The 576,716-nt window shown below is 36.0% G+C and overlaps 1 protein-coding gene and 1 long non-coding RNA gene across 11 annotated transcripts; one reads left to right on the top strand and one right to left on the bottom strand.

Annotated features, from left to right (window-relative positions):
* Positions 1–184,888: 184,888 nt before the first annotated feature.
* Positions 184,889–350,075, bottom strand: EPHA7 (EPH receptor A7). Of its 9 annotated transcripts, none has more exons than XM_060115322.1 (17): positions 349,764–350,075; positions 345,329–345,393; positions 341,066–341,735; positions 291,422–291,577; positions 290,267–290,602; positions 215,180–215,304; positions 211,970–212,153; positions 206,603–206,711; positions 205,903–205,958; positions 201,395–201,520; positions 200,381–200,566; positions 199,744–199,805; positions 198,060–198,269; positions 197,194–197,343; positions 188,845–189,038; positions 187,471–187,626; positions 184,889–185,325 (listed from the first exon to the last, which is right to left on the bottom strand). In XM_060115322.1, the coding sequence occupies exons 1-17, from the start codon at positions 349,858–349,860 to the stop codon at positions 185,211–185,213; spliced, it is 2,997 nt and encodes a 998-aa protein (XP_059971305.1). In that variant the 5' UTR covers positions 349,861–350,075; the 3' UTR covers positions 184,889–185,210. The 9 variants fall into 9 exon arrangements, with proteins under 9 accessions (XP_059971305.1, XP_059971306.1, XP_059971307.1 ...); XM_060115323.1 differs by having other exon boundaries at positions 201,395–201,508; XM_060115324.1 differs by having other exon boundaries at positions 211,985–212,153.
* Positions 350,076–354,367: 4,292 nt separating this feature from the next.
* Positions 354,368–482,304, top strand: LOC132500348 (uncharacterized). 2 transcript variants are annotated; one of them, XR_009534021.1, is made up of 4 exons: positions 354,368–354,462; positions 410,816–410,883; positions 478,267–478,401; positions 482,027–482,304. It is a non-coding gene; the product is annotated as an uncharacterized LOC132500348 (long non-coding RNA). The 2 variants fall into 2 exon arrangements; XR_009534022.1 differs by lacking the exon at positions 482,027–482,304 and adding an exon at positions 478,761–478,830.
* The last annotated feature ends 94,412 nt before the right edge of the window (positions 482,305–576,716 follow it).

The following is a 576,716-nucleotide window of genomic DNA, read 5'->3' as shown; positions in this document are numbered from 1 at the left end:
AAACTATAATATATAATATATATATATATATATATGGATAGATATATACACAGATCACACTAGTCTAGGGGAAAGAATTCTTGTAGTGATATGTTAAGTGTCTGAATATATTGTAAATATTACTGATAATGAGGTTTCTAGTTCTATGGCGTACTACTGTGTGACACAACTATGCCATTTAAAACCATAAGTGCATTTTACCTAATTATATCTAAGTTTTGCTTTAGCTAATCTCCCAGAAACACACACTTTGTTTGTTATACCCAGACTTTCATGATGTTTATGTACTTTAACTCCATTATTTTCTCTGGTTTATTCATTTTCTCAGAAGAATGCCTGGGTGGATAGCCACAATTTGTTGATCTGTTACTATGGCTGTGATCGGGAATATTTCATTTCACTTGACATTACACGTTATTAATGTTTATAAACACTTTTAAGAATATGTGGAAATTATAGACAGGTTATGTTTCCATGAATGTCTAAGAGATACCTAGGTATGACTCTAACTCAGCCCTTTAAAAAGACTCATCATCTCAGATATTATCAATAGTATATTCAAAGAATACCCAGACTTTAAGAAAATAAGTATGAAGGAGAGGATATTACTTCTTGGAAAACATGCATCAGGATCAATTTGGAGGGAATTCATAGGAAATGTGCCAACACTGTAAGACTGTTAAAATGAAACATATTTTAACTGCACTTCTGTAAAGAACAGAATAGACTTTCTAACAGAAAAGAAAAGATCGTGAATCAGTGGTAAATTATTAGGAAAGATAAGAAATATAGGTATTGAAATGAAAATATGTTCATATGCAAGGTTACTTGTTTGTTAGGAAGTTGGGAAAGGGAGACAGCACATTGTAAGGACATTGGGAGCTGTGCTGTTGATAAAGACATGGAAAGGCAAGTGTCTCTCCCTTTGCCTCTGCTCCCCGGACACTGTCCACACTGGTCTTGTGCAGCTCTCATCATTATTGTTTGCTCTGGAGAAGAGCCCTCTCTCTAGCCTGGGAGCCCCTGGGGACCTTCATCTGGGTGCTGGCACACAGGCTGTGCTCAGACTCTCTTGACTGCTTTGAGCTGGGTTGCAACGACTTCTCCCAGGACTTGGAAAATTCAACTTTCAGAATTCTCGATGTGTTCTCTAATATTAGGCTATCACCAAATGGATGCACACTGTTGTCCTATTAGTGAAAGAAAAAACTCACTGAAATGAAGTTTGAACACAAAATAGCAACAATTCTATATTTGCAAACCACAAGGTACTAAAATTCACTAACAACATTGCCTAAAAGTCTGTTTTTTCCTTTTAATTTCAGTTTAATACACAAACCTACTTCCTGCTAGGCTGTTTTCTTTTCATTCCTTTGAGGTCCTTTCAGTGGAACAAATGGGTCAACAGTCGAGAAGGAAGAAGAAAATGTATTACCATATATTGAGCCTGCATGATGGTTTCTATGGACAATATGAAACAGAGCTTTTCTCCAGTAAGCATATTTGGTTCCACCTCTGTGTTTATGCCATCTAAATGGGCCAGAGGCACAAGAATAACTCTTACTTGGTTCCTATTAGAAAGATCGCATTTGTTTATTAACCAACAAAAACAACAACAATCTTGTTTTTATTCCCATATCACTTTCATTTTTCTAGTTGCCATTTTCTAGAATTTTTAATTCCATATTTTTCATTACTTATTCAAGAACATGCAAGTAAAACAATTCTTATAATGGCTATAGCCTTCCTGCAATCCCGCTCTCTTTCAAAAGGAGGAAATACAGATTTCCATTATGTGTTTGATTTCTTGACCTCTATTTTAAAATCACAGCATAGAATGAATATGAATTAATAATGATTTTAATTATTATTCTGGCTTCTCTCTTCAAGAGAGTTTAAGTGGAGGAAAGTTAGGAAAGTTGATGCATCGAATAGATATTTTTGTCCTCTGATGCCATTTGGACTTACCATTGGATAATTTAACACCAGTGATTTCATATGAAAAATAGTTTTCTGTGTTTTGACTAGATTTCCCAATCTCAATACTGAAAAACCACATCAATTATTCTGTGAGTGGAAGGAGGTTTATATTTTAGAACATCAAATTTGTTTTGAAGATACAGTAAAGAGAATGAAGTACATTGTTAAGTGTTCTTTCTTTGATATGTTAGAAGTGTAAATTGTTGACATGTGGAGAGAAGAGATGCCACATTGCAGATCATTCTTGTTGTATGAAGCACACACTGAAGTATCACTTTCTAACAATTAAGAAATTAACACTAACAATTATGTCATTTCTTCCCTAGAGTTCACAGCATGATTAGTTTATGCCTAATTAAGGGCCTAAATCAGCAAAGAATGTCTGGCTTCAGCCTGAGGGTGAATTTCTGTAGGCTACTTTCTAAGATTTCTCGACTTAAATTAGGATGTAATTCAATTTTAAGTGATGATCAGAAAGGACTCTTTACTATTTCACAATTTTCTTATTTCAAACAAATCTTTGATTTTCATCTCCTTTTTCCATGTTGTCCTTTTAACTTGAGAGAGAGAGAAAGAAAGATTACACCAAGTTGAAGAAATTTTCTTTTAAGTTTGCGTAGTCTTTCTTTTCTTTTTCAATAGGTCATCATTCTCTATAATTTCAAATTCCTCAGAAAATCTTTTAAAACTGAAATCTCCAACTCAGGACCAAAAGCCAAACATTTTCCCCCAATAAAGGGAAAGTAGACATTGAATGTGATATATTTAAAGTGTTTTATTGATTCTTTAATTGAATGAATTTTTCCAAACACCTTATTAAATAGCAATGTAAGGAAATGACTGAGGAGATAAGATTACCAGAAAAACAAATGAAATTAAGAAAAATAAATGAAACCAATAAATGACATATATATGCACACTTATATATGCGTGTGAGTGTATGTTTATGTATGTGCATATACACAAATATTCACTATATATGTATACACACATACTGTATATATACATATATATAAGGCATTTGCACATATACATATGGAATTTATCATGCTTTACATTCTTACAAGCATTATATCATAATATCATCTCTATTTTACAGTTGAGGAAACTGGAGACTGAAGCTTAGAAGCATTTATTAACTTTCACGCAGTTATACAGCTAGTAAAATGGTTGAGGCACAAAGTGAAAAAACACAGGACAGACTAATATAAAATAAAGGTCAAAAGAGTGCAAATAAAATTCCAAATTTAATGTTGCCTTTATGATTAGTTACACCCTTTCAAAACTAATTTAACCCTAAAGCAAAATCTTATTCAAAAATATAAAACAAATGGCTCTTAAATTTTATCAAAAATAAGAAAAAGCTTTTTAATTCAATTTTTATTTTCCTTTGGACTTTCTTTGCATGACAAATTTAGAAAATATGACCAAAGGGAAAACTGTTTTCCCTAAAAGAAAGAAATGAAAAACTCTTATGATATCAATATGGTAAAAGAAAGAAACCAAGAAACCTTGATCTTGTGGACTTATAAACAATAACTGAAACTAGTTTTATCCTCCTCCAATTTCCAAAGTGTAATCAACAACTTCTAAGGAATAAAAACAAAAGAAAATTAGAAAAGAAAACAAAAAAGAAGCAAATTATATTTCTTTAATTAGAAGGCAAACTTGGAAGAAGAAAAATGTCTTTATGTGAACCACATATTAATGCTAGATAGTCCCCTTCACTTGAAATTTAGTAACTTGGTTTACCAGAGACTACCTGGATTAAATGCTTCCCCCACCCACAGGCATAACTAAGCAAGAAAACGCTTGTCTTTTTTTCTCTGACAAAGTAGAAAACTAAGATCTGAAGATGTACTCACCTCTTGCAGTTGCACATTTTACCTTCTAACTCCTTCTCAAAAACCATTGAAAGACTGGCTATTGTTTCTGGAAGAAGGTCACAGAAACACACCAAGATTGATGATAGCTGATGAACTGTTTTAATTTTTCTTAGTGCTTCAAATACATTTATTTTCAGGGGAACATTGTAGAAATTATTTTAATATTTTTTGAAGATTGATATGTTAAAGCACATGAATGTATATGCACATATATCCATGTATATATATTTGTTTATATATACATATTATACACACATATGTACACATTGATATGTATATAATCTAAAATATATACATTGCTGGTAGTCAGATTTTGTCATGGACAATGCTTTGATCCTGGAAGCCCTGAAGAGCCACATGATACACAATAGAAAACATACCCATACAAAGCCATTAACAAATATTCAAATAATTGGAGTAAAAAAAGTCAGAGTAGATCTAAGGAAATCAGGGATTTGACCTGAAGCAACTTCTATACTGTTATATTTTATTTATCTCTTCTTGAAGTGGAATTTTACATGGAGAACATAAAGTCCATATTCATTTTTATGGGTGTCACCACCATACATGTAGAAAGTACATGCTGCAAAAACTTACTGCAACATATATTTTATGAGCCTTAAACTATCTCTGCAACATATATTTTATGAGCCTTAAACTATCTCCTGTCGAGGAAGAAATAGGTCCTCCCTTCCAACTTCATGTATGTTATAGATCAACATAACATAATACTTATTCTATTATCATTTTTTAAATTATGTGTTTGATAATGATACTTATGAAAATGCTGATTTCCTGATATTCATTTTAAAGGACTTATTGGGCAATTTCCACTTTATTTGATAACCATAAAATACATTCTTTTATCTAAGGAACAGACCCAAAAAATCATGTATCAGCTTACTTCATATTTACAAGTTATGTGGTTAGAAAATATTTCTACAATGTTTTGCCATTTTTATGTCGTCTTTAGCAAATATCCTATATTTTTAAACCAGTGCAACAAAGCTTATCTTTGTTCTACACAAGGGCTATAATTTTAAACTTCTTTGTTTTCCCTTTCACAATACCTGTATTTCCATCACGTTTTGAAGAAGGGAGTTGGGGGGACAATGGTTTATTTTACCCAGATCCTTTCACCTATTAAAAAGTCCCATGGAATTGACCCCAGCCTTAAGTTGTAGCAAAATTCCAACAGACATTTTTTTAAGTAGGAGTTTTGCAATACAAATGATCACTAAAACTATTACGTGTGTTTTAACTCAAATATTCTACTTTGAATCACAATACTATTGAAAGAAAGGGAAGAAAGAAAGAAGAAAAAAAACCCTTTATTTGGGGAATAGGGGATTCCTGTAAATAACTGTAAATAACTACCTTTGTTGGCATTTTTCATGTTATTTTTGTCCTACCTTTTCTCAGTCTGATTTAGAAAGCAGTTTATAATAAGACTTTGACCATTGCACCCAAATAGAAGGCCTTTTAACAACAAGTTTCTACTCTGTACTACTATTCAATATTCATTTGATTTAAGAGCATTATCTAGTGAACACAACTACTTTATAATGGGTGAATCAATGATTTATGTTGGACCAAAATATTCATCAATTAATAATAAAGAACACTGCATGCTCTTTCAGAAACAAAATGAACAACAAATACACATGCAAACATAAACCATCAAAATCCAGTCCTTCTCATTTTTCTCTGACATTGGGCCACTTCTAAGATATTAAAGAGGAATACCAATCGTTATTGAGGAGTATAATATGTTTGTGAAATATGAAAATAGGGGAAATAGTCCCTGGCCTGAGTTACTGATCTGGTTATGCTATTGGAAAAGATGGTTGCCACTTCAAATATTATTCTAAGTAGCATTGTAGTTGCCCAAATAAATGGTTCATCACTTTTCTCAAACTACTTACTAATAATTTGCAAAACAACAGGTGATAATAAGAACAGGATACAAAGTTTTCCATAGTCACTGCCAAATATTAGAATTTGAGGAAATATTGAGGTAAATTCTTTATTTTATGGGCTATATATATCCTTAGGAAAAATTACTGAGAAAAACTAGCTAAAATAGGGAATTTCATGAACTATGCAATTTAATTAACTACCAGTAAATAAACAGCTTCTGTGAAGTGAATCATGCCTGCTTCAAGGGCCATGGTCCGGGTCACCATGCCACACCACAGGTCTGAGAGGGCGCATAAAAGTAACACACACATTTGTCTGTCTGATTTTGTTCCTGAGGGTGGGAGGAATTGGGGTGAATGCAGATGCAATTGCCTTTACCTGAAAGGTCGTAAATTGAAGCTCCGTGAGATCAGGAAACTTTTCTTTTAATATTTGTTGTTTCCCCAGTACCCAGCACAGTATCTAGCACTTGGCTGATAGACTCAAAGGTATCTGTGGTTATTTATAAGGTCCCCAAATTGAGAATTAAACATCCCAGTACACATTAGACTGTGTGTGCTAAGAGCTCCACTGATGACATAACGGAGGTTTGAGAGGAGAATCTCACAGAGGGTTTTCAGAACCTCACTAACTACCTCCTAGTTCTGGAATGTATCAATTTGCAATGTCAAACTGATGTCACAGTGCAATGTCTACTGTTTAGACATGACTGGATATAAGTGGGTAGGTAATGCAAATAAATGTTGTCTCAAATTATGGGATCAGGCAATTATTTCCAACAGATATTTGTGTCTTTTTCAGAAAGTCCTGAGGTAAAAGCACCTTTACTTATTGTTAGTGGTGAAAGTAGGCCCATCCAAGAAGAAGTATCAAACTTTGTGTTTGGGGGTAATCTACTTAACTTATCTAAACCTCAATTCCTCATTAGCAAAATGTGCAAGTACGTAGCTTGTTGGTAGTGTTGTGAGAATTAAATGCATCAATCAGCTTAAGGTCACATTTGAAAATAATGACTACCACATATTAAGTGTTAGGTATCTATTATCTGGAGTTTGAGACATTAGTCTAGAAGTCTAGAGGCAGCTCAAGACTGGGAATAGAGTTTTAAGATTCCAAGATTTAAGAGTATATAACAGTTGGTGAAGCCATGAGAATAAATGAGTTATGTGAGAAAAACCGTGCAATGAGAGAAACACACAGGTCAAGTCTCATCGCTCAGATACATGCACATTCAATAAGGAATAAGAAAGCACATTTAATAAGAGTAATGGATCAAATACTTGCAATGAAGTTGGATAGGATAGGATTCAAATTATAGTTTTTAATTACCAGCATAACCCTGGCATATTATTTATTCTCTCTGATCCTCACTTTCATAATCTATAAACTGGGGATGATATCAAAATGTCAGACTTACTGAGAAGATAAAATTGCATTAAATATTTAAAGCATGTAACAAAAATATTAGTTATTAATACACAATAGTTATTACATATGTTTAGTAACAGTAGACAAAGAGCTAGGAAAGAAAAAGAAAGAAGGAAGAAAGAATAAAGAAAGAGAGAAAGAAAGAGAGAAGGAAAGAGAGAAAGATGGAAAAAGAGAAAGAAAGAGAGAGGGAAAGGGGGGAGAAAAAGAAAAAATGATACATAGCTAGAAAATTTTAATGTTGAGAAAATCATGGCAGAATATTTCAAAAAGGTGGTCAATATTTCTGGGGGGGGGCGGTGGAGGAAAGGGAGGCGAAAAGTAGCCCTAAAAATGATTTTACTACACCTACATTTACTTTTATTTCCTCTGTTATTTTCATCATAACTCAGAAAACGTGTCTTGAAAGGCAGTTTTCTATATGTTTATATAAACACATACACACATACATATACACGGGAAAGTAGCATGTGTTTGTGACATTTACTATTGTTTTATTTTTTGTTGTTTGTTTACCAAAGTGATGTTTTTCATTACAAGACAGTAAAAAAGACTACATGAAATACCATATCCCAGACATAAAAAATTATTATTTTCTATAAAACTTTCCATATTTCTCCAAGCATATAAGTGCATGTGTTTTTGTATGGCTTCATATGATGCATATTTTGAGTGCAATATTTTTTGTTTAGCAATATACTGATTGATATATTTTCATTTGTCATTCTAAATGATTGCAAAAGGATGTACCATGCTTTCTAAACTAAGTCTAATTATTGAATAATTAAGTTATTTTCTTTATTTTACTACTGAAAATAAAATTGCAATGAGGAGCCCAGTGTATAAATCATTTCCATAGAATGTTTTTGGAAATGAAATATTTGTATCAAAGCATTTAAAAACCCCTTAAAAATCATAAGCAATCACTTAAATTGAATCAATTTAAAGTGAATCATAAGGAACATAAACACTGATCAAGTAATGTGTGTCAATATAAAATGCTCCACATTAGGAAAAAAACACCTTGATGAGTGTCTTTTAATGGGTAGTTGAACACGCAGACTTGACAGAAGACTGATTGATCTCACCATCTTCAACAGAATTTCAAGACAGCAAGGAAACAGGTGACATAAAGTCTTTTGTTACTTTTCTTTCTAATTGTTTTACCATGTTTCTTCTGGGCATAAGTGGAGAAGGAAAAATGTAATTGGCTCCAGGTAATGATACCTGTTCCCTCTTGCCTTACTTACTCTACTGTGAGATCTGGCTTTGGAGCCAAGTGGAAAGAACTTGAACTGTGAAGGGCGGAAGGAGAAGAAATATGACAGCTGGGCAAACAAGAGGAGAATCCAGAGAGGGCAGGAAAGGAAGCTGTGAGATGGCATTTGGAGTGACTTGCACCTGCTCGAAGTGGGAGAGCAGAATTAAGGCTGCTAAGAGCTCCATTTCTGAAGATTTTCACAGGAGTCTTTGAAAAGCCTAAGCAAGTTCCCTGCCTGACACACTTGGCTCCTTCTTGATTTGAGAGAAACATGTTTACCTGTTTGAGAAGTCTTTCTAGGAATTTCCAGTCCTTTAGATATAGCAGCATTATAGTCCCAGGAGACAAAGTAGCTTCTTTGCTGGATGAAACATATTCTTGAAAATAGTGAAAATTTTAATTTAAATAAATTTTTCTAATTTTTATTTTAATTATACATATTTACATAAAGGTAAAATGAGAGTACAATGAACATTTAATATTTATTAGATGTACAGTAGGGACAATTTCAGATAGTGGCTGCTCTTTAAGTTGGGTCCCAGCATGATGATGAGGAAGGGCAATAAGGAGCAGAACCCCAGTCAACCCATCAGGACATGTAGCATGAACGATAGAACAAAAACCTTCGTCACTGAAAGCTACCAGGGAAAAACCTAGGTTAGCCTAAACAATGCACATCCCAAGAGTAAACAAGGGGAAGAACCAGGAAATCTACATAAGATGAAGTATAAATGGAATTTAGATGAAATATGTACAGATGAAAGAGCTTTATCCTCACAAGTAATAAAAAAGTTAAATCAATTATTGTGTATGTGTATCTATTATATATTTTTAAAAATAGGAATCAATACAATGCTGGTAAAGATATGAGCTACATCCTTACTTATCCCTCTTAAAAGCACTCAAGAGCCTTAAAGAGATAATCAGAGCTGCCTTCAAATTTTATACACAAGAATTTCTTCATAATGATATTTATTACTGTAAGGAAAATACACACACACACACACACACACACACACATGTTTTTGTTTCAATATCCCAAGAATAAGAGAATGGTTAATATATATTTTATACATTCCTATTGTGTTATATAAACATTAAAAGGCTATGCTTGAAGATGAGAAGGTAGAAATGTGGATAAACATTTGTATAATTCCCCATACTTTGTGAACCTCTCATGAGGAGACCGTGTGGGTGTGTGTGTGTGTGCACGTGCATGTCTGTACAACCTGTGGCAGTCGTTTGTGACCCTGGGTGTTAGATGTCACGACAGAATCAGGCAGTGAGAGGTAGGGGGAGCACCTTTGGGAGAGGACTTCTATGAATATATCAAGCAAAATGGGTCCTTATGCAAGGGGACCCATCCTTGCAAGGCCATCGATCTTCAATTAAGTTGTAAAGACTCTAAAGGAGAAGTTCTCTAAAAATTGTCATTGTAAACATATACTCCTTGGGTTTGGGATTCGGGGGATGTTTTTGAAAGTACTAAATCTGCCTCAAAATTGAAGGTAGTCTGAAAAGTCAGCCATGAGGTTAATGGAAATCTCATTTAGATAATGTAGATGTTCATGGAGTGATGACTTAGGGAGAAGAAGGACAGGAAGTGAGTACATATAAGTGTTGATGGTGATATCTCTGTTGACGGTGATATCTCTTAGTGGTATGACTTTACTTTTCTTCCATATTCTTTGTCCTTTTATAGTTTCCAAGTATTCTATAGCAAGCCTACATTAGTTTATAATTGGTAAATGAAGGCAACTTTTTAAAGGAGGCTTTTTAAAAGCATGTCTATTGAGAACTTTTCCACATGCTCTAAAAGTTGTTATTATTGACCTAGACCCTTATGTTAAACAAATACATATAAAGATTTGTCCCATAAATTCTTCTTTGAATTTATATTAGTGAAAAGTTAGACTCTCCTAATGAATGAATTAATAACATTATGTTTAAAAAAGATCATTTTGTTTCCTTCCTTTCAAATTATTATATTTTTATTTTTGCTGCTGAAAAATTCAGAGCTGAGTTTTATGCTTATTTGCAGCCAATTCTTTTCTTCTGGATTTTCTGTCCATCGCTTATTTGAATCACATTTTAACCTTCATTTACTCTTACTTTGATAGTTGTATCGTACATTTATCATGTTGGAAGCTGCTTCCACCTATTTGAAAATGTGTATTCCTGCCATGCTCCTCTTTTCACTGTAGTAACTGAGCCCACAGCCCTACAAATGGAACACACCTGCATGCCTGTACATATATTGTTTTCTCTGCTTAAAGTCTACTTTCTTTTATGGCTAGACCAGTAAAATCCTTGTGATTATACAAGGTTCTGACTTATTAGCTCCTCTGGGTATCACAATAATTTGTATATTAGTCCCGTAGCAGTTTCTGGCTTAAATTGTAATGATTTTTATTCTTTCACCAGGCTTTGAGATTCTTGTGAACTGCTAGAGTTACCTTATTCATCTTCTCAACATCACTGCACACCGCATTGTGGATGCTCAATAAATATTTAAATAAAAAATGTTAAAATATAAGACAAATAAGTAAAACTAATGAGCTCAATCAACTACTCAAACAATTGCATTCAACTTTGATTTTAGGAATTTATTTGCAATTTCTTTGGAATTGCAGGTAATAATCAAAACCATGTTTCCTTTTATGAAAATCTGGTTTCTATTTTTGTGGTCTAAGAGGCATGTTCTGTTCTATTTATCATTGGTCCATTTGTCAAATGTTTAATGAGCACCTATGCTGCACCTAGCATTGAGCTAAGAACCAAGGAACCGTGGGGATGGGAATTAACACAGGCATGATCAATGTCCTCACGAGGCATCATATTTCACTACTGCAGCAGAGGCAGATATTGAACAGTTCATTACAATTTTTATTTCTTTATTCATGGTTATAAAAAATGCCAGGAGAAAATGCAGTATTCTCTAGGAATTCATAATGGAGGTTGATGATGTTACCTTCCGAATAATGAACAGGAAATTCATTTATAAAGATGATAAAGGTTGGAAGGTAGGAAGGTAGAGCGCTTATGGGGCTATGGGAGCATCAGACGAGGCCCCAACTATCTCAAAGCCTTGAAATAAGTGTTGTCCAAGAGATTAAATCATATATTTTAAGCCCTATGACTATGGAAACATAAATCTAAGACCTGAACTGTATAGAAAGATGTTTCATAGTAGAATTCCTCTCCACTGAACACCTTCCAGAGAAAAGATGCTTTTCCATCTATGGGTGCTTAAGATTGTGCACAGTGCTGGGGGCATGATGGATACATAAAAATTTCTCAAATTCCTTCATTAATTATCAATAAGAAATTAATTCTTTTTTCCAAAATAAAACTAAAATTTTTGATTTTTTTTTTTTAGGAAAGTGAGGAAGTGTTAACATAAACCCTTTAATATAACACTATGATGAACAGTTGGAAATGAACACTCAACAGCAAAGGTCTAACTAGAAAAATGTACAGAAACACAGTTATTTAAGGAATAAAGGAGCAAAATCTTATTAATCACATATGAGGAGAAAACTAAGTTTCAATATAACATGCATTTCTTTCCCAATATAAAACTTCTTATTTTGTATGTAGGTTCTATTCAAAGAACTTTAGCATAAATGATCTTCTTTGATAGTTACAGTAATCCCTCTTATAAAGTATTTTCAACTTCTTATAATCTCCTCATAGAACATGATTTACATTAAGTTTGTCACCACTAAGCTAGGAACACAACACTTTATTACATTACAACCTGATTATTTTTGGTGCTTTCTATTTTGTCTCCAGTTCTAAAAATAGTACCAAACAGTGAGTAACAATACTCCTTTGCACAGAATTGTGAATCAATAAACATTTGCTGATTGACTTACTGATCTTGGTTATATTTTATTTCTGCTTGTCATTCTGATCTTATGCATCTCAATTAACATATTTCAAATTTTAAATTCACTTTGACAGGAATTTTTTTTTCTCTTTTCCACATCTTTCTACTGGCCTATATAGCCTATTGACAAAGCTAAGTTTCAAAATACATATTAATATGTACCAAATTAACCAAGATTAAAGCATATTGCTAGCCATTTAGATCTATGTGATTTTGCATATTATGCCAATTTTTAAATGCATTAATTATCCAGTGAACCAAAACAATTCTTCAAAGTCACTTCAGTCTATCATGTAAATATATATGCTTATATAAGAATTAATTTTGACAACAGATTATTTATCCTTTAGCCTGAAAAAGGAGTAACAACTGCAGCTGTTACTGTCTAATTAAGGGGGTCCCATATTCTGGCACTTTTTAATGATAAGGCTTTTGACCCAAAATACTGCCATGGCTTTTTCTGTTGTTTAGTTAGGAAATATTGACATGATGCTTAATATGTTAACTAATAATAACAATAGGCAATCTGCTTTCTACTTCCATGGAAAAAAAATTCTATAGATTTCTACTGAAACTCAGGAAGAGATCAGATTTAATTGCAAAAAATGTAATTTATATACATTTATAATTCTTGTTTAGAAATTGAAAAATGAACAACTGCAAATACATTTGGGAACTACTCATAACTTCATTAAAAGTTATTTGGTGTTATGGAAAATTGAGGTTACACTAATAGTCAAGCTTTTTATTCTGAAAATTCTCTTGTAATTAACACTGATGAAACATTCTGCCTCCCCATCAAGGAATTTGTGATCCAACTGCCTTCTGCATTGTAGATGAGAGTTTTTTTTTAGCAGATTGTTCATATCACCTCACTTTCATATCACTTTATTAGTAATAACAATCATAAAATTAATAATCACTTAGCAGGGGAAAAGAGCATAAACCAGACTTCGTATTAGGTCTTAGTATTGTATGCCATGGCATCTTGTGGAAATCATTCAATTGTTCATTAACAGTAGCTAATCTGAAAAGCTTCATGTGAACATCTCCATTACCATTCTAATAACCCTCACACTCTGCATCCCACTTGCTGACCTTCCCTCTGTCACTCAGATTGCATTCAGGGTGACCTTTTCAAGATACAAACACTTCTACATTCAAAATCCACCATCTACTAAGACCCTCAGGAAAAATTCTCAAATTGTTTACCCTTTGCCTTCTTACTTTTTTTTTCTAAAATAGCCTCACTTCTCCCAATCTTTACCTAGACCAACATGTCAGTTCAAACATTCCTACCTGTACACCCTGTAACTGCCACTTTTGGGTCCAGGCTCTTGCCTATATCACAAGGCATCCACGTACTTTTTCTTCATTACACTTACCACATTTACCTTTTTGGTTTCACTTCTACTCCCTCCTTTCCTTATAAGATTCATGAATATAGGAAGAGAGTCCAGCTTTGCTTAGGTTTATAGCCTGGTGTGTAGCATAGTTCTTGGCATGTATCATAGTTCTTGTCACATAGCTACTGGTCATTAATACATGCTACATTTGAATGAGAACTGAACCAGGAATTGAAATCTCTGCACTCAGTTTCTACTTGACTACTTACTAGGAGTGTGAACTTAGACTACTGTGTGTGTCTTACCCTCAGACCTCAGAAGGGGAACTGCTATAGACTCTCAGCCCCATAATTATACCTGGATGGTACATGCCCCACATTCATTGTCTAATCTAAGGGTCATGTATTTTCTTATCATTATTAAAATCAATGGACTTTATTCAAATAATAGTAACCTCTAGTCATATGGAGTCCCTCGAAGCCCAGTTTGGAACCATGGCAAGGCAAAAATACCAGGAAGCCAAAATCATTGAGTAATAACAAGCAAGAGAAGGCAGGAGCTGTTCTACAGAAAGAAGAAAGAAGAAGATGGAATAAGAGAAGCAGAGGTAAGAGAGTATGTATCTGAGGTGAGAGAGAGAAAGAAAGAGGGAGGGAGATGCAGAGGGACAGAGAGAGTGTGGATTAGCTATCTTGTGACTTTCCAATTTCCTCTGAGTCCTGACTCTATCCTCTGTTTCACTATTCCATGATATTTCTTTGTATCCTTGGGAAAACTCATTTTTTCCTGAGCTAGACTGAATGAGTTCCTATTCATTTCAACCAACAATTCCTAAGACATTGAATTTCTTAAGTTATCTAACTCTCAGTTGTCTCATTGTTAAGTGGATTTTATAATAAATCTGCTGCCTGTTTCATAATTTAACTGTTAAAATAAAATGAAATAATGCATATGAAAGCATATTCATTTATACAAATTTTAATTGATTTGTTCCTATATTCATTCAATAAACATTAATTACATGCCAACTATAGGCCAGATATTGGGCTTATTCAGAGATGCAACAATGAGTTAATCTCTAAAATACCTTTGAGAAACTCATCATGTAATGAAAAGCACTAAACACAAGTATATATTATTGTGATTTGAAATTATCAGGAATGTTTTGCTTTCCACTTTTTCTGTAGCAAATTATTTAAAATCTCTTATGTCATTTACTAACTAATCAGTCAAGGACAAGATATGAATTACTTCATTAAAATCTATTATCTCCAAACTGTGAAGCTTATTGTCATTGCTGTATGGAATTTTGTATGTTACTTAATGTAAATAAGTAGTTAATTACTCAAAAAGATCAAATTAATCACTAATGCAGGGAGCTGGTGGTAAAAACTTTTTTCCCAACATAAAGCACATATGGCGAATATTACCTTCACTCAGAAACAATATAGACTTAATCCTTCAGACAGGATTATAGTAATGTTCACAGTCTGAGTGTTCTAATATAGCACACAATTCAGTGCTGGTAAAAGTTTGCTACTAAGACCCTCGTGGTCTGCAAGATTTTGGTCTACATTATGTGAAAAATCATCCTGGGGTAAACAAAGAACTAGATTCATTCTCTTCTCTCCCATACACACACACACACACACACACACACACACACACACACACACACATATACAAAATATTTTTTTCCTCAGAATTTATATCCTTAGGAAAAGTTTTGGGTGCTAGCAATGGTGGGGTAATCATTCTCCCAATCATTCAAGCCCTGTGCTAGGTACTCGGGACAGATATGCTGGCAAACAAAACTGTCATTGCTCCTGCCCTGTTCCTCAAAAGACAAAGAAATAGGTAGTAAATAAGAAATATAAATATATTGTAACAAAGTGTGATAAGAAATATAAATAGAAACAATAGAATTCCAGTTGAGAACATTTCTTTGGGGAAGGGTTGGAGTCTATGTGAGAAAAAGCAGATAAGAAAGTGCTGCCATACAGATGTAGAGAACAAATGTATGGACACCAAGGTGGGAAAGCGGTGGGGGGCAGGTGGTGGTGGGATGAACTGGGAGATTGGGATTGACATATATAGACTAATATGTATAAAATGGGTAACTAATAAGAACCTGCTGTATAAAAAATAAATAAAATTAAAAAAAAACCAAAGTGCTGTCATAGAAAGTAATATTTAAGCTAAGACCTGAAAAATGAGGTTAAGCCAGTATCACGGTTTGTATTCTCTGGAAAGCAGACTTTGACATCCAGAAAGGCAGCATCTTTACAGGGAAGGGAGGGTGCTGGACTGGTACAGGGAGAAGTTGGGCTGATATTGTCTCAGTGGATGCCTCTGCTGTCCCCGCAGAGGCCTTTGAATCTGCAGTGGCCCCACGGAGTTGTCCACTGTTGGGAGAAACAGGGAAGATGAATAAGATGTGAGGGAAATGTCCATTGGATTTAGTGGCATGGAAGTCATTTAGATGTTCAAAAAGAAATGAAAAGTAGCACCACTGAGTAATGTTAAGGCCCATTTGAGGTTAGAGATCATGAAATGATGTCCATATGTCTTATAGCACTGACCAAACCCATAGAAGATAGATGCTGAAATATAAAATGCTGGGATTTTTTTCCAAGCATAACAGAGAAAAATGGGGATAATGGAAATGAATATATTTTACATGAAATAATCACAATGATGGACTATGGCTTATAAGAGTAATAAGGAGACACTTAATGGCAGGAGGAGGCTAAAGAATAGAAAGGAAGAAGTAGAATCAGTTGATTAAGATTCGATGATGAGATCTAAGATTATATAAGTCAGCACTTGCACTTGAACTGAAGAGACTAGCAAGTGGGGTCAGAGAGTCAAGTATTTAGAAGGATGATGTTCTCTCTTGCTGAGGATAAGCCTTGTTTATGCCTGCTGTTTCGGCATATGTTTGGTAAAATAATTAATAGCATATCCTTTCATTCTCAGTTTTCCCAATTTGGATGCTATATGACTACTTATGAATATTTAAATACATGAGTTATAATGTAGTGTATATTCTGGTGATGACAATCCACTGAATGAGACCATGGAGATGTGATGATAATGTGATTGTAGAATCATTGGCAGTGAGATGGCAAGGAACTGGGGAGACAAGTTATCATCTGCATGAATGTTGAGTCATCAAGAATGATGGGTAATAAGAAGTTGTTCATACTGCAGTGAATGAGGGCCTTTTAGTTTAGTTTAGTTTTTAATAAATTTATTTATTTATTGCTGCATTGGGTCTTCGTTTCTGCACGGGCTTTCTCTAGTTGCGGCAAGCAGGGGCTACTCTTCATTGCAGTGTGCAGGCTTCTCATTGCGGTGGCTTCTTGTTGTGGAGCATGGGCTCTAGGCACATGGGCTTCAGTAGTTGTGGCATGCGGGCTCAGGAGTTGTGGCTCACAGTCTCTAGAGCGCAGGCTCAGTAGTTGTGGCGCTCGGGCTTAGTTGCTCCACGGCATGTGGGATCTTCCCGGACCAGGGCTTGAATTCATGTCCCCTGCATTGGCAGGCGGATTCTTAACCACTGCGCCACCAGGGAAGTCCTGAATGAGGGCATTTTAAAGAAGGATGTATTTAGTTTGGATTTTTTTAAGAGGGCAGTGAAGACTTATTCCCTGAGGGCTATTCTCCTAAACTTCAATATTGAAAATAAATTTCCAGATGTCCTTTGTGGTCATCATTCATCTCTATTATTTGGAAGCATCTATTATATCTTATATGATAGAATCACATAGAAAAGTTGTTTTCTATATTATCCCATTATTATCACTAGTGGTGATTGGCTTCTTTAAGTTGAATGAACAAATTTACTACTTATTGTCCATCCTCATATAAATAATAAGGAGACTAACCTGGAATAAGATTTAAATATATGGTAAATATTAGGAAGCAAAGGAGAAACATCTTGCTCAATAAGGTAGAGGCATTTACTACTTAGCAAGTATCTATATGCTGCCTCACATTTTCTTGCCCCTTTCACTTAGGTGGAGTTATGTGATCTTTTCTGTGTACAAAAATAATGTGTGCCATTTATGAGTCAAGGCATTTAAGAGGAGATGTAAGTCCCATACTCTTTTATCCTGCTATGGTGACCCCAAAGCCAAATGTTGAGATCATGGAGCCAAAGATGGAGGATTCCTGAGTCATCACTTAGAAGCTACCCTAGGAAGCCTTTGGATATAAAGCAGAGTTTGCATGAGCTCTCCTTTGCTAATTCATTGAGATTTCGGTTAGAAAGCATAACCTAGCCTATTGTGACTCATATAACCAGTGCACAATAGTTTTACATGGAAAAGAAAATGATGTAGCAAACAAGAAAAGTGAGTCATCATAAGTAGTTATTTTAAATCTGTGATTACTATGGCATATTTTAGAGCATTCAAACCAAAACTATAAACCATATGAAAGGGATTTTTTTTAAGGAGCTTTGACTAATGATATCTATCCCTATGTCTTTAACGAGACTTCTCTTTAGAAAGGAACATCCTTGATACACCCTTCTTTCTAGACAAGGAGAGCTGGTGAACCACACACCTGAAATAGTCCAAGAGACCTTTTTGAAATACTTAACAGACATACTCTCTGACATTTTTCTTCAAAACATTCATTATGCTACATCCTCCTGCCCTTTACCAAATAAATCTCCCTTTGTAAACAGAGAAAAGCCCTGGTTCTAGTCTGAAGGTGATTATGGGAACGATGATTTATTGTTTTCCTGGACCTTGTGTTCCTTGGATAAATTGTGCAATCTTAGCTTCCTAGCATCTCCTGATAGCCTCATGCCTGTTTGAGAAGCTGCTGCTTGGGTGGAAGGCAAATGATCACAGACTCCTAATGTTTCAAAAATCCAGAAAATAATGGTCTTCTTAGCTCCAATTCTCACACATAGCTTTTTTGAAGAACGACTACAATGCATACCTGGAAAAGCAAGTACCAGTGGTCAGAGTAGGGGAAGAAGGAAGGCAAGGTCAATTTTGCTTTGTGACACCCCGAAGAGATCCCACTGGGACTTGCCAAAATCATGAATTAGACCTGCATGTCACCTGTCCACTGAGCCCTCTAATAACTGCCCTTCCCAGACATTGCACGGAGTGGTGGCAGAGCCAGGACAACTGTGGCAGAAACCGATCAGTGACCCTTTAAGGAGGCCAAAGAGCCAATCGAACAGCATCTGGAATCACTTTGCCCTCAGTTAATCACATATCACACTTTGCCTTCAGTTTATTTCTGCTACATGGTATCCTTTCTAATAAATCTAATAAATCTCTTGTTTGAGGGCAAGGAGTGGGGATTGTTACTTTTGTTGTGGCAAACGCTAAAGGGTTAAATAAAGCCACATGCTTGGAAAAAGGATAAAAGGTCAAATATCAGGATGGGACCTCCAAGCCCCTCAGGAGCCAGGCAAGAGCAAGAAAAAGAGGCTCATGATTGGAAAGAGGCTCACACGTGGGCCCTAAATGCACTCAGCATCCAAAAGAATTCAATAAAGTAATTATGGGGCTTCCCTGGTGGTGCAGTGGTTGAGTCCGCCTGCTGATGCAGGGCACACAGGTTCGTGCCCTGGTCCGGGAGGATCTCGCATTCCGCGGAGCAGCTAGGCCCGTGAGCCATGGCCGCTGAGCCTACACGTCTGGAGCCTGTGCTCCACAACGGGAGAGGCCACAACAGTGAGAGGCCTGTGTACTGCAAAAAAATAATAATAATAGTAAATAAATAAATAAATAGATAAATAAATAAAGCAATTATGAGTTGGGTAAAGTCTGTATTCAGTACAATCCTTGCAAACAATCATAAGGCCATGCTATATCCCCTTTGTTCACTTCATTACAGATTTTCAACTCTTTTTTTTTCTCAAAAAATGTAATGCCTTCAGGCTTCCCTAGGTCTCTGCTGACATGAGGAAAGATAATTAAGTGACAAATCAATTAGCATTAACCTGTGATTACTAAATGCCTCAGCATTCCACTAAATATATACATTTTATAAAGAATAGTGTGAGCCTCTAACTGCAAGACTTACACAACAGGGTGAGCTGACACTATTCTCTATAAAATCTTAATATTTAAGTGAATATATACATATATTATAGGATAATATTTTGAGGAAGGGAGGGTTTCCAGTATCCTGCATATGATACTTGTTGGCTGATCACATAATTTTAATAAGAATAATGGCAAACCTGGAATCTACTTTGTTTTCTTTCCAAACTGTACCTTAATTAAATCAACAAGAATACACATTTACTAATACTTCACCCTTCCACAATCTAGAACAGTGCCTGGAACATGACAGTCATTCACCAAATATTTGCTGAATGCTTCTAATATCTAGAAACTACCTTTTGGTAAGTGCAAGCCAGGTTTTGACAGGTACTTTTGTATAGCAATCTTTTTGTTCTTTTCAAAGATCCAGTCATAAATATTAAAGAAAAAAGTAAGTACTTTTCTCCATGTAATAACAGACATATCTATGAGTTTAATAAATCTTAAATTCATAATAGAAGAGCTGTTCCTATTCACCAAACTGACCCACTTTCTTATACTAGATTTTGCTATTTTCATCTACCTAATTGCACACTAAAAGGTGACTGACATCAACTGAGCACCAAATATGGTCTATGCATCATTCTGGGTGTAACATTTTTTATAGATATTCATACATAATGTTGACTAATTACTATTATAACCACATTTTACAGGCAAGAAAACAGACCCAGAAAAGTTAAGTAACTTGCTCAACTTCTCATAGCTAGTAATATAAAGAAAATTAGAATTTAGGATTCAGACAATTATTTTCAATTCTAAAGCCTGAAGACTGTCTACCTAGTATACTGAATAATAAACTCTGCTTTAACATTCAATTATAGTACAAAACTAAATCTTAAATTATATTTATATTCTGATCCATTAAATTATCTTCAATGTATATTTTGACTGAGTATATGCAAATGAAACAAAGTTTCATTGTAAAGATAATAGAATATTTAAATAAATATGCCCAAGTAGCCATGGACCCTCCAGGAATTACAAAAACCCAGAATACCCACTATCAGTTCCTGTCACCACAAACATGCCTGTGTTTTCTCCCCAGCTAGCAAGGTAAATTCCTACAATTGTAACCTGCATCCAATGACAGTCAAAAAGTCTTTTACAGCCAAAATACTAGCAGACAACCATTCATCAGAATAAAGAGGGAAAGAACTTAAAAAACAAACAAAAAAACAAAAAACTTAAAAATATTTAAAATCTTTTTTAAAGAAATACATTTAAAAAAGGGAAAAATAATCAATTTTATCCTTGAAGACATTCAAAGAGATATTGCGTCCATCAAATAATACAGAAATAATTAGTGATATTGGAAATAAAAGCGTTTGATTAGCGAAATAAGTAAGAAAAAATAAAAGACAAGTTTAAAAATAGAATAGGCACAATAAAAGAGCTAGTTAGTGAGGAAAAAGATAACCAATCCTCCATAATGTACCATATAAAAATAAAGCGTTGAAAAATATCTGAAAATTCAAGAGATTAAGAGGACAAACCTAGAAGATTTGATATCTATATAATAGATTTTCCAGAAGGAAAGCATATAGACAATGCAGGAAAGAGAGTAAAAAGTGAAATAATACAAAAAATAAGTACTGTCAAATATACTCTAGAGCTGAAGAGATAGCAAAAATCAAAAGGCTCATTGATTTCAAGAAAATCTAAAAATGACTGATTTTAAAATCAATAATCAATAATAATAATAAAAGCTTAGCATCAAGATAAAAAAATTTAAAAACTATCTACTAAAGATTAATATTCAGAGTAACATTAATTTTCTCATTGACTAGAGGCTATAAGACAGAGAAACAATGGCTCTTGAGCAAAATGATTTTGACCCAAATACCATGTTCAGTCAAATTAGCATTCAAATGTGAGGATAAATTGTAGATATTTTTGAAATAAAAGAACTTATATTTCTTACAAATACACAATTCTAAAAGAGTAACAAGGATCTGCTGGGGCTTTGGCTTCTGGAACACATGGGGCTGAGTCCATGCTGACAGCCCAGGGGCTTCGGGACAAAACGGGGTTGAGTCCATGCTGATGGGAGACAAGACTTCTCAGGACTTGCTGAGGTTTTGGCTTTGGGACGTTGTAGGGTCCAGTTCACACTGACAGGAGCCCCGTCTCCTCAGGACCTGCTGGGAAGTGGTGCGGCTGAAGGAAAAGGTAATCCACAGGACCCAAGACATGGTAGCTATTATTATACTCTTCTCATGGTGCCTCTTAATACCATGTGGACTCCTAAAAGGGAAATAAGTATCACAACATTGTTGAACTTCATCTGGATAATTTTTTTTCCTTTTTCTCTTTTTGTGAGTGTGTATGTGTATGCTTCTTTGTGTGATTTTCTCTGTATAGCTTTGCTTTTACCACTTGTCCTAGGGTTCTGTCTGCCTGTTTTTGTATTGTTTTGTTTTGTTTTGTTGTTGTTTTTAGTATACTTTTTAGCAATTGTTATCATTGGATTTGTTTTTTGGTTTGGTTGCTCTCTTCTTTTTTTTTCTTTTTTTATTACTTTTTAATAATTATTTTTATTTTTTATTATAAAACTTTATCTTATTTATTTTCTTTCTTTCTTTCTTTCTTTCTCTCTCTTTCTCCCTTTCTATCTTTCTTTCTTTTTTCTCCATTTTCTTCTGAGCCATGTGGTTGACAGGGTCTTAGTGCTCTGACCTGGTGTCAGGCCTATGCATCTGAGGTGGGAGAGCTGAGTTCAGGACATTGGTCCACCAGAGACCTCCCAGCTCCATGTAATATCAAACAGCGAAAACTCTCCCAGATATCTCCATCTCAACGATAAGACCCAGCTCCACTCGACAACCAGCAAGCTACAGTTCTGAACGCCCTATGCCAAACAACTAGCAAGACAGGAACTCAACTCCACCGATTAGCAGAGATACTGCCTAAAATCATAATAAGTCCACAGACACATCAAAACACACCACCAGACGTGGACCTGCCCACCAGAAAGACAAGATCCAGCCTCATACACCAGAACATAGGCACCAGTCCCCTCTACCAGGAAGCCTACACAACCCACTGAACAAACCTTACCCACTGGGGGAAGACACCAAAAACAATGGGAACTACAGACCTGCAGGCTGCAAAAAAGGAGAGCCCAAACACAGTAAGTTAAGCAAAATGAGAAGACAGAGAAATATGCAGCCAATAAAGGAGCAAGATAAAAACCCACCAGATGAAACAAATCAAGAGGAAATAGGCAGTCGACCTGAAAAAGAATTCAAAGTAATCATAGTAAAGATGATCCAAAATCTTGGAAACAGAATGGAGAAAATACAAGAAACGTTTAACAAGGAACTAGAAGAATTAAAGAGCAAACAAAGATGAACAACACAATAAATGAAATTAAAAATTCTCTAGAAGGAATCAATAACAGAATAACTGAGGCAGAAGAACGGATAAGTGATCTGGAAGACAAGATAGTGGAAATAACTACCACACAGCAGAATAAAGAAAAAAGAATGAAAAGAATTGAGGACAGTCTCAGAGACTTCTGAAACAACATTAAACACATCAACATGTGAATTTATATGGGTCCCAGAAGAAGAAGAGAAAAAGACAGTTCCTGAGAAAATATTTGAAGAGATTACAGTTGTAAACTTCCCCAATATGGGAAAGGAAATAGTCAATCAAGCCCAGGAAGTGTAGAGAGTCCCAAACAGGATAAATCCAAGGAGAAACACGCCAAGATACATATTAATCAAACTATCAAAAATTAAATACAAAGAAAAAATATTAAAAAATAAGAGAAAACAACCATTAACATACAAGGGAATCCCCATAAGGTTAACAGCTGGACTTTCAGCAGAAACTCTGCAAGCCAGAAAGGAGTGGCAGGACATATTTAAAGGGATGAAAGGGAAAAACCTACAACCAAGATTACTCTATCCAGCAAGGATCTCATTCAGATTCAATGGAGAAATTAAAATCTTTACAGACAAGCAAAAGCTAACAGAATTCAGCACCACCAAACCAGCTTTACAACAAATGCTAAAGGAACTTCTCTAGGCAGGAAACACAAGAGAAGGAAAAGTCCTACAATAACAAACCCCAAATAATTCAGAAAATGGTAATAGGAACATACATATTGATAACTACCTTAAATGGAAATGGATTAAATGTTCCAACCAAAAGACATAGACTGGCTGAATGGATACAAAAACAAGGCCCGTATATACGCTGTCTACAAGAGACCCACTTCAGACCTAGGTACACCTACAGGTGGAAAGTGAGGGGATGGAAAAAGATATTCCAGGGCTTCCCTGGTGACGCAGTGGTTGAGAGTCCGCCCGCTGATGCAGGGGACACGGGTTCTTGCCCCGGTCCGGGAGGATCCCACATGCCATGGAGCGGCTGGGCCCGTGAGCCATGGCTGCTGAGCCTGCACGTCCAGGGCCTGTGCTCTGCAATGGGAGAGGCCACAGCAGTGAGAGGCCTGCGTACCGCAAAAAAAAAAAAAAAAAAAAAAAAAAAGATATTCCATAAAAATGGAAATCAAAAGAAAGCTGGAATAACCATTCTCATATTAGACCAAATACACTTTAAAATAAAGACTATTACAAGGACACTACATAATGATCAAGGGATCAATTCAAGAAGAAGATATAACAATTGTAAATATTTATGCACCCAACATAGGAGCACCTCAATACATAAGGCAAATGCTAACAGACATAAAAGGGGAAATCAACAGTAATACAATCATAGTAGGGGACTTTAACCACCCCACTTTCACCAATTGACAGTTCATCCAAAATGAAAATAAATAAGGGAACACAAGCTTTAAATTATACATTTATTCTGTAAAGTAGCAGGATACAAAATTAATGCACAGAAATCTCTTGCATTCCTATTCACTAATGATGAAAAATCTGAAAGGGAAATTAAGGAAACACTCCCATTCACCATGGCAACAAAAAGAATAAAATGTCTAGGAATAAACCTGCCTAAGGAGAAAAAAGACCTGTATGTAGAAAACTATAAGACACTGATGAAAGAAATTAAAGATGATACAAACAGATGGAGAGATATACCATATTCTTGGATTGGAAGAATCAACATTGTGAAAATGGCTATACTACCCAAAGCCATCTACAGACTCAATGCAATCCCTATGAAACTACCAGTGGCATTTTTAACAGACTAGAACAAAAAATATCACAATTTGTATGGAAACACAAAAGACCCTGAATAGCCAAAGCAATCTTGAGAAAGAAAAACGGAGCTGGAAGAATCAGACTCCCTAATTTCAGACTATACTACAAAGCTACAGTAATCAGGACAGTATGGTAGTGCCACCAAAACAGAAACATAGACCAATGGAACAGGAATTAGAAAGAAGTTGATGATGCCTACCATCACCATTACTAGTCAGCATTATCCCAGAGGGTCTAAAGGTGTTAGGTGAAAACAATAGCAACAGTCTAAACAATGGATGTAATAAAATTTTTTTAAATGCCATTATTTTCAGACTTTGCTACAATTACACATTAAAAACTAAAATAATCGGGCCTCCCTGGTGGCGCAAGTGGTTGAGAGTCCGCCTGCCGATGCAGGGGATGCGGGTTCGTGCCCCGGTCTGGGAGGATCCCATATGCCGCGGAGCGGCTGGGCCCGTGAGCCATGGCCGCTGGGCCTGCGCGTCCGGGGCCTGCGCGTCCGGAGCCTGTGCTCCGCAACGGGGGAGGCCACAGCAGTGAGAGGCCCGCATACAGCAAAAAAAAAAAAAAAAAAAACTAAAATAATCTGCTATAATTGATTTCTTTTATTTTTTATGAGAATGTATAGATAGTTAAATTGTGTATTTTTTAATTAAAAACTTAAAAAAAATAATTTAATCCCAGGGTTCTCATATAACCGCCTCTTAAAGTTAAAGCAGAACTCTCTATCAGCTGACTTTATAACTGATTCTTTCCTTTAAGTAGAGAGAAATTAAATAAAGGAAAGGAAAACTCACGGATAATGACAGGAGAAATGTTTTTATACCTATACTACAGTCCTACAGGATTAAGAAAATTGAAAATCATTTCTAAGGGGCCATCATTCCTTTCTCTTAAGGAGATTAATTCACTGATGCTAGGGTTGTGTAGAAATCTATCAGATTCTAAGAGATTGAATTGCAGCCTGAGATAATGACTTAATTGTTATATACTGAAATAGCTCTACACTCATAAAAGGCCCAAAGCAGTTGCCATATTTTTGTTGTCCAACTCTCTGTGTGCTTAAGCTTTATATATTTCTACTCTGAAGATGAAAGTTATTAAATGTTTATCTTGTTATCCTCAAGCTTCTTAATCTTTAATCTCATCTAGATTCAAGTCTTTAATCCAATCTAGATCCAGTCTTTAATCCAGTTTAGTAGTTACAAGGATTCTGGGGATAGAACTGAAAGATTATAAAGCTGAAAAAGAAATTACACTTAAAAACCTCACAGGGATTGAAACTCTGCAACTAAAAAATGAAAGAGGTAGCAACTGTAGACTACCAAGAAAAGGTTGATGAGATTCAATCCTTAGCATATTGGGAGGTAAAAGAACATTGTAAATAAAAGCACAAACTATGGCATCAGATTTGCGTCCTCTTGGATGCTAACTAGCTGTGTGACATTGCTCATTTTTATGTAACCTCTCTGACATAAAGTCTTTATTTTCTATAAATAATGGAAAAGAAAACTTACCTCAAAATGTTGTTGGAAATGTTTAATGACACCTTGTTTCTGATTTATGATTAGCAACATAGGTAATAAACACTGAGCAAAATAAAATATGTCACAGTGTATCATAATAGATAAAAGAATTTTTTTTAATTATCTTTGATTCAAAAGCAGAATGTTTTGTGCCCTCTATTAGGTGACAAACCTAAATCAAAATTAACTATACACACTTAGCATAGGCATTGAGCTTCAATTATGTATGCTGGATTGTATTATTAACAGGAAACATTTTTAAGAGTGTGAAGCATTTAGTGGTATTCCATAATATGTTATAAACTGCATTTTTCATGAATAGCATGAGTCTGCATCTGATGAGCAAATGCATTTTCAAGAAATAATGAAACATGTGAATTTAAATTTTTAATGGAACCCCTACATTTCTATTAAATTTGGTTATAGGACAAATGGGAAAGAGCTCAAATTGCCTGTGTCATGCTGGCTTTGCCTGATTTTATTCTACTTCCTTTATAAAAATCTTAGAAAAGTTTTTGTATAATCGTTCCTGTTTTTTCAGGAGTTGTTCTTGTATAATCATTTTACGCAGTTATGTCCTTATGAACAGATCTTATGTCAGACTAGTCAAGATAATTGTCTTTGATTTAACTTAGAAAAGAGACATAGACTGTATAAAATCTCTCCGTCGCTACTCTGTTGTCCACTGGCTTAAAAAAAAATAATAAACATGAAACAGAATTCATGGAATCTTAACCTTCATGAGCCAAGAAGAAATGGGACTTGAGATATTATTTGGATATCTATACTTTATCAAAAAAGACTGAACTCCCTCTTCAGTAGGATATTATGTAGATGAAAAAAATTTTAATTGAAAAAAGTACACCACAGGTGGTGCCAGAAATCTCAGCTTCTGCTATCACACATGTTAATTTCATTGGTAATAGAATCCAAAAGTCAGCTTGGTTGAAGGGCTCAGTATTTGGAATTTGGATCCAGACATACCTGGGTTTGAATACTGCTCTGTCAATTACCACATCTACCACTACAGACAATTTATGTAACCTTTTGAAGCCTCAGGTGTCTCATTTGAAAAACAAATGGTACCTACTTGAAGAACTGTTGTGATAATTAGTGAGATGATATATGTATGAGAACTTAACATGTTGTCTGAACATGATCAGAACTCAATAAACATTAGCTATTATTAATACTGTGTGTGGAGTTAAGAGGGAGAAAACTCAGGGCAGGGTGCAACAGTACCAAAATATTCCATTAAGTTGTCTGTTTCTTAGCCTTACTTTGAAAAACTAAACCCTGGGAATCAACTTCTTAATAACACCTCTTTTTCTTATATTGGAAAGAAAGCCATTAAATGAAATATGATCAAAAAAAAAAAAAGAAATATGATCAGAGCAAGGCATTCAGCTTCTCTTGCTCTAATAAGTTTGCCATTTTATTACCAATTACTAAGTAGTCTTCCTCTCTTTGTAATCGATATATTTCTAAACTTGGCATTGATCTACTTCACAGATTTGGCAGAAGAACCCATTTATTAATGTCCAACCCAAGAAACAGGCTTCCTATCTTGGCTTTGTGTCTGAATATGAGCACAAGATTAGTAGCATCTTCAATATGACATGTATAATGTTGGAGGTTTGAGGGCCCCAATAATAATACTACTCCTATTCTCCAACTGGACTCAAAGCAAATTGAGAAACAGAGTAAGAAAATAAGGAAGATGGGGAAACAAACAAACAAACAAACAAACAAACAAACAACCCTTCATTACTGGTAAAGCAGAGATTAGAGAATATGATGTACATGCAGCATCACCAAGCCTCTTGATGCTGTTTGGCTTGTGTCCCCAGCCCTCCCTGATCCCTGAACTGTCCCCCACCCACACTGCTGGCTGTGAAGGGGCCCAGGGTGTAGTGTAGCAGAACAAGTGCTCTGTAGGCAGCTCACTCTCAAGAGAAAGGAGAGAGGGCACCTACCTGCTTTCTCTCTTTGAGTTACCTTTTATATGTAGTAGACCTCTCCTAGGGAGAGAACTAGCTAGGGAAGGAATGAGGGAGGGGATGGAGAGAGACCAGGAAGTTATGCTAATATTTCATCTTTAGGTGTAAGGAACTGTTGGAATTAAATGTATCACTCACTAGGATTTCCCAATTTAACCCCTTGATTAAGCCATTGACTCATTTAGCCTACTATTTCCCAATAGGTGCCTATTGCCCTGGGGGATTGAATGGAGAAAAAAAGGCTATCTGGACAGGCTCCTTGGTACCTTCCTGGGTCCAGGCCAACCCCTACTTTTCTAGGTGTGCTCTTGGGGAACATATAATGGAAAATATAGACTTGCCCCAAAAAGTCATTGAATAGTTTTAAACACAACATTAAATCAACTGCAAGACCACTCTGTACACAAAGCTAAAGTGCATTGTCTACTTTATTTCCAATCCCAAATCATATCTGTTTGCATTTTCCATTATATCTCACTAGGGGTTCTATATTAAGTATCATAATATCATAGAGATATTCCAATAATAACATGAATAAACATTGTAATAAAATAATGTCAGGAACAGAAAGAAGCCCCACATTTGAATAAAATACCCCTCTTTTTCATATTCTCAGAGAGATCAAGTTTAAAAACCACTTGTAAGACCAAGTTCAAAGATGAAAGGGAGCTAATATACAAAATACTTTTCTGTTATGAGCTAAAAGTCTGAGATATTACACACACATACATACACACACACAAACACACCCCACTTTATTATTCCTGTTTCAGACATAGAGACACTTAATGCTTAGGTGAAACTGAAGTTTCTTTGGCCAATTGCACCATCTTCAGTGGGAATAAATGTTCTTCCTTAAAGATTTCAGAAGTTGAATTTACTCAGTGTCAAACCTCTGTCTACTCTGTCACACTTTTCAGAAACTCCAATAAATTAATGGAATGTGCAAGATAATCAGAGTAGTGGCCTCATAGGAAGTCATTCCCCAGCCTCGGTAGTGATTATCCAAGAGGCAATTATATTCCTAAAAGACAATACATATTTTCCCAAAGACCAGCAATGACTCAGAAGTGTTTGAGCGAAGTAGGACAAAGAAAAACCTTCCTGGTTATGGCCTCAGGAGGATGCTAGTCAGTCTTTGCTAATTGCCTGTGAATTTATTTAACCTGGTAAATTCTCTGAGCAAGATGTTAATTTTTGCACAACTGCTGTTCTACTGTCTGGGGAAAATCCCATCTGAGCATGTTTCCTCTAAGAGTGGTATTTGCAATACTAAAGATATCTTGCAGTGTTTGTAAATCTGAGAGGGTGACCAGTCCTCTTTGAGGTGTCTTTCTTTCTCCACCAGTATATTGAGAAACGTTGATTTCCATTTCTTCTTTGTCCTGCCTACTTATGCCTGACACTAACAATTTTACTCTAGGACCTCATCTGTGCTCTGCTTCAACATAGAACTCAGCGTCATTGTGGCATAAAATTAATAAATTTTGTACCATCTACCAATACATAAAGATCTACAGAGAAAAGGGCTCTTTCTACTGTAGATCTTGACGTCATGACTTATTGGATCCCCTGCAGCATGCCTGGGTCTGCAGAGGTTTCTGAAGAGCCTGAGTATGTATGTTAGGAGGCCAGCAACCATGAAGTTCAAGATCAAGCCATAGAAACCTGTCTCGTTGTGGACATTAGCTCTTTTGCTGAAACCAGTGTAGCTCAATCCAAGTTTCCTGAGTCCCACAATATTCCCCCTACCTCTCCCAGGTAAGGGAGAGGTCCACTAATAGATGTCCTTCTTCAAGAAAGAAATTATCAGGACCAGGGAAGGATCATTCCCTTCCCCTTCTTTAAAATGTATTTATTAAAAAAAAAAAAAAAAAAAAAAGACTCACAGAAATCACTTTAGTTGTAAATTGGCCAATACGATGTACTCACATATTAAAAACACTTAATCCAGAAGTAAAATTAGTTAATAAGCATTATTATCATGAACAATTAAATTTTATTAAAATGCAATGTTATAATTATGAGTCTAAAACCTAAGTTGTTTTGTTTATTAAGCTAAAACAACTATTTTTTATTTAACTCATTAAGAGAGTTTATTAACTCACTTTTATTTTACCTTGCATATTTGGCATTAATTGTAATAGGCTTTTCTTATAATAGATTATAATTAAGGTTTTAATCCTGCAGCACCCTTAAATGGATATGATCCTACCAATGATTGGTTAGTAATTATCCTGGAGGCTAATGCTACAGTGGGAGGTTTTGTAGATGGCTAAAACTAATAAATGATAAAAAAGCATATGCCTTCTCCTTTTAGTTATAAATGATACGAGAGTCATTTGTACAAAGATACCCATGGTCAGCCATAACAATAAAAAAATTCTTTATAGACAAAACATGACAAATGTTTCCCTCATTCCTTGCAACTTCAGGGGAGTAGGTAGGGGTTTGGTTGCTGTATTTACCTTTTATCCAGTTCTGGCCATGCTTATCTTACTTACCTCTTTGAAGCTGAACATTAAGGGTCCTTGAGACTTTGGTTTGGGTACCTATTAATGATTTAAGCACATCTAATTTTTCTTCTTCAGTCAATGCCCCATTTTTTTTTTTAATCAAGACCACTTTATCCCACAACCCAAAAATACTATGGAGGAGATAACTAAATGTTTAAGAGTGTGTTATTATAGTTATCATCAGCATTATTAACACTCATTAGGGCTTTTTATCTTCAAAGTGCTTTGTAGGCATGAAGAACCCCCTCCCTCTCACCTCCTGTCCACCTTTCCTCTCTGTGTCAAGAACTGTGATGGATCTTTAGCTCCCTATGACCTTTGCATTTTTATAAAGTGCAGTCATTGAAGACGACTACCCTTTGGGGTCAGTCTTATCTGGTGGTAAGGAGGAACATGTGCTTTAAGATTCGAAATTAATACGAAATAAAATGCTTTCTAAGTGGAATTCAAAAACTCCTTTGAAATACATCTTGCTTTACTCACCTCTCCAGCTGCCTCCACCACAGATCTTTAAAGTAATGCAAGCGTGCCCACTGCTTCTAGACCTGGGGTCGTACATGCAGCAGTGAGCCAATGTGACTGGGCTCAAGCTTTTTATTGCCAGGAGATAACTGAAAAGCCAGTGAAAGTTTTCAAGACTACGAAGAATTCAACCAAACATTCATCACGGTGTACAATAGGTTAATACCAGAAAATATTATTTGTGAAGTCAACCTGTTTAAAAGAAATGAGGCATAAAGGTTCCTCTGTAGAAGGAATGCCTGCTGTTCTTCATCCCCATCTCCCTCTAAAGGATTATTATTCATAAAGGAGAATTCATTACCAAAGGCCACACAGGAAAGATCAGCCTTGAACATACGGACGCTAATCAACTAACTGGCTGAATACGTAGTAGCCAAAAACAGGCATGGAGATCAAGAAATGCCGAAGAAGCATTCCCGAAATACATGTACGATTTTGTTTTTGTTAAGAAAAGTCAGAATTACAGAGTCTCACTTGGAAGCACTAAAGCAGAGACAACAACCTTGTCAGTAAAGCCTTTTTTTCTAGGGGACAATTGTGAGGACATCGGAAAAGGAAAATTCTGATGAGTTTTTTTACGTGGGATGCTTTCACATACATGGTAACTCCAGAGTTAGACTGAAAGGTTTCTGCTATTTACAGGTATGACTGGTGCTTTTAGCATTTGGAGCCCTAACTAGGATTGTGAGTCCCTGAAGAAAGGATAATTCCAGAGGTCCCATCTGAAGTTATCTGGTTTTGCCGTTTTTTGGCCTTCTTCCCGTAATTCTGAGAGGATCACTCTGCAGTAATGAAAGAATGTGTTTCTCCTTTTTGAAAAAGAAAGATGGGCCTGTGTTTTCTTTTTTAACTGTTTTAATCTGGGATAGGTTTGTCAGGGGTATAAAGGGTTTGCCTTGGGCCAAAGAACAAATATTCAACATTCACATTGTTTGTAAAACTCTTCAGCAATGATTTAATGTTTAGCAAATGGCAGTCCTAAGGAAAGTTAACTTTTGATGAAATATTACAGTGTTTCAAAGAACACTCACAATTATAGATTTCTGTATCCTTTGTTTTGTTTCCAGTGTCTTTTTTTTTTTTTTTTTAATTTTTTCTTCCTAAAGAAAGTATTCAGCCTTGGTTAAAGTCACTTTGATAAAAACCGATTGCAAGGTAATCAGTTCCACATTTCTAATTGTTTTCCCAAAGAAGCTAAGGATTATTAATTTGGTGAATGTTTGGCACTGGAGTTTCCAGGGAATACTCTGGTAAGATTTGTTGGAACCGTGTGTTGTAAACTATGATCTACACTCTACATTGATAGAATAGCAGGATCCGATGTTTTTAAGCCTATTTGCTCTGTAGGGATCAAAGACATGTTACTTACTTATCTTATACTAGGTTTTGGGATCAGAAAGAAAAGTAGCTTGATCCCCAGAAAAGCTGTTATGATGCAAAATGGAGTGCAATAACCCATATTTGAGCCAGGAAAAAGGAGGAACATTGATTTCAGTCAGTTTTATACAATGGAGGATATAGGAACTATATGATCAGTAGGAAAAAAAAAAACAGAAAACGATTGTAACACATATTTAACTTGGCAAATATAATTAGAGGTTTATAAGAAAGTTAGAAAGTATTTTTTATAAAGTATTTTACAAATCACATATATTGGCTTAGTCTTAGATTACAGTCTTTTCCTAAATTTAATCATTTAAGAAGAAAAGGTTTCTGTCTGGCTTAAAGTTTGTATAGATCTAAACTTCTAAAATTATTTCTTGCTTGCATAAAAAAGTGAAATTTTAAAGAATCAAAAACACTTAATGAAAAACACGATGTGAAAGGTGTCCTTAAGATATTGAGAGGAGTGGAACAACTTAACAAATAAAGTAGCAGAATCTCTTAGTATCTAACTTGAGAGCTTGTATCTATTATCTCTATATATTTGATAAAGACTCACAGAACTTTCCACTGAATTCTCTCAGATAACTCCTTCCTACTCTTCCAATACATGTACTATTGGAGTCATAATTTTCAACCCTAAAATGAGAAATTTACATGGTGTATTTAGAAAATCTAGATAATAATAATACCCGACATTTATCAGGCAGTCAGTAAGTTGTTGACACTGATTTAAGAACTTAGCATTCATAATCTCCTATACACAGAACAGATCTAAGAAGTAGAATTATAATTATCCTCACATTACAGATGAGGCAAATGAGTCACAGAGGGTTTAAATGACTTGCTCAATATCCACCAAGATGTCAGACTTCAGAGTCCATATTCTTGGCTGTAATCTCCATTTTTGTAAAATCAGAGGTATCATTTCTTTTACTTGTGTTAATTATGAATCACATGTGGATCCACACTTCACATAAACTGTTTCTCTTTTCACTCAGTTTCCTCATTTGCATATCTGATCTAACTCCCTCATCTACCTTTTCATCTATGACACAGCATTTAATATCTTGGCACTCTCATGCGATACAAAATACTTTCTCAGATCAGATAGTGTATATGAAAATTATATGGAAAAGTACTGTAAAAATGACTCCATTCAAAAGAGCCTCTGATATTCCAGCTAATGGATTAAAACAGTAACAACAAAAAACACACACAAAACCTCCTTTAACAAGTAAGAGATTTACTTTTCTTATTCAAAATATGCAACTTTTATAGTTTTCTTTCTCTTTCTTCCTCTTTCTTTCTTTGTCTCTATCCTCTACCTACTAAATTTATTTGCTACTACCACATTATCAAAAATAGTCATAATCCAAAGTTTTGACCATTTAGAATTGGACTGAGCTGACCTATAGACCAGTTAACTGAAATAATAACAGGAAATAAGTGATAATAACAGTATTTCACTTAAATGCTCATCATGCTTAAAATAAAACAAATGTTCGTCTAATACACATATTTACACATAAACATAGAGGCAATTATAATTTATAAATAACCAAGGGAGGGAGACTCAAGAGGGAGGGGATATGGACATATGTGTATACATATAGCTGATTCACTTTTGTTGTACAGCAAAAACTAACACAACATTGTAAAAGCAATTATACTCCAATAAAGATATAAACAAAAATTAAATAAAAATAAATGTAACCAAGCTAAAGTGGATTCCAACAGACCATTACCATATATTTGTTAACAGAGGTGGAGTTTTAGGTTTGAATTTGAAATAAAACCCATTTCTGTTAAAAATTCAGAATCTTAATTCCAACTGGCAATTTGATCCCCTATCATTAGACTGCCTTGGTTGTGTTTCACTCTCCTATGGGTAATTTTCTTTAGTAATTTTCCATTTCTTTTTATGCCCTTAATATACTTAGTAAATCAACTGAACATTTGTTAAACTGTAAATATTCAAGATAGGAACTTCCTCTTTACTTGTTAGACTAGCATCAGGAATGCCTTTAAACATCTAATAAAATGTTTGATATGATGATTGTAAGGATGATAAAATGACAGTGATAATCTGAGTGTGAGGTTTTAAATCAATAAGTTTACTTTATAAATTTAAAATGGTTTAAAGGCAGAACAGAATATAAAAAAATAAAAGAAAAAACAAAAACATTCTCAGCACTGTCATTTGTGCCTTTCCATTTTAGTAGTTATTTATTTTTGAAGTATTCTGATTATAGGTATAGTCCTCTATCTTCTCCCCTAGTTTTTTTTTTCTTCTTTTTTTTTTTTTTAACTTAACTGATTCCTTCCATGGTTTAAAAATAGAGCACATATTTTGTAAGCCTTCTTCAGATAGGAACCACTTCACCACTGCTGTTTGACCACTGGAACTATCCTTATTCATGTCTTGAGATTTCTAAAACAATATCTGCCCTGCATCCACATTGTTTCCAATAGGCAGCATGTATTTGGGAAGCATTAATGATTTTAAAAGGCTCTGGGTCTTAGAATTTTTTCTTCTTAAGATCCTTTGCATTTTTCTTTTGAAAGGGCTTCAATATGGGGACCTGGTAAAGGAGGATTAATGTAGTTTAACAAAGTGAAAAACTAATTGAATCATTAACTCACCATTCAGATTCAAATATCTTCATTCCAGACCGTATTCACTATTTACACTTCTGCTTTGCTCCTCTGCCTGACTCTTTTCTTCTCCTTTATTAGTAAAACTTCTTAGTCTTAGTTCTAACCCTGAAAAGGTCATGTGAAAATGCACATCAAGCATGTCAGAGACAGTCCTGACTGCTGGAGTGAAGGCTCAGAGGGCTTTTGCTCCAGAAGTTTGAAGTCTTACATTTCAATGTTCCTATGAAGACCTTAGAACCCTGTTAATTTACTTATACTGGCCCCAAAACATAACTGGCTATTACTTCTTTAAAAAAAAAATCAGTGTTTGATAGTTCTCAGTCACTTTGTAAACCTTACTGAACCATTTCATTCTTCCTTGAAAGAATTTGAATTCAAAGTTACAATTCAATTTCCCTGAAATTTTGCACTTGCCAATAGTTTCTTCACATGGTAATACTTTGAAGGTTTAATATCACTTTTTAAAACAGTGTAGACACTACTATATATAAATAGATAACCAACAAGGACCTACTGTATAGCACAGGGAACTCTACTTAATTTTTGTAATCAGCTGCAAGGGAAAAGAATCTGAAAAGGAATATATATCTGAATCACTGTGCTGGAACACCAGAAACTAACACAATGTTGTAAATCAACTATAGTTCAATTAAAAAATTAATAAATGCATAAATAAATAAATAAATAAATAAAATAAAAACAGATTAACTTAAAATGCATATACAGTGTGGACTGGCCATCATTATTTCACACAGAGAGAAGAAAGGAGAGAGATAGAGAGAAGGAAGGAGACGTATAAATTTAGGGTGGGGGAGGGGTGGGCTTGCAGGAGGCTATTTAGCAAGCCCACCACTAATGGGATCTTCCCAGTAGTTACTTTCTATATTTCACCTCCCAAATTTTTCTGGACCTTAGGAAAATTTTAACCTTAGATACAAAACTGACAACTAAAAAATGTCACTCGCCATCTGATTCTATGAGAATGACGTCCTTAGCCACTGCAGTTGCTAACCTTTAACACACCATGAAAGGAAGGACTTCAGGATGGAGTTCAGGAATGAGGCACTCTGTGCTCTGGGAAAACTGGCAGAACAGGCCTTCAGATAGTTAGAAATTTTCAGGAGAAATATTTTTATGAACCCAAATTCTTGCATCTTCCTATACTTAGAAAAGCCCTAAAACCATTAACTAAGATATATGCTCTTCACGGCTAGCAGCAAACTTCTATGGAGATGTGTGCTCTATTTCATGTAAATCACATAGATGCTGACCTCCCCACCACCTCTTCAGAGCAGTTCTTCAGAGCTGAGAGGCTGTATCCTGGACTATCGTCCTCAGTCCTCAGTAAGTCCCCAAATAAAACTGAACACACAGCTCTCATGTCATGTGTGTTTTTCTTAATTGACAAAATCAGTGATAATAACACAACCGTCTTAAGTGGCATTGTTGTTGAACCTAAGTTAGTGTGTCTGATGTACAGTGAGGCCAAACAAACCAAAACGTTGGAGTTTAGAGCAGAGAAAGGTTTATTGCAAGGACCAAGCAAGAACTGGGGGCTTGGGCTCAAAAAAGCCAAAATCCCCAGTGGTTTTCAGGGAAGAGTTTTTAAAGGCAAACTTACCTTGGGGTGAGGGCTGCAGGTGTGTGACTTTCTTCTGATTGGTTGGTGGTGAGGTAACAGGAGTCTTGTGTTCAGCCTGAAGTTACGTAGTTGGGGGTCTTAGATGGTTGGTGGTGGGGTAACAGGGAGCCTTGTGCTCAGGAGTCTTGTGTTCAGCCTGAAATTACCTGGTTGGGGGTCTTAGTTCCTGTAGAAGGACTCAAATATACATTGGTCTGTATATCCCTTGAGGAGGAACTAGGACTCTGCTTTATTGCTGCACTATTGTTTCTTGACTGCTTTTCCTTTGTTTCTGCATTCCCTCCTTTCCCTAATTAGTAACTGCTTGAATCTGCCCTTCGGAACTCAGGAAAGGTCTAGGAGGCTGAAGCCTTTTTCCTACAAATAAGAAATGGGGACACAGAGGGCCTTTGGTGCCAGGGAGGGCCCCACAGGGTCCTGCTTTGTTTCAGTGTGTTGAATGTATTACAAAAAATTATTACATTTCTGTTAGTCAGACCTATTTTAGGCTCAATGGTTTTTAGAAAAACACATACTAAATTTTATTGATGACACAATACAACATCTAGTAGACTAGAAATGATTTATTAACTATGATACCAATTCATGGACTTTTACAAATAAGCAGTTTTCTCCTTGATCACTGGTAGACTCAAGTCCATTATAGTTCATTCATCTTCACAATAGGTAGTTATAAAACAAACATTATGTGCAATCACTCAGATTTGCTTTAATCCCCTAAATGGAACTAGTTACTCCTGAACTTAGATTTAAAACAAAACTCACTCTCAGAAATGTTTAATTATTTGAAGAAGAAAAAAAAAACTGCTTTCTTAAATAAGATCATAGCAGATAAAATTTATGCCTTAATTAAATGCAGTTCCATTTGTGGAAACACCTAATGCAGTGCCTTGCATGTAGTAGGTGCTCATTTGGTGATAATTATAGTTATTAGCAGAATTGGAACTAGACCAAATGCTTCAGGACTCCCAGTCTCTTTTCTCCATATCCCATTTCCCCTTATAAACCCCCAGCATTTTGTCCTCTGCAATTTATCATCCTTCCACTAATCACACTCAAACTGCACTTTCCAAGAGCAGGAGAGAGATGAAAAAATCAGGAAGACTTGAATGCCTTAAATCACAGACTTTCTTGAAAAGGGTCTTGTTTAAAATATTTATCATATCAACTATGTTACTGGACTGAACTTTGGGTTCACTCACCCTCTATGCAGCAAAGCCAATTTACTGACACCAGGTTATGGCAAAGGAAAAGTACAGCATTTATTACAAGCACCAAGCAAGGAGTATGGGCAGCTTATGCTCAAAAGAACAAACTCTCCAGATGGTTTTCAGGGAAGCATATTTAAAGGCAACATTTGGAGGTGAGGCCTGCAGGATGCATGACTTTCTTCTGATTGCTTAGTGGTGAGGAGGTAACAGGGTGGTGTTTCAGGAATCTCAGTCATCAACCTTCTGGTTCCAAACAGTCTGCGGTCTATGTGCTTATGCTCAGCATTGAGTCACTTTCCTCCACCTGGTTGTGTGTGTGTGTGTGTCTGTGTGTAGCAGTGGGACTTAGCTACTGAAGAACTACTCAAAGGTATCGGTCAGATTCTGATATATGTCCCTTTGAGGAGGAACTAGGTCTCTGTTTTATCACTGAACTATTGTCATTTTCTTGTTTGAATTATTTTCCTTTTCTTCCTGCATTCCCTCACTAAGTAAAGCAGCAGTAGAGACATTTATTGTAAATGTAAATAACTACTACAGTAGTTACCTACTCAGTAACTGCATGTTCCTACTCTTTGTAACTCAGGGAAGGCCTAAGAGACTAAAGACTTTTTCTACAAAAAGAAATGGGGGACATGGAGGGGCTTTTATACCCAGGAGGCTCCTGAAGGGTCACACTCAGTTTCAACCACAAGTAACCATTATTTTTCTTCTTCAACTGACTTATTGCCAGAAGCCAAATTTATACCTGAATATCAGCACCAAAATAACTTGAAAACTTAAAGTATTCTTGTGTACAATGAAGTAAAGCTCAAAATCAGCCTAATCAGAGAGATTTTGACCATCAACCATCATCACAGATAATGAAATGCATTGCCTTTTTTTGCATATTGGAGCCAAGGACAAATGGTCGAGACCTTCAATGGTTCTCCTCTTGATACACCTCAAACCCTAGAAGAAGAGAGATAAGAATAAGACAAAAAATGAGGATAAAATGGGAGTTTTCCCCAGAGTTTTTAAAACACATTGTTTTTTTCTCTAAGCCCTCTTTCGTAATGTAGTATTCACTTAACAAAAACAAACCAAAGAAACTTTGAAATAGTAACAAACCCTCAGAGTAGACATTTTCTGCTTCCTCCACACTGCATTGAGCTGCTCCAAGCCCAGAGCTGGCGCTGAAATCAAGGACAGGACGCTAGACCAGGAAGGGCCCCAGAAAAAGGCCTCAGGGCTGTATGTAAAGTTTTACAATTTTCTCCTCTCCACAACCAAGATTATTCCTTCTGAGGGTGGGCATCTGAGGCATATGTTTCAAACTGATGCTACATGCAGAAAATGAAATAAACGGCTCCCTTTGCCTGTTTCAGGCTTGATTGCCTGATCTAAACAAAAGGAAGATGCAATTTGGATTTACCTCATTCTCACTCACCTTGGTGAGGCAGATGTCTTAAGCACTCTATTTTAAGGATTCAAAGTCCATAATATTACTAATAACTCCACATACTTGTTTGAATTTCCCATGTTACATATAAATGTCAGAAGCAATGACTTGCAGCCCCCTTTAATCTCGTGACAGCTTTATTATCATTGGTTGGCTGAACTTCAAGAAAAGTTATGACGGTGGCAAAGTTCTGCAAACTGCAGCACATATTTCGGTAATTAGGTAAAGGAGGGAGAGCTCCATTTAGAATGCACAGCTGAAATTATTTGCTAAACACTTAAGATGCTGAGGTATATCACATTCCTCCCAGGACAGCTTTTGAAGGATGATTTACAAAGCAATTCTTTTACTGTTTTACCTTTTTTTTTTTTTTTTTTTTTTTTCCGTTAGGCTGTTTTAGCAGCAGCTCTTAACTTGAAAATGGATCTTCTGATAATGGAAATATTGTATTTTCAATATGAGAAGGTGGAAGGAGAGAGTGGTCCAGGAGGCTGTGTTTTGCATTTTCTCCTGTTTTGAACTTAGTTTTCTCGAATGACAGCATCTTTCTCATGAATGCTTTAGCACTGAACATTGTAACTGATTTTTTTCATTGTTTTTGGAATCAGGCCAAGGTTTTCAAATCTTGGAAAAAAATAATATAAACTGCTTGAAATACATTTTGATCCCACCCAAACAAAACCATTTGTCTTTTTTCAAACCTTAGTTATCAATAAAGTTCATGTTAAAAATTACCTAATAAATTGCTGGGGTTTTATATATTGTTAAAAGGTCATATACTTCAACAGTTTCTTAAAGGAATTTTTTTTTCCTATATGGTAATGGGTTTCAATGAAAAACCTTTCATTCATATTCTTTTATAGCCAAAATCACAGACAAAAAGAGAGGGTAGAATCTGTAACTGAAATTAATCCAGATATTGCTTAAGTGCATAAATTTAGTCTAATTCACACTGACTCTTAATTCCTAAGGTTAGCCTGTCCAAATTCATAATTAATAAAGCCTGTTCATCAACTGCTAAAAGTCCAGTTTATGTTTTCATCTGAAATTCAAACTATCATGATCCAATACCCTAGATTTCTCAAAAGTTAATCTTAGTATCATTTAACAAATTGACAGAAATTCTTAGAGTTCCACAGGAGAAAATATGCTTATTGCAAACTGGAGGAAAAACAACCAATTCTATTTCTATTCTGCTCTCTGTTGCAAGGCACTCTGTCTCATGCTGTAAACCATACAAAGCAAATTCTTCTCATTCTCCCTCTCCTCTTCTCTCCTCTCCCGAACTGTATATCTTGGCCCTTAATCCAAAATAGATCTAAAGAAACTTAAAATATAAACAAATAAAGCAAAATAAAATAAATTACAAGTACATGAAAAGATTAAGCCAAGGAAAAGAACATTAGTTAGAAATGAAAACCTCGCAAAACGAATGCCGTTATCCAACACAATTCCTAAATGTTGGCTGTGCACTGACATTAAGCAGGATGAAAAGAGTTTTGTAGGTTACATGACTGGATTCTTTTTGTTTTTTTACAAAAAGCAAAAGCAAATAGTGGAGAAGCACAGGGATCACAGATCATAGAATGAGAAATAAATCTCTTTCAAGGATACTTATAAGGACATAGTATCATATTATGTAATAGCGTCATTTACCACAGAGTAAGCAGCACTAAGAACTTCATAGCTTTATTTGTCATACTTGTCTTCTCTTCAGTCTTATGGCTTCCTTCCAAGACCTAATTCAGTAAATGCTACCCTCAAGTGGGCTAGTATGCTTTTGGATGGCTTGGCTTAACTCAAGAGTATATTGTTTACTATCTAAAACAATAGATGCACTGTATACCTTTCAGATGATCTTACAACAATATTATTTCTTTTAGTTGAACTATGTTAAGTACTGGCAAGCACTGAATTCAAGATTATACAATACTTTGAACAAGAATCTAGGCTCCAGCTAGTCTGTGTTGCAGTATGGAACAGATTCTTATGGTTTAACATTCAGAAGAATTCCAAGAGATTTGATCCTATCTTTGTTTCATCCCAAGTAGATATGTTCTAGAAAAGTAAGGGTTTCCCCATTGCCCATATTCAAGTTTACCATTTACAAGATTACCAATAAAGAGAGAGAGAGAGAGAGAGAGAGAGAGAGAAAGGAAACACTAAAACATGACATGCTTTTCATAGAAAAAGAATCAGGAGAAAGTTTGATAAGGGTGCCACTTTAACTATTTTTATTTGAATAAAAATTTTGGGGGCTTCCCTGGTGGCGCAGTGGTTGAGAGTCGGCCTGCCGATGCAGGGGACACAGGTTCATGCCCCGGTCTGGGAAGATCCCACATGCCGCAGAGCGGCTGGGCCCATTATCCATGGCCGCTGAGCCTGCGCATCCGGAGCCTGTGCTCCGCAACGGGAGAGGCCACAAAAGTGAGAGGCCTGCGTACTGCAAAAAAAAAAAAAAAAAAAAAAAAAAAAAAAAAAAAAAAGGATGATTTGCATGTTTCAAAGAAAATTTGTTCTATAAAATATACACACAGAAAACTATAATTTTGGCTTCCATTTTCTGAAACATATTTAAAACAATTTTCTACCCACCACACTTTATCTATATAGATGCGCTTTTGTCAGCTATTTTTATTTTTTATTGTTTGGCTTCCAAAATAAAGCTTAGCATAACTTAAATGCAATAAATACTGATTTAAAACTTATATCCAAAGTAAATATGTTACAAGCTTTGCACAGATAAGTGTTTGATTTCTCTGAAAACCATTTATCTAAAGCTTAATCCAGTATTTGTTTTGTTATTAAAGCTCATTAGCTATCCAATATTTTTAAATTACAAGTCGGAACTCATATAAAAGCCCTCCTTGGAAGTTACAGTGTCCTGGTACATTATGAGAATAAGTATGGTAAGTAATTTAAATGCTCAGATATGACCTTGAAAAGAGTACTTCTTAAGGAATGACATCACCAAGATGGAGACATAGGTCATTCCTGGCTTTACTCCCCCTCACAAGAACAACTAACAACTATACAAGAACAAGACACCACTGAGAGACTCCTAGAACATGGGGGTGAGGCTGAAGAACTCCCCTGCATTATGGAGACTAAGACAGACTGCATTAGAAGGGTAAGAGAAGCAGAACACATTGACCACCTTGCCTCTCCCCCAGGCCAGCACAGCACCATGTAGAGAGATCTCTCCTAAGCCTCTGGCTCTTCCAGTGGGTAAAGAGAACCCAGGGGGTAACAACCAGTGCTCCCACTCAAGCTATGTAGGTCACTTTGTGGGAGCCACTATTCTGACCTCTCTCCATGGAGGTTGCTGGGAAATCTGCAGGGTTCAACCACTGGGACTCCGACTGTTATGAAGAAAGGGAGAGGGGCTTGCAACAACCTGCACTTGTATGTTGGCAGACTGAGTTCATATCTTCACTACCCAAATAGTAGTCCCAACCAGTAGCTTTGCTCACCCGCAGAACAAAGTTGGTGGTGCCCTCTGACCAGAGAAATTAGTAGGGTGCAGATCTGCTTGATCTGGATCCTCAAGAGAGGACTTTTGCTAGCCCTAGAGCTTGGTTTGTCCAGGCAAGGAGCTGAGTCACAGCCCACTCACTGTGGAGTGTTTCCCAGCCACATCTGACCATGGGGGCTGGCAGAAACACCTAGAAGCTCTGCATCCCAGTGGCACTCAAACAAAGAGGTAGGTGGGCAAAGTTGATCACCTCCAGAGCAAAGCTAGTACCAGGGGTGGAGGATTCTTTTTCTGTACAAGGGCAGAGGGATTAATTCATAGCCAAATCTATGGGTAGCTCTTGGCTCTTCTCAACCAAAGAAACTGGGAAATCGAGAATTGCCTGAGGTGGCCCCTCCCCTTCTGGCCCAGGCAAGGGAGTTGAGACACAGCTCCACCCACCTGCTGTGTCTCCTGTCCCCATCTGACCAGAAGGGTTGGCAAGAACACCTGGTAGCTGGGCAGCCCAACAGAGCTCAAACCTACAGAAGGGCAGGCAGAGCCAGTAGTTTGCATAACAAAGCCAGTGGATTTTCTTGGCCAGGGAACTCGAGACAAGGGTCAGCTCAAGTTAAGACAATAAACAAAGAACTTAACCAGCCTTTGTACTCCTTTTCTCACTGCAATCAGGCAGGGAAACTAATTTGTAGCCCTTCTCATTACTGAATACAGTCTCTAGCCTGCTTGACCAGGAAACCTAACTAGAGCACACAGGAAATTATTTAGTCCATCCAACAGTCCTGCTTACAATGAACAAAGGCATATGAACAAAGAGCACAGCCCATGGCTTCCCATCTGCAGAATAAAACTGGTGGACTCACCTGACCAGGGAATTCAGTGCACATCCTGGAATGATTTGGACTCCCAAACAATGAGCCATAGAGGATATTAGTGAAAGGAATCAAAGAAGACACAAATAAATGGAAAGATATCCCGTGTTCATGGATTGGAAGAATTAATGTTGCTAAAATGTCAATATTACCAAAAACCATCTATAGATTCAGTGTAATTCCTATCAAGATTTCAATAGCATGTTTTACAGAATCAAAAAAAAAAAAACACTCCTAAAATTTATATGGAACCACAAAAGAGCCCCAAGCCAAAGTAATTCTGAGAAAGAAGAACAAAGCAGGAGGCATCATACTCCCTTATTTCAAGCTATACTGTAAAGCTATAGTAATCAGAACAATATGGTACTGACATAAAAACAGACAAATAGGCCAATGGAACAGAATCAAGAGCACAAAAATAAACCAAAGCATGTGCAGTCAAGTAATATTTGACATGGGAGCCAAGAATACTCAATGGAGAAAAGATAGCCTCTTCAGTAAACGGTGCTGGGATAATCGGATATTCATATGTAAAAGAATGAAACTGGACCCTTATCTTACACCATTTAGAAAAATTAACTCAAAATGAATTAAAGACTTAAATGTAAGACCTGAAGCCATAAAACTCGTGGAAGAAAACATAGAAATAAAACTCCTTGACATGGGCCTTGGAAATGATTTTTGGATATGACACTAAAAGTACAAGCAACAAAATAAAAAATCAACAAGTGTGACTACATCAAACTAAAAAACTTCTGTACAGCAAAACAAACCATCAATAAAATGAAAAGACAACCTACAAAAAGGAAAAAAAAATTTGCAAACCATATATCTGATAAGAAGTTAATATCCAAAATATATAAAGAACTCACACAACTCAATACCAAAAAAAAAAAAAAAATTAAAATGCGCAAAGTACCAGGATAGATATTTTTTCCAAAATAGATATACAAAAGGCCAATAGGTACATGAAAATGTGCTCAACATCACTAGTCATCACAGAAATGCAAATTAAAATCACAGTGAGATATCATCTCATACTTGTTAAAATGGCCATCATCAGAAAGAGAAGAATATTAAAAAAAAAAAAAAAGACAAGGATAACAAATGCTGGCATGGATGTGGATAAGAGAGAACCCTTGTGCACTGTTGGTGGGACTGTAAATTTTACAGCCACAATGGAAAGCAATATGGAGGATCCTAAAAAAAGTTAGAAATAGAACTACAGTATGATCCAGCAATAACACTTTTGAGAATATATCCCCAAACACAAAAACACCACTAACTCAAAAAGATATCTTCACCCCTGTATTCATAGCAGCATTGTTTACAATAGCTAAGGTATGGAAGCAACCTAAGTGTCCATCAATGGGTGAATGGATACAGAAGTTGTGGTATGTATATACATGGAATATTATTCAGCAATAAAAAATGAGGAAATCCCATCATTTTCAGCAACATGGATGGACCTTGAAGACATGCTAAGTGAAATAAGTCAGAGAAAGACAAATACTGTATGATGTCACCTATATGTGAAATCTTAAGAAAATAAATAAGTAAATAACCAAATTCTTAGAAAAAAAGATCAGACATGTAGTTATTAGCAGAGGCAGAGGGGAAGGGTGAGGGGAATTGGAGGAAGGTGGTCAAAGGGTAAAAGTTTGCAGTTATAAGGTAAGTACTAGGATTGTAACATACAATAGGATGAGTATAGTTAATGCTGCTGAATGATATATAGGAAAACTGTTAAGAGATTAAATCCTGAGTTCTCATCACAAGGAGAAATTTTTTTCTTTTCATCTCTCTTTTCTTTATATTGTATCTGTATGAGGTGATGGATGCTAGATGCACCTATTGCAATAGTTATTTCACAATATATGTAAATCAAAACCATCATGCTCTATGCTTTAAACTTATAGTGGTGTATGTCAATTATTTCTCAATAAAAATGGAGGGAAAAAGAGTACTTGTAAATGAAGTCTTGGTTTTTTAGTCCTTCAAAAAAGAGAGGGAAATTAGGGGGGAAATCTAAGAATGAATGAATGAATTAAACTATAGGTTAATAAAGATTAATAAAGATCTGTAAATTTGTACAAGAAAAGAAGTAAAAAAGAAAAGAACTCATCATTTATTTTATGAGTCTATCACTCAGGTCACTTGGAGCAAGTAAATGTTGGCAACATTACTTTAATTTCACATCAGGATCCATTTTATATGCTATGATCCATTTTATAAAAGTGACTACTTGTAAGAGCAGGCCACCCAAGAAGGCTGTTCTCTTGCTCTCTGTATTCCCTGCTTGACCAGTCCTGGCCTCACCTACACCCCACTCATCTGACCGACCTTCCGTCCTAATCGCAGAGCCTAATCAGTAAATGCCTAGGTACTTGACCTTGGCCCCAGCCAGTGATTATTCTAATCTTTAGATCAGAATGTCTGCACTCTGATAGTTTATCAAAGGGTCCATGAGGGTAGTTCTCCTCTGCTGGTTTCCCTGGTAACTGAAGAGGATTAGCCAACCTGACGTCAATTTCTTCTGTAACTGATAACACTCCCCCTCCCCTTAACGAAGACTGCTTCCATGTCCTGCCTGCCATCCGTTGTCCACAATGGGGTGTCACTCCAGGACCCCTTTCCTTTAGACATGTAAGATTCCCTATCCAATAAATCACTGATGTCTCTGTTGCTGTCTCCTGGCTCTTTCTTCAGTCTTGAGGCTGGGCAATCACAAGGCTTGCAGACCCGTGGAGTGCAGCCTAATACTACTCTATTTTATTACATGATATCAGCATTTTAATGGTGAACCTGGAAATTTACTTGTGTGGCTCACAATCTTTTGTATAGTTAAAACCAGTTAAATGTCAGCTTTCTTACTGTATTTAACCAATAAATCAATCACCCAGCTGTGCATAACCTCATAAGGAATCTACTGAAACTATGGCACATTTACTTTTCTGCATTTTTGTAGTAGGTACTGGTGAACAAGCTGCCAAACACTCGAGGATAGCTTTTTTTCCACCATAGAGTAAGAGGAAAATGGTATATAGCAAAATTGTTGAGGATCATATAAATGAAGGTTCATTTACATTGTATTCTTCAAGTGCCAAATTCAAGGGATGGAAAAAAGAACAAACCCAGCATAGTTATCAAGGGGCTTTCAGTCTAGTCGGAAGATAGTCCTTCAAGCAAACCAGACTCAGTAAAATAAATAAAATAGATGTTTGGCAGCCAATGTTGGTTACCTATTCTCTATTCATTGTTTTTTACTGTGATATATTAAGAAATATATTTGGTCCTTGTCCCCGGCTTCTGTCACACAGCTCCTCATACCCTTCCACAGAATTTCCTAGCTGAGAGGAGTGTCTTTTGTTATTCATGAGAGGCTCCTTTTGAGCCCACTTGAGTTTATGCTAATGAGGTGACAGGGTGGGGCCCCTAGGTAGCCTCAGGTAGGGGCTGGTCACCAGAAACACCAAGTGATTAGGGGGTTGGAAACTTAAGCCCCACCCATGAACTTCTGGGACAGGTAGAGGGGGCTAGAGATTAAGCTCTATAAAGACTCTTGAACAATGAGATTTGATGAGCTTCTGAGTTGGTGGATACATACAGATGCTGGTAGGATGAGCTACCCTAGTTCCACAGGGACAGAAGCTCCTGTGCTTGGGGACCCTTAAGGACTTTGCACTATACACCTCTTCATTAGGCTACTTATTTGTATTCTTTATCATATCCCTTATAATAAGCTGGTCGACATATGGAAACGTTTTCCTGAGCTCTGTGAGCCATTCTAGAGAATTATCAAACCTGAGAAGCAAGTGTGAGAACCCAATTCATAGCCCATAGGCTGGAAGTACAAGTGACAGCCTGGACTTGCAGTTGGTGTCTGCAGTGGGGGCAGTCTTGCAGGACTGAACCCTTAACCTATGGAAGCTGATGCCATCTCCAGGTAGACAGCATCAGAATTGAGTTAAATCTGTAAGACACTCAGTGGGGTGTCCACTGAGAATTAGAGACTTGCTTGGTGGTATTGGAAAACACTCCAGACTTACTGCAGCAGTGTATCTTACTAAGTCCTCTGATTTAGTTCAGATCCTCGACAGCCATCTGTTTCATGTGCCCCCCACCCCCAGCCCTCAGCTCCAGGGGTAGGATGTTAATTAACCTAAGCCAATCAGGATAATTCTATTCCATTTGACAATTCTAGTTTAATATTGGATGTAATGCAAACCAGGCCAATGAGATGTTAGAAACATGTTCTGGGAAACTTTTTCTTCTAAAAAGGCATGCCAACTGAATATGCATTGTATTCTGAAAGTTCTCATGTGAATTTGAGGTGCCTGGATCTCTTCCAGATGCCTCTGCTTCTAGGACTGACTTCCCAGGCACACTTCATGTTAAAAGATATTCTCAGTCTCACTTACCTACATAACAAATCACTGTGATGAAAGTAAATTGCTCTTAATAACTTTATTCAAAGATAGATTTGCAGACTCACAAAATCAATGGAATTACTCCTGTAGTGGAAAATTAAGAAATTTTGACAAGCAATTTTTAAGTGATTCTATAATACCAGAATGCAGATGGCCTTCTTACAGAGTTGAATCCAAGTACCTTTTTGTTTGTTTTTATTTTTTAATAGTTTTCCCTAAGTTCTATTTCCTTCTTTGCATGGCCTTTTTCTATACCCTGGATTGTATCCTTCTAAGTCTTTCTCCGTACTCAGACAAGGACATTATTTGCACATATAAAGGGATTGTGGAGGTAAGGTTTGGGTTTTTTTTTTTAATCATTGTAATTATCAAAATAGGATTCACTGCAACTTCCTTTTCTAAATTAATAACTTGTACATACCTGTAAGTCATTAGATATTAAATAAAGAGCCACAAAATATTCTATAGTGGGTATATAACAATTTGTCCAGCAATTTTCCAATCGAAGAATATTGAGAACGTTCCCCTTTCCCTCCTACTTATAACACTGCTACAGTAAAATCTTTCCTTTACATAAACTTATGTGTCACGTATACTGCTATAGGATAGATTCCTAAAAGTAGAATTGTTGTATAAAAGATATGGATACATTTTTCTTCTCCTTTTAAATGAAGATTTCCCCTTAGTGGAAAAATTTACATATATATATATATATATATATATATATATATATATATATATATATATATATATATATTTTAAATTTATTATTCAATTCCACCAAAAAACTTTTCCTCTTGTAAAGAGTTAAATAAAATATATTCTTATGTTTATTTAACCATAAAATATATTTTATGGGACTTACCAAAGGGACTACTATCTCTCTGGAATTACCTGATTGAGTTTCATTTTACTTGTCCATTTCATAATTAAATACAAAACTAGAAAGAAAAACTGAGTTTACAACACTGTACTTCAAGTTCTCCCATTCTGGGTTTGCATTGTGTTAATGCAATGATCTCAGTACTGAATTATTTTGCAAGTGCCACTTTGTTATAGTGAACCCACAACGTATAGTGCAAGTTCTTTCTTGGCATTTTATTTAAAAACAAGCTGACCTCGTATCTTGGTATTTAATCATTTCTTCCAGTTTACAAAAGAGGCCAAATAAAGAAATACTCACTGATGATAGTGAGGTTTCTTTTTTCATCTCTTCAGTTTAAAAGTCAGCACTCAGAGCCAGCTTTACACTCTTAGGAGGTACCTGTTCTTCTGGAGAGACGGGTGTGAAACAGCAGCCAGGCCAGCTGTGGAATTGGCAGTGTTTCTGAAATAGGTTGCTTTGGTAAAACAGGAGGACATAAAGATAGTTAGACTGGAGTCCATGGAAGCCTTTTGTTTATGAGTTTATGCCTTCTGTATTAGTCCTGGAGCTTGAGACTAGCAGACACAAAATTACAGTTGGCATTTGCTAAGATACCTTTGGCAAAGAGGCTACGATGAAGCCTGTCTCCTTTCTGGCCAGAAGCAGTCTTGCTGGTAGGCTACCACATAGAGGGGTGTCTGCCTCTTCTGTCAACTCTTGTGACAAAGAGATCTGTGTCATCTGTCAGTCTGGCACCTTTCACAGGCACAAAATCCACTTGAAAATCAGAGATGGAGAAGGATCTTCATTAGAAACTGATTGTGTAGCAGTCATCTGGGGGATGAGACTTCTGGAAGATACAGGACTCAGCACAGTGTGGAAAATTGAAGTGGTGTGGCTGTTGGAAGTGCACATTACTAATGCTGGGGTGACTTACGAAACGGTAACATGAAATACAGGACCAAGGCATGTGAACAAAGTTAACGAAAGATAGAATAAGCCTTTCACTCCTCACACTGTGCAGTCCAGTCTGTGGATAGCTTTACAGCTGCTACACCTTAAAGAAGTGATGGCTACAATCGAATCTGCCTGATAATAGAATATCTTGGAGTATAAAAGTAGAATCATTTACTATATAACACCCTGTCGAGCATAACAGGCCAAGGAATATTAACCCTAATATTTTTAATATTGACTTAGCTGTCAGAGAGCCCTGAATTATAGGAGAAACCTTGTTGCTATCTATTCAAAACTCAGGAAGTTGGCACCCTGTGTCTCTGTTTTTCTTTTTTTAAATACCTGTGAAATTCAAATACTCCTTAAAATATAAAGATAAAATATAATGATTCAAATAATATCTAATAGGTATTTATAGGTGATCTAAATTCATCCTGACATTTCTATGCAATGCTTTGCGTAGCATTTTTTTTTTTTTTTTTTTTTTTTTTTTTTTTTTTTTTTTGCGGTATGCGGGCCTCTCACTGTTGTGGCCTCCCCGGTTGCGTAGCATATTAAAAGCCAGTTTTTAACAGATCTAGGCCAAGGCAAAATTGTATATGCTATATGCAGGAAAGAGTAGAGGGATGTAATTCAGATATCAGACTTTGGAATGAGTCAATCTCAGCCAAAATTCCACTTCCATTATTTTATGTGGAACTTTAAACAACTACCTTTTCTGTGCCCTGATTTCATCATTTGCAGAATGTGGTTGAGAATAATTATAACTAGAGATTTTTAGGTACCTATAAGGTTTAATGTCAAATTTTAGAACAAAGGTCAGTGACAGTACAGGTGCCCAATAAATATTAGCAAATATTGTTTGACAGTTTGTCTTCACCAGGCCAGGCTCCCTCTTATCTTGCATATCCAATTACTTAAATACTTGGTCATCCTGTATCACCATTCACATGTGTAAGAAAGAAAGGTCAAAAAGGATTCTATTCTTCTAGAATTTTGTGTGTTACCTCTCTCAGTGCTATTTAACTCTTGAGGGTCTTTTTTTCCTCCTCTAATTGTGCAATTAAGGGTCTGCCATCTGTCACAGATACGGCAGCAGCTCTGAATGAGCTGGGAAAGTATTTCATGCCCAGAGGTGTGATTTCATGTCACAGAGTTAGTCCTACTTTACTAATTCCATCTACACATAAGGCCTGCCTGGTCCAAACACTTGCAGGACTAGAAAGCAGATATCAAAGCATTAAAAATAAGGATTGGTATGTGGTTTCACCCAAAAATTATTTTAATGTTTGACAAGAAAAGATTTTAAAATGTGCTCCTTTATTTAAATTTTTCACATCATTCTTATTCTATATTGAGGTTTTCAATAAAGTTTACCTCCTTTTTTCTCTAGCCTTCTAAAAGATTTAGAGAAAACAAAACCTCAAAATTAGCTCACTGAAATATCACTGAAAGTAAAAACTTTCTTTCCAAATACAACTACCCTCCCCCCAAGTTTTGGTTAAATCTACTCATTCTTGTCTGTCTAGATCGGCATGGTCATATGTAGTAGCCATTTAGCCACAGGAGGCTACTGAGTGCTTGAAATATGGCTAATACAAACTGAGATCCAACTAAGAGTAAAAGACACACCATATTGCACAGACTTAGCTTAAAAGAAAAGATGTAAAATATATCATTGATAATTTTTTTATTGATAGTGTAAAAATATTTAGTTTGGGTTCAGTAAAACATGTTATAAAATTGATTTCACCTATTTACCTTTTTTTAATGTGGCTACTAGACAATGGAAAATTACATATATGTCTTGCATTTGTGGCTTCTGTTTATTCCAGTAGTCTAGAATAGGGCTGCTCTAGACTAATAGAAGGGAAACATTGCTGTTATAAAAAAGAAAAAACAAAACCCCACATTAAATGGGATTTTAAAATAAAAATTTAGAGGAGAGATTTTTTTCTTTTTCTTTTTTTTTTTTTTTTTGGCCACACTGTGCAGCTTGCAGGAACTTAGTTCCCCGACCAGGGATTGAACCCCCAAGCTCCCTGCAGTGGAAGCGCAGAGTCCTAACCACTGGACCACCAGGGAATTCCCTAGAGGAGAAATATAATCCCAAAATTCCATTTGTAAATGTAATGGAGTATTTCTCTTGTTAAGAACAGCCATAGAGGGCTTCCCTGGTGGCGCAGTGGTTGAGAGTCCTCCTGCCAATGCAGGGGACATGAGCTCGTGCCCCGGTCCAGGAAGATCCCACATGCTGCGGAGCGGCTGGGCCTGTGAGCCATGGCCGCTGAGCCTGTGCTCTGCAGCGGGAGAGGCCACAACAGTGAGAGGCCCGTGTACTGCAAAAAAAAAAAAAAAAACAACCATAGAAACCAAATTTCTTACTGTCCCCCCCAAAAAGGTGTCTGAAGACATCAGAGAGCTAATGAGGCAACTCACACTCAAGAGCAGAATCCCAGGAAGAAGGCCAATGTGGAGGTGTGAGCTGAAGTAAAAGTTGGACTTTCAGGAGATACCAAAAAGGTGGTGTCATAATAAGGACTCCAGGTTCCCTAACGGAATCCCTGGAAGACAAAACCCTACTGAGGAAAACAAGTTTGATGGAGTCTTATGAAAACTCTACCTAGTTTTGATAGATAGAACACCTAACTCTATCTATCTGTCAGAGGTCAGTGAACTCTCTAGAGAAAGATAGTGCCATTCCAGGCCTCTACATTTTTTTGGTATGTGATATTAGCTATTTGGTTAAAAATTACTATGAATGTGAAAAAACAGAACCCAAAGGGGAAAAACTTAGATAATCAACTGACTTACAGATGACTCATGCTATGGTCTGAATGCATATGCATCACCAAATACATATGAAACCTAACCCCTAAAGTGATGGTATTAGGAGGTGAGAACTTGGAGGTGTTTAGGTCATGAGGGCAGAGTGCTCAGGAATGGGATTAGTGTTTTCATAAAAGAGGTTCCAGAGCACTCCCTTGTCTCTTCAGCCATGTGAGGACACCAGGAGAAGATGCCCTTTAGGATGTGGGCCTTAACAAATACCCCACCATGTCAGTGTCTTGATCTTGGTCTTTCCAGCCTCCAGAACTGTGCGAAATAAGTTTCTGATATTTATAAGCTACTCAGTCCATGGTATTTTTTTCTAGAAGCCCTAATGGACTTAGGCAACCTAGTTACTGAAGTTATCAGATATAAACCCTAGTTAATGTGCTTCAGAAAATAGGTGACAGATATAGAAATTAAAATACAAGTAGAAACTCTAGAACTGAAAATACAATTACAGAAATTAAAAAAAATACTCAGTAGAAGGGTTCAATTGCAGGAGAGAGGATTGGTGAACTCTAAAATAGGTCAGTGAAAAATATCAGCCTTACTCAGCAAAAATGATGGAAAATATGCAAAAGAGGGTAAGAGATATCTGAGTCTTAATAAAATATTCCAATAAGAAATATCACTGGAGTCTTGGAAGAGGAAGACAAAGACAACAGGCAGTTATCCTATCTGAATAGTCACTGGCTGAAAATTTTCCACAACTGTCAAAAGATGTCAGACCTCAGAGTCAAGAAGCCCTACAAACCTGTCTAGGATAAATATAAGGAAAATCACATTAGGTATATCATTGTAAAACTTTGGAAAAACAGAGACCAAGGGATCATTTTTAAAGCATGGGAGTTCAGGGTTGGGGGGCAAGAGCTAGTAGACTACTCACTTGTTAGAAGAAGAAAAGAATGTAACTTGGCAAATTGTGAGGCTGGATGAAATTAGGCATCAAAAGAGTTCTGCAAAGCTCATAATCCAACATCCTTGGAAAGGCTGCTGAAGATTAAGTCATGCCACCTGCAACCCTCAAACTGATCCATGCGTGGAAACTGTCAGGTAGCTGTAGCAAATTATAGAGATTATATGGGTGTATAGTATTGTTAGTCCTCTGTTAACCATGGGGACAATATCACCAGAGTAAAAGAGCAATAGTAAATGGAAATTAAGAAAGTCGATTCATTTTTAAAACCATTTCACTGGTCTTTAAAACTGCCATTATTGGGGACTTTCCTGGTGGTCCAGTGCTTAAGACTCCATGCTTCCACTGCAGGGGGCACAGTTTCAATCCCTGGTTGGGGAACTAAGATCCTACATCCCTTACGGTGTGACCAAAAAAAAAAAAAAAAAAGAAAAAAAAGAACTGCCGTTATTTTGGCATATTCTACCAATGAATACTGTTGGGAGATTTTCTTGAGAGTTGTAAGAGTAGAACAGCTATTGTAATGATATTACTCTACTTCCTGTTTAAATGAGGATGATAGACTAGTTAGATCAGCCTTACAAACAACATCATAACCTAAATTTTTTATAACTACAAAAATTTTACCAAATTTACTTCTTCTATTCATATTTGTTCACATTCTCCTCCAACAGTGATACATGTGCCCATTTGCTGCAGTAAATAAATACAAACAAAACCAGATCAAAGCAGAAAACTTCTCCATCAAACATCACTGAGAAACACCAATAATAGGGAAGAAAAAGAAACAGAAGGAAGAGTACAGCCATGTATGTGTATGTCTGTCACTGTGCATGGTACGTGTGTCAGTTTCATCACTGTCCCGTGTGCTTTGAGGTCAGAACCATGTGGTCCACTGTGAGGAGGATTCCTGCTCTAGTAGCCTGACCCCTTCTGATTTTAAGCATCTTAATACCTCTTCCTCAGCCATATATGCATTTACTTAACCATTTATTCTGCAGATATTTATTGAGGACTAGTAGGCACTATACTAAGTATGGTACCTAAATGGAAGAGACAAGGTAATTAAGTAAAACACATGGAATGGCAGATACTGGAGAGTGCTATGGAGAAAAATTAAGTAAGGAGAAGGTCAGAAACTGATGGGATGAAATTTTAGATAGGGCAGCCAAGGAAGATATGGGTAAGAAGGTAAAGTTAAGGACTTGATGGAAATGAAGGAGTGGAGAAATTGAGGGCAAGCATTTCAGTCAGAAATTCCAGTAAATGCAAGGTCATGGGGCAGGGGCAAGGCTGCTATGTTCAAGGACAAGAAGGTCCATGGGACTGGAGCAGAGGGAACTTAAGGAGTGTAATAGAAGATGTGATCAGAAAGGTACCTGGGGGAGTTCTCCTGGTGGTCCAGTGGTTGGGACTCAGTGCATTCACTGCCATGGCCCAGGTTCAATCTCTGGTCAGGGAACTAAGATCCTGCAAGCCACGCAGCATGCGCCCCACCCCCCCACCAAAAAAAAGGAAATGAAAAAAAAATCCTAAAGCACCTGGTTCAGTCATTGAAGAACTTTGACTTTTACTCTGAATGAGATGGGGTCACACTGGAGAGTATTGTGCAGAGGAGTTATATGACCGAAGATGGATTTTAAAGGAACATTCTGTTCTGGCTGCTGTGTGGAGGACACAGATTGAAGGGGGCCAAAAGCAAGGAGCAGGGAGACCAGTTACGAGGCTATTACAATAATCCAAACGTAAAATAATGACGCCTTAGTTTAGGGTAGTGTCAATGCACGTGGTGAGAGATCACTGGGTTCTGATAGAGCCTATAGATTTTGCTCATGGATTAGCCAAGAGGTAAGTATGACTGTAAGGTTTTTGGTCTAAACAGCTAGGAACAATGTAGTAGGCATCTACTAAAAGGGAGAGTGTGAGAAGGGCAGATTTGGGAAATCTCAGTTTTGGAAATGTTAAGTTTGAGATGCTAGATACATATCTAAGTGGTGAATCTTATTTTTGCAGGTCTTAGGACAAAGACTAGTTCAGAAGGAAAAGTAACTTATAAAGAAATACTCTTAGTCATTCTCTACAACTCTGTAGAGTCATAAGGTGAGTTATTAGAAGACACTGTTTTGAATCTGGCCACTCAGCATACTGTGTTCTCCACCTTTCATGGAGCTAAAATTGTCTTTCTACACCAGAAGGGAGGTCCATGTGATATAACCTTGAAGAGTCATAGAACCTTATGCTCTTTGACATAAGGCGTCAAAACATGAGGCGGCCCAAAGTCCTTCCTGCTCCTGATATATTGGTACTGACATATTAAGAAAAATAAACTATTTTTCTCTAAATTTACAAATTTACGATTATGTAAATCTACAGTCGCCAGTCACCATCTTCCCTGACTGCAGGTCATTCTGTACTAGAAGACCATGAGGCCAATACACAGCCAGAAAGACTGCTGACAGGTAGAAGGCAGGCTTTGAGGTCCTCTACCAGCCTCGACTAAAACAAGCTTCACGCTAGGACTTCAGTTACTTAAGTCCATAAATTCCTTTTCTCCCCCGCCTCCTCCTCCTTCTTCTTTTTCTTCTTCCTCTTCAATTAAACCATTTTAAATTGAATTTCATATGAAAGAAATACAAATAGAATTTCTTGAAGAATAGAAAACAAGTCTTTAGAGATTTATTCATTTCCACATGCAGAAACGGAGGCACATCAAGCTGATAACATTTTGTTGCTGCATTTTTAAATAATTTCTATGGGTAACACAATTAAGATTGTGCAGTGTAAAAATAGGCACTATTTTTGAAATCAAAATTGATTCATGATTTATTCCGATTCTTATTAGAGCCGACTTTCAACCATCTGTGTGAGTGGAGGACAAAAATGATGTTCCCCCAGAAAATTCCCTAATCTACACTAAAATCAACTACTTTCATTCTCTATCCTAAATATTTTTATAGAAATTCCAAGATTTAAGGTGCTAAATACATATCTAAGGGGTGAATCTTATTCTGCATGCACAATGTGTGAGTTGTAGAGTTATTCTTCCTTTGCTGAAAAGACCAAATCTAAAATTTAAGTGCCTATAGAAAGAAGATATACTCAGGGTTCATTGAACCCATATAGTCTATAATTTGCCTTGTTAATATAATAATAACTTATTATATTAACAATCAAGAGCCCCAAAAACATTCCAAGAGAAACTGAGTTAAAGTTAAATTAGCAATAGATTCTTGGCCAAACTCTAGATTGTTATTATTATTTTCACTTGGCCAAACTCTGGATTACTATTTTTATTTTCAATCTCCAGAATACTCTAGTTTATAATTATGTATTATTTACTGTATCAGCTGGTGAACAACTTACCTTCCAAAGTCAACCATTAAGCACATACTTGAAATTCTTTTTGTAGATGTGTTGGTTATTTTATAAATGTAACAATGGTCCAAAGAGCTGCAACTTCAGTTTCATGCTCTTCACAAACTACCAAAATGCATGCAATTTATTTTTATCAGTAAATTCAGTATTCACAAAGCAAATTTAAACACTCAAATATATAATAAGAGATCTCCTTGAATACATTATCACATCTCTTACTGGATAAAAACCCAATTTTTTAGTTCTAAAAATAAACTTTCCTCACCTCTAAAGAGAACTGTTGCCAGATGTGAGTAAATTAAAAATAAAAACGTTTAGATAATATTTGGCAGAGAAAATATGACTCTAAAGGAGGTTACTAGGGTTCCTCCTAGGATTCAGAGTAAAGATCATTCACATCTTCACTGAAGATATTTAACACAAATACAGTTAGCATCTGGAAGAGAAAAAACCAGATACTGTTATCTTGATTCCATGACTTGGAGATATCAGTATTTTTTCTTATTTAGTTTATTTAATTCCTGAGTAACTCTGTAAGTCTAAGGATTAAAATGCCAAAAAGAAAATGAGAGGAGGCCTAAGACAGAGTGAGCTGTAGTCTAAACAAGAAGCAAGGCCCTGTGAATTATCCTCATGTGAATGGAGATTCCTTGGATAATGCCTATAGATCGGCTAGGAAAAAAGGCTTTGCTCACAGCCCACCATTGTTCAGTCTTTGTTGGAACCAAAATAAGTAGAGACTCGCTTTTCAGGCCCAGTCTGTGAGGACTGAAGAAAGGAATGCCATTGGATCCCAGCAGTGTTTGATGTCTTCATTTTCCAGGACTCCTCTGAGAGAGACCTGGCAGGTGGGGATAAGTCTCCACAGAGAAGAGGCAACTCCTGAACTAAGTCACTTCCCTGCTAACGAACACTGGAGCACTTCTATTATAATAAAGTGCTTTTATTGTCATGGTAGAGCTAATAGAGCTATGATGACATCACATGTTCTGGAATGAAACAAATGGAAGAAAGGGAAGAGGAAAAACTTCCCCAGAAACCATGAAATCCCCCAGGGGGCCACGAATAGTATTGACAAAAGTGCAACGGACAGATATGTGACATATGACATTGGGTCAAGTATGATGAAATGACTTCTAAGCCATCCTCTCCAACTTCAGTCCAACTGGCCCATCCCCCAGAAGGGTATGAAATGAGAAATAAACAGATGAAGATAATTAAATATAACAAGTTTTCTGGGTTAGCTACCCGTCAAGGTTTAGCAGTTTCCTTAAACTTGGGAGTTCAGTATACTTTATCCCTTATATGATTATTTATGTAGATTCAGATATTTTTAGTTTTAGAAATATGATCATATTCTAATTTAAAATATATTCTAAGGATGCACTTCTAAAAGCCTCAAGACTATGTCAAACAGCCATTTTACAGCTCTCTGGAATTCCACTCATCAGCAAAAAATACTGGCCTTAGAAAAAACCAAGTTCATTGTCTTGCAAAATACTGTGGGTATTTATGTTGCAGCATGATAAATCTCAGAGAGAAAGGAAAGCGGGTATGAGATTTTTAGATCTATTACACCATTTAACTCAAAGAATGTTTATATGACCCACTGCACAAAGTTTAAATACATGAGGCAGTTTTGATTGTTAACTCCCTAAAATTGCTGGCAGAGCAAAGTGAGACAAGACATTTCTAAACAGTGTGCTCTGGTATTGTTATCTGCTAGAAGGCACTTTCTGTCTCGTCAGCTGCTTCAGACATCTGCTCAGATCCATAAAGCCTGCACACAAGCCTGGGTTGTTTCTGTTTGTTGGGAGTTGAGAAGCATTAAATATTAGTTGATTATAAGTTAGTTCTGTTACTCAAGGTTAGATAAGACAGAAGAATTTTAGTGCTGAATTCAGTTCTCAAGAAAATAATGCTTAACCCACTCAGTTTGTTTCCTAGATACATTTTCCTTTTTTTTTTTTTTTTTTTTTTTTGCTGTACTCGGGCCTCTCAATGTGTGGCTTCTCCCGTTGCGGAGCACAGGCTCTGGACGCGCAGGCTCAGCGGCCATGGCTCACTGGTCCAGCCGCTCCACAGCATGTGGGATCTTCGCGGACCGGGGCACGAACCTGTGTCCCCTGCATTGGCAGGCGGACTCTCAACCACTGCGCCACCAGGGAAGCCCACGTTTTCCTTTTTAAAAGTATGTGTTACAGCGCATATGTTAACAGCAGTTTGAACAATAAAGAAAAGAAAATGTTCCACCCTAATTTTCCACACGACATAACTACTACGTCATTTTAGAGTACTTTTTGCAGATTTTTATATAAAAACTTACACATAGTTTAAAGATAAACATGAAATTGTTACACTCGGCCATTTTCCCTTAAGATGCTATTTCCTATGTTGCTTTATTCTTTCATAAAGCACCATTTCAAATTGCTACATGATATGAAGATAAGAAAATTCACTTAATCCTTACCCTATTGTTGATTATTTAATTTGGGCAGTATTTCTGGGGGACCCAGTTGTGAAGTTAACCCCACGCTTGCTTCTTTTGTTTTCAGATGGCTTTTCCCACATTACATAACCCAAGCCAATCCCTCTTCATTTTATTAGAAAAAATAGTCTGACTTACATATTAATACTTGGACAAATTGTTATGTATATTTTTGATTAGCCTTTAAAATAGATACATGATAAGATGAACTCAAGATACATATTAGTATATCGGTAATCCAGTGCAGTTGTGGTACAGTTCTCTTCTGGGGTCCACAAATACTCCTAGACCCACTTAGTATGTTCATTCTAACAGCATGATTCCTGTCAGGCAGGGGAATTCATGCTGCTTGGGAGGAAGGGAGGCAGGATTATTGTAACCAGGGTCTTCCTCCCAGGCTTAGAAAGAGGAGGACTAATCAACTTGTAGTTCTCAGGAAAACCTGCAAATATAGATTCTAAATTTCCATAGAATACACAATTAGACCTTTAAGGCTGTAAGGAGAAGATAACATTTACCTTTTGGCCTCTTCCAAATGTCTCCCTTCCTGTCTTCCTGGTTTATCCTCTTCAACGGCCACTTTCCATCTGTTGAGTCATTGGCTTGGTTGGTAATATTCTTGGGGAAATCGAAGGCTTGGCAGAAGTGAATTACTTCTCTTAGTCATGATCCTACTGCCTGGCTCAAACTCCCTCCCCACTGAGCCTGGTCTAAATTTAGCCTGTCATTATGATGCTCTTGGTATTTGTTTAGAAGTTACTAGACACTAGGAATCCTGGGAATAGGGCCAGGATAGAGCTGGGGTGTTATAGTAGACACTGATAGCAAAGGCACAGCTCCATCTTAACAGAATCCAGTCTCCAGTCATGAGAACAAATCACCCCAGACCTCATGGAAATAGAGTTGAGTTCATATATTTTCAACAAAGACCAAGACTCCAGCTTTAGAGGAGTTTTATTAACCAACGAAAATCATTTTGAATTTTAAAAGATATTTATTCCTTAAACAATAATTTTAAATAAAAATGTTCTAACATCAATTCCTTAATTATATAAGAATGCAAGGAGTTCTCTACTATCTGCCAAATTGGTCATCTGTACAGCCCAAAGTTCTGTCTCTGATATTATTATCATGAGAACATTGTGTGTCAACACTAGTTTGCTTCAGTAAGATGGCTTCTCAAAATTTGTAAATAAAGGAGAAACCAGAATGTGCAAACATTCACATCTTACAACAAATAATAATCTTTTGATTTACTAAATAATCTCTTGAGTAGATAATAATCTCTTGATCTACTTCCCCCTCCAGTTACTGCATCAACTCTTTCCTCCCCTTTTCAATAAACTTCTTCCTAGAGTCACTGATAATGGCTTTTTTCATTTCTTTTACTCTCATTTTAACTTGTATGTACTTTGCTCATCCTTTTAACCACAGAGCTCCTCTAACACAAGGTCACCCATCATTCAGATTGATAAATCTCATGCCACTTCTCAATCTTTCTCTCAAAAATCGGGCAGCAGCATTTGGCCTAGTTTACCTCTTTCATTCGTGAAACATTTCTTCATTTCCAGGATGTCATATTTTCCTGCTTCCTTTCTACCTGACAATACTGTTAGCTACTTTTCATCCCTCAGACCTCAGACCTCTGACTCTGATGCTAGAGGACGCCAAGTTTCATTCCCTGATCTGCTAGTCTTTTTTTACCTACACTCACCCCCTTACTCATTGGTAGGTCTAAAGGCTTTAAATACCAAATATGCATTGATGACTCCCAACTTCACACCTCTAGCTCAGGCCTCTTTCATTTTTTTAATACATAATTCAAAATTATTTGATCCAAAGCCAAACTCCTGACATTCCCCCCAAAACCTACCCATCTTCTCATATTCTTAATTACTTTAGTAAATGATAGCTCTATCCTTGCAGTGGTTTAGCCACAGCCTTTGAAGTCATCATGGGTTCCTCTGTTTCTTCCACTCACAAAATCCAAATCTGTCAGCAAATCATTTGGTTCTATCTTAAAAGTATATTCAGAAGTAAACCACTTTTCATCACTACTACCATTACTACCTGGTCCAGGCCAACCACATACTCTGCTTGGATTATTGCAATAGTCTTTTAACACTGTAGCAGGAATGATCCAAGTTAAATTAATTAATGAGTTATCTACTAAGATAGATAAGTAAGATAATATTATACTTTTATTCAAAACCCACCCTGTCTTTCCATCTTACTCAGAGTAAAGCCCAAATACGTTACAATAGCTTAAAATCCATCTTTTACTTTCCTTGCACACCCTACTCCTTGCTACATGCCATGCTCTTTCTAGAACTCTGTTGGTAGAGCATTTTACCCTTGTTTCCCTAGCCTAAATATTATTCTTCCAAAGAGCTGCATGGATCATTCCCTTTCTTCCTTCCAGGCTTCACTCAAATGTCACCTTCTCAGGAAAGTCTTCACTGACAACCATCTAAAACATACACCTCCCCCAACTGCACTGGCCATTTTGTTTCTACTTTATTTTTCACCATCTGCCATACTATATATTTTACTTACCTGTTTCCTCCATCTTAAAATTAGCCTCCATGAGTAAAAGGACTTTCCTCTCATTCATTCTTGTATCCTCACAGCTTAGAATAGTGCCAGGCACTTAGCAGATACTTGATAAATTCTTGTTGACTGAATATATAAATAAATGAAAAGTAGAGGCAAGGAGTTAGGACACTATCTGAATATTCCAGGTGAGAGATTATGGTGGCTTGAACCAGGCCAGTTAGCAGTGGACATATTGATGGATTGCAGAGGTAAAGCAAACAAGAGTATTGGGATTCCTGTTACTGCTATTTTTCTCATCATACAAGTAATAAATCTGAATTGCACTTTAATGCATCAATATTGAGCACTCATTAATGTGAGGCTCCCTGCCAAGGACCTGATCTGCTGTCAATGTGCCAACATCATTCTGTTTCTCAGCCTAGAGAACTGAAGACAGAGCCCTGTTCTAGGATTGCCAGATAAAATACAGGATACACAGCTATGTTTGTATTTCAGATAAACAAGGAATAAAATTCAAGTATGCCCCAAATATTGCATGGGACATATTTATACTAAATACATAGATACATATGCATACATACATACATACATATATATGCATATACACACATATCCAAATATTCCATGGGACATTTATGTTAAATACATATACATAAATGTTTATATAATATTATAAATATGTAATATATATACATAAACTTATGTATTTAGTATAACTATGTTCCATGCAATATATGGACATGTGTGTGTATGTATGTGTGTATTTGTTGTTTATTTTAAAATCAATGTTCTTTTTAAATTTTATTTTGTTTGTTTATGTATTGCTAAAGATGGCAACTCTAACCTAAGCTACGGTAAATTCTCTGAAGTAATGAACATTATTTTGAGTCTTTTGGGGGGAAAACATGCTAGCTTTCTGTTGGTAAGAATAAATCTAGTAAGTCCTCTTTTTTTCCCCTTCAACTTCATTTTATCTTGCAGTGATAGGAGCTATGAAAGATCAGAGCCGTTGTTAATTGTCTTTCATTTCACTTTTATCACTAAAGAATAATTTTCAGCCAATAACAACATCAAGATAGAAAAATAAACTATCTCTGTAATCTAGCTAATTAATATTACTTTGCGCCTGGTAAAATTTTTTTTGTTCTTTTTTTAAAAGTTTTTATTTTATATTGAAGTAGAGTTGATTAACAATGTTGTGTTAGTTTCAGGTGTACAGAAAAGTGATTCAGTTATACATATACATGTATCTATTCTTTTTCAAATTCTTTTCCCATTTAGTTTATCACAGAATATTGAGCAGAGTTCCCTGTGCTATACAGTGGTAAAATGTCCTTTTACTATACCTAGGGAAATGACATTTATTTCATAATTCCTTTTTTCCCATCTGATTAAATACCTGCCATGTGGAGTAGTCAGTAAAACTGTTTGTCTAACGTGTTCCCCTCACTCAGCCTAAACTTCAGCAAACAGTAGCTAGACCCAAGCTCTACCTCCGCCAGCCCCTACTCTCTTGAGTTGATGCACTGGGTACACATCATGTACTACATCATGATCTTGTAACCCTGCCCAGAGATAGCCCTGGATGAACTTCTTCCCTTTTACTAGTGTTTAAGGCACCCCGGTCCTTTAACACCTACATTTTACCAGGACACAACAACAGTAGGTGGAGAAAAGTCACAGAGGAAGGAGAGGAGCAGAACAGTCTTAATAAAACCAGCTTAAGCAGAAAAAGAAGTAATGAAAGCAGAAAGTGGCATGGATAGAATTGGCAGCTACCTACATGTACATTTATATAACACCTTATAGTTAAAAAGTATTATCTCAAATACTATCTCATTCCCATATTTATTTATTTTTTTTGCAAATATAGACATTGAGGCTCCTGTTTAGAAATATTGAATGATCAGGTGTTCTTAAGTTGTAGAAATCTGGTCAGTGATCTAAGTTCAAGTCCAAGGTGCTTCCTCTTCTCCACCAGAGCCCTCTGGCAACTAGCACTGAGTGAGGAGAAAGAAACTAAAAACAACGCCCCTTCAACCTAAAGGAATTCTCGACAAAGTGGAAACTTAACCTCAAATGCATCAACGCATTGAACTGTTAGAGATATGAAGCTATTCTATGATTGTTTCTCTTAGGCAAATGTTTCCAGGGGAAAAAAAATAAGAAAGTGAATTTAAAAAGTGCTCAAAAACTTAAATCTGTATTCAAAAATTATCGTTATATCTTACATAATCACACTAAGGGAGTAGAAGCTGGGATGTATTGGGGAAACAATGTGTTCTATAATCTGGTCTAACCCTTTATATTTAGCCATTTTTTCCCTCCAAACTTAGTCAATTTTCATTAGTTGTTTAATCAATTTCTCCTTTGCTAGAATATCTCCATAACTTTACCTCAAGATCTTTGCACTCCACCTTGTTCACAATATTTGCTGAAGACAAATTTCTTTATTGATGAATTAATGAGAGAAATCACTATGAGAAATCTCCTCTTCAGACAAATTATTTTCTCAGCACCCTATGCCAATATACACTCTTTTTTCAATTCTTTTTAATTGCATGTGTTGACTCCAACTGAAATATACTCTCAATCCTTTTCCTGTCCAAATCCTTCCCATCCTTCATAATCTAGCTGATTCCATTGGCTCTTTGAAACCCTCACTGATATTTTTAATGTACAGTATTCACTCCTATTTCTAGACTTTCATGTCACTTATTGCATTTAGCATTTAATCATATACATCTCCTTTTTATTCCTTATCTTTTCAAGATTAATGATTCCTTGAAATCAGAACTTCTGATTCATTCACTTCCATCTGTCTCAAATTTCTTTTATCAAAGTACTTTGATTTATTGATGAGGTAACTGGAAATAATAGAAGCGAAAATCCACTAAACGAATGAGGAAGGAGGGGACCGGTGAAGAGCACAGGAATTCAGAGAATAGTAATGAATAATACTGATCCTATTGGATCAGTGTCGATCCTTGAATGTAATAGCAAGACAGAAAATAGCCCAGTGACTCCCTCTTGTGAGAACACCAAAATCACAACTAACTGCTGAACAATCATCGATGGGAAGACACTGGAGCTCACCAAAAAAGATACCCCCTACATCCAAAGACAAAGAAGAAGCCACAATGAGATAGTAAGAAGGGCACAATCACAATAAAATCAAATCCCATAACTGCTGGGGGTGGGTGACTCACAAACTTGAGAACAACTTATAACTCAGAAGTCCACCCACTGGAGTGAAGGTTCTGAGCCCCACGTCAAGCTTCCCAACCTGGGAGTCTGGCAACAGGAGGAGGAATGCCCAGAGAATCAGACTTTGAAGGCTAGTGGAATTTGATTACAGGACTTCGACAGGACTGAGAGAAACAAAGACTCCACTCTTGGAGTGTGCACACAAAGTAGTGTGTGATCGGGACCCAGGGGAAGGAGCAGTGACCCCATAGGAGACTGAACCAGACCTACCTGCTAGTGTTGGAGGGTCTCCTGCAGAGGTGGGGAGTGGCTATGGCTCACCATGGGGACAAGGACACTGGCAGCAGAAGTTCTGGGAAGCGCTACTTGGCATGAGCCCTCCTGGAATCTGCCATTAGCCCCACCAAAGAGCCAGGTAGGCTCCAGTGCTGGGTCTCCTCAGGCCAAGCAACCAACAGGGAGGGAACCCAGCCCCACCCATCAGCAGACAAGCGGATTAAAGTATAGCTGATTCACTTTGTTATACAGCAGAAACTAACACAACATTGTAAAGCAATTATACTACAATAAAGATGTTAAAAAAAAAAAAGACACATGCACCCCAATGTTCATTGCAGCACTGTTTACAACAGCCAGGTCATGGAAGCAACCTAAATGTCCAACAGATGAATGGGTAAAGATGTGGTACATATATACAATGGAATGTTACTCAGCCATAAAGAGGAATGAAACTGGGTCATTTGTAGAGACCTAGATGGACCTAGAGACTGTCATACAGAGTGAAGTAAGTCAGAAAGAGAAAAACAAATATCATATATTAATGCACATATGTGGAATCTAGAAAAATGGTACAGATGAACTGGTTTGCAAGGCAGAAAGAGAGACACAGGTGTAAAGAAGAAGAGGGGAAAGTGGGGGGGTGGGTGGTGGTGGTGAGATGAACTGGGAGATTGGGATTGACATATATATATTAATATGTATAAAATAGATAACTAGTAAGAACCTGCTATATAAAAAATAAAATTAAATTAAATTTAAAAAAATAGCCCAGTGCTGTGCATATGGGAAGTGTTCAGTAAATATTTGTGGGATGCATGTATTAATAAATTAAGCTCACACTTAATTAAGCCCATGGTCACTAACTCCAACAGCATTAATCTTACAGCCCTTCAGAAAATGCAATCACTACTTTTATTTTCCAGTCTCTTGTTTTGGCTGTATAAACAAGCTTCCTCTAGAGGAGTTGAAAAATACATATGATCCCTGTTAGGTTTGGTATCATCACATCAAAAGCCATTAGTAGCAATAAAAATTTTTTAAGAAAAATTGCTGCTATATATTGGCAAAAGCTGAACATGTGTGAAAATATGTAGCAGTACTAATTAAATGAAAATATTATGAGATGAGAGCCAGAAAACAGAATTAGTTGCACTTTAGAACAGCAACCATAACTTTGTATTATTTAATGAACACCAGGTCACCATGATCAATTATCACTATGTGCCAGAGCTGTAGTTGCAGATGGAAATAAAGATAATAAGAGATATGGGACTGAGAGGGAAATCTAGCAGTAACCACAGACATTTCATTAAGTCATTCATATTTGCTGGACTTTTGGTCATTTGCTTTTTTTTTTTCCAGAAAGGTATAGTAAAATGCTTTGCAGCTGCATTGTCTCCAGCAAACTAATATGGCTTTTTCAGAAGTGGGGATACACAAGCTGAAATAATCTCCCACATGGATCCCTCAATATCTGGAAAATCTTCCTAATCACATCGCTCTGTCCCTGAACTATTACATCATTATTCCAAGATTGACCCATCTTAATCTCATTGATGGGTCTGCTTACTTATCTTTTTAAGTTATTTGTACAAATAATACACACAGAGTTATTCTTCATCTTCTACAATTCCATGCCAGCAGCTTTGATGAGAACTTATTCCACATCCAACCTAGTGTCCACCACTAGAATGTGACATACCTGCTGTTATAACACAGATCACAATGTTCTCCAAGTTCTCTCTTTGGCTTTTTGAGTATTTCCCACCAGGTGATATTAAAAAAGAGAAGTTTTAATGTTATAGCAAAATGTGAAGTATTAAAAAGTCTTTGTTTCCCCCGTATTTCATATTCCAGATAACAATCTAATTCCAGATAAGCTGTGTGCAGGAAATTGGAATATAAATATTTAAATAATATACAATTTTTACTTCTCTGATTGGCAAAGGTCAAAATGTTTGTTAACAAATTGTGTAGGTAGAGCTGTAGGAAAAGAGGTTCTCTTATTTATTTGGGAATGGAAGTGAAAATCGTTACTAACATAGAGGGCAATTTGTCACTAACTACCAAAACCCCGTGCAAAAGACTCCTTATTTCAGCAGTTCTACTTTTAGGAATTTATGCCGATAGTCATTACACACTAGTAAAATTATATTGATTCAAGACTATTTATGGAAGCACTGTGTTGAACTAGCAAAAACATGGAAAAGATTTTGTATGTCCAACAACAGGGGACTGATAAAGTACATTTTGATAGATACTTACAATGGAATGATATACATAGAGATTATTAAGTGACAAAAGTAGTAAGGTGTTGAACATTTTTCATGCTGCAGTCTGTATGTCTGCATGTAGGATGCTACCACCTGTATACAAGAATGTTTGTATACATGAATGCATTTGCTTGTTATGGATAGAATATCTCTAGAAATAGGCATTATTTGCTTCTTGGGATGGGTCCGGGTGAATAGGAGACAAGAGTGTATCTTTTCTACTTTTTCAATTTTGTAAAATATTTTAAATTTAAGATGTACGTTAAGTCAAAATATGAATTCAAATCTGATTTTCCTTAGTACTGTATAATCATATTCTTGCAAATATTTTGCTGTTCCTCTCAAGTTTAGATAATAAGGGTCTTTATATTTGTAGCTTAGTTAACATAAGAAATCTGAATATAAAGATAAAATATAATTTCAAATCATCTCTTTGGTTAATTTCAGCTAGTTTCTAGTAAAGGGTCCCTGAGACTATCACCTTTAGAACTTAGAAACTTCCAGGCAAATGAGATTTTGTGAGGAGACTTTGTTTCTCTTTCCCAGATCTTCCTGTTAATAATTAAAACCTATGAGCATCAGATATAAAGATGATAAATGCAAACTTCTTATATTACTATTGTTGTATTTAGATACAAATGTTATATTTGTAATAATAGTGTAAGGTAAGTATTTTGCTATGATATCTTTTTGTTTAAGGTTGATACATAACTATATTTGCTTGAGGACCAGGCGTAAGAGAATACCTGGTCTCCCTACATGGGCTTAGGCAGCTGGAATACAAGGCACCTGGTCATCATAGGTCCAGCCCATCCTTGTGTGGATGCTCTAATTAGGAGTCAGACTAAACTCAACTTGCCCTAAAAGAACTGGCAGGGGCAGTTTGGTGGAGTCACTCTGGATCAGAGTAGCGCACATGGCTTAGAGTATTTAAATCCTACACACATGTTAGGGACCACTGATGGAATTTCTCTCTTTCCTGTGTCCTGAGAAGAAATGGTTCCACATCCTGAAGACCACCCACCACCCATTCCCAGCTGTCTGAGTGAACCCTAGCTTCCTTGAATGGAGGAAAATCATTCACTTCTAATTCCTCTCTTCAGCCAGAAGGCTCCATTTTTTCCTTTCTACTGGTTTTGGGAGCAGCAGGAGGTGACCTGAAAGATAATTTTGTTTTAATTCACGTACTGGATCTGTGACACTCTGTGAAAAGTGGCTTCATCTAAAAAAAAAAAGAACCTATTTCATTTTATGTCTAATTCTGAAAAATTAGTTTCTCATCAGACTAAAAGATGTTCACATCTTTCTTTTTATTTCATCAACAGTGGAGGTACATTAACTATGCTGTGAGATAATAGAAAGTATCTACTGGTCTCTGCCCCCCTGTTCCTAGCATAGAACTCCTAAACCCATGTAATTTCTTAAGTGATAAGAACACTAGAAACATCTCTTTTTCTAATAATAGTCTTAGACCTCGAATCCTGACACAGGACTCCCGGAACCCTTTTGATTTCCTGGGTGGTAGGAGTGTCCTTTATTCTAATGAGGTGACTCTGAATGGGCTTCTGGATGGCTCCTGGATGAGGGTGAATCACTGGAAAGACCAAGCCATGTTAGAAACGTGGAACTTTTATCCCCACTCTCCACTCTCTTGAGAAGGGAGAGGGGCTGAAAATGGAGTTCATGATTGAACATGCCTACGTGATGAAGCCTCCAGAGTATCCCAATAGTATGGGGTTCAGAGAGCTTCCATGTTGGTGAACAGCTGGAGGTATGGAGAGGGTGGTCCACCCGGAGAGAACATGCAAGTTCTGTGTATATGGGAAGACCCACATACCTTGCCATACGCATCTCTTCCATCTGGTTGTTCATCTATCCTTTATCACACCCTTTAATAAACTGGTACATATAAGTGTTTCCTTGTGTTCTGTGAGCTGCTCTAGAAAATTAATCAAACCTGAGGAGGGGGTCATGGGAACCTCTGATTATATGGCTGATAGGTCAGGAACACAGGTGATAGATAACCTGGGCTTGTGGCTAGCATCTGAAGTGGGGTCAGGGCTGTCTTGTAGGACTGAGCCCTTAACCTGTGGAATCTGATGCTATCTCTGGGTAGATAGCATCAGAATCGGGTTGAAATGTGGTGTAGGTGTCACAGAAGATTGCTTGGTGTGAGGAAAAACCACACATTTGGTGACCAGAAGGGTCAGGAATGAAGTGTCTTCTGTGAGTAGTGAAGGAGACATATAGGATAAAGATCCACAGTAGGAGAGAACTGGGTTTTTCCCTACATAGGAAGGAAAAACTGAGTCTTTCCTTCACAGACACCAGGCTATGGAGCAGCAGCTGTGCTGCAATCAGTTACTAAATATAAAAGTTACCGATGGAATTCAGAGATGGATCCAACTTCAGGGGAGTTGGTTCACTTGATGCATAAGAAAATGCAAACTAATAATAAAAAGGCAAAATAATCTATCCCTTGGCTATTGTTGTCTATAATAGCTAACCTGAAAGTAAAAGAAAATGCTGAGTTGGATCTTGATGCTAGACTAAACTCAGACTTCAATGAGTCTGAGCTTCAACCGATAGCCTCAAAGTACCCCCCTCCTCCCGACCCAGGTAAAAACTGCAGGGAGAACAGAAAGTATTTCTGAGACCTCTGGTTACCAGGAAGATAGTCAAGGTTAGGGGAGAACAAACCAAGAAACTATTGAAACCAGAGGATATAATATGAAGGAGTTATTTCATTTTGTAGATCAGTAAAATCAGCTTCCTGAAGAACCTTTATAGAAATGGGTTGTGAGCATGACTAATTGGGGGCCGGGTGTTTGGTTTTGGATGCTGCAGAGTGGAAGAGCATGTTTGGGTTGATACAAGTCCCACAGCTCAGTAATGAACAATTACAGATGGCTATTAAGTGACCCAGACGCAGAGGAGATTGTTCCTGAGGGAATAGCCAGCCTGGTGGACTGGATAAAAGCTACTGTAAGGTGTATTCATTCCGAAAAGAGGGATTGTCCACCTCCCCCTATGAATGCCAAGTGGATTACTCCAGAGGAAGCAGCTGGCTTTATGATGACCAGGATATTTACCCACTGAATATGCCCAATACCCAGGTCATGGTAAATGCTGTGCTTAATGGAGCCGCTTTTACATGGGCATCCTCTATAACTTTATTATTGCAAAACTGAAGGACAGTTGGGGAAGTCTTATAGAATTTGCTGTCTCAGCTTCACCTCATGGATCTTACAGATATTAATAAAGGCATTAGGTTCATTAATAAGATAATGGGGAAAAGCAGAGAAAAGAATCAGCAGGGTGGATATTTTAAAATGGTTATTAAGGAATAATAACGTGTGTATAGTTAAAATACTTTTTCAACATTACTTGGCTTAGTTTTGGTTCTTTTCCCACTTCTTTAATGTAGTCATATTATTCTTTTGAAATGGAGTTAGATTTATTCTTTTCTGTTGGTATTTAATATTAGAGTTTCCCTCACCTTTCTTGATGTATTACTGTTGTTGGTGGTGGTGGTTAGTATGTAAAACATTAAAATGGTTCCAGGAGCCATTACACTAAACGGTGGACTTGGAGAAGTCCACCAACCCTTACTTCCACCCATTCTTACTCCCAGTTCCCTTCCACTCTGTTTTCACCCCCATTGCTTCTACCACATTTTAAACCACTAATAAAATATAATGTAATGTAATATAATATAAATTATATATATTTCATATTATATAACATTTTAAACCACACTATATATATGTGAAGATATATATGTGTGTGTATATATATGTATATATATATATACATATATATACACACACATATATATATACATGATCTCCATTCTTACACAAAATTTGCTTACTATAGGTATTGTTTTTTTCACTTTGCTCTATTCTACTTAATACATCCTGGGAACTATTCTATATGTGTTCATGGATATTTTTCTCATTCTGTTTGACAGCAAAGTAGCCCTGCATTCTGTTATAACTTATTCGATCACTCTTCTATATATGGATATTTAGGTGGTTTTCCAAATTTTGCAATTCTAAATAAGGTTACAATAAACAACTGACTATATATGTATTTAAATTGTTTGTTGAATGTTATTCTTCAGGACAAATTCCTAGAAGTTGGCTTAAGGAAGCAAATGTACATACCATGTGTTACATATTGCTAAATTCTCCTCCATAAAGCTTGTACCAATTTTCTTTCCACCAGCAGAAAATGAGAGTGCCTATATTCTCATAGTTCGGCCAACAGACTGTGTTGTCAAGTTCTTAACATTTTGTCATTCTGATAGGAGAAAAATTGTCACAAGGTAGTTGTATTTTCATAAACTTAAAGACATTTTTTATCATTTTTTGTGATTTGTAAATATTTTTGCCTATTTTATTATCAAGTTTTTATTTTGTTTCATTTTGCTCAAGTTTTAAGTGTTTTTGTGTATTATGGATATTATCCCAATGTTTGCATATATGATGCAAATATATCCTTTATCATTTGTCGTTTGGTTTGCCTTTGTTTAGATTTGTTTTGTTTTGTTTTACAATGCAAAGGTTGAGTTTTGCATAGTTGAATATATCAATCTTTTATTGAATTTGAATTTTTAGTCATAGTTAGAAAGCCTTTCCTCGTACCCAGATTTTAGAGGAATTCACTCCTTTCTAATATGTGGATGGTTTAATTTTTTATGTTTATTAAATATCTGAACTATCTGCAATTTATTTTTTGGTATGTTATAAAATTTGGTCTAATTTAATATTTTTTCCAAAAGTTATTCATTTGCCTAGTACTATTTATTAAACAGCCAATCTTTTCCTCAGTGATTTTAGATGCCACCTTAATCACTGCAAAATTTCAATCACCTCAAAATTTCTCCAGGTACTTGGATCTATTTCTGCACTTAAAAAAAAAAATCCACTAAACTGTGTCCACTTATGCATCTTTATGACAGTTTTACAATCATAGAGACTTCACAGTATGTTTAATACCAGCCCAAACCAGTCCACCCTCAGAGCTCTTCCTTCTCACTGTTTTCCTAGCTATCCTTGAATATTTATTTTCTATATGAACCTTAGTATCAACTATGGCTCCACAAGAAGATAGGGCTTTTGTTGTTGTTGTTTTTAACTGGAATTGTCAAATTTATAAATTAACTTAGGGAGATGTGACGTCTTTATGGTGCTGAGTCATGGGGTCCAAAACAAGGGATATCTTTCAAGTTAACTTCTGTATCTTTCAAGAGCATACTATTATTTTTTTCTCATATTCTTTTTTTTTTTTTTTTTTTTCTTTTTATTTTATTTTTTTTTTTAATTTTACAAATTTAATCAGTTATACATATACATATGTTCCCATATCCCCTCCCTTTTGCGTCTCCCTCCCACCCTCCCTATCCCACCCCTCCAGGCGGTCACAAAGAACCGAGCTGATCTCCCTGTGCTATGCGGCTGCTTCCCACTAGCTATCTACCTTACATTTGGTAGTGTATATATGTCCATGCCGCTCTTTCACTTTGTCACAGCTTACCCTTCCCCCTCCCCATATCCTCAAGTCCATGCTCTAGTAGGTCTGTGTCTTTATTCCTGTCTTACCCCTATGTTCTTGATGACATTTTTTTCTTAAATTCCATATATATGTGTCAGCATACAGTATTTGTCTTTCTCTTTCTGACTTACTTCACTCTGTATGACAGACTCTAGGTCCATCCACCTCATTACAAATAGCTCAATTTCATTTCTTTTTATGGCTGAGTAATATTCCATTGTATATATGTGCCACATCTTCTTTATCCATTCATCCGATGATGGACACTTAGGTTGTTTCCATCTCCGGGCTATTGTAAATAGGGCTGCTATGAACATTTTGGTACATGTCTCTTTTTGAATTATGGTTTTCTCAGGGTATATGCCCAGTAGTGGGATTGCTGGGTCATATGGTAGTTCTATTTGTAGTTTTTTAAGGAACCTCCATACTGTTCTCCATAGCGGCTGTACCAATTCACATTCCCACCAGCAGTGCAAGAGTGTTCCCTTTTTTCCACACCCTCTCCAGCATTTATTGTTTCTAGATTTTTTGATGATGGCCATTCTGACTGGTGTGAGATGATATCTCATTGTAGTTTTGATTTGCATTTCTCTAATGAGTAAAGATGTTGAGCATCCTTTCATGTGTTTGTTGGCTGTCTGTATATCTTCTGTGGAGAAATGTCTATTTAGGTCTTCTGCCCATTTTTGGATTGGGTTGTTTGTTTTTTTGCTATTGAGCTGCATGAGCTGCTTATAAATTTTGGAGATTAATCCTTTGTCAGTTGCTTCATTTGCAAATATTTTCTCCCATTCTGAGGGTTGTCTTTTGGTCTTGTTTATGGTTTCCTTTGCTGTGCAAAAGCTTTGAAGTTTCATTAGGTCCCATGTGTTTATTTTTGTCTTTATTTCCATTTCTCTAGGAGATGGGTCAAAAAGGATCTTGCTGTGATTTATGTCATAGAGTGTTCTGCCTATGTTTTCCTCTAGGAGTTTGATAGTGTCTGGCCTTACATTTAGGTCTTTAATCCATTTTGAGCTAATTTTTGTGTATGGTGTTAGGGAGTGATCTAATCTCATACTTTTACATGTCCCTGTCCAGTTTTCCCAGCACCACTTATTGAAGAGACTGTCCTTTCTCCACTGTACACTCCTGCCTCCCTTATCAAAGATAAGGTGACCATATGTCCGTGGGTTTATCTCTGGGCTTTCTATCCTGTTCCATTGATCTATATTTCTGTTTTTGTGCCAGTACCATACTGTCTTGATTACTGTAGCTTTGTAGTATAGTCTGAAGTCAGGGAGCCTGATTCCTCCAGCTCCATTTTTCGTTCTCAAGATTGCTTTGGCTATTCGGGGTCTTTTGTGTTTCCATACAAATTGTGAAATTTTTTGTTCTAGTTCTGTGAAAAATGCCATTGGTAGTTTGATAGGTATTGCATTGAATCTGTAGATTGCTTTGGGTAGTAGAGTCATTTTCACAATGTTGATTCTTCCAATCCAAGAACATGGTACATCTCTCCATCTATTTGTATCATCTTTAATTTCTTTCATCAGTGTCTTATAATTTTCTGCATACAGGTCTTTTGTCTCCTTAGGGAGGTTTATTCCTAGATATTTTATTCTTTTTGTTGCAATGGTAAATGGGAGTGTTTCCTTGATTTCACTTTCAGATTTTTCATCATTAGTATATAGGAATGCCAGAGATTTCTGTGCATTAATTTTGTATCCTGCTACTTTACCAAATTCATTGATTAGCTCTAGTAGTTTTCTGGTAGCATCTTTAGGATTCTCTATGTATAGTATCATGTCATCTGCAAACAGTGACAGCTTTACTTCTTCTTTTCCCATTTGGATTCCTTTTATTTCCTTTTCTTCTCTGATTGCTGTGGCTAAAACTTCCAAAACTATGTTGAATAAGAGTGGTGAGAGTGGGCAACCTTGTCTTGTTCCTGATCTTAGTGGAAATGGTTTCAGTTTTTCACCATTGAGGACGATGCTGGCTGTGGGTTTGTCATATATGGCCTTTATTATGTTGAGGAAAGTTCCCTCTATGCCTACTTTCTGCAGGGTTTTTATCATAAATGGGTGTTGAATTTTGTCAAAAGCTTTCTCTGCATCTATTGAGATGATCATATGGTTTTTCTCCTTCAACTTGTTAATATGGTGTATCACATTGATTGATTTGCGTATATTGAAGAATCCTTGCATTCCTGGAATAAACCCCACTTGATCATGGTGTATGATCCTTTTAATGTGCTGTTGGATTCTGTTTGCTAGTATTTTGTTGAGGATTTTTGCATCTATGTTCATCAGTGATATTGGCCTGTAGTTTTCTTTCTTTGTGACATCCTTGTCTGGTTTTGGTATCAAGGTGATGGTGGCCTCGTAGAATGAGTTTGGGAGTGTTCCTCCCTCAGCTATATTTTGGAAGAGTTTGAGAAGGATAGGTGTTAGCTCTTCTCTAAATGCTTGATAGAATTCGCCTGTGAAGCCATCTGGTCCTGGGCTTTTGTTTGTTGGAAGATTTTTAATCACAGTTTCAATTTCAGTGCTTGTGATTGGTCTATTCATATTTTCTATTTCTTCCTGAGTCAGTCTTGGCAGGTTGTGCATTTCTAAGAATTTGTCCATTTCTTCCAGGTTGTCCATTTTATTGGCATAGAGTTGCTTATAGTAATCTCTCATGATCTTTTGTATTTCTGCAGTGTCAGTTGTTACTTCTCCTTTTTCATTTCTAATTCTATTGATTTGAGTCTTCTCCCTTTTTTTCTTGATGAGTCTGGCTAATGGTTTATCAATTTTGTTTATCTTCTCAAAGAACCAGCTTTTAGTTTTATTGATCTTTGCTATCGTTTCCTTCATTTCTTTTTCATTTATTTCTGATCTGATTTTTATGATTTCTTTCCTTCTGCTAACTTTGGGATGTTTTTGTTCTTCTTTCTCTAATTGCTTTAGGTGCAAGGTTAGGTTGTTTATTCGAGATATTTCCTGTTTCTTAAGGTGTGATTGTATTGCCATAAACTTCCCTCTTAGAACTGCTTTTGCTGCATCCCATAGGTTTTGGGTCGTCGTGTCTCCATTGTCATTTGTTTCTAGGTATTTTTTAATTTCCTCTTTGATTTCTTCAGTGATCACTTCGTTATTAAGTAGTGTATTGTTTAGCCTCCATGTGTTTGTATGTTTTACAGCTTTTTTCCTGTAATTGATATCTAGTCTCATAGCATTGTGGTCGGAAAAGATACTTGATACAATTTCAATTTTCTTAAATTTACCAAGGCTTGATTTGTGACCCAAGATATGATCTATCCTGGAGAATGTTCCATGAGCACTTGAGAAAAATGTGTATTCTGTTGTTTTTGGATGGAATGTCCTATAAATATCAATTAAGTCCATCTTGTTTAATGTATCATTTAAAGCTTGTGTTTCCTTATTTATTTTCATTTTGGATGACCTGTCCATTGGTGAAAGTGGGGTGTTAAAGTCCCCTACTATGATTGTGTTACTGTCGATTTCTCCTTTTATGGCTGTTAATATTTCCCTTATGTATTGAGGTGCTCCTATGTTTGGTGCATAAATATTTACAATTGTTATATCTTCTTCTTGGATTGATCCCTTGATCATTATGTAGTGTCCTTCTTTGTCTCTTCTAGTAGTCTTTATTTTAAAGTCTATTTTGTCTGATATGAGAATTGCTACTCCAGCTTTCTTTTGGTTTCCATTTGCATGGAATATCTTTTTCCATCCCCTTACTTTCAGTCTGTATGTATCTCTAGGTCTGAAGTGGGTCTCTTGTAGACAGCATATATATGGGTCTTGTTTTTGTATCCATTCAGCCAGTCTGTGTCTTTTGGTGGGAGCATTTAGTCCATTTACATTTAAGGTAATTATTGATATGTATGTTTCTATTCCCATTTTCTTAATTGTTTTGGGTTCGTTATTGTAGTTATTTTCCTTCTGTTGTGTTTCTTGCCTAGAGAAGTTCCTTTAGCATTTGTTGTAAAGCTGGTTTGGTGGTGCTGAACTCTCTCAGCTTTTGCTTGTCTGTAAAGGTTTTAATTTCTCCATCAAATCTGAATGAGATCCTTGCTGGGTAGAGTAATCTTGGTTGCAGGTTTTTCTCCTTCATCACTTTAAGTATGTCCTGCCACTCCCTTCTGGCTTGTAGAGTTTCTGCTGAGAGATCAGCTGTTATCCTGATGGGGATTCCCTTGTGTGTTATTTGTTGTTTTTGCCTTGCTGCTTTTAATATGATTTCTTTGTGTTTAATTTTTGACAGTTTGATTAATATGTGTCTTGGTGTATTTCTCCTTGGATTTATTCTGTATGGGACTCTCTGTGCCTCCTGGACTTGATTAACTATTTCCTTTCCCATATTAGGGAAGTTTTCAACTATAATCTCTTCAAATATTTTCTCAGTCCCTTTCTTTTTCTCTTCTTCTTCTGGAACCCCTATAATTCGAATGTTGGTGCGTTTAATGTTGTCCCAGAGGTCTCTGAGACTGTCCTCTGTTCTTTTCATTCTTTTTTCTTTATTTTGCTGTGCAGCAGTTATTTCCACTATTTTATCTTCCACCTCACTTATCCGTTCTTCTGCCTCAGTTATTCTGCTATTGATCCCATCTAGAGTATTTTTTATTTCATTTATTGTGTTTTTAATCGATGCTTGATTCGTCTTTAGTTCTTCTAGGTCCTTGTTAACTGTTTCTTGCATTTTGTCTATTCTATTTCCAAGATTTTGGATCATCTTTACCATCATTATTCTGAATTCTTTTTCAGATAGACTGCCTGTTACCTCTTCATTTGTTAGGTCTGGTGGGTTTTTATCTTGCTCCTTCTCCTGCTGTGTGTTTTTCTGTCTTCTCATTTTGCTTATGTTACTGTGTTTGGGGTCTCCTCTTTGCAGGCTGCAGGTTCGTAGTTCCCGTTGTTTTTGGTGTCTGTCCCCAGTGGCTAAGGTTGGTTTAGTGGGTTGTGTAGGCTTCTTGGTGGAGGGGACTACTGCCTGTGTTCTGGTGGATGAGGCTGGATCTTGTCTTTCTGGTGGGCAGGTCCACGTCTGGTGGTGTGTTTTGGGGTGTTTGCGGACTTTTTATGATTTGAGGCAGCCTCTCTGCTAATGGGTGGTGTTGTGTTCCTGTCTTGCTAGTTGTTTGGCATAGGGTGTCCAGCACTGTAGCTTGCTGGTCGTTGAGTGAAGCTGGGTGCTGATGTTGAGATGGAGATCTGTGGAATATTTTCGCCGTTTGATATTATGTGGAGCTGGGAGGTCTCTTGTGGACCAGTGTCCTGAAGTTCGCTCTCCCACCTCAGAGGCACAGCACTGACTCCTGGCTCCTCAATTTGGGATGATTTGTTGTCTATTCATGTATTCCACAGATGCAGGGTACATCAAGTTGATTGTGGAGCTTTAATCCGCTGCTTCTGAGGCTGCTGGGAGAGGTTTCCCTTTCTCTTCTTTGTTCTCACAGCTCCTGGGTCTCAGCTTTGGATTTGGCCCCGCCTCTGCGTGTAGGTCGCCGGAGGGCGTCTGTTCTTCGCTCAGACAGGACAGGGTTAAAGGAGCAGCCTCTTCGGGGACTCTGGCTCACTCAGGCCGGGCGGGAGGGAGGGGCACGGAGTGCGGGGCGTGCCTGCAGCGGCAGAGGTCGGCGTGATGTTGCACCAGCCCGGGGCGCGCCGTGCGTTCTCCCAGGGAAGCCGCCCCTGGATCCCGGGACCCCGGCAGTGGCAGGCTGCACAGGCTCCCGGAAGGGCGGTGTGGACAGTGTCCTGCGCTCGCACACAGGCTTCTTGGCGGCGGCAGCAGCAGCCCCAGCGTCCCACGCCCGTCTCTGGGCTCCGCGCTTTCAGCCGCGACTCGCGCCCGTCTCTGGAGCTCCTTTACGCGGCGCTCTTAATCCCCTCTCCTCGCGCACCAGGAAACCAAGAGGGAAGAAAAAGTCTCCTGCCTCTTCGGCAGCTCCAGAGTTTTCCCGGACTCCCTCCCGGCTAGCTGTGGCACATTAGCCCCCTTCAGGCTGAGTTCTCGCCGCCAGTCCCAGTCCTCTCCCTGCGCTCTGACCGAAGCCCGAGCCTCAGCTCCAGCGCCGCCCGCCCTGGCGGGGGAGCAGACAAGCCTCTCGGGCTGGTGAGTGTCGCTCGGCACCGCTCCTCTCTGCGGGAATCTCTCTGCTTTGCCCTACCCAGGTATGTGGGGAGTTTCTTGCCTTTTGGGAGGTCTGGGGTCTTCTGCCAGCGTTCAGTCGTTGTTCTGTAGGAGTTGTTGCACGTGTAGCTGTATTTCTGGTGTATCTGTGGGCCTCATATTCTTAAACAGTCTCCAAAATTGCCTGTTCCTTTCATTTTACCTTCTTCATCAGAAGCATTACATTATCAAGACTAACTTACTGAATCCCAAGGAACTTTTAAGTCCCTTGCATATGGTCAGAGAGCTAATTTACCAGGACTCTTTTTCAGTATTTTCATACTCGAGACTGATTTCTTTTTTTGTTTTTTAATAGTTTTTAACTTTATTTTTTAATTAATTTTTATTAGAGTATAGTTGATTTACAATGTTGTGTTAGTTTCAGGTGCACAGCAAAGTGAATCAGTTATACATATACCTATATCCACTCTTTTTTAGACTCTTTTCCCATATAGGTCATTACAGAGTATTGAGTAGAGTTCCCTGTGCTACACAGTAGGTTCTTATTAGTTATCTATTTATATATAGCAGTGTGTATATGTCAATCCCAATCTCCCAATGTCTCCCTCCCCCACCTCTTCCCCCTTGGTAACCATAAGTTTGTTTTCTACATCTGTGACTTTGGAGGTGATTTTATTCAATGTCTTCTTTCTGCCACACAGCTTCTCCATCCCACCTTAACAATCTGTAAAGTTTGCAGCAGCAGCTCCAGAGTTAGCCTTGCTGGAAAAAATTTTTAACTTAAGTAATTTGAAGTCTTTAGTTTTTTTGTATGTTGATTATGCCGAAGGCATTTCTGTCATTTTGTTTGTTCTTCTGCTGCTCTTTATAGTTTATTTATAAGATGCAAGGAGAGATTTGGATTTTGTCTACTGACATACCCTATCTACTCACACACAAAAATCACTTTTAATTGTCAGGTTAGACACAACTTACAAAGGATATACACGTCCTTACAAAGGATATACGTTACAAAATCCTCCCATGATTAAATAATTCAATCCAGCTCAAGCTTGTTCCTTCAGACAAATTTAGAGTCTTCTTTTCATCAGTCAATGATTTGTAACATATTGTGTTCCCTCTCTTTCTGAGGGGAAGGGTATGCCGGTAACCAACATTTGTTGTTTAATTTAGATTTAAATAATTTAACTCTAAGTTCTTCCCAGTGTAAATATTTATTTCTATCCTCCAAATCTGTGGTTTTAATTTGTGTTCTGTGGCGTCTTAGTGGTTCTGTGTAGAGGGAGGAGTGGCCCTGCGGGCAGGCTCCAATATCACTTCATCAAAACAGGTCAACTTTTAATGTGTCTTTCTTTTGAGTTTAAGTTATCATAAGTATATATGGTTCAAAGCCTTTAAAAATACAAATAAAAAGAGAAAAAAAATACCTACCTCTAAATGAATTTTATGTCTTTTTAAAAATCCTTCTAAAGATGCATTGCTTTTTGTTTGCATGCATTTTTTTAGTAAACCAACTCCGTTCCCACTTGAAAGCAGTTCAGCCGAAATAGAATATGTGGGAAAAAATTATATCTAATTAGCATGTCACTACTCTGACTCTGTCTCTTATAACAAAATGCTATTCTTTTAGTTATATTGCCAAAAAGGTACAACTCTAAAACTTAATATCTTAAAACAACAACATTGTTAACTCGTACAGTTCTGTGGGTTGCCTGGGTCCACCTAGGCAGTTTTCTGCTGTTCTACTTGGGGCCATATGGGTAGAATTCAGATGTCAGCTGAGGATGAAGTCATCTGGCCATTTGCCTGGGTTGCTTAACGGACAAGCCTCTGTCCATCTCAACATTGTCTCAGGGACTCTCTCCATGTGGTCTTTTCACATAATCTCTCAATCAGGGTAGCCAGACTCCTTACATGGTGGCTCAGAGCTCCCCAAAGTACAAAAGTGAAAGCTGTGAGGCTTTATTAGGACATAACACAGAACTGACACGTTACTTCTTCCATATTCTATTGGTTAAAGTAAGTCACAGGCCCAGCCTAGATTAAAAGGGTGGAAACAATAAAATGCATAAATACCAGGAGGTATGGCTTAATGGGGTCTATCTTTACAGTGCTCACCATCCTGTGTCACACTCAGAAGTATAAAACCAGGAGCACGTGTTTTCTCTTCAGTTCTGCTATTTTCACGGAACAGACCAATCTTTAAATGATTTCCTCCTTTTTTGCATGTGTCCTGGTTTACTCTGTGCTTCCACTCACTGACTTCTTACTCTCTAGTTTACATTTGTTCAGATTCTCAGGACCAGTGGCCAAACCACGAACATTTACTAGGCAAGTTTTGTTTTCTGCAAAATGTCTTTTAATATAGATGCACTCCCCCAAATATGCTTTATTTCTGGCTTCCTTTTCTTTAATAAGAATCAAAATTATATGAGTCACAAGCCTTGGCAGCTGAGAATCTGTTTGTTTGTTATTATATCACTTGCCACATACATAGTAAGGGATAAAACATACCTGTTGTATTGAAATGAATTCTACTGTGAAACCCTCATGTCCCATGTTTCTACTAAGTCCAGTGAGAAACTTACTTGGCCTGGACAAGATCATCCTTTCTCAGTAATTTCATTCCCCCTACCCAGTGGCACAAAAGCTGTGTTTCTGTTATGAGCTCCCCAGTCCTAGGCAAGTTGCAGTGAAAGCCCTGGAATGAGATCCTCCCTCCAGCTTGGAAGTCTATAGCTGAAAATGCACCCTTTGGTCCTTAGCAATCATTATCAGGACTATTCCAGTACTAAGCACACCAGAACTTCCACCAAAACATTCTGTACCTGAGCAAACTTTGTTAAATTTAATTTCCTGATGATTAATTAATTAATGTACCAAAAATCTTCAAAAAATCATCAGTTTAGATTTTATTTGACAGTGTTGCCAAACCTTCTTCTTTGAATCAACTAGGATATTAAAAAGAGACTTCTTGAACAGTTAATTTTACATCTCATTTTCAATCTCACATTTCTGCCTGCCCACAGATTAAGAAGGTAGGTGTATATTCTGGCTACATTTCATCTGATAGCTAAATTTTCAGTATATTTCCTTCTAAATCTTGATCTGTGCTCTGTGGTTTCTATAACTCTATCCATGGGGTGCCTGCAGGAACCGAACTAGGAAATTCTCTGCTGAATTTATCTCAGTAAGATTTTTTTGCTATTGAACATTTCACAGCAGCCTATCATTCGATGTGTGGGCATATGTCTATTTCAGCAATTAGGAACCAGTGGTACTTAATAATATAAAAGATAATTTTGAAGTAATGCTAACTCAGACTCTAAGTTATATGTGAGTTTTCATTCTAAGAACATTTTTCTATGAGTATAAATAAGAGAAGGTAGTTGTCTTTTAACTAGGAAAAAGAATGCAGCTACATGGTTGATTTCTCTCCCACACCAGCAGTGCAAGGCCATAATCAATGCCACAGACCTGCATAAGCCTTCTCAATCCTCCTCTTTAACAAAGGCAACATAAACAGGGTAGGAGAAAGAGTTAAAATTTCACACTGGTGAGAGGATATGTATGGCTTTTTTCACCATTTAGAATATAGTCATCTATAACTTTAAGGACTCATTTATGTAGCTGTGTATACTAATCAGCAAGAATTTCTTCAGGCAATTTAACTAGGTACCAACTATACAATGCAGAACCTTGTATGTAATATATATATATATATACCAGTATATGATACTTAGGAGGAAAGCTCCACAAGTCTGAAGAGACTAGTTACATTGATCTATCTCTCTATCTATCTATCCATATCTATCTACACACACATATGTATTTTCTCTCTCATTTTAATTTTATACACCTTGAACCTTATTCCTGTTAACTTTGTTGAGAGTTTTTTGCTCTTCTTTTCTAAACTAATATGATCTTCAAAGCTTCCCCGAGAGCTTTATTTTGTGCTCTGACTCTGACTAGGCTCCCTGACCACCTCAACTGATCACGAAAGAGATAATTTTCCTTTTGTGTCAGCAAAATCCTGCTTCTCTCCAACATTTCTCTAGTTAACTTTCCCCCTGTTGGCTCAACTCTATTTCTTTGTCTTAATAATTTAAAAAAGAAGAAAAGAAAGAAAACATGGAAAGATGGAATGCAACTTATTCCTAATCAATCATATCTATGCTGTTTGAATGCTTCAGATTCACTCATCCAACTAATTTATTCTGTATTAGTTTTATTGCATCACTACAGGCTAAGAATGTTGAAAAAATACTTGCATAAGTAACTGCAGTTAAAAGAGAAAATAAGTAAGTACCATACTCCAATGAGAATATAGGCACTTCTTATATAGTACTTTATATATGCTGAGCACCACCCATGGTTATATTTTTATGACATCATTTAATTCTCAGAACACCTCTATAAGGCAGGTTCATTTACTATCCATATTTACAGGTGAGGAAACTGAGACGCAGAAAGATTAAGTAACTTGGCCAGGATCATACAAGAAGGGCTGAAACTTGAATCTGTGTCTGGGGAGAGATCACTACTAGAGTCAAGTGGGACCTAGCATATGTTCCATGACATCATGTGCCCTGATGGGTACTTTACATGTATTATCCCATTTACTACTCACAACAACTGTGTTAGGAAAACATTAATTTCCTCATTTTGAGATTAGAAAACAGATTCATAAACTTTAAGAAAACTTGACTAAATTCAAAAACTGTTAAGATGTAGAACCGTGTTTAAAACTTGGGTCTAGGGCTTCCCTGGTGGCGCAGTGGTTGAGAGTCTGTCTGCCGATGCAGGGGATGCAGGTTCGTGCCCCGGTCTGGGAAGATCCCACATGCCGCGGAGTGGCTGGGCCTGTGAGCCATGGCCGCTGGGCCTGCGCGTCCGGAGCCTGTGCTCCGCAACGGGAGAGGCCACAGCAGTGAGAGGCCCGCGTACCGCAAAAAAAAAAAACAAAAAAAAAAACAATTTTGGTCTATTTCTCTCAGGAGTCTCTTTCTACTGGACTTTGTGATACTGGTGGTTTTTGATCTGGGCATTAAAAATGAGCTGTACTCAGTGCACAAAACTGAATGTGTTTGGTAGAGGAAGCTTAAAGACAGAGAGAATATTGTGCTGTGGTACAGAGGTGCAGATCAGCAAATAATACAACATAAGTAGTATCCTCTGTGTGCTTTTTCTGGTAGGTGGTGTGGTTACTGTGGGTTTTGAGCAGGGAGTAGACTGAAGAAATAGGAACTTTTCAGGGAGACCAGTTTGGCGTCAGTGTAGAGAACCAATGGGAAAGATGTGGTACTGGGTATGCTAATGATGTCATATCTTCAAGACCTGAAGCCTCATTAGAGGTAGAGAGTAAACAAAAATAAATGATGTAGTCTGAGGCTCACTTTTCGAGTGGGTTACTGTAAAAAGTGGGGCTGTTGGCCAAGGTAGAGAATCCAGGCAGAGGAGCAGGTCTGGGACAAAAGATGATGAGCTCAGTCTTATACATGTATTAATTTGAGGCACACATGGAGCATAAAGACATCCACAACTAGTTGGATGTATAGGTCGGTCTCTGGAGGTTAAAATGTTGGAATTATCAATGTAAAGGGGATAGTTGAAATGGTGGGACTAGGTAAGTCTGCTCAGAAAAAACATGCAAAATAAAAGGATCCTCTGGGTTAGATGCAGCAAAGTAGTCTTAGGGAAGTCAAAGAGAAAGAAGCCAAATTTTAACAGGTTTGAGGTTGCCCAGACAATGAGAATATGGATATAGGGAGATTAGACCATGGAGAGAAGGTCAGAATAAAGGTCGGGATAAGGGTCAGAATTTTGTGGTCATCATTGTTCTTTTCAGTGGTGATGGTGAGGGTTCTTGTTTTCTTTGCTTAATGTTGTCATTTGAAGTTAAAAAAAAAAACCTTGAGATTATTAATAATGTGGGAGCAAGTAGCAAATACAGAGTGAAATATTGAAAACTGGAAAGATAACTGGAAGGGAATAAATCATGAAACAGAAAACCTTTGGGAGACTGAGTCAAAATGCAGGTAGAGGTATTAGCCTTTAATGGGAAATTAACAATTTCTTCATCTGAAACTGGAAGAGAAAAGAGGAACAAAATAGATTTTGAAGAATAGATAGCTATGGAAGTAAAAAATTGCTTTAGTTCAAATTACATACCCTTAATTTTCTTGGAAGAATTAGAGGTAAATTTATCTTTTGAAAGGGGCTAGAGTATGATTTATGATATAATAGAACATTAACTATGGTATTCAATAGAAGCAGCAACAGTAAGGAAGCCAGAGCCCCATGGCATAGGTACTTGGTGCTTTCAAAGGAAATCGCAGCTTCCAGCAGTGTGTACCTTCCAATGAAACGATTAGAAGACCTCTTGAACTCAGAGGTGCTCCAAATTCCCCACCACCTGAAAACTAGTTTTATTTATGTAGTGCATGGAATTTGGGACATTTGAGGACAGAACATGAAAACGATTTTTTTTAATGTTAAAAAGCACTATATAAATGACTCAGGGCACCACCTCTTTATGGGGGGTACTTCACATTGGAAATTATACATGAACCTACCATAAGAAATTACACATGAACCTACCATAAGAAATTACACATGTACCTACCCAAAGAAATTACACATGAACCTACCGTATCTAATCTAAATCACATTTCACTCCAAATTTTTACTCTTTTTTACATACATCCTGGGTCTAAGACCGTTTTTTTTTTCCCTGTAAAATATATTCCAGAATGAGATTCACTTGAACACTGAGATAGAAATTTGAAATGGCTCTGAGTTATGAACAAATAATGACCAGCACCTACGATTCATTATATGAAATTTTCCACCAAAGAAAATTCTGACTTTTGTGTAAGTCTTTCTTTGACTTTCAGTAACTGTGTCACCTTTGGTGTTTAAAAATCCCTGAGTGGCACTCCATAATACCTATCCCTGGACCCTTGAGAGATGGGTACATAACACAGCTATTCCAGTCTGTGTGGGAGCAGGTTTGATAAATTATTTCTTCAAGGACTAGATTGAAAACAAATTTCTAGGGCCTTTCTGATGCTCATCATAACAACAAATTTATATGCTTGTGTTAATTTGTGAGAGTTTTGATCGGTACATCATCAATATGTAATTGAATTCTATTTGGTTGTGTTTTTATTTAATTTGCTACAAAATTTGAGGTAAACATCAAATTTGACTGGCATTTTCAGTAAATCGACAGTTGTTTTACTTACATGACTGTTTGTTTTGGCATTTGTTATAAGCAAAATCTCCCTAGTGAGTCCAAGATAATTTGTGATAGCATTGTACTCCATGTGTCAAGCCAAATCTTATTTAACTAGCTATTTCACATCTAGTGACAACAGTAGACATTACTAAGTCATTAAAATTCAACGTTGTGCCACACACGAAATCTCTTCATCGCTTAACTTTAAAATAACCATAACTATTGTATACAAATGAATATATGTATACTATTACAAGCGTTTTTGTAATGACTTCTCTAATTAACTAAATCACAGAGAGGCCAAAAAGAGCTTTTTTCTGGGATGATTTGGGGAATGTGCACAAAAGATGACATTCTTTACAAGCATGGAAACAAATTGGTTTTATGCTCTTTCAGAGTATACTCTGGAATAAAAAAATAACTGAATCAAACTTGGTCACTGATGGTACATATTATTTTTATATTTACCATCTAATTATTTGAATCATGGCTAGTGATAGAAGTATGTGTTTTTACAGTTTAACTCTGGAATATATATACATTCTTTGTTCCCATCTGCTACAGACTTCATTACACCATTCTTACAAATAAAGAATTCTATAAGCATCCAATTACTTTAGTCATAGAGTCTCAATCTCTTCAAAACAGACTGAGAATGAAAGACAACTTAGGAAAGACAACAGAACAATGGGCATCTTATATTCTTTATTTAGGGTCACTTTAAAGCAAATCATTTCCTTGTCAACCCTTCTCCCTAGCACCTAAGTCATATCTGCAAATAGCTTCTATGATAACCATTTGCTTACGTGTCCACTTGAAGAAAGTGGAACATTTTCCAGTTGCTTATATGGAAACTCCAAAGTAGAAAGCAGAAGTTTTTCTGTTATCAGACTGTCTGGCTCCTATCTTGCCCCTTATAAAAGACCTTTTAAGTAAGCTTATTTTTGTCTATAATCAAATACTCAAGAAGAGGCCCTTCAATGATGTAAATGTACTTCCTTCCCCTTTTAGAATTCTTTCCCTAAAGCCAAGAGTCCTTCGTTGACCTTTAGCTCAACAACCTTATGAAAACTGCAACTCCCATTCTGCTATTTTGGAATGACAGTAATCTCTGAGCATGTATTCTAATATACAGTGATATGGTCGCCAGTGTTTCAGATGCCAGAGGAAGTGCAATCCACTGCTATAAGGAAGCACTTATGAGCTGGCAAAGAATAAATGGCTGCTGTCAGGAATAAGTGCTTGTGGTATTGAAACTCCAGCAGACGTATACGCTTAGAAGGCTTAGTCTAATGAATTTCATCCACACCTACCTATGTGATATCTAGAAATTTGCCAAGTGTTTGTGCAAATATATATTGCCTGGGAAATCGTAGGAAGAAATAGATTTAACTTCAAAATTTATTAAAACTTTATTTTGGTAAATAGGACTGTTTTAGAAAAATCTGAAAACATATTGATCCACGCTCACCATTGTATGTTTTTGCCAAGTCATTGAGGTTTTAACCAAGAACACAATTCATTTGTAAGATATTTTATATTGGAAGTTTCCAGTATGTCTACAGCATAACAGGATTAAATACAAAATGAAGAAAAAGACAGATGAATGATTACACCCAGAAGCTATTTGCTAACAAGCATTTTTTATTTTTATTTTTATCCTAGTAGTTTTAACTTTTTGCCTGTTTTTTGAACTTTCATTTTTACGAAAGGTCAGGAGCTGCTTAAATGAGTATGCTCTTCCTCAATTTAAATGCTAAATAAGTTCCTTGGATGCAGCCTAACAATATGTCTGATAATTAGAACAGGAAAGGGAAAGTAGACAGTCTTTTTTAGGTGTTAACACCAGAGAAGTTTCATCATCCAACAAGGAACAAAATCTGTCTAGAAAAGACTTAGGTTGAATTACCTGTTGCCAACAGTTCAAAGAAATCAAAGCAGGATTAGTATTAATGACAAAACAAACATGTTGCATTGTCTTAAGCATAAATGAGGTACAGAATATCTGTACTCATTGAAGATCAAAGGATAATTTTCAATGAAAGTGCGGCATACTTTCCAAAAAGCATGAGAAACCTAAAAGGAGAAGGAGTTCAAATTTCATTTTTTTTTCCTCATGTGATTCTTTAATAAAGATGATTGAAATTCTTTTTGGAAGGTGTCATGTTTAGGTGTTGAAATATGTAGTCTTGTTATTATAGACTTTGCAGCAATGAAGTATCCTTTTTAGTGTATGCTCTGACTTTTTAGTATTGGAATAGAGACATTGTTGGAAAAAAATATTTAAACTATCAAAATAGAGTTATAGGAGAACAAAAAAGGCCTGCAGACACTGTTACAACTGGAATTTTATCCTCTTCAAAGTGAGTAGCTGTAAACCAGGGCATTTTTATACCACCCATGTTGTAAGAAAGCCAAGACAGGAGTATCCTTAAGAGGATGCCTTTGGTCTGCACCAAAAGGAGACTGTTCGAATATGGAGTAGGTTGCTTGATCTTTAGACCTTATCTTGTGGAACCTTTTTTCCACCTTCTGTTATCACTACATTCTCACCTGTCAGTGAAAATTCACTTTCTCAAACATGTCCTGTTCTCCCAGGGACCATCTATTAGTTTGGTTTTCACTGGAATGCCTGCTCTTCCTTCTCTACTTCTCTTTTTCCTTTCCTTCATACTTTTTTTTTATTACTATTATCTCATTACAGAGACTTTCTTGACCTCAAGTTACCCTCCCCAGACTGGGTTAGATTCTCCTCTATCTTATATTCTACTTACTAAACCATATTACCATTGTACCTTTGCTAACCCCATTCCTTATTAGACTGGGAATTCTTCAAGGTCACTAGCTGTGTCTTTAATCATTATAATTCTCAAATTCTTTTGGTATTGTAGGTATGGGAAAAGTTTGCCAAATGTCATAAAGTAAAACTTTCCTGGAAGTTTTCAATCCTGGTCCACAAATGGATTCACTTCCACCTAATCACTCCGTTTTGCTAATGGGTCTTTTAGAATCCCTTTGAGAAGTAGAGACTGGGCATATTCAACTGTTCAATATATCTTTTCCTTTCAAGACCACCGATGACACGAAAAGACCACAAATTACAGTCACCATTCAATAAGGTGATACCAGATATGGTGAGGAATAGACAACCAAGCCTGTGGCTTTAATTTCACAGTGTCTTGTTGCCTTATATTTCCTTCCAGTGTCTCAAAGTATTTGTTCTAGAGATGGAGGTAAAGACCGAAGGTCAGAAGTAGTTCCTCTCCCCCGGGAAAAACTAAAGTTATCCCAGTTTTACTTCAAAAATTCCCCTTTCAGTGTTCTTTTGTACCTAAGAACTCATATAAATGGAAAGGAAGGGAATTTTACAAATCAAAGTTAAAATTACATCCCTAAATATGATACTATGTTATTAAATTTATGGCCAATCTGAAAATATTTGGAACAATCTTTGGCTTATTTCTTTATTATAAGACTTAACTGCTATATCAGAAAAATGTATTTCACCTTAGAGGTATTGATTATTTGTGTCTCCAAATCACTGAACTGTAAAAATAATTATTATAAAATATTTTATTTATAAACCAATCTACTGCCATTTGAGCTATTCTCAAGTTCAAAAATGAAAACTTTAACTATGGCAAATATTTTATATGGTTTAAGGGGATTATCAGACATTCATGAGGTTAAAGAGAAAAGAATATTATTTATTTCTATACTACCCTGTATTTGAATAATATACCACAAATTAGTTAAAGTCTTAAACATAAAATAAGTGTATTACTTCCACAAAATAGAACATGTACTGCCTCAGAAAGAGCTAGAGTTTGAATTCATAAGCACTTGCTTTTCATGTATTCCTTCAACTCCTGCCTGGTGTAGTATACCTACAATATGGTATTCACTTTAATCTGACTAGTGATGCAGTAGTGAATGAGAGATGCTTCTTCTTACCATTAAGTCTTTTAAATGGTTAAATATGTGGCCAAATATTTGTGAAAACATCTTTCCTCCTAGTTTTTACCTGCTGTAAATCATTACTATTGCTATAGAGTTACTATCTGTGTAAAAGTTGTTAAAAGAACACTGTGGATGGTGGAGCATGAGTGAGCTAATGGAGATGCACAAGAGATAGAACAGGAAACCAGATTGTGTGGAATCTTGTGAAACATGGCAAGTGGTTTTCATTGTATGGAAATACGGTGGGAAACTCTTGAAGGGTTTTAACTACAGAAAGATCTACTTTTAAGAATTGCTTCTTAAAATGAATATTGAGCTGCTACAAACAGCACGAACAGATGTTGAGGGAAGAGTTAGAAGGTCAGTGCACTACAGGAGAAACCTGTGGCTTGGATAATAAAATGGCAGTAAAGATGGACAGAGGGATGGACTTGAGATCTCTAATCTGGACAGGAGTGACAGGACTTCTGATTAATTCGTCGTGAGGGATTAGGGAAGAAAAATAATCAAGGTTTCTAGCTTGAACAACTAAATGAATAGTGATGTCATTTTCTGAGAAAGGGAAGATTGAAGAGAAAAAATTGGGGAGAGAAAATCATTTACTAGGTTATTTATTGGACATGTTATATTTGAAATATCTATGAGCAATGCAAATGAAAATGTCAAATAAGACCTGACATGTCTGGCTTGCAATGGAGATCTACATGGGAACTGCCAGCTCTTAAATATCATCTCAGACCATGAGACTGGGGTAATATCATGCAGACATAGAGAAGAAAAGAAGTTTTAGAACCAAATACCAAGGTTCTTCAAAATATATGCCGAATACAACCACTTCTCTTCACCTAAGCTTTGCTACCACAGTCATCACTCACCTGGCTTATTTCAAACCACCATCATCTCCCACCAAGTTTTACTCTTGCCTCCAGCAACCTATTATTTTTTTTTTAACATAGGTGAAAGATGCTCCTGAGGAAAATTAAGTCAGATGTGTTCTAAACTCTCCTCAAATGAAAAAATGACCAGGGAGACCCTACCGGATCTGGCCCACAGTTAGATCTTGAACTTCATCTCCTTCTAACCTCCCCTCCATCCATTCTGCTCCAGCCAGCCATGCTGCTCACCTCACTACTGCCTGAAACCACCAGATGTGCTCCTGCTTCAGGGCCTTTGCTCTTAGTGTTCATTCTGTCTGGAACACTCTTCTCCTGGAGTTGTATGTGCCTTCTTCAAGTTTTTACTCAAATATTAACTCAATGATTTCTGTAACCACTCAGGATCATCTTTATGGGGATGTGACCTCTGTAGTTACACAAGATCTCAATATTAAAAGCGTTTATCATTTGGATTAATGTTCTGCTGCTATCTTGAAATACTTAACAATATTTGAACAAAGGCCCCGCATTTTTATTTTGCTCTTGCCCCAAGAAGTTCTGTGGCCAGTTCTGTAACCAACAGCTCTAATCCTCTCTATCTTCGTTACCCTGATTTCTTTTTCTCCACAGTACATGTCAACTTCTTCCATTATTTTTGAATTACTTCTGAGGGAGGAGATGAAAAAGTATAAACATTTTCTCTGTACTCAGGAGATTTCAACATAATTATGAAAATATGACAAACATCAAGTAAAACAAAAAACCCTGAGTTTAAATGATGTTCCAAGGCAAACATAGAAGAAATAACACAACGTTACAGATAATGAATGATTTGCAACCAGCAATAATTGCATTTAAGATTTCAGAGGAGAAAAAGATTATTCAGACTGTGGTGATTAAGCAAAGCTTTAAAATAAAGGTAGACTTTAAAAGTCACGTGAAAGAATGAATAACATGTATGCAGATAGAAAAAGATTTAAAGGAATAAGGATTAGGAAAACTTAGGAGATCAGAAAGTATAAAATTGATTGAGGGTGGCAGATTTTGAACTAAGTTGTTCTGGAATGGAGGGCATAGGAAGATAAGAAATTGGATAAAATAGATTGGGAACATATATGTGACTGTACGAGCAGCATGGTACAATAAAAATAGTATTTGCTTTGGAGTCATAGAGATCTATATTTTTATCCTGTTGCTTCTCCCAATTAACTAACTTCAGACTTGTAAGAACTCAGCATCTTCCACCTGAAATATGGCATAATGCTATTTAACTTGCAGGTTTGATGTAAGGGTTAAATTTACTAAAGTAATGAATTTAGTGTAGCTTATATATAATTGGTTCCCAGTACATATTAGTTACTTCCCACACACATCCAGCATCATGTTATACATATTTTAAATGTTTAAGATTTGCAGTTTATTATCTAGGTGGAGGGGAATTACTAAAGTTTTTTAAATAGGCAAGCAATATATTCAAAAGTGGACATTTTAAAAAGATTAATCTGCTTTTATTGTGTAGGAAAATTAGGAGATGCAAGACTGGTTAGCAAACTTATAGAAAGGTAGACATAGATGAATAGAGATTATGCTGAACTAGTAGCTTGGTTCTAATACATATATCAATGATATTCTAATCTTTATATATGCCTGAGCTATTAGGTCCAGCAGGTATTTTCTTTATTAATAGTGATTGAAAGGGCAGATCTCGTAGGTTCAGCTTGATGAATTTTACCAGGTGTACATACCTGCGCACAGATCCAGATATAGGACACTATCAGCCCCTCAGATATCTTCTTGGTGCCTCCTCCCAGCATTAACCTTCCCTTCTCCAAAAGATTTCCTTCTCCACTATTCAGTTATCAGTCACCATATTGCTTTCTTTGGTTTTTTGAATTTTATATAAATAAAATCACACAGTATTTATTCTTCTGTAACACAGCTTCAAAACCTTATATCTGTAAGATTATTCCTTCTCCTTGTTGTATACCATTCCCTTGCATGAATATATCACAGCCCATTTTATAACTGGTGAATAGGATTTCCAGTTTTTGGCTGTTATGAATTATGTTGCTGTAAACATTCTTGTACATATTATTTGGTGCACAAGTGCATGCACTGCTACTGTGCATATCCCTTGAAATTGAATTACTGAATCAGAGTTTGTTTCAAGGAGCTTCTACTAGGATTATCAGTCAAGATGGTTTATAGGTAAAGCTTCTAGAAGATAGCACATAGAAGATGCTCCTTTCTAAAAGGTCTTGTGCAGAAGGAGTATATTTTTATAACTTTAGGGGAAGCAAAAGTGTCTTTAAAATTTTAATAAACCACTAACTACAAAGGAAAAGTTTGAAAAGTTGACCTTCACTAAAAATTAAGAATTTCAGTTTATCAAAAGTCACCTTTAAGAGAGTGAAAAGAAAAGACACACAGAGAGAACATGCTTTGAATTCATTTATCCAACAGAAGACTCATATCCAGAATATCTAAAAACTCATTAACACATCAATAAGAAAAAACAGACAATCTAACTTAAAAAAAGGCCCCAAAATCAAAAAGACACCTCACCAAAGGAGCTATCCAAATGGCTGATAATGAAAAGTACTTAATTTTATTAGTCACTAGGAAAATGCAAATTAAATCCATAATGAAATATAACTACAAACACCAAAATATCTAAAATGAGAAAGGCTGGCAGCATCATGTATTGGTAAGAATATAGAGCAACAGTGACTCATGTGCACTGCTGATGGGAGTGTAAGTTGATATAACCAATTTCATTCACTTTTTTTTAATACCATGCAGGTCAAGCAAAACATATCTGAGGGCTGAATGTAGCTAGAACTGCCGATTTGCAACCTCTGACAACTCCTTCATGTAACAGATATGGACCCTGAGGCACAGAGAAGTTAATTGAAGTTTAATTCAAGGTCAAATAGCTAGAACCCACGTCTCCTGACTGTTCAATTGGTGTTTTTCCTGCCACACGGTGTGGCTTTCTCTAAATGACTAGACAGGAAATGAAGAGTAAAGTGTAAGAAGGCTTTGAAATTTAACATATTTCACATTGTGTAAGTAAAATCCATTTCATGCGATCTTAAATGAATAAAAGGAATTTAAATCAAATTGATTGCAATTCTACCAAGGAAGTTTCAGGCTTAAAATAATAATAATAGTAAGCCTAGAGCCACCTATTAGAGATCAGAAGTTAGAAAGTTCAAACACAAAAGACTTTCATAAAAAGATATCTGGGTATTAGTCATCATTGTTTTCATACATTTGAAAGAACTTAATAACCCACTTGATTATTTTCTTTTTCTGGAGTACAAATGAACTGTTCCAAAAAGATCAATTAAATAATAGGAATGAGATGCATCTTTTTATCATAGGGGTTTCTTGTGAATTTACTGCATTAAAGTTAATTTCCTTGCTATTATTGAGGAAATAGTATGGTCATGTTGGAGTTTTAAAATTCCTATTGATGCAGGAACAGAATTTCTTGGCAGAATAAACAATAGACTCTTGGGAAACACCAAAGTAGTCTTAAAAAAATATATCATCTTCTTTAAATTGGTACATCTTTAACCAGAAAGAGAAGTTTTGTCTCATTGCAGAAAAGTTTTTAATTTCACATCTAGTGAGATAAATTATTATTTTCTCTTACATAGGAATTATATATATAAAACCCTGAATAATAGTCATAATTTTAAATACAGAGATATAAAATTAAGTATAGTTAAAAACGACTATTTCTTCAGACTTTTTCTAGCTAAATGTCTCTCCCATCCATTGTGTTGAAGTTTCATCTGCCTTAAATTAAAATAAAGTATCTGAAACTAGTAAATCAGAGAGACCATATAAAAGGCTTTAAAATGTCCAGTGAGCATCTCTAAATTTCTCAGAAAATGATACTGAAAATTTTCTGCTCACTGATGAAATTCTACCAATCATATAAACAATAAATGCAAATCATGTACGATTAGCTGGATCCAAGATTTTGCAAAAAACAAATGACAATTAGACGACTCATTGTGGAACAACAAAAGAGCATGCATGCACTTTTCCACAAGTACTAGTTCACATATAAAATGATCTACTGTGCTTTCCCCAATGTGACAATACTAAATGTGTTAGCTGTATAAGGGGCAAGGAGCCAACACATCGGAGAGAGCAAAAAGAAGGAAATGAATTTTCACGGCACATTGTAGAAAACTTTGTAGAAAATTTTTATTCACTGCTATTAATCCTTCATTTTGATGAGAAATGTATTCAATCATTATTCCTTTTTGAAGAAAATGCTCTGAGCTTTTTTATACAGTAATTGAAAGACTTTATTTAGACATTAAATATCTGCTTTAAAGTGTTTAGAACAACTAGTTACATTCATTTGAATCCCTCTATTGCCAGAGAGTTGGAGGGGAAAAAAAAGTGGCCTGATAAAAGTTAGGTTCAATAATTTATTTCCTCCTAATATTTAACAAAAAAACAAGCATAAACAGGTACAGACAGAGACTAGATCTTTAAGGTCTTGCCAGTATTTTCGGCATGTTAATGTTTCTATAATATCATACACATGGTCTCAGATGTCCATAATTGGTCAACATACCAAAAGGAGCACTGCAATTTCATTGTGACCTAAGGCTCTGATCCTTTTATTTTTCTCTTTTTCTATTCTTCCTTTCACCCTCAAGAATTGCACAAATATACAGCCAAATACAGATAAAGTCACATACTAAAGAAGGAGTCAGCATGTTATCAATTCATTTCATTAAGATACCATATCATTTTACAGTATGTTTTACCCTACGTGTTCTTTCATCAGTGGTTTCTTATGAGCTCATCCAGGCTTATAAACTGGTTTTCAGACAAAGCCTGGTGAGCAAAACTGAGACTGAAAATTATGTTGTCTTTCTCTTCACTTGTTTGGTTTTTAAACCATAAGAATGTTTTAAATCATGAATCATATCTATAATAATAGAAATAAGCAGTTTCATTTGGGAATGACTTATTTAGGAGAGCCATAACTAAGAATGAAGAGGAAGAAGATAAAGTTTACTTACACAGAAAACCTGCCCTACTATTTTGAGTTAACCCTTAGAGTTGGGGTTAAAGTCAAGTCAATTTATCATAGATTTTACCTGAAAACTTTTAGTCAAATTTATAGACTATAATAGTCAAACAATCCCAAAACATATTGTTTAGGGCTTAAATTAGTAACCTGGGATCTTAAATTATTATTTTTTTAATGTCAAGGGAATGTTCTCACTCAACCCCTTGGAAGTTCTGTAAGAAGCTTGATCGGATTCTCAGAAGAAACTTAGATTACCTCTGGCCTCCTGAAGACCTGCTAGGTTTCTAAAAGCAGGGAGATTCCTTGTAACCCACCCTTCCCAATGACTCACTCCCCTTTCTGGGCTCTCTTTTATTTCAATTATTGATAAGACTGTCTGATCCCCTCTAGAAGATAGAGAGCAGTCTGTGTTTTTTTCATCCTCATGTACTCCACAGAGCTTCGGGCCTTTGGGGAGTGACAGACACACAAATCCTCATAGGTTTTTGGATACTGTCATTGGCTGATATATTTTTCATTTAAGTTATATTCAACTCTTCCTACTTCTGCTGAAAATATTTTTGTTAAACTCCTTACATTCTTGATATTTCCATTGAGCAGCACATATAATAATGCTAGATGACTGTTACATTAAAAAATACTTTAGTTACTCTCACCTTATACTAATACCAGTAGTAAATCTACCCTCCTAGCATTTTCTCGCTGCTTTTTTCAAGCTGTGAGTGTGGAAGGAAACATGATGTAGTAAAAACAGCTGGGGTTATTCTGACCCTGCTCTGTCATGATTCAGGTCTGCGGCCTTAAGCCCATCTACTAAGATCGCAAAAAGTGTTTGCTCATAAAGGGCAGAAACTATTTCACAGGGATTGCTGTGGATTCCACTAAAGAATGTAATTGAAAATGAATAGTAAGGCATAAAACACTACAACGATGTTAGGTATTAAAATTCCAGCTTGGTGGCTTTGGACAAACCCTCTGTTTTCCCATTTTCTTATCCATAAAATATGAACTGGTTGGTCTCTAAGTTACTTTTTAAATACTGACTCTAAATCTATACTTGTTTATGCTTAATAATTTGACTGACAACTAAATTGAAGAGCAGAGAATATAGCATATGATTGGTCATCATCATGGTTGACATGACTCAGGACCCTTGAACGAAAGTGGAGGTTTAGGCATACTAGAAAAATAAGAGATGCCTGAGAGCCTGTCCAGACACCAGTCTGGGCTGACATTAACCAAGGATTAAGAGATGTCTCACCTTTGGATATAGCCATCTACTCTTTTTTTTTTTTTTTTTTTTTTGTGGTATGCGGGCCTCTCACTGTTGGGGCCTCTCCCGTTGCGGAGCACAGGCTCCGGACACACAGGCCCAGCGGCCATGGCTCACGGGCCCAGCCACTCCGTGGTATGTGGGATCCTCCCAGACCGGGGCACGAACCCGTGTCCCCTGCATCGGCAGGTGGACTCTCAACCACTGCACCACCAGGGAAGCCCTAGCCATCTACTCTTATTACCCATTCATCTCTTTCCATTCTTTTAATATACAATGCATTTGCCCTGATCCCTTTGACAAAACATTTGTCCTTGACAGCTCAAGAATATTGCTTTCCACACCAGCTGGAAAACTATGGTTCTTTACATCAAATCCAAATTGTTTTTCAAGATCTGTTCTTCTACCTCTCCAAGCCCACAGCCTCTCATATTTTCCTTCTCTAGTCATTTTCCCATGTCTTCAGACAATTTTTTCCATAAACACTCAAAGCTCATATTCATTTATTTCATATCCTTTCTCATATTTCCCCAGTACAACAACATATGTTATTATAGAAGAACCAGCAATTCCACATTTAATGTTGTATTAGTGAAAAAGTCAATGTGTCATCCGTTGATAGATGAAAGTTGATAGAAGAGGCTACAAAAAAAGACCTAGAGAAAATGCCGTTAACCTTCATTCTGTAAACAGAAAGTAAGGCCTGATCGGATAAACAAAGTATAAATCACCTGATGTAAGAAAGAGGTCAGGGCTTCCCTGGTGGCGCAGTGGTGAGAGTACGCCTGCCTGATGCAGGGGACACGGGTTCGTGCCCCGGTCCGGGAGGATCCCACATGCCGCGGAGCGGCTGAGCCCGTGAGCAATGGCCCCTGAGCCTGCGCGTCCGGAGCCTGTGCTCCACAACGGGAGAGGCCACAGCAGTGAGAGGCCCGCGTACCGCAAAAAAAAAAAAAAAAAAAAAAGGTCAAAGGAGAATAGGAAAAGGAGAGTAGAAAATGACTTCCAAAGTTAGTTTAATTAAAGTAAATACGTGGGACCATATTGTCTTATTGCACATATTACTGCGGATCCACTAAATAACCGTTTGGGAAATCTGGATTAGAATAAGAGGTATATGAAGTACTAGAATTTCCCAAAGAAAGTTGGAATCCTAACTGATCAGTTCAGTTTTACAAATTATTGCTACCCTCCCACAGTAATTGTTTATTTGATGAGAAATCATATTCTTGCTATGAAATTATTTGTAATCATTTCCTTCACAACAGTTTCTGCTTTATGTAGCAGCAACCAACATTTCAAAAGGGAGGAAACATCAGTAGCCTATTTGTACAAGCATCCTTTAGGGTGCTGGCACTGCAAGCAACGTACGAGACTCACAAATGATAACGTCAGGCTGGGAGGTAACTTCCTTTACAGTTAGCCTCATATGCAAAGGGAATGAATGCACATGTCAGAATCTCATGCATTAAACTGTCCCAGGAGGTTGGCTCAAAAATTAACTTGCGGGAAGAATAACCATAGCCACTCTCACCTTCATCTGTGCCTTGAAAACCTTCTTGGTTTTAATCACAGAGTAATCAACATAGAACAGTCGTACTGATACTATCTGGTCTCACACATTTTTTGTTAAGAAAGATCAGGTGAACTAGCCTAGCTATAAGTTTAAGCAGCTACTTGTGTAGCAGTTAGCGCAGGTGAGCATACTCTTCCATGCAGGCAGCCAGATGACCTCTAGGCACTTTTCCAATGACTCAATTACCAGAAGCTACCTAAAAATGGTACTGGAGAATTTGAATCTATCTGTTTCCATCATGGCTTATTCTACACGGAACGTTGCAGGGGTTTTCATTTGAAATTGTCTAGCATTGTGTCTATTAAGTGAGTCATAGCTTTTTATTATTCATTAGGTACCATAAATATACCAAACTAGGCATCTATTTTTAATGAAAGTCAACAGTTTGAAAGGTAATAATGGACCATACATTTTAAATGCTTTTTTGAAAATCAAATTTTAGATTTTTCTCCATTTGAAATATCTCCACCTTTCTCCAAGAGTTAGCATGTCAGTTAGGTGGGATGAAAGAAAGTAGAGGTGATGAAAGAAAGAAATACATTTCCAGGCAGAAACCACTTAAAACCGAATTTATCAGGGGTTGGAGAATTCTCAACAATGTCACCCCTGCGTTTATATTTACTTTATACAGAAGCAACATGTAAAGGAAGCATCCATATTCATTATCCACCTACTTCATCAGAATAGTATCGTTAACCTTAAAGCTAAATGTGCATTATATAATCTTTAAGTCATTAGATATATTCCTTTAAAGTTAAATCAGAGTTGCCTTGCACATGGGACTAAGAATCAAGAATTGTGCTGTAGTCCTAAGGGATTTTTCTGGTTGCCACTTCAATGTTTTAGTTCCTTGCTGAAGAAAATTACAGAACTACATTTAAAATTAAGAGTTAATATAAAAGAGTATTCCTTTTTGTTAGGACTCATTCTCTTCATAAATTTCTCTAGGGTAATAACTGCATCCTATATAACTTTCTCGTTCCCACAGTATAAATACAGTCCTACAAGTTATGCAACAAATAGTAGATAATCAGTAACTGCTTTTATGAACTGAAAGACTAAATGTAGTTCTTTTTTTAAGATGGACAACATGTTGATTTGATACATTTAGACATTACACTATAATTACCACCTAAATATACTTCTTTTATCTTACAATCATGATGTTTTAAGAGTAGGCAAACAAAATTAAGCCCATGAAAGGGAAAAAGAGCAAAGTAGATAAAGAGCATATTAATAGGTTTAAAGTATTCTAATTTGTTAGTGGGTAACAGCATCTATATTTACATACAAAATTCAATGATTTAAATCACAGCACTATGTTAGCACAGATCTTTGATCAATTTTTTCAACTGTTAGATAAAAATATTTTTAATTATATATTTTTTTGAGATTTGAAGTCGCAAAGATTCTGCATCTCTTAACTGATTAGTCTTTCTCTTTTTTTTTTTTTTAGGTTAGAATTTTCTATTTAAAAGTCTGTGTGCTCTAAAATCTAAGAAGCATTCACAGGGAGAGATGTTGTGCAGGATAACAGAAATCCATTGCCGTGCTCTGCTTTCAGAAGTGTAATGATTCCTGACTGGCCTCACACCCATGCTAGATGGTGTGAGTCAAACACAGGAAAACCAGACAGACTTCCTTTCAACTCTTGGCTTCCTTCTCCTAATTAAATGTTAGTGGATAATATAGGGAGAAATTCTCCCAAAAGTTTATTGGTAACATTTAATGGATGTTAATATATTATTGAAATTAAATATAAACTATCCTTCCTATGTTTAGGGAAATATGGTTTTAGTAATAGCTAACAGTATTTCCTAACAATAGAAACTGTAATCTCCAAACTTTACTACCTACCATAATTATAGGGATTTAACTTTAAAGTTCTTTACAATTGTCAAAGGACTCCCATTAGATTACAAGAAAACTCTATTATAGAGTCACATGTTTACACAGAAATTAGATATAAATCTGAGTATAGGGACTATATAGTTACAAAAATACGAGATCTTACGTTTTTGTCTATATCTATGTAAATGAGACTCTTTTAGTGTAAAAACAATACTTTAAGAATAATTAATTCATTTCTCCATAGAGAAAACCATTGGTGTTCAAGTGTGACACTGAGCAAGTATCTCATTTCTTAAAAAAAAGCATGAAAAATATTTCACAACTTTATTTATAACATTCAAGCATATCCCAAATTTTACATGAATCTCCTTACTGCCAAAATATGCATTCCAATATTTCAGTTAAGAGACTGAATGACAACAGACAACAAATAAACAGCCATTCAATCCAATTGATGTGCTAAAATGGATCTCTGGGAATCATATTGTCTAAAATATTTACACTAGTCAGCTGTTAATAGAGTCTTTTTTTTTAACATCTTTATTGGAGTATAATTACTTTACAATGGTGTGTTGGTTTCTGCTGTATAATAAAGTGAATCAGCTATACATATACATATATGCCCATAAACCTTCCCTCTTGCATCTCCCTCCCACCCTCCCTATCCCACCCCTCTAGGTAGTCACAAAGCACCGACCTGATCTCCCTGTGCACTGCAGCTGCTTCTCACTAGCTATCTATTTTACATTTGGCAGTGTATATATGTCAATGCCACTCTCTCACTTCATCCCAACTTACCTTCCCCCTCCCCATATCCTCAAGTCCATTCTCTACATCTGCATCTTTATTGCTGTCTTGCCTCTAGGTTCTTCAGAACCATTTTTTTTTTAGATTCCATATATATGTGTTAGCATACAGTATTTGTTTTTCTCTTTCTGACTTATTTCACTCTGTATGACAGACTCTAAGTCCATCCACCTCACTACAAATAAGTTCATTTCTTCTTATGGCTGAGTAATATTCCATTGTATATATGTGCCACATCTTCTTTATCCATTCATCTGTCAATGGACACTTAGGTTGCTTCCATGTCCTGGCTATTGTAAATAGAGCTTCAATGAACATTGTGGTATATGTCTCTTTTTGAATTATGGTTTTCTCAGGGTATATGCCCAGTAGTGGTATTGCTGGGTCATATGGTAGTTCTGTTTTTAGTTTTTTAAAGAACCTCCATACTGTTCTCCATAGTGGCTGTATCAGTTTACATTCCCACCAAGAGTGCAAGAGGGTTCCCTTTTCTCCACACCCTCTCCAGCATTTATTATTTGTAGACTTTTTGATGATGGCCATTCTGACCAGTGTGGGGTGATACCTCATTGTAGTTTTGATTTGCATTTCTTTAATGATTAGTGATGTTGAGCATCCTTTCATGTGTTTGTTGGCAATCTGTATATCTTCTTCAGAGAAATGTCTATTTAGGTCTTCTGCCTATTTTTGGATTGGGTTGTTTGTTTTTTTGATATTGAGCTGCACAAGCTGCTTGTATATTTTGGAGATGAATCCTTTGTCAGTTGTTTCATTTGCAAACATTTCCTCCCATTCTCAGGGTTGTCTTTTCGTCTTGTTCAACGTTTCCTTTGCTGTACAAAAACTTTTAAGTTTCATTAGGTCCCATTTGTTTATTTCTGTTTTTATTTCCATTACTCTAGGAGGTGGGTCAAAAAGGATCTTGCTGTGATTTATGTCAGAGAGTGTTCTGCCTATGTTTTCCTCTAAGAGTTTGATAGTGTCTGACCTTACGTTTAGGTCTTTAATCCATTTTGAGTTTATTTTTGTGTATGGTGTTAGGGAGTGTTCTAATTACATTATTTTACATGTAGCTGTCCAGTTTTCCAGCACCACTTATTGAAGAGTCTGTCTTTTCTCCATTGTATAGTCTTGCCTCCTTTATCAAAGATAAGGTGGCCATATGTGCATGGGTTTATCTCTGGACTTTCTATCCTGTTCCATTGATCTATATTTCTGTTTTTGTGCCAGCACCATACTGTCTTGACTGCTATAGCTTTGTAGTATAGTCTGAAGTCAGGGAGCCTAATTCCTCCAGCTCCATTTTTCTTTCTCAAGATTGCTTTGGCTTTTTGGGGTCTTTTTTTTTCCATACAAATTGTGAAATTTTTTGTTCTAGTTCTGTGAAAAATGCCATTGGTAGTTTGACAGGGATGGCATTGAATCAATAGATTGCTTTGGATAGTATAGTCATTTTCACAATGCTGATTCTTCCAATCCAAGAACATGGTATATCTCTCCATCTGTTTGTATCATCTTTAATTTCTTTCATCAGTGTCTTATAGTTCTCTGCATACAGGTCTTTTGTCTCCTTAGGTAGGTTTATTCCTAGGTATTTTATTCTATTTCTTGCAATGGTAAATGAGAGTGTTTCCTTAATTTCTCTTCCAGATTTTTCATCATTACTATATAAGAATGCAAGAGATTTCTTTGCATTCATTTTGTATCTTACTATTTTACCAAATTCATTGATTAGCTCTAGTAGTTTTCTGGTAGCACCTTTAGGATTCTCTATGTCATGTCATCTGCAAACAGTGACAGTTTTACTTCTTCTTTTCTGATTTGGATTCCTTTTATTTCTTTTTCTTTTCTGATTGCTGTGGCTAAAACTTCCAAAACTATATTGAATAATAGTGGTGAGAATGGACATCCTTGTCTTGTTCCTGATCTTAGTGGAAATGGTTTCAGTCTTTCACGATTGAGAATGGTGTAGGCAGTGGGTTTGTCATATATGGCCTGTATTATGTTGAGGTAGGTTCCCTCTATGCCTACTTTCTGGAGAGTTTTTATCATAAATGGGTGTTGAATTTTGTGGAAAGCTTTTTCTGCATCTATTGAGATGATCATATAGTTTTTCTCCTTCAGTTTGTTAATATGGTTTATCACATTGATTGATTTGCATATATTGAAGAATCCCTGCATTCCTGGGCTAAACCCCACTTGATCATGGTGTATGATCCTTTTAATGTGCTGTTGGATTCTGTTTGCTAGTATTTTGTTGAGGATTTTTGCATCTATGTTCATCAGTGATATTGGCCTGTAGTTTTCTTTTTTTGACAACAAAGTCTCAATATCATAAAGTAAAATATGATGAATGTGGATGCTGAAGAAATGCTCTTCCATATATATTTAGTGGATCAAATATCTCCCAGATTATTGGAAATCTATTGTTCTGCATATATAATTACCCAAGTTAGAAAATATATATGCACCCCTATGTTCACTGCAACATTATTTACAATATCCAAGATATGGAAACAACCTAAGTGCCCAACAGTAGTTGAATGGATAAAGAAGATGTGGTATACATACACAATGGAATATTACTTAGTCATAAAAAAGAATGAAATCTTGTCATTTGCAACAACATGGATTGACCTAGAGAGCATTATGCTAAGTGAAATAAGTCAGACAGAGAAAGACAAATACTGCATGATTTCCTTATATGGAAATCTAAAAAACAAAACAAATGAACAAACCTAGCACAAAATGGTTTATAGATACAGAGAACAAACACGTGGTTGCCAGAGGGGAAGAGAGTTGGGATAGGAAATTAATAGGTGAAGGTCGATTAACTCCCCCAGCCATGAGAAGTCCAAGGTGCCATCCAAGGCCTTCGTGATGCATGACGCTCCATGGAATGCCAGCAGCAGTGAGAAGGCTCCCGATATGAGCATCTCTGAGGAGTTTCCCACCTTTGGGACTCAGGTGGCCTCCAAGACCCTCCCATGGGGTCCCAAACGATAATGATCAAAGAGCAGAACCCTCTCCAGCCTGCTGACCTGAACCCCGCCACACGATGGTTTGTCTCAATCTGACCCAGCTGCTGGACCCTCTGTAAATTGTTGATGATCCCCTTCCCTGAGGTCTCACAGCAAAGCCAGCGCCCCGCGCTGTGTGTGGCCAGGTCCAGGGCCTGGTGGCACCCAGCACAGTGTGGGACCTGCTCCCAGCCTTTACTCTGGGTGGCTCTCTACTGCTGTGAACACTGAGGAGGTAAACTTTTGTAAACTTCCAGTTACAAGGGTCAAGGGAATGAAATACACAGTGTGGGGAATATAGTCAATAACTATGCAATATTTTTGTATAGTGACATATCCTGACTAAACTTAACATAGTGATCATTTTGAAATATATAGAAATATTGAATCACTATGTTGTGTAATAGGAACTAACAGAGCATTATAGGTCAATTATACTTCAGAAACAAATAAACAAACTCATAGAAAAAGAGATATGATTTGTGATTACGAGAGGAGTGTGGTGGGAAGAAGAGGAAATTGTCAAAAGGTACACTCAAAAGGTGCAAACTTCCAGTTATATGATAAATAATTACTAGGGATGTCTTGAGGACACAGGGAGGGGGAAGGGGAAGCTGGGACGAAGTGAGAGAGTGGCATGGACATATATACACATATATACACCAAACATAAAATAGATAGCTAGTGGGAAGCAGCTGCATAGCACAGGGAGATCAGCTCGGTGCTTTGTGACCACCTAGAGGAGTGGGATAGGGAGGGTGGGAGGGAGATGCAAGAGGGAGGAGATATGGGGATATATGTATACATAGAGCTGATTCACTTTGTTATACAGCAGAAACTAACACACCATTGTAAAGCAATTATACTCCATTGTTTAAAAAATAATGAAAAATATAATGAACACTGCTGTAGGTTATACATGAAAGTTGTTAAGAGAGGAAATTCTGAGTTCTCATTAGAAGGAAAAATTTGTTTATTCTTCAATTTTATATCTATATGACAATTGTTCACTAAACTTAGTGTGATAATCAGTCCTGGATGTAAGTCAAATCATTATTCTGTAATCCTTAATTTTGTACAGTGCCATATGTCAGTACATCTCGATAAAACTGGAAAATAAATAAATAAATGCCTAAGTTAAAGTCCCAAACAACTATGTTCTATTTATAGAGCAGTGAATTTCACAAGAGTGCTTTTGTGTAATTATAGAGGGCAAAAGATTTCTACTGGATAAGATATCATAATGACTATGTATCAATATGGTAGAGAGACAAAACAAAGTCAGTTAATTACTAAGGGAAAGGATAGAATGTAACATATAAAATTGTACTAATTTCCTAGCTAATATCCTCCTGATCTGTAACCTTAACCTTCATTAACCAGACTCAGTAAACTTGTCTCTACATTTCTACAAAAGAAACACTTACATGTGAAAACCTTTTAGTTAGTACTTCCTTTTATTTTGAGGGGAGAGGGCATGGAGAAAGAGAGTAGGTGTAATGGTATAATGCCAGCTAGCTCTAAAAACCAGTAGGCACCTTACACAAGCAGGATTATCATTATTAACATATATTGTTGATTATTTGTCTTTACATGTATACTGTCTATATTAAATATAAACAACAAAAGATTAAATAAAGCTTTGTAATAAAGCTTATTACAGATACTGTTTGTCTATTGAGATTTTAGATATTTTCACACCTTAGTTTCTTAGCAGATAATCAAGATTTTCTGAGTCTAAGGTAGAGTGTAATGGCTATGAAATGATTGGGTTTCCCGTTCAATGCCCAAACTTCATTAACTTTTATCAAGCCATAGATGTGTCTATCTACTCACTCAAACTTCTCTTTATGCACAGGCCCTTTCCCGACTAAGTAGCCAAAAAGCTGAAACAGAACATGTATATTTGGAGGATAAACAACTTATCTCTCAGCTTGGAATTTTTGCCACTGAGATCACCAGTGAGATGTGTCCACACAAATTAATCTCCCTGACCTCTTCTTTTAGGATTATATTCCACTAATCATGAATCTCAGTGGGGACTTTGTTAGCAGAAAGATTAAAACCACATAAAAGAAAGAAATGTTTACAGGAGATGCTTTGTATCTAAAGCATCAAATAATTTTTTAAAAAGTCAAATTATCTTCTAATTATTGCCAATCATTTGTGCCACCACAGTTTCATGTACTGTATCAGGCTGTTAAAGGGCCAAAAATCAAAGTTGAAAATAAGTTCTACTCTGTAGATGATTTACTCATCATTCAAACACACAAGCAGCTTTTAGCTATATTAAGGCAAGAAAATAGTATCATTATTAAAATCGTTTCCAAGTTAGAATATTTAACATCGCCCATAACCACACTGCTGATTTTATTTCTATTATAAATGAACATGCAACACGTTTTCTGTAAGTTCGAATTTGGAGTTTTCTGAGCACATAGCATTGTACTTACCATACTACCTCTGTAGCCAACCTCCTATCTGAAGTATTAATCTCTCATAAGAGTGGCTTATTCCTGCTGTTGAGGTCTTCATTTTTTATTTATTCTTTTTAATAACCTCATGAATAGTTCTACTTGGCCTTGGCTTAATATCATTGTAACCTAGTTTTGGACTTTATTCTCTTATGCACTAAGAGAATAAGCATCTTTTTTTCCCCCATTCCCTGTGTCCAAATGATGAAAACCATAGGAGAATTTGAAAGTTAAAAGGTAAAAAATTTAAGAGGAGAGAAATTATACATTAGCAAACATGCAAATTATACATTTAGGAGTAATGTTCTAGTCATTACATATATGTTCTATTCAGCACACGTATATTTGAACTACTTGTATTCAGATGAAAATTTTGCTTTAGGACTTCATGCCCTGGTATTGCTGAAGTCTTAACACAGGATACTATGCGGTGTGCTCATTGCCTTCTTTGATCTCTATTGAAGTTACATATGGATCCCATCCAAGATTAATAACTGTACATCTGTTCATTAAACAGTGCAGTGAGTTTTTGATCAATGGAACTACACATGTATTTGAAATGATCAGTAAGTCTGAATGAAGCTAACCATGTAATTACAGAAAATGTCTTCTTTACAAGTCATCTATGTCTCTGTTTCAATGATGTTGACAGCTACTGTATTGAGATGGTTTGGAAATAAATGCAATGGGAAAATAAAAACTTCAATCACATGATCTTCTTTAACCTCTAATTAAACTATAAAAATGGGAATGCAGTCTTGTGAATCAAACTGTGTTGTAAATAGAATATTCTACTAAGGGAGTATTTTATTAGGAAGCAGTTCAAATTTCCTTCAGCCTCCAGATAGGACCTTCAGATATTCCTAAAAATAAGGTAAAATTTACAAAACATCATAAGGGATTTATAAATAAAATATCAACCGTATCATCTGAAGAAATTTGGTCACAACTGATCCCCCCCACCCAAAAAAAAGCTGTCAATCATCTCTCCCTAGCTTAGTTTAAATTCCCAGTAAAAAGCACAGGAAGTTTTTTGTTGTTGTTAGCTTTGTTTTTGTTTGGTTTGTTTTAATTAGTATTTATTATAATATGAGCGTCAATAAACTCATCTATAGAGAGTTCTCCCTGTTGAGCACAGTCTCATTGCATAAACATGTTACTTTGTTAATTTTACTAATTTTCAGCCAAAGATTTCGTTAGCCATAGCTTCTACTTTTACCACATTTTTTGCAAACAGACAGTATAAAATAATTTTTAGTTAGTTCATAAAGAACGGATAAGAAACTACATGTGTATGTTTTGAAATACAGGTGTGTTTTGGTCAAAATAAACACAGTTCAATGCTAAGTTCCTTCTGTATTACTGAGTGTTTTTATATACACTAATGATTTTTATTGCTATCTTTAAACCAATGTCAGAAAAGTTTATTTCCACTTTTGCCCATATGTCTGTACTAAAAACTCATATATATACAACTACCTCCTGGCTATCCTAATTTCCCCAACACCTGGATGCATCATCTTCCCACACCTAAGCTAGCTCCTGACCCATTAGATCTAGAAATCACAAATTAGATACTTGTAATTTAATTATAACCACTTGCTCTTTTTCTTTCTTTTTTTTTTTTTTTTTACAATCAAGCAATCTATATATTAGGCTGGGTTATCTCTTTATTATGCTTTACAATTTGTATTTATAACAACTGTTATCATTGTTATTCTGTGTAGTTTCCCTTATACAAAAAGTCATTCCATGTCTCCATGCAATTTTTGGAGTTACTTCCCCCAACTGAAACACTATTCCCAGCTTTCTTCAACTAATTGTTAAAGAACCTAGGTTTGAAGTCAAAGTTAATTCCAACTCTGCCATTGATTTATATTTTATATCTCTTGAAATTTTGTTCATTCTGTTTTAGCCTAGTAGCCACATCTGTTAAGTGGGTATTTAAAAAGAGGAAATAGAATTTTTCATGGAATTTTTATGAGGATCAAATTATATAGTACATAGAATATTTAGCAAAATAATCAACATACAGAAAGCAATCAGAAAGGTTATTTAATTAATATTATTGGCACAACTTGCTATCATCTCCATCACAGATTGTTCAATAAATACTCAATATCTGTTACACTGCTCCTATTATGGGCTCCCATACAACCTTATGCCCATTTCTTATATCACTTACTACAATATATTGAAATTTTCTCTTCACATGCCACTGTACCATAAATTACTCTGGAGCAGAGATTTCTGCTTAATCATCTCTGCACATACTTAGCACAGCTCCTGGTACAAAGTGAACATTTAATAAATATTTGTTAAATGTAATTGTAAAACCAGAAAATAATCAAGAGATTCTAAGCAATCTTATTAATATATCAAAAATGAATGAGTAAATGAACGAATGAGTAAATGAACAATTCATTAAACATTTTTGTGACAGGTATTATGCTAGACACATACCTAAAGGAAATGCAGTAATCTTATGAGATAATTATTATCATCTCCAATTTACAAGTGAGATAATTGAGATCCAAAGAGTTTATATGCCTAGATTATATTGCCAGTAAGAGTTATAAATCAAATTGCAATTTTCAGCTCCAAATTGAAGTATCATTTTGTGAAAAATATAGTTATATATTAAAATCAAATTATTGGCAAAATTAGTAATTTCTGCTTTACTCTGGATCAGGATTTTTTAACCTGCAGTCTGAAGATAGCCTTTGCAGGGTCTGTAAATCTTCTATGAGTCCATGTACAATTGCATGAATGTACAATTTGCTGGGAATAGCAACCGTGGCTCTTATCATACTCTCAAAATGATTTACGACCTGAAAAATGTTATGAAACAATGTTCTAGATGATAGTATTTCATTTCTCAAAATATTTGATTAAACGAGTACACTTTATTTTTTACTACTATTTATTTGCCATCAGACCTGGAAGCAGAAGGAATCCTGGGGAGCTTCTATAGCTCAAAAGAGGATTGAATCTTCTGGCTAGTACAGTGATGGAGTCATTTGGTTCTTCTTGGGGTTGCTACAGTGGAGTGCTTTGGTCTCCACTTTGCAGGAGCGTACGTGTCATGCAGATAATGGTAAAGGCAGTGGTGCACCCATAAAACAGTGCTGCTTAAGGTCCATCTCAGACAAGAGCTTGCACCCAAATGTAAATTGACATGTTACTTCTCTATTGAGGAAATCTTACTATAAAAAAATTTATCAACTAAACTAAATAGTATGCCTAGTGACATGGTCCATTTACAATCTGGTGCAAGCACTTTTCCTCACCCCAGACTAGTAACAGTTATGTGGATCAGAGGCTGGTCCACAGGCCACACCTTGAGGAGCACTACCCTGTGTTATTGGGCATTTTTTCTACTTGTGTTTTTTCTGTGTAACTTCAAGTGTCTAAACTTGATTCTTTGAGTCTTCTGAAGATTCTGTGAACTACACAGCCCTTTTTTTCTTATAGTAGCTACAATGAAGTCTATGAATACAGTTCTTACATGAAAATTTGTTCCTGATAATATTATCCAGTGGTCAGGGATTCATCAGACTTTCAGTCACACTATTATTTTAAATACCAACTTCAGCGTGCGTTTTGTTTGCACTCTTAGGTCTCAGCTTGCTTTTGAATGAATCCTACACTTCCTCCTATGGTTACCTCAGCTTAATATTCCTTTTGTTCATGCAAGTAATCCTTTGAAGAATACTGAGTTCTCAAATTTCCCCCATGATATTTTACCTTCAGCTGTCCTATCTTGCCTGACTTTATATATATTTTTTAAAGCTTGGGAGTGGCAATTGTTTAATAATTATATTATACCTAATATAGCTGTGGTTATGTAGCACTTGTTAAGAATTACATTCATATGACACTATTCACATCTGAAGAAAATGTTTAAAAGAAAAACAAATTATATACCTTCAAAGTGAGCTAGGGAAACATAAAAACCCAGATAAGGTCACACACTCCTAAATTAGCTAAGCAAAGACAAACTGGGATTTCCCTGAAGCCCGTTTTCTAAGCAAATTCACCAAATAGCTTTCTCTTTCCTACTGTGAACACTGAAAGCCTGTGGTAAAAGGCTTCCCAGGACTTTACTCAACTTACACAATTTTAGATTCTGAGTTTTTAAATCACACTAAATATAAAATGTATCTGAAGTTTTTATCATTGGAAACATACCCCCATGGTTACAGGTCACTCTTTATTTGATGGAACTGCACTGGAATCCATGGAGGCCTTACTAGATGAGTCAGTCCACCTTCTGATTATATTAAGGACTTAGGAGCAAACTGGATATTGAAAATCATTGACCTATGGTAACAAAGCTCAGAACATTTTAGTTATAGAAAGAGAATTGATAACATTACAAAAATGTTAAGTAGGAAAGAAAACTAAAAGGAGAATGATGAGTGAAGAGAGGTCTAAATGTCATACCAGATGCTGAACTAGTCACAGCCTTTCTACAAAACTCAAGCCAGAGGATTCCCCTGCTCCCTCAGTAGTGATTGTAAGAATTCATGATTTAAAATTTATTTTAATCAAACAAAACATAGTATTGTTGAAAAAACAAGGTATTTAGATTTGAAAAAATAAAAAGTAACCATCCTCTGCTACTTCTCTTCCACTCCCTAAACTTATCTATTCTCAACAATTAGGCTTGTCTCCTTTTAGCTCTCTCCTATTGTGGAAATATGGGGTACCAAGCGTCTCATGGACACTCCTACCTTTCTCAGCCTCCTTGTACTTAGACAAGTCTTTCTGACTAATTATGTCTATAAAATTCGAGTAGAAATAATGTGTCCCTTTCAAGCAAAGACAGTGAATTGGAAGAATTGAAAGCCCTTTCAGTTCTCTAGTACTTGTTTTTCTCCTGCTTAGCTCAACCAATCAAGCCTATCGTTCAGATAGCAGAGAGGATTAAATGGTCAGGATCACCAAGTCACTGGGGAGGACAACTACCCTGTAGATTTGGCCACAACCATAATAAACTCACAACAGTAAACCATACATTCTTGTTGCTTTAAATCACTGAGATTTAAAGATTGCCTATTACCACAGAAAAATCTTTCCTATCTTGACTAATATACCTATGTATATAACACACATATAAAGACAAAGACTATATAAAAATACTTTTATTTTTGTTTCTTCAAAATTGAGATGATAGTATGAATACTAATTTACAACTTGCTTTCACAAGCAACAATATCTATTGGTTATCCCAAGAAGGATTTTACATCTTTCATGTTAACAAAGCATGTAATGAGCAGCTGATACTCAGAACAAATGTTTACTTTAGTAATGGATAAATATTTATAACTATCCTATAAAACCCGTTCAATCAAATGATGATCTGTGATAATATTGGTTATCAAGACTTATTTTATGATTTCTATAATAAATTATATTAAAATAAACACTGTAACTCACAATAAATTTCAAGTTTATTTCAAAGATTCATTTTCCTTATTTAAGATCACCATTAAAATATCATTCTTCCTAACATACTTGTTTTATGCAGAAAAGGTAGAAGTTTCCAAAAATTATTTTTTCTGTTTATGCCACGTGGTAGTCAGTATGAGTTTTGTTCCCAGATCATCTAATAGATACAAGCATCCAAGAGTTAACAGGAGGAAGAAATAAGATGTGGGGACTTAGAGGCCCAAACAAAAGAAAACCCTGCCAGTCCCGAAATTTAAAAATCTAATCATATATATTGAGATTAAGTTCTCATTGGTTTCTATTTTAGTTGATATGATCACAAGAAGAACACCAGTGACTATTTTTATTTCTAAATCTTGGGCTGTCAATATGGTAAGAATCTAGAGATTGTGTTCAATTAAATGTGAATGGATTTTGTTTAATTCTGTGAGAATGCTTGATGGGTTTATCTGCAGGTAACTGTTAGCTTTACGGTTAATTGGGCTAGGCCAATAACTTGTTTTCCTTTCCACACAAGTGATTCTTTTAAAGCAAAAGTGAAGAGCGGAAACTCACAAAGTCACCCGATCAACCAGTTTCGTTAAATGGCAGCCTTTATACCTGCCATTCAAGTGACTTCAACAAACATTACTGTAATTGCTAGTGTGGACTTGACCTTGAAGAAGAGGTAGCTTGAGGATTATCTGGTGTATTGTTCAATAAACTCTGCATCATCAAGCCACCCAGACTTGAAAAACAGCAGGATGTTATGGTGTTGTTTTCAAATCCTGTTTTTAGGGTGATCAAACATTTCACAGAGCCTGCTCAGAGATTCCTCTTCTGCATATTACATCCCGAGAATGATTACTTCATTCCAGATGACCATATTTTATAGCTCTTGTCTGTTCCATAAGTTTGGAATAGGTTGCAGTTCTGCCAACACAAAACATTTACTTCCTCTACACGCATACAAAAGAAATTTGGCCAGCTCTGCCAACTGTCTATACTCTCTAAAAACTTCCTAAAGAGGCAAGTCTTATTCAAAGGGATAAAGGAAATAAGGCACATGAAACACAAACTTTTTAATTTGTGGGAAGAAAAAGTGAGGACCAAAAGTGTAAACCAACTATATTTATTAAAACAGAGTGATTTTTCCACAGAGCTCACAGAGGAAATTTGCAGTTTCTGGTAGGAGCCATCAATTAACTCAATTGACAGCTTGCTCCAATCTGTTTCCCAGTTAGGACTTAGACTCCTTTGTTGGAAGAAAGAGCACACTTTCTCCATGACTTTATAATCTTCAGGACTACCAAGTTCAACCAAGCAAATTTACAGAGAGAACTATAAACGGTCACATGGTATTGTACTTGATTTTCTTTGATATCCCCAGCATAGAATTTATTTGCCATTTTGTTTGTTTGTTTTTGTTTGTTTGTTTTGTTTTGTTTTTGTTTTTGCGGTACGCGGGCCTCTCACTGTTGTGGCCTCTCCCATTGCGGAGCACAGGCTCCGGACGCGCAGGCTCAGCGGCCATGGCTCACAGGCCCAGCCGCTCCGCGGCATGTGGGATCCTCCCGGACCGGGGCACAAACCCGTGTCCCCTGCATCGGCAGGCGGACTCTCAACCACTGCGCCACCAGGGAAGCCCTATTTGCCATTTTTAATAATGAGAGCTGCTGTTGAAGAATAGGGTGAAGACCAGTTTCAAGCAGAAGTGGCTAAACCTTCACAATCTAAATTACAGCCCAAGTTCAGGAACACTGGCATCACCTAAGAACTTGTTAGAAATGCAGAATCTCAGGCCTGGCCCCAGACCTATTAAGTCAGAATCTGCATTATAACAAGACCACCCAGTTATTTATAAATCACAATAAGGTTTGAGAAGCACAGGACTAAACAACTCCATGCTGATTTCTCCATAATGGGCCTACCTTTGTGTTCATGGGTTCTGTGGCTTAGATTCTCATTGGTGACTACTTCTAAGTGCATTCATTAACTCAATCAAGACATGAGCACTTACTATATGCCAGACACTCTTCAAGGCTCCTCTCAATACAGACAAAAATCTTTGCTTTAGTGGAGCTGTTGGGCTTAACCCCTAGTGTCTATAAACAAATAAAGCATATTATTTATACAGAAAATTTTGATACATTATCTTTGTTAATTCTTTGGTGAAGCAGCATAATTTAAACAAATAGAGTAGCCTTGCAGCCAATAATTGCTTGATGGTCTACATATTACATTAAATTTTTGCTCTTTACCTGTTCAGAATGGGTGAAATGGCAGTATTACATAAGTAGCCATGAATAAGTCAGTATTTTAGTTAGAGTAATCTAACTAAAGAGTAATACCCTGGATATCTATTTCCAGGGTAATCCCTGGAGAAAACACATAAAAACATTTAATCAGCCACAGAGCACTAAATAAGAAAATAATTGCAAAATTACACTTCATAGAGAAAATGATTTGCTCTCCAGCAAAACATGTAGTTATAGAAATTATGAGTTAACATATTTGTCACCTTTAAACATTGGTCTTACATTTCTAAAAGTAAGTCCCATTACACAGTTAAACCCATAAGAAAAGCTAGAACAAATCAGTGATGCCATTTATTAACCTTAACTACATGATACACAGAATTTCTATGACATTGTTGATATTTCAGTTAGTATTTAAGTATTTAGTTATGAGCTAGTTCATTTATAAGTCTCAGTGTCTAACTTCAAGAAGAATAAAAATAACATAGGCTAAAAAAGATAAATTGTTCTCTATCATTTTATATATATATATAAAATATATACACACTTACATATAAATATACATATATTTATATACATACAGACACAGCATCTTCTGTTAAGTACATTGGTGATTATGTTGATAATGAATAAAAGAATAAAAATGTTTAAAATTATGCATTCCAGATATGGAATTATGAAATATATAAGTAAAAGCTTCCGGAAGAGCCTTCCTCTTCTCACATCCACTAAATATGCCCATGGGTGTTTCTTTCATTCCTGCTATTTGATTCTCAGGAATCCTACTTTGCTTCAGAAATTCTATCACATTTACGATTTCAAAAAGCATGCACTGAGCATTTCCTAAGAATCCATGAGGAACTCTCTGAAAACAGATGGATAAAGACTTTGTCATACAATTAGCTGTGCTCTCCTAGACTCGGTTATCAACTACATTTGCAAAACCCGGATACAGTGGCATGAAGAAGATCATGGTTGAATTTGGTGACAGTATATTTTTGACACACAAGTATAGGTTTGGTGGTGAAAATAAAAAAGTTGCTACAGATTTGGGAAAAGACTGATTATTCTGTAGCCATGGTTACAAGTAACCACTAACTAAGCATCTAAGATGACGTCAACCCACTTGCATTTGTGAATGTTTGTCAATGCCTGTACTCCATGCTTCCCCAAAAGTCATATGAGATCAGTCTTCTACTCTGCTCAGAGAGACTGTGCCTGACCAGCAAAGCTCTCCTGCAATATATTGTTTTGTGCTTTTTATTCTGGGTATTTTGTGATGGTCTCATTGTCCTTGACAATGGATAGGGTACCTGGTAAGAAGAGAAAGGCATCCCTGGCTGCTCGGTTTCTTTCTAGCAGAATATCCTGTAACGCTCTCTGAACGATGGAATTCTTCCCAGTGTGTGATCATCAAGCATCTCCTGAGAGCTTGCTAGAAATGCAAATTCTTGAGCCTTCCCAGACTTACTGGACTAAGGATCTCTTTAACAATGTCTGCTAAAGTATAGAAACACTGTTAGGAGGTACAGAGCCTACATATTATTGAGCTAAAATTCAAATCCCTGGAATACCCCCTCTTAAATATGGTAACCTTGGGTAATTTACTTACTGTTCTGTGCTTTGGCTTCCTAAATAATTAGAGGATCATATAGTACTTAACTTCTAAGGTTATTGTGACAGTTAAAGAACATAATGATTTTAAGTGTTTAACCTGGCATGTCGTAAGTGCTGTATCATTGCTAGCTATTTTATTATATTTATTATTATTAGTCATTAAAACTGTCCATGTGTAACTTCATAAATTCACTGATAACTACATTCAAGTATACACCAATTATTTACAAGGAAAATAGGCAGCATTTTGTATACCTACTTACTCATTGATAGTCAGCTGCAGTTTAGTTGAGAAAATCACTTAAACAAATGCTAATAACAAAAAATAAAAAGTAAACTGTCTCAACCTCAGATTACCATCCACCTTATGTGATGAGAACCAGTGCTTCTCAAATTATTCATGGTAAAGAATCAGTTTTTATTTTATTTTTTTCCCCAGTCTGTCTTGGACTGAGCTAACCTGGGACTCGCACAGAGGCTAAACATAACAGAAACTAGTTTATACCTTATTCAGTGAAACGAGTCCACTGATCTTGTGTTTGTATGTCATGAGCAATGCCAAACATGAAAGTTTCTAAACTCTTACTCTCAATTTTTGTAAATATGTTACCAGCAATTAGGCACAACAGTTCATAGACCACAATTTGAGTAGCACTGAAATGGACAATAAAGATAGCTGACCTCAGACAACAAATAGTTTTCTTCCTTTTCCGTATGCCAACTAACAAACACGCATATGCACACACTTAGCTTTCATTCAAAATTATGTTAAAATGAATAAATCTTTAGAATTAATAATAACATGATACAACTCTTCACATAATGAATATTTTTATACCAAAGTTAACTATTAAAATGAATTATTTTTCAGTCTCTAAAAGTAAATATGCCACCAAAATATGGAGTACTGGGTTTAAGAAATTAAGTGAGATACTTGCTTCAGGACACTTACAGTCCAAAGCAACAAGTAAATTGCACAGTGGTGGATATTTGAGGACAGTGAGCAATGATATTTTTATTAAGCTAAAGGCAGGTTCTTAACTACATTATGTTTTAGCCATCCATGGCTTTGACAATTCAGTTTGCAAGTTTTCATTTGTGTGTGTGTGTGTGTGTGTGTGTGTGTGTGTGTATTTTGAAATGCCTCCCCCCCCAGTTTTATTGAGATATATTTGACATATAACATTGTGTAAGATTAAGGTGTACAACTTGATGATTTGTTATATGTATATATTCTGAACTGATCACCATAATAAGGTTAGTTAACACTTCTGTCATCCCACATAATTACCTGTGTGTGTGTGTGTGTGTGTGTGTGTGTGTAGTGAGAATGTTTAAGACTTACTCTTTTAGCAACTTTTAAGTATGTAATACATTATTGTTAACTATAGTCACCATTCATCTTATAAATGAAAGTTTGTACCCTCTGACCAACATCCCCCCATTTCCTCCACGCCCCCAGCCCTTGGTAACGACCATTCTACTCTATTTCTGTGAGTTCAGCCTTTTTAGATTCCTTCTATAAATGAGATCATACAGTAGTTATATTTCTGTCTGATTTATTTCACTTAGCATAATGCCCTCAAGGAATATCCATGTTGTCACAAATGACAGTTCTCTCTTAATTTCTGTAGTATTCATTGTTTTTTTTTTTTTTCTAATTTGTCATTTAAGTGTGTCTTGAAAATTGGAATGTATACATGGTAAAATCAGTTTCAAATGAAAAAGTATTCCATTTACCTATAGTGTAAAATAATAATTATCAATTATAATTTATTTATAATCCATAATGAGCATCATGTTGTATTTTATTGACATTTATTATTATATCATATTATATAACATAAAATTATATTGTTACAATAAATAATTATATAAAATAATAGTATTTCTAATATAAAATGTCAAACCAAATTCTGTGTATCCAGTAAGGCTAGTAATTATAGCAACAGCGAGCCTGCTTATTTGGCAAAGGATGACAAGAGGATGGTAATTACTAACCTCGGAACTTGCCACACCAGTATGGATCCTCATGGCTTTCTAACAGCTACCAGAGTTTTATGTCAATCACTGTAGGTACAGTTCCTTATTGTAATCCTATTGCTAACTATTCACCACTTTCCAACATTTTTGAGCCAATGACAACATTTATAAAACTTAAACCTCTGCATTCATTCATTTAAAAAAAATAGGTAGGTTTGTTTTTCTGCTCCTCTATGAACTCTTTTGTCTTAAACTATCTATTCCTGGACATAATATTTTGATTATGAACAAGGGAGCCCAAGTGCAAGATTGTTTCTTTGCTTAATAAAAGTCATTTAATGCCAAGTAGTAACATTGTGTTATCATAACACCACAATTTCACTCTAATATTTTGTTCTTTTTTTTTTTTTTTTTGCGGTACGCGGGCCTCTCACTATTGTGGCCTCTCCTGCTGCGAAGCACAGGCTCCAGATGCGCAGGCCTAGCGGCCGTGGCTCACGGGCCCAGCCACTCTGCGGCATGTGGGATCTTCCCAGACCGGGGCACGAACCCATGTCCCCTGCATCGGCAGGTGGACTCTCAACCACTGCGCCACCAGGGAAGCCCTGTTTTTTTTTTTTTTAATTTATTTATTTATTTATTTTTGGCTGTGTTGAGTCTTCGTTGATGCACGCGGGCTTTCTCTAGTTCCAACAAGCGGGAGCTACTCTTCACTGCGGTGCACGGGTTTCTCATTGCGGTGGCTTCTCTTGTTGCGGAGCACAGGCTCTAGGTACGCAAGCTTCAGTAGTTGTGGCTCGCGGGCTCTAGAGCGCAGGCTCAGTAGTTGTGGCGCATGGGCTTAGTTGCTCCGCGGCATGCGGGATCTTCCTGGACCAGGGCTGGATTCCATGTCCTCTGCCTTGGCAAGCGGATTCTTAACCACTGCACCACCAGGGAAGCCCTAATATTTTGTTCTTAAGAGTTCGCAGGACTTATTCACCAACAAATATGGTTGAGTTAAATCAATTATATCATTAAGCAATGTGATTTACTATAGATCTGTTATAATTTTTCATGGTCAGATTAATGCCTAAAATAGGATGTATGCAGATGACCTTTATTCTCCTGTAACTCATGAATGTTGTTCTTTGTCTCCATTTCTGCTGATTTTGAGAAATTTAATCTTGCTAATTCGTGTACACAGATGACTTTGGTTTAACACTCTGTGTCTTGTCTTTTAAAATGTGCTTGCTCTCAGATTCTCCCCCTTTCTCTTTCTTCAGGACTTTACTTTTGTCGTGGCATCAGAAGACAACAGTCTTGGTCTGAGAGCCACGCTGCAGCCTTGCCCTTTGATGACTGGTTAAATCATTCAGAATAGGTGAGGTGGCACTGCCCCAAATCTCAGTGCTCAGAAAAACAGAAGTTTCTTTCTTTCTCATGCTATAAGCCTGAAGTGGATCAAAAGATGGGTTTGCCCAGGTGTCTTACCAATGACTTTGCCCCTCAGTGACCCAGGAGGCTCCATCATCTTACGATGGTGACATTTAAACAAGTTTCCACAATTGCCACGGCAGAGAAGAAAGAGATAGAAATTCACACACACTAGAGATAAATGCTTCCTCCACGGTGACGCGTGTTACCAGTTGTCACATTTCACTGGCCAAAAGAGCCAGTTGCCATGTCTAACTTCAAAGTGCAATCTTTCCCAGTGACCTGAACCAAATATCAGTAAATAATGGATATTTCAGTCATTACAAGAAAATGGCTGACTGAGTATAGGATTCTTGGCATGCTGGTTTTTATTTCTCTTGAAATAGAAACCCTACTGCCTATTATCTTCCAATGTCAAATAATAAGGCCTATGCCAATGTGATTATTTTTCCTTTTTGGTAACTTGTTCTCTTAAGTTGAAAACATGTATTTTTTTCCCCTTTATCCCTGGAGTTCACACATTTTGCAAGGATTTACTTGGTTTTGTATGTCTTATTAAATCAGCCTATAACTTTCTCAGCCCTTTTAATTTCTAGACTAGAATTTATTCTCAGTTCAGGAAAATTTATTTCTAGAAGTTGTTTCTTAATTACCTCACTCCCATCCACTCCTTTTTCCTCCTCTACATCACTTTTGGCTGTTCTTGTTCTTAAAGCTATTCTCACGTATTTTTTTTCTTTATCTTTCTTTTCCATGTTTTGAGATATTTCTTGTACTTAAATCATCCAGTCTCAATAGTAGCTACTCTCTTCTTTAATACACTTGATTTATTAGTTCCAAAATCAGGAATTTAGTTGCTGTGTGTGTGTGTGTGTGTGTGTGTTGCACCTGTATGTCTTTCAATGCATTTTCCCCCTACCTTCTTCTCTCCCTCCCTCCTTCCCTCCCTCCCTTCCTTCCTTCCTTTCCTTTTTAAAAGAAATTCAGTTGCTCATTTGCTCATATGTCACTGGGCGTGTATTCTGAATTTCAACCTGACACTCCTCTCTGGCTGCTCTAGCCCTTTAAATGGGTAGTTATTTTCTCAAGCAGTTCACTGGAGCTCAGTTCTGGTGGCTGGAACTTATTTACGACAGGGATTCTCAAAGGACAAAAGGCCAAAGGGTTATCTTTTTTATTTTTATCTTGTCATATCTTTAATATCAGGCTATCAGCCTCTTCCTGAAATGCACAAAGTGGTCCCTCTGTTTTCTGTTTTCCCTGCATTCTCACAGGGGCTGGATCAGGAAAGAATCAGCCAAAACTATACTTCTGACCTTTAGGGGTCAAGATGACCAGGGTCACTTAAAAGGAGTAATCACGTCACTTCCTTTGGTGACAGAGTCCACACATTCCCACACACCAAGGTCTTCTTAGGGCCCCCCACTCACCTGCCCATCCTCTGGGCTTTGCTGCCATTCTTCAGTCAATGCAGTAGCGCACAGGAGATGGACCCACACAGAGCCAGGGGTCCATTCAGCCCTAGTCACCTACAAACCTCAGGAGTTACCAGGCTCAGAACGATAAACGGCTCACAACTGAGAGCATGAGGAAAGGGGGGATCTTTAGACTGCTTCCTTGTTGTTATCATTGTTTAACTTAGGGACATATGAGCCAGTAAAAACTACCATGTAAAAGAAACCAAAAATATATTAAATATATCATAAACTAGAGTATCAGATTTCACATGAGCATGACACATACATGGCAGAATAAAACAGAATAGTGGGTACAGTAGGTTGCTTGCTTAAGAGGCACTTCCTTTTCCTTCTTGGTGGCAAAGCCCCTATTTTTCTCAGATGGTCACCCTGGCATATGCTTGGTGTAGAGAACCCCTCCTCCTCCCAGGGTGACCATGACCTGTATGGGCTAGTCAAGGTTTGCCAGTGTCTGGTTGAGGCTTGCAAATGTGACTCCCATCCTGGGGGACAAAATTTGTTTAATGGCTTCTGGAAAAGTCTTCCTCATTGATACAAATAGATACAGGACGAGAAATGTCCCATCTTATTTGTTAGATATCATTATGCCTCCTGCAACTACTTCCTGAATTTACCAATTTTGGTTCCATTCTTCTTTTGTGAACTCTCTCTTTATTGTTTGAATATTTGTATGGATCTTCCAACCCTTGCAGCTAAAAACAATCTCTCGAACACATGTTGTAAAAAAGAATATGGACATTGAATCAGATCTAAATTTAAATGGAATCTCTGCAACTTATTTGATCACGTTGTCTGCTCTTTCGTCTACTTCATTGGTTTGTGATAAAGGTTACATTTGATAGTTTATATAAAACCCCATGGAGGCCTGCATGTATTAAATGTTACCTTTGTTGTTGCCCCATGGGGTGAGCGGCTCAACCTCTCACCCCAAATTTTGTTCAGTTATTGAAACAGATGACACCATGCATGCACCTAGAGGGGTCCGCAAAAGTTTATTAGTCATGTAATGAGGCCTTCCAGGGAGGACTGATGCTCCCAACCAAGTTTGAAAAGGACTTAGGGAGCAAAGAGAGGCAATTGACTTGGTGGGTGGGTCTTGGCTGAGGGGTCCCAGGAACAGGCAGGTAGTTTGCTAGTTTGAAGTTCCCACTGGCACAAGACAGGCAGCTCTAGAGCCTTTTTTATTGATTTTCCCAGAAGTGAGGCAAGAAAGACAAAGACAGGATTTTGAAAGCTATCAGCGGCCAAACATCAAAAATGAAGTCAAAATCCATTACAGATGCTCACTGAATATCTTTTCCTCCTCTCCATCCCCCAGTGTCCTTTTCAGTGACCCATGATGAAACAACGATTAGGGATTCTTTTAAGAGAGAGAGAGGAAATGTGTTTTTGAGAGGAAACATAACCTATGTCCCTATTATTTTACATTTGTGTTTTTTGCAAGGAACAGAAAACACAGGAACTCATTTTACATATTTATTAATACTGATGTGAGACACCTATCAGATCTCATTTTAAATAAGATCTAACGTGTGGCTCATCAAATAGATAGTAACACAGATGAATAAATGAATGAGTGACTGAGGAAATACTTTCTTGTTGGTCCCATGTAGCTTCTATGTTTAATTTCCATCAGTCTGAAAATGTTTTTAGGCAGACACTGAAAGGGAACTTCCTTTTTTACATGCTGTTCTTTTGTTTGGGCTATGTTTAGGTTTCCTTCATACTGATAGTTAACCGAATTCTTTTGCAAACTTAAGACCAAAGTAAAACCACTATTTTAGCACTGTTTTATTTTTATTTAAAAATACAATATATGCAGATGTGTATATAGATATGTTAGTATCAGTATGATCAAAATCTGGAAGAATATTCTCCCAACTGTTTGTATTTACTATCACAGCATAAGTGTGGGTGATCAGATGAGTGGAGAGCAGACTTTCACCTGATGTTTACTTTTTTTTTTTTTTTTCGCGGTATGTGGGCCTCTCACTGTTGTGGCCTCTCCCATTGCGGAGCACAGGCTCCAGATGTGCAGGCTTAGCGGCCATGGCTCACGGGCCCAGCCGCTCCGTGGCATGTGGGATCTTCCCGGACCGGGGCACGAACCTGTGTCCCCTGCATCAGCAGGCGGACTCTCAGCCACTGCGCTACCAGGGAAGCCCATAACTTTTTTTTTTTTTTTTTAAAGAGTGGTGGAATTATGAGTAACTTTTTTTCTCAGTAGTATTTCAACCAATAAAAAGAAAAAAGAATAAAAAACAGTAAAGCAAATTGGTATGTATGGATCTAGAAAGATATCCATAATATTTCAAGGGAAAACATGTTACAAAAAAAAGTTTATGTCTCACTTTTTGCTAAATATATAATAGCTAAAAGGCTAAATGTGTATATACCAAACAGTGATGTTTGGGGCAGGATTAGAAAAAGCGATCATGATTTGTTATGTACATTTCACAATATTTGAAATAAAAACTATAAAAAATAGTAAAACAAGTAACCATTAACAACAATAACAAAGACACCAAAGTAAAGCAGCACGTTAAAAGCACTGGCGTTTCTTTCTCCTGTGGGTAGTTTGATCCGGTTAGATCCCAGTGGCACTTGCAGGCACACAGCTGACAGCAGGTGCAGCAGGACCCAGGGGCTCACTCCAGAGTGCTCACGAGGCAAGGAAAGGTAGCACATTCTTTTTTATTTGCTTTAAAGATCAAAAAAATGCGTGCAGCATATCACGCATTAATGGCACAAAGATACGTGATTATGAGCTTTGGGCTTTCTATTGCTTTTGAGAGCACGCACCCAAGATAGCAAATGTTTAAAATATTAGTGACTCGGTCAGCTATCCCTCATTCAGTTCACAAGGGGATGAACACTCATTATAGCATCCCACCTCTTCAGAAACTGACTAGGCACGCTGTGCAAAGATTTGACTCTATGTCTCTTTCCAAGTTATCACACAACCTTGTCAGTGCAATTTTTTACACGTTCTCCCCACTGTTTATCTCAAAAAATTTCATCTTTCCTGTTCACTGCCATTTTTCAGAATACAAAAACATGAGGAACTAGCTCATTCAACTCCCTCTGCCTTGATGTCAGGCAGGCCTTGGCTGCAAGCACCACCCTCCCCTCCCGACACTGTTTTCTCTCCACTGCCTCAAAACAGGTCTAAACATCTGCTCACAGGTCCTGAACTGTTTACATAACACATCACAGTCTGTTTCCTACTTCATGTGGGATGAGCAAACATAAATTTACTTTCCAAACCAATCCGTAGTCACTCCATTGGTTACAAATATTCCTTATGTAGCCTGTGGTCCAAACTTTCTTTAGGTTAGAGTCAATTATGGAGCTTGACCATTGGGCTGGAGATTTGTTCTCAGCAGTGACAAGAAGAGGCAAAGCTCAGGTTTCTGAGAACAAACAGTTTAAAAACCTAGAAGATGCTCTAAACTGTGTGACATCTTTCCCTCACACATCAGTTACAACCGGAAAGGTAATCTGATTTAGGGGGAAAAGCTTAGAAGTACGAGCTAGGAAAAGGAGATCTAGTTTCATATTGACCACTAACTGACTGTGTGTGTGAGTGTGTTTAACTTACTTACAGACTCTGGACCTCAGATTCTTTTAATTGTAAAGCCATGGTGTCAGATTGCTAAGTCTCTTCCAACTCCAGCCTTCCATCAAGCTGGCTGCCTCTTCCTGTCCCCATTTCTCTCTGCTTGCCTTTTGAGCTTTGGTGTCTGTTTTTTTTTTGTTTGTTTGTTTGTTTTGTTTTGTTTTTGTCTTTTCCTCCACTCAAGGTTGTTCTTTAAATTGATATCTCCCGGAAATAAACGTGGGAGAGATTGGAAAAGGGAAACACAGTCTCCAGAGAAACAGCCCTGTCTCCATACCAATGTACCAAACACTAATGTGAGAGGCACAGAAATGTCTTTGCCTTAGAGATTTCCCTGTTGAAAAACAGGGGAAAAAAAGAAACGCGAGTACTTTCACCTTTGCTCTAGAGTATTCTAATTTTTTTCACAGATTTAGAGAGGCTGGTAGGATTTATAAAAGGTTTGGACTTCTTTCCTCTGAAAAAATAATCTCATAAAATCCTAAAGCCAATATTATTTTCTCAGCAGTCTTTCATAAAACAGAGTCAACGGCTCACACGAATGCACGTACATAAAACAGAGAACAAACTGCAAGCGGACACAGATATCTGGTGGTTTCCATGTTTTCCTTACTTGTTTGCTTAACTGAAACCACAACATGTGGTCATTTGGTTTTGTTTGACTTTATGATTATTGCAACTCTATAGACCAAGGAACAAACATGTATGGAAAAAATCCTCACTCCCTGTGGCCAGTGCCAAAATGTGTGCTCCCATTACTCTTGGTTTAAATATAGTTTTCAAGGTCTCTCCTCTCATAGTTATATATTTTTGCATAATACAGAACAGCTCTATTTTGAATGGCCAAAAATATTTATGGGGAAATACTAAGGAAGTGTCCAAGTAGACTTCTTTGTATTATCTCAGGTTGTGAGATACCTGAGTATCTCAGGTACCTGCAGCTGTGAGTTTAAATTGTGCAGGCTACAAAGGGAGTCATGTATCCTAAATAATCCTCCAGTGGCTTTCCAACTCTCTGCTGTCTAGTCACTTGGTCTATCAGAAATGTCAAAATGTATGCTTTTTATTGCCATCCCCTTTAAACTCCTCTTGCAAAGACATGCATCATTCTTGAGCCCAAGACCTCAGAATATCCTGAGAACATCACCTTTGAGCAGCTGTCCACTGATCTTCAGCTCTGACCTCTCCATCTCCACCCACCCCCATATATATATATTGATAGCCTGTGTCTATGGGCCAAGCACTTTTCTAAGTGCTAGGAAGATATAAAAGAATAAGAAGATGGATTCCTACTCTCAAAGATAGCAGAAGCTTTGGGGGAAGAAAAAAATTCACATATATGGAACAACTAAGGCCTGCTACGAGACAGTTTATAACCAATCCTAAATCAGATAGTTCAGACAATAAATATGCTAAAAATTTGAAATTGTGAGAGATCAATAAAGAGCCTTTAATCATCTTTTCATTGATCCCAAGGGAGCCAAGCCTGAGGTAGAGAAAAATTGCAATGTTGGTAGTTGTATGTATTATTTAAGGGTACATCCCTGTCTGACTTACTATCTGGGTCATGTGAAATAGAATATTCAAATTCCATGCTTTCCTCTTCACATCAATCTCACCTCTCTTTTCCTCCCAGCCCTTCTCCTCCTCTCTCTCCCTGTCTCTCTCTTTCTCTCTGTCACTCTCAGCTTACAGAGATTTGCCTAGGGATATTTAAATGATGTGTGCTAGGTTGGGTCATAAGGATAGTACATCTTTTCAGAAACATACTTTTAAAAACTTGAATGCTTCACTCTTTTCATATTAAGGTCAGAATTTTTCTTTCATTTGCTTAAGGTTTTACTATCACATAGAGGACAACTCTCATAGTAAAACCATTTGAGGCATCACTACTGTGAGGTCCACGTGTGAAAAGCAGGGTTATTTGAAAAGCTGAATGGCTGGGAATAGAAAGGCAGGGAAAAGGTATCAGAGAGAGAAAAAAAAATGTTTGAGATAAGAAGAAAATGTGTATCTTAAAAGATGAGCTCCTCCTGTAGCAGAGTTAAGAAAGTTTATGCCAAAAAAGGCTGAGATTTTCTTAGAGAAAAGAGACAGAGGAGAGAAAAGGTGGTGATTGGGAGGAGAGGTGATGCAGGAAAGCGATCCTTTAAAAAAAGACCAGTAAAAAATCCAGAACGGCCTCCTACGTTGTGCAAAATGGGACTTTATAGCTCCTTCATGCTTATTTTATTATATCATATTTGCTCTCCATTTTTGTAAAACTAATAATTATCACCAGCTAGAAAGCAAATTATTCTGTGTTCACGTGTTTTGTATTTTGTCTGTGTTGTGTTTTTATAGTCAGTGAAAGAAATTCTATCCATCAGGACCCTGTGACACGTGAGCTTGTTAACTTGGTGTTGTAATGTTAGAGAAGAGTTGAATGGAGTGAGATGAATAAACACACACATACATTCCTTAATGCTACCTAATTTCTATTTTTTTGCATCACAGCCAAATAAGGTCAAAGATATTGTTATTTCTAAAATCAAAGTAATACCCACTTTCTACTCACAGCATCATTACTTGTGCCACAAAATGGAGAGTGCTCTTGCTCTTGTCCTTGAACTTCATTTCAAGTATAGAGAAGCAAACAGTGTGGCAGCTCTGTTTAATTATTGTTCTGTGTTTCCATAAAGAGCAATGAGTTATAGGGCCATAGATTCCAGTAAAATGGGTATGAAAGTTCATAGTGGAGTATGTTGGTACCTGATGAATTTGAACTTGATATCCAAAAACATGGTTAAATAGGAGAGAAATAAACAAAACAAAACCCAAAAAATGTCTATTTCAAAAGGAATGTGACAGCTGATAAATATAAAACAAGCAATGAAGTGTAGTATTTGGCTGGTGACTTTATCTTCAAGGTATATGCTAATAAATTAAACCTCACCTAAAATTTGATTTATTAAAGTCAAAACGACTAAGTTTCTGGAATGGCGTGGATCTACTAGCCCAGATTTTTTTTTTAATTCTGATAATTTAGAAGAAAAAGGTAAGAAAGTTTCTAAATTAACATTTAGAATACCTTGCAGAAACAAGTCCTTTAAGAGAAGTAACTTTCATATGTGAGAGAATATGAACATTTCATTTTTAACTTAAAATACAGACAGCCACCTCACATTTCTATAGAAGAATCAAGGAGCCATTTGACAAGCCACCTACATACATGCTCTACACTGAAATATACCCAGAGGAAAAAGAATTACAGAAGTTATAAAGTCAGATATTTTTCTTTTCCATCATTTCTACCATCGGCTATAGCTTAGGGAGAAAGCCTTTAACTAGGATTAAAAATATCAAATGTTCTATTAGGTGACATTAAGTGTAATGGAATCTCAAGGTTGAATTAATTTTGTAGCTTCCCTTAACACTCCAAAGATTACTATCTCAATAACTGGCATCAATAGTCAACACAAGAAGACTTGAATAATTGGTGATCTATCAGGACAACTGGGTGACCTCGTCCTTCCCAAATCTTAAAACCTTAGAGAACTTGTTTAGAAAAGAGTAAATAGAAAAACATAGCTATGTTAGGGATGAATTTAATTCTCCTGTTTGAAAGTACAGTCTAACCTTGCATTTCAGATTTTCATTATACTATGCTAATAAGCACATGATAATTTTATGGGCTTGGTAGTTACTCATTTAGGAATGTTTCATATCACTGAAAGTAATACATTTAACTACTAGTCAAACAACCTCATAAAATTCTCAGAGATAAGATTTCATAAAACTTGGACAGCAGTAAGGGATGAAAAAAATTTCATCTTAATGCAATTCCAAGACAGGCATCATATTTCTCTATGAAATAGTTTCAATAGAAGACACTTTACATGGAAGAATCTAAATTAGGGTGAGTGCATCTTGGACCAGAAGCCCACCATTGAGAGGGACTTCAACAAATTCTCTTCTCAAGACCAGCCCTCTATGAAAATAAAAATATTTACACATCTATTTAGTCAGTGACAAACAGAGAGGCAACCATCTGGCCATTTGAATCAGTGTAAATTGCCCAACCACTCTTGTGAAAAGAGGAAGTTAGACAAATTAAATGCTTGTTTTGGAGCTAAACAATTGTCCTAAACTGTAATCATAAAATCCACATTTGCAGTATCAAATAAACAAAAGCAAATCAGCAAAGAAAACTTGTTTTTGTGTAGTAATTGGCAGGAGGATTAGTATTTTACTGGATCCGATTTCCTAAACGTCCTCATTCCTGATAACAGCTATGGCAGTGAGGTGACACACCAAAAAACATAAATTATCTAAAGCTGGAGATAAGCAGAGGCCATTTGGGGGTTCTGAGTACAATATAAATAGATGCAAAACAGTAGGAGAACTGGTCCATCCAAGCCCTCCAGGATTAGCTGTGTGAGCTCTGACTCCTTTACTGTTGTGAGCTGTGATTTATCATCAGACAGTAACAGAGACTCAGCCTTATCTGTGATAATTCAATGGCTTAATGGCAGTACCTTTATCTGGAGGTCATAATTAAGCTTGTTTGATCAGGCTGAGAACAAGCACCTATGCTGTGCCTTAGCCCTTACTCTTGCTTTTGGTGTCAGGGGTATAACATAATAAGAACATCACTGGGTATGGCATCAGTAATTTTGTTCAAGTGCTGTGACAAGTTATTACTTATCTGTAAAACAGAATCCCCAAATGGGAGGGAGAACAACACCTTCTAAATTTAGAAACTTCTGTATAATTTGGGGTTCAAGAACACTAGGTAACTTTGGTCTCAGGTGTTTGGACTTAAAACCAATTTGAATATAAAACTGAAAATGAAGAAATACTGTAACATTATCTTTAACTAATAAAAGCAAATTCTTATTAAAAGGAAAATGAACATTTACTGTATCCTACAATTGAAACATCCTAACAACTCCAGTATCTCTTCAAAAGTAATAGACATCATAGGCATTCATTCAAATAGAAAATAAAAGCTCATTAATCTGAAATTACTGAATGAAACTTTCATTTGATTTTGAAAAATGTCTGAACTACTAAATATTTTTGAATGAATTATATTTATTTTACTTTAAAGGACTTAGCCTAATTTGAACTAGTTGTTATTTATTTCTAAAAGAATATCATGTCAGGCTTAAATTTAATAAGATGCGTTAAATTTAGCAGTGTTGTTTAGTCGCAAACGAGTATGTTAAAACACACAGGAAGATTTTATTCTTTAACTTTGTTTAAAATATCACTTATGGTTATTTCACATACAGTGCTCTTTTCTTAAAAATGTGCACAGGTAAATTTTATCTAGCTTAGGTATAATTAATTACAAATTCTGAATTAAGGTATTAATAATCTGTGATATCTTTCAGCATTTGAGTTCAGGTTTATGTCACTGCTGAGTATTTTATAAAATTCAATAAAAGTTCCTTTATAAAATATTTTCACATAAAACTGAATTGATTTGAAAAATACCTGGTTCTATCTCTTTTTATATGTAATATGGAGTTTTTTGGAAGTTCTCTCCTACCAATGTTTAACAAGTTCCTACAGACTAATAGATTCATGGCAAAGTCAGATCTTTTGGACTGAAGCCACAGTTCTTTCACACCCTATGTGATCTTGGGCAAATTATTTAATCTCTCTAAGCTTCATTTCCCTCATGTAAAAGGAAGATAATAGTAACACCTGATGGAGGAGTTGTGAGGCTCCAATAAAATATTGGTGGGATGTTTTTTGCAAATGCCCACCACACCATAATTCACACTGAATGCTAATTCTCCAATGAGTCCTTCTCCTCTTCTGCCTGCTTCTCTCCTTCACCTAGACAAGAACTTGAGGTTAATTTCTTTAAAAACAAGGACACTGGGAAATTTAGTAAAACTTGGTATTAAGAATGATCATATTGGGCTTCCCTGGTGGCACAGTGGTTGAGAGTCTGCCTGCTGATGCAGGGGACACGGGTTCGTGCCCCGGTCCGGGAAGATTCCACATGCCGTGGAGCGGCTGGGCCCATGAGCCATGGCCGCTGAGCCTGTGCGTCTGGAGCCTGTGCTCCACAACTGGAGAGGCCACAACAGTGAGAGGCCTGCGTACCGCAAAAAAAAAAAAAAAAAAAAAAAAAAAAAAAAAAAAAAAAAAAAAGAATGATCAAATAGATGAAGAAGTCAAGATGATAATCAAAAGTCACAAATCAACTCAACTTCACTGTGTACTGATTCATAACCTACTTCAGAAGCTTGAGTACTTTTCTTTTGGTAGTCACAGATATCTTATTTTCTTTCTGCTGCCTGTAATTATATTTATAACCACCTTATAAATTATCAGAAGGAAAGGTATGTGTACAGAGTATTATACATATGTTAATATACATGCACATATGTGGACCAAATGTAGTCTTTTTTTTTCACTAAATATTATAAGGAATTTTCCATGTCCTTAGCAAGAAAATCATTATTTATATAATCATTGAAATATATATATATATATATATATATATATACAATATATTATATATATAGTACAAGGGGTTGTTTGAATGGTGGTATATGCTTACTTACCTTGAAACCTCTGTTCTTGCTAGACCCTAATAAAAGTTTCAGCATATAACATCAGAGGATTTAGTCACCTTTGTTCTTAGTAAACAATTGAAGCATCAGAAATGCGGGGCTTTTTTAGCTTCATGTTGCCAAACCTCAGGTCTTGTATGAGGACGTGTGTCAGTGTTCCAAAGCATCTGAACAGCAGAGGAATCACTAAATGCCTGAGTTCTAAAGCAGAAGCTCTAAAGCATAATCTACAAAGTGGAGGAAAATCTTCACTCACTTCCAAGATGGGAAGTATTTTGTTAAATGTACCCTGAAAGGTGTGATATTCCTATTCTCCATCTAACTCCATACTTGGAGAGACCAATAAAACCATGGAGGAACAAGAATTGAAATCACAGCCACGTTCTGGGTTATGCATTCCACCTCCCCCCCCACCCCCAGGAGAAAGTCTTGAGTCAGGAATTCTTGGAGGTAAAAAGAAAAAGAAAAAAAAGAAAAGGTAAAAAGGAAGATTCAGGTTGGACTCTTACCAGCTTTTCTACTATCACATTTTACAGGTCACTTGAAGGTCATCTATTCCATCTACCAATCTAATAACCTGAATTTTTCTCTACAAACCCTACCAAGTTATTGTCCAACATGTGCTTTAATACTTCCACTAAAAATAGCTTTCTATTTCATGAGGCAGGTCCTTCATTCTTTGGACACTATTGCTAAAAGTTTTTCCTAATGTATTTCTGCAAACACCATTTATGAATAATTGTTTTTCCTATTAGATTCACATTAGGCAATCCAATCTTTTAACATCCCTTTGAATATTTGAAATTTTATAGCACATCCCACATGATATTTTTCTAAAATCATAGGCACTATTTTGAAAGTCTATTCAAATTAAATCAGAATACTGGGGTGGGAACCAGGCATTAGAATGTTTCAAAAATCCACAGGTGATTACAATGTACAGCAATGTTTGAGAATCAGTGCCCTATATCTTTGCCAACACATTAATAATGTCAGAATTTAAAATTTTTAGTGATCTGGTAGGTGAAAAAATCATAGGTGTTTTTAAGATTAGTATCTCTAATTATCAGTGAGGTTTACCATAGTTTCATGTTTATTGGCATTATAATGACTTCTGCAGTTGCCTCTTTGTATCACTTGACCAGATTTCTAATGGGTTGCTTTCTTTTACTTATTTATTTATTAGAATTTTTATATTTTATTGATATTGACTCTTTGTGTTATCTATGTTACAGATATTTTCTAGCTGTCACTTATCTTTAGATTTTTTTCTTTAAGTGGGGCATTTTATTTGGTATTGTAGAATAAATGCAGATTTTTCATTGCTTGTACTCTTGGGACTTGTTTTAAAAAACTTCCCTACTTCCAAAAAAATTCACTTCTTCATGATGTTAAATTGGCCAGTTCATGAACATAATGTAATTCTCCATTTATTCAGGCCTTATATGGTGTGTTTTAATATAATTTTGTTTGATTAATTGCCACATGTTTATTGTACATTTTCTATTATATTATCTTTGATTATTGTTGGTGTAGGGGGATACTGCTGACTTTGGGCTACTTTTTTGAATTCAACAATCTTGCTGAAGTATTTTATTGGTTTTAATAGCTTTTCTGTTTATTCCCTTTGGTTTCTCAGTAAACTACCAAATTTTCTGGAAATAATGACAATATAATCTTTTCTATTCCATACTGGTTTTCATACTGCCTTTGCCAGACCTTCCATAATATATTGTACAATAGTGACAATACCAAGAATCCATGCCTTCTTCCAAACCTTAGATAATATTTCTAAAATTCCTTGTCATTTGCTTTGGGTTTTGTGGAGACAACATTTATTAAGTTAAGGAATTTCTTGTCTGTTCCTGCTTTCTATAAGCCTAATTTCTATAAGCATATACAAGTGCAGAAATTTTTCTAAATGTATGAAAAAGTATGTGATTTTTTTCCCATTAATGTGGTGAAAAATATTGGGAAATACTCTGCTATTTAATTACCCTTGCATTTCCAAGAAAAAATATACTCAATTATAACGTAGCTCAGCTAATGTTAATTTAGAACTTTTGCATCTATATTTTGAAATTTGTCTATAATTTTGTTTTCATAGATAGTTTATTATCAAGGTTATACATATATAATTAAATGAATTGGACACTTTACGCAACTTAATATATGGATTTAATTTACAGGAGCATGTTGAGAAAGAAATAGAATCTGCTCATTGACATTGTTAAAATATTTATTTATTTGGCTGCTCTAGGTCTTAGTTGTGGCGTGCAAGATCTAGTTCCCTGACCAGGGATCCAACCTGGGTCCCCTGCATTGGGAGAGTGGAGTCTTAACCACTGGACCACCAGGGAAGTCCCTGCTCATTGATATTTTGACAATATTTACCTGTAATACTCTCTAGGCCTAGAACTATTTGAGGAGGATGCCTTTTTATTACATTCAAATTTCTTTATTGGTTATCAATCTATTCATGTTTATTATTTTTTCTTGCACCAACTTGAACATTTTATTATTTCTCCCAAATTTACCCATTTTTTCAATTTTATTGACATGTAATTCTACATAATATTTTTGTGTTTTACCTAAGGTTATTTCTTCTTTTTATTCAATATTTGGTCTATTAGGTCTGTTTAATGAGGTGCTTAGCATATTAACTCTGCTTCATGGGGCATTCCATGGAATTTTTAATGTCTTTTTCATGATATTGACCTTCTTTGTGAGGTTGATGATTCTTGGTTATGGGCTAATGTTCAGCCTAATCTTATCCTGGCCTTTGGCCAACACATAAATGGCACATGAAGGAGCACAACCACTGTCTAGGATACTGGAATTCCTTTGCTATGGCAGCTAGTTCTCAGGAACCCTGCAAAAAAGTTCTATCTCGTTTCTCAAAAGCTTTGAAAAGTGCTTGCAACAGAGGAGACCCTCAATAAATATTTGTTGAGTGCATAAAGCATCAGTTTATCTTCTCTAACTTCACTAAATTCTGATTTCAAAATAAATGACTCAAAATTTAGCCTCCATCATGTTTGGCACTTCTCTTTCACTGCATTTGTGTCAAGAGGCTGGAATCCAGACTAATTCAAGGCATAAAGATCTATGCTGAGCCAAGGTATGGATTTTTGGCTGAACTAACATAAGAACAATTTTTAGACATGCACGTGTTTACCATGGAACTCAACTAAAGATGAATACATGTCAAGTTCAAATCTAGAATCTTTCTCCCTCCACTCTACTTTTGGGTTCATGGGAAAAGTGTTGCAAACAGATTAAGAACCTTGGTGGAGTCTTCATGGATGGCATGTTGAAAATGGAGAAGCCTTGTTCCCACCCTTATTGAATGGGGCAAGGTGGCCTTCTCCATGTAGGCTGGCATGGATGGCTACACAATTACTGTACTATGCGCTTATCACACAGATGTTTACATATGATTTTACAAATATTTTTCTATTTCTTTATAATAAGCAGGACAAAGAAATCTATGTAGCACTAACTGTTTCTTGAAGTTGAAGGACACAGTTCTTGCCCAGTGAAAGTCAAAGAAGGTGATTTATGACAGCTCTTTTTCTTCAGGGCAAAATTTAGAAAGGAATAAGAACAAAGTGCTCTGACACCTCTGAGAGAATCAAACACCCACAATTTACAAAATAAGTGCTTTAAGTGACCTATGACCAAACTGACAGCCTCTTTAAAAGCAGATATAACTTGCCAAGATAGACAGAAAAGTTACGACCTGTTCAGAAGGATACAGGTCTCTAGCAGGAGGGAATGACGTTTTTGACACAAACAACATCAAAGGCATTGCCCTAAAAAAAGACCAATTAGTTTTAATTCTCTGGAACATACCTAGATACAAGCACAATGACTGATTGGTACCAGACCTCTTATTTTACATCCAGTGGTCTCTGAAATTGTATGGGTCAAAAATGGAAAAAGTAAATGTTGGACTCTGTGGTTGAGGTATTGCTGGGGACACTGAGCTTGAGGATGGTCTCTCCAAAGATTTCTTTGAAAGAATGTTTAGAAATGTTTTCATTGATGCTGATTCATTTAATACAGGTAACAGGCAAATCCATTCGACACATTCTGATTTGGTAACTAAATGAATGAAAGAAGTGTCATTTGAAAATGAGGAAGGGGAAGAAAGAGAAGCAGGAGGAAGTGGAGGGGGAGGAAGAGAAGGAGGAGGACAAAGGGAAAAAGAAGAAGAGGGATTGGAAGTGGAGGAGGAGAACATCATGATCACAATCAATGCTAGAGCATCTGAATCCCTCTTTTTTTTTTTTTTTTTTTTTTTTTGCGGTACGCAGGCCTTTCACTGTTGTGGCCTCTCCCGTTGTGGAGCACAGGCTCCGTACGCGCAGGCTCAGCGGCCATGGCTCACGGGTCCAGCCACTCCACGGCATGTGAGATCTTCCCAGACTGGGGCACGAACCCGTGTCCCCTGCATCGGCAGGCGGACTCTCAACCACTGCGCCACCAGGGATGCCCTGAATCCCTCTTGTGAATATCAAAAGTAAGAGATGAGCTCTTACTGTTTTGAGGGTCAATCTAGACAAATTAATTAAAATGACAATATAAAATAAAATCTAGCTAATGAATCTCCCTCTTTTGTATTGTAGGTTTAGATCTTTTCATGTGAATAGTTGCAAAAAAAGTATGGTAATTGTATTTGCTCTTAGTGTTTAAAGAAGACTAATTGCAAATGGTAAAATTGCTTTTCTGTACAAGAAAATTAGACTTTTAAACAAACAAATTGCAGTTTGGATTTGAGTCCTTAATTTTTCTTCTGGTTATTATTGTGCTCTTTGAGACCTGGCTTAAAGAAAAATCCTTCTCTTGACCAATGACTCAGTGTTTGTCAATCTTTTACTTTAAATTCCCATAAATAATATCAGTGTTATTTGTCATTATTTATTATTTTTATACTAGAAACATATTCATGCATTTTTGTTTAAAAGTCTTGATCAATACAGGAATAACGAGAATAAAATATAAACGTCCCATTCATTTCATTTGTACTGATTCCCTATTCCCTCGTCAGAGATCGCTGCTATCAAAAGATTAAGTACTGAATGAACTAATTTACAAAACAGAAACAGACTCACAGACATAGAAGACAAATTTATGGTTACCAAAGGGGAAAGTGGGGAGATGGATAAATTAGAAGTTTGTGATTAGCAGATACAAACTACTGTATATAAAATAAACAACAGGGTACTTCTGTAGAGCACAGGGAACTATATTCAATATCCTGTAATAAACCATAATGGAAAAGAATATATATATAATGGAATCACTTTGCTGTACGCCAGAAGCTAACACAACATTGTAAATCAACTATACTTCAGTAAACATTTTAAAACAGAAAATAAAATTTTACAAAGATTATGTACCATCTTCTAACCCTTATTCCTATGCACTCACACTCACACACACACTCACACACATCCATTGTCCTTTTGCTTACATTATTGGAAGTATACTGTACTAAGGCTTTATTTATTTTCTTAGTTGTCTTGAGATCTCTCCAAGTCAATATTTATAGGTCCACCTCCTTATTGTTTATCATTGCATATAATTAATGCCATGGTATAGATGTACTATAACTTATATAACCACTCCCCTAAAAGCACAATTTTATTTTATTTTTCCAATTTCAAATAGTGCTGTAAAAAGCATTCTTGTACATTTATCTTTATGGGGCCATCATTCTGCTGTTAACATTCACAGGAAAAGAAACCAAGGACATAGATTTTGATGAGAACATGGTCAAGTATGCTTTCTATTTTCATTTTATGAGAAAATGTAGGTACTTAAAAGAGTGAGTCGTTTATGTATTTTAACTCATCAAAAAGCCTAAATATTAATTATTAAAAGTTACTAAGTTGTTTTTGTTTCAAAATAAGTTTATATCCAACATTCAAAATGTAAATAATATGATATAGTATAATATATGGAGAGTGGTTTTAGGTCATTTTTAAGGTAACAGGACACCAGATATTACCAAAGTTCGAATCATAGTATGAATATAATTTGTTTTAGAAATGGTGATATCTAAGCATATCTTCAGGAACAGGATGAAAAGTAAACACTATGTTTTGAGCCAGGGAGTGAGGGATCAGAGTGATATTTATGGAGTTCCTATTATGTGGCAAGACCATGAATTCTTAATCTTCATATAAACTTTTGAAGTAGATGTTTTTACTTCACTTCATACCTGTGCCTATGGTTCACAATTAAATATTCTAATATATATATATATATATTTAATGTCAAGAGTCCCTGTTGTATTACAGGAAAGTGAGTATATTTATATCAGCTGAAATTTTAAATCTCCTTCCAACTTTATATCAATCCATTAAATCTAGATTCTTAGAGAGTGTTTACTCAGCCAGTCCATACCCTTCTAACCAATCTGCAAAGTGATATGAAACAGCTAAGAAATGTCTTATGGAAATCAAGATATACTTTGCACATAGAATTCTCCTGACTTACCTGTCTAAAAACTCAATGACAAAGTGAAGCAAGGCTCTTTCACATGACTTTGTATAACTGGGCACGTGGTACTTCCTTTCTCTTAAGGACTCAAATTTATTTTCTAATTTTACCTAAGGTTATCAATGGCACAGTTTCTGAATTCTGCTTCTGCCATTTCTTTGAAAATTAAGAAGGAATTTGGCATCTCCTCTCAACTGGCAGTTTCTTGTTCCCTATGACATTTCAAAGAGTGGAGGTAAGGTTTTTGCAATCACAGTTACAAATAAAAGCACTTAGAGGGCAGGATCTTTATCTCTTTTTCTCCCAACTGCATGAACATATGCACAGAACAGGGCTGGTACTTGGTAGGCACTCAATAACTGTTTCCTGAATCAATGAATGAATTGTTACAACTAAACTGGAATTTAATTTGTTTCTGCCTAAAGACATGAATTTAAAATATTTAAGTGCTGTCTTACTATCATGCATAATAGTTTTCTTTCCTGTTCTGAATTTAAATTTACTCTTAACACTGTCTGTTTTACTCTTTCACGTTTGAAGATTCTCTTTTGTAGAAAAGACATGACACAGATATTAAGACAAAAATGAAATCATGTGAGAGCTTTCAGGATGACAACGCTGTTTGCCTTCCTAGGTGTTCCTCCCAGGAAAGGTTTCTCGACTCCATAGCTGCGTGTGACTGCTTATTCCAAGTAGGTTTTTATCCCTGCTGAGTTCAGTGTCAGAGAACAGGCCAGGGCCATTTATTTCACAGACTGTCAGGAAAGTGCAAAGTTACACTTCCCCTGCTGACTCTTGCCTTACCTTTAAACTAGAGAGTTCCTGCGGCCATGAACACAGGTGCACCTCTCCCAGGTAAGGTGATCCTAGGGGAAAATATGCAGTGGTATTTCAGGGCTCTTGCCTTCCTGTCATGCCCCACAGAAATACTTCCTGTCACTCCAGATTTCCAGTCCTTGAAAAATGCCTTCAGAACCACACAGAAGGATTGGAAGACATCCAATGGGGGAAAAAAAAAGTTTAAATCTGGGAGAATCTTAGCAGTCAGGAAACTAGGACCAGACAGATCTTTTATTTGTCTACAAGAGTGATTAATTAAGCCTATTACTCTTCCAAGCTTAAGTTATGTGATATATTAAAAAAAATTAAAGAAGATATGTTCATAACTTTTCTCTTACAAACTCATGAACATACAGACATAGACACACAGCACTTTATCAGGAGATTTCTGTTTTTACCTCTTCTGGGGGCAGGTCTTTTTAATCTATATTGATGAAGTGGTAGAGAGAATTTTGAAAGAAGACTGGAAAGTCTTCATTGATTTTACATTAGAAAGGCAGATACATCAAACAGCTAGGTGGGGAGAGAAAGAGAAGATCCTGCTCAGGCTGGGTCTGCAGATGGTTCCAGGGCAGAACCAGTGCTGAGGGGGTTGGGGTCCAGCCGAAGGGAGACTTCAAGGAGATAAGTCGGTCATGAATGGAATTCCTGTCTGGTACCTCCTAGATCTCTCTGTAAAATGCTCAAAATGTTTCAAAACTCCTTTAAACATGGGATAATATTAAGGTTTATATAAATTTGTTTTCTTAATCTAAAACACTAAATGACAATCTGCCTGGACTGGATAGAAGTAGGTGTTGTTATCTAACTTATAAAAGAAAAAGCGAAGACTTCCACTCCAGCCAAAACAGAACAACAGCAGGGAACAGATTTATGTTTCTACTGAAGCAAACCCCCAAAATGGAAAATATATGAAACAATGGATTTCGAGACACTGGACATCAGGCTACAAAGGAAGAGTGATTTCTGAGAGATGGAAATAAGTGAGGTGAACCCTACAATTACCCCAGTTTTCTGCTTTAGAAAGTTCCAGGTTGCCGTCCAGGGAGGGGAATGCAGGCAGAGCCTGGCAGACTCCCTGAGTTGAAGAGAGCAAGCTGAGATTCTGGAGAACATGGAGCCAGACAGAGTTGGTGGATAAGAGAGTGCTGCATGGAAGAGAATTCTGGAGATCTAAACAGGGGCATTCTTGATTACTCAACCCAGTATTAATACACCTGAGTAAGGAAACTCCCCAATGCCAGAGAAAGAAACACACAAAAAGATTAGAGAGCACAGTACCCGATGCTCATACAAACTTGGTCTTGTCTTTTAATCTTCCTATTAGCTTTATAAGTGGTTGATCTACTACCTTTACTGTATATTTGCCTTTACTGATGAGATTTTTCCGTTTGCAATTTTCATATTTCTAGTTGTAGAGTTTTCTTTTCCACTTAGAGAAGTCCCTTTCACATTTCTTGTAAAGCTGGCTTAGTGCTGCTGAACTCTTTGAGCTTTTGCTTGTTTGTAAAACTTTTGATCTCTCCTTCAAATCTGAATGAGAGCCTTGCCAGGTAGAGTATTCTTGGTTGTAGGTTTTTCCCTTTCATCACTTTAAAATAATCACACCACTCACTTCTGGCTTGCAAAGTTTCTGCTGAAAAGTCACCTGACAATCTTATGGGAGTTCCCTTGTGTGCAGCATGTTGCTTTTCCTTTGCTGCTTTTAATATTTGCTCTTTATTTTTAATTTTTGTCATTTTAATTGCAGTGTGTTTTGGAGTGGTGCTCTTTGGATTGATCCTTTCCTCAACTCTCTGTGCTGCCTGGACCTGGATGTCTGTTTCCTTTCTCAAGTTAGGGAAGTTTTCAGCTGTGATATATTTAAATTTGTTCTCTGACCCTTTCTCTCTTCTCTTTCTGGAAGCCTATAATGTAAATATTTGTACACTTGACGGCTGAGTCTGATGACTGGCTGCAAGACTCCAGAGGTCTTGGGGCTAGTATTTGCACACTGGATGCTGGGGCCAGGTCCTGGACCCTCTGGTGGGTGGGGTTGCATCTCAGGGTGGCTGGGGGTCAGGGGATTCTGTGACTTCCAACCCTCTGGTGGATGGGCCTGTGTGCCTGCCCAGGTGGCCACTTGACCTGGGATGTCCCAGGACTGGTGTAGACTGGCTGGTGAACAGGGCAGGGTCCAGGCATTAATAATCTAGAGGGAGGATTCCAAAATGGCACTTGCTAGCACCAGTGTCCCCATGGTAGGATGAACTCCCTGAAATGGCAGCTTCCAGTGTCTATGTCCTCAGGGTGAGTCCTAATTGCCTCCTGCTTCTCAGGGAAACATTCCAAGGTCAGCAAGTGGGTCTGACCCAGGCTTTACTCAGATTACTGCTTCTGCCCTGGGTCCTGGCATGTGTGAGATTTTGTGTGATCCCTTTAGTAGTGGAGCCTCTATTTCCCACAGCTCTCTGTCTCCCACAAAGTAAGCACCACTGGCCTTCAGAACCAAACGTTCTAGGCTTTCACCTTCCTGTTGCAGGACTCCTGGGCTGGGGAGCCCAATGTGGGGCTCAGACCCTTCACTCCTTGCAGAGAACATCCATGATTGTAATTATCCTCCCCTTTGGGGGCCATCTACCTAACAGTATGGATTTTGACTATACCACATCTCCCTCCCCTCATACCCATCCCTTTGTGGTTCCTTCTTTATATCTTTAGTCATAAAAGATCTTTTCTGCTAGTCTTCTCATTGTTATCATTGGTAGTTGCTCTGTAAATAGTTACAATTTTGGTGTGCCCTGGGATGAGGTGAGCTCATGGTCTTCCTACTCTAACATCTTGGCCACCTTCATGTGTTTCCATTTTAATGAAGTTCTAGAAAATGCAAATTAATCATAGTAACATCAGATCAGTAGTTCCTGGGATGGGAGGATAGGTGGGGTTTTGGAGGGATTACAAAGGTGCATGGGGAAAAGTTTGGAGTAATACAATGTTTATCATTTCTATAGGTACAATTTATTGTATGCAAATTATGCACTAATTCAACTGCTTTTAAACAAAGTTTTTTAAATTTTAAAAGAAGAAGGAGGAAGAAGAAGAGAAGGAGGAGAAAAGACCTTAAAAAATACTCCTAACTCAGTAAGATAAAGGGTAGAATGTCTGGCATTATGTTTTCCAAATCCCAGATGGTCTTCACTTTTGCTATACACAGAGCTATCTGATCCCTCACTCCCATACTGTTAGTCGGTCCTGCAAGCTACTAAATCCTCTATGAAGTTTTACTCCCTAAAATTATGATAGCCTGGTCTTCTAATTATAACAGCCTGGTCTAGGTGGTACACATTAGCCTAGCATTTTTGTATATAAATTATTCTTACGAATGGGGACTATGATAAAGAAGCAAATTCCAATCAACATACCTTACACATTCTGATCTTCTTTAGATAACATCAAAAATGCAGTTCTCAGAAGAAAGTGGCCCAGAAGAATATTAACTTATGGGAATAGCAAATATAAAATAAGGAAAACCATATATACTATTTAGACATTGGTGCAAGTGTAAATGAATCTTGATCAATGGACAAAAGACAAAAGCTTAAACACATTTTCTTTCATTCTTTGGTTGCTATGAAATGTTATCAAAATATTATGATTTAAAAAGAGGGAAGTTAGTTTGTGTCCACTTCATAGTAACATCCTCTTCAAACCCAAAATTGTCTTTTGTTTCTATGGCAAGTTTATACCATTGTTTAAAGAAATTATTCTTAAGATCACAAGTTGAGAAAAATTAAAAACCGTGATGTGAAGTTATAATAAAATATGTAGATATATCCTGAATACCGTGAATTTCACAGATTCCTTGGCAATCTTCTGATGTTAAAATTTCTTCAGAAATAAATGTAGATGGCCAAGTGTTATCAAAGAATTTGTGTATTTCTCTTTCATACAAAAGTTTGTAAATATTGTTTTACATCTCACAATAACACTGTATACATCTAAGATCAAGGAAGAACCTGATCTCATCTCATTTAACCTGAAAATCCTTGTGCTTTCTTGATGTTTCATCACATTTGGGAAGAATTACAGATGAGCAAGTATTTGATGGAGCACAGAACCTACTTTTATCATCTAAATTTTATTTTAAAAATACAATTTTAAGTACAATAAAGTGTCAATTTGACATTAAAGGCTAGTTTTCATGCAAATGGGGTAAGATAACATCAATTTTTCTGTATAGCATCGAGAGGGGTAGACAGTGGAAAAATATGGCCACGAGGTGCTACGGAGTGAAGTTTTGGCAGGAACACCAAAGAAAGTGGCAGGCTGTACTTACAGGTATGCTCACAGCTCTATTTTCCAACCCACATGCTCTCATGCAATGACACCTTGACATTGCCCATCAAAGAGTGGAGTCTATTTCTCCCCTTCATAGAACATGGTGGGTCCTGTGACTTCTTTGACAGATAGAAATAATTGTAGAAATAATGACGTGCCAGTTCCAGCCTTTGACCTTATCTGGCCTGGGAGCTTCTGCTTCCTTTCTCTTGGAAGCCATGTGCCATGTAACAACTGGCACTACCAAAGAGCACCATGCTATAAAAAGCCCAAGTCAGACAACCCACAGAATGGGAGAAAATATTTGCAGATGATTAGATCAAAAAGGGATTAGTCTCCAAAATTTATAAACAGCTCATGCAGCTCAATATCCAAAAACCCAATAAAAAAATGGGCAGAAGACCTAAATAGACATTTCTCCAAAGAAGACATACAGATGCCCAAGAGGCACATGAAAAGATGTTCAATATTGCTAATTGAGAAATGCAAATCAAAACTACAATGAGATATTACCTCACACCATTCTGACACCAGTCAGAATGGCCATCACCAAAAAATCTACAAACAGTAAATGCTGGTGAGGGTGTGGAGAGAAGGGAACCCTCCTACACTGTTGGTGGGAATGTAAATTGGTACAGCCACTATGGAGAACAGTATGGAGGTTCCTTAAAAAACTAAAAATAAAGCTACCATATGATCCAGCAATCCCACTCCTGGCTATATATCCAGAGAAAGACATGGTTCCCAAGGGTTCATGCACCCCAATGTCCATTGCAGCACTATTTACAATAGCCAAGACATAGAAGCAACCTAAATGACCATCAACAGATGAATGGATAAAGAAGTTGTACATATATACAATGGAATATTACTCAGCCATTAAAAATAATGAAATAATGTCATTTGAAGCAACATGAATGGATCTAGAGATGATTATACTAAGTGAAGTAAGTCAGACAGAGAAAGATGAATATCATGGTATCACTTACATGTGAAATCTTAAAAAAAAATGATACAAATGAACTTATTTACAAAACAGAAACAGACTCACAGACTTAAGAGAACAAACTTATAGTTACCAGGGGAAAGCGTTGAGGGGAGATACAGATTGGGAGTCTGGGATTGACATGTACACACTACTATAGTTAAAATAGATAACCAACAAGGACCTACTGTATAGCACTGGGAACTCTGCTCAATATTCTGTAATAACCTAAATGGGAAAAGAATTTGAAGAAGAATAGATACAGGTATATGTATGACTGAATCAGTTTGCTGTACACCTGAAACTAACACAACATTGTAGATCAACTATACTTCAATTAAAAAAAACAAAAATAAAATAAAAAATAAAATGCTTAGGCCATAAAAAAAAGGTACAACAGTAAGAGCCTTTGTTGAGAATTCAGGAAGATTTAAGAGTCTCCTCAAAGATTCTCTAAGAAATAAACAATGAGGCTTCTAAGAACCTTGAGGATAAGGCTTTTAGATACTCAGCTAGATGAAAGGATTTTTATGGATCCTAAGTGTGTTGTCCAACAGCACCCTGACTCTCGAGGTAAAGGAACCTGCATCTAAGAGATGGATAGATCTGGCTTTTGTCTAATAGAGTAAACACCGATGTAGTTTATAGGCAACTCATAGTTTGTAAGAGAATTTTACTTGTTAGCTTGGATTGAAAAGGACAGTTCAATATAAAAAAAGACCTCTGGGTCCCCAGTCTTCCAGGGCTGGAAGCAGGCTGAGAAAACAACACAACTGCAAACATAGAGCAAAAGCCCAGAGAGTAGAGTCTAGATACACAGAGAATGTCTCCCAGGGAGTGGAATCAGAGCCTGTGTCAGGGAAAAGGCAACATGTGCCTGGCTAGATCTCAGAAATGCTTTAGGACAATGATGCCACACACATGTCATCTCACACTCCCCCACTGTGGGTGCTGGACTATTCATTACTTTATCCTACTCTTACATCGGCATTGTATGTTGGGTGTGAGGAAGGCAGATAACTTGCTCCTCGGTTCACAGGTCTCAAATTGAGAGTAACTACACTTGAGAAACCTCTACTACACCTGGACCTGATTTAGATGGTGAGCTCCTGGACTCTGAGCTACTGTCATGCTAGAATGAGAACATATGGGCCTTGAGATGGGCAGGGGTGTATTTTGCATGTGGGAGAGGCATGAAGTGTAATGTTCAGGGGAAGACTGGTAGGTAGTTTCTCTCCCTAAATGCAGGCTGCTTCTCATATCAGGAGGTGGAGTCTAATGCCCCACTCTTTGAATATGATAGCCTAATCCCAGTGGCTTAATTGATAGAGGGTAGTGGAAATGACATTCTGGGGCTCCTGAGGCTAGAACAGAAGAAGCTTTTCAGTGATACTTGAGCCTCTTGGAATCAGCCCCACATGGCGTCACATGGATCAGAGACAAACTTCCCACCCAAGCTCTTCCTAAGTTCCTGATGTACAAAGTTGGGAGCAAAGGACAATGGTGGTTACAATATACTATATAATATAATACATATATATAATCATCATATATGTAATGGTTATAATCCCTCCCAGAACCTAGGAGCCATGCTATTGGGAGCCCCAAAGCCACATCCAAAATCCACGTGTATGTGTTCCCATGAAGACCCTGGAGGAGCCCTCTGCTGACAGCCAGCCTAAACCACCAGTCCTGGGAGATGTAAGGGAGCCATCTTGGATATGCAACCCAGTTGGGACTTAGGATGACTGTAGCTTCAGTCCCCATCTGCCTGCAACATGAGAGACTCTGAGTGAGAGATAATACATTGTTTGAAGTCGCTGAGGTTTGGGATAGTTTTTCACACAACAGTAGGTAGCCTGTACAAAAAGGTTTTTGTTTTGTCAGAAGAAAGGAATTGTTACTTCAGAGATGTGGCAGAGATGTCCACCTCTCAAATTATAATAGACCCTGGAGATCACCCCACGTTCCTCCATTCCCTTTGCATAACATCATTGACTAAGGAGCCAAATCCTTTGCTGCTTAGAGTGTGGAAGACAACATTCTCTCAGGATGCAAAAAAAAAAAAAAAAAAGGAAGAAGAAGAAAAATTGCGAATAATTCACATGACTTGTGGTCTGGGTTGTGCAAAGATTTGCATATTCAATATTCTTAAAAATAACAATAATATATTTGAAGGTCACTTTCCTCGATTTTTATTTTAAAGTGAGATATGTATGGAAAACACATGGGGAAAATATTTTCGGGATAAGTTGTTGGAAAGGCAAATATTTGAATGCACACATTTTATTTTTTATTTATTTAAATAAATTTTTATTTTTTTGACTTAACCAATTTTTATTCATTCTTTTTTGAACTGGGTACATCACTGCCTGAATAAAATTGGAGTTCTATTAGCAAGGAAGATGGGAGGGTATTGTTGGTGGATGGTTAATAAATAATGTCAAGCATAGCACCCCAAAATCAATGTCTTCAACCCAGATCTTCTACATGAAGTTTAGCCCCATTTATGCAAATGCCTACCAAACATCTCAGACTTCTCAGATTCCATAAACTTATCATTTTCCCTGACAGTCCTCTGCCTAAACCCTGAGGTCCTGTCCTATTGCATGCACACGCCTCCTCCTGCTTTAATGAAATGAATGGCATTGCCGTTCATTCAGTTGTCTAAAACAGAAACTTAGGTGTAATCCATAACATCTCTTATCCCTTAACCTTCACATTTAAGTCAATCACAGATTCCTATCCAATGTATCTTCTAAATATAGCTCAGATCTTGTATTTCTCTTTATCTTCCTTTCCACGGAAGCAAGCAAAATCACCAAATGATTCATCTGCCAACAAACCAACTCATTATACAATAGTTACAAAATTTACAAATTGTATTTTTAACATTTTAATAGACCTGTTTACCAGTTTTAATAAAAATTTTGAATTTTAGTGACTGATGGATAACACCTTGTGGTTTTTTTAGCATCTTTATTGGAGTATAATTGCTTTACAATGGTGTGTTAGCCTCTGCTCTACAACAAAGTGAATCAGCTATACATATACATATATCCCATATCTCTTCCCTCTTGCATCTCCCTCCCTCCCTATCCCACCCCTCCAGGTGGTCACAAAGCACCAAGCTGATCTCCCTGTGCTATTCAGCGATGCAAACATTTTAAAAGAAAGGCTTTCCATTATCTCCTTTTGAAATATGATAGATAAAAGGTTTTAGGATTTGTCCCACTGGAGGTTTCCAGCTTATGAAAACTCTCCCAGGATGATTGCAGTTCTTTAGGAGTGAAATCAGACCAGCCCGAGGTAAAGCATTTATTTGTGGTCTTTGGGATTCTTAGCAATCCCCTTGCTCCTAAAACTCCTGCTACATTGGTAGTGCTCACATACACACCACATCCCATTATTTTTGCCAGCATTAGTCATGTATTCCCAACTACACAGCTCTTCCTGCAAGCCACTGAATGATGAGGAACCTGCTTCTTTGTATTCCTCCCAGAACTTGGCCTAGTGATGCACTCAAAATAGCTGTTCAGATGTCAGCTGAACAAGAGCATATCTTCAAAGTACAGAGAATGGAAAGTCACACTGCATTTTATTTCTACCTTGGGCAAGGGTTCTTTACTTGTGCTTATCTGTTAGTCTCTGTTCCTGGAGAAGCATGGCACTTTAGCAAGTGTCACTGCTTTCAAGGAAAATCCCCAATGTCCATGACATCATTCCACCTAAAGGACACGAATGAAGGTTAGGGAAGGAGAAGTGACAGGAAGGTCGTTGTTCAAGGGAAAGATGGGTTTGGTCACTCAGCTTTAAAGTCACAAGATGTCATGAAAAGGCCTGGGAGGCCCTAGAAAGTGAAGATCATGGAAGCAGAGGTCAGATTGTTGAGAAACGTGCAGGACTGACAGTTTAGAGAAAGCAGGAAGACAGAGCCTGGAGGGTCAGCCAGAGTCAGAGGAGACTTAAATAGTGACAGAGAACCAGTAATATGTAGACAGGAAACAAGCCAGGAGGGTGGTGAAAGCCAAGCTGGTGGTGGAGAACCTCAGATGGATCTGCAGGAGTTCCTGGGCAGGTCTGGAACTAGTCTGTCATGTGGGTAATGCCAGTTCAGCAGCCAACACAGATAGAAAGCTCTTCCCTCAGTCCATCTATTCATAAAAAGAAGTATCTATCACCTGCCTATGATGAACTCAGTGCCAGGGTGTTGGGGATATAGACATACCTAGACTGACCCAGTTACTCCTTTCACAGAGCTTACATTCTAGGGCAGAAGTACTGAGTTGCATGCCTATCACCACCCACGCAAGTTTACACAGATGCTTGAAGGTGGGCAAAGAGAGTTCTTCTGGGGCTGTGACAGTTGCCCCCAATTCAGGGGGCCATTCCACCTGCCTTTGTCTCACCTCAAGATGACCACTCAATAGTTTCTAAATGGATGGCAAAGGAATCTTCACCCACTATAGGAGCACATCAAGGAGCCGGTGGAAGCCAATACAAGATCCCTGCTCTGGGAGAGTGCTCAGTGCACAGCGTTGGGAAATCACACACGTCAGCACAAGAGGATCCCCACCACCCAGCAGGGAGCTACTGCTGCTCTGGGTCCTGCCCCATCAGTGAATGATGAGCTGGTTAGAGATGGCTGCTCTTATTAGGGTGTCAAAGCAGAACTTTCTCCACAAATTTTTGAACATGGAGCAGGAACATGAACCTGGCATGCTGAGTAATTTTGCCAAGAACAAAGAGACCAGAACTTGTTGCCCTCCATGAAAGGTCAACTGTACCCCCACCTGATTCAGAGGCTGGCTCTGTGGACCTGGCATGCTCCCTAAATCTCTTTTAAGCTCTCTACTCTAGTTTCAACCCACCCAGATACTACCATTGCTCACGGCATGTTGCCATGTAGGCAGAGGCTGCTTCTAAACGATGCCCTTGTTTAAAAAAAAGAAAGAAAGAATGAAAAACCTACAAGCAACCAGCACTGACTGCCATTTCTCATAAGCTCAGTTTATAATGAGAGCTTTGCCTCCATCATGTGCATTGTTTGGTAGCTTCCTCTCGTTGTCACCTGAATACTAATGAGAAACCTGTTCTCAGTATCACAGCAATCGAGAGGTTTTGAAATATAAATAGGACCTAGAGAGGGGAGCTGCCCATAGCAAGCAAGAACTGAAGTAATGAGGTAGAAAAAAACTCCAAACAAAGAAAAATACATGCATATTTCCTCATATGCTGTCTATGCACAAAAAGTAATACTCTTCTTTCTATTTTTTTAACATAATAGTTTACTAAGCCATGTAATTTCTCATCTGAGAAATAATTAGTGGGTAGAATTTGAAATTTGGAATCCACCCTTGATTTGTATCTCACCTCTGTCACATGCTAGCTGCATGAATTTGCATGAGACATTTAATCACTTTTTCTATCTCAATTCTACCATCTACAAAATGGAAGAAATGATATTACTATACTTCAGGCCAAAAAATAATACATAAGAAGCTTCTGACATACACTAAGCCCTGAAAAACTGGTGGTTAAGTTGCCATATAAAGAGTTACCTGAGGCAGTGGTAAGGGTAGCTTCTGAACTGTGTGGCTTCCCCTTGATATCAGCAGTTGGTGGGTGCAGGAAACAAAACCCCTCACAGAATCCTGTCTTTGGAAGACCTGTTCACTCTCTTCTGTATCTCCTGCATCTCCTCATTACATGTCATAGATAGTTCCCACTCTCCAAATGGGCACCGAGAGGAAATAAAATTTCCAGTTGCATGTGTGTACATCTTAATAAATAAGACAAAGACAAAGGAAGCAGGCTCTCTACAAGAAGATGGTGGCATGGGAAGACACGGAGTTCGCGTCTCCCCACAACTAAGGTGCCTGCTGGATGCTGGTGGGGGACCTCAACGCCTAAGGAGATGGGAGGAGCTCCCAAGCGAACTGGTAGGATATGGGGGTATTGAAAGGGGAGGAGAAGTGGAGACCAGACAGGACCGGTGCCCCTGAGGGGTGGCTGGGAGGGGGGAGGGGTTCCCATGCCTGGAGGGACCCTTGGGGCTCAGATTAGGGGGGAGCACAGGCCAAGCGTTTCCCCTGCCTAATCGGCTCAGGAAGTCTGCCCGGCTCTCAGGCTGGGTCCTATGACCTCAGAGGCCCCTCTGGGCTGCCTTGGTCATGGGACATGGGAGGGAAGCCGGGGAGAGAATAGGAGAGGTAGGTGGAAGGGATAGGACAGAAGGAGCGGGAGAGGTCCAGAGGGTGTTTTCCCCACCCACTCAGGCCTGGGAAGCCTGCTGGGCACCCAGGCCAGGTCCCAAGCCCTCTGAGGCCAGAGGCATGCCTGGACCCCTTCTGTTCCATTGAGCCTAAGCCCCATCCCACACCCGACCCCAGGTCCTTTCCCAGCCCTGTGGGTCCTAAGCATAGGCCCTGCCAGCTGCCTAAATCCCGCCTCTTCCTAAGCCCCGCCCCCCACAGCCAAGGCCTTTTCCACTATTTTTTTTTCTCCTCTTTTTTACTATTGTGGTACTATTTTACCTTCTGGCTGTTTTTTCATCTATCTTTTTATTTTTACATTCTTTGTAACATATCTGTTAGTTTCCTAGTCTATTTTTATTTTTTAATCTTTGTTGTTTTTCTCTTTTCTTTTCTTTTTTCTTTTTTTTTTTGCCACCTGTGCAGCTTGCAGGATCTTGGATCACAAGCCGGGTGTCTGGCCGAAGCTCCTGCAGTGGGAGCTCCAAGTCCGAACAACTGGACCAACAGAGAACCTCAGACCCCAGGGAATATTCATCAGGGTGAGGTCTCCCAGAGGTCCTCATCTGAACACCAAGACACAGCTCTACCCAAAAGCCTACAAATTCTAGTATTGGAAGCCTCAGGCCAAACAACCACTAAGACAGGAACACAATCCCACCCATCGGAAAAAAAAAAAAAAAAAAGAGATGGCAAAAAAATATGTCACAGATGAAGGAGCAAGGTAAAAACCTACAAGACTGAATAAAAGAAGATGAAATAGGCAATCTACCTGAAAAAGAATTCAGAGTAATGATAGTAAAGATGATCCAGAATCTCAGAAATAGAATGGAGGCACAGACTGAGAATATACAAGAAATGTTTAACAAAGATCTAGAAGAACAAACAGAGATGAACAATACAATAACTGAAATGAAAAATACACTAGAAGGAATCAATAACAGAATAACTGAGGCAGAAGAATTAATAAATGAGCTAGAAAACAGAATGGTGGAAATAACTGCCAAGGAGCAGAATAAAGAAAAAAGAATGCAAAGAATGGAAGACAATCTCAGAGACCTCTGGGAAAACACTAAACACACCAACATTCAAATTATAGGGGCCCCAGAAGAAGAAGAGAAAAAGAAACGGTCTGAGAAAATATTTGAAGAGATTATAGTGGAAAACTTCCCTAACATGGGAAAGGAAATAGTCACCCAATTCCAGGAAGCACAAAGAGTCTCGTACAGGGTAAACCCTGGGAGAAACACACAAGACACATATTAATCAAACTAACAAAAATTATATTCAAAGAAAAAAATATCAAAAGCAGTAAAGGAAAAGCAAAAAATAACATACAAAAGAACCCCCATAAGGTTATCAGCTGATTTTTCAGCAGAAACTCCGCTGGCCAGAAGGGAGTGGCAGGATATATTTAATGTGATGAAAGATAAAAACCTACAATGAAGATTACTCTACCCAGCAAGGATCTCATTCAGATTCAACAGAGAAATCAAAAGCTTTTCAGACAAGCAAAAGCTAAGAGAATTCAGCACCACCAAACCAGCTTTACAACAAGTGCTAAAGGAACTTCTCTAGGCAGGAACCACAAGAGAAGAAAAAGACCCACAAAAACAAACCCAAAACAATTAAGAAAATTGTAATAGGAACATACATATCAATAATAATCTTGAATGTAATGGATTAAGTGCCCAACCAAAAGGCACAGGCTGGCTTAATTGATACAAAAACAAGACCCATATATATGCTATCTACAAGAGACCCACTTCACACCTTGGGACACATACAGACTGAAAATGAGGGGATGGAAAAAGATATTCCATGCAAATGGAAAACAAAAGAAAGCTGGAGTAGCAATACTTGTATCATATAAAATAGACTTTAAAATAAAGACTGTTACAAGAGATAAGGTAGGAAACTACATAATGATCAAGAGATCAATCCAAGAAGAAGATATAACAATTATAAATGCTTATGCACCCAATATAGGAGCACCTCAATACATAAGGCAAGTGCTAACAACCATGAAAGGGGAAATCGACAGTAGCACAATAATAGTAGGGAACTTTAACACCCCACTTACACTGATGGACAGGTCATCCACACAGAAAATAAATAAGGAAACACAAGCTTTAAATGACACAATAGATCAGATAGATTTAATTGATATGTATAGAACTTTCCACCCAAAAGTGACAGAATACACTTTCTTCTCAAGTGCACATGGAACATTCTCAATGATAGATCACATCTTGGGTCACACAAATCAAGCCTCAGAAAATTTAAGAAAACTGAAATCATATCAAGCATCTTTTCTGACCAAACGCTATGATTGGAAATCAATTACAGGAAAAAAAAAACTGTAAAAAACACAAATACGTAGAGGCTAAACAGTGCACTACAAAATAACCAAGAGATCATTGAAGAAATCAAAGAAGAAATTTTAAAAATACATAGAAACAAATGACAAAGTGAGAGAGTGGCATGGACATATATACACGACCAAATGTAAAACAGATAGCTAGTGGGAAGCAGCCACATAGCACAGGGACATCAGCTCAGTGCTTTGTGACCACCTAGAGGGGTCGGATAGGGAGGGTGGGAGGGAGGCTGAAGAGGGAGGGGATATGGGGATACATGTATGTATATGGCTGATTCATTTTGTTGTATAACAAACTAACACAGCATTGTGAAGCAATTATACTCCAATAAAGATGTATAAAAAAAAGAAAGAAAAAAAAAAAGAAAGTAGGCTCTGCTAATATCCATACAGTTTTGAACTGGCCCCCTCAATAATTTGAAAGTGTAACCTAGCAGGACCCTAAGGGGCCTTCCTGAAATGAACCCCATCCCATGTTTTCCTCCTGCCTCTTGTCTATAGAAAAATTTTAGCATCCTAAGCCTTCTCTCATTTCCACAGTGTATATTTAATTAGAGAAACAAGAAAATGCAGAAAGAAAGGAAAACAGTCAAGCAACACAAAATAATAATAGTTTAGCCATTAAACAAAGTCACGGACTTTTAATTCGTCCTCAAGGGCTATAGATAATATTCTAAGACATATCCTTTGAGCTGTTTTGCAGATACCAAAACCTTATCAAGTGGAAGAAATCAACGGTATGTTGCCCACAAGCTTGCAGACCCCAGACCAGTTGGAACCAGAAGTTTGGTGATGTTGACTCCTGATTACCTCACCACCAACCAATCAGAAGAATGTCACAAGCTGATCACACACCCCACAACCCTCCCCTTCACCCTGTCTTTAAAAACCTTTCCCTGAAATCCTTTGGGGAATTTGGGCCTTTTAAGCACTAGTTCCCTGGACTCCTTACTTGGCGCCCTGCAATAAGTGCTGCACTTTCTTTCACCACAACCAGGTGTCAGTAGATTGGTTTTACTGCACATAAGCAAGTGGACCCAAGTTTGGTTCAGTAATAGGAGCACACGTAATGGAGATTCTATGAGGAATTTGAGAAAAGGGTAAGGTGGTATGTGACACCGTCACTAGCCACTAGTCTTCTTGCTTTTAGCCACTTGTAGTATTTGCAGCTTACCTGTGAACAATTGCATGAATTTTTGAATTTAACAAAATAACACTCAGAAAATAGAGAGCTTAAAAAGATGTCTGAAAAAAAAAAGATGTCTGACAAAGAAGTCTAACTTTTAATAAAATTAATAAGGCCAGCACAAGAGAACAACAAAAATGATGAGGACGAGACCTCTAATGTGAGTCCCCTGGAAGGCCACGCAGTGTGCCACTGTGGCTGCTGCTACTTCTGTCAGAGTGGCAGGCATGGGGCACGTCTCTGATTTCCCCTCGAGGAAGAGCTTGTAGTGGGGCTGCAACGAGCTGTCTGCCTCTGCTCTCCCCTGGGGCCCCCAGCGCAGCCGGAGGAGAGGGCCTGGCCATTTCTGCCCAATATAGGACCCCTCCGAGGACGATCTTTGCTCTGGAGCCCCCTTTGGGGTGGTGGAGACACCTCCAGATGTGCAACTCAGCCAGAGGCACTCCTGCACAATCCTGCTTCTCCCCACCTCTGTCCCCCCACCTCTGCCTTCCCTGTCCCAGAAGTCAGCCTGGCACTGCGACACTGAGGTCTGAAGGCTTTCTTCGCTGTCTTGCTTCATTCTTCTTTACCTTTCACAGGACTTACCTCCCAATAAAGCTTGTGAACGCCTAACTCCAGCTCAGCATCTGCTTCCTGGAGAACTCAAATGACATAGAGGGAATCCCTGGAAAATGATTAGGAACTGAAACCTGGGACCTGGAAATTGGGTTTCCATAGAAACTGAATGAATAGGGTATCTGTTCCCCCCCCCCCCTTTTTTTGGCTTATTTAGTTGTCTACTTTTTGTTTCCTTGTACCTTTAATCACCAACATTCCACTTATCATTTTCTGCATATTTCTCGTGGCTTATATTGGACTTGTTTTCACATCATTGCTCACATAGAATCTTGGCAGGTTTATTATTGAAACACATTTGTCCACTGCATTTTTACAATTCTTCCCTAACTTACCATCAAACTAAACTATTTTTCAAAAGATAAATAAAGTGGAGTTATTTAATCAACTATGTATTGAACTTTTACTCTGTACTAGGCACTGCTAAGGTACTGAGGTATCTGCATTGAGCCTGACAGCCAAGATGTCCTGCATTTGTGATGCTTACATTTTCCTGAGGGAAAAAGACAACAAGCAAACCAACTGCCATCCTGGAGCACTGCTCGAACCTTCCCCGAGCTTTGTCCTTCACTTTATTCTCTGTTCTAACATCATCTTATAGAGGCCCTCCAAGCATATCCCAAGGCAAACAGCTCTTTCGCTTTATCTCGCTGAACCTTTCTTCGTTATACGTATTGCTTATAAAACTACAATTGATCCTTGAACAACACAGGTTTGAAGTGCATGGGTCTACTTATACACGGATTTATTTCAATAGTAAATACTACGGTACCACACAACCTGGGGTTGGTTAAATCCGCGGATGCAGAACCGCGGATACTGAGAAATCGCGAATTCATGGGGCCCACTGACAACAAGTTGTACTCGGATTTTCGACTCTGCTGAGGGTCAGCGCCCCTAACCCACACACTGTTCAAGGGTCGACTGTATATGGATTTGTTTATTGTTTTGTCTGTATTCCTGCTAAAAGGTAGGCTTCATGAAGCCAGAGATTTTGTCTGAATCGCCAGTTACTAGAGCAGTGAATTTCCCCTAGAGCTGGGTTCGTCTCCAGCCACATTATGATGGGAAAACAATGACAATTTGTTTCTCTCCCCTAGAATTAAAGAAACAAGGTTATTTGAAATATAAAATTATATTCATTATTGACACGATAGACCTCCTCCTAAATGCATATTACTCTTTGAGAAATTAGATAATGATAGTATGAAGCTATGAAAAAGAGAAAACATTTAATAAATTGCAACTTCAGGTACTTTTTAAAACTGTCCATATTTGTTATGTTTTGGATGTCTCAATTTATAAATAAATAAACATATTATATAATATATATAAAATACATAATATGTATATATGTATATAAATATATTATATAACGTGTGTGTGTGTGTTTGTGTGTGTGTGTACACATATACGTGGGGGTATGTGTTGAAAACATTTTTTTCTGATAGATTATACACTCGGATATAGTTGGTGACCACTGCTCTAGACATGAATTTTAAATTGTTTAATATGATAGAAAATGTTAAGTGCTAAATTGAATCTCCCCCCTACCCTATTGATATGCTGAATTATTAACCTCCAATACCTCAGAATATGACTGTATTCAGCAATATGGTTTTTAAAGAGGTAATTAAGTTAAAATAATTAAGTATGCCTGGTGTTCTTAAAGAAGAGAAAACTAAAACATAGACGGAAGACCATGTGAAGACATAGGGAGAAGATGATTATCTACAAGCTGAGGAGAGAGACCACAGAAGAAACCAACCCTGCCAACACCTTGATCTCAGACTTCTGGCCTCCAGGAATGTGAGGAAATAAATTTCTGTTGTTTAAGCCACTTAGTCTGTGGCAACCCTAGCAAACTAATATAGAAGATTATTCAGATTTCTGTACAATTCTACATAAATGTCCTTAATTTTTAATAGTCATTGATTTCCTTTTTTAATAACTATACTTATAAGTTATAAATACTTAAAATCTGATATTTTAAAAATTATATACCATATGAATGTTACTTCTATTTAAATTATCTATGCCTGTATCTAGAAATCCCTAGAAATAAATAATGGAGTTATCATATAGTTTGACATCCCAAGATACACATATTTAAAATAGCTGTGTTAAAATTCTTACAATCTATGTGATTATAAATTTGTCTATCCTTACTAATCATTTTAAGTGGAAAAAAAATTAATGCTCAACCAGAACAGTTTATTTATCCCCAAGTTGTAGGTTTGTTTTGTGTATGTTATTGAAATCTATCTGTTTGTATGGAAGTTGAAACCAAGTAGATTGTTAGGGACATATTGCTCAGAAAAGCTGACCTTTTTTGGTTTGTCTGGTGATGCACTGGTTTCAGGCTCATGAAAGTGTGTTATCACAATGTCTCAGCCTCAGCCATGGCCCAACATCAGGCATCTTGTAGATGCTAGTGAAATACTAGCATTGCCAAGAGAAACGGATACCCAGAAACAAAGAAAAAGATTGGATTTTGTTCTACTCTCTGTGACAAAACAGTCACGAAATCTATAAAACAATACAGCTCCAGGGCTGATGGATCTAGCCAGAATTTAATAAGAAATATATATATACATCTGGTTAGAAATGCTCCTGCTAAATTATTTTCAAATTCCTGGGTAAACAGCAATTTACTACAGACATTGAAATGAGTCAAGCTAGCGCTAATACTAAAGAAAAATAAACCAGATAAGGAGTGTTCTTCTTTACCTACCAATATCCTTAGGACCCAGTCCAAGGTATTGGTTGACATTTTGGCTCAAAAATTAGAAGGTTATTTAATGGTGTGAATCAAGGATTAGATTCTCACTTGAAAGGATAACATTATTAATAATTTTATTGCATGCCATACATCTCAGTCATCACAGTGGACAAAAAGGCACAGATGTTTCATTAGATGTTGAGAAGGAATTTATTAAATTAATTGCCATGTAAGTTTTACATTTAGTAAAATGTCTCACAGCAAGTAAATCTTTGCAAAAGATTAAGATGTACATTTCAAGGAAGAAACCTAACATCAATACTCGCTATCATCAATTTCTATTCTCTCATTCTCCCTTGAATCTATGCCAGTAAATATTTCACCCCATCACCCATGAACCCCAATTCTCAAAGATCTAAGTATGAAACAATGTAAAATCTAACTATGTACAATGTTAGTCATTATTACTTATGTTGATTTTATCAGCTACTGTCAAGGTCACTCTTGGTCGATTCCCAGTTCTCATGCTATTTGACTCATCAGTGACATTGGACAGTTGTTCACTCCTTCTTCCCCTGTCCCCTAGGACAACACCCTCTTCTTCCTACTCTTTGATCTCCTTCAGTGGCTCCTCTTTCTCTCTCTGGACTCAGGAGTGCCCCATGTTTGTCCTTGGTCCACTTCTCTAACTCCATTCATTCCTGATGATCTCATCCAGCTTCATGGCTTAGCCTGCCATCTACATGCTGACACCTCTGAACTTATATCCCAGCCTCTGTGTGCTCTAAACCACAGACCCATTGATCAACTACTTGCCACCTCCATTTGCATATCTAATAGCCCCCAAAGTTAACATCTCCAAAAACCAACCGATTTCCACCTACCCCAAACAGGCTCCTCTTACAGTATTATTATCTCCATCTGTTAATAGGGCATTCCTCTTTTTTAATTGCTCAGTGCTTCGAATCACCCTTTACCTTTCTGCCTCTTTAGCTCACTTCCTTCCTCCAGTCAGTGTAAACTGTGTTGTCTCTACCTTCAAAATATATCCATAATCTAATTCTACTTACCAACTCCACCACTGCAACCTGCTCCAAGCTACCATCATCCCACTCCTGGATACATGTTTCACTAGGTGGTCCGAGTGCAGCCAAAGTCAAAAGGTGGATAAGTGACAACCAGGGAAAATATCAGTGCATGGTTTCAGGTCACTAAGAACTAGGGTGGGGTCTTTGGATTGGCAGACCACAGAATCACAGGAAGCAGACAGGGGTCAGTTCCCCAAAGGAGGGCTGTGGGCAGTAGGAAAACATAAGCCATTTGTCCACTGTCACCTATTTTATCAGGTAGTCATGGTATAATACCTATATTTATTTAATCTTTGGCAAAATCAATATAAGTGATAATGACCAACATTATAACAGATTCATAATTAGACCTTTGAGGTTTGGGGTTCATGGGTTCTTATTACAGTATTAGGCTATTTAACTAACTAAATATATAAATGTGAACCATGCTTAGACTGATGAAACTAGTGCATCAAAAGTCAAGGGCCATTAAGCCAAACCTGTGTACCTAAAGTTCAAATAATAAAATAAAATTTAAAAGTTTAAGAAAATAGGGGGCTTCTCTGGTGGCGCAGTGGTTGAGGGTCCGCCTGCCGATGCAGGGGACACGGTTCGTGCCCCGGTCCAGGAAGATCCCACATGGCGCGGAGCGGCTGGGCCCGTGAGCCATGGCCGCTGAGCCTGCGCGTCCGGAGCCTGTGCTCCGCAACGGGAGAGGCCATGACAGTGAGAGCCCCGCGTACCACAAAAGAAAAAAAAAAAAAAAGAAAATAGGGCTTTCCTCTTGGAAATTGAGTGCCAGGAGGATGAAGCAATTAGCAAATACTCAGCATGGCAGGATATTATCCTCACAAGGGAAATTGGAGCATTTAGGGACAAAACTTGAAGTGTGTTAGTGTTGGACTATTGCCTCCTTTGTCCCAAGCCTACATGTACTCTGTCATCATGCTCTCTCCCTCAGCCATCTCTCTGTGAAAAGCTGCTCAGAGAAAGGCTCTAACGATGGACCACAGGTACATATGTGCTTGTTAGCTCAGTGTTACCTCCCCAAAGTGTTTGGAATCATAAACCTTATTTGAAGTTGTAGACTGAATGTCTACCCCTCTTAAATTAACTTAGAATATTCATGAAAATGTAGGTGGGAGAATTTTTCAGATATGAATTTTTCCCTAGTACAATAAAAATCATAAAAATACATGTATGTACACATACACATGCACATGTGACTAGATTTACCTTTGATATACTGACTCCAATGATAATTCTCTAACTAGTCCAGTCCAGACATGAAGGAGAATCTGCAAAGTATTTTAAATTAGGAGATTCACTCAACCAATTCTGTACTCTATTTAGTATTAACATTCTCTATGATAACCTTTATGATCAAGCCTTACTGTGTTTTTCTTAATAATAAAAGATGTCTATTTATTGTGCTCTCTGCCTTTATAAACCTTCATTTTAATTCCTCTCAACCACTTTGTGAGGCAGGTATTACTATCCCATTTTTTTAGATAAGAAAACTTCGACTCAGAAGTGCTAAATGAATTTCTCAAAGTCACATAGCTAGTTTGTGACAGAGTTGAGATTTGAACTAGTCAGCTCCAAAAAACCCTATTTAAACACCTGTAAGAGAAGAACAAAATGTCATGGGGGTATGACAGGAGGAAGAGGGCTGTCCAGTTAAGAAGTAGGAAGCATTTTTGCAGGACCAGAGTGTGCAGGATGCATATGACAACCATGAGGGGAAAGGGAGCATTCTAGTCTAGGGGCCCTTTGCAGGAAACACGATTGGCTGAAGCACGGGCTGTGCCCTGAGGTGATATTTAGCCTGATTATAGAGAACTTTCATCACAAATAAATTTATATACCTAATTGGAGAGCATGGTACTTGGCCTCACTTATTAAACATTTGCTCCATGCCAGACAATTAGTATGTTTTTACTCATGTGATGATACTCTAATAGGAGTATATCCTGACACTGAGAAACATGAGTGGAACTGTCATTACCCTTGGCTCTTTGCAATTTGTGCCACCATTCTGAAGTCAGAACCTATTTATTGGTTACTGAGAGACATTTAGAGACCTACATGTGCCCCCTCCTAAACTCTATCCTAGTGTGTCTGAAATTGCCAGCAATCAGACACTTCTTACTTTTCAGTTTTCATTATTCATTAGAACATTATTTATAATAAGGAATTCTACCAAATTGCCCAGAAGCAGATAATTATGGCAAAGGTCAGATGGAAAACCATGGACACCAAACTGTAAGAATAAAGGTCCAAGCCAGTACTCAGGAGTACTCAGCAATGTCAAATCAAGTACAAGGGCAACATGAAGTCTGGTTGAGAGAATAAGGCTTTCTTACTTTTTGATTTCCCGGGAGCGTGTCACCCCTCACCACTCAGCCCTGTCGGCAGGGCCAACTCAGAATGTGAGGCCAGCCCAGGATGTAGGGCCAGACAAGCTAAGTCTCACAGCTGCCTCAGGAAGCTAGGAGATAAGAAAGACTCTTGCCCTGATGAGAAGTTGTCTTAAATTACACCTGTGTTTCCCATGTAGAAAAGACATGGTCTAAATTTAGACATCAATAATTTGTGTGGATTGATTATAAAAGGGGCAAAATGCACTTCAATCTCTTCATACTGACCTATGTGGAAAAACTAATTTGGATCTGCTGTGAGCAAACTGACCAGAGCATCCTGAGCTCTGTAGCTGTCTTGAGAGAATAACACTCCTGGTATATAGGTCTGCCCTTGGATTCCCCTTCTGGCTCCTTGCTGACAATTATTTGCTAAGCATTGCAGCAAGGGCCGGGTGACAGGAGAGCAGCTGAAATATCAGGCAACTATATAACCTTGTCCCAGCCTCATGACTGCTAAAGAGCTCTTGTTGAACTTGTCTTTTTGAAAGAAAAAAAAAAAGCATTATGGAGCTGATATGTATACCCAGAACTCATATCAAAGCTGACATATCAGATACACATTCAAACTACTATGCTGGGCTGTGATAATAATTATTCTAACTGTTGGTATCATTGTGTTCACACTATTACCCAGAAACATTGCAATTGTTGTGTTGATTCAGATTTTAATCTATTCATATCTAGAGCATAGAGAGATACCAAAATAATTTCAATATCCTTCCTCAGTAGAAGATATAATATCAGGCACATCTCTAAAGCAAGATTGAACTAAAGCATAATTTAGTGACCCAGGAGAAAAGAACTTGAGTTAAACTTGAGGTTTTTTTCACTAGCAATCTTTTGAGAAAGTTAACTTCTCTGTCTTCATATCTGTTAAAATGTCAATAATAAGAACAATAGACAAAAGACAATAGGTTAGGTACAGTGTAGGTTTCATTCTCCTTAAAAAAATCTTAGAAAATGCTGAAGCCTAGCTATAAGTGTCCAGTGTAAGGATATGTTTATTCTATTATTTGTGTATAGAAATGTGAAAAGGTCAGTATTAGAATATTGTTGCAGGAAATTTGGGGAAAATATTTTGAAATCTTCACATAGAAATATCAAAATGTTAGACATAATAGGGACCTTAGAGTTCATCCAATTCAGTAGTTCCCACAGTGTGGGTCCTAGACCAGCAGCATCAGGCTCCTTTGGGAACTTGGGAGACATGTAAATGTCCCCACCTGACCTCAAACTCAGAGAATCAGAAACACAGGGTGGAGTCTAGCAGTGTGTGATTGACAAGCCCGCCTGGTGATTGTGACGCCCACTAGAGTTTGAGACCCACTGATATCATTCAAGGTCTTGACTTGTCCAATGAGGAAACAAAGGCTCAGAGAGTTACCAAAGTCATTACTGGTCACAAGGTGAGATTAGAAACCAAGTTTCTTTTGCTAGTGCTATCTATCCCTTTCATCTCTAAGCATTTACTTAAAATCTGAACCTAGATTATGAATTAAGCAATCGTTTTCTTTAAGGAAAAGCAGTGAAAACTTAAAGAGGTGTGACAAGGGGCTTCCCTGGGGGCACAGTGGTTAAGAATCCACCTGCCAATACAGGGGACACGGGTTCGATCCCTGGCCCAGGAAGATCTCACATGCCGCAGAGCAACTAAGCCTGTGCGCCACAACTACTGAGCCTGCACTCTAGAGCCCATGAGCCACAACTACTGAGCCCATATGCCACAACTACTGAGCCTGTGCTCTAGAGCCTGTGCTCTGCAACAAGAGAAGCCACCGCAATGAGAAACCCTCGCACAGAAACAAAGAGTAGACCCCACTCGCCACAACTAGAGAAAGCCTGCGTGCAGCAACAAAGACCAAACACAGCCAAAAATAAAAATAAATAAAATAAATATTTTTTTTAAAAAAAAGAGGCATGGGCCTCCCTCGTGGCGCAAGTGGTTGAGAGTCCGCCTGCCGATGCAGGGGATACGGGTTCGTGCCCCGGTCTGGGAGGATCCCATATGCCACGGAGCGGCTGGGCCCGTGAGCCATGGCCGCTGAGCCTGCGCGTCCGGAGCCTGTGCTCCGCAACGGGAGAGGCCACAACAGTGAGAGGCCCGCATACCGCAAAAAAAAATAAAAATAAAAAATAAAAAATAAAAAATAAATTAAAAAAGAGGCATGACAAGCCTGCAGGGCGGAAGCAGAGAGGCAGAACCACAGTCTCAGGACCGTGTTTTTCTTTAGAATTTCAGCCTGGAATCATTATGAGGATCTTATAGACCCAGCATTCTGTTACAGCATTAGGGCAACAATAAAATTTACTTTAGCTGTTTGTAATTCATGATTATAAAATTATTATCATCTTTTCTACTCTCTAAACTTTTAAGTTGCTTGTAATTTTTCTCATATTTTATGCCACTTATGCTTTTTTCCTCCAAATGTAATAGAGCATCATGCCTCCCAGCACCTGAAAGACTGTCTCGAAGATTGTTGCAACATATACTGAGAAGATAGCGTCATTTTTATTGATTATTCACTTTTCAAAATATTTTTATGCCTCTTATTGAAGTTTTCTTTCAGTATTTTAAAGCTATCTTCTAATTTGAGAACTGCAAGCTACTTACCTTTATTTATAATTGGAAGTTATTGAAAAAAAATATATAACCATCACTAAACGAACCTGAAATAAAGGTCATTTTGAATAAGATAATTTCTTAACTTACCATTTTTTTCAACCATATAACAGAGAATGTAAGATAGTCATATTCTATGGTTCTGGAAAGCTTTTATGACAAGAGTCTAGACATATATACCTGTATTTCTCCACTGTTCAGGCAGGAGAACATTTAGAACCAGGAAAGAAAAAAAAAAAAGGCAACTAATTTTAGTTAATGTGGTATGTAGGGAAGCATCTGGTGTTTCAGAGTCAAACATAGCCATCGAGGCTGTAAAACACTGGATATATTGCTCAACTGCTCTTGAACTTGGCCTTCCCATTTGTGGATGGAGGATGATAATAGTATCCGCTTCACAGAATTATCATGATGAATAAAGAGACACCACATATTGATTCTAACAATGGCATTCATATCGATGGCTATAATGCACTGACATCAGCAGTAAACACGCATCAGAGTTTAGGTATCAGACTTATATGCTTTTTTATTCTCTCATCAAAAGACTACATAATCCCACATGTGCATTCCTAACACATATGAATGTGTGTGTGTGTGTGTGTGTGTGTGTAGGTGTACGTGTGTGTTTGTATTTCCAGCAGCCTCAACTATCCCAGCATCTTCTCTGAATTGGGGCAGTTTTTATCCTTGTAATTCTGTTTATCAATACTTCCAATATGGTTTTTCAAACTGTATCCAAAATGTAATGTATTCACTTTTAAATGGTAACTCTTCTTCTTAGAATTTATAGACAATCAGTTTCTTAGGCATTCCATATAAAAGGTATGCCAATTTCTATCTGAAACTATGGAATGACGATAATTTATGAGAACAGTTGAGCTTTACGTATTGCCTTAGCATATCAGAACACATATCACCTTGTGAATGTAGCTACTAGAAAAACATAAGAATTGTTTGGGGGTATTTATGGGAAGTTCTTGAAAGAAGACAGGTATGGGCCAAGCTGTTTGAGTTTGATGCTATAAAGAGTCTGGCCCCTGGTACTACTGTGATTGTGAGATAATAAGAAGATAGAAGAGGGTGGTTATCTACTTTTTTTTTTTTTTTCTGGTTGTGCCACATGGCTTACAGGATCTTAGTTCCCTGACCAGGGATGGAACACAGGCCACAGGAGTGGAAGCACAGAGTCCTACCCACTGGACCACCAGGAAATTCCTGAAGATAAAGGAGAGATGTGAGGTTTATACTCCAAATGGGCAATGAATATTCTCCTTTTATTTAACTTATACATTCAAATTTTTTAAGAAAAGAAAGCCTCATTTATATCAGATGGTGACAATTCAAATAGTCTTTCATATTTAAAACATTGATGGGGCTTCCCTGGTGGTGCAGTGGTTGAGAGTCCTCCTGCCGATGCAGGGGACACGGGTTTGTGCCCCGGTCCAGGAAGATCCCACATGCCACGGAGCGGCTGGGCCCGTGAGCCATGGCCACTGAACCTGTGCGTCCAGAGCCTGTACTCCGCAACAGGAGAGGCCACAATGGTGACAGGCCTGTGTACCACAAAAAAAAAAAAAAAAAAAAAAAACCCAAAACACAAACAAACAAAAAACATTGATGTATTTATTCCGAATAAAACATTTTGGATTTTGCTAATTGTAAATCCATTTATGTAAAAACAAAGATGCATGTAAGTGACACCAAGTTTTTGGTTAAAAATCAAATTAAATCAATATGCATCCATGTTTCTAAATATCTAGACAGCATATCACATTGGCTAATAACTACTGACTGGATTTTAAACTTTTCTTCAGGATGTTAAAATGTCACACACTTGGCTACACTCTGGTGTTAATTTTGTTACATTATAATGAGCATGGATTCTAGAGATAATCAACCTAAGTGTGAATTCTGGCTCTCACAGTTTATGCTCTGTGTAACTGGGGGAAATCATTTAACCTCTGTAACACTATTTCCACATCTAGGGAATAAGGGTACAAAATCCTCACCTTACTGAGCTTTAGAAGACTTAATTCAAATAATTTCATACCATATTTAGCATATTTCTGGCAAACTGTTACCTGTTATTAACAGTATATTAACTATTATTATTTTTATTCTTAAATATTTAAATATATTTGGAAACTATGTTTATCTAATAATAGTTAAGGAAAAAAGGATAACAAATAAGCTCTAGAGTTCCTGATATAGTCACTAAACTAAATTTGCACTATTGGTTATATATATCTAAAGAAGATTTCTAATAATGAAAATATCAGAAATCACAAACCAATTTCAGTAATATGAAATCTCTGGAAATATCTCTTGCCTCATTTTAGCCCATGCAAAATGACCCTGAACGTATTTATTTACCTCACAGGTGTCCAATAAAAATCAATCAAACTTCATAAGCATTTTCTAAGTTTTTCTTGTGAAGATGTTACAAAGCACTATTATTACATGTTTGAGAATTATCATTTATTTCAGAGTCTGGCTGAAGAGATACAGCCGAAAACACTTTCCAGGAGGAGGCAAAAAACCACGATGATTATTATAGAGTTAAATTGGTGCACTCATACTGAAACACTGAGAACTCTGAAATAATAGCATTTGGAAAAATAAATAACAAAGTCATAGCCTTTGGTATTCTAGATGGTATAGAGTGACCCACAGGGAAATATAGTGCTATTTCATGAATCTTTTACAAACCCGAAGGATGTATTCAAATTACTCCCAAATAATTTTAAGGCAATGATAAACATATCTCTGTTGATCCAGAGGGATGACCTCAACTTCCCATTTCTTGGCTAAGGAGGATTAACATAATTAAGATGAATATCCTTCCCTGTATATTTCCCTATTGTAGACATGTCTGAAGCTTTATGAAAAATCATGAGACAGAGGCAACTGTTTCATTTTTCCTGAGGTTATGAGAGCTGGGGGTGGAAAGGAGACTTGCAAGGAATCCTCTTCTATAAAATTTCTGTAAGTCAGGAAAGAGCTAGAAGAGTGTTATTTGGGTTGATCCCAAAGCCTGTAAATCCATGGGCCAAGTTAGTTGTTCCCCAAAGTTGCTGCACAATTAAATCACCTGGATTTAAGAAAATAAAAATCCTAATGTACAGATTGCACCCCAGACTAAGTATATCAAAATGCTGCAGGTGGGAGCAAAGCATCAGTATTTCTAAAAGCCTCCCAATGCATTCTTCTGTGTGTCCGAGTGTAAACCAATCACTGATTTAAGTGTGAGCTTGGAGACCTCTGCCATAGACTCTGCTCTCTTTTTTTTTCGGTACGCGGGCCTCTCACTGTTGTGGCCTCTCCCGTTGCGGAGCACAGGCTCCAGACACGCAGACTCAGCGGCCACAGCTCACGGGCCCAGCCGCTCCGCGTCATGTGGGATCCTCCGGGACTGGGGCACGAACCCGTGTCCCCTGCATCAGCAGGCGGACTCTCAACCACTGCACCACCAGGGAAGCCCGACTCTGCTCTCTTTTCTTACATAGAACATCATTTTGCTAACTAAAGATTTTTACACTAAAGCAAATACTTAGGCAAAACGATTTGGGGTTGGCTCAGGTCCATGAATTTTGGCTTGTCTATGAAGTAATACTTAAGTAAAGTGGGAACTTAAAAAAAAAACAAAGATAGCAGTATATCTGGCAAGATTTCAAACTTTGCGAGCAAAACGAGCAGTGCTGCTACAGAGGGGTTGGGATGTCAGCGGTTATGGGACTAAAAAGAGAATTAGAGACTTTCCTGGTGATCCAATGGTTAAGACTCTGTGTTCTCAATGCAGGGTGCATGGGTTCGATCCCTGGTCAGGGAACTAAGATCCCATATGCCACAGGGCGCAGCCTAAAAAGATAAATAAATAATAACAAATAAAAAGAGAAGTAGAATGAGTGGGTTCAGATTGTGCCTGGGAAAAATAGGCCTTACATTGATAGTCATATAAAATATTTCTAACTTACAGCTTATTAAGCAATGGGAACTCTGTTTCCAAATATACCCCAAAAGCTATTCTCCTACTTAGATTTCTTTTGAAGTAAAATTTTTCCGTGTTTTACATTCCACGGTGCCTCAAGGCTTTTGACAAATGATTCCCAATCTGATGATGGTGTGAGAAAGTGCTACTTATCAGAGAAGTTTGGACTAGTCATGTTTCTATTTATTTCTAAAGACTGATAAGCAACTTGTAAATGCTTCTTGAGAGTGCCATGAAAATTTTGTACTTCTCTCAAGATAATCTTAGGTTATCTAATACTATGTAATTTATTCATTTTGTGTGACTATTTTTGTTTTTAAAAACACAAGACTAGCTTTTCTTTATTTTTCATCTTTAAGATCCCTACAGCTAAATTAGCATGGATATGGATATTCCCTGAGAAATATTTAAGACACTAACAGCTTTATAAAAACGTTTCAAGCAAACCTCAACCACTACCCTCCAGATGAAGAAAAGAGTTAGATAACACACAGTAATGAAATTTTGATAAATAGGTGGAAATGCTTCCAAATAAATAGGAACTCACCTTTGGAATTCTACAATATAGAAGTCATGACAACACTTTGTATCATATTACTTAGTACAGCTGAGAAGGTCAACTATTGGAAGTTGAAAGACAACTTTTAAGCTTTTCCCCAATATTTCAAATGTGGATTTTGCCCAGCACAACATGAGCCTGGCTGGACCTGTAACTTTAATGACTGCCTGCAATCAATCTAGAAGTCTACATGTTCCCATTTTAAAACATTCTTAAAAGGATGGGGTGTAAGATACTTTCTTGACTTGCATTTTGTTGCTTAGCTGAAGCTCTTTGCATAGTTATTCAAATAGATTGCCTTTTATATGCTGAACTGTGCATGAAGGTGAGATATTATTTCTCCCACTGGTGACACAGTATAAAATGCATATCAAGATAAAGTAGAAGATGATTGTGTTTTTCCGTTAATTTTTATGATTCTGCCTACAGCTATTTAGAAAATAGGAAAGAAATGGGTTTCGTAAACCTATGCAGTTTTAGAAGGCTAGGCTGCTGGTATACTTTCTTAAAAAAATTAACTTTCAATAGGTTGTGGTAGTGGAAGGAAAGGGAATTTGGGCAAAAGAGGAAATTAAGTTATAAAAATAATAATTAGGTATTTCTCTTTCTTTGGCTTACATTTCTTCACTATTAAATGCCATCAAGTTTTGAGAGCTAAACTGTCTTATCTACCCTACTTTTGATAGCAGATTGGCTTATGATTATAAGCATCAGGCTATCATATGTTCTCATAAATGCTCCATTCAATGAGAGTATTTCTTGTGAGTGTGTGTGTGTGTATACCTCTGCTTCAACAACCAATTGGCTCTTTAATCTCTTTCACCTTGACTTTTTTTCTCTTTTTCTACATAGATTCCATATATTTATGTTTTGTGGTGTCAGCTGAGTTTTAAAATATACTAAGTGTTAATTCTGGCTAATTCAAATATTTTTGCTACATCTTTAAAATTTTGGTAGCCTGATTATACCTTGGGTTTGGGGGCTATTGGTGGAGACTGGATGTTTTGTTTCCACTTCTCTCCATAAAGATTTCTGTTAACCATAGCAAAAGTTAGATATGGTAATGGTCAGAGATTTTGCCTGTGTCACACCTTGGCTGCTTCTTACTAGGAAGGCTAATTTGGGTGGAGGCAGATTGAAAAAATTTGATCCCTCAATTTTCTTGGGAAAAAGAGAGTAACCAGGGTTTCTATGTACACTGTGGAGATAAAGTCACTACTACACTTGCCTGGGCCGCTAGCATTTCTGTCCTTGGGGACAGATCCTGGAAGACCAAGGAAAAGGCACACTCTCTATCTCAGTGTGTCCTGGTGAGCCCTTGGTGTGGTCAAGGAGAGGGAAGTAAACATTGTCTTACATGAGCAGATAGCGTCCTGTGTTTTCTCTCTCTCTCTCTTTTTTCTCAAAACAGCACTTTGGAACAAGTATTTTATGTTATTTTATTTTTTCTTGAAGTATAGGTGATTTACAATATTATATTTGTTTCAGGTGTGCAACATAGTGATTCAATATTTTTATAGATTATACTCCACTTAAGCTGTTACAAAGTAATGGCTATATTTTCCTGTGCTGTACAATATATCTTTTTTGCTTACTTATTTTATACATGGTAGTTTGTGTCTCTTAATCTCATACCCCTATCTTGCCCCTCCTCCTTCCATTCTCCCCACTGGTAACCATTAGACCTAGAGAGTATTATGCTAAGTGAAATAAGTCAGAGAAAGACAAATACTGTATGATATCACTTATGAGTGGAATCTAAAAAATACAAAAAAATGAATAAATATAACAAAACAGAAACAGACTCACAGATATGAAGCAATTATTTGAGCCTCATTTGACTGGTGATGAAACAGGTTAAAAAAAATTGAGTGTTTTCCTCAATGTCATAATTAGCGAGGGGCTCAATCAGTACTGTAAGCAAAGTCTGTCTTCCTTCCATATCTGTGCAATTGTCTCATCTGCATCTGATTAGAAAGAGATTTGAGAAATCCACAGTTCACATTTGTGCCCTAAGGCAGAGCCTAAGCAGGTTTTCTTCCATTCTTTCTGGAGTCCTTGTTTGCTCTGGAAATCTGCATGTTCAGGTATAGATATTTCTTTCGAAACTTCTCTAAAGCTATTTTCTGAGTTCTCTACATTTTTTATTATTTACTCTTGAATAATCATAGGGCTCAGAGGTCTAGCAAAATACTTGATGTTTAAGTTGCTTTCAGCAAATCTTTTTGGAAGTTTAAAATGAGGCATACCATCCTCCAATGGGTTACTGCCACTTAACTTACACTGAGGGGTCCTTTGTCACAGAGCTTAATGATTGAAATAATAATAGCCAGGGGCTCTTCTAAGATCTTTATATATATATTAATTTATTTAATTCTAACAGCAACCTTATAAAACAGGTAGTATTAATCATTCCCATTTAACAAAGGAGAAAATGAGGCAAAATGCATTTATGTAACTTGCCCAAGGTCACACCACCTGTAATTGGTAGAACTGGGATTTGAAGGAAGAAACAAACATTACTCACCTTTTCCACCAGCCAGGTTCAAGTATTTGTAGATGCCTACCTTGCTCACACCTGTAGTTTTCCTGAGGCCAGAAGCGTCTTAATTGTCATACCTCAGAATCCCACGAAGGTAACAATTTTACACATCTACTTCTGAAATGGAAACAGGGACTACTCTCACCTTTTGCCATCAGATTTTGAAAATTAAATTGAGAAAAGATACTGCAAACTTGATAACAAAAAGAATGAGTTTGGAGAACCAGAATTGTGGGAGATTTGGGAAACAGTAAAATGCAAATCAAGATACAATGTGCCATGTATTATCAAAAATTATATGCATTTACACATGATAATAGGTATCATTTTATAGTCAAAGGTGGAGAAACCACAATCAAGTCAGAGTTTATTTCAGTAACTCTTTGAAATGTATTTCTTTAGTCTCAATAATATTTATGTATTAATTTATTCAGTCATAATAGTTTTGAAGTGGTTAGCTTTAAAGCATTGCTATTTATACATCTGCATACATATTTCTACTTGTCTGAAATATATTAAAATCAAAAAATACTAATGCAATCTATTTTATTTTAAAAGGGGTGAGTCATTTAAAAATCCAAAGAATTTTTGCACAGCAGAAATTAACCCAACATTGTAAATCAATTATACTTCAATAAAATTTTAAAAATCCTAAGAATAAAAAAAAAATGCTTCAGAAATGTCAGACATCTTCTTATCTGATTTTCAAACCATCTGAAACCTGGTGAGAAAATGTCTGTCCGATTTGAATATTTACATCCAACGTATAAATCTCTAAAATTATACAGACCCTAACAGCAATGCTGACCCAACCTTAGTCATGTTGCTTCAACTCTAGTCCTCTGGCTGGCGTTTCAAGATGGATAATAACATTACACAACACTCTCTACACAGCGCTAAACCAACAAGCATAATTAGATGTGAGTACAAACAAGATTAAAATAAAGAAATGAAAATTTACTATACCCTGGAGCACTACAGAAAGAGCAAACAGCATTTATTCATGCAGAAGTTGCAGGTCTTTCATTCAGGCAGCTTACTCATGTGCTGAGCAGCACCCGCCGCTTGTAACCTAGGGGCCAACACAGAGAATTCACAACGGCCACGAAACTCCAGGTGGGGCTCTTTCCAGGTGGGGCTGTAAGAGCAGATAAATTGTATGTAGTTTGAAGAGTACGGGATGTGATTTAGAGTTTATGGGATTAAGAGACCTTGCAGGTTACAAGCTGCAAGATTGTAGGAAGCTTTAGTAACTACAAAGAAAAACCTTGAATTTGAGACTGTGCTCGACTGGAGACCACCGAAGTGAAAGAAAGCAAAGCAGGGAAATTATTGGGCTAGGGGCCATCCAAGCCATGAAGCTTGAAAGGCCACAAGGAAGTTAGGAAATACCAACCCAGATCAGAAGCGCACATACCATAATCACTGAAAATAAGAAAGCATCAAATCCTTCCCTACAATATATTTGAATTTTACCAGGTTCAACTGAAACTGTGGAAAAGCAACTGACAAGAAGATAACATCTGAAATTCCATTTGAAAGAAAAATAGTCATCATAAAGTTATTTTAAATTTGCTCTATATTTTTTAAGTTCATTTGTCTGTTTAATTTCATGTGTTCTTCATAAAGTTACTGTTTAAAAAAAGCAAGGCAGATATCTCCAATATGATAGACCAGAAAACTGAGTTTTATAGAGTTAAATTGTTCTCCCAATGTCAAGGAATTAGTAAATGGTGGAACCAGGACTAATACTTCTATAGCTGAGAACTTCTAATACTGAGAGCTTCTAACTTTTTCCTCTACCTTAGTTATTTGTATTCTCTCTAAGTGTAAAGATTTTTCTTTGGTAGTAAATGTATATGGAGATACCCATGATGGTTGTTAAAACTTAGCACTCAAAATTGAGAGTCTACCTTGTAAGTGAAAGATTGTATTTTAGTTATATGTGAAATGTATTTATTTAGCTTCAGTTGTGGTGACACAGTTGTTCAGTCAAAATTATAGATTATGAACCTACCATGTGCAAGACAGTCCAAATGCAGTGCTAGGTGAATATATGGAAAGGAAAATTCCTTACAATAACTCCATGGCCACAGCTCATGCATAGAGGACATGGGTACTACTGTAATGGAAAATGAAATCTTTATTTATAAAAGGAAAGAAAGTAAAAACCATGATGATATATTTACTCCTGAAAGATGGCAAAATGCGTATCTCTAACAGCAGATGTTGGCTCTTATCATTAACACATTGAATGTGTGAAGGCGGTGTAATTGAAAGTGGGGTCTGGCTGCTCGCAGTTCAAAAGCCAATAGAGAGGCCAGGTTGGTGGAAAGGAAAGTTTGCTTTATTTCAGTGCTGGCAACTAGGCAGGGAGGAGGGGAGGGTGGACTTCTGTCCAAATTCTCACACCCCCCAACCCCAACCCAGTTGACAACCAGTGGGCAAGAGCTTTTATAGGTGAAGGGAAGGGCTACATGCAGAAAAAGCACAGTCAGCTCTGAGTCTTCTTGAAATTGGTCATGTGGTGGTCTGACCAGCATCATCTTGATTGTATTGAGTACAGTTAATCTTCAGTTCCAAGGCTGTTTTTTTCCCATTTCCTTGAGGCCAGTTCTCGGAGTTGTGGCAGCTTTTGTCATGGCGACAGTTGGGTCATCATGTAGTTAACTTCTTCCACATGCTGGGGGTTTCAGTATCTATAAGACAGCTCACAGGATATGGTTCAGAATATTATCTATAGCCCTTGGGAAGGAACTAAAGGTCCTGGACTATGCTTAATACTAAACTATTATTATTTGGTCGCCTTTGACTCTTTTCCTTTGTTTCTGCATTTCCTCACTTCTCTGATTAAACCTATTCTTTGGCTAAAGTTTTTCCACAGACACAAGGCAGGTGGAAGATGTGGTGGTGGGGGCCAAGGACCACAGGGTGCTGCTCTGTTGCAGCAGTAGATGGGAAACCTCTTCAGCCCTCTTCCCAAACATATTACACAGGCAGAGAGCAGGGTCTGCTGCTGCTTTGGGAGCAGAGAATACAGGTAGAATGAGAATTACAGAAGCAGGTGTTTCACATATTTAACCCAGCATACCCACATGATAAAACATGAAGGTATGTATTTTAAGAATGTTAAAGTCAAGAAAACAGGCTAAATACTAAATGTGACATCACCTGTGCTAAGGCCATATAGACCTCTTGTTAAAGGAGAGGAGTAGCTATAAGGTTAGGAAAATATGTAAAGTTGTTAGCTTGATTATTTGGAAAAAGATGGGGAGAAGAATAAATGTCATGGCAGTGGTGATATTTTAACTAGTCAGAATGGTATTTGGAAGGATGAAGTTATAATTCCATGTTTGTTTTTATTCCAAAAAGTTTGTGAGCAGTTAATTGAATATAAATATGATGATTTTATCCAATCAGAAATTAAGATGTGATCATAAGTTGCTGATGTCATTTGGAGTATATGTTTGGACAAGACGTGTAGATCTTTGTGATACTGTGGTCTGGAGGCTTCAGATGGGGTTATGCATATCTCTCAGGTCAGTGAAGATGAGGGCCATGTGAAGCATGGCATAGTGAGGCATCTGGGAAACTTCTGTGACATTGAAAAGAGACACTTCAATAGAAGGAGAGTGGTTAAGAGGCTCAGTTTTGGAGAATGGTCTTCATGAATTAGGTTAGGACTTACTGCTGGTGTGTCAGAGTCTTTGAGGCAGTGAAGAGCTTGAGGGTCACATGACTCTCAATCGCTCAACACACACCAATTAGGAATCTGCAAGGTGCTAGGAACTGTGCCAGGCTTTAGAATAGAAATGTGAGTTGCACAAAAGTTCTGCTTCCTATCTGTGAGGCAAAGTAATTGACAGATAAAGAAATAATAGAAAATATTATATAATATTACTGGGTAATGGAAAATTAGAGATTTTCTGATTCCTTGATTGGATGGCAGAATAAAGTCATGCAGAAGTCTCTCCACAACTTCTCCAATAAGTAGCAATGAAAGATGAAATTTAAAACATATATTTAGATGAGAGAAAATGTAAATTTGCACATAAGCACATAAATATAATTTTCTATTATAACTCAGAATGCTATGCTTATTAACAAATGATCTGTTTTGTTGTATAGTTCCTAGAGGTGTGTCCAAGTCAGTGAAGAAGATGCTTAGAAAGTGAAAAAATGACATTGTGATACCAGTTATGAATTGAGGGGTATTGTGTATTTTTCCTCAAATTTAAATTTTTATCCAGTATTTGTTTTAAAGATAATTCCATATTCTTGCTTCACTAGCCTTTAAATCTGTGCTGGGCTCCATAGATACTAGGAGGAATAAAGTAGACTCACTTGCTTCTCTCAGAAAACTCATAACGACAGGGAGCATGAAAGAACTTTGTATTCCAAAATCACAAGTGTTTTAGTCTAGCAGGTGGGGATCATGGTGACGATCACAAAGGCAGGATCACAACTGTTGTTGCTATGTTGAGTGCAGCTCTCTGATCAGTGAGGGGCCATTAAAGTCTTTTAAACTGGGGGAGACCCAGATCAGATACGTGTTAGAGAAATGACTCTGAAGGTCATAATTAAAAAGGATTAGAGAAAGACAAACACACTGGAGGATGTAACATTAGTCTAGGTGAGAGATGATGAAAACGTAGTTTAGGGCAGTGGCTGTGAAAAAGGTGCTAGATTCCAGTGATAACGAAAAGCTAAAATCAGTTAGACATAGTGAACCATCGTTTTTGAGAGATATGATCAGTAGTGATTTTTTAAAAACTGAGAAAAAGATAAGGTTGAAATTTGGGAGGAAAATGTATAATTAATATTCTAAAAGTTACTTGTAAGTGAGTTATTTCAGAATTCACAAAGGTGTGTTTATAAGTGTTTGTCAAATAGATAGTTAGAAAGAAATGTAGACAAAAATATTTCCCAGGGAAATAATAAGAGCTAACTTGTACTGGGCACTTACTACTGTTTTCAGTACTTTCCAAGCATCAGTTAACAAATTTAACAACTCTTGAAGCAGGTACTATTTAGTCCCATTTTACAGGTAAGATAGGAGAAAGGATACAGGGAAATTAAGCTGTCTCCTCTGTATTACCCATGTGGTGATAGAAATTAGTCCCACATGGTCTAAATTAGTCCCACCACACTCTGCTGCTTCTTCAAGATGTAAATGGTAACCAGACTCACAAGTAAGCCCACAAAATTCTACTTTATTCTATTCTTACTTAACTATAGAATTACTGATACAATCCTGAGATTGAAGTGAGAGACTTTTTCATTCCAGAAGAAGAAAAATATTCTTTTCCCTTGTCTAGGTTTAATTTTAAAATATTCACAATCACAGCTCACATCTTTCTGCAGATTACTGTTCCTTAAAAACATTCTCAGGCTTCCCTGGTGGCGCAGTGGTTGAGAGTCCGCCTGCCAATGCAGGGGACACGGGTGCGTTCCTCGTTCCGGGAGGATCCCACATGCCGCGGAGCGGCTGGGCCCGTGAGCCATGGCCGCTGAGCCTGCGCGTCCGGAGCCTGTGCTCCGCAATGGGAGAGGCCACAGCAGTGAGAGGCCCGCGTACGGCAAACAAGCAAACATTCTCACCATGTCTTTGCCTTGTCAGCCAAGATATTGGTAAATGGCTTTTCGTTGTCTCTCTCATCAAGTCCAATTTCTTCTACTTGATTTCAAGTTCCTCTTTAATCTTGCTCTGTTATTTACAACCAGTGATACCTCCTACTTTTTTCAACATCAGGAAGATGCTGCTATTTGGTCTTGTTTACTAGTTATCTCCTCCCCACCTCCCTTTTACACCGGGGTCCCCATCACTGTGTTCCTTGGCTCAGTCTCCCGGGCTTTCCAGCTGCCCCAGCCTATCACAGAAGCATCCATCCTTGCTCTGCAACTAGTTTCTCCCTCAACACCCGTTTTACCACCACCTTCACTGTACCCCATTTATCCTTGAGAGCACCCGATCCACACTATCTTTTAAGAAAAAAAAAAAAGAAACCAATTTGCACTTCAAGCATTCTAAAATATTTATAGAGTGTCTACCAAATGCCAGAAACAGCTAAATCCCAAAGGACATAAAGCAAAGATTTCCATTTGGCTTCTGCCCTCCAAGAGCCCTTGATCTAGTGGGAGAGACACACACACACACACATAATCTGACAGAACACAATAGGGGAATCACAGCACCAGCAGCAGAAGCAAAGCACAGAAGAGAGAAGTCTACCTCCTGAGTGTCAGTGAAGGCTTGGAGGAAACAACTATGAGTTGTGTATTGAAGATGGGGATTTCCCTCATGTAGAAAAGTGAGAGAGAATGTGAGAATGGAGAGCAATGCTGTGGAAGCATAGAAGGTGATTCTATTGCTCTGATCCAGAAATAGAGAGTAATTAATTCATTCTTCAAGCATCAGGGCCAGACCTTGGCTCTGTAAACTCTATTCCCACCACATCCTTTTTTTTCTGGTCAGAATTGCCAGTAGCTCTTTATTGCTTCTTCCATTACACTCAGCTTCTCCTAGCAGACTCTCCAGATTTCCTGCAATTCATCCCTGCCTTTTATATACACTTTAATATATAATATTACTTGCTCCTTTTATATACGCTTTTGTATACGCTTTAATAAACAGTATTACTTGCTTCTTTGCAAACCTGAAGGATGGCATTCTTTGGTGTTTGCTGGTTTTGTTTTTCAGGTAGATCAGAAGAGGTTTAATTGCTCCGTGTCTGCTGGTCCTGCACCACAACTAAGCTAACAGGCATTCCTTTATAAGAAACAGAGCCATCGAAATAGCATCAGGAGCCCATGCATTAACTCCTGTCTATTTCTCAGGTCAAGCTAAGCACGTATGTTTGTAAAGTCAGATTCGTGTGGTTTCTGTTAAGTTGGGTTCCGGTGAATACACTTGGAGCTCAGCGTGCAAGGGGTGACGATCTAAGTGGAAACATGGAATTACAATAACATATGACCAGCAGATACCCTGCCCAGTAGATCCCTAAAACACTCGTGCAAATGTCAGAGCTGAAGAAAGCTGTGGGTCTCTTTCATTTAGAAAGAGAACATTTTAGCCACATATTCTGTCTGTTTTCAATCTTAACAGTGCTTATCTCTAGTTAAATGACCGAGGGACACCAGGTTAAATTTAGAACTTTCTCTTGTATTTTACTATAGGTCTAACCATCTGTGTAATAAGTGTCTGCAAATTCATGTCACTTTTAAAAAGTATGTGTGAGTTGTTTGCCTCCTTTCTGTGAATTGTGAAAAAATTTAGAAATGTGATTTATATGAACACAGTTCTGCATATGTAGCTTAATTTTCTCTATTTGTTTTTCTCGAGTTAGCTGTCCAGTCATTCATTTTATTTAATTTTGGTTCCATAATGAAATGGTGAGACTTGAACAGTATGTGTTTGTCTTCTGCTAAACTAGAACCAACATTACCTAAAACAAATGTGCCTGTTGTTTCTTCCTCTGAGCATCTTTAAGACCTATGATTAATCATTCATTAAAAATATACTGTGCGGGCTTCCCTGGTGGCGCAGTGGTTGAGAGTCTGCCTGCTAATGCAGGGGACACGGGTTCGAGCCCTGGTCTGGGAGGATCCCACATGCCGCGGAGCAACTGGGCCTGTGAGCCACGGCTACTGAGCCTGCGCGTCTGGAGCCTGTGCTCCGCAACAAGAGGCCGCGATAGTGGGAGGCCCGCGCACCGCGATGAAGAGTGGCCCCTGCTTGCCACAACTAGAGAAAGCCCTCACACAGAAACGAAGACGCAACACAGCAAAAATAAATCAAAAAAAAAACCTCCTACCCCCAACATCTTCTTTAAAAAAAAAAAAAAAAAAAGAAGAGAAAATTCACATAAAATAAACTTTATAAAAAATATATATATATACTGTGCATTCTTTTTTTTTTTTTTTTTTTTTTTTTTTTGTGGTACGCGGGCCTCTCACTGTTGTGGCCTCTCCCATTGCGGAGCACGGGCTCCGGACGCGCAGGCTCAGCTGCCATGGCTCACGTGCCCAGCCGCTCCGCGGCATGTGGGATCTTCCTGGACCTGGTCACAAACCCGTGTCCCATGCATCGGCAGGCGGACTCTCAACCACTGCACCACCAGGGAAGCCCCTGTGCATTCTTAAGTTATATATAAAACTACAAATATACTTAATTAAAGTCTATGAATTTCAAAAGGGAAACAAAGATAACCTTCAGTAGTGGAAACCTGGGATATCTGAAATAATGAAATACATGTTGCAGGTTATTTCTTATGGAGATTTGTTTGTTATTCATGGAGGTTTAGAATAGACAACACCTCACTTGTTCCTGTGCCCAAATCATCAAAAGCCAGCAGTTTGAGAATCCCTACTACTGTTACATACCTAAGGGGTTTCTAGTGCTGTCACAGACCCATGGAACACTAGACTAGATCTACTTATTGCTACTTACCAAACTTTGTGAGATAGGTCCAATTAAATTAGATCAATTAATTACATTTATTTTAACCTCAAAGTCAATCAGAAGAGGTCTTTTATTGTTTAATAATAGATTTAATGACATTCAATCACTGAACTTGAAAAAAATACCCCCCTACAGCACTTAATTCTAATGAGGTTCACAGAAGCATCCTACTGAAATATTTTATTCTCTTGTTCGTATTCTTCAAGCAATGCTGAGATGCATTAGACAGAACAGTAGAGCAGCTGGGTAGGGGCTATTGAAGGGCCACTGCCACAAAGCCAGGAGCATGTTTTCCCTTCAGAGCAGATTGCAGGTTTGCCAGTCACCATGCACTGTCTTTTATCATTTGTTAATATCAGTAGTTACAATCTTTTGAATTGAATTTAGGAATTTGATCGCCTCTTTGATCCTCTCAGAAGCTTCTCTCAAAATTGATAGAGTTTTCACTGTAGCTAACAACATAAAACAAGGGGTAACAGTAGAAGATAAAAATACTTCAGCAAAAACTTGTTACTGATGATCACTGAAAGTATTAAAATCGAATTTTAACTTAGTGATAGAACTGGTATATCCTTCATAACAGCTTTATACTTTTGGAGGAGAACGAGTGCTGGTAGAATAGTGTATTTTTGTACCACTTATAAATCCAGTACTTTAAGAGATCATTTGACTGTGCGTCAGTGTTTCAGGCTATGTAATAATCACTGTGTGAACTTCGTAAGGGCATTGCTTGTTGAAGAGTCAGGGACAGCCAAGACTTCAAGATTATCTTTCACCTTCAGTTCAGCCTACCCTGAGCCTCAGCATCAGGAGTTTGATAACTAGTGATAGCATGTCACCTGGTATCTGCCTAGTCTCATTTTTTGAAACATGTTTGGATATTTGTTCAGAGTTTGTAGAGCTTATGATGGTGATGCTGGAGAAAAGGGAGTGTTTAGTTTTCTTTATTTCAGGAACAAGTTGGTCTGATCTAAGTCAGTGTCATTGATAAACAATCAGATAACCAGATTTATCACTTTTCCCATTTTCTCTGCACTCTGTTTGCATCCTGCAGCATCTTAAATGCAGAGACTCTCCAAGGTGCTGTATTATACTAAATGTAAGAAATATTTGTCAGGGTCTCATGACAAAGTATTACCTTTCCCATGCAAGTATTCTTGTTTTTGTTTTTGTTTTTGTTTTTCGCGGTACGCGGGCCTCTCACTGTTGTGGCCTCTCCCGTTGCGGACCACAGGCTCTGGACGCGCAGGCTCAGCGGCCATGGCTCACGAGCCCAGGCGCTCCACGGCATGTGGGATCTTCCTGGACCGGGGCACGAACCCGTGTCCCCTGCATCGGCAGACAGACTCTCAACCATTGAGCCACCAGGGAAGCCCCATGCAAATATTCTTGTGAGTACCATGTAGTTGTAGATTCAAAAAAGAACAAAAGAGGTTTTAATTAAAATATTTGACAGTTTGGCTCTTTGAAGACATAGTCTTAACTTGTTATTCTGTAATAATTAGAGTGGAATTAAGTCTGTGTGCAGAAGGAGGGGGTGCAAAGGATAATAATTTTCTTCATATTCTGATTGGCTCCCTGAAATATTTAAATAAAACCTTTACGCTAAACATCTCCTTTCATGATATTGTGTAAGAAAATAAAGAACGAGTAAGGGACATAAAGGAATCCACCAATGATTGGAGACAGGATTTTCTTTACATTGTCTAATAGACTCGTTTATTATTGTAAGCTGGTAAAAAGAGACTTATGCTTCGTGTTGAAGAAAGAGTTATTTGTGCTTGATACATTGAAGACACTGTTCAAAAGCATTTTGTCCTTATAAAAGGATGACCCCTGTAGTAATTCTTAGGCAAGGAGGGACAAATTCAACCAACAAAAAGCACATCTCGCCCCGAGTTCCCCATGATTTCTCCACATACAGCAAAAAAATACACATCAGTAATTTATTTGAACATGCACATCAGTGAGTAGCACAGTTCCAGGCTACTCAGGAAACAAAAGGGAGAATATCAGCATTACCTAAATAAAAAAGAGAGGTGACTTACACCATTTTAATTGTCTTAAAAACACGGATAAGAGGAGCAATTAAAATAGCATCCTAAATAGTACTAGCTAATGTAGATTACATAAGTATACAATATGATTCAACTCAGAGTGCTCTGACAAGCATAAACCACCAGTCCTAGTAAACAAGGCCCAGATCAACTGCCGAGAAAATGTTAGGTTCAGATGTAACAAAAGTTACTTTTATTTCAGTCCCGAATGCAAAACACAAGTCATGTGTGAAGACAGCATTCTAAAAAAGGTGGCTCTGTTTAAGCAAGGAGGCCGATTCCTTTTGCATTTTTATGACGTTTGAATTCTCTTTCTGACATTTGCTTTCTCTACCTTACCTCCCCTGAGCACTGATTTATCAAAAAAAACCCAAAAAACAAAAAACAAAGAAAAAGGATTTCAAGGTGCAAGTTGTACATTCTTATCGTTATACCATTTCATCTCTTTCTGGAAGACAGTATTACAATCAGCATTACAAGGTTAATTATTTTTCTCTGAATATCTGTTTCACATACATGTATTACAAAATCATAATGTTGATTGGGAAAAGAAACCTACCAATGAGAGAGTGATGCGTCATACCCTTCCTATTGTGCTGTGTCTTTCCCATCCCTTCTCCCTTTCCCTGTAAAGAGCTGTAAAAAATTTAAGGCAGATGAGGTATATTGCTGAAGGAAAAAGTTATTTTTGAAAAAAAACTCAAAAAAACTTTTATTCTGCCCTTCTACTCAAGAAAGACTACTCAACTATAAATCTAGTGCTAGAAAAAAGCAGGAAAGACACCGTTTGCATGTACCCTACCATGTCTTCTATTTCTAGAATGGCTTTTTGTTAATTTAATTTGAATAGAAAAAATAAGCACCTTAAGCTATGAACAAGAAAAGAACTTCATTATTAGTGAGTCTAGAATCCAAACGGAATTAAGAACACTCACTCAAACTCTTTCACTCATTCTCACAAAGGCCAATGCTACTGATTAGAATTGTAAAGTGCTGTACTTAGTATAAACACTTGTATACACTGCAGACACTGAAAAATAACCCTCAAGCACATTGTGTTATAGTTCCAAAAATATATTTACAGTCTATTACAAAGATTACAAATGGAAGTGTCTAGGTGACTATATTATGCTAATTAAAATTATTTTACAGATTATTTCTCCTTAGGGACAAAAAACATTTTAGTGAAATTAAAATGATTTTTCTAGTCAATCAAAAAATAAATTAAAATATCAAACAACACTGTACAGTGATTTAAAAGAAAAAATAGGGGTGGGGAGGGGTTGGGACACAATCCTTTTGAGTTTTTCTATAGCCATCTTTGGTCCTAAATGTGGGAAAACACATTATGTAGCACTGAAAATACCTGTTATTTTGTGATGCTCTGCAAGTAAAATAGAAAAATATAGTGCATTTTCAATGTATTCAGAGCCCACTACAGAGAAATGTGTGTACAAAACAAGACAGTATAAATAAAATTTACAAGTTTTACAAAGGAACATTTACAGGTTTTGTTTCTGTTATTTGATCGTTTGTTTGTGGGTGCCCACATTATCAAACAAGACCAATTAGGACCGATCCCTGGGATCTTTCTCTATTAAAATCATTATAAACAGCCCAATTCTCTTTGGAAATACAACAGTTCAATTCTGGGGTAGTTCATGATTTTCGTTACTTTTGAAAGCATTACTCACAATATGTATACATTCCTGAAATAGCTATAAAGACACATTTAATTATTGCTTATGAAATTCTAACACAGTAATCAAATAATATTGTTTAATAAAGCTTAAAGAAAAAGCCAGACCCTTCACCTCTTCCTTACATGGTAAAAAGCGTTCTTTCATTTAACAAGCTTCTCACATCAGCGTTCACATATAAAAAGACTTTTTTTTTAAAACTGCAGTGGTGATATTCTGTGCAGCAAATTTGTTTTTGAAAGGTGAAAATTGTGAACTGCCCCTTTTATCATGCTTCAGAGTTCTAATAGAAAACTTAATTCTTTCCTTTCATGTTTGGACTGCATTAAACAGAATAGGATATAAAATATATGTCAACTATTTCTCCTAAATTTCCTAATGTCTCGATATTGAAAAAATTGTGATGTGCTCAGATTAAATTTTAGATAACACTGGATAGTCTTGCTTTCAGAGACTTGCCTTCACCAACATTCTTTAGATGAAGTGCCTCATCTTTTTTTATTTTTTTATAATCATAAACCTACAATTTGAGTTTTTATTAAGTTCTGTCTAGGAAAATCACTCTATAAACAATCTGTTAAAAGTGCCTTATAGTATTTATGGATCATTATTGCTTTTTTCATTGAAAAGATAGTGTGTTGTCAGACCTTTACAAAAAAACTTCTTTTTAAAAAATATCAGAGCGCTTGGCAACTTGCATTTTCTTGACTACCTGCCAATTAGCAAACAATATCAAAACAGCACTGATTAAACAAAATTAAATGGCACAAAAGGGATACCAATGTTCTGACAGAGATATATCTTCAATCATGCTATGCTTTTCTTTTTAATTGGAGATTCTTTCAAAGGTACCCAGTGTAGCAATGTGTCATGGATTAACACTACAAAGGTCCAAAGCTATAAACAACTTTCTAAAACAAAGTCCTTATGAAGAATAAACACAAATGATTTTTAAAAGGAATAGTCTGAAATCACGTATTTAAGGAAAATATTTCATTGATTTTAACAATAAGATCATGATTTTATTTGACAAATATATTCTTTCTTAAATTCTTTATGTACATTTTAAAAAGTCTATCAGATAAAAAGGAGGTTAGAGAGCTCAAGGTGTTTGGATGTTTTTCAGGTAGTACTTTGTTTATTGTCACTGCTGTTTTCCTGGCCACCAGTGGTGGATCCTAAATTCCCTTTTTATATATTCTGGTGGCACTTAGGAGTTCAAGTCTATAGGTGCTTCTTAAATCTTCTCTTCACTGTAGGAAGGACCCAGGATATCAACTATCTGCTAGCAGCATTCTACGCATATACTGAAGGCCAGTACTGTTCTCTCGTGGTCCATAGTCTCCCTCATAAGGGAGAAATGCTTATCACACTTGAATGCCAGTTCCATGTAAATGGAGCATTTGTGCTCTCATAGTCTGAATGCTGCTCATGATTTTCTTTTGATGGCCCACCAGTGTGATCCCTAAACTCATCACATCCCTGAAAAAGACAAATGCAGTTTTTATTAGTTACCTTACAAAAATTTTATTTGGTAGTAAACTGTCATCAACTCTTTAATTAATATGTTTATCTTAGGCACACAGATCTTATCTTGGTGTTCTTGGATATTAAGATCCTATTCCCACAGTGGGTCGGATTGGCAACCTGCATCAACATTATCCTTTGTAAAACCCTGCTACTCAAGATCTCAATTTGTCCTGATCAGTTATTTTTAAACTATTTGACTTTTTTTTTTTAACAGTGTGAGGTGACTATTTTTTGGCCGCTATGAGCGACTTGTGGGGTTGCTCCCTGAGACCAGGGATCAAACCCGGGCCCTAGGCAGTGAAGGCACTGAGTCCTAACCACTGGACCACCAGGGAATTCTTTGATTTGACATTTTATTTAAGAAATGATCAAAGCCTTAAAATTATTATTAACTTAAGGTACAGCTAGGAAACGTTACTTGAAATGTAGTATTCTTGAACCTAAGGAAAGTTTAAAACATTTCATTGTTTCAATAAGATACAGTATGAATGGAAACATTGCGTGGCTCTAGTAGATCAAGAATCATCAAGGATCATACAAAGTATTATACTGAGTTTAATTAAGTTGTGGTAATCCTGAGCATATTATTGGTTGTATACTTCAGTTTAGTACCATCATTTGACCACATTTTGGAAAAAAAAAATTCCTTAAAGTGTGCAATACCTATGTTTAATAGCCTAAATTTGCCATATGCCAGCTGTATCTATTAGCCAAAAAGACTGAGCTTAGGTATTTACAAGTAGCTAAAATATAGCCACAGTAGAGTACTGCGATATTTCATAGCCGTGGTCTAATAAGACCTTGAGAAGCACAGTTTTTCAGGGGAGTAGATTACTTTGGAGAGACAGGTGTAATTATATCAGCTCTACCCATGTGGTGTCCAGCAGAAAACCAAACGAGAGAGCATGCACATGCTGAAATTCATGTATATGTCATTTCCTGACATGCCAGGAAAGAGTATGTGATTGCTGGCTTTCTTCTCATCTGAAAAATGTGAAACACTTCTCCCAACAGTACATAAATAACATCCCACTAATAGAACCTTGATAATTGTTTCCCATTTTCAAACACACTGACTGAGAAGAATTGCATTGCCTGTAAGAGTTATACTGCAGCCAAGGAAGCTGAGGTCCAGAGATACTAAATGTATTTCCTAAGACCACATAATCAGTTATAGAGCCGGAAAGAAATATTTAGTTCTTTTTACCTCCAGATCAGAGCAATTTCAAAAACTGTTTTATCAGGTCATTCTTCAGTTAAAAAAAAAAAATCAATCAATCACAAACCTTCCAAAACTTAAGTTAAATTCTTATTACGGTTAATTGAATTAGGTGTCCTTTGACCTCTTCAGGAAGTGTTCATACTGGATTTCATAATGCATTTTGGTATTGAAATTTCGAGATTTTTAATATCTGATACAAACATGGTGAAAGAAATCCTCTTTTGCAATGGAGAAAGTTTCCCCAGTGACTAGGAATCTAAATAATACAGCAGGAGTTTGGGATTGATATGAATATACTGCTATATTTAAAATAGATAACCAACAAGGACCTACTGTATAGCACAGGGAACTCTGCTCAATACTCTGTAATAACCTAAATGTGAAAAGAATTTGAAAAAGAATAGTTATACATGTATAACTGAATTACTTTGCTGTACACCTGAAACTAACACAACATTGTTAATCAATTCTACTCCAGTATAAAATAAAAATTAAAAAAGATAGATAATACAGCAGTTAATGAAAGAGGAAGTCTCACTGGGTGGTGTTTTGAACTCTGGCTATGGAGACAAATTAGCTACCATTTACGATTGAGTCAGCTTAGGGCAAATATTTAAATTCTCTGAGCCTTAGCCTTGTCGTATGTAAAACTACTGACTTAATAAAATTGTTGCCATGAAGGTTAAAAAAGATATTGTATGTTCAGAAGTCTGTTTAGCAAAATGCCTGGGACATAGTAGGCACTTATTAAAGAGACAATTTTCTCCCTGATTTTAGGGTTCATACCTCTTTAATATATGGAAGATGACCTAAAGTCTAATGTTTGGATTGCACCTGATACATTCTTCAATATAATTTTGCAGGTTTAAGCTTACTCGATAGTCATCCTGGCGACGGATTCAAGGGAGTTGTAGCCGGCTGCTGTGAAGTTATCTTTATATCTTTCCATCTTAATAGCTTGTAGCCATTCTCCAACTGAACAAAAGGCAGTGAAGTCAGGAGTGTTTTGATCCAAAAGAGGGCTTATTGGCCTGGGTGAGAATAGTACAGAAAAGCAAATTTTTTCATGAATTACAAAAGAAAGCATGCCTTAGCCCCACAAAAATAAGGATATAAAAATAAAATTACATATTTAATTGATACTGTAATAACAAATAAACAGATATGTTAATAAAAATCTAATGTGTAAAGTTTGCCCAATAATTCCAAATTCCAAATGCATAAACAACAAGGTCCTGCTGTAGAGCACAGAGAACTATATTCAATATCCTGTGATAAACCATAATGGAAAAGAATATGAAAAAGAATGTATATATACGGATAACTGAATCACTTTGCTGTACAGCAGAAATTAACACATTGTAAATCACCCATACCTCAATAAAACAAGTTTAAAAAAAACCCTACTAACTACAAAATTTCTATTTTATTTAGATATGACGACCAGCAGATTGCATCTTCCATGTACTTTTCAGAGTATGGCCAACAATATTTGTAATCAGTAAATATTTGTTCATTTACTTCTCTGAAAGTAACTGGGAGTAAAGAAAGCACATCTGGCTGTGGACTAACTTGTTCAGAGGGTGCTTTTGAGAACATAATGCACCCACTGTACTAATGGCACCCCTTGTGCACCTTGTGAGTTCATACATCTCCGCAAGGGCCTGACTACAGTACAGACAAGAGCAACATGTCTACCTGGCAGTTGAAGCCAAATAACTACTAATCTAAATTACCATTACCATGAAGCATGTATGGGGCGGTTAGGTTATTTTTAATGGGTATACCTCTTAAATCATGTATTGAATTACCTAAATAATCTTTAACTTCATAGAATCATTTTACTATGAAACTCAAAGCAAAACAACCCAATAGATAATATGGATATAATAGAAAACTAGGGCAACAGCAATAAAAATCCATGTAATATTGATAATTTGAAAATGTGAAATGCCACCTAATCACACAAATCCACTTGAGAAATTTTTCTAAAATGACAGCCAGTGATATTGATCATAAATTTTATTTAAGGCAATAACAATGAATAGATCTCTTTAAACACTGATTTAACTAAGGCAAGCCATCTGAAAAGAAAAAAATTAAAAACATCTATAAAGATAAGAAATTTAATATGGACTTTAATAATTTAACACAAATGTCGATTTGCCATTGGGGTGGGGCTGAGGAGATAAATGGTCCATATGAAGTTTGAATTTCTCCCAGATTTCATTTCTTTAGCTATTTCTTACCTACTACACGTTCCCAGGGGTGTCTTCAGACTATTTGGGTTTCGAATCATTTTGTCTAGAATTCCAACTATCTGTTCAAACTTTGGCCTTTCTGCACGTTCCTTCTGCCAACAATCCAGCATCAGCTGGTGCAGCCCAGCTGGGCAGTCCATGGGTGCTGGTAAGCGATAACCTTCTTCTATTGCTTTTATAACCTAATAGCCAAAAGGACATTAAAATATTACTGACTGAGGTTCAATTATAATCAAATGAATTGCCCAGGAGGCAAAGTGATTTATCCAGATAAGAGTAAAGTACACTGCTATGCAAAAGACTTACTTATTTTTTCCAAAACATCCATGGATATTAAGCATGCTATTAAAGGATGCATGGAGCACAGGGTATGATGACATTTCCTAGTTAATTCAGCAATAGGGAGAAGCAATTAAGCTCACCCAGGGTGCAACAGATGGAAACTTTTTTAATGTCATCCCAGAGGTTTTCAAAAGGGAGGATGTTAACGGAACGATTTTATTGTATATAGCTGTTCATGTACATATCTTCCCATACATTTATGAATTCCTCAAGTTGTAAAAAGAAGGTCTGAGTTACCCAGAATTAGCCCCTACCACAAAGTTTCACTTTTTGAAGAGTTCAAATGATACTTTTCAACAAGATATCCAAATATGTGAATGTACTATAACAGAAAATGTTACCAAGCACACCATTATTTTAAACAATATGAAGCTTATATACTGACGAAGTGTATAATGTTACAAGATACAGTATTGTGCTAGAACCAATTTGTACTCTTCATAAAGGTGATTGGATCACTTCCCAACTCCAAGTCCCATGACCTCACACAGGCAGACTGAAACCAGCCTTGGGGGATGGAGGGAGGGAAATGTTATACCAGGAAATTGGGAAAGGTTACAAATCAGTTTCCCACTCAGAGTGCTGGCTGTTAGCACATCACTAACCGTTTACATCTATTAACAGCCTAAGAGGCTATTTGTATCAATCTTTGAATGTTAATGCAAACTAAGCCTCCATAAACATTTGTACATGGCAATCAGAAAGTCCAAAACTTACTTATTTAGACTGGGTTTTTTATTTATATGGAAAGCAAAAAAAAGATTTTAAAATCAGACATTGTTACAAATCTGAGCAGCACAGGGAAAATAATAGGAAAGCAAAAAAACTCAAATAAGAAGGACTTGTAAAACATCAAAATATTATTCAAGAGGGATTAACAAATCCTTTGATACTAACATAATAGTAATAGAAATGTAGGGAAAAATGACTCTCTGGAAAATAAAAAGAGGTAACCCTGAGTTTTTGAAGAAAACAGGACTAAAGTAATCAGACAAAAGCTGGCTTTAAGAAATGTCGATGAACAATATTTGTAGGGAAACATATCCTTAAGATGCTTGCTGACATTCAAGAATAGCACATTAAAATGTAAAAGGCTGTAGGATGGAATAAATAAAGTAGCTAGCATCAACAATTTTTAGAGAAAATCCTCTGTATAAGAAAAACCGTGTCCACTTTTCTTTAAGGAAAATTTATATATGCAGATTGATAAAGTTTAAAAGGTAAAGAGATAAACTTAAATAGAGTAATTTTTGAAAAATCTCATAAGTGTAAAATCTTCAACCCCAAATCTCGCCTGATCACTAGGCTGTAAGTCCAATAGTTTACTAGATATCTTCCCCTGGATTTTCCATAGGAACTTCATACTTTATTTAAAATTGAATTTTTTACCTTTCCCCAAAGCTCTTACTCTTTCAATCAATTAATGACACTTCCAGTCATCCCATCCAGAGAGCTGAAATGAGAACAATCTAGACTCTCTTACATGCACAGCAATTAGTCACCACTTTCTGATGATACTACTTCCTAAATACAATATACTCAAATGGTAGAAGTATTTTTTCGTATATGTATATGGATATCTCTGTGTGTGTGTGTGTGTGTGTGTGTGTGTGTGTGTGTATATATATATATATATATATATATATATATATATATATATATATATATACACATACACAGTGCTGTAATTGGAAATGGCTTTACTCTGCAAATTAGGTTAGTGGGTCGATGAAAATTATTTATTTTTGCTTATGTACTTTTGTTTTAAAGCTTATTTACCCTAAAGTTTATTATTAATTTTGAATACAACAATTTTTAAAATGTTACCTTTATATTTGTTTTATTAAATTGGTATGGGGTCGGGGGAAGTGTGGTAGAAAATACCATGAACATAATAGATTAAAATACAACACATAAATATATATTTATTTTTGCAGTAATGGAGCCATTATCCCATAGGTATGTAGTTATGTCTTTACCAAGTCTCACACTATGGGATCTTTCCTTCAGTACTTTATTTTGAATAACAGCTATGGAGAAAACACCTTAGCATTAAGTGACTTTAATTATGTTGGTATTGAATGCTAGTGAAAGTTGTATGAGAGAAGTTTTAAAATTTTCCTGTTTATGACTCTGTAACTACAAATGTTGGATATCATTGTAAACATTCCTCTATAACATCCCTTTAAAAAGAACACAAGAAAACATACACAAATGGGACCTCTGTAAAGATCACCAAGATATAACTACAAGAGGAATTAAATTTAAAAAAAAACTTTTAAATGCAGAGAATTTCATGTGGCTTTGTATAAGACTCCAGGGACAGCGTTATTTTAGGATTCAAAAGTGCTCTATGTTAAGCAAGTTAGATAAAACTAAAAATAATGTGCTTTGGAAAGCTGGATTAAGTTATTTAAACAGTAGCTCAAGTTGTGAATAAGTAAATAAATAACTGGTAAAACTTTATATATTCAAAATGACCAAGTAGTAAACATTTTTTTTTTTTTTACAGGGAAGAGTGGCTTTCCTCTATTTTGAGGTTGCTTGTATCTGAACATATGCAGTATTTTTCTGAATTGATGGGACTCCACTCCCATTCTCATAAGATTGGGGTAATGCATACTATTTTCTACCACCTCCTATTTCCCCACTTGTAGCTTTTTCTCAGAAGTTCTGAAAGGAACAATGCAGGTAGAGAAATCTTTCCTTTTTTATTTCCCTCTAAATAATCTTTTAAACATACATCTAAACCTTATCATGATCCTCTTGACAAAATACCCTTCAACAGCTCTCCAATTAGAATTCTTTGACTTTGAGCACAATATATTCTTAAATCTTTGTGCCAATGTATAAAGTAACATGAAATAACTCTTACAGAATGAAAGAGTTAGTAAACTTCTGTAGTTATCCTATTGCACTACAGAAATTTGACGATTCCTAGTATTAGAACAGAGAACATTTATCAACACAAAATGAAGCTTCTAGCTCTCAAAAACACAGTGGTTTACAAATTTTTAAAGGAGCAGCAGCAAAATATAATTAAAATAAGAGATGCTCTGGACTGGGAATGGACTTTGGGACTCCAAAGTTGCCATTAACAATCATGCTCCTACCTACAGGGGCACGAGAGATACGTGCTGGGAACCTTGGTCTCTATAGAGCATAGTTTGGCATAATTCAAGGCAAGCCTGTTGAGGATAAACCCGCCCTCAAGGGATGATTCAGCCAGGAACTGAGACTTGAGGTTCCGCAGGTTTTATCTGGTTAGCCTGCCAGAGAAACAAGTTATCTTTTAAGGATACAATAATCATAGTAAATATTTATTGAATACTTACTATATGATTAGCATTGTTTTAATTATCTCATTTAATCTTTACAAAAACCTTATTAGGCAAGTATTATTATATTGATTCTAGAGACAAAGAATCGGAGGTGCTGAGAAGTTAAGCACAGGGAAAACATCACATAGCTGTCAGTAGAAGAGACAGAATTTGATGGAGGCTGTCTGACCAGAGCCCATGCTGTTGAGAGCTGCATTCTATTTCCAACTGGGAAAACAAAAAGTGTGCTGTGCAAATAGTTACACGTTCTCAGAAGCAAGAAAACACACAGTAAGATGACTGATCCTACACTTCTTAAAGCGTTATGTAATTATACATGGAATTCATTTAAAACATCTTTTTGTGAAATTACTAGAAAACCCTTGGATTTGCCTGTCGAGATCTAGCCTTAGCATTATAATAAAAGTCAAAGAAAAAAAGGAAAATATTCACAGCAATTTCTAATTCTAGATCATTCCCAGAGGAATAGGAAGTGACTAGGGCAAATGACACTTTAAAAGAACACTGGGATCCAACAGGGGACACTTCTTAAACTGCAGAGAAATACTTGGAAAACACACATTTGCTTGCCGAGATGTATTTCAGTATTACTACAGTATGACACTAGTTAAGAGAAAAAGGAGCACAGACAGACCCCATGATAATGGGCCTATAATAACTCAAAATGGGAGATAATATGATTGGCTTCTGTTCTCCACTTATGCCCATTTTCATCTCATTAACCTCACAATAACATGACCCACATTTTATGCAATTAAATATTTTGGACCCCACATACAGGATTACAGCAAAGTTTTACCAAAAAATCCACAATTTTTTATATCTTAATATAAAAAATGTAATAAATCAGTGGTGACTTTTAAAAGGAAAATTTGAGGACTCACAGTTTAGCTGAGAATAAACTTAGTTACAGGCATATTATATTTTCAAGGCCCTTAAATGTCTTTTCATGGACCACTTTAAAGAATTATTTTTATGTCTCCTATCCTTATGGATGCTTAATTTTTTACCATCCTTGTGACTACCTACCAGTAAATTGGATGACTTATTGGCCTACCTTAAGGTAAGAAGAAATGACTTTGTTGAGTACTATAAACAGGAAAAAAAATAACCCATATAATGAAGAACTTTAAAATTTGACTATGAAAATTATATTCGGACTAATTAAGACATAAATTCAATTAAAAGAGAGCTGCTGTGAATGCCAAATATATTTCCAATTTGTGTATTATGTATTATATTTGACTGCATTTATACATATAAGTTCTGTCTTTGAAAGGTCATTAATGGAAAGGGCTAAACACCTACAGATTTTAAAGAATGAAAGTTGGAAATTTATTGGGAAAACCTACCCTCTTGGTTTTAACTGCAAATACCTAGATTCTAATTGCTTCCATTGCAGTTAAAACTCAGGAAATGTATGGGCACATGAAAAACAATGAGCAGTAATCCTGTGATAAACCTATTTGGATGTGGTTAACTTTATACATATGCATATTATCTTTTCCCAAGATTTTCTTGCTTATTCCCTGCTTTAGAGTGCAACTAAAGCCTCCTGGCACTATCTACCTCATTGATTTTACAATATAGTCAGCCCTCCATATCCTGGGAGGATTCTACATCTTCAGATTCGGCAGCCATGGATGAAAACATTTCAAAAGAAAAAGGAAAACCAGAAAATTCCAAAAAGCAAAACTTGAATTTGCCACACACCAGTAATTATTTGCACTGCATTTACATTGTATTCACATGTACTTACATAGTATTTATATTGTATTAGGTATCATAAGTAATCTAGAGATAATTTAAAGTATACAGGAGGATGGGCACAAGTTTAGTGCAAATACAATGTCATTTTGTATAAGGGACTTGAGCATCCTCAGATTTTGGTATCTGCCAAAGTCCTGGAACCAATGTCCCATGGATACTAAGGGACTAGTGTATCTCTTTTTTATTTCTTCAGAGTGATCACAAAAACCTCATTTTATTTAGCTTTCAGCCTAGAATTCTGTGGAGTTCCTGACAAATATTAACTATCAACTTAGATCTTGTTCTCATGGTGACTTAAGAAAAGACTCTTGTAATCCAAGGTATTGAAATTTGAGGGCTTTCTAAAATCCCTAACAAATTTCTAGCAACTAAATTTAAACAATATAAAGTGAGTTGATTCAATCAAGGGTGATTCTCTCCATCAATCTAGACTGATTTTTTAAATATTAATGTCTCTGAATATCTGATGAAAGCAACATTCCCAGAAAAATAACATATATTCACATATACAGAGGATTTCCATATGCATCAGGGAGTTGGCAGGTCACTTAAGTCTCTCCATGGTCTCCTACCCAGAGACTCCAAGAAAAAAGCTTTTCTCTAGAGAATTTTTTTGCTAGAATGGAATTCATTATTTTAAACTATCCAGTTTTCCCCACCATTTGTATATTGAAGATTAAACATATACTTGCTCAAATACCAGTTTAACGTAAGTATAAAATAATGAATATTATGCTTTAAGAAGAATATTAATATCAATTTCACTATAAAAACTGAACTGCATAGGTAATTTCTTGTGCTTAAATTTAATAATTTAATAATTCAGACATTTGTGATTAAAAAAAGAAGAAAGATGGTGCTAAAATATTCTAGGTCAGAAGTAAATTTCATTATGCCTAAAAATTTCATTTGATCAGTAAAAATATTTATTAATGCTTGATAGACTAAATATACATTTATGATATTTAATTTTCAAAAAAAACAATAGGGAATACTAAAAATTAAATTGAAGATATTTTTTTTCTTCTTAACCATTTCTATTATTTATTTTTAGAAGTTAAGGGAACTTTGAATTTAAGTCATCTTATATTCCTGTCATTCCCTTTATGTTTGAATCTAGTACAGAAGGAAGGTGTCAAAAGAAATGAAACTCTACCGAGTGTCTAGGGAAATGTAAATATTTCTCCTTCTCTGCCCCAAGGATTTGTTTGCCCACATTTTGACAGTCCATGAAATCTTTGACACTGAGACCTGTCAAATATTAACAACTTTGCCTCTGCCAAACGGACTCATCATTCAGACTTTTATCTTTGAAAAACCAAAACCAAAACCAAAAACAAAAAACCCAAATAAAAAAATTTTATGTCATTATTCAATTTGAAATAGCAAAAGATTTCACTGATTTCAAAGCTCCCCCTCTTTAGGCTGTGAATTTTTCAGCCAATGCAAAAATTTGTTTAAAAATGTATTGAAAATTACCTTACCAACAAGCAGTCTCATTTTAGTTGTCTAAAAATAGCTATTTATAAGTTTTAAGAACCATAGGAACTTGATGTGGAAAATTCTAAAATAAAAAAGAGCTATTAATTTTATATAACAATGATCATGATCTGTTTTTGAAAAATAACTCAACTTTAATGTTAGTCAGCGTCTATTGCTGTCCATGTTTATAGTACCTCGAGAATTGACTACTCCAAACCGGTTTGCTTGTCACATCCTTCCTTTCAATGGTAATATAGAATTTCTTCAAGTACCACTTATTTTTTTACTCTATTCTTCAAGAGCATGCATTTTTACCATTTCCAAATTCCTTCAAAAAAAAGCTTTCATCAATTTGCCCCAACCTAAACTTCATTTCAAATCACTAATGATGTATGCATCTCCCTTATAGGAAATGCAGAGGAGTCTATTTGGTTGGTCCCCATACACTTCACTAAGTCTTTATTTCTGGACTTTCCAAAGGGCTCCCTTGGTGAATTCTCTAATCAACTATGAACCAAGGTTTTCTCCATATTTCTAGTTCAAATCCAGGGTACCTTCCTAGATTTTACATTTGCTCTACTTTTAACTAAATTTCACTCATATTTTCAATAAATTAAGCCATATGAATCCACTAGTACTTGAAAACTTCTGGCTTATAAAAATGTTAATTTCATAAAATTCAACTTAGAGAAGCAAATATTTACTTGCACTTATGCTATATTGTTTTATAAATCGTTTCTTGGTGTGAGATGCATATCAAGAACTATCATCAGCTTCTTAAAGGATAACAACGTATCTTATGCCTTAGTAACAAGATACACATTTAATAAGTTGTATTTTTAGAAGAAATTTCCAAAGATAGTCTCATTGTGATTACATTCTAAAATATCACTATGAAACAACAATATCGGTCATAAAATCTAGGTATCTCATGAAATTAAAATTTAAGTAAATCAATCAACAATAGATATTTTAAACAGATTTTATCAGGAAATTAAAAAAAGAAAGACAAGCTTCAACAACAAAATCAAACACAACCTTCCTCACCCTCCCCTCCGCAAATGATTCTTTTATTCATGTGACTCTCCCACTACAGGTGTGCAAGCTCAGCATGATTACCTTTATTAAGGAGAAATATCCTTTGCAGGCTTCTATTATGTCCAGAGAATTTAAATAAAAAAAGAAAAAGCAATTCTTCAAAATGAAGACAAAATGAAATTAATTGAACCACTAATTTATGGTAATTATTGTGGTGATTTGTGGTAATAATTGTGAAAACTCAGCAATCATCTTTTTATGATTCTATAAATTTTCTTCTTATGAGCCATTACCTACACGTTCCCATAATATGAATATTAATGTATTAAATAAATCCTTTTTGTTTAAGTAGTGTAACACCTACATCTTGATTTGACATGTCCCAATAAGGTCTTTCTCCATAAGACATAACTTCCCACATGACTATTCCATAGCTCCATACGTCACTGGCTGATGTGAATTTCCGGTATTGGATGGCTTCAGGTGCTGTCCACCTCACTGGAATTTTTCCACCCTGTATAAAAACAAATTGACATTTTAAGTATGTATAATAATGTATAAAACATTTATAGCAGAACCAGTAAACTACAGTTAAACACTTGTGTATTTGGTTGGCAATTCAGCAGTATCAGGTCTATTCATCTTGAATTTCTCTAAGTGCATTTAAAGTTACTAATCTGTTTTTTAAAATGTCACAGTTAAGTTTTCATTTTTAAGGCAAATCAATAATGGACCTATGTGGTTGTAGGGCAAGAGTCTAGTCGAAAGGACAATGACAAATTAGACAAAACAACTACTAAAATGGAATGAAATATTGGAATAATATTAATAGTATATAAGTAAATCCTCATATTTTCCCTTTTTCTAATCTTACAAAAGTTATAAGAATTAGCATAGTTAATCTTTTATTAAAACCTTTATTAAAATGGGATTATATTTTTCTGCTACAATTATAATTGCTAGTAACCAAATGTTGTATGTGTATATTATTTATATGAACATCCCAATATAAAATAAGCTGTTCTCATTTTTATCATTACTTCTCATCTTAGCTTATATGTAGATTGTGAAAGCAACAAAGATTCTTCCAAAAGGAAAAAAATAGCAAAAACAAAAAGCTGAGATCAATTTGCCTCTTTTCTCCCATTTAGTTTTGTATTATTAGGCCCTGCTTTCTTGGTAGGAAAATTGCAGGAATATGAAAAGGTGCAGTAATAGACTTTTTCTTACAGTCGTTGTATAGACAGCTTCTGGATCGTCCTCTATAACCCGGGACAGGCCGAAATCTGACACTTTACAAACAAGATTGCTGTTGACAAGAATATTACGAGCTGCAAGGTCCCTGTGAACATATCCCATATCGGCCAAATATCTCATTCCAGCAGCAATTCCTCTCAGCATTCCTACCAACTGAATGACTGTAAATTGCCCATCGTGTTTCTACAGGAAGACACAAATGAAAGTCCAGTTAGCTATACTTTGAAAGGGAAAAAAAATCACCATGAAAAATGTCTGCACCCTAGTCATTTTCTGTTGTATACTAGGAATCACCAGTTAATTTTCTATGTAGTGTCGACACTTGTGAAAAACATAACAGGTGCTGATTTAACCTGATAGATAGTCAGGTAATATAAAATAGAGTTCTGATAATCATTTAGTTATTTATATGGATGTGTTGTTAACATTAACTAATCATAATTTCAGATTGTGAACATCCAAAAGTATATGCTAATTTTTAAATCGAAGTTAGGGAATGGAATATAAAAAAAAATGATCCCTGACAGCTGTTTTCCTCACTTGCCAAAAATTGCACAAATAATCTAAAAATATAAAAGGGATAAAGATACATATATTAGCTTTCTTTCTCCAAATGGTAAAAAATGTAAAGGTGAAAAAACTTTTGAGTAAAATGAAGAGAAACTAAGAGGTAGAAAAGGATTATACTGGCTGACTTGGTTTTCATTTTATACTTTTCACTGCTATCTGTAGGTACATTAGTTATAACCAAGATTCTCTAAAATACATGTACTAGCAAGTAGAATTGAGCACTCTTTGTAACCAAGTGGCCACCATATATTTTTAACCCACAGATTTCTCCAATTGAATTACAGATACGGTGCATGAGGACCATGGATTGAGCAGATGAGCTTGCTAGGTGATGCTTTGTTCCAGAGAGTTGACAGTTACGCATATCATCTTGCATGTCATATGCAAGATGACAGTTGCATCTTGCATATCATCAATATGCAGCAATAAAGACCTCTCAAAATCCTCTGAATCCTTATTAAACTTGGTTGAACTTATCATTCTAGATCATGTATGTTCTCATTATTTTCTCTTTTCCATTTGAAAAAATGTTAACATGTGTTCACATTCTTAGGTGGAAAGTCTCTGAATGTAAAAATACGTATGTTTTTACGTTTAGAATTTATTATTTATACAAATAACATACTTGTAACTCTAAAAAGGTTCATTATTCTTTATTTTAGGCTCGGTGTTCACATAACAATATAACAGAAATGGTTCCACAGAGCAGAGCTGGGATCATCCTACCAACATTGAATGGCTGTCTCACTCCTCAGTCTTCCCTGTATTACGTTTGTATTTCATTTATAATTGTACTGAAAAAGTAAAATGCTATGCTACAACAGGTATTCAAATTACAGGGCTTCAGGTATCCTCCATACTTGTGGTAATATGTCAATGGAAACTATTTTTTAACTACATTGTATCCTTAAATGCTCAAAAATATTCTAGTCCAATCCAGTCTAAGACTCTTTGAATCTGCTTTTCAAAGACAATTTTGTGACCTGTTAAAGTTTATACTGTTCACATTTTACACTGCAAAGAGAAGCTCAGAAAATTACATTGGCAGCATGTATATTTAGAATGGGAGAATAACTTTGTTACTTACCCTGAGAAATGCATCTAGGGCTCCATTTTCCATGAATTCTATTACAATCATGACCGGTTTCCCTAAAATTACAAAAATATATCCATAAGAAAAAACAGTGTTGCTTCCAAAACTGTAATCTAAACTTTGTATTTATCCTCTTTCTCACTCCGGATAAAACACATGGTGCTCTTTTGAAAGACTGACTGGGTGAGTGGTGAGTATTTCTAACGCTTTTAGTGCTGCTAAATGCAAAGCGTCATTAACTGTCTGTTTGGAATGTGGTCATGATTCACAAAATTAAACAGTAAAAGTCAATGTGTTCTTCTGACTCCTGCTTTGTGAATAAAACTCAGAGAAAATGACACCTTACAGAAAATGTGAAGACTAAACTGTATTACTTTTGTGGCTTTGAAGCTAAATGAAAATATCTGTCACTCCATCTATCTATCAGATATATTCTTTAGCTCTAAACCTCATTTATCCTGATTTTTCTTCTGAGATGGTAACACAAAGAAAATGTAGTCGGTTACATATCAAGAAAAAAAAATGCATTAAGAATATGCAATGTATTTACAATTTGAGTTTTTAGTATCTATGAAATAACACTAATTTCTGAGTGTTCGCTGGATAAATGAAATATATAATCAATATCTACCTCTTGTAACAACCCCTTCCAAATGGACAACATTTGGGTGGTCAAACTGCCCCATGATGCTGGCTTCACATAAAAAGTCTCTCCTTTGTTTTTCTGTGTAACCAACTTTCAGGGTTTTTATGGCTACCGCAACATCTCTTTTCCCTGGAAGTTTCAAACGACCACTGCAGACTTCTCCAAATTCTCCTGAAGTAACAGAACAGGCAGGTGTATTTTAATTTCAGAAATATTTCCTCTCTCAAAGTAAATGCATTAAATTCTTTAAAAGCACTTTTAAACTTTCCTAAACTATCTGTTACACAAACTATTATTTTTTTTTAACTGGGTTAACAAAAACTCTTTCAGAAACAACATTCAGGTTTGAAATATGCTGCATAATGTACACTGCTTACTAGAGTATAAGGGCACATTAGCAAATTCTAAACATTGCTGTTGTTTTCACAGCTTGAGAAGCAAATACTTCTCAAAGATTTAAAAATCTGGAATTCATATCTACTTATGTCTGCTAGATTGAATGGACTTGATCCAAAAATGTATAATTATTCTGAAGATACATTGTATCCATAGAAAATAATGCTCCTTTTAAATAATTCATACATATTAATTTTCTACATAGAATTACACAGCAGAACAGCTAATACCTAAAGCTTAGCAGGAAGGTGGTAAATCAAGGCAGAGGAAATGTATATTCCAGCAAAATTCAGAACATTCTAATTATTTTAAATACGAAGTCATTTCTTGGACAGGCCAGAACTATTATGAAATAGCTTATAATAGAACGATATCTTAAAAATCCAACAGAAGACAAAAGATACATGATTCTCTGCACCACATGCTTCTTTTTCACTTTTTTCTTAAGATTTCATAAACAAGTACAGGCTCATTGTTTCTAACAGTTCAGGTAAATGCAAAGGTTCTATACTTGAGTTATAATTATTTGCCTGTCATTATGATGTATGACTTTCGATCTTGGCTAAATGGAACAGCTGAACAAGGAAGCTACAACAGCCTTACCTGCTCCAATCACACGCTCAATTTTAATACAGGAGGCATCTAGCTCCTTGGCGAATTGATGGACAGCTCTATTTGGGTCCTCATAGGTTTCAGGGTCAATGTAGGTTTTGGTGCCTGGAAATTTAACTGTAATGATGTAAGAAAGCATGACTGTGATGAAGCAAAGCACTTATTGTGCAGTCAGCCCAGGAATTTCATTATGCAGAGTGCTCCTTGGAACAGTGAACTTGCTTCCACATCACCTGATTCACAGCAGTTTTAACAGACTACTTCAGTCTGTGGGCGTATAGGTATTATATGCAAGCTTCTATAGGTAACATAGGATCCAGCTCATAGTTTACTAACTGAATTGCTTTTCCAGTAAATCAACAAAGGACATCACCGAAATTCTCTGACATGACTCTTATCAGACTGGAGGTTTAATTAAATTCATTGCTATCATGGCATAGTTCAAGCCATACTGAGGTTTGTAATGGACTTGGAAACACATTTGTAAATCTATCATTCAGTCAATCAATCAAATTAATACAATGGGAAAAGAAGACATTTCATTTACAGGTAGCCTACTACACTGACAGCAGTATTAAAAACAGTTAGACATCTTACTTATTCTTTTGATTTATTTTTTTAAAGACCAACCACCATTGACATAGACATATAAATTAATACAAGATGTGAGGGACTGCTATCACAGAACCAGAGAGAAATCTACTATGACACAGTTTCTTCTTCACCTTGAAGGGCAATAGAGGCCAGATGTACAAAGTGCAGAGTAAAGTTAGAAAATTTACAATATTCCTGGGATCTGTTAACCATGTATGACAGTAATTTGAAAGAGGAATGGTTTATATGAACTTTCAATTATAAGGCTCTGGAAGATCTTAACTGCTATGAGGAGGTAGCCAATATGCCTCAGAAAAGGTAGTCAAAATTCAAACACAACATAGAATCATCTTAAAAGTTAAAATCTTCTTAAAATGCACCCAGAAGCATGCAGGTAACAGATAATGCTATGTCAACTTTAAATCAATTACAATAATGTATTCCAAATCTAATCATTTGGTTAAAGACAAAGATAAGATATATAGGCATATATTTGGTTATATTAATGCAATGAAAAGATACACTATATCCTCAAAAAAACTTTATTGTTTTTAACAAAGCCACTGAACAATCTTTTCATTAAATCTTACTATTTGGAGAACAATATATTTCTTTATGTATTACACTGCAGCCTAACTGTGCTTATGTCATCACATCAAATTGAAATTATATTTTTAAAATAAGCATATAACAAACAAAAAGAAGCAGAATGTATAAAGGAAAAATGGGATTTAAAACTCTTGAATTATTCTGCTGTAGTTGATTATTTATCCAAAATTGATTGTCTTAAACAATTACTGTTGCAGTCTATAAAACTGACAGATGCTCATTTGTTACTAAAGCTGAACATGAAAAAAAAAAAACACAAGAAGAAAAGAGAGAGGGGATAGAAAGAGAAAAGAGAGAAAAAGGAGTACAGGGAAGGGAGGGGAAGAGAAAAAGAGAGAAGGGAAGAAAACAATAGGTTAACCTCCTAGATTGGTAGGCAGATGGAGAATGAGCCATCTTCTCCCTTTTTATTCTCTTCCTTTCTTTCATTGTTTTTTTGTTTTTGTTTTTTTCTTTTTGGTTTGGTTTTGTGATAAGGGAGCTGGATTGGAGGTAGCCTTCTGCATCTCAAATGGGTCTCTGATGGTTCTTTATTCAAGCTGTCATAAAACATTTTGACAGGCCAGAGCAATTTTGGCATAAAAACATGAAATACTGCCCAGCTTGGATTCAAAGACATTGTTAGAAGAAATAGTAGGAGGAAACAAAATGTAAATTGGAATTGCTTCACTAAACTCCTCCATCGTGTTTATATCTTTAAATGTAACACTTGGGGCCATGGAGAGTGGAGGGCACCTGATACAAATGACTGGACATTCTATTAAATTCAGTGCTCTAAAAGCTAGTAAAATGTTTGCTTTCATGTTTCTGTAAAAATTCAATCTGGTGTCTTAGCACCTAAGGAAATTGTCTGTATACTAAAGGAATAAAAGGACACCAACTTGTAAATAGCTGGTGACCACAGTGTTGTACTTTACATATTGTAAATACAGTCATAAAATCAAATAAAATGCCTGGTTCTCATCAAATGACAAGAAAAGGTATCCTTGTAAAAAGGGTAATTCAAAAATATAAAGGATTTACCAAGATAGGATATCTTAAGTGTACTTTATATTTTTTTTCATTATTCATTTCAAAATGGATGCTTTAAAATAAGAAAAATTTTGATGTAATTTCTGAATATTTTGGTCTATTGTTTTTCCTGATTTAAGAGTATTAGCTTTTTGGGTTTTAATGTCTCATTTTCATTTCTCATGAATGTTAAACATCTTAAAACCACCACTGATATTTTGCTCTAGAGATGAAAACTGTTTACATATACCTCAAGCTTATCTTTTCTATGTTAGCAGGTAAAACATGCAGCTTTATTTTTTTCTAATTACAAACTGGATGTCAAATGTAAAAAAAGGGTATGGCATCAAAATATCAAAACTGAGTGATGACAATTAAGCATTAGGCTATACATCATGTTTTAGGTAAGCCATGTTTTATTTTACCTTCAGCATTAACCTGCAAGCTAAAAGTAAAAAAACTAAGAGGCAGCATTTGATCATTTGGGGATGTCTCAGATATCCTCAATAAAGAAAAGAAAAGTGACATACTGATTAAGGTATTATTAAATGATTTTGCCATCAAATTATTCACATATGGATAGAGTCAAGGATTCCAGCCACTATAGTCTTATGTCACTCTTCTATATGCATTTTAAACTAGATATAAAAATTAATGCATTCAAGTTTTGATCCTCTCCTTTCTGTCTGGGGAAGTGTTAAAAGTATTCTCTCATGTCATGAAAGAGAAAAAAAAGTAACTTCCACTTTTTCTGTATATCCTCTAGGTGTAAACGGCCTATTACTGGGACTTGTCACAAAATCACTGCCAGATTAGCAAGAGGACGCACCGACATTGGGAGCATATCAAATCATCCTGGGGGGAGGGGCAGAATCACATGTATTCAGTCATAATCAGGAGCAGATTTAAGTCTTGTGGGGCTTGAAGTTTCTACAATTTGGGATACTTTCTTTAAGAAAAAATATTCTACACACTAACTTGCTAGGGCTCTTCCAGGGCCTTGAAAGGAGTCTGTGAAAGTGAGGGGCCTTGAAACTTAAACTTCATGATAAAGCGCCCTTTGGTCATTACCTTTCACTATAATTTCTAGTGTCCCAATACCATTCCTGCCATCAGTGGTTGGAATTTTACAGAGTTTCATCATCAATTTGGATATGTAATATGTAAAACCACTTTTCTTTTGAAAACTAAAGTTAAGGGAACTATTGGTTCAACAATTAATAACACACTGAAGAAACTTAGGCATGATAATAATGGTGTTCACAATTTGTGTTTTTTCAACCACACATTTCCCTGATTGATGCTTACATACTCCTGTGACTTTAGAAGGGGTATATGACAATATCTTCTTAGATACTGATATAAGAGTTTGATAAATAACACAAAAATAGATGTAATTCTTATGCTATTTACAGGAAATTTATCTCCCCATGAGAAATTTTCATAAAGATTATGGTTACTAAGAAAAATAATAAATAAAATTATTTTTCAATATTTTCAAGGATTAAAAATAGGAATAATGGGTTTGGATAAGAGCATCATCAATTATCAGAACTAAAATCATTTCCCTGTTAGGATTTTACTTTGACTGCAAGAAGTCAACATTTACTTGCATGGCTCTCAGTTTTTCACTTGCCATCTACATGCAACAATGATAAGATTAATGCAGTTGGGCATCTATTTTCTTTGGTTCCCTGAGCTTTCTTCTGATATTATTTCTAAAATGAACTTTTAAGAATCAGGTAGCCCAGATCCACAGGAAAACATCAGAGGATTGAATCCTATTATTATACTATTTACATCCCTTGAAATATCATCTGTGATGGACATTTTACAGTAGATGGAGAGAAAGAGGCTCCTTAGCTTAGCCTTTCATTATATCATCACTCATTGGGTAGAAAAAGAAGGGCCTATCCTTCTAACTTGAAATGAATTCCTGAACTCCAACATGGGCACATGCAACATTTAATCAATCATTATTAGAATGATATGAAACACTTGGGCAAAGTTTGAAAAAGGAACATTTGTGACATAAAAGCTACTGAATATCCTTGCAGTTATATTAAAATTTCTTATGAGAGATTACATGTTTGAATATATTTTTAAAAAATTCACATCATATGATCTTCATTCTGCATATCTTATTCAAATGTTTTAAAGTAACATTTTGAGCTCATGATATATTTTCAAGCCTGATACCTTAGGAATTTATTCATGCCAATATTAACAACCAGGTTTCTGTATTAATTGGGGTAAATAATAATAAAGAAAAGCCAAACACTTACAATGAAAGTAAAGCTCTTCATCCCCTTCTTGGTCAGCTTTGCTATAACCACAGTGCCTGGAAAAAAATCAGTTTTTTGATGATTATTCTCAACCAATAATCTCACTTTATATATTTAAAATTCAGTATCATATACCTTAATTACTTAACAACATGCTAGTTAGAGCTATAAACAAAATACGTAAACTTTCTGTCCATAGTTCTGAACTCAATAATAATATAGCAGTTCACATGATTTTAAAAAAGCAGAGAATATAAAGTCTTTGTGTGAGACATTGTGGAAGGGACATATTTCATAGATTTAGATTTATCAATGAGTGAATATTTGCTTATATTTTTTCTGAAAAAACAACAACAACAGATTTTAAATGGTTTCCACAAACCATTAACTAAGAGTAAATCTTTCCCCAGGTGTCTTCTATATTTATTACAAAAATCTAACACTGAAAACAGCTAATAAAAAGTCACCCAATAGCAATTACAATACTCATTCCTCTTAAACTAAAGGCAATGATCAAGCTCATACTACATTCTGACCTTGGGAGAATGGAAATTTTTTGACCTTCAATGTTTCATATGAGACAACAAATGTCTTCATTTCCTATTTAACATTCTAAACTAAACAATAAGTAATAGGCTGACATAATTCTGAAAAGTCAACACATTTTATGTTAGAGATTAGAACAAATCTTGTCTTCTACCTTCTTCCAATGATGAATCCAAAGACCATGAAAACCAAAATGATGGTCCCGGCCACTGCAACCACGGCAATTATAATAACAGGGTTCTGTTCACTGGAGACTGCCGTAGCTATAAACAGAAAAAAAAAAAAAAAAAGCTCAAGAAAACACTCAATATCTTGCAAGCACTTGAGAGAGGTTAAACAAAATCTTATAAACAAGACAGCTATGCTATTAAATTCACCTTTAATTTAAATGCATTCTATTGTAATATAAATTTAAATAAACATTTATTTTTGCATTTTAAATAAGTGGTAAGGACAATACTTTCATCTATTTTATATTCTTCAGCTAGAAAAGATCCCTACAAAATGCCTTATTAAATGGTTATCTCCTGCTTAATTGTTGGAAACTTAGTTATAAATCAAGAGATAAAGATCTTTCATCTACAATTGCTATGAAATCCCTATTTTTCCCTCAGTGAGGTATTTGATCCCTCTGTGTCTGTTTTCCTGGTGTGTAAAAAAGGAACCCAAATACATACTCTCAGCATTTTTCAAAGCACCTTAAATGATATATCTCTCATATCATCAATATAGAATAAAATTCATCATGTAATCATAGTAAATCATTATGAATTTATAATCCACCTTAATTAAGGAAAACAAAGAGAATTACTGGTATTAATTTGACAAAGTAGGCAATATACACATTTGAGAGTTTAAGAGCTAGGCTATTTATGAAAGGGCTAACTTTCTGCAAGCACTGTTAAAAACATTTTTGCATTATCTAATTGTAGTCTCTTCCTGTACAATGCTAAGTGATTCTTCTACGCTTATTAAGGCAAGCCCAGCTGAACATTTCTGAGAGTCTCTTTGGGAACAGTATATGTTTATATGTCCTTTAAAGTAGCCTCTGGGCTTCCCTGGTGGCGCAGTGGTTGAGAGTCCGCCTGCCGATGCAGGGGACACGGGTTCATGCCCCGGTCTGGGAGGATCCCACATGCCACGGAGCGGCTGGGCCCGTGAGCCATGGCCACTGAGCCTGCGCGTCCGGAGTCTGTGCTCCACAATGGGAGAGGCCACAACAGTGAGAGGCCCGCGTACCGCAAAAAGAAAAAAAAAAAAAAAAGCAGCCTCTAATTCTGATTCTTCATCGAGTCACACGGCCTTTTTCCAAATTAGTGAAGTTTTACTTATCTGGCAATTCACAACTGTCACATTTTCCCCAGAGCATTATATTTTCAATACCAGTATAGACTTCATAAAATAATCAAAAGAATGCAACACAATGAAAATATATATTCCAATCGCTGATGCAGTTGCAAATTGATAATAATATAATATCAAACTAACATAGTTTGCTTATTTCTGAAAAAATCAACAGCTGTAATCTTTAAGGTAGGATGGAAAATACTACTCCTTCTTGGTGTGGCAAGGGACTCACTCTCCAGAGCAGTAAATTTTATGTAGGCAGAGTGTGTCTTGCCCCAACAGGAAGCATACATTTTTCTGATTGGCCTTTCTCTAGTTTATCTACGTCTCCCTCCTTTGACAACTCATCTCTTAATTTTGCATACCTATGCTAACTATAGATAGCTCTTACGTTGAAAAACAGTAAATATAGCTCTGGTGTATTGGTTTCTGAAAAGAGGTATTATACACACTCCGTAATTCAGCACCTGCTGATTTGCTCCCTGAGGGAATGAAACAAGGGAAAAAGAAAAAGAAGAAAAAGAAAGCAACTTTACAGCTTTAATTTCTGAATTACAGCCTATTATGATTAAACAGAGAAAAGATGCCTTCAAGTATTTTTCTTGGTTTGGTTGTTTTTTGTTTTTATCTGTCTTTTAGTATATATTAAGAGAAGAAAAAGAATGGAGTAGTTTTGTTCATGGGAAAGGAAAAAATTAAACACGTTATGTGTAGAAATTGTTTTCATTCAATCTGTCCCATGGGTCTAATTTTTTGCTTGTCTTAGGCTCTGTTCTGCTCATACCGTCAGAAACAGAACTCCAATGAGAAAACTGAACTCAGGTGAATGATGAATTAGAGTTTGTGAATATTTACTTACATGTTTTTATATATATTCAGGGTCACACTTTAATCTTAACATAGTCAAAATTTATGGTTCATATTTTCATCTAATTCATGGATAATACATTTTAAAAGTAATTTGTATGTGTCATAATCACTACACTATGATTTAAAAATTGTGAAAACAGTAGCATTGGCTCTGTGCAGAAGCGGATATTTGGATGTATGTGCGATGGAATAATCTGAGTTCTCTTTCCAAACAGTGCTCAGGTAGCTTCTCTTTGGTGGCATCTTCCTTCTTGCCCTCCTTCCTAGCACAGAGGATCACTGTTTACTGACACTCTGATAGCACTGGGCCATGCACTCTACCAGTGCTCAATTGTATGGTCAGAACTTGTGTACAAGTTTCTCTCTTTCACTAACTGGGAGCATCAATTGTGTCATGTGTTTCTGTACATCCCTAATTCTTAGCACAGTAACGTGTGCTAAATCAGTAGTTCTTAAAAGGTGTCTGGGAAACCCTAAGGGTTCCTCAGGAACATTCCAGGGAATCTGCAAGGTCAACACTATTTTCATTTAATGTTATTTGCCTTTTTCACTCTCACATGCTTACAGGTGCACAGTTGAGTTTCCCAAGAACTTACATGAGAGGGGATAATATCACTCTGATGGCTAATGAAATGTGTGTTGTGTATACTTGTGTTTAAAAAATTTCTCAGTTTTAATTTCTAAAGTGGTGAACATAAATAAATATAACCCAAATAGTCAAAATCTATTTGGGGATCTTCAATAGTTTTTAATAGCTTGTAAGGGTTCCTGTGACCAAAAGGCTTGAGAATGGTTGTCCTAAATAAGAAAAGCTGACATTCAAGACTGTCTGTGTTCTAGGCACTGTATTTGGCACTTTGTGTACATTACCTTATTTAACCCTCACACTACTCTGAGAGTTGGGTACTGCTATCCTAGCAACTTTTTTTTTTTTTTTTTTGCGGTATGTGTGCCTCTCACTGTTGTGGCCTCTTCCGCTGTGGAGCACAGGCTCCGGACGTGCAGGCTCAGCGGCCATGGCTCACGGGCCCAGCCGCTCCACGGCATGTGGGATCTTCCTGGACTGGGGCACGAACCCGTGTCCCCTGCATCAGCTGGCGGGCTCTCAACCACTGAGCCACCAGGGAAGCCCTATCCTAGCAACTTTTGCACAGAGAAGTAGCTCATCCAAAGTCACACAAATGGACATGGCAGAGCTGAAATGTGAAACCAGGAATATATCTATTAGCTCTAACTGATCCTGATAATCTGTTTTTTTCATGACTGTGAGGTATTCATTTCTTGCTTACTTACTGACTGCCTTCTATGCCTCAAGCACTATATTAGGCACTGGCAAGACTAAAGTAAGAAAAGGAGATATGGATTGTTCTTTCATCAACTTTACCTTCCAGTGGAGAGAATATTCTGATCATAAAAAAATCACCAAATCCTTTCTAATGCAAAATTCATTTTTAACATTAATTTCATGTGCTCATTCATATTCTACTACTTCATCTCAATTTCTCTGAGGGTTAGTTACTTCATTTTTAAATAATGAAAATAATATCTATGAACCTCAGCACTAATAAATAATAGTTTGACCCAATATTCTTAATTTACGAAGTCAGGAAAATGTACAAACTCATTTTTGAAAGTTTTCAAACCTAAACTTTTAACTGATAAATAAAGTTTGGGTAAGTATAGCTGATTGATGGTTCTTTAAGTTTGAACTATTTATTAGAATATGGAAAAAACAGAGTTTGTTTTATTATATTAAAAATTACAAAGTAAAATATCAAGAGATCAGTCTAAATGAAAAACTACTGCAACACATTTAACAGAAGACCACTCAAATGTTTAAATGTTGAAATATTAGTGTAAAACACTGTAATTTTTCGGGGCCATTGAACTTAGATATTCTCAGTTTTAATCTTACACACTCCATTTAAAAAAGATGACAAAGAATAATGGCAATGTTTATCACATCATATTATGTGAAATCTTTTTCAATTGATGATTTTTGTGTCTATAATTCTATATAGACGATTTATATTTCAAATTTATTTCAACATATGTTTTATTATTTGAGGCTCTGAGAGTTACTGCTTAATTTAAAAATATAACAAAATATTTTGAAAAAAGACTACTGTTAGCAGACTTAATAAGCATTAGCTAATGCAAAAGAATTTACCAATTTATTCTACCTTTTAAAAGAGCTAGAAAAATATTCTCCCAAAGTCAAAATAACTCTTTGATCAAAATTGTATTGATTTAATTTATTTAAAAAATTTTCTATTAAAAATTGAGAAAAGAAAATCATATAATATTTTTTAGCTACTATTTGTGTAGAATTCCACAGGAACACTAGATTGGTAAGGAGAGGAGGAGGTAACAGCTTGGTGAACCTTGAGCCTGAGTAATATCGAGAGAAATCAAAAACTTCCAAAACACAGAAACACACCCTGAGGCTTCAACCTAGCTGAATAACAACCAGCAGAGGTACTCAAGCTGTTCTAAACTTGCACTCTGACAATAGACTGGGACGTGAATCCTAAGATACATCTGCTTATTTGTGATACACTATAGACACATGTATTTTTGTTATGTTCCTATGCTGCCTTATAAAACACAAAGTGATAAAGGGGATTCGAGATATTGCTAATGTTCTATTTTTAAGCTGAGTGGTAGATACAGAGATATTCAATTAATTATTCTTCTTAGTATTTCACATATACTTTAAATATGTCATTTAGTATGTTGGAAATATTTCATAAAAATGAAAAAGGATGACAAAAATAAAAAGAATGACAAGGTCTAAGATCTTCTTCTTGAATGGCAAGTTTTGAAATCATTGCTAAAAGGTAAGTAGCTTGAATTAACCATGATTATTATAAACCACCTTTCTCTGGCCCACCCTGGTGTATATCCTGACTTCATTTGGGAGTTTTCCTGGCTTCATTTGGCTTCATTTTGGGGGCAGCTTTGACAACTAGAGTAAGATTATTTTGGGGTGTACCAAAACAGTCTGTATCAATACACATTTGAACAAGTCCTGCTTCTGTTTCTGACTTCATCTTTTCAAAATAAACCCAGTTTGTATTAAAGAAACGAATTTAAGTCACAAGGGTATAACATCACAAAACAAAAGTAGAAATTTTAAATTATTATTCTGAATAACCTTTACAAAAAATATATATATACATATGCATAGACATTCACCTTTAAAAGTAAAAATCATCTTGAACTAAATCATCGCCCCCAGTACTAAAAAGAAAATATGCCAGAGTTATAGAGAGTAAGAATCCAAACCAAAGATGGTAATTACCTTCAAACATTTTACCTGTAGCTTCCTCTAGTGTAGCAACGTCAAGTCTGGGGCTGTAATTTCCATAACCAGCAGCAGTAAAAGCCCGAATCTGGAAAACATACACTGTTCCTGGCTTCAGGTTGTTAATGGAAGCCGAAGTGGACTTGGTTTTTAATGTCGAGTAGGTCCGCTCCCTTTGATCCTAGAAACAATACAGGGAATATTTAATTGTGATTGCAAACAGGCAATTTGACAGCCAATTCTTGCAATTTATTTCAATTTGCTGCATTGTTTTTATAAAGGCTATATTGTACCCTGTGGAATATTGGAACACTGAGTTGTTTCTCAGATAATATAAAATGTAAATGTGAGCACATGCCTTTGTTCTATAAATTTCAAAAAGAAATAATTTTTTTTAAAACATTTATGATGTTTTGAGCCTTTGCTTTGTTGGTAGAGGGCACAGTGGCAAGAACTATTTAGCCATAAATATAATCAAAGGTCCTTTTGACCAAAACATAAGTACACTTGTAAAATCTACAGTTTAGCAGGGGTCTTCACTTCGTAATGTGGTTCTCTTAATACTGTTCCTGAATGTTATTCAACAAGCAAAAAGCCACAGGCTAAAAATAAAGAAATCTATAAAATCAAGAAACTTAGCTAATACCACCAGGATAGTGACATATCAATTGTTTTCATTAAAAATTACATTTCTCAGGGGACATCCCTGGCGGTCCGGTGGTTAAGACTCTGTGCTTCCATTGCAGGGGGCACGGGTTCGATCCCTGGTCGTGCATGCCACACAGTGCAGCTAAAAAAAAAATGTATTTCTCACAGAATAAAACCAGTTTTACGGGCTTCCCTGGTGGCGCAGTGGTTGAGAGTCCGCCTGCCGATGCAGGGGACACGGGTTCGTGCCCCGATCCGGGAAGATCCCACGTGCCGCAGAGCGGCTGGGCCCCGTGAGCCATGGCCGCTGAGCCTGCGCGTCCGGAGCCTGTGCTCCGCAACGGGAGAGGCCACAACGGTGAGAGGCCCGCGTACCGCAAAAACAAAACAAAACAAAAAACCATTTCACAAAATAACATTTGAAGTTAAAACTTAATATAAAAGTTAATGTCAAATATAAAACTTAAATTATCATATAATTTATGATTTGGCAATATTTTAAACATCTCAGTTCAATTTCCCCATTTTTCAGATATGAAAACTGAGGCTTGTAGAGTTTAAAAGTGTGTTCATCATATTACATATGATGAGCTTAATAATGGAATAATTAAAAAATCAAGAATATAAAACACTCCATCAAAACAATAGTTAAATGAATAAAAATGTAAAGTTTAGTTGATATGATTCTAATGTGTTGTTTATGAAAAAAGTTATAAAAACTACTCATCAAAATATACAATTCTAGATGGGTTCTTACTTGTTCAATAATAAATACCTGTGCTCAACTGTGTCTAGAAATAAAACTATTCACTGAAATCTGAAAATGTTGGTTTGGTTGTTTGATTTACCTTCACGATGATATTTGCAAAAGTGTAAATAAATGTATACTTAAACTGGATTTAGTGAAGCTGACTTGTAATTGTCTTCATTATAATCACTTATAAAACTGAGAGTTGATATTATAAATATATATTTATCTCAAATAAAAGAACTAGTCATAACTGATATTAGAAGACATAATGATGTAAACATTAGACCACAGGCTTACATACATTATAAAGCAATAGTATTATTTGTAAGATTATTTTGTAATTTGTAAAATTCAGTGAATGTAGATACACTGTTTCTGTCATGTAAAATCGAAAAGTAACTATTTGAACAAATTTATTCCAGAGAAAGGATTTGCAAAATATTGTGTTGCATTGTAAGAAACTTTACTCTCACTTACCACCTAACTTATATTTTTAAAATGTATTTCATTGCTTTTGAAACCTGATGAAATTTCAGAAGGGACTTATAACTGTCAGAGTTCACTGGAAAACAGACATAACAAACCCAACAGTAAAAACAAGGATCCCCTTAGAAATACATTTGCTGAGACAAGAAATATATTCTCTGGTACAAAAATGAGGTATTTAAAATGTAACTTTGGCTATGGAAGTTATGCATTCATAAAGGAAATAATAAGTAAAAATATTGTAAACTCAATCTGAACGTTGAAACTAATCTTAAACTATCTGTTTTTCCATCAAAGTGAAAAAAAAGTGTCTATTGCCAAGGCACTGTATGCATTTAAATGATTCAATCAAGTCAATTCAGTCCCCAAATATTTCCAAAGCTTTATGTTTCCATTTTGAAATTCTGTCTAAATGGTTAAAATGGTTATGTATATTAGAGTACTTCAGCTAATTAAGTCAACAATAGTAACACTTATTATTATTATTACGATTAGTAATAATAATAGTTTCCATGTTTCAAACCTTGAATCAGGTCTTTCTGAGAGGTAGAGCCTAGAAAATAATTTGTGAACAGGGTCGTGTCTGTCTGTCTGTCTATCTTTCTCTAGATGGGTCAGAAATAAATGCACTCATACACTGAGATATGTCATTATTTACTAAAATTTAGCCCTTATAGGGGATTAAAGGGGCAGTACTTGAGTTTTAGCCATGCTATTTTTTTCATGGAGAGAAGGGTATAAAGAAGTAGTAGACATAATTAGTATAACATATATGAAATAAATTTCAGGAGGAATTTAAAGGGGTGAAATATTATCACCTGACTCTGAAGTTTGGAGAACACTACACATTTATTACAGAAAATATTCTTTTTTTTTTTCAAATTACAAAATTACTTGAGGTCACGTCATTATCACCGAAACCACATACATAAAATAAATCATCAAGGGCTCAAACAGACACCCTAAAAGAAACATTTTCAAAAACACAGAGGGGAAAAAAATACCACATTGGGTTCTGTGGTTTCTGTGGTACTAAACATCCTACATCTAATCATTAGGACATCAAAACTTGAATACCTAAACATACTAGTGGAATATTTTCATCTGTGTAACACAAAAACTTAATACACAGAAACTATCATTATAATAATGAACCAGAGATTCAGGGAGAGGGTTATTAAAAGTGGCTAAAATTAACTATCTATTTTGAAGTACCTCCAAATAGCTGTTATAATGACCAGCTTTAGTCGACAGTGCAGTAGGATGACACAAGACACACCGAGCATCGTACATGGTTGTACATAAGTGTTCTTAGCACTTACTTTCTCGTAATACTTGATTTCATATTCGGTGATGACTCCATTGGGATGCTCCGGTTCCTGCCAGGAAAGCTCCACACTCCGCTGCAGCACTCTCTCCTTCATTACTCCGCTCACTTGCGAGGGAGCTGTTTGGACAAGATGTGTCAATAAACAATGAGAAAATTCACTGGATGCCTCAAATCAAATGTCACAACTGATCAGTCCCATGCTGTGCCAGTTTCATTAAGGTAAAAGAAAGCACCTTTTCATAGCTCACAATTCAGAAGCTAATGAATATTCAAACAGGACCTTATTACTGTTCATAAACCTTAATAGAAATTTAAATTAAAGTGCAAACAGCAGAAGATAGCATTGTTCAAGTTAGTGAAAAATGGAAATGATGGGGCTGAGAATGACAATTAAGCAAAGGAATGCTAATTAAGGCTACAAAATATGATTTCTAAGTCCAAATATTTATTTCACATGCAACAGCAATACACTTCTTACAAGAAGCAAATAACTTAATACTGTGCCAGATAAAGTATATTAAATGGCTACTTTCATTTTCAATTAAAGGAATCAAACTTTTAAAGAAAGTTTTTACATTTCACGTGTGTGTCTGTGCATGTGTGTGCGTGTGGGTGTTTTACACTTCATTAGGTTAAGGTGCAAGAAAATGCTAAGGCTTCTGTTACTTAAACGTGTGTGATCACACATACACACACAGACTCTTCCACATGTAATTTATCCCTACGTAACCTAGGCTTCAAGCTTTGATAGAAGCAATTCAAGCTACAGTTTTGCTTTCTCTCTATATACAAATAATAACATGCTAGAGTTCTTTCATCCTAATTAGTGGCATATACTCTTTTTGGTAGCTAAGACTGTGGAATGTAGCAAACTAATTTGCTCTGTCTAATTTGTTCAGTGACGATTAACTAGTTATCTTCTCTGTCTAAATGAGTAGCTGCATTGGCTTGGCTGAATTTCAGTGGGGTCATTATGTTTCATGTATCATGCTCTAGCTCATTCTGTAAAATGTTTTCAGGCTGTTAATTTAATTTTCAGATGTCCAAAATTGTTAATAATCCTGCTGACAGGAAAGCAATTATATGGGTCTAAAGCTGTTTAAGCAAGCTTCTGATGTTTATCCCTTTGGCTTTATTTTGTTTCTTCTACTTCTTAATATTTTCTTATATCAATGTCTAGAAAAAACTTTTGTCACTGTTGTCTGGCTTGACGATTTTGAGGGAAGGACCTGGAAGATGCATGACTCCCATTTCCTCTCAGATTACTAACAAAAGCATAACGAGGGCGGATTAAGTGGAACAACTTTCCCTTTAGGGGCATGCAGCTGAAGTACTCAACAGACTGTGTTTACAGACTAAATGCGTTTCTGATATGTTTCCAATGAAGCCAATTTCTAATAAGGAATCTTATTTTTGCCACGACTTTTAAAACCTGGGTACATGCAGTGAAGAAGAACTTGTTTCTAAAGTAATTTATCTCTCCACCCATAACATTTTTAGCATCTCAGCCAAATGTGTGATTTAAGAAGCTGCATCCCCAAGCCATAGCCCTGGAAAACACATTCCCCAGCTAATGGTGAGATGAGAGTCTACTTAGGCAGTAATCTCTAATAGTCTAATTTACTTAACGCCATTCATAAAATCTGTATTTTAATTTTAATTAGTAAAAAACAGAATGCAGCACAGGTGAGAATACTGCAATAGTCAATACATAAATTACTCAGTAAGGCTGCTGGGTCTCCGATCAGCATTTACGGCATGAGGTGTGCCATTTGGAAACAGGTTAAATGGAAATAGGTGGGAGCACTAGTAGGTGCCAATCTCTAGGTCTTCTTTAAACAACACACATAGCTTAATGTGATTTTCAGTGTAAGTCAAACTATAAAACACTTTGCTTAGTTCCTATCCCTAAACAGCAAGATGAGAGATGAGACACTGAATTCTCCAAAATATGGCAGAGACTTGGGGTATAAATGTACCTCATTTAGTTCTAATATGTTGCAGCAAGATCTAAGTATAAAATGAGACATGATTTCTGCAAGTTACACATTAACATTAAACTCATTATCTCATCCTGGAAAAAGAACTTTTACCAGTAAAATGATGGTAATTGGGAAATGGGGGGAAAGATACCAAAAAACACATCTGAAATGTACAGTATTTTGAAGCCCATAACACAGCACTAGCAATGCAGTACTCTATGATGTATTTTCCCTCTTTTGTACAAAGAGCCATATCTGTCAGTGACTATACTCCTGATTTCCTGTGTATTTCTTATTTTTAAAAATTTATCCCTTGCTAATACTGTATCAAGCCACACGTTTAAAAGAGTCAGAAACAAGTACTAGCACATGACCCTTGAGAATAGATAAACTGCATGATAGGAAAAATCTTTCCCTACCTATGTCCTTCAAATACAGCACTTTGGTACATAAAAATTGATAATATTTTCCCTTGAGTTTCAATATCTCAGGCATAGAGAATATATAACTCATAAGATATACAGTTTATAAACAAAAATATCTCTAAGCTAATCAGATTCTAACAGTCATGATTTGCAGATAGTTATACATAAAAGTAAAATTGAAAGAAATATTAAAAAACATTGATTTCTATGGTTAATATATTTGATCTACTAAATTAATCCCACTGTAACAATTTCACTAAGAATATGCTCTTACACCAAAATATTCAATTAACTACAATCTGAAGTTCATTTTGAAAAGAATATGCATACAACTAATTGAATCACATACATATTTAACAACCCATAAGGTATTATGACATTTATAACTTTCATAATTATCAAAGTTAAATAAAATCTTTTGTAATTAGAATTAATGTGAAGCTAATAAACAGTAACCGACAATAGTAAATTCCCTGCATTGGAAAATGTAAGAAAACAAATTCAGAGAGGCAAGCTTTTAAACGTGAATTTGTAGTAGGGTTTCTAAAAAATGATTAACATTAATTTCTCACCTAAGTTTCTAGAAATATTCAGATATAAAAATTAATTTCAACTGAAGAAACAGATGGAACATTTTGCCCTTAAATATTTTCAAGAATTATTGGGGACATATCTGGAATCTATACAAATGACAGTGAAAGACGATCTTAGGAAATACAGAAATGGTTTCTGTGGTTTAAAGTGGTAAATCTCAACAGTATAAAAACAAAGTTGATGCAACAGAAAAGCAAAAGTCAAATAACAGGCTAAAATGTAAATTTGTGGGCTAGGATCGTTTAGTATGAGGCTTTGAACTAAAAAATAATCAGTAAGAATGGTGGGTTTATGTACAGACCTGAACCAGTCAACATTTTCGAGATTTTGAGCTTCAAGCACTCATGCATGATTTTTGATCTTAATCAATTTTTAATTGAAATCCAAGTACAAAAATTATATTTAAGTTACAAGATGAAATGTACTCATAAGGGCTCCATTCCCCCTCACCCTATGCCCCCCAAAATGTTAAGCTTACCTATATGTATGGAGACATTTCCTAGCACAAATTGAGGAAAAAGACAATTTTAAAACATAGTATAGTAAGCGAATGGCCCTCCAAACTCCATACTCTAATCTCTGGAATGTATGAATGTGCAACACAACAAGGCAAAAGGGACACTGCAGATGTAATTAAGGTGATAGACCTTACAATAAAAATATTATCTTGGACTTTTTCAAGCGGGCCCAATCTAATCACATCAGTCCTTACGAGCAGAGAGATTTCTCCAGCCAGGGCTAGACAGATGTTGCGAGAGGTGAAGCCAGAGAGATCTGAAGCATGAGAAGGAATCAACCTGCCACTGCTGGAGGAGTCATGTGGGGAACATAAGGTATGGGGGCAGCCTTTAAGGATCAAAGACATGCCCTAGGTGACAGAGGCAGAGAAATGGAGACCTCAATGCTACCAGCACAAAGGCCTGGAATTCTGACATCAATGAGGTTGGAAGTGGATCTTCCCCAGAGGCTCCAGATAAGAGCCCAGCCCATCTGACAACTTGACTTCAGCCCAAGACGCTGGCAATTGAGGCTCCAGCTGAGCCCCGCCGTGCCCAGACCTCTGACCCACAGAACTGGGAGATAAGAAATGAGTGTTTTTTGAAGTTTTTGTGGTAACTATTTATGGTAGCAGTAGAAAATTAATACATACAGTAAAGAAAGAATAGACTTACTGGAATTTTAACAAAGTCTATGAAAAAAGGTTAGTGATAGGATAGTTTAATAATGCGATATATTGAAATTTATGTTGAAATAACATGGAATCAAGGAATTTTGATCTTGATTAAGACTCAAAACACAATGCCTTATAGAAAAGAACTCTCCATCATACATTTGGAAGAATTTTTTTTGTGTGTGTGGTAATACTTCAATGGAGTTCATGAATTTGATTTTGGATTTTAAAAGTAATTTATTTATACTAGTCATTATTTTCACTACACAAATTCTCCCACTAAATTTCAACAAAGAATGGTGAGTGGAAAAATAATATTTGTATTTCTAAATAATACAATCAAGAAAGATAGGTCAACAAGTATGAAATGACCTTTTACCACACACCTCAAATTGTTACATCTATTGACACTTGTTAGATTTCCATTAGGTAAATACAAAAAGTGAAAATGAAGAAATCTTTAGATCACAATCAAATGCAAATCTGACAATTATAGAATAACAGACTTTTACTGAACACTTTTCTTGCTTTATAGTATGGAGTTCATTTTTGTCATCCTTTGAAATAACAAATGTGTGTATTATTAGGAGTTTAGGATTTTATAATACACAACTTTTAACCTTCTTACTCTTCCCCATAGGTGTTTCATTTTTGCACTACAGGACAAACGTATAAAAACACATGTAAATTTATTCCAATAACAAAAGAGTAGACCAAAAGTATACATGATCCAGTGGAGTATCATGTAACTTATCAATTCAATTTTTAGGGTATTTAGGAATATGTAAAAAGTTCTAACGTGATTTCACTAAACTTCAGTTTCCTGGCTGTGAACAAAAAAGGGTCAGTAATAATATCATGAGCAATAAATATAAAATTTTATCTAAAAATTAAAGCACAGGAATTAAGGGCAATTGAGTCTGCAGGAATTATGAGCAATCCATTTGCAATACGTACCTGTCAAATTGTTTTTGGTTGGAGAGAAACATGATTTGTGGCTAAAACAAACATAAATCTCATTCTATAATAAGCAGTTGAAAAAATCAGTGGGAAATGAATTGATCTTTCTCAAAATTAAATTATGCTTTTTGTATTGCCAGCTATCACCTACCAATTAGAATGATGATGTTTTATTCAAAAATGTAAAATACACAATATAATACATAAGACATATCACAGAATGGATTTCTAAATATATTTAAGAACAATTACTGAAAAGACAACTTGAATAAGAGCTAAAAAAGTAAGATCTGAAAGTTCTGTAACAAAAAATGAATGATATTGAACTGACAAAGCAGGAAAAAGAAAGCATCGTGATTGGGGTGCCAGTCAAGTATATACTGTGAGTAAAGTCAATATCGTTTCAGTAGGGTAATAACACTCCTCACAGAACAACAAATGTCACTACTCTGCTACTTGATCAACTAAGGATAGTGCTGTTCTTTAAAGCAACAGTCACAACATCTTTGCAAAAATGATCTGCTAATACAGCTTTCTGAAAATAAAGTTTCCTCTGTCATCATCAGATGATTAGTAACCAATTGTTTGGATGTTTAATTAATTACAAGAGGATTTCGCACTTCCTGGAAAGTCTATGTAAAGTGCTTTAAAGAGCAAAGAGCTGACGGTTGTGGAGAAAGCCACTGTGGCAATTGGTTCTAAAAAGATATCTGGACTCCTGCTCATTTCTGCTTAAGTACTGACTAAAATGTGAATTGATGAGGCCGTTAATTTGTAACTCCAGGTGCATTTGCATTTTCATAGAATTACAATGTAATTGTAACTATCGATGTAAATAAAATAGAATATTGTAAAAACAGTAGGTATAAATTAGGAAGCTGCCCAGAACTAGCTGTACTATTCACACCAGTCTTACCCACAGAGGAATAACTAAATGACAGTCCAGCAGGGTTAAGGAGCCCTTGATATTGAGTCATACATGTCACCTATCTTTTCAATCAACAGTTAATACTTTTTACTAGCTCAGTTCTACTCAACAAATGTTTGTTTGGCATTTACTCGATGCAGGGCATGGTGGCATTTCTATAGAAACTTACAGTTTGCTATAAGTAAATAAGTAAGTAAATAAATAAATACCTCCTTTCTTCCCTACTGCAACCGTGCAGGTAGGTAGTGTCGTTCTATTTATTGGTGGAAAAGCTAAGGGTTACAGAAATTAAGTAGCATCCACTCAGAAAGGGGCAGATTTTGGATTCAATCACGTTTTTCAAATTCTAATCCCTATTTTTTTCAACTATGCTGCAACAATTCTGGGTGCTGGCACTTCTTGAGAGCAGGCACTAGAAGCAGGAAAGCTAAGTCACACACTTAACATTTGTTGAGAATCCATGATGGGCCATAATGATGAAAAGACTCTTAGGGATCTACTCAATAAGTAGGAGTCCTAGAACCTGCAGATACCAGAAGAGGTCAATCTGAGCAGAGATTTTTAAAATTACTTTTTTTAAAATGGCAAATGCATACTATATGCAACAAAATTCAAACAGTACAAAAGAGAATATAGTGAAAAGGGAGACTTCCTCTGAACCTGGTTTCCATGTTACAAAGTTACCCTTCCCTAAAGCAACTACTTTTAGTAGTTTCTTTGGTATCCTCACAGAAAGAGTCTAGATATATATGAAAGTATGCATATTTTAAAAACAGGGATGATATTATTCTAATAGTTCAAAACCATGATGTTTTTCATTTGTCTTGTATTTTATAAATTGTATCATTCAACATATACATATCTGTATCACTCTTTAATCAGCTGTGTTGTATTCCATTCTGTGGAAGTACTACTGATATATTTGACCAGATGCTTATAAATAACTATAGTCCTCTCCTATTATCTTAAATAATAACAGAGCCAGGTTCAAGATTGGATCCATGATTTTCTCTCTAGTGGCCTCCACAAAAAAGTTACAACTCACTGAATCATTCTTCCTCTGCTTCGGCTAATACAGAATTATTTTATTATTTTTTCCCCCAAATCCTATTTCTCTTGCTGATAGTATTATACAATGTAATGTTTAATTATTTCATAGTTGTTTATCTCCTCAGCTATTCTGATGCTCCTTGAAGGCAGGACGTTTGGAGAAGCAGTAGACCCAAGGACTGAAGAGCATGGGCTCATGAGCTAGTCTACTGGGTGTGCACCTAGGTTCCAGCGTTTATTTGCAAATTGTGCAATCTTGAACAAGGAAACAAACTTCTTGAGCATCAGTTTTCTCAGCTTTAAAATAGCTTTAATCAGAGTGCATACTTCATAAATAGAATTGTTCTGGAAATCAGTATATAAATACATGTTAAATACTTAAAACCACTCTTGTGACATGGTAAGAAATACATATATATATATATATATATATATATGTATATTTATTATTATCCTATATTTAGTTTGTCTGTATTAGACTTACTGATGCCTGGGACTCATTCCAGAATACTCTGATCCTGAGATCAGATTCAAGCATCATTATTTTTCAAATGGTCCTTAGATGAAGCTGCTGTACAGCTAGCCTGAGATCAATTCCTCTGAAGCTTTGGCAGGAACATAAATTGTCATTTCAATGTGGAATTCCAGGGCTGTCTATAATAAATGCTGGCAAATGTTAGGCTTTTAAATATTGACAGATTTTATTCAATTTCAATCATTTAGAAATGACCAATTTCCATAATTTATACTCTCTATTTTATATACACCAGCTAAACAGAAAGACATTAAGGTTAAGTCATTTAGAAGGAACGTATCATTGTAAAAAAAAAATGAAATAACTACCAAAATGGGAAGAGGTCCAACAACACACGTTCTTTTTAAAATATTACATATTAAGTTGATAGAAAAATACAGATGAAGCAATCTCTTCTATTTTGGGTGGTGGGGAAATTAATATTTTGATTGTTTTAGAAAAAAACACATACTTTCTCATGTGGTCTATCAAGTAATCTGACTCCATCTCCATTTTCCATGAATCTAGAGCTAAAGGCTACCTATTTATAAGGTCAACTACGTGACTATAGTCTCACTTTAATGATGAACTATTTATAGAAATGATTCATAAGGAAGTATGGGATAGCTATAGCCCACAATCAGACCTTTTCAATAATGAAAATAAACCCTTATTAAGAATAAGATATACATGTGTGTGTATACACATTTGTTAATGACCAAAACCTCCTTTACATGTCATCAGAATAAGCTTTTCAGTGGTGTACATTTTCTTTGACCTTGGAACATGTTTTATTATAAATAGAGAATCATGTTGTATTTCAATCACAAAAATATTGTAATACCACTCAACAATTTTTTGAAACGTTGATTTAGTCCAAATCCTTGTGTTATGGCTATCTTTATAATTTTCATAGTTATCTATTTACATTCTTTACAACATGAATATTCTTTCTATTAATTTATATTAAACACAGACTGTCTAAATTTTTTATTCAATATACTGTAACTATATTTCCTTATAATATGAGATGAATGTAGTCCCTCAGTTAGATAAATAATTTTAATTTATATACTATTATATGTATCATGAACACATATGAATGATTCTTAAATTATGTAATAACATATACTGATATTTACATATATAACTATGTGGCTAAGTAAGCTCATTAGTTCCTCTTCCTAAATATCTACACAATGTTTAAAATATTGTTCTGTATATTATAACATTCTGGAATTCCAAAGATTCAGTTTACTTTTCAGAGGCAGTATAGCATTTATTTAAATAACATGCAGGTTGTTTATTAAGAGGAACATTGTTAATAGAAAGAATATTAAAGGAAGAGGAGACATGAGATTTGCCTTGAAGCAGGACATTAATAACGTATATTCAGAATTCCCATTAGAATAAACTTACATTACTGAATGCCAGCTGTGTTCTTACTATGTGACTACACTGCATTTTTAACCCCCAAGTCCTTTTCCAGTACACCACCATTTCTCATCATCATAAAATGAGTATAATGTGTTACAACCAAAGTTTTTAAAAAATGAATGAAACCATAAACATTGAGTTTACTGCATATAGTGATATGGTTTCATAAAATGTTTGTTTCACATGTGAGTATTTGTGTATAAATATACCAAAGTACAGATATACAACGTGCATCTATGAATTACTTTTTTTTTTTTTTTTGCGGTACGTGGGCCTCTCACTGTTGTGGCCTCTCCCGTTGCGGAGCACAGGCTCCGGACACGCAGGCTCAGCGGCCATGGCTCACAGGTCCAGCAGCTCCGCGGCATGTGGGATCTTCCCGGAACGGGGCACGAACCCGCGTCCCTTGCATCGGCAGGTGGACTCCCAATGACTGCACTGCCAGGGAAGCCCTATGAATTGCTTTTAATAAATACATTAAAACTTTTTTGAAAGCCACTTTATTACTTGATATGTAATTGAGGGTATATCTATTTACAAAGAGATATGAATGTGTTTAAAGTGATATAGTACAAAACATAATACAGCAAAAGTAAGTGTGACAGTTCCCTGTTACACCATTCTTTTACTCTATCCCAAGTTCTTGATAATGGTTGAAGAGAACAGCCAATTTCATTATATTCTGGTTGCTATCAATCTCATGCTTTTCCATTTTACAGTTTCTTTTTATTTTACTTTTCCTGCTTGTGTCTTCTACTCTGGTATGGATTATTTTCGACTGTATTTTTTCTAGGCCTACCTAAAACTTGTATGTATCCAAATCAATCTATTTTCTTAAATATTATCTCACAATATTTTTTTTTGCAGCTATTGTTCTTCATTAGTGGTTTTGTTTATCTTATTTTTTACATTTTTTTGCAGAAATCATCACTATAGTGCTCCTCGCAACTAATTTGATTTTAATTCTCTGTCCTGTTATAAGTTTGATTATTCAAGAAGGAAAAAAAGAAAGGAGGAAGAAGAATGTAACGAGGAGGAAGAGGAGAAGAAGGAGAAGGTGGAAGAGCAGAAAAAGAAGGAAACCTAAAGTATCTTAAAACTCACTAAAATAGGGCTTCCCTGGTGGCGCAGTGGTTGAGAGTCCGCCTGCCGATGCAGGGGACACGGGTTTGTGCCCCGGTCCAGGAAGATCCCACATGCCACGGAGCCGCTGGGCCCGTGAGCCATGGCTGCTGAGGCTGCGCGTCCGGAGCCTGTGCTCCGCAAAAAAAAAAAAAAAAAAAAAAAAAAAAAAAAAAAAAACTCACTAAAATTATCTCACTTAAAATGTGCAATTAAAAAATGTTATCATCCCAATTGCTCCAGGTACTCTGAATACATTTCATCTCTGAAGTGCATAAACTTAAGAGATTCACATTGTTTAATAATAAGTTCTCAACACCAGTCAAGATTTATTACTTTATTTCAAGAACCTACTACAAACTAAGTACGCAGTTTAATGGAGTCTCCTAAATACATTTCAACTAGCATTGCAGCTTGTATTTGAAAGTTGTTGCTATTGCCTAGGAAGTCAGACATAAATGAAAACTGCCTTAAATTTCCTAAACCTGTATAATGCCGATGGTGCCATGTGGCATTAATTTATTAAATAATATTTTAGTACCAAGAGAAAATTAATGAAGTTTCCTAAAGTAGCTAATTAATACCCAGAGTCACTTTTATACATTGGGAAAATCTGGCTTATAATTAAATAAATAAATAAATAAATAAATATATATATATGGAGAGTTACCAATTTATGAATAAGTTTGGTTCCAAAAGTTAATTTGTAGTTTAGTTGTTTGTAACTTGGACTTCATTTTCCATAGAATCAGTATCAAAAAAAAGCATTTAGATTGCCAGGTTAGCCAACAAACACATTTTGACCAGAATGTCGTTAAAATATTGTACCTTTGTTCAGAAAATGAGTTAAAAACAATTCTGCTTCAATGCTAGTAACTACGGAAAACAGAAAAACCAATAGGATGAAAAAAATGTGTTTGCTATTACTATTTAATACAGGTGCTTCAATACAAGAATTAAAATCTTCCAGAATCCTGCCAAAATTCCGATGTCTCTTAGCCAGAGACAGAAACTGATCAATATTTGCTAGGCTTCTGCCACTGCCCTCATCGTCCTTATAGGGAGTTTTGACTTTATTCCTAAATAGTCTCCAGCCACCAGGAAATAACCATCTCAATAACTAACTAGAACATAAGTACAAGGACAATATGTCCCTAGTTTCACCTTTTATCAGTTAGAGCAGGGCTCTATGGCCTGGGGCCAAATCTGGCTAGTTACCTGTTTTTGTAAATAAAATGTCACTAGAACACAGCTGCATCCATCTGTTTACATATGGCTTATGGGTGCTATTTGTGCTAAAATATCAGAGGTGAGGAATTATAACAGAGAAAATATGGCCTATAAAGCAGGAAATTTTTATTATCTTGTCCTTTTCAGAAAAGTTTGCTCACTTCTAAGTTAGAGTTTGTTTGGTTGCAAGTAAGTAAACCCCAATAAACAAGGGTTTAATTGTTTTTTACTTCTCTCATGCAAAAAGGACTATATTTCACAGGTGGGTAGTTGCTATATTTTGTCCAGTGGCTCAAGGATGTAAAGATGATTCTCTTGGCCTTTCCCTCATGGTTGCAATGCGTTGCGATTGCCGCTGCTACAGCAATCATCCATGTTGCAGGCTTGCAATGAAAAGGCAGTGTGGAATTCTCCGGGTCTAAATAAGGAAAGCCAACTATTTCAGCAAGCTCTAGCAGTCTTTTGCTTTTGTCTCATTCATCTTATTCCCTACGTTGGACATGGACTTCTAAAATTTAAGCTGGGTGTACTGCTGCCCTAAAAAAAAACGATAGTAAATAAGAAGAAAGAACTTGCTATTAGGGAGAAAACCGGCAGTGTCTGCCACTCTCATCTTCCCAATAGCAAGAGAAAGGGAGATCATCCATTTAACTTGATTCCTACACTTCCATCCACCTCAATTAATTTCTCTTCTGAATATAGAACAGAAAGGATGAAGGAAAGTGATTCAGATTCCTAAGTGAAGGCACCAGATCATGGATAAAAAGTAAGGTTATGTAAACTGGGACTTGAGAGATATTTATGATATCACTAAATCTTTATCTGGCAAGTTTAAGAGTGAAGTGAGAAAAAAAATTTTTTTTTGTTTGGTCACATCGGGGAGCTATTTCAGGTAAGGCTTTTTCTTATAGGACCAGATAGCTGTAGAAAACCTGAACAGTACAATGGTCAGGTCTGAAAAGGTCATATCAGGTGATTTAAACAGATTTTCCTGGAGAGAAGCCATTTACTAGACAGCATGAATAACATGTTAACTAAAGAGAACTTTTTATAAGAACACCTTTTAATGACATTATTTCAATTAGCCATTTGACATGAAAAATTCCTAGGTGAAATAGAGAGTCTCCAATTGATTGACAGTACTAGCAAGGAACACACCACCATGCATATTTTAGCCACTTAGTACATGCTAAGTAAATGGATACATTTATTACATACAAATTACCCTTTCTCTTTTATGTAACCTATCTCTTCCTCTCCATTGGATTCTGCCTAATAGACTTCACAGATTTCTCCCATGCAAATAAAATTATTTCTCGTTTATATCCCCTTCCATCTGCCAGGGAATCACTCTTCTTCCCTTTACAGCCAAATATGCCCCAAAAGTTGTCTAGATTCTTTTTCTCCCTTTCTTCAAAACCCATTCATGCTCCAACCTTCTCTAGTCTGGCTTCAGTCCACCTCATTCCATCCAGTTGGTTGGATAAACCACTGATGCCCTCATCTAACCACAGTGAAATACTTTTCTCAATCCTCATCTTTCTTGTATTCTCAACAGCATTAATATTGTTAACTTTTCCTCATTTTATCCTTGGCTCGCATGACACATTCTTCTAGTTTTTCTCTATCTGTCTGGCTAATTATTTTCTTTCCTTTTGCAAGCCACTTCTCCTCATTCAAAAGTCAAATTTCCTGAAGGTTGTATAAAAAGATGCTCATCTCCATTAGTCATTAAGGAAATGCAAATTAAAAACACATTAAGATACTATATACTTGATATCAACTAGAATGGCTACAGTCAACAAGACAGATAATAACAAGTGTTGGAAAGGATGTGGGAAAATCTAGAACTCTCATACACTGTTGGCGGAAATGTAAAATAGAACAGCCACTTTCGATAAGCAGTTCGGCAATTCTCTTAATAGTTAGATATAAAGTTACCATAAGACCCTGTAATTCCACTCTTAGTTGTCTATGCTGGAGAAATGAAAACATAGGTCCACATGAAGACATTAACATGAAAGTTTACAGCAATGTTATTCATATAGCCAAAAAATGGAAACAACCTAAAGATCCATCAACTGGTAAACAAATAAAATGGAATATTATTTGGGAACACTATATATTCCGTATATATTCAATTCATAAAAATGAATGGACTTGCTATATGGTACAACATGAATGAACCTCAAAAAACATTGTGCTGGGCTTCCCTGGTGGCGCAGTGGTTGAGAGTCTGCCTGCCGATGCAGGGGACACGGGTTCGTGCCCCGGTCCGGGAGGACCCCATGTGCCGCGGAGCGGCTGGGCCCGTGAGCCATGGCTGCTGGGCCTGCGCGTCCGGAGCCTGTGCTCCGCAACGGGAGAGGCCACAACAGTGAGAGTCCTTCGTACCACAAAAAACAAACAAACAAACAAACAAACAAAAAACATTGTGCTAACTGAAAGACGTCAGATGCAAAGACCCACATTGTATGACTCTATTTATATAAAATGTTTAGAAAGACAGAGCAGCAGTCCCCAACCTCTGTGCCGAGGACCAGTACCGGTCTGAGGCCTGTTAGGAAGTGGGCCGCACAGCAGGAGGTGAGCGGCAGGCTAGTGAATGGAAGCTTCATTTGCCACTCCCCATTGCTCACATTACCGCCTGGACCATCCCCGGCCCCTACTGTCGGTGGAAAAACTGTCTTCCATGAAACTGGTCCCTGGTGCCAAAAAGGTTGGGAACCGCTGCTATAGAGATGAAAATTAGATTAGTAGCTGGCTAGGTCTGGGGGTAGGAATGGGGAGTGACTGAAAATGGGCAGGAGGGATCTTACTAGGGTAATGGTAATATTTTAATATTAAAATTTTAATATTTTATTGTGGTGATGATTACACAACTCTTTAAATTTACCAAAAATCATTGAATTATACACTTGAAATAGGTAAATTTTATAGTATGCAAATTATATCTAATGACAGGTGTTAAAAATTGGCTTTCCATGACTTTAGAATAAGGACAGAAACCTTAACATAACTTACTGTTTGAACTTCATCTATCTTTCCAGCCTCACCATGTATAAATATCTCCCCATTCTGTGCAACCTATATTCCTTTCGTTCCTCAGCTGTGACAAACTCCTGTTCACACTGAGGTGAAACATCATTCTGACTGTTCCTCTTAGAGTATCTTTTCCAACTTCTCTGACTGAATACAACCCAATCTGTTTGTGTTCTCATAGAATTAGAAAATTTCCATTTACAGCAGTTTAGAGGTGGAAATTGACATGCGTTAGTATAATTATTTGATGAATGTCTGTCTCCCCCACTGTATGCTCCATAAGTTTGGAGGGACATACTTGGTTTTGACAACAAAATGTCCTCACTATTTATCACAGTTCCCAGCCTTTAGGTACATATTAAATTCTGGTTTAACGTATAAAGTACAGCTCTCAATTATCTAAAAATTTCCTCTAGGATGCAAATTTTTTTGTTGTTGTTGCAGGATAATTATTCTCTCAAATTAAAGTGTGAAAGTATCTTTCAGAACTTTGCGAAGTTGAATACGTGCCTTAAGATCAGACTGGTTTTTTTTTGACTACTGCTTGCAATATCTACTGCAATTCTCTAAGGGAGAACCATCACAAAATGCCAAATGATAAAAAAAAGACAAACAAACTAGTGAAACCATCCTATATTAGAGTAACTTAAAAGTCAGTTATTAATTTTTGGATATTTTCAATATATCAATATCAGTAAGATAAAATTCTGATACCAATGAATTCAAACTACTCTTTCAAATAAGCATAATTTTGTGTATGGTATTCTGAGGTGTTATTTTATTTTATTAAAAAAAATTTCCAAATGCAACCAAGTTCTCTCATTACATCTTGTTCTGTGTGTCTGCACAGGATTTTGGAGATATAAAAAATCATAGGACATAAAAACATTGGTTATATATAATACACTTGTTAATAAAACAAAGCCCATCAAAATATTAGTTTCAATTCCCTGAATTTTTATTTAAATGGTCATCATTAAGAAGGATTTTAGTTAATACCTAGTCTTTCGGCCTTAAAACTGCTTGGGATAAAAAAGCAAAATGTTCAAAAATTATAAAAGAACAAATTATTTTTATAAAAATTGATACATACCTCATATTTATATACATATATAAAATATATCTTCTTAATATTTATTTGAAATAATTTTTCATGTAAGAAAATACTATAGTTCTTCATCTATAGTACCTAAATATAAATACATAGGTATCCTATATATGAACATGTACATACATATACACATATATATAATGATATTCATATACAAAGTCTTCATATCTGTAATTAAAAGCACTTTATGACCAACATATTTTGGTAATTTTATCACTACTGATTTCCAAATGTGGTAACTACAGAAAAGTATTGTGAAATAAATGACTTGTACATTAAAGATATTTCTCATTGATATAAGGCAGTCTCAGAAATTTTGTTGGTGCATATTCTCTAAAAATAAACTCTATATTTAATAAAGGTATGAAATTGATAACTCTTCAGCTTTCTATTCAAACAATCACTAATACATGAGAAATCGCATTAGACTTTTCCTCAACTCTGTGGGTCAATTTGCCAGGTCTAATTTCAAGGAACTATTGTCATCATAGTCCATTTTGCTTTCAAAATTCTGATAAGAAAATTCTGATCTAAAATTTTCCTCTGACACAGAATTTCTTTCTTCTCTTCTCTCTCCCTACTCTCTCTCTCTCTCTCTTAGTTTTAGGTTAGTTATGCAGTTGTAGATCTCTTTTGTCTTAAATCAACAGATTACCTACAAACCAGCACAAAGGCTCAATAGCAACTTCTGTTTTCTGAGAAGTGAAGCAATGCCGGGTTCTGAGCACCTTCCATTACATGTTCACATAACAATCTTTCCTCACTCAATGCTAGAGCCAGGTTCTTCAGAATGCCCAGTGACCTGGTATCTTATGACTAGGAGCCTGGCAGAAAGTCGCATGAATAATTCAGTTAAGGTAATTCTACTTCCTGGTTAATACAAATCTGACTTTTCACCATCATAAAACAAAAGAAAACAAAAAGTACAACTGCAGGCAGAGAATGTAACATTGAAATGTATTCTAACTGTCTATGTTGCAAGTATTAACCTGCTGATGCTCACTTAAAATTGCAAGTCACTGACCAATAAATGCTTAAATGCTCTTTAAGATGAGTGCATTTTCTCTTTTGTGCAGTAATAAAATTTGTCCAGTGGCACACTTCTCTAGAAAACTCCATCATATTTCTGAACACATCCCTATTTCTGCTGTAAATTGTCTTGGATGACAAACAAAAGCATCTGTATAACATATATTGTGTTACATATCAAGGAAAAGTGAGAGACAGATTCTGTATGGTTTGTGCTTATTAAGAATTTATTTTGAATGGAAGGTTCCTTCTACAGTATTTTAAAATAAGAACATTTGAATTTAACAGGGTTCTAGTGTTCTATGGTTTGAGTTTTTTTTGTTTGTTTGTTTTCACTTTTTTAGTCAAAGACAAAAAAGAATTATAATTAAGCATCTAACCACACACCCAAATAAAGTATTGGATAAAAGTTTCAGAATAGATTAATATTTTACCATTAAATAACAGACAAGGAATAATTTTCTGGTGCCAGAGTACCAGGTTATATGTGCAAGGAACAAGAATCATTTGTTAGCTTCCCATTGGTCCATTAAAAAAAACCCTGTAGATTATTCCTTAGGTACAGTGCAAAAGGACACTGGGCCACTGAGGACACACACACACACACACACCTACACACACACATACACGTGTGTGCATACATACACACATGCATGGCATGTAACTTCATTATGCCCCAGAGTTAGAAGGCAAAGTATTTTCAAATCAGTCTAAATTTGATTTCTCATGCTTGAAATTAACCTCCACCCTCAACACAACATATGATTGGGCACTGTTTTGTATGTATATATGAGTAAATGGAAAGAAAATATATTGATAAAAATGCTCCACCCCCGAACTTCACAAGCTTTGAAGTCACACAGAAAATATTTGATCCCAGCTCTGCCACTTATTAGTTATGTCATTTTGCTCAAGTTGCTAAACTGCTCTGAACTACATAATTTTTCATCTGCAAAACTGAAATGATACAGTTGCTGCAGAGATTTTAAAAGATAATAATGTGAGTCACATACATCACGCTTAGCAATTAGCAATCTTTCAATAACTGTTAGTATTATTATGAAAGAAAGAAATTAAAGAGGAAATAATCATGCCAAATCGACTTTACAAAACAGCATAACAAAAAACATTTCTATTTGGTTCACTGACATTATTTTCTTCTAGTGCAAACTGTCATTTTATAATTTAATGTAAATATTCTAAATACAATATATTTGAAACCTTGAGTATTTTACTTTAGATCCACGGGGATATACTATATTCAGGCATCAGGTGCAGAGATGCACAGCTCAGGTGCAGAGATGCACAATCTTATTCGATTATTATATCTTACTTCTTTTTTTTTATTATGTGTGTTAATAAAGAATATGACTTGGTAAATGCTCTACAAAATGTGACATCATCAATGCAAACAAATTCTAACGTAAGGATGATATTTACTAAATAAATTATATGTTAAATTCTGAATATTAATTATAAACTGTAATATTTTCTGATAAGAGGGAATTGTCTTTGCTAATACACTGATTTGTTATTATTTTAAATTATGTGAATGGATGGCCTTAACACTTCTTGATAACACCTACTATAACCTTTGAAAAACATTCTGATTTTATTATTCTGATGCTTCTAAGTGCTTTTTTTTTTTTTCTTTTTGCGGTATGCGGGCCTCTCACTGTTCTGGCCTCTCCCGTTGCGGAGCACAGGCTCCGGATGCGCAGGCCCAGCGGCCATGGCTCACGGGCCCAGCCGCTCCGCGGCATATGGGATCCTCCCAGACCGGGGCACGAACCCGTATCCCCTGCATCGGCAGGCGGACCCTCAACCACTGCGCCACCAGGGAGGCCCCTAAGTGCTTTTAATCGCTCCCAATTAAGAATCATAGTGCTGGGAACTTAAGCTCTGTGACTTTGAGCATATTATTTCATTTCATCGTGCCTCAGTTTTCTCATCTCTCCAAAGTAATAATATCAAGTTTTAAGGAGATACCTAAAGTATTAAATGAGAAAAGATAGGAAGTGCTTAGCAAACTAAGTATAGCATAAATGACAGCTGTCATAAAATGAGCACAGCATACAAGGCCTGTCCTGGTTGGTCTCTGTTTACTTCTCCAGCATCACTTACCTGTCATTTCCTTCTCATACCTATCAGCCAGGATTGCAAAATGCCTTCAAATTTGTTTAACAGGGAAATCTCTCTCTTGTTTAACAGTTCATGCTATTTCATGACTCCATAATTATGGCTACTCAATTTCTTCTACATGGAAACCCACGTGCTAGCCTGCTGGTAAGATCCGGCCCACAACTTCAAGACAACTGAAGGCTCAGCTTCTCTGTACTTGGTGTATATTTCAACTAGGGGAATTACCTGTTTATATGCCTTCCTCCCTTACAGTACATGAGCTCCACTGGGGTGGGGACTGTATGTGTTCCTGGTTACATCCCCAGACACTGCACAGAAACAAAGACAAAGCAGGTACTTCATACGTGTTTGTGGAACAAATTTAAAGGGTTTTTGACATTTGGACAAGCAATGCATCTACTTAAAGATGCTTTAAAATAAATTTACAACAATATCCACATCTCTGTTTTCCATATTGTTTCTAATATTGTTGATATTACCTTAGTATTTTAAATATCTATGGCCAGACTGATACACTCATTAGATAAACAATAGCACATATACTTTTTATTGGAAAACTGATGATTTAAGAAAAGGCAGGTAAAAGACAGCACTCTTAACTTGTGTTAAAAGGTTTTTCTTTGTTCTTAGATTAAGTTGCCAAGTGACAAAGTTGACCCTGATAAAGAGTGTGGAGTACCACTGTATTATGCTTAAACACCTATCGCTTTAGATCAATATCCAAGAAATTCCCCACTGTGTTTACAAGCCCAGCATACTAAAGTCGGCATAAATAAATCATTTATTTTATACTAACAATAACCTACAGAGAAGCAACTTAACTTCCTAACTCAAACTTTCATTTTGTAGTACAAAAATAACAGAATGCTGACAACTTCTTTAAATGCTAGGTAGATAGGCAAACAACCCTTTGAACCACAGATAATAGGAGCAGATAGTGGAGAGGTATTGAAGTTAAGTCTATGCTTCTGCCATTGCTCCACCTCTAATCTTCTGCTCTTATTTTAGAGGAAATAACTCTTTATATTCGTGCTGATCTGTGGGAGCAAAGAGAATGATGACGTTCTTATCCTTGTAAGTTAGAATATATTTTTAAAACATAAAGTGAAAGAAATAATTCTGGATCTTGCAAATATTCAAAAGAAATGATAATTTCTGTTTTCCTAATAATAAGTTGTAGATTTCTAAAACTATTGATAAAAATTTTATACACTAAAGAATTATTAAAAAATCAGCTAATATGTAGAAAAGACTATGCAAGCCATACATGATTCATAAATAATGATTTTTGTAATTCACAATTTAGTTTGTAAAATATTTGATTTGTTATTTAAATTTATTTGCACTTGTGGTTATATTAATCAAAATTTTGGTGACAATTTAAGAATGTTTTTTTTAGAATACTCAGCTATTTTAATACCAAGAGATTATTAATAATTTCTGAAATGCTTTTTCATTTGTTTTAATATATGAGTGTTTCACAATATGAGATAAGCTTCAGAAAGAAACATAAAATTACATAAGCCATTTAGGAAAATTAGATATGAAGGTTTATCTGTCATATGTTTACGGTTAGTGCTTGCTCCCAAGATCATCTTTATGAAATCCTTTGTTTCTTTCTTTGACATTTGAAAGAAAACATCATCATTCTTGTCTTTTTTAAACCAATCTGTCGACACTGGTATCAAACAACTTTGAACTGATGTTGAGTTGTGTAACAAGTGACAATATCAACTCCCAAGACAGACGAAATGCTTGCTTCATGAATGCATTTTGACAGGTCGACACCAACCCGATGCTTACAAATGTGCAGCAGCAATAAGTGAGCATCACAAATAGTAAAGAAAAGCTTCTATTTCCTTGGAAGACATGTTTATATGTCCAGGAAAAATGTTATATATTAATTATCGTTCTTCTGTTCTTGTCTGCATTGTGATTCAGCTCAGGCATTGTATTTTTCAGTTGCAAAATGTTTGCCACCTGCTTGTGGATAAAAACTCTGGCCTGTAGGTACTGCTGTTTGTAAATGACTCCCAAAGACAACAAGACATTGTTTTCCCAGGTGGGCTACTCATTTACTTTCTGTTTCCTTTCTCCCACTATTCATCTATGGTGACAAGTGTCAATTATGGACAGGAGATTTATGGGGTGGGAAAGATAAAGCCCAATTTACAAATCATTTCCTGCGCAAGCAGACAGGTGCAATGACAGAGCCGACTTGCTGTAATTGAATTTCTTACTGCTATCTACTCAGTCACAAGAAGGTGTCAACCTCAAGGATGTTAGCTGTGGAAAAAGTCTTAATACACTATGATTTTGAATGTGGAGATGACAATTTACCCTGGGTTTTAACTTTGGACTCTGAATACAATATACTAATTTTTTTTCCATGTAGTAATAAGATTTTCCTTACCCTCTTAAATGAGCAATGCATCAGGGGCAACATGCTAAATTAAGCTAACTTTAAATCAAATGACAATTATAGGTAAGAAAACAAACTCCATTTTGATGTATTAAAAAGTTGACTTATATGTAACTACTAGTAAACAAAAACTGAAGAAGAATGTGTGCTGGAAAAGTGTACATTTTTTCATGGCTAACTAGTTAACTAGTTTGATCTTTATTATGAAGAGGAATGTTTTCTAACATATATAGATTAAAAAAATAAAATTATGATGTTATGAATTTATAGTTAAATGTTGCTTTGTTTCAAAGAATATATAAATATAATATGTATCATCTTAGGTAACCATCTATGGTTATATTAATTACAGCTTCCCAGCTCTCAAAAACTTATATACCTTTAATAATGATGTATACATGCTTAGTTTAAATCCAACCTTTTCAGGGCATATGTTAATAGGTAAGTATTCACATATGCCATTGATAATAAATCAAAGCTTTGGAGGTCTAAAAAATGTAGAATAAAACCAATACCTTTGCTTGCACACATTTTATTGAATTTCACCTGAAATATATGACAGCTCTATTTAAAACTCAGTTGGCTTTTTTAATGGTCATCCTTTCAAATTTTAAGATTTAAAAGTTTTGAATTATTTTTTTTTTGTGGAAAAAATCTTCCAAATCTTATCAAGTGTGATTACTTTCAGAAATTGAGAGAGAGTAAGAGAGAGAGGGGTGGGGAAAGAGAACAAAGTTGGGACAAAATTTGATTAAGAATTTTTTTAAAATCCTACATAGTCTAAAAACAGAAAGAAAAATGTTATCTAACGGCCAGTATTTCCTGATAGACATTTAAGTTAATGTTCCATTTTTATTTGTAATTAATCACTGACAATGATACAGTGAAACATTTTGAACATCTGTGTATACTAGAATTTCAATAGTAAGATAATTTTCATTTTGATAAATATTGCTATATTATTTTAAGCAGTTTTATAAATTTCTACCAGGAAATTATAAAATTGCCATTTTTATATGTTTTAGACAACACAATATTCTATTATATTTTTGATTACTATTTTATTCTTCTTATGTGTTAAATGGTCTTTTGTTGCTGTTCATTTTTGCATTTCACTATTTTATTGATTTATTAACCATTCCTGTTTCTTCAGTTTCATACATTTCATAAGATTGTTTTTTTTCTTAGTATTTTGTAATTAAAAAAAAATAAACATGGGACACTACTCCTTTGGCAGATATGTATAACATTTCCTCTCACTGTGTGCCTTATATTTTCCTTATATAGTCAATTTTATCAACATTTTCTTTATGGACCAGGTTTCCTGGACATTCTTTAATCAAAGGTCATAAAGATAGTCTTCTATATTTCTTCAAAATTGTTTAAGTTATATTTTTCTCTTCACAATTGTCTTTATCCTATAGAATTGTTATTTATTTTATACAGATCAATAAATTGTGTTATAGTATTATTTATTTAATTATTTCACCACTGTCACATATAGTATTCTGTATATGTCTGAAATATTTTTTCTGTTTCTATTTTATTAGGCTACTTACCTTTTGCTGATGGTATATTTTTAAAAAAATTCCACAGCTTTACAATACATCTCCATACCTTTTCTTCAAAATTGTTTTATCTATTCCTATCCATTTTCCCTTTTTCCACTCAGTTCAGGAATTTGACTGATTAAGTTTTACACACACACATACATGCACACATCATATGGGAAATTTGATTATAATCATATTGAATATAAAAATTCATTTACGAAGTCGATATATTTATGGTATGAAGACTTCTAAGCAATAAATATTGTCAGCCTTTCTCTACTTTGGGGTCATTTTTTATGTCATTTGAAAATGTTTTGTAGTTTTTTTCTATAAAATCTTGCATAATACATGGCCCCTTACAGATTTTTGTGTTTTTTTTTACAACTGTCAATTGCATTTTTAAAATTATGCTTTCTCATTGGCCACCATTCATTAATTTGCCAACTACTGTGTGCTCTTCACTGAAAAAGGTGTGCTATATAATTACCTAATTTAATCATCAAAAGTCCTTGGATAAGGCATTTTCACCATTTTACAAATAGGAAGTAGATAAGAGAATTTAAGTAACTTTCCCAAGGTCACTAAACCTACAACACCAAGAGCTGACAACTACAATGTAGAGTCTACATGACCTAGGTTTAACTTACTTTTTCTCTCTGAGGAAAGTGAGCCTAATTACTTGCAGGTTACTGCATATGGATCTTGAGAAAAGCATTTTGTTCAACATGGCCATAAAGACTCCAAGCCACATTTTATAAGAATTAGTTTTGGTGCTGTTTCTACTCAAAAATCTCCTTTTCTTTGATGTCCCATTTATTCTTGAGTTAATACTTGGTTTAGGTCCACTATTCTAGAGGCGACTGCAATTCTGTTTAGCTATCCTGAACCAAAGGATTTTGAGAAATGGAAGGTTCTTTATAAGTGCAAAGTTGTCACTGGTTATTAAAATAAAAGCTTTCTCATATACAACCTTGTCAGCAATAGCACTTAATGACCTACAGGGCAGCTATTTACTAAAAACAGAAACTCAGTAATTGAGGCCCCTATATACTATATCTCCAAGTCTGCACCAAAACATACTACAAAGGTTTGAGCTAAATGCTTTTTAAGCCACTAAAATTTCTACTTCAGCATGTCTCTGCCAAAAATATCCTGGCTGACCCTTATTTCCATTATGATATTTTATATCTAATTCCTCATTGATTAGAGTTGGAATTATCCTTAGTTTGGGTGGGAACAAAATTAGCTTTAGCTTTTAGATCTGTGTCACTTCAGAAGTTCTCTTTCCAGGAGGCATTTGGTAGATCAGCATGTTGTTAAACAGAAAAGCTGCTTCTGTGACTTATACATCCTCTGTTTTTGACCTACTGTGATCTTTACATTGACCTCAACCTAATATAATTCACAGGTGAAGAAAAGTTCCAATTTCAGAGTATGTTGAACAGGGACAAAAAGTAAGAGTTATTAAGCAGAGGTTTTCTAAGGCTTTATATTAAAATGTTCACATATGTTATTTCATTCACTCCTCAAAATAAACCATTGAGGTGGCTATTATTGTAGCCTTTGTACAAATGAGCATTTTGAAGTTTAGAAAGGTAAAAGTAAGGAAGCTTATCCACAGACACATTCAGGAGCTGGCTGAACTAACTTTATATAAAAATATGCAGGTTATAAAGTCTAGTATATCACCTGATGCTATTTCCTGAGCTTCTTGGTTTTAGAGATAGTCACTAGAGAATTTACTGTACAGTCAGTTCTTGGTATCCACGAGGGATTGGTTCCAGGATCCCCAGTGAAACCAATATCTTCAATGCTATTTATATAAAATGGGGTAGTATTTACAAATAACCTACATATATTGTATACTTTTCTTCTTATACAGACCCAAAATGTTAAGATTTTATTTACAAACCTTCTTTGTTGTGCAGAAAGTAAAAATGCTGTTACAATCTTAGTGCAACTGGTAGCCACAGACAGTTGATTCACCAATCACAGCTATCCACGCTACAGCAAGAGTCTTACACAAAAACCTAACAAAGCTTACAATTTTGTTGGGGTGAAGTCCCCAAGCTCGATGATGGATTTCCAAGAGGGACTAAATGGAGAGAGGTGGAATGTCACAGGAACTATTCTTTGGCCCTTTGGGTGGGTGGGTGTGCATACTTTTAATCATCTTTACCTATAAAAACCTAATACAATGTAAATACTATGTAAATAGTTGTAAATACAATGTAAATGCTATGTAAGTAGTTGCCTGCATGTGGCAAATTCAAGTTTTGCCAGTTGAATTGGTGGATGTGGAATCTGCAGATACAGAGGGCCAACTGTACTTGAATTCCAGTGGCTATGTCTTTCTTGATTATAACTTAAGGCTTAGTTCTCCTCCAGACTCCATCACAATTTGTAATACAGACACAGAGAACATTAGACTGAGAATGGTTCTAGGTGCACTAGAATCTAATTTCCATGGGACGCAGACTTTGCCTTATTCACTGACAGAGCCAGCAAACAGAATAGTAGTAGGGTCACAGTGGGAACAGAGTCAATAAATTAAAATATCTTTTCCAATTCAATACCTTGAATTTTATAGCTGAGGACATTGAGACTCCAAGAAGTGAAGTGACTTGTCAAGGGTAAATAGTAACTTAATAGATCAGTAGATTAGAATTCAGTTTTTCTTGTATTATGGTCAGTGGATTTTCCAGTATGTCAAATTGTTACTAACTGGGCAGCCACAAGACTGTACTTCTCTGATCCATGTATTAGAACCACAAAGAAGACAAACAAAAAACATTCCCACTTTTAGGTACCTTTTGCTACAGAGTTTAAAGAGGTGGACCAATGGGCATGGTGTGAAGCACCTTCCAGAAATGCTCTGTTGAGTAAATTGACTAAGAAAGAGTGCACAGTCTATCATCCATAGTGTACTATTTCATAACCTTTAAAATACAGCACACATCTGTAAATTTTATGAATTGAAAAGTTGGCTTTTTTTATGGTAGAATTAATCTTACAGCTCTGAAAGTCAACAGTGATTTTATTTTCCTTCAGGCATAAAAATTCATTAAGAATAATCACCTAGGAATAAACCTAAGAAATCAACAGGACTTATATGAAGAAAATAATAATCCTTTACTCAGCTACACAGACACATAATGCAATTAAATAAAGGAATAGAATATGTTCTGAGATGGGAAGACACAATGTTGGACAGAGCTCTATTTTATTCAAATTAATCCAAAAATTCAATAAAATGACAACTCAATGAAAATTCCAAGAGGCTTTTTAAAAACCTCAACACAAAGAAACTAATATTTGGTGGACAAGTAAATACTTTAGAATGAATAAAATTAGGATAATTATAATTAGGTGGCAAAAATTACAAAATATAAAAATCTAAATCTGTATTAAGTAAAATAATGTCATATTAGCCAACAAAATAAACAATGAAGAATTAAATAAGATTAAAAAGTCCAGAAACAGGCTCTAGTCTGTACATGACCTTGGTATAAAATATTAGCATTTTAAAACACTAATTTTAAAGGAGAAGGATGAGATGAGAAGGATGAATTTTACAATAAATAGTATCAAAGCAACTGAAAAGACTAGTGAAAGGAGAAAGTTAAAAACAGCTTCACATTGCATATGAGATATATTCTTGATAATTTAAAATCTTAATATAAAATCTAAGCCATTTAATAAAAGAAAAATAAGTATTTTTGTAAATTTGTTATGGGTAAGGTTTTTCAAAGCATAATTAATACTGATATAAACCATTAAGCAAAAGATAGACTTATAAAAATGTAAACTTCTCTGTGTCAAAAATAAAATTAAAACACAACAAACTGGAATCATTTGGTGTGTGTATATACAGACATATATATATAAATACATATCAAATTATATATAAATTTGTAATCATAATTATTTCATTCACTCAATCAACAAATATTTTAGTGTTTAATATGTTTTAGGCACTCTCTTAAGTGCATTAAGCAATGAATAAAATAGATTATATATATATATATATGTATATTTCCAAGGAGCTTACATCCTAGTGGGGGTGGGAAGCAGATATATAGGAAATAACATGAATAAGTAAAATATATACTATGATAACAGTGAGAGGTGCTAAGAAGAAAAAATAAGGCAGGGTAGAAAGATGGCAAATATTGTTGATGGTTGCAGTTTCAGATCTAGCATACAGATCACCTCCTTGAGTAGTAAAACCTTACCATTCATTCCTTTTTAAGAAACAAAATGGAAATAAATGGAGACAAAATCGTACACATAATCATATGAATCAGCATAGTATACACTCTGCATTTTTAAATGAAATTAAATAAGCTTTAACTGGAGATTTTTAATTTTGTAATTTTATCAGTAGATAGGTGATTTCTGATTCTGTAAAAATGGGAGGTGAAGTTGTATTTTTGGAGTATGAAAAAGCAAGGCAAAGGACCATTCTATTCTGTGAATGTCCCCAGGAACCCCACCTATCTTCTCTGTCACCTTTTTCCATGAATTGTTCCTCCTGATTTTCTTTGATTGAATTGTCAGGCATTATTTGTGGAAACCTTTCTACTTCCACCTAACAGCCACTTAATATTCTTCTCACATGCTGCAAGATATAAATGTCTGAGAAATGAATAGGAGGAAGATGGTTGTGCATTTACTGTTTAAGACAGCCTTCATTGCCCACAAATGAAAAGAACACTGGAGAAATTTCTGATTAAATCACAGGATCCACTAAAGAAAAGTGTGAAGACCTAACAGGCATTCTAGGATGGAGGGGTTGTAACATGTTAAGTCCTAAATTTTGGATACTTGCTCAAACTACATCTTTTGAAAGGCAATATAGAGGCAACCTAAGGGTTTGTGATTTGTTCTTGGTTCTAGATTGAAGATAGAAAAACAGTTTCTATCGGGCTGCTTGTATTTAAAGGTAAACTAACAAATCTGTGTAGAAAAGAGTTCCAGGGCTGCCAATGCTGGTTGTAATGCTTATTTTATCCATTCTACTCCAGCCTTCCAAACCAAATCAACGATTATTTACCTAATGCCACTATACCATATACCTCACTCCCAATGCTCCTGGGGGTATAAAATGATTGATTATACCTTATGTCCTTGATTTAAAGGGGAATATAATCAGGTTAAGAAAGTAAGATGCAAGTGCATAAAATAAGATATATGCCTTAAAGAATGCTGTGGATTTAGAAGAGGATTCTTTAAAACCCTAAGCCAAATTATGTCACTCCTCTGCTGAAACTCTCCAATGGCTTTCCAACTACATCAGTGAAAAACCCCAAGTCCTCAGAGTAGCTACGTAACTTCACTGCCCACTACTTTCTCCCTTGCTTTTTAGTAATAGTCTTGCTGTGACCATAACTCACCAGGCATGCTCTAGCCTCATTGCTTCACATATGGTGTTCCATCTGTTTGCAACATTCTTCCCTTAGATATGCACATGGTTTGCTCCCTTTCCTCTTCCATGTTATTAATGTTACCCTGTTATTTAAACTTGTTCAATTAGCCTCTACCTTACTACCCATTCTTACTCCCTATTCCTATTTATGACCTTCTAAATCACCCTATAGTTTATTAATTTTGTTGGTTATCCCCCTTATTTCTCTAGAATTTGAAAATAAATTCTAAGATTTTATTTAAAAAAGTTATTTAGAACATAAGTTGAAGCTCCAAAGAGGGCTTCAGTTTTTGTGGTTTTTTTCACAACTATTTCTATAGTTTATATTTCTATACTATTTCTATTGCTTCCTGATATAAAATACATATGTATGGAATCAATGAACAATTGAAAGAGTTCGTGAAAGAAAAGCATAAACTGGACCTTAAAAGATGGGAGAAGATTTGATTAAGCAGAGAAAAAGGAAAGTAAAAGGTGATGATAGTGAAAAGAGAAATTATGCAAGTAAATGTCCAAGGAATCATATCAGAGGTTGAAGCAGTTCTGCTGTACAGAATTTAGTGGATTGAAATCTCCTAATAATGCCCTAATACACTCTATGTTGTTTACAAATTACTTTTTGTAAGGAATATTTTCTCCTGCAATTTCTCTATAACCACCAAAAACCATATGGGCAATTCCAACCTAATATGCCCATGTAAGAGAGAGAAATACTTCTCTGGTCACAAACAAAACACAATACATAATATTAAGCAATTAAGTGACAAATAACTACTGACTCTGAAAGTGGCTTTCCTTCTAATTCTTCATAAATTTTAATGCTAATTTAGACTTATTAGACATATTTAGGTTATGGTAAAAAATACAGACTGTAAACTGCCAAGCAGATGAAAATCAGAGTCATTAATTTATTCTATTACCTATGGGAATAAATACTGGGAACTAAGTAAATCCTTTCCCCCCCACCATTGTCAACACCTCCATTAGTGCCATCTTTGCAAACTCATAGAAAGATTTAAAAAAATATATTGACCCCATATGTCCTGAATGTTCTCACAGAGGTAATGATATTTAAAATAGTCACCATTATGCTCATTAACAGATATCCAAAAGAAAAACTAGTGTGGTCATCATTATTTATGTTAGAATCATACTTATCTCAACCAAGTCCAAACATGTCTCTTACTTTAAAAGAACTTTTAAAAATATGATTTGACTGGAGAATTGTGGAAGCAGCCTACAATTCTTCTCTACTCTCATAAATCCTTCCAGGAATCCCAGTTGGAAGACTCTTTGTTTTGCTGACATGCCAGAGATTGAAAACTTCATATTTTATCTCATTTAATGGGATAAGGAAACTGTAAAAGTTTGCTTCTGTGGGAATGAAAATATAAAAAGTGCCCTCAGGGTGTCTGCCAAGTATTAGGTTGCTACAAAGTACCAAGAAGATTTAGGAATATATTTTTCAACTACTCAAATGGATTTAATTAAATGGTAATTCCTGATGATATACCCAACCCAGTAATGTGTGCATGGCACAGAACTATGGAATTAAAAATTATAAAACCAGAGGCATTAGATTAAAACAGAGACCTAAAGCTAGATAGTATTTCATGTAACCTATGTTATATTGAACTGAATATAGTCATTTTTTATGTGAAATTAATTCCAATGTTTAACAAAACTCAGTGTAAATAAGTTGCTTTTTCTTTCCTTGACTTCTAAGCTAAATTCATGTGCAGCTCAAATCATTTCATATATTCATGAAATACGTAAATAATACAGACCCTCTAAAAATCTACCTACATTCTCTAAAGCATGAGAATGTCAGCCCTCAGTTTATTTCCAGCTAGGATAAGATTTGAACTGAATTCTATGACCTACAGTGGGAATGCCAGGTTCTCACTGATGTTTTGGTTCATCAGGTGAGAGAAGTAAATTCCCTTTTAAAAGAGTGAAAAGTCTCTCTATAAAAATAAAACAAATAACCTAACTATTTTAATAGCAATTATTATTTATTTATTTTATTTTATTTTATTTTATTTTATTTATTTTTTTTTTGCTGTACGCGGGCCTCTCACTGTTGTGGCCTTTCCTGTTGCGGAGCACAGGCTCCGGACGCACAGGCTCAGCGGCCATGGCTTACAGGCCCAGCCGCTCCGCGGCATGTGGGATCCTCTGGGACCGGGGCACGAACCTGTGTCCCCTGCATCGGCAGGCGGACTCTCAACCACTGCGCCACCAGGGAAGCCCACAATTATTATTTATTTTAATAGAAAATATCAGAGTAGATTGATACACTTAGAATTGTTCATATCTCAATTTAATCGTAACAGAATTATCTAATATAAAAAAGTATAATTACAAATAATACTATATTTGAACATAGGATTTTAATGTAACTGCTAGAAAAATGAAATCAGACTATAAATTATCAAGCCTACCTAAATTGTATCTCCTTACAAAGAAAATACTTAATGATACTATCATTGTATCAACCAAATGTTATATTTCTCTGTATTTTCTATGTTAGAAAACCAACCAGTATGACAATACGTGGTATAGGAAAAAAAATTCACCATGATGACAAATATAAACATAAAATTCTAGTTAAGGCACTCTCTATCCCATATAGCAGAATTAAAATGAAGATAATAAACCTTTAATGAACTCAGCTAATGAACTCAGCTAATGAACTGAGTTGTTCTGACTCTGATAACAAATTTTAAATAATTGGTTTTTTTTGCTACCATTTTCAGCTTTTTCTGGACTAAATTATTCCCACACTACCTTAGCAAATAGATATTATGGAAAGAAGAGTTTTTAACTCACCCATTTTTTTCTTCCTAAAATAAAAATTTCCTTTAAGGAGCTGAATCTGTTCAATGAAAGCTAAAAAACTGTTTTTAAATTTTATGCTGTAAAGTATACAATTTTTGAGTCAAACTTATTTGTACTCCCATTAGGCTGATTAGTACAAATAGAATTTCATAGCATTCAGATCCAGCAGTTAGCAGACCTTGGAAAAATGGACAATTATGGTAAAATGTGTGTGCACTTATGCTACATATTAATACAGACCAATCTTTATAACTTATCCCCTGACGACAATTTGATCACATCTTGTCCTCCTCCTTCTGGGGAAAGCTCTCATCCAGGCTTTGAGTCCAGATGAAACCAGGAAGATTTACTAATAACAAAAATACCTTCTATGGTTACTATAAAATAGTGAAAGTAGTAAACAATTTCTACCTTGTTCTCAAATATCAATATTTCTTCACGATGAATATGGATGTGAGCATTTTTGTTCGGATGTCAGCACTCTCAGAATAAAGAGAGAACATTATCCTGAGCTCTCCCGCTGGCAGTGTTCCCTGGTGAAGTGTGTAGGGTGGGAGAGATGTGTTTGAGCAGAATAAGCTAACAGTATCAGACAAACAGTATCAGAGTCACAGAAACCTGACACTATCCAAATAGGAAGCATATTCTTTGTATGCTGCCCATTTTTAATCTTTTGAGGTTTAATCACTAATGAGTGATACGCTACATGAGAACTCTGTCTCAGGCTCTGACCATTCCTCTTGCTCAGGATAGTAGAATCTTTTCTCTGGGGCTCACTGTGCTGAGCACACTGGCCCTTCAACACCTGCTCTGGCTACAATGTAACAGATTTCAGTACACAAGAGGAAAAATACTCATTCTTTTTTTTTTTTTTTTTTGCTTTTATAAGTAGTAGAATCAATGCACTATTAATTCTGATAATAGTTTAAAATTCATAGTTGAATACTTACATGTGGATTTTTAAAACCCAATTAATATGACAATTTTTATAAATAATTCAACTATCTTTTAATTTCAGAGATCTTTCCTTGAAGGGTACAAATGGAATAACCTTAACTTATGAAATTCCTCTTGAAATGTTGGCCACTTTAAAAATATTCTGTTTTAAATACTTTATAATATGAAATACTGATAATAAGAAATCATTGTAGTCATCAAAGTTATAAAATGTTTCCAGTCAAAACTTTTTTCCACCATTCACCACATTAATACATCAATTGAAAAGCTAGTATTTATTTAAAAAATAATGGCTTATAAAGAAATTATCACTTTTATTGAAACAATGCCAAAAATTCCTGGTGCCCAATAAGGTTAATCAGAGATGTCTTTATTATATATGCTATTCAAATAAAATCCATTTTTCAAATTTCATAAATTATGGTCTTATATAATTTGTTTAACTAAACATAAGTATATGAGAAAATGAATACATACCTACTCAAGTATCATGATACTATTAAAATATTTTATACTAAGATGTTTTATTCTTGAGTTACATGTAAGTAAAGAACAAAATAAATGTTAATGTAGAGACTAGCAACTAAAATTTGCATTAATATAACTTCTGATATTAATGAACATGAGTAGTTGCACAACTAAATAAACAATGTAGATAGATGTTCTGTTAATCTCACTTACAACAGAAAATAACATTCTTCAGTTTTTACTTTTTAAAAGGCAAACAAAGAAAGTGAGGTCAGGGTTATGGAAAGCAAGTTTAGAGGTGAATTTTAACCATTTTAATCACTTTATACTTGGCTCACAGTCCTTGATGGTTTTATTACTTTATCAGGCAGCTAACGAATACATTTAAAAAGACTAAAAAGGGCGATGTTTTTGAATACTTTCAATAAAGATGAATTATTATAGTTAATTTGCATTTTCATGGTGCTGAGTTTTGGAATAAATTACTTGGCATATGACATGAGTCAAGTTCATATAAATTCTGGTTATGGCCTCAATGGAGAAAGTTATACTCTCCAACCCCCAAGTAACTTTTCAGTTTCATTGTGGAAGACATTAAAAATTGAATGAAAATCAGCAATGGAAAGCCCCCTGGTAGATGACATCAATTTTTTTACATAGTGTTTCACTTTGTAGCCTCATAGAAGTTCAAAACAAAACTCAAAACTCAAGGCAAGTTCTCTCCTATATTGTTAGATACCGTGTACGCTGAAATAAAACCTGTGTAAAGCAATTTAACAATAAGCACAAAATCTTTGACTGGGCAATCTTATTTCTGTAAACGTAACCTAAATAGATGCTAAAAGGTATATCTTGAGAGAAATAGGAAGGGATTATCAATTGTGGTGAAGATTTGAAAACAATCTAAATATCCTGCATACGTTAATATTATAAAACCACTGAAAGTAATGTTTTCAAGAAATATTTCATTTCAAGAGAAAATGATCCTATGTGGTATTGAGGAAAAAGTAGCATATAGGATCAAATAAACACTACTAATGAAAATCTGGGAAAATTTTAACTGTTGGTGATCATTTTCTTTCCTGTTTGAACACTGTACATATCTGGACTTCCTATTTTCTATAACAAACACATGTTGCTTTTACAGCCAGAAACAATAAATGTTATTATTAGAGAACCTCATGTAGCAAAACATTCTTATTTGGTATAATCAGAGGTACAAACAAAATTTAATATACATACCTAAGCAAAATAAGACATATTTTCTTTTTTAAATAATTACCAAATATGAAAATTTTAAGATTGCAAAATTAAACCCAAGGTATTTCTCATATGATTTCTGGTTTTAAAGTGACAAAATTTTTAAAAATATGTATTAATCATTAGAGTTAAGTATTCCTTAGAGACATGGTACAAGCAGTATAAAGACTCAAGCAGAGATTTCCTTACCCTGTAATGAGGAAGAGGACCAGACTAAGGAAGACGGTTTCAGGCTGGGAGAGAGGGAAATTAGAAGCAACAGTTCCATACCTAGCACTAATTGGCAGCCAGACACAGAGGGTAGCAAATACATCACAGAAAATGAAGAGTTTAGGGATAGCCTTTCTCTTCATCTTTTCTATTCGTCCTGTGTTCTATGTTATATTCCCAGTCCTTTTACTTCTCTTCTCTTTTCAATTCTTTTGCTTCTGTATTGTAGTCTATACTTTTTCCTCCATTATTTTTCTGTTCCATTAACCACTTCATCCCTGTCTTCATCTGTTTATTCCATTGTCTGGTTTCTATAAGATGTTAGTTTCATTGACAACAGCTGTCTCAACATGCACGACAGAGGCTATTTAGAGTGTTCTGAAAAATAGTCATACTGAAACAATCTTACTGGTTCACATTTTTCCCCTTGAGGCTAAATAAGCATATCCCATAGGAAGTATTTCTTTTCATTGAGGGAAATATCTAATTTTTAAAAAACTATACATAAAAATAATTTACATCAAAAAATAAATGTTGAGGGGAATTCTCTGGCAGTCCAGGTGTTAAGACTTCACCTTCCAATGCAGGGGGTGCAGGTTTGATCCCTGGTGGGGAAGCTAAGATCCCATATGCCTTGTGGCCAAAAAACCAAAACATAAAACAGAAGCAATATTGTAACAAATTCAGTAAAGACTTTAAAAATAGTCCACATCAAAAAAATCTTTAAAAAAAAAGTTGAGAAGTTTCAGTTAAATGAGTAAGTTGCTTTATTTTTAAGAAGTGTTACATGGGAAAAAATCCTATATAATACACCCAATTACCACTACTCCTATTATGTTGTCTAATATTAATTATCTATTATTTAATTGGCACAGTTACCATCCTAATAACTGCTATGATGATTCAGTTTCGAAGATGAAGAATTTTAGGCCTGGAGGAAGATTTAACAAGGTAGTATAAAGACATCTGACTGCAAAGGGCAGAGACACTTCCCCAGACCCGCCCAGCTCCATCATATCTCCTAACCTACTTCACAATCATCAGTTATAACATGCATCTACTGAGCATTTATAGATCTTCATTCAACCAACAGAGTAGCAAGTCCACCTTACAGACATGACCTACAACCATGACCAAGAATTAGAACCACAACCTGAAAACCATGTTAGTGAACATTACTCAGAAGAATACACGTGCCAATCTTTTAAAAGGCAACACCTTGAGTATCTGCTGATCTTCCCTTGTTCAACTTTTTACTACAGTGCACCATGCTTTTGCCTTACCAATTTCATGGCCTATGAAGCTATTTAGGTTTCTCCCAATGTGTTATTTTACTTATGATAAACAATGTGCTGATAATTCACTCAGTTTTACCCTCCCTAAGAAGCAGTTTATGTTTTCTTATAAGAACCCTACTGGAAGACTAGGCCTCCTGGAATGGGTACCGTAAAATATATCTATAATGCTTTATGAAAAAGTTGATTTCATGGGACCTGTTGTAGAAATTAAACTTCCTCTGAGTCGAAGAAATAGCTAAGCTCCTACTTTTTTTTTTTTTAGGCTTCATTGAAATTTTATTAGTTTTTCAACTAATGTCCTTTTCTGTTCCAGGATCCCAGCTAGGATCCCATATTGCATTTATTTTAAAAAAAATTTTTATTGGAGTATATTGATTTACAATGTTGTGTTAGTTTCAGGTATATAGCAAAGTGAATTAGTTATACATATATAACTCTTTTTTAGATTCTTTTCCCATGTAGGCCATTACAGAGTACTGAGTAGAGTCCTCTGTGCTATACAGTAGGTTCTATTTTATATATAGTAGTGTATACATGTCAATCCCAATCTCCCAATTTATCTTTCCCCTCCTATGCCCCCAATAATCATGTTTGTTTTCTACATCTGTGATTCTATTTCTGTTTTGTAAATAAGTTCATTTGTACCATTTTTTTAGATTCCACATATAAGCGATATTGTATATTTTTCTTTCTAGCTCCTACTTTTTTTGAACGTGTTGAGAGGCTACAGTGAGAAGACACGATGTAAAAGGAAGCATATGAGTGAGTTATGCTATCACAGGAATGTTCTGAACTGTCGTAGTTATGATAACAATAGAGGGAAACCAACAGATAATTAGATGAGTCTACCCTCTCAAACCACAACTGGTATGGCAGGTGCAGGAGTTATTTCTAAAAATCTTTTCTATTTAACAATGAATATGTAGCAGATTTTCTGTGTTTAAGTCTGAGAGTGTAACGTCCCCTTTCTAGCTCCCTAAATAATGTGAAAATTAAATCCTTGTAAGTTTTTCATTTCTTGAACATGTCAAGTAGCTTATAACATTAGGATTTACTCTTACAGAATCGGCCTGAAAATATTTAAGGGTTTTCCCTGTGGAGCTAGAGATATTTTTAGAGACCTTAAAAGCTATAGTTTGTATTTGATTATGTATTACATTTACAGGACTTTTAGGTTGTGTGTAATACAAGTTCATTGCAAACATCTACACTTTTAAATCAATATCTACTCTTTTAAATGACTACCCATCAGGTCCCAAGTTGCTTTTTTTTTTTGATATGCAATTAATAATTTACACATAAACTACTAATTGAGATAAGTAATTACTTTTTATATCAGTTGGTAAAAATGACTAAGTAAACCTAAAGCATAGATTTTCACTTCACTTCTAAAATAGAAGAATTATATATTTTCAGGAATTTCCTGTTGATTACTGAGTTTCTACATTATATAAACAAATGGTGCTCATTTCAAGGTTCTCAGATATATTTCCTTATATATATGGCTTCTAAATGTGTAAGTGATGGAGCTATAAGAACAAATATTGAAAAGGTTTAGAAGTCAGAAGGAAAATAGCTAGCCTTGACAATAGAATACTAAACCACACTCTTAAGATGGAATGCAGTAATTTCATATTGCACATTTATTAACACTACCTCCTGCATTTACCAGGGTCATTCCTCCCTAGCTACTCTTTGCCAAACATGCCGGATACTTTGCATTTCCTTTCTTCCCTTCTTTTTCTTTCTGCTAGGATGAAAGCAAACTTAAGGGCAGAAGCCCTTGAGGGCTTTATTCTCTATTGTGTAAGTTGTATGTTCACCTTGGTAGCTATAAAACAGTCTTACAGAAAACCCATAACCTTCTGGCTTTGGAATTTATTATAGGGATTTTAAAGACGATTTACTCTCTTAATTATATTTTAAATAAGCTAATGTGAAAATGAATTGACATTTCTCCATGCATGATACTTGGAAGCATGTCCTAGGAATGTATGGTATAAACAGCAATAGGAACTAGCCTAGAAACAAAGGTGTTCAAAAAGGAAAGGTGCTAACTTGGGGGGCATGTTTATATAAGACCCAGTTTTGTGCTGGTTTTGATAGTTTTTATGTATGAATTATGGACCATCGTGGATTCCCTGACACATTTTTCAGGATATTCTGTTTTAACACTAGCAAAGTGATTAATCCAACTATGAACTTTCTTGAATAAGGCCTTGTCATATGAAGGTTTAATTTTAAGCAGCATTTGTACTCTGTCACAGACTTATACAGAATAACAAGTATAAATATTGACTGCTTGGGCAGAACCAACTTTGCAAGAATAAAACAGAGCTAAGTTATGTCCTTCCTTCACATCACCTCCCACCCAATCCCTTCAGCTGTTATAAAAGCAGAAATCCTTGACCCTGTCTAGTACCTCAATATGTGAAGCTGGCTCCTGCTGCCATCACAGCTGGCTTAAGAACCCCTTGGAGAGTCATTAGCTACAGAAAGAGATGAAATAGTTTATCTAACGAGGTTACAATATGAGTTGGAACTCTTCATCCTCCTTCAAGTCAGCCATCCAATAAACACAGCTCTTGTTCTCACCCCTATACCTTCTTCATAATCGTATTCTGTATCTGGAATGCTCTACCATTTCCTTTGGATCAAAATATTACACTGCATGAAGAGCTAATCCAATTGTGGCACTACTCTTCTCAGAAGAAAAATATTGTTCTTATAAGACACACTGTTTTCCTATGTGTTAATATCTCTCTCTCACTAATTCATGGATTTCTTAAATGAAATTATATATATATATATATATATATATATATATATATATATATAATATATATGTGTGTGAAAACACTAACATAGTGCTTGGTATATAATATGGCTCTCAAAAATGTTAGTTTCTTTCTCTTGCTTTTATTTTGCCTACACATTCTAGCACAAATTCTAGTTTTCACTGCATGGCAGAATAAATTGGCCTGCATGTCTCTGTAGCTTGCCACTATGCTACCATCTGCTTGGTGAGAAAGTGAAAGATACATGTATCGATAGAAAGAAACTACTTGGAATCAGGCATTTTGAAGGCAATGAGTTCAGTGGTTCACAGTATCTAAGTGCAGGTTTGTGGACTAGTGCTATCCCTTACGCAGTTTTCACTAGAAATGAGAAAAAGACAGATAATACTAAAAATCAGTGCATTTTAAATAAAGACAAATGTGTTTAATTTAAAAGATGCCATGAATCATGCAATTTTATGTTTTGCTTATACAGTTTTTTTTTTTTTTTTTTTTTTTTCAGTACGCGGGCCTCTCACTGTTGTGGCCTCTCCCGTTGCGGAGCACAGGCTCCGGACGCGCAGGCTCAGCGGCCATGGCTCACGGGCCCAGCTGCTCCGCGGCATGTGGGATCTTCCCTGCATCAGCAGGCGGACTCTCAACCACTGCGCCACCAGGGAAGCCCGCTCATACAGTTTTTAAACACAATTGCTTTTAAGAAATAGTGGAGATAAAGCTATTCAGTCATTTTTTTTGTTATCTTTTTGCTTTGTAGTCTATGTCATTATCTTTATGGTGATGATATCATAATGCGATTAGTTGTTAAAGCTTCCTGAAGTCTTCCTTGTCTGTCAGGCTTTCATTTTTTTTTCCCCTAACTTTAAAGTTTCCTGAAATTCTAGAATCAGGAAAATATTATTTGCGGCTGACAGAAAAAATGGTGGTCTGACCAATATAACTAATTTTTTCTCGTGTTTCTACTTAATTTTTGCAGTCGTTTAAATTTAGATTTCAATTCTTAACACATAAATAACTCGTAACACATTTAACACATAATATGTGTTTAATAGTTCACCTTCTTACTAATGTCACAATTCAATTCAATTTAACAAATAATTACTAAGGGTTTACTATGTTCACACAACTCTTCTGTTAGGGAAATAAAATCAAAGAAAATAAAGATCTCTACCCCACTGCAGCTTATATTCTGCAGAAGAAAGACAGACAATAAACTTAACAACTAAAAAAATTATATAGTGTGGGACTTCCCTGGTGGTGCAGTGGTTGAGGGTCCACCTGCCGATACAGGGGACACGGGTTCGTGCCCCGGTCCGGGAAGATCCCACATGCCGCGGAGCAGCTGGGCCCGTGAGCCATGGCCGCTGAGCCTGTGTGTCCGGAGCCTGTGCTCCGCAACGGGAGAGGCCACAACAGTGAGAGGCCTGCGTACTGCAATAATAATAATAAAAAAAAGAAATTATATAGTGTGGAAGGTGAAAAGTGCTCTGACATAAAGACACAATAGAGCAGGGTCAGAGTACTGAGAATTTAAAAGTTGTCACATTAAGTAGGTTGTCAGGAGAGACTGCATTGAGAAGGTAGGCTCTGAACAAGGATTTGTGGGAGATGAGTTAGCCAAACTGATATCCAGGTGAAGACAATACTAAGATAGTGAGAATACCAAGAACAAAGGCCCAAAAGTGGGAGCATTTCTGGTGTGTTTTAGGAACAGCAAAGAGACTGATAGGGCTGGAGTAAGTGAGTGAGGGGGGTAATGATAGGAGACGAGACCAGAAATGTTAAGGAGTTGAGGTAGGAAGCACAGAAAGCCTGGTGTACTTTTACTCGTGCTCTGAGTGAGACAGGGTGTTATAACAGCTTTCCGGTCAGAGGAATAAAATCGTATATGCTTTAAGAAGACTGTAGTTGCTGTGTTGAGAACTGACAATAAGGGGCCCAAGGTAGAACAAGAGACCTGTTAGGAAGTTTTGCAGTCATCCAGGTAAGAAATACTGGTGGCCTGAAACAGCCAAATAGCCATGGAAGTGAACAAAGTGGTCAGATTCTACATAGATATTCTGTAAATATATAAATATGTTGAGAATAAAGTCAACAGGATTTCCTGAGAGACTGCCTATATTAACAATCAAGTAGTATAATCTTTATTTTGTAACCAATAACTGATCATTTTAAATTCACATAGAAAATAATATTTATAAGGCAATGAAATCGTTCATTTTATAAATTTTTTCAATTTATGTGGTAAGCTGAAAAATAAACTTTCCATGCTGAGGATCCCTCTTTACTGGTACATATTTACTAGATATTTGAATGATGGACTGTATGTTAAATTGGGTAATATGTTACAATAAGTATGTTAGATAATTAAAGATGTGACCTAGTGGTAAAATCCGTGGCATGTCTTGTGTGCTAGTATTAATGGGTTACTCATTTAAGGAAGAGAAATCACCGATCTATTTCATTGATTAATTAACCTTGTGAAACTGTAGAAATTTTATCTGATATTATATTTTCATGCCTGGTTTTATTTTACTCAGAAGTGCTTTAATAAATGTTGTATTTTAATACTAAGAAGATTCAGCATGTTGGAATATTCTGCAGATTTAACAAAAGCTTAAGGAAGCATTTTGATATATAAGTAAAATTCGAATAAAGATTAGGTATATTAGTTCTTTCATTTCAAAAGAGAATTCTTTAAAATTAACATTGTATTTCCATGATAGGTAAAGTGATTAGAGGCTGAATATTCTTCGCCATTTTAAAAGAATACAATCATTAGCACAAAATGATTTGTAGCGCAATTTTACTTCACTTGGGAGAAAAACAATTCCCTTTCATACTTAGTAAATATATTTAAGAATGTAGCTAGAAAAAACAGGTTCTGTAGAAGTATAATGCTTACTTTTCTCTTCCGTGGTTTTAAAAAGATGCTATTAGACACAGGTCAGATGTGCAATTACAACTGAGGGAAGTACATACATTTTACAATAAAAAATGTGTTGCATTTTTTGATAATAAATGAAATTTCATAAGCACCAGTCAGAAAATATAATTTGGAAAATTATATTTAAAGCTTACACAGCTTTACTAGTATTTAATGCTTTAGAGACAAGATGGCCCAACACAATTAGCCAAGTTCTGAGGCAGCATTAAAATCCTGAAATATAGGAATGTAGGGAGCTTACCAAGTCAGAAGTTTTCCAGAATAATTTTGATTAGTTAAAATATAATTTCACTCATAATATGTCTCATGTTTACAAAAGAATTTGTATATTTTATGTATTTTGTTCTCACCTAATAACTGATAAATAAAATAGCAGTAACTTTTACTTACTTACCGTAAGTGCTATGAGGAAGGCTTACAAAAACACAACGTACACCCTGAAGAAGATACATGAACTTCTATTTTTATGTATCTTTTAAATCAGTATATCTCAAACTGCTATATAAACATCTGGCATATGTATTTAAATTAAGGATCACCTGCATACACATAAACATGCACATAACTGGGCTCCAACCCAATTACCTACAGAATCAGGATTTCCTGAGTTTAGGTACCAGTGTCTGCATTTGTAACAAGTACCTGACATGAAGTTTGGGAACATAAAATTTTGAGAATCAAAGAATGGGCAACATCAATATACTATTTGTTGATTACATACATATATATATATATATATATATATATCTCATAGTGGCACAGATATATATATATATATATATGATATGATATGATCTATAAAGAGTCATAGAAAAAGGGAGGTTTGAGAAGTTCTTTAAGGATGGATAGAATTTGAATGTATAGAGGTGGAAGGTAGGTGTTTCTGGTGAGATGGCTAGATTATTAGGGAATAGTTAGAAAACAGTTACTAGATGACTTAGGTGGTAAAAGCAGCCGGGGCTAGACTGTGGATAGCAGGCTGCCATACTTGCTGTGGTGTACCACCCAGACCCCCTAGCTCCTTCTCTCTAGTACTAACTATGTTGATACTGGCTGAGTGGCCCTCTGAAAACTTTTTAGGCTAATAAGAGACACATGGCCCAAGTTCATACTCCCAAGTGGGTGCATATCCAATGACTACTTAATGGTAAAAGGGAGAACAGAGAGCATAAAGGCCTGGCTCCTTGACCCAATCAGGACAACTCTGTAATACCCGCCCAGTGCCAAAGTGCTCTGTGGGATTGGCTGAGGCCACTGTTGCAGTTGCATCTTAGCTCAGGGGGTCTCTCTGCTCAGTCCTGCTACTTTTGCACCCTAGAGTTGTTGATATCACGAGCAGTTCCTAAGAAACTTCCTGTGTGCACATCTCTGTCTCAGACTCTGTTTACTCCTAGAATTCAACCTGCCTCTCCTGCTGAGCTCACAAATTAATGCACTTCTTCTTTCCTTCCTATTTTTCTGTATTGTTGACCCAGTGTGGGTATTGTTTGTTTTAAAATGGAATTATTCCACAAGAACTGTAAAATCTTGAGATTTCACTGACAAAATCTAAGTTTCTGGCTTGCCTTCTGGAATTGCCAGACCTGGCCTCCCTGAGAATGTCTGCATCTTCAGTGAGAGGTGGGAGGCACTGCCACCTGAAAGAAGTCATTCCCTCTCCAGGTCACCAAGGTCCACGTGGCTCAACATTAATTGCCTCAACATTGATAGGTTAATTGCTTAGGGATTTGTTTAAAGGAACTGGTCAGTTACTCAGGTGAATATCTAAACTATGCCCTTTAAGACTTAATTTTGGATCTTAAAAGGACTAGAAAATTAGGACAGGGCATTAAGGCATAATGATAAAGAGCATGAACTGGGGTTTGATTCCTGCCTCTGTACAACTTCAGGTTATCAAACTTTTTACACCTGTATTTTGTCATCTGTAAAATGGAGAAATTAACATGGCCTTATAGGATACTATGAGGATTCACTGAAATGATGTACGCACAGAACCTAACACAGAACTCAGTATAAAGTAAATTAAGCAATCATGTTTTTACACCACACAGATGCACACACTCACACATTTTATTTATATATATAATAGATACATACATATATATACACACACATATATATACATGCATAATTTATACTCTAAGTTATATATTATATACATATATATAATTTATACTATAGGAAAGTGATTTAAACAAGTAAAGTTTAAGAGGAATATTTGAAGAGAGGAAATATAGTATTCATTACCATCCTTTTTAAAATTTAGGAAGATATACTGCAATAAAGAACTACATGGAAATAAAAAGCAAATATCTTTTATTGTCTACTCATAGCAATTCTTTTCTTTTTTTTTTTTTTTTTTTTTTTTTTGGTCTTCTTTTATAAAATATGAAGCTCCCTGGAGAGGCCAAAGAATTTTTTATTTCACAGAGGTGTGCTTTCTGATAAATACACTAGAGTTTTGCAGATACACATGCTTCCTTAGACAATTTCTAAATCTGAACTTACTAAATCATGGTAGGAAACATGCTTTTCCCTGCCCAAGCATTCGGTAAGGAGATATTTTAAAGTAGCATAGTTAGCTCTTGATATATCAGTGGCAGAATCAGGGAGGCGTATTAGTGACTATCTTATTCTGATTTTATACTTATAAAACAGGGATCCCAAATTCATGAGTTCATTAAATCATATTAGGATAAAAAATTCTCTTTGGAGTCAGTGATTCATTTAAATCTCTATGGTAAACCTTTCAAAAGTCATCTGCAGATACTTGTACTCACTGTGGTAAGCAGTTCCGAGTATTCAGGGGACATTCCATCCCCCACTCTGTGTGTGTGCACGCTTGTGTGTGTGTTAACGGTTCTATGAATAAATATATTAATTGATGCTATGGAGGTCTCATATAAAACATCAATCAAATTGGTCATTTTCAGTGAACTTAAAGTTTGAATTTCTATTTTACTAATATAGTATCAAAAGGGGAACCAAACAAGAAACACACTGTAGATTTTTTTATTAACTACAATTATGACTTTTGTTTATTGCTCTCAATTCAAACAATTTCAAATGTGCAATATAGGACTTCTTGATGTACATGTACATTTTGACAAAATAATTTATTTCTAATAATTCATTTTTGGGGGAAAGAAATGAATAAGTTGACTATATTAAGCAGCCAAATATAAATGTTATAAAACTTAGGAGTAAACATACTATTATTCCTTACTATGCTGGCCTTTTATCCACTTCAGTGTGGGCTTACCTACTGGCATCCCAAAGGATAAAATGTTTTCAAATATGTTTGGGGCTCCTGTCATTCTTCCCCAAATGCTTTCCATCTTTCTTGCACTATTCTACTCATTATCCTCTGCCACTTCTTACAGTTTAGCTCATGAAACCAAAATAATGACTTTAAGTATATAGAATATAAAGTTCCGGGAAATATGTATGATTTTGTATGCTTACAGATACATACTATTCATTAGGTACCAAATTTCAACACACGAAGTAGCATGTGTTTCCTGGCCTACTGTAATCATGGTTTTGGAAAGGCAGCTGTTTGACAATTTTATTTCTATATTCTCTATTTTCTATTTTTTCTATTTTATTTCTATTTTTATTTTTGAAGTGGAAAATTCCATCTGGTTTACAATATCTTCCTACAAGGTTAGAAAATCAAAACTGAGGGAATGCTACCCCTAACTGATCAGACTGGCTTTCATACAGTGCTGCTCGTTGGCATCTTTCGGTTTGATATCATTTTTGGATGTAGCTAAATGCCAGATACCCTGACAAACATATACTCCACCAGCTGGATCTCCATCTGCTCGACTAAACATTTTCACACCAAATCTGTATAAAGAGCTATGTTTTCAAAGAGAGTTATCTATCACTGAAATATTAACATCTTAACTCCAGGAGTCCTTCCACTTATACATTTCACATGCATTTAATCACAAATACAAAACTACCTCCAAGTATTATCAGTGGTCTGCTCTTCATTGCCAAAAGTTTCTTCGTTGCCAAAAGTTATCTTAAACCATCCATGAAGGGGGAGATGGACTTTTTGAGCACAGGAAATATTTTTGAGATTTTTCACAGGAGTATTGCTACTATCTTTTGATCTGTTGGCTTAGAAAAAAAGCCACAACATTAATGTTAATGGATAGTATCAATATGATTTTTTCCAAATCTGCATTAAGTTTGTCCTGAGATAACTTTCTTTACCTGCATATGAATATATTAACTAACAAGAAATATTCTTATGATTGAATCCTTATAATATTTATGAGAATGTTTTTTTCTTGGGCCTCAGTTATGTAGAGTGGTCAATTAAACCTCAAGTAACTTTTTAAAGTTTCTACCTGAAAATGAGATTAGCTTCAGGTGGTGTTAAAGAATATTCCATAAACCTCAGTGGCTAGAAGGTTTTTCAGTTTGGGGAAGAAATATCTATAAACCATTATTAGATTTTGGGGGACCCAAGAGCAAATGAAACGTATGAAGTACAAAAATATAACAGGATTGTCACTGAGGCAATAATGGGATCAGAAAATTCATACAACATATTAGTGAATAAAAGGAAAAGTCTGGAAACAGAAAACTGCGTATTTTCTGAACCGTGTACATTACTTCTAGATAACATTGATGGCTGTGCTTTAGAAATATGTCTGCAAGTATGCTGTGGCAAATAGGAGGGCCCACTCTTTGACTCTGAGGAACATGGCCAAGAAAAGAAAGAACCAAACCATGTTAACTATACTTATTGTGGTAATCATTTCTTAGTATATGTAAGTCAAATCATTATGCTGTATGTCTTAAACTTATGTAAACTCACTATCTTATTTTCTACTTAATTAATAATAATCCTGAAAAAAGCATTCTTTCCCATAAATACACCTTTTCTAGGACTGGGGTTTATGTAGGTTAAAAAAATGGGAATGGGTGGGAGGACAGTGAGATGGAAAGGGAAGGAGCATATAAAGAGGGAGATTTTCCTCAGTTAAGTATCTTTATGAGAAAAACACCCGTTAGCCTCCATCTCTGCACCTCCCCAAGTGAAAAGAAAGTGCAGGAAAGAAAAAAAAAGATCCAAATCACAATGCATATAAATACCTATGGTGTAGACCAAAAGGGTTTTTAAGGAAAGGAAAAAAACAATTAGAATTGCCAAGAGCAATATATAAACATTGGGAAATACTTGTATAAAATACAGTTCAAAGCAGAGAACCAATGGAATTTAGAAAGAATTAGTCCTGCCTGGTTTTTATTTAATAGAAATGTTGACATTATCTTACTTCTTTGATCTCCTTTTAATCATCAAAACTCTAAGTAATAGGGGCTTCCCTGGTGGCGCAGTGGTTGGGAGTCCACCTGCCGATGCAGGGGACACAGGTTCATGCCCCGGTCCGGGAAGATCCCACATGCCGCGGAGCAGCTGGGCCCATGAGCCATGGCCGCTGGGCCTGCGCGTCCGGAGCCTGTGCTCCGCGATGGGAGAGGCCACAACAGTGAGAGGCCCGCGTACCGCAAAAAAAAAAAAAAAAAACCTCTAAGTAAAAAACTCTTCACCGTATTCTTCTGAAAGAGATAGTATGCCCCTTCATCAAAGCAACTGCCAGGCCCATTCAGCTGCATGACAACATGGGCCAAACCAGTGATGTGTAACTGACTCACAAGATCCAAGCATCTGTTAGGATCTATTGTCTAAAATTTTCCATAATTTCAAACTTGGGTTAAATTGGTAAAAGTCAAGATACAACATCCTACTATTTACTACTGCTTCCTACCCTTCACACCTATTCCTGTTCCTGCCAAATACATGTACTAGGGCACCCAGGAGAAAAATAAAAGATAAAATAAGTAAAAGGAATTTTTAAAATATTCCAACAAAATGAACTACCACTTTTTTAATATTGAAAATAGGTATACAGTGAACCAATTCTGTTTGCAGTAGAAAAATTGTTTTGAACATACTGGTGTACCTTTAATATTTTATATATACTCAGATAAACTTTGAAGATTCTGAATATATTTAATTGGCTGAAAAAAAGGACTTTGAATCATAGAAATACCAATGAAGAAAACTTGTTTAATTCAAGCATTTGCCAAGAAAAACGGTTATCATCAAACACATGAGATTAAATAATTATCTGTTTTCTTTGCTGGCTCAAGATAGATGTAATGCTGATGCCTACGCTTACTGAAAAAAAATGATATAACATCCTGTCTTTGCCATCAGTGAGATCCATCAACTATTAAAGAACAATAATTCTAGACTTATAAACTGCCTGATGTCTTCACCAAACAGCCACACAGTAGATAATCCTATTAATAGGCTAGAGCTTATTAATGAAAATCTCATAAGAACACTCAAGAATAATGTTATGTGGAAAGTAGAAGCAAAAAGGAAAAGAGTGATACCTATCTCCCTCAATAGTCTAGGTTCCATGTGACACTATGCCCATTTTACCACAGAATTCCCAGCCCTCAGCAAACTACCTGACATACAGTAAGCTCTCACTAAATATTTGTTTCACAAACGAGTAAAAACGCAACCCAAATCAGAATACAACATTGACAAAACACTGAGTCATTTAAACATGTATAAGAAGTGATTTTAAATGAATTTAATATGAGTATTAAATGTTTAATGAATAGTACAGCTAGAACTTCCTTAGAAGAAAGGCTGACTGTATGTGATCTAAATCCACCATATGTGATGATTTTCAGTAATTCACTGGAAATTATAAGCAGAAACAAGCAAAAAAAAAAGGAATTTTTAAAACAGAAATATTTTGTTCCTTGAATTTTTAAGGTGAGATTATACTTTCTCTTCCCTTTTCACTTTCAGTGAGTGAGTTTCCTGCTAATGCAGAATACCCACAGAGCTGGAATCTCAACAAGGCATATCACAGTTTTGGACTAAAATTCTTCAGACAATCTACTCCACGAACATAGGGATCTTGCCTTCCTCGCACACTACTTGGTCTCTAGGGGCCAGCAGATTGTTTGACATATCATAGGCACTTAATATTTAATGAAGAAATGAATGAATGGGCTGAAATCACAAAGAGACAAATCATAACCAAATATAAGAAAAATATTTTCTTAGATATAAAGCTTCATAGTTTTTTGAAGATTACTATGGTATAGTCCTCTGTTTTCTCCAAGTGAGCCAAACCCATTCATTTGACTGGTATTCATGTGGCAGGATTGTGAGTTGCATCATAACTGGACACAATACTCCCAGTTGGAGGTGACAAGTGTAGAGCAGAGCTGAATATCAGACATCCTCAGACGACAGATTAGTGCAATCAAAGGCATATGAGATGTTCCGATGGCCATCAGACTCATGCTGAGTTGACTGCATCCAAAGTTCAGTTCTCACTGCTCACTTGCAGGGCTAGGGGTGAATGTTAATTCGACACAGATCACTGCCTTCTCCTTGAAACACTTTCTATGTTTTCAGAGCATTAAACTCTGAATTTTCCTCCTATCTCACTGGCCATTCATTCTCTGTCATTTTTTTCTGACTGTTCCTCATCACCCATTGCCCTGGCACTTCGATCCGAACCCTCTTTGTGATTTTAGCTATACTCACTCCATGTATGATCACATTTAGTTTCATTAGTTTAAATTCCATATTTTGCTGATAATTCTTATATCACTAACACAGACCTCACACATGAATTCCAGATTTGTATATCCAACTATAGGCATCTTAAACTTAGCATATCCAAAACTGAGTTCCTAATTTTCTCCTTCATACCTGTCCCTCTCATAATCTCCTGCATCTGAGTTACTAGCAATTTCATCTTTTCAGTTGCTCAGGTTAAAATGCTCGGAATTATCCTTGACTTTGCTCTTTCTCTCATAGCCCTCATTCCAACAGTCAACTCATCTTGTGGACTCCATATTCAAAATGTATCCAGAATCTGACCACCACTCCTTATTATTCCATTGCCAGTAGTCGAACACAGTCCAACTTCATCTCCCTTCTAGATTATTGCAAGAACCTCCGGAACTAATTTCCCACTCCCACCCTTGAGCCCTTCTTATCCATTTTTAACACAGCAGCCAAATTATATTGTTAAGGTGGAAGTAGACTGATGTCACTCCTCTGTTGGAACTTCCCATCTCCATCTAAAGCCAGTGGTTACAATGACCTAGAAGGACCAACACAATATCCTCCAATCCCATGAAATCTCTGGCACCCATTCTACTCTCTTCTATCTCCCCACACCAGCTACCCCCTCCTCCCAGCCCAACATGCCCACCATGCTCCTTCCTCAGGACCTCGCACAGAGGTTTCTCTCTGACTGGAACATTCTTCCTACCCTTGGTTTTGCTTTCATATCTTACTCAGGCTTTTATTCAAATGTCATCTTCTCAAGGAACATTTTCTGACAACGTTTTAAAAACTGCAACCACTCTGACACCCTGTTCATGCCTTTCTTGCACTATTTGGATAACATCATCTAGTTTTTAAATACGTCACACATTTAATAGACTTTTGTCTGTTCTACCCTGCATCTCACTCCTATTAGCAGTTTCTTAAGAGCAGATATTTTTTTGTCTAGTTCTTTCTCCCAGCACCTAGAAATATGTATAAAATTTATGATATACTGAATAAATATTTTTGCATAATAAAAGAATGAATAAAAGGGGTTTTTTGGGGCCATGCCGCACGGCTTGTGGGATCTTAGTTCCTCGACCAGGGATCGAACCCAGGCCCTGGCAGTGAAAGCACAGAGTCCTAAATACTGGACTGCCAGGGAATTCCATGAATGAAAATTTTAAGGGAAAGCATGTCACCAGTGAATTATCAACAATCAGCCAGCTGGAAAGAGGTCTGGTGTGATGGAATCCTCACCTTCCTAGAAGTGCACCATACATCACACTTTTTTGATATTTTTCCTAACTCAAAATAGAGTTAAGCTGGTCTTACCCAAGTTTATTATTTTTGGATACCAAGATTTCTCCTAGGACATTGGTTCCTGAGTTATAGCAACTGAAAAGGATTATAGGGTCACTATTCATTCTGGGTAATAATACATTCTCATTGAAGAACGTCCATGAAAGCTCTACATAATCAATGTGCCCCTCAAAGCACAAAACTTAAATAATAGGAGAAAGATTCACTGGGGGATATAGGACGGAAAGATGGTGTGGTCTCCTTAAGCAAACTACATACGCACCATGAACAAAATAATACTCTGAGTTAACAATATAGTAAACAAAATAGGCAAAGTTCTAAGTTCTTAAAGATAACAAAATTAAGAAAGGAAAAGAAGAAAGGAAATATTTTGTAGACAAAGAACACCAAAACTGCATTATAAAATCCATGTTCAAAACCACATTTCATGAGCAAAATCAGCTTGTAATGATGACACCATAACAGTGAAAGTCTCATCATTTAAATACATGCAGATAACAAACTGCTCATGAAACTGAGATTAATGAAGTTATTTAGTTTTTTAAATTACCATTAACTTTCAACTTTTGTCTCCTTTAGACATTTCATATTTTAGTGTCAGACTGAACAAATATCATCTTTCTCCAGATCTGTATTGTAATGATATAAGTAATATATGCCTAAGATAAATAACTACAGAGCTTGTCCCTCAAGTTCTAAAGGAGATATTGACCACTAAACAATTACCATTTACCTTCTAAGCAGAAATAACTGAAATTTTTAATAGCCAATTACCAGCAGTTTTTGTTTCAGACAAAAAGTTTGAAAGGTTTTATCAATTAACGTCCAAGCCAGACCATAAGCAATATTAACACAAATATGAAATTAAATTGTCATTTTTAGACACACTAACACAGCAACAGCATTTGGTCCAAGAGCTCTTCCAAGAACTTTACTCCACACCTGCTATACCATGAACTATGAATCCTGATATATTTGATTTTTCAAGTACTTTTCCAATATAGTTGTTCTCTGTAGAATTGAAAATAAGAGGACATTTCCCAAAGTATACATTCCATACCTTAGAAAGCATGACTGAGGTTAAAAAATTAGGACTTCTTGGATTTTCTTAAATATTTTTTGTCATTTTCTCAAGAACATTTGATAATGTTATGTATAAAATAATCTTGCTTTATATATTGTTTATTTCATACAACAATAATGTGGCAGAACTAGAAAGTAAAACCATGTCTCTCTTCCTTGAGGGCTCCATCTTTTTTCTACTATGCTCAACAGCTGAAGTGAAATCAAAAACAAAGACCTAGTCTTGGAGAAGACACTGAGCAATGATATTGTTGAATTAAATCATTAGCAATGTAAACTCTCACCCAAAGTATAACCAGATCCATCATTTTACACCAGTCAAAATAAAAACTACATTTTTGGTGGAGTGGAGAAAAATGTCACAATCAGTGGGATAAGGGGAGGGGATGGCTAAGGGAAGCTTGGAATAGTCCTTGTATACAATGGTAAACACAGTAATTAATTTTTTTCAAATAATGCATAAAGTGGTAATCATGGATAATCTGTTTATCCAAGGCAATCAACAGCATTTTCTTCAAAGCCCCCCCCCCAAATATTATTCCCTCTCTTCCTTGTTAGCTTGGGCATTAGGGGTCAAGCATTTACTGACTTACCCTGGAACTGATCTTAGGACTTTTCTTTATGGAGAACACACACACTTAACTACAATATTGAGGATTTCTTAAATGGCTTTACAGTAGAAGATTTGTCTGATCATATTCACATTTAAGAGTGATCAAACATTTCAATAAACCATGGCTATTTGAAGAAAAGTTTGCAATGCTGAAATATAAATTAGCAACATGGTAATGTAGTAAAACTATAAGATTTTAGGTATAATTTTTGACAAAGAATGTATAAATCAGAATACTATAAATAAGGAATATCACTGTACTTTAGGAGAAGCAGTAAACAGAGATGGCCTAAAAACAGAGTTTCTCCTCCAGTTTCATTTCTCATATAGCCACACCACCATAATAAAACCATGTTTTCTAAGGTTTCCATTGATATCCTTCTAGCTAAATCCAAATGTCTTTCTCAGTTTTCTCCACCCATAAACCCTTTCCAAATTCTGCAACTCTTGAATACATGCCTTCCTGAAATATGAATTACATCTTTATCCAAAAAAATATATATAAAGTGAATGCTCTGGAGCTCCCTCAAATCAAACACAGACATAGGTCTCTTGTTTTTCTTTTAGAACTTACTTCAAAAAAGAGATTCCTTCTAGAATGCACACTAGATTTGCTTATGTATGCACATAAACTTTTTCAAAGAAATGATCACGAAGAGTTAAAGAAATAATGTATATAACTGAGGACAAATAATTTTTTCATTTGAATTATACAAACAATTGAGGCAACAGTGCTTTTTCACCCAATAAATTTCTCAATGTTATTGGTGTATACTTGACAAATGTCAACAACTCTTTATACATTGTTTAGTTTATCAATTATTTCTTCAGTGGTATGTATTTTTCACTTTTCAGCTGCTAGTGTAAACCACTATGTCTTCCTGTCTGTCCCAAAGTACCCACAAGCCACTACTGAATGAAAAGGAGTCCGTTATATCAACTCTGCCTTAAGGGAAACACAGACAACTCTAAGTCACATTTACTCACATAGTTCAATTCAATAGAAATAATGTATTAAAATCTAATTAATTAGCGGTATCTATTTTAATATATAAATAAAATAGAAAAATATATTTTATTAGTGAAATAGTGAGGGAAATTAAGAGGTACAAACTTCCAGTTACAAAATAAATGAGTCACAGGAATGAAATGTACAGTGTGGGGAAAACAGTTAATAATAATGCGGAATCTTTGTATGGTGATGAAGGTTGTCCAATGGTACAAACTTCTGGTTACAAGGTAAATAAGTACTAGGGATGTAATGTACAACATGATAAATATAATTAACACGGCTGTATGTTACATATGACAATTGTAAAGAGAGGAAATCTTAAGAGCTCTTCACAGGGAAAAACTGTTTTCTTTTTCTTTTTCTTTTGAATATATATGAGGTGATGAATGTTCACTAAACTGACTGTGGCAATCATTTCATGATGTTTATAAGTCAAATCATTAAGCTGCTGTACACCTTAAACTTATACAGTGCTGTATGTCAATTATATCTCAATAAAACTGGAAGAAAGTAAATCTATTTTTCCAAGAAGTATGTATTTTGCACTTACTATGCACCTTACATTTTTATGTGCATGACCACAGAAAACATGTTGAATAAAAGCACCTGTTTAAGAATATTCTCACAGAACTGTATTCATGGAATGTTTATAGTGAAGCTCCATGGACCTGGGTGGGGGGCTGAGGAGTGGAACTGAATCAAGCAAAAAATAAAAATAAATGAATAAAAAGCCTTTTTGGAAGATTAATAAATGAATAACGATGTTCATAAAATATATACAACAACAGATATTTTAACTCTTCTTACCTTCATTGGCAAGTTTCACTTCTGCTAACTGGCTCTGACTATGAAGAGAACATACTATAAACAATGAACAGTTATTTATAGAGTGTGAGCTTTGTATATTTGTAATCTTTAATCTGATATGAACTTTTATAAACACTGCAAATACCATTTCTTTCTTTGCTAAGTGGCTTATATTTTTATTATATGCAGTGTTTACACAGGAACTCAATTATAACTTCAATGAAGTTAAATTTTTGTGCTACATTATAATATTCTTGTTCATGGCAAAAGTAAGCAAGTTCATATAAACATTAATATTGGTTATGTGCACATCCTATTAATACACCTGGAGGCAAAAGCCACAGATGTTTTAGAAATATGCCTTAAATTTTCAATAAATTTAAGTAGAAAATATTATTCAGGATGTTTTTGAATTTCAAATTTTCAAAGAAACTGATGTGATGAACAATATGATCTGGCAAAGATTTAAAGCAATCAAATTGTGTAAAGTTTTAATTTAAACGTGAAAAATGCTGGTTCAAAATTATCAAAATAATAGAAACTAATTTTATATTTCTGCTTGCATTAATTTGGTATTTCTAGAGATAATTCTCTAACCTGAATATACAACACCTACAATTTGAAATACTTCCCATTACTAGAGAGCAAATTTATCATATAGTGTTGGAAAAATGTCCAAAGAAGTATGTTAAATGTTACCATGGCTGCTACACTGGGTAGAAATCTACATCCTTGTGGGTTTTCCATGCATTATAACTGGGGTATTCTGAATCAAATCCATAAATATTAAGGTTAAAAGTGTGATGAAAATCCATTTTATCCCCTGAATTCCATGAAGACAATTGCATGTTATACTTTTACACTTAATCCAAAAGTGGTATAGATTTGTGATGTGTAGACTGTATTTAGAAATTTTCCAGTTTGTGTACGCATCACTTGTTTATTAGGATGGACTTTTTCTCCAGAAATAAGACAACACAACTACAAAAATCAAGAACAGGAAGAAGTAATATAACCTAGGAGATAAGCAGATGGGCCACAGTCTGACCTCACCGGTCAGCTCACCCAGACACTTATCACCTGGGGCAATTTGCTTAACTTTCCCCAGCATTCTTAATAACATATTCCTCACAAAACTAGGGAGTCAATAAAATGTTGGTAGGCAGGGCTGAATCACTAACTACCTCTCCTGTAACTCCAGTCTTACTTTTTCTGTTTCTTAAAATATAAGGGGGTACTCAAGTAATATTATAAAAATTCTCTCCACTTCTGTTTTTAGTATTAGAATGAAATGAGACTTTTCATCCAATCTAAAGCATAATCATCTACATGTGTGATATATTATCTGTCTAGGATTGTAATATAAGCTTTTTGGCCTGACCAAACCTGGGACATGAATTCTATTTAAAATTTTACAATTTCATTGGTATTTACATTATAATTCCAAAGTACTAGTTAAAGCTCTGGGTATCATTAGGGACATAAGGAATTACTTAAACAAAAAGCAGTGAAATAATTGTAATTAAAAAAACACCTGTGCTTTGTGAAGGAGACCACCAGAAAAGATATAGAGTACTAAGATAAAGAAAGGGGCAAAAGGCAAAAAACCTATTGGACCCATAAGTTAACCCATAATTTAGTGACATTATGATAATCATCCACAGTTTTTGTTTTTTAATTTTAAGTCCCATGTTATCTATAGGGAGTAAAATGGAGACCTGGAAAATAGCTATAGTTTCTGAATTCTTATAACAATAGTTTCTTACTGAAATATGAATCACTGTAAATTACATCATTTTCCTTTGCATTTGGTGAAAACTTAAACAGAGAGAAAGAAGTTATTTAGCTATTTAATAAAGAACTCCCTTATTCATCTCTTGATAGTCTATAGACTTGGTAGTATAGAGATCCAAACATTTATACAGGATATTAGAGATGTATGATGCAGCTTTCTGTCTAGAAAAGAAGCACAGGTATTATCCTTGTTACACAATATAACTTGGATAAGGTCTAAGTGTAATTTATACATTTTAAAAAGCACACTTAAAATAGTATCATAAAAGGGAAAAAACTTTAAAAGTTTATGTAGTGTACTGAGTACCAAAACTTTCAAGCCTTTCAACTACTATAAGGCTTTTTTAACATAAGAGAGAAAAATAACATGTAACCATTGTGTAACTTCATTTACAACATTGCTCTTGATTCTTAAGATGGCTCAGAGGAATATTCCTTGCACTCTCTTCAATGAGTTTAGCATCAGTAAACCGTGCAAGTGTACAACATACATAAAGTTTCAGATTCTACTCATATGCTGTTTGTTACAAACTGTTTTGATACAGAGAACCCACCACTTTGAAAGCCTAATGGGGAGTCAAATGTACAGGTGTACAAAGCCTTTTACACCTTCTAAGAACAGGAGAAGCAGTTTTCCCCATGACCAGCTCCAATAGCAGCTACCCCTCAAGCAGCCAAGAGCAATCTCTCTTGCTTTGTTTGCATGGCATCCTTCTTCCAATTTAACCGTAAATTTAGATGGTGCTTAGAGTGATATAAATTGGATCTCCTTTATTAAACACTATAGAAAAGGAAGAAAAAAAAACAAAGAAGCCTATATCAACTAACTTGTTCCTTTTGTTCAGCATCCTTAGGGTTGGGGGTTGGAAGTGGTTAAGAAAAAGGCATGAGTGAAGTTTAAAGGAGTAATTAAAAGTGACTGATGGTGTGGTTTTGCTGTATTTGGCTGAAGGCACATTAACTACAGTGAGAATCTTCACAGAAAAGTACCTTAAACAACAGGAGAGTGTACTTCTGCTTTGTTTTCAACTCCACAAAAACCTCACTTTTCTCCCATGGGAGACTGACCCAGAACACTAGAGAAAGATCCTCAAGGATAAGATTGCTCAGTAATGTCAAAGACTACCTGTGATCAAAAGCAAGCTTCCAGTGACCACACACCATTTCTAAAAGGTCAGAATCTCAAGATCTTGTAGTAAGTGAATGTATTTACACACTGGTTGAATAAGGCTGTAATAAAAGACTCTAGTTTTATTCTTTGGAATACAGATTAGAAATGAGACCTACTTTTCTGTGGGTAGTCCTCTGACCAAGTCTACCCTTAGAAAAAGCTACTTTTACAAATAGAAAATCAGTCTAGACATAGTGCTGCTTTGTATTGAAGAGAATTTTGAAGTACCCAAAGGAAAGAAAATCCTGTTTTCAAAAGGTCTCAAACACGTATTTTTAAAAACCACTCATACATATTTGTATAAATTCATTCAGTCAATAATTGAGAAATTTCTCTCATAGAAAGCTAGCAGGAAAAGAAAATATTCCAATATTTTTTCCATATCAAACAGGACAGTATCAGAGACAAATCTGTTGTTATTCTCACCACTGATCTCATACCTGCAGCTCTCAGGTCAGATGTACCTAAGAAAGAGAAGTAAATATCACAGGATGGAAAAAGCAGCAGCATACTGGAGGCAAAGAAATGAATTCTCAGGGAACAACCTGTTCTTTGTTTACCATCTATACGACTCTTGTGACACTGGAATAGTGGTTTCATATTGTAGCATGTTTTTTTTTCTGTACCTAGTTGCTGCTCACCACCAAATCAAACAGGAAGGCAGGAAAGGCAGAAAGGAGAGAGAAAAGGTGGCGGGGGGTGGGGTGGGGAGGGAGGGAGGAAGGAAAGAAAAGAAAAGAAAAGAAAAGAAAAAGAGATGACAGGTCAAACAATATAAAACTCCAGCACAGGAGGCCCAAGAATATTGTCATGTTGCCAAAAATCCCCATCAACAGCCCCTGGGGGTAGAAATGTAAAAGGCAGACAAGGACTTTCTGAGGTAAAGGTCAGTCTGGAACAGCTGTCATATATTATTCCATCCAAAACTAGAATGCATGTGCAAAGTCATGTTCTCCTCCCTCTTTCTTTTTTTACATCTTTTGGCTTCCTAATTCTTGCATTTCCCCCCCACCAATCATTTGAAATAATCTAAGCAGGGTGTGTGTGCAAGAATGTGTATTCAGTGGCTCATGTTTTAGCCAACAGAAAAAAACCACTGGAAAAGTAGAAACCAATCAAATATACCAAATAAGAGAACTGTTTCCAGATACTTAGTAAGCTTGTACAGAGTTACAAAATGGAATACTCTGCTTGTGATCCTATACCATATCTGAACCACTGAAATTCAACTTTCTCTCTAAACTCTTATTTCAATAAACCATATTTCTCCTACTCCCAGTTTGCCATAAGTGGGCTTAACTTACAAATATAGATGTTCCCAGGTATTTAAAATTTCTTCAAAGCTTTCAGCTATATCTGGATATTAAATAATTATCAAAACAAAAATAGGTTATTTTAATTCTCTTATTATTTAATGGAGATGGATACTAGGATATCTTTTAAAAGCATAACTAACGATTATTGATCTTTAGAATACTTCCAATTTGTTTCTATAAAATCATTTTCTTCTAGATTTATATTATCATACCCTCAAAATACAATATAAATTGAGCCTAAAAGTGGAAGATCCCTATATTCTGATGGAGTAGTAAAGAAAATTGTATATAGCTATAATATCTCCATATATCTAGAAAATTAAACTTTATGTTAAATCCTAAAAAATATTAAATTTTAACATTGATACTAAGCATCATTTTTTAAAAGTAAAATAATATGAAAACTGGCAATAAAAATAGGTTTTTAATTTATTGTGAGATAGGGTCTTAAGAATTCAAAGTTCATTTTATGAAATCGATTATATCTAATACACGTGTCATTAATTCCTGGAATTCTCTGAATTATGATGGTTTTGCCCAGAAATAGGTTTTTAGAAATGCCTTTACTTTCATAGGCCTGGTTATTGAGAAGACTACATATTGGGAGAATGAGGTCAATATTAATTTTTGCTATAATCAGTATTATTTTGCTAATTTTTCCAAGACAGTGCTTTTGCTACAGTCAAATTTATAGCACAGCTGTTCAAATTTCCATTCTAGTATATCAACACCACCAAATGACAACTGCAAAGTGTTTTTATTTTATAAAACTTTTTCATGTATTGCTTTATGTAATACCTACTTAACTAGTAAGATATAGAGATTGCATTAATTGCCCAAGGTCAAAAAACAACTTATATAGCATGGATTCAAACACTGATTCCAAATCCAGCATTCTAAGTCAAACTTATCTAATGTGTCTTTTAAGTCTATCTATCTCTCCATGCACTATTATGTAGAAACTGATTTTATTTTGATATATTTATTGGCTCTGTAAACAGCCTAAGCAATAAATATTTTTGGCAAGTCAATACACTGAAAAAGATCAACATCAAAGAATATATGGAAGAAAAGCCAAATAACTCTGATAGAATGTTTCTAGTTAACAAACCATTCCTAAATTCTAAACTAGATTCTACTGATTTACTATATGATTCTATATAAGCAGTCTTTCTCATTTGTCTCAATTCCTTTATCTGTGAACATTAATTACATTTGTTATATTCCAATTCAAAATGATGTTATAGGGAACAATAACAATTACTGAAAAATACAAACCATCATGAATCAGAAATGTCAAAAAGAAGCTAAATGTAGGGACAGATGTTGAAAAGTCATAAGCTCCTTGTTTGGCTATTAACATTTAAGAGGAAATATAACTATTTAAGAGATACTATATATCTAATTATCAGGGGCATATATGTTAATAGTGTATTCATAAAGGAAATAATTCCTTTCAAAATGTCTAATATGAATCCATACATATTCATACAACATGGCATGTACATATCTGATGTGCATGTGTGTATATATACAGATGTGTGTGCACACACACTTTACTGAGGAATTCACAATAGTGAACCATTCAGTAGCAAATATCCCTGGCCAAATTAAATTCTGAGTTAAGCTATATTGTAGCTTGTAAGCAATAATTATGAACATATCTAGTCAAAATAGATTAAATTGAATTATTGCATCTCCATTCTAGAAATATTATGAATGGTAAAACATTTCTATATATTCTTGCAATTAAAGCACTGTGAAAAAAATAGAAGACATTTCTAAGTGACAAGGGAAACTAATACTTGGATAAAAAAATACTATGTGATTCTTACAAACTTGTGTTAAATGCTTTTGGAATCCATAATTAATATGTACCCCATTAAAATGTGTTGAACTATTTGTCTAAAAAACAAAGGGTCAAAAATTAAAGTTACATGTTAAGAGATTTTTAAAAAACTAGTTAGACTTTTTTCTGTGTAGCGTTTGGTTTGATGGTGGAATACTAATAAATTCAATCATAAACTATGGCCTTGTGGAGATACACGACATTAATTTGTGAGAGGGGTCAGGGTAAGCGGCGGAGATGTACACGATTAACCATGCAAGGGTGATAGTAGAAGGTGAAGTACTCATCCTTTTTTTCAGTATCACCAGTCCATATTTTCCAAAATATCTTACTGTGTAAACATTATAGCCTATTTAGTCTACAAAAGATTGGACAGCCTTCTCTTCTACTAATCAGGCAATCTAACGCTTAAAAAATTGACAGATATTAAGATCACTTTCACAGGCAACTGATCTATTTACACTATATTTTAATTTGATTTTCAAGAAGCTCCAAGTGTTTTTTGAAATGTCTTCAGAGTAGAGAAGTAAAAGCTATATTCCTTATAAGCATAATTTCCAAATTAGAAAATTACAAAGCACAGTGAAATTTTTGCACTAGATTTAAAACAACACTATAACAGAAAGGCAAGTTATACATTTCAGAATTATGGTACATATGTGTGTAAGCTAACTTGGTAAGATCATTGAACTTTGGCATTAATTGGCATCAGTAATTCCTTAATGAAATCATCAAAAGATAGGGAAAACATAAAAGGTGAGTTGTTAATTCAGAACAAAGAAAACTTTTGAAAAGTATATGACTAGATATAAAGCAGGGTAATTGTGATTCTAATTTTGATCTAACCGTCTTTTAACTCTCAAATATTCACCTAAATTCATATAAATCTTAAATCCTGAACTAAAGGAACATGCTTAAGTGTAGGTGGTGAACTGTGGCAAATTTATATCAGCAGGTTGATACAGATGTTAGCTACAGTTAACAACTGAGCACAGCTCCCCACATAATAAAATTATGTACAGATTGGCTATACCTAAAAGTGAAGGCTTTCATGATTACAGTAATCTATAGGCCTCATTAAAGATGGAAGTGTACTTTTGATGTCAAATATAGTTTAATCACAATATCTAAGGAAAAAAAAAAAAGCTTTCTGAGTCACAGTTCCAGGATTTGGAAGGCCCCAGATCTCTTTCAGGGTCTGCCTGGTTAAAATGACCCAAGGCCCATTCAAGCACACATAATTCAAGAGGCCTGCCTGCCAGCAATAAAGGCCGAAATTGGATACTTGGTGAGATTAATTACCTAGATAGGGCTTGATAATGCAAGTCAAATGGGAATGTAATTAAAGTGCACCTTCCATGAAAATTATTCATTGCTGATGGATCAGGTGACAGATAAATCAAAAGGCATTTTAAAAAAGACTACAGGTTAACTTGAAGCAGGTCTTTCCTCTTTATAAAACTCTGTAATTGCAGGTGTGGAATTCACTCTTGCTGGCCTATCCTCATCATGATACCATAAGACAAAAAGGTAGATTGTAATGCAACCTATTAGAAACAGAAGCCAATAGAAAAACTATTAGGATCATAGTTACAAACAAAAGGTCAGCTAGACTGGAACCAGTTGGCTGGCAGCTTTCAGAAGAGAATATCATCCTATGTTCATACTGTAATAGGGATGCAACTATAAAAGAACAAGTGATGAATTAATAAACTGACAAGCACTAGCACTAGCACCCCAGGGTGCAATTCTATAGATGAAAGGCTTGCTGGGGTAATCAAACAGAGTTATAAAGTAGATAAACTGAATGGCATAAGACATATTTTACATCATTATTATTTAAAGTCTTCCTGGATGTGTTGTTAATTCTTTACTGCCAATACATTTATTTACAGTCTAAGAACAATTTAAAAACTGTTTTATAGCAACATCAGGGTAACTTCAGTTACCTAGAGGGATATTACATCTAATTTCTATGTTGCGTTCTTTCAGGTATGTTTATTACACACCTAACAGAAGATAGATGAAGCAAAATGTCCAGTTAAATGATAGTTATTGGAAAATATGGTTTTACATGTTACTCATTTGTTTAACTAATGAACACATTTTGCTTTTACTGACCTGTATAAAGAAAACGCATAATAGTTTTCTTGTCTACAAAAACAAACTTAATGCTGAACAAGGAAACCATGTCATCTAGTAGACTGCATACGAAATTCAAAAAAACAACAAATCACTGCCTCATAAAAAATAAAAAACAGCATAAAAGTTGAAAGATTTTTGATGTATGAAAATCTTTAAATAATAATGTAAATATTGATTTACTATTAAAAACCCTCAAATAATTATGTAGCTTTCATAGGCAAAGACACAATAAGATTTTAGATATGTAAATTTGATACACAGGGCCTATTTTTGTTTGAAGTGCTATAGGTGGACATATAAAAATACATCTGTCAGAGAACTATCCGTTTATAGTCCTCCATTCCTAAAGGTTACTGATTAAAATTGAAGACAGGCATGGTAAACATCCAATGCATTTTATCAGGAGACACTGTTCTTTATGTTCCCTGCAGGTTCCAGTTAGTAACTTAATCCCAGCCAAACTATAAAGTAAACTGTTCATGATTTGTCAGACTAGCTGATGCTTGTCCAGAAAAATGGTCTGAAAAAAGAGTCACCAGGACACTATAATTAAGATCCATTCATCCATTTCATCCCTGGATTGAAGAAAATAATGAAACATCAAAGTAGTCAGACAGCAGTCTAAAGGAGGTCAGTTAGTATCTTTTCAAACATAACACCAGTATTTAATGCAGCAGGTGCATGAGAAGTGACTTACAAATCATAATAATTCCCAAGGTTTGGTGAAATAGCATCATGGCTTTCTGTTTGTAGTTTATGCAATTTTTAAAGATAAAGGAAATGTGACTCAAAATAAAAGGCGAAGGCCCCTTAGTATTATAATACAGAAAAATAGCAAGAATAAAGTTTCCAAACTTTTAGGTAGTTCTCCTACATTTTTATAGATGAACACATGATATGGAGCATAATTTAAAATGTCTGAGGAAAGCAAAGAAACTACGGAGAAAAAGAACTAAGGAAACAAAAAGCATAACATAAAATGTAACTATACCTATATATACTTAATTTTATATGAAGAAAAAATATATTAGTATAATAATTAAGAATTAAGCAACATTTTATATTAAGAATGTAAATGCATAGTTTATCTTAACAGAATTAACATCTTTTTTCTTATGACCTCTATTTCTGAGATTATCGAGTTCTCAACAATGAAATATATGTGAGGCAAAATTTGGGTTCTTAGTGACGTCAGGGATGTGTGAAAACCGGATGAGATGTCAAAACAAGGAGAAAACAAGGTTTCGATAATGTATTAGAAAAGAACAAAGGCAGTCTTTTTTTCAAACAAAATTCAGACTCATAATCTATCTTAGAATCTTTACCAGTCTGATAAATGTTGTATGAAATCAGCATAAAAAGTAATTACATTTCAATTCAGCCAACACTGAGCACTTATGCCCCATATGTCATAGTGTGAGGCTTTGTTTTGAACCATGACAAATATGATCATGACATTCTCTACCCCAAGTTGTCTATCAAAATTGTCTCATGGTTTGAAACTGTTAAATTCAATGGACTTTCTTCTGTCTCCATTCTATTGACCTCCTGTGACATTTGATTCTATGATCAACTGACTCAGGAAATTTTCCTTCTTTGGTTACTGTGACAGCCCTCCTATCCAAATGGTCTGGGTACTCCTTTTTGATTTTTGTCATGTGCTTTGGATATTCTGCCAGTTTTCTCTCAAAGTTTTAAATTCTAGCTCCACCTCCTCTTTCCCCCAAAAGGCTATTCATTAACTCACCATCTATGATTATCATTCCCAAACCTATAACTTTTAAGTCTCACCAACATCCTAAAATCCATTCATTTAGGAATGTATATATGCTCATAAAATGTATGACGTTAAAACATACATATAGTTATAACTGTCCATATACATGTCTGTAGATACATCAGATCACATGTAACAGCCTAATGTAACCGGAGCTAAGGGTGTTGTGTTTAAGAGTATTAGCAACATTTGAATAACCTATACAATAGGGATATGGCTTAACCAGTATCCTCGCATTTGTTATCATATAATACATGACTGCCATTATGAATGCTATGCTCAGTGTTCTGCATCTTTCTATATGCTGAGGCTATGATCAAATATTATTAAAATTTGGGACAATAATTATCTGATGTCAACATGCTGTGGATAATTAAGAACTGTGTGCGTTAAAGTTACACTAATTGTTTTTCATGGATCTTCTCTAGTCCTTGTGTCTTAAGACAAGGCAAGCAACCACAGGACTGCATTCACATCTCTTCCCCGTGCTTTGTCACAGAGCATATACCATGCACTCTGCCTTCTCCCTGATTATTTTGTTAAGTTGCAGCAATTATCTCTCCCTTTGTGACTGGCTCCTTTGTAAATGGAGTGCAGGAAATTTGGATAATTTTTCCTGGGTTTTTACCTCTTAATCCTTGTTTCTTGCTTACAATAGCATAAAGGGAACCAAAGTCATAAAACAGTTTGAATTGAAACAAGTAGCAATCAGGCTTTTGCCGTAGTAATTGACAGATGTGAAAAGCAAGATCTTGATAGTGTTCCCTCCTTCACCCTATAACTTAGACCGGTTGGTTAAAACTGTTAATGATTCTCTTGGATCAATGTCTTTTCCTTGTAGCTCTAATTTACTGCATTGGTTGATTAGTACAGATGTTCTTGTGGATGGTTCTGCATCATTCCACCAGGTTGCTTGTCTGAATCAAATTTGCTTCAATTCATCACCAGCGAAGCAAGGAATAAAATAATCAACATTTACTCTCTTTTAAACTGGTACTGAAAACAGAACAACTAAATGCTTGTCAATTTAAAAACTATCTCCTACCTGTCTCAAAGCTATGTCCCTCAGCTCATCCAAGGCTTAAAATGATGTGTATAGTTGGGTGTAGCACAGTGTAGGAGATGGGACTGGGTGGAACCTAAATATGTACTTCAAATCCATTTTTTTAAATTGAGGTATAATTGACATACAATATTATATTAGTTTCACTGAATGTTTATCGTCAATATCATCATCATCATCACTGCTACCAATTCACATTATATATACTTGTCTATACATGAATAATGTATGAATTACCATCCACTGACTTTTCATTCTCCTAAATGCAGCTTATTGATTTCTTGCTCTTAAATGAAGTTTTTCTGAAACTGTGCCTGTCTTCATAATGCTATTCCTTTGGGACAATGGTTATGACAGTTTGCTCTATAAGGACTAAGCAAACAACTCACAGATCAAAACCTTTTTGTATTGTGGAACACCACCAAGTAACTCAGGTAACCAGTTTTGGTCAACTAAGGATCAACCAAAAATCACTTCTTGATTCAATTCGTATTGAAAATCTTTCACAAACATGTTAGTTTGTATTCTTAGCAGAGTAATCTTACTATACTACATACATTTTGCTGTTTTATTATTTATGATTATGTAATACTTTCAGAAAAAGAGAATGGTTTCAATATATATTGACCCAGGACTGTAACCTGAAAAAAATTTGCATATTTTACATCAGTCCCTACTGTTAACTTGTTTTTTGTATCTTTTTCTCCCTAAAAGTAAAGAGCAGGTGGTCTGGTTAGTCACATTTCAGTTAAAACAGATTTTCTATATCTCCCTTGAACAAACTTCTTGACTTTAAAAGTAAAGTAGCTATTTTGTTATAAATAATATTCTAGTGGCTATATTTTCAATTATCTATAATCTCTACAAACTGAGAGTAGCAAAATGAAGGATCTCCTATTAAGGACAATGCATATATAATAAGAATGACTTTACATAATTCCATCATTATGGACTATTCCAAGATAATGATCCTAATGGGCAGTCATATTTTTTGAAGAGTCTCTTTAGAGGAAGCTTAAGTTTAACAAGTTACAAATTTAAATATCCAAAACATATAGTTATAAAATTTTTTTCACTAGAAAATCCTGAAACTGCAGTCACTTCTTAATCATGTAGAAATTGCTAGGTTAAAATTGCCAAGAATATGACAAACTTGCTCAAGCTTGAATATTCAGGGACAAAACTCATAACTTATTTTGTATTGAATATTCTGCTACCAACAGTGTAGCACCTTCTACAATTTATGAGATAATGAATTGGCTCTGGTTTAAAAACCAGAATGTTTTTAATGTCAAAAGCAAAATATTACTATTGGTCTTTCTGGCACTTACTAATGCATTGCACTAAATAAATTTAGTACTTTTTGATGGGGCAAAATCACAGAAATGCATAAAATGCCTACAACTCCCACTCCTTGACCTATTCACAAAAACGTGTTCATGCCTTAGCTGTCCTCGTGCATATGGAAAATAAATACTTTCCTTCAAAATAATAGGATGGAACTAAACTATCTCAGGGATGAGTATTTGTATTATTCTACTCAGGCTTCTATAATAAGATACCATTGGTTTGGTATTTAAAAAAAAACAAATTAGTTTTCTCAGAGTTCTGGAATCTGGAAGTCCCAGATCAAGGTCCAGTAGGGTTCAGGTTCTGATGAAGCCTCTCTATGTGGCTTGTAGATGGCCACTTTCTGGCTATGTACTCAGTGATCTCTCCTCACTGCATGTGCATGGAGAGAGAGCCAGTTCTCTGGTGTCTTTTACCGTAAGGACACTAATCCTGTAGGATCAGGACCCCAACCTTATGACCTCATTTAACCTTAACTACCTCCTTTTAGTCCCTATCTTCAAATATAGTCACACTGAGGTTAAAGCTTCAACATAAAAATTTTGGGAAAGACACAGTTCAGTCCACAGCAGTATTATAACTGAGTTATTGCACAAATCAACTCTTTCTTCCCACTTAAATATTACCCACAAAACAGCAATTTTGAGATCAAGAGTTTAAGAAAAGATTAAGATATATTGAAATGAAAACACAAGAGATTAGAACATACTAGATTTCTTTCAAACATTAACAAAGTCTTTCCATTCAATAGTATGCAGATCAACTTGTCACCCTGACAACATAAGCATAGATAGTTCACTACAAATATTTATAAAATCAGAAAAGGGTGGATATGACAACTTACAAAGATACTGAGACTGAAGAACAAGAAGGAGGGATGAAGATGAAGGTGTGGGGCGAGAACATGGGTGCTTACAGGCATTTCTTTACATATATTTTAATCAAGAAAAATCACAGAACAGCTATGTGCTATAGTCTTAAGCAGTTACAAAACTACACAAAGGAAAAAACTATTAAAATAAGCTATAAAAAGCTGGTGTCATGTGCTTAAAATAGACAGGAATAAAGACACAGACCTACTAGAGAATGGACTTGAGGATATGGGGAGGGGGAAGGGTAAGCTGTGACAAAGTGAGAGAGTGGCATGGACATATATACACTACCAAACGTAAAATAGATAGCTAGTGGGAAGCAGCTGCATAGCACAGGGAGATCAGCTCGGTGCTTTGTGACCACCTAGAGGGGTGGGATTGGGAGGGTAGGAGGGAGGGAGATGCAAGAGGGAAGAGATATGGGAACATATGTGTATGTATAACTGATTCACTTTGGTATAAAGCAGAAACTAACACACCATTGTAAAGCAATTATACTCCAATAAAGATGTTAAAAAAAAAAGTAGTCCAAAAAGAAAAAAAATAATTTGACCTTCTGCAGGTTTTCAAAATATGAAGAATTCTAAAAGTTTTCAAAATTAAATGTGACTTGTATCTTAATATTTCATAATAAGATTATTTTAAGCTTTTGTTCTAAATCTCTACTTAAATACCAAGTTATGGATAAAAACTCAGTTTAAGATTTTAAGTATATCTATAGCTTTAAGAACAAATCACAAAATTTTTATACTTCAAATCATTATCTTATATATTCATTGCATGATTTAAATAAAATTATAATGCATTTGAATTTAACTAATCCTTTATGTATTAATCTTGATAATCTTAGAAAGTCTCTTTACAGGACAATAAACAATGAATTTATGAATTTAACTCAACAAGTTTACTAAGCATGTACCCTGGGCTTAATATGTTACAGAGGCTAGAGAATAAGACCAAAGATGCCACTGTTTCTTTACACTGTGAATTCTAACAGGGAAGACAAACATTTCACACATAATATGTGAAAAATATTATAAGAAAATGCATGAGATACTTACTGTAAGATCAGATCACAAAAAGACATAATTTTCTCCCAAATTTTCAGTGTGAACTTGGGATGTGAAGATACTGTGTAGGCATATTGGTCTTTACATGTAAAGTGATCAGCACATACTAAATAGTCAACAAGTAGTCACTAATACTTGTTATCAGTACTTATACCACATGGTTGCATTTCCTATAATGAAAATTTTATTAAAATAGCATCCAAAAAATCTTTTATATATATATTTTAATTACTGATCACTGAAGAAAAACTGTAAATGGATCTACATGTATATTTTTAAATTAGTGGTATCACAAAAATATTTTATAAAGAATAAAATTTCACTAACATAGTCTAAAGCTCCTACTTGCAAAGCAAATAATATAAATTTCTAAAATGTCATGCCCTTTGGTATAAATTAGCATGACTGAATTCTGCTATGCCATTCAGATACATCAGATTTATAAAAAAAACTAGAAACAAATGCATTTTTGAATGGTTTACTGTTAAAGGAATCACATTCAGTTGATTTTTCTGCTGCAGACTGCGTAAGTGTGTGTATGTATGTATGCATGTTTTAATAACATTGACACTATTTCCACACATTTTTTGTCATTGTTGGGTTTTTTTTTTTTGCATTTATATCTTGTTACACCTTATGGCAATAACTGCTTTTAATATTACTCAGTAAATGTTCTCAAACAAGAAAATATTATTTTCTTAACATTACGTTCCCTTAAAAAATTAAGAAATCTCAAAATATATAAACTTAAATGGAACTAATTGGTTTTCCTTAAAGGACACATAATTTGATGGCCTACTATTTAAAATCATTGAAAAGAGATAATCTGAGTTAACTTATGAGAAAAATCATCACAGTTGAGTCACATTAATAAGTGTGAGTGAAGATATTTCAGACAAATACAGGAAATGACTTTTGGTATTCTCTTTTTTGTAGAATTTTGCTTATGTATAATGTTATATCATATAACTCTATGATTATATTTCATTTGGAACATTATGTAAACATCACAAATCTAAGTAAAGGGAATACTGAAGCCAATCTTAATTTTGACAGAGAAATAAGATTTGAAATATGATTTCAAATATGATTTGAAAACGTAAGGGAAATTAGTCCATTAAGATATGAAGGGTTGTTTCTGAAGTTTCTTAAAGAAGGGCAATAAAATCATAGCCAGAAGGCAAATACTATAGTTACCAATGCTCCCTCTCGGAGATTATATGTGTTATTAATATCCTCGGGAAACAAAACTTCTTAGGAGGTCCCCTTTTCATTGAAGAGTAATTTATGACCAGACCATTAAATCAATCTGCAAATTCCCATGTAAAGGATTTTAGAGCTAAATTCTTTAAGATAGAAGTCCATGATAAGATTACAGAGCATAATAATTCTGAGGTAAGGGGTATACTTGATTACAATAATCTGGGTCGCCACTTTATAACTTACCATGTGACACTGGTAAGTCTAAGCTTCAACTTTTTACCTGTAAATGGTATTAATACTTGTTTTACCAACTTTATAAATTTACTTCAAATTTGAATGATATAATATGTATATAAGTGCTATATAAATCATTCACCCCTATACAACAAAATTGATGATGAGAAAAAGAAAATAGTTCTTTTTGAGAGAGATTCTATATGATATCTTTGTAGAGAAATTAAGAAATTTTGCCTTAAAATGGCAATTTTGCTGATACTTTCTCATATTTTCAGAAAATGTTTTCTATATATCTGTTTTCCAGAGGAATCAAGGCTAAGCAGGAGAATTTTTTTTTTTTAAACAAACTGCTATATGGAATACATCAAATGTTCTGTGGAAGATACACAAAAGTTTAAGATGTAAACCAGGGTCAGTTCCATAACTTTTCTGTTCAAAAACATCCAGTTCCCACTATCTCCTCCCCCCATTAGAAAGGTCTTCTTTCCTAAAAATAAACTTTCCCATTAGTTCTTCCCACAAATCTTTATTCATCCAGTTGCTACCACTTATTCTCTAAACACACTCTGAACTTTGCCCCTTGTATCCTTTGGCATGATTTAACTCTATGTAATGGATGTTATAATGGACGGTCCCCATTACCCTTGGTGAAGGAATGAAGAACATATTTGCTAGTTGCTGAGATAGCTGCGCAAAAGCAAACCTCAGTTCCCTGCCGCCCTTTAGAATTTCCTTCTCTGAAAAATGACACCTTCCTAGAGGAGCCTGCTAGAGGAGTCTGCAGCCAGTGTCTGTACGACAAAGAGGTATAAAAGCCTGCCACTATCTCTTCAACTTGGGACAATCTGAAGGTCCCTTACGGGTGGAGAGCTTGTCATGGAGTTGGCAGAGAATCCCAATGAGACTGCGTTATGGCTCAATTTCCCTTCTGCTCAGTCCTGCTCCTTTCCTTTCTCTTCAGATGGTGCTGATCCCAAGTACATGCCCTAACACAACTCCTGCAAGGAATCTGCATCAAAGTGTCTGCTTTCTAGGGAGCCCAATTTGGGAAATCATATCCTCTTTCAAGAGGTTCCAGTTTTCATCCTTAATTTCTTCCCAGTGCTTTCTGCAGCATTGTAAGTCATGGATCCCACTTAAAATGACAGTATCTGTACACATATTACTCAGCTATCAATAATTTGCAGTCAACCTTGCACTGTGCAATGTATAGTTTGTACTGTATTATGACTGTCCATTTAATTATGGACATAAGATGGGCTCTTAGAGGTCTTCTCTCCCAGACCTCTCTGTTATTTAGGAGAACTACATGAGTCCACAGACATTGTGACTCAACTTGACACACTTTCCGTGTACCTGGTACATTTAAAAAGTACCAAAATTGTATTGTTTTCAATCACTTGTAACCCTTATCATTACTTCTATTATTATCATTGTTGTAGTACAATAACACACTTACAAAAACAAAAACACTTTGTTTTTATTCTAACAAATATAACAAGTATTAAGCTAAAAGCTCAGTTTTTTTTTTTTTTTTTACAATATGAGGAGTCAAGTAACATGATCCCATTTCAGGAGAAAATTCAAGTTAAAGAGGTGAAATAACTTGTCTAACATGAAGTTATCATGTCATCAAATATCAAATCCTATGCCTTTTCCATTCACATCTGAATGTTTTCACTCCCGTAAAATCATTTAACTTTTCTTGTGTGTGACTAGTTTCCTCACTAGAATTAATTACACGACATTAGGAACAGAGAAAGAATTGTGTTAGATGGTGAAGACAAAAACAAAACATGATTACTGACCTGAAGAATAATGACTAAGTTTCTTAAGTCTGTTTGTGGGAAAGACCACATATTATAATTTTATATTATGTTTTCTAAAAAATTTAAAAATTATCTAATTGTCTAAATGATCCCACAGTGAAGGAAGGTGTTACAGACAGAGACAGTAATTTTCGGATGACCTGTTTTTACTAAGTTTTCTGCAGCCCATTTTGGTGTGTTAATGCACTTGATTTGTGGAAGGAATGTAGTGGCAATGATTATGTTTTCATGGTACAGGTCCACCTGAGGGCCTAGAATATGACTCACTTGTCCTCCTTCTGGCAAAACCATATCCATTCTAAAGTTCTAGATTGATTGGCCTCTTTTCTGTGAGGACTCCCCTTTTTTCCACAGATGGAATGAATCATTCCTTCTTTGGGGTTCTGTATTTTGTTCCTAATTTTGTTCTATAGCATGCATCACATTATATTCAAGTGTCCTATCATTAGTTGTATAAATAAATATACATCTGCTATAGTAACAGTTCCTCATAAGGATAGGACCATTCTTTGCCTTCCTATCTTCAGCATTCTGCACAGTGCTTAACATATACTACTCAGTACAGTTGGCTGGGTTAATGTTTTGAAAAGTAGCATTTAAATAGTTACCACTTCAGAACACGTGTAATTATTTGGAGCCTTCCACTGTAAGGAAGAATGAAGACCATAATGCCATAAGTCAAATGCATGTGCTTTCCATCTTACATATACCTATATATATGTGTGTATATATATATATATATATATATATATATGTGTGTGTGTGTGTGTGTGTATATGTACCTAAGTTTAAGCTGTGTGACTTCACCCTTAATAGGTCAGTATCATTCCTAACAAAACAGCAACAAAAAGAATACATTCCAGACACCTTGTGTAGGTAGTATGTTCCCGATAAGTAAATACAAAAACTATCTAAATATGAATATCACGTATTAGGCTTCTCTATAAACATCTCATCTTAAAGCTAATTATTGGTTTAAATAAGAACCTCAGTCTTAAGACAACTTGTGACTAGATAAAAAAAATTAATTTCTCCCTCCTGCAATGTTATAACACATAATTGCCAATCCTGGGCCTCGATTATACACCCCACCCTGGACACATGGCAATAAGTAAAGATTTTAGTGTGTTTTGCCTTGACAGGTTCATAAAGAGTTACATAAAAAGAGGATTAATCAGCATTCATTACGCTACTCACTGCAATAACATTTTTATGACAATAAAGCGTTTTCAAGTTTTCTTCAATATCTCATTTAGCAGGATAATGCAGGAAGATAGATACCATCTTATCTCCATCATACTCCTGTAGAACTTTAGCAGTCCACCCAACAGCACATACCTCATAAGTGGCAGCAGGGCTTGGGGTACAGGTCTTTAAACACCAATAACCCTACTCCTACCCTGAGGAAAGGACGAGGGGGTCTTCAATGTACTTCCATTTCCACAAACACTGGTATGGGGGGTTCTGAGCTCCAGACTCCAAACTTAATAGAAAAGGAACTACAAAGTACGCACTACCTTTCAAACACTGCCTGATGATTTTCCATCCTTACTCTCTCTTCTTGCCCAGACACATGCAGATTCTTTTTGTACTAGGCATCAGTGGATTGCTGATGAGCAATAACTGATAACTGACCAGAGATCCTTAAATTCATTATTGAAGTGACTGAAGCATAAACTAGGTGAGAGGTGATGCTGTTTGGTTAACACAGAATGAGAATTTTAAGGATCATTGCAGGTTTCCATGGATAGTTATAAACATGGACAAAGTTTCAAATCATTTCCCCCTTAGAAAAAGAAAAAATATTGACGATGGGATGGGGGGAATGGGTACAAATTTAACTGAACAATAGTCACTAACATATTCTAAATTTCCTCAGTTAAAAAATACATTAAAACTTTTAAAATTACCGCAGCTTGCTGCCTTATTAATGCTGTTCTTTTTGAAAGCAGAAAAAGCTGAGTGTAAGTTCATGGGTTTTTAGTATTTGAGATGTAGTTGGGACCAGGCAATTGTGAATTAATATTTTAATATAAAAGTACAAACCTAGTTTGCTTTTTAACTTTATTATATTTTTTCTTTTAAAAATGTTAATAGCTTTACTGAGGTATCATTTTCATACCATAAAATTTACTCATTTTAAGCACACAATTTAATAATTTTTGGTATATTTACATAGTTGTGTAATCATAGCAATCTAATTTTTGTACATTTAAATTACCTCCCCCCCAAAACCAAACAAACTTAGTTTGCTCTTAACTGGAAGAGAATCAAGGGACAAAGCCATTTTACGTAACTACTATAAGACAGTTGATTCAGGAACTTATGGAATATCTATGACCTATTTAGGCTGTGTAGTATTAACCTGAAAAATTAAACAATGAACATTTAAAGATCATGGAAACAGATTCCCAAAGTGGCCTACCTGGCAAACTCTATTTGTGGTATCAGTTCAGTATCTTTAGGTTGTATTAAAAAATAAATAGAAATATCCCTTCTTTTACTTATTATCAGCAAGAATAAAGTAGTTATTCTAGCTCATCAGACCTAAGAGTTTTTATTAATGGTTCCAAAGATAGCTCTAGTGTCATAATCATGAACCTAAAATGTTTCAAACCCACTCACTGTAACGTTACAATGACAAATTTCAATATAAAGCAAAACAAGTAAAAACACCTACTAACAACAGCATTATAAAAGAATGGCAAATGGTGTAAGGGTAAATAAAATGAATCAATCCAAATATCAGTTAAATGAGTTGCTTCTTTTGTCCAATTTTTGAAGATCTAAAAATTTCTATGTGGTTTTACTTCCAGACTTCAGCTTTTATGTAAGAAATCTGATTTGCAATAGCCTTTTAAATAAACATCAAAATAAGACCTTTAGAATAGGAACCCACTAATCTGTTCAAAATGGTAAGCATGAGACTATATGTATAGGCTTCATTGTGCAGATATAATTTAAATAGGTAACATTTTATTAAAATTGGCATAGATATGAAGAATAGATTAGTCTATGTCCAGGAATTTGGGATAATATTACTGTTGACAGCTTGCCAAAGATCAAGAAGACCTTGTTATAAGCTTATTATGATGCTTACACAACTCAGTACTCCAGTGCAGGTCCAATTTTATTAATGACGATGACATAGCACTTGGATACTCTGACTACATAGCATCATCCTTCAGCAGCAAGAATTTTCAGAAGTTTGAAAAAGCTCTCAATTTCTGGAACTTCCCCCAGTAATAATATTTTTCTAAAGGTTTAGAAAGTCTCCAATTTTTGAAGCTTCCTTCCCAATTTATATTTTCCAAAACCTACTTACCACAGCAAAGAATGACCAAGCAGGGCATCTTAAATGCCAATAAGAAAATAAGCGAAAACTGCTTTTAGGCTAAGCTACCAGTTCACAATCATCATGATAATTATATTTCTTAATTCATTTATTTTGAAAGCCTCATGAGATCTCTCAAGTACTTATTCCAATACTATAGACATCAATATGATCACAAATCTAGTGAGGAATGTAAAATTCCCTCATGCAAATTTTAAGGCAGACTGGCCACCTATTACAAATATAACATTTTATGTGGTAAAAAACTGGTTAACACCATGTGAGACGTTGAAGCCAACTCCTTCATTATTCCTAATTATCCTGTAGATTTTAATCATGAGCACGTAGCACACAAAAAGGTAAATTAAAAATGCAAGAAATATCCTACATCTTATTTTGTCCAATATTTTCCCTCTCCTCCCCTAGATCTTAATAGAGTTGGTCCTCTTAGAGCAGTCTTAATTGGTTTACAATTTATCCCCTTTTCTTTCTCCTGCCAGATCTCTGGAGGAGATGTTAATGAGTCTAGTAATGGTTTAACAGGCAACAGAAGAAATAGCAAAGAAAAGCGAAAGGTGTGAATAATCAACAAGCTGGAATAATCAAGTTCTGTAGAGCCAAGTTAACAAGATATTCAAGCGAGAGACCTCACTTATGTAGTCACATTTTTCACTTAGTCAAGACAAACACAAAAACATACCTGCTTGACCTGTGGTGACACTGACAGCCGCAAAGAGCCTCTGGGATCGACTTAAGTCAGAAACTCCATTTACAGCTTCAACTTCAAAAGTATAATTAGCGTGGGCCAGCAGGTCCATGACAGTGACGTAGTTATCCTCTAATCCAGTCTGCTGGGGCATGTAGCCAATGCTACTCCCACAGGGAATGCATTCACCCTGCTCCCAGCTGCACCGCTTACACAGTATTCTGTAGGTCACATCGTTTCTTCCCCCATTGTCTGCAGGTGGACTCCATTCCAAGCTCACTGTGGTTTGGTTGATATTGAAAATGAGGTTCTGTGGGGCAGACGGAGGCCCTTTGGAAACCAAAAATAAGCAAATAAACAAAAATAGACAAAAAACAAACAAAAATGAACTAAAGGATCCATGTGAGGCATTAATCTAGTGGCTCAATCACCATACAGAAAACTACTTGAAACGCTCTCTTGCACATAAACATTTCATTACCTTTCCTAGAGAAACTGAATAAAAGCCTTCTTGAATTCACTTGGCAAGAGGCTTTATTTATTTTCTATTTAATATGTCAAAATGAAAACAGGATAACAACTGTCTTTGTCCTTTTGCCACGGTCTTTAGCTATTTTTCTTCCAAGCTATTAAAAAAGAACAGTTAATGCACCTAAAAAAACAGTTGTGCAGTTGTTTAAAAATACTTTGCCTTTTAACCATATAACAGAGAATACATCCATTCATTCTTAATGTGCTCAAGAATGATTTATAGTAATGTCTGGAATTGACTTTGGATTTGAGTCTCTCAAACATTCATTAATTGAAGCACCAAGATGTAAGATTTGCCCTATTTAGTGATGGAATTTTAAGTCAGAAACCATTACTTTTTAATAACATTTCACAGCCATGCAAGACTCAAATAAGTTTTACATTTTATTTATTATTCCTATTGAATACATGTGTAAAACAAGATTAAAATGCATTTTGATCTGGCAAACATGAAAATTACACTGATGATGATGTAAGATGTATCTCCTTTATATTATTGTTTAGCCTCATCGGTTTGTGGAATGTACTCATAAGTTTCATGCCTATCTCAATGATGTCACAATACTACAAACAAATGGAAGGGATTTGAAAGTCCTAATTTTACAATTATGAACTTACTTGTGCACGCCACATATGGTGGGTCAGATGGAGCCCTGTAATACCCATCATCACAGTCACACCTTGAGGAGCCTTCTTTATCAGAAAAACTGTGGGTTGGACAACGAGAGCATTGAAGATCTTGAGAGGAGGATTTGTAGAACCCACGGCCACAGGCTGGGAATGCAGAACAAAGTGAAAATAGAAACATGAGAACAAACAGACCTTCTTTAAATTTTAGTAATATTTAGCAAAGAATAAAATGTGAACTTTGGTTTCCAAATTTGCTATCACCAGACTCAATAGAAACCTAGATTCCAATAAGAAATTTCTAACATATTCTTTTTATATCTGTTGTCATGTTTCCTGGGAACTAATTATAAACCATAAGTCTCTAATTATATGAAACAAGAAGGGAAAAACATGCCCTTTATGGTAAAATTCTGTTTAGTGTATATCAATAACCCAATTGTATAATACTGTATTTTAAAACAAAATAATAAAAACCAAATGATACAGCAAACTTACACCTGTAGTTGGCATCAGTCCAAAGTCTAGAGCCCAAAACTAAACACAAGCATAATTTATTTAGATAAAATCTCAGGAGAGCTAATTCAGGGGAACTTTGATTTCAGTAATAATTAACTTGCTTGTTGATTCACATTAACACACTTCAAAGTTATATTTTCTTAATCTAGTATAGCTATAAATTAAGTTTTTATGTGTGAATTTGGTTCATAGTGAAAAATATTAAACTAATTTTATTACCTGACTACAAATAATAGTGATGTAAAAGCTGTCATCTGAAAATGATAGAAATGTATTCCCCCTCACACCCTGCAATTTTCAGAAAACTTCAAGATATAATTTCAACCAATTTAAGCTCCAAGGCAGGCTGCTTTCCACTAAGTGAACTTCCTTGTTACTAAAAATAATGAAATGAAATCCTATGAATAGAAGAAACCTATTCTGCCTGAAATAAGGAGAAAGCCATCAACTACAAACAGGTGATAACCATTTCTCCTCTGCTGGGAAAGGTTAAGATAGTCACACTAACACAGCAACTGCTCTCAGAAAGGAATAGACATCTCTATCACCTTCCAGTGAAGTTGCCCTAACTCACTTAGAGACTACTTGTTATTAAATCAAGTAACCTGGAACTATTTACTATCTCCAGACATTTTACATATTTATCTTATCTAAAATTTAGCAAGTTCAATTTTCATTATCTCAACCATTTTTAAATTAATTGATGGTACTATACATTGAATATATTAAATAGATTCAATTTACCCTCCATCTTTATTAAATGAATATCTATTTAAGTTTTAGTGACCTTCAAATTTAATAGAAATTAATAAATCATACCTATAAAGAAAAATAAGTGAATATTTAACATAAATTCAATTTTAACTTTTAATGTATTAGATTCAAGTTTGTTTAATGTTCTCAACTTAAGCATTATTCAGAAGTGTAATCACATTTTCCCTCTTGGGTGGAAAAACAATCCTATCTTATTAAGATAGTATATCCTCCAGAAAAAAGTCAAGTCATTCTGTACTTTTGTTCACATGTTGAATATTTAATACATAATCTGGTACAATTGAGTACTCCAAATTATCTTTTAAGCTTCAAGAATATAAGGGTGCTTTATATGAACAAGACAGGTATTTTAGATAACTTAGAAACTTAAAGATAGGTCATATTGTGATAAGTTATAGATTTGTGAACAGAACTACCATCATCTCTTTGTAAATTATGATCCACTGCTGCCCTCAGAAGCCAGTCTGCCTTTAGTTGGCTTCCTCAATTCATACAAGAGGGAAGCACTCACAAACATATTAGGCAACGAAGCTTAATGCATCTTCACCTGTTCTTGTAGCAATTACTACAAATCTAAGACACAGAGAGAAAAACGAGCTCGATTTTGAAATAATATGAAACAAAATAACACTTTAAAATGTTTCTAAAGATACAATCTTGCCACATAAAAGAATGGTTAACTGGTAGGATAAAGGATTTAGCATGGATTTCTCAGGCTGGAAATTCCTTTCTTTAAGTATGCACTGCATCTTGCCCCATGTATTATCCGTAATTCAGTGATCAGATAGAACATCTGTAACACAGAAAAGGCAATGCTTTACTCACAACCTGCAGCTTGATAACATTAAGGCCCAGAGAATTAACAAAGAAAAAGAGAGAGAGAGACAGAGAGATGTATGCTGAGAGTCTTTTATGATATTATGTGTATTTACTCACTTTTTACAGGGACAGGAGTTGGGGAGCAAGGAAATGGGGGAGGAATGGCAACACGATTTAACATCCACTAGGTAAGGCTTCCAGAACTGTAGGCAGCAAACTACCTAGTGCAATCTCTCGCAATTCTCACCCTCCTGTTGCTAATAAAGGCTTCTAACCAAAGGCTTACTTCCACTTTTCCCACAAATAAGCAGGTCCATTTCTTGCTCCACTTACATGGCTTGTAGAATGTATACAGTACCTAATGTAGAGAAATTTAAAACCCTTATCATTCAACTTTCAAATTTCATTAAATTCTGTTATCATTTTAGCAGATGGGAAAACAGATTTGAAGCAAAATTAACCTGAGTTCTTCAAATAATTCTGTTTGTCTAGGCTAAAACTGGATTTAGAACACAGGACTGCTGAGACTCAACCATATGCTATTGCACCAGCCTTGACTGCTGAATAAGCCAAAGTCTGGCATCTGTTCAATGGGTCTCGAAGCTTTAGCAACCCCCAAAATGAATTTTCAATGGGCCCCTATTGCCTTTTATTATACCCTTTGACTGATTTAAAGCTATTATTTTAACTTAGAAAACGCTGAAATAATATCCTAGTACACCTTACAGAAGAGATATTAAGTAGATCTCCTCAATTTCACCATGAATTTTGGCATTGTAGATGCCTGCAAAATGATGGAGTACATGTATGGCCATCATTAAATAGATAATGAGAGAAGCAATCTCGAAAAAATGTGGTCATAAAAGTCTTAACATTTTTTCTTTGAAGTACTATTTTGTTTCAGTTCAGCTAATATTGAAAATAATAAGTTGTAACAAGAGAGTTTTCACTTAACATCTAAGGAAGCTATTAATTTAGATTTATTAAAAATAAGTACAAAATCTTGGGAGCTATGGTGCGAAGAGTAAAGCCAAGAACCCGAGAAGACATAACCTGTATCTCTCAAGACAGTAGTGAGCAATTGCGTAGTAAAATGTTTAGGAAGGAAGTAACAGATGCTCATAAAATTAAAATTTTAGATGAGATATCTAGATGAAATAGCTTGAGTAAAATACTGTGAGAGAAACTGGAGTGTAGTGATATACCTGAGATTTAATCACTTAAGGAAGACTTAGATGAGCCCTCCAGCTGCTCCCAAAAGCGTACATGGAAATAAGGGCAATTTCTTCTCTCTATAAATGCAGCTGGTTTTCCAAAAAGGTACTAGTAAAAAAGTTTTTCATGGTAAATGCCTTCTGAAACCTCAATCAAAGATAAATTTCCTTTATACATAATGATGAAGTATATAAAAATAACTTTCTAGGAATCGTGCAATAGCAGTTTTAAAACTTTTTTCTTCCTTTGCTTTATTTCTCAATTTGTTCAACAGCATTTGAACTTAAAGCAAACTTTAATTAATATACTGTATGCACTATGGTAAAATTAGTTACAATAAGAAACATACCATTTTAATCTCCTGCCTTTCGATGACTGTGTTTTTTTAACTGAACTTTGTTTTTAGGTAATATTTCACTGGACAGATGAAGACTGGGAATATGTATAAAATTTGTTTTCAATATTTACTTCTGTAAAAATAATATTTCACCAATGATTTTAGTAACAGTATTTTTCAGTGTTACCACAAAGGCCTGGGACTGATTCTTTGGACTGTTTTTTCCTAGCCCTCAGGGCCTTAATGAATAAAATAACATAAGTTCATTATCCTAGAGCTAAGAACCATAATCTTGTCAGATTTCATACACTGAGCAAGATTTCACTTAGCCAGTTGTTTAAATGGAAAAGCACCAAAGAAAAAGAAAATCTAGGAAGCACATGAAACTTCTTTTTCCTGGACAGTAACAAGATTACCTACTGTAATATACCTACTAAATTATATTACAAAATATACTATATTCCAAGATCTGCTATATTGTTTACTGCGATGAAGTAACTGTAATATTATATTTAATTTCAACTCTTTTTAAATAAGAAGATTGTCTTATGTAACAAAATTGGTTCAAATAATATGTGGGATTTAAATTCTTAAAACACACACACACACACACACACACAAAGTGGAACAGGGTTTCCCATTTATAAGTAAATTACTTAAGAGCAACAAAATTCTGAACACAAAGATATTTAAATACATAAGAGAGTTGATACAAAAGCCTTGTATCCTGATTCTCAAACTCTCCTAACATTAGCATATTCCATAGCTGTCTTCAATGGATTTCAAGTGTTTAAGCAATGGGGTGCCAGGCCTTTGAGTATATACTTTCATGAGGCAGTCTGCGGAACAATCACGGTACTGGTGTAACAACTCTGTGTTCTCAATGAACAATCCTAAAGGCCACTGTAAAAGCCACAGACAAATTTCCACTCTTTAGGCTAAGCAGTTGGATAAAGTGGAATACCTCTTTTTTTTCTGATCAAGGGTGTAGATACTCAGACCTACCCTGGTACTTTAGGTTTATGACCTACAATGGTAAGCTTAGGGGATATCCTATCTGCTTATACTTCTAAGGACCTTCTCCCACAAACTGGTTATCCCAGAAAATCCACATATTTCTAGAATTTCTCTACAGCCAAGAAGGATTCCCTCAACCATAATGGGCACATTTTTTTAGAAATCTTAAACTCCATCTTTACTTTCAGACATAACTGACCCATCCTGAACATTAAGGCACTGAAACTCCATATCTTAGTGGGCTGTGCCCCATGACTGCACATGAGGGATGCTTTGAAAAGAGACTACTGTCTTGGCCCTATTAATGATAACTGAGTCATTATTAAGGTTCGGATATATCTATATTTTAAAAGCTTTCCAGGTGTTTAGAATCATCATCCTGGAGGTTCTAGGTCTTTTCTCGGACTATCAAAGTCTGTAAAGAATGCGTGATAAAAGATATGTCTACCATAAAATTGATGAGGGAGATAAGATTAGATATTATTGAGAATTATAATAAGTTAGAATTTTAAAATAATCAAAAATTAAAATTTATTAATAAGCCAATCAAAAAATAGGCAAAGAATCTGAATAGATATTTCTATATGGAACATATACAAATGGCCAATAAACACACAAAACGATGCTCAAGATCATTAGTCATCAGGGAAATGCAACTCAAAACTACAATGATAAACCACTTATACCCAGTAGGAAGACTATTAAAAAAGACAGATAAAAGAAGTCTGGTAAGAATATGGAGGAATTAGAACTCTCATACACTGCTGTTGGGAATGTAAAATGGTGCAGCCACTTTGAAAAAAACTGGCAAGTCCTCAAAAGTTTAAACATAGTTATCATGTTACCCAACAATTCCACTCCTCAGTATGTACCCAGGAGAAATGAAAACATTTACTGACACAAACACTTGAACATAATTAAATGTTTATAACAGAATTATTCATAATAGCCCAAAGTGTAGAAACAACCAAAATGTCCATCAACTAATAAATGAATACACACAATGGAATACTATTCAGCAATCAAAAGAAGTTAAATTCTGATACATTCTGAAAACATTGTGCCATGTGAAAGAATCCAGTCACAAAAGATCACATACTATATACTTCTGTTTATATGAAATATCCAGAATAGGCAAATCTATAGAGACAGAAAGTAGATTAGTGGTTGCTAAGAGCTGGGGCAGTGAGAGGAATAGCAAGTGACTGTTAATGGGTGCAGGGTTATTTTCTGGGGCGATGAAAATGTTCAAAAATTGATTGATAGTGATGGTTGTACAACTCTATAACTATACTAACAAATCACCAGATTGTTAACTGTCATGGGTGAATTGTATGGTATGTGAATTTTACCTCAGTAAAGTTGTCATGTATAATAAAATCCATTGATAATGCAACTTCAAACTGAACATTTAAGTTAGCCAACATTAAGAAAAAATACCAAATTTTATCTGTCAAAAATATGTTAGTTTGCCTTTCTAACACATATGTTCTATATTCATCTATTTTTATAAAGCTACATTTAGGTGTAAAAAATTAACTATAAATTCCAAAACAAAGGAAAATCAATATATTCTTTTTACCCATTTCTAATTTTAGTTTTATAAATAATAATTTATCTTTTATCTGAGGACTAGCATTTTACTGAGTAATTTTATAACTTAAATAGATGCTTATCAATACCAAGTTATATGTAGGGGAGATAATATACAAAGTTAGTTTTCAGTGAATATATGAATAGACCTTAAACATTCTTATTTTTTACCTACATCACCTGTGCTAGACAAGGGCTGGTTTCCTTTCCCCCCCAACTCCTCCTCCAAGGAGCTAACTGAATACAACTAGACTCAGCTTCCTCAGGTCTTACTCTGTTTCCAGACCTGTGATTTTAAGCACAATTAAACTTTTTCTGAAGGAATTATGTGTATGTGCCTGTGTGTAAAATATAAGGCTTTGCAGATGTTTCCGGCCACAGTTACACAGCTGCAAAGAATTTATTAATTATGAACTATAAGTGGATTGTTCTGTAATTGAAACTTTGTGGGCTTTAATATTATTGTAGAATCTACACATATACATAGCTACGGATTCTAATGAATGCTGTTATTTTATTTATTGCAGATGGACAACTGACTTAATTTAGGCAAAGCTAGCCTGTTTCCATAGGAGCTTTCAAATATTTGTGTCATATTAACCTCTATGCTTCTGCATGCAAAGGGGAAAGCACAGACTGCAGAAATAGTATTCCCACTGCTCAAAGTGCTGACCTCATCTGGGATGGACAGATCCAGAATCTGTATTTTAATCCTATTGACAGTTCCTCAGTGGGAATAATTTAAAAAGTTGGCCTGAAAGCCAGACCTCCTGTCATTGACATGTTATGATTTTTCACATTGAGAATGAACAGCGGGCAGGGAGGATAAAAGCAACATGATGTAATGAGTATATTACAGTTTGTGAAGCACCATCCATGTTATCCCATAGCTAACTTGTAAGAGTTTAGAAAAGAAATGATGCAGAAATATAAAGTTTGATAACAGGTGCTCAAGTGCTGAAAATAATTTTGGGAGTTTTAAAACTAAAAAGAAAAACTAATTTGGGGGCATTATAAATATATATGTTATTTATCTGAGTTATTTAATTGAGTACTTAATGTTTTTTGATACTATACAGTGGAAAAGAAACAGATGTAAAATAACAAGGATTTAAAAGTTTTATTTTCAGGATTTAGACTGTAAAAGGAAATAAAACAAAGCACTGTGTCAACAGTTTTTTCTTCTTTGTTAAATTATCAGTTTGAAATACGCTAGGAGTTTTGCTGAAGTCTGACATTTAAACACTCTCTACTGTACCAGAATGTCACCTTGAGCCTGACCTCATTACCAAAACGATTAAAAGAGGAAAAAAATGTCAAGTTAGAATATTCAAAATCTTTTTTCCTCTTATTCTCTTATTCTCAAAAGAGAACTGGATTTTAACTCAAAGAACTGTGTTCAAATCCGCGCCACCACTGACTGGCATGCAATTTGGACAAAGCCATTTCACATTCTCGGCTTTGATGTCCTTGTTTTCTTGTTATTCATTACTAAGAGCTAGAGACACTAGTTTTTTTTTTTAATTTAAATTTTCAAAAGGTTGTTTTAACTACACAGTAATTGGTTATCTAGCTGTTAAACTCTAGCACGATTGTTTTTGTTGAAATGCTACACGTATATTTCTATCACCATCACCACCCCAAAATGGTACATCCTAACTCACACTCACTTAGTCTTTCAGTGGTGCCTCAGCAAGAGTGTGAAAGACAGGTTCTGGAAGGGCCGTCCTGTCTCTGCGTGCATCCCTGACAGGCAGTGGCAGGCACTGTGTCAAGGATTCCTCTGCTCAGCCATTCACCTCGATCTCTCCCTGTGCCACTGTTGCTAAACCCTGTGTGTGTTCTCAGAGATGTGCATATCCATTTTGGTTCATGCAGGTAAGGATCCAGAAACGGAATTTTTAATTATGTAAATTACTTAATAGTCAACTCCCATAAAAGGAAAGATTCAAAATGAAATCAGACCCTTCTGGATCTCATTCAATATTGTCCTCAAAGGTCTACTTTGGGATCAACCTACAGATAAAAAACATAAATTAACTATGAAGTCTCAGAATTTAGTAACCCCACTGGAAATAAACTAAAGTAACCTTAACCTTAATTCATGTCTATAGCAAAATAACATAATTATGGGGTTCCCATGGGTGAAAAACACTTAAATTCGGGGAAGCCAGCTAACCAAACTCGAATATTATATTATTTATTTGTGGTAACTAAAAAAATGTGACATTTATGACAGAGTATTATTTTATTTAACTAAAAGATTTCCTTGAGGGAATGTCATTATGAACAAGAGGATGCAGTAAGTTCTTAAAGAGTAACTGGTGTTAGGAAGATTTCAGACGGGGGATATGATTTACTCTAGCATTTAGGCCACTGTCAAATTTATTTTCAAATATTTCCCTTATAGTTATTATAATAACATACTTTCTGTATTTGATTTTATTATTCATTCTTCTTATGCTAAATTATCCTCACAGTTTTGAAAACAGCAAGAAAGGTCAGATAATATAAGCTCTATATTCAAAATATAATGTAAAATATACTAGTGAGAATTCCTCTTTTGAAAGATCAAGATTCTTGTTTTAACATAATCATATTAAAAACAACAGTTCTTAAAAGATAAAGTTCATATTCTGAATTACAGACATTGTTAACTTCATCATCTAAGGTCTCACTCCAACAATCCTGAAAAGGCAATACAACTTGTCCTTTATATAAATTATGAATCTGACTTCCCTCCAGCATGTACTAGCTGTGTGACCTTTGTAAAATTGCGTAAGTTCTCTGAGCCTAGTTTTTCCATACCTAAAATAGAAAAACCTAATAATAAGACTACTTCCAAAAATTATTGTGAATTAAAGTGTATGATTCATGTGAAGAACTTAGCACAATGTCTGGTGGAGAATAAGCACTCAATAAATAGTAAACTATTATGATTATTTCACAATGTCAATTTCCATGCAAAGTTTTGATCCCACTCTGGTTTCTACCCCTGATAAACACTGAGCCATTTCCCCATTGCCAGAGGTGTATGCAAATAAGAAACACAAATTATTAGGCAAATATGGCCATATTATGCATTCATTCTCTAAGTAATTATTGTTTGCCTACTCTTTGCATTGTGCCAGGCAATAGACCAAAGCTGTAACTGCTGAAAGACAAATATGATGATCTCTCAATACTATATTACCTTTTGACCTAGCATCAAATCGTATGGATAATTATGTGCTTAAGCTAATTAAATTTCTGATTTTTCATAAGAAATTACTTACATAAATTATAAATATTGTACCTTAATTTGTATCTTTTACAATGCACTTAATTATCTCCTATTTCAGTGTTGAACATAGACTCAGAAGTCACCTTGCCAAAGCTGTAGCATTTCATCAATGTGAAGTGAAAAAACTACTCAGTGTAGGTAGACATGCAGGAAACGTGTGTAGGTACATATTATTGACCAATTATATTTAAACTGGAGAGCTATTTGTGGCAGTTATTGGCTCATTTTTCAATGAGGCTAATAGTGGATCTGGCAATATCAGAATACTCTGGAAGGGCAGGTTATTTCAAGTTCAAAAGACTTCAGCTGGATGAGAAATATGTATATAAATAAAAATGTTAGAGATTTTGTTATATTTAATAAAGTGAACATTTTTAGTTAAATTCAAAGAATTAAAATCAGACTACTTTGTGGTTCTTCAATAACTTGTTTTCTCCTACAATCTATTTAAAACTACATATATGTAGAAAAAGTCTGCAAGATCCATAGCCAAAATGAAAAGAATTAATTTCTCTTAATTTCTTAAAATAAAGGGCAGACTTTCCATTTTAAGCAGTCTAAGATATGGGCTTTTCACCATCAGTTTTCTGTGATCATTTCAAAAATTATTAAAACGAAATCATCAGTTAAGGCAATCTTTCTAGCTATTTTGTGGAGACTCTTTTTTTCTTATTTAGTCAGTTATAAAATATGGATCAATACTAAGTCTTGTGAAGCAAGTTACCCTAGAGCAGTTGAAGGCAGTTTGAACATGTGGCGAAATAAATAATCATCTCTGTTATGTTAGAGGAACATTTTCTGAAGATCATAAAGAAATCAGTTTACCCGGAAGAAGAACATCTTAAAAAGATTCATCAGGACATTGAGGAGATTCACTCAATCCTTAATTCTCAGAAATAAAAGAAAATAACAGGCAGAATAAGTCTTTACAACAAATGATGTTGTTGAGCTCAATATTTTTTTTCAAAACAGACATTCACACACACACAAAGTGAATAGATACATACATATACATATATGTGAGATAAACAGAATTGTTAGATAAACAGAATGGTTAGAGAGAAACAAAATAGTAAGAATTCTCTAACTGGATACCCATACTTTCCACTTCTTAATAATAGAAAACCAGTTAGTTGCTAATTTTTATCTCCACACCAAGCCAATAATCTGATATAGTTCTACCATATCCTATCTACTTTGCAGCCACAGTATTTTGCAAAAAGACAATCTTGGTACTAATAGAATATTATTTAATATGTTTCTTAATAAATTCTTTAGGAAAAGCTGTGTTACACATGTAAAAAGACATCTTAACTAGTTTAGTTCCTTTTTTTAAGAATAACTGACTCATCCTTTGTGAATCAATCAATCAGAAGCTTAACTCCTACGTAGAAGGCAGTACAAACTGGTCATGATTGTGGCATTAACACTGTCATAATTATTTCTTCATGTGTGTCTCCTTCAGCTCACTGTGAGCACCACAAGGACAGGGATTATGATATTATCCATGGATCCCAAAACCACAGCACAATTTCTAGCATACAGCAGGAGGTTAATCTACATTTATTGAATGAAAGAACATTTATTCATCCTACAGAAGTATGCACCTGGTAATAGCCATCCCACTTACCAAAGGTTAATTCACTGACACCACTTAGTAAATTTTCCATAGTAATCGGATCAATGGAAATGACGTGGTACATTCTTAGTAGAATGTGGTACAGTACTGACAGTTATAGGAGAGACAGTTCAGGAGCTCAGACTCCTAAGGAGTTCCCTGTTATGCTGTACAGGGAAATAACTGCATAACCATGTTTAGATTAATGCTCTAGATGATTTCTAAAATGATTCTATGAGAATCCTTAACATAGTAATATGAATAAGTGTATGAATGAGATGTAAAATATTTTATGAGTATAATTGAGAACATTTTCTTTGAACATGGGAGAAGGAAGGTCCAAGAAAGAGAAACTACTAAGTAGTGAATTATAAATCATAACAAAACTTTCAGTGTAGGGCTCTTTTCCAAGACAAAAATCTAAAGAATAATAGTCCCCCTCATATTCCTAAACAAGGCCATTTTTCTTTAAATATCAGATCTATCCAAACTCAAAACCAAGAATATTCTAGTTTTAGGTAATCTAGAATTGCCATATTCTAGAGAGTACAGAAATGATTTCATTTCTGTTAGTAATTTGGAACTAGACAGGCCAACTTTAAAGTAAATACTTGTAATTAGCATTTCTATTGGAAAACACAGAAATATTACTGATATTTCTTACATTATGAAAAATGATTTCAATTTATTTCTAACTGGCTCTCTTTATTTATTTATTTATTTATTTATTATTTACTTAAAATTTTTTTTTCTGGCTCTCTTTTAAATTTTAAAAACAATTACTGTAGAGTAAACAAAAGAACTATTTTAAATACAATGGGCTATTATATCTTTTTTAAAATTATGATCACAAACACACACATATATCTACACACCCTTCTGTACATTTGTATTATTCCATTCAGTTTCATATATCTCAAATTAATTTGTTTTGCCTATGACCTATGGGAGGAGGGGCATGACAAAACTAAGGGTTAAAGCCTGTTTATATGAACATATAATATCTCACTGTTTTCAAGTCAAAACTTAAATTTAACAGAAAAACTGGATAAAAACATAAAGTACCTTAACATTAATGGTGATCTCAGGAAATGTAATGTCAACACTACAAAGTATCAAACTCAACACATATACGCCCATATAGTCAATTTGAAATAACTGAGAAATTCAGAAGTGAAATACTGCTTTCTCACAGAAAAGGATAATAATGTAAATGAAAAATCGCTGAAAGTTCTTACAAAGAAAAGAATAAAAAAGAATATAATGATTGATTCTATTGCTATATTAATGGCACTATAATATAATATTTAATACAGAGAGCTTATAATGCATTAAATCTTCCTAATTAATTAGAATCAAATCATCTCAAAACCTACATAAAGGTTTGGAAGTTTCAATTTATACTAATCCGAATACAGACAATAAGGAAGAAAAAACATCAGTTCAAAGATTACATCCAAGCCAAATGGTAAAGAACATACAAAAGAAAAGCACATGACATTGTGAAGACACGCTGTCACAGATGGAAACCAGGTGGAATAGATCAGACAATATTTTTAGAATAGACTTTTTTTTCAATATTTAAGTTGAATTACCTTTTGGGTAAATGTTCAACAAAAGACTGATAAGAATAGTAGTTGTATGTATGTTTAAGTAAACAGAATATCTAAAAGCTAAGGTGTTATTGACTCAGTCCTATGTAATTTAGGGATAATCAAGTATTGTATAAGAATTTATGACATAAAAACCTTTGTGAGTAGATGTACGCCAATGGAAAAATTAGGTATCTGATGGTTGAAAATTTTCATGTGCTTCTATTTCATGTCACAATATGAACATAAAACCTATGGCATGATTAGACCAAGGGTGATACTTGCCAAATGCCAAAAATTATAAGAGAAAATCCAAACCTGGTAAGAATAGAACTATTCCTTTTGCAATTTTTGAAGATGTTTATTTTGTAGTTTAAATTAGTAGTCCTTTAAGTAAGGGGCTAAAAGGTTAAGCTTTTCAAGCTGCAGACGTTAAAGGATAACGTCTGGCCCGGTGCCAATAAAGTTCTGGGATTTTCCCAAAATGAAATTCTTCTCTTACCATACAAATAGACAGTATTGAGTGCTATAAAATATCTTGCAAAATTAGAATTTGGAGGAAACAGTTTTTTATTAAGAGAAGGTACATTGCTCTTTACCTGTTATCTTTATTATATCTCTGCTTTACAAATTTTCCATTTAAGTTACATACCTAAATGGAACGCAGTTTGTCCAAACTTCTAAATAGTTTTCTGTTGTTTATGAAATGTGTTGAATACCTAACTGCAAAGTACTATGCTTGTAGTTCTAACAACTTGAGTGCTATTTAATATGGTTATTTATACATTCTATTTTTTACATGTAATTATGATAGTTGAGTAAGTTCATATGTTGGCATTGTCTTAATATCTGTATCACAAATTTATTAATTTTTTATTAGATTAATTCTTTGATTACTCTGAAATAAAGTTATATTTCCAAAGGGAATAGAGAATTCTCAAAATATACTACTCTCTTCTATATTTTAGTATACAGACTTATAATTTAGAGTGTGCTGTTTCTTAAAAGAATTGTCAAAATGGCTGTCTAGATTAGGGTTTATATATTTGTTTCTATTCAAATATTTAGTTGTGATACATAATAATAAAATGAACAATATCTATGTATTTTGACATAGTCAATATGTACTTATAATAATTTATATTCAAAATGAAATAACAGACATATTTTTTCTATATATCATATTTAATTTTATTAGTATAATCCAAAAATTCTACTTTGTTGTTTAAATATCAAAAATCAAAAATAACAAATTTAACAGAAAATTCTAAAAGCAATAATCCTTAGCTTTTCTTAAAATCCAGATGCTCCATATTAGATTTTTAAGAATTTGGTGAAGTGGAAAACAGATTTCTATCAAGTAGAAAACAGAAGCCCTAACTTTTTGGAAATGCTGAATCCTATAGTTAAATTTCTTCAATCAATACTTTGGTAGGACAGGAAACCTTGTATGCAGTAAAGTACTTTAAAATCATATTTCTTTTATTCAGTATAATTTGTGGAAATACTATGGAATAGTTTTTCAATCATTCCAACAATTAATCAAGAATATTTGATTCTTGATTCTCTGGAATTTGATATAACACTGATTTGTCAGCTGTTTACCACCACATAGCATTATCCCACAGTGTTACGGAGATAATTTAATTAGCGAGCGTGAATGACAGTATGAAAATTAGAGGTATTTTTAGCTCTCAGGATTCGCCAACGTCTCCAAAGTCATTTCTCTAGAATGACAAAGGGTTATGCTATATCTGTTACTCTCCCTTTTCTTCTGGTGCAGTCCCTTCTGAAGAATCACGAGCTTAACATAAGCACATCATTTACTATGGATTAATATACTGTTGTGTGTGGTTTTGCAAAAGATAAAAAAGTTACTACAAATCTCATTTTACATGTTAGACTAACATATGAAGGAATAAATCCTTTTGCAGCACACCTCGGTGTTTCATCAGTACTCCTATTATTAACTTCCAGAGAGAAACAGCATAACAATAAATAAAGAAGATTTTATCAAATATCAGAAGAAATAATAAGATAGTAGACTACTGAATTCCCAACCAACAGAAAGCACTAAAATAACATGGAGTCTCACAAAAGGTATTAAAATAGAGCACAATTTTTTTCTTAGATTCACGCTCAAATTTAGAGATATTTATACTACGGTGTAAGCTCTGTGGTGCAGAACTCCTAAAGGAGATTCATTACAAATATATTTGCTAAAATTTCAACCCACACCTCCTTAGTGAAGCCATATTTGACCTCTGGTTTAGACAATTGAGCCCCTCCTCTCTCTTACCCTTCCTAAAATTAAGCACTGTAGATTCAATCTCTATCTTTTATCTATCTATCTATCTATCTATCTACCTATCTCATACTGGGTATTACTATATTATCACCACAATCTTACAAGATAGTTATCATATTCTTCCAAGTAAATGTAACAGTGTTAACTTTATTTCCTTTACATTTCACAGCAGTTTGGTCCTTTGAAGTTTTCCTTCTGAGCATCATGCCTCACTAAGCAAGTCTCTAATACCACCCAGGATGTTGCTGTTTTATGTATATTTATGTAGATTGTAATTTTTTGCCAAAATAGAAAATATTTGTATATGTGAATGTGTATTGATGGATAAGGAAAAGTTTATAGAACAGTAGAAGACAGTCTTTAAAAATGCAGGCTATGGAGCCAAACACCTTGAGTTCAAACCCGAGGTTCAAATGCTAGACCTACCACTAGACCACTGAATAGAAAACTGCCTAGGAATAGTAATAGATTTTTCCTAATATGAATGCTGTATGGGCTAAATTAAAGAACTTATAACAATATCTAGTACATACTCAGTACTCTATACATGTCATTTAATGTAATTATCATTATGTTAACATAGTAAAGACAACTGTCTTTTTTTTAATTAAGACAATTTTGCTTCCACTAAGACATATAAAAACTTTGGAATATTCTCCAACATTTTTGCAAACTATCTGTTTAACTGCATCACTATATAAATCCAGTAGTTTAATGTGTGAAAGTTTCAACTTAGCAATTCCTTTAATAGTTTCAACAACTAAAGAAATCAGGTATATTAGATTCATTAAAATGACATTATTCTAAAAAATTCTTCATTTGAAAATTAACCTATTTCCCCTTCTGTTGTTTTGGTCTAGATAAACTTACTTTGTTTAGTATGTTATTTAGGTGGCGATAACAACTCTACACTATACTCTACAATGAAAGGAAATATACCAAACACACAGTTCAATCTGTGTAACTTGTCATATAATACCAAAAGAAAACAACATAAGACAGACTGATAAAAACTGAGATTTGAAAGGTTCTGATATCTCATAGGCAGCTATCATAGAAGAAACATTCATTGAAAAAAAAAAAGAGAAAGAGAAGGAAAGGGGAAAGTAATGAAAAAACAGATTTCTATAATCATACAACTTATTTATCAGGTCAGTTCAAGGGGTTTCTTTGCTACCGTTAACAGTGATGTAAGTATCGATATACAACTTGATATCAGTCTGCTTTCCACCCACATCTGCCAAGTCTAACAATGTTTTTCTAAAACTGAGAAAAATGAAAGCTACCATTCTCTTCCTTCATGACTACAAAACGAAAAAAAAAATCACAGTATTTTAGAACTTCTGTTGTTAATTCTCTTAGCCCATATGCCCAATAGAACCTTCATTATAAGAGATTTATGATCTATGGATATAGGGCAAGTTGGGGAGAAGGAGGTGTGGTCTCCTCATAATTAACAAGTCTGATGATAACAAGGCAAAGAGAGAGAGGACACACTCCAGAAAGCAGGCCGTACCGTCAGGAGCAGTAATCAAGTAACAAACTGTGGTTTCATTTTCACATAATAACACAACACTGGTAGTCTGCAGCCAAACAACTGACCTGAGATCTTTGAGAAAACACAACCTATCATGATGTATGAGAACAGAAAGCCTAAGATGCTTTTCTCACCTGTAGGAACATATGTGGCTGATTTTCTGGAAAATCGTGTCCTTCCATTATAAGATAAAGTGAAAGATTCAGGCAGACTCATATCTTCTCCCCTTCCATCTTTGAGGCAGATCCTCAAAACACAAATTAATTATCCTTCCCTTTCTTATGTTCCCATCCTTTATTCCTTAGACGTCTTTGCTTTCTGAGAAAAGTAGCCCAGAGTCCTCACCACTTTTATATTCCTAGCAATACCTGAGAGTAGTGACATCAGTCCTTTGCATTTTGCTAATAATCACCAAATAAATATCTGGAAATAATTTACTTGGGAATTACAAGGCTCCAGTATATTACAAAGTTTTCCTATCTATGGCATAGGGATGTAATTTTTAATTCTCCCGTGCAATATATCTCAAGTGGGGGGAATTTGCCCCTGGGGAACATTTCACAACGTCTGCAGATTTTTTTTTGTTATAACTATAAGGGGGTGGTGATGTTACTGGCATCTAGTAGGCAGACATCAGAGATGTTGCTAAATCTCCTACAGGGCTCTCCAAAACAGAGGATTATCTAGCACAAAACATCAATAGTGCTGCTGTTGAGAAACCTTGTTTCACTACAAACAGGTATCTGTCAGTTTCACTCTGAGTCTTAGGCATCTCCGTGTTAATGAAGCTCTGTCCTAACTAGGCAAAATAAAGAAAGGATCATGGTTAGATTTTTTTCCCCATATTTATACAAAAATAGTACATAATTTTGTTGCAAATGTTAGTTTTATCTTTCATAAACTTAATTTTTCTTCAAAGTTCTCCAGCTAAAGCTCTAGATGATTTGCTTAGAAATTAACCTCATTTGAAACTTCTGTTAAAAAAAAAGTTTTTAAAAAACTAAAAAAAGTGCTATATAGATTGCAGTTGACAGAACTATTGTTATTATCACTATGTATCTCTTCGATCATATCAGTGCCCCTATTTCAAATTTCCAGCTACATATAAGTGTCTCCACTTATAAAGCCTACCCAAACCTAAAATTCAAAAGGGAAAAACAAAACAAAACAAATCAAACCCTGAACTTGTCATTCCTTCAGTAGCAGGAAACTTGGAGTTTCTACTTTCTGCTACTCCTCTTATCAAGTTAATTTCTGTCTGTTATTCTTTTGACACTCTGATCACAGCAACCCTGTGTCAAATGTTTATCATGGTACATCTTGTTTACTGCACTATCTTGCTGTGTAGTCATTCACTTATTCATTCATTCAACAAATATTTTCAATACTTCTTATGTACTGTTTATGCGAAGAACAGCAGACATTGTGGGAAGAAAGACAGACAAATCCCTGCCCACACAGAGCTCTCAGTCCAGCAGAAGACCAATAATTAAAAAAGCAATTCTCACAAATCATGATGTGTTCAGAAAGGGGATCACTGTAGGAACAGAGATAAGTGACAGTTCTTCTGGTGTAACTGAAACCTGCAGACTCAGGAAGAAATATTCAAAGGAGCGTGGAAAGAGATTATTCACAAGGAAAGAAAGAGCAGAGAGGGAAAAGATGATGGCACATTTGAGGCAATGACAGAATGTCAATGGGCTGAAACGTAGAATACAAGTGGAAGAGAAGCAAGAGGTGAAGCTGGAAAAAAGAAGCAGGGGTAAGAGTTAAGAATTATTATTTTATTCTAAGAGGAATAGAAAGCCATTGAAGAATTTTAAGAAGAGAGTGTTCTGTCAAGGCTCGCACTTAGAAAGATCACTCTAACTACACTGGATTAGCAGGAAGCATAAAAACAGAACAGAGAGAAGGCTGCTGCAGTAAAACAGGTGAAGGGTAGCGGTGGTCGGTAAGAGGATGCACGAGTTTGTTTATAGAGACCTGGACATTCAGTAGATCTTTGGGAGGTAGAATCAAGAGATTTTTACTAGATAGTCCCCATTCTCTACACTTACACTTTCCAACTGTCTAGCACATGCCAGCAGATTCAGTATTAAAATGTTGGAAATTAAAATTCAATTTGATTTATAAGAGGTAAAAGGGTCCTCACGACATCATATGAGATAAGTAGGCAAGCAAATCTCCCTCATTGGACAGGAGATGAAAGTGAAGGCTCAGAGACATTAAGTGACATGCAAATTTATAATGTTACTAAAGAGTAAAAGTGGGCTTAGAACACAGCCATCAGTTTCTGAATCCAGTTCTGTTTCTAGTAGAGTGTTTTTCCTGGATCTAGACCTCTGCCAAAGTCGTGTGCTGCTTGGTGTATACTACTCATTCTGTCATATGATTACTGTCAAGTATAATTTTCTAATCATTTCATTAGTGTATATGTATATCCACTAACCATTACAAACAGAAATGAAAATAAGAGCATAAACTCTTATTATATTGAACATAACTGGATGAATAAAATCATAAATAGACATCTATATTAGTATAAGTAATATGGGAAGACGATATCTATTAGCATTGTCCAGGCTAAAATTATGTTTCACATGGGTTGGCTGGCATGATTGGAGCATAAATATTTAATGAATTATAAAAATCAAATTTTCCTTCATCCAAGTTCACCCTATACGCACATTAACTTCGGAGAAGCAAAAAACATTGAATTGCCTCTTTCTCCAAAACATGCTCTTTCTTTCCATTTAGTTGCATTTGACAAGTAATCCTATAAGATGCTCTACATTTTCAGCCCTAAATTTAACTCCAAAAACTATAATTAGTCAATTTCTATCATGAAATACGAAGACTTGAGTCATAGTTTAATAACTTAATGTTAGGGCATTATAATTGCTTTTCTTAGTGGATATAACTACCGGTTACACATATATAAATTTTACTTTGGATATGGTAGGCAATAATAGCCTTATATTTTAAAAAATCTAAAAGATAAAAGAATACATTTTAAAAAGTGATTATTTTAGAAACATATAAAATGTGTGAAAAGGAGGAAGTCAACCACTTTATATGGAAGGTGACTATATTATTTATCATCCAAACCAGGACCTTTTCAAGAGTGAAAGGGGAGCTATTAATAACAACAGAATGAGTGTCACCTTAATCACTAGAATGAGATGACAACAAAGGGAAATGGCCTTTCTAAGAGTTCCTGAAATTACAATGATGAGACACTCAGTAAAATTCACTTTTGTATGCAACAAAAATAACTAAATAACCTAGACATACATCAAGGTTCTGAAATATGGAGATTCTGGAAATTATAACAGTCAGCCCCTCTACCAATATTTTTTATTTTATTTTATTTTTTAAAGAAATTCTATGTTTTATTTTTTTTAATTTTATTTTATATCTACCAATATTTTTAGAAGTGAGTTAGAATCAATATATTTCACAATAACAACCTGCTTAAAACTGAGTTTAAAACTGTAAGAAGTTTTTGTTGCTGTTTATGTTTAACCTTCCTGCACACTAACTATAGCACCCTTGTTTAGTACTAAGAACCTGAATATGTTGCCACAGTCACCAAAGAGATTTCAAGCTCCAATAACATTTTTAAAATCTATTATTATTTCCACTTAAATCTTTTCAATCTATAAGAACAGTACCCAATTAACCTTGAAAAGCAAAGCTTAGTTGCCAAACTAATCAAACCCTATTATACCTTCTCATAATTCTTGAACTTCAGTTCCAAACTGTCACAGGAGAAAGCAAATATTTTGGTAGGAGCAAAGAAAAATACTTTAACTCAAACGATTAAGGTGTGAGCTATGAACAATAACCACTTACAATATATAATACAAAAGCAATATGCTACCACAAAAACATTCCTCCACAGATACTAGACATTTTAATCCATCTCTGCAAAGAACAGGAGGTATTAAAGAGTTGAAACAGAAATTGAATTTTTAAAGATGGTTGGAGAAAGAAATATCCATTAGTAAGCAGCATTCTCACTGGGATTGCATTTCTTGAATATTCTCCGTCAAGGAGATTAGAATATCAGTTTTTACACTTTAGTCCGGGAAAGTGATAGTCTGAAATTGGAGCTGCTAAAAACAGGTAGGTACTGTGAAATTCAAGGAAATGTTACACCAAGAAGCTAAAGGAACGAAAAAAGGATAAAATTCTCTTTATCCTTACAAAATTGGCACATTATTCCAAGTGAGGTAACAGGCAGAACCTCACAGCAGATTAAAAGGAATTTGAGGACAAATGTTTCATTCAGTAGGCCTTTCTATATAGCAGATAACTTTCCACCCAGTAAAGAAAAGCCTTGTCTTTTATTAACTCCATTTGAAGGTTTGTGTTACTATATAAAACCCCTCTTTTTTCACTTATTCCTGAATGTATTGGCAAGTACTGCTACATCATTCATACTTATAAAATTCAACGTGGCAGGTGGTCCTTAATTTTTCACTGTGACTATTAAAAGCTCTGTGGAAGGTGACTGTCTTGTTTCCATTTGATTTTCATGTGTTTTGGTTAATATTAGAGCATTGCCTCCTGAACATTTTCAGATCATCCTCTTAAATATAATGAAATCCTTTTTAGCAAAAACACATAGCCGATTTTTCTGAAAATTTTTACTGTTCTAGTCACAGGTATATTCATTTCAAAGGATCATATTTATTACTTACAAATTCATCTACTTTCAATGCTTCATGCATAACTGTCCTTGACAACAAAATTACAAATTGAAAAGATTCTAAGGTGATAAATTTTAAGTTAAAAGTAAAATAAGCAATAAAACAAGTTATTATTTTAAGTTATTAGATAGTTAAATGATACATATCTCATTTTCACAAGTCGAGAACTGAACATAAATGGTGGGGAACACAGGTAAGACCTAATACAATATGCCTTTAAAAGATCATATTGTGTTTTACTACCTTCTCTGAAACAAACTAAAGATTTTTATTTTAGAAAATCCTTTTCATTTCAAAATATGTCCTTAAAAAGTAGGACCTTTCAGTCTGATTTATTTTGTAGGGCAAATAAAGCTGCTTCTTTTGGTATTGTGATTATTAACACATGTATTTAGTAATTCTAACAACTGGTTAATTAATAAACATTAGCAAATTAATTACAAATTAAATTGAATTAATCACAAATTAAATCACCAATTAAAAAGCTTAGAAACTTTATATCAAAGGTTGTTGGAACCAATGAGCTAATAAGTCAGGAGAAAAGATAATGACATTCTGGAATTCTGAGAGAGGGTACTCTGTACCCCTTCCCCCTCCCCTCTCCCCATCCCTGTCCTTTTTCCTTATACCCTGTGATCCTCTCATCCCAATTCTTCTGCTCCATCTTTTGGAGAGATAAACTGATAGCACTTCTCCATCTGTCAACAACCACAGCCATACTTAAGCCATCATCATCAAACAGAATTTTTTCACTTCCCAGTCACTAACTCTGATATTTCCCACTTTGATCTCAGCCTTGAATCTTCTTCATTCCCTACATTAATCCTGCTTTCTATGTTCTTCTCCTTCAAGGACCCTAGACAATCATTTCCCACTGCATTTGGAAACATTGTACCAAACATTCCTAAGATTACACGAAAAGGATTTATCTTAAAGTCAGCTTTGCACATTCGATCAATCAAATAAGTTTAGGAAACTTTGGATAGAAAAAGCCTTTAATGCCAACCTCTCAAAGCTTTTGTCTCATATCATTAACTATCCAGCAGAGAATAAGAACCCTTTTAATGTGGACCATCCAAGTAACTAAATAGATAAACTTTTATCCATTCCTCTAACAAGCTTACTTTGTCTTGGTTTTCTTTTCTGGACAACAGCCATTTTCTCACTTGAACATTCATTCCTTGGCTCACGTGAATTTGGTTTCTGCCCTCACAACTATCTAGATGATGGAATGAGACGTTACTTATCCCCATATGGTTCTTCCTGAAAAACTCTCCCACTGGGATTTAATCTAGCTTGTCTTCCCAGCTTTTGCTACTACTACTACTATTTTCACAAACATCTCTGACAAAGTCATAGCTTATCTAAGTCATTTGCAAGAGGCTTCTAACACTGCATGCAGCCACCATCCACAGCCACATTCATTTTAAGGCAGAAGCCCAGGCTACCTGGTTTTCTGACCTGACCAAGGATGAGACTTTACAAAACTGGGTATTGGAAAATTATACTTTCCTGCTTTGTCCATTGTACCCAAAGTCTTTATCCAATTTTAACAGGCTGGCATTAAGAGTACTCAATCTCACTGGCCCATCATTTGATGAGAGAGCCTCATTGCCTACTGCCTTAAAGCTTTTAGGTAATTCCCATCAACTTACATACTATCTTTAGCTAAACTAAAGATTTACCAAATTTACTAAATTTACCAAGCACTTATTTGTTCCTGGGATGTCACTCAGTAATACATATACATTACACGATTTAGTATTAATAATAATATCAGCTATCATTCAGATTCCATGGATTCTACCATGAATCCATAATTTAAGACGAGGAAACAGATTATGTGAGATTAAGTAACATGTGCAAGTTCACAACTAGTAAGTAGTAGAGTAAGAATTTGACTCCAAAGCTCTTTCTCTTTACCAATGAAATGTAGCATCTTAGGCAATAATATATTTTTCATAAAGAATATAACAAATATTCTGGGATTTCAGGAGAGAAGAGATTCATTTTGACCATGAAAATCAGAGAGGGCTACCTGGAGGAGTTAACACTTGAGCTTCTGAAGGATACACAATATATACAATATATACATATTTTACGGTGGATGTGGAGGAAAAGGAGTATCAGGAAAGTGAAACAAGCACAATAGAAAACACTGAAACCAAAAATTAAGGACTGCATTTAGAAACTATTGACAAAGGAAGTTAGTTTGACTGAAGTGAAGTGGGCTTAAACAAGACAGTAGTAAAAGATAAGCTCAAAACTCTAATGTCATGTGTCACCCTTAACATCTTGTTCCTTTTCTGAGCATTAGTTTTATTTCCTAATGTGTCCCTAACACACCCCTTCCTTCCCATTTTCAGTAACAGGGTCTTCATTCAGAGAGTTTTTTCTAGTCACTCCAAAAGGTGTTGCTTTTGGTTTCTCTCATCTCTAATCCAGTCTTCAACTTCCCTTCAAGTTATCACCACAGCACAACTTTGATTATATACCCTACTTAAAAATTTGTGATGATTTCTCCATAACTACAAACGTAGTACAAATTCCTTAGTACAACATAGAAAGTCCCCCGAGACTCAATCCAACTTATCTTCTATTTTCCTAGCTTTATCACTATAATCTTTTTCACACACACCCCAGCTATCTGATCAACAAATATGACCTGCAGTTTCATACGCGCCCCACCTTTGTTCATCATGTTCACGGTGCCTGGAAGTGCCTTTATATGATTTCACATCTGTCTATTAAAAATCAATGTACATACCATCTCCTAAAAGCCTTTATTTTAATAAAGTTGAAATTTATTTTCTCACTTAATTAGAATTTATATATAATTTACCATTTTCTGACTTATGTTGTAACTAGTTATTTAAACCTTCATACTTTGATGAAAATAGAAAGTTTACCTATGGTACACAGAGTAGATACTCAGTACAGATTTTTGTTTGTTTGTTTTTCTGGCTTGTTTTTTCAACTAATGGATGGGGAGATAATTTGGGAGGAAATTGTCAGGCAGGACGAAAATTTTCCTGATGTAAGTCTTAGGCTGGGCAACAGCTGCTGAGATGGGAAAACGCAAGCTGTGGGCAGCCTTTTCCATCTACTCTACAAATCAAGTTTCCTGGTGCTGCAGAAGCTTCTAAGATTGGGATCCTGACATGATATGTATCTCCTAAACATCTGAGTGGAGAAGGCTGATCTACCAAAAAATATATAGGACTATGCAGAGATAGAGGCCACAAGTTTATATATCTTTAAAAAAAACTCTTATAAATTATACTCTATCATATGATTCCCAGATAATTTATCTCCCTAAAATATTTTCTGTAGTCTAATATGAAAATTAGTGAGGCATCCTTAAAATAGACCTACTGAATGGCATGAAAATTAAAAACTGTATTTTTTGCTTGAACTAAGAAACCCAGAAATTTTGGATATGATATCAGACAATCAAAGATTAGTTGCTGGCTTCCCTGGTGGCTCAGTGGTTGAGAGTTCGCCTGCCCACGGGTTCATGCCCTGGTCTGGGAGGATCCCACATGCCGCAGAGCGACTGGGCCCGTGAGCCATGGTCACTGAGCCTGTGCGTCTGGAGCCTGTGCTCCGCAACGGGAGAGGCCACAACAGTGAGAGACCCGTGTGCCGCAAAAAAAAAAAAAAAAAAAAAAATTAGTTGCAGTACAAATACAAATGTATGTGTAATATGCAGAATATGGCAAGATTCAACTTGCTATTGAAAATTATTGTTACAGTGTGTTTACTTCCTTTTAGTAGTTAAATTTATAATTAATTTGGTTTCCTTTTTGGAATTAATATGCAGTTATATATCAATTTCTTCCTTACACAAAAAGACACATTTACTTTTGGGGAATTAATACATAAAACCTACTAGAACTCATGCTACCCATTTGCACCTTATTCTATAAGTGATAGTTAATGCCACAAAACAATGCAATTGACTGTAAATGTATAATAGCTTATTAGTAACAGCTACAGCTCAAGGACTAGTAATCTATAAGAGTAAAATATACATGTGTGTATTGTATATATATATATGTATGTGTATATGTATACACAGATATATACATGTGAGAGAGAGTGATAGGGAGGCAGAGATAGTTTTATGTATTTTATATATACAGTGTGCTTAAATAATCTACTCTGTGTCACCCAGTAATCAGAAGGGAATCATAAAAGTTAAACACTTCATAACTTTTTAAACCCCCAAAAGTCTGTTTTCCTTCTACATTTAATGGTGATGCATTTACTAAATTGGTCTAGATTGTATTTTTTAATACTAAAATATTTCTGAAAATAAGGGACCCCATATTTATTAACTAGAATGGTGTCCCATATTTTTAAACAACAATCAAAAAAGTATTTGCACTGCACATGTTAATGAGAGTGAAAAACAAGGCAAGGATGGGCTAATTTTGTCAAGTTTTACTTCCTCGCTCCTTTTTTTCTTTGTAAAATTACAGATAGACAGATTACATAGATAGATTGATAAATGCATACATATATAAGTATATGTACACATATATTCATATATACACACACATACATATATACATACATAGTAACACATGATCAATGCAGGAAACATAAAGAACATAGAATAATCCAAAGAAAACCAAATATAACCTATATCTCCACCGGCCGCAGACGATCCATGTTAGCAACTTCGTGTATACCTTTCCAGTCTCTCCTAACAATGATGTCACACTACTCTGCTCACTGCTCTTTTACTTAACCTAATATTGTGAACACTTTCCCATATAAACATTATAATTCAATGACATGATTTGAGACTCTAGATGATATCTCAACTTGGGGATATTTCATAATAGCCTGCAACTCCTATTCTTGGACATTTAGGTTGGTATTTCCTTTTCAAGAGTCAAAGGTCTTTTTCTTGCTTTGGAGGAGAATCCTTGTTATCAACCAAAATTACTTGTTGGCACCACTGAATATTGTATATGATATGTAATCTTTGTGCCCTGCAGTACAGAAATTAACTAAATAACTTCATTTCTATGTGTAAGCCTTCAGGTAGGATGCTAGTTGTGAAGAATATAGGGAAATGCCATTATTCTGCAGTAACCTATAATCTAATGGGGAGCATACAATAAAGGTGATGCACATTGAAATCCTGCCTGACCAGTATGGCTATGGATTTGTGAGGAAGGGGGCAGGGAGGAGAGTGGAGAATGATAAGATTAGAAAAGTCTTCCAAAAAGAGATGGCAATCTAGGCAGAAAATTACAATATATGACAATCAGAAGGAGAAATTCAATATTTAGGATACCTCAAATTATTCATTATAGATGAGTAATGGGCAAAAAGATATGCAGAGGCAAGTTAAAAGGATTTTGAATAAGATGTTAAAGAATAACTTGGAAACTACGTGAGGCAATTATACCTTTTGAAGGAAGTTGTGGCATGACTGAATTTGTATTTTAAAAAAATGACTCTGGAGGGTAAGTAGAAAAATACTGACAGGGAGTAAGACCAAATGCGAACAAATAAATTAAGAGGCTACTGATATTCTCTAAGGTAGCTATGGAAAGAACTTAAACTAAGATAGTGGCATTAAGATGGGGAAAAATCGATTGGATAGATCAGAGAGATTTTATGGCAGTAGAATCAATAAGACTTCTGGATCATTCCCAGACCCATTTACCAAAATAGAAACACAGACAGAAATTCTTAGAAAAATAACAACTGTGGCTAAACATGTATGGATTGCTTACCATGTGTTAGTGTGCTAAATGCTTTATGAGCATCACCTCATTTTATGCATATTTATTGTCCACTTTCCTTGTGTGTTTTATGTATATTAAATCATTTGGTCCACACACCATCTCTTGAAATAAGATAGTGTTAGTATTTCCCTATCTGAATGTAGGAGACCAAGTTCTTAAGAGATTAACTATCCTGCCCATTCATACAGCTAGCTGGTGTTGGTTTCTGGACTGGCACCTCTATGTATCTTTAGTCTAGAAGAGATATTTTTAAGCCATTATTTAATTAATAGGGTTATGCTGCCATTCTGAAAGACGTCTCAAAATGTCTCTGAAAATGAAATAGTTATTCACTCAGTTACAAAGGATGCACAACAATAAGGATGCATTAAGCTCCTCTTCAGAAGGAAAACATGTAAAACAATAATAGAACAAAGGCTGGAAGATGTGGGTTAGAATATCAGTCTGAAAAATTATGAACTGACATTAAAGTGAATACTATTAGTATTCAGTTTCTTTCTTCATTAAATAAAAATCATTCTTCTTTAAGTAAAAACTCACTTTAAACAAGTATTATTTTATTAGATTCTATGAGTCCATAGCACTATTCAAAAAATAAAATTGGGGCCAGAGAAGGAACAACTCTTTCTTATGGAATAAAACAAACTACCAAATGTAAAAGAAATAAGAAAATTAAAAAACTGACATTTTGCAACTACCAATGTAATAAATGGTTCCACTTGCCATTATCAATGGATGATAAAACACTGGATGAAAGATTGTCAAGGAATTAGAAAATTATAGTGTCTCCAAGTGTTACTGCATAGATGGCTGATTAATCACAAAAGGAAAACAGGCTACTACAGTAGAAGGATATGGTATACATAACCTGAATCAAGTCATCAAACAGCATCACAAATAAGGGGACAATGTGACATGATGTGATGCAATGGAAAATAAACCAAAACAACTATATTGTATCCTTACCCAAAAATTTAACTCGAATCTAATAATGAGGAGATAGCCAGGCAAATATAGAATGTGGCATTATTCTAAAGGTAATGGGTCTGGAGTCTTAAAAAAAAAACTGTCAGTAAAATGAAAAAAAAAAAAGTGTTGAGGGAAAGTTCCAGATTAAAGAGAAAAAAAAGAAATATGACAACCAAACATATATGAGACCCTTAATTGAATCACGGATTTAAAAAAATTAAGGTATAAAGAACAGTTTGAGGCAACTGGGAAATTGGCACATGTACTATTTACCAGATAAACTTTTAAATAAATGTTAAATTTGGGAGGTTTGAAATGTAGCAGAATGCCTTTGTTTTGGAGAAATATTTTAAAGTATATTAACTTCTTATACTTAGAAGTTAAGCATAATGATGACAGCAACTTATTTTCAAATGGTTCAGTCCCCCAAAAAACTTACACACACACACAGACACTCAGATAGGGGTGGGGAGGGGAAAACAAATACAAATGTGGCAGTATTTTAAAAATTGGAGAGATTGAAAACCATTAGGGTGTGCATCATACTATTCTTTCTTTTACCATTGGTTAGGCATTTTCAAAAGAAAAATATTATAAGGTAGAAATTAAAGGAGATAAATATTCACTGCTGGATTGTTAACTTTATTAATTTTGAGTGTTTTTGGCAATCTATAAACTCATGTAAGTTTATCTCTGCCTAACAAATTTATCAGTTATCTATAAACAGAAAGCACTCAAGAAATTGAGTTATTTGTAGTGAGGTGGATGGATCTAGAACCTGTCATACAGAGTGAAGTAAGGCAGAAAGAGAAAAGCAAATACCATATGCTAACACATATATATGGAATCTAAAAAAAAATGCTTCTGAAGCACCTAGGGGCAGGACAGGAATAAAGACACACATGTAGAGAATGGACTTGAGGACACGGGGAAGAGGAAGGGGAAGCTGGGACGAAGTGAGAGAGTGGCATGGACATATATACACTACCAAATGTAAAACAGATAGCAGTGGGAAGAGCTGCATAGCACAGGGAGATCAGCTCCGTGCTTTGAGACCACTTAGAGGGGTGGGGTAGGGAGGGTGAGAGGGAGAAGCAAAAAGGAGGGGATATGGGGATATCTATCTATCTATCTATCTATCTATATACATACAGCTGATTCACTTTGTTATAAAGCATAAACTAACACAACATTGTAAAGCAATTATACTCCAATAAAGATGTAAAAAAAAATTAAAAATGAAGAAAAATAAATAAATAAATGGGAAAAAAAGAAATACTTGTTGAACTAAACTGAATTGGTTTTATAGTCCAAACATCTTTCCCCAGCCGTCCTTTTAGTACTGAATTCCTGTTAATGCCAATATTTTTCTTTTGTTTGATCTTCTACTCTCCAGGCAGTACTGAAGAATCTCTAATCCCCTTTATATTCCTGTCAGTTTCATTTTCCTCAATAAAATTAAATTTTGGCAATAATTTAAATTGTCAACACTTATTTAAATCTAGTCTACTAGTACTTGTAGCCTTACTATGAGTATATTCTAATGAAAGCAATCCCTCTGGAACTTTATGCTATATACTAGCCCTCCAGAGGTTCAAACAGATGCCAAAACATGCACCTCTACCTTGAGAGCAAGAAAGGTCATTATAGGTGTAAAAATGTGAATGGAAACTTCAGCATCATCTTCACTTGATAAGCTACAAACATACCACTGTCCAAGAAATAAACAAAAACAGACAACTGATAATAGAGAAAAAAAACTAGAAAACATTTCAGAATATTCAAATGGTGTAAAATAATTATATGGTGTTACCAAGAAGAAAACATAGCACCTTGACCTCCTCATGTCAACGTTTATGTCTTGGTTGAACAAGTCAGAGGAAGGTCTAAGGGAAGTAGCATGAATAGGGAAAAACTCAAGGAATAATTTCTCAGTCACAAAGGAAAAGATGTAGATGAGAAAGGATTTACTGCAAACCCTGTTGACCTGGGAAACCTATCTATATATTTATGAATATATTTATGTCATTATAAACTATCCATATTATATTTATGGTTATAAATAAATAACAGAAGGAAAGGAAGAAGGATGGGTGGAAGAAATGAAGGAAGAAGATGGTTAGTTATTTAGTTAACTAGTTAAAAGATAAGGACAATGGAATAAAATAATCTACTTTTCTAACCTACTACTTCCTCATTAAACTTCCAGCTACTTAAAAACAGAATAAAAATTAAACCCTTCATGGTTAAGGAGACAGAAAATCGAACACAAAAAAATCTAAGAACTGAATTGTAGTTGGATTTCACTCATTATAATGTTTATACTTTGAAGCATTATCAGTCAGCATTAGACACAATTTTCTTAAATATAAAATGGCACAAGCTAAAAATTTTTTTAAATGTACATGTTACAATCTAAATTTCTATAAATTATATAGGAGTCTCCCGCTCTTCAGAAGAAAGCAATTTTTACACTCAATTCCTTCCATCTCAGGATTCTTTTACAACTGTCAAAAAAAAAAAAAAAAAAAGCCACAGCTATGCTGACAAAGCAGTGCAAAGTCCAATCTACACATAACTTCAGAGACCTGCAGGTATAGAGAGTGAAAATCACCCACTTTTCCTGACAGCAAACATAGGTCAATCTTCTCCAGAAATCCTTGACCCCTATAGCACAATAAGAATCAGAAGAAAAATCAACCATGCCATCAAAGGGATAGTTACCTTTTCCGCTGCTGCGTGTCCTTTTGCCTGGTTGCCTCAATAAGAAAAGATGGGAAATATCAGACCAGGTATTGGAACTGCCTGTTTATTTTTCCCCCCAGATTGACACAAAGGAAAAAACAACTTCCATAGCTCTCAGAGATGTCACTATTCCTGTGATGAGTCTCCAACTGAGTATACTACAAATAACCCGTCCCATTGTTTTCCTTCATTTTTTAAACAGGAAGAATAAACAAACAGCATTTAAAACTGAATACTATCCATTTACCTGATTACTCCATAAATTGTTCCTTGAAGATAAAAAAAGAAACATTTAATATATATTAACACAGCATATAAAATTAATACCATGGAAAAGACTGACTTTGGGGGAGGGGGGATTTTGAATCCAGAGTAATTTCTTTCTTATTGAAAAACATAAGTATGTCAAGCCTGTCCTTTACACAGTAAAGCACCATTTATTATTTTAAAACAATAGACATAATGCCTATTTATTTATATATATATATGTGTGTGTGTGTGTGTGTGTGTGTATATATATATATATATATATATATATATATATATATACACATATATATATATATTTCCCAGGTGAGGTCCTAAAGCATAAAATGTAAAATTAAGAACTAATTTACTTGAAATATATTTCAATATTTCCTGGAAAATAAATAGAAACAAAAATTTTATTGGGAATTATTGCTTAACACTTAAGCAAACATACTTATTAAATAAATTATAGCAATCCTTAGAGAAAATCATGAAATTAATACTAGTTGGATAAAATATCTCATTTCATTTAATAATAATATATGGCAATAAATATAATCAACTCTGGAAAAGGTTGCCTTGATTCTACAGTTTGAGTGAATGTAAAGATCTTTGAAACTCATTTTAAGACCTGCTCTAGCAAATTATAAATCATACTGAAGTAGTGTGATTTTTTTAGGCATCTTTAATAACCCTCTATGGCATCTTTTCTCAAACCACAGTGCTCAACTATTACAGCTTTCTGACGGGAAACCAGGGATCCCAATTATTTCAGGTTTTGTTTGGATCCTAAAAATCTGAAATACAAATCAGTATTGTATGTGAATATGCTACCTAGTATAATGTTGAGTGATGTAGCTCCATCAATGACTGTTAAATTAGTACAGGAAAGACATTTAGTACCTTCTTTGTCTCAGTTTCCAATTCAAACAATGCCTCTAAGAATCAGCCAAGCAGTCCTGTGAGATGACACCGCGAGTTCAAATGATTCAACAAGGAATCGTTTTGGAAAGTTACCAGAAGTCTTTATGATACCATAATACACTGATCCGTGTATAAAAAACCCTCTACTGAGCTAGCAGGATGGAACTGAATTGAACTTTGTAAACTCTCAGGGCAAAGGGGCTGAGACTTACTTTGCAGCACGAAATGACACTTTGGTTTCTAAACTTCAGTGTTACTAATCCAATCTGACTTCTACAGATCATAAAGTACAATTGGCCTTTTCAACGTAGATTCAAACACCTGGCTAAATCCATTAAACAGTGATTCCATGAGGCAAAATGTACTGGCTTTTACCAAGTTCGCCCTTACTTTCTTCTCTTATGAAAATTCCTTGAAGGACATTTCTGAAGAAATCAAGAAAATCTATAACAAACTAATGTAGAAAGTTTAAGCAAAATTATATTTGTACTCCAGAGAGCTTTTCACAAATTTTTATAGATTGCTTCCGACAAACATATCCAGAATAGGAGGCTCCTGTCATTTCTGGAGTAAGTGTGTATGTATTTACAGCCCCTGGATTTATCTTAAAGACCCTTAGTACAAACAAATTCAATTCAAAATATATGAAAATCAGCTCAGTTTAGCCCACTCCCTAACTCTAACCCCTAACCCACCCCCGACCCCCCAACACAGCTAACAACAAAACTTCTGAAGCTACTCTTTGTCAGAGCACTGCTTTGAAAATAATTGTCACTGACCAAATTTACCATCTATATGTGCAGCTATCACATATCATTCATAAACAAGCTACAACTCTTAATACTTGTATTTTATATGTACATCATTGTTGAATCCCGCAGAAGATAAACAACTGATTGCAGAGAAAGAGTTGTCCTAACTCAGTGAAGTTACTCTCAACACGGGTATTTTCTCTTTGGTCTTTCATTTTACTTACAAGGGTGCTTAGATTCAGATAAATGTGGGGAAAAAGAAATAAGAATTGACTAAACACATGTTTAGTGTCTTTGTGTGATTAGATTCAAGAAACTGCCAGGAGAAAACTTTGTGTATGATGTCATCTGATTTTAGTTACTTGTCAAAAAAGAAGAAAAAAATACCTTACTGATCAGATGCTATCTTTTTAAGTTTGGTAGAACAAAAAACATGTTCACTCCTTTAATAAGTACAAATAAACAAGACTGATGAGGTGAACAAAAATCAATACACAGATCCCAGATATTTTACAACTGTTTATTTTCAGTTCAAACATGATTGAAGTCAATTAGATGCAGATCTGTCCTGGTGATTCTCATGAAATCCATGTCAGATAAATCACCTTCCATGGAACTCTGAAAATTCAACACCATGCTTTAACTCATCTTTCCCTTAAATCCTTGAATTCTGCACATTCTTTAAAATTATTGCTTTATATTTATCACAGCTATTTTTTCAGCTTTTTAGTGGTATTGTTTTATTTACAAAGCACACTGCCTACATAATATTATTGATGTAATGGATATTTATGAGCACTGGTACATTTTAGCCCTCACTTTTGTGAGAATTTTTTTTAAGTACCATGAAAAATCTTTCAAAATGAGAAGTGCACAAAATGCTATTTAAATATAATCCTCAGTAAGCATAATATATGAACATCTTGATTTATAGACTAAGAAAAGACTATTAGGTTGTAACAAATATTGCTAACTCAAAAGAAAAGAGGTTTTAGACAATGCTTTAGAAATGATAAACAAAATATAGCCATTTTGTCTTGCCGTACTATAATGAGACCAGTCCATTTTTTACAGTCATGAAGACATATATTCTACTTCATCATGTTTTGAATGTGAACTACTAACTAAGAATTCTCTTTGAAATTTTATCTTTTATTAGTGAAAACTGGGTCTTCTCTTTCTGTGACTAGGTACTGTATCAGAAACTAAAGTAAGCCCTATAAGAGTTTGTTCTGCAGCACAGTGAATATCTGCATGTAAAATTTCATGACATGTAAGTGAAAATAATACAAAGGTAAATCAGTGTCAAAATGGCAAATCTGTGGCTACTGTGAAAATCAACTAAAAATACGGAGTGGTTAAGGGATATACATTTGTTTACTTGACCAAAAAGCACGCACACACACACACACACACACACTGTCCATCATTCACTTTTTGAAGTGTCAGATAACATTATTTCTTAAGTGACACACAGGGCTTCATTTGCTATGCATAGGGTCAGTGAATATTAGCTTCATTTACACTTGGCTGAGAATCGGTTGATGTCAACAGTAGAGGCTTAGTTCCTGCACTGAACAGGGTTAGAATCTGACAGAAAGCTGCCACTGCAGAAGATGGATGATCTTCCTTTGCTGACCTTGCTCCCCTAAAGTGTCATAGTTTGGGTCTCTTTCTAGCTCTACAACAAAAGACCCTCTCTGAGCTTCCCAGTAGCCTTCAGTTTTATTGGTGCTAACAGGTCCAGACATTCTCATCGATTAGATTCTCTACCTTTTAAGCACAAGAGCTTGCCCTTTTTGGCTAGCTAAACCTTGGCACAGATGTCTTTTTTTGTAATTGCACCTCTGCTGTCTAGTGGAAAGGATGCAGTCAGACAGGCAAACTTCATGTCAGCACAGAAAGTGCTGAACTATTTATCTCTGTTTCCCAAAGTCATTTTAATGTAAGTGATATGGCATTTGTCGGAAGAAATTAACCCTTAGATAATCTCATAGTATACTTCTAAACGGAAAATCAAAATCTTCTGTCATTTTGTTGACTAACTAGTATGTAATATGTTATGCAGAACTATTCAGTCGGTAGGAAAAAAAGGGCTTCCCAGTCATTTTATATAAGCAGTTATTGACAACCATATTTTAGAACAAATGTAGCTGAAAATATTCTACATAATTTTCAGAACTCTATTTTGCCTTCTACCAGTGGTTGACACTGTGAAATATGTCCTTCCCTGACTAAAAAATACATAAAAATATTTGATACCTAACAAAGATGCTATACGATGTAATAAATTACATGTTTCTTTGAGATCCTGCCTGTGAGCTATTTTAATATGTTGGAGATTTGTTATTGATATTTGAATAATTTGAAAGAAATTACCTTACCTCAAATTCAAATGTTCAAAACATATATGATAAATGATGAAAAGTTCTTACAAGCAGATTTACATGCAACACATTTTATGAAAAATAACTATTTTGAGTATGTATGGATTTATAATTCAGAGGCTCTAAAATATTATTATACATAACTGTCAACATTATTCCATGCAAAATATAATTTAACATATTTGCATATCTGGAATTGTACAGTTAGTTAATATATATATATATATGTATATATATATATATATATATATATAATATACCAATCTCAGTACTAAAAGAGAAAACTTAAAATAAAAGAAAATTTCACAAAAATGAAGATAAGGATGTACCAATTCAAACTCAAGTTAACCCTTCTGTGAAATTGCAGACAAAATATAATAATCATTTTCCCATACTTTGAAATAAAAACTTAATTCTGCATATTATTTTTTAGTGTTAGTGCTTTCACTCAAGTGGAGAAAATAAATTATACTTAAAAATAACCATCAATTAAAATCTCTGCAGCCAAACATTTTGTTCTAAATGTATTATTAACAACTATCACTATAGGAAGTATACTTATTAGGGTGAGGAATTGATTTTAAAATGTATAAGCTGATAGGTATTCAAGGGGAAATTCAAGAACACAATTCCCTTTTATTTTTAATATCATATACATGGTACATCAATGACTCTAAACTTTTATTCTCTTAAGTAAATAGTATCTCCTCCCCAAAATTCCAATAATTTCAGGTATGCATATGCAAAGAAACTATCAATTTTTATTTATTAATTTCTCTTTCTATAAGACAGACTGAACAAAATCAAAATTATTCCTCCAAGATGTGAGCCAGAAGCACCAGGAACCTGAATTATTTTTAAAATCAAATCAGTTATTACTCTTATTTTATAATGATGGTGCTAAAAATCTAAAATTAATTTTAAAAATCAAATGATCTCTGGATACTAGGCAATGTTTTTTTAAAAAATAAATAAAAATACTAACAGGATTCCTCATGCTCAGTCTGGGTTTTATATTGAACTGACTTAAACAGTCTGTCTATGCAGATTCTCGGGACCATGTCCATCAATCAATGTCAGCATTCTATCAGACTCCACTCTGACAGCAAGTGATGGTCAGTTATCTGTTGACATTAATGAATAATAAATAACCATGCCCTTTCAATTTATGTGAATAAAATGTATACTATTTTCAGTGTAGATTAGCCTATATGCAAAAGCAGACTTGGTTCTTGCATCTCATCTATTAGGAAATGGTTAAAAAAAAAAGTGGCTGCAATAAAAGATGTGCTTAATGTGATCTCTGGTATACATTACTGTTTTGTCTTTTGACAAATCAACCCTGTCTCAACTTGTATCATATGGGCTTAAATGAGCTGTATTCACAGGCTCCTGAATATTTATGCCGTCTTTTACAGACCCAACACGTAGTTTGTTGTCTCCACAATAGAGTATTATAGGACAGAAAATCCTTAAAAAACCAAAGATCAGAAGTTGTGTCAGTATCCTAACCTTGCTCCTCTTTTGTTATTCACACTTAATCTGCCTTCCTGGCAGGAAAAACTATTTAAATTATTACTACACACTCCTTTGTTGTTAAGTCTCCATCTCTCTCTCTCAGATTTAAACATACCATAACAGAAACTGTTACAGCTTTTTGAAAAAAATAAGGATTGAGAACTTTTAAGTGATTAGGCATTCATATACACATCTTGACTGAGTTCCTTTTGGGTACTGTCAGTGGTAATTCTAGAATTAGATACTCACAGTCTAAATGTTACAAGAGGGACTATAACCTTCAACATTGATCAAAGTGTGGTTTATGTTCTTAACTAAACAAGTTAGGATACAAATTGTGAAAATTTTGCCATATATTATGATTTGTGGTTTTAATTTTTAATTTACCACTTTACCTTTCCATTATGAAACTACTTCTCTGGTCAATAGTAAAAGCTTATTTGCAAATAATTAACATCATCAGTGACAGAAGAGGTAAAAACTAGATTTCCTGTTACACCTAATTAAGAATTCTACCAGCAGGACTTCCCTGGTGGTCCAGTGGTTAAGAATCCACCTTCCAATGCAGGGGACATGGGTTTGATCCCTGGTCTGGGAAGATCTCACATGCCACGGGGCAACTAAGCCATCGTGCCACAACTACAGAGCCCACGCACCGCAACTAGAAAGAAGCCCACACGCCACAGCGAAAGATCCTGCATGCCACAACAAAGATCCCATGTGCTGCAACTAAGACCTGACACAGCCAAAAAATAAAATAAAATAAATAAATATATTAAAAAAAGAAGAATTCTACCGGCAATGTGAAAGGATGGATAGTAGTTCAAAACAGAAAGATATACCAGCATTAGACCAAAACTTTGCAATGAAAACAAGTAAAGAGTTATTAATAAGGTTCAAGCTTTTTACTAACTGACTATTAATATGCATAATACTGAGTTATATAGAATTACTGTCATGTCAGAAAGGCAAAAGGGCAAAACGTTGCCAGCTCTATTATATTTCATCAATAAAGACACAGAGTAGGGAAGGAAGATGTACTGTCACTATTTTAGTCCACTTAATAGATGGGACAGTATGTTCTAAAAAGTTTTAAACTTGGGAATACTGTAGAATTTTCTGAAGGGTAAATGAAAAGCTATTGCCAAGTCTATACCACTATAGGAAATGATGCAGGGGGGAAAAAGAAAAGAAGAAACCAGAGGGAGCTGGGATGGGAAAGAACATCCACTTTACCATGTTGAAGGATGAATGAAGTATATTAGAAAGAAGGGTGACTACACATACAGTGATGGCCTGGTGCATAATCATGAAAATCAATGAGACGGCTGTCCGAATTTGAAGTGAGTAGCAATGTCATCATATTGGAAAGATTTACAAAGGGGTAAAATGATCAAACATTATGTTCAACCTTGAAAAACACAGTGCTCAAGTACATAAGGTTTGTGCAGAATAAACATTAGACACAGCAAGAAGCATGGCCCAAAGAGCAAATTTTTAAAAAGTTCCGATCAGGTTTTTCTTGCAAACTAAAATACTGAGCCACACGTTTCCCCAGTTTCAGATCACAAGCTGAATGTCTAAGCTTAGCATGTGTTAATTTTAGAGGTCAGTTTGAGAAACAGATTTTACTGAAGTCTGACTGTCCCTCTGTCCTTGAAAAGACTGAAAAGCTGAAGTCTGTAGGTTTCTCAGAGGGAGAACTAGACGGAAACTGCAAAGTTAAACAGCAGAGTTTCTGCTCCCTCCCAAATCCTAGGTTTCTGATAATGTAAAAGGTGTTCGCTGTTCTCATTTTAAAACACATTTACCTGCAATAGTCACAATATCCAAAACACGCTAATTGCAAAAATTTACCTTCTTAGGATTTGGTAAAATACTACAAGAATTGAAAGTAAGTAAAAAAAAATGAAATTTATCTTCACTTATAGTAGAGGAAATGTAAACAATCTACTTGAAAATAAGGAAGCAAAAATCTGTTTATAAATTGTTTGCTTTATGAAGCAAAATTTAAAGACATTACTGAGCTTTATTTTGTTTTGTTTTTTCTTTTTAAAATATGCAATAATCTAAGAATATCCTGAATGAGTATTCCGCCTCTTTATAATTGTCACCTGAGATTTCCACAGAGAAAAAAAATCTTAACTATTCTGCACTTATAAATTAAGAGATTAGTGCACAGCAATTTAGCAATCTAAAAATGGATCAATGAGAACAATAAACTTAATTTTTTGTTCCATTGTGTTCACTTGCATGTTTTCATTTTGGTGGGAGTAGAGGTGGACAGTATGTCTGTGTGTGTACCTATATTTGTATGTGTGCGTATGTGTATATACATACATGTGTGTATATGTATATGTATTGTGTGTGTGTGATGTTGAAGTGGAAAGAAAACAGGAAACAGTTAAGTTCTGATTTTATTTTGGGATCTGTCATAAATAAACTGTTAGAACTATAAATGAGGTCCTTAGTTGTCCCATTTATTACAAGCCCCCCCCCAAGACCTTATAATTTATCTTCGACAAAATTTAAGGTACACTCAACCTTCAAGAATTTATGATTCTAATTGTCTAGGAAGAGATTATACCCTCAAGGAGTATAAGAATGTCCACAGAACATTTATGTTATAATGAATTTATACATTTGAGTGGGTAAGATGCATATCACATCTCTTTTCAAGGATAAAACTACTTTACTGGAAAATGTCAACTAAAATAGGAACACTAGGTAGTATAATTATTTCAACTTTTAAAAATAGAAGATATAAAGAAACACTTTTTGAAATCATCAAGTTTACTTATTTATCCTATCTACTAGTTTAATTTAATGTCATTAATTAATGTCATAAGAAAGTTAATGCCATTAAGTGTCATTGCCTATATGGCAACTGGTTTAGCTAAAATAATAAACTACTATTAAAATAAACATAGAATATATGTATCATTGGAAAACATAGATTAGTATAGTGAACTTACTAATAATTTATTTTTGTCAGAATTAACTTTTGTTATATCTAGTGATTCTTTAGATATATTCTACATCTTTCTGCTCCCACCCTTAATCTCTCTCTTTTAGAAAGAATGATCTTCTTAAAAAGTACGATAGGTAATATTAACATAACAGACTGTTCACCAACTTTACTAAATGACAAATACAAGATATCTAGCTAATAATTATATGTGATCAATATATTTTATTAATAAAAACATCACAGTCCTCCCTTCCCTGGATCTAGGTTTCTGTATTCAGTGTTAATAGCTTCAGTGCATGTCTGAGGCTGATACCACCGTAGGTGAGGGGCTAAACTAGGTGTTAACTGGGTGACACATGAAACAAAAAATAAACCACAGTATGTGTCCTTTCAAAGCCTCCTAATTTTCTAATATATTGGAAGCAAGAGATAACATAATTATCAACAGTAAATAATTTAAATGAAAGAACCAAACTAAAAAATTCAAAATCCACAATACCTAAAATGTTAACTGTTAAAATTTTTTCAAACTACTATGCCCCAGAATGTATTTTCCCCTCTTTGCTATGTCATTCATTGACCCCAGACTAAACAAAATACACTAAATAATAAACCTTCTATACTTCTTTATAAGACCACAAAATTCGAGAAAAATAATGCACATTTATTTCAACTGATGTATGTATTATTCTGGGTTCCTGTGAAATGCTATTATTAGGGATTAATATTTGATGTGTATACACAGATTATAACTTTTTAATGAAGTTGATATTATATGTAGAAAAAAAGAATGTCTTTAGCTCATTAATTTGACTTAAACTCAAAGTTGAATTGTTTTTGTTTTATGTGTGTATGTGCCCTTCTACTTCCCATGTATTAATACTATAGGAATTAACACATATTAATACTATATGGATAACATAATGAAGACATGCTTCCATAAAAGTAAATTTTTGTGATAATTTGCATAGGATGAGATAACCTGAATTAACTCAAATGTAAGGAAAATTAGAATAAAAGGATTGTCAGAAATTTTCCTCTCTGATTCTTGCATCAGATTTTTATGCCCATAGAGAAAAATATCAAATACACAGCTGGGTTAAATTTCTCCCATTAAAATAATAACATTATTTGCACAAAATAACTACATTATACATACTATTATCATAAATAAAAGCTTTTGTAGATTAGTGATAATTACCTTAGAGAAAATGGCTTGAAGCTCGATAAAAAAAATCAAATTAATTGAAACATTTTAAGGTATCACTGATTTATATTTTAACATTATCTTCCAGAAACTGATGCCAATTTAAACTTCCACTAGAAATATAAAAGGGTAACCATATACTTGCCAAAGTTAGGATAATTAGAAATGTTCTGAAGTCATGTACTGAGTTTCTAAACCATAGGAAGTTAAATCATATTAAATCATATTAATTTCATATTGCCTTCCTTATTTCCTCATTTTTCCTAACTTTCATCAGGTCTTCCTTCTTTCTGTCCTTTATTTTTTGAATAGTTATCATGTTCAATGTACTGTGGGTACATACAATGTTGACTGAAGATAAGTAAAAAGCAGTATATTTTTAAATGAAGTCTACAATGTTCTAGAAGGAAATTTTGCTATGATTCTTATTATCACAATTATCCTTCTCCATTTTTTTTTTTTTTTTTTTTTTTTTTTTGTGGTAGCGGGCCTCTCACTGTTGTGGCCTCTCCCATTACGGAGCACAGGCTCCGGACTCGCAGGCTCAGCAGCCATGGCTCACGGGCCCAGCCGCTCTGCGGCATGTGGGATCTTCCCGGACCGGGGCACGAACCCGTGTCCCCTGCATCGGCAGGCGGACTCTCAACCACTGCGCCACCAGGGAAGACCTCCATATTCTTTAAGGAATTATGAGCAAATATCTCGCAAAGGACAGAAGAAACTGATTAACAGTAGCTGTTCCGGGAAAAAGGTATTTGAGACTGGAGCACACAGCGATGGCATTTGTTCCAGATCTATGCACATTACCTATTCACAAAGTCTTAAAAAAACAAGTATTATGAGCTCCTGAAAGTGAATAATTTAAAGAAGAATATAAAAATTGCAATGTAATGTGGTTATAACTGAAATAGCAGAAATATATTTGAACGGATACTGAAATTACATAATTTCCAATTTATAGAATAGAGTGTAATGTTAGCTTAGGGACTGATTTCTCAGTTTTGTTTCTTTCTCTTATTTTTCATTTTTTTTGCAAACCAAGATATTTACAATATATAATTTGGAAGAAGACCAATATACTCTTAAAACAAAAGCTACTTTCCCATATAAGATAAATAAGCTTTAAGACCTTCTTATTTTAGAAAATGTATCAGGCTCTTACAACTCTCTTTCTCAAGACATAAATATTACATTAGTAAAGGGGGAAATGGCTTTCTGTTCATTAAAAGAAGCAGATGGAGTAGTTAAAAGGAAAGACACATAAAGACAATGGACAAATAGGAAATGGGAATATGATAATGAATAAATATAAATAGTTACATTATTCTCATAGAAATAAATTCTTCATATCTGGAGCAGACTCCTGTTCAGGTTTGCTAATTCTTAGCATATCAACTTGCTATATGCTATGAGCAAAATGAAATACAATATAGGGTTCTCTTACAAAGTTTAAGACTAATCACAGAGACTGGACTTACACAACAAGGAATTAACTAGTGATATGAATTTGAAATAAGAAAATATTTGCCTTGGGAGTGGGTAGTGTATAACCAAATTTCTCAAAGTCTTTAAGAAATTTGATAAACATTTATTTGGAAGACTTGGGTGGTGCAAGGAACTGTGCTAGGTACCATGGTAGGTAGGTAGAATACTATAAGTAAGTTTTGGTTGTTAAGAAGCTTTAGAAGTTGTAGAAGGAAATTACAAACATTGATAAAAATCAGATCGCATATGAAAATCTCCAGAGAGAAAGGGCAAAGTATTTTAAATAACCCACAGAGGTCTTTTAACAAGATATAAGTGCCATTTAATTTGAAATGTAAGGAAAGGCAAAATTTCAACAGCCTGAGATAGGATAGGTGGCATTGCTGGTAGAAGGCAAGGCAAGGTAAAAACCAGGAGAATGGTACAGCCAGTATTTACCATCAGAATTTGGAAGAGAGGTCACTGAATAAATTGGGGATAAGAGAGATTAAGATACAGTAGGTAATTGTGATGGTTTATGATGGTTTATTTGTCATGATGTTTTACTTGTTTTTCTGTTTATTTGGGAGCAGAAGCTAAGTGATAGGGCATCATAAAAACATCTATGGATGTGCTTCAGGTAGAACAAGAGACCAGTCAGCACCAAGCAGAGGGAACAGGGCTCTCAAGGATGATAAATTATGTAACTCAAAGTTAGAAAAGAATACTAGGGTCAAGTAGGAGGTATTTAAATGCCACCCTAAGAAACAGAGTATTTTTATTGGTCATCAGGAACCTGAAGCTTTCTGAATAATACAGGAACAGGGTCTATGTTGTGTTTTACAAGGTGCATTCTGACCGCCCCATGAAAGAAGAACAGGAATAGAAAAGAAAATGGCAAAGCAGATGAAATATTTAGAATGTTGGTAAAGACAGAGATATAAGTATTTTGAAATTATTATAAATGAAAGAAAGTCCTCTGATTTGTATCACCATGAAGACATCCTGAAAGAAACATTATTTTTAAAAAATTCCTTGTGATAGATATATGCTCATTTATAAAGATGTGGTCCACTGTATTGGTTCGGGGCAGGGATTCTGGAGCCAGACTGCCTTGATTAAACAGCAGCAGTTGGCCACTCTATGCTCTTGGTGATTGTGGGTACTTAAGCCATCCCTTGCTGTGCTTTAATTTTCTTACATAAAAATGTGTATACATATCATTTATGTAAATATGATTTAATATATAAATGTAACACTTTTATGTTTTACATACTTTTAAGTATGTTATTCTCCTTTAAACTGGGTAATAACAGTGCTTACCTGTCTGTAAGACTAAATGAATTAACACATGTGAAACACTTATAAGAGCTCTTGCCATGTATTAATAATTTAAAAACAAACAAAATCTATGACCTGTTTTTGTTGAATGCCTTGACTCTCCCCACTTTTAAATCATTTAAACTGTACCTGCCATTTACTCCTGTTCTATTGCCTGAGTCCTGTATTTTATACAGATGCTAACTTAATTTAAAAACCCATATTTTGGAGATACAATTCAAGTGGTCTTTGTATGAACTACCAGGTTACATAAAACTTATAATTATATTGCTAAAAAAGGTTAATGCTCAAGAAAGTTTAAAAACACAGAGAAAGAAGATCACCCACTATTTCAATATTCTGACACATTCATTGTGACTATATTTATGTTCCCATCTATTCTTTTCCCTATGCATATTTTGCTTAATTCTAAATATCAGTGTATACATTTTATTCTTTATTTTTCATTCAAAATTATTAATAAGATGTTTTAAAATTCCTATATCACATTGTTGATACTTTAAGGACTAAGTTCAATCAAGATGAGACACTTAACTTTGGACATTTAGGTTATTTTCAATATTTCAAATTATATACATTGCTGGAGGGAAGAAAAGGTTATATAGAAAGTTCTTCCCTTTCACTGAAATAACTTCCCTGGTAAATTACGAGGGATGAGATTACTGACTTAAAGGATATTTAACTATCTGTGGCCTTTGAGATCTATGTTCATTCACTCACTGCCATGAAATTTCTTTACTTAGCCAACTCCTTGCTGCATTATTAATACTAAGATAATAGCAAACATTCATTGATTATTTGCTATGTCCCAGATACTATTCTTAGGGTTTCTACATGCATTATTTCATTCACTTCTGACAAGAACTCTATATGAGGGAGGTACTATTTTTATTAGCCCCATTTTACACTTAAGGAAACTAAGACTTAGAGAGATTGTCCTAGTTTATGCACCTGGTATGTTGTTGAGCCAGAATTTAAAAACTCTGTGACTCCAGCATCTGAGATATTAACCCTATAGTGTACCTTACATTTCTGTATATATTTGATTATAAATACTATATATCACAAAAACTCATTTGTTATCGTGAAAAGTAATGGTACAAATTACATGCTTCTTTTCTGTGAAAAAAACACATGGTTTTCAAAAATCTAATCAACAAACAGATTTCAACATTATTAATGCTATTAAGTTGAATATTTTAATTATTGAAATAACATATAACATATGTTATATGTCTGTAAGTTTTACACTATTAAAGTAATGATATATCTGCTAACTTGATAATAGAAAATATTAAGAAGAAACTATTAGGGAAATTCCTTATAATAAAAACTAGAAATCTATGATTATTTGAGTTCCCCTTTACATGAAATCATCAAAAAATTACTAAATCTTTAACACAGAAAATTAAAATTAAGCAATATAAATAATGCAAGCAGCTCACATCTCTATGTTCTGATGTATGTGCATGTAAACTGCATTACATCCTTGGATTTTTTACAATTAGGCTGACCATATATTCCATCATCCAAATCAGAACACTTTTGAAAGCATAAAGACACAGTGTAGTAAGTAAAACAATTATCCCCAGCAAACTAGACTTATGGTCACCCTACTTAGAATAAAGTTTCATCAGTTCTTCAGTAACTAAAATCCACTGGTTGAAGTTCAGGACAAATTTTAGGGAGCAGTGTGGTGCAGTGGGGAAAAAGTCTTGAACTGATAAACAGGATCCTGGATTCTCATTCAATTTTGTTACTTATTAATATCCCTGAGCTTCAGTTTCTTCCTAAATTGAAAGAAAGAAAAAATAATACTTTCTACCTCATAGCAGTGTGGTAAGGATTAAATGAGAAAAAATGAACATAATTTTTCAGTGTAAACTACAAAGCACTTATACAAATCCAAGTTATAATACCGAGTTCCACCCTCTGAGAAATACTATTCTACTTTTAAAATGGAATAAAATTGTACGAAAGTTCCAAACATTTCAAATTATATTTCAGAATACGATTTATTAGTCTTCTAAAAATATTTATATATGTAAACTAAAATCTGCTCTCAATTTTTTAAAATGACTACACTTTTTATCTAAATATATTGGTTACTGTGCATAGAAGTTGTGATGTAACTGATATGCTAAATATTTTCAAAGGGACTGCTTGACAATCGAAGCACGCTATCTGGAATTATATTTTTAAATGACAGTAAAGAGATGTTTTCTTTTCTTTTTCTTTTTTTTTTCTTTTTTTTTTTTTTTTTGCAGTATGCGGGCCTCTCACTGTTGTGGCCTCTCCCATTGGGGAGCACGGGCTCCGGACGCGCAGGCTCAGCGGCCATGGCTCACGGGCCCAGCCGCTCCGCGGCATGTGGGATCTTCCCGGACTGGGGCACGAACCCGTGTCCCCTGCATCGGCAGGCGGGCTCTCAACCACTGCGCCACCAGGGAAGCCCAAGAGATGTTTTCTTAAAATCACTATATTAAAAAATTAGACAGAAGTTCTCTATATATTAGATTTGACAAACACGTGGTTTTCAAAATTGAGTTATTTTTTTCCAAAATCACAAAGAAGTGAAAGCTTTTCCATCAACTGATCAAAACTGTGCTCAGTTTTCACAGTTGTTCATATTTCAAACTATACTTTAACACACATCACAATGGGCTGCCATTCTAGAAAGTGCCCAGATAAACTTGCCTTTAAGTGGCTAACCACCATTATTTGGCTAGGGGCTCACTAACATCCTCTCCCAAACACTTTAATTCTCCTCTATATGGGACTGGAATTTATTTTCAAATTCTTAACAGGATCACTGAAAGGAAACAGGAGAAATACTTATAAAGGCAGGCCTGAACTCATTCCAGAGGCAAGTACTCTCACAACAATGCGTTGGAATTATGCCCAGGAGGGAAGTGTTTTTGCAAATGAACATAGTGCCACAGTTAAGCATAAGGTATTTAATTCCTTTGTCAACATCACTAAGGTTAAAAATTAAGAACGTTACACGATAGACAATTTACCTGAATTAGTGCGCACATCCTTTTTCGGCTGAACCATAAGGAGGCATCTTGAGTCCTTTAATCACATGTTTTTAATGAACTCTCACTATTAATACCTAATTCTACCTATTCCAATGCAGATTAAAGTAGATGACAGTGAACTAATTTTACTTCATTTTTAAGTACGTTGGTGCAGTTTGCAGGCGACAATAATTTTGGTACTCAAATATGGTTCCAATTCTCGAAACCAAAATAAATGAATGTGAATAATCTTAATAGTACCACATTTAATGAGATGATTTTGTTCATTTGGAAGAAATTGGAGTCGTCATGGTAAATATATCTCTTTACTGCAGTTAAAGACTGCTTTTCTTACTAAATTCTGTACTTAGAAGTGTAGAACTCAAACAGTTCCTGTTTCTTTTTCTTAACAAGTAAATGTAGAAATCAATTGAATTAAATCCACAAAATGAAACAAAAGAGACTATAATTTGCTTTAAAATTTCTTAAACCTTAAAAGAACAGGACTTTTAATGTTATTTCTTAGTTTCTTTTTAGACAAATTTAATTGTCTAAAGGCCTTGTGGATAAGGCCTTTTATATACATTTTTATGTATTTTTATGTGTCCCATTTTTAATTGTGCAAACAATTAAAATTCCACTTTCACATTAATCAAAATCTCCATACTACTGAAACCAGCTGCTTTCACAGCTGAAGTGTAATAGTGTGTTGTTAAAATGCTCTTATAATAGTTATTGTTGAATCCACCGTCATTTTCAAGTACTTGTCAATAAAAACATTTCCAGTCAATAAAAACATTCCTTTTCATTGAATTAATTAGTTCGTTAAGAATATTTCTATACTTACCAAGTGGAATAGCATTTTGCCTATTAGTAGTGATAAATCTCCATCAGTTTTTGATTTCCACACATGTGGAACCTGCAGGATGTTCTACTTTTTAAGAAATACTATTAGTGAAGGAAAGGGGACGAGGACTGTGGATAGACAGGTTTGATTCCTTCAGGGAGTGTCAGAGGTGGCTGCTAAACTGGCCAATGGGACCAGAACCTATAGCATCTCTATTTGTTTAGCTCAGAGTTCACTTTACAATGTCAGCTATGGCAGGAATGATAATTGAGTGCTGGGTCATAGGCATTTTATATGCTAGCAACCATCCATATGAAGTATTTAACTCTTCAACCAGGACAGAAAATATATATTTGCTCAGTTACTCTACCTAAATAATGTGTGCAGTAGAAATATAATGTGAGCCACATATGTAATTCTTAAATTTCTAGTAGCCACATCAAAAGAGAGTAAAAAGAAACAGTTGAAATAATTTTAATATTATATTTTGTTTAACCAAATATATCTAATGTATGATTCTTTCAATATCTAAGTAACATAGAAAATTACTAATGATGTTTGTCACCTTTTTTTTGTACTAAGCCTTTGAAATTCAGTATGTAATTCATACTTGCAGCACATATCAATTTAGAATCGCCACTTTTTAGAACCTCAGAGCCACATGTGGCCACCGGCTACCTTATTAGACAACACAGATCTAAATATTTGTTAAATTATTTCTTGAAATGTTCTACTAGAATGAGAATTTTATGGGGAAGTAATGTGATTTACATAACAAACTACTAGGACCAAGGCATTTAAGTTCAGCAATGAAACAGAATAATATTTGCCAGGATTCTCCTTGCTTTCTGATGGAAACCAGGGCAATACTGTTGCGAAATTCCCGGCTCTGGAATCAGAACACCCTGAGCTTGAATCTAAGCTAGGACAAATATTACTTACTAAAGTAACTGCAATCAGCAACTTACCCTTGACAGCCCCATTTTTTTTTCTGTAAAATAGAGATGATAATGTTATCTATCTATTAAATGAACTCGTATGTGTAAAGCACACAGAAGAGTATCTGCACATAGTAAATTAGCAAAAACATTTAGTTACAATTATCATTGTTAGCTACAATTCCCTCTAAATTAACTAGGATGTACAAATATAAAAATTTTGCAGCTGGCTTAGGGGTACAAAGAATACATGAAAGTTATTTTGGGGAACGTATTATGTTTTCTAAGTTATAAGAGACATAAGTAATATAACCTTATTATATTTTCAGGATATCCACAAACAGAAAAATATCTATTAATTTTGAAGGTCCCTGTGACATAGTTTTAAATAGAAAAATACTGGCCAATTATTATGACCACATAAAGCTATGTAAGAGAAAATTCAGTTTTACTATACAAAGGAAAAGGTTCACTAATTCATATGTTATTATTGTTTCAAAACAAACAGAAAATGTCCAGCTGATGTATTCCAATAACTAAAACTTTGGCCCACTTCCACAGAAATGTGGTCTACCTATAATATGGCTTATCAGAGAAATACTCCTTTTATTATTCAGTCCAGGAAAGAAATATGGCTTTGGCAGAAGCAACCTCAGAAAGTTAACAAGGGAAATTTGATGATCTTTTAATCAAAGTTTTAGTACTTATAAAAAAGAATTCTAAAAGTTTGTAAATCTATTTGCATGTGTCTTGCCTATTAGTAGACCTCTTGTTAGCAGACCCCTTAACCTCCTTTTCCTGTTATCCGCAAGGCCAGACGATATGGGTTTCAAGACAGGAGGAATCACACATCATTAAATCCTGATTAATCTCACCTCACACTGCCCAGTCTCCTCTCTTAAATCTCATAGCCCAATGTGCAACTGTTGTCTTCTATGTCAAGCATAGGGCCAATTAAATTTTAGTAACAAATATTATTATCGCCGATATTTATTGCAATATTTACTGAATCCTTAGTGCAGATATCACTGTGGGGAATCATTGATAAGTTCAATAGTGACTTTGCTTAAGATCTACTCAATTGGGCTTCTGGTACACAGCAGACTCACTTGTTCAAATAGTCATTATTACTTAATAGTCATTATTACTTAAAATCTCTGATATAGAAGAAAGTGCAAAGTGAAATTTTAATAGCACACATTACTTACGTTCACAAGTGTCCCCTTTTTGCTGGTAGCCTGCTTTGCAGATACATTTTCCAATGGGCACTAACCATTCTCCTTCTGCACTGCAGTGCATCCTGGGGGAGTTTTCCGCCTCTTCCTCTGCACTGCTGACACATGTCCCTCGGACCTCGACTAAAGAGGAAAATTCTGAACCAGTCACTGTATCTGGAAAGACAGCTAAGTTCTCAATAATGGACCAGCACTTCTTGTAGTACACTTTGACCGAAACCAAAGCTATGCAAGCCCCTACATCCTGAAAGGCAAGATAGAATCCCTTTTTGGACAAAGGTCCAATCTCTCTCACCTCAGTGTTAAGCTTCATCTTTCTTTCACCAAGGTCACCTTGGGTAAAACTTTCATCTGCAGCAATGGTGTCTATTTTTACATAGAGGTTTTCTCTTATATTCCTGCCAGTGTCGTAGTCTGTTTCATAATAGTACAAATTAAAGGTTTCCTTGCAAGTTCCCAGGACTCCAGGAAGACTGTTACAATCCCTCAGGGTGAATTTCAATTCTACAAAAATCCTTTGTGCATTGCCTTTCGAAATCCAGTTAGTCCGCAGCCAGTTGTTTTGGTTGGGCTCCATGACCTGGCACACCTGGTATGTTCGGATCGGGGTATAGTTCTCATCCAAACCACTAATTTCTTCCCACTGTAAAATTTAGAAACGGTCATCAGTCATTCAGCAAAAAATAACATTTGGCTTTTGCAAGTGCATGAGGAACCTTTAGTGTAGCACAAATGCATATCTTTGAAAGAGCTAGGTGAATTCCTACCCTGAAGAACACTGTAACCTTTAGAACAGAGTCTCAGTTCAGCTTCATCCTGGTGCCAGAACATCATTTTTGTTGCTTGTATTGTTTATGCATACAATAAATCTTTCATTTTGCTTAGTATCTGTTTGTTAGTATATTAGTGTTGCTTTTTACATTTTTGCTTATGCCAATGTCTCCACTGAGCTTGGGATTTTTATAGACTAAAGCACATGACAAAATTACTTAAATTACCATTTAATGCATATACATACAGATACATGGCAGAATTCTTGATAACTCCGTTGACATTTTAAGTGTTGATGTTAAACTTAGAGAGTACCTAAAAACACAGGGAATAAGATGCCAAGAGTACTCTGAAATGTAAAAGCATTCCACATGTTGATATTCATAATGCGAAATCTTTTACGATCTTTGCAAAATGAGATATAAGGGAGGAGCATTTTACAGAGCTATTTATTTATTGCAGTGTTATATATAATGTTATCCATAATGCCATATAATTATAAATAAATGGTTACAAAAGTGTGATACAACTTTATAAATAAGTTGCTTTCAACAGACAATCAAATGTACATGGCAAATCAGCATGCTGGATCATATTTCAATAATAAGCTTTCTGACAGGAAAAATATCAGATGGTTAAAAATGTCCATTCATATGCTGATATAATGTACACTACAGCAAACTCATATATTTTCACAAAAAAGGAAAATAATAAGCTTAGCCAAATTTGCAACAATTTAAAGATTAAGTCTTGTATAATCTATCTATATTGCTCATTAGTTAATAAATTCATTTCACTTAAAAGCCTAAGAGAACAGTTGTTTATGTCTTTTCTTACCATTATTATAAAATTTCCAAGTTTGTATTTATGATACTTTAATAGTGAAATTGTCACCTACTTGTATTCATTTCCCAAACAGGAAATGCCAAATATAAAATTATATTAGTATTCTAATCCAAAGTCACATAGCATGAAATATTTAAACTATCGTTTCAAGAAAAGCAGATGGGAAAATAAACGACTAAGCATGTGGTAATGAGTTTTATTTGTAAAACTCGATCAGAAAAATCAATTTACTTAAATGCTCTGTGAAATATTAATATCTAACTTTAAAAGTAGTTCTTAGAAAACTAACAAGACAGACAAATTAGTAATATACTGTAAATCAGAAATTTCTTATGATGACATATTATATATTTGCTACAATTTTATTATACATATTATCAAAGGTCCTCAAATGCAGCAAACAACCAATTATCATGTTCAGCTTTTACTCAACACAACTGGAGTTTGTGACTAGTTGATGGAGTGCATAGTTTCCTGTTTCAGTTAGCTGCTTATAGTTTGCTTGAATGGCCCTTAGCCAAGTATAACCAAATTCATCCATTTGGACAAGCAAATTTTAGTCTCTTAATTAGGTTGAAATTATTAAAATAAGTAAAACTGGTAGTAGCGTCTACCAAAAAATGAAAAGCTCCAAGGATAAATGAGCTCTTTTGAACAATTCCCTAGTTACAAGAAACGAAGGCTAATTATTAGAAAGGAATATATCTCAAGAATTCCTTTTTCTAGTTCCAAGAACAATTATATTATTTTGTTCAATGTAGGAAAAATCAACTTTACTACCAATGAAACTCAGTTAATTTTAATGTTTAATTAAAAATTTACTCCTGCGGGAAAAATTTCAAGATAACTGTTGCATAAATAACAAAGAGTGAGACGAAATAAATGCATTTAATGTAACTTTTGTTTTATTATCTCACTTTCTAAGAGACCGCAGTGATTTCTACAAACAACACCATTGGGAAAGAAGTCTTAATTCGGCTAGCCTGCTTTTATAGTATGCTTATAAAGTTATTTCTAGACACTTATATCTTAATAACATTTTATTTCCAGTTAGATATTTAACCACATGTAAGCCAATCCATTTCATATATGGAATATATCATCAGTTGTCATTTTCTAATATTATCTGTTGATTCCTAAAGATATGTAGGGTTAATGGTTAACTCAAGATACTTTCGACTGATAAAATGTCCATTTCAGTCCAAGATAACATTGACAGTCATAATTTATCATTTTATGGATTACATGGATGAAATATTACAATAATATATCAGTTTACTTCCCCTTAGAGATTAAAAACCATGCTGTATCTCTATTTGTTTTAATTGATGGATGGTGGAAAATGGGCCACATCTGTCATTGGCAAGATATGTGCTTCATTTTTTATTGCAAATGTCTTCCTATAGTGTATATTATTTTACTCATGGAAACTACTCCACTTTCAAGAAAAGTATGACATTCATACTTCAAACTCAGCATACTTTTTATATTTAATCTGTAAATATTTGTCATTTTTATAGCTTTGTCTGACCAATACAGATAGCTGCAATATGATCTTAAGCGTCTCTCAAATATTAATTTAATAAAAAACCTAAATACTTTAAACACATTTGCATTGTTCACATTTTGCATTCTTTAACTTCTAGCTTATGACATATTGATTTTATGATGTTCTTATACTCAAAAATCCCTTTCAGACTTTCATTCTTGTCTTTGCAAAGTTTCTTACACTTTTTCTATCCTCACTTATACTTCATGCTCTTTGACTCCAGACTTTTTATTGTACCGAAGATTAACTTAAGTAACAATGGGGTACATTTACCTTTCTTGGAGCCCCCTTTCTTAGTCAGGGATGAAGTATGTGTCCTGCCTCACAATTAAAATAAGACCTGAAGACATAGACACTGAACTAAACTTAAGTAAGTAATATATCTTTTCAGATATATGAAACATAACGGTCAGAATTTTTTTTAGAATCTACTTATATTTTCATAGAATTTTATTGGATGGCTTTCACTCATTTATGGTAACAGATTTTTACTCTGATATGTGCATACTCTGCCATCACTTCTGATTAATAACAACAGATAGCACAACATAAAAATTTCAGAAAATCCAAATCATATTTTAGAGCAAATTTTATGTTAAAATATTGAGCATATTACATTTTTAGTTATCTTTTCAAGTATATATTGAATGATGCTAAAACGTTTTTCAAAAGAGGAAAACAGTTTTAAAGAACTACTGTTTTAAAGAACTACATACAACCTACTTGGTGATGATACTAAGGAAGTATAAAGCAACTAAAGAGGTTTAAGTGAGTTTGTGAAAAGCATGTTCTCTGTAATTAGTTAACAGTTATATCCTGGAACCTGAGGTATGGTTCCACTCATAATAAGAACTCATTTTTTATCCATTTTTCAATGTTCTAAATATACCGTGTCTACTCAAAGAACTCAATGCCTCATTATAAGCACAACAAAATATTGAACAAGATGTTTGAGATCAAAACAGTTTAAATATGAAGAATATGAATAATTCCACTGGGGGAGGAGGAAAAGGTTTTATTTCTTACTTAAAAAGAATAAAGGTTGATATTTTATGAGGAGAAACCCTTACCCCATTGGGTGGAGAGGAAATCCATTCCAGCTCTGTTTGTTGTGCTTTAGAATCCAGCAGTAGTACTGAAAAAGAAAGTTGCATTTCTAAATGTCAGATGAAAAATGAAAACATGTTTGTAAAAGTTATTAAAGTCGATCTAATTTTTAAAATAATTACCATTTTATGATTTTAAATAAAGAGTTATTTACATTAATGAATGACAAAATGTATACCTACCTCTTACAAATATATTCCACTTTCTTAGAGGAAAAAAGATATTAAAACACTAGCATTATAGTTTTTAATTAAAATATTAAAATTAACTAAAAACTCAAAAGTAGCATGAAAGCAAGGGTAAAAAATTGATATATGAAGTATACTGATTCGATAGTAATAATATATTGTAAAGAATTTTGTAAACCACTGAGTGCTCTAAACTTTGTCAAATATAATAACATTAACATAATAAAGCATACTTCCCTATTACTCCTCAACCAGTCATTAATTTGTACTATTCTTCCAAAAGTACTTCCTAGTGCCTTTTGAGAATTGGAGCTTTTTTTTTTTTTAAACTTTCCACACACAGTGTCTTCTCTTAAGCCAAAATGAATACAATTAAAAACTATATTAAGCAATGTTATCATGAGAAAAATAAATTTCCTATCACTTACAAGATATATTATTGGGTTAGTCAAACATTTGTTTTCAATATTTCTATTTTTTAAATTTCCCAATATTTCAAAGCAGTACATAATTCTCAAAATGGAATATTTAAACTTTGACTTGACTTTTAAAACACAGTTGTATTCTGCTTTTATGCTACCATAAAGCATAATACACTTAACTTAATATTTATATAAATGTAATTAATGCTCCTGATAGTATTAATATAATGCATGCAGATATCATACATTAATATCTACCAGACTTCCAATTTAATATATTTTATTGCTTTTTAGGACGATTCCCCTCCTAAAGCATTCACTCTTTGCTCAAACCGGTTGCAGAGTTACATGAGTTTGTATTCTTTAAAAATATTTCTATGATTCTATAGCATTTTAACAAATGTATCAATTTGTCCAGAAGTAATGGTGAATACATTTTCAAGTATGTAAATACGCTTACCATCATCCTCAGCAAAATGTTAAAATTTGAACTTAAATTAAATACATGCTTAAATAAACTTTTCAATGACCAACAGAGGGAAAAAATGTGTTTTTAAAGGTAACGAAAATTTGTTATGCTAAGAAAAGAAACAGTTGATTGATTATGTGTTCAACTCCTTCAAGCTAGTCAAGGTTATTCCCTATAACTGAAAATGGATATAGAAACACTTTTTTCCCAAAATGTTTTATACTTGAGACTCTCAGGGAGACCATGACAGCACAAACCTTGGTTATAAACACTTGACTCCCTTTCAAATAATAATTATAATTTCAAAGCCACACTTTTAAAATACCAAGTTGTACTTCGAACTAGGAACAGCCATAAATGTTTAGATTACTGAATTTGCATTAAGTAACTTTTAAAGTTTATTTTGTTTTTGTCCTCAACGTGGACAAACAACATGGATTCCAGGTACTTTCCTTTTGAGATTACTTATTATTATTTTTTCGGTCTTCCGCAGTGACAAGAGACATGTGAATTTTAAACCCAGGAAGCTTTCTTGGTCGTTTTTGAGGGTGAATTAAACACTGTGATGATTGTTTACTCCTTTTCCGTTACCCCTCAGCACAGCCTGGGGTGGGAACCAGGGACCCCGGCGGGGCGGTGATGGCAAACAAGTTAAGAGAGAACAAATGAACAAATAAAACAAAAGGGAAACCGACCCCTGAGCGTTTAACCAGCTCGAACGATTCACCGTGTCTCCCTTCCGCTGTCCGCTCTCTGTGCCAGCCCGCAAGTGCGCGCTTTTGCCTTCCCGCTCAGAGCACCGAGCGCCAGCCTCCCTTCGCGCCCGCAGAGGCGTAGCCCGGCGGCCAACCAGGACCCAGGGCACACGGGCCGGGGTTCGGGGACTCTGCGCTCTGCCTCGCGGGCTGGAGTGGGGGATGCAGGGGGTGGGGGCAAGGGTGAGGAGAGAGATGCGGGTCGCGCCCGGCGGGGCCAGCCCGGAGCCGGGCGGGCAGCTGCTGGAGCCGGGGCGGGGCCGTCGGTGGGGCGGGGCGGGGCGGGGAGGGGGCTGCCCGACTGGCGCGCCCGCCGGCCGAAGCATCCATTACGCCTCCGCCAGACTTGGGCACTCCAGGGAGCCGGTGGCGCCCTAGCTCCAGAAGAAACTGGGAGGAGGAGAGGGGCTATCGGGAAGCGTCTCCTCAGAGGGAGCGCGGCGAAGGCATTAACGAAAGGAAAAACAGCGGCTGCACTTCGCCTCCAAACGTCAGACTGACTTACACGCGCGCTCCCAGTAGCCGGAACTGACCTCCCCGATAGAACGTGTGCGGGAAAAGGGGAGAAAGGGGGGGTGCCCCTTCTTCCTGTAACTACACCCCATCCGCTCCGGAGAGCCAGGCACCTGTTCCAGGCGCTTCCCGGCGCTTGCCCCTGGGTGCCGCGGCGCCGTCTCGGGGCTTGCTCGCTCCCAGAACGGCAGCCCTGGGCCACCGTGGCGCGCCGGGTGCGTTGCCACCGAGAAGCGGAGCGCATTCCTCACCCCCGCCCACCTTTTAAACAGCTCACTTCTGCATGTAAAGAATTCGGCCTCCTAGAATCAGAATCCTCTCCACGTATTTCGCACCCAGAAGAGGAGCGCGGGCGAGCAAGCCATTCTGACTGCAGGAACCTCTCCCCCTAGTGATGCAGTTATTTATAGCTCAAACTCCAGCCGGGGTCTGTGCGAGCTCGCGCGCGGGGTTTCGCCCCGGCGGTGCAAACTTTTCCTCGGGTCCCGCTATTCCAGGGGCATCAATACAAGTTTCCAGGATTCAATGTCCCTAATCGCTAATGTCATGCGAGTAGAAGTGTGGGCTTTGGTGTGTATGGCTGTGTGTTTCTAGCAGATGTGGGTTCATCTGCAAACGCGAAGCCGACAGCTGGAAGTTAAGGTTTTCTCTGAATGGGTTCAGCATCAACACAGGTTGCAGATGTGGAAACTGGGGTCAGAAGGTCAGGCTGTATCAAGGAGCAGACTATGGCATTTGGCTGTGGGAGAGGGTGTTTTGAGTGACCGAAGAGAATTTTAAAAAGCAGCACTAAATCACTAAGTTTTCAGGGATAGATGAAGCGAGTACCGGTACGTATCCACTCCCGACCACCATGACCTAAATCTGATAACAGATTTCTCCATCCTCCACACTTTAGGAACAAGTAATTATTAGTAGTCTGCTTTTAAATATCGGGAAATCAACCTTAGACTTACAGCCTGCAAGATACGGAGGAGGGCGGGTAGATTGTGACACTGCTCAGAAGCAAGACCTTTCCATTGACAGGATTTATTTTTCCCCAGCTCCAACTACAGGCACCGAAAGGTATTTTACTTTCTGTTAATGGTTCAAAGGAGAAGGGGTGGGGGGGATAGCCATATACAGGCGTATCAGGCTGCCCAAATGAATCCTGGCTCTAGTCAACCAGAGCTAGCCCTCGGGGTCCAGGTCTTTTTCAAGGTTAGACCACTCGTACCCCTTAACTGCCGGACTGTGGGGCAGAGGTCTGGGGGCCTCTGGTCGCCCGGGAGGCATCTCGTAATCAGTTGCACTGCCCCAGCCCGTCCCCTGCCTCCTCGGCCCGGCCGAGCCCTCTGGGCTACCGCTGTCCCTGCGGCCGCCGGGACCCGCGCGGCGCGCGCTGAATGGAGATGTCTCAGGACCGCGGGGCGCGTAGCGCGCGCCGCCAGCTGCTTCACCTCCGCGGCGTTATTGTTCCATGCAGGCGGCCGAGCGCCAGCCGCAGGCCCGCGCCGGCTCCTCGGACGCAGTGAGCACTTCATTAGTAACCTGAGCGTTCGGAGCTCACCCAAGTCACGGCACCTCTAGAAAGGCTCCGAACTCCAGCCTCTCGCCGGCGGGCTGGTCAGGATATTAGAGGCTGCACTCCCCAGCCTCCGACCAACTCCGGCCGCAGCTTACCCCCAGGGAGACGAACGGCGAGAGGAGGAAGAGGAGAGGGCTAGAGGAAGAGATCTGACTTGCCCGGGGTCCCGGAGAATGAGCTTGCCGGCCGTTCCCACACCCCCGCCCCCCGCCCTCCGTTGCTGCTCACGCCCTCTGTACAGTCTGCGCCAGAAATCCCGCTCCCGTCGGGCGAACGGCCCCGGGCGCGGGGCTGCAAGCGTCTCGGAGCAGCCCGCTTGCCACCCGCCCGCCAGGAGCGTCCCGAACGTTGAGGGGGCGGGGAGCCGGCGGGGGAGGTTCGCCCGGCGCCGGAGGCGCGGCCGGCAACCCCGCGGACCAGCCGGCTTTTGCAGGTAGACAGCTAAATAAATGTCAGAACAAACTTTCCTTTCCCATCACCTTACCTTCCTTTGCAGCCTGCGCTTCCACGGTGTGTGCAAAGCGGAGCAGCCAGATGTAGCATAAGATAATCCATGAAGGGTGCCGAATTTGAAAAACCATGGTGCATGAGAAGGTTTTATCTTAGGTTTCAGTTGAGTCGCAGCTTTTTAAATGCTGTTTGCTCCGGAGTATGTGGGGCTTTTTTAAAAAACAAAAATTATTGCGCTCCACGCATCGATTCCCTTTCTCGATCTACGGCCGGCTGCTCCACGTTTAGCTTTTTAAAAAAAATTTTCCCCTCCTTTGGTCCGCACAGTGTTTGCTGCCTGCAAGTCTCCGACTGCAGACCGGCCGCTTGCTCCACACTCCAATAATATCAATTAGGGGGGAGGGAGGCGGGGCTCCGAGCCGAGAGCCTCTGCCACTCGGGCTGAGTGGCAGGCTCAGCCGGCCTCCCAGGCGGCGATTCCCAGGGCTTGGGGGCGGGTCCCGGCGAAACGGCCGCCCCGGCCTTGGGGGCGGGTTTCGGGGCGTGGGCCAATCGGCGGCCAGCGGAGTCAGGTTGCGGGTCCAGGATTCCCTCCAGGTTTTGAGCTCCGGGCTGGCGCTGGATGCTCCCGAGAAGGAGGACGTGGAGGGCAACCGAGGTGCGTGCTGCTGTGGGAGCTTTGCTTTTAGCAACCGCAGCTTTCGTGGAGCAGAATCAATCCTAAAATAACGCTCCCAATTTACAATCGTGTTTATAGCGGTGGTCCTCGCGATCTTTAGAAACAAGAGGGGATGCAAGCCATCTCTCAGCTACCAAGCACGGAGCCGGGACAGTGAAATGAGCTGTGCCTTTAAGTAAAGTGCCTTTACTTTTTTTTTTTTTTTTTTGTAGTCACAACCTCCGCGGGTCGGGTAACTTTGTTCTTTTTCTTTCTTGAAGGGTTACTACTTCTCTTTTTCTGTTACTCCAAAGGCAGTTAGCTCTAGGCACCACCCAGCACAATCCCTGGAAGAATAAAAGTAACCAAATGTATTATGTTCAAACAATGTTTCCAAGAGTTTGAAACAAGCTCTGGCAAAAGAACCAGAGGAAAAGGGAGTGGAGAAAGGAAGTCTTTTGTTTTATGTGCCCTCTCACTCCCGCCCTATCATTTAACGATAGTTGGTTGGACGAAGTAGCACATTAAGAGAAACTTGTGAAGGTTCCGTATCGTTTTTCCTACATGTATATCATTTTCTGAGATTTTCCTGGAATTGCCACACTTTGATCATTTTCCATTTCGCTGCATAAATTACATTTAATTTTAAAGAATGCTACCATGCATTGTTAATTAAAATTATATTAATATCAAGACCTCTTTCGCAAATATTGAGTACTTTTCAATAATAATTAAATAATTATCTTTCAAAGGCAAACTAAGAAAAAAAAGTGTTACCAATATCGACAGTTGATTTCGTCTAACTAAAATATTGAGGACGACTGCCTAGAAGAATCCCTTTATCGTTAGGCAGTTTCTGACACTTTGCAATTCAAGATGTGAGTAGTACAATAAGAGGAAGAACTTAAAAACCTTAATTGCCAAATCATCGAATTCAAAGGTCAAGCAGAGTAACTTGATCACATGTCAAAGACGAGCTTTATTTTCTTCCTGTCCTATATTTCTTCCGTTAAAAAAAAATCTGTCACTCACGATTTGCCTCTATGAGAGGCAGAAAGTTTGACTTTGCCTAAGACTCCAAACTTTTCCTATCTTTTCTATTTGGAAATGTAAGTTGAGTTGTTTCTGGTATTTATAGCAAAGAGATGACAGATCCCCAGATTTTAAAATTTTATCTTATGGAAAATTGTCTCTTGTAGTTTTTACTTGCCTAATGCAATTACCAAGAAGAGAGAAATGAGATTTCCTTCCCCTCTAACCTCTCTTTGGGTCTCTAGTTTATTTCTTAAATGTTACTTGTTCCTAGCCATTACCCCTATTAAACATTTTAGAAATTATATCTAAAAGCATCTTAGGTGCCCTTTAGAGGATTCATAGAAAATGTAAATTGCTTAACAGATTAACCTTGAAAATAGACAAAAAGATGTAGAGTGCACTTGTTACAGAGATCAAGCAGTATTGACACAAACAGATGCTTTAAGGAGTAAAAATTGTAAGGCGAAACATTAGAATTAAAAATATAGATCCCCACTCATAGGCAATAAAACTGTTAATCTCACATACTCTACTTACAGATATTAAACCACTTCTAATAGTTAAAATGATTCTCCAGGCTTTCAACACTTTCCCCAGGGTCTCATCCCCACTTCTTAGAATGACACCAAGGTAGCCTTTAAAGTTTAAACTATTCCTTTCATCTATTGAATGACTAATACTCAGTGATGTGAATACAAATACCTTTCCATTAAACCAGGAAACTAAAGAAGTAACATCCTTCACTCTGATGGGTGTAGGTGGTATAAGGAGTCCCCTTACTGTGTGTCCTCTCTCTATCAGACATAGGGGCATGTTCAGCTTCGCTTTTATTTTTAGAGACAAGAGGCTTCACATTAAATGCACAAGTGCCAGACTGCTGACAGTTTTTCCTGCAGAGTTGCACAGTGATACTCATTTTTAGGTTTACCAACCTTTTCTTCTTTCTTTTGGATCTAGGTATAGTGATGAAGAACTCATGGAATTTAAATAAAAAGTGAATGACCTAGTAAAGAAAAGAATGTTTATTATACTGTATTATATAGTATAATATATAAATATAATATATAAATTGGCATTAGACTGTATTTGACTAACAGCAAAGCATGTAAACCTCTTTGTACATGAAGCCACTGAAATGAAAAATAATCAGTTCACAAAACTTTCATATTTTAAAATAACTTTTAATAGGTAATTTCTTTATATCATTTTTTAAATGGTTTATTTTAGCTTCTTATCTATGATTTGTGCATATTATCTCTAAGGCAAATTTTAGAAAAGTAAATGTATGTGTGTATATAAAATGAATTAGAAATCATTTTCCTGAACAATACCAAATGGTGTATATATAACCAACATGGGTGAGCCAAAGCAGAAATTTTAAAAACTGTTTTTTCACTTTTATGTATTCATTGTGAAATGCAGTTGATATAATACCCAGCTTATATTTAGGTAATTTTAAATAAATGGAAAAAAGAAACCAAAACTTTAATATTACCATCCATAGACCCTCTTTTGAAACATCTGTCATAATTGTATAGCAGAAAGATGAAAAAATTCCTGTTTTCAGATGCAGAGAAGACATGCCCAATATTTATGAACCATGTTATTTTTATCTATCTAATTACTAATCATCACACATAATTGTACATATATGAAAATAAATGTACAAATTCAAGACACACATTCCAAATGAGGGTATAGCTGTTATCTTCATTTAACTTGCTTCAACACTAATATTTACCTCACTGTTTATCTCTGGGAGATATTTTCTGATTTTAAGAGAGAAATAGTCACTTAGGAGTAAATTCTAATGACTTCAGGGAATTACCTCCATAAATTTTCAAATAAAAGCCTTTGTGTGTGTGTGTTAAACAGGCCTTTAGAGAGTAAAGGAAGAACCTGAGACTTCAATATGTTACAAATCCAAGGCTGCCAAACTAGGTAGTTAACAATGACAACAAACTCAAAGGGCTGTCTCTGAACCTACTACTTTTGCACTTACTATCTAAATACATTCACAGGTGGTAAATATGAAAATGCAAGTTCATCACAGAAAAGGGGGTGATTTAAACTGAATTAGAAAAGGTAGAAGAAGAAGAGAAGAAGAAACAGAAGAAACTGATTATAAATAGAAAAGAAACATTATGTCTCAGTTAATAGATATTACAGAAAATTAGGTTTTCTATTTGAGATTTCAGTCAAAATGTAAATAGTCTTTCCGCTGTACAGGAAAATCACTTACATATTTACATTAGCGTGATTTATGTAGTGTATATAAAATATGTACTTGCAGTCCAATGTAAAAAAAAGTACATAAACTAAGCTCATAAAAAACATAGTAATAATGTTACTTATTCTTCGAAATTTCAGATTCATCTAGCAGTATAGGAAGTCAGAGTTCAGAAATCAAACCATAAGTCAAGACTATATTTTGTGCCTTTGTAAAAGTTCATTCACTTTTGTATGGTCAGATAAATTGGTGATGCTCAGAAAATTAAAATTATAATCCTTTAACTGCAATTACTGAGTTAATTCCAGAGAGCTTAACAAATAAAAATACAATTTATATCAAGATTATGAGTCCAATTGAATATTGCTAAGGTGTCACTCTGAAATTTTCTGATCGCTTAAAATATTCAAAGGTGTTAAATCAAATAACTTTTATTATTTCACTATTATTAAGAGAACTACAAACATAGCATAGAAATGTGACACATTATACTCAAAATCACTTAACACATGTCCAATTGTGCTTAAGAATTTTTTTTTTTCAAATTTGATTTTGCCCAGGGAGGCTCTTCTTTTCCACTACTTATACTTCATTTTTCTATAACTCACCAGCACTGATAGGAAGAACTAGTTTAAATTATGCAAATTACTTCTACATGCTTTCACGGTTTCTCATCTTGCAATTTTTTAGCTCTTCAAACCCAGTGGATTGTCAGGTGTCAAGGAGATCTGTGATAATTCAGTGACCACCAGGGGGCATCAGGACCTCTGAATGTCCTAGCCAACCAAGTCCACACTGAATAAAAATGAGGTAATTATGAAATTATCTATCTATATAATTATATGTATATATATATATTTGTATATAACTTTATATATAATAATTGGTACCTATTTGTTCCCTTGACACTTTTAAGTTTCTTATACTCTGTACCTATGCCAGCTTACTTAAAGGCCTTTGTAAAAATCTGTAAGATGTTCTATAACCTATTTCAATCTATTCAGGCCATATTTAACTGAAGAGGCTCTGAAGGCACCTTACAAGGTGAATTATATTGCAGAAAAGCTCTCTTCAATTCTTTTAAACCAAACATCTGAGCAACTCTCAGTCTCCAGATAGAGCTCAGATATTCTCTTCCTTCCTTTCCACCCACTTGACTCCCAAAGTCTTTTACCCTGGAAACAGGGCCAGGCTGGGATTGAGTATTCCCTTGGACTTGACAGTTCTGAGTTTTTAAGGATCCTGTGATGTTCCTAGGACTCTCTAGCTTGAGGAACATTTTATAGACCTCTTCTCCCCCTGGTCTTCTGCCACAGTTAATACTAAAAATGAAATTCTGTCAAAATTTGCCTGGCTATTCTCAAGGAGGTCTAAGAAAAGTCTCAACAATAGTAATTTTATGCATCAAAGTAATTTAAAAATAGTGTTTCTATGTTATGGGGAAAATAATTCATGAATAGTGTGTCCTAGCTGTAAAATATAAAGCTGTGGGTACTTTCTCCACTGACTAAGGGTGGAATTCTGCACACTGCCAAAGGTGGTGCCATATACTACCCCTTAACTTGGCCCACAGTGTGTGTTCTGTGGGGAAAGTTGGCACATTTGTATGAGACAAGGACCTTCCTGGGAGGAAAGGTATCTTAAGTCCCTAATGCAATCCCATTTGAATTTCAACAATATTAGAAGCTCTAAAATATTAGAATGGCTTTGAGAAGTAAATAAGCCTAAGTACCTCAGAGAAGTACTTATTGTGAGGGAATGAAAATTCTGGGCTTAAAATTTGCTGGGTGAACACATATGCCTGAGGCTCAGAAGCCCTCTGAACCCAGCAACGCAGGTATGGTGTTTGTACTAATTATCTAAGTGTGAACTAAAAGAGCTATACCGTTATAGCTCAAATGTTGAGTGACACTACAGAACAAGGTTTCAGTGTAGCAATTCTGTGTAAAGGTAGGTTTCAAATGTTATACAGTATGGCAGTAAGGAAAATGAAGTCACTAGTGGACTAAACATATGAATCATTGGGAAGAAATCTGATCCCTTTGGACTGATTGTACTACTAGGAATTCTTAGACAATTATGGAGAAAAGAAAACCTCAAGAAGGAGGTGCTAGATTTCCCCTTAAGTTGAACTAGTCAAACTAAAAGAGACAAGTGACTATGCTTCTCCTCGATGATGTGGATCAAATAGATTACAGGTTCACAATCTAAATAGCATAATATTTCAGAAAAAGTATACTGATAGAAACGTTGATTAAAAATAGTATTTTTGAGTATTATTAAATATTTAGAAAGGCACTGGGGGCATATTCAGATGAATAAAGGCATAGCCCAATATTCAGAAGACCTAACACCATCAGGATTCCTTTGTAACTCATGTTTCCTTTTAGAAACAGAGAAATCATATGTTCAGAGAAATAGGTAACTAGCCAGTTTTACTCAGTGTTGATTTTGGCCACTTCAGCAATGATGATATCTTCATAGTCACACTTTTGGCCATAAATTACAAGATGATTCAATGTACAATATGGATTTTATCATCTGACTTGTCTAAGGGTGTTTTCTTTTCCCCTCTCTGCTCTTAGATCAGAAAAAAAATTTTTCATGAAAATTTATACTCCATCTCAGATTCTGTGAGGTTATTATTGTCATTGTTTGGTTTTACAGATGCATTTTTTTAGCCAAAGTTACAAAGTTAACCTGGCACATTCTCTAGTTGATTTTAGATTGATGAAATGACTGAGGTTTATCTCAGTTTAATTAAGTATTTTAATATCTGATAGTCACTCTCTCGGCAGTCTTTTATCCAGCAAGCTCTGGTGGTAAAGTGTGTGAAACTAAAGAAGTGAAAAATATGACAGAAATTTGCCTCATTTAAGGATAGATGATAACCATAAAAGGCAAAACCTACTTTAACTACCTCACGAGTACAGGGAAAGGAAATTTATCCTGCATTCCAATAAAGAAGGATGAGACCCCTCATTAGAGTTCTTTCAGATCTCAACTTGGATCTAATGTTTCTATACAATCACATCTCTGTCTTTATTTTAACAGTTTATCATATATTTACATATACCTTTGAGTTAAACTTTTGAGGGAACAACAAACTTTTGAGGAACAACTACCTTCCAAGTTTGAATAAAGGTATATTATAATAACATGCATGTCCTCAGATACTTTAGGGAAACTGTCCAGTAGATCATCACATTTTAAGTGGTAGTTATGTACATTTTAGAGAATAACGGCTGTGATTCAATTGGTTATACTTGTTCCTAAGGCTACACAACAGGATGGTGAAGGATACTGAATGAAAAGGAAAAAAAAAAAAAAAAAAAGCAGTGATAAGCTTAGGATCAATGTTAGAGTTCTATGTATTCAAATATCTCAAAATACAATAAATATGTTTTTAAAAATTGCTCTATATTTACCCCTTTAATGTCTCATTGTATTTGCCCTCTTTTTATTTTCCATCTCTTTACCTCTCTGCAACATTCTGGTTCACTAATTCTCTCCTCAACTTTGGTTAATCTGCTATCTAGTCCATTCAATAGAGCTCTAATTTCCATAACTCTTTTTTTTTTGGTTTTAGAAATTGTTTTTATCTTGTTTTGTTTTTCTAATTTTCCTGTTATTTTTTCACAGTATCTTATTCACTTAGGGTTACAATATGATCTTTTAGGTCTTTAACCAATTTACAGGAATTTCTTTTTCAGTTTTATCAAATTATTCTATTTCATGAAGGTCTTGAGGCTCTAATCCACCTATTTGTAGTATCTGCTGACTCTTGTTCATGGTGAGATCAGGGCATGTTTTGATGATAGTGGATACTTGCTGGCTTTGGGGTTTTGATGTATATGTGTATATATATATATATATATATATATATATATATATATATATATATATGCTTTTTTGGTCATGTTAAGGACATTTCTACCTATTTGCCATTTTTTTAAGTGTTGTTTTGGTTTTTAATCAGAAAAGGCTATTGAATTTCTCAAATGCATTTTCAGGCCCTATGGAGATGGACAAATAGTGTTCTCCTTAGATATCATTTCCTTAATGTTCGTCCTGACTCAAAACTTCACTTATCACCCTAGTTAAAACAAAATGTTGGGATTCCCTGGTGGCACAGTGGTTGAGAGCTCGCCTGTCAATGTAGGGGACGCGGGTTCGTGTCCCAGTCCAGGAGGATCCCACATGCCACGGAGCGGCTGGACCCGTGAGCCATGGCCGCTGAGGCTGCGCGTCCAGAGCCTGTGCTCCACAACTGGAGAGGCCACAACAGTGAGAGGCCTGCGTACCACACACACAAAAAAATGTATCCCATTTCCCACCTCCACCTCTTCTTCTATTTTACTTATATCCATAACACTTATAATCAGACACTGGCTGCCTGAATCCCAGGCTGTCTTATTCCGTTTGGGCTGCTATAACAAGTACCGTAGACTGAGTGGCATATAAACAACAGCACTTTATTTCTCACAGTTTTAGACGCTGGGAAGTCCGAGATCAAGGAGCATGCAGATTCGTTGTCTGGTGAAGGCCCACTTTCTGGTTCATAGATGGCCATCTTTTCTCTGTGTTTTCACATGTCAGAAGGGGCAAGGGGGCTCTCTCAGGCTTCTTTTACAAGGGCACTCATCTCATTCATAAGGGCTCTGCCTTCGTGACCTAATCACCTCCCAAAGGCCCCACCTCCTAATATCATCACCTTAGATGTTATGATTGCAAGATATGAATTTGGGGGGACATAAATATTCAGTCCCTAGCAGATACCTAGTAATTTTTCCCCTCAGGGGAGTCTCTTTCTTCCTCAACCAGAGCCCAGCCAACAAAGCCTCCTCAATGAGTAGAATGTTTTCTAGTCAACCTTCTATTAGGGGCACAATCCACCAGCAGACCTGGCTGTGTGTGCGTGTGTGTGTGTCTCCATCCCTGATCCCTGCCTTCTCTCCCATCAAAAGGCAGTGAAACTCATTTCACTCACCTGGTTCCATGAGCCAATAGCAGGACCCCGACCCTGGCAGCTGAAACCTTGGATCACAGCCTGCACCTGGGTTTCCCTTCCCTCTTCACTCCCCAGGCCTTTCCCTTCCTCTCTTCTGAGCTTGGCCAGGCCATCTCATGCCTGGGTGTTTGTAGCACAAGGGTGTTTGGACTGTCTACTCAACAGCCTGCCTGGACCAGGAGCTGTCACGTGCCTAGCGGTTGTAGTCTCCCCTGTTAACAATGAGAACATACCTAGGCCTTGAGCAAAAAATCGTCTTGGGGTTTTTTTTAATGTAGTTTTTTTTTTTAATGCATTCTGTACATAAAAAATAATTTTGGTTCTCCAGTGTTTTCTTTTAAAGTATCCTTTTAAAAATAAATTAAGTTTAAGAATTCTGGGAAGATGGCAGCTGTCATAGAAGTAGAATTTGTGTCTTCCACAATTCCCACATAACACAGAGTGATTAAGATATTAAAACCCAAACCCACGGACAATATTTACAATGAGAGTAGATGACAAGGTATCCCCATGTTACCCCAAAATACACAGAGTGGACAACAGCCATGAGAGCTGTCCAATGTCACAAGGATGGGGAAAGTAGAAGAAAGCAACAGTGTAACTGGATGCCCGAGGGCCCTGCGCACACTCAGTACAGCAGCAGAGTGAGCCCGCCCTTGCCACGCCCCCACCCCGCCCCTGTCCCGCCCCCTTAGCAGAAGAGCTCCACGCATGCGCGGGGGGAGGTGCCAAATAAGGACCCGACGCAGAGCTGTGAGCCGGGGTCGTGGAGGAGCCGGAGCTGTGGAGGAGCCCGGCGAGCACTTGCAGTTGAGACGCGGAGGAACTTGGCTGACTCCACCAGAGAGTGAGGTAGAAGTCTAAAGTATGAAAGTCTTTGAATTCTCACATTTGGCTGCCAGGGCTTCCTTGGTACTAGACCCCACAATGGACATCACCTCTAAGGAGTGGAGTCAGAATTAAGTAGGATGGGAACAGTGAACACAAAAGCCAGAGAAGCTCCAACTGAGGGCTAGAACCAGGAGAGGCAAAAAAAAAAAAAAAAAAAAAAGAAAAGAAAAAAGAAAACAGGCACAGGCCTCTGGCACAGAACTTAAGGGGCACCAAACAACTCAGAAATCAAGATAAATGAGATTTTAATGCAATAATTTTTCAAAAAGCAAATTTAGTGCCAAAAATCCTTGATGAGAAAAATATCAAACTTTTAAAGGTAGACTCATTAACAGTCTGATGCTGAGCCATACTGGAACCTAGAGGCAAAAGGAGAAATCGGTAGTACTGATCCTGTCTTTATTACAGTGTTTTCAGGAGAGTGTTCCAGGAGCCCTCCTTGAGGACTCTACTAAAGAACCCGCTTCAGAAATCAAAATAACTAAAGAGACATTGCAGTAAGGATTAGTGTGAAGATTAAATAAGGGTTAAACAGAAGAGAGTATAGTAGGTAATTGATACGAATTCGGGTCCTTGGACTCTTGAATCATTTGGAGTCTGATGAGGATTTCAGGCAAGGCTTTATTGGGACTGGTGTAGCCCGAGGGAGTGAAAACAAGTAACAGGTGCCCTTGCTCACTCTTGAAGGAGAGCAGGCTGTTTCCTTAAATGGCTTGAGGGTGTGAGTGGGTCAGGTGGGTCGGGCTGGAGGGGTGCCTTAGGTGGTCTGCCCACCCCCTTGGCGGTGCTGTCTGCAGGGGTCATGCACAGTGCCCTTCTTTGCTCCTAGCACCTCAGAAGTGGCAGTTGGTTTGTGACCTTTTTGTATCTTATTGTTTGTAATTGCCCGGCCTTCCCATGGGTGCAGTTATTTTTAGTTCCTTTGTATTCTGTTGCTCAAGGAGATCTTTGTCCAGGTGCAAGCACTCAGGTAAACGGTCCCAGCCTATCTCATAATGGCTTTATGTTCTGAGAATGCAGGCATGATACAAACAAAAAATTGGGAAGGCGGAGGAGAGAATTGAAATATGGTGCGAAGTTTTAACTGTTTTCAGAAGCTGCAACTAGTTTTGATATTATATTTTTCCTAGCATATCATAGTTTATGATTTTGAGGTAGAGTTAACATAAAACATTATGTTAGTTTCAGATGTACAACATGATTCAGTATTTCTATATATTGTAAAATATCACACAAAAAATTTTAGTATGTGACAGAAATACACATAATTAACATAATTAACAGATGGAGCTTTTTAAAATGAGATAGGTGCTTTGATAGATGTATTCAGAGCAATAAGTCAGAATGGGGAGAACATCCTAGCAGTGACTGGTGTTTCAGATTGGTCTTGGGTTGTAAGGAATAGCTGGCCACATGAAGGTGATGGGGAGATGGAGATTTCAGAGAGCAGAGATAATATGTAAAGGGCATAGCAGGATATATATATGTTATATTTTACTGGAAAAACAGAAACTCCCTGGACATTTTAAACTGAAGAAATTTCATTTGAACGATCTTGAAAGTAGATCTTAATGAGGCCTAACAACAGCCTCAGGTGTGAGTTAGGAAGCAAAGCCTCTGAGTAGAGCCTTGAGATGTAGTGCAGATGAGCACCTTGATTGCTGCCTGTGGAAGACGCTGGCCCAAAGGGTCCACCTGGATTACATGAGATTCCTGACCCAGAGAAACTGGGATAACAAATGTTGGTTGTTATGTTAAGCCGCTGACTTTGGGGATAATTTGTTATGCAATTGTACAAAACTAATACAAGGACTTTCACCAACTTTTGTAGGCATCTAATTTCCAAATTAAATTTCTTCAGTTTAAAGTGCCCAGTTTGTTTCCTCATACATCTATCAGAGCACTGAGGTATGAGGGTTCAATTGCTCCATATACTTAATATTTTTCCTAGTTTTTATTTTTGCCATTCTGTGATGTCATATTGTGGTTTTAGTATTTATCTGATGACTAATGAACTTGAATACATCTTTGTATGTTTACTGGCCATTTGAATATTGTCATTTGTTAAGCGTCTATTAAATATTCTTGTCCTTTTTGTCTGAGTTGTCTTTTTGTTATAGATTATAGCAGTTCATATATCTAGATATGCATCCTTTGTTGGGTATACATGTCTTGTCACACTTTGTGGCTTGCCTTTTTACTCTGTTAATGAAATCTTTTGATAAAAAGAAGTTCTTGATTTTAGTATGGTACATTTTATCATGATTTTCTAATGAGATTAGTAATATTAGTATTCTGTTCAAGAATTCTTTGCCGAATTCAGGGCCACAGAGATATTTCCTTATGTTTTCCTCTACAGTCTGTATAATTTTCCCTTTCATATTGGGATCTGTAATCCATCCAGAATTGTTTTTTTTTTTGTTTTTGGAGGCAGGTAGAGGTCAAGATGCATTTTTTTCCCATGGAGTATACAATAGGCCTAGCATCATTTCTTGGAAAGACCTACTTTTCTGCATTGTAGTACAATAGAGCTTTGATCGTAATCTGGTGGATGACTATATGTGTGCAAGATTCTACTAAGGTTTTGTGAAATTCTATTGTCAAAGAAACCATGTTAGTCAGAAATCTGAATAAATATTTACATATTTATTTCTGAGTAGAGGGGAAATGTGCTATTTAAAATGCTGTGCCATCACATGGCTTCACAAAGATCTCATTTTTGTTGATAGGACTTCAAAAACCTTTCTCTATACTTTGAGACAATATCTAGTTATTGTCCATTTGAAGTTTACCCTGATCTTTGGAAAATAGATTGCTTACTTAAGGCAAGCCCACAGATGTTTCATCTGCCTTAATTCTTCCTGTTTCACTGGACAGGAAGTAGCATGCAGTGCCACAAGTGATGTTATTAATTATGGCAAAATAAAGAAACTTTTAAAGGCATGTCCATTTTTTTTCTGAGAGCGAGAAAAGGACCCGGAGCCATGCATTCCTGCTGCTTCCTGTTCTTCCCCTTCCTGCTTTATCCCCCCTGGGACATAACACAGGCTGAGAGTGATTATAAATAAAGTGATTATAGGAACTTAGAACTTCAGGTATAAAATACAGCATTTAAGTTTAAAATATATCACCTGCCCCTAGCATTTGGATGATTCTGTTAACCTGGGCTCTCTACTTGAATTGCTCATACCCTCAGTTCATTCTCAACCATCCGCTAGAGTGATCCTTTTACAACCTGTATCAGAACACATCACTCCTCCACTGGAAACTCTCTAGTGGCTCCCATCTCACTTTGTGATGAGAGTCAAGCTCATTAACGACCCAAGCAATCTCAGCAGACTATGACCCCTGTGACTGCCACTCTCTTGCCTCTTTTCCCCTTTCTTACTTTTTTCCATCACACGGATTTCTTGCTCTTCTAACAGGCCAGGAAAGCTTCTGCATCAAGGCATTCACATTCCCTCTGCCTGAAATGTAACTCCTCTAGACATTTATATCTATGTTTCCTTCACCTCCTTTAGGTTTACTCATGTCTCTTCTCACAAAGCTTTTCCTTGGACTTCTCTATGCCCATTTTTCTTTTTCTACAGATCTTGTCATCATTCAATATATCATGTCTTTACTTACCTTATTTATTATCTTTCTTTCCAAACTCGAATGTAAGACCCCTGAAGGTGGGGAGTATTTTCTTTCGATGGTGCCTTGAACAGTGCTTACATACATACTAGGTACTTGATAGTTGAATACGTGAATGAATAGTTTTCAGTTAGCTCGACCATGTGTTTTATAATCAGCTCTGTAAAGTTATTTCTAGAAAAATGTTCTACAAGGATATTTCTTGTAGTCTAGAGTTTCTGGAGGTGAGATTTTTGGCAGTGCCATTAATGATAACAATTCAGATCTTTGAAAAGCATTAGAGTAGCTAATATATAAAATTCAAAAGAGGGAACAATATGTCAGAGGATGTTTATTCATTTTTAAAGACAGCTATACATAATAAAATATCGCAGATAATTATTGGGGAAATAAACCAGAATTAAGCAGGATATGTTCTCATTACACATGCTTAGTTAATTAAAAAAAATCATCTCTGAGATTAAGATGGATAGCTCACCCTCGCTCCAGTTTATCTACTTAGAAACAAAATGTGCTAACAAATGTCTAGATCTAAGGGCATGAAAAAATGTTACTCTCTAAAACCCGTTTCTTAAAAGTAAACCATGTGAAAGTCCTAAAGCGGGGACTTTATATGATGCCTAGAAGTATCTTGAAATTATATGTAAATTGTCTGTGAATGTGTATTTTCTGGGTGAAGTTTCCCAAACCGAATTGTTGAAGGAATCCAAGCGGCAAAAATTCAGAACCCAGCTTTAGATCAGTGATTCTCATACCTGGCAACACATTAAAATCATCCAAGAAGCTTTCTAAAATGGTCAACCCCAGGTTTTCATTATTAGCAATTTGATTTATATAGATCAATCTGGGATGGGGTACTAATTTTTTTTCTTTTTTCTGAGCTCTTTGAGTGATTCTACTGTATACTTAGAGTTGAGAATAATTGCTGTAGAGCACCGCTGTTCAAAAGACATATAAAGTAAGCCATATGTAACTTAAAATTTATAGTAGCCACACTAAAAGTATTAAAAAGAAATAGGTGAAGGAAGATGTTGGTCAAAGAGTAGAAATTTCCAGTTATAAGATCAATATGTTGTGGAGATCTAATGTACAGGATGGTGACCATAGTTAACAATACTTCATCATATACTTGAAAGTTGTTAAGAGAGTATATTTTAAATGGTCTCACCACACACACACACAAATTATAGTTTTATGAGGTGATGGATGTGTTAACTAACCTGATTGTGGTAATCATTTTGCAATAGATATGTGTGTGTCAAATCACCATGTACACCTTAAACTTGTACAATGTTATATGTCAATTTTACCTCAATAGAGCTGGAAATTTTTTTAAATAAATAGTGAAATTCATTTTAATAATACATTTTATTTAAGCTAATACGTCAAAAATATTATCATTTCAACATGTCGCATTAGTCACATTTCAACTTGCTCAATAGCTCATGTGACTAGTGGCTACCATATTGGATAGTATACATCAAAATTAACTAGAATTTTTGTTAAAACACAGCTTGCTCAGTTTCTGAGCTGGTAGGTCTAGGGTGGGGCCTGATAATGTGCATGACTAACAGATTTCCAGATGATTTTTTTGCTTCTCATTTTGGGATCACACCATGAAAACCACACTTTGGCACACTGGGTTTTTTTTTTTTAATTAATTAATTTATTTTTGCTGTGTTGTGTCTTCATTTCTGTGCGAGGGCTCTCTCCAGCTGTGGCAAGTGGGGGCCACTCCTCATCATGGTGCGCGGGCCTCTCACCATGGCGGCCTCTCTTGTTGCAGAGCACAGGCTCCAGACGCGCAGGCTCATCAGCTGTGGCTCACGGGCCTAGTTGCTCCGCGGCATGTGGGATCTTCCCAGACCAGGGCTCGAACCCGTGTCCCCTGCATTAGCAGGAAGACTCTCAACCACTGCGCCACCAGGGAAGCCCCGGCACACTGGTTTTTAATGTTGGCTGTTCATTGGGATTACCTGGGAGGATTTTAACATACTACAACCTGGCTTAATTAGAGATTCTGACTTAACTGGTTCAAGATGAAATCTGGGCTTGAGTCTTTAAAAAGATTCTCAGTTGATTTTTTAACTTTTCATTTTTAAAGAATTATTGATTCACAGAATCAAAGTATACAAAGTGTACAGAGGGACTGAGTACGATTCACCCAGTTTCCTTCGATGTTAACATCTTTGCAAAACTATTGTACAATATTAAAACCATAAAATTGACAATGGTACGATCCATAGCATATTCAGATGTCACCAGTTTTATACTCACTCGTGTGTGTGTGTGTGTGTGTGTGTGTGTGTGTGTGGTTCTATGCAATTTTATCCTGTGTGTAGAGTCATGTAGCTACCACCATAATCCAGATACAGAATTGTTACATTATCACAAAGATATTACATGTTCCTCTTTTGTAGTTACACTCAACCCCTCTCCCCAGCATTCCTAACCCTTGGCAACCACTGATAACTTCTCCATCTATCATTTTGTTATTTCCGGAATGTTACACAAATGGAATCATACAGTATGTGAGCTTTTGAGATTGGCTGTTTTCACTCAACATAGTATCCATGAAGTTCATCCAAGTTTTTTGAGTCTATCAATAGTTCATGCTTTTTGCTGATGTAGCATTTTATTATATGAATATACCACAGTTTATTTACCCATTCATCCATTGAAGGACATTTGGATTACTTCCAGATTTTGACCATTACAAATAAAGCTTTGAACATTCATGTACAGGTTTTTATATGACAATAAGTTTCCATTTCTTTGCGATAAATGCCCAAGAGTACCACTATTGGATCATTTGGTAAGCACAAGTTTAGTTTTGTGGGAAACTGAAACTGCTATACTCTTTTTCAGAGTGGCTGTACCGTTTTACATTCTGAACAGTAATGCATGAGTGATCTAATTTTTCTGCATCCTTGCCAGCATTTGGTGTTATCATAATTTTTTTTAATTAGCCACTAATTTAGGTATGTAGTGATATCTCATTGTGGTTTTAATTTATGTTTCACTAATATCTAATGATATGGAATATTTTCCCATATGCTTATTTGCCAACTGGTGAAATCTTCTCTGGTGAAATGACTCTTTGTATCTTTTGTCTATTTTCCAATTATACTGTTTTGTTTTTGTACTGTTGAAGTTTGAGTGTTTGTTATATATTCTAGATGCAAGACCTTTTATAGATATGTGGTTTACAAATATTATCTCTCAATCTGTAGCTTGTTTTTTCATCCTTTTCACAAGGTCTTCCACAAGGAAAAAGTTTTTAATTTTGGTGAGGTTCAAATTTTCACTTTTCTTCTTTTATGAATTGTGCTTTTGTTATCAAGTCTAAAATCTCTTTGCTTGTTCTGGAGACTTAAAACTTTTCCATATTTTTTTTCCCTACCGTTTTAACTATGTGATTATGCTCTGCTCTTATTAGAGAATAAAAGATCTCATGAAGGGTCTATACCTAGTTATTTTCCCTAAGATATTCTCATTTGACCCCTTTACATTGATGATATTTTTTCTTTTTTTTTAACATCTTTATTGGAGTATAATTGCTTTACAATGGTGTGTTAGTTTCTGCTTTATAACAAAGTGAGTCAGCTATACATATACATATTACCCCATATCCCCTCCCTCTTGCATCTCCCTCCCACCCTCCCTATCCCACCCCTCTAGGTGGTCACAAAGCACCGAGCTGATCTCCCTGTGCTGTGCAGCTGCTTCCCACTTCCATATGTTTTTAACTAAAAGTTTAATAGTTTTATATTTAAGTCTGTGATTCTTCTGAGTAATGCTTTCTTATAAGGTATGAGGTTTAGGTAAAGGTTTATTTTTTGAGGGGTGGGGCTATGCTCCACTTGCTCCAGCAACATTTGTTGAAAACACTTCTGCAGCAAAGTTTAAAAATTGCTGACACCTTCCCAGTCAGGTTTAAAAACCACTGCAAACTTTGGCAGATTAATACCCTTGCATCTATCTCCCTCTTCTGGTGCATTCTGCAAGTCATTAGGAAGTTCGTTTCAAGAGTCTCAGGTACCAGACTTACTAACACATTTGGAGTTTGGCTAATTTGAGTATTCTGAGTTGAGGTTCAGATTTATCAATACATTTCCTGACTTTCTTCTCCAGCTCACCTCTGTCCCTCATCTCTTTCTTTCTCCTCATCTTCCTTTCATTCTTCTTATATTTCTCCTGTTCTTTCGCCTTTTTAGCAAGACGTGGTTGTCGAACCTGGGGATGTAGCAATTGCAAATTATACTTACCTTTACAGAACTTATACTCTGCATGAGGGAGACAAATAATGTGAACAGCTAAAAATAGTACAGGCTCAGAGAGTAATACGTGTTTGGAGACTAGTAAATGCTGGTATTATGATCAAGTTTATTAGAAGAGAAGACAACTTTAAATCAAGACGTAAGCAAAGTTCTTTTTCAGAAAGTGTTATTTAATTTGAATACTGAGTTAATGAGATGGAAGGAGGCAGTTGAGCTAAAATCTGGGGCAAGAGTGTTCCATGTTGAAGGAACAGTGATGCAAAGGCCTTGAATTGTCATTGAGATACATCCTTTTTGAATCAGACATAGAAGGTCAGTGTGGCTCATGTTGGGCAGGATAGTTTGGTACTATTTTGGGGTTGGCCAGCAGAGGTTGGATCATGAGGGTTCTTCTAGGTTCAGATGAGAAGTTTGCATTTTATTTTCATTCCATGGGATCACATTGGTGGGTTCTAAACAGGGAAGTAATATGATTCACATTTTTAAATGACCACATTGGCTAATATGTGGAAAAAGTCACATGTGAGGAAATCAAAGGGAAGGACGCAAACTAGAGGATTCTTAGAGAACCCTCCGTGAGAGATGATAGGGATGAGGATGAGGGTGACAGCAGGGGAGATAAAGAGAAGAGCTCGAATTCCAACTACAGTTTGGAGTAGAGCTAACAGGACTTATAAATGTAGTAGATGTATGGAGTGAGCTCAGAGAGGAATCAACTATAACGTTTTTGATACGAGAAATTGTACGAGATGGGTAAAACTTGGGGAAAATAGATCTGGGAGGTGTTAAGTATCCAGTGTTTGTTTTATACTTGTTAATATCGAGATACTTACAGTACATCCAAGTTGAAATGCTGAGTAGTCAAATGGAGATACAAATCTGGAGATCAAGGGAAAGATCGGGTACAAACACACACATTTGTCATATAGTAATTAAAGCCTTAGAACTTGATGAAATCCCATCGGGAGAGAATATAGGTATAGGAGAGGGCATACAGGGTTCCCAATATATAGGGATTGTCAAGGAGTAGAAGAACCAGTGAGAAAGAAGGCATAAAGGAGAGTGTGATGTCCTAGAATACAGTAGGGCAATGTGTTTCAAGAAGTGGTCAGCTGTGCCAAATGCTGACAAGAGGTGAAGCAGAATGAGAGTTTGCATAAGATAGAGAAGTGCTCTGGGCTTTACACACAGGCACTTTATGCCGGTAGAAATATGAGGCCAGAAATTTCTCCTGTCTCTTAGCCTAGCATCTGAAGGAAGAGTAGAAGCAGAAGATGAGAAGTTGACTCCAGGATAAGTTTTGCGATACTGTAGCATCTGTAGGGTTGGGAGTGACAGCAGCATAACGTAAATAGCTAAAAACATGGCTCATATAAGGAAGAGTGGGGATGGTTTTGGGACTAACTGGAACCAGGGAATCAATCTCTCCTAAGGCTTTCTTTCTGCCTCTGTCTTTACTTTACCCCTCTTGTTTGTTGGATGGAACTTATTTCTGAGAGTGGCCCATTCTCTGGAGGTTCTAGGATGTAGCTGGGAAGAGGGGGTTGCAGGGAGTTTGGAGTAGATAGGGGCTCTGTAGGAGTAGATGGAGATAATAACCAGGATAATATGGGTTACAATTAATTCAACAAATGTATATTTTCAACTACAGTTCACTCTTTTTTTAACATTCATTTTTATTGGAGTATAGTTGCTTTACAATGTTGTGTTAGCTTCTTGCTATACAGCAAAGTGATCAGTCATGCGTATACATAGATCCACTGTTTTTTGGATTTCCTTCCCATTGAGGTCACCAAGAGCACTGAGTAGAGTTCCCTGTGCTATTCAGTAGGTTCTCATTAGTTACCTATTTTATACATAGTCGTGTGTATAGAAATAGAGACACAGATGTAGAGAACAAACTTATGGTTACTGAGCGGGGAAGGGGGTGGGTGGGATGAACTGGGAGATTGGGACTGACATATATAAACTACAGTTTACTCTTGAACAAAAGTTTGAATTGCAGGGGTCCACTTATAGGCAGATTTTTTTTTCAATAAATAGGTACTGCAGTACTACACAATCTGCAATTGGTTGAATCCAGGGATGCAGAACCACAAATAAAGAGGGATGACTGTAAAGTTATGCTCGGATTTTTGACCATAGGAAACGTCAGCACCCCTAATCCCTGTGTTGTTCAAGGGTCAACTGTCATTCCCCCTGTACATCCATAGAAAAGATTACTGGGGAGTTGACTGTATCCTCATCATGTACATAAAAATGTTCATATGTACTCTCAAACATTGTTTATGGTATATGAATATGTTTGTGCATGCACACACAATAGATGTCTTTTTTTAACACCTTTAATTAGAGTATAATTGCTTTACAATGGTGAGTTAGTTTCTGCTTTATAACAAAGTCAATCATCTATACATATACATATATCCCCATATCTCCTCCTTTTTGCGTCTCCCTCCCACCCTCCCTATCCCACCCCTCTAGGTGGTCACAAAGCACCGAGCTGATCTCCCTGTGCTATGTGGCTGCTTCCCACTAGCTATCTACTTTACATTTGGTAGTGTATATATGTCCATGCCACTCTCTCGCTTCGTTCCAGCTTCCCCTTCCCCCTCCCCATATCCTCAAGTCCATCCCCTACATCTGCGTCTTTATTCCTGTCCGGCCCCTACGTTCTTCAGAACCATTCTTTTGTATTTTAGATTCCATATATACGTGTTAGCATATGATATTTGTTTTTCTCTTTCTGACTTACTTCACTCTGTATGACAGATTCTAGGTCCATCCACCTCACTACAAATAACTCAGTTTCGTTTCTCTTTATGGCTGAATAATATTCCATTGTATATATGCGCCACATCTTCTTTATCCATTCATCTGTCGATGGACACTTAAGTTGCTTCCATGTCCTAGCTATTGTAAATATTGCGGCAATGAACATTGTGGTACATGACTCTTTTTGAATTATGGTTTTCTCAGGGTATATGCCCAATAATGGGATTGCTGGGTCATATGGTAGTTCTATTTTTAGTTTTTAAAGGAACATCCATACTGTTCTCCATAGTGGCTGTATCAATTTACATTCCTACCAACAGTGCAAGAGGAGTCCCTTTTCTCCATACCCTTTCCAGTATTTACTGTTTATAGATTTTTTGATCATGGCCATTCTGACTGGTGTGAGGTGATACCTCATTGTAGTTTTGATTTGCATTTCTCTAATGATTAGTGATGTTGAGCATCCTTTCATGTGTTTGTTGGCAATCTGTATATCTTCTTTGGAGAGATGTCTGTTTAGGTCTTCTGCCCATTTGGGGATAGGGTTCTTTGTTTTTTTGATATTGAGCTGCATGAGCTGCTTGTAAATTTTGGCGATTAATCCTTTGTCAGTTGCTTCATTTGCAAATACTTCCTCCCATTCTGAGGGTTGTCATTTCATCTTGTTTATGGTTTCCTTTGCTGTGCAAATGCTTTTAAGTTTCGTTAGGTCCCATTTGTTTATTTTTTATTTTTTTAACATCTTTATTGGAGTATAATTGCTTTACAATGGTGTGTTAGTTTCTGCTTTATAACAAAGTGAATCCGTTATACATATACATATGTTCGCATATCTCTTCCCTCTTGCGTCTCCCTCCCTCCCACCCTCCCTATCCCACCCCTCTAGGTGGTCACAGAGCACCGAGCTGATCTCCCTGTGCTATGTGGCTGATTCCCACTAGCTATCTACCTTACGTTTGGTAGTGTATATATGTCCATGCCACTGTCTCACTTTGTCACAGCTTACCCTTCCCCCTCCCCATATCCTCAAGTCCATTCTCTAGTAGGTCTGTGTCTTTATTCCTGTCTTACCCCTATGTTCTTCATGACATTTTTTTTTCTTAAATTCCATATATATGTGTTAGCATACAGTATTTGTCTTTCTCTTTCTGACTTACTTCACTCTGTATGACAGACTCTAGGTCCATCCACCTCATTACAAATAGCTCAATTTTATTTCTTTTTATGGCTGAGTAATATTCCATTGTACATATGTGCCACATCTTCTTTATCCATTCATCCGATGATGGACACTTAGTTGTTTCCATCTCCTGGCTATTGAAAATAGAGCTGCAGTGAACATTTTGGTACATGACTGTTTTTGAATTATGGTTTTCTCAGGGTATATGCCCAGTAGTGGGATTGCTGGGTCATATGGTATTTCTATTTTTAATTTTTAAGGAACCTCCATACTGTTCTCCATAGTGGCTGTACCAACTCACATTCCCACCAGCAGTGCAAGAGTGTTCCTTTTCTCCACACCCTCTCCAGAATTTATTGTTTCTAGATTTTTTGATGATGCCCATTCTGACTGGTGTGAGATGATATCTCATTGTAGTTTTGATTTGCATTTCTCTAATGATTAATGATGTTGAGCATCCTTTCATGTGTTTGTTGGCAATCTGTATATCTTCTTTGGAGAAATGTCTATTTAGGTCTTCTGCCCATTTTTGGATTGGATTGTTTTTTTGTTATTGAGCTGCATGAGCTGCTTGTAAATTTTGGAGGTTAATCCTTTGTCAGTTGCTTCATTTGCCAATATATTCTCCCATTCTGAGTGTTGTCTTTTTGTCTTGTTTATGGTTTACTTTGCTGTGCAAAAGCTTTGAAGTTTCATTAGGTCCCATTGTTTATTTTTGTTTTTATTTCCATCTCTCTAGGAGCTGGGTCAAAAAGGATTTTGCTGTGATTTATGTCATAGAGTGTTCTGCCTATGTTTTCCTCTAAGAGTTTTATAGTGTCTGGCCTTACATTTAGGTCTTTAATCCATTTTGAGCTTATTTTTGTGTATGGTGTTAGGGAGTGTTCTAATTTCATTCTTTTACATATAGCTGTCCAGTTTTTCCAGCACCACTTATTGAAGGGGCTATCTTTTCTCCAGTGTACATTCTTGCCTCCTTTATGAAAATTAAGGTGACCATATGTGTGTGGTTTTATCTCTAGGTTTTCTATCCTCTTCCATTGATCTATATTTCTGTTTTTGTGCCAGTACCATACTGTCTTGTTTAATGTAGCTTTGTAGTATAGTCTGAAGTCTGGAAACCTTATTCCTCCAGCTCCATTTTTCTTTTTCAATATTGCTTTGGCTATTTGGGGTCTTTTTCATTTCCATACAAATTGTGAATTTTTTTGTTCTTGTTCTGTGAAAAATGCCATTGGTAGCTTGATAGGGATTGCATTGAATCTGTAGATTGCTTTGTGTTGTATAGTCATTTTCAGAATGTTGATTCTTCTAATCCAAGAACATGGTATCTCTCTCCATCTATTTGTATCATCTTTAATTTCTTTCACCAGTGTCTTATAGTTTTCTGCATACAGGTTTTTTGTCTCCTAAGGTAGGTTTATTCCTAGGTATTTTGTTCTTTTTGTTGCAATGGTAAATGGGAGTGTTTCCTTAATTTCTCTTTCAGATTTTTCATCATTAGTGTATAGTAATCCAAGACATTTCTGTGCATTAATTTTGTATCCTACTTTACTAAATTCATTGATTAGCTCTAGTAGTTTTCTGGTAGCATCTTTAGGATTCTCTATGTATAGTATCATGTCATCTGCAAACAGTGACAGTTTTACTTCTTCTTTTCCGATTTGGATTCCTTTTATTTCTTTTTCTTCTCTGACTGCTGTGGCTAAAACTTCCAAAACTATGTTGAGTAATAGTGGTGAGAGTGGGCAACTGTGTCTTGTTCCTGATCTTAGAGGAAATGGTTTCAGTTTTTCACCATTGAGAACAATGTTGGCTGTGGGTTTTTCTTGTATGGCCTTTATCACGTTGAGGTAAATTCCCTCTATGCCTACTTTCTGGAGGGTTTTTATCATAAATGGGTGTTGAATTTTGTCAAAAGCTTTTTCTGCATCTATTGAGATGATCATATGTTTTTTTTCTTCAGTTTGTAAATATGGTTTATCACATTGATTGATTTGTGTATATTGAAGAATCCTTGCATTCCTGGAATAAACCCCACTTGATCATAGTGTATGATTCTTTTAATGTGCTGTTGGGTTCTGTTTGCTAGTATTTTGTTGAGGATTTTTGCATCTATGTTCATCAGTGATACTGGCCTGTGCTTTTCTTTCTTTGTGACATTTTTGTCTAGTTTTGGTATCAAGGTGATGTTGGCCTCGAAGAATGAGTTTGGGAGTGCTCCTTCCTCTGGTATATTTTGGAAGAGTTTGAGAAGGATAGGTGTTAGGTCTTCTCTAAATGTTTGATAGAATTCTCTTGTGAAGCCATCTTGTCCTGGGCTTTTGATTGTTGGAAGGTTTTTAATCACAGTTTCAATTTCAGTGCTTGTGATTGGTCTGTTTATAGTTTTCTGTTTCTACTTGCTTCAGTTTCGGAAGGTTGTGCTTTTCTAAGAATTTATCCATTTCTTCCAGGTTGTCCATTTTATTGGTGTATAGTTGCTTGTAACCTCTCATGATCCTTTGTATTTCTGCAGTGTCAGTTGTTACTTCTCCTTTTTCATTTCTAATTCGATTGATGTGAGCCTTCTCCCTTTTTTTCTTGATGAGTCTGGCTAATGGTTTTCAATTTCATTTATCTTCTCAAAGAACCAGCTTTTAGTTTTATTGATTTTTTTTTTTTTGCTATTGTTTCCTTCCTTTCTTTTTCACTTATTTCTGATCTGATTGTTATGATTTCTCTCCTTCTGCTAACTTTGGGGCTTTTTTGTCCTACTTTTTCTAATTGCTTTAGGTGTAAGTTTAGGTTGTTTATATGAGATGATTCTTGTTGCTTGAGGTAGGATTGTATTGCTATAAACTTTCCTCTTAGAACTGCTTTTGCTGAATCCCATAGGTTTTTGGTCGTTGTATTTTCATTGTCATTTGTTTCTAGGTATTTTTTGATTTCCTTTTTGATTTGTTTAGTGATCTCTTGGTTATTTAGTAGCATATTGTTTAGCCTCCATGTGTTTGTATTTTTCACAGTTTTTTTTCCTGTAATTGATATCTAGTCTCATAGCATTGTAGTTGGAAAAGGTACTTGATATGATTTCAGTTTTCTTAAGTTTACCAAGGCTTGATTTGTGACCCAAGGTATGATCTATCCTGGAGAATGTTCCATTTGCACTTGAGAAGAAAGTGTATTCTGTTGTTTTTGGATGGAATGTCCTATAAATATCAATTAAGTCCATCTTGTTTAATGTATTATTTAAAGCTTGTGTTCTTTATTTTCATTTTGGATGATCTGTCCATTGGTGAACGTGGGGTGTTAAAGTCCCATACTATGATTGTGTTACTGTCAATTTCCCCTTTTATGGCTGTTAGCATTTTCCTTATGTATTGAGGTGCTCCTGTTTTGGGTGCATAAATATTTACAATTGTTATATCTTCTTATTGGATTGAACCCTGATCATTATGTAGTGTCCTTCTTTGTCTCTTGTAATAGTCTTTGTTTTCAAGTCTCTTTTGTCTGATATGAGAATTGCTTCTCCAGCTTTCTTTTGATTTCCATTTGCATGGAATATCTTTTTCCATCCCCTCACTTTCAGTCTGTATGTGTCCCTAGGTCTGAAGTGGGTCTCTTGTAGACAGCATATGTATGGGTCTTGTTTTTGTATCCATTCAGCCAGTCTTTGTCTTTTGGTTGGAGCATTTAATCTATTTACATTTAAGGTAGGTATTGATATGTATATTCCTATTACCATTTTCTTAATTGTTTTGGGTTCGTTATTGTAGATCTTTTCCTTCTCCTGTGTTTCCTGCCTAGAGAAGATCCTTTAGCATTTGTTGTAGAGCTGGTTTGGTGGTGCTGAATTCTCTTAGCTTTTGCTTGTCTGTAAAGGTTTTAGTTTCTGTGTCAAATCTGAATGAGATCCTTGCTGGGTAGAGTACTCTTGGTTGTAGGTTTTTCCCTTTCATCACTTTAAATATGTCCTGCCATTCCCTTCTGGCTTGCAGAGTTTCTGCTGAAATACAAGCTATTAACCTTACAGGGATTCCCTTGTATGTTATTTGTTGTTTTTCCCTTGCTGCTTTTAATATTTTTTCTTTGTATTTAATTTTTGATAGTTTGATTAATATATGTCTTGGCATGTTTCTCCTTGGATTTATCCTGTATGGGACTCTCTGTGTTTCCTGCACTTGATTGACTCTTTCCTTTCCCATATTAGAGAAGTTTTCAGCTATAGTCTCTTCAAACATTTTCTCAGTCCCTTTCTTTCTCTCTTCTTCTTCTGGGACCCCTATAATTCGAATGTTGGTGCATTTAATGTTGTCCCAGAGGTCTCTGAGACTGTTGTGAATTATTTTCATTCTTTTTTCTTTATTCTGCTCTGTGGTAATTATTTCCACTATTTTATCTTCCAGGTCTCTTATCCGTTCTTCTGCCTCAGTTATTCTGCTATTGATTCTTTCTAGAGAATTTTTAATTTCATTAAGTGTTTTGTTCATCATTGTTTGTTTGCTCTTTATTTCTTCTAGGTCCTTGTTAATCAATTCTTGTATTTTCTTCATTCTATTTGCAAGATTTTGTGTCATCTTTATGAAAATTACTCTGAATTCTTTTTCAGGTAGACTATTTCCTCTTCATTTGTTTGGTCGGGTGGGTTTTTACCTTGTTCCTTCATCTGCTGTGTGTTTCTCTGTCTACTCATTTTTCTTTACTTACTATGTTTGGGGTCTTCTTTTTGCAGGGTTCAGGTGCATAGTTCCTGTTGTTTTTGGTGTCTGCCCCCAGTGGCTAAGGTTGGTTCAATGGGTTGTGTAGGCTACCTGGTGGAAGGGACTGGTGCCTGTGTTCTGGTGGGTGAGGCTGGATCTTGTCTTTCTGGTGGGCAGGACCATGTCTGGTGGTGTGTTTTGTGGTGTTTGTGACCTTAGTATGATTTTATGCAGCCTCTCTGCTAATGGTTGGGGTTGTGCTCCTGTCTTGCTAGTTGTTTGGCATAGGGTGTTCAGCATTGTAGTTTGCTGGTCGCTGAGTGGATCTGGGTCTTAGTGTTGAGATGGAGATTTCTGTGAGAGCTTTTGCCTTTTTATGTTACATGGAGCTGGGAGGTCTCTGGTGGACTAATGTCCTAAACTCGGCTCTCCCACCTCAGAGGCACAGGGCTTACATCTGGGTGCAGCAGCAAGACCCTGTCAGCCACACAGCCCAGAAGAAAAGGAAGAAAAAAAGAAAGAAAAAATAAATAAATAAAATAAAGTTATCAAAATAAAAAATTTTTTTAATTATTTAAAAAAATTAAAAAGTAAGAAATAAAATAAAATAAAAAACAGGAAAGAGGATAGCAACCAAACCAAAAAAACAAATCCACCAATGATACCAAGTGCTTAAAAGTATACAAAAAAAAAAAAAAAAAGGACAAGCTGGACCCTAGGACAAATGGTAAAAGTGAAACTATACAGTCAAAATTACACATAGAAGCATACACATACACACTCCAAAACACAGAAAAAGGAAAAATATATATATATACCTGTATATAAAAGAAAAGGGAAGAGAGCAACGAAATCAATAAACAAATCTACCAGTGATAATAAACTCTAAATGTTAAACTAAGATTAATATAAAACCAGAAACAAATTAGATACAGAAAGCAAACCCCAAGTCTACAGTTGCTCCTAAAGTCCACCGCCTCAATTTTGGGATGATTCGTTATCTATTCAGGTATTCCAGAGATGCAGGGTACATCAAGTTGATTGTGGAGATTTAATCTGCTCTCCCTGAGGCTGCTGGGAGAGATTCCCTTTTTCTTTCTTGTTCGCACAGCTCCTGGGATTCAGCTTTGGATTTGGCACCGTTTCTGTGTGTCATTCTCCTGAAGGCATGTATTCTTTGCTCAGACAGGACGAGGTTAAAGCAGCAGCTGATTAGGGGGCTCTGGCTCACTCAGGCCGGGGGGAGGGAGGGGTGCGAAGTGCGGGGCGAGCCTGCAGCGGCAGAGGCCAGCGTGACGTTGCAACAGTGTGATGTGCACCATGTGTTCTCCAGGGGAAGCTGTCCCTGGGTCATGGGACCCTGGCAGTGGCGGGGTGCACAGGCTCCAGGGAGGGGAGGTGTGGAGACTGACCTGTGCTCGCACACAAGTTTCTTGGTGGCTGCGGCAGCAGCCTTAGCGTCTCATGCCTGTCTCTGGAGTCCGCGCTGGTTGCCGCGGCTTGTGCCCATCTCTGTGGCTCATTTAGGCGGTGCTCTGAATCCCCTTTCCTCGTGCACACCGAAACAATGGTCTTTTGCCTCTTAGGCAGGTCCAGACATTTTCCTGGACTCCCTCCCGGCTAGCTGTGGCGCACTAGTCCCCTTCAGGCTGTGTTCATGCAGCCAACCCCAGTCCTCTCCCTGCGATCTGATGGAAGCCCGAGCCTCAGCTCCCAGCGCCCGCCCGCCCCAGCGGGTGAGCAGACAAGCCTCTCGGGCTGGTGAGTGCTGGTTGGCACCGATCCTCTGTGTGGAAATCTCTCCGCTTTGCCCTCTGCACCCCTGTTGCTGCGCTCTCCTCCATGGCTCCGAAGCTTCCCCCATGCCTGTCCCTCCCACCGCCCCACATCGTCTCTGCCTGCGAAAGGCCTTCCTAGTGTGTGGAAACCTTTTCTCCTTCACAGCTCCCTCCCCAAGGTTCAGGTCCCATCCCTATTCTTTTATCTCTGTTTTTTCTTTTTTCTTTTGCCCTACCCAGGTATGTGGGAAGTCTGAGGTCTTCTGCCAGCGTTCAGTAGGTGTTCTGTAGGAGTTGTTCCACATGTAGATGTATTTCTGGTGTGTCTGTGGGGAGGAAGGTGATCTCTGTGTCTTACTCCTCCGTCATCTTGAAGGTCTCCCAAGGTGTCTTATAATAGGAGTTTCATTAAATTTTTTTGTTTGTTTGAAATGCTAAATGTTTCTGAAAAACAGATAGCAGGGTTGTTGTAGTACATGCCTGAATTCCCTCTGAAAAGGACTGGGCAATGTTTTTTTTAATATGAAGCAATCACAGGAACCTTTTCAAGGCCCAAATTTGGGACCTGTTTCAGGAGATTGCATATCTTTGTGATGTAAATCTAGCTTTACTCTTTAATGCTCAATTACTCTCATAATAGACTGTGTTATGCATGTATTCATTGATCACTATTCTCAACATGTAGTAAAATAAATAAAAATACAAAAGAAGCTAAAAGACAGCCCACTAAAAAACAAAGTAGATGCAGAAGTAAACACACATTGTTATTTGAAATTGCATTAAGCTCAAGTCCTAGGTCCTAACTAAGCCCTTCTTGAGTTGTAAGATGGTCAAATCCCACTAACAAACTCCCTTTGCATCTGCCATGACAAGGCTGAAGTTTCTTGCAAGGAAAATATCTCAAAAGGACAAATGTGAGGCTGAAGTTCCCAGTAGGGTTTCCTGTCACAGCTTGATGGAGCAAGATTCTTTTAGCTTATCAGAGATTTATGCCTTGATAGAAGCCATCCCCATCCCCAGTCTATCTGCAGTTGACCAGAGAAACACACTCCACATAACTGTAACAGGTTATCCTCTTCTTTACACCCAAAAGCCACCCATAAACAGCTTCTCTCCACACGTTGCAGATCCTACAGCTTCTGAGTTATTTGTAATAGCCTTGTGTGAACTCAGCTGGGCAAGTTTCAAAATGCTGTCAATATATCATTGTCTATTAAAGACAAAGAGACTTTCACCTGTGATAAAAGGAATTATTAAATCAACTCATGATCTGCCATGTGTACTATCTGGACAGTCTGGGGAAACAAGTATGTTTTAAGGTCATGTTCCCCAGCAGAGGGTCTTTCCTGGTTTATGGTTTTTTGGTGTAAATTTCTTAGTACTATGTTTGATGGTTCTTTCAATTCAAAGGATGCTTCCATATAACTCTTTCTTTTTGTCCCTTCTTCAGATGTGTTGTATCGTCACATAACCTTAAATTGTGCTTATTAAATTTTCTGAGCACTTGCTCTATTCCCTGTGTTTCCATCACATAGAAGTTGATAATGAATTTTCTGTTACATCTCACCATTTGCTTTCATCCATTTTTCTCAAAAGTTTTCAATAAGTATAGGTTCAATAACTCAGGCCTAAGTTCTAAGGCTTCACTGTTAGAAAAATTGTATGAAAGGAGAAGAATTGATGGTGCCTGTTCACTAATTGAATGTGATCTTTGTAGTAAGGCCAGCTCTTAGTGCCAGGCATATATCTTGGACATAAATACTGTTCAAGAAGCACCATCAAAGACATTACTACAGTCTTACTCTGGGCTATGTTGTTGAATGATACATAATGATATATGCACGCACAACTATGGTCAAATCCCAGTCCCCATTCTTTTCCATTTTGTGATTTAGAGCAGGTGTCTTCCAGCTGTTTAGTATCAGTTTCCTCATCTGTCTAACAGGGATTAAAAATATGTATCTCCCAGAATAATTGTAACAATTTGAAATTATGAATATAACTCACCACAGTGTCTTGTCAAATTTTACAAAAGTTGTCTTATAGCAAAGACTTAAGTCAGTAGTCTTTTAACAAATTATATATGTATATTCCTTATTATTGTGGATTACTTACCAGCCTAATTGACATGGAGAACAGTTTGCTACATGGCCCAGCTTCCTCTGCCAGGTTCTGATTCCATCTCAAACGTCTCAATGAAAGCCTTATCCTCTCCAGTCTCCCTGGTTTCTCACTTGGGACCAGTTACAGATCTTTGCCATGCTGGAACCCTCATGTGTCTGTGGTAGGTTTGAGAAGCCCAATCCCTGAATGTTTCTGTGGAATGGACAGTGGGTTGATCTGTGCCATTCTGCCCCAACGTCCTAGGAACCTGGTACCACAAACTTATCTAAATGGTGTTGGTGGCTAGAGTGGTGAGAATGCCCTGTGTTCCAGTTCCTTTATGTAGGTGCTGTACTTAAAAAAATACACATTATATTTTGTAGTTTTTTTAAAGTTGTAACAGGGACATTTATTTTGCAACCCTATTATCTAACTTGTTATTGGGAATTATTTATGGAACTTTGTATGTTTTTCAGATATCACCCAACTTACTGAATTCTATTTTTAATTCTAGAAGTTTGGTATCTCTTGGATTTTCTGGGCATGTATCATTTGTTTTGTAAATAAATATGTTTTTATTCCTCCAATATTTTTTAAAAATCCCATTTTTAAAGTCCAATTGCATTAACTGAATTGTCCAAAATAATTTTCATAATCACAATAGTTGGCATAGGCATTCTTGTCTTGTTCATGACTTCTGTGTTACAATTTTAACATTTCACCATTCACTATAATGGTAAGTTTTTGTTACATATCTATTATTAATGTTTATCAACATTATATCATTTCCTTCTATTTAGAGGGTTTTTTTTATTAGCATTGGCTATTAAACTTTATTGGTCTTCGTATGATCATGAATTTTTTACTTAAATAGATATCCTGTTTTGGTCATTTTTTCTGGAATAAACACTATTTAGCCATCGTTTATTATGGTTTTATCTATTTCTTGGTTTGTTTTTAATTTTATGGATGTGAAATTCCCATAACATAAAATTGATGATTTTAAATATCAATTCAGTGGTATTTAGTACATTCACAATGTGTGCAACTATGAACTTTATCTAGTTCTAAAACATTTTTCTCACTCAAAAGGAAACCCATCAACCAGTTACTCCCCATCCTACTGCTGACGAACACCAATCAGCTCTATCTCCATGGATTTTACCTATCCCATATATTTCACATAAATGCAGTCATACAGTGTGTGGTGTTTTGTTATTAACTTCTTTCACTCGGCATGTTTTCAGGGTTCATCCAAGTTGTAGCATGTATCAGTACTTCATTTGTTTTTCTTACTGAATAACATTCCATTGTAATAATTTGTCTATCCATTCATCCTTTGATGGGTTGTTTTCACTGTTCAGCTATTGTGAACAGTGCTGCTATAAATATTCGTGAATATGTATTCATTTGAGTACCGGTTTTCATTTCTCTTCGGTATATACTTAGTGGATTTGCTCAGTTGTATACATTATATTTAATTTTTTTGAGGAATTGTCAAACTCTTTTCAACAGTACCTGAACCATTTCACATCCCCTCTAGCAATGTAGAATGGTTCCAGTTTCTCCAGCCATTGTCCACTACACTTTCCAGCCTTAAAGTTGAAGCTTTTAACACCCTCCTTGAGAGGTTTTCATGGAGAAAAAGCATTGTTACCTCCTGCTCATGTATAAGTAGTTCTCCCTCTGCTAACTTGCATCCTTTACATGAAGGAAAAAACTTTCTGTTCCACCAGGCTAGAGTCAAGATAGAAAAAGAGAGAGTATCTCCAACAATATGTGGATACAGGAAGCAGCGTCAACCCTCAGGGTTTTTATGATTTAGCCTTTCTCAGCAGGAGAGAGTAATTTTCTTACTAAACTCATTTCTATTATGGGCAGAAAGTTAGTGCACAAATTTACTTTGCTTCAAATTCTTATCCTTTGACTTTTCCCACTTGTAGCTTGTAGCTCACTCTTTGTCCTGTGTCTTAATGTGATTTATCCCTTTTGTTCAGAATCTACATCTTAAAATACAGTTCAGCAGAAAAATATATATATATATATATATTTTTAGGCATAATAATTTCTTGTCTTAAATAGTTTAAGAAAATGCTTGGCATCTTATGCTGCGAATTATTTTTAATACAGCACTGCATTTCTAATTTAGTAACTCAGATTTAGAATGTCTTCCCCCCCAGAAATGATATGGAAGGTGCATTTGGTAGTAATTGGATGTAATTGAAGGAACACGTAGTATAATGTATGCCATCAGGTAAAGTTCATATTTGAACAACTCTCTGCTACAGAACTTCAAGGGCTAGAAGTTAAAACAAAGAAAGGCTAGAGTTAAAACAAAGAAATATTTTGAAATAACTCTTAAACATTGTACAGTGTTACTTTTGGGTGTGCGTATGACTAATAACTTTCCTTCCCCATCAGATTTTGGTGATATTTATCATAAAACACATGTGTTTGTGTCTTTCTCCTTTGAGTTAACTACATTTTTCAAATAGAATTCTGCATAGTTAAAGCCAGTTTTGGAAAAACAGGGCTCATCTAGTAGTGCTTTGTGGAGCTGGAACAAGAAGCTTCCTAAATGTAATAATTCGATTAGTTGATATCAAAGTTACACTGCTTTCAGTGTTAGGTAAAACTAATATAAAATAATAAGAGTTGGATCAGTGTCAACTTGCAAAAATAGTATAAGAGATGAGCTTTAGATGCACTATTTAATGCAATCCAGAAAAGCAAATCCCAACCCATTATCAGACATGAAGAGAAGTAAATGAAGGAAAACTGAATGATTAAATGCTTTCATCTGGAAATTTGATTTCAATATTCAGAAACTCTACAATACTCCTAATTCATCATGGTCTTTGTTTATTACTAATATATTAGTGCGCTGATGGAAAGAATTCATTACCCTTTCTGCACACTTCACTAGTTGCAGGTCATTTATTAATCTGTGTTATCTGGTGAGACTAAAACAGCTGTAATTACATTGTTAAACATTGATTAATAAGCAACTCTCATAACCAATAAAAGAAACATGTAAAATGTGTATTCTTTCAAGTATTTAGCTTAAAGTTTTACTCTCCTCTTGGGAATGAGGAATTTCAGAATGCCATTAATATTCTTTCTGAGAAAACCTGATTTGCTTTTGCAGCTGCTTCCAGTCACACCTATGAAACCCGATTACCAAAAAGAATTCAATTATGCTAAAGAAACTCATCTTGGCCACAAAATATTATTAATTCCCTAAAATTAACATTCAAAATTGAAGTGTACTTTTATGATTTTCAGGTTTTTTTCTTTAATTTCATGTTAAAAGGCTACTCCATCAAAGCTGTGTTTTTTATTTCCTCTTTTTTGATTATCCAATCGAATACACATCCATTTGTGGTTTGGAATTCAAATATTTTACAGATTAGCAGTACTTCAGCAGCCAGAGGCATATTAAACAAAAAAACTCTGTAGTTATTATTTATTAGGTCTCCAGTATAATCAGGTTGATTTAAGTGTTACCCGAACATTATTACATGTCAGATATTTTGATTATCATTAACAGTAAACAAGCAGACTATCTCTGGCACATGAGCAAATTATACAATTTCCTTTCCATCAATACCATAGAAAATAGTAATTTAAGAAATGGTTTTCTAGTAGATGTTCTAAGCTTAACCCAATCGAATTCATGACTTCTTCTAAAGTGCCTCCTGTGCTGTCAAAAATTCATCTTGAAACGTACGATGCCTTGTAGTCTCTTGTACCTTCGTCACTGAACTGACTGCTGCCACTATTTTCTCACACTCGGAGTGTCAGAATCTTTGAAGAGGTGGCTGTCATTTTTAGGCAGAGTGGTGGTGTGGCAGGAGCTGAGGGAGGAGTTACAGGTTCAAATCCCAGCTCTGTCACTAAATAGCAGTTATTTGGGGAAGTTTCCTAAACTCTCTTATTGTGAGAATGAAAGAAAATGTCCCAAAGTGGCTAGCTCAGTGCGGTTGACTTAGTAGACAAATATAAAATGGTATTTTCCCTTTTTCTCTTGCATTTAGATTTTTAAGCAGGGTAGTCAGTCATCTAACTGCTGAGATTTTTTTAAGACTGCCGGGATTGTCTACCTGTTCCTCAGATATCTCAACTAACAGCTGACCTCTGACACCTGAAAATCTATTGCTTGTCCTGTCCAGCTTCTATCAGTTATACACATCTAAATGAATCCAAATATCGGAATCAAAAGACTTGGAATTAAAATATTTCTGGAGACGAGGATTGAGATTAAAAAATGGTACTAATTTTAAAAGAAAGGGAGAGAAAGGCCCCAGTTGAGGACAGGGTCAGGACAAAGGTCAGGTACTGAGATGGGGACTGAGTGGCTGGGTAAGGAGGACAGGACAAATGCAGATGGGTCCACATCAGAGGTGTGAATGGAACCTGTTCCTGGGGAAAACCTGGTGTCGTCCAACTGGCCACTCAGTGCTGCAAACCGTGATCATACATGTTAACATGTTTCTGAGTACACATAACAGAAGCCAACAAGAGCGTTTATTGGGGGGGATCTTTGGAACTTAGGTAATTGCAGAGAAGCTGGAAGCCTAGATTAGCAGAATGGACTGAACTAAGTGCTTCCCAGTAGTAAAAGTACAGAAAGTACTACAAGTGTTCTTAACAGGAGTAACCTAGCCAGGCTGCTACTGCTGTTGCTAAGGAAATGAGCACAGCTTCCTCTGCCTAGAAGAAATCCTAACTCTAGTTAATATTGCTTACCTCCTCTGAATTTAGGGTCTTGGGAGAACACATCTCATTCAGTGCTCTTAGGTCCAGGGACTTGCCTTTGTGGGCAGAGGGCAGGAAGAGGAAGGGGCTGTCCCTCAGGCTTTCCTAGTCAAAGGCAGGAGCACCTTTCCCCACCTCCCCACAGAGACAATCAACAATGACAGATTCTCTGGAAATTAGAAAGGGGGTTGGATGCTATAAATAAACAAGCAGACAACAGAAAACCACTACGCTAACCATTACGCTGCCTTATATGCCAATTTTCCAAACAATGAGAAAATGAAACATCACTATTATTACAAAAGGGGACCAACTCGCCATTGGTTGAAGAAACTGATGTAATGTAGGGTCTAGGCAACTCCCTGAGGGAAAACTATTTACTTTCTGGGGGATATGCTAGAGATATCTTTTTGCCCCTTCTCTCCTCTTCTCTCTGCTAGTGGGGAGGCTGGCATTAATGGTCACATCAGCTGGTCTCCCTTATGTTCTGACTGGGTTTAGAAAATGGGAGACAATGGCCGGAAGTTGGAGATCTGGAGGACAATGGGTTTGAGATATTTATTCCCCCAGCTCCCTTCCTGTCAGGCATCATTCAGGTTGGCTGTAGCTGTTGCTCTCTGGAAGCTCCTGTCCTTTTTTTTTTTTTTAAACTACAGTTACATGTTTACCTGGGTTCTTGTAACTATTCCCTCTTCTTACTTACTCAGGCCTGGGGCTGGCTTTCTTTCCACTGTCACGAGCCCTTGGATCTGATACCATTCTTTATTGCTGTCCTTTGACTGTGTGAAAGCCTTTGTAAAACAGTCCCTTCCATAAATTATCTTCAATCACAGACTCCTTTTGAATATGTCTTTGGTTTCCTGCCATAACCTGCAGGACAGGTCATTGGATGTAAATGGATTTATTTCTGTTCCACAAATGTACTTGTTAGTATTTGAGTGAGAGGATAATCTGCATAAATCTTGGTCATTATACATGATTTTATTAATATTTTTTCATTCCTCTAAAATAGAGAAGAGTCAGTATCAAGGTCAAGTAAAAAAAAAAAATCACCACAGCCTTGCCATGAAGTTGGGTTACTTCAAGTCTCATCTATCCTCATATTCAAGCAATGTTCTAGATACACTGTAAGTCTTTGTTCTCTTTACCAATAATCCCTTTTTTTCTGGTGATATGTGTATCCTGAAAATAAAATTTATTTAAATTATAGCTTAAGAAAGATTTTATAATTTAGGACACTAATTTCTCATCTGTTTTGCAAACCATTAAATATAAAAAATAACTCAGAAATCGTTTTAGAATGCACTTTGTCATGTGGATTAAACTTCAAAGAACACACAAACAATCATTTACTAAAAGGATGTTTTAGGCTACTTGTATCTCTCTTCTCACTTTCCACTCCCCTAAATGTACTGCAGTCTGACTCGTGTTGAAACAACAAGGATCTCCACAATTCCAAATTCATTTGAATTGAACCTTTCGACCCCATGGGACTTCTCATTTCTTTATTGGAGATCTCTACTCCCTTGGCTGTCACGACAGCACAGTCTGAGTTTTCTTATTGGCTTGACCATCCTTACAATCCTTTTCTGGCACTTCTTTTTGCAAGTGTTCAACTGTTTCTCAGGGAAAACATTCTCCTTCCCTCCTCTCCCCTTTCCTTTCGTTGTCTCTCTTCCCATCTCTTTTCCTTTCTCCTTTCTCTTATCCTCCTGTTCTCTCATACAAGTGATTTCATTAACTATAAAAGTTTAGCTTTCACTTAGACCAGACACTGAAGTATAAACATCATCAGGGTCTCACAAGTAACACTATACATGAGTGAGGCAGATGGAGGTAAGTGTATATGCCTCCTTGATTAGAGGAGGGTGCAGACCTCTTCAAAAGGGGCAGCCTTTACTTCGTAAGTGGGAGATTTGTCATGTGGTAATTTGGTCCAGGGTTCCCTGAATTTGAAGTATTTTGAGAATAGTTGAAATTAGTCTCCAAATGTTTGAAGGTTAGTTCAAAAACATATTTTCACACTATGCACGTCAAACACAACACTTGTATAGACCAGATTTAGTTTCAGGGTGGCTAATATTTGATGTTTAATCTCAACCTCCATTTTTAGAACTCTAGACCTTATTTTATATCATTCCTCTGGAAAGCTCTACTTATCTGTATGGCGTCCTCTTGAAACTCACTATGTTCCCAAGCTATAATCGCCACATTCACTGACAAACTTTCCTCTCTTTGTTTGTGATTTTCAAAAATATCATTACCATTGAGACCAGCTACCCAAGATAGAAAACTTGCCTCATTCTTCATCTCCTAGTGTTGCCAGACGCTAGAGGCCGCATTTCTTGAATCCATTCTCTTTTCTGTAGTATCACTGTCTGTATTTTTATATATTATATATATATATGTATATAAAATCTCCATTGCCTCTCTATTGCCTCCTGAGACTTTTCAAATCTGCTTTTCAAACTTCCTGGAGAGGGTGTTTTCTTAGCTTATTCCTGGGAGTTTTAGAAGCCCCAAACTAACCATGGCTGAGCTTACTGTAGTATCCACTTTACTCAGTTTTAAGTGTGTCAAAATATCCCTTTCATGTTATTACAAACAAAAGAGTAGAATGCAAAATTCTCATTAGTTTTCACAGTAAGGTTTAAGACTTTAAAAATGTTTTTGCTTGAAGTAGAAACTGCTGCAGATGTTGCCAACAGATCTATGGGTGTATAAGTTCACTGTCTTCTCTCTGTGTTATTTTTGTGGTGAAAAGTTTGAAAAGTATTATCTTAGGATGAAACTTATGCTATTTTCATAGCAAACAGGGCCTTAATAATTTGGTCCTAACTCATCTTTTCTATCTCATGTGCATCTTGCATCCTCACTCACACTGTTCCCCATCACTCTGATTTTTTTTTTCTGGTTTCCCAACCATACCAAACCCTCTCACTCCATGCTTTTGTGCAAGCTTTATCCCCTGTCTAGAGTAGTTATTCCTTCAAGTCTCAGGTCAAAAGTTAGCATTTTATGAAGGCTTCCCTGTTCTGAGGTCTTTACCACTTTTCACTTCTATTGTCTCCTAATTACTTGCTAAATTTGTCTTTTTCACTGCACTGTGAATTTCTGGAGAGCAGAGATCTCCTTTTTTAATCCCTAGTGCCTAGCAGAGTACATGCTAATGACTGAAAGAATGAATGATGAACCTAGCTGTTGAATATATTACATTGTGTGTGTGCGTGTGCGTGTGTGTGTGTGCGTGTGCGCGTCTCCGTGTCTCCTCTAACTATGATTTAGCGATGGGATTTGTGTTAGGCCCGATTGTGAACTCAGTCATTAATGGTAACGGAAATTATAAGAAATTCAACCATGTGCTGCTTGGTTGTAATTACTAATACTATTCAATAATTATTATAATTTATGTATCTTATCTATTAGTTTAGGAGAAGAGTTTTTTGCTCTGGTTATATATTTTTGGCTTTGACATTGTTGGTTCATTCCTTTGGATTTTCTGTTCTCTTCCCTTCTCTACCCTGTTCTCTGTCTGAGGAAAGGGAACAACTTGCCCTACAGCCATGGGGTTCTTGTGCCCAGAGGCTTCAGGTTGGGTCTGGTCACTGGGGAAGGAAGAGGATGAAGTCAGGTCTGTGTTCTCTTGGCTCTCTCTTCGATGGTCCAATAACCGCTCCCTCCCTTCTCCCTTGGGGCAGGGGCCTCAGCTCCACAGTTACTACTAAGCCCGCACTGCTGTATCTACTTTGTGGTTCCCCTACATTCCCACCTCTGTAAATAGCCCCATATCCAGGTAGTCTGTTGAATTATCCTAATTTGAGTGTGACATCTGTTTCTTGTTGGGAACATGACAGATATAATTCTCTTCTACTTCTATGATTGCTTATTCTATAGATAAAATTCAAAGTGAATAAGGATGACTTTTTCTGTTTTGTTTTTTCCCTACATTGTACAACCATAAGTTTTGTTCACCCTTAAGCGTGTGTATGTGTGTGTGTGTGTGTGCAAGATTAATTTAAAAATGAACTGAAAAATAAGCATGGCGTGTTTTTGCAAAATGTATCTTTATTGCAGAATAATAGTTTAAAAGTTTGTGTATTGAAGTTGAATAGCATTTGCATTTTAAGAAAAATTCACTATTAAGTGGATTATTTATTTGAGAGCATAAATCAAATTAAGATACATATTTCTCAGGGTAAATAAGGTTGAGAAAAACTTTCATGAAAGTTTTGTGCTTTAAGCACAGAAAACCTAATTTTAAACTTTCTGTGGGTAACAAAATCAACAGTAAGGGAGATATTAAAAATTTGGATAATTTTCAAATGTTTTTATGTATGTTTTTAAAAAGTGAAGATTAAAAATATTACTCATAGTGATATAAAGTATTCCTTATTTTTTAGGAAAATAAAATAAAGATTTTTCTTCTTAGCATTCTCATCATAGATTCTGAAAGTACTATATTTTGTTTTTTGGGTTTTTTAAAATTGAAGTATAGTTGATTTACAGTGTTTCTACTGCAAAGTGATTCATATATATATATATGTATACTTTTTCAGATTTTTTCCCATTATAGGTTGTTACAATATCTTGAATATAGTTCTCTGTGCTATACATACAGTACATATAGTTTCCTCCCCACACTTTCTCCTTTGGTATCATAAGTTTATTCTCTATGTCTGTGAGTCTATTTCTATCTTTCTTAGAGTTCTATGTTTTAATTCCTGAGAAAATTATTCTAGTTTTTATTCCAAAGGATTAAAATACAAATATATACTGGAACTTTGCTAAAACACTATACTCAAGTTTCCTGTTTTGAGACTGCCTTTAGTGAAATAATTTTGTGATCCTCTGGGTATTTTATTGAATACTCATTCTCCAATTGATACCCAAATAGACTTGAATCTTCTATAATGAAGAGTTCCCAAGTGAAGAGCCATGCAGTGAAGTTTCCATACATAGCTCTTTAAGATTCAATCTTGTATATTTAAAGTAACTTTAAAACATATTTTAACAAGGAAAAATTTTTAAAGTGAAAATATACCTTTCACCTTTCTATTGTTTGAGTATTTGTTCCTACATTTCTTTAGCATTATTCCTTTTGTTTTTTACGTCGAATCGTCTTCACAATTATTACTGCCCTCTGCCCACCCTTCTCTTTTTAACCTTCCCAAATGATTAACCACATTCCACAATCTCAAGGGTGGCAACTCTGGCTTGTCATTTTTCTGTTAAGCATGGCTTATGGGTGAAATGGATTAAAATTTTTGTGAAGTCAGGTGTGTTGTATAGGTGTATTTGGCACTTTCATATACTGCAGAAGTTTTGACAGCACTGGTGCTCATGCGTTTTGGGCAACACTTCAAGCTTCCTAAGAATAACGCGAGTCTTTGAAAACACTAACCCATGCTCCGACAGTCTGATGAATGTGATCTTGAAATCCATCTATAAGAAGAAACACAGGTGACTCTAAATCATTTGGTACAGTCTGGGTACAGATATGAACTAGTAGGAAACCTGAAGTCCACCAACATAGTGTATTAATCACACCTAGAGAAATCTCAGTGGCATCTGGGCCCAGATTCTGCCAGTCTCCTAGACCTGATGTTAATCCATTTTTACCATGCTCTCTTTGACAGTATCCACCTCAGTTCTCTTTTTAAAAACAATTTATTGAAATATAGTTGATTTCCAATGTTGTGTTTGTTTCAGGTATACAGCAAAGTGATTCAATTATACATATATACAAACCTATTCATTTTTTAATAAATTTATTTATTTTTGGCTGTGTTGGGTCTTCGTTGCTGAGTGTGGGCTTTCTCTAGTTGCAGCGAGCAGGGGCTATTCTTCATTGTGGTGTGCGGGCTTCTCATTGTGGTGGCTTCTCTTGTTGTGGAGCATGGTTTCTAGGCATGTGGGCTTCAGTAGTTGCAGCATGGAGGGCTCAGCAGTTGTGGCTCACGGGCTCTAGAGCACAGGCTCAATAGTTGTGGCACACGGGCGTAGTTGCTCCGCGGCATGTGGGATCTTCCTGGATCAGGACTTGAACCTGTGTCTCCTGCACTGGCAGGCAGATTCTTAACCACTGCACCACCACCCCCAAATCTATTCTTTTTTAGATTCTTTTCCATTATAGGTTATTACAAGTTATTGAGTATAGTCCCCTGTGCTATACAGTAGATCTTTGTTGATTATCTATTTTATATACAGTACTGTGTATATTTTAATGCCAAACTCCTAATTAATCCTTCCACCTCAGTTCTCTTGACTCTACTGTTCCAAGCTCCACTAATGGAACTGCGTCCACTTGTATACATTCAGTACACCTTTCTTTTCCCCCAGTTCCAAGACCAACTGACTTATGAAAGAACGACTGAACAGCTGAAGACACCAATCTAATAGACATTTAGCCTTTGTCATTCTTCCAGCCAAAGACTCTGATATATAGACTTCAGAGTCACACTTACCCTTATCTCTAGGGGTCCAGTTCCCAGAACATGGCTAATTAGTAACTTAGTTCCTTTTAGCCTGTCTCCTTTTCTACTCCCTTCTAGAAGTACAAAAGTGTTGCTTCTAAACACCCACTTACTAAATGGGCCTTTATTTTCCACCTACAGACCTGGTTCTGAATAGTGACTTTTTTTCTTCCTAAATTTCCTGGGCCATCAACCAGATTATATAGCTGTGCTCTGCCTTCCTGCTGGGATCTAACACCTGCTCTTGCAAACCCCCTTTTGACTTTCGTCTGAATCCAAATTGAGTTCGTCACATTCTTTGTACATGGCTCACAACCTCCTACACCCCTTTCCCCTTTCAACTGCACTTTGTAGTTAGGCTCACAATAAATCTTAACTATTAAATCTTAAGCATAATCTCCATACCTGTTCTGCCCTGGTGGGGTTAGATTAAGGTCCAAATGGCTTCATCCTTTCCACTCTTTTGTTTGCCTGATTGGAGCTCTACATCTCATAACCCAGTCCAATGTATGACATGTCCCAACACTCTATGTTTCCTTGCTTCCTCAATCAAGTCCACAGAACACTTTATGTTATTCTAAGCCACCTGAGCTCTCTACTTCTGCAGCCAGCTTGCGTATCATTGCAAAAAAAAAAAAAAAGTCACAAGACTGCCAATATAATCAACTGCAGGTTTACTCTTACTCCTCAGATAGACTTGAGTGGTAATGTCTGTATTCGTTAGAGGCCATTTCATACTTTTTCATTTCCCTCCAGCTTCTAAGAACAATTCTTCCCCGTCTCTACCCCTTCCACTCCCCTATCCCTCCCTTACCACCTCTTGCCCTTACTCTCTGGGCAAATAATTGGATCCTTACTTTTGCTAAGAAAACCATGAGCCTTCAAGAGGAGCTTCAGGAAATGCCTTTATTTGCTCCTAATGTTTCTCACAGTTAACTATTTTTTCCTTTTTCTTTCGTCTAACAGAAGAAAGTGCTTGCCACTTTTCTCAAGCAAAACTTACATTCTCCAATTTTCATAATTATATGTATTGATATAGTCCTCTGTAATTTTCAATCTGTTTCTTGTTGGCCAGCAGAAAAGCTGAAATACTTTATTTTTCCCCCCTCATACCCCTTGAACTCCTATAGAAACTCCTTTCTTCCCTTCACCATTAGAGGGACTGTAGTTTTCACTTATTCTCCTTCTCTCTAGCTCTCAGTTGCTTAAAAGATTTTTTCTGTATGTAACGTAGCCTGTGTACAAACAACTATATATTGTTACTTAAAAAAATCACTTAGAATGAGCATACATGTGCCCATCCAGTTTAAGAAATAGATCATGACCAATATAATTGAATAGGCTTCTGGTAATGGCCTCCCTTTACTCCATCCTGGAGGTAATTGCTATCCTAAATTTTGTGATAATATTTCCTTGTTTTTCTTATGTTTTCTTGTGTGTCTAATTAATACATTGTTTGTATTAATGCAGTACTTGTCACAACTCTTTTCTATCCCAGCAGACATCACTCTGGTGTGGTTTGAGAGCTCCTATGCTTACATCTGTCATAGCATTAATCACATTTACTTTCTGTCAGCACCTTAGACTATGAGCTCTTTATATTTTATTTCTTTAGTCTTAGAACTTAATCAGTGCCCAGAACATAGTAGGAATTTAATAAATATTAGTTAAACCAATTGATAAAAGAAGAAATTGGAGGCACACCTCTTTGTAGGTTCAGAGTTCCTGTATTTCCATATTAAAACATTTAAATAGATGAACACATTCTTGAAGAAAAAGTTTCAATCACAAGGATTGAAACAAAAGCATGTTCTAGTTAAATTTCTCTTATAATCCCAGTTGTCACTAATTGACTGCCACCTTGGGCCATTTACTTAACCTCTTGGTCCTCTGTTACCTAATCTATAAAGTGAGGTTGGACCAAAGGATCTCCAAGTTCCTTTCCAGCTGTGAAATTCTATGATTGTCATCAATGATTGTATAAATAAAAAATTCAATTAACAAGGAAATCTTAATCCCTAAGCATTATCACTAAATTGAGATTTTACTTTTTCAAAGAGCAATTATTTTATATACACAGTAGGAAATGAAAGTGTTCACATATCTTCCTTTCCAGCCGCAATCCAACTTCATAGACAGTCATTTTTACATAATGTGAAGTGTTCTTCCTAGTCAAATATGGAGACTTCTCTTCTTTTGAAAGAGCATCACTGTGAGATCTCTTCTTTGTTTAGCCAGTGAATTCGTTACCCAGCTTAGAATAGATATGTCACTTGTCTTACCCTAGTCTAATGAAATATGCTAGGCTCGCCCCCCAAATCTTAAATAGACTCTCTAGACTGTACCTGTTAGGTGACCAGCCTGGTCACCTAAATTTCTTGGATCTTCAGCTACTGACCTTGGCCTCATGCCCTCCTGGACCTTTTCAAACCCATTTCCTCCCACTAGGCCATGTTCATCTTTCTTTATCCTCTGGCCTGTCCTCCCTCCTGCTTCTCTGTCTTCCCTCCTATACCATAGAGAGATATCTGTATAACATTCCCTGCCTAACTGGCCCACACAGGACTTCCCTCCATAAACCTTTCCCTTGAGGGAAACTCTTCACCCACTAAGTTAACTAGTACATGATCAGAATCTGAATATTTAATAATGCACCCACAATAATAAAAATAATCGAAATATGAAAAGTAACATGTGGTCACTGTAAATTTTTAACAGCTTTTATTGTGGTAACAAAGACATACACTAAATTTTACATATACAAGATGTACATTTTGTAAGTTTCATTCCCTAAACGAATCTCATAACCTTTTGTAATTCCAGTTTTGCACCCTTTTCACACTCCTCTCACTCTCTCCCTCCCAGTTTTCACATGCCACTCATCTGCTTTCTCTATAGATTATCTTGAATCTTCTAGAGTTTTATAGAAATGGATTCATAGAATGTACATAGTTTTTGTCTGGTTTCTTTCACCTCAGCATATTATTTTGAGATTCATCCATATTGTTGAATGTATCAGTAAGTAGTATCATTCCTATCTTTTGCTGAGTAGTATTTTATTGTATGGAATTACCACAATTTGTTTATCTATTGGTCTGTTGATGGACATTTGGGTTGTTTCTAGTTTGGGGATATTACAAATAAAGTTTCTATGAACAGTCGTATTCAGGTCTTTATATGGACATATACTTTTGTTTCTTTTGGGTAGATACTTGGAGTAGTATGGATGGATTATATAGTAGATATTTTAAGAAACTGCCAAGCTGCTTTTCAAAGTGGTTATACCATCTTACCAGCAGAAGTGTTTGAGAGGACTTTGCTGGTGGCACAGTGGTTAGGAGTCTACCTGCCAGTGCAGGGGACACGGGTTTGAGCCCTGCTCTGGGAAGATCCCACATGCCACGGAGCAACTGAGCCCGTGCACCACAACTACTGACCCTGCACTCTAGAACCTGCTAGCCACAACTACTGAAGCCTGTGAGCCACAACTACTGAAGCCTGCGTGTCTGGAGCCCGTGCTCCACAACAAGAGAAGCTACTGCAATGAGAAGCCCACGCACTGCAATGAAGAGTATCCCCCGCTCACCGCAACTAGAGAATGCCTGCACACAGCAACAAAGACCCAACGCAGCCAAAAGTAAAAAAAAAAAAAAAAAAAAAAAAAAGTGTATGAAAGTTCCAATTCCTTCACATCTTCCCAATACTTGGTACAGTCAGTTTTTTAAATTATAGCTTTTAATAGATGTGGAATGGTACCTCACTATATGCCTATTATTCAGAGTGTATATAAAACACTCAAACTTCAGTAAGAAAAATGCAAATAATTCAACAGGAACGTGGAAAAGTTTTGAAAAGACACTTCACTAAAGAAGATATACTGATGGCAAATAAGTGCACAAAATGATGCTCAGTATCATTAGACATTAGGGAAATACAAATTATTATAGATATGTTTATTCATATATCAGAGTCCTAGCCTGGAGTGTCTCTGTCACTCCACTTCATCTCTTGTTACCACAGAAAAGAAAATTACAGGAGAGTATCACTATTGACCACAGATACAAAAATCCTCAACAAAATATTAGCAAATTGAATTAAACAATACATTAAAAGGATCATATACCAGGATCAAGTGAGATTTATTCCACGTATGCAAGGATGGTTCAATGTCTGCAAATCAGTCAGTGTGATGCCCCATGCTAACAGATTGAAGAATAAAAATCCAATGATCATCTCAATAGATGCAGAAAAATCTTTGAGCAAAATTCACCCATCATTTATGATAAAATATTGTCCATAAAGTGAGTATAGAGGGAATATACATCAAAATGATGAAGGCCATATGTGACAAACCTATAGCCAACATCATACTCAACAGTTAAAAGTTTAAAACATTTCCTCTAAGACCAGGAATAAGATAATAATGACCATTCCTACAACTTGTATTCAACATAGTATGGAAGTCCTAGCCACAGCAAACAGACAAGAAAAAGAAAGAAAAGGAATCCAAATTGGAAAAGAAGAAGTAAAACTGTCACTGCTTGCAGATGACATGATACTATATATAGAAAATTCTAAAGACACCACCAAAAAACTATTAGAACTAATAAATTAATTAAGTAAATTGGGAGGATACAAAATTAACATGTAGAAATCTGTTGCATTTTTGTACATTAACAACAAACTATGAGAGAAATTTATAATTGCATCAAAAAATACCTAGCAATAAATCTAAGAATGTAAAAGACCTGTACTAGGGAAATAAGACACTGATGAAAGAAATTGAAGAGGACACAAACAAATGGAAAGATATACTGTGCTCATGGATTGAAAGAATTAGTATTGTTATAAAGACCATACTACCCAAGGCAATCTACAAATTCAGTTCTATAAGAGGTTAATATACAAAATATACAAAGAACTCATATAACTCAATATCAAAAACTTAAACTACCCAATGGAAAAATGGGCCGAGGACCCGAGTAGACACTTTTTGAAAGAAGGCATACAGATGACCAACAGACACATGAAAAGATGCTCAGCATCACTGATAATCAGGGGAGTGCAAATTGAAACCACAATGAGATATTACCTCACTCTTGCTAGAATGGCTATTATCAAATAGACAACAAATATCAAGTGTTGGCAAGGATATGAAGAAAAAGGAACCCTTGTGCACTGTTGGTGGGAATGTAAATTGGTGTAGCCCCTATGGAAAACAGTGTGGAGATTCCTCAAAAAATTAGAACTACAATAAGATGCAGAAATTCCACTACTGGGTTTTTTTTTTTTTTCTGAAGTCAACAAAAACACTAATTCAAAAAGATATATGCACCCTTATGTTCGTTGCAGCATTATTTACAATTTCCTTGGTATGAGAGCAACTCAAGTGTTCTTCAGTAGGTTAAAAGATAAAGAAGATGTGACACACACACACACACAGTCACACACACAATGGAATATTACTGAGCTGTAAAAAAGAATGAAATCTTGCTTTTTGAGACATCATGGATGAACCTAGATGGTATTATCCTAAGCAAAATAAGTCAGACAGAGAAAGACAAACACCCTATGACTTCACTTTTATGTAGAATCTAAAAAAACAAATGAACAAACATAAAACAGAAACAGAGTCACAGATACAGAGAACAAACAGTGGTTGCCAGAGGAAAGGGGCACAGATCATTGAGTGAAATAGATGATGGAGATCAAGAGGTGAAAACTTTAAATTACCAAATGAGTCTCAGGAGTGAAATGTACAGAGTGGGAAATATAGTCAATAATAATATAATAGCTTTGTATGATGACACATGGACACTAGACATCATATTGATCATTTTGCGATGTATAGAAATATTGAATCACTATGTTGTGCGCCAGGAACTTACATGGTGTTGTAGATCAATCATACTTAAAAAAAAAAAAAAAAAAAAAAAACCAAACAGACAACCTCATATAAAAGGAGATCAGATTTGTGGTTACCAGAGTGGGGTTAGGTAGAGGGGCAATTGGATGACAGGGATCAAAAGGTACAAATTTTGGGGCTTCCCTGGTGGCGCAGTGGTTGAGAGTCTGCCTGCTGATGCAGGGGACACAGGTTCGTGCCCCAGTCCGGGAGGATCCCACATGCCGCGGAGCGGCTGGGCCCACGAGCCATGGCCACTGAGCCTGTGTGTCTGGAGCCTGTGCTCCACAGCGGGAGAGGCCACAACGGTGAGAGGCCCGCGTACTGCAAAAAAAAAAAAAAAAAAAAGAAAGAGATACAAATTTTTGGTTAAAAAATAAATAAGTACTAGGGATATAATGTACAAAATGATTAATATAATTGACACTGCTGTATGTTATATATGACAGTTGTTAAGAGAGGAAATCCTAGGAGTTCTCATCACAAGGAAATTGTTTTTCTCTAATTTTATATCTATATAAGATGGTTGATGTTCACTAAACTTATTGTAATCATTTCATAATGTATGTAAGTCAAATCATTATGCTTTACACCTTAAACTTGTACGGTACTGTATGTCAATTATATCTCAATAAAATAGGTAAAAAAAAAGAATCAACATGAAATACAATTTACAAAACTTCCTACTATTCTTCTATCTGGTAGAACATAGTTAATATCATATCCCATATGCAAATTAATCCTGTTTTTACTCTAATGCAGTGTAGAAGAATTTAGTGCATAAATATTTGTGTTTCAGGGTATATCCTTGTTATGGATTACCAAGGATGAAATTACTGGCTATATCATTATACTTTCAAACTTGGTACTATGTACATAACTTAACGTTGTAAAACTAACTTTTAAAAAAATGTTTGCAAATCTAGTTGTTGAAAAATTGATTTTTTTTTTTTTTTTTTTTTGCGGTACTCAGGCCTCTCACTGTTGTGGCCTCTCCCATTGCGGAGCACAGGCTCCGGACGCGCAGGCTCAGTGGCCCTGGCTCACGGGCCTAGCCGCTCGGCGGTATGTGGGATCCTCCCAGACTGGGGCATGATCCCGTGTCCCCTGCATTGGCAGGCAGACTGTCAACCACTGTGCCACCAGGGAAGCCTGAAAAATTGATTTTTATTTTAAGTAAAATATATTTCATTACTTTTGACATTCAGCCTTTTAAAAATATATTTATTACATAAAATTCTTTTTTCATGAATTCTCTCATATCCTTTTTTCATTTATGTATTGTCTCAAATTTTTCCTTAATTGCTTGATTAAACTCTGTGTATTAAACTCACTAACCCTTTCTCTATTGCAAATATTTCTTCAGTTTATCTTTTAATGTTTACAATACTTTCAACATTCAGTTTTATATTTTTATTTTGCCAATATATTAACTGTATCCTTCATGATTACTTCCAATGACTTTAAAAGTAGAAAGTTTTGGGCTTCCCTGGTGGCGCAGTGGTTGCGAGTCTGCCTGCCGATGCAGGGGACATGGGTTCGTGCCCCAGTCCGGGAAGATCCCACATGCCGCGGAGCGGCTAGGCCCGTGAGCCATGGCCGCTGAGTCTGCACGTCCGGAGCCTGTGCTCTGCAATGGGAGAGGCCACAACAGTGAGAGGCCCGTGTACCAAAAAAAATAAAAATAAAAAAATAAAAGTAGAAAGTTTTAATATTTTCTGTTTTTTATGGCTTGATATTTATTTTTTTAATTTATACTATATTTTTGCATTATAAAGGTAGAATCTTAGCTGATATTTTTAAAATTAGCTGACCATTTGTTCAAGATAATTGGTCGATTAAGCTATTCTTTCCTCATTGTTTTCCATATCATATATTCCTTTATGTAAACTAATTCCTTTGTGTAAATTTCCTCCCCAAAATTGTTTGATTTCTGCTGTCTGTTCATGAATATTATAATTATTTTTTTTAATTAGGATAAGATCTCTTCAGAGTTTTTATTAAAATTGTATTTTAAGTTTACTGAAGTTTGGAAACAATTAGATATCTATATAATTTGTATTTTGATCCAGAAATAGTGCATGACTTTTAATGTATTTATGGCTTTCAGGAATTTTGTAGTTGATTTCATGTAGATCTCATATATTTTTTGGTTCATTTTCTTACTTGAGTACCTTATATTTGAATACTAGTATACGTTTTTAAATTATACTTCTAATTATTTAATACTGCTATACAAGAAAACTATGTCATTTTGTTTCTAGCCACCTTATTGAATTTTCGTGTTAATTTAGTAGTTTCTCTTCATTCTTTTGAAATTCCTACCTATACAATCATATTATCCATAAAAATGATAATTTTGTTTCTTTCCCCATATTTTCACTTCTATTATTTAACTTCTATTTTGATAAATTGTATTGGTTAGAACTTCCAAAGGCATGAAAATTATAACATTTTTACTAGAAATTCTTTTTTTTACCCCTGATTTTATTTGTGTTTTATATTTAGTATGAGTTAGCTATGCTTTAGCTAACTTATTTTATTTTACATTTTAAAGCTACTAATAAGGTTTACTCAGAATTGCCTAAAATATCAGAATTATTCCTCACTTGACCAGATAGTGATTCTCTAAATACTATATGAGGATAATAATAATAATTATAGCATTTCAAAATGTCAAATATGCTCACCAGATTGCCATTTCCTTCAGAAATTGATTCGTTATTTCTAATCAAAACTGTAAGATGGTTAGATAAAGCAATTGATGGATAATTTCAGTTTAAAAAATATTGATTTCCTCTCTATTAGAGTTATGAGCACCTACTCTGCCCTACAACTCTTTTTTTTTTAATTTAATTTATTTTTTATTTTTGGCTGTGTTGGGTCTTCGTTGCTGCGTGGGGCTTTTCTCTAGTTGTGGCAGCAGGGCCACTCTTTGTTGCGGTGTGCGGGCTTCTCATTGCAGTGGCCTCTCTTGTGCAGCATGGGCTCCAGGCACATGGGCTTCAGTAGTTGTGGCTCACGGGCTCTAGAGTGCAGACTCAGTAGTTGTGGCGCATAGGCTTAGCTGCTCCACGGCATGTGGGATCTTCCCGGACCTGGGCTCGAACCCATATCCTCTGCATTGGCAGGTGGATTCTTTTTGTTTTTATTTATTTTTTTTATTTTTTATTTTTTTTTGCTTTATAACAAATTTAATCAGTTATACATATACATATGTTCCCATATCCCCTCCCTTTTGCGTCTCCCTCCCACCCTCCATATCCCACCCCTCCAGGTGGTCACAAAGCACTGAGCTGATCTCCCTGTGCTATGTGGCTGCTTCCCACTAGCTATCTACCTTACGTTTGGTAGTGTATATATGTTCATGCCACTCTCTCACTTTGTAACAGCTTACCCTTCCCCCTCCCCATATCCTCAAGTCCATTCTCTAGTAAGTCTGTGTCTTTATTCCTGTCTTACCCCTATGTTCTTCATGACATTTTTTTTCTTAAATTCCATATATATGTGTCAGCATACAGTATTTGTCTTTTTCTGACTTACTTCACTCTGTATGACACATTCTAGGTCCATCTACCTCATTACAAATAGCTCAATTTCATTTCTTTTTATGGCTGAGTAATATTCCATTGTATATATGTGCCACATCTTCTTTATCCATTCATCCGATGATGGACACTTAGGTTGTTTCCATCTCCGGGCTATTGTAAATAGGGCTGCTATGAACATTTTGGTACATGACTGTTTTTGAATTATGGTTTTCTCAGGGTATATGCCCAGTAGTGGGATTTCTGGGTCATATGGTAGTTATATTTGTAGTTTTTTGTTTTTTTTTTTTCAGCGGTACATGGGCCTCCCACTGCTGTGGCCTCTGCAGTTGCGGAGCACAGGCTGCGGACACGCAGGCTCACCGGCCATGGCTCATGGGCCCAGCCGCTCCGCGGCACGTGGGATCTTCCTGGACTGGGGCATGAACCCGTGTCCCCTTCATCGGCAGGCGGACTCCCAACCACTGCGCCACCAGGGAAGCCCTATTTGTAGTTTTTTAAGGAACCTCCATACCACTCTCCAGAGTGGCTGTACCAATTCACATTCCCACCAGCAGTGCAAGAGTGTTCCCTTTTTTCCACACTCTCTCCAGCATTTATTGTTTCTAGATTTTTTGATGATGGCCATTCTGACTGGTGTGAGATGATATCTCATTGTAGTTTTGATTTGCATTTCTCTAATGAGTAAAGATGTTGAGCATCCTTTCATGTGTTTGTTGGCAGTCTGTATATCTTCTGTGGAGAAATGTCTATTTAGGTCTTCTGCCCATTTTTGGATTGGGTTGTTTGTTTTTTTGTTATTGAGCTGCATGAGCTGCTTATAAATTTTGGAGATTAATCCTTTGTCAGTTGCTTCATTTGCAAATATTTTCTCCCATTCTGAGGGTTGTCTTTTGGTCTTGTTTATGGTTTCCTTTGCTGTGCAAAAGCTTTTAAGTTTCATTAGGTCCCATGTATTTATTTTTGTTTTTATTTCCATTTCTCTAGGAGGTGGGTCAAAAAGGATCTTGCTGTGATTTATGTCATAGAGTGTTCTGCCTATGTTTTCCTCTAAGAGTTTGATAGTGTCTGGCCATACATTTAGGTCTTTAATCCATTTTGAGCTTATTATTGTGTGTGGTGTTAGGGAGTGATCTAATCTCATACTTTTAAATGTCCCTGTCCAGTTTTCCCAGCACCACTTATTGAAGAGACTGTCCTTTCTCCACTGTACATTCCTGCCTCCTTTATCAAAGATAAGGTGACCATATGTGCATGGGTTTATCTCTGGGCTTTCTATCCTGTTCCATTGATCTATCTTTCTGTTTTTGTGCCAGTACCATACTGTCTTGACTGCTATAGCTTTGTAGTATAGTCTGAAGTCAGGGAGCCCGATTCCTCCAGCTCCATATTTCGTTCTCAAGATTGCTTTGGCTATTCGGGGTCTTTTGTGTTTCCATACAAATGGTGAAATTTTTTGTTGTAGTTCTGTGAAAAATGCCAGTGGTAGTTTGATAGGCATTGCACTGAATCTGTAGATTGCTTTGGGTAGTAGTCATTTTCAGAATGTTGATTCTTCCAATCCAAGAACATGATACATCTCTCCATCTATTTGTATCATCTTTAATTTCTTTCATCAGTGTCTTATAATTTTCTGCATACAGGTCTTTTGTCTCCTTAGGTAGGTTTATTCCTAGATATCTTATTCTTTTTGTTGCAATGGTAAATGGGAGTGTTTCCTTGATTTCACTTTCAGATTTTTCATCATTAGTATATAGGAATGCCAGAGATTTCTGTGCATTAATTTTGTATCCTGCTACTTTACCAAATTCATTGATTAGCTCTAGTAGTTTTCTGGTAGGATCTTTAGGATTCTCTATGTATAGTATCATGTCATCTGCAAACAGTGACAGCTTTACTTCTTCCTTTCTAATTTGGATTCCTTTTATTTCCTTTTCTTCTGTGATTGCTGTGGCTAAAACTTCCAAAACTATGTTGAATAAGAGTGGTGAGAGTGGGCAGCCTTGTCTTGTTCCTGATCTTAGTGGAAATGGTTTCAGTTTTTCACCATTGAGGACGATGCTGGCTGTGGGTTTGTCATATATGACCTTTATTATGTTGAGGAAATTTCCCTCTATGCCTACTTTCTGCAGGGTTTTTATCATAAATGGGTGTTGAATTTTGTCAAAAGCTTTCTCTGCATTTATTGAGATTATCATATGGTTTTTCTCCTTCAATTTGTTAATATGGTGTATCACGTTGATTGATTTGCATATATTGAAGAATCCTTGCATTCCTGGAATAAACCCCACTTGATCATGGTGTATGATCATTTTAATGTGCTGTTGGATTCTGTTTGCTAGTTTTTTTTTTTTTTTTTTTTGCGGTACGCGGGCCTCTCACCGCTGTGGCCTCTGCCGTTGCGGAGTGAGCACAGGCTCCAGACGCGCAGGCTCAGCGGCCATGGCTCACGGGCCCAGCCGCTCCGCGGCATGTGGGATCCTCCCCGGACTAGGACACGTACCCACATCCCCTACACCGGCAGGCGGACTCTCAACCACTGCGCCACCAGGGAAGCCCCTGTTTGCTAGTATTTTGTTGAGGATTTTTGCATCTATGTTCATCAGTGATATTGGCCTGTAGTTTTCTTTCTTTGTGACATCCTTTCCTGGTTTTGGTATCAAGGTGATGGTGGCCTCGTAGAATGAGTTTGGGAGTGTTCCTCCCTCTGCTATATTTTGGAAGAGTTTGAGAAGGATAGGTGTTAACTCTTCTCTAAATGCTTGATAGAATTCGCCTGTGAAGCCATCTGGTTCTGGGCTTTTGTTTGTTGGAAGATTTTTTATCACAGTTTCAATTTCAGTGCTTGTGATTGGTCTGTTCATATTTTCTATTTCTTCCTGATTCAGTCTTGGCAGGTTGTGCATTTCTAAGAATTTTTCCATTTCTTCCAGGTTGTCCATTTTATTGACATAGAGTTACTTGTAGTAATTGCTCATGATCTTTTGTATTTCTGCAGTGTCAATTGTTACTTCTCCTTTTTCATTTCTAATTCTATTGATTTGAGTCTTCTCCCTTTTTTTCTTGATGAGTCTGGCTAATGGTTTATCAATTTTGTTTATCTTCTCAAAGAACCAGCTTTTAGTTTTGATGATCTTTGCTATCGTTTCCTTCATTTCTTTTTCATTTGTTTCTGATCTGATTTTTATGATTTCTTTCCTTCTGATAACTTTGGGTGTTTTTGTTCCTCGTTCTCTAATTGCCTTAGGTGCAAGGTTAGGTTGTTTATTCGAGATGTTTCCTGTTTCTTAAGGTAGGATTGTATTGCTATAAACTTCCCTCTTAAAACTGCTTTTGCTGCATCCCATAGGTTTTGGGTCATCGTGTCTCCATTGTCATTTGTTTCTAGGTATTTTTTTAATTTCCTTTTTGATTTCTTCAGTGATCACTTCGTTATTAAGTAGTGTATTGTTTAGCCTCCATGTGTTTGTATTTTTTACAGCTCTTTTCCTGTAATTGATATCTAGTCTCATAGCATTGTGGTCAGGAAAGATACTTGATACAATTTCAATTTTCTTAAATTTACCAAGGCTTGATTTGTGATCCAAGATATGATCTATCCTGGAGAATGTTCCATGAGCACTTGAGAAAAATGTGTATTCTGTTGTTTTTGGATGGAATGTCCTATAAATATCAATTAAGTCCATCTTGTTTAATGCATCATTTAAAGCTTGTGTTTCCTTATTTATTTTCGTTTTGGATGATCTGTCCATTGGTGAAAGTGGGGTGTTAAAGTCCCCTACTATGATTGTGTTACTGTCAATTTCTCCTTTTATGGCTGTTAGTATTTGCCTTATGTATTGAGGTGCTCCTATGTTGGGTGCATAAATATTTTCAATTGTTATATCTTCTTCTTGGATCGATCCCTTGATCATTATGTAGTGTCCTTCTTTGTCTCTTCTAGTAGTCTTTATTTTAAAGTCTATTTTGTCTGATATGAGAATTGCTACTCCAGCTTTCTTTTGGTTTCCATTTGCATGGAATATCTTTTTCCATCCCCTTACTTTCAGTCTGTATGTGTCTCTAGGTCTGAAGTGGGTCTCTTGTAGACAGCATATATATGGGTCTTGTTTTTGTATCCATTCAGCCAATCTGTGTCTTTTGGTGGGAGCATGTAGTCCATTTACATTTAAGGTAATTATTGATATGTATGTTCCTATTCCCATTTTCCTAATTGTTTTGGGTTCGTTATTGTAGGTCTTTTCCTTCTGCTGTGTTTCTTGCCTAGAGAAGTTCCTTTAGCATTTGTTGTAAAGCTGGTTTGGTGGTGCTGAACTCTGTCAGCTTTTGCTTGTCTGTAAACGTTTTAATTTCTCCATCAAATCTGAATGAGATCCTTGCTGGGTAGAGTAATCCTGGTTGCAGGTTTTTCTCCTTCATCACTTTAATTATGTCCTGCCACTCCCTTCTGGCTTGTAGAGTTTCTGCTGAGAGATCAGCTGTTATCCTGATGGGGATTCCCTTGTGTGTTATTTGTTGTTTTTCCCTTGCTGCTTTTAATATGATTTCTTTGTGTTTAATTTTTGACAGTTTGATTAATATGTGTCTTGGCATATTTCTCCTTGGATTTATTCTGTATGGGACTCTCTGTGCCTCTTGGACTTGATTAACTATTTCCTTTCCCATATTAGGGAAGTTTTCAACTATAATCTCTTCAAATATTTTCTCAGTCCCTTTCTTTTTCTCTTCTTCTGGAACCCCTATAATTCGAATGTTGGTGCGTTTAGTGTTGTCCCAGAGGTCTCTGAGTCTCTCCTCTGTTCTTTTCATTCTTTTTTCTTTATTTTGCTCTGCATCAGTTATTTCCACTATTTTATCTTCCACCTCACTTATCCGTTCTTCTGCCTCAGTTATTCTGCTATTGATCCCATCTAGCGTATTTTTCATTTCATTTATTGTGTTTTTAATCAATGCTTGATTCATCTTTAGTTCTTCTAGGTCCTTGTTAACTGTTTCTTGCACTTTGTCTATTCTATTTCCAAGATTTTGGATCTGGGAAATAGAATCTTGGATCATCTTTACTATCATTATTCTGAATTCTTTTTCAGGTAGACTGCCTATTACCTCTTCATTTGTTAGGTCTGGTGGGTTTTTATCTTGCTCCTTCTCCTGCTGTGTGTTTTTCTGTCTTCTCATTTTGCTTATGTTACTGTGTTTGGGGTCTCCTTTTTGCAGGCTGCAGGTTCGTAGTTCCCGTTGTTTTTGGTGTCTGTCCCCAGTGGCTAAGGTTGGTTTAGTGGGTTGTGTAGGCTTCCTGGTGGAGGGGACTAGTGCCTGTGTTCTGGTGGATGAGGCTGGATCTTGTCTTTCTGGTGGGCAGGTCCACGTCTGGTGGTGTGTTTTGGGGTGTCTGTGGACTTTTTATGATTTTAGGCAGCCTCTCTGCTAATGTGGCGTTGTGTTCCTGTCTTGCTAGTTGTTTGGCATAGGATGTCCAGCACTGTAGCTTGCTGGTCGTTGAATGAAGCTGGGTGCTGGTGTTGAGATGGAGATCTCTGGAAGATTTTCGCCGTTTGATATTATGTGGAGCTGGGAGGTCTCTTGTGGACCAGTGTCCTGAAGTTGGCTCTCCCACCTCAGAGGCACAGCACTGACTCCTGGCTCCTCAATTTGGGATGATTTGTTGTCTATTCATGTATTCCACAGATGCAGGGTATATCTAGTTGATTGTGGAGCTTTAATCCGCTGCTTCTGAGGCTGCTGGGAGAGATTTCCCTTTCTCTTCTTTGTTCTCACAGCTCCGGGGTCTCAGCTTTGGATCTGGCCCCGCCACTGCGTGTAGGTCGCCGGAGGGCGTCTGTTCTTCGCTCAGACAGGACAGGGTTAAAGGAGCAGCTGCTTCGGGGACTCTGGCTCACTCAGGCCGCGGGGGAGGGAGGCGCACGGAGTGCAGGGCGAGCCTGCAGCGGCGGAGGCCTGCGTGACGTTGCACCAGCCCGAGGCGTGCCGTGCGTTCTCCCAGGGAAGCTGTCCCTGGATCCCGGGACCCCGGCAGTGACGGGCTGCACAGGCTTCTGGAAGGGCGGTGTGGACAGTGACCTGCGCTCACACACAGGCCTCTTGGCGGCGGCAGCAGCAGCCCCAGCGTCCCAGGCCCGTCTCTGGGCTCTGTGCTTTCAGCCGCGACTCTCTCCCATCTGTGGAGCTCCTTTAAGCAGCGCTCTTAATCCCCTCTCCTCGCGCACCAGGAAACCAAGAGGGAAGAAAAAGTCTCTTGCCTTTTTGGCAGCTCCAGAGTTTTCCCGGACTCCCTCCCAGCTAGCTGTGGCGCATTAGCCCCCTTCAGGCTGAGTTCTCGCCACCAGCCCCAGTCCTCTCCCTGCGCTCTGACTGAAGCCCGAGCCTCAGCTTCCAGCGCCATCCACCCTGGCGGTGAGTAGACAAGCCTCTCGGGCTGGTGAGTGCTGGTCGGCACCGATCCTCTGTGTGGGAATCTCTCTGCTTTGCCCTACCCAGGTACGTGGGGAGTTTCTTGCCTTTTGGGAGGTCTGGGGTCTTCTGCCAGCGTTCAGTAGGTGTTCTGTAGGAGTTGTTCCACGTGTAGCTGTATTTCTGATGTATCTGTGGGGAGGAAGGTGATCTCCGCGTCTTGGCAGGTGGATTCTTAACCACTGCACCACCAGGGAAGCCCCCTACAACTCTTATATAAGATGTTTGAGAATAAGAAACATGTCTCAACCTTTGAGTATATCACCTTTGGCAAGTCATTTCACCTGTCTGTATCAGTATGTCATTGAATAGCACATATCTGTTTATTTAAAGAATGTGTGGGAAATTTGGCTGGCAGTCAGTACCTTTGTGAATTTGAGCAAACTACTTCATTTTCCCCAGTTTTCTTACCTCATTTGTTTATAAAGGTTTTAAGACAGGTTATCTGTACTATCTTTTTCACTCAAACATCCTGTCACTTTATAGCAAATTCTGTTAGAAATCAGATATACATATGTGGAAAGATATATAATAAACTCAAGAGTCAATGCAGTACAGTGGAAATACCAGAGGTTTTGGCTCAGATTATTGTATTTCAAGACTTTGGTGCTACCTTACTATCTGTGTGACATTTGGTAAATTACTTTACAACCCCGAGTTTCATTGGTGTCAGTAGGAAATACTAAAATTCATTATCTGTCATGGTTGTGATGAGAACTAGGTAACAGAGTCTTGTAATCTGTATCTTTTGGAGTACTAACAGGAAACAGATGGCACACTTGAAATAGGTTAATTCTAGAATGATTTATTTACAGAGATACTAATTGTAAAAGTGTGGGTGTATGGTAATCACAAAGACTGTTGCAGTAATCTTGGGTATATTAGCAAACAAACTATTACCACACTTAGGCCCAGGAGGAGTAAGGGAGGAAGAAGTTTGGGGAGCCTGAGGGATACAGTCATGTATAATCTTGTCCTAGAGAGAAGCAGTGACCATTTGTGGATGAACACAGCCTAAGACAGAAATAACCTCATTAAAAAAGGTATAAAGTTGGTTCACTGACTAATCTAATCTGGGCTCCAGTAGGAACTGCATTGGTCTAGGTATCTTCATATAAACATATCCAGAGAAGTCTCTTCATACTGAAACTTAATGACAGTAGCAACTTTGTCTAGAGTAACTGAGCCCATAAGCCAAAGGAAAGTGTTACGCAATTTACAGTGTGGTAAGGTAAGATCTATAATAAGTATAACAGAGGTTCTGACTTTTCCAAATTCCCCTCCCATAAGACTTGTAATATTCATTCAACAATGTGATATGGTCCAATCTGGGTTCTGATCTTTCTCAAGTTTCTCTTGCCCAAATCTGCCTGACCTATAGATTCAGGTTCCTTAATGTAATAGTCTCAGTCTTTTTCTGTTTTTCTTCCTCAATGTATAATCTTTAAGTACTGGATTTTTATCAATTGATTTCTACAGAAAGCTGTGCTTCACTTTAATATGTTTTGGAAACTGCTGTCTAGGAGTAGTTTCCAGCTGTTCTCTGCCCTTCTATTCTAAGACCTTTGTGTCTGCTGGCAGCTGCTTTCTCTTCGTAGAATTGCTGTTTTCTTCTTTACTTTGGTGACGCAAGAGGGGTTTTTAAGCCCCTTGTTTTTAAGAGTTACTTCCTGCTTGGAGTCAGAACTGGTTCTCCTGTTGCAGGAAAATGTGGATGTCATGACACTTCCTTGGGTAGCAGTAGCTGAAAGCACTTTTCTTTAATTACTTTATGCCCTACCTGTCAAGAAATTAACAAGGGAGGATCGTATGATGAAAATTTCAACCATGGCCTCTTGTTGGTTTGTCCATGTTCTAGCCATGCCATTTGGAAAAGTTATGTAAATTTTTTCTCTCATTTATTGATACAAAAATGAAATAATACACTGTTACACTTATTTTTATGAGGCTCAAAGGTAATAATGTATGTGGTGCGATTTGCAAACTATAAAGTGGAAGGGATTATTACTATCCGGAAAAATGCATATTCTTGAGCCTTTGGAAACAACACAGTATGCTATGTAAATTAGTATAGACTTTGTCTTCATATTTTCCCACTTGACTAGCCAAATGAAAAAGGCATTTATTTCTCATGGAAATCTCAGGAGATATTAACCAATCTTCCTTGAGTGTATTTAATATAATTCTAAGAATTAATAGGCAGCATTGGAGTAATCACAAATACAAGTCTGCACAAATCAAATCATAATCATGTTCATTTTACACTGATAAAGTTTCCAGGAGTAAAGTGTGTACCCTTGCTATTCATGACTTACTTGAATAGTTTTCAAGCCCTCATATAATTTTTCCTTGAGTTATAAAGTTTCAAAATTATGTTGACTTGAAAAAGGAAATTGTATGACCTTCATTAAAGGTAATGACTATTATTAGTTTATTAATGCTGGAATTACTCCATACTGTTCATATGAATCAGCCTACTGCATGGTTGTTTGGATCTTTAAATGTTTATGTGAGTTAAAATTTTATTAGGGGATGTTATTTTGCTTATATTTCTTCTTTTGTGAACCAAATCATAATAATTACATTATCATTGCATAATATTATATCTTCATTATTACTAATTAGATTCTGTACTATTTTTCAATGTGCAGAAGAGGATTTTTAGAAAGGAAAATAAGGATATTAAATCAATACTTCAAAATCCTAACATTTCTTCCACAGTTTTAGAATTTTAAAGTAATTATCTCACTTTATTTTCTCTATTTCAGTCAGAACACTTAAATATATTTGTGACTATTTGCACATTTTCCCACAGTTGTCACATATTTTTGTTGTTTTATTGCTGCCATCTGCTTTTTTGAAGTATTTAATGACATTCATTGAGTGTTCACGAAATGTCTGGTAGTTGAGACCAGGTGGTGTACAGAGTCACAAAAGGTAATTTCTCTTGTGGGTATCACCTTCCAAAAAAGAGAGCAGATGTAAATGCATACCCAAATAACTAAACAAGACACTCTTGTATGGTAATAAGTGCTGTAATAAGAAAACTGGAATTTGGGATCGGGGGGGCTAGTATAGAAACAGGAGGGAGAGCTGCTTTATATGAGATGGCCACGGAAGATCTCTTTCAGGAGGTAACCTTTGAGCTGGGACCTTAATTGTTAGAAAGGACCAGGTTTTTGAAGAACTAGAACAAGGATATTTTAAGCAGAATATGTAAAGTCCCTGATGAGAGAGTGAGCTTGGCAAGGAAGGTCCGTTTGGTTGGAGTGTGGTGAATGGTTAGACAAGCAGGGAGAGGCCAAATCCAGCCGTGTGTTGTGGGCTAAGACAATAAGTTTAAATTGTATTCTAATTGCAATGGGAAGACATTGGAGAGATTTCATCAGAGGAGTGGCATGGATTGATTTACATTTTTGGAAGTTTGCCCGACTAGCATGTAGAAAATGAGCCACGTGTAAACCCATGATGGAAACTGGGAAATGAGTTAGGAGGCTGTTGCAGTATTCCTGTTGAGAGAAGACGGTAATGAACAAGGTGGTTAGTGTTCAGTGAAAATGGTCAGATTTGGCATATACGTGAGAAGTACAGGCACAAGGTCTTTCTGGTGGGTTGGATGTGAGAGGTGACCAAAGAGAGGAATTAATTTTGCCTTTTATACTTTATATTGGCCAGGTGTGCTCATCTAGGAACCACTGACCATGAATGAGGAAATCTAAAAGGAGAAGTGGCTTGGGCGTAAGGTAAGTTTGAGGCCGAGGTTGAGTGAAGATTTCTGTTTTGAACTTATTGATTTTGAGATGCATATTGGGCAAGCAAGTAGAGATGCTGAGTAGCCATTTAGGTAGAATATGGATTATGCATCCTAATGGAAGAGACCAAGTTTGTTCAATTAATGATTAGAGAATTAATATTCAGAATAGTCAAATTTATTCTTCCATAAGAATATAACCATTTTTTAAGCTTTTAAAAAATGTATTTTATTGAAGTATAGTTGATTTATAATGTTGTATTAATTTCTGCTGTAAAGCAAAATGATTGAGTTATACATACATATGTATGTATTCTTTTTCATATTCTTTTCCATTATGGTTTATCACAGGATATTGATGATAGTTCCCTGTGCTATACAGTAGGACCTCGTTGTTTATCCATCCTATATGTAATAGTTTGCATCTGCTAGTTCCGAAACTCACAATCTATCCCTCCCACACACACACCCTCCCTTGGAAGGTAACCACAAGTCTGTTCTCTATGTCTGTGAGTCTGCTTCTGTTTCCTAGGTAAGTTCATTTGTGTCATGTGTTAGATTCCACATTTAAGTGATATCATATGGCAAATGTCTTTCTCTTTCTGACTTCATTTAGTGTGATATTCTCTAGGTCCATCCATGTTGGTGCAAATGGCATTATTTCATTCTTTTCTGTGGCTGAGTAGTATTCCATTGTGTGTGTATATATATATGCGTGTGTGTGTGTGTGTGTATGTATACACACACACACACACAACTTGTTTATCTGTTCGTGGATATTTAGTTTGATTCTATGCCTTGGCTATTGTAAATAATGCTGTTATGAACATAGGGGTGCATGTGTCTTTTCGAATTATAGTTTTGTCTTGATATATGCCCAGGAGTGGGATTGCTGGATCACATGGAAACTCTGTTTTTAGTTTTTTTGAGGAGCCTCCATACTGTTTTCCATAGTGGCTGTACCAATTTACAGTCCCACCAACTGTGTAGGGGGGTTCTCTTTTCTCCACACTCTCTCCAGCATTTATTATTTGTAGACATTTTAATGATGGCCATTCTGACCCATGTGAGGTGATACCTCATTGTAGTTTTGATTTGCATTTCTCTAATAATTAGTGATAATGAGCATCTTTTCATGTGCCTATTGGCCATCTGTATGTCTTCTTTGGAGAAATGTCTCTTTAGATCTTCCACCCATTTTTTGATAGGGTTGTTTGTTTTTTTGTTATTGAGTTGTATAAGCTGTATGTGTATTTTGTAAATTAAGCACTTGTCAGCCACATCATTTGCAAATATTTTCTCCCAGTCCATCGGTTGTCTTTTCATTTTTTTATGGTTTCCTTTGTTGTGCAAAAGCTTATAAGTTTCATTAGTTTCCATTTGTTTATTTTTGCTTTTATTTCTATTGCCTTGGTGGACTGACCTAAGAAAACATTTGTACAATTTATGTCAGATGGTATTTTGCCTATGTTCTCTTCTAGGAGTTTTATGGTGTCATGCCTTATATTTTAGTCTTTAAGCCATTTTTTTTTTTTTTTTTTTTTTTTTTGGCGGTACGCGGGCCTCTCACTGTTGCGGCCTCTCCCATTGCAGAGCACAGGCTCCGGACGCACAGGCTCAGCAGCCATGGCTCATGGGCCCAGCCGCTCCGTGGCATGTGGGATCTTCCCGGACCAGGGCACGAACCCATGTCCCCAGCATCGGCAGGCGGACTCTCAACCACTGCGCCACCAGGGAAGCCCCTTTTAAGCCATTTTAAGTTTATTTTTGTGTTGGTGTGAGAGGATGTTCTGTCTTCATTGATTTACACGTGGCTGTCCAACTTTCCCAGCACCACTTGCTGAAGAGGCTGTCTTTTCCCCATTGTATATTTTTGTCTCATTTGTCAAAAATTAATTGACTGTAGGTGTGTGGGTTTATTTCTGGGCTCTCTATTCTGTTTCATTGATCCATATATCTGTTTTTGTGCCCTGCTGTTTTGATTACTGTACCTTTGTAGTATTGTCTGAAGTCTGGGAGGGCTATGCCTCCTACTTTGTCCTTTTTCCTCAGGATTACTTTGGCAACTCTCAGTCTTTTATGGTTCCATATAAATTTTAGGATTATTTGTTCTAGTTCTGTGAAAAATGTCATAGGTAATTTGATAGGGATCACATTAAATCTGTATATTGCTTTGGGTAGTATGGCCATTTTAACAATATCTTCAAATCCAAGAGCATAGGATATCATTCCATTTCTTTGAATCATCTTCAGTTTCCTTTATTAATGTTTTATAGTTCTCAGCATATAAGTCTTTCACCTCCTTGGTCAGGTTTATTCCTACGTATTTTATTTTTTGATGTGATTTTAAAAGGGATTTTTTTAACATTTCCTGTCTGATATTTGTTAATGTAAAGAAATGCAACTGATTTCTTTATGTTAATATTGTATCCTGCTACCTTGCTGAATTTGTTTATCAGTTCTAGTAGTTTTTGTGTGGAGTCTTTAGGGTTTTCTATATATATAGTATCATGTCATCCGCATATAAACACTATTTCCTCCTCCTTACCAACTTGGATATACTTTATTTCTTTTTCTTGTCTGACTGCTGTGGCTAGGACTTCCAATACTGTGTTTAATAGAAGAGGTGAGAGTGGGCATCCTTGTCTTGTTCTAGGTTTTAGCAGGAAGGTTTTCAGCTTTTCACCATTGAGTATTATATTGGCGGTGGTTTTGTCATAAATAGCTTTTATTATGTTGAGATATGTTCCCTATATACCCACTTTCATAAATGTTTTTTATCATGAATGGATATTGACTTTTATCAAATCCTTTTCCTGCATCTGTTGAGATGATCATGTTGTTTTTGTCTTTTCTTTTGTTGATATGGTGTATCACATTGATTTATGTATGTTGAACCATCCTTGTGACACTGGGATGAATCCAGTTTGGTCATGATGTATGATCTTTTGTATGTATTTTTGGATTCAGTTTGCTAATATTTTGTTGAGAATTTTTGCATTTATATTTATCAAAGATATTGGCCTGTAATTTTCTTTTTTGGTAGTATCTTTATCTGGTTTTGGTATCAGTGTGATGGTGACTTCATAGAATATCTTTGGGAGTGTTCCCTCCTCTTCAATCTTTTGGAAGAGTTTGCGAAGGATTGGTAAAAGTTCTTCTTTGTATGTTTAGTAGAATTTGCCTGAGAAGCCATCTGGTCCTGGACTTTTGTTTGTAGGGAGTTCTTTAAATTACAGATTCTATTTCACTTCTAGTGATCGGTCTGTTCAAATTATATCTTCTTGATTCAGTTTTGGTGGGCTGTATGTTTCTAGAAACTTGTCCATTTCTTCTAGGTTGTCCAGTTTGTTGGCATATAGTTGTTCATAGTATCGTCTTAGGGTTTTTTTGTATTTCTGCGGTATTGGTTGTGATTTCTCCTCTTTCAGTTTTTGTTTTGTTTACTTGGGTCCTCTTTCTTTTCTTCTTTGTGAGCCTGGCCAGAGGTTTGTCAATTTTGTTTACCCTTTCAAAGAACCAGCGCTTGGTTTTACTGACTTTTTTCCATTTTTTAAAAAGTCTCTAGTTTATTTATTTCCTGTATGATGTTTATCATTTCCTTGCTTCTGCTGACTTTAGGTTTTGTTTGTCCTTCTTTTTCTAATTCTTTCAGGTGATAGGTAATGTTGTTTACTTGAGATTTTTCTTGTTTCTTCAAAAAGGCCTGTATCACTATGAACTTCCCTCTAAGAACTATTTTGCTGTATTCCACAGATTTTGTATGGTTGTATTTTCATTGCCATTTGTCTCAAGGTATTTTTTAAATTTGCTCTTTGATTTCATCATTGACCCATTGGTTTTTTTTAGTAGCATGTCATTTATTCTCCATGTAATTGTTTTCTTATTTCTTTTTCTGTGGTTGATTTCTAGTTTCATGCTGTTGTGGTCAGAAAAGATGCTTGAAGTAATCTCTTTACTCTTAAATTTGTTGAAGCTTGTTTTGTGCCCTAGTATGTGGTCATTCCTAGAGAATGTTCCATGTGTGCTTGAAAAGAAGGTGTATTCTGGGGGTTTTTTGGTTGTAATGTTCTGAAAATATCAATTAAGTCTAACTGTTCAATTATATCATTTAGGATCTCTGTTGCCTTATTGATTTTCTGTCTAGAAGATCTGTCCATTGGTGTGAGTGGGGTATTAAAGTCTCCTACTATTATTGTATTCCCATCAACCTCTCCCTTTATGTCTGTCAGTATTTGTTTTATGTATTTAGGTGCTCCTATATTGGGTACATATTTGCTGATGAGTGTAATATCTTCTTCTTGTATTGATTCTTTTATCATTACATAGTGTCCTTTATCTTTCTTTATAGCCTCTGTTTTAAAGTCTATTTTTTCTGATATGAATATTGCCATCTGCTTTCTTGTCATTTCCGTTTGCATGAAATATCTTTTTCCATCCTCTCACTTTCAGTCTAAGTGTGTCCTTTGCCCTAAAGTGGGTCTCTTGTAGGCAGCATAGTGTAGGCTTTTTTTTTAATCCAATCTGCCACTTTGTCTTTTGATTGGAGCATTTAGTCTATTGACATTTAAGGTGATTATTGATAGATATGTATTTATTGCCATTTTAAATCTTGTTTTCCCATTGATTTTGTATTCTTCTTTGTTCCTTTTTCTTTTTGTTTTTCCTTTTGTGGTTTGATGATTTTCTTTTGCAGTATGCTTGTATTCTCTTCTTTTTGGTTTTTGTGACTGTATTGTAAGTTTTTGATTTGTGATTACCTGTTTTTCAAGTATGTTAACCCCTTCATATATCTACTTACTTTACACTGATAGTCATGTAGGCTCAAACACATTCTGAAAAAAAAAAAAATCTATGTTTTCATACTCTTCTTCCCACATTTTATGATTTTGGTTTCCTCTTTTACATCTCCATGTTTATCCTTTTGCTGTTCATTGTGGTTATCATTTCTTTCACAGAATTTTTTTTTAATCTGTGTACTGGCTTATTTAAGTGATTTACTTTCCAGTTGTGATTTTCTCTTTCTTATAGATTCTTGCTGCTTTTCTATTTGGAGAAGACCTTTCAATATTTCCTTTAGGATAGGGTTAGTGTTGCTGTACTCTTTTAGTTTTTGCTTGTCTGTGAAATTCTTTCTCTCTTTTTCTATTCTAAGTGATAATCTTGCTGGGTAGAGTAACCTAGCTTGCAGATTTTTCCCTTTCAGGACTTGGAATATATTTTGCCACTCCCTTTTGCCTGCAAAGTTTCTGTAGAGAAATCAACTAATAGCCTTATGGGAGTTCCTTTGTAATTAACTATTTGTTTTTCTCTTACTGCCTTTGGAATCCTCTCTTTATCTTCAAAGAAGATAACCATTTTGATGAAGGATTTGAAACTATGCCATATGATAAAAAGGTAAAAGTCCCAGAGAGATTTATCTTTGAGAGGAGATTATAAGAGACATTAAAACACTCCTCTGTTTGTATAGTGTTTTACTGTTTCTATGCTTTATTTCATTGACATTTGGGAATAGCATAGAGTAAGTGTTGTTATCCTCTCCTAGAGATGAGGAAACTGATGTTCATTGGTCTGTGTCCCTTGTTCAAGGTCACAGAACCAATAAAAAAATGAAGGCAGGATTAGAATGTAAATCTTTCCAGCCTTGAACTTGCTGCTTGGTCACTGTATTATATTATTTTCTAAGACTGCCATAACAAATACCACAAACTACGTGGCTTAAACAATAGAAATTCATTCACTCCCAAGCCTGGAGCCAGCAGTCCAAAATCAGGGGTCCACACTCCTTCAGAAGGCTCTAAGGGAGAATCAAGCCTTCCTTGCCTCTTCCAGCTTCTAGTAGCTTCATATATTCTTTGACTTATGGCCAAATAACTCTCAGCTCTGCCTCTGTCTTTGCATGGCCACATTCTGTTCTCTCTTTATGTGGCTCTTCTGTGTGTTTCTGATAAGGACACTTGACATGGGATTTAGGGCCCACTTGGACAATCCATATAATTTTGTCTTGATCCTTAATTACGCCTGCAAAGACCATTTTTCGAATCAGGTTGTATGCAAAGTTTTCCAGAGTTAGGAAGTGGACAGATCTTTTGGGGGGTTGACACCAACTAGTGTCATTTACACAAGATGTAAGACGTTCATTGAGTATTTAAAGGATAATGTATGCAGGATGGGCCACTAAGTAGAAGGTAGACAGAATCAATGTACAGTTTTATTATTTTCTTTATTAGTTCAGCAAATACTTGTTGAGAATCTCCAGTATGCCAAGAACTCTGGTTGTACAGGAAAGATTGTGGTAGGAAAAAAAAACACAAAACAGTGTCCACCTGTTCATACATGAACGTTTTCAAGTTTCCTTACATGATCTCCAGCTTGGCATTTCAACGCAGTTGTATAACATGGTAACTATTATGGCTTTTATTCACCAAAATAGAGCTAACTTATGAACATTTAAGTTTGAATTACAGAATTTAATGTTGATTGTGACCTTAGAAGGCATTTTTTTTCCTCCACCTGTTTAAGAATTTGTTCTTTGGTATTATTCAACCATGAGAAACAAGGACACCCTGCCATTTGTGACAACGGGTAGACCTTGAGCATATTATGCTAAGTGAGATAAGTCAGACACAGAAGAAAAAGTACTATATAATATCATTTATATGTGGAATATAAAAAAGCCAAACTCATAAAAACATAAAGTAACATAGTGGTTACCAGGGGATTGGGGGTGGGGGAATAGGATAGATGTTGTTTAAGTGTACAAACTTGCAATGAGTTGCAATATGCCTTAGAGATCTAGTGCACAATATAGAGGATATAGAAACAGTACTGTATTATAATCATCAAATTGCTAAGAAACTAGAACTTAATGATTTCAACCACTAAAAAGAAAGGATCATTATGTAATGTGACAGAGGTGCTAATTATTTCTACAGTGGTAACCATATTACAGTATATTAATGTATCAAATTAACATGTTGTACATCTTATATTTGCACAGTGTTAGATGTCAAACACATTTCAGTTGAAAAAATTTGCTCCGTGGTATTTTTGACAAGTAAGAGGGAACTGAGAGTTGGGTAAAAATGAGGAAGTTAGACTACATATTTGTAAGATCTCTTTTTAATCCTTAAATTTATTTGCTTAATCATTAGTAAAATTTATTATAATGAGCTTCTTCACAGCCCAAATCACAATTTTAATTTATTAATGATACATTTAATATCTATTTTTATTACTAATCTAGAGGAAGGAAGGAAGATGGGAAAGAAGGAAGGGAGGGAGGGAGGGAGGAAAGGAAAGATACCTGAAGCAAATATACCAAACTGAAAACTGTTAAATCTAGGTGTTGAGTTCTTGGACTTATTTTAATAGTTTTTCATATCATTAAAATATTTTATCATAAATTTAACAGTCAAATTAGAATATATACTCTTTGGGGTTAAATCATTTTTACTAAAATACTGTATAGTATGTTATTATATAGAAGGCCAAAACAGTACTAGAAATTATCTTTAAAATGACTCTAATTCCATAAATAAATTTATCTTTATTGTTTTTTAGAGATACACCTTCCTTTCGATTATTCTTAGTAAATGTGATTACTTTTGTGTTTTGCCTGCTGCCTAACAGGGAAAGTCTTTGAGTCTAAACATTTTATTTATTACTGTGTTTTAAAGAAAGACAGGTTCAGAAAGGGAGAGGACAGATCTGCTGGTCTATACTTTTCATTAATCTGGTAAATAATACTATTCATTCACCTAATGGGAGGGTCTTAGGATTTGGTTGAACCAGAGGCTAATGGATATCATGTGACAGTTGTAAGCAGTAGTATTTCTGAAATGCAATAAATTTTGAAAAGATCAAACAAAACTTATATTCAAATGTAAGTATTTAATTTTGTTCCAAAGTCTATATAGTTGACATTGGTGATGGTCTTCTATGTATAATAATACGGCACATTCCTCTTACTATGATATTCTTTACTGTGGGTATGTGGCTGAGGTTACATCATGAGATTTGATGGCGCTACTAATAATTCTTGCTTCATTTCCTCTCACTCCATTACTCTAATTTGGTTTCTTTCCATAAGTGAATTATGTTCTGGGTCTATATACATCTGCATTTAGGATACCGTTTTGTTTAGGAATGTTGTAAAGTGATCCCAAATAGTTTGGAGGCAACATGATACCAAATTTAAAATTTAAATTTTATAAAATCTGGTTACCAAAAACAGTTGCCTAAAAGTAGTTCAGCTTTTGTTGTAATTGTCCCTGTCAGTGTAACAGAGCACCCTTCTTTAGCAGAGAGTTATCATATGTTCTGTTTAGGTTAACTTGCATATTTTCTGCCAGAGCTCTACATGCTGCCCTGTTAAGAGGCAGTAAGGAAGGGAAGGGGTGGTGCTACAAAAGAAGGGAGCTTTTTCTCCTGGCGTGGTATTTATTTTAAAACTAATTCAGAACTGCATGGATCGTTCTGAAATTTTTGCTTGGAATCTGAAGTTTTAAACTTACTCTGCTCCTCTAAACCATTAGCAGATTAAAACCTGTTGTCTGTTTATTTTTTTAAGTTTTATGTAGGTAGTATATAAACTTAATATCAAATTTGTTGCAATTTTTTGAAAAACATGATGCTCATTTTTCTTGTTAATTTTATGTAATGAATTCATAAGTCTATATTTGATTGTTGAAATAACAAATACTACTGGTAACACATATGTTAATACATTGTTAGTATGTTTCACTTTCATTCTGCATTACTTTCTTTATGTTTATGAGAAAATCCAAAAGAAGCTTGTTGGCATTGAAGGGAAAAATGTCTAATTGGCATGCACAGTGAAAGTTTTCCTAGCTTTTCCCCTTCCTTTTATTTTTTCTCCTTGAGTCTTTCATTATTGATAAAATGTTATTAAACCTTTTGTGTAGAATCTCTTACCTGAAAGCAGACTTGTAGGAAATCCTTTTAAATATAAATAGATGGATGGATAGGTAGACACAGATACATATCATATATACATATTTTCGCAGTAGATTTACTTGCCCAGTAAATATGGTTGATGAAAGAGTTCCTGGCAATCCATAAAAGAACAGGCCAGGGGGTTCCTCATTAATCTTCTAATAGTTTCTGCTGTCGTCTCTCTCTAAAGTTCCTTGCCTTGTGAAGTATTTGTGGTAGAGCAACAGCACTTTGGCTTTCTACTAAGCAATGCCTTCCAGCCAGATCTCAACAAAAGCCAAGTCTCCCTCTCAAATAGTTTCAGCCTCAGCTGTATTATTGGCTGGGGTTCTGAGCCATGAAAGGGAGATGCTATTTGTTTAACAGTGCTTCACAATACAAACAAGCTGAGAAAATACAACTCCTCTGGTCTTCTTTTGTGTCTCCTAATAGTAATGTAGTTTTACTCTTAGTGACTGCAAAATTACTTTGCAAACAGATGTTCGGCTTTACTTTGTTAAGTTTGTAAGCATTTCTTTAAATCCTGTACCTTAATAACATAACTGTGTTTAGAGTTATCAGATAAAGAGAATCTCTCATTGGTTACATTAAAAATAACACGTCAACAATCTGTAAAATGAGTTCCACATTAAGCCACAGACGTGAGTGGCTGTAAATTAAAATTTAATAAGCCAAGATAATTTCTTACCGGCTTTTAGTGTGTTTTCTTTTTATACTGTTAGCCAATAAACGTCTTCAATTCCAAGATTAGGTTTATAGGGTAATCTTCCTTGAAAAGGGATGGCATATCTAAGTAGCACCAAAAATTTTTTCTCGAAACCTGTTAGGAATTGTGCTATGCAAAACTTTATTTATAATATTCTAAGCCTATTAAAGAAATGAGTATTTTATAAAAGAGAAAATAATGGGACTAATCTAGCACAGTACCTCAGTTACTTTATATGGTTTGTATATACTTTGGAAAGCTACCGATGATTATTTGTAATATTATCCATTTAGAAAGAAGATCAACTTGAAGCATATTACCATTCTCTTAATTAAAAAAAAAAAATCCTTTCATTGGAGCAAAACCACCATCTAAAACTGTGGTAATATAGGAAGGAAGATTTACATATATGAATGTATGCCTTCACAAAATTTCACATTTTTTTTTTTTGATTTAGAATTCAGGTACCCAGAAGAGAAAAATATATAGGGCAACAACCATCTTGAAAAAAAGGAAGATATAAAACTTAAACATAACAACCCACTATAAAGTATTAAGTAATATCAATTAGCTCTCAGAAAAAATAACCAAAGACATTAAAAATCTAATACAAATCAAAATGGTCGATGCTTGGTTTTAAGACTCATGTAGCACACACTGATTTGTCTTCTCAAAGTGTGATCTCCCAACTGGCAGCATCAGCATCACCTGGGAATGTGTTAGAGATGCAAATTCTTCAGCCCCATCCTAGGCCTATTGAATCCGAAACTTGGGGGCAGGGTCCCCAGTAAAATGAATTTTACAAACCTCCAGTTGATTCTGATATACACTAATGTTTGAGAACCACTGCTTCATGCAGCATGCAAAATTGGCAAAAACTAATTCAGAGCTGAAATCAGTGCAGTCTTCCTAACTTGTAAATCCAGAGGAAGTACAAGCCAAACTTTGGTTACTTGATAAAATGAAGATAGGGATCTCTTGCTTCATTATTCCTCTCATAATTTTCAAGCAAGCATGATCTTTGGGAAGTCATATGAAGAAAAGATTTACTGATCAAAGACAAGGTGTTATTTTGAAAATCTCTCTAAGAGGATGTGTGACTCCAGAACACCAAAGTATACTCCAAGCAGATCACTTTAGTAGTGTTTGTGGGGAATTTCCTTATAGAATCAGATCTGGATCATTGTTGTTTCATATATATTGTTGACCTAAAATAAATAGACTGCCAGGTATTTCTCTAGCAAAGACGAGTTGATTCAGGATTGGCAAAGAATTGCAATTTGGGGTCTGCAACCATGGTGAGCCACGTGCAAGTCCCAGCATGGCAAAGAAAGGAGAATGCCTTTTCAGAGGGGCATTACAGTAAACAAAGGGTTGGGAGGGTTACAGTAAACAAAAGGTCCATGGCTTTTCATTGACTGAGACCTTGCCAGGAAAGGAGTCTTCTTCCTGCTGGGCTCTGCTATCTTCATAGGGTGTGAGAGCTCCCCCTTCTGGTCTCCTGACCCTATTTAATTGAGATTTCTGTTTATTAATGTTCTATAATATCTGGCTTCCCTCACTCCCAAGCCAAGTGCTCAGAGCAAGTTGTTACCACTGTAGAAATGCATCAGCCTCTCCCAACCTCTCCACTCTGTTTATAATTCTAGTAAAACAGTTATGACATAAGAAGCAGAGTATCAAATTTTAATCACACTTTTAGGGACTTTGTTGGGATACAGTGAGAGTACATTGAGCCAGAGGTATACTTTGAGAAAACTTACTTATTGCTATCTATGTTTCTGGTAGACAACAAACTGTACCGTAATCTAGTAGTAAGTACATTAAAAAATCAATTAAGTTATCTTACTCTGTAGGTGTACATTTAAATATTTTGTATTCTACTAGTGATTAAATGTTACTATTAATGGCCATCTAACAGAGTATGTTATTTATAAACCTTGGGAAGGCAAAATACTTAATTTCTTCGTATCTCAGTTTTCTCATCTATGAACTGGGGATAAACTTATCCCTAAAAATGTATTCCCTGAAACTGGGGTAATCTTGAACAATAAATGAGATTTAAAAATATATAACACTTAAAATAATGACTGGCAAATAACAAGCACTCACTTAATATTAGCTACTGCTGTTATTATTTTTATGTCACCATTTCATAATTAATTTCTGAAATCAGGAATTTAAAAAATATCCTATTTATTGTTAGGCTCATATATACAAATATCAAACCACTATGTTGTATACCTGAAACTAATATAATGTTATATGCCAATTATACCACAAAAACAAGTAAATAATAAAATAAAATTAATTGAAAATATCCTATTGTGGTTGATACTGAGTATTGTTTAAAAGTCCTTTTTAAATATTAGGGAATAGAATTTTTATTTTAAAGAGAGATTTAAATACTAAAATTAATTTATAGGTTGTAGAATAATTGTTGTGTTGGACATCTGCATCACTAGTTATTAATTTGCTTTGTTTTCTAAGATTGTCCCATTGCATGCCGAAACAGAGCTTGGAATAGCAATAGTTAAAGGAATACTGCACGAAAATATTCATTTCTCAAGAGAGACAAGCCACACACCTACTGTACGTTTTTGGAATGTGCTTTAAGTCACTCTTTGAAAGGAGTATAATAAAGTGCACATCAGGAATGGGAATGAGTCCATTCTCACCATCTGTTCCTAATTTTTTTGAGCTGAAGACTCTGTATTATTAAACCACTGTGTAAAATGTTAAAATGGCATTAGAAATCTGAGTTAAATCCAGAAGAGTTCAGACCTTAAGTTTAAGGTTATTTGAAAAGATATTGACGGCTGCATTGCAGTGATGAGTAAAAATAGCCAGCCCCTTATTCTCAGGTAACCCTGAACTTCATTTTCTCAACTTCCCACAAGTTGAAAGTTCCTCCAAATATATTGTTATCCCAACTGCATATATATTTAATTTCTATATAAACATATACGTTTCTGCACCCTGCTTCCTTTACCCTCATTTTAGCTAATAAGAATTTTAGTATATCCTCTAGCCCCCAAATTATAAAATTTTGAGAGCTCACCTGATCCCATGACAGATCTTTGGTGACTTTCTGAAGCCCTCAGAATTTCAGACTGTTTTTTCCACAAATAGTAAGTAATTTGACTTACTTTCCCCAGGGAATGTGGACAATATTGTGGTGTCCTTCACAACTCCTAGAAACTTGTATAAAAACTGCCTGTGTTGAACTCTGGTCCTAGGCACATATAGGTTTCTAGTGGGATTTGAAAAGTTGCAAAGGACTTCTTGGCTCCAAAATATATCCATCCTTAGTCCTACCAATGTACTAGAAACTCCCTCCATCATTCAGTACTCTTTATTTGGATTAAAATACATTGTTAAAAATTAAACGTACTCTTTTAGATACAAGCCACATTTATTCAGCATTTATACTCAGACAAACATTGCACTAAGTGGGTTTCTATGACTGTAAATGCTTCAGCATGTGAAAGGAACTTCATTATCTTTGCCCCAATCAAGTGGGTCAAATGGGCATTCAAGTATGTGGATTTATTTTTACTTCTCTCCGACGTATTATCACCCACTCTTAAATAGTTCTCTACCTTTCCTTTAAAGGAGCTATCAAAGAACAATTTTTTTTTAAATTTTTTGGCTGCGTTGGGTCTTCACTGCTGCGCGCGGGCTTTCTCTAGTTGAAGCAAGTTGGAGCTACTCCTTGCTGCGGTGCGTGGGCTTCTCATTGCGGTGCCTTGTTGCGGAGCATGGGCTCTAGGTGCGTGGGCTTCAGTAGTTGTGGTTCACAGGCTCAGTAGTTGTGGCTTGCGGGCTCTAGAGCACAGACTCAGTAGTTGTGGCACACGGGCTTAGTTGCTCTGAGGCATGTGGGATCTTCCTGGATCAGGGCTCGAACCCATGTACCCTGCATTGGCAGGCGGATTCTTAACCACTGCACCACCAGGGAAGCCCAAAGAACAATTTTAAGAAAAGAATATCTTAATTGTTTTTTTTTTTTTTTTTTTTTTTGCGGTACACGGGCCTCTCACTGTTGTGGCCTCTCCCACTGCGGAGCACAGGCTCCGGACGTGCAGGCCCAGCGGCCATGGCTCATGGGCCCAGCCGCTCCGCGGCATGTGGGATCTTTCCAGACCGGGGCACGAACCCGTGTCCCCTGCATTGGCAGGCGGACTCTCAACCACTGCGCCACCAGGGAAGCCTTTAATTGTTTTTTAAAGGAAGTAGCAGTATACTATAATAGCATTTTTCTCATATTATAGCAATGTTCAGGTATATCTAGGTCTCCATATTTATTTATCCCAGGATGGCCTGCTCATTTTCTTAGGAGATAAAGGGCCAGTTAATTAATTTACTCATAAGATGTTCTTGGAAACATTTCACTGCCTGATTGGGTGGCAAAGGTCTGTCCCAAAACTCTCCCTGGGAAGTTAGGCTAATTACTTGATCCCATTATTTTATGAGCTCATATCACATTGGTTCCTAAAGAATATTGATGTCTTAGCCTCTTTTGACTTCTTCGCTCACAATCTCCTTCAATTTTCTGAAGTCTCCTAGGATGACCTGAATCTCTTCTGTTAAGTTCACTGTCTTTGCTTTGCACTGATGTTACTGCTTTGCCACCACATTCCTGTCACTGAAGAACCATTTTCTCTTACACCCTTCAGTCTTAGGAGCTTGGCACTTAGAATTGTCTTAATTATCTGTGCCCATTTCCAGGGTTGTCTCCGTGAAGCTTCCACTGTGCCTGGTATTCTGCACAGTCTTGCTTTCCGTCTTACTCTGATTCCACTTCCACCCTAGCACAATTATTCTTTTTGCCCTCTTACCATGTTACAGCCCATGTGTTTTTGACTCCCAGGCTGAAATTAAACAAACACTGAACATATATATCCCTGTGTTCAATGATATGGGACCTCCCTTTCCTCTTAGTAGAGTGTTTCTGTATTTTTTGTTTTCTTCATCTGCAAACTCCTATCTCAGTACAGGAACCATTATCTTCTCTTCATCCTATTTCACAGCATTGCACAATCTATCCAGTATTTCATTCTACCTTAGTGTCACTCTATGATAAGGACAATAATAAAAATTAATGATAATAATGATGACCAACACCATTGAGTTTGTTCATGGGCAATGCATTTAGTGTTTTGCATCTGTTATCATGTTTACTTCTCATAACAACCCTATGATGATATTATCTCTATCGTGAGAAAAATGTAAGAACAATTTTTGAGGCAAGATTAACATTGATCTGGGCAAGAACAATAGAAAAGAAGAAAGAGAAATAACTCTCTAAACTTGATCTTCCATTAAGCTTCTGCTACTACTGCTGGTCAGTACAGCTGCTGTCTCTCCATTGTTACCTCCCTCCTTTCCTCTGCACTTTACCCAGAGACCGTCCCAGGTACTGACTCTCAACCTTAGCGTAGAAGAAATGCTCAGATGTTCTCAGAATGATTTTCCTCTCAAAAATGGACGGGATATATTTCTGTTGTTTGTCTACCCAAATCTACAATTAGTTCTTACAGAGGGACATTATTCTAGATTTTTATTTTTCATAGAGTATAGTGAGGAGGAGGGCTTTAGAAATAAGGTCCTCTATTCTTTCTGTCATCATTAATAACAATAGCATTTTAATAAAACCTTCACTATGTTGTGTACTTAGTTTAGTAATAGAGGAGAGGAGAAGACAGGAAATTATTTTCTATCATGTTATGACTCAGAAGATAGAGAGGCCTTTGTTAGGAAAATGGTTGAAAAAGAGCCTTGCCAGGTAAACACTTGGGTTTCTTAAAAGAACAAAAGACAGGGAGAGAGGGAGAGGGGGAGAAAGCAATGATGTAAAAGGTATTCAAGTTTGAAAACTATCCCCAGGGAAGTACACTGAAGGAGGACCTGGTTTCTCTCTCAGTCCCTCGGTGACCAACCTGCTTGAGCCAAATTATGAAAGCTGGGGCTGGTGGCTCAGAGTCTGTTTTGACTGCAAAGCTGTTTAGGGGAGACATATAGCAAACATGTTAGTTTTCTTCTGCACACTTTTCCCCACAAACACAAAGTTGCATCAGTTGATTAGTTCTCATGGTATCATGACACATCTTACATGAGTACACAAATATTTTCTAGGCAGGAGTGGCTAACATTTACTGAGTACTTAATCTAAATGCCCTTTACAAGCATGATTTTATGTAACTGACCTAACCAACCTTATAGGATAGGTATTTTTGTCCCTCTTTTATTTTTTTATTTTTATTTTTTAATTAATTTATATTGGAGTATAGTTGATTTACAATATTGTGTTAGTTTCAGGTGTACAGTAAAGTGAATCAGTTATACATATACATATATCCACTCTTTTTAAGATTCTTTTCCCATTTAGGTCATTACAGAGTATTGAGTAGAGTTCCCTGTGCTATACAGCAGGTTCTTTTTAGTTATCTGTTTTATATATAGTATTGTGTATATGTCAATCCCAATCTCCCAATTTATCCGTCCCCTCTTTTCCCATTGATAACCGTAAGTTTGTTTTCTACATCTGTGACTCTATTACTGTTTTGTAAATAAGTTCATTTGTACCATTTGTTTAGATTCTACATAAAAGCGATATCATATGATATTTGTCTTTCTGTGTCTGACTTCACCCAGTATGACAATCTCTAGGTCCATCCATGTTTCTGCAAATGGCATTATTTCATTCTTTTTTATGGCAGAACATTCCATTGTGTATATGTACCACATCTTCTTTATCCATTCCTCCATCGATGGACATTTCGGTTGCTTCCATGTCCTGGCTATTGTAAATAGTGCTGCACTGAACATTGGGGTGCATGTATCTTTCCAAATTATGGTTTTCTCTGGATACGTGCCCAGGAGTGGGATTGCTGGATCATATGGTTGTCCCTCTTTTAATGATGAAGAAACTTCGTTTAGAGTTTCAATAATTTGTCTAAAATCATATTTAGAGGGTGGCAGAATGTATCCCCAGGTCTTCTTTATTCAAAACAACTATGCTCTTAGTTACCCTACCAGTAGCTCTCCAGTTTTTTTGTCATCACAGCACAGTTCTGAGTACTAGAATTTTTGACAGTACACTTGAAGTGGTTAAAAGACTCAAAAGAACACTAAACAGGTTAGCAATAATGACAATGCAATCACTGCGACAGCATAACAATGTCTCCCAGTGTCTATAAAAATAATCCACTGTTCTTTAGCACAGGCCACGTTGGAGCTGGACTGTTTACTGCCCATCTAAACAAGCACAGTAATTTACTCACCAGGGAGAGTTCTCACACATCCCGCTTGACCTGTGCTTATTCTCTGTCACCTGCTTAACATTAAACTCTGCTTGACTCTTACAGAGCGTGTCTTATGCCCAGCTCTGAACCACAATAAAGGATTCTCAGTGCAGTGTTCACTCTTTAGACACTGTTTAACATTCTCTATATTCTGTTTTAGCAAAAATTAAATTGTATACATCGATCAAAATATACTGGTGCCTTAGTGCCTCAAAGTACGTTTCATTCCAGTGGCAGACACAGACTAAGTGTGAGTTTGGATGAGCAGAGAGGGGTCATGGAAGACTTGATAGAAACAGTGACCTTGGATCTGGATCATGAAGAATAAGTAGGATTTTACCAAATGAGGGAGGAAGGAAAGGCATTCCATAGAAAAGGGGCAGCTGTGACAAAGGGCCATAGGAGACAATATGCATGCAATATTTGGAATTGCTGAGTGAGTTATATTGGGTAGAGCTAGAATTGCAAGTTAGAGAGAAGTAGGAAAAGAGACTGAAAGGCTAGGTAACAGGTACATCATAAATACGGTTACAATAAAACTTTGAAACCGGAACACTTTTAAGAGTAAAGGGGGTGCTATCAATAATGACACCAACAGATTCAAACTGGGACTTCCCTAAACAACACAGGATAAATGGTCACCCTAATAATAACAGGCCTTGAATGTTATGCTAAGGAAGTAATTGAGATATTTAATCGCAAGCACATTCCTAGGAAAGATGATTCTCGTGGTAGAGTGGAAAGAGTTATTAGCGAAGATCTGGGAATGACAGACCCATTAAAAGGCATTTTCAGTGAAACGTGAGTTCTGGGGACTCTCCATTTCTGTCTCCACCTGAAGTTCCACACCTTTCCTCAAGCATTCTTTGATCTTCTTGCTGGGTTCTTTGAAGGGCCCAGCCACTCTCTAGAACTATCTTCTTCATTTACGTTCTGAACCAAGTGAAAAAAATAGATAATATCAAGCAGATGGGAGCCAAAATATCACCTTTAATACTGATAAAGTCTGGATTGAAAAATGTGGCTTATGTCTGTAGGCAAGTGTGCTCCTTAATATCAAATTCCAAACCATTGGCAGCTGTGGGCTGGGGCAAGGTCCCTCTACAACCTGGGGCAGAGCCTAGTCTTGAGAGAGCAAGCCCACTCCAGATGAGCAGGTCATTCCTGAAAGAGAAGAAGGGAAATGTTAAACTCAAATTTTCCAATGAGAAAAGGCATTGCATTCCCCTGGGATGGGAAGATTAAAGAGGCAGAGAGAGGACAGGAGTGGAAAACAGCTGTTACCTCCTAACACTTTTTACCCTGAAAAGTTCTTTCTGGACTCATATACTTTCCATTCATTTGTTAGACGCTGGATTATATATATTTATATATTCACTACATTGTTCTGTAGTAATTCATATCATATTTTTACACACTTCTCTATATGCTTATTTGTTGTCCCCAAATAGAGGAGAAGTTTTCTTACCCAGTCTCCACTGAGTATAACTGCTGTATTAACAGGTGCTCACAGTCCATCTACAAATGACACTGACCGCTGTCCAAGACGTAGTGAATATTCATTGCTTGTAGGCCTCTCTCTAGTGCACCTGTGCACTTTGGCTCCCATGAGGTGCTCGTGTGCTTAACAAGAGTCAGTTGAATTTGTTCTCAAACATGCTTATAACAGTTACAACTAAAATTGTAATTATGTATAATTACATATTGCATATATAATTTATATTACATAAATATTACATATTTATATTTTACATATAAAATTGTCATATATAATTACTATTTCATATGTAATTACATTTATGATATGTATATCATATCGTGTCAATTACATATGTAATCATATATATGTAATTATTTACTTATTAAGTGTGACAAGAGTTGGACTCTGAAAACTAAGTCCAGTGCTTTGGAAAGACTCAATATGTGTTCACCAGAGGAAAATATCCTTTAGTTTATATATAAGTAAGACCATATATAAGTATGACCATAATAACTGATTAGAAAAAGAAAAGCAATACTGGAAGGTTTTTTTACACATAGACTGTCACTCTACTTCACTCTACTTCAAAGAAACAGAGACTAGAAATTATAAAGAATATATTCCAATCTTGAGACCCATATTTTTAAAAGTTCTTACCTGAAAATGTTGGTGAATGAATGATCATTCGTATATGTTAAGTTAAAATAAAATGTTTAATTTATGTATTGTTACTTATAATCCCTGATTTAGCTATGTTTCACTACTATAGATTTAGGCCCATTGACAGCAGGGACAATGTTTAATAATCGTTTGTATTCCCACTAAGGTAATCTTGTGGTTTTAATATATGTTGTTGGAGGTGGCAGTGAGATTTGAAGAACAGGAAGGAATCTTAGAAGCTGTATCATTTAGTGCACTGATGGGTGAACTCAGAGTAAGAGAGGTGCTTTGGTCATTGTCACACACATAGTTAACATATGTTAATGTTTAATAAAGGATGACTGATCAGATATTTTTGTCCACAGTTAGTGTTGGTTTTCCAGTATGCTTAAAAGTACTATTAAAAATAAAAATATTCTTCTGTATCATCTTCTTCCTTTCTCTAACTTTAACCTGAATGCTCTTTCGGTTATTTTGAACTCTCACAGCCCTTCATATAGTTCATGTGCTCACGTTCGCCAGAATAACAATTTCCTGACATTTCTTGCTCAATTATCACAAGGGATTAAATTTTAAAAGATAACATTCTGGCAAAAATGCAAGCTCACCTCTGAAAAAAAAAAGATATTTGTTTCCCAAACAGGAAAATATGTGAATCTTATATGGGCTTTAAATGCACATACAAGTTTACATAACATATTTTGCATTCATTCGCAATATTTATTGGGGGGGGGAGTAATGCACCATATGTATCCCTCTGGAGAGGAAAAGCATTACTATTCCTCTGAAGAGGAGCATTACCTATGAAAAGAACTTGTGATAATATGGCTAAGATACTGGTGGGAGTGTAGTCACAAATCTGCTCTGCCTTAAATTATTCACAGATGAGAATGACTGTGTAGGAAAGACATAGCCTTTCATCCCAACTGGTTAGAGAATCTTCTCAAGTTACATATGGTGATTGTACAACATGAACATTGCTATAATATGAGAAAAAAGTGCAATTGTATTCTGCTACTTCTTTTAAAAACACTTCATTAAGATATTTTCTTAAAATTGTTCTTTGATAACTCCTTTAAAGGAAATGTAGAGAGCTATTTAAGAGTGTGTGATAATATATTGGAGGAAAGTAAAAATAAAGGTGCAGAATTTTACATATGGGAAGTATGTGTATATAAGCCACATAAAACATATTCAAAAGTAATAAATATTGGAATTAGATAAACCATAGTACCAAAATAGTTGTATATGAGTGGGGCTGTCAGTGATTTTTCTTCTGTTTTCTACATGTTTTTGTTTTGTTTTATATTATTTTTACATTTAAACTATATAAATATTTATTAGCCTGAGTGGAAAAAATGCCAGCTTAGGCTATTTCCCCGCATCAGAACAGAGTGCTCTGGCAAACTTTATAGCTTTAGCCTGTCAGAAAAGCTTTTGACATTAAGCACTAATATTATCCAGTGTTTCTGCTTGTGAACTAGTATGTTCCTCTGTTCATTGTAGGTGTTGTAATCTGTTCTAGGTTTTGTGGAGCATTCACTAAAGGGTGTTTCTGCTCTGGTCCTGTCACTAACCAACCTTGGGGCTACAAAATTTCATAGTCTCAGTTGTTCATTTATAGAGTGATTTAAGTAGACTAGATTACATAAGACCCACTCCAGTGCCAACATTATTTAATTATATTCTTGGACAATAGTTACTGTAGATTCCTCAAATAGTATTAGTATATTTCTCTAGAATATTCCTCATAAATAATTGTTAATTTTCAATTTGAATATCTCCAGTGAAAGGAAAATTTGAGTTTGCCTATAATATTTATAGAGTGTTTAAATTCTCATAACATTGTTAATAGAAAACTTGGTAATTTTAAAGTGTTTCTCCTGGGTGGGTCCAAGATGGCAGCATAGGAAGACCCTGAATTCACCTCCTCCCATAGACACACTGAATCTACATCTGCACATAGAGCAATTCCTACTGAGGAAGGTCGGAGGGCTGATTGAACAGCTCCTGCACAACAAAAAACAGAGTGACTACAGAGATAAGTAGGAGAGACAGAGATAAGTGACCACTCCTGACCTGTTGACCGGCAGAAAGGAGGGATGTAAGGGACCCTTGTGCATACTTGGCTGGCCTGAGGCACAGCAGAAAAAAGAAACAGCCCAGTGGTTTAAGGGGCACCTAGATTATATGTATAGGAAATTTACTAATCCTAGAGCATTGCTAAACAAGCAAGGAACTGCTAGAACTCTCTCCAGGGTCAGAAGCACCTGAGAACACCATTTTTATTGCCTTCCCCCTACACTTTGATAGTGCAGGTAGGAACCCAGTCCACGTGCTCTAACCAGCTTGCCAAGGCCATCCCAGCATGCCCCAGGTCACTGGCCACACCAACAATAACCATGCCCTTAAGGTGTTCCAGAACACCTGCTCCAGCTCCAGCCATCCCACCGAGACAGCCTGGCCATGGCATGCCCCAGATCCCCCTGGCTGCACTAGCTTTTAGCTCTACCTGTCCTGATGAGGCAGCTCCAGCCCAGTGTATCTGGAACTTCCCCCTTCCACTCCCACTGCCTTAATCTTCTCCAGCTCCATCCATTCTGCCAACATGTCCCCAACACAGTGCACCCCAGGATTTCCCCCATCCACACCCACTCCAGCCTGCCTGCCAAACCTGCCTGGCACATGCAATACTCATAGAGGATGCTCCTGCACAAGACCATGCCTTCAAGACTGGGAGAGGTAGCCATTTCACCAGATTCACTGAACAAATGCAGAAAGTCAAACAAAATGTGGAAACAGAGAAATATGTTCCAAATTAAAGAACAAGGCAAAATTACAGGGAAGGAAAAAACTTAATGAAATGGAGATAAGAAATTTACCTGATAAAGAGCTTAAAATAATGATCATAAAGGTGCTCACCAAACTTGAGAGAAGAATGGAGGAACGTGGTGAGAACTTCAACAGTTAGAAAATATAAGAAAGAACCAATCAGAGTTGAAGAATGTAACTGAAATGAAAAATACATTAGAGGGAATCAACAGCAGGACAGATGATTCAGAAGAATGGATCAGTTATCTGGAAGACAGAGTAGTGGCAAGCACCCAATCAGAACAGCAAAAATAGAAAAAAAAAATTAATTGTGGTAGTATAAGGGACCTTTTTGGGATAACATCAGACATACTAACATTTACATTATGGGGGTCCCAGAGGGAGAAGAGAGAGAGAAATGAACAGAAAACTTGAAGAAATAAGGGCTGAAAGCTTCCCTAACCTAGGGAATCACAGAGAGTCCCAAACAAGATGAACCCAAAGAGACCCACACCAAGACATATTATAATTAAAATGACAAAGTTTAAAGATAAGGAATTTTAAGGCAGCAAGAGAAAAACAAGTCACATGCGAGGAAACCCTCGTAAGATTATCAGCTGATTTTCAGCAGAAACCTTGCAGGCCAGAAGGGAGTGCCATGATATGTTTAAAACACTGAAGGGAAAAAAAAAGACTTAACAACCAAAAATATCCTACCTTTCAAGATTATCGTTCAAAATTGAGAAGAGATAGAGTTTCCCAGAAACCCAAAAACTAAGGGGTTCATCACCACTATACCAGCTGTACAAGAAAGGTTTAAGGGTCTTCTTTAAGAAGAAAGGAAAAGGCCATAAATAGAAATAAGAAAATCTATGAAAGAAAAAAAAATCTCATTGGTAAAGTTAAATATATAGTAAAGGCAGTGGATCAACCACTTACAAATTTTGTATGAAGATTAAAAGACAAAAGTCATAAAATCGATGGTAACTACAATTAAGGAATACACAAAATGAAAAGATGTAAAGTATCATGTCAAAAACATAAAACATGGGAGGGAGTGAATAGAAATATAGTGCTTTTAGAATGCATTCAAACTTATGATTAGCAGCCCTAAATAAACCACATTTATATAGGTCAATATTCATGAACCTTATGGTAACCGCAAACCAAAAACATATAATAAATACATACACAAAAAACAGAAAGGAACCAAGCATAACATTAAAAAACTCATAAAACCACAAGGGAAGAGGATAACAGAAGAAAGAAAAAGAGAACTACATAAACAACCAGAAAACAATTAATAAAATGGCAGCAAGTACGTACCTGTCACTAATCACATATTCAGTAATCAAAGAGGAAGAATCTAAGAGAAAATTTAAAAATACCTTGAGACAAATGAAAATGGAAACAGAACTTTAAAAACTCAATGGAATGAAGCAAATGCAGTTATAAGAGGGAATTTCATAGTGAACAGCCTTACCTCAAGAAACAAGAAAAATTCAAAATAAACTACACACCTAAAGGAAATAGAAAAAGAATAAAGCCTAAAGTTATTAGACTCAAGGAAATAAGAAAAATCAGAGCAGAAATAAATGAAATAGATACTAAAAAATAGAAAAAGTTCAGTAATACTAAGAGCTAGTTCTTTGAAAATATAGACTAGATGAAAGTTTAGTCAGACTCACCAAGAAAAAAGACGCAAGTAAATAAAATCAGAAATGAAAGAGGAGAAATTATAACCCATACCACAGAAATACAAAGAATCATTAGAGACTGCTGTGGACAATTATATGCCAACAAATTGGACAACCTAGAATAAATGGATAAATTCTTAGAAACATACACTCTTTCAAGAGTGAATCATAAAGAAACAGAAAATATGAACAGACTGCTTACTAGTAATGAAATTGAATCAATAATCAAAAAAGCTTCCAACAAATAAAAGTTCAGGTCCAGATGGCTTCACAGGTGATTTCTACCAAACATTTAAAGAAGAGTTAATACCTATTTTTCTCAAATTATTCTGAAACAATTGAAGAGGAAGGAACACTTCCAAACTCATTTTCTCAGACCAGCATTACCCTGATTGATATAAAAACTAGATAAAGATACTGTAGTATTTTTTTTTGTAAAAAAAAGAAAAGAATCCAGGCCAGTATCCCTGATGAACTTAGATACAAATATCCTCAGCAAAATGTGGTTATATTAGCAAATATCCTCAACAGATTGTGGTTATATTAGCAAAATAAATTCAGCAATAAATTAAGAGTATAATAAATCATGAACTAGTGCAATTTACTCCAGGGATGGAAGAATGGTTCAGTATCTGCAAATCAATCAGCCTGATACATCACATTAACAAAACAAAGGATAAAAACCATATGATCATGCAGAAAAAAGATCTGACAAAATTCAACATAAATTTATGATAAAAACTGTCAGCAAAGTGGGTATAGAGGGAACATATGTCAACATAAAAAAAGCCATATGTGACAAATTCACAGATAACATTATCCTCAGTGGTGAAAAATTGAAAGCTATCCCTCTAAGATCAGGAACACATCAAGGATGCCCACTCTCACAATTTGTATTCAATGTTGTTGAAAATCCTAGCCACAGCAATCAAACAAGGAAAAAATAAAGGAATCCAAATTGGGAAGGAAGAAGTAAACTGTCACTCTTTGTAAATGACATGACAAGATATTTAGAAAATATTAAAAATGCTACCAAAAAGGTATTAGAACAAATAAATGAATTCAGTAAAGTTGCAGCTTACAAAATTAATATACATAAATCTGTTCTATTTCTATACATTAACAACAAACTATCAGAAAGCAAAATTAAGAAAATCCCATTTACAATTACACCAAAAAGAATAAAATACCTAGGAATAAATTTAACCAAGGAGGTGAAAAACCCCTACTCTCAAAACTATAAGACATCGATAAAGGAAATTGAAGATGACACAAACAAATGAAAAGATATAGTGTGTTCATGGATGGAAGAATTAATATTGTTAAAATGTCCATGCTGCCTAAAGCAATCTACATATTCAATGAAATCCTGATCAAAATACCCATGGCATTTTTCAGAGAACAAGAATGAACAATCCTAAAATTTGTATGGAAACACAAAAGACCCTAAAAAGCCAAAAGCAATCTTGAGAAAGAAGAAAGCTGGAGGTATCATGCCCAAAACAGTATGGTACTGGCACAAAAACAGATACATAGATCAATGGAACAGAATAGAGAGGCTACAAATAAGTCTGTGCTTATACAATCAATTAATCTTTGGCAAAGGAGGCAAGAATATCAATGGGGAAAAGATAGTCTCTTCAATAAATGGTGTTTTGAAAACTGGACAACTGCACAAAAGAATGAAACTAGACCACTTTCCTACATCATATACAAAAATAAACTCAAAATGAATTAAACACTTGAGTATAAGACCTGAATCCATAAAACTAGGAGAAAACATACATAGTTTGCTCTTTGGTATTGGTCTTTGCAGTATTTTTCTGGATCTGTCCCTTGAGGCAAGGGCAACAAAAGGAAAAATAAGCAAATGGCAGTACATCAAATTAAAAAGCTTTTGCCCAGCAAAGGAAACCATACCATCAACAAAAAGAAAAGCCAGCCTAATACATGTGAGAAGATATTTGCAAATGATGTATGTGATAAGGGTTACTATCAAAAATATGTAAAGAGCTCAGTAGCCTCCCAAAATCCAATCAAAATATGGGCAGAAGACCTGAATAGACATTTTTCTAAAGAAGACATAGATGACCCACAGGCAGGTGAAATGATGCTCAGTATCACTAATCATCAGGGAAGCACAAGTCAAAACCACAGTGATGTATCACTTCACACCTGTCAGATGGCTGTTATCAAAAAGATAAGAAGTAACAAATGTTGGTGAGGATGTGGAGAAAGGGAACATTGGTGCACTGTTGGTGGGAATGTGAATTTGTACAGTAAGTGTGGAAAACAGTTTGGAGATTCCTCAAAAAATTAAAAATAGAACTAACATGGATTCAGCAGTTCCATTTCTGGGTATTTATTCAAAGAAAACGAAAACACTAATTTGAAAAGATATATGTATCCCAAAGTTCATTGCAGTGTCCATTGATAGATGAATTAATAAAGAAAATATGAGATACAAGAATATTACTCAGCCATAAAAACAAATGAAATCTTGCCTTTTTTAACATGGTGGATGGACGTAGAGGGTATTATTAAATGAAATAAGTCAGACAGAGAAAGGTAAATACTATCTGATTTTGCTTATATGAAACCTAAAAAATAAAACAAATGAGAAAACAAAACAGATATAGAATCCTAAATACAGAAGACAATTTGGTAGATGCCAGAGGAGAAGGGAGTGAGGAGATGAGCGAAATAGGCCAAATGGATTAAGAGGTACAAACTTCCAGTTATAAATTAAGCAAGTCACAGGGATATAATGTTCAGTAAAGGGAATATAATCAATAAAATTATAATAACTGTGGTGGCAGATGGTAACTGGACTTAAAGTGGTGGCCATTTCATAATGTACAAAAATGTTGAATCACTATGTGCTACACCTGAAACTAATGTAATATTATAAGTCAATTGTACTTCAATAAAAGATAAAAAAATGTTCCTCCTTGAGCCATAGAAATACAATCACACATATTTTACATTGTGATATTCATTTCTGTTCCCTGGAGGTATGAAAATTAGTTGACCTTTTCTAACTCATAATAAGTTTAAAATATTTGAAAACTTATTGCATATCTTCTTCCCTCCAACTCTTATCTGATATATATATATATATATATATATATATATATATATATATATATATATATATTATATATATTTTAGATTCTATGTTCATTCAGCCACTCTCTCTGGGAACTAACTGGCTAGTTTTCATTGTCTGCTTTAAACTATATCACACAGAATGGAATAAAAGTACAGAAATTTTTTTTCAGTGCAGAAATGTAGGATATATTTATAGTGAATATTTGTAGCAGACACCAATTGTGGTCTTTTCCAACAGCTAGGACCAAGACTCTATTCCTGATCTTGTACAGGGCCAAAAATGATTGATCCAAGGCATAAGATGACTCAATCAGATCCTTTCTTTTGGGAATTCAAAACCTCCCAGAATATTAGGAATCACTGGACTGAAGCACTTCAATAACAAAAGTCTAAAGAGAAATTCCAAATTTCTGTAGCTGAATCCTGGGAAATTCTTAGCTTTCTGCTTTTCTCCAGCACTCCTTTTGGTTTTGGATTCTACCTCTGCATCCTGCCTTTAAATTCTCCTATGGCTCTTTTGATTGAGGATTGAACCTTAAGGTATGTGCCCTGTTTAGATCCACTAAAAGCAGACTGAGTGGGGGTGGGAGGGGGGGCATCAGAGCATAGAGGAAAAGGATGAATATTTTTATCATGAGAGGCAGTTGAGGAGAAAAGTTTAAGTAGAAAACAGGGGTCAACAACATTATGAAGGAAATGTGAAAAACTAGGGGAAATGTGCTGATTTGGGCAATCAGTAGATCATTACACATTATAACTCTTTTCCTCCACAATAAGAAACCTGAAACATTACCCACAATATTTACTCATTTGCTCAATTGAAAATAGTTTCTCAATTACGAACCCATTCTCCTAGTGAAAATACTAGGAGAATAACTCACTATGTTGTGGACCCAAGACTATGTTTGAATAAGTTAAAGATGGAATAATTAATGAAGTATATAATAAATATTTCCTAAGAACTAGGAGATAGTGAAATTGATAACTCAACAATAAACTTTCCTTGGAAAAGGAGAAGCGAATGAGAAGTAAGGGATGGTGAAAGATATGAATTACTTTGAGATGTCATAGCAGGTGGACATGGAAGCTACTACTAAGAGTATATTGATACCTTCATTAGGACACAGAACCCACTACATAATTTGGGTGGCCAAGTGCAAAATAAAAAGGGGGGCTTATGATTCAAAAGTGAAAAGGAGTTATAAATAAGGAAAGAAAGGAAGCTAGAAGTTGTTGGAGTGGAATTAGAAATCTCAGTATAAATTCATTTTTAATATAAACATAGATATACACATATATGGAGATAAATATAAATGTGTATATAATTTTGTGTATATATACATGTATTTTCTAGCTCTGTCTACTGAAAGGGCCTGGAAACAAAGAAAACCAAGTAGCAATCAGCATACCCAGTGCCTGGATCTTGGTTTCCTAATGGTACTTTACTACAAATGGAACCAGGACTCTTTGGAGACATGGCAGATTCCAGGGCAGGGAAAGTACATGATAAGCTAGGAACGTCTTGTGGTGCTAGAAATTAAGGAAGCGCTCAAAAAAATGATTGGGACATGCTCCAATGGCCAAATATCTGGTACAATTAGAGCAAGAAAATTAATAATAGAAGTAATGGATTATAAAACATAAAACAAATATCCATGAGTTCATACTGATGTGCATATATATACATATATATATACACATACATATTTGAATAAATGAGAGAGAAGTGACAGTATTTATAGGAGAATTCAAATTAATAATTGTAGAAGAAATGATGGGAAAAGAAAATTGCAATTTGGTAAAGACTGTAGTTATAACTATTTTAGGCAAGAATTATCAATGGGTGATAAAGTTAGTGGGTGAAAGTATGTTGGGAATGGGATATTTACATAATCTCAAGTATCTTCCCATAGGATAATTATTAAAAACAAAAGGGGAACTGGTAGCTTTTTAGTGGAAAGACCTAGATCTTACCTCAGTGAACAAGGTTAATTTACCAGTAATGGAGCATATCAATAAGTTCATCACTTCCTGATATGATGAAGTGAGAAGGGCACAACATCACTTCTGTGATATACTTCCCCAAATGCATAATCTGAACCATCAGACAACCTTAAATTGAGGGTATTCTATGAGATATCTGACCAATACTCTTCAAATGATTAAAGACCATGGAAGATAAAAATGAGAAATTGTCCCAGGCTAAAGTGGTCTAAAGAAACATGATATCTAAATGCAATATGTGGTCCTGACTGGATCCTGGACCAGAAAAAGGACATTAGTGGGACAATTGATGAAATTTCAATGAGGTCTGTAGGTTTTGACTACTATTGTATCAATGTTAATTTCCTGATTTTGATAATTTTATTGTATTATATAATGGTGTTAACATTTGGAAAAGATGGGGGAAAGATACAACAATTTTGTATGAATTTTTAAATGTTTTTGTAAATCTGAAATTATTTTAAAATGAAAAATTGAGAAAGATAAATAATTGATTAATGGCACAGGCAATGTTTTGTTCATAATGCACTGATAACAGAAAAAGGAGACTACAAATGAATGCATTCATCCCACTGTGTATGTGACTATTTTTAATGATATATAATATACATTGGAAAGAAAGTACACCAAAATATTGACAGAAATTACCTCTGGGAAGTTGAACTGTAGGTGATTTTTCCTTTCCTTTATTTTTAAATTTCTTTTTCTCCTCCTCTTTTCCCTCTTTCTTCCCTTTCTTGCCTGCATCCATCCTTCCCATCCTCCCTCCTTCCTTCCATTTCTCCTTCCTCTCTCCTTTCCTTCCTTCCTGGTTTTCTTTTTCTTGCCTTTCTTTCTTTTTGCTTTTCTTTGCTTTCCAAACTTTGTATAATCAACATATATTGCTTGTGTAATCAACGAAATATGGTACAATAATTATGAAATACACAAATTTAAAATGTTGCATATGAAATATTAAAAAATCTCTTATTTTTATTTGAGTACCTGAGAATAGAGATTGTCAAAATAATTTCCTTTACATGTGGTTATTGTTTTCATTTCTGTCTCTCTATTTGTCTTTATCTTAATAAAGTCACAGGTAGCTATAATGAATTCTTGGACCAAGGCCAGGTAAAGATGGCTCTATGGTGAGTCTTTAATTTCTCTTCATAGACTATCCTAATGATCTCTGCTTCTCTTCTCATGGTATTTCTAAAATGCTTACATTCAACTGGGACAACACACACCCATAATGGCAATATATTAAGGAATACCTTTTTTTATTTTTTATTTAGTTTCTGCTTTATAACAAAGTGAATCAGTCATACATATACATCTGTTCCCATATCCCTCCCCTCTTGCGTCTCCCTCCCTCCCACCCTCCCTATCCCGCCCCTCCAGGTGGTCACAAAGCACCGAGCTGATCTCCCTGTGCTATGTGGCTGCTTCTCACTATCTATCTACCATACGTTTGGTAGTGTATATATGTCCATGCCTCTCTCTCGCTTTGTCACAACTTCCCCTACGCCCTCCCCATATCCTCAAGTCCATTCTCAAGCAGGTCTGTGTCTTTATTCCTGTTTTACCCCTAGGTTCTTCATGACATTTTTTTTTCTTAAATTCCATATATATGTGTTAGCATACAGTATTTGTCTTTCTCTTTCTGACTTACTTCACTCTGTATGACAGACTCTAGGTCCATCCACCTCATTACAAATAGCTCAATTTCATTTCTTTTTATGGCTGAGTAATATTCCATTGTATATATGTGCCACATCTTCTTTATTCATTCATCCAATGATGGACACTTAGGTTGTTTCCATCTCCAGGTTATTGTGAATAGAGATGCAATGAACATTTTGGTACATGACTCTTTTTGAATTATGGTTTTCTCAGGGTATATGCCTAGTAGTGGGATTGCTGGGTCATATGGTAGTTCTATTTGTAGTTTTTTAAGGAACCTCCATACTGTTCTCCGTAGTGGCTGTACCAATTCACATTCGCACCAGCAGTGCAAGAGTGTTCCCTTTTCTCCACACCCTCTCCAGAATTTATTGTTTCTAGATTTTTTGATGATGGCTATTCTGACTGGTGTGAGATGATATCTCATTGTAGTTTTGATTTGCATTTCTCTAATGATTAATGATGTTGAGCATTCTTTCATGTGTTTGTTGGCAGTCTGTATATCTTCTTTGGAAAAATGTCTATTTAAGTCTTCTGCCCATTTTTGGATTGGGTTGTTTGTTTTTTTGCTATTGAGCTGCATGAGCTGCTTATAAATTTTGGAGATTAATCCTTTGTCAGTTGCTTCATTTGCAAATATTTTCTCCCATTCTGAGGGTTGTCTTTTTGTCTTGTTTATGGTTTCCTTTGCTGTGCAAAAGCTTCTCAGTTTCATTAGGTCCCATTTGTTTATCTTTGTTTTTATTTCCATTTCTCTAGGAGGTGGGTCAAAAAGGATCTTGCTGTGATTTATGTCATAGAGTGTTCTGCCTATGTTTTCCTCTAAGAGTTTGATAGTGTCTGGCCTTACATTTAGCTCTTTAATCCATTTTGAGCTTATTTTTGTGTATGGTGTTAGGGAATGATCTAATCTCATACTTTTACATGTCCCTGTCCAGTTTTCCCAGCACCACTTATTGAAGAGGCTGTCCTTTCTCCACTATACATTCCTGCCTCCTTTATCAAAGATAAGTTGACCATATGTGCATGGGTTTATCTCTGGGCTTTCTATCCTGTTCCATTGATCTATCTTTCTGTTTTTGTGCCAGTACCACACTGTCTTGATTACTGTAGCTTTGTAGTATAGTCTGAAGTAAGGGAGTCTGATTCCTCCAGCTCCGTGTTTCGTTCTCAAGATTGCTTTGGCTATTCGGGGTCTTTTGTTTTTCCAAACAAATGGTGAAATTTTTTGTTGTAGTTCTGTGAAAAATGCCAGTAGTAGTTTGATAGGGATTGCATTGATCTGTAGATTGCTTTGGGTAGTAGAGTCATTTTCACAATATTGATTCTTCCAATCCAGGAACATGGTATATCTCTCCATCTATTTGTATCATCTTTAATTTCTTTCATCAGTGTCTTATAATTTCCTGCATACAGGTCTTTTGTCTCCTTAGGTAGGTTTATTCCTAGATATTTTATTCTTTTTGTTGCAATGGTAAATGGGAGTGTTTTCTTGATTTCACTTTCAGATTTTTCATCACTAGTGTACAGGAATGCCAGAGATTTCTGTTCATTAATTTTGTATCCTGCTACTTTACCAAATTCATTGATTAGCTCTAGTAGTTTTCTGGTAGCATCTTTAGGATTCTCTATGTATAGTTTCATGTCATCTGCAAACAGTGACAGCTTTACTTCTTTTCCAATTTGGATTCCTTTTATTTCCTTTTCTTCTCTGATTGCTGTGGCTAAAACTTCCAAAACTATGTTCAATAAGAGTGGTGAGAGTGGGTAGCCTTGTCTTGTTCCTGATCTTAGTGGAAATGGTTTCAGTTTTTCACCATTGAGGACGATGTTGGCTGTGGGTTTGTCATATATGGCCTTTATTATGTTGAGGAAAGTTCCCTCTGTGCCTCCTTTCTGGAGGGTTTTTTATCATAAATGGGTGTTGAACTTTGTTGAAAGCTTTCTCTGCATCTATTGAGATGATCATATAGTTTTTCTCCTTCAATTTGTTAATATGATGTATCACGTTGATTGATTTGCATATATTGAAGAATCCTTGCATTCCTGGAATAAACCCCACTTGATTATGGTGTATGATCCTTTTAATATGCTGTTGGATTTTGTTTGCTAGTATTTTGTTGAGGATTTTTGCATCTGTGTTCATCAGTGATATTGGCCTGTAGTTTTCTTTCTTTGTGACATCCTTGCCTGCTTTTGGTATCAAGGTGATGGTGGCCTTGTAGAATGAGTTTGGGAGTGCTCCTCCCTCTGCTATACTTTGGAAGAGTTTGAGAAGGATAGGTGTTAACTCTTCTCTAAATGTTTGATAGAATTCGCCTGTGAAGCCTTCTGGTCCTGGGCTTTTGTTTGTTCGAAGATTTTTAATCACAGTTTCAATTTCAGTGCTTGTGATTGGTCTATTCATATTTTCAATTTCTTCCTGATTCAGTCTTGGCAGGTTGTGCATTTCTAAGAATTTGTCCATTTCTTCCAGGTTGTCCATTTTATTGGCATAGAGTTGCTTGTAGTAATCTCTCATGATCTTCTGTATTTCTGCAGTGTCAGTTGTTACTTCTCCTTTTTCATTTCTAATTCTATTGATTTGAGTCTTCTCCCTTATTTTCTTGATGAGTCTGGCTAATGGTTTATCAATTTTGTTTATGTTTTCAAAGAACCAGCTTTTGTTTTATTGATCTTTGCTATCATTTCCTTCATTTCTTTTTCTTTTATTTCTGATCTGATCTTTATGATTTCTTTCCTTCTGCTAACTTTGGGGGTTTTTTGTTCTTCTTTCTCTAATTGCTTTAGGTGCAGGGTCAGGTTGTTTACTCGAGATGTTAAGGAATACCTTTTTGGTTTAAAAAAAGTGCAAGTTTTATCTCTTCATGTAAATTATAGATACTTATAAAATAATTAAAATATTAATATATACTTAACTGAAAGATAGGTTTCAATTAATACCACTTATCCAAGGTCTTCATGGTTCTTATAATGTGGTTGCTTTAGACTTTAAGTATAGTTCTTGAAAGTGTAATGTTTCTTCAAAGCCCAGAATGAAGCCAATTTGTCTAATTTCAAATCCCAACTTCAAACCTCAATATCTGTGTGACCTTGAATAAGTTACTTAACCTGTCTGTGCCTTAGTTTCTCATATGCAAGATGAAATAATAATATAACCTATCTCTTAGGGTCATTTTAGAAGGAGATGAATGATTAAATGTAAGTCACACATGGTAACTACACAGTAAGTGTGAGCTATTGTTCTCTCTATTATACAAACTGGGGTCCTGCTCAAAGGTGACCTCCAAATGATAGAGCAACCCTATCCTTACATCAATCAAAATATCTTTGCTGTAATTTTTACCTAACTTTGTATATTAGAATTAGCCACATTTACAGAATATCTTCGTTCTAAAGCTGTATTGACATATTTAACATATCTTAACATTAAAAATGAAATGCTTGATATTAATTTAGGACTTACAGTTGAGAAGAGGTTTTCCATAAATTATCGGATTTCAGTTTAAGCTTCACACTTTGTTACACCCTAAATAATAGAGTGCCTAGCCTGTAGGTGTGCTAATTACCCGAAAGAGTTCTGTACATTCAAACTCCAAGTTGCAGTTAATTAACTTAATTAATTTTTCATCAGAATTTGATCCCTAAAGCCCCATTTTGGTTGTAATTTCTTGTAGTGTTCTGAGCGAACCAATGAAACACACAAAAAATCTCATAATTTTCCAGCTGTGACTTTTATCCTTGTATAACAAGAGACAACCAAACAAAATGTATAGCTAATAGATAATAAGTTACATGAAAAGTGGAAAAAAGGACAGAGACTAGGGTTGGCTGATGTTGAACATAGGTAAAGAGGAAGGGGCACCCCAGGGAAAGGGGAGAAGATAGAAGAAATCAATAAATGAGGAAGAGGTAAGAGAACAGAAAATATGTGGATGGGATTTAAAAAAAAACCAAAAAGGTTAGAGAGAAAGACTTCTCAGTCAATAGAGCCAAAAAAATGAGGGAAGAGTATGGGGTTCCAAGACTCAGCTCATGTGGAAAGAGAAAGAAGAGGCAATGTTCCTTTAAAAACATATGGAAGTGCTAGAATAAAAAAAATAAATAACCTAAAAATAATAACAAGTGAATCTGCATTTGCTTGAAATCAGTTACAAAACCAATGCAAAAGTGGTAGGGCTGATACCCAAATGGTCAAGGGATTGGGGTTCTAGAAGGTCTCGTAGGGGCTGGAGAAGTGGGCTCTGAAGCTTGTGAAGATTTACAAGGATGGACAGCATGCCTCGGGGCTGCTCAGCGTAAGGACCTGCAGAAAACTCAGTACCCCTCACTCCCCCACCTCTTCCTGTAAAAAGGTAAGGGGATTTGTTGTATCTATCTCTTAAGAGAAAATGTCACTGAGGGGAAATTGGAATCCCAGGCATACCTTACACGTAGGTATGGAGAGATAATGCACATACCCCACATGGCTGAGAACCACATGGCAAAAATTCAGTGTAGAAATTGGTCCAGGATCATTGAAGCCCTTGAAATTCCCTGAATAAACAAGCCAAAAACATCTCTGAAGTGACATTTTCACAACTTGAGGGCCTCCTATTGAAAATAATAAATAAAATAAATAAATAGAATTTCAACTAAACAAAAATTGCTAATGCACAGCAAATAAAGTAACATGAGAATTGTCAGGTAGAATGAAGAGCAGAATGACCTAACTAGAAATAATATTTGAAGTAAGAATACTAAAAATGATTAAAGAGTTAAAAGAAGCAATAAAACCATAAGCAAATGACAGCAACAAGGAAGAAGCCTGAATTTAAAGCCCAAAAGTCCTGGGATTGGTCAAGTTCACCAATAAGTAGTTGAAAAACTGGTGTTGAAATCCTCTGAGCTTTAATTTTCTCATGGAACTGCTGATATATTTATCTCATGGTGTTTGCATAAAAGATTGTGTGAGGAAATGCATGTAAAGTTCCTAGATAATTATAAGTGCTTAGTAAATATCAGTGTTTATCTTAGTTCCCATTTATGAAAGAAAAAGTTAGATGTTGAAGCTCAGTCTACTGTTTATTTGCAATTCTGAGTACCAAGATCTATTTAGTGTACATTAAGTTTTGAAACACGATTTCCTACTTAGTAGGATTGTACGTAAATAGTATGGAATAGGACATCTATCAAGATATGCAGTTAACCTAACAACAGTAGCATATACCAATTTTCTGTCCATCCATATATGTAATATCTTCAGGGACATGTAGAACATAGTCCAAATGCTTCTCTCAAGCATGACCTTTTCTAAGGGATAGGGCATAAGAACAGCACCATCTCTTTTTTCAGATAAGCCTTAGAAACATTTTTGTCAAGTTTGAAATATATCTTTTTCAGATACTGATTAGAATTTCATTATGTTTACAAGTAATTTAAACAGATACCTTTATAACATCCCATCTTTTCATCCAGAAATCTGGTATATCTCTCTCCTTTTATTTACCTTTTAAAATATTCTTCCTTCGTGAAGTTTTGTGATAACTTTCATAAATATTTCTTATAAAATTAATTCCTATATATTTTAGACATTGGTTGCTATAGAGACTCACATCTTAGATATTAGGTATCCAAGGAAATTTTTTATTTCTTTATATTTCACATCTAACATATACCATTTTTTTATTTTACATGCTTTTAAGTTTAATTTTTTGCTTTGCTTTTTTTAGGTAGATAGTGGCATATTCTGGATGCCTTCCTTTACAAATTATTTCTACTATTATTTATCACACTGACAAGAAGTTTCAAATAGTATGGCATGATAAGTGGAGAGCATAGAACTTCTTGTCCTGTACATGTTGAAGAAGTATCATTCTACATTTAGTTTTCTAAAGATGACAATTTCTTTGGTATCTTTTTGTCATTTTTGCAAATGATAATTTAGTTTTCTCTCTTTTAACATATTAAAGAATTTTGTTACTCAAATTCCTACTTGGAACCAGCCTTTTCTTGCTGTATATAAATTGATTATGAAGGACAGTTCTTTTAATAATATTCTGAAGATCATGTCCTTGTGTTTTGGACAACCTCAAAAGGTCATACCATAGTTCATGTGCACGTGTTTATGTGTTACTTTGTGAGGTCTAAGTTTGAAGGCTAAATTTACTATCCTGAGAATAATATGTTTCTTGACAGTTTGAAGTAATGCAACTGTAAAACTGTACTGTAAGCTGTGAAGGCAAGGATATTTTCTGTGATAAACACAACTCAGAGGCTTATAGAGATATGCATGGAGTAGGTAAAGGCCAGCATAAACACAAAACATTATTAATTTTACTAAAATAATTTTTTTCTGTTGAGGAATCTGTACCTTTATATTTAAGCAGATATGGATATTGACTGAAGTAAAAATGCTCAATTGTATTCTGCTGTCAATGGCCCTTAGTGGAAAATTTTAAAATGCTCTGGCCTACTTGATCTGTTAAGCTGTTTTTACTATGCCAGTTTTTCATTCCACTTATTTTCAATGTTTTAAAAAATTAAAAAAAAATTTGCTTTATGTATTTTAAGACTGATATCTGGCAGAATCTTAGGATCTTAGAATACTTTTCATTTTGATGATCCCCTTTAGTCATTCATTTTATGTATTTTCATAAATAGTCATTATTATTTTTGTCATTGTTGATATTGTTATTTGTTTACAGTCAATGCTTTTGCAAGATTCTCTTGCTTTCCAATGCCTTTGACTTAACTTCCCTGCCTTTCTTTCAGTTGTATGTACTTCTTTTAGATATACCGCTGATCCTTGAACAATGCAACGGTTGGGTTGTCAAGCCTCCATGCAGTTGAAAATCCAAATATAAACTTATAATAGGCCCTCCACATATAGGGTGACTGCATATATAGGTTCCTCCATATCTACAGTTTTGAATCCGCAGGTTCAACCAACTGCAGATGGTGTAGTACTGTAGTTTTTACTATTGAAATAATCCACATATAAATGGACCCATACAATCCAACCTGTGTTATTCAAGAGTCAGCTGTATATCCTCTCAGGATGCTTCCAGTAAGAACTTGTAAAAGGTAAGCTCCTCCTGCCTCTCTCAAGATGTCTATTTCTCTTTTGGTCTGAAGCAAGTTTACGTAGGTATACTGTGCTAAGTTCAACATTTTGAAGATAAGGCTCCAGCCTTTACTGTTGTTGATAAAAATTTCTGCTTTCAATCTAATTGTACTTCACATGCAGTCACCATCTTGTTTTTATTCTTCGGAAATTTTAAACAAATGTTTGGATTTGAATGTATTTTAATTTATCCAGTACATTTTTCCTTGTGTTTTGTTAATTTGAAGAATTTGTTGTGGAAATTTTCAGGCATAATTTTATAAAATATTCTCTTTCATTCGTTTTTTCTCTTAGCTCTATTGAGATATTATTAAAATATAACATGTGAGTTTAAGAGGTACAGTGTGATGATTTGATACATGTGTATATTGCAAAGTGAGTATCAGTATGAGATTAGTTAACACCTACGTCCCCTTACATTATTACCATTATTTTGTGTGGTGATAACATTTAAGATCTACTGTCTTAACTTTCAAGTGTATAATACTCTGTTGTTAACTGTAGTCACCATCTTATATTAGATCTCCAGAACTTATTCATCTTATAGCTGGAAGTTTGTACCCTTTGACCAACATTCCCCCACCCCTCAACTCCTGGCAACCACCGTTCTGCTTTCTTTCTATGAGTTCAGCTTTTTTAGATTCCATATATAAGTGAGAACATACAGCATTTGTCTTTCTCTTCTCTGACTTATTTCACTTGGCTTATGCCCTCAAGGTCCAACTGTGTTGTCACAAAAGGCAGGATTTCCTTCCTTCTTATGGCTAAACGATATTCCATTGTATATGTATACCATATTTTCTTTGTTTATTCATCCATCAGTGAATACTTACTTGTTTCTGTGTCTTATCTATTGTAAATAACACCGCAATGGACATGAGGGTGCAAATATCTCTTTAAGATAGCGATTTTGTTTCCTTTGGATAAATACCCAGAAGTGGAATTGCTGAATTATATGGTAGGTCTATTTTTACTGTTTTGAGGGGCCTCTATTCTGTTTTCCGTATTCGCATCAATTTACATACCCACAAACAACGCACAAAGGTTCCCTTTTCTCCACATCTTCAGGAACACTTGTTTCTTATTTTTTTGATGAAAGCCATTTTAACAGGTGTGAGATATCTCATTGTGGTTTTGATTTACATTTCCTTGATGATTAGTGATGGGCATCTTTTCATGTACTTGTTGGCCACTTGTATACCTTCTTTGAAAAAAAATGTCTATTCAAATCCTCTTCTCATTTTTTAATTGGATTTTTTTAAACTATGGAGTTGTATGAGCTATTGATTTGTATTAACCCTTTATCCCACAGATGGTTTGCAAATATTTTCTCCCATTTCCTAGATTTCCTTTTCTTTTTATTGATGATTTCTTTTGCTGTGCTAAAATGTTTTAATTTGATGTAGTCCTACTTGTTTATTTTTGCATTTGTTGCTTACACTTTTGGTGTCTTATCCAAAAAGTCATTGCCAAGACTAATGTCAAAGAGCTTTTTTCTGTTTTCTTCTAATGGGTTTATAGTTTGGAGTCTTACATTTAATTCATTAATCCATTTTGCATTAATTTTGTGAGTGTTATAAAATATGAGTTGAATTTTATCCTTTTGCCTGTGAATATCCAGTTTTCTTAACACCATTTATTGAAGAGACTAAGCTTTCCGCATTGGGTATTCTTGTCTCCCTTATCAAATATTCATTCACTGTATATGCTTGGGTTTATTTCTGGACTCTTGATTCTTTTCGGTTGGTCTATGTGTGTATTTTTATGCCAGTACCAAACTATTTTGATTACTTTTGGTGTCTATCCAAAAAATCATAGACATTTTAGGATTGTTTTGCCCTTCTGTAAAAAAAATGCCATTGGAATCTTGATAGGGATTGCATTGAATCTATAAATGGCTTTGAGTATGAACATTTTAACATTAATTATTCCAATTCATAAAACATGGGATATCTTTCCACTTGTATGTGACTTCTTTAATTTCTTTGATCAAGCTCTTGTAATTTTCAGCATACAGATTTTTCACCTCTGTTTTGTGCTGATCCCAGCCTATTGATAGTGTTGCTCTTGGCTAGAAATACGAGGGTTGGGTGCTTATCTGGGCCTGAGGCAAGCTCCCCATAGACTTTTCCCCTTTTGGAACCGATGTTGTGGCTAGACCAGCCCTTGTGGTTCTTATTATGACTGCAGGATGCCCTCAGTTGTTAACATCAAGACACTGTGAAACAACAGGGTTTATTACTCACAGGTCTTGGAGAGTACGTGGCATACCTGAGGCCACACAGTGAGGCCTCAGGTGGAATGAGGGCAGGTGGGGAGAGAGAGAACACACACACTCAGGTCTGGGAGCTCTGCTTTTATTGGGGTCAATAGTGGGGGCCTGTGGTTTCGTGGGTTCATTCTTTATTGGTGAATTTAAAGCATAAGATCAGGAATTAAAGTTCAAGAAGAGAAAAACAGCCAACAGTCAGTTATCTAAGTGAATCAAAGATCTCTAAAACAAGCAAACTTTGGTGCAGTAGGGGTGAGGTGGATGTGGTGTGAAGCCTGGCTCTTACCTAGTCATGTGGCTGGCAGTGTGTTTAGTCAAGAGAGCTGTCTTTGAATTGGATTCCTTAGCAATCAGAGCTTAAGTTAGGCACTTGCATTATGATAAAAAACAAAAAATAAACAAAAAACTGTCAGACACTTACACTACAACCTCCTTGATTAAATTTATTCCTAACTATTTTATTATTTGTGATTCTGTTGAAATGGGTTTTTTTATTTCTTTTTCAGATAGCTTGTTGTTAGTACATAGAAACACAGCTGATTTTTTTATGTTGATCTTTGTGTCCTACAACTTTTTTTAAATTCACTTTTTAGTGTTAACAGTGTTTTGGTGACATCTTTCAGGCTTTCTGTGTATGAGATCATATCACCTGCAAACAGACACTTTTACTTCCTCTTCTCCAATTTGGACACCTCTTATTTATTTATTATTTTTCTTACATAATTGCTCTGGCTAGAACTTCCAGTACTGTGTTGAACAGGAGTGGTAAAATGAGCACCCTTGTCTTGTTCCTGATCTTAGTAGGAAAGCTTTTAACATTTAACCATTGAGTGTGATGTTATATATGGCCTATTATGTTGAGCTCTGTTCCCTCTATACCCACTTTGTTGAGAGTTTTTGTCATAAAAGTTTATTGCTTTTGCTGCATCCCATAAGTTTTGGTATTTTGTGTTTTCATTTGTTTCAAGATAATTTTTTATTTCCCTTCTGATTTCCTCTTTGACCCATTGGTTGTTTGGGAGTGGTTGTTTACTTTCCACACATTTATTATGTTTTCAGTTTTCCTCCTGTTACTGATGTCTAGTTTCATACCATTGTGGTTGGAAAAGATACTTGGTATGATTTCAATCTTGTATTTGCTAAGGCATGTTTTGTGTCCTAACATATAATCTATCTTGGAGGAAGCTACAGGTGCACTTGAGAAGAATATGTATTCTGCTGCTGTTGGGTGAGATGTTTTATACATGTCTGTCAGGCCCATTTGATCTAAGGTATAGTTCAAGTCCAACGTTTCTTTACTGATTTTCTGTCTGGATGATCTTCCCATAGTTTAAGTAGGGTATTGAAGTCCCCTACTATTATTGTCTATTTCTCCCATTCTGTAGTGTTTGCTAAATATATTTAGGTGCTCTGATACTGGGTGCATATATATTTATAATTGTTATATTCTCTTGATGAATTGATCCCTTTATCATTATGTATCTGTCTCTTGTTAAAGTTTTTGACTTAAAATCTACTTTGTCTGATATAAGTATAGCAACCTTCTCTCTTTCGGGTTCCATTTGCTTGGAATATCATTTTCCATCCCTTCATTTGGAGCCTATTTGTGTCCTTAAAGCTAAAATGAGTCGCTTGTACACAGCATAAAGTTGGGTCTTATTTTTTAATCCATTCAGCCATTTATCTCTTTTGATTGGAGAAGTTAGTGCATTTACATTCAAAGTAATTTTGATAGGCATGGATTAACTATTGCCATTTGTTTATCTGTTATGTAGCTGTTTTGTAATTTCTTTGTTCCTTCTTTTTTCTGTGACTCTCTTCTTTTGTGATTTTATGATTTTTTTAATAGTGGTATGTCTTAATTCTTTTCTTAGTATTTTTTATATATCTACAATAGGTGTTTGCTTTGTGGTTGCCATTAGGCTTACAGAAAACGTATTATATTTACAACAATCTATTTTAAGTTGATAATAACTCCAAACACATACTAATATTCTACAATTTTCTATCTCCTTATATATTTTGTTTTTGATTTCACTTTTCATCTATATATACTGCATATCCATTTACAAATTACTGTTTCGTAGTTATTTTTAATACTTTTGTCTGTAACTTTCATACTAGACTTGTGACGTACCCACCTTTGTTACCCACCTTCTCTTTGATTTTATTCAGTTTTATTAGGTGTCTTGGAGTTAGATTGTTTTGAGTTGAAATTTTGAGGTGACTTATTACCTTCATGAACTTGGATATTGAAAATATTTAAATATGTCCCCAGATTTGGGAAGTTCTTATTATTTCTTTTCTTTTTTTTTTTTTAGTTTAATTTCTATATTGAAAAAAAATTGTTTAACATCTTTATTGGAGTACAGTTGTTTACAATAGTGTGTTAGTTTCTGCTGTATAACAAAGTGAATCAGCTATACATATACATACATCACCATATCTCCTCCTTCTTGCATCTCCCTCCCACCCTCCCTACCCAACCCCTCTAAGTGGACACAAAGCACCAAGCTGATCTCCTTGTGCTATGTGGATGCTTCCCACTAGCTATCTGTTTTACATTTGGTAGAGTATATATGTCAGTGCCACTCTCTCACTTCGTCCCAGCTTACCCTTCCCCATCCCCATGTCCTCAAGTCAGTTCTCTATGTCAGCATCTATATTTCTATCCTGCCCCTAGGTTCTTCAGAACCTTTTATTTTTAGATTCCATATATATGTATTAGCATATGGTATTTGTTTTTCTTTCTGACTTACTCTGTATGACAGACTCTAGGTACATCCACCTCACTACAAATAACTCAATTTCATTTCCTTTTATGGCTGAGTACTATTGCATTGTATACATGTGCCACATCTTCTTTATCCATTCATCTGTTGATGTACACTTAGGTTGCTTCCATATCCTGGCTATTGTAAATAGAGCTGTAGTGAACATTGTGGTACATGACTCTTTTTGAATTATGGTTTTCTCAGGGTATTTGCCCAGTAGTGGGATTGCTGGCTTGTATGGTAGTTCTATTTGTAGCTTTTTAAGGAAGCTCCATACTGTTCTCCATAGTGGCTGTATCAATTCACATTCCCACCAACAGTGCAAGAGTGTTCCCTTTTCTCCACACCCTCTCCAGCATTTATTGTTTGTAGATTTTTTGATGATGGCCATTCTGACTGGTGTGAGGTGATACCTCACTGTAGTTTTGATTTGCATTTCTCTAATGATTAGTGATGTTGAGCATCCTTTCATCTGTTTGTTGGCAATCTGTATATTTTCTTTGGAGAAATGTCTATGTAGGTCTTCTGCCCATTTTTGGATCGGGTTGTTTGTTTTTTGATATTGAGCTGCATGAGCTGCTTGTAAATTTTGGAGATTAATCCTTGGTCAGTTGCTTCATTTGCAAATGTTTTCTCCCATTCTGAGGGTTGTCTTTTTGTCTTGTTTATGGTTTCCTTTGCTGTGCAAAAGCTTTTAAATTTCATTAGGTCCCATTTGTTGATTTTTGTTTTTATTTCCATTTCTCTGGGAGGTGGGTCAAAAAGGATCTTGCTGTGATTTATGTCGTGGAGTGTTCTGCCTTTGTTTTTGCTAAGAGATTTATAGTGTCTGGCCTTACATTTAGCTATTTAAGCCATTTTGAGTTTATTTTTGTGTATGGTGTCAGGGAGTGTTCTACTTTCATTCTTTTACATGTAGCTGTCCAGTTTTCCCAGCATCACTTATTGAAGAGGCTGTCTTTTCTCCATTTTATATTCTTGCCTCCTTTATCAAAGATAAGGTGACCATATGTGTGTGGGATTATCTCTGGGCTTTCTATCCTGTTCCACTGATGTATATTTCTGTTTTTGTGCCAGTGCCATACTGTCTTGATTACTGTAGCTTTGTAGTATAGTCTGAAGTCAGGGAGCCCGATTCCTCCAGCTCCATTTTTCTTTCTTAAGATTGCTTGGCTATTCGAGCTCTTTTGTATTTCCATACAAATTGTGAATTTTTTTATTCTAGTTCTGTGAAAAATGCGATTGGTAGTTTGATAGGGATTGCATTGAATCTGTAGATGGCTTTGGGTAGTATAGTCATTTTCACAATGTTGATTCTTCCAATCCAAGAACATGGTATATCTCTCCATCTGTTTGTATCATCTTTAATTTCCTTCATCAGTGTCTCACAGTTTCCTGCATGCAGGTGTTTTTTCTCTTTAGGTAGGTTTATTCCTAGGTATTTTATTCTTTTTGTTGCAGTGGTAAATGGGAGTATTTCCTCAATTTCTCTTTCAGATTTTTCATTGTTAGTGTATAGGAATGCAAGAGATTTCTGTGCATTAACTTTGTATCCTGCTACTTTACCAAATTCATTGATTAGCTCTAGTAGTTTTCTGGTAGCATCTTTAGGATTCTCTATGTATAGTATCATGTCATGTGCAAACAGTGACAGCTTTACTTCTTCTTTTCTGATTTGGATTCCTTTTATTTCTTTTTCTTTTCTGATTGCTATGGCTAAAACTTCAAAAACTATGTGGAATAATAGTGGTGAGAGTGGACAACCTTGTCTTCTTCCTGATCTCAGTGTTTCACCATTGAGAATGATGTTGGCTGTGGGTTTGTCATATATGGCCTTTATTATGTTGAGGTAACTTCCCTCTATGCCTACTTTCTGGAGGGTTTTTATCATGAATGAGTGATGAATTTTGTTGAAAGCTTTTTCTGCATCTTTTGAAATGATCCTATGGCTTTTCTCCTTCAATTTGTTAAAATTGTGAATCACATTGATTGAATTGCATATATTGAAGAATCCTTGCATTCCTGGGATAAACCCCACTTGATCATAGTGTATGATCCTTTTAATGTGCTGTTGGATTCTGTTTGCTAGTATTTTGTTGAGGATTTTTGCATCTATGTTCATCAGTGATACTGGTGTATAGTTTTCTTTTTTTGTGGCATCTTTGTCTGGTTTTGGTATCAGGGTGATGGTGGCTTCGTAGAATGAGTTTGGGAGTTTTCCTCCCTCTGCTGTATTTTGGAAGAGTTTGAGAAGGATAGGTGTTAGCTCTTCTCTAAATGTTTGATAGAATTCGCCTGTGAAGCCATCTGGTCCTGGGCTTTTGTTTGTTGGAAGATTTTTAATCACAGTTTCAATTTCAGTGCTTATGATTGGTCTGTTTATATTTTCTGTTTCTTTCTGGTTCAGTCTTGGAAGGTTCTGCTTTTCTAAGAATTTGTCCATTTCTTCCAGGTTGTCCATTTTATTGGCATAGAGTTGCTTGTAGTAATATCTCATGATCCTTTGTATTTCTGCAGTGCCAGTTGTTACTTCTTTTTTCATTTCTAATTCTATTGATTTGAGTCTGCCCCCTTTTTTTTGTGATGAGTCTGGCTAATGGTTTGTCAATTTTGTTTATCCTTTCAAAGAGCCAGCTTTTAGTTTTATTGATCTTTACTATCTTTTCCTTCATTTCTTTTTGTTTTTATAAATTTATTTATTTTTGGCTGAGTTGGGTCTTTGTTGCTGCGCATGGGCTTTCTCTAGTTGCAGTGAGTGGGGGCTACTCTTCGTTGTGGTGCACGGGCTTCTCATTGAGGTGGCTTCTCTTTGCGGAGCACGGGCTCTAGGTGTGCAGGCTTCAGTAGTTGTGGCTCGTGGGCTCTAGAGTGCTGGCTCAGTAGTTGTGGCACATGGGCTTAGTTGTTCTGCGGCATGTGGGATCTTCGCAGACCAGGGCTCGAACACATGTCCCCTGCATTGGCAGGTGGATTCTTAACCCCTATGCCACCACAGAAGCCCTCCTTCATTTCTTTTTCATTTATTTCTGATCTGATCTTTATGATTTCTTTCCTTCTGCTAACTTTGTTTTTCTTTTCTTATTCTTTCTCTAATTGCTTCAGGTGTACATTTAGGTTTTTTATTTTAGATGTTTCTTGTTTCTTGAGATAGCATCGTATTGCTATAAACTTCCCTATTAGAACTTCTTTTGCTGCATTCCATAGGTTTGGGGTCATTGTGTTTTCACTGTCATTTGTTTCTAGGTATTTTTTGATTTCCTCTTTGATTTCTTCAGTAATCTGTTGGTTATTTAGTAGTGTATTGTTTAGCCTCCAGTTGTTTGTATTTTTTACAGTTTTTTTCCTGTAATTGATATCTAATCTCATAGCATTGTGGTCAGAAAAGATACTTGATATGATTTCAATTTTCTTAAATTTACCAAGGCTTGATTTGTGACCCAGGATAGGCTCTATCCTGTAGAATGTTCCATTTGCACTTGGGAAGAAAGTGTAATCTGCTGCTTTTGGATGGAATGTCCTGTAAACATCAATTAAGTCCATCTTGTGTAAAGTATCATTTAAAGCTTGTGTTTCCTGGGCTTCCCTGGTGGTGCAGTGGTTGGGAGTCTGCCTGCCGATGCAGGGGATGCAGGTTCGTGCCCTGGTCTGGGAAGATCCCACGTGCCGTGGAGCGGCTGGACCCGTGAGCCATAGCCATGGCTGCTGGGCATATGTGTCCGGAGACTGTGCTCTGCAATGGCAGAGGCCACAACAGTGAGAGGCCCATGTACCGCCAAAAAAAAAAAAAAAAAAAAAACAAGCTTGTGTTTCCTTATTTATTTTCATTTTGGATGATGTGTCCATTGGAAAAAGTCGTGTGTTAAAGTCACCTACTATTATTGTGTTACTGTCAATTTCCCGTTTTGTGGCTGTTAGCATTTTCCTTATGTATTGAGGTGCTCCTATATTGGGTGCATAAATATTTACAATTGTTATATCTTCTTCTTGAACTGATCCCTTGATCTTTATGTAGTGTCCTTCTTTGCCTCTTGTAATAGTCTTTATTTTGAAGTCTATTTTGTCTGATATGAGAATTGCTACTCCTGCTTTCTTTTGATTTCCATTTGCATGGAATATCTTTTTCCATCCCCTCACCTTCAGCCTGTATGTGTCCCTAGGTCTGAAGTGGGTCTCTTGTAGACAGCATATATATGAGTCTTGTTTTTGTATCCATTCAGCCAGTGTATGTCTTTGGTTGGAGCATTTAATCCATTTACATTTAAGGTAGTTATCAATATGTATGTTCCTATTACCATTTTCTTAATTGTTTTGGGTTTGTTATGTAGGTCTTTTCCTTCTCTTGTGTTTCCTGCCTAGAGAAGTTCCTTTAGCATTTGTTGTAGAGCTGGTTTGGTGGTGCTGAATTCTCTTAGCTTTTGCTTCTCTGTAAAGGTTTTAATTTCTCTGTCAAATCTGAAGGAGATCCTTGCTGGGTAGAGTAATCTTGGTTGTAGGCTTTTCCCTTTCATCACTTTAAATATGTCCTTCCACTTTCAGAGTTTCTGCTGAAAGATCAGCTGTTAACCTTATGGGGATTCCCTTGTATGGTATTTGTTGTTTTTCCCTTGCTGCTTTTAATATTTTTTTTTTGTACGTAATTTTTGATAATTTGATTAATATGTGTCTTGGTGTGTTTCTCCTTGGATGTATCCTTTATGGGACTCTCTGCCCTTCCTGGACTTGATTGACTATTTCCTTATTCATATTAGGGAAGTTTTCAACTATAATCTCTTCAAGTATTTTCTCAGTCTCTTTATTTTTCTCTTCTTCTGGGACCCCTATAATTCGAATGTTGGTGCATTTAATGTTGTCCCAGAGGTCTCTGAGATTGTCCTCAATTCTTTTTTTTTTTTTTTTTTTCCTTTTTGTGGTATGCGGGCCTCTCACTGTTGTGGCCTCTCCCATTGCGGAGCACAGGCTCCGGATGCGCAGGCCCAGCAGCCATGGCTCACGGGCCCAGCCGCTCCGCGGCATATGGGATCCTCCCAGATCGGGGCATGAACCCGTATCCCCTGCATCAGCAGGCGGACTCTCAACGACTGCGCCACCAGGGAGGCCCTGTCCTCAATTCTTTTCATTTTTTTTTCTTTATTCTGCTCTGTGGTAGTTATTTCCACTGTTTTATCTTCCAGGTCACTTATCCATTCTTCTGCCTCAGTTATTCTGCTATTCATTTCTTCTAGAGAATTTTTAATTTAATTTATTGTGTTGTTCATCATTGTTTGCTCTTTAGTTCTTCTAGGTCCTTGTTAAACATTTCTTGCATTTTCTCCATTCTATTTCCAAGATTTTGGATCATCTTTGCTATTGTTACTCTGAATTCTTTTTCAGGTAGACTGACTATTTCCTCTTCATTTGTTTGGTCTGGTGGGTTTTTACCTTGCTCCTTCATCTGCTGTTTATTTCTCTGTCTTCTCATTTTGCTTAACTTACTGTGTTTGGTGTCTCTATTTCGCAGGCTGCAGGTTCATAGTTCCCGTTGTTTTTGGTGTCTGCCCCCAGTGGGTAGGGTTGGTTCAGTGGGTAGTATAGGCTTACTGGTGGAGTTGTCTGGTGCCTGTGTTCTGGTGTATGAGGCTGGATCTTGTCTTTCTGGTGGGCAGTATCATGTCCGGTGGTGTGTTTTGAGGTGTCTGTGAACTTATGATGATTTTAGGCAGCATCTCTGCTAATGGGTGATGTTGTGTTTCTGTCTTGCTAGTTGTGTGGCATAGGGCGTCCAGCACTGTAGCTTGCTGGTCGTTGAGTGGAGCTGGGTCTCAGCGTTGAGATGGAGATGTCTGTGAGAGCTTTTGCCGTTTGATATTACACGGTGCCAGGAAGTCTCTGCTGGACCAATGTCCTGAATTCGGCTCTCCCACATTAGAGGCTCAGGCCTGATACCCAGCCAGAGCACCAAGACACCCTGTCAGCCACATGGCTCAGAAGAAAAGGGAGAAAAGGAAGGAGGGGGGAGAGGGAGGGAAGGAGGAAAGGAGGAAAAAAATAAAGTTATTAAAATAGAAAAAAAATATTAAAGATAAAAAAAAGTAAAAAAAAAAGAGAGAGAAAGAAAGAAGAGAACAACCAAACCATAAAAGAAATCCATCAGTGATAACAAGTGCTAAAAACTATACTGGAAAAATAAAAGAAGGACACTCAGAACCCTAGGACCAATGGCAAAAGCAAAGCTATACAGACAAAATCACAGAAAGAAGCATACACATACACACTCACAAAAAGAGAAAAAGGAAATACATATATATATATATATATATATATATATATATATATATATATATATATATAATTTAAAAAGGAAGAGAGCAACCAAGTCAATAAACAAATCTACCAATGATAATAAACTCTAAATACTAAACTAAGATCAACATAAAACCAGAAACAGATTAGATGCAGAAAGCAAACCCCAAGTCTACAGTTGCTTCCAACATCTACCGCCTCAATGTTGGGATGGTTCGTTGTCTATTCAGGTATTCCACAGATGCAGGGCACATCAAGTTGATTGTGGAGATTTAATCCACTGTTCCTGAGGCTGCTGGGAGATATTTCCCTTTCTTTTCTTTGTTCCCACAGCTCCTGTGGTTCAGCTTTGGATTTGGCCTTGCCTCTGTGTGTAGGTCACCTGAGGGCATCTTTTGGGAAGTCTGTGGTCTTCTGCCAGCCTTCATTAGCTGTTCTGTAGGAGGAGTTCCACCTGTAGATGTATTTTTGATGTATTTGTGGGGAGGAAGGTGATCTCCATATCTTACTCCTCTGCCATCTTGAAGGCCATTATTTCTTTTTTTTTTATTAGTTTCTGCTTTATAACAAAGTGAATCAGTCATACATATACATCTGTTCCCACATCCCTTCCCTCTTGCATCTCCCTCCCTCCCACCCTCCCCATCCCACCCCTCCAGGCAGTCACAAAGCACCGAGCTAATCTCCCTGGGCTATGCGGCTGCTTCCCACTATCTATCTACCTTACGTTTGGTAGTGTATATATGTCCATTCCTTTCTATCGCTTTGTCACAGCTTACCCTTCCCCCTCCCCATATCCTCAAGTCCATTCTCAGTAGGTGTCTGTCTTTATTCCTGTTTTACCTCTAGGTTCTTCATGACATTTTTTTTTCTTAAATTCCATATGTATGTGTTAGCATATGGTATTTGTCTTTCTCTTTCTGACTTACTTCACTCTGTATGACAGACTCTAGGTCTATCCAACTCATTACAAATAGCTCAGTTTCATTTCTTTTTATGGCTGAGTAATATTCCATTGTATTTATGTGCGACATCTTCTTTATCCATTCATGCGGTGATGGACACTTAGGTTGTTTCCATCTCCGGGCTATTGTGAATAGAGCTGCAATGAACATTTTGGTACATGTCTCTTTTTGAATTATGGTTTTCTCAGGGTATATGCCTAGCAGTGGGATTGCTGGGTCATATGGTAGTTCTATTTTTAGTTTTTTAAGGAACTTCCATACTGTTCTCCATAGTGGCTGTACCAATTCACATTCCCACCAGCAGTGCAAGAGTGTTCCCTTTTCTCCACACCCTCTCCAGCATTTATTGTTTCTAGATTTCTTGATGATGGCCATTCTGACTGGGGTGAACTGATATCTCATTGTAGTTTTGATTTGCATTTCTCTAATGATTAATGATGTTGAGCATTCTTTCATGTGTTTGTTGGCAGTCTGTATACTTCTTTGGAGAAATGTCTATTTAAGTCTTCTGCCCATTTTTGGATTGGGTTGTTTGTTTTTTTGCTATTGAGCTGCATGAGCTGCTTATAAATTTTGGAGATTAATCCTTTGTCAGTTGCTTCATTTGCAAATATTTTCTCCCATTCTGAGGGTTGTCTTTTTGTCTTGTTTATGGTTTCCTTTGCTGTGCAAAAGCTTCTCAGTTTCATTAGGTCCCATTTGTTTATCTTTGTTTTTATTTCCATTTCTCTAGGAGGTGGGTCCAAAAGGATCTTGCTGTGATTTATGTCATAGAGTGTTCTGCCTATGTTTTCTTCTAAGAGTTTGATAGTTTCTGGCCTTACCTTTAGGTCTTTAATCCATTTTGAGCTTATTTTTGTGTATGGTGTTAGGGAATGATCTAATCTCATACTTTTACATGTCCCTGTCCAGTTTTCCCAGCACCACTTATTGAAGAGGCTGTCCTTTCTCCACTGTACATTCCTGCCTCCTTTATCAAAGATAAGGTGACCATAAGTGCGTGGGTTTATCACTGGTCTTTCTATCCTGTTCCATTGACTTATCTTTCTGTTTTTGTGCCAGTACCACAATGTCTTGATTACTGTAGCTTTGTAGTATAGTCTGAAGTCAGGGAGTCTGATTCCTCCAGCTCCGTGTTTCGTTCTCAAGATTGCTTTGGCTATTCGGGGTCTTTTGTTTTTCCAAACAAATGTTGAAATTTTTTGTTGTACTTCTGTGAAAAATACCAGTGGTAGTTTGATAGGGATTGCATTGAATCTGTAGATTGCTTTGGGTAGTAGAGTCATTTTCACAATATTGATTCTTCCAATCCAGGAACATGGTATATCTCTCCATCTATTTGTATCATCTTTAATTTCTTTCATCAGTGTCTTATAATTTCCTGCATACAGGTCTTTTCTCTCCTTAGGTAGGTTTATTCCTAGATATTTTATTCTTTTTGTTGCAATGGTAAATGGGAGTGTTTTCTTGATTTCACTTTCAGATTTTTCATCATTAGTGTAAAGGAATGCCAGAGATTTCTGTTCATTAATTTTGTATCCTGCTACTTTACTAAATTCATTGATTAGCTCTAGTAGTTTTCTGGTAGCATCTTTAGGATTCTCTATGTATAGTATCATGTCATCTGCAAACAGTGACAGCTTTACTTCTTCTTTTCCAATTTGGATTCCTTTTATTTCCTTTTCTTCTCTGATTGCTGTGGCTAAAACTTCCAAAACTAGGTTGAATAAGAGTGGTGAGAGTGGGCAGCCTTGTCTTGTTCCTGATCTTAGTGGAAATGGTTTCAGTTTTTCACCATTGAGGACGATGTTGGCTGTGGGTTTGTCATATATGGCCTTTATTATGTTGAGGAAAGTTCCCTCTATGCCTACTTTCTGCAGGGTTTTTATCATAAATGGGTGTTGAATTTTGTCAAAAGGTTTCTCTGCATCTATTGAGATGATCATATGGTTTTTCTTCTTCAATTTGTTAATATGGTGTATCACATTGATTTGCATATATTGAAGAATCCTTGCATTCCTGGAATAAACCTCACTTGATCATAGTGTATGATCCTTTTAATGTGCTGTTGGATTCTGTTTGCTACTATTTTGTTGAGGATTTTTGCATCTATGTTCATCAGTGATATTGGCCTGTAGTTTTCTTTCTTTGTGACATCCTTGCCTGGTTTTGGTATCGATGTGATGGTGGCCTCGAAGAATGAGTTTGGGAGTGCTCCTTCCTCTGGTATATTTTCGAAGAGTTCGAGAAGGATAGGTGTTAGCTCTTCTCTAAATGTTTGATAGAATTCGCCTGTGAAGCCATCTGGTCCTGGGCTTTTGTTTGTTGGAAGATTTTTTTTTTTTTTTTTTTTTTTTGCAGTATGCCGGCCTCTCACTGCCACGGCCCCTCCCAATGCAGAGCACAGGCTCCAGACGCACAGGCCAAGCGGCCAAGGCCCACTGGCCCAGCCACTCCGCGGCACGCGGGATCCTCCCGGACCGGGGCACGAACCCGTGTCCCCTGCATCGGCAGGCGGACTCCCAACCACTTCGCCACCAGGGAAGCCCTGTTGGAAGAATTTTAATCACAGTTTCAATTTCAGTGCTTGTGATTGGTCTATTCATATTTTCTATTTCTTCCTGATTCAGTCTTGGCAGGTTGTGCATTTCTAAGAATTTGTCCATTTCTTACAGGTTGTCCATTTTATTAGCATAGAGTTTCTTGTCATAATCTCTCATGATCTTTTGTATTTCTGGAGTGTCAGTTGTTACTTCTCCTTTTTCATTTCAAATTCTATTGATTTGAGTCTTCTCCCTTATTTTCTTGATGAGTCTGGCTAATGGTTTATCAATTTTGTTCATCTTCTCAAAGAACCACCTTTTAGTTTTATTGACCTTTGCTATCATTTCCTTCATTTCTTTTTCATTTATTTCTGATCTGATCTTTATGATTTCTTTCCTTCTGCTAACTTTGTGGGTTTCTTGTTCTTCTTTCTCTAATTGCTTTAGGTGCAGGGTCAGGTTGTTTACTCGAGATGTTTCCTGTTTCTTAAGGTGGGATTGTATGGCTATAAACTTCCCCCTTAGAACTTCTTTTGCTGCGTCCCATAGGTTTTGGGTCGTCATGTCTCCATTGTCATTTGTTTCTAGGTATTTTTTAATTTCCTCTTTGATTTCTTCAGTGATCACTTCGTTATTAAGTATTGTATTGTTTAGCCTCCATGTGGTTGTATTTTTTACAGATCTTTTCCTGTAATTGATATCTAGTCTCATAGCACTGTGGTCGGAAGAGATACTTGATACAATTTCAATTTTCTTAAATTTACCAAGGCTTGATTTGTGATCCAAGATATGATCTATCCTGGAGAATGTTCCATGAGCACTTAAGAAAAATGTGTATTCTGTTGTTTTTGGGTGGAATGTCCTATAAATATCAATTAAGTCCATCTTTTTAATGTATCATTTAAAGCTTGTGTTTCCTTATTTATTTTCATTTTGCATGATCTGTCCATTGCTGAAAGTGGGGTGTTAAAGTCCCCTACTATGAGTGTGTTCCTGTCGATTTCCCCTTTTATGGCTGTTAGTATTTGCCTTATGTATTGAGGTGCTCCTATGTTGGGTGCATAATAATTACAGTTGTTATATCTTCTTCTTGGATCGATCCCTTGATCATTATGTAGTGTCCTTCTTTGTCTCTTCTAATAGTCTTTAATTTAAAGTCTATTTTGTCTGATATAAGAATTGCTACTCCAGCTTTCTTTTGATTTCCATTTGCATGGAATATCTTTTTCCATCCCCTTACTTTCAATCTGTACATGTCTCTAGGTCTGAAGTGGGTCTCTTGTAGACAGCATATATATGGGTCTTGTTTTTGTATCCATTCAGCCAATCTGTGTCTTTTGGTGGGAGCATGTAGTCCATTTACATTTAAGGTAATTATTGATATGTATGTTCCTATTCCCATTTCCTTAACTGTTTTGGGTTCGTTATTGTAGGTATATTCCTTCTGTTGTGTTTCTTGCCTAGAGAAGTTCCTTTAGCATTTGTTGTAAAGCTGGTTTGGTGGTGCTGAACTCTCAGCTTTTGCTTGTCTGTAAACGTTTTAATTTCTCCATCAAATCTGAATGAGATCCTTGCTGGGTAGAGTAATCTTGGTTGCAGGTGTTTCTCCTTCATCACTTTAATTATGTCCTGCCACTCCCTTCTGACTTGTAGAGTTTCTGCTGAGAGATCAGCTGTTATCCTGATGGGGATTCCCTTGTGTGTTATTTTTGTTTTTCCCTTGCTGCTTTTAATATGATTTCTTTGTGTTTAATTTTTGACAGTTTGATTAATATGTGTCTTGGCATATTTCTCCTTGGATTTATTCTGTATGGGACTCTCTGTGCCTCCTGGACTTGATTAACTATTTCCTTTCCCATATTAGGGAAGTTTTCAACTATAATCTCTTCAAATATTTTCTCAGTCCCTTTCTTTTTCTCTTCTTCTTCTGGAACCCCTATAATTCGAATGTTGGTGCGTTTAGTGTTGTCCCAGAGGTCTCTGAGTCTCTCCTCTGTTCTTTTCATTCTTTTTTCTTTATTTTGCTCTGCATCAGTTATTTCCACTATTTTATCTTCCACCTCACTTATCCGTTCTTCTGCCTCAGTTATTCTGCTATTGATCCCATCTAGAGTATTTTTCATTTCATTTATTGTGTTTTTAATCGATGCTTGATTCATCTTTAGTTCTTCTAGGTCCTTGTTAACTGTTTCTTGCATTTTGTCTATTCTATTTCCAAGATTTTGGATCTTGGAAATAGAATCTTGGATCATCTTTACTATCATTATTCTGAATTCTTTTTCAGGTAGACTGCCTATTATCTCTTCATTTGTTAGGTCTGGTAGATTTTTATCTTGCTCCTTCACCTGCTCTGTGTTTTTCTGTCTTCTCATTTTGCTTATGTTACTGTGTTTGGGGTCTCCTTTTTGCAGGCTGCAGATTCGTCCCATTGTTTTTGGTGATATTCCCAGTGGCTAAGGTTGTTTCAGTAGGTTGTGTAGGCTTCCTGGTTGGGGGGACTACTGCCTGTGTTCTGGTGGTTGGGGCTCGATCTTGTCTTTCTGCTGGACAGGTCCACGTCTGGTGGTGTGTTTTGGGGTGCCTGTTGCCTTATTATGTTTTTAGGCAGCCTCTCTGCTAATGGGTGGGGTTGTGTTCCTGCCTTGCTAGTTGCTTGGCATAGGGTGACCAGCACTGTAGCTTGCTGGTCATTGACTGAAGCTGGGTGCTGGTGTTGAGATGGAGATCTCTGGGAGATTTTCGCTGCTTGATATTATGTGGAGCTGGGAGGTCTCTTGTGGACCCGTGTCCTGAAGTTGGCTCTCCCACTTCAGAGGCACAGCAGTGACTCCTGGCTGCAGCACCAAGAGCTTTTCATCTACCTGGCTCAGAATAAAAGGGAGCAAAAGTAGAAAGAAAGAATTAGTAGAAGAAAGAAAGAGAGAGAGAAAGAAAGGAAGAAGGAAAGGAAGGAAGAAAGAAAGAAAGAAAGGAGGGAGGGAGGGAGCAAGGAAAGAAAAAGCAAGAGTGAAAGGAAGAAGGGTGGGAGGGAGCAAGGAACAAAAGAAAGACAGGAGGGAGGGAGGAAGGAAAGAAAGGGGCAGAGGGAGTGAGGGAGGAAGGGAAGGTAGGAAAAAAAGAGGGAAGATAAAGTAAAATAGAATAAAGTATAAAATATAGTAGCGTTATTAAAAATAAAAAAGTAATTATTGAAAAAAACAATGGACGGATAGAACCCTGGGACCTATGGTGGAAGTAAAGCTATACAGAGAAAATCTCACATAGAAGCATACACATATACATTCACAAAAAGAGAATGGGGGAAAAAGATCGAAAATCTTGCTCTCAAAGTCCACCTCCTCAATTTGGGATAATTCGTTGTAAAAAGAGGAAAAGGGGAAAAAGTCTGAAGTCTTGCTCTCAAAGTCCACCTTCTTAATTTGGGATAATTCGTTGTAAAAAGAGGAAAAGGGGAAAAAATCTTAAATCTTGTCCTCAAAGTCCACCTCCTCAATTTGGGATGATTCGCTGTCCATTCTTGCACTCCACAGACGCAGGGCACATCAAGCGGACCGTGGAGCTTTAATCTGCTGCCTCCGAGGCTGCACAGAGAGATTTCCCTGTCTTTTCTCTGCTCTCACAGCTCCTGGACCGAGCCCCGCCTCTGCGCATAGGTCGCCGGAGGGTGTCCGTTCTTCGCTCAGACAGGACGGGTTTAAAGGAGCCGCTGATTTGGGGTCTCTGGCTCACTCAGGCTGAGGGGAGGGAGGGGCATGCAGTGCGGGGCGGGCCTGCGGCGGCAGAGGCCGGTGTGACGTTGCACCAGCCCGAGGCACTCCGTGCGCTTTCCCGTGGAAGTCGTCCCTCGGTCCCGGTACCCCGGCAGTGGTGGGCTGCACAGGCTCCCCGGAAGCGGGGGTGGACAGTGACCTGCGCTCGCACACAGGCCTTGTGGCGGCGGCAGCAGCAGCCCCAGCGTCCCACGCCCGTCTCTGGGGTCCGCGCCTTCAGCCTCAGCTCACGCCCGTCTCTGGAGCTTCTTTAAGCAGCACTCTTAATGCCCTCTCCTCACGCACCAGGAAACAAAAGGGAAGAAAAAGTCTCTTCCCTCTTCGGCAGCTCCAGACTTTTTCCCCGGACTCCCTCCGGGCTAGCCGTGGCGCACCAATCCCTTCAGGCTCTTCCTGCCGCCAGCCCCAGTCCTCTCCCTGCGCTCCGACCGAAACCCGATACCCGAGCCTCAGCTCCCAGCCCCGCCCGCCCCGGCGGCCGAGCAGACAAGCCTCTTGGGCTGGTGAGTGCCGGTCGGCCCCGATCCTCTGTGCGGGAATCTCTCCGCTTTGCCCTCCACACCCCTATTGCTGTGCTCTCCTCGGCTACTCTGAAGCTTTCCCCCTCCGCCACCCGCAGTCTCCGCCCACAAAGGGGCTTCTAGTGTGTGGAAACCTTTCCTCCTTCACGGCTCCCTCCCACTGGTGCAGGTCCCGTCCCTATCCTTTTGTTTCTGTTTATTCTTTTTTCTTTTGCCCTACCCAGGTATGTGGGGAGTTTCTTGCCTTTTGGGGGGTCTGAGGTCTTCTGTCAGCGTTCAGTAGGTGTTCTGTAGGAGTTGTTCCACATGTAGATGAATTTCTGATGTATCTGTGGGGAGGAAGATGATCTCTGCGTCTTACTCTTCCGCCATCTTCCTCCGGACTCCCATTATTTCTTTAAGTAATCTTTCTGCTCCTTTCTTGTTCAGTTCTGCTTCTGAGACTCCAGTAATGCTTAGATTGTTTCTTTTAATGATAGCCCATAATTCACTCTTTTTCATTCTTTTATCTTTTTCTCCTCTGTGTGATTTCAAATGATCTGTATTTTAGTTTTTGTCAGACAATTTGTAGGTCTTTATTTCTTTAGGATTCGTCACTGAAGCTCTATTAGTTTCCTTTGGCAATGTCCTATTGCCTTCATTATTAATGATCCTTGTGGCCTTGCGTTTATGTCTGTTCATTTGATAGGCACCTCTTCTAGACTTTATAGACTGGTTTCAGCAAGCATAGCCCTCCAGAGTCAGTCTGTCCAGAGATTCTGGGTGGAACATCTGATGGTGTCCATGGGTGGACTTGCTGCTGGAGTCCTTGGGTAGGCACAGCTGGTGCCTGGGTCAGCAGATGGGCAAGCTTAGTGCTTGGCTACATGGGCACCAGTCCAGTGCCTGGCTCTGCAGTTGTAGACCTAGAGATTGACTGCACAGGAGCAAACCAGTACTGGGATTAACTGGCAGCCAGATTTAGTGGGACCCAATCTGGAAGCTGGGGTTATTGAGGTCATTCTCATAGTAGAATGAGCCTGGAGCCTGCGGCTACAAGAGTCAGCCTATAACCTGAGGTCTCGGATACTAGCCTGGGCCTAGCCTAGTGCCATGAGCCTGGGTCAGTGGGAGCTGGTCTAGAGTCTAGGTCTGTGGGTACTGGTCTGGCACTGGTGTGGGTCAAAAGTCTGGGTTCTAAGAAGTTGGCCTGGCATACGGCCTAGCTGGGAGCCTGTATTCACAGATGCCCACCTGGAGCCTTGTGCCAGGGCCATGGGATCCAGCTGGCACTGGGGTGAGCCAGAGCTGAGGTTCACAGAAGCCCATCAAAAGTCTGGGGCCATAGGAGGCACCCTGGGCCATTGGAGCCAGTTGGCACTGGAGTGGGCTGGGAGCCTGGGATTGTTGGGTTCCACTGACCGCCTGGTGTCATGGGAGCCACCTGGAGCCTCAGGAGCTGCCCAGGTCCTTAGGAGCTGGCAGGAGTGAAGGTGAGCTGGGAGCCTATGTGGAGCCTGGTGCCATTTATGCTGCCTGGGGCTGCAGGAGCCACTGAGGCCACTGGAGTTGGCAGGTGCCAGGGTACATCAGGGGCCAGGGTTTGTGGGAGCATGCAGGGACAACCTAAGGCCCAGGGATCAGCCTGGAATTTGGTAGGCCTCCTCTGGGGTCCATGGTAAAGTCAAGCACTCACTTCACTCTCCTTCTTCTCACACAGGGAGTGTCTGTCTCCACACCAGGCTGCCAAGGCTTGGGGAAAGGATGATAGGAGGTAGTGTGAATGTATGCTTCTTACCCTTCTCAATCCATCTTTTCTCATTTTTGTGCTTCACCCACGTGCTATAATCTCTCACCTGTGAAGTGAATCCTTCACTTTTATGAAGGTATTTTTGAATGCAGATAGTTAATCAAATTGATGTTTTTGTTGGGGTAGAGCTAGAAATTCCTATGCTGCCATAGGAATTTCTCTTGACACCTTTTTTCTAGCATTATTATTAATTCAATAAATATGTAAATATTTATTGAGAGTTACCGTGTTCCGAGTACCTGTCTAGGTATTATGGAGCTAGCAGCCTTGGATTTATGTCAAACATTATTATATCCTCCTTATCTCATAACTTATCTCTCATATTATCTGACAGATTATCTCTCTAGCTTTCTGTGCTATAGTCTGTATTATTTTGCAACATCCTTTTTATCCTACTCATTAATTCTCTTCACCTCTGTCTGCTTTTTTATAGAAAAATTCTTAATTTCAAACTAAAATTTTTATTTGTAGAAGTGTGATTTGATCTTTTTCTAACCTGCTTGTTATTTCCATCATCCTCTAGTTGCCTCAAGAAATATTATAGCTATTCGTTTATGATATTTTTCAGATTTAACTCTATTACTCTACTTGTTAAGGCTAAAAATGTAGGAGTCACCATTGATTCTTTTTTGTTCACCCTATGTCTAATTTTTGACTTCTCTTCAATACATATCCAGAATCTTTCCACTTTCTACCACTTCCACTGGTACCAGTCTGGTACACGTCACTATCATTTGTGCCTGGATTATTGCAATAGCCTCCTAACTCTTTACTTCTAAACTTGTTCACTGCCCCCCATCCCACTGTATTCTGAGCCTCAGCCAGAGTGAATGTTTTAAACTCTAATTCAGATTATGTTACTTCTGATTTTAAAATCCCTGTCTGTCCCAGTCTTTCTCAAGGTGAAAATCAAAATCCTTTCCATGGCTAGCTCAGTTCTTTACCATCTGGCACCTATTTCTTCACTTAACTCCAATTCTTTTTTTTTTTTTTTCCCTTACTTAGCTCCAGCTACATTGGCCTCCTTACTGTTCCTCAAACATGCCAGGAATGTTCTTATCTCAGAGACTGGCCCTTGCTGTTCTTTCTGGATGCCCTTCCTCTGGATATCTGCATGTGTATTGATTATCTACTGCTGCCTAGCAAATTATCTCAAAACTTAGTGATTTGAAATTTTAAATATTAGCTCTCAGATTCTTTGGGTCCAAAATTCAGGGGCGTCTTAGCTGAGAAATTCTGTCTCACCTTCTCATGGGATGCAGCAAGATGTTGACTGGGACTGTATACATCCCATGTATTTATGTATTTACTGGGCCTGGGAGACCCAATTCCAAAGAGGCTGCTCACATGTATGGCAAGTTGGTGTTGGCTATGGGTGGGAAACATCATTTCTTCTCCATGATAGCCTCTTCACAGGCTGGTTGAATGTCCTCATGACATGACAGCTGGATATCCCTAGAGAGTGATCTAAGAAGTCAAGATGGAAGAAGTCACACACTGTCTATTCTACAATACCAAGTCTTCCTAGTGTCACCTTCTCAGTGACGACTTTGTTGACCTCATGCATTTTTAACTGCAACCTGTCATCCTTGCTCCCTATTCCCTTTCCCCGTTTTTTATGGATTTTTGATTACACGTATCATCTTCCAATGTAGCAGAAGTTTAATTGCTCATTGTGTCTCTGACTGTCTCTCCCCAGTGGAACATGAAGTCTGTGAAGAGAGGGCCTTGGTTTTCTTCATTTCTGTATCCACAGTGCTGAGAAGACTGGCTCATAGTGAAAATTAGTGTTGATCATTAGTTTCTGCCTTTTCAATCTGCTAATGTCTGCTTCACTGAGGTTTTTAATTCAGTGATTGTATTGTTCTTCTCTGTGTAGTTTCTTCTGGTTCATATTTTCCCTTTCATTGTCTGCACTACTGCCTTGACTCCTATAAAGAGACACTGAGTAAACATACTTCTAAAATGTTTAGGATGTTGTCAGAAAACCTAAGTCTTCTGACTGCTCTTCTGAGTTACTCTCTTTTCAACTTCCCTGTAATTTTGTATATCCAGTGATTTTTCTATGCTAGCTTCTCCTTACAGAGAACTCTCTTGGATCGTTCTGCTCTGGTGTGAAATGGGACCTGTCAGAGGTTGTGAGACTGAGTCTTTCAAGCTGAAATGAAGGGAGAAGAATAAAGTTCCCATATATCATTTGTCAGTTTAGAGCTCTATTTCCAGAGGTTTGTAGAGAGAGACCAATGGGATAAGCTTTGCAGCAGGGAGCCTCCCTCTATTCAGAGACCACCTTTTTATGTTTATCATGGCAGCCATTATTTGCCAGGGGTATTTCCAAGGATACGCCGTGAGCGAGTGCCATGGGATCAGAAATGTAAGGCAGACACGAACTGGACACTTACTGAGTTTCCGATGGGATCACATATTGCTGTCTTACTGTCCTAACACCCCGTTTGTCCTTCTGCATGCTGCTGCTAGTGAGTTCTTTTGGGATCTCCTCACTTATTTCCCAAGCAAGGTGTTCATCTGCATGCAGACAAGCAGTTGTCTGTGCAGATTCTCCTTATGTAGAGAATTTTCTTAAAGTTTCTGGTGTGTGACTGCTATTCTTCCATGTTTTTTAATACTGGTACAGGATTTTCTCTGTATATATTGTATGTTTAGATAGTCATTTTAATATGATTTAGAGAAAAAGATGTATCCCATTCATTATTTAATCAGGAAATCAGCATGATACACTTAACATGAGGTGCTTAGAGAGAGTATCTCTGACTGTCCCATCCAAAGAAGGTCCTTTTTTTTTTTTTAATTTTGGGGCATAACCATCTATATTTTCCCCTCAGAGCACTTAAACAATTTTAAGTTATTTAACCATTTCTTTACTTATTCTTTGCTCTCTTTTATGTTGAAAGCTCTGTGTGGTTAGAAATTCTGTTATGTTTGTAGTTGTATCTCCACTGCCTAACATAGTGCCTGAAAATCAATAGTTTTAGACGAGCTACCAGGGATATGAGATAAGTGAGGTAAACAGCCTGTGTAGTCTGTCAGGCCACAAACCTTCACAACTTTCAGCTTTGTGCCCATTTTGTGGTATTCATTTCTTAAGGGGGTTGAGAGAAATATGAAAATACAAGAAAATGCCTCTAACTTTACATTTCAGGAACAGCTAAAGGAGTGAGTGTTATCACTGGCAAAATAATAAGATTTCTGAACTAAATATATGCACCATTACAAAAATACAACAACAAACCTGATTGTATTTTCTGCAGCATTATTAAAGACACAGCAAGAAGAATTGGCATTTACTTGTACAGAAAAAACACAAACTGAAGTACAACTTCAGATAACTTCCCCGTAAGATCATTAATGACAGGAAAAGTTGCCAAAGGGCATTACAGAATATTCTTTTTTACAGTATCTCCTAGAAAAGGAGAAATACCAGTTAGGTGTTTCAGATTCAGCCTTTGTAAAGGCAAGTCATCTCTGAAAATTTCTTTTAGCTGTAAAAATAAACCAGAGTAAAATATTTCAGACATTTTTTTTGACTCAAGCTAAATGTAAGCCTAGAATAATTTGCTAAAATGTCATGAGAGGAAAAAAAAGAATAGCTGCCTTTAAGCTTAACTATAGTATTTTCTTGTATCCGTGCTCAAAAAAATCACCGACTGCTATTAGCTAACAGAAAACATAAAATCAAAAGGATTTAGTATCATGGCTAATGTTCTTTATGAGCTGCACGGGCCTAGGTATTGCAGCCCATATTTTACATATGTAATTCTGCTTTGGGACTACTTTCAAACCAATGTACAATATGTTGAATTAATAATGCTTATAAGTGTAATATATATGAAGAGAGTTTGAGAAACTCTTGATGGAAGGTGATATATATTTATGAGGTGCCAGATGTTTGCCTTTAAAAGTAATTTTTACTAACCCACACTATGGAGATTTGTATTGAAGTGGTCTCTTTATGGTAGTATATTATTTAAAATATGTTCTGTGAGACCTAGGCACAATGGGGTGGATAAAAGAATAAGTACCTGTCTAAATTTTATGTATTTTTAAAAACTGGACCATTGGGGTACATTTTTTTAATGCAGGTGCAGTGGATTAGACAGAAAACAATAAAATTATATATTTCATATACAACTGCAGGTGTTGAAAATACACAGTGTTTTAATATTTTCTTTTTATTATGGAGGTAATCATGATATCATATACTTGTATGTATTTTTTTCAAGGTGTTCAGACACATCACATGAATTATTTTACATTTCATAACTTCTCTGGAGGGAAGCAGAGACAAGTATTATTGCCCCATTTTACAGATGAAGTACCTTATTACTAAATGGCCACTCTCTAAATGTCTTCAGAATATTTTCAAGCAATTTGTCAGGGATTTTCCCTCTGGCCTTCTGCAAGAAACTGGGCTGTTTCTGTTGATTGCCAGGGTCACCACTCTGGTGACTGTCCCTGCCACTGTGACTGGGACACTCAAGAATGTGTTCACTTCTTCCCAAATAAAAGGCAAAGTTCACATTGCAAATTGTTTTTTTTTCTTGTGATTCCATTTGTTTTTTAATTTTTATCTTATATTGAAGTAGTTGATTAACAGTGTTGTATTAGTTTCAGGTGTACAGCAAAGTGATTCAGTTATACATGTACCTATTCTTTTTCAAATTCTTTTCCCATTCAGGTTATTACAGAATACTGAGCAGAGTTCCCTGTGCTGTACAGTAGGTCTATTGCTGGTTATCTATTTTAAGTATAGTAGTGTGTATATGTCAATCCCAAACTCCCAATCTATCCCTCCCTCCCCCCACACACTCCCCCACTAGTAACCATAAGTTCATTCTCTAAGTCTGTGAGTCTGTTTCTGTTTTGTACATAGGCTCATCTATATCATTTTTTTTGATTGCACATATAAGCGATATATGATATTTGTCTTTCTCTGACTTATGTCTCTCAGTATGATAATCTTCAGGTCCATCTGTGTTGCTGAAAATGGCATTATTTCATTCTTTTTTAGGGCTGAGTGATATTCCATTGTATATATGTACCACATCTTCTTTATCCATTCATCTGTTGATGGACATTGAGTTGCTTCCTTGTCCTGGCTATTGTAAGCAGTGCTGTAATGGACATTGGGATGCATGTATCCTTTCGAACCTTGGTTTTCCCTGGATATATGCCCAGGAGTGGAATTGCTGGACCACATGGTAGCTCTATTTTTAGTTTTTTTAAGGAACCTCCATACTGTTCTTCATAATGGCGCTACCAATTTATATTCCCACCAACAGTATAGAAGCGTTCCTTTTTCTCCACACCCTCTCCAGGATTTATTGTTTGTAGACTTTTTTTGGCCCTGCCACATGGCTGGTGGGATCTCAGTTCCCTGACCAGGGATCTAACCCAGACCACATCAGTGAAAGTCCAGAATCCTAACTACTAGGCCATCAGGGAACTCCCATGTAGACTTTTCGATGATGGCCATTCTGACTGGTATGCGGTGATATCTCATTGTAGTTTTGATTTGCATTTCTCTAATAATTAGCAGTGTTGTACATCTTTTCATATACCTCTTGGCCATCAGTATGTCTTCTTTGGAGAAATGTCTATTTAGATCTCCTGCCCATTTTTTGATAGGGTTGTTTTTTTGATATTGAGCTGCATGAGCTCTTTGTATATTTTGGAGGTTAATCCCTTATCGGTTGCATTGTTCGCAAATATTTTCTCCTTTATTGTGGGTTTTCTTTTCATTTTGTTTATGGTTTCCTTTGCCATGCAAAAGCTTTTGAGTTTAATTAGGTCCCATTTGTTTATTTTTTATTTCAATTACTCTGGGAGACGGATCGCAAAAGATATTGCTGTGACTTACGTCAAAGACTTCTGCCTGTTTTTCTCTAAGAGTTTTATAGTACCAGGTCTTACATTTAGGTCTTTAATCCATTATGAGTTTATTTTTGTGTGTGGTGTTAGAGAATGTTCTAATTTCATTCTTTTACATGTAGCTGTTGTGTTTCCCTAGCACCACTTGTTGAAGAGACTGTCTTCTCCACTGTATATTCTTGCCTCCTTTGTTGTAGATTAATTGACCGTAGGTGTGTGGGTTTATTTCTAGGCTTTCTATCCTGTTCCATTGATCTATATTTCTGTTTTTGTGCCAGTACCATACTGTCTTGATTACTGTAGCTTTGTAGTATAGTCTGAAGTCAGGGAGCCTGATGCCTCCAGCTCCATTTTTCTTTCTCAAGATTGCTTTGGCTATTCGGGGTCTTTGGTGTCTCCATATAAATTTTTAAAATTTTTGTTCTAGTTCTGTGGAAAATGCCATTTGATAGGGATTGCACTGAATCTGTAGATTGCTTTGGGTAATATAGTTATTTTGATGGTACTGAATCTTCCAATCCAAGAGCATGGTATATCTCTCCATCTGTTTGTGTCACCTTCGATTTCTTTCATCAGTGTCTTATAGTTTTTGGAGTACAGGTCTTTTGTCTCCCTAGGTAGGTTTATTCCCAGGTATTTTATTCTTTTTGATGCAGTGGTCAATGAGATTGTTTCTTTCATTGTTAATATATAGAAATGCAACAGATTTCTGTGTATTAATTTTATATCTTACAACTTTAGTAGTTTTCTGGTAGCATCTTTAGGATTTTCTACATATAGGATCATGTCATCTACAAACAGCGACAGTTTTACTTCTTCTTTTCCAATTTGCATTCCTTTTACTTATTATTTATTTTTCTTCTCATTGCCTTGGCTAGAGTTGTAGTTCTCCATGTTTCTGCTGTCTGCCCCCTCGTGGTTGAGGTTGGTCCAGGGGCTTGTGCAGGCTTTCTGGTGGGATGGATGGGTGCCTGCCCACTGGTGGGTGGAGCTGGGTGTTGTCTCTCTTGTCCCATGGCAGACTTATGGCAAGGGGTGTGTTTAGCAGACAGCTGTGTGCTCAGGAAGACTTTAAGCAGCCTATCTGCTGATGGGTGGAGTTGTGTTCTCACCCTGTTAGTTGTTTGGCCTGAGGCGTTCCTGCACTAGAGCCTACAGGCTATTTGTGGGGTCTGGTCTTGGTGGGAAAATGTCAGCCTCTAGGAGGGCTCACGCCAGAACTACCACCATCAGTGTCTTTGTCCCTGCAGTGAGCCACAGCTTCATGCCCCCCCCCCCCCGCCTCAGGAAACCCTCCAATATTAGCAGGTAGGTCTGGCCCAGGATCTTATGATGTCACTGCTTTTTTCCCTGAGTCCTGGTAAGCACGAGCCCTTATGTGCACCCTCCAAGAGTGGGATTTCTCTTTCCCCAGTCCTATGGAATTCCTGTGATCAAACCCTGCTGGCTTTCAAAACCAAATTCTCTGGAGGTTCCTCCTCCTGTTGCCGGACACCCAGGCTGGGGAGCCTGACATGTGGCTCAGAACTTTCACTCCTGTGGGAGAACTTCTGTGACATAATTGTTTTCCAGTTTGTGGGTCGCCCACCTGGCATGTATTGGATTTGATTTTATTGTGATTGCTCCCCTCTTACTGTTTCGTTGTGGCTTCTGCTTTGTCTTTGGATGTAGGATGTCTTTTTTGTAGGTTCCAGCAATTCTTTGTTGTTGTTGATGGTTGTTCAGCAGTTCATTAGTTGTTTGTTATTATGGTATTTTCGTAAGAAGAGGTGAGCTCATGTCCTTCTACTCCACCATCTTGTCTCCACCTAGCTGCTCCTCCACAGTGTGTCTTTCTGTAATTTGAGGAGATATTCACCAGTGGTTTAAGGTGGTGGAAAGATACATTGGTCCTGGAGCTCTGGGCAGAGACAGGGTCTCACAAACTCTTCCAACAAATGCCCCATCTTGCGTGTCTCCGGGGGAGGGGCCTGCTGTGCATGTCCTGCCCCACTTGCACTATATGCTGCAGTAGGCCCCACTCTGTTTTTCTGGGACTTTGTGCTAACTTTACAACACTCTGCAGCCGGCCGATAGGCTCCACACTGTAAATTGTAATGAAATTTTAGTAAACATTTGGGAAAGTAGGTGTATGTAAAAAAAAAAAAAAGTACTTTCAACAACTGCACAGGTCCAGACCCATCACAGAACCTCCTATTGGCTTGCTTTCTGTCTTACTCCTGACCCACTTCCAGAGGCCATGGCAATTCTTCCCTTCGTACATCTTAGAGTCAGATCCACTTGAGGATCCAGGAAGACCAGAACAAATTTCTTTCCTTAATCTAAAATCCACTGCCATGGGTGCCAGAATTAACTTCTTCCCATTTATCTTAAAGGGAAGTCCACCCTCATCTATACAAGAGTATGTTGCATCTTAACACCAAGTAACACCAAATTTATGCAATAGTCAAATTCACTGTCTATTGTCTGGCTTATTTGTCTTGAATGACATCATGTATGTGACAGAAACAGCCTGGCCAGATGGGCCTGCACCCATGTCTCTTTCTCCTCATTAGGGAGTTAGTGTATAGTGGTGTTCAGTCTCACTTAAGCCTCCTGTTTTTTTTGACACACAATCCTTGCATGCAGGACAACAAACAACTCAGCAGGATCTAAAGTTCTAAGGCCAGCAGTATACTGGGACCCCGTATTCATTCACTTAATGACTGACTCATTAAACATTTATCTCAATTTTATTTATCCTTATATAAATTCACAGATTCATACACTCTTAAGAGTTGAAAGGTACCTCAGAAATCTTTTCATTTTAACTCCCATTAAACACTGGTATCCCTATATCCCCATAATGGACAGATTTTTTTTCCTTCAGTTGAACACATAAAAAAATGGAAAACTCACTGTTTTTAGACAGTTCATTTCACTGTTGGGCAGCCTTGATGGCTCTCAGGAATTCTGCATTATACCTGAAAACCTGCCCTTTCAGTCTTCTATACATTGGCTTATTTGGTGCTATCTCTTTACATATGTGAAGAGAAAAATAATGTGCCTTCCACCTCCCCTTCTTTTTTTCAGGCTAAAAACCTTACTTTATGGCAAGAGAAGAATCCGTTATTTCAGGCAGGGGGAGCAACACGACAAACTTGCAGAGCAAGCACCTTGTGAAATGAGCTCACAGCACTGGCTACAGCATGAAATTCATGAGGAGTGGTAAGAGAAAATAGAAAAGTTGGGAACGAAGCCTGGGGTCTGATTGTGGGTAGTCGTGGGCAAGAGGTTCTTTGCTGTATTTATTAGGCAGGGTCGTGATATGATCAGAGAGCTGCTTCTGCAAGAGTGCTCAGGACATGACGAGAGCATAAGTCCCAATTATAGATGAATTTTTTGGTCAGTTCTTCCACGTTAGCTTTTTCACATTCCAGTTCTTGTGTAATCCCCTTTCGCTGAGTGTAGGCCAAACCTTGTAGCTAGATTCTAACCAACAGAGGACAGTGTAAGTGCTGGGCTGTCACTTTGGTTACACAAGATTGTGACTTCCATCTTAATAGCAGACTCTATTGCCTTCTCAGCTTGCATGGTTTCATGAAGCAAGTTGATACCTTGGAAATGTCCACACGCAAGGAACTGAGAGTTCCCTCTGGCCAACTACCATGAGAAACTGAGGCCCTCAGTCCAACAGCTTGCAAAGAACAGAATCCTGCCACCAACCACCTGAACATGGAAGTGGATATTTCCCTAGTTAAGCCTTGAGGTGACTATATTTCGATGCAGATCAAAACAATTTAGCAAACCTGGAAAAGTTACAAAATGATTTACTTAAAAGCATCAGAGAACTTCAGCAGCTACAAAGACTAAAAAGAATAAGATTCCAACAAAGGGATACACTTATGGAGGAGAGCTAAGGACCTGAGCATCCTTTCAGGCATTTGTTGGTTGTAGATTTGAGATAGAAGCAGAGATCCCTAAGTAAATCTGCATATAGTGTTGCTACTAGGGGGACAGAGTGGCCAGCAGAGATTTTGGGGGTCACACAGGACTGGGTTAACAGAATGAGAGGTTTCAGGGAGCTCAGATATGGCTGTTCTCCCCCTCAGTGTATGTCCTGAGCTCTAAAACTGCGCAGAGCTGGAGGCACAGGACTAAGACCAAAGATGAAATGCCTAATAAATCAAGGGACTATATTGGCTTTGAATTGGAAGACTAGTTATTGTAACTACATCAGTTTTTTCCTGAGCTTATCTAAAGGTTCAGTGCAATTCCGACCAGAATCCTTAAGGGTATTTTTTTAGGAGAAATTGATAAACTGGTTAAAATATAAATATGGAAATGCAAAAAAAAATCTGAAACAGATGTATAAAATTGGAGAATGTACACTAACAGATACCAAAACTCAAGAACTATTATAAAGCTATAGTAATTAAGACAGTGTGTATTGGTATAGGAATAGATATATAGGCTAATGAAATGAAATTGAGAGTCCAGAAACATGCCACCTGTATATGGTCACCTGATTTATGACATAGATGACACTATAATGCCAGGGGGCAAAGATGATCTTTTCAATAAAGTATCTTGTGTCAACTGTATATCCATAGGGGAAAAAATGAAATCTGGCACTTACCTCACACTTATATAAAAGCCAATTCCTGGTGGATTATAGTTATAAATATGAAAAGTATGGCAATAAAGTTTTAAAAGATAATATAGAGGGAAATCATCTTGACCTTGGGAAAGAGAAAGACTTCTTGTATTAGTTATAAAAGTGATAACCATAAAAAATAGACTGAGAAATCAGGTTCAAATAAAAACTACTGCTTATCAGAAGACACCGTTTGAAGAATAAAAATGCAAGCTCCCCTGACCCCCACAAATGGGTGGTATGATTTTAAACACATATAGCTAAGAAAGGGTTTGTATCCTTACATTATAAAGGACTACTACAAATTGATAAGGAAAGGACAAATCCATAGATTTAGTGGCAGGACTCTGCTGTGAAGTCAAATAAGACCACATTAGCCATCAGTAAGTTAATCCCACTCTGAGATACCACTCTTCCCGTGGAAGAAGGGCTAAAGTTTAAGATAGCAAAATTTAGTGAGGATGTGGGACAGTGGAAACTCTAATACCCTGCTGTTGGGTGTGTAAATTGGTGCAACCAACTTCAGAAAACATTTTGTCATGATATACCAACATTGGAAATATTAGGACTTTTTGACACAAGTTCTAGTTGAAGGTTTGTACTAATTAGAAATACATAAATCTGAGTACTAAAAGAATTTTAACAGTAATAACAATAAGAGCCCCAACTAAAACTATAGATTGATGAAAATGAATCTCCTGAATAGAATGTGGAGCAAAGGATGCCAGGCACAAAAGAATGTCATCTGTATTATTGGATTCATAAGAGTTCAAAAGCAGAGAAATCAAAACTGTTGTGTTAAAAGTAGGAATATGGATCAACAAAAAAAAAATCCACAGAATGGGAGAAAATATTTGCAAATGAAGTGACCAACAAGGGATTAATCTCCAAAATATACAAACAAACAGCACATGCAGCTCAATATCAAAAAGAACAAAAAACCCAACAAAAAAATTGGCAGAAGGTCTAAATAGACATTTTTCCAAAGAAGACATACAGATTGCCAAGAGGCACATGAAAAGCTGCTCAACATCACTAATTATTACAGAAATGCAAATCAAAACTACAATGAGGTATCACCTCACACTGGTTAGAATGGCCATCGTCAAAAAATCTACAAACAATAAATGCTGGAGAGGGTGTGGAGAAAAGGGAACCCTCCTACACTGTTGGTGGGAATGTGAATTGGTACAACTGCTCTGGAGAACAGTATGGAGATTCCTTAAGAAACTAAAAGTAGAGCTACCATATGATCCAGCAATCCCACTTCTGGGCATATATCTGGAGAAAGCCATAATTTGAAAGGATACATGCACCTCAGTGTTCATTGCAGCACTACTTACAATAGCCAGGACATGGAAGCAACCTAAATGTGCATCCATGGAGGAATGGATATTACTCAGCCGTAAAAAAGAATGAAATGATGCCATTTGCACCAACATGGATGGACCTAGAGATTATCATACTAAATGAAGTTAAGTCAGAGAAAGACAAATGTCATATGATATCACTTGTGGAATCTAAAAAAAAATGGTACAAATGAATCTACTTACAAAACAGAAATTGAGTCACAGATGTAGAAAACAAACATGGTTACCAAGGAGGAAAGGGTGGGGGAGGGATAAATTGAGAGATGGGTAGTAACATACACACACTACTACATATAAAATAAATAACTAATAAGAGCCTGCTGTATAGCACAGGGAACTCTATTCAATACTCTGTAATGACCTATATGGGAACAGAATCTAAAAAAGAGTGGATATATGTATATGTATAACTGACTCACTTTGCCATACAGCAGAAACTAACACAACACTGTAAATCAGCTACACTCCAATTAAAAAATAATTTTAAGAAGTAGGAATATGGGTTACTTTGGGGGACGGGGTAGGGGAGAAGGGAAATGATTAGGAGGGGACAGAAAAAGCTTTTGAGTGATGGTGTTTCTATTGCTGCAAAACTTAACAGTTTAAAATAATTATTATATCAGTTTCTATGGATCAGGAATCAGGGCACAATTCAGCTGGGTGCCTCTGTCTCAGTGTCTTTCGTGAGGATGAAATTAAAGCATCAGTCAGGACAGTCCTTTCAAGCCTCAACTGGGTCTAAAGTATCTTATGCCAACTCACTAATGTGGTTTTGGCAGACCCCTGAAATTTGCTTCCAAGCTCACTCGTGCAGGTCTCTCCCCAGGGCTGTCTCACGACTTGGTAGCTGACTTGCATCAGCGTGAGTGATTTAAGGGAGAACAAGAGAAGGAATGCCAAAAGGTAAGCCATGTCCTTTGTATTATCTAAACTCAGAAGTGACATTCTATCACCTCTGCCTTATTCTTTTTGTTGGAAGCAAGTCTAGCTCAAATCATACAAGGGCATGAATAAACGGGAAGCAGGTGTCATTGAGGTCCATAGAGCTTGCCTGCCAGAGATGGCAATGGTCAATTTCTTGACCTTGGTGGAGATTATGTAATTGCCTAAGGTTATTCATTGGACTGTACATGTTCTGTGCATTTTTCTATAATATGTTATCTTTTACAATAAAAATATTTTTAATTAAAAAAATACAGTCATAGAAATTTCTTCAAGCTTCATGTCCCTGATTCCTTGAATGGAATCAAGATGCTATACAACTCCAAAGAGTCTCTTACCCACTCATTTAGATATATGGACTGTTTTAAGAATATTTAGGAAGTTTAACTAAGGATCCCACTTACAAACAGGTAAGTCCACCAGTGTTCAAAACAAAAACTGATAAATTAAATAGAGCTGATCTTTTATCAATACATGGAAGCAATTGTTCTTGAGACCCTATTCAAACATTTCTTTCTTAGCATGTTTTTTTTAGCTGCTTGAGGACAAATTCTACTTAAGAGAAAGTCTCAAATATGCCACAAATGCCACTCAGTATGAACTTAACTTTTCTAATCATAAAACCTTAATTACAATTTTCTAAATTTCTTTAAAGAATTCTTTCTACTTCATAGAAATGCGAATACTGATTGAATGGGAAAATCAACTAATCATATATTTTGCCATATATAAATATTTTCATTAGTACCTAAACATGAATATTATGCTTTAATGGAAATATAAACAGTGTGCATGGCATTAATAGAAAAATCAATTATTAAATTTGTACTAGTAGTCCAATAACAATACACATATATAAATTCTTTCATGAATAAAAGAGGAGCAGCTTACACTTTAAAGGTACTGCTCACTCATTCCTTGACAAACTTGACAAATGGCACAGCCCAGCCAGTCAACTTGCCCTTCTTGATGGAAAAGAACACAGAAGTGAACATAGATATGAAACACTTCTGTCACTTTCCCTCAAGTGGAGAAATCCAGAGGGAACTTGAGAACAGGTTAAGAAGTACCAAAGAAAAATACCATGTTTCTTTTTAGTGTAATCCTTTACTATAAGTAAAAATCATTAAATACCAAGATTTGTAATGATATATACAAATAAAGTACATCAAACTTTTTAAAAGTATATATTAAATCATGAAATCTAAATCCTTAGATTTTTAAGAAGAATTTCACAGTAATAACATTAATAAATATGAGTCAGTTATTTAGCTATTCTTTCTCTTGACTACAAACCCATCCTTCTAAACCATGGTGCTGGGGTGGAGACCTTGCAGACCACACTGCCAGCTGCTACCTGATAGTTTCCACCAGCAGGGTCACCAGAAAGGGCCTGGAAGGCTGGAGAGGAAGAAAGGGCTTATTCTGTCCTCTTTGCTTGCTGGTCCTGACAGATGGCTCAACAACAACCCTTCACCCTTCAACTGGCAGTTGATTCCAGTGCCTGTTTTTGTGCCCACTGCCAGACCCCTCAGAAGTGCAAGGGACATGGCTCCCAGGGCCCTCCACCTACCTCTCATTGTTCCCCAGCCCCAGAGGTGGTGGTTACTTCCAGCAGATACTGTCTCTGTGTTACCTCAGTATTTCCTTTATATACTTCCAGTTTTCTAACATATGTTTAAGCAATTTCATATACTGACTTCTCTGTGTTCAAATAACAAATATGGTTTCTGTTTTCCTGACTGGACCTCCACTGATACAGCAGTCTACACAAGAATTCATCGTTATATAATTATTACACAATTGCATTATGGCCATATGTGATCCTATACCATGATTTACTGAAGAGGAAACTGTTTTTCCTCTGCCAGTTTAAGTGAAAATAATTCCACTGGTTTAAGAAGAAAAACACTGATTACCATTTAGATTTTTGGAAGTCTACATACAAACAATTCCTGGACTCTAGACCCATGTCAGTGCTCCATAAAATTACAAGAAGTCATGCTTGCTAGATAGTAAGAATAAACTTCAGCTAAGATTATTAATATGCATCCTTCTAAGAAGTCCTATTGCCATACCATGCATGAAAAAACATAAATCATCTGTATATGTAATACAAATTGAGAGCTTTTTCTATCCTTGATAATGATAGAAGAAATAAAAGTATACTAATTTATTTTTGGTATTCATCAAAACAAAATTATTCAAAAATTACAAAAATACTTGGCAGCTGACCAACCTAAATACTATGTTTAATTGGAAATTATTTTTGAAAAATACCAATAAAAAGTTTGTTTCCATTGCATTAATATGCATTTTTTCAAAATAGTTTTAAATGTTTGTAACAAACCATTATATACATATTTCTGATGAGAAGGTGAATGCCTGTGAAAAATGTTTGTCATAGAGTTCCAGAGACAGTTAGTACACACTTAAATTTTTTAATAGAAATTAATTTCTACCTATGATTCACAACTTCATATTTATGGTTTTTGGTGGTTTCTCTTTTTTTCAGGTAGAACACAATAGTAATTTTGAAAATAATTAATTGAAAAGCATATGTGAAGGAATTGGGACATAGGGTCCTAAATTTTAATAGATTATTAGTCAATTTGCATTAGGATACTTGGAAGCATTCTTTTTTCCAATTATATTAAGCTAATTAATACTTACCAAAATGCAAAATTGGCCATTTTAATGTGACAGATATGACATGTAGTAGGATATAAGATATTAAATCACTTAGTAAATTGAGAAAAATGATAAAATATTTATGTAGCATATGGATTTAACTTTTTCTGTTGGACTTTCCCTGTTATTGGAAAGAGCCCTCTTGAGTGAAAGCTTCTGCTTCGATTACTGACTCTACTGCAGCCACTCTCCAAATTGTTCAGTAACTTATAATTGCCAAAATCATTCACTCTTTCTGGTCCTCATCTTAGAGAAGCATAGGTAATGATTTCAAGCCCATAAAGTCACTGTTCTTGCTATCTATTGGGTCATGCAACAATTTAAGTATCTAGGTAGGCGCCGTGAGGCTCTTGTCAGAATATAAAATTCCATGGCTGGAGTAAAGAACATGCAATGCTTGGCACATGGAGTCGCTATTGATACTGACCCTAAAGAATTCTTGCATTAAATATCTGGGAAAGGTGTAAGAGTGCATAGCTATCTTAATTGGGGAAAACCACCAGATAGCCTGTGATACCAAAAGTGGCACCCACCCAAGATGTATCCCATAATATGCTAAAAATCACTCACGGACATTTTGAGTGGGCATTTTAAAGACATTGGGGCTCCATCAGCAAACCAATATTACCATGTCTTTCAAAAGGGAACATGATGGCTGAAGCGGTGGTATAACTATGACTGTAGCAAAATATTATTCCTTTAATTCAGGCAACATGCAAGTAGGAATTTACTGCTATTACCCTCTGGAAGTCTAACCATCAACTGTCTTGGTTTTTAAAAACAACCAACTGATTTTGATCCAGGGCCACCAAGAGAAGTAATAGAAAAAAAGAATCTGGAAGGTACACTGATTCATTGTGTCTTAGACTAACAAAGGCAATATTTATATGTGCAATGGTGGAGATTTTGCCCAGGGTAAAGGACTATTCCCATCACCTCATGATATAAGAATACACAGTAGTGTTTCACAGTAAGGAAAGGAAGGGGTTATCCTACACTTGTGTTTACATGCTGTGCTTCTGCATATACCCAACCCATGGATACACCTGTCAGGAAGACTCCTTGAATTAATTCTTCCCTTCCATGAAATACATATGAGAATTAACAGTTTTACTACAAACATTAATGCATGTTCAAAGGCTTGTGGGCTTCCAAGGCACCTAGGGCAGTGTAAAGACCTTGAGGCTACAGGTTCAAGTCCACACTGAATTTATCAGGCTCTTCATATTTCTAAGAAAAGAGATTTTTATTGTCATTGTTATTTCTACCTTGTGGTAAGAAACTATCTTTTCAGTCTCAGAAATGTGAACTACATCATACATTATTGTAGATTTTTTTGTTTTGTTTTTGCAAATGAGCAGGTGCCTATGTGGTTACATCAAACTGAGCTTGCATTTGCATTTGTGGTAATGATAGGTCTACAAAGATACTGCAAATTAATAGGAAACTGAACATTCACTCACAATGACAGTCTGTGAGTGGTAGAGATCCTGATTTAGACCTGGAAAGGTAATCGGCAATGAATGTGCTGCTCTCTTCCCTCCCTTATAAAATTTTGAAGGCAAAGGTTGAAAATTACTGACTTATTGCCTATGAATTCATTTGAAGTGGCATATATTGAAATTGAAAGCACTATTACATGGGTAGCCCATTGTACATGGTGATAAGGAAGCTATTACTTGGCTGAACATCTGTCAAGGATTGCTCTTGAAATGAGCCCTGTGCACACTTAGCTCTGCCACAAGGAAACTAACCTCAGTCTTTATAAAAGATACTAAGTCATGATCCAGAAATGTGCATGTCCTCCTCTCTATGTCCCTGTGAAAGAGACTTCAGGGCCCTTTGAAAATTAAGCACTGGGAATTATAGGTTATAAAATAGGGCTAGTTAATTCTTTTTTTTTTTTGATAAATTGTTGCTATAATTACTCAGAGTTGATAGTTGTGATCAGCCAGAATGAGCAATTCTGTGGTGGCAAATGACCTCAAAAACCTCAGTGGCTTTAAAAAAAACAGGGGTTTAATTTTTGCACATGTTATTTGTCCATCATTGGTCAGCTGTATACTCATCTCTCTGACCCCTTCTCTTTTTTTCACCTTGGAACCCAGTGTGACAGACCACCTCCTTTTAAGGATATTTCCATGCTAATGACAAGGTAAAGAAGCAAGGTAGCAGATAACATAATAGTTTTCCAACCTGCTCAGAAGTATGTCACCTTTATTCCTTTGGCCAAAATACTAGTGATGACTCTGTTCATGGGTCCTTTATACAAGTATGGAATAGTCAAGGACTAAAGCTGACTGACCTCCATTTAATGAGTCATCTTATCCTCCTCATTATTTAGTGTCTCTTCTATGCTAGATATTCTTTACTTAGCACTGATATAACATATAAAAATTTGTGCCTTTGTGCCCACTCCCACACAAACTGGATGAGGAATGGGATTTTCAACTGCATTAGTGGACATCAACTTTCAGCTCACTCTCATTTGGTATTTGTAATTATACAGGTCAATGACACCCTTGTTGTGTATCCATGCATTTCACACCACAGTCTATCAGCCGTCGGCACAGATCCCTGCAAGTCAGGACTTGTGGTTACCATTTTGGATTAATTACCTGTTACGGTAATAATGAACACCTTGCCGTTGACAGTTCATTGCTGTTGTCTGACTTGTCCTATTCAGAATCTCATTCTTTTGCCTCTAAAGAACCCGGAAGGCTTCCCTACCATTAACTCTGACCCACAACGGAAAGTTACAACTAAGCTCCCCAGAAATGGCAGCGCCCTCACCGCTGGATCATCCCCTATTGCTTTAGTGAAGGAAGTGTCCTCTAGGTCCTCCTAGGGAGCATAGGCAGCTTATGATAACACATAATAAATTCATTGATAACACATAATACACATAATAAATTCATTGATAACACATAATAAATTCATTCTAGCATGACAACCTCTCTGAACCTCTTACATCCTTGCTCAATACTATGCCAAGGCAATTTTCACAACTACCTCCCATTTTTACTGTAGGCCATCATGTTTTCCAAGCTTCAAGGAGCCATTCCAGCAGTGTATCCAAATTCACTCCTGGTATCTTTTTCCTTGTTAACTCTTTTTAGGAGAGTGCCTCCAATAAATTCCAACGAATCTCAGGCTTATTTTTAGTTTGCTTGTTTTGTTTTTAGAATTCTTAGACATATTCTGAAATGCTTAATTGTACATTACATTGATGCTTTAGTCAAAATGAAGGATGTTAGTCCTGATCATTAAAAGGTATATTGGAAAAATACAGTGTGAAGTCTGATCAATGCAAACCAAACCCTCTACTAGAATGTAAACACGTTGTTTTTTTTCCCAAAGTGGATGCTGTCTGGCTTCTAGTCCAGTGGCATCCTTTGGGTGCCAATTTAGCTTACTGACCACATGGTACATGGTATCAGCCTTTGATCCTTTTGGGGCGCAGGTCCAAAGTGTGTTCTTAGCTATATCCATGAGAAAGGAGATCAGAGGCAACAGAACAGGTCTTCCAAGACAGTATCAAAAGGGTTGGCCTACATGGCAGATCTTAAGTACTTTGCAAATAATACGATTGTTCACTCTGTTTAGGCATCACCATGACCAAGGAGACCCCTGTGGATATGATGGAGGCATGACTCTGGTGGGTTTCCTTAGACATCAAAAGTTATTCTTGTGAGAAAAAATGCAGTTTAGTAATCTACAATTCCCAATACATCTTATGGATTCTATTATCTGCTGGGTCTTGACATATCTCTGTTGGAGCCACAATGCTAATTTTACTAGAGCACAGAAGACTCTAAATCTTCCTCTGATAAGTCAAGCATCATGTTGAGGTTTAAACCATGTCTGTAATAAAGATAACCTTGAACTGAGGCATTGGTGCATCCACATAGGAATTTACAACTATTTTATTTCATCTCAGGAAGAAAGGGCCCCCACCTCCCCACCCTACCAAACATGTTACCATGACAGGTTCAAAAGTTATTTTGTTTATGTGTTGGTTTGTTTTTAATAATGCACAATTTATATACATTATTCTAGCCACTTTTGTAGCAGTAGCTGAGAACATGCTGTGTTTTTGACAGCCCTTATAGAAGTTAAGGGCACAACGGCAAGATATATGTAGTGTTGTTGCTCATGGCTTCCATACCTTGAAGGGTTCTCACTTTGATCTCCCAAAATTCTGACATAGTTTACCATAATGATCATGTTTTTTTAATCAAAGTTGATTTTTTCTAAACTCTCCCACTAACTAGGTGAATGATCTCCATTAAGTTATGTAATTATCTAAGCTTGTTTCTTTATCAGTAAAATGTACATCTTAATAGTACTTACCCCACAGAACAAATGGTCAACAAATTACTATTATCATTATCATCACCAACATATGTTAATAAGGCTTACTGATCTTTTCTGGGCATGTTTATTTCTTACATATCTATTTTTATTTACTTGGGAGTGTTGAGCTAATGTCCACAGTAACATAAGAAACTTGTCTTTGTGGGGGGCTCTATTTTATTTTAAAAAGGCAGATTCAGAGGATAGGATAAAATTAGGAGGACTCATGTGGTTGGATAATGAAAGTAGATTGTGATTGATTTGAGTAGAATGATATTAAGAAATAATAACTATTGTAAAGGAATCTGGCTTGGATGGAAAATTATATAAGAATGAGAGAGGACAAATATGTTGTGACATCTACTATCAGTAAGAAGTCTTAATAAAGAGTGATAAAAAAGGGGAAAAAACAATCATTAGGCTATGATTGGATGATATCTTAAGGAAAATCAAGGGCCAAGATATTTGTTCTCGTGAAACCCAGAATGTATGTGCTTGCCTGAATTATGAGTACATAACAATCACTCCACTCATTATACAGTTTCTCTTATGGAAAGAAAGGTCATAGGGAGTAAAGAAATCTGAATTGGACATGTATTCATATGAACTGTAGTTAGTTGAGTAACTCTTATAGTTACATTTAATTCTAAGCTATACTTTTTAGTAGAAACACTTTTTAGTATATCTTGGTCTCTTGTATAATTAATTAATTATATATTATCTCTTGTATTTTCATGTTCCTGATATTTTGGAACTTCCAAACCATGTATACCCACCTTCTTACCGGCTCTATACCAGTCATTTTACTGAAATTTGATGCACTAGGGATTCTGCAACAAGGAATTCTCTCAGGCACACTTATGGCTGCTGCTTCAGAGAAATTTTTGAAGGGGTACATCTCTAATAAGTGGTCTTTTACAATTTCACTTTGAGTTTATTGAATAAGAGGTATGGGAAATAAATTTTTAAAAAATATTTAAGTACAACTTCACTTGAAGCATTCTTAGATAAATTGCTAGCAAAAAGCAAGGGCAGAGAGCACAACTAGGCATGCAGTCATCAGAGATGAGATACATTTCTCAACAAGAATAATCATTTAGAACATGATGCAGAACAGATGGATGAAAATAGTCCATGACTGCAGCTTCAAACTAAAAACAAGCTTCACAGGTATGTCATGCAGCAAAACTATGGAGGTGCTTTGACAACCTCCTCCACATGGTACATTGTTACTGTTTTGTAATGGATTGCACATGATAATGACAATTACCATATATATGAGCTGACCAAGTCTCAGCTCTTGTCTAAAAGACAAATAATACATGGTTTTGACAACATTTAACTTTATATGCCCAAACTAGACAATAGAAGATGCTTCTTCCTGATGTTTGCTAATAACTATCTGTCAAAATAGTAAGTGTTCTGTTGATCTCCTCTCCAAAATACATTCTGTGATCTATAATAATGAATTTGTTTATGAAGTATATAATAAGTCAATGATCAAATTTTTGTGTTCTTTATAGGCAAGTAATATTAGAAGTTCTGAAGTATAAAAATATATAGCTGATAAAATCTAGTTGGTCCATTTACTTAAAATCCATTAACTTCTATTTTCTCCTGTGTGAAATGGGAAAGATAATAGTACTCATCCAGTAGGATATCAAAGTATCAAGAGTCTCATATAAAAATCTCTGGAATCTGTGCCAAATTCCTGGGGCAAGTGTTGTATGCCTGGGCTGGCGGGTGGTGTTTGTTTAGAAGCCAAGAGCACAGGGCCAAGTGTTATACATAGAAAAGATTTTGTGTGTGTACCCTTATACTTTCCCATATAATATGAGTGCATCTTTGCCACTTAGATTTCTATGAAAGTTTAGAAAAAAACAAAGGTGGAGAAACATAATCTACCATAATTATAATTATTTTAAAGCAAAATTACTAAGATTTTATAGGAAAATTATTAAGATAGTGTAATATTGGTGCTAGAGTAGAGAAAATAATCAATGGAGCAATAAAGATTCCAGGTGCAACTCACACATGTGTTGGAACCAAGTGTTTCAAATGCAGCTTGGAGTGAAAATTTCTTTATGTGCTTATATGTTGAAATTCTATTATTCCTCTCAATTCATATAGTTGTTTATTATTACAAAGGCAAAATGCCCTATTAATTAGTGAAAATTGCTTGTACACACAGAAATAATTACTGAAAGCTTTCAAATATTTACAAGAACAGGAAAATAGATTAATGATTAAAAAATGAATGTTAAAAGAGGACCTTAGCTAGATAACTAGAGAGAAATAATCTCCTTTTAGCAAAAAGAAAAAAAAAGAAAACTAAAATTTAAATGACACAAAGCAGAATAAGAGATTATATTAAATTATAATTCTAATCTTTGTGGAATTGTTTATTGTACTAGTATTAATAATACTCAATAAAATCATTTAATAGCTATATTTAATTTGTAGTTATTCATCAATGATACAAGTTTTTCAAGAAAAAGCCCTATTTAAAAATACCTCATCTTGTAAGGCTCAATTAAAAGCAGAACCTTCCAATTCAAATTTTATGAGGAAGACAATTTTTTAAAATCATGGACAATAATATTTATGACAAATCATCTTTGATGCTCACACAATCAGGTTTATAAAGAATATGAGGAAAATAAAAAGGGTAAAATGAGGTAACCTAAACATATTTTGCTGTCACTAATCAGACTTTAAAACAACAGATTTTAAAACAACAAAGCTTTAAGATAACAACTTGTTAAAGTTTCCACCCTCTACTATTCTGACTTCACTTCACTGGGACTTGCAATCTGTTGATTCTATAGACATTTCTTTGTCTCTCATTCCGTGTATATTCTGACATCTTCTTACTCAACTGAAATTATAAATCCATGGTCAATCAGTATAACCACTCCTATATTTACGTACTAGACTCCCTTGCCCCTCTATTTGCTTGGTGAAACTATATAGTTGACTGGATGCAGACAGCTATTATATTCCTGAGCCAGCTGAATATGATTAGATAAATGCATAAAAGTTCATAGACGTGTCCATTTGAAATTCTTGGTCATAAACCTCAAGGGGTCCCTTAATCCTTCCAGACAATCACATTATATGTCCCCGGTTCATTCACTCAGTCACCTTTCTAGGTGAATATTTCACACCTTCTGCTCTCTTCAAACTTGTACACCTCCTATTACATTCTCTTTCTTGCCTGATGACTTTTCTTCCTACTTGACTGAGAACATTAAAACAATCAGAAGCAAATTTCTTCAGACTTCCAAACTATGTATACCCACCTTCTAGCATTTATACCCACATACTTTGCCTTCCCATCTATGATCAGAAATGAGCTATTCCAAAAGCCAACTTTCCTAGCACTTCTTGTCTGGTAATTCTAATTTTTCCCCTGTATCTCATCACTATTTGCTCTCTACTGGATCAGTCCCTTAAGTCTAACAACATATTGCTATTTATTTTTTTAAATAAAATACTTTACTTAAAACCCAGCTTTAGGATGGACCTTCAAGATGGTGGAGGAGTAAGACGTGGAGATCACCTTCCTCCCCAAAAATACATCTACATGTGGAACAACTCCTACAGAACACCTACTGAGTGCTGGCAGAAGACCTCAGACTTCCCAAAAGGCAAGAAACTCTCCACGTACCTGGCTGTGTGGCTAACGGAGTCTTGGTGCTCCAGCCGGCTGTCAGGCCTGAGCCTCTGAGAAGGGATAGCCGAGCTCAGGACATTGGACCACCAGAGACCTCCTGGCCCCATGTAATATCAATCAGCGAGAGCTTTCCCAGAGATTTCTGTCTCAATGCTAAGACCCAGCTCCACTCAATGACCAGCAAGCTCCACTGCTGGAAACCCCATGCCAAACAACTAGCAAGACAGGAACACAACCTTACCCATTAGCAGAGAGGCTGTCAAAAATCATACTAACTTCACAGACACCCCAAAGCACACCACCAGTTGCGGTCCTGCCCACCAGAAAGACAAGATCCAGCCTCATCCACCAGAACACAAGCACCAGTCCCCTCCACCAGGAAGCCTACACAACCCACTGAACCAACCTTACCCCCTGGGAGCAGACACCAAAAACGACAGGAACTACGAACGTGCAGCCTGCGAAAAGGAGACCCCAAACACAGTAAGTTAAGCAAAATGAGAAGACAGAGATACACAGCAGATGAAGGAGCAAAGTAAAAACCCATCAGACCAAACAAATGAAGAGGAAATAGGCAGTCTACCTGAAAAAGAATTCAGAGTAATGAAAGTAAAGATATCCAAAATCTTGGAAACAGAATGGAGAAAATACAAGAAATGCTTAATAAGGATCTAAAAGAACTAAAGAGCAAACAAACAATGATGAACAACACAATAAATGATATTATAAATTCTCTAGAAGGAATCAATAGCAGAATAACTGAGGCAGAAGAATGGATAAGTGACCTGGAAGATAAAATAGTGGAAATAAATACCACACAGCAGAAAAAAAGAGTGAAAAGAATTTAGGACAGTCTCAGAGACCTCTGGGACAGCATTAAAAGCACCAACATTCGACGTATAGGGGTCCCAGAAGAAGAAGAGAAGAAGAGACTGAGAAAATATTTGAAGAGATTATAGTTGAAAATTACCCTAAAATGGGAAAGGAAATAGTCATTCAAGTCCAGGAAGCACAGAGAGTCCCATAGAGGATAAATCCAAGGAGAAACATGCCAAGACACACATTAATCAAAATATCAAAAATTAAATACAAAGAAAAAATATTGAAGGCAGCAAGGGAAAGGCAACAAATAACATACAAGGGAATCCCCATAAGGTTAATAGTTGATCTTTCAGCAGAAACTCTGCAAGCAAGAAGGGAGTGGCAGGACCTTTTTAAAGTGATGAAAGGGAAAAACCTAAAACCAAGAGTACTCTACCATCAAGGATCTCCTTCAGATTTGACAGACAAAGTAAAACCTTTACAGACAAGCAAAAGCTAAGAGAATTCAGCACCACCAAACCAGCTCTACAACAAATGCTAAAGGAACTTCTCTAGGCAGGAAACACAAGAGAAGGAAAAGACGTTCAGTGACAAACCCAAAACAATTAAGAAAATGGCAATAGGAACATACATATCAATAACTACCTTAAATGTAAATGGATGAAATGCTCCAACCAAAAGACATAGACTGGCTGAATGGATACAAAAAGAAGACCCATATATATGCTGTCTACAGGAGACCCACTTCAGATCTAAGGACACATACAGACCAAAAGTGAGGTAATGGAAAAAGATATTCCATGCAAATGGAAATCAAAAGAAAGCTGGAGTAGCAATTCTCATATCAGACAAAATAGACTTCAAAATAAAGACCATTACAAGAGACAAAGAAGGACACTACATAATGATCAAGGGATCAATCCAAGAAGAATACATAACAATTGTAAATATTTACATATGATCATCTCAATAGATGCTGAAAAAGCTTTCAACAAAATTCAACACCCATTTATGATAAAAACCCTCCAGAAAGTAGGCATAGAGGGAACTTACCTCAGCATAATAAAGGCCATATATGACAACCGCACAGCCAACATCATTCTCAGTGGTGAAAAACTGAAACCATTTCCACTAAGATCAGGAACAAGACAAGGTTACCCACTCTCACCACTATTATTCAACATAGTTTTGGAAGTTTTAGCCTCAGCAATCAGAGATGAAAAGGAAATAAAAGGAATCCAAATTGGAAAAGAAGAAGTAAAGCTGTCACTGTTTGCAGATGACATGATACTATACATAGAGAATCATAAAGCTGCTACCAGAAAATTACTAGAGCTAATCAATGAATTTGGTAGAGTAGCAGGATACAAAATGCACAGAAATCTCTTACATTCCTTTACACTAATGATGAAAAATCTGAAAGACAAATTGAGGCAACACTCCCATTTACCACTGCAACAAAAAGAATAAAATACCTAGGAATTAACCTACCTAAGGAGAAAAAAGACCTGTATGCAGAAAACTATAAGACACTGATGAAAGAAATTAAAGATGATATAAACAAATGCAGAGATATACTATGTTCTTGAATTGGAAGAATCAACATTGTGAAAATGACTATACCACCCAAAGCAATCTACAGATTCAGTGCAATCCCTATCAAACTCCCAATGACATTTTTCACAGAACTAAAACAAAAAATTTCATGTTTATATGGAAACACAAAAGACCCTGAATAGCGAAAGCAATCTTGAGAAAGAAAAACGGAGCTTTAGGAATCAGGTTCCCTAACTTCAGACTATACTACAAAGCTGCAGTAATCAAGACAGTATGGAACTGGCACAAAAACAGAAATATAGATCAATGGAACAGGATAGCCCAGAGATAAACCTACACACAAATGGTCATGTTATCTTTGATAAAGGAGGCAAGAATATACAATGGAGAAATGGCAGCCTCTTCAATAAATGGTGCTGGGAAAACTGGACAGCTACATGTAAAAGGATGAAATTAGAACACACTGTAACACCATACACAAAAATAAACTCAAAATGGATTAAAGACCTAAATGTACTGCCAGACACTATAAAACTCTTAGAGGAAAACATAGGCAGAATACTCCATACATAAATCACAGCAAGATCCTTTTTGACCCACCTCCTAGAGAAATGGAAATAAAAACAAAAATCAACAAATGGGACCTAATGAAACTTAAAAGCTTTTGCACAGCAAAGGAAACCATAAACAAGACGAAAAGACAACCCTCAGAATGGGAGAAAATATTTGCAAACGAAGCAATGACAAAGGTTTAATCTCCAAAATTTACAAGCAGCTCATGCAGCTCAATATCAAAAAAAAAAAAACCCAAGCCAAGAATGGGCAGAAGACCTAAACAGACATTTCTCCAAAGAAGATATACAGGTTGCCAACAAACACGTGAAAGGATGCTCAACATCACTAATCATTAGAGAAATGCAAATCAAAACTACAATGAGGTATCACCTCATACCGGTCAGAAGGGCCATCATCAAAAAATCTACAAACAATAAATGCTGGAGAGGGTGTGGAGAAAAGGGAACCATCCTACACTGTTGGTGGGAACGTAAATTGATACAGCCACTATGGAGAACTGTATGGAGGTTCCTTTAAAAACTAAAAATAGAACTACCACATGACCCAGCATTCACACCACTGGGCATATACCCTGAGAAAACCATAACTCAAAAAGAGTCATGTACCACAATGTTCATTGCAGCACTATTTACAATAGCCAGGACATGGAAGCAACATAAGTGTCCATCGACAGATGAATGGGTAAAGAAGATGTGACACACATACACAATGGACTATTCCTCAGACATAAAAAGAAACGAAACTGAGTTATTTCTAATGAGGTGGATGAACCTAGAATCTGTCATATAGACTGAAGTATGTCAGAAAGAGAAATGCCAAAACATATATATGGAGTATAAAAAAGAATACGGTTCTGAAGAACCTAGGGGCAGGACAGGAATAAAGACACAGATGAAGAGAATGGACTTAAGGACACGGGGAGGGGTAAGGGAAGGTGGGACAAAGAGAGTTGCACTGACATATATACACTATCAAATGTAAAATAGCTAGTGGGAAGCAGCCGCATATCACAGGGAGATCAGTGCTTTGTGACCACCTAGAGGGGTGGGTTATGGAGGGTCGGTGGGAGACGCAAGAGGGAGGGGATATAGGAATATAAGTATAGCTGATTCACTTTGTTATACAGCAGAAACGACCACAACAATGTAAAGCAATTAGACTCCAATAATGATGTTAAAAAAAAAAAAACCAAAAACACCCCCCCAGCTTTACTTTGAAGCCAAAACAAACAACACAAGCAGCTTTACTTACCAACCAGCTAGTATCAATACTATATGTTTTTTCCCTTTGTTAGCAAAATTCTTCTGTGTTTAGTTTCTCTAATTCCTAAATACTCATTCCCTCTTGAGCCACTTGATTAGAATTTTGCCCCCAAATTTCAGATGAAACTGCGTTTGTCAAATTCATCACTGAACTTCAGTAGCTAAATCAAAGGGATATTTCTCACTGCAGCACTTAACCAGTTAATCATTCCTCCTTCCCTAGTAATCTTTCTTTATTGGGCTTTTGGGACAACTAATTGTACTGGGTTTAATCGTGTCCCCACATAATTCACATCCATCTGGAACCTGTGAATATGTCATTGTTTGAAAATGAGTCTTTTACAGATGTAAGCAAATTAAGATGAAGTCATACTGAATTCAGGTAAGCACTAAATCCAATATAACTGGTGTCCTTATAGAAGAAGGGAAATTTGGACACAGAGACCTAGAGAGAAGGAAAATAATGTGAAGAGACAGACACACAGGAGATAAGACCATGTGAAGGTGGAGACATAGGTTGGAGTGATGAATCTGTAAGTCAAGAAATACCAAGAATTATTGGCAACCATAAGCAGCTAGAGAAGCAAGGAAGGATTCTTCTGTAAAGCCTTGGGAGAGAATATGAGCCTACTGACACCTTGAATTTGGACTTCCAACTCCCAGAACTGTGAGAGAAGAAATTTTGGTTTCTTTAAGGAACTCAGTTTATGGTACTCTGTTATAGCAGCCCTAGGAAATTAATATGCCTACTCTTTTGGTTTTACTTTTTCTTGACTGATCACCCATTCTCAGTCACCTTTATTGGTTTTCTGCTTTCCTCTGACCTCTTAAAGGTGGAGTTTTCTTAGGCTTAATATCTTTAATCTCTTTTTCTCTACCTGCATTTTGTAGAAGATTGTGTCAGTGCTCTGATGAGATCATCTGAGCCCCCTTTTTTACTATATTAATGTGTTTGAAAGCCTCTGGAGGTGGGAAGCTTCAGTGTAATTTTACTTTCAACAGCAAGCGCCTACAGCTTTTTTTTTTTTTTTTTTCTTTCAGAGTTACCCATGAGATTTTGGAGTCTGCTTTGGTCTCCACTAACCATTGAAGGTTTTTGACAAGTATATTGCCATAAACATACTTATATTTTAAAAGGACATTATGGCTGCTCTGCTAATAATAAATGGTAGAGGGGCAGGGATAGATTCATAGAGATCTACTGGTTTATTGCAATACATCCCCTCCAACACACACATACAAATGCACGCACACACACACACACACAATGTCTGACTTCACGTACTGCAGGAAAAAATGAGGAAGAATATTCTTTTACCTAGTTAGTTTTTCTGACTTTGATTACTTGGAATCCCTAATGATTGCTTGGATGTCCCAGAAATCCATGCTAGATGTGATTTCACCTCCACATTCTGTCCTTGCTTTGAAATGAGCCTGCCCCAGAATTTTGAAAGAAACTCCTTCTGTTTTGTAACTGGGCTTCAATTTGTTTGTTCTTTTTCTCAATTTGTTTCTGCTTTAAGCATGTGCAGTGCCCACCTACACTCCCCCTTTTAATTTTTCCAAATATGCTAAGAACAGGCTATAATAGTAAAATGTTGACTACAAGAGAAGCAAATAGCAGATGATTAGAAATATGATCACATGTCAATGGATAGAGACAATGATTAATAAATCTCATGATATATTCATACACACAGAACATCATTCAGGCAGATAAAAGGAATGAAGAAAGCTTTCTATGTTCTGATATGAGAAGATCTCTAAAGTATAGAGTTGAGTAAAACAAGCGAGGTGTAGAAGAGTGTAGGTAGTACGCTACCATTTGTGTTGATTAAAAAATAGGATATATTCATAATTGCTAGCAGACACACAAAAGGAAACAGCCCAGTTCTTTTTTTTTTTCTGTCTTTCCTTCATCACTCAGTGGAATCTTACATTATCTATGTAAGCACTGGAAAACAAAAGATGCACTTGCTTCCTCCAAACAAAGAATTTTCTGGTATAAGGCACATGTATTTAGGAAAACAAAATAATTCATTTCTTTAATCTGTAAGCACAGCACTCTATTAAAGATATACCAAATTTGTGTAAAAATTTAAACAAAAGTCTTACCAAGGCATTCTGAAGTATTAGAATTCAGGTTCATGGTAAGTTTAAGATTATTATTTTCTAATGGGTGGACATATAATTTTATAAAGAGCCTATCTTATGCTTTTTCTTTTAAAAACAATATAATTCTATGCTAAGTTGCTGGATCTATCTCTAGAGAGAAATCTATGAGAAATTTTTATTTAACACCATAGTGTAAAAATTTTAGAATTCAAAGAAAAGTAGAGCAAAAAATACAATTAACACTCCTATAGTCAGGATAGATATAACAACTGTACAATTTTGTCATATTTGTATTATGTTGCCTTTGATGAATTCTTTTAAATAAATTCAAGATTATTACATTTTCATCTTAAAAACTTCAGAATGCAGCTCTAAATAGTAAGGATATTTTTCTACCAAAACATTATTAAAGCAATAAATAGTTAACAATAAATCTATAATATGAGGCAATAACCTTATATATTCAAAATTCTCTAGTAGTCCCAGAAAAGTCTTTGACTTCTAAATTGTTCATATCAGTATCTAATCAAAGACCATGATTTGCATTTGGGTTTTGTGTTCCTTAACTTTGTCTTAATCTGTAACTCTCCTCCCCCATCCTTCACTTTTTTTTCATAACATTGGTTTGTGGAACATATTAAGCAATGTGTTCTACCTATCTTGTAGAATAGGCGAGCAAATTTAAATGGTACTTATTCAATGTCAAAGTAACAGAAACCTCAAAAAGCCTACCATATATATATTATGTGTGTATATTTATATGTATATATTTTTTAATCATGATTTTCTCTCAATTTTTTTTTGATTTTTAAAATTTTAATTATATTTTTTACAATACATATATAGTAAATATATATCCTGTTAAGAGCTAATTAAATAAAAATGTTACCTACTTATTTTGGAGTATAATTGCTTTACAATGGCATGTTAGTTTCTGCTTTATAACAAAGTGAATCAGCTATACATATACATATGTTCCCATATCTCTTCCCTCTTGCGTCTCCCTCCCTCCCACCCTCCCTATTTCATAGATTAATAATCTTTGAAAACATAATTTTACTCATATTTCTTATGAATTAATCATCTCCCTTTACTTTTTTTTTTTTTTTTTTTTTTTTTTTTTTGCGGTATGTGGGCCTCACACTGCTGTGGCCTCTCCCGTTGCGGAGCACAGGCTCTGGATGCGCAGGCTCAGCGGCCATGGCTCATGGGCCCAGCTGCTCCGCGGCATGTGGGATCTTCCCGGACCGGGGCACGAACCCGTGTCCCCTGCATCGGCAGGCGGACTCTCAACCACTGCGCCACCAGGGAAGCCCCTTTACTTTGTTTTTATCTAATTTCCCCTATTGTTTCTTACTCTGTAACAAACTCCTGTGCAATAAATATTCTCTCCTGCATCTATTTATTCCCTTATCATAGATCCCCCAAAACAGAATTACTGGCCAACAGTAGGATGACACACATTCCCAGACCCTTTTCTACTAACAGAAACTTCTTGAATCAGCACTGGATGTCTCTTTGTCACCACACTCTCCCCAGTACTGAGTACAATGATTTTTCACATTTGCATTTGTGTGAAAAATAAAAACAAATTTTTCTTTTAATTCAAATTAGTTTTACCACTAAGAAGTGTGAATTTTCTTTACATCCCTAATAACCGTTTTTATTTATTCTTTGGGAACTCTATGTTTCTCTTCTTGCCCATTTTTCTATTGAGGCATTACTGTTTTTCTTTTCATTGTTGAAAACTCCTCTTTAAATCAAGGACATTAACTCCTTGTCATATTTGTGGCAACATTTTCTTAGTTTGCAGTTGCCTTTTAATTTTGCGATGTTTTTGACCTGAATATTTACTCTATTTCCCATCCTTGTTTTATTAATTTCCTTTAATGCCCATAACCACTATCTCATTTCCCTCTCTGCAGAATCAGTCATTTTAGTGTTTCAAGTATAATATTTTGTGTGTGCATAAATAGCATTTTGTTATATGGATACATAGTATTATGTTATATACCAAATTCTGTTTTCTACTTTAAAAAATGAAGCAGTATTATTAAGATCCATCTGTGTTGATGGGTATGCATTTTGCATTTAGTCAATGCTACTAAGTATTGTATATTCCATGGTTGACATTTACCATATTTTACCTGATCACTTTCCCAATTATGGACACAAAGGATGTTTTCACCTTCTTTCTGCCACACACTGGGAGAACTGTCTTCATACATATCCCTTTATGAACTAGAGTAATATTTTCCTGGGAATACATATTCACAAGTGGACCTGCTGTTTCACAGGCTATGTACTTATGTAATTTGACTAAGTGTTACTTGAAGGCTTTCCACAATGGCTATGTCGCTCGACACACTCACCAGCAGTGTACGAGGGTTCCTATATTTTGACATCCCTGATAGCATTTAGCATTATATGAAGCCTTTTATTTTTCCCACTGCAGTTTAAATTTGCATTTTTTTGATTTCTAATGATTTTCCATGTCTCATCAATTACTAATTAAGTTGAAGCATATGAATTTGCTGAGATCCAAACATTTTTGATTTACAATATGTGGCAGTTACATATGATTCAACCTAATAGCTTCTTGTGTTTCATCTTCTACAAATACCTGTTTTATTTTATCGCTCATTTTCATTCAGGTTGCTTTCCTTTTCTGGTTCTTTTGCAGAAGATTCTTATATTCTAAATACTAATCTCATGATTTTTAGACATTGACAAATATGTTCTCTTCTTTCTCCTGTCTATTACTTTGTTTCTGATATCACTCCTTAAGAAATTCTCGATTTGGGCATGGTAATAGAGGTAGTCATAGTAGGCAATTATTTATCATGTACTGTGTGCAAAACATTGTGTTTTTTAACATTTCACGTATATTAAACCATTTAGTACCCATTTTAAAAATGAGGGAATTGAGGCACGTAAAAGTTAAAGGATTGTCCAAGTTCACTCAACTAATAGGTGTTGGAGCTCTTATCCTTTAATCTACAAATTTCTTGTCTTATGGTTCTAGCTTTTGAAGCTTTGTTTTTTTAATGATACTTGACCTGTGTTAACACTCTATACATTCATGCGCTTCACATTTACATGGGGATTAGATGAGGATTCCATTTTGTCTTCCATCTATCAGACAATCTATCCTTTCCCTTTAGATTGTGGTGCCATTTTAATTTTATGCTAAATTCTTTTATATATGGGTCAGTCTCCATTCTATTTCACTGGTTTATTTGTTCATTCCTGTATTTTATTACTATGGTTGGGATGTATATCTGGATATATGATAGGGCAAGTCCTTCACTCTCCTCTTTTATGACTGACGTTGATATTGATTTATTTTATTCCTTTATATACATGTTAAAGTAGTTTTATAAATATGTTAAAAAGAACAGAGGAGGCAAACCTATGAAATGATTATAGCAGTACGATACAAAGTTTAAAGTGAGAGCACAGTTTTGGAAGGCCAGGCCTTGGAAATCTGATTAACCTAGAGAAATATCAAGGACAAAGCTGTCCTGAATCAGGCTTATCCTGTAAAGGCAGACAAATGGAGGCACAAAATGGCTATTTGAATGATTCATATTATCAGAGTGGAGGGAACCCTGGAGTTTTGAGGCTTGGAAAGCCAGCATGACCTATCTCTGTCCCTACACAGGAAAACATTTTTAGAAAACACAAGAAATTTGTGTTTTGTTTGTGTCAGATCGAATCTGACACAAACAATATTGTATTAAAAAACATGAAAATCAAATGATACCTCAATTGGAGGGGAAATACTCTTAAATTGGTGCCACACAGAAGATGAACACAGTATCCTAATATTTCAAAATAACTTAAAGACATCAGGCAAATTCTCAAATCCTGGAAAGAATGTCATAAATCAGAAAATCTCAGGAATGAGAAGGCTTAACAACAGAACTAAAAGAATAGCTTACAGAATTCAGGAATAAGAGTGAAAAACCAGGAGAAAAATATTTTTTAAATAGATGAACTGAGAAGAAAGGCAAGAGTAAAAAGATATCATGTAAAACAGAATGAAGGGATTGAAATGAGATGGATGAAAATATAAGAAATCATAAAGGGAAAAGGCAATCAAAAAAAGTGACAAATATAGGAGACAGTCAAAGGAGATGAACAATATGTGTGGTTGTAGTATGCTGAGGAAAGAAGGAAAGCCATAGGATGAAGTATTTTAAATTATAATTCAAATAAAAATTTCCTGAAATAATTAAGATCATAAATTAAAAAGGCACAATGTACCTGGGAATTTAAATCTGAATGTCAAATTCTGAGATATATCCTAAAAAAATAACTGAACTTCAAAGATTTAAAAAACATGTTTTGAGTTTCCATAAAAATGACTAACTTTGACCAGCCACTGGTTTAAAAACTTTTAGAATGCAAGGAAAAACATTACTTATATAAGGAATCTAAAAAAATAAAAAAGATACAAATGAACTTATTTACAAAAGAGAAATAATCTCACAGAACTAGAAAACAATCTATGGTTACTAAAGGGGATGGTGGGCAGAGGGAGATAAATTAGGAGTTTGGTATTAACATATACACACTACTATGTATAAACTAGGTAAACAACAAGGACCTATTGTATAGCACAGGAGACTACTCAATATCTTGTAACATCCTACAATGGAAAAGAATCTGAAAAATAATATATATATGTGGCAACTGAATCACTTTGCTGTACACTTGAAAGACAACATTATAAATTAACTATACTTCAATAAAAAAAAGAATCACGCACAAAAAATCAACTAGTACCAGATGTCTTGGCTGTAATATTTGATGCCAGAAGACCTTAGAGCAGCATTATTTAGACACTTAGAAAACGTGATTGAGGTATTTTAAATTTGTCCACACTGTTCATAGATCATAGGCAAACATTTATAGGCATGGAAGAACTTTGACAATATTGTTCCCATGTGGTTGGCCTGAAGAACCAACTAGAAAATAAGATTCAGCTATCCAGCATATGACTGATGAAACTTTGCCACAGGTACTGTTGATGAACATACAATAATTTAACTTTATACTTAGGACTAAATAATGTGCATAAAGATGACAGAAATGTATGATAATATAAGAGTAATGCCACAGACAAATATAAGAAGAGGATGGGAGAGTCCATGGAAAGTGGATTAAACTCACTATTACCTCACAGGTATAAACTGGGACTAAAAGTTAACCAGTTTAAATTTGATACTGGAGGAGAAGTACAGGAATTTATTGACTCAAAATAGCTTTAAAGGGCTTCCCTGGTGGCGCAGTGGTTGGGAGTCCACCTGCTGATGCAGGGGACACAGGTTTGTGCCCCAGTCCGGGAGAATCCCACATGCAGTGGAGCGGCTGGGCCTGTGAGGCTGGGCCCGTGAGCCATGGCCGCTAAGCCTGCGCGTCCGGAGCCTGTGGTCCGCAATGGGAGAGGCCGCAGCATTGAGAGGCCCGCGTACCGCAAAAAAAAAAAAAAGAAAAAAAAGAAAAAAAAGCTTTAAAAAGGGAACTAAACATTATATATTAAGAAATTAGTATAAATATATTCAATAAAACATTATACTCTTTTCTAAATATTAGAATACACATGGCAACAGGCTTTAGAAATCACTGTGTGTGCACACGCATGTGTGTGTGTATGTGTATGTAAAAGTATTAAAGAACCAACATCAGTTTACCATTCCTGACTAAGGAACTAGGGTTCATGGAGAAATGGGTGATTCCAGTTTTAAGCCAGAAATATACAAGAGCAGTCTGGACCACCTTTTTGTGTCAGAAAGCAAATATGCTCAACAACTAATATGGCCAAGTCAAATTGACACAGACGACAATTAGAAAGAGGTACCAGTTGCCAAACCTGAGAAAATTTACAAATGAAAAAGAATAATGACTACAACTGAATAGAAGATGTTCAGCATATAAGAACCATGAATTGGTTAGGATGTACAGAATACTTTTGAATAACAGTAATAGTGATTGCCATACTTCTTTTGTTCTTCATTATAATGCGACTGCTTTCAGTGGTTCACCTTTAAAATGTTTTTTTTTTCTATTTCTAATCTGTTATGATAATTTGATTTTAAAAATTAGAAATAGTTTTGGGGATTTCATAAAAGATTTCTTAATTAACTTTTATAAGTTTACGAACGAATATATTTTTTGTTTAATTTGAAAAAGAAAATATTTTACTAATAAATTTATTAAATTAATTCACCTTTTACTCTTACAATAAATGCTTGTTACTATCATTGGAAGTAGGAAACAGCTCACCTATAAAAATGTCTAGTCTAGAAGTCTTTTCAACATTGTTTTCTGGATTTTGGTCTGTTCCTATTATTTCTTCTCATATATTTAACCCTTTAAATACTCATGTAATTTTGAAACCAATAGTGACACTACTTTGGGGGAAAGTAGTAACTATCTTTACTTCTAAATTTATTTTTATTTATTTACTAATTATGCCAAAAAAAGATATTATAGCAATTTCAATTTTATTTTGCCTGAGGCTTTATGGTTTATTTAGTATTATTTTACTATAGTCATAAGATACCAATAATACTGCTAATTATTATTAACATGGTCTGCTTTGCACTCAATTACAAGTTGTACAATAGGAAGGTGAAGAAGTTGAGGTTTAGTTCTGTAAATACACAATTATTAATTATTGGTTCAAGGTGCAGTAATTTAAATAAGGGCTATTTTAAAGAAAAAATATACATGAACCCCCAATAAGGTTTGATAGCTGGGTTACAATATTTGAAGTTCCTTTTAAAATTTCTGATTCCCTCAAAATGGATTAAAGACCTAAATATAAGACCAGATACTATAAAACTACTAGAGGGAAACATAGGCAGAACACTCTGACATAAATCACAGCAGTATCTTTTTGGATCTGTCTCCTAGAGTAATGGAAATAAAAATAAAAATAAAAATAAACAAATGGGACCTAATTAAACTTAAAAGCTTTTGCACAGCAAAGAAAACCGTAAATAAAACGAAAACACAACCTACAGAATGGGAGAAAATATCTGCAAACAAAGTGACCGACAAGGGATTTATCTCCAAAATATACAAACATTGCATGCAGCTCAATATCAAAAAAAGAAACAACCCACTCAGAAAATGGGCAGAAGATCTAAATAGACATTTCTCCAAGGAAGACATACAGATGGCCAAGAGGCACATGAAAAGATGCTCAACATTACTAATTATTAAAGAAATGCAAATCAAAACTACAGTGAGGTATCACCTCACACAGGTTAGAATGGCCATCATCAAAACATCTACAAATAATAAATGCTGGAGAGGGTGTGGAGAAAAAGGAACCCTCCTACACTGTTGGTGGGAATGTAAATTGGTATAGCCACTGTGGAGAACAGTATGGAGGTTCCTTTAAAAACTAAAAAGAGAGATACCACATGATCCAGCAATCCCACTCCTGGGCATATATACAGAGAAAACCATAATTCGAAAAGACATATGCACCCCAATGTTCATTGCAATGCTACTTACAGTAGCCAAGACATGGAAGCAACCTAAATGTCCATTGACAGATGAATGGATAAAGAAGATGTGGTATATTTATACAATGGGATATTACTCAGCCAGAAAAAAGAATGAAATAATGCCATTTGCAGCAACATGGATAGCCAAGAGATTGTCATATTGAGTGAAATAAGTCAGACAGAGAAAAGCAAATCGCTTATTTGTGGAATCTTAAAAAATTGGTACAAATGAACCTATTTACAAAATAGAAAAAGAGTCACAGATATAGAAAACAAACTTATGGTTACCAAAGGGGAAAGAGGGGGGATAAATTAGGAGGCTGGAATTAACATATACACACTACTTTATGTAAAATAGGTAACCAGCAAGGACCTACTCTATAGCACAGGGAACTATACTTAATGTTTTATAATAACCTATAAAGGAACAGAATCTGAAAAAACATATATATATGTATATATAACTGAATTCGTTTTTTATACACCTAAAAGTAAAACAACATTGTAAATCAACTGTACTTAAAAAAAAAGGAGTGACAAAAAAGAAAGAGTGAAAAGAAAAAGAAAAGATATATGCACCAGCCAAGTTCACTGCAGCATTATTTACAGTAGCCAAGATATGGAAACAACCTAAGTGTCCATCCATGGATGAATGGATAAAAAATTGTGAGATATATATATATATATGTACACACAAACACACGCACGTATACATACAATGGCATATAATTCAGCAATAAAAAAAAGAACGAAATCTTACCACTTGCTACAAAATGGATGGACCGCAAGGGCATTATGCTAAGTGAAATAAGCAAACACCATATGATCTCTCATATATGGAATCTAAAAATTAATTAATTTAAAACAAAAATAAGCTCAGGTACAGAGAACAGATTGGTGGTTGCCAGAGGCCAGAGGGGTGGGAGTAGGTGATGGGACAAATGGGTGAACAGTTTTTGTTTTTCTTTAGTTTAAGTTCAATGCCACTAAGTAAAAAATTAAAATATTAAAAAATGCTGATTCTTTGAAGGAAAGCAGATAAACTAAGTGAAAAAGCCTTTTTTATTATTTAAAAGTATTTTGTGATCTAAGGAAGTCAGAATGTACATTTATATGTTCTGCTCCCTTGGTATAAAGTATTTATTTACAATTCATATTTTTTTCACAGGGACTTGAACAAGCCCTCTTGAAGAGAAAAATTTGATAACGGTATTAGAATGCAGAATAGAATTATTCTACACACTGAAATTGACATGGTTAGAGTTCATATTAGTGTCACATTAGTAATAAAGCTTAATACCCTGGATCATTGGTCACATATTACCTAGGATATCTTCATTACCAAGTTTCATATTCATAACTGTTCTTTAATTACTGTACACAATTAGCTAATAATGTGTACACAAGTAATATACATTATTAGCTACTCACCAAAATCTGGAGTAAATCCTCTTGAGTAGCAATAAGCCATGTATATTTTAGAGATTTACTGGGGTCCATAGTCTCTCTTAGGAATGCAATTTACATTCAACAAACATTTGCTAGTTGGCTGATTTTATGATTATCAATTTTAAAAGATTTTGCTGGAATAATGGTTGTCTTTTGACCACTCAAATTGAAATGAATATTTTCAATTTATTTTACCATTCTCCACACTCACAGTCACCTCAGCATCAGATGCATCTCCTTCCTTGGTCCATCTCAAGGTACCATTAATATGAATACATTCACAATAACGTGCACTCACCTCAATCTATTACTTTCTGACATTGCCTTTTGATCTCTTCAACCTTGATAACTATTATCACATTAAGCAACCTTTTACAATTATTAGTATTTAGAAAAGAAACCCAAGGAGCAATTAAATGTGTTGCCCTCCTTGTAGTCTGTAATTTTCCCTTTTCCTATTAAGTAGTGGACTTGGACTCTTCAGTGACATTCTTTTGATTCTCAGGCACTTACAATAAGTGTTTCCTTATTTCTTTTTGTAACCTCTGCTAATCGGGTTTCATTCCATGACTCTGTCTCCTGACTTTGCCCTAACACAGACCAAGTAATTACTACTCTTACATTTTTACCTTGTAACCACATTTTCCCTGCCTTTTTAATGTAATTTCAGTAGTGCCCTATACTCAAGTTAGGGCATTCTAGGTTTCTGAAGGTGATTTTCTGAGATGAGACATATAATCAAAGTCCTAACTACTTCTGTTCACAGCACTTATTGGAACACATTGTACATTAATCTTTCTCCACTTAAAAACGTCAGAAATTTGAAACATTTACTTCAAACAGCAAATAAATTTCATTCTGAATGTTTGGCTTATTTTTCCAGGGGCAAGCTTCTTTTAAAACACTGCATTTGAGATAAATTAGGAGTTTGAGATTAACATATACACACTTCTCTGTATAAAATAGATAAACAAGGGCCTACTGTATAGCACACGGAACTATACTCAATATTTTGTAATAAGCTATAATGGAAAAGAGTCTGAAAAAGCAAAAATATGTATATGTGTGTGTGTATATATATGACAGAATCACTTTGCTGTATACTTGAAACTAACACAACATTGTAAATTAACTATACTTCAATTAAGTAGAAGTTAATTATAATTAACTACAATTAAGAAAAAGAAAAAACACTGCATTTGAATCTATAAATGTAATACTAAATAAGCACAGAAAACAAAAATTGTGCGGTGATAATTGACAAGGTTTTGTTGTTGTTGATTTTGCACATATCTAATTTATTCTGTGAAGAAACATAAAAAACAAACAAAACCCTGGTATAAAATTAATTATTTCTCATTGTCAATTAAGGTAAATGCTTCACACAATTTTAGGCATAGTAAATTGTTCTAGTTTACTGAGAAGTGTGTGCATGAAGAACTCTGGTAATGAACTTGAAGGTCTAGGAGTTCACACACTTCAAGGGGACAATCCAGTCCCAAACTTCATTATTCAGCATGACCAGCCACATATCTGGCCAGCTGTTGTTGGCAATGGTATGAGAACTTCATCAAACAATTTATTTTTTTAAACCCTAAGTAGTTGTTCCTAAAAGCACCAAGCTTGCCACCTCCCTGTTCATCCTAGGATTCTAGGGCTTTCGAAGGTGATCTCTTGAGTAGTAAATATTTCCTAGGTCATTTTGACTCATGAAGAGAAAACACATACACACACACTACTCTTAGAATTCAATTTTAAGTTCACTAAGTGTCTATTTATTGTAATGCTAATCTTGTGCTTGTAGAGCTTTTCTTTAGCTTTCAGATTCTCTGAAAATTCCATTTGAAATTCTGAAACACGCAGACACACACAGTGCCACACACACACACACATATTTTCTTTCCCTAAATGGTAAGTAGTATTGATCACTCAGCCTAAAATAGAACATGCAAAGCAGAGATATATGGCTGCTTTGATTTATGGCAATGTGTGTATTTCAGCTTAATGAAGATATTCCTCTTGGGAACAGTTAGAGAATGGATTGTAGTGTTTTGATGTAGAAGGGCAAAGGAGATCTTGTTTTGTTCTGATTGGTTTCCCTATTTAATCTCAGGCAGTCTTGGGAAGTTGTGCAACAGTAGCTGAATATTCTTTAAAAATGAGCCAAATTTTCGGGTTTCCCTGGTGGCGCAGTGATTGGAAGTCCACCTGCTGATGCAGGGGACACAGGTTCGTGCCCCGGTCCGGGAAGATCCCACATGCTATGAAGCGGCTGGGCCCGTGAGCCATGGCCGCTGAGCCTGCGCGTTCGGAGCCTGTGCTCCGCAATGGGAGAAGCCACAACAGTGAGAGGCCCGCGTACTGCAAAAAAAAAAAAAAAAAGCCAAATTTTTGACATATATTAGATGGAAACTAAAATAAGGAAACTTACTTTGATTGGACTATGGAACATTTGGTGTATTAGACATTTGCAAAGTACACAAATGGAAAAGAATGCAGTTGTCCAGCAAAAACTTTGTCCCACCAGGCATCTTTTTTATATTATGAATTTTTTTCATTTTGCAGGAATATAAAAGAATCATGATTGACAACTTAAAACCTAAATATGCTGCCGAGGCAGCACCAGGGCAGCAATGGCGCAGAAGAGAAGGAAGGAGATTGTGTGACTGTCAATGATCATAACTGTGTGCATGGCACCAGTAGCTCTGCACAGCACAGAGTCTAAATGAAACGTCTCTCTCCATGGGTCTTAGAGTCTGATGTGATCATACTGACAACAAAAATGGGCTGCTTTATTTTTTTTTCTTTGAAAAATGAGTTTCTTTTTATTTCCCTTTGTCAGTCACTTGGTAGTGGCATCTCCCTGACTGAAGAAAATGCATGAGCCATGTCTGAGTGATCAGCATCCAAAATAGACTAAGTCATCTTGGACTTCTGATGTCAGCTTTATTGCCTTTTCTTGACAAAATTAATTTATGTCCATTTTAGAAAATACTAGCACAAAAAGAAATTTAAAATTATGCACAACCACATTATCCAGAGATAACCTCTGTTAATATTTTGTTTATATTTCCCCAAACAATTATCAATTTGTCATACATCTAAATGTAATGATTTTAGAGACAGTTGGGGCCAGAGTCTGTATTTTTGGTACATTACCATTTTTAACTCACTTTATCACTAACAATTTTCCATTGCTTTAAAGATTCGTCCTGATCATATTCATGGTTTTGGCAACTTAATTGTATGGATGTCCTTGAGTTTATTTGTAAATCATATTTATAAAATCATTTTATTTCTCAGGGTCCAAAATAAGAATGTCTGAAACTGTAAACATTTTCCAGACAAACTTACTCATTTTCTTCTTTTTTCCCTATCCTCTTTGTTCAAATCACTCAGATTTTCTGTTTTTTGTTTGTTTGTTTGTTTTTTGTATTCCATTACACTATACTTTATTGTGTGGTTTGGTAGCTCTCATTTCAAGAGGAATCACATGTATATTCTTATCCTTCAGCCAAATGTGTTTCTACCATTGTCTTTCATAATTTCTTGCTGTTAATTTTATTAGGGTATTATTTGAATTAAAAAATTATTTATAATAGAGATACTTAGAAATAATATGCTTTTATATTTAATGACATGGTAGCTTAAGAAAAATTCTCAGTGTTCCTACTATTTATTAAGAGGATACATTATTTTTGTGTAAATGCTGCTTTTTATTGTGCGAAAACATTCCTTTTACATCAGCATAGTCTCTCTCTTTTTCCCCTTCTCTTTCATCTTAATCAGAAGGATAAGTTATATTTTTTTCAACAAAATGCTACTCAGAAACCCTATAGAAGTGCTCTAAACATTATCCAGACATTCAAATTCCATAGTGCACATTCACTTTTCCTTCCTTAAAGCCTAAGCCTGGTTACTTACCTAATGATGTTTACACAACCTTATTTCCAAGATTGCTATTGTTAACTGTTAATTGTACAAATAGTTATGTTCCTTCTGCCATAGTTAATTTAATGTATTTTCTTTATAGTTAATGATCATGTAATACCCTAAAGTGGTATGTGTTTTAAAAAGTATAATCTGCCATGTACCCAAAAAAGTCATTTCATATCATTGATAAACACTATTTCCCCCCTTTCATTTGGCTCAAACACCATGGCTTGAAATATATTTCCCCAGTTAAAAGTCTGTTTTAACATAATAGTGACTAAAGATGACTATTTACAGAAATAGGCAGAGTTTTCTCTCGGTTCCTAGAGGAGAGCAGGAAGAGGAAACGGATGAGGGCAAAATGTTGAGTTTAATATGAAAATTATGGAAGTATATTAAAGGGGGGGATACTATCTAAAGTAAAGCTCTCCCAGGATGAAGGAGGAGAAAGTTCAGTCAGTTTGAAATTAGACAACCGGGTTCAATTTCCAGAACTGCTACTTACTCATGTTAAGGGATGGCAGAAGCCACTTAATCTTGCTGGGCCTTCATGGTATTGTGAAAGTCACTTAGCCTTTTAACCTCAGTTTCCTCATGTATAGATTACAGATAAATAATCTATTTTGAATAACTGTTATGACAATTCACTGAGGTATTATGCAGAGGTAAGTGGTTTGTATACCAGTAGCATTTTTTAAAAAATAAGCATTTTTTAAAAAATGGTGAAAAGCAATAGAATGCTTCAGAAATAGATATAGCACGGAGATGGGTCCAGAGATCAGATGTGAGATAAAAGTCAAAACTGGGCCCACACCTATAGTCCACCTGAAAGACAAAATAGTGCTTGAATTACCTTTATAATGGAGGTGGGGGAAAGAAGTAGATAAAAGGGAGTTACAATTTAATGAGCGTATTAGACACTTTTACTCATATTGTATTATTAAATCCTTAGGACAATTTGAGAGTGAGTTTTATTATCCTCATTTCACAGATGATTAAATAGATGCAAAATAAGTTTTCTAAGTAACTCGTTCAATATCACCCAGCAAATGAAGAGGAGAAGCTGGGAATAGCTCAAACCCAGACAACCAGGCCCAAGACATGCTCCTCCTACCACACCACTACCTCAATACAACTACAAAAAGCCATGCAGATGTACACTAACAATTTGCTTATTCTTTTCTTGGTCTTCTGTTAGCCAATAAGATAAATAAGGGGGCAAGAATGGTGGCCTCTGTCTGCTTTGGAGCACCTCAGGAGAACAGGTTCTCATTAACACAGAGCCCAAATATGAATGCCTCTGATGTGCTATATTCATGAGTACTCACATTTTCCAATAAAGGGGATGCTATCTAATGAAAATTACCAAAAGGGTAGGTAGGTACTTGAGGATGATGGCAATAAAATCACTTCTTAAGATGTGAACAGGGACTTCCCTGGTGGCACAGTGGTTAAGAATCCGCCTGCCAATGCAGGGGACACAGTTTCAAGCCCTTGTCCGGGAAGATCCCACATGCCTTGGAGCAACAAAGCCCGTGCACCACAACTACTGAGTCTGTGCTCCAGAGCCCACGAGCCACAACTACTGAAGCCCGCGCGCCTAGAGCCCATGCTCTGCAACAAGAGAAGCCACCGCAATGAGAAGCCCGCACACTGCAACGAAGAGTAGCCCCCGCTCGCCACAACTAGAAAGCCTGCACGCACCAATGAAGACCCAACACAGCCAAAAATAAACAAATAAATAAGTAAATAAATAGCATCACAATTAAGTTAAAAATCTCAAGATCTACTAAAAAAGTATTTTAAAAACGATGTGAACAAATCACCTAAAATATCTCCTTCCCCAAATGGTAGTCCATATCTCCCTGCTTATGATGGGACACATAAGGGACAATGAGAACCAAGGGGACAAGAGGGAAAGACAAGATCTCCTTTTAAGAGTATAAAAATTTGCATTACACCTCCATATAAAAGTGAACTCACCTTACTTTCTCTTTGATTGTATAGATTTAAAACATTAAAAAATATCTAAGAAAACTAATTTAGGTCACAGTCTGGATTCAGCGTATGAGCATAAAACTTTCTATTTGTCTCAAACTGTTGAAGCCAAGAACTCTAAAGGAGGCACTGAATTCTATGGGTAGACAGACCATTGCTGCATTATAATTTCTCCAGCTGCTGGAAGCTTAACTATGTGGTGCCATGTCCGAGAATGTGAAAGGAACATAGGATATGAAAGCATTATGATGTGTGATTACTTTGTATGTGGTGTGTGATAAAGGTTAGCAGACTCCTCTCTCCATTTGGCTTTTCAGCTTTGCACACACTTTCAGGAAAGGTTGCCAAAAATCTTTCCTCGTTTTTCTATTTCTAAATTTATTCCTGCATAGAGGTGAATCTATATATGCGCAACTCTAATGCAAAGATCATGGTTATAGTACCTTTCCTAGGATTTGCAGGGAACATATGGAGAGCAGATTATTCAGGTTGTAAAAATTACCACTTCAGATTTGGTTCACTTGACTTGTCATCCTTCCTGTCATCCAGTTCTCTCTTTTCACCCACCATGTAAACATCACTTTGGCACAAGATTTTACTTTTGAAGTTGATGAGATCTCAGGGGCTCTTTGTGTGTGTAGGTGTGCACAAACAGGCTGCAAAATGTGAACTTCTGTTTTGATGTAAGAAGAAAGGAAGAATTGGGTCTTTATTTTGTAGAGATGTGCAAAGTCAACCTTCATTTACCTTTAAATGAACACCAAGTATTTTTAAGGCAGAAAGAGTTGATGAAGAGTGGGGCAGAGACAAAATTGACATAATGACTGATATGGATGAGCCTGAGTCTACCAGCCAAGACAAGATACATGGAGAAAGAACTAAAGAATAAGGAAGAAGGTGAATGTCAAAAGAAAACCATAAAGTCTTGTGGAAAATTGAAACATGGAAAAAAGTTCAAGCTGGGGAATCCTAGAAAACTTACTGTAAGAGGAAGACTTTGAAGGGCATCTTTAAAGACATCAAAGACATTCAGGGTTTTGAGAAGAGTGATCTTGGTATCAAAAATTTTGATCACAGGGCTTCCCTGGTGGTGCAGTGGTTGAGAGTTCGCCTGCCGATGCAGGGGACACGGGTTCGTGCCCCACTCTGGGAAGATCCCACATGCCGCAGAGTGGCTGGGCCCATGAGCCGTGGCCACTGAGCCTGCGTGTCCGGAGCCTGTGCTCCGCAACGGGAGAGGCCACAACAGTGAGAGGCCCGCATACCGCCAAAAAAAAAAAAAAAAAAAAAAAAAAATTATGACCACAGGCACAGAGGCAGGAAAGCACAGGCCAACTTTATTACATTGCAATTGCAAAGTGAGAGTCCATGAAACTCCATTGTAGGGACAGTTGGAAAGCTCATTAGGGGTATGTTGCAGAACGCTTCAATGCCTTGCTTAGGAGATAGCAATTTATTTCTCAGGCAATGGAAATCACTGAGATTTTAACAACGAAAATTAGATAAAAAGTGTGATTCGGGGAAACAATTCTTGTAATATCGTAAAATATAGATTAGAGATCGGGAAGTTAGGGGTGGGAAGAGCCAACAGTAGGCTATGACAATAATTCAGAAATGAAGGAATCAAAGTGTAAATTTGTATGATTCTAGAAGAAACAAATAGGAAGAAGTCAAAGCAAAAGCATTGCTGAGAAAATCTGCATGATGACACACTGTGCTAAATTCAAATACAGTTGTGAGGGGAGAAAAATTCAAAATAAGACTCAAGCTGAATACTTGGGATGGGGATCTGGGTAGCTCTTGAGTAACTGGTATTCAAGGTGAATTCAGTTTACCTCCTAGGTTGTATTCTCTGTACTTTAGGATGAGTCAGGAATCAGGAAATGCAGTTTGTAAGAAAAGATCAATATTTTACTGAGTAGAGAGGAAGAAACCAGTGGAGAGGAAGAGTTTAAAATACAATGAATAGACAGGAGATTGATGGTGGAAGAGGGTTAGAAGACAATCAAGATCACAAGAGGATAGTTAGCCTTAGAAAACAGGAGGGGTTTTATATTTTTCTCTCAGTAGAGGAAGGAGAAGAGGATGGATGAAAACATACAGATATTTTCAGATAAGATAGAATATATTTAAGGAAGATAGAGTTAAATAGCCTAGATCAGAATAAAGTCCAGGGTGAGGGTATTTTCTATTTGTGAGGGAACTATAATTTTGGCTGGAAACAGAAGAGTGTAGGTAAAATGGAGACAACTCACTGAGGAGCATGCAAGACCCTGCAACATCACGTACGAGAGCTTATAGCTGCTCACCCTTCATGAAGAAGTTCACACCAGCTGGGGGAAGTTGGTCTCACTCAATCTGTCCACAGCAACAATTTTGCTAAAGCTCAGATGGAATTTAAATGCCAACTACACTAAATAAGTCATAACAGGTTCTGAAAATATGGCTATTTCCCTGTTTCTTAGGAGTTGTTTTTCTCCCATTTTTATTTTTAATTGTCCCTTTCAAATTGTATTTAGATGTGTGAGCTCCTTCATTCTTTTTTCAGGAATATGTGGTATAAGTGTACATACTTCTCTAGGTTTAATTATAGGTTTCTAATCCTATACTCTTTTGTTCAAGTGCTCTCAATCTAAAGCTGTTTCTTTTCTAAAATAGATGTAATAATCATTATTACTTACACTAAGTTTTATTGAAGAGTATGTAGGTATAGAGCTGATCTGCCATATCTTTTTTTTTGTAAATTATGATACATTTATTTCCATAGTGCTTTCACTACTGTATGTAACATACATTTGATTACAGTCTTATAACAACTTTGTAGTAGGTATTGTTTTAGTGTCATTTTAATTTTGACAAAACCTACTTCTAGAGAGGTTAGGTAACTTCCCTAAGGTCCACAAGTTGACTTCACTTGGTAAGTGGGAAGAATTAACTTAGACACTGATCTCCCTACTCTGTCCTGTGTTATGTCTATTCAGTTAATTAAGTTGAAATTTGGGGATTCATATATAATAATTAGTCATTATTAAACTTTACCTTTAATTTGGTTAACAGATCCTTAACTTAGATACTCACAATTTGCTGATTTCTGTGAGAAGTCAACTAAGTAGAAGGATTATCTCTGTGTTCTTAAGGAATTGGTATTCTATTTAGGAAATTATAACACATGTATGCAAATCTTCTTAGTGAGGGAGGGTATGTGAGGTGAAAGGTGTGTCTATATTACAAATTTCTCATTTCCTAGTGTTTTTTGTTCTCTCTACATTGTTCACCTCCTGTATCAAGAAAAATAAAACTATGCCTAGATGAAAGAGATTGCTGGTCTCAGGGTCATCAAATGACAAATTACTTTATTCAGCAAAAATCATTAGACAAATTTTTGAACCTAGTTAGGGGCACGTACAACAAGTTTCTGCTAAGTTAATTCTGTTACATTGAAAACATATTTATAACTAAAAATAATTTTCCATTTCTGTTTTAGTATATATTATGTGAGCCCCAAATATACTTTCTCTCTTTATTTATACAGCAATGCTAAAACTTTGTTGGCAAAGAACAGATGATATCTACTGCAAAATATTACTAATCAAAGTTATACCTTTGCTACCTAAGAGATTTGCTTTTGAATTCCTTTAAAATAAGGACTATCAGTTTCTTATTCATTCCAAAATAGTTCTTTCTTTTTAAAATTCTCATGAAGTCCTCCTGCTGCTCTGTATCCATCTGGAAACAAGGCAAGAATAACTAAGTTACCATCTTCCTACAAATTGATGTTAACCACTTAGTAGCCACTGAAATAAGCTTTGGCCTTCAGTAAAATTTCATTATAATGTGTTCAATTTTTCTCCTTTATTACTACTTAACTTTCAGGACTCCTGGTTGAAAGTAATGAAGACAAAAAAAGACATCCAAAATGATACTGATTGGTTAATGTTCCCATATTTGGAGGGAAAGAAACATTCTCTCGAGCCAAAAACTGATTTGCTTTTCATGGATTCTACTTTGAGAGCACTAGAGAAGAGAGACATTTGCATATCCTATATATTGTATAAACTCAGCCTTATCATTATATCTAGGATTGGATTTTACGTACCTTATTTCAACAATATCCAGATCATATATGAATTATGATTTCAAAATAATTTAGGTTTAATTTGTAACATTTATGTAATGTTTTATATCCTCTGACATCTAAGCCTTGTTTTATATTTCCTGTAACATTATTCAAGATGTTCTACATCAATTGTTCTTGACCAGGAAATATTTATAGTAAATGGCCCTAGGCCAATAACATGTCTTTTGCTTAATAAAATTGCACTCTGAATAGTTTAAAAGGTGCCTGTGTTTAATGGCAAATATAACACTGGCTGCTCCTTTCCTGTGCCAAGTTGCTGTCTAGTTCAAGGTGTTAAATAGTATAATGAGTTTGGTCCCTTCTAATACTGAAATAAAGACCCAAGAGAACTTCCACAGAGAGGGGGTTTTACAATGGAGATGACAAGTCATCGTGAATATGACTTTTCCAAAAGAGGAAAGCTTCTAACTTTTCAAGGCTGTGTTCGTCCTCCTAATTCATGAGGTGGTCAGAAAGCTGTGCCAGACAGAACTGTCAATAGTTTAAGACGTATTTCAAACACTGACATTCAAAGATGTTAATATTTCTTTTTTTCTAATTTTGCCTATGTGAACAGTATTCTCTGCTCAGAGTAAGTGATTTGGTGAAATAGTCTTTTATTCTCACAAAATCAATTCTGTGTAAAAAGTATGAATTAAATCTTTCAGAAATCCTAAACTGTAGTTTTAGTTTGGATGAAACAGAAGTTTTTAGTGGTTATGGATTTTTTTTGGGGGGTGGTGGGAGTAGAGATGATAGAGTTTGACTTAAGATTTGAAAGTAATGCCCATGGACTTACACTAAAATAAAAATTCTTTCTGAGCTTTGATTTTTTTTAAATTTAATCGTTAACTCCTTTAAGGGAATTAATAGACTATAGCATATCTCATAAAGAAAAAAAACTATTTACTATTTTAAAATAATTCTTCTTATACATTTTAGACACATTTTAACCTGTTGGGATTTACCTTTTAATATATTTAATAATTGGGCTTACTAATGTTTTACACAAAAAGACAAGCTTAAGATCTAGAAATCAGACCTAGTATAAAATTTTCTAAAAATAAATTCCCCTGGTAAGTCATATGAATGATGCGTAATGTAGACTTTTATTCCTGTCTATATTCTATGTTATAGAATATATTGATGTCATTATAAAGCAGTTGTTTCCAAAGATTATTTAGAAGATTAGATGTTATTTCCAAAACTAATTTCTGATGAAATATATTGAACAAATATATTTAATGAAGTTAAGCAGATTTCACATTTTATTACAGGACTTCTCAGAGCCTTTCCTATGATAAAACTCATTGTGATTATCTGAACAAATGTCTATAAATGTAGAATGCATTTCCTAAATTCTTAAATCACGAAAGCTTCATTCACTGAGCATTTCTGTGGGATATTCTGTCCAAAGCATAGACCCAATCTCTACCCAACGAAAAAAAAACCACAATGTTTCCCTCTGTCCAACAGAACATAGTTCAAATTCTATTATAGTTTATAATTTCCCTTGAAATTGGCCCCAATCTATTTTAATTCTTCATTTACTGGCACCCTCTTCTATTGCCCACCTTTCCACTGGGAGAAAACAGAAGGTTTTATTTTCCAAACAGTTCAGGTACTCAAGATTCTAGCTTATTGGATAATTAACGTTTTGTATTTTTAGTGAAGAAAAAATTGTTATACATATAAAACTTAAAATAATATTCCCCTTAGGGTACATGGCCTGAGACTATCATCTAAAGCTCTTTGGTTGAGGTTTATAACAGATATGCCTGTATAAAATCCTTTACCATAATAAGTGATATCACAGCAAAATTCTAGTTTTTATATGTGTGTGTGTATAACTGATATATTCTACTGATTTAAGATACACTGAAATTGAATTTTTAAAAATCCTTATTATCTTTCCTTGGCTTGATGAATTCCTCCAAATACGTACTGAAAATTACCAGTATCACAATGCTATATCTTCATGAAAATAAATGTATTTAATTTTAAAATTTATAAATATTTATGTCAACCATCTCTGGAGGAATTCTATAACTGTAATTAAGCCTAAATAGGTAACTAAAACTTTCTGTTGACCCAATAATCTTCATTAATAAAACCTCTACTCATTTTTGATCATGTGTTCAGAGACCACTCAGTTCTATTTTTGAATGAGGGGTTTGCTATATAAATGATGAATTAGTTATAGCTAGTCACTCACCACTAAGTCTCACAAAATCCTTGAAAATACTTTGCAATTTAATTCAAGTGATATGATTTGAGCTAAGTACAAAGTTATTAGACAACTTATATTTGGCTTTGTGAAATAATAACTATTTTTATTTTAGTTAATTTTAGTTTATTATAAATAATATGTATTCTATCTGCTTATAATATAAAAGAACACCTTTAAAAATTTGAATTATATAAAGAACATGAAAAATATTAACCATAAATAAGCCACTCAGACATAATATTTTGCAGTTGTTCCTAAGTTCATACATATGCATACATATAAATTTAATTGTGCATATAATCCATATTTATAATAAATTACTTAAATTTATATGGATAATGGAAATACATTAAAATTGAGATTGTAAGCAGCCTGCTGTGTCAATTAATCTTATATTGTGTGTGCTTTCCTCAGTTTTTATATGGTCTAAGAAAACATTGATTGGATCTTCACTCATACTTAATCATTTAGTTGGACATTGCTTGTTTTCAATTACAGTCAGCCCTCCACATCTGCAAGTTCTGCAGCCAAAGATTCAACCAACCAGCCAGCAGATCAAAATTATTAGAAAAAAATAAAATTCAAGAAAGTTCCAAAAAGCAAAATTTGTCACATACCAGCAACTATTACCTAGCACTTACACTGTATTTACAATGATTTATATTGTATTAGGTATTATAAGTGATCTAGAAATGATTTAAAGTATACGGGAGGATATGTATAGGTTATATGCAAATACTCTATTTTATATAAAAGACTTGAGTATCGCAGATTTTGGTATTGGGGGTTGGGTCCTGGAACAAATTCCCCTGGGGATATCAAGGGATGGCTGTATTGACTACTATAAATAATATTGACATAAATATGCTCATTTATAAATCTTTGAATAAGATTATATCTTTAAAATGAATTACTAAAAATTTATTAGATCAACTTACTAGATACATTTACTATTCTTTGACCTGTAACCTTTTATCACACTGCCAACTGCAATGTGTGAAAGTATCTACATTACTGTCCCTATCACAGCATTAATATTATAATATTTTTGAATATTTTGAAAAATTAATTGCTTAAAAAGACATTTTTGTCAAATTCATGTATTAGATTATTTGGTTTGATGAAACATTTTTTATATTTATTGACTATATTTTTGCTTTTATTAGTTACCAGTTTAGATTCCTTTTCTTTTTAAAAATTAGTACACTCATGTTTATTTATTTAGAAGATATTTGTGTTCTTAACCCTGAAAATATCCTATGTGCTACAAATATTTTCCCTGCCTGCCTCTTTCATTTTAACTTCATTTATAGGGCTATCATTAATATGGAGGTTTATATTTTTAACCTCAGTAGCAACAGTTTCGTGCTCATTCCTCCCAGATTTCAGGGCCACTTTCTTGAGTTAACCCCGTATTGTCATTTCTCTTTTTATTTCTTCTGGCATTCACATCTAGATGTCTAAATAATTTGCTCATAATAAATTTCATCAATTCAATCCTTGATAAGGGTTTGCTAATTTACATCCCCTTCCACCTCTATCTCCAACTCCAATTAGTTTTGTAAACCCATCTGTAATTCCTCTATTGCCTATAATTTGATCATTAAATCAATACCTTAAATATATAGGTAATAAGTACTTCTTGATTCCCTCGTAACTTTAAATGAACTTATCAAGGACTCTGCCATCTCATTCTCTTTCTCTTCTCCTTTACATCTGTGTTTTGCACACTTTATTAAATGTTTCTTGTTTTATTTATAGGTTGGTTCTAAAATTTGAAGTAAGCATTATTTATGATTGTGACTAAATAGATAAAATTCACTGCAGAATCATATAGTTTTCTATAATTACACTTCCTTCTCTGTGCTTTCAATGTCACAACTCCAGCACCAATCAAGAGTCTTCTTTGTTAAAGCCTAGTAGGTGTCTCAAATTACACTGTTTTTGCTCTCCTTCATATTTGAATCAGGCTTTTCCAGAACTGAAAAACGTTCCTCCTTAGGTTCCTCCTAGAGCTGCTAATTACCTTTCTTTTGTTTTGTTGGGAAAAATTTAATACATGCTTTCTTCTCCATAAAGAATATTCGTGGTTGTAATGATGCCGTTCTATTTTTATTTTGGATGTACTCTTTCCCCTCTATTTTTCTTCGTAAACACCAAAATCTTCTTATTTTGTCTTGGATAGGCTTCTTTACAATTGATCTGTGGCTGTCATTTACAGTTGTTTGTTTTTCCTGAAGTTTCTGATTGCCTGTTATTTCATACCTTATTTCTTCTAATGTCTCTATTATCATAATTATTCTGTGGAGCATCTTTTTCTCAAGCCTGATCTTTTGGCCAACTGTAGCCCTAAAGGATTAGATCAACTCAATCTTGAATCTCTTAACTGCTTCTTCTTTTTTTTTGAGGTACGTGGGCCTCTCACTGTTGTGGCCTCTCCCGTTGCGGAGCACAGGCTCCGGCCACGCAGGCTCAACGGCCATGGCTCACGGGCCCAGCCGCTCCGTGGCATGTGGGATCCTCCCGGACCGGGGCACGGACCCGCATCCCCTGCATCGGCAGGTGGACTCTCAACCACTGCGCCACCAGGGAAGCCCTCTTAACTGCTTCTTATCTCTTGTACTCATGTTATTTTTTAAAGTATAACCTCAATATCTTCCTATGAAAGGTACCCAGGATGTAAGAATCTTTTCATGAAAGAAATACCTTTGTTCTGCCTTAACATTTGATTGTTTGAATAAATAAAGAATTGTATTTCTAAAAGTGTGTTTTCTCAGCACAAAATGCTTTTAAAATTGATGTATTTAGATAAACTTTTATTTTCCTTTATAATATCTTCTACTGCTCTCATATTTAGTAAATAATTCTTAATCCCTACACAGATCAAAATTCACTTCAATTTTCTATTATTTCATTTTTCAGATTGAATGTATTATTCCAAAATGTAGTATAGTGTAAGATTAGGATCAAAGTTAATTTTTTACTATAATTAGGTGTATGTCTTTATACCATCTGGTGAATAATCAATCCATCCCTTTCCCTGATTTATCTGTGGTATGTCCTGTGGCATATTCTAAACATCAACTATCTATATTTAAGTATCAACAAAATTAATTCTGCTTGACCTGATTACCTTCTTACACCAGTATCACATAGAAATAATTAAAACTTTGTGCTATGATTTAATATCTTGAAGTCTTCTTTCTTTATCCATTTTATTACTACTCTTATTTTTTCTGATTACAGATATTTACATATATTTCTATATATAAAGATTATCATTATATATCATTATATATATATAAAAGAAAATAAAGATCAGTGGACTACAGTAGGCTCAGAATGTTAATATTTCACATATAGTTTCCAATTTTTTTGTATGTATAGAGTCACAGTGGAAAATGCACTTATCCATAACTCTGTGTATCATGACTGCATAGAATTATTTCCCTTGTGAAGATGGATGTACAACATTTCTGTCAATGTTTTAATACTGAAGGACATTTCAATCATGTGTCATTTTGTCTATTAAAAAACAGTGCTGGCAGCACTCTTTACAATAGCCATGACATGGAAGCAACCTAAATGTCCATCAACAGAGGAATGGATAAAGAAGATGTGGTACATATATACAATGGAATATTACTCAGCCATAAAAGGGAACGAAATAGTGCCATTTGCAGAGATGTGGATGGACCTAGAGACTGTCATACAGAGTGAAGTAAGTCAGATAAAGACAAATATCATATAATATTACTTATAGTGGAATCTAGAAAAATGGTACAGATGAACTTATTTGCAAAGCAGAAATACAGTCACAGATGTAGAAAACAAACTTAGGGTTACCAAGGGGGGGAGGGGGAGGGGATGAATTGGGAGATTGGGATTGACATATAGACATTACTATGTATAAAATAGATAACTAAAGAGAACCTACTGTATAGCACAGGGAACTCTACTTAATTCTCTGTGGTGACCTAAATGGGAAGGAAATCTAAAAAAGAGTGGATATATGTACATTTATAACTGATTCACTTTGTTGTACAGCAGAAACTAACACAACATTGTAAAGCAACTATACTCCAATAAAAATTAAAACAAAAAAACACAAACAAACAAAAAACACAGTGCTGGTATGGAAATCCTTATGCATATGTCTTTGCACTTACCAGATTATTTAACTGATACAAGTTCCCATAAGGAGAATTTCAACACATGCCCCTTTCATAATTGTAATATAGTTTCAAATGCCTATTTATGAATTTATGTCAAATAGTGTACTAGTAGTCTATTAAATGGCCTGATTCCCCTCATAATTATCATTATCATTTTATCATTATTATTAGAAAAAACAAAAAAGTTTTTTCTGATAGGCAAAAATGATATCTCATCTTAATTATAATTTTTACCTATTTGGATTACTAATAATGATTATAGGTCATATGTATTTATTTTTAAATTATGTGTGTGTATTTTTTTCTGTTATCTATTAGACAGTATTTTTTTCTTAATGATTTGTAGAACTAGCTCATAGTTGACTGTCAAATGTTGTACATTTCCCCCAGTTTGTCATTTGTCTGTTAAATATGTTGTCATGTTTTTACCACAAGCAGTGTTCATTTTTTAAAATTAATTTTGTGAGGTTTTTTTTTCCTGGTTTTAGATCAGAATTAGAAAGGTTGTGACACCCACAAGATTTTTTAAATTTAAATTTTCTCCTAGAACTTTTAATAATTCCATTTTCATATTTAATTTAGAAATGAATGTGGAATTTATTCAAGTAGAAGGAATAACATAAAGATTTAACTATTTTTCACAAATGGCTTTTCATTTGTCCTAATGCAGTATATCCCCCACTGCTTTTGAATATAATTTTTATCATATTGTTTTAAAATTTGGCTCTCTGTCTGGACTTAATTCCATTTCAGCAAGGCATATTTCTATTTTTGTTCTAGTTTGAAGGTTTAAAATTACATTAGATTCTTAAAATATCTTAATATTATTGCCAATTGGCATGTTCTGTCCCTATTAATAATTTATTTTTTAATTTGGTGACTTAAAGTCCTCTCTCCCAGAAGACCTGGCTAGCTTGCTTTATTTTTTTTTTTCTCTTGTATTTGCGTACAGAAGTCCTTGGCCTCCCTTGAGTGCCCTGGACCTTGTGCTTTTTCACAACGTTTGCAGCTTCACGTTCCTATAGACCAGGCCACACATTCCAGTCCAACTTCCACAAAGTGTGTGTAGGGGGTTGTATAGTCTCAGTCCAACTAATAACTTCTTCCATTTCTTAAACTTGTTAACTTTAAAGAATGCAGAGTTATATCAGGAACATCAGAAGGGAGGGATAATTGAGCCAAGTTAGAATTCAAGCTTTCCTGTCAGGTGACCTGGTCAAGCTTAGTTATCTCCCAGACCACAGCAACACCCGTTATCTATGGCCATGTGCCACAGGACTGTAACCAAATACCACACAAAAACTCATTTTACTTACATAGTTACCTCCATCATAATATGCCATTTTACTAAATGTTTTTAAGTAGGAATATTTGCTGAATTTTATAAAATACTTTAAATACATCTAGACCAACAATCATATTTTTGCCTCTTAACATGTGTATGTGAACAATTACAGATTCCCTGATGTTGGACCAAGCATCCTTGCTTTTGCAGAATAAACAAACCATAATCAGTTTATGATCTAGTATCCTTTTAATGCACTGCTGTATTTAATCTATGATCATTAAAAATATATGTAATTATTATACTTACAGTGAAATCATTCATTAATATCTAACTTATATCTAAGATGTTTCCATGTCTTTCATAAATGAGAAATAATAACACTTAGACATATCTATTGAGTGCCTACTCAGCAGTGCTTGGTCAGCAGTGTTCAAGGCACTTAGGTTTCAGCTGTGTCTTCATGGAATTTACCCTTCAGTGGCCAGAGATGCAAAAAAAAGCATTAAAAAAATAAGTAAAATAAGTTCACATTGTGATTCAACAAGTAAAATAAAATTGGTTGAATAAGAAAGACAGCAATGCTGGGACAGAACAGCCTTTGAGGGAAAGTTCAGGAGTTGCCATTTGAGCCTGAGTGATGAGAGGGATTCACAGCTTAGGAAGAACATTCCAGGGAGAAGGCAAGAAAGCAAAGTTCCAAGAAAGTGGTTTTAGTGTTTTATGTACTTTTTAGGTTTGGTAATACTAGCATCAAAAAATTATTGGGAGAAACTTTAGAATTTTCTATTTTCTGGGCTATGTTTCAGTGGACTAGAGATTATTTACTTGCTGAAGGTGTGATAGCATTTGTCAGAAAAATCAGAAGGAACTGGCTGCATCTGGTTCAGTATTTCTTTGATACTTTTTGTATTTTATATTTTTGGCTATAGGTTAACTCCTAGATTTTCTACCACTTCAGAAAACCAGTTTACTACCTGTTTAAAATAAATACATGTTTTCAAATTTATTTCCATTGTGTATGGAGTATTTTCTCATGATTTTTAACATACCCACTGCAATTGTAGTTCTTTGTATTCAATAATTACTCTTCTCAGTAATTTTCCTTATTTTGCTCTGAAAGGTTTCCAATGTTTGCTCTTTTTGTTGTTGTTTTTTCTAGTTGTCATCTTTTTATAAAGTATCAGACTATGAATTGTCAGTTCGCTGCTCTTTTGCTTGATCCCTTATTTATTATCTTCTTGTCAATTTTTTAACATCTTAGATCAAATTTTTAAGTAATGAATTGTCTTCCCCATCAAAAAATCTCTGACAACGTATCATTTGATTTTGTAATCAAAGTTTTGTCTTCCCTTTGACATAATATTGAATAAGAGGATCAAATATTTTTAAGTTTACATGGTTCTTATTTTTGCATAGCACATTGGAGCCACCAATTAACTTTTACTTGCTTCTTGTTTGGCCTTGCAGTTTGTAGAAATTTCTTCCAAGTGCTAATAAGTAGATTTTTTTAGCTGAAACTGTCAAAGTTTGTGTAAATCTGTATTCATTTATTTATATCTATAATTATATTAGTGGTAATTTAATAGCAATTTCCTTATGAGGTATTAGACTGATATCACTTTGATCAATTAATTCATTCATTTCTTCATTTAACAGTTATTTACTGAGTCCCTACCTTACACTAGTCATTGCCCCAAGAAATGGGGATAAGGCTGCTGTAAAAGAGAACAAAGATCCTGGCTTTATGTAGCATTATAGATATAATTTATAATGTAGAAAAAGAGAAAAAAATGCCTAACTGGAAAGATACAAAATCATCCACAGTACTTTTCATCAGTGATGAACAGTTACCACGTTTGTGTGTTTATTTCCAGTTTTTCTTACTAAGGTTTAAAAATAAAGATTTGAAAAAGAGATTTCACTCACTTTTAAAACATAAGCCAAATTCTAAAGACAATCACATTAGATTTTAAGGGTCTTAAGGTGGGTCAAATAAGAAACCTGAACCATTTGAACCAATGTCCTCAATCTTTTTGACAACTGGAAATAAGCCAGGCTTTCTTTGTTGCATATTTTCCATTAGCTGTTGCTTAACAGAGAGCATTTTAGATACCTCTCTTTGCATTGCTGTCTTGATTTTCTTTTTTTCAATTTCAGCAGAGTGGCTCATAAATAAACATGTTCACGGCTCAGGTTGGGAGTGACAGTTTATTCTTACTATTTTGATGGATTGTACAAGATATCTACAGTTCTCTTCTCTAACTAAACTTCCATGCATGGACTGTAAAATTAATCATAACATGGCAGCACGCCTAAGAATTTTGAACTGCTTCTCTCTTGGAGACTCTCAGTGTCAAAGTGAAACTTTCATTTCAGTAATGATAATTAACGTAACCTACTTTTTGGAGATTTACCCTCAAACTGATAATACATACTGCCCTTTCTTTCATCTACAAAGTTCATGTGCTCAGCTGTCTATAGATTCTAATTAATCAAAGTGAACTTCTTCCTTTGGTCACTGAATCATTATTGATGCTTTTAACAGAATCTTGTTGTGATATTTTTCACATATTTGCTGCTGACCTTGATGTCTGTGTACATACACAGTACTGCATCATTAAAGATGGGCATCCAACTGTGGTAATGCCCTTCTGTGAACCCCAGCTGCTTTGCATCTTGAGAACAAGCTTCATCCTAATTGCAAGGGAAATGGGAGGTAAAGGGAAGGCTGTGTATATATTACTTACCCCCAATACAAGGGGATGTCACACTTGTTCAAATGTTTACACTCTTTTTTATTCCTCTTCCAGCTGAGCTCTTTCAGCTCACTGGGAAGGGGCTGGTGCTTGAGATCTGAAGGTCAGGAATTCTATCACACTGGCAGGTTTCATGGATGTGGTTAGCAGATGACTATGATGCCTGTATTCTTTGTATATAGGGTCACAGATCATTAAACATCACTTCCATTAACATCTGCTTCTGTCTTTCAACAATAATGTATGAGCCAATGGAATGTCTTAACAGGGGAAAGGTAAGAAATTTATTGGCCCTGCTTTCCAGGCATATTTGCACACATACACACAGAAGATATTAATGGCTGTACATTATATAATAATAACATGAAAGATTTCTCCCTTGTATGCTATATAAAAATATGTCTGAATGAAGAATTCAAAAAAGTAGAATCCCCTTTCTCAAGACCCTGCTAATGCTGTCTTCATAATGTCCCTCCTCTATTTCACTTCTCTCATGTTCTATTGCATACCCTTCACTGACAGTGCTGGACTATGGCATAATATGTTATCTAATTTTCATCTGTCTAATGTGGTCTAATGTCTCTGTAGCATACTGACCTGTTTATAACACTTCTTTACTCTCCTCAACCTCCTGCTCAAAATCCATCAGTGGCTCCCTATTGACACAAAGCATTCAAATTCCTTAGCCTGATATTCAAAGTTATTTATCATATGAACTAAGCTTCCCTTTTAATTATTACTTCTTACTGCTATACTACATATTCTCTCTTGTTTAGCCAGGTAAGTCACCGTGTGAGAGGGTGTTGCACAGTCAATACTTTGGGTATAGAGTTTGAGACCTGTCGTTTTAACACTAGTCTTTTATCTCTTATGATGTATTTCTAAAAATTATTAAATTTCGAGTCTCTTCTTCAAGGGGGACAACCACCAAATTTGTAGGATAATGAACTAATGAAGGTAAAGTGCCTGCATGGAGCTTGAGGCAAGGGAGATATTCTATAAAGAAAGCTGTTAGTAACTGTAATAATGATGGCAAATTCTCCCAGCTAGTAGTTTCCAACCATTTCTATTACTCAAGACTAATCCTTCAATTAAATTACAACAATATTACTTCTTGTCTTATGAGTTTTATTCATGATTATTGTCAAGCTACTGAGATTTCTGTCCTCCCTTACTTCTGCAATCTAATTATCTTCATCATTAATTTGTGTTTTAAATGCTCTTGTTTTATACTCCATATCAAGATTGGAAGCTACTAGAAGGGAAATCTCTTATGTTATATCTATTTTCAGTTCTTTGCTACAGTGGCAATTTCACAAATTTTCAGAGCATTTAATGTATATTTGTTGGTTATTTTATCTACTGATATATTACTAAGTCAATGACATACATATAAGGAATATGGTTTTATGACTATATTAAATGGAACTTAGTATTTTTATGTGAACTTTCACTAATAGCCTGAGTTCAACTTTAATTTTAACAGAAGTAAATGCAATTTACTAGTTGATGACAGAAATTTCAAACTAGCAAAAACTTCACTTCTTTTAATTTTAGCTAAATCTATTGCATAACACAGATCCTTGTTGACCTCAATGACATCATAATTATTTTTATCCAATCAACTTTGTGTCAAGAACATGCTAATCCCCACACAATTCTGAACATGTTATATCATTATTCCCATTTTACAGATGACAGCACTGAAACTCAGAGACAATAAGGATAGTGCCCAAATGTGGAAAGCTACTGTCATTGATTGAAGTATTATTCAGCAAATATTCACTCAAGTCCCTGCCTCCTTCTTGGAATCCAGTATGTTCTATGCCCCATCTTGATTTGGCCATGTACTTTGGCAATAGAATATTCATAATTGGATATTTTGTGAGCAGAGCCTCTAGATGCATTGTGTAGTTTAGCTTGCCTTTGGCCTTTAACTATTTATTATGATAAGAATATACCCTAGGTGGCCACTGATCCATGGGAGAGGTACCTAAACCTGACCTGTACTGAAGAATCAGGCCCATCCTGATCACAGGTTGAAGCAGAGCTGCCCAGCCAAGCATAGCCTATAGAACCAGACTGCCTTGATCTGTAGACCTATGAGCTAGAAAATTAAATGTCTATTGTTAGGAATGGTTTGTTAGGTAGCATTAACACCCCAATAGCTGCCAAACCCACTAATAATTCAATGAGCTAAGATTTGAACTCAGATCTGTCAAAATCCATGTACTTTCCACTATACCGTGCTTCATGAGCCAAAATGTACACAGAAGAACCACATTTGAAGTATTACTCAAAATCTCAGCTCATATAATTTCATATTGATCAAAGTAGCATTCTGCTTTCCTTTCAGTGCCACCAGAACACTCCTGTATGTAAAGCACTCTGATTGTCAAAATGAGCATCATTAAAACTCCTTTCTTAATGCCTGAGAATCATTTTTGGCATACTATTTGTATAGTGAGGACATCCAAACCACAGAACCATTGCTTCAAAAGTCTGCTCTCACATATGTACACTACTCCAAACAAATTCTGCTTGAGGTGAATGCATTACAAGACAGTTCTAAATTAAATATAAAGTTTAGGGCCTCCCTGGTGGCGCAAGTGGTTGAGAGTCCGCCTGCCGATGCAGGGGATACGGGTTCGTGCCCCGGTCTGGGAGGATCCCATATGCCGCGGAGCGGCTGGGCCCGTGAGCCATGGCCGCTGAGCCTGCGCATCCGGAGCCTGCGCGTCCGGAGCCTGTGCTCCGCAACGGGGGAGGCCACAACAGTGAGAGGCCCGCATACCGCAAAAAAAAAATAAAATAAAATAAAATAAAAAATAAAGTTTAGGAACTGATTATGTATTCATCAATGGTAAACAGTAATTTTTCAGAGGTAGAGGGTAAGCTACTTACTTTAGAAAGTCACATCAAATTGGAGAACGGGTGATTAACAACATGTTAATTGTCAAATGTGGTAGATAATTGAAAATGTGATAATTGACATATAATTTTGGCTATTAACACATCATTCACTGATTCTAATATTTGTATGTCCTTCTGATAAAAATTCTGAGTGCCTAGAATAGATTGCTAACACAACTGAGCTGGCTACAATCAGTGGTATTTAATTAACCAGTGCTAACTGGTAGCTGCTAGTTGGCATCTAACTTTGCCAACATCTCAGCCTGTTCTTTCTCATTTTAAAATTTTATTTTGGAGTCTCAGAATTCTTAAATAGCAGCAACCTCATCGAAAAAGTGTTGGTGTTTCACTTGATATCTGAAGTCTCGCACATTGGAAATTCCTGTTAGCCACCACTTCTCTTTCTTAAGTGCTAGTCTGATAGTGATTGCAGGCGACGGCTGCAAAGATGGCTGCCAACAGTTCATCACGTTCCCCTACATGCTTGTCCTCACCCCCCGCCACAAGGGGGAATCCATTTCCTCTCCTTCAATCTGGGTGACCTTGTAACTTGCTTTGACTGGCAGAATGCTACCAAAATGACTGTGCCAGTTCCAAGTCTGGGCTTTAAGAAACCTGGTTGCTTAATGTTTGCTCTCCTGGCATCCCACTTCCGTGTAAAGAAGGTTGGGCAAGAATTCTGAATGATAAAGCCTATGAGCAGAGTCTCAGACATCCCTACAGTTCTTCTAGCTATTCCGAGGTGCCAGAAGTGTGAGTGAAGCCATCTGTGATCATCAAGCCCCAGTCAAGCCACCTTAGACAATATCATGTAGAGCAAAGATGCCCCCAGTTGCAGAAAGGTGAAAAATAAAAATGGTGGTTGCTGTTTTAAGTCACTAAGTTTTGGAGTGGTTTGTCATACAACAGATAGCTGAAAGAGGGATATAAGATACAATGCAAGATGGGGTCTTTTGCAACACTTTTTAAACTTTCCGATGTATGATCTCGGTTCTAATAAAAGCATTTTCACCAATGAAAATCTTTTTTATTTTCGTTAAAGTCATTAAAAAGTCATGCTTTATTGCATTCTTTTCTCATTTTTGTTCAGTTTGCATCATTGGATAGCTCAACTATCTTTCAATTTTAATTGTTAAATGTATGTGCATACATTTAGCAGAAAAAATTGAAGTTCATATATAAAATATAGATGTCATAATATTTACTTCAACAAGTTTTAATTTGGTCTTATAATAATATATATTAAGAATGAGTCATTTCATAGAGTTTTCAGCAGCAGAGGGTAAAAATTACACAAACTTTGGAAAATATTTACTTCAACAGAATATTTTGATGTTCTTTGAATACATATTGTATACCCCCAATCTGTCACAATGTGGAATAGTTAACTACACTTTCATAATGACTGTGTTTAAAGTGAGTTATAATTAAGCACAATTAATTAGCAACTATCAACAGAAAGAATAACAGTTTAAACTTGGCTTTAAACTTACAATGATTTCTTCAAAGTGTAGGCATACACATAATAGAGAAAAAATATTTTTTTAATTCTGTATAGATAATTACAATAGTAATCTTAGTATATTAATTTTAAATTCATGTTCTTCTGACCACTGTGTCTAACAAATGAAATTGTCCAGAATAAACAGACCACAAGGATGTTGCTGTACATACCAACTCAACTGAGAATCATTTTTACCTCCACTTTCAGGATTAAATAAGTCCCTATTAAGTAGAAAAGTCAGTGACAAAAAGGCAGTAGATCAATACTGAAGCTAATTTAGTCAATGTTTGGATATCACTTTGAATCAAAAGTCAGCATCACTGACATGAAGATTGTAAAGGTGGATTGGAAACAAACTATGTTATAACTCTCCTGATGTAAGATGTATGCTGAATGGAAATTGTGGTGCTGGAATTCTTGCCTCAGGTTGCCTAGATGAACATGGAATTTTTGGAATATCCAGAGACATAAAAGGACTAAGGGAAGTAATCAATGTCAAGTTGAGAATCTGAAATATTTAACTCTGACTTTTAACAGAGACAAGCTCAAAAAATTAAATGGCTGGGAATGTCTTGGGATTTCAAAGGATTTATCCTTTTTTCATAATCATGAGAGAAGAAAAGGGCTTAGGAAATGCACCTTTACACTGCATGATGAGAAGAAAAGAGGTAGAACCATAATATGTTTATACTTATTTTAGGCATTAAAATACTCAGAATAGTATTTTATTCTGAGTACTGGGCTGCTTTCAAGCAATCAGAGCCTTGGTCACTGAGTGGAGTTTGAGATTTAATTACTTCAACAGGTGGCTCCAGAATTCTAACTTTAGGAAGAGAACTGTCTTTGGGGAAAACACCTTATTAAGACAATTGGAAGTGGTTGATGAGACTCTGAAAGCATGGTTCTGTGGAATCCATGCTAGTAAAGGTGACTGTAATACTGCCTTGCATTGGATATGAACAGAAATCTTAGGGGGATGTGAGAGAGTAAAGAAAATAGGAGATAGGAGATGGCTGGGCAGCATGGTAGGAAGATAAAGTCAGAACAAAAGAAATGACTATGAAGCTTTAGGAACATCAGTATTTCCAGTGTGGGCTATTTTTTAAATTGACAACTTTTTAGAGCAGTTTTAAGTTCACAGCAGAAGTACAGAGAGTTCCTATATGCGCCCTGTTTCCACTGCCACCTCCCCAGCCTCTCCCACTAACATCTCACACCACAGTGGTACTTTCTTACAACTGATGAACTTACACTGACACTTCATTATCACTCAAAGACTATCTTTTACATTAGGGTTCACTCTTGGTGTTGTACATCGTGTGGGTTTTGACAAATGTATAATGACATGTACCCACGCTATAGTATGAAATAGAGTAGTTTCAATGCCCTAAATATCCTCTATACTCTGGCTATTGATCCTTCCCTTACCTTTACCCACCCAAGGTGGAATTTTAAGTTGAGAACCTTGCTGTGCACTCCTATCCCTCTAACACTTAATGAAGGTTTATACACAGAGTACACTGAGCTCCTCCTCAGTGTTATAACTTAAAAACAGAATAAGACAATCTAGACACTTAGTTAATCCCTAAATATAAATAAGAGAACTGCTGAAAATCAAAAACATCTTCAGAAATTCATAGAAACCTTGGGGAAGATATTTGATTCTCCATAATCTGTAGATTAGAGGTTTGAAACAATTTCATTAAGATCCAAAGAAACAACTTTTAGCTGATCTCTGGATTAAACGAGTCCCATAATACTTTAAATGCACTTGGTGATAAACAAAAGCAACAGCCTTCAATTTGGTCGTGCTGGGGGTAGCCATTGTAAAATTGAGTAAATTGCCCAGTCTCTTTGTAAGTTCAATCAAAGGACACTCAGATCACCATTTCCTTGGAGTCTAGCAGAGTCCTGCACACATAAACTGGTCAATCAAATCTTAAGTATCTTAGCCTTTAAGGGATACTTTTGCCATTCATAAAGAGCTGACAAGTTTTGACATATGGATTTTTTTTTTAAGGTGGGAGGACTCTTTCAAGTAAACGGAAAGGAATTTCAGAGTATTGGTCTCTCCGGGAACATTGTTTAAAAATAAAATGAAACAGCATCAACAACAACAAAAACCTGGATGGATTTTTTTTTCACTCAAGGAATGGACTTTTCTGAAGGAAATTTATTCATTCAAGCCATATATAATAAAAATAAATCAGAGACTAAGTCACATTTTAGGAGGAGAGGATCTTTGATCCAACAGCCTTGGGAGCAGAGATTGAGTGGAAATGCTAGAAGGGAGAGGGTAGGAATAGTTATATGTTCAAGCTTGGGAAGTGGTGTGAGAAGAGAGAAAATAGAGGGTGCAGACAGTGATCAGAGAAAAGGAAGGAGGACCCTATCAGGTCTGAGTAGATTGTTGCAGGGAGTCTTGTCCCATAGAGAAAATGTTAAAAATACAGGAGAAGGGGGTAAAGTGGATACAGTAAAAATATTAATATGTGCAACAAGGATGCAGAGCATTGGAACAATAGTAATAAATCAGTTAATATGCAATCGAAATAATTAAACCAACAAAAGGCATGATACTTAGTGGTTAAGAGGATAGACTTCAGAATCAGTGCATCTGGGTTCAAGTTCTGAAGCCATCCCTACTGGCTGTGTTACCTTGAGAAAGTTACTTAACTACTCTGTGCCTCAGTTCCCCCAACAGTACAATGGAGATACTGACTGCTTTCCTTCCTCTTTGCAAGGACTGAATGAGTTAATCTCTATAAAGTACTTAGAATGGTGCTAAGCATATAGTGAGCATTTAGTACATATTAACTATTACCATTACTAATATGAACTAATATTTCACAATGATAACAAAATATAGTAATAACTTGTATAAGTAAACCCACTGCAATATAAAGTAACTGAAAAAAAAAAGACAAGACAATATAATGGCCAGGTGAACAAGTTTGATTCACGAGGACAACTTGTGACACATAAGAAATTAGCTTTAGAGCAAAGGACAAAAAAAGGCTCGAACCTGGAGCTGAGTTCCCGCCTCCAGTCCTTAGCCACAAGCCCCACATAAGTAGCCTCAATTCAACTCAAGTTTGTATGTTTCATATAGAGATGTCTGAATTTGTTGTATATAACTAATAAAATGGCTTAGTAAATCAGTATATGCCTTTTTAGCCACCCTGTGCTCACTGAACGAGCTTCAGTTCTGTTTTTGTTTGGGTACAGTTTTCATGTAAAAGTCCTAAGTAGGAAATTTTATGGAAATGATGCCTGGATCATCCTGATACTTCCACAGCACCCAAGGGGATTTGGCACTCCCTTCTTGGGTTTACCCACCACATACATGGGGAGGGTTATCCAGTATCACACATATTAGTTAATTACTGACGGACTTTCTCTATAAATGAAGTTTTCAGCATTATGATTATTCTGTGATCCCAAGTGTGAGATACGACTATTATGTTTTCATAGAATAATAGGAATTTTTAGGTGAGAGAAATCATAAACAATATGTGGTTGTCTCACTTTATAAAATAGGAAAGTACAAGAGTACAGAGAGATTAGGTGGATTTTCTAAGATTGTCCAGCCTAGAAATAAAATGAGGACAAGACACCAGATAACTTTATTCCTATTCCTGCATGCATTTGACAAACCTTTCTTGCTCACAGTGTCCGTTCTCTACTCACAGAGTGATGATGGTTTTCAGAAGCCAGGATAAAAATGACAATACACAGTCATCAAAAAGAATAGGGACAAGACAATGGCTACTTAAGTTACGGAAATCCTTCCATCATGCTGATCATGTAAATGCACAATCAGCACTTAGAAGCAGTATTCCCCTGAATTGTGTAGACTGCTGCATCGGCTCAGCGTGTGTGAGCTCATGTGTGTGTGCTTTTGTGTGTGTGTGTGTGTGTGTGTGTTTATTCTGTGATTTTAATTTAGCATGCTTCAGCTGAATCCTATTTATTTAGTAACCATATTGGTCTTTTGATCCTGGTTTATTTAGTAACCATTACTTTTTATATGTCTACAATATTCAGGTTTTTTAATGTCTAGATTGCAAGGAACTCTTTCACAAATTATACCTCAAAAAGTTGATTCAAATAATGAGTGGCATCAATAAGAATAAATCGCTCTTTTCTATTCCATTCTTATTTTGTTACTCATATATGTTGAGTGTGTGCATGTATGTATCATGCATATATAGCATGTCTTTGTCTGTATATCTCTCTGTATCTTGTTTTCTGCGTGTGTTTCTATGTGTTTCTGTGTCTCTCAGTCTTGTTTTCTATCTGTGTTAGTTTACACAGCTCTGCAATCAACTATTTACATTGCAAGGAAAATACTTTAATAGGTCTGTAGCCCCATGGACTAAGACTAGATAAAATGATAACTCCATATGCAGAGCACACTAATTAACAGATATGAGGCTTGGAGAATGCTCGAGACGACTGGGGAATAGGTCAAGGGCGAAAGGAGAGTACTACAGTCTGGGAGCAAAGCTGAATCCTGGGGGTAAGAGTCAACAAGTGTGAAGATTCCATAGCAGAAATGGTGAAGAATATTTAAGAAAAACATTTCTTAAAAGTTATTTAAAAAACGTTCTGGTCTCCATGTTCTGAAAACTACCCCCTCCATTTTCCAAAACATGTACGTAATGTTTGTCACACATACATCTACAAGTTGGTGGTGCTTTAGAGAATAAAATAATCTGAGTTATACCTGGGGAAGCCATAATATAGCAATGAACACCATGCCTAGTACACAGTGTAAGCAGAGAAGCAGCTGGAAAATGCCTGGCTGAGAAGTGGAGACAAGACACACTGACCTTGCCCAAATATAGTAGAGGATGTGTACCCTTGAAGTGGGATGCATATAACATGTAACCATTAAGGTTCCCTGCAGAACCAAGTGCTATAACTAAAATGATGTATAATCTCTGTTAATCCCTTCATTTTGCAAGTGTAGACACAGTCTGCAGAGAAATATAATCATTCTCTCATGACTTTTCTATTAGGCATAACTTCCTAAGAACTCCACTGTGAGAGAAGCTTAGTTTATATTTCATGATATTTCATATAATAATAATGTGGTTCCTGTGTAACTGTACCACTAAAAATAGCACCATGTCTCTGTAATTGCTAGCACAGTTGGTAGTCTGTGCACTAAACAGGGATGTGTCTCATTCCATAAATCATTCACAACTGCCACAATGATCCAACAGTTCATGATCTTAAGCAAATAAAAATGAACATATTCCCTAAACAACTGCACACATACACTGACCCTCAGCTCTTCTCCAGTTTGATTTTTTTTTTTTTTTTTTTTTTTTGGTTAAAGCCAGAAAAAAAAGTATGTCTCTTTTGGTAACTTTTAGTCTTCTAGTGTTCCTTTAGATCTTCATCTCCTAACAAAGTGTAAGAGAACTCCAAATGTGTGTAATGTGACTGCCCTAAAGCATGTTAAAATTTGGATCTATTCTATGACATGAATTAACATATCATCCTTGACAAAACCGGATTTGGAAACTTATAACTTCACCTTAGGAATATACTCCCAAGTAAAAAAAATCACCATAATGTTTGATCCTTGTGATTATTTTAAGCCCAACCTGGCCTCCCTAGGGTTCTGGTGAAAGAGGCTCCAAGTCATCAAAGAGAGAGAAAGACAAATCAGGACAATGAAGAAGTAACTCTGCTCTTCCCATGACTATGTAGCCAAAGAGGCAGGAGGTGGTACCAGAGTTGATACTGTTACAGTGCCAAACGTGGAGGATCCTAATTTTCAACCATAAAATAATCGCTTTGAAAATATTTTCTATTATAAGCTATTTAAGCATGTTAGTATAACTAACATAATTGTTAAAGCTGTACGCAATTATAAAAATTTTTATGATGCAAAATACTCACTTGGGCTGATTTTGTTTTTCCTCAAAACTAGGGGACTTTGTCCACCATTACCATTTAATCAGCCCTCTTGTGCTGCTCTCCCAGGAGCTGAAGAAAACTCTACTAGTTGGTAGAAGAACTGTTCCTAATGACAGCATTGTGCCTGGCACGTCATAGGCATTGAATAAATATTTGTAATAGAAATACGTGTAACGGACACATAATCTTGGCTGGACCCATTCCAGTCTTCAGCACCCAATTTCACTTTCGGGACTTACTCTTCCTTCACGCTCCGTACTTGTTATTTGAGTGAGACTGATCCTACCTACCCCCCACCCCCGACTTAAAGCACAGACCTATTACCCAGGCCTGGCTTTTCACATATTTTACATATGCCCTTTCCTGGTCAAAATGAATATGCAACTTAAACCAGTATGATAAATGCTCGATTCTAGGATGTCCGTTGGAATTTTGGAATAGAAAAAAATCTTGCTTTCTAATAGAAATTCTGGCTATAAAAGTGACATGAGTCTGGAAATGTCAGGTTTCTCCACATCAACACTGCCTGTTTAGGAAAGAGTACAAAACAAGAAAAAACAGAGAGAGTGAAAGAGCGAGAGACAGAAAGACATGATAAATTGGATAAATTCCTATATTCTGCCATGCCTAAATCCAAACACACCTGTAATTTTCAGGTATTGAATAAAATTTTTTTAAATTTACATTTATCTGTATTGGGTTTTGGTTACTAGTAAAAGAAAGAATTCTGATTAACACATTTTCAATTGTTTCATATTTTCCCCAAAGTGAAGAGTGTGTTTCATTCATGAAACAAAAATGTACCAGAGTATGACATGTTTCTAGGATGGAATAGGAGAATTACACATAAATTTCTTCAGGCTGATCAAGTAAAAATACCTTAGAAAATGTTGGTAGTAGAGTAAAACAGAAGACATGACTCATTTTTTTTTAGCTCTTATTTTCTCTTGAGTGGGAGGGTGTAATACGTGGTCCCTAAGATGACCCCCAGTGATTCCACTCCTGGTATTCCTGCCTTTGATAATCTCCTCCCTTTGACTGTGGGCTGGATTTAGTGACTCACTTCTAACCAACAGAAACCTATGACATCATTTCTGCATTTAGGCTATAAAGAAACAAGTGCTTCCTCTTGAAGCTCTCCTGCTCTTTCATGAATTTCTCACCATGTCATGTATTGTCCTGTGGAGGAGTCCATGTTAATTAGATTTGAATCAGATCATCTGCCAGTCATCAAATCTCTAGATTAGACTGCAGCTCCAGATCATAGGTTGACTACAACCTCATGAGTGAGCTGGAGGCATGGACACCGAGATACACAGCACACAGATCCTTAATCCATAGAAAATATGAAATAACAAATGGGTACTATTTTAAGTTGCTAAGCTTTGGAGGAGTATATTACACAGAAATAGATAACAATACATAGAAATAGAATCATGATCAGAACTTATACAACGGGATCAAAGTTGCTATTGTAAAACTGTAGCTATCTCTTGCCACCAATTAGCAAAAAGCAATCTGCTAAGGGAAATTTGGCGTGTTTCAGCTTTATCTGAATCTCCTAGCTGCTACTATCACCGTAAAAGACTTGAATAAAGTTCTCTCTTCTAAGCAAACTCAATATATAATTTCTGGCTTTTCCCCTTATGTTACTGGTCTGCCACGATTGCCTTCTATTTAACACTTTGGACCTTTGGTAGCAGAACTCAATATGATGTTACCTGCAATGATTACCTTTACAACACAAACAGGTTCTGAAATGTAATAGCAAAGAAACTTCACTTCCATGAATGTGAACAAGTGAAATTAGGGCTGGAAAATTAGAGGACTATTCAGATTAAAAATAGCTAAAACTTTCCCCTAGAGGACTTTTATGCACAAATATGCTTGGATACATAAGCTCACTTTTGGAGTTGAAATTTTATAAAGGTCTTATAAATTTTCTTAAAATCCATGTGTATTGAAATTCTAAACTTTGATTATATATCTTAAGAATTCAGAGCCCTAAGATCTAGCCCTGTAAAAATAAACTATCTCGGGAGCAAGTAAGCAAGTAGTAGTCATAAGTAAATGTCAGAATACACTCTAAGTAAAATCAGGCTTTCTTTCTGGCACCATAGAAGCAACTATTTATTTAATAGACTTTTTCCTAAATTGGTGAATTTAGATTCTCTAGGAAAATTTTTAAAAAGATTAAGTTTACTTTTCCTTCCACATTTCCTATTTACTTATTTAGGTTTTCTTTAAAAGACAAGTCACAGAGCTGTCATTATGAGAGAGTGATTTACATGATTGCACAAATCTTACGATCTTTTCGAGGAAACATATTTCAAGATCTCCTGGAATAGAGACCTGGAATTTTTAGAGAATTTCCAAAACACTCCATCTTCCCACACAACCACTATGTTGGCTGCTATGAAAGAGTCTTAATGTGGACGGTTCTGACAGGAATCAAAGGGAGACACAAAGGCAGAACATTAGAGTAGACATGACGCCTTTTGAGTTTTCTGGTGAAATCTGAGTTATATCAATTAATAAGCCTGTCTTGTTTAAATTTTGTCATACTGACAGAATTGTTTGGCTATTTAACAACAGGAGTCATGGGCAAACCAGAATACCAGAAAGCACAGGAGAATGAGAGATAGATCAAAGAGAGAGATGGAGGGTTGGATGGAGAGAGAGACTGGAATTTCCAGATCTGTGTTTCCATACCTGTGTTTTACAAGGCACCACTTCTAGAAGCTACCAGGCTTTTCCCTGTATCACCAATGAGGAAAGTAGCCCTTCCTCTCAAAGGGAAGAGAAAATCAGAGGATTAAATGAGGGACAGGAACCATTAACTCAACACTTCCCTCCTTTTGAAAAAGGCAGAAATCTCCTTTCTGTCAGAGAGTGAAGGAATAACAGATAGTAACAGAACCCTTAACAGATAATTTTTCTCACCTCACGTGTGCCTTCTGTTCTAGAGAGCTATTCTTTTACTCATTCAACAGTGCTTCTCAAACTTGAATATGCATACAGATCACACAGAGATCTTGTGAAGTGTGGAGTAATTCCATTGTTCTGGGTAAAGTCTGAGATTCTGAATTTCTAACAAGCTCCCGGTGATGTCAGTCTGTGGACTACATTTTAGTAGCAAGAATTAGAATATCTGGTATTTTACAAGACTCTCACACTCTCTCTCTCTCTTAGTTACTGTGGGAATATATGCAGACACTGTTCTCAAGGAGTGTACAGTATATGCAAAAAGAAAAGTCAATCTGTGTGTAAAAATAGCTCACGCATTAACAAAATTGATGGCAATTAGTGCACTGGGGAGGCAGAGACAGGGCTGGCTTCATGAGCGTATGACCTGTGCAGTCTCATGGGACCCCACGCTTAGAAGGGCCCACGCTTGGTTTCATGCTCTGCTGTCACTCTGGAAATTCTTATTTAGTTGTGAACGAGAGGCACTTCATTTTCATTTTGTACTGGATCCCACAAACTAAGTAGCTGGGTACAGATGAGGTCTTATGGGGCATGAAATAGGGTGAAATCACCTCCTGCTGAAAGGAATAAGAAATAGTTTCAAAAGGAAGACGCATGTGAGCTGTTCCTTGAAGAGGAGGAGATTGGAACAGAGATATATGTGGTGAAGTAATTGCGGGGGGGATCAATCTGGGCGGGGGGTTGGTGCGATCAAAGGAATGAGGACTAGAAACGGTGGCATGTGGGAGGAATAGCAAGTAGTTTAGTGTGACTGGAACATAAAATGCTGAGTGCATAGGATGCACTCAATAAATTTTTGTTGAAGGCAGGTCTGTTGAATGAGTGTCCCAGGGAGCAACGTACTGTCTGTACTGCCAACCTACGAGAGAAACAGTGATACCACTGTATTAAACAGTAGCAAGTAGTGTGGCCTGTACTTTTAAAGGTTCAAAAGTGGAGATGGTTGAAAGTGAAGATTCAAACAAAGTTCGCTAACAGGTATGTTTCTGAGCCCCGCAAAATGGTGGGCTCTTGTCACCAATTGCACCCTAAGAGATTGGGGATGGGATGGTGATTTCCTCTTTGCTAAAACATTATATTTTAATTTTCACTCATCTGGAGAAATGTTGCTTTTTATTTTGGACATTTTAAAGAAAGCACACATTGAAAAAAAAAAAGATTGCCTTTGAACAGAATTAGAGACTGAGGTTAAACCATTACTGTAATTTTTAAAACAGACAATGAGCAATGCTCTACATAGGAACAGCATTCATATTACGTGTGAAGAAACCATGCATAAGAGTGTAAAAGGACTGAAGTAACCCGAAAACAGGGGAAGAGTAGTGCATCATTTCAGTAATTTTTTCTTTTTTCGATAAGAATAATGAACATAAGCTTTTATTTGTCTGGTTTCTTATTTAGGAAGGAGGCTAACATTTTGAGATAGATTCATTTAAGGAAGGCATACAGATTCACTTAAGGAAGGCATACAACTTGATAAGGTTTATCTTTCTGCTTTAAAATTAGTGTTTGGAGTCCAAATTGACAGCTGGGGAAATTTTCATGCCTGACCGCAGTGCAGCTTTGCCCCTTTGCCCTTTAGGCATCTCTTAATTTTCCCAGAGCTTGGTGTCTTTACCTTCCATCCCTGCAGGGACAGAGGAAGTGGGCAGGACAACAGAATGCCATGGGCATAACCATTCAATTAATTCCTATTTAAGATGCTGAACACACAGGCCAGAATGGTCAGTATGTTGCTCCCAAAATTCCATCTCCAGGGCCAGCTCTGTGCCAAAGTTCCCCTTGAAACCAAGAGCAAAAGCCACACTGCAACAGGCACTACCCACGGTGGACTGCACAACAATGGGATACACCCTTGATCTCTAAATCCCGTCTGCTGGCTACCTTAGAACTACTTTTGCATGATGTGATTGGTAATACAGGAGCATTTTATAAATTTCTTACATTAACAAGACCCTGCACTTTGTATATGACATATTAACCCAGTATCTTTTTGCCTTCCATTTTGTAATTGCTATAATTGTAATTAATTTTTCTATCCCTAAAATAACTTCTCAACATAAAACCTTGAAAGGAAATAGAATGCATCAAAAGCCTTTAAGGAGCCTGAAATGTCTAACCTTATAGTTTCTCGCTTTCTTTTTGAGGAAAACAAAGCCAGACAAAAACCCAGCTGAAATAAAGCACTTTTAGAAATTATTCTAGAAACAAGTCTGTCCAGAAATTATGCATCATAAAATGGACATTTATATTTTGCAAATTAGCAGATGAAGTATGCCTGAATTGCAATAAAGATGAAAAAAAGCCTTATTTAAAATGTTTATTTCATCATCTTCAGAGTCTTCAATAAAAAAGCAAATATTGTTTCTGTCTTCTGTCTATTGGTCAGTGTATTATCTACCCAGTCAACCAGACTTTGCTCATGGTGTATAAATGCAGATATAGTGAGTTTCAGAATAAACTACTACAAACTTAGTAACTGGGATCAGCTTTTTCATATATAGTCTGTATCGGTGGTCTTCATTGCTCCCATTAATTGGACACCTTCTAAATACTTGTTCCTTTAGTGTCACAGAGATTAAGTGAAATTTTCCAGTTGAGGAAACAGGTTGGCTTTTTGGTGCTGAGTCTCTCTGGCTTTTAAATAGAAATAAAACAGACCCATTCTGCAATGTTGTTGTTTGGATTGCCTCACTTATGTTCTAAGGTATCTAGGAGAGTCACTCTTCAGAAAGCACGTCCCTTGCTATGGAGACATTTGTGTATGCACAGAGGACAGGCGAATATCATTGAATTGGCAAGTGTCCACAGTCAGGCTGAAGTGTGAAATGCTGTAATTAATTGGGATGTTTCAGACAGAAACCTATTAGCCAAATAGTTAAGGGAATTGTGGGATAGGGGTTTCTTGCTTGAGTTATTCAATAATTACTCTCAATTTCATTTTGGCTATGAAAATGTGCCAATGATACCAGATTTGTGTCACATTGGTCTGAGTGAACTCGCCGGCACTGTTGCCATGGTGAAAGACTTGGGAAATGTGCACTCAATTAGTTTGTGAAAATAGGGGATTTTGAATTTATCCTTAAATCCCTTACACATGTAAGCACTCTTTTCCTCTCTCAATTAAACCTTTTATATTTTAGTTATTTAGTTACCATTACCAAAAGAAATATGTCTAAATGAAATATGGCTGAGTTTTAAAAAATATATAAAGTGTTAGCGAGACAAAGCTTAATGACATCATAACACATAACATTCATGGTGGCTAATATATTTAATTTAGCTAGTTCAACATTAACCTCTTAATTTCTAGGAACATGTCTAAAGACAGACAAAGATCAGATCATTTTGAAGGTAGTAAGGTACTACAGGAGCAACTTGAAAGAGGCAGCAGATTCATCACTGGAAGTCTGAAATTCTGACACATGAAATATTATACTAGCATCGGGGATTAAGAAAAAAGACATTTAACTTGTGTACACTTTCTATTTAATCATCTACCACACTTCTCCAAAGGAAGAACGTTCCCGTAACTCTAAATGTTTAAACAGCCGATATGCCTGGGTGTTTACCCAATTCCCAATTTCTGGGTAGGACTGGAGAAAGTAGGGGGGCGTGGCTCTTCCTCCACAGGGCTCTGATTTTAGCCCAAACAGTTATACAGACATCAAAGAACACCCCTGGACAACCAGAATATAACAGCTGCAGACTTCCTTTGATCTCTGCTCAATGACCTCTTCATCACATTTAGTATCCTTCTTAGCCTGGGGTATTTTTTTGAATCCCTATTCCTTCTAGGAAAGCTACCTTCCTGCAGACTAACGCTAGATACCAAAGTCTTTTCCACAGGGGAACGAACTGTATTGATAACTGTCTTCCCTGTGGGCTGTGTGTGTTCTCTATGCCTATTTAGTACTGACATCTATGATTTTTGACTCTGGTCTTTCTGACATAGCAACATCCCAATCTGTCGTAATTGGGCTGTAATTAGCAAGAGAACCTTGATAATTCAGGGCTTGTCCTCTATGGGCTGCCCAGGTCTTTTGTTTCCTCAGTATTTAATCATTCCCCTGATGTTGTTCCCTTTATAACATAAATCAGTTGGAAGAAAAAAAATTCTCAAATCAGAAAATTAGCTACCGATTCTAATAAGAAGATTGGTTGAAAAAAAAGCAACTGAAATAAATAACTCAGTGATTTCAATTTTTCATGTCCCCATGTTCTGTAGGAAAATAATTATAATCGTGGTTAAGATGTTTATACAATTGTGGACCTTCTGTTCAGTATTCAGATGTGTTTTTTGAGATCATTTACTTTGACACTTTTAATATGACTGATCTTATAGACATTTCACTTACCCCCATTGCATTCCATTTTACCCACCAAAAATGTGTTAAATACTGGCTGCAGAACAGACGCTGTGCTAGGGTTCCTGTGGGAAACTTAAAGGGGGGAATAAACAAACACTCAGTAGCAGAGGGTCCTCCAATGGTACAGACTGACAAAACTCTGACACAGAGAGAAAATGGGATATGCAATACATGAAAATAATAATAAAAGATTTATCCAAATTTATGGGTAGAGGGCCGGCTTAATGGAAAAGGTGGGATTTGAGCAGTTCAGTACTTTGTTGCAAAACTACATTATGCAGATAGCATCTTGGACACCTGAATAAATTTATGCATCTACTTATTCCTAAATGTATCTATATGGAACAAAAAAGTACCTGTGGATTTCTCATGCTGTGTCGAATGATTTACCACCTTAGTGCTTTGGGGAACATGTTATGGGAAGAGTTGAATGCACTCCTGTCTGTTAACTTTTTGGTTCATTTGTTTTTTGTTGCCATAAGCACTTATGATAATAGAAGATCATCAGTGAGAGAAATGTGTTATTATACATTAAGCAATGTAATCAAGCAGTAAATATATTTACTTCCTAAGAGTACAGTGCCTTGTTCTAAAAGAGAATTAAAATGTGGATAATTGTTGATCACTTTCTCTTGGGTGAATCACAGGTAGGCTCATAATAATGGATATGGTGCTCGAGAAACTGACACATTATTACGTGAAGTCACTGCTTCTCACTTCTTCCCAGAAGGCTGGCCAGGTAAAGGCTATCATACGTCTCAATGATCCTAGCTCTTCTCCTTTATAGCACACAACACCTTGTGATTCTTGTTCAATGTCTGTTTTCACTGCTAAACTATAAACTCTAACAGGGTAGGGCCTTCCTCACTACTAAATATCCAGAGCTATAGTAGGTAAATATTTACTTACTAAATGGGTAAAGAACTATTTTAGAGGATATAGAGAATGCTTTAAAATTATGGCAAAATGATCTTAGTTTATACTTTAAAAAAACGGATGTATTTCTTCTTTGCTCTAGATCATAAATGTACCTTGTTGACTTCTGTGGAATAACATCCCACATACATGGTTTCACTATGTGTTTACATATCTGTTTCTCTTGTTTGACTTCCAGATCTTGCTCAAGGATATGATGAAAGAGTGCGTTGGAGATGTGCAGTATTTAGAAGGGGGACCTCAGGGCTGGGACCAAGTGAACAAAAAGGAACTTTTACTCAGGATGGCTGAAACTTGAAACAGTACAGCCAAGAGGAGAACTTGAAAGATTGTCTGGAATGTCCACAGTTAGTTATATAAAAAGGGATTATCTTTCAGGTCCAACCTGAAGATAAACTGAAAGCAAGAAATTAGTATAGTAGGGCTCAAGTCTAGAGGATTTCAGAGAGGGAAGAATATGTAAATCAACTGTACTCCAATTAAAAATCATAAATGAAAAATAAAAAAGGGAAGAATCAAGAGTAAAAGGAAAGAAGAAAAGTAGTGTCCAGCTAGGGCCTTAGTCTGTCAAGGAACATGGAGCTGCCATTTTATTAATACCCAGGAAGCTAGGTTAACTAAAAGATACCATATCTGGCTAGACTATTAACAGCAGGGAACACCTTATCTGTGAATTTCTAGGACTTTGCACGGTTGTCGAGTATATGGTAGATACCAGTATTTATTGAATTAATGGATGAATCACTGACACTTTCATATTCCAGACAACTTTATCATTTGGTTCTACTGGATTCTTTTACCTTGCAATGAGTATGTTTCCAAAACAATTTGACACTGTGAGAATCATAAAGATTATTGCCAAAACAATTAATAATTGTGATTTAAATGTCTTGTATGGATAGAAAATAATCACATTAATTTTTCTCTCTCTCTGCAATACATATGTATATATATGTATGTATATATTTATTTATAATTTACTTTCAAGAATAAAATAGTAACATAGCAGTGAATTTATTTACCAAATTAATATTCTAAACTTAAATTTCATCATGTCAACAATATTTTCATTTACTAATGGATATAATCTAATATTAAATATACATATTCACTTTCTGATAATGTAGTGTTTTATTACAAGAGACAAATGAAATGTAGATTAAGCTATATAATTCATGGACCCTGATTAGAAAATGTTATTCATTTTCCTTTGCTCTTTCCAGGCACTCTTAATTCCAGTTACTGTATCATTGATAGTAACATTTGTTTATCATCAATAATATCATCTTTAAATAGTAAAGATTATATAAATCTTATTATATGAACATACATATTTCTATATTTTAATTTTGTGAGGGCTATTATTCTATACTAAAATTGAATTGGTAATTAAGACATTTCTTTTGAAATGTTTGAAAATTTCCTTTTAGAATGTAAATACTTAAGCATTTGCAAAAGGGATATGAAATGTTCCAGACTAGGAGAGACAAGATATCAGGAAGAAGTCTACACAGATTGGACATCACTAGGGCAGAGGAATATTGCAGAAAATGTGCGTTCATGGGATGACCTGACTCCTGGCCAGCTTGAGAAGGGTATCAGACTAGACAACAGCCACAAGACCCTCTTCTCTTCCTGTATCAAAGACCTCTCTCTCCTCCTATCACACACTCTCAAAATCTTGAATCCCCATATAAACTACTCAATATTAGATTTGAAACCAAAACAAGCCACAAAGAATGTAATATGAACAAATAAGAATGTAATAATGTGAAGACAGTAGGGAGCACCTTGGATGTGTGTGACCATTCCTACACAGGGAAGTTTCCAGATAGGGGAGGCCAAAAGGGTGGGATGCAGAAATTCAGGTAGATGCAAATTGTGGTGAGTGGGAGGCCAGGCACCCAGTCAGTGCTCAGACCAGGCTTCACATAACTTCAAAAGTCTATTGTTTCACTTTGCTTAGTCTCCACTCAGAAATAGAAGCAATAAAGAGCAAAATAAGGAGAGAAAAAAGAAAACAATAATGTTAATAACAAAAAATGAAAGAAGTAAAAAAGATTGATACAATAAAAGAATTTCTAAAAGATAATAGATAACATTTTTAAGGTCAATGGTAATTTTAATCACAAAATTTCCCTCTCTGGTTAAAATGTACACACTCTGCATCTAGGCAGGTTCTATTTATCACCATTTCTAGGCTTAATCTTTTAAGCTTATTACTAAAATTACTAACTTAGGTTATGCTGAGAGCAATGGTTCCCTGGGCATACTGTCATGTTTGGGACACCAAGCTTTCCTAAAAACAAAACTAACAGATAAGGATTTTTTTTGAGTGGTGGTTATGGGAATATCCACTATTTACTTTAAAATGTAAGCTATGAAAATATAGGTTTTGGTCTTGGAAAAGATTTCTTTTTTCTATATGCCAAAACCAATACTTACGGACAATTTTATTATATTTTGACTTTGATCCTTAATTGTTAATAATGACTAATTTTTCTAGTAGTAGTTTATACTCTGGTTTGAGTAGACCTCTCTTTCAACCATCTTGAATATTTTAATTAAAATGTTTTCAAAGTGCACACACTGCTCTAGGGCTTTAGGCCAATATCCATCAATTGCTTTGCTCTTTCAGTTGAGTGCAAGTCTCATCCATGACAGCTTTCTGTAAATTAGAGATAAAGCCTTACTCTGCCTTTTTAACATTTTCCATGCAGCTTGATAACTTCTGCATCTTTCCTTTTTCAGGGCCAAAAGAGAAGAAAATTTGTGTTAGATTTCCTCCTTTGTTCTCTCTCATCAATTATTTGCCTTGTATTTATATAAAGTCTTCTTCTTATTAGCAATCAGATTAAAGTCACAAATTGTGCTCAGATGCGCACTGTTTTCCATTAGAGGAACATGTGTCTTTTTATAAGACAAATGATTTTTAAGACCACTTTTAAACATAACAAGATTTAGAAAGGGAGATATACATTGATTTCACCATATGGCTTTTGTCCTAGCTTTGTGAAGCTATTGAAATACGTTATCACATCCTATATCATCATTAGCATATTCTGACTTACTCTTTGTAAGAAAAATACTCTGCAATCATTCAAGGTTACAATTATCTTTGCATTTTAAATTATTGTTACTCTAACGAAACCTAAAAACATAATTTCTGTTCACTTAAATTTGGCTTTGTATCTTTTTCTTTATTCATTAGATCTTCTGTTTACTAAGTACGGGAATACAATTTTCACACTAACAGTTTAAAAATACAATAATTAACTTTTATCCTGATGACTTTTACTGTATTTTACATAGAAATGTACATTTCTGAGGCTGTAATTTTCATATTAACTATATTTATTCTTAACTTTTTAAAATTCATTTTGTTTTTCATATTAAGGAAGTGTCAGCTTCCAGTTGCTGTCTTTGGCTCTTGCTATTTTTGTCAAGATAAGTTAACAAAATCAAGTCTTTATTTAGGATGGACTTTGACACTTTGGGCTAAATGAATGAGGGCAGAATCCCCAAAGTGAACCAGGTACTGCTCAGAACATAGGAAGAACACAAATCCTACTTCCCATGACCTTCTAGACTCTGATATATATATATATATACCCCGAGCTCCTTGAGTCCTGTTGTAGGATTTACTTGTACACATATCACATCCCCAGCTCAGCATCATCTGTGAATCATGTACAAACCCCCTCCCATTATTTCCAGTCACTGGAGGAGGTGACACACCAGGCAGACCCACCACCATGACCCATCAGATTCCACGGAGCAGGCTGAGTCCTCCAGGCAGTCCCATGCCAACCATGCCATGCTATGATGCCTTTGCCTTTATGTGTAGTTTCTCATGTGTTTCTCATCTGTTTGGATAGTTATACCTACTAGAAGTATTTTAAAGTGCAAGTTCACCAGACACTGTATCAAATGCTTTACCAAAGTGCATGTATTCCATCTACTACATCCTTTTATCTTCTATTCTTGTCTATACTAAAATGTAGGCCCCTCCCAGCTGCCAGATGCTTCTTCTAGATCCCTCTCCTTAGCCAAAAGGAAGTCTGCAATTCTCCAAAGCTGTGGCAGGCTCTCACGGCTCCCCATGCCCATGTCACTGTAGGATCTCTCACTTTTACACTGCCTCCCAGTGAGGAGAAGTCCACTGATATATTCCCCCTCTCAGCTGCACAACTTCCTGGAACAGCTTAACAGTTAAGAAACCTAAAGTTTCCTCCCTCAGCTGCACAAGTTAAAATCCTCCCCACCAAAGGCAGACCAGGAACCTACATTTTATCCTAAAGAAGCAGCCTTCCACTCATAGTTAAGAATATGGTGGGGCTTCCCTGGTGGTGCAGTGGTTAAGAATCCGCCTGCCAATGCAGAGGACATGGGTTTGAGCCCTTGTCCGGGAAGATCCCACATGCTGCAGAGCAACTAAGCCCGTGCACCACAACTACTGAGCCTGCACTCTAGAGCCCACGAGCCACAACTACTGAGCCCTCGGGCCACAGCTACTGAAGCCTGTGTGCCTAGAGCCCGTGCTCCACAACAAGAGAAGCCACCGCAATGAGAAGCCTGTGCACCGTGATGAAGAGTAGCCCCTGCTCACTGCAACTAGAGAAAGCCCGCGTGCAGCAACGAAGACCCAATGCAGCCAAAGAAATTAATTAATTAATTTTAAAAAAAGAAAGAATATGGTGATCCTGGCTAAAAGAAATATGATCACTACATTTGTAAGAAGCCCACAATGCCTCATAAAATATCACCCACTATGTGTTTAATTTAATGTTATAAAATTTTTTAATTGTGGTGAGTATGGGGGGCAGGGAGATACAAATTTGGATAAGTGGTTATATAAGATAATGCATGCTGAGGAAAATATCCGGAATTGCAGTCACATAAACAAAGAGAAGAAATTTGGTTTGAGGGAATAACATGGATGTTGAGTCTAGAAAGGAGACTGTATTGGCACAATCTTTGTGAAGTTCAACCCTTCTCACAGTCATCCACATGTTTCTAAATAGCTGGGTATTTGATATTAGCTGGATATTTGAATCAGGTGGGTATTGTGAACAGTCGCATTTATAGTTCTCCCCAGACTTCTTAAGTGTTCACTGAAAATAAACATAATAAAAATGGTTTTTAAAAAGGGAGATGAGAAATACTGACCAAGTTTAATACTACTACATCCCAGTACAGATTCCTTTTATCCCTTGAGGGGCTGTGAAATCTGACACTCCTCTGCAGACAAGCTAAAGCAGTGTGTCCAGAATACCATCCAACATCAGAGGACACATGACTTCAGTCTAAACAACCTTGACAGATGTGCACATCTCCATTATGGAACTAGGGCACATGTATGAGGAGATGCCCTTGCCTTCGGTCCTTTCTGCTTTATAAATGCAAATACCAGTTTAATTAAATGATGGACTCGAATAGGCTTCCCAGACAGAAATGAGGCTCCATTGAAACTATCTGGATTTGAAAATGTGGAGTGGAAAACACATCTATTCAGTTTAAGAAGTATTTAGAAGGTCATGTTGTCAGAAAAACCAGTGACCTGCTGTGAGTCTTTTTCTAATTTTAAGCTGTGATGGATTATCCTTGCACAGGCAGCATGCACTTATAAGCCAAAGTACAGATAGGTTTGATATGATACAGTGATTTTAAACTGTGCTTTAATTTGCAGCTACTTGAACCACTTCTATTTTTTACAGATACTGAAAGTTGGAAATGAGTCAAGCAGTAGCATGTTCCAACATATTGCTCCAAGTAACAGCATATCACTTCACTATGTACAGTAAGAGTCTGAAAATTAATAACCAAGTAAAAGACACTTAGCTAAAAAAAATGACAAAATAAGAGACTGGGACAGGCTTTTATTAAAACCTGATTATTGAGGGGAAAAGTGCTAAATAGATAGAATCCAGCAGTTCTGGCAGTGACAGTTGCTAACTCTGTGACTTTGGTCAAATCCATATTTTCTCTAAGCCTCAGTTACCACTTCTATTAGATGGAAAAAATACCAGCCATTTTTATATAAGCATGGTTAATGTGAGAATCAAATGAGAGAGCATATTTTGAAAATAATAGAGAGCTCTACAATTTCTGGTTTTATTATTATCTTCATAACCATTATTTTTGGCCAGGGCAATGGTATCTTTTCTCATGGAGCTCATATCTGATAGGAGAGACTGACATAAGTAATTGTAAAAACACTGTAAATAGAAATAGAGGCATATAATAGATGTTTATGCTACACTGAGAGAATAATCAACTCACTCTTTTTAGAACACTGAAAAATTACTTCATACTGAGTGTGATGGTTAATTTTATGAGTCAGTTTGGCTGGGCCATTGGGTTCCCAGATACAGTAGTTGATCAAACATTATTCTGGGTGTTTCTGTGAGGGTGTTTTTGGATGAGATGAGTATTAAATCAGTGGACCTGAGTAAAGCAGTTTGTCCTCCCCATTGTGGGTGGGCCTCATCGGGTCAAAGTCCTGAATAGAACAGAAAGACTGACACCCCCTGTCCTCCCCCCAAGTAAGAAAAACGCCTACAATTGACTGCCTCAGTCTTCACTGGTGACATGGCTTCTTCCTGCTTGATGGCCATTGAACTGGAACCACACCTCTCCCTGGGACTCCTGTATTACTGGCCCACTCTGCAGATTTTGGACTTACCAGGCTCCATAACTGCATGAGCCAATTCCTTCTAAATCATATATTTTAATATATATCATATATATATATATATATATATATGTATGTATGTATGTATGTATGTATGTATATAGATGGTTCTTTCTCTTGAGAACCCTAATACAGAGTATGCCACTTATCCTAAATATTAAACTCGTGAGCGGGACTTTGAGAAGTGGATGAAGACGTAAAGGACTCATAAGTAGAGAAAGCAGAATGTGAGAAATTAGAATTTCGTTGTGCAGAAACTCCAAGAAGTTCCATTTGGGCCTTCATGGTTGGGAGTTAGAATGGGTGGAAGGTGGGTGCAGGGGCAAGAGGTGAGTTTGGGTGTGAGATCACGGAAGTGCCTTGTATGCCATACAAAAGCATTTGGACTTTAACCTAGAGGAAATGAGAAGCCATTTGAAGGATTTAAACAGGGAAATAAGATGATTAAATTTGCATTTTAAAAGATTACTCTAGTTGCAGTGTCAGGTATGGATTAGAGAGGGTCAAGGCTGCTGGCAGGGAGATTACTGAACCAGTATAAGCCAGGATAATGAGGCCCTGCACTGTCAGTAGTGGTGGAAAAGGAAACCCTATGTATATATAAGATACAAAAGAGATAGAATCAACAGAATTCGGTAAGTGGTTTAGCATGGGGATAAGGGGCAGGTCGGGGGGCGGTGGGGGGGTGTTGGTGGTTAGATAAACTAAATAGGGTGCCCAGCATTCAGACTTGAGGAACTCAATGGGACTGATATTGTCATACAGATGGAAAAAGAGGCTTGGGAAAAATGAGACTTAGTTATATTTCCAACACGTGACATTTATGATATATATGTTGTAGCCCCAGAAAAAGATGTCTATTAGGCTATTAGATAAATGGATCAAGAGAAAGATTAAAAGTCAGGACTGGAGTTATAAAGGTAGGGATTTGGGAAACTAGATATAAAAATGATTGGTGTTGATGAGATCCTTCAAGAAATCTGTGAAAAGTAAAAAAGGAAGAAGACTGAAACAGAACTCTTGAAGGCTCATGAAAAATGAATCCCCAGTTGCTTGTTAAAGAGATTTCTGATTAGGATTAGGGCAATGTTCAATTAGGGCAATTAGGCAATGTTTATATGATGTTCCTTGAAAGAAAATAGATATTTAAACACTAGTTATGATTTGTGCTATGCAAACGTGGAGTTTGATGCTGCTTTGACACACCATCTTCTATCTTTTGACCTTATAAATTACATCTACAGAGTCAGCATTTTAGTGAGATGCAAACATTTTAGACGTCTTAGAAAAAGAATTGGCACTGATTTAAAATTGATGACTTAGGGACTTCCCTGGTGGTCCAGTGGGTAAGACTCAGCGCTCCCAATGCAGGGGGCCTGGGTTTGATCCCTAGTTGGGGAAATAGATCCTGCATGCATGCCATAACTAAGAGTCCACATGCTGCAACTCAGACCCAGTGCAGCCTAAATAAATAAATATTTAAAATAAATAAATAAATAAAATTGATGACTTAAAACCTATTTTGTGTCTTAATCGAGAATTACAGAAGACAACATATAGTCACTGTTTTCTCTCAGTAAGTTTCCTCATCAGGAAGACAAAACAACGTCAGAAGCATATCAGTGTTAAATGGAATGATCTTAAGGTCATTTCTAGAAATAGTGGTCCATGGTCTTATGGTTAGTATCCTTCCAATGTTCTTATATAAGTGGCTCCTCAAAGCTGCAATATTTTATTGTATGGGAGGAACAATTCAGGCCTTTTAGGAGGGGGAGGATGAAAAAGAGGGGGGGAGAGGAGGGAAGGTAAAAGAAGGAACAGCCCAGTCAGAGACCTTATGTGGCCCATAAAGATCTATCTATCTATCTATCTATCTATCTATCTATCTATCTATATCCCTTATCCCTTTAGAAAAAATAATCACTGACATCTGCATAGAGAATATATGTGTAAACAATATACAAGTCTGAGAGCAAACAGTCGAATTAACAAACTCTCCAAACAACAAAACAACCCATCACCACCAAAATAAAACTCCTTTATCTAAGTTGACATAAACGACTAGTAATTTATATCTTTTTCTTTTTGCCTACTGTTTCCTTTGTCAAAGTCCTTTGGAAAGCACTGATTTTCATCGCCAGAAGCCCAAACTGTTCCAGAGAGATCCTTCCCATTGGAAAAAGCAGTAAGTGCCCTTGTTCGTCACAAGCGTTATCACTGGCCTATGAAACAGCCTCATCTCCTCCTCTCTGCTATAGAAACGCGATGTCTGATTCATGATTAACTAAATCACCAAGTTAGAATTCCAGGACACTTGACATATCAACAAATCTTTAAAAAAAAAAAACAACATACTTTATACTTTATCTTGGGGCAAAAATTTAAAGAAAAGTGAATTGCTATTCATACTGATAGGAAGACAAAAGTTCTTTGTAGTGGTACTCTCAGGTTTTTGTTTTGATTTTTTAAAATAGCTGTTTGTTGTTTCTTTTAAATAGTATTCCACCCGCTTTCACATAAGTCTGTTTGTCTTCATCTATTCCTCTGAAAAATTCATCGCCCACACTTCTTACCTGCTCTCTTTGTTTCTTCCCTCCTGATGAAGGAGCGGGGGGTACTAACAGCAACAAAACACAGACACACGGGCACACCTCCACCCCCTCACACACACTTCTTCCTGCTCACACCCCTGTCTATCTGCTTCCCACCATATCCAAGAAATCCATTTTTTTTGTTTAAAAAAAATGGCATAAAGACCTAGCATAAAGACCCTTTATTCTGCTTTTCTGAGAACAGAATATTTCTATGACTAGAATTTTGAAATATTTCTTAGTTTTGAACAGAATAAATTACTATGAGAAAAAATATTTAAGGATCTGTAACAGAACAGAAAATATGGAAACGTCACTGTAAAAAATGGTTGCATACATTCAAAGAAAAAACAAGTATCAAAAGAGATGCAGCGTCCCACTGAACTAAGCAAAACTATATGTCAAAAGGCGTTGCTGTCCTGTTATAAGATAGATAAGTCCTGGGGATGTGATGTACAGCATGGTGACTATAGTTAACAGTACTGTATTGTATATTTGAAAGTTGTCAAGAGAGTAGATCTTAAAAGTTCTCATCACAAGAGAAAAATGTTGTAACTGTGGTAATGGATGTTAACTAAACTGATTTATGGTAATCATTCTGCAATATATACACATATTCCGTCATTAGTTTGTACACTGAAAATGAATACAATGTTATATATCAATTATATCTCAACTTAAAAAAAAAGCAAAAGGCATTGCTGGATTCCTAAACTCTCATATATGGATCCAGAAAATGAAGTATTTCCTACTTCCCTGATTTCTAATTATTTCACATTCCAGGAAAATTGAATTAGCAGTATTCTTCTGCTTACTTATGATTTTTCTATTAAAGTTCATCTTATCATGTGAAAATATCAGGACCTAGGGAGACACACTCATGCTTCAGCAGAAAGTACAAAGAGCAGCTGAGGAGCAATAATTTTATTTTTCTTAGCCTAATAGGCCACTAACCCAATTTGTTGATGCAATTTTGTAAAGTATACACAGGCCACTTGAACAAGGGAAATGAAATTAATCACTGCAACCTCAGTCAGGAGAAACGACCTTCAGCTAATGTCCCTTTTGAAACAGAAAAATTTCAAACTTCTAGAGAATTATAAGAAGCTCAGTGGAGCAGGCACTGCTATGCTTTTCTGAACCCCCAGCGAAGCCTGTGAACGTTACTCAATCCCACTATAGCGAGGTGGATCCTCTTACTGTTTCCACAGCTGCCAGGGTATTAAATTCTGACTGCATCCAACGCTGTGATCATCGTACTGTGTCTAACTGCACACCAGTCAAGTGTTGGAGTGAGTGCTGGCAGAGGACCTCTCCTTCCTGGAGCCTGTCAGGCTCTGATAAGTACAAGGCCTCCTGTTCTCCAGTGATCTGTCCATCAGCCACAAGGGCTCCTCGACAACCACCACTCACCTCTCCTGACCTTCCACATGCACTCCATATGATTTCTTGTTGAGCAATTTTTTTAAAGCATTATTAATTCTGTCATCTAAAAATCAAAGGTTTACTTATTAACAGAAAAAGGAAGCTTTTTTTTTAAAGTGGGGGATGACGCTCAGTACTACCTTCAAACCCTAAACAGGTATTAACCAAAAAAAGACAGAGAAAATGAAGATAAATGGCTTGTACCTGTTCTTCACAACACACTGTCTCTTGACCATGATTTCATTTCTGGTCACTTTAAAATACCAGATTATGTCATATATTTCATATTCCCACAGAAAGGCTAATGTATACCGATCACTTACAAGAAATAAAACCATAGATGATACCGCATGTTTTCAAAATATGCCAGTAAGTTAGCACCAATCATTTTATATATATATATATATATATATATATATATATATATATATATATATATATATATATATATATATTTTAAAAGTTGCCACATTTTGTGATAAATGGTTATGGAAGTTTTTTATGTAGTTATTTCTAAAGAGGTCCCACTGTGTGTATAGGAAAGTGGTGGCTGTTATTAGTTTAAGTAATCTTATAAAACACCCTAAAAATAAATTTGCTGTTGTTTGTAATCTCTTAAAATATTAATGATTCCCAAAGACACATACATAATTTCTTTATATAAATATATATATAAAATTTTCCACATAGTATCTCATTTTTCACAAAAAAAATTATCTCCCTAATTTTTATTTCCCAAGAACTGTGGAAATTCAAGGTTTCAGATATGAGTTTGTGCAAATTATAAAAATGTTTTTGATTTCTTCATCAGTAGTTACTGTTTGTGTAGACTTTGAAAGTACACAATAAGAAACTTATTTGTAAGGAATGTATTTTGAGGCCGACAATACAGAAGAATGAAGAGAATAATCATTTGTGAATGACCACCTATTGTCATTTCTTTATAGTCCCAAGATCTTCCTAAGGAATATACCTACCAGATAAAACTTTCAACTTTCTAATAATTAGTTTTATCATAGTTGCAAATTATAGAAAGATAAACTTCACAAAACGACATAAACTAAGGTATTACCAGAGTTAGCATACAAATATTTTAAATACAAATTATGCTGAATTCCCTAGCAAACAATTATTATAACACTTGGAGATACAACGAAGATTTACATTGCCATTAGATGTTATGTTGCACTTTGTGGTATGTAATTTGATGCCATGATTTTTTGCAGTAATTTCTCACAACCGTTCTGTACTATCCATTAAAATCAATGGTTTCTTTCTAAAGAGAATAGAAGTAAATGCATGACAATGCTTGCTGAAAAGCACGTAGACAATTCCCTGATTGGAGTGGCAGGCAGATTTCATAAGTCTCTAGTTTGGAGCATTACTCATATTTATATAGAGTTGAAAGTGTCTCATCTTAGAAAATGTATAGTGAAAGAACTAAGGAGATTAAGAAGAAATAATGTACAATTGAGTTTCAAATGTCTGATAAAAAATACCATATGGCCTTTTAGATTTTCCTTATAAGCAGTCTGAAATAATAATAATAAACATGAGCATTTTTGACTGTTTACTGTGTGCCAGGTAATGTGTTAAGAACATTGTGTGAATTATCTATTTTAATTCTCATAACAATTTAGGAGTAATATTCCTGTCATTCCTCTTTTCCATAAAAGAAAATTGGTCATAGGTTAAGAAATTTCCTTAAAGACATACAGCTATACTGTGACAGTGTTTCTGATGCCAACATACGTGCTTCTAATTACTTCTTTAAATAAAGGTGAAAGTATCAATAACTACTCAGGTGAACAAAACAATATTTGCAATCGAGATAACAAAAAATCCAAAAAGCAAAAGGAATGTTTTCAACATTATCTCTAGAATTAAAATTGTAGCATTACCGCTGATCCCTCCTTTTATTTCACATCCTTTCTTCACCTCATTTAGCTTGACTTTCATAAACACAGGCTATGCATTTTGACTATGCATAGATCTTACCAATTGGAACTTTGTGGTGGTGGGGGAATATTATTAAATTCATTATGTGTATAGCTCTAACACACTTATAAAGATCACGTGTACAGAGTGTGATTATAGGGTTGGAGTGTGCAGGGTGGAAAACAAAATCCTAATATCTAAGAGGTTGCCTTATTCCTCTCTGGGCCTGAGCACCCAGCCCATATATATGCTAGGCTACTTTCAGTTTCACATCATCAGGCTTTGCCTTCTGCCTGGATCCTTTTATTATAGTGTCTACAACACTTAAGTTTTTGAAGATCTGTCTCTCCCTCTACAGTTTAAATTCCCAGAGTAAATAGGCAGATTTTTATTCCTCTCTGTGTCTTCCACGGACATCTTGGTGCTTACCACAAAGAGATACTTTAAAATTTTTCTTTTAATTTAAAGAATAACAATAAATTCGTGATTGGAATATTAGGTAGTGGATTCTTAATTTGAGGGAAATTTGGAATAGATAACTTTGTAAGTCCCTTCTGTAATTATGTGTTTAATATTACAGGTCAGTAGAGAAAATAGCGCATGTATTTTGAATTTGGTGTGTAATGTTAAGGATATTGCCTACTCTTTGAATTTACTATAAAAAAGCATAGAATACACAAAAAAGAGAAATAATGTAACACATATTCATGTACTCCCCACTCAGCTTAAGAAATAAAGCATTTTCTTTTTTTTTTTTTTTTTTTTTGCGGTACACGGGCCTCTCACTGTTGTGGCCTCTCCCGTTGCAGAGCATAGGCTACGGACGTGCAGGCTCAGCAGTCATGGCTGACGGGCCCAGCCGCTCCGCGGCATGTGGGATCTTCCCGGACCAGGGCATGAACCCATGTCCCCTGCATCGGCAGGCGGACTCTCAACCACTGCACCACCAGGGAAGCCCGAAATAAAGCATTTGCTATAGGATTAAAGACCCCTCTTCTACTCCTGCACAGAACTTGCTTCTACCCCTGAATTACAGATTTGCCATTCCCATACATTTCTTTATATGTTTTAATCATACCTTAATATATCTATGACAGATTTATTATGTTTGTATTTATATTTATAACATTGTTTTCTGTGCTAAAAAATCTTCTATAAAAGTGATGTCAAACTACACATTCTTCTACCTTTTTTCACCCAGTATTTTGTGGCTCATCAATGTTTTGTGTAGAGCGCTCTAATTCATGACCTTTAACTTTGAAGACATAAAGAAAAATAGCATAGACTTAGTCCTTGAGCACTTGGAAGAGGCCACATGAAAATATGATCAGAAGCAGTCAGGGTTCCTCAGCTATGTTTGGGGTTGGTTCTGGTGTGTGTGTTACGGTTATGGACTGGAACACAGAAAAGAAATCAACTTCATGAAGAGCATGAGGGGCAAGAGGAGAGCTGTTGGGGGTTCAGTGACTCAAAAACAGGGAAAGAGGTTACTTTTCTCTATGATTTAGGAGGTATTGACCCTGGGCTGAAAATGGGGGCACATTGGATGTTAATGAGAAATTAACATCGACGGAGATAAGAAATATCTGTGTGCCCTTGAGGTTAGTGAGCAGAGCTTGAGTGTGATATGTTTGGTGATGAGGAGTCAGTAATTACGTAGGAATCTGAGGGAGAACATTATAATGATCATGAGTGGAATGTATTGGAGAGGATGTAGAATCACGTCAGGGAAGTCAGTCATTAAGAGTGTTCTTTAAATGGGGGATCAGCCATGGAGAGCATATGGCTACAAGGGAAGCTGTGTCAAGGCAAAGAATGATAAAACCAAAAGACGATTGTAGGGGAAAATCACAATTGTAGGCACAGCATCTTGATTAATCTCTCTTGCAAGAGGAGTGAAGAACAGATTAGGGTTTTTACACATTATCAGTGGTCCAAACCTGAAAATGAGCATTTTTTCCTTTTAAACTACAAATTATGTAAATTAGGAAAGCTATCCCAATTGATAGAAAAACTTACTGGTTGATAGAGCATGTAGATGATTGGGAATTAAAGGAAGATGAAAGACTGTTATTTCATCCTCTGAACTCTCTTAGGACTCTGTGAGGGTTTGGGCATTTGTGAGCAGGGGAGAATGAGAATAAACAATGAGGAGGGGAAGAGAGTGAAAGTACAAGGAACTTTCTGGAATGGATTAATTTACTCAAAGGTAAAATCAAAATGTGGAGGAAAAATGAGTTCCCAGCTTCACCCTACCACCACTGGTTCAAATGCTAGCTCATTTGCAACTTTATTTTGCTTTATCTATGGCCAAGCTAGTCCAGTTGCTTCAAGCATGACATTCTTGAGGTCAAAGTCTTGGGTTTGATGCTTCTACAGAGTAATTAACTTTGCTCTAACCTGTGGTCACAGCTCATATTCCAAACCCTGACAAGTTGCCTTTGTTTGCAAGAAGGGATGAGATGAAAGAACAGTACTGTGAGAACAACAACCCCAAGGCACACTCAGCAGACAGGGATCAGTAATGACATATTTGTTTATAAAAGATGAAATTTAGACTCCTAATTTTCATTTTGTAGTCTTAAAAAATGAAAACATGAAACTTGTTATAAAGCATAAGGTCAAATTGACTTCTTCTAAATGAGCAAACTCAAAGAATACACTTAAAAATATTATAGCAATTAAAAAAATCTTATTTTCCACTGTAACATGACTAGAACATCTTTTAGCTAAATAATATAACTGATCATTACAATAAATAATATAGTTTATACTATGAACTTTTTCCAGAAGGTTAGCATGATTTTTGATATTGAAATTATAGAGTTTTACCTCAGTTTTATTAAATTTCACTTATTTTCCTTTTATTTAGATCCACAAAGTCATTAGCATTGCTCAAAGAGACTGGAAAATATAATATTCATTCTAAAGTCAATTGGGATTCTTTAAAGATTATTTCACACTTGAAAGCAAGTAAAACAAGTTTTTAAAATATTATATATTTTATTTCTATTCAGAAGTATTATAAGCAGGTTTTTGTTTATTTGTTTTCTTTTTGTGGAAGCTCTTATTCTCGTGGAATTCTTTTTGCTTTCTAATAATATTTTTAAAATATTTCTCTATATTATAATGTTAGAATATTTTGTGTATTGCCCTTTATTCTAACGAATGATTTTAGAATATAAAAAATTCAAACATTTTTAATTTAATCTACTTGGCTGTTTTAAAATTACAGTGAAAGGCAATATATAACATCTTTCTGTATTTTCTTTCTTTATCACAATTGCATGCAATTGACTTATAAAATTATTCTTTGGTTTTCATGAAGACAGACTTGTATATTGAATATATTCTTCCTCTTTATAATTTCACCTTTATCCTCTTTTATATTGTGTACCTATCGGATGTGAAGACTAAACATTTTTTTCAAATTAAAAAAAATTGTCATTATCAAACAGCTTTTTTTCATTTGCCTTTTCTCAAGTCTCTAGTGAAGGAAGGAAAACAAACATGGCCTTCATCTTGTTTGTGAACACACTACCTTGTTATCCATGTCACTATAAACTAAGCTGATCAAAAAAAAAACCTGTATGTTTTAACCATAACTGTGGAAAGCATTTGGGTTAGACACAGTTAAGCATGGCAGAATCAGAGGGTCTAGGTCTTGGCTAAACTAGCATAGGGCTCAGCCAAAAAATTTCCAGTTTTTTTTAATTAGTTTTTTATTGTAAAAACAAGCACATAGTAAACCTTATACATTTGAAAAATATCTTCATATTACCTTAGAACATTTCCTGAACTTTTATCAATGTATATCCCTGAATTTATATAGTCTTAGTTGGTAAATGTTGGCTCTGCTGACTTAATAGACACATCTTATCATTTACTAACATTGTCTGCATACTTACGGTTCTAAATTATTTTGGGGGGGGGTTGATGAATGATTTTTAATTATGCAATGATAATTTTAAATTATTTTTAAATTGCATTAAAAATTTTAAATTGCATATCCTTAAAAGTTAACTTTAGGGATAAAAAAACAATAAAGGATTTGAATTAACTAACAATCCTGAGAATTTGTCTTTACTAAATTATTCAGCAGAAGACAAAAGCTATGTGCAATTTACCATTATCAATGAAAATTGGAAACAATAAAAATGTCTGTAATAAGTGCATGGTTAAGAATATGATGATGTATCAGTTTGACCGACTACAGTGTAGTGATTAAAAATAATCGTTATCAGGCCTGATAAATATGGAGCCATATGTAGAGAATTATGAAATGTGTAAGGCTCTGTATAAATATTGGAATAACTGAAAATGAAAACAGTTAAATTAGAGTGGTGGGATTGTGTAGTGTCTTGTCATTTTTATCAAAAACATTTTGAATATTCCTCCATTTAAAAGTGACCTCTTTTAGAATTAATGTGCTGCATCCTAAGTATAGTTTGTGAGAGTAAGTTCATTGAAAATAGCATGATCTTGGTGAAAAAATAGTAGTTTAAAACCAAAAAAGAAGCACTGGTTGCATAAAAACATTTAAATAGATGTTATTCCTGGAGGGAGGTTCTCCTTAAAAAAAACTTCCATAAAACAAGAAAGAAAGTAGGCAAATTCCAACTATTGAATGACACTGCATAGCAAATTAATATTAAAAATTGGTATGAAGAAACACTTTTGTAAATGGCATTATAGTGTAGTGACTAGGAGTCAGGTGACTTGATGTTTTTTGCTCAGACTCTGTTAATCAGTCGCTTTATGATCTTAAACACTCTGGACAGAGTTTCTTACTATGAAAAATGAGTGTCTGAACTAAATGAACTTTTAGGTCTCTTTCAACACTGAAATTCTATGATATTAATTATTAGGGCTTGGACCAATTAAATCAGCTGAGATAAGTGGTGGGAGAGAAGATCAGAATTAGTTCAGTGAAATTTGAAAGCAAGATTTTCAAAAATTGCAGTAAGAATATTTAACACGAGATACATCTTATTTTTAAGTGTACAATAAAGGCTCGTTATTGTGCAACAGATCTCTAGAAGTTTTTAATCTTGCAAAACTAAAACCCTACACCCATTAAACAACAACTCATTTTCCCCTCCCTCCAGTCCTTGGAAACCACCATTCTACATTCTGTTTCTATGAATTTGACTAGTCTATATAGATACCTAATTTAAGTGGAATCATGCATTATTTGTCTTTTTGTGCATAATGTCCTCAAGGTTCATTCGTGTTGTGGTATATGGCAAAATCTCCTTCTTTTTCAAGGCTGAATAATATTCCATTATATGTATATACCACATTTTGTTTATCCATTCATCTATCAAAGAACATTTAGGTTGCTTTCACCTCTTGGCTATTGTGAATATTGCTGCAGTGAACATGGATGTGCAAATATCTCTTTGAGATCCTATTTTCAATTCTTTTAGATATATACCAAAAAGTGGGATTGCTGGATCATATGATAATTATTTTTAATATTTTGAGAAACCTCCATACTGTTTTCCATTGCAGGTACACCATTTTCCATAGTTTTTAAGAATACATATTATTTTTAGAATAGTCTTAGCTTTATAGAAAAATTGAAGAAAGTATTAAAATTGCAAAAAATTAACATTATAAAAATGAGAGATATTAGAATTCCCATACAACCTACACCTAATCTCCCCAATATCTCATGCTTATTAGTATGGTACATTAATTATAATTAATTAATTGATATTGATAGATTTTATTAACTAAAATTTATACTTTTAGATTTCCTCAGTTTTTACCTAATGTATTTTTGTTGTTTTTCCAGGATCCAATCCACTTTACCACACTGTATTTAATTATCACATGTCCTCAGATGCCTCTTGGCTGTGATAATTTCTCACATTTTTCCTTGTTTTTAATGACTTTCACAGTTGTGATACATACTGGTCAAGTATTTTACAGAATGTCCCACAGTTAAGATTCCTCTGATGTTTTCCCCATGATTTGGCTGTGGTTGTGGTGTTTTGGAGGAAGATCACAGAGATAAAGTGCCATTTTCATCACATCCTATCAAGGGTACATACCATCAACGTGACTTATTACTGTTGATGTTGACCTTAATCACTTGGCTATGGTAGTGTATTAATTTGCTATGGCTGCCTAACAAAGTATGACACATCGGGTGCCTTAAACAACAGAAATTTATTGTCTCTTGGTTCTGGAGGCTAGAACTACAAGATCACATGTCCGCCGATTCAGTTCCTTCTGAAGGCTCTGAGGGAGAATCTCTTCCATGACTTTCTCCTACCTACTGGTGGTTTGCCGGCTGTTTTTTGGCATTTCTTGGCTTATAAATGCATCACCCTGATCTCTGCCCTCATTTTCTCCTGTGATATAGAGAGTAGAGCCTGGACACTGACACATCAAATATCAACGTTTTTCTTCTTTGCAGTTAGAAACAATGGTATAAGAGAATCTCACAAATCCCTAATCCCACACCTTCCTGCCATCCTTCCTGTTACTGTATGAACAGTAGTTCTAATCTAAAGCCAGTCTGTCTACTTCTCTTTCCTATTCAATGATTTTATTTAAGAAATTTGTTTTCTCTCTCCTGAATCACCAGCCTTTTCCACAGCACTGTCATTTCTTCTTGCTACCATCCTAGCCCAAGTCATCATCATCTCTCTCCTGGGTGAGTGCAATAGCCTCCCAACTGGCTTCCCTAGTTCCACCTTTGTCTCCATATGGTCTAGTTTCAAAGCTGCAAAGAAGATTCTTTAAAAACATGCATCAGATCATGTCTACTCAAAATTCTCTAATAGCTCCTCATTTTACACAGATTAGAAACCATAGACCTATATGTCCCTGCATGATGGGCTCCTCCTCTTGCTCTCAGACCACATCTCTTCTGCCCTTTCCCTCATTCAGTCTGCTCTCGACAGAGGCCTCCATACTGTTGCTTGAACACCTCAGGACCTTTGCACTGTGTGTTTTGCATGGCTTACTTCATCAGCTCCTTCAGGTCTTTGTTTGAATTAACTTTCTCAGTTAGGTCTATCCAGTCCACACTGATTAAAAGTATGATCACCTGCTCTTCAGTTCTGCCTCACTTGTATCCATAACATTTATTACTTTTTAACAGGCAATATACCCCTTATTTTTGGTGTACATTTTCTGTCTCTTTCCATTAGAATATGAGCTCCATTAGGCAAAGATTTAAGTCTGTTAATCTTTCCTGTTTTTGCCTAATGGCCAGACCAATGCCTGACACTTGGTAGGCTTTCAACAAATTTTAAAAAGAAATTTATATAATAAGATAAATGACCAGCATATTGAATATTTTCTATGTGTTAACTAATCTTAATAGATTCTTTATACATATTAATACATTTAATCCTGAAAACAACTCTATAATGTAGGTACCATTATTTTCCTACATTACAAATTAGGAAACAGACCAAGTTCCCAAAGCTAATAAGTGGAGGGTCCAAGAAGTGTGGTCATTTTCTTATTTACCTTATTTTTTATTTTTCAAATATTTTGCATTGAGTATGTATTTCCTTCGTAATACCAACAAAATTTTAAAAGTCCTCCAAGTACTCCTTCTACTGTTACCTCACCCAACAATTTCTTACAAGTCGTATTAGCTGATATCTGTGATTCTTTTCCTTGACTATTTAAATGTGTATTTTCTATATATTGTTTATCCCTAAAATTAGCTCCTGTGTTGATAACTACTCATTTAAAAATGAATCTCACAGATTTTAATATAGTGCTCATTTATTGATGTCTTAAATGAATATTGGGTGATAAACATTTGGGTTTATCCAACTTTAATAAGAATGTGTATGTTTGTGGGTGTGTATTTTGAAAGTAACAGTCTTTTTGTTTTTGAAAGTAGAGGTTATTAATGCATTTGTTTCAGTTCTTTTACTTTGAATTTGAACTACAGCATACTGAAGGACTTCGGCAAGCTAAAAGATCCTCTAAGCAGCCCCTTAAAACATGTCAATGAAATAATACAGGGTAATTATTTTGTTCTATTTTTAAAGATGGCACATAGAGGTTAAGTAATTTTCTTGAAAGCAGAACATCTACGTACTGTATTTTTAATTATCTTAAATTACCTGTGCAATTTACTCCTAAAATTTTTACGAATGTACATGTGGTTCAAAAGCTAGCAACCTGATGATACAGAAGGCAAAGAGCCAACAACTTTGTGGTAAAAATGAAAAAAATCACCAGCAACCATTACAGTCTCAATCTGGTAAAATGGTCTAGTGATATGTAATTGTAGTCATTATTTAGATAACTGAGTAATGGAGGTAAATTAGAAATCAGCACAGTATAAAGAAAAGTAAAATTTGGGTTAGTTAAAACAGTATTTGGGAATCAAAATTCTATAGCAGATTAATCTCTGAAAATTTATCTAACCAAACTAAATAGAAGTTAAATGTTATATTTTACTTGGTACATGGGCACTTATTAGGGGAGTCATCTGTCATAGTGTTAATCTCTGCCTTCCTGGTGTGTGTGTGTGTGTGTGTGTGTGTGTGTGTGTGTGTGTGTGTGTGTGTGTGTGTGTGTGTGGTCATAAAATGAGGCTCACATACAAGTGGTAGATTTTATAAAACAATAAAAACAAAATGATTTAACAATTGACAGATTGACATAGCATTCAATCACTAACATGATTATTAAAGGCAAGATAGAAATTAATGACAAGGAAGTTAGTAGAGGACCGAGATGATATGTTTTTTGTATGGACTATGTATGGTGCACAGATACAGAGAAGCTTTATGGAAGATCTACTTCTCAAGTTAGCCCATTCTGAGCATTATTCCTTCACTGAATTTTCACACACCTTCCATGGTAGATAGTTTCCAAAATGACTGCCATAATATCCTTCTCTCCCTATATGCATATACTGCTTGTTATTTGCTCCTGGTTTAGCCTTAGTGCACTGTTTATCCAACAGAATGCAGTAGAAGTAATATTCTGGGTCTTACAAGCTTAGTCCAAAAACAGTCTTGCAGCTTCTACTTAGGCCTCTTGAATGCTTGCTTTGGGGATGTTTCTATTTGGAAACCAGCCCCCAGGCAGTGAGAAGTCAGTTGAAACCACATGGAGAGACCATATAGCTGCCCTGGTAGACAACAAAGATGAGTTTCTAGGCAACAGATAGCATCACTGACAATATGAATGAGCTACCTTAGATGTCTGGCCCAGTGGAGTCTTCAGATCACTCCAGCCGTAGCTGCCAACTTACTGTAACTTCATAAGAAATGCAAAAAAACAATCAACCAAATGAGATCAGTCAACCTACAAACCCATAGGAAATCACAATAAATGGTTGTTTTAACCCCTGAGTTTTGGAGTACTTTTTTCCCACAGTAATAAATAACTAGAACAAAAAATAGTGCCAGAGGTTGGTTGTTGCCTTCACAAAAACTTAAAACATGTGGCCATTCTTTGAAACTGAGAGGCAGACACAAGCTGAAGGGATCTCAAGAGGATTATTATGGTAGATTTGAAAGGCATGAAGGGAATTTTGTTAGAGGATAAAGAAAAGTGACCCATTTTATATTTGTTGTATCAAAATGTTTGACAACACTTGGGATTAAGCAGAAAACAGAAAATACTATAATGGATTTTAAGATTTCCAGAACCATAAAAGTGCAAATGTGTTTTGAAAGCCATGTATGATCAGGTACAGATAGAGAAGGGATGAAAAGTGAATTGTTCATTTTCAAAAATAATTTTGAGCAAATATAACAGAGTCTGGATATTCTAGGTCAAAAATCAAATCATTTCTCATTCTTGGACTTTCACCATGACAAAAAAGCTTTCAAAATAAGGAACAGACTCTGGGCAAAGATCAAATACAAGGTTTTTCCAGTAAAATGAGGCTTCAGGGTAGCAATGTTCAGACTGAAGTTGTGGTTATAAGGCCTTTTGTTAAGACTTCAGAAATATTTAAGGCAGTGCTTTGTATACCATCTCAGCTAAGAAAGAAGACTTCTAAGAATCTTAAGGGTATACTTCCTAGGCATTTTAAGCTGCGAGGTATGATAATGATATATCTTTTAGACTCTCTCTCTAGACAAAAATATTTCTAAAATCTTTATAGCACTGTGTCATGATTCTCAGCTCTAACCAGAATGGGGCTTTTCTCAAAGAAATTTTTGACTATGCCTTCAGTCAAGTAAATTGAACCCTAATAAGATTTATAAGAAATGTGTAACATTTTAGGGATATTGGATGAATAAAAATGTCATCACTTTGGAGTAAAAAAGGCAGAGGCAATTCAAAATGAAAGCCTTCAGGGCCCCCAAACTTCTATGGGCAGAAAGCAAGATGAGAGCTACTTAGCTGCACACACTGGTCATTTGTTATGGATGACTTGGATCTCAGAAACAAGAGTCTGGAAAATGGACTTAAGAGCCATGGAGAATCATTCCTAGAGGGTAGATTTTAAGCTAACCAGGTAACTGGTGATATGTGCAGAGGTGGACTGGTGATGGCTATGTGCCCCCATCCTCTTCTTCACTTTTGAAATGGGAATATCTATTACAACTTTCTTATCCCTGTATCACCATTTTACACTGGGTTTGAGAAGAAGACATAGAAGAGGCAGAGACATTATAGTTCACAGACTTTCAGACTGCGAGGAAGAGGATTCATACCTGATAACCTGGAGTTAAACCCAATTTAGATGCTAAGATCCTGGGTTTAAAACTAGTACTGTAATGAGGTGAGCATCAAGCTCTGATTTGGTGAATAACTGGATGTCCCAAGAGACATGAATTATGGGTCCCATAGGGCAGTCTGTTGAGGATGGTCCTGAAGATACTCATCATCAATTCCTTCCCTTGTTATCCATGTCTACTGCTCCTCACATTAAAGGGTGAAATCCCCTCTCTCCCTAAATCTGGGCTGTCTCTAGTGACTTATTTAACTCATAAAATATGGTGAATGTGACATTCTGGGGCTAAGTTAAAAGGCTTGCACTACACCTGAGCATCTTAAAATGCTGACTCCTAGAACTTATCCTTAATGAAAACCCACCACACTATAAGAAGCACAAGGTACAAAGAATAGCTATTCCATTAAAAAGTCCACTTGAGCTTTAGTCTAGATCCATAATCCACTATCTGTCATGGGAATGAGCTATATTGGAATTTGAGCCTTCATTTGACTCCAGCCCCAATCTCCTTTTGACTGCAACTGCATAAAAGTCCTCAAGGATAGCCAAGGTGAGCTTGTCAACAAAGAGAACTATGAACGATTCTAACAAATTAATGGTTTAAACCAATGAGCACTGGGATGGTTTATTTGCAGCAATAGATAACTGGAACACTATCATTGTGACAATTTGGGAGCAGGTTAGGGGAGAGAGAGCTTATCCGTGATGATAGCAAGCAGGAGGTGATTTTTGGAGGTTGGGTGACAGGCCAACATCCTGCACACCTTTGTGGACCTTTCTATTGTATGGAACAAAACCTTAAGCTGCTTTGGGAGGGGTAGCAAACACTCTCATCTATAAGATGTGGATGGAGTAATAAGCAGTAGCACGAGGAATGGAGGCAAAGCTCTGCTCTCTTTCCAAGGTTCCTCTCTATGATGAAGTACTAGCCTCTGAGGGAAGGGCAAGTGTTCTTAGGTCTTATATCTTACATGAACACCAAGCAGAGTTTTCCTTCTACTGGAGCAGTGGTAGGAAACTCCCACCTAGTACCAACCACAGATATAAGGTAGGATTTGGCTCCCATGAGGAAATGGATTATCAATGCTAAAATAATCCCACACCAAGGTCCAGATGTATATGGCCTCCCAAAGGCTGAAGTGAGACAAGGATAACATAGAACCTCCTACCCCTAAAACAAAGTTGGTACTTATTAACAAGCAATATCAGCCATCGACTGAGGGAAAGACAAGAATTTGGAGAGAGACCCTTTCTGTGGTATGGGCATGCAGAGATGGTGAAAGCTGAATGTGGAACATAAGTGCTCAAAAAAAACAGTGTTGCACCCCAATCTGCCCTCCCATAATGCAATGCTAGTTGACAACCAGAGGAACTGAAGCTTGTAATATACTGACATTAACTGTACAAGCAACAAAACCAAAACCCAGCTAAGTTTCTGATTAGACTGACTGAATAGCCCTCCATTCTAATGGTCTGAATGAAGAAAAACCCATATTCATATTAAATATTATTAATCTCAGTCTCTATAGATCTAAAGCCCATATCTGGAATTCAGTGAAAATTTTAAGATATGCAGAAAAATAAGAAAAACTAGTTATTGTCAAGTGATAAATAATCAATAGGACCAGATTCAAACACAATACAGCCTGTCCTTTGAAACTTTGAAGCCAGGCATTGACTTCTCCTCTCTAGCTATGAAAATTCTAGATGGCATCTTCTTCCAATTGAAGGCTGTTTTGTTTATATTGAAAATCTGTTGTTTAGTGTAGCCACCTTCATGAATTATCTTAGCTAGATCTTCTGGATGACTTGCTGCAGCTTCTACATTAGCACTAGATGCTTTACCCTGCACTTTTACATTATGGAAATGATGTATTTCCTTAAACCTCATAAACCAACCTCTGAAAGCCTCAAACTTTTCTTCTGCAGCTTCCTCACCTCTCTCAACCTTCATAGAATTGAAGACAGTTAGGGCCTTGTGCTGGATTAGGTTTTGGCTTAAGGGAATATTGTGGCTAGTTTAATTTTTCTATCCAAACCACTAAAACTTTCTCCATATCATCAATAAGCCTGTTTTGCTTTCTTATCGTTTGTGTGTTCACTGGAGGAGCACTTTTAATTTCCTTCAAGAACCTTTCCTTTGCATTCACAATTTGGCTAACTGTTTGGCACAGGAGGCCTTTGAGCCTATCTAAGCTTTCAATATAGCTTCCTCACTAAGCTTAATCATTTCTAGCTTTTAATTTAAAGTGAAAGGCATGGGACTCTTTCTTTCTCTAGAACACTTAGACACCATTTTAGAGTTATTAATTGGCCTAATTTCAATATTGTTGTATCTTAGGGAAGAGGTAGGCCTGAGAAGAAGAGAGAGGGGGAATGATCAGTTGCTGGAGCAGTCAGAACAGACACAACATTTATCACTTAAGTTCGCCTTCTAATGCAGTGCCTCAAAAGAATGACAATAGTAACACTGAAGATCACTGATAACAGATCACCATAACAAATATAATAATGAAAATGTTTGAAATACTGTGAGACTCACTAAAATGTGAAACAGAGACATGAAATGAGCAAATGCTGTTGGAAAAAAGGCACTGATAGATTTGCTTGATGCAAGTTTGTCACAAACCTTCCATTTGTAAAAAATGCAGTACCTTCAAGACACAATAAAGTGAAGCACAATAAAAAGAGGTATGGCTGTATTGGAAGAAGTAAAATGTCAACCCACAATTTTATACCCAGTTCAAAGATCTCTCAAAAATGAAAATAGATTGAAGTTTTTTTTTTTTTTGAAGAGAGAGAGAGCATTTCTTTTTAGCATACCAGCACTACAAGGAATGTTCTTCATTTAGAAAAAATATACCAGAAGAGACTTCTCTACACAAAGGAATGAAGTGCTCAAGAAACAGTAAAATAGAAGGTACATATATGTACCATTATGTGTTGCTATGCACCACTCTAGATCTTTTTTTCTTTCTCTTCTTGAACACCAAATTACACAATGGAGGAATGAGCCCCTAAATAAAGTTTTCTTCTTTTCTTCCAAATCTATATCACAATAACCAATTCTAGAGCTGCCCTATGTTCTTCATTTGGATTCTTTAAGAAAGTAGCTCCAGGTGGAGCAATTAGCCACATTTGATACAAACAGTGATCAGTTTGATAACACATTAAAAAAAAAAGAAAAGCTTTTTCCTTTCTATCTCCACTCTCCCTTTCATCATTTATAAAAACTTAGGCTATGCATCTTAATGAAATAATAGTGTATGTTTTTACCAATCTCTGCTTTCAGTGGAATTTGGGACAGATGTTGGGATTGGTTAGTTAAACTGCTCAGCATAGTGATACATAGCTGTACATAGACCTGGGTTTTTTCTAGGTTTCTGCTCCACCATCATCAGGTGAGCTTTCTCTTGGTTGCAAGATGCTGTGGATTCCATTCTCATGATAACCTCTCAGTTCAGAAAAAGAGGTTTTATCAGAGTGGAAAATCTGTCCCAAATGACATGCAGCAGAGTTCCCCCATGTAACATTGGCAAGAGCCACGTAGCCTGCCAGGCCTAAACTAATCACTTTAGGGAATTAAGAGCAGTGTGAATGGGAATGAGACCAGTGTGACCCATTTAGACAAATAATGATTCATTCTTGGGCCTGAGGACAGTGGCCATCTGTCATGAAAGATATAAAGGATGTGGTGTGGAATCTAACAGAATCAGTTTGGTTAGGAACTTCTATAGATTGTAATCAGGCAACTGCTTCCCCCTCTGTCCAACTCTTTGTCCAAGAATTATTTCAAACTCTCCTGTTGAAAGTTGACAAAGAATCAAGCATAGAGAAAATAAGCAAAGATTTCTCAGGTTAGAGAGCATTCCTAACTGAATATGCAGCACAAAAGCCATCTAAGCCCTCTGTAAGCATTCATGCCATTGGAGTTTTGCAGTGTGTATTGAGGAGAAGCAAATCTTCTTTGGCAATAACAGTGTGTCTTAAAATGAACACGTAACAAATTTGGAAGTAAAGACTCATGATCTGTATCCTACAAGAGGATGGTGACCAAACAGGGACAGAACAGAATGGAGCATAGTGTGGAAGGAAATAAGAGGATAAGCTAAAGCTGCACAATGAAACAAGAGGAATTCAGACCAAGTCAGAACAATGTTATGCAGTTTTTACCACTTCCTCAGGAATGGATATTAGCAACATGTGGAAACATAAGATTTGTTGAATCTAATTATGCCCAGATTAGTTCTATATTAAATATAATCCTACTCACTAGGAGGTCCAGGCATATTTTTTTCTCTCTCTTTCCCTTTTCTTTACACCTCTCCTTTCCTTTCTCCCTCTCCCAACCCCCACCCCGCCCTCTCTGCTTGCATTCTCATTCACACACACACACAGACACACATACACAACCTTTATACTGATAAAATCTGGAATTATACCTGGTAGGTATTTGGACTGAGTGGAAATTATAAGTTTATTAAAAGTGGTCACACCCTTGCAAAATATTTCATTAAAAAGACATATATTCTATTTTTGTGTTTACACATTACAACGGCACATTCCCCTTTGCACAACAACACTGCAATTGTAAAGTGTGCCATAAATTGGCTTTGTGGGTCTACACACATTGCTATGTCCCATAAGCATGCCATTAAGAACTAAGTATGGTCTACTTATTTCTCTGCCAAGACTTCTACTTTTTCTCTTCCATTGACCAAAATTTCTCACTTTTTTATTTCTGTTAAACTTCTGTTCATGTGTATTGTTCACTTATCTTTCTTACTCCAGCTGTTTTTAAATCTGACAGGCTAAAAACCCATTACAGAATTGAAGTTAATATCTCAGAAAAGGGCATGACTTTAGAATTTATACTTTTATTAAAATAATATCTTATGCTTTAATGCATCCAAATATACATGCAGCTTATTCTTAAATAGAAATAAGTTTTAAAAGTGTGCATGCAATAACCAAGGCTTTGAAATCCTCCCAATATTAAATGACAAAAAATTAACTTAATATCTTTATTCCTCCAAAAGCTTTTATGCAATGCCTTGCTGTTATTTATTTTCTTTATGAAACTTTATACTTTGGATATTTAATTATACAATTTCAATAGACTTAATTTTAAAAAGAGTCACTTTCCAATTATCTAAATCATGAGATTAAGGCTACGTTATGATTCTCAGATGAATGATTTAGAAAGAAAATTTATATTAACAACCTCAGAATTATTATTAGTCACCATTAAAAATATTTTTTTATTTCTATCTCTTACATGTTTTTCTTAACAATGATATTATTCTATATAATCAAGGATTAACATGTTTTTCCTACCATTAGAATGCACACCTAGGAGAGTGATACATGAGGCTCTTAAGCCTCAATGTTTAAAGAAGAATAAAAGGATGAATAAATAACAAAGATAGGTAAATGCATCTACTATCTATTAAGTGCTATATACTGTAACTAATACACTTACAGTAAAAGCTTTGCTCTTTGAAACAAACACATCCTTACAGATGGCCAATAGACACATGAAAAGATATTCAACATTGCTAATTATTAGAGAAATGCAAATCAAACTACAATAAAGTACCACCTCACACCAGTCAGAATGGCCATTATAAAAAGTCGACAATCTGTATATCTTCTTTGGAGATATGTCTATTTAGGTCTTCTGCCCATTTTTGGATTGGGTTGTTTGTTTTTCTGATATTGAGCTGCATGAGCTGCTTGTAAATTTTGGAGATTAATCCTTTGTCAGTTACTTCATTTGCAAATATTTTCTCCCATTGTCAAAGGTGTCTATTCGCCTTGTTTATGGCTTCCTTTGCTGTGCAAAAGCTTTTAAGTTTCATTAGGTCCCATTTGTTGATTTTTATTTCCATTTCTCTAGGACATGTGTCAAAAAGCATTTTGCTGTGATTTATGTCATAGACTGTTCTGCCTATGTTTTCCTCTAAGAGTTTTATAGCGTCTGGCCTTACATTTAGGTCTTTAATTCATTTTGAGTTTATTTTTGAGTATTGTGTTAGGGAGTGTTCTAATTTCATTCTTTTACATGTAGCTG

The sequence above is a fragment of the Mesoplodon densirostris genome, chromosome 12, assembly GCF_025265405.1.
Source record: "Mesoplodon densirostris isolate mMesDen1 chromosome 12, mMesDen1 primary haplotype, whole genome shotgun sequence".
NCBI lineage: Eukaryota > Metazoa > Chordata > Mammalia > Artiodactyla > Ziphiidae > Mesoplodon > Mesoplodon densirostris.
The sequence above is the reverse complement of the archived record's forward strand: the minus strand, read 5'-3'. Positions and strand labels throughout refer to the sequence as shown.

Bases quoted from the DNA above. Each gene is read 5' to 3' on its own strand.
- EPHA7 (XM_060115322.1), bottom strand. From the start codon at position 349,860: ATGGTTTTTCAAATTCGGCACCCTTCATGGATTATCTTATGCTACATC. The intron at 200,567-201,394 runs GTAAGGCTGTTG...CTGTTACTTCAG, and splicing joins TGAGCGTGTGATTGGAGCAG to GAGAATTTGGAGAAGTCTGC. The intron at 199,806-200,380 runs GTAGATATTGAT...TTGTAATTTTAG, and splicing joins GGAAGGGGTTGTTACAAGAG to GGAAACCGGTCATGATTGTA.